Source organism: Crocodylus siamensis, chromosome 12 (genome assembly GCF_052110815.1).
Source record: "Crocodylus siamensis isolate JL-2025a chromosome 12, ASM5211081v1, whole genome shotgun sequence".
Lineage (NCBI taxonomy): Eukaryota > Metazoa > Chordata > Crocodylia > Crocodylidae > Crocodylus > Crocodylus siamensis.
Window position 1 is genome coordinate 20,659,955 of NC_143406.1, and position 526,419 is coordinate 21,186,373.

The 526,419-nt window shown below is 49.0% G+C and overlaps 5 protein-coding genes across 10 annotated transcripts; 2 read left to right on the forward strand and 3 right to left on the reverse strand.

The window, feature by feature from the left end:
- Positions 1 to 154,470: 154,470 nt before the first annotated feature.
- On the forward strand, positions 154,471 to 388,054 carry AXIN1 (axin 1). Of its 2 annotated transcripts, XM_090023710.1 has the most exons (11): positions 154,471 to 154,703; positions 157,329 to 158,292; positions 293,195 to 293,335; positions 331,445 to 331,541; positions 347,502 to 347,639; positions 365,830 to 366,383; positions 368,828 to 369,004; positions 372,240 to 372,485; positions 376,135 to 376,242; positions 382,136 to 382,303; positions 385,153 to 388,054. In XM_090023710.1, the coding sequence occupies exons 2-11, from the start codon at positions 157,415 to 157,417 to the stop codon at positions 385,277 to 385,279; spliced, it is 2,634 nt and encodes an 877-aa protein (XP_089879836.1). In that variant the 5' UTR covers positions 154,471 to 154,703; positions 157,329 to 157,414; the 3' UTR covers positions 385,280 to 388,054. The 2 variants fall into 2 exon arrangements, with proteins under 2 accessions (XP_089879836.1, XP_089879838.1); XM_090023712.1 differs by lacking the exon at positions 376,135 to 376,242 and having other exon boundaries at positions 154,474 to 154,703.
- A 292-nt stretch (positions 388,055 to 388,346) lies between these two features.
- On the reverse strand, positions 388,347 to 407,738 carry PDIA2 (protein disulfide isomerase family A member 2). Its single transcript, XM_090024794.1, has 11 exons — positions 403,279 to 407,738; positions 401,352 to 401,558; positions 400,616 to 400,749; positions 399,142 to 399,279; positions 398,490 to 398,606; positions 397,859 to 397,984; positions 397,310 to 397,504; positions 395,514 to 395,634; positions 394,592 to 394,773; positions 393,643 to 393,726; positions 388,347 to 393,211 (listed from the first exon to the last, which is right to left on the reverse strand). Exons 1-11 carry the CDS (start codon positions 403,511 to 403,513, stop codon positions 393,140 to 393,142), a joined length of 1,611 nt encoding a protein of 536 aa, XP_089880920.1. The 5' UTR covers positions 403,514 to 407,738; the 3' UTR covers positions 388,347 to 393,139.
- Positions 407,739 to 407,875: 137 nt separating this feature from the next.
- ARHGDIG (Rho GDP dissociation inhibitor gamma) lies at positions 407,876 to 447,392 on the reverse strand. Of its 3 annotated transcripts, none has more exons than XM_090024797.1 (6): positions 447,253 to 447,392; positions 436,078 to 436,257; positions 411,059 to 411,142; positions 410,536 to 410,612; positions 409,659 to 409,722; positions 407,876 to 409,458 (listed from the first exon to the last, which is right to left on the reverse strand). In XM_090024797.1, the coding sequence occupies exons 1-6, from the start codon at positions 447,323 to 447,325 to the stop codon at positions 409,259 to 409,261; spliced, it is 678 nt and encodes a 225-aa protein (XP_089880923.1). In that variant the 5' UTR covers positions 447,326 to 447,392; the 3' UTR covers positions 407,876 to 409,258. The 3 variants fall into 3 exon arrangements, with proteins under 3 accessions (XP_089880923.1, XP_089880922.1, XP_089880924.1); XM_090024796.1 differs by lacking the exon at positions 447,253 to 447,392 and adding an exon at positions 437,122 to 439,315; XM_090024798.1 differs by lacking the exon at positions 447,253 to 447,392 and adding an exon at positions 437,084 to 437,120.
- Positions 447,393 to 466,235: 18,843 nt separating this feature from the next.
- LOC149854750 (uncharacterized) lies at positions 466,236 to 491,305 on the reverse strand. 2 transcript variants are annotated; one of them, XM_090024352.1, is made up of 2 exons: positions 491,172 to 491,305; positions 466,236 to 469,546 (listed from the first exon to the last, which is right to left on the reverse strand). In XM_090024352.1, the coding sequence occupies exon 2, from the start codon at positions 468,998 to 469,000 to the stop codon at positions 467,597 to 467,599; it is 1,404 nt and encodes a 467-aa protein (XP_089880478.1). In that variant the 5' UTR covers positions 469,001 to 469,546; positions 491,172 to 491,305; the 3' UTR covers positions 466,236 to 467,596. The 2 variants fall into 2 exon arrangements, with proteins under 2 accessions (XP_089880478.1, XP_089880479.1); XM_090024353.1 differs by lacking the exon at positions 491,172 to 491,305 and adding an exon at positions 472,786 to 472,833.
- Positions 491,306 to 491,512: 207 nt separating this feature from the next.
- On the forward strand, positions 491,513 to 517,316 carry RGS11 (regulator of G protein signaling 11). 2 transcript variants are annotated; one of them, XM_090024356.1, is made up of 17 exons: positions 491,513 to 491,641; positions 494,641 to 494,737; positions 497,129 to 497,179; positions 499,947 to 500,053; positions 500,792 to 500,843; positions 501,473 to 501,531; positions 502,040 to 502,116; positions 506,508 to 506,589; positions 508,072 to 508,140; positions 510,751 to 510,780; positions 511,200 to 511,261; positions 512,365 to 512,478; positions 513,061 to 513,176; positions 513,826 to 513,913; positions 514,943 to 515,081; positions 515,670 to 515,752; positions 515,961 to 517,316. In XM_090024356.1, exons 1-17 carry the CDS (start codon positions 491,588 to 491,590, stop codon positions 516,100 to 516,102), a joined length of 1,422 nt encoding a protein of 473 aa, XP_089880482.1. In that variant the 5' UTR covers positions 491,513 to 491,587; the 3' UTR covers positions 516,103 to 517,316. The 2 variants fall into 2 exon arrangements, with proteins under 2 accessions (XP_089880482.1, XP_089880480.1); XM_090024354.1 differs by lacking the exons at positions 515,670 to 515,752; positions 515,961 to 517,316 and having other exon boundaries at positions 491,538 to 491,641; positions 514,671 to 515,076.
- Positions 517,317 to 526,419: the final 9,103 nt, after the last annotated feature.

Here is a 526,419-nt window from a genome sequence, read left to right on the forward strand (position 1 = left end):
TATTCATAAAGTCTCTCTGGGGGATGTGCAAGTCTACTTTGGTGGTGATGGCAGTCCCATAGGCCTCATATTTCCTTGGGGTTTTATAGGGATTTGCACCCCCTTCTTTTCCTTGGGTTCCTCATGTATCTCATGTCTCTCAAGACTCTCATGGATTCAGTGTTTCTGTCTCTTGCCTCTTCCTGGTATTCCAGTCTCTCACCCCTTACAGGTTTTACTTTGAAATGCAAATGTAATCCCCTGCTTTCTTCCCTTCCTCTGCTACCTACATTTAACATCCATCATGTAGCTTCTGCCCGCACTTGGGATGACTGTGCCAAGTCTTTGCCAACACGTCAGAATGGCAGGAGGTTTCGAGTGGAGTCCCACAGGGGTCTGTCCAAGGCCTGGTGTTGTTCAACATATTTATTAATGATTTGGAGGCTGGAATAGAAAGCTTCTTGAGCAAGTTTGCAGATGATAACACTGGGAAGGATTGTGAGCATGCTGGAGGATGTGAGCACAATTCGAAGGATCTTGACAGATTGGAAAGTTGGGCTAAAGTTAACAGGATGAATTTCAGTGAGGACAAATGCGAAGTGCTATATCTCAGGAAGAATAATTAAAAACACAAGTACAAAATGGATGACACCTGGCTGGACGGCAGCACTATAGGAAAGGATCTGGGAGTCTCGGTAGAACATACACTCAATATGAGTCTGCAGTGTGATGCAGCCTCACAAAAGGTGAATGTGGTTTTGGGATGCATCAATAGAATCATTAGGTGCCAGACACAGGAGGTGATAGTGTAGAAATTTTACTAACAGTTAAACTCCTATAGCAGACTCAGCCTCTAAGGACAGGCTGGTACAAGATCGTAAATAATAGTGTAGCAGGCTCAGTGCTTCAAGGACAGGCTGATAAGACACAGGCCTCGTCGCCTTGAAGTATGAAGCAGAGATACAACCCCCCCCCCCCCCCCCCCATTAGTTACACACAGCCAAAAACCAGTTTTGAAACAATTAAGAGTTTTCCCACACTGACCTAACATCTTGTTTTCCTTCACAGTGAAAAACTCCCACCTGCGCGCGCATCTTGTCTGTAGACTATAAATCGCCTCCAACAGTTTTATTCGGGGCCCCTGAGCTTGCTCAGGGTGCCCAGCATGCTGAATAAATTTTGAGACAGACAGCGACTCTGTGTCTTTGGGAACAGCTCCGCAAGGGGTCACAAACTCCTCAACAATTGGCGACCCAGATGGGACCCCTTGTGTGCTGACCCGGCTGCTTGTCGTTCGGACCAACCTTCCCAGCCGGCATAGGTGAGTTTGTCACCATTCGGAGGGCTTGGTCCGGGAGTCGGGTAAGTGGGGCCAGCCGTGAGGGGTAGCTGTTCCCAGGAATTTATAGACCAGAGTGCTTAAGTCTCAGGAGGATGGGACAATCAGCTTCAAACGTCCCACCGGGATCTCCTTTAGGGAGGCTTCTCCAGGTTTGGGGAGAAGGGAATCTGCCGGTGCAGTCTGGCACGGGCAGGAAGCGCACTTGTATTTTGTGTACACAGGAGTGGTCTGTCTTAACTCAACAAGGTGCTCCAGATAAACGGTGGCCGAAATTTGGCTCATTTGATCGGTCTCGTTTGGCATTCCTTCAAATGGAATTAGTAGCTTTAAAACCTCAACAGATGGATTATTGGTACCTGTGGGCTGAATTGGCTGAAAAAGCCCCAAAACCAGTTCTTTACTCTACCACTCCACCTCCTTATGATCCTCTGATTTCAGTCTCTGTGGAGTCTGAAGACGGACCTGAGCCTCTCTACCCTGCTCTCCCTGTCCCCAGTCAACCCCTGCCCCCTGACGAGAGCGCTGCAGCTCCCCTGGCGTCAGCGCTGGCTCCGAGCTCTGGACCCCCTGCCTCCAGAGGTTTTTCTTCGGTCTGGACCTGGAGCCGAGGTCCTGTGGGGGAGGCATTTCCACCCAGCCAGGAGAAGGAGCACCTGAATGCAGTGGTTCAGGCTCCTTTGCGAACCTACCTGGTCCCGTTTGTGGATGGCGGGGGCAGCTTCCAGGTTCGCCCTACTCTAATTCATGTGCCTTTCACCCAAGGGCACCTCCTCATTTTGCAACAACAAACCCCCTCTTTTCGGGAGAAACCTGATGAAGTAGGACAGACTATTCGGCGCATAGTCCATACTTATGACCCTTCTTGGTCAGACATGCAGGAACTCATGGATACCCTGCTGACCCCAGATGAGTGGGCTAAAGTTTTAGACTGTGCCAGGGCTGTTGCCTCAGCAGCAAACAGAGATCCTTGGCCTTCTAATGAACCTAATTAGGATTACAACACCCCTGGGGGGAGGGCATCCCTGAGGGAAGCCCGGAATGATTTACTAGCAGGCTTTGATGAAGCGAGTAAAAAGCCTGTGAATTGGGGAAATTCCATGCATGCAAACAGGGACCCGAGGAGCATCCGGATGCCTTCTTTACCCGTTTGTGTGAAGCAGCCAAGACATACGTTCGTCTTGATATAGATAAACCAGAGCATGTGCCTTCGCTGGTATCAGCCTTTGTAAACCAGAGTGCTCCCGATATCAAGGAGCATTTCTGCAGGTATACTCCAGGGTGGGAAGGAAAAAGTATGTTAGAACTAAGAAACATAGCAAGCTATGTGTTTGATGGGTGAAAGGAGAAGGAAAGAAAGAAGGAGAGAAAGGAAGATTTTAAGCTAGTAGCTGCAATGGTTGAGGGAACTGTGCACAGCATGTCGGGAAGAGGACGGAACAGGGGAAGGGGCCAGGGAGGGTTTCAACGAAAGGGATTAGGTCAGAGAAACCAGGGCGAGGGGTGGTCCACAGTTCAAAGGGCCAGTGAAGTATGTTACTACTGTAAACAACCTGGACACTTCAAATGAGAGTGTCCCCAGAGGAAGGGGATGAACATCGGAGCCATCTCAGAACGGGGGCCCCCTCCGGACCAGTGACGCCAGAAGCCGGTGTCAAAAACTACTCACAGGAAAGAAGGACTCAATGACCCGACTGACCACCCTCACCCAGTCTGCCCTGCGGTAACTATAAATTGCAATAAGAGCGACCCTGTTGCCTCAATTCAGGTAGGAGAGCAACGATATGATTGTTTAATTGACACTGGCGCTACTATGTCTATGTTGTCTACAACTCCTGAATGTGCAGGTCTAACTGAAGAAGGAACTGAGAATGTGATGGGAGTGGGGGGGGGGGCAATTGTTCAAAACTAGCAGAAGTGCCCCTACTCGAGTCCAAGTGGAACCCTTGTCGTGTGAACACTCCTTTTTGTTGTCTGCCCGTGCTCCTATGAATTTATTAGGACGGGACTTACTGTGTAAGCTGAGGGCCACTCAACGTTGTAGTCCGGAGGGAATAACTTTAGAATTACCAATTGACAAACTGCCTTATTTTGCCGGGGCATTGGCCTCGGGGGGTGGGGGGGGAAAGAGAAATTTACCAGTGGAACTACAACGATTGCCAGCCACATTGTGGGGCTGGGAGTCCACCGATGTAGGACTGCTGAAGTCTGCCACTCCGGTTGTTATTCAAACCAAGGGGGGAGTCCCTCCTCGCATGCCTCAGTACCCGCTGAATAAAGTAGCAGCGTTTGCAAACCAAGGTTTGCAGCCCCTTATAGATGAATACATCAGAAAAGGGATTTTAGTGGAGTGTCAGTCTCCTTGCAATACCCCTGTGTTACCAGTCAGGAAACCTAAATTTGGAAAGGATGGCAAGCCTGTTTATCATTTTGTGCAAGACTTACGTGCTATAAATGATTATGTGATTCCCAGAGCTGCCGTAGTTCCTAACCCTGCCACTATTGTTACCTCCATCCCGTGGTGGGCCACTCGATTCACAGCAATTGATTTGTGTGCTGCCTTCTTTTCAATCCCAGTTGCAGCCCAGTCTCAATACCTTTTTGCCTTCACTTGGAAAAGAAAACAACATTTAACCTGGACACGACTTCCCCAAGGATACACCAAGAGTCCTACTATCTTCAGCCAGATCCTGACGAGAGACTTACAAGGTATCATACTTACCTCGGATACAGTGCTTGTACAGTATGTAGATGACCTACTACTAACATCACGGACTCAGGTAAGCTGCCGGATGGACACTTTAAGACTATTAGAAGGATTAGCTGAAAGAGGACATAAAGTATCCCCAGGAAAATTACAATATTGCCAAAAGAAAGTTACAGACCTGGGGCATGTGATCTCAGAGGGACTGTGGGAATTGTCTGATGAAAGGGTAAAGGCTATAAAAGACTTGCCAAAGCCCACCACTAAGAGGCATATGCGAGCCTTTTTAGGAGCAGCTGGATTTTGCCAGCTGTGGATCCCTGCTTATGGAGAGAGAGTTAAGCCTCTGGTAGAGACCACTCAGAAGGGAGAACCTAAAGTGGTTCAATGGACCCCCGAGTTAGACCATGCTTTTCACCAAGTTAAACACCAGCTATCACAAGCCCCTCCCTGCTCTAGGACTCCCCAACTACGAGAAGCCATTTGTGTTATTTGTCCACGAGAGACAGGGAGTAGCTTAGGAGTCCTAACCCAGAAACTGGGACCTCAGTTACGCCCGATCGCTTATTACTCTGCCACCTTAGATCCAGTGGCAAAAGGGGTAGTCAGCTGTCTGTGCGCCGTTGCAGCGACAGCACTGCTTGTTGAGCGATCAAAAGAGCTAGTCATGGGGTACCCCCTCGAAGTCAGGTTCTTCATGAAGTTGAAGCCCTAATGACTAAAGAAAAGACTCAAGCCTTCTCTCACCAGCGTCTAGCCCAGTATGAAGTGACTCTGCTAGCTGCCAAAAATGTGCGCATCTCACGCTGTACTAGCCTCAACCCGGCCTCGCTTTTGCCTCATCCTGAGGATGGAGAGCCACATCACGACTGCTGCACCGTCATTCGTATGATGGAAAAGCCCCGAGACGACCTCACTGATGTGCCCCTGAACAATCCTGACTTAGTCTTCTATGTGGATGGGTCCTCCTACATAGAAGCTGGAGTTCATCGGACTGGGTATGCGGTTGTCACTGACCTCAACATTGTTGAAGCAAAGCCCTTATCTCCCCGGCTAAGTGCACAAGCAGCTGAACTGATTGCTTTAACTCGTGCATGTGAACTGGCAACCGGGATGACTTTAAACATATACACTGACAGTCGGTATGCATTTGAAATTTGCCACTCCACCGGGCAATTATGGAAACAGCGAGGCTTCATTACTTCTTCCGGAGCAAAGATTGCAAACTCCACTCAGGTTTCTGAGCTCCTAGAAGCCATCCAGAAACCCAGACAGATAGCCGTAATACATGTCGCCGCACGCACCGGCAGGAGCACGCCTGAGGCTAAAGGAAATGAGCGGGCGGATGCTGCTGCCAAAGCTGCTGCTCAGCAACCCCTAAGTCTCAATGCCCTTGCTCCTGTGTGGAAGACACCCAGAGCCTTGGAAGGATATGAGCAAGCATGCAAAGGAGAAGAAGAAGACTGGAAACGTCTCTATGGGGCTTATTCAAAAGATGGACTGTGGTACACTAGTGATGACCGCCCCATCTTGCCTAAAACATTACAGCGGCCCCTGTGCCAAATAATCCATGGGCAAGGTCATTATGGGGCAACTGCCATAGCTGAAACCATTCTCTGAGTTTGGTTTGCCCCTGGGATCCATGCAGCGGCTAAACAAGTGACCAGCATCTGCTCCACTTGCCCAGCGTTCAACTCTGGCCCAGAGAGAAAAGCCCCACCTGGGGGCCGACCTTGGGCATATCAACCATTTGAAAGACTGCAAATAGACTTCATCGAACTTCCCCAGTGCCGAGGATATAGATATGCCTTAGTAGTGCGAGATCAGCTCACCCATTGGGTGGAGGCGTTTCCTGCCACCCATGCCTCTCATCAGCAAGTCGCCCATGCACTTCTAAAGGACATTATTCCGCGGTTTGGCATACCTTAAGTCATTGACTCAGATCAAGGAGGTCACTTCACCTCCCAGGTCTTACAAACAATTTACACACAGTTGGGAATCACTAGGCAGCTTCACATCCCTTATCACCCTCAGTCATCTGGAGGGGTGGAAAGGGCAAATCGGACTCTAAAAACCCTTCTAGGCAAAGTGTGTTCGGAAACTCAGCTTAAGTGGCCCGAGGCATTGTCCCTTGCACTGTTTGCTATGCGAAACACGCCTAGAGCTGATGTTAAGATATCTCCCTATGACCTTTTGTTTGGTCATCCACACCCCCATTACCCGTGGTTTCCTTCCTCCAAATACAGGATTGCTAGCGGGGGATGAGAATTTAACCCATTATGTGATTTCTTTGCAGAAGCAGCTTACTTCTCTACAGCGCTGTGCTGCCGTTCAGCAACCTGTACCCTTCTATTGCAAGATACACCCCTTCAGTCCCGGTGACTACGTGTGAGTCTGTGTTCCGCGACGGAAAAGTTGCCTAGAGCCAACGTGGGAAGGACCATACCAGGTCCTACTGACTACCCACTCCGCAATCAAAATCGCTGAAAGGAATTCGTGGATCCATCACACACACGTGAAACCTGCAGTGTTTACCCCAACGGAACCTCATCGCGTACCTCCCCTTCGGCTGCAGAGATCCAACGATCAATGGACAATATGTGCCAAATATAGTAGAAAGTGATCCCAGCCTTTGAAGGCCAGGATCAAAGGGGGGAATTGTAGAAATTTTACTAACAGTTAAACTCCTATAGCAGACTCAGCCTCTAAGGACAGGCTGGTACAAGATCGTAAATAATGGTGTAGCAGGCTCAGTGCTTCAAGGACAGGCTGATAAGACGCAGGCCTCGTCGCCTTGAAGTATGAAGCAGAGATACAACCCCCCCCCCTCCATTAGTTAACACGCAGCCAAAAACCAGTTTTGAAACAATTAAGAGTTTTCCCACACTGACCTAACATCTTGTTTTCCTTCACAGTGGAAAACTCCCACCTGCGCGCGCATCTTGTCTGTAGACTATAAATTGCCTCTGAACAGTTTTATTCGGGGCCTCTGAGCTTACTCAGGGTGCCCAGCATGCTGAATAAATTTTGAGACAGACAGCGACTCTGTGTCTTTGGGAACAGCTCCACAAGGGGTCACGAACTCCTCAACAATTGTGTCTCTCTAGTGGGCATAGGTTAGGCATGCTCAGCTTGCAGAAAAGATGCTTAGAGGGGACATGATAGCATTCTTCAAATACTTGATGGGGTGCCATAAAGAAGAACGAAAGCACCTTTTCCCTCATTGCAGAGCTGGGGATGTAGACCAATGTGACTTGAAGTTGGAGAAAAGTAAGTTTAGATTGGATATCTGGAAAAACTTTTTCACTGTAGAGTAGTGAGGCATTGAAATAGACTGCCTAGGGAAGTTGTGGTCTCTCCATCCCTGGAGGTGTTCAAAAAGAGGTCAGCGATGTGGAAGAAATCAAACTTCGCACTGTGGTTGAATCAGAACTGACAGAGCCAGCTTTTCTTTATTGAGGGCTATACTGTGATCACAGGGAGAATTCCATACAGCGAGGGAATCACTCACTTGTCTGTTCAAAGGAATTCTCAAACTCTATAAGTTTACAGGAATATTTATACTTAAGACAGAGAGAGAAAAAAAATACGACCTTGGAGAAACAAATAGGACTAAATCACTGATATGACACACACAGACACACAGGCAGTTTACTTAAAGAAAAGGGAAACATTGTGCTTATAGGAATGTTTATCAGTTTCTGGTTCTCAAAGAGAAAAAAACTAACATCCGCACACAGGGTAATATACCAAGACAAAATCAAGGCATGCAGAATTTTCTTATCTTAGAACATTTTTCTAAAATATGCAGTATCAGCAGCTCTGGTCTCTGTCTCTTTTCTTAGTCAACTTAGGAGCCTGGTTAAATTTATTTCCACAGCGATGATCTAGATATAGCTATGCCTATGTTTTATGATGGGTATTTCCCATGCTTCTGTGCTTTGCTGGTTGCTCTCCTTCCCTTTCTACTGTGTGTGTCCGGGTGCTTTTAAGCCTCTCTCAGCGGCATTGGGTGTTGGTTATGGCATTGGGTGTTGGCTAGGGACTTCGACTGGAGCACGCTAATGCTCCTGCTGAGACAAAAGCCAGAGGTTCATAGCTGGAGGGTCTCACCTCTCTACTCAGGGTCAGACTGATCACCATATTTGGGGTCACGAAAGAATTTTACCCCAAGGTCAGATTGGTATGGACTGGGGCCGGGGGGGGGGGGGGGGGGGGGGGTTGCCTTCCTCTCTAGCAAGGGACATGACCATCTACTTGAGATCTCTTGAACATATATTTACAACAGCTATGTGTAGACAAAATGAGGGGCTTGTGTGCATGACACTTTAAAGAAGGCTAAATGTTTTTCCACTGCTTGAATGGTGTCAGTGTTTGCATGCCTCGGCAGCGTATTGCACATTAATTCCAGCCACTGTAGGAAATTCAGAGGCATAACGCACCTTAAATGACTTTGGGCACAGCAAACTAAAACTCCTCTGAGAAGTTTTAGTGAGCCTTTTGGATTTATTTGTTGCTGCCCCTACAGCCATGGAGCGAGGCACCAGGCTCTGTGCAGGTCAGGGGCTCTGCGGGAAGCCCTGCAGCAGCCCAGGAAGGCAAGCTCCACCCAAGAAAAGTGGCGAGCCTGATTTCTGCCTCCCACCCCCCTGGAGCCTGCCTGCATGAGTTATGTGGGAGCCCGGTGCTTCCCTCCACCGTTGTGGTGCCTCCCAGGACCACCCAAGCCAGGTGCCTGCAGGTGAGTGCCACCTGGGGGGGCTGCTACTGCCATAGAGAGAATCACCAGCCCCCTCCCCACCATCCCAGGGACTGCTCCGCCTGCCAGCAGCTCACCCTCCCCTCCCTGCCACCAGAGAGGCAGGTGAGGGGTGTGTGCACAACACAGGGATTTTAAGGGCCCTAAATTGAAGCAGTGGGTTTAAAAATCCACCGTTTCAATTTAGGGCCCCTATTTCATCTACACACTCCCATGATAACAGAAGCAGGACACTGGGTGCTATGGTTCCCTTGCTTTATCTGTGGCAGGTTAGTGTTAGGTCTGCATCGTGCCAGAGTTGAAGGTAATTTTATGTAAATTCAGATTATGAATTGTATAAGATGATTTGGATAGAGATGATCCTGTCTCAGGCATGGGGTTGGAGTAGATGACCTGTGGAGGTCCCTTCCAGCCTGTGACAGGGTACCCAGAACCTGGTACTTGGGAGTAAGGAAAGGGGAGGAGAGGGAACTGTTGCAGGGAGCCAGGAGGCTCCTGCCCCTTTAAAAAGATGCAGCAGGCTCAGCTGGCTGTGTGGGGCCATGGCTCCAGGAGGGCAAGCTGGCCCTTAATTGAGAGGGAAAGCCCTGTGTAGGGGGCTGGAGACAGCAAGTGATCAAAATGGGGGTGGGCATATAAAACCAGGTATATAGGCCCAGGGTCTGAGCCAGAACAGGCAGTCTGGCCCTTCGTGCTGAAAGGTGAGGAGCTTCTGAGGGACATGCCTGCAATAGACGAACAGACACCTGAGTTGTTCCCTGGAGCTGCTCACAGGGAACAAAAGGGAGATGATGTCCCTGTAGTGAGGTAGTGACCCAGAGCTGGGTAGATTCTCTTATTGTAGAACAGGGGCTCTTGTTTATATTGTGAACTAGTGAATTGCCCATCAAAAATGACAGGGCAGGGGACGGGGGTGGGGATGGAGCGGGGTAATCTTGCTAACTCTAAACCTAACACTAACCCCTCCCCACCCCACGCTGCCTCACAGGAGCCGGGGGGGTGGGGGGAGAGCTTGTCCCACCATCCCCTCTGGCTCCTTCTGTCAGCACTCCATGTTGCCACTGCCTCCAAGGAGCAGGACCAGGGTGGAGGGGTGAGGCCGGAGGTGCTGGCCTCACCCCCCTGCTTTGTCCCCTTCACCCCCACTGTCATGGCAGCGCTTCACAATGCTGCTGCCGCTGCCTCCTGTTTCTAACACTCTTGGAGCACTCTGGTTATTTCACTAACCAATCAGAGTGCTCCAAGAGCATTACAGACAGACAGATAGATGGACTAAGCCCTTTATTGTATTAGAATTAGGCTTTAGACTGGAGGACCTTGTTGTGGCTACAGAGGAGGTCTGGAGGCCATAGAGAGGTGCCTGGTAGAGCACTTGGCACTAGGCAGCCTAGCCAGAGTGAGCGACCAGAGGGCTAAGGGCTGGAGAGGCAAGTAGCTCAGTCCAGTATAAGGGACCACAGGGCTGGAGGGCAGAGACAGTGAGGGCAGCCCAGGCTGGGGTCAGACACCCTGAGGGCTAAGGGCTGGCCCAGAACAATAGACACCAGGACCAGGGGGCTAGAGGTTGAAGTGCTGAGACTGAGAGAGCTGGGTCTGAATCAGTGGGCCAGGGCTGGAGGTTTGCAGCCGGAGGAAAGGAAAACTAAAGCCAAGAGAGCTGAGGCCTCTACAAGGGGCTGAGTGGTATACAAAGTAACATCTGAGGCATGGGCATGGCTGCAGAGATGGAAGGAGGCTACCAATTTAGTTTTTCATGTAGGTAGAACACAAGGAGCTGGTATGGAGGCAGAAAGAGAGAGAAACTAAGGCTCACCAGCCTCTGAGGGCAGCCTTCCCTCATTAGGAGCATAGGGCAAGAGCCTCACAGAGTCAAGGTCACTAGTACAGGGTGTTATGGCAACCCTAGGTGCTTCGCCTGCTACACAGTCCTACTTCTCTATGATTCTGTGATTGGAGTGGTACTTGGAGATGGTGTAGGGCTTGTTAATTTGTGGCATTCCTACCAAAAAGGTTGATCCCAGTATAACTTACACCAACATATAGTTTTATTCCCCAGTTTCTAAAGGTGGCATACCTCCGAATAACTTATGCTCAGGGTGTGTGTGTGTCTTCTCTGTTTGTACGACAAAGAAATATCAATGCAATCCATAGCAAAATGGTGCAAGTATCCCCAGTTTTTTGTGTAAAAAAAAAAATGTCAGTTATTTTTTTCTTATTACAGATACTTGGTTTTTACAACCTGGACTTTCTTACTGATGGATTTAGAAACAAAGTTGTCCAGCAATACAGGCTTGAAAAGTCAGCCTGGAACTCAAGGGGGTGAGCAAGATACAGCCTGCAGACTGGATTTGGCCCATCAAGACATTTTGTCCAGCCCTGCACCTGGGTCAGGTGGGGCCAAGGGACCTACTGTGGCAGTCCAGAGCAGGTCCCTTGGTCCCATCTGGCCCAGGTGCAGGGAGAAGCCTAAGCTGTTCTGCTGCAGCTGATTGCACTGCCCCCAGGCAGGCAGTAGGGCAGTGCAGCAGCTGGATTTCATTTCCTGGCAGCCCCAGCAATGGTTCCTTCTGGCTGCTGCTGCTGGACCCAGACCCCTGAAACACCCACAGCAGGACCTGTATAGGCAGAATATGCAGCCAAGTGAATGGGATGGGGCTGTGACTGTGGCTGAGTGGGGAGCTGCGTCCAGGAACAAGAGGAGGGGAGCCTGGGCTGGGTCTGGGATTGCAGGGTGGTGACAGCATGGGGCTGGGGCCCAGGACAGAGTCACGAACCATTCCCTGCACATCCTGCAACAGGGCATGAGAGGAGTGGACTGCAATAGGCAGCTTATTCCTCATATGGGTTTTGAATGTATTCTGTCTCTTCAGGTTTCCATAGTGAGGTGCCTTCTGGCATCCGCTGTCTCTGGGAGATCCTGGAAATGCCCCAAGGCCTTTGTACATGCCACAAAATCAGCCTTTAAAGTGGCTTAAATGCCTTTTTGCACCACTTTAATGGTGTTGCTGTTTGCACATTCAGTGACATATTCCACTTTAATGGCATCGTTGTTTGCATGCTCCATGGCATATTTCACTTTAAATGACTTTGGTACATAGCAAGCTAAAACACTTCCAAGGTGTTTCAGTTTGCAACCTAAAAAGGTGCAACAGTGCATGGGGTGCTGGAAGCTGATGTGCCCAGGGCTTGGTGGGCCCCTTACAGCTCAGAGGCTGTGGATCCCAGTGGCAGCCCATGCAGGCAGGCTCCACTGAAGAACAAAAAAATCCAGCCAAACAGTGAGCCTGATCTTTTCTTTTCTTTTTTTCTTTTCACCCAGAAGCCTGCCCACCTGCCCAGTTCTTCCCTCTGTAGCTATGGGGGAGGGTAGTGCTTCCCTCCATGGCTGCGGCACCTCCTGGGATTCTAAAATTTTAAAACCTCACCATTGCAATTTAGGGAGAAATAAATTGAATTAAACCTCCGTGGCATGTACAAGCAGGCCCAGAGATCAGTGGCTGGTAAAATATTTTCTGAGGCAATCTGGGGTGCACGCATGGGTGACTGGTACCTCCCAAGTCTGGGGAGGCACCAGATCACGGAGAGGGAGGGGGGTCTCCCAGTGGCTGATCACCAAGCCAGCAGTGCACTTCCAGGTTTGTGGCTGGTGCTGCTGGGGGGTGCATGGCTAATCTCAGGGGGTTCACATGCACCTATGTGCACCCCCTACGCATCACCAATGTGCATATGGAACTTCCTCTCCCTGGAACATCCACTCAAACCTGCCTTCCTGTTCCCACAGAAGTTAGTTTCCAATTTGTTTCTCTGCATGGGCCCTACCCTCTTTGAATCACACATCTCTGGCTGGCTTTGGTTTTCCTACATTCTCTTCCCTGGAAAGTTAGTTGTAGTCTGTTTCATTGGAACCTTAGGTGCCTGCAGGGGCTTGTGAAATACAAGCATTGTTAATCCTTCAAATTAACCCTGGAATTTGTATTTCTTTTGCCCCTGGAATTTGTATTTCTTTTGTCCATGAGCAGGTGTGTGTAAGGAGGTGCTGAGCTCTCAAAGTCTCAGAACCCAGCTGCAGATATTCAGTCTGCCTGGCTGGGAAATCAGGAGCAAGCTTGAACTGGTACCAGTTAATGAGGGAGGAACCATGAAGAGGGTTTAAAAACTGCAGAGGAGAGGAGAGGATAGGCTGTGTGCTAGGAAGAAGCACAGAGCCAGAGACACCTTTCTCTTACTGCCTGAAGAAAGGCAGCAGGTTTTGGTTTGTTTATTTTATTTACCCAGGTTTGCCACCTTTGTTACGAGTTATAAAGCCTCTTTGAGAGGAATAACAACTGTTTGGAGAGCCTGAACACAAAGCTGACTGGCCTAAGTGAAAGAAACCGGGTGACTGACCCACTTACAGTGTGTTACAAACAAAGCTACATGAATCCAGATGATAAGAGAAAGAATAGGAATACCTTGGAAAAGCAAATTCAGGGGTGTTGCCACCCTTGGATCTCAGCCTTACAACTGTTTTCAGCCCTTCACTCATATTTCTACCTCCCTAGCAAAAGCAAACACTTCAGGACAGAAACATGGTTCTGCCTATGTATATAGAGCAACACATATGTTCAGGCACTCTGAAGAGCAGTATTTATGGATGTGTCAAGAGGGTAAGAGATGAGGATTTGAAGCAGGAGTGAAGGGGGGAAAGCCATAGTGCTCACAGCAAAATCCTCTGTGATAATACCAGCCCACACTGACATAGTACTTCCTCTTCTAGGTATACATCCCAGCATGGCTTCAGAAGGTGAGAGTGCCAGTGTTATTTTTGCCACCCTTCCCTGAGCATTAAACTGATATTTGGGACCTTCTGGATGTTTATTTTCTGTGGGGGAACTTATGAATCAGGAATATTTCTGGTGTAAACTTTTTTTTTTTTTAATTAAAAGTGTACCCAAAGTTCTCTTTCCCTGAGCAAAGTAAAAGGAAACAAGCAGCTTGTTTCCTTGCTCTAAAGTGTCCTAAAAATCCTAAAGTGAATTCCTCTAAGAAACAATGGCTTTCAGCTAATGTTCAGAGTCCAGTCATGACTGGAGCTGCTGACTTTCTGCCTTTAAGATTATAAACAGACTTTACCCTTGTCACAGGAGAAAATGCTTCCTTGTGAGACAAAACTGAATGTTCAGGTGTCTTTGTCCTTATTTTGGGACAAATGCCCCAAAAGGTTTGTGGGCTAAGAGCTGCTATCATGAATTAAACCCCTGTGGCATGTACAAGCAGCCCCAGAGATCAGTGGCTGGTAGAATATTTTCTGAGGCAATCTGGGCTGTATGCATGGTCTGTATACAAGGGCAACCTCCTAAGTCTGGGGGGACACCAGATCGCTGATGGGGAGGGGGTCTTCCAGTGACCGGTCACCAAGCCAGCAGTGAAACCAGAAGTGAACTTCCAGTTTTGTGGCTGGTGCTTCTGGGGGGTGCATGGCCAGTCTCAGGAGGTGCACATGTGCACACCCTATGCATTCCCAATGTGTGTATGGTACTATCATAATGGATATCTACAGTCTCAACCGTAGCTACTGCCCCCCCGCTCCGCAAGACAAAAATCCAAAAGTGTTTGTCATGGGAGACTCCACCTTGAGCGGGACTGAGGGGGCAATCTGCTGCCCCAACCCCTTAGCCCTGGAAGTCTGCTGCTTTCTGGGAGCCCATATCGGAGACATTGCAGAAAATATCCCTGAGCTCCTCCGGTCCACTGACCACTACCCTATGCTCTTTATCCATGTGGGCACAAATGACATGGCTTGGAGCAATCCCAGCTGGCTCATGAAGTGCTACAGGGATTTGGGAGCGGGGCTAAAGAGTCTGGGGGCACAGGTGATGTTTTCTTTGATCCTCCCAGTCTCAGACTATGGGCTGAGGAGGGAGAGGAGGATTGTTGTAGTAAACCCAAGACTGCAGCACTGGTGTCATCCGGAAGGTTTTGGCTTCCATGACCACCGTCTGCTCTTTGGCAAGAGAGGCAGTGAGCTGCTGGGAACTGGCCGAGGTCATTGCGGGACCCCTGGCGCGGCTCTATGAGCACTCGTGGTGCTCTGGTGAGGTGCCGGAGGACTGGAAGAGGGCCAATGTGGTCCCTATCTTCAAAAAGGGAAAAAAGGAGGACCCGGGAAATTACAGGCCAGTTAGTCTTACCTCAATCCCGGGTAAGCTCTTTGAAAAAATTATCCTGGCACACATCCAGGAGGGCCTTGCGGGGGAATGCATGCTCAGGGGCAACCAACATGGGTTCATCAGTGGCAGGTCTTGTCAGACCAACCTGGTGGCCTTTTACGATCAGGTCACCAAATCATTAGACACAGGGGTTGCTGTGGATGTAGTCTTTCTGGACTTCCGGAAGGCTTTCGACACTGTCTCTCACCCTGTCCTCATCAAAAAGCTGGGAGACTGTGGTGTCGATGCCCACACAGTCAAATGGGTCGCTAACTGGTTGGAGGGCCGCACCCAGAGGGTGGTAGTGGACGGGTTCTTCTCGACCTGGAAGGACCTGGGCAGTGGGGTTCCGCAGGGCTCGGTCCTCGGGCCCGCACTGTTCAACATCTTCATCAGTGACTTGGATGAGGGGGTAGAAAGCACCCTGTTCAAGTTTGCTGATGACACTAAGATGTGGGGGGAAGTGGGTGCACTAGAAGGGTGCAATAGGCTACAAGCTGACCTTGACAGGTTGCAACGGTGGGCGGATGAGAATAGGATGGGGTTTAACACTGATAAGTGCAAGGTGTTGCACATGGGGAGGAAGAACCGGCACCACACTTACAGGTTGGGGAACTCCCCTCTTGCCAGCAAGGAGACGGAAAAGGATCTTGGAGTCGTCATTGACTCCACGATGAACATGGGCCGGCAGTGTGGGGAGGCAGTCAAGAAGGCCAACCGTACCCTGTCATGCATCCACAGATGCATCTCGAGCAGGTCCAGGGAGGTGATCCTCCCCCTCTATGCGGCACTGGTCAGGCCACAGCTGGAGTACTGCATCCAGTTCTGGGCACCACACTTCAAGAGGGACGTGGACGATATGGAAAGAGTCCAGAGGAGGGCCACTCGTATGATCAGGGGTCAGCAGGGCAGGCCTTATGAGGAGAGGCTATGGGACCTGAACCTGTTTAGCCTCCACAAGAGAAGGTTAAGGGGGGACCTTGTGGCCTGCTACAAACTGGTCAGGGGGGGATCAGCAGGTATTGGGGGAGTCCCTGTTCCCCCGTGTGCTGCCAGGAGTGACCAGGAATAACGGTCACAAGCTGGCGGAGGGTAGGTTTAGATTAGATATTAGGAGGCGCTACTTCACAGTCAGGGCGGCTAGGGCCTGGAACCGGCTTCCAGGGGAAGTGGTGCAGGCTCCTAGCCTAGGGATTTTTAAAAGGAAGTTAGATGAGCACCTTGCCGGGGTCATCTGACCCCGGTGCTCTTTCCTGCCAAGGCAGGGGGTCGGACTAGATGATCTACCTAGGTCCCTTCCGACTCTAGCTACTATGAAACTATAAGGGACGGCCTCCATCTCTCTCCACTGGGGAGGAGGCTCTTCTCAGTCAGGCTGGCTGACCTGTTCTACCTGGCTTTAAACTAAGCCCATCAGGGGCTGGGGGGGGGGACTACCTCCACTGCTCGCCTACTGAGCAACACTTGCAAAAGCCAGTATGTAAGGCACTTAAGGGAGCCTACCCCTGCCCCAGCTTTGGAACGAGCTGTAGGCAAGGCAAGGGCCCCTAAAGGGACACTTGCCTGCCTGTACACAAATGCCAGGAGCTTGGGGAATAAACAGGAGGAACTTGTCCTCCTGCTTAAAACACAAATAATTACTACCTCATAGGGATAATGGAGACCTGGTGGGACTCCATCCATGACTGGACCACAGATATAGATGACTATACCCTGTACAGGAGAGATCAAGTGGACAAAAGGGGCAGGGGCATACCTCTCTCTGTCAAGGAAAGCTACGCGTCCCTGCAAGCTGACATTGGCACCCAGGGTGGATGACTGGAGACCCTCTGGGTAAAACTCCATGGGGAACATGGCACAGGGGACACAATGGTGGGGGTCTATTACAGACCTCCTACCCAGAATCAAGAGCTTGACTAGGAGTTTGCTAGGGAATTGACTGAAGCTGCATGCTCCTGATGCATGGTTGTCATGGGAGACTTCAACTACCATGACATTTCATGGGAAGAGCACTCAGCCAAATCCAAATGATTGCAAAGCTTGCTCTGATGTGTGCATGAGCTCTATCTGATCCAAGAAATCAATGGGCCAATGATAGGTAAAGCACTGCTTGACCTGGTACTGGCTACGGGGGTTGACCTAACAATAGAAGGGAAGCTGGGTGACAGCGACCATAACCTGATCACCTTCACCATCTGCCAGAAAGCTGGCAAGTCAGTCAGCAATGCAGAAGTCCTCTCCCTCAGGAAAGCGTACTTTGACAAGCTCAGGAGGCTTGTCAGTGAGGCCCTAAGGGACCATGACCCAAAAGGGGAGGGGAGGGGAGGGGAGGGGAGTTCAGGAAGAGTGGTTTTCCTCAAGGGAGCGATCCTAGATGCACAAGCTAAGTCTATTCCATCTCGAAGGAAAGGCAGAAAAAGGGCACAGGAGCTCCCTTGGCTCTGCAGGGAACTAGCGGACCTCCTGTGTCTAAAAAGGAAAGACCTACAAAGAATGGAGGACTGGATGCACCTCCAAGGAGGAATATTCTGCAATGGTCTGGACTGCAGGGAGTGAACCAGAAAAGCTAAGGCTGGCTGCAACTGACCTTCAACTAGCTACAGTTATCAAAGACAATAAAAAGTCCTTTTTTAGATATGTGGGGAGCCAGAGGAAAAGCAAGGGCAAGATTGGACCCTGCTAAGCCAGATGGGACAACTAACAACCGATGCCCAGGAAAAATCCAACTTGTTAAATGGGTACTTTGCATCAGTTTTTCACCAGTCCCAAGGGGTACCCATGCCCATTACAGGATGGGAACGCCTGGGTGAGGGTGATTCTTTACCCTCCATCAATGCTGACCTTGTAAAGGAACACCTTGAGAGACTGGACACCTTCAAGTCAGCTGGCCTGGACAGTTTACATCCCAGGGTACTCAATGAGCTAGCAAGCATCATAGCTCACCCCTGGCATGGATCTTTAAGAACTCCTGGCACTCTGGTGAAGTGCCTGAAGACTGGAAGAAGGCCAATGTGGTGCCAATCTTCAAGAAAGGGAGAAAAGTGGATCCAGCAAACTACAGGCCCATCAGCCTGACCTGTATTCCAGGGAAGGTCTTAAAAAGATTAAAGACACCATTCTTAACAGACTGGCTGATGGCAGCATCCTGAGGGATAGCCAGCATGGGTTTATTGTGGGTAGGTCTTGCTTGACCAATCTTATTTCCTTTTTCAAACAAGTGACCTATCATCTGGACAAGGGAGAAGGGATTGATGTCATATATCTTGACCTTGACTTCAAAAAAGCCTTCCATCTGGTATCCCATGATCATGTCTTAGCAAAACTGGCCAACTGTGGCCTCAACTTCACCACAACCTGGATGGGGAATTGGCTCTGTGGTTGGACCCAGAGGGTGGTGGTTGACGGAAGTTAAATCATCATGGTGCACTGCAACCAGTGGGGTCCCTCAAAGCTCTGTCCTTGGGCCAACACTAGTCAACATCATTAATGATGTGGACATTGGTATCAGAAGTGGACTGGCCAAGTTTGCCAATGATACCAAACTTTGGGGTAAAGCGTCCACACCTGAGGACAGGAGGGTGATCCAGACTGACCTTGACAGGCTCAGGAAGTGGGCAGACAAGAACCTGGTGGTGTTTAAGACCAAAAAAATGCAAGGTTCTCCACCTTGGGAAGAAAAACCTGCAGCATGCTTATAGGCTCGGCAGTACTACGCTGATTAGCACTATGGACAAAAAGGGCTTGGGGCTCATGATTGACCACAAGATGAACATGAGCCTTCAATGTGATGCTGTGGCTAGTAAAGCAAGCAAAATGCTGGCTTGCATCCATAGATGCTTCTCAAGCAGATCCCAGGATGTAATTCTCCCATTGTACTTGGCCTTGGTGAGGCTATAGCTGCCATTTTGGGGCTCCACAATTCAAAAAGATTGTGGAGAAGCTTGAGAGAATCCAGAAGAGAGCCATGCACGTGATCAGAGGACAGGAAAACAGACCTTATGGTGAGAGGCTGAGAGTTATGGGACTCTTCAGCCTAAAAAAACCACAGGCTCAGGGACAATCCGGTGGTCGCCTATAAGTTTATCACGGGTGCTCACCAGGATCTGGGGAAATGCTTGTTCCAACAATGCACTGGCCCCTCTTGAATTATGAGTGCTGCTACTCTGGCCCAGACCACAGAACTCTACTGCCAAGAGATTTCAGGCCCCAGGTGGCCATCTCCCCCTATTAATTCCTCTGCATGTCAACTTGCCAGAAACATCATGCTCACCACCTGCCCGAGACTAGCAGCAGAGCCTGCCAACATCCATTAAACACCACCAACCATCAGAACCTTGATCCACCAAATCATACAGGTTTCAGGGGGGAGGGTGGACCCACTGAACCTTTCCAACACTCCCCGAGGCAAGTTTGAACCTCCTTATCCCCACACATCCTTCAACACCATGTACAAACACAGTGCTAACTGGACCAGGGAAGAAGTAATGGATCGCATCACTGTCTGAGATGAGATCAAGAACCAACAGGTGCTCCAGTCAAGTCATTGAAACAAGATGGTCTATGAACTAGAGGTGCACCAATACATTGGTCCATATCAGATGGGCACGGATGTAGGGAAAATTGACAGTATTGGAAATCGGCTTTTTTTTGCCCGGTATGGCTGATTATGTAGCTAATAAGTGCCCTGTGTATGTACATGGCTGCAGCATGCACACAGGCAGGAGCACAGCCCAGCAGCTTGCAGAGCAGCATCTGGCTGGTAAGTGTGCTGTGGAGGAAGGGGCGTGGGTGTTGCAGATCAGGATCCCCACAGTAATGGAGGGAGTGGGGCAGGGGCAGGTGCTGTTCAGGGATGAAGCTGCGAGCAGTTCATTTGGAGGGTGCAGGGGGTGGCAGCTCCTGCCCTGCAGATACCCTGGAAGGGCACGGGGCATGTGCCCCCAGATCCGTGCATAGGGCAAGGACAAGGTGGGGCATGCTGCTGCACTGGGCTCTTCCTAGTGGGGGTGTTGGGCCAGGCTACACTCGGGGTGGGTGATGGTGGCACTGGGAAGGAGCTATGGGGGGGCCTATACTGAATTTTGGGATGGCTGCAGCCCCCCCAGTGCTGCCCCCACCCATGCCAAGCAGAGCCCTAGCCCAACACCCCGCCAGGAAGAGCCCAGCACCGCCCCGGCCCCAGCCCACAGCAGCAGCCTACCCTGCCCTGTGTGGAGATCTGGGGGCACATGCCCCACCTGAGCCCTGGGATTCATGCAGGGCTGGAGCCACCCCCACCCTGCAGATGAACCACTCATGGCTCTGTCCCTCACCTCAGCTTAGCAGCTGCCAGCCCCAGCCCCACTCCCTCCCTCACCACGGGGCCCTTGATCTGCCCCCCCCATCTCTTCCCTCCCCCAAGCCCTTGCAGTTTGGGGTTGGCTGGAACTGCATGACTGTGCCTGAGGGCTGCTCCCCTTCCCCCCTCTCCCTAGTTCCACGTGCAAGTGTAGTATACTAATACGTACCACTTAAGCCAGTGGTCACCAACTGGTTGATCCCACTCAACCATGGAGCATCTAACAGTCTCTCAGTCTGGGATTGACTGTCACAGGCTCGACTGAGATTGACTGTCAGTGGCTCCAAGATCATGAGCAGTGGGACACACATGGAGCGACCGGGAGTGGTGGGATGGTAACCCAGCCATGTGTGTCCTGCTAAGCCACAGCCTCTGCCACCAGGGCCAGGCCAGGCTGGGTCAGGTGAGTGGGGCAATCCCCCTCTACACCCTGCTGCCCCACAGTGAGGGAGGGACTGGGGCAGGGGTAAGTGGGGCCACAGCAGGGCCAAGAGTGTCACAGCCCAGGTGGCTCATCCAGAGGTGGGGGGGGCTCCCACGCTGCACACACCCCAGGAGAGGCCTGGGAGCCATGTGCCTTCACAATCTGTGCATGAGGCAGAAGTGGCTGCTGTTGCATGCTGGGCTTTGTGTCCCAAGCCCCACACACAGATGGGTGGGCACTTGCCCTTTGGGCCTCCACCAGGATGTGTACAGTGGCAGGAGCCCCCACCTTGCACCTGGACAAGCTGCCCAGGATCCAACTCTCCCCCAGCACCTCTGGGGCCCCATTCACCCAGTGGCACAGGGCGTGGTGCATAAGCAGTGGAAGATGGGTGCTAACAGGGCTTAGCCCTCAAATGCAGGTCAGTGGTAGAGCTGCAAGGCAGCCTGGCTGTGGGCTTCCAGCTGCTGCTGCAGGGGTGGGAAGGGATGCATGCAGCAGTCAGGTGGGGGAGAGGCAGAGGCAGGCCCTGCACAGCTGGGGTGGGCACAGGACAGAGCCACAAGTGGTTCATCTGGGGGGTGCTGGGATGAGGGAATATCCAGCCTGGGAGGGCATGGGGGGTGCATGCCCCTGGATCTGCACACGGTGAAGGGCAGGGTTGGCTGGGGTGGCACCAGGCTCTTCCCAGTGTGGCTTTTTGGCCATACAGCTCTCAGGCCAGGCAGTGGCAGTGCTGGGAGTGGGGCTGCAGGCACCTGAAAATTCACCATAGCCCCCCCCCAGTGCCACTGCCACCACTGTCCTACCACTGCCACCTGGCCCGAGAGCCACATGGTTGAAAAGCTATGCCAGGAAGAGCCTGGAGCCACCTTGGCTTCAGCCTACCCCATGTGCAGATCTGGCGGCACACTCCCCCCCCATGCCCTCCTAGACTGCATGCCTCCCGCATCCCTGGAATGAGCCACTCATGGCTCTGTCCTGCACCTGCCCCACATGTGCAGGGCCTGCCTCTGTTCCACTCCACTCACCACTGTGGGGGTGGGGGCAGGGCAGATTGAGGCCCCAGCAGAGGGGGAGGGAGTGGGGCACAGGTAGGAGCAGGAGTTAATAGGAGTGGGGGCCAAGCAGAGGCCTGGGGGGCACTTACTCCTGGGCCTCTGCTTGTTCCACCATCTGGCCTGACCGGGCCCACTCCCCTCAGCCCCTGCTCCTGCCTGTGCCCCACTCCCTCCCTCACTGCTAGGGAGTCAATCTGCCCCCCCAGTCCTTTCCCCTCCCACTGCCCCTTCCCCCACAGACTTACTTGCTGGGGGGGTGAGCCCCCAAATAATTTATTCTCCCTCTGCCTCAATCTACCCCGCTTCCCTGCCCACAGACTGACCTGCAGGTGGGGGAAGAGGGTGGGTGGCATATGTTAGATCTTGGGTTGCTTTTTAATTCTAAAAGTGATCTCCTACCCAAAAAAGTTGGAGACCACTGCTTAAAGCAAAGTGGGCAATTTAATGGAACCAGCATAGTTTTTTTGAGGAGTCTTTAACTGTCACTGATTACTTTAACTATCGCTATGTTATGGGTCATACTTCAGTTAGATCTGGGTTTTCAAACATATGTCCTGCAGACTGGGTCTAGCCCCTGGTGCTGCCCCAAGTCTGATTAGACCCACACAGGGCACAACATGTTCCTGTGGCTTAGGGCTGGTCCTGCTCATGACCTCACCTCTTTCCTTCCCATCCCCTCCCCCAGCACATTGGGTCTAGCAGCGACTTCAGTCAGTCTGAGACCTGTGCTACTCAAGTGTGGGTGCCAGACTGCTGGAGCAGATACCACATACGGCATGGTCCTGGAGCTGCCAAGGCAGGCATCATGTGTAGCACAGTCCAGCCATGGTGGCCACTGCATGCAATGCAGCTGCTGTTTTGGCTGGACCGTGCTGCACACAGCATCCATTCTGGCTACTGTCTTCCCTGTCACATGCAGTGCAGGTCCCAGAATGGCTGAAGCATCTGTTAGATCAAGTATGCTGGGGAATGGACCAGGAGGGACCCATGGGGCTGGATGAACATGGGAGGTAATGAAGTACACCATCAGGAATTCCCTGATATTCTACAGAAGAACTTGGTGTAGCCCCCCCCTACTTGGCCCAGCCCCTCAAGGAGCCACACAACCGGAGCCGCCCAGCGCATGGGATAGGGAATGGGGGGGCACTTACCTGTCCCCTCCTTCAGCGAGGGGAGGGATCCCCTTGTCCCCCGAGAGTGGCACAGCACCAGCAGTCCCTTCTGCACATGTGTGCAGTTTTAAAAGGTCCTGGCAATGGCAGAAGCCTGGGGGAAAAACTAGAAACAACAGCCACAAATTCCTGGAAGATCATTTCTGGCCAAACATTAGGAAAAAGTTCTTTAGAACTAGGGTGTCTAGACTATGGAACATGCTCCCCCCAGAGGTGGTACAATCATCTACCCTGGAGTTCATCATCTACCAAGAGAAGACTGAAAGTTCACCTGACCCCAGATGTCTTTCCTGGTCATGCAGGGGGCTGGATCCAATGATCCTTCAAGGTCCCTTCCAGCCCTATGATTCTATTCCACATTCAGTTCCCTGGCTCCAGTGAGAGATGCATGGAAACCTATTGCGCTCCCTTAAGCCGCAGGACCCTGCAAGATGACCCCAGGACCCCTGATGAGCCTACCCGGAGGTAAGCAGGGGCCCATGGTGGGAGGAACATAGCCCAGCTGAGGGGATGCAGGTGAGTGGAGCCAAGTGGTGGTGGGGGGGGGTCACAACCGCCTGGCTCCTACTTGGCCTAGCCCCTCAGGGAGCCACAGGACCAGAGCCATTTACCACATGAGACAGGGAAGGGGGAGCACTTACCTGTCCCCTCCTCTGGTGGGGGGGAGGGACCCCCTAGGCCATCAGAGTGGCACGGTGCCAGCAGGCCCTTCTGTGCATGTGCACAGTTTAAAAAGGGCCTGGCAATGGCAAAAGCCACATTCAGGTCCCCGGCTCTGGTGAGAGATGAACAGGTGGAAGCCTGTTGCGCCCCTGTGAGTCCCAGGACCCCCAAGAGGACCACCAAAAAGCCCTGGCCTACCCAGAGGTCAGCAGGGGCCCATGGTGGGGGTGGGAGGGACATAGCCCAGCTGCCAGGAGGCAGGTGAGTGGAGCTGAGGAGGGTCATGCCCCCCCCAGCTCCTACTTCACCCAGCCTGCCAGGGAACCACATGAACAGGACATGCAAACAGGCACGAGTTAGCACAGGAGTTCATGCAGGAGGGTCCAAGGCCCTGTCAGTCAACCCTAGGGAAGGTAGTTACAGCAGTAGCAGGACTACCAGCAGCACAATGTAGATCACCACACACCAAGGGAGACTCCCCTTGGAGTCTGAGACCTCCCCTTCTGAGGTCTCCACCCAGACGAAACCCATGGTTTGGGCTCCACGCAGACAGAGCCTCTGGCTCTTGGCTGTCGGGGCTACCTGGCACAATTCCAGGCACATGGGACTGGGAGCATGGCCACCTCCCCTTACAAGGTCTGCTCCACTTTGGAGTCTCTGAGGTGCCAGACTGAGGTGCGCCAGACCACAGTCCAGAGACTGAGTGCCATCAGGGATGGCAAGCAGGAGATTAGTCCTACTGCCAGGCCCTTCACCCCATGAAGGCCAACAGTCAACCAGGGTCACCTCCTCAAATCCTTCTTTGTCCTGGGATCTCCCACAGTCCATCCAGGAGGTGGGACCATGGTAGTCAATGGCCCCAGGGCCTACTGCACCAAGGTCCTCTCCCCATGGAGCTCTGCAACAGGTATACACCTCTTGCAGCCCTAGTAAAGCTTGCACAGCTGCCAGCTTCTGCAAGCAAGGGAGGCCTATCAACAGCTACCATTCCTGCTCTCCCTAAGAAACACAGAGTGGTCATTGTGGGAGACTCCCTCCTAAGCGGAACTGAGGGAGCAATCTGCTGACCCAATCTTTAGCCTGGAAAAGCGCAGGCTCAGGGGTGATCTGATGGCCACCTACAAGTTTATCAGGGGTGACCACCAGGATCTGGGGGAACATCTGTTCACCAGAGCGCCCCATGGGATGACGAGGTCGAACGGTCACAAACTCCTGCAAGACCGTTTCAGGCTGGACATAAGGAAGAATTTCTTTACTGTCCGAGCCCCCAATGTCTGGAACAGTCTGCCAGTGGAGGTGGTTCAAGCGCCTACATTGAACACCTTCAAGAGTAAATTGGATGCTTATCTTGCTGGGATCCTATGACCCCAGCTGACTTCCTGCCCTTTGGGCAGGGGGCTGGACTCGATGATCTCCCGAGGTCCCTTCCAGCCCTAATGTCTATGAAATCTATGAATCCCCTAGCCTGGGAGTTCTGCTTCCTCCCAGGGACCTGCATCTGGGACATAGCAAAAAGGATCCCCATGCTTATCCAGCTTCTGACCACTACCCTACACGTCTTATCCATGTGGGCATGAATGACATGGCTTGGAGCAATCCCAGCCAGGTCATGAATAGCTACAGGGCCCTGGGTGTGGGGCTTAGAGGGTCAGGGGTGCAGGTAGTTTTTTCCTCTATCCTCCCAGTTATGGGTCATGGACTGAGGAGGGAAGAGATGGATTAAGGTAGTCAACCAAAGACTGTGGTGCTGGTGTCATCATGAAGGCTTTGGCTTCCACAATCAAAGTCCAGTCTTTGGTGAGAGAGGCAGCAGTTTTCTGGGAAGAGATGGCCACCACCTCACTTCACTGGGGAAGCAGCTCTAGATCTACACAGGCTATAGAGGTGGGCAGATGAGAATAGGATGGAATTCAGCACAGACAAGTGCAAGTTGCTGCATCTAGGGAGAAGGAACCAGCAACACACCTATAGGCTGGGGAACACCCCTCTTGTCAACACAGTGGCGGAAAGGGATCTTGGAGTCATTACTGACTCCAGGATGAACATGAGCCACCAAGGCAAGGAAGTGGTCAGTAGGGCTAACAGCACCTTGTTGTGCATCTACAGATGTATCACAAGCAGGTCCAGGGAGGTGATCCTTCTCCTCTATGCGGTATTGGTCAGGCCACAGTTGGAGTACTGTGTCCAGTTCTGGGTGCCACACTTCAAGAGGGATGCAGCTAGCATTGAGAGGGTCCAGAGGAGGGCCACTCACATGGTCAAGGGGCAGCAGGGTAGGCCCTGCGAAGAGAAACTAAAGGGCCTGAATCTATTCAGCCTCCACAAGAGAAGGAGGAGAGGGGATCTGGTGGCCATTTACAAACTCACCAGGGGGGACCAGTGGGAATTGGGGGAGGCTCTGTTCCCCCAGGCACCACCTGGGGTTACTAGGGATAACAGCCACAAATTGTTAGAGAGAAGGTTCAGGCTGGACATCAGGAGACATTTACAGTTAGGACTGCCAGGCTCTGGAATGGGTTCCCAAGTGAGGTGGTACTTTCTTCTACCTTGGGGGTCTTCAAGAGGAGGCTGGGCAGATATGATCCTGGCACCCATTCCTGCCTGGGGCAGGGTGTCGGACCTGGTGATCTGTTTAGGTCCCTTCCAACCCTAAGTACTATGATACTATAATACAGTCTGATGGCTGGAGAATTGGCTCCGAGGCCAGACTCAGAGGGTGGTGGTCGACGGAGGAGAATCATCACGGTGCTCTGTGACCATTGGTGTCTCCCAAGGCTCTGTCTTTGGATCTGTTCTCTTTGACATCTTTATCAACAACATGGATACAGGTATCAGAAGTGGACTGGCAAAGTTTGCCAATGACACCAAACTTTGGGGTAGTGTCCACACTGGAGGATAAGCTGGTGATCCAAGCTGACTTGGATACACTGAAAGAGTGCCCAGATACAAACCTGATGACTTTTAATACCGACAAATGTAAGGTACTCTACCTCAGGGGAAAAGACCCACAGCATGCTTATAGGTTCAACAGTGCTACACTCAGTAGCACCAAGGCTGAAAGGGACTTGTGGGTCATGATTTACCACAAGGTGAACATGAGCCACCAATGCAATGTTGCAGCTGGTAAAGCAAACCAAACTCTGGCTTGCATCCACAGATGTTTCTCAAGTACATCTCAGCATGTCATCCTCCCACTGTACTCGGCCTTCGTGAGGCCACACCTGGAGTACTGCATCCAGTTCTGGGCTCCACAATTCAGGAAGGACATGGAGAACCTTGAGAGAGTCCAGAAGAGAGCGATGAACATGATCAGAGGGCAGAAGAATAGGCCTTATGAAGAGAGATTGAGAGCCATGAAACTCTTCAGCCTGAAAAAGCACAGGATCAGGGATGACCTGGTGGAAGCATATAAGTACATCATGGGTATGCATCAAGATCTGGGGGAACGTATGTTCACCAGAGCACCCCAAGGGATTACAAGGACCAATAGCCACAAACTCCTCCAAGACCATTTTAGGCTGGTCATTAAAAGAAGTTCTGGGGGTTTTTTTGTTTTTTTCCCCCTCCCCCCTCTCTCCAAGCCCCCAAGGCCTGGAATAGCCTTCTCTGGACTCCTTCAAGAAGCATTTGAACACTTATCTTGCTGGGATCCTTTGATCCTAGCTGACTTCCTGCTCTTGGAGCAGGACTCAATGATCTCCTGAGGTCCCTTCCAGCCCTGATGTCTATGAAATCTATAAATGTACTGGTGACCCATCATAGGATGCTGGCTTCTCTAACAGAGGCCAGGCACTCCAGGGTTGTAAGGACTAGGCAATGGAGGTAGGAAGAGTGATTGTACTGCCATAGTCAGGCATAGGATGAAGGAGTTGCAGCACAGCATTCTGTGGCTCACTAGGCAGCACACGGTAGCTGAGGAGTGCTATGCAGCCGCTGCTGAAGATGTACATGAGATAAGGAGTACATGAAGGTTGAGCAGGAGTTCATGGATCACCTCATGTCTGCCTTGCACCTGCATTCAGAGGGTATCTTTGCCACTGTCAGGTGAGGATCAGCCACATGTCCATGCTGTAGCCATGCTGGGCTTATGGAAGGCTCACATTTATGGGAGAATGATGCGTTTCATTACAAATTTCATTAGTTACTACTCTTTTTTTTTAACATTGCATTTGTTTACTTGTTTCCCATCCTCCCTTTTTCACACTTCTGTTGTTCTGCTTAATAAAAGTTCTCTTGTTGGAATTGTGCCCATGGCATACAAGAGAAACTGGGCAGGGAGAAGCTGTGCATAGACAGAGGAGGAGGAACAACTTTGGCTCACTGTCTCCCTCCACTCTGCCTCCATCCAGCTCCCTCTGCTCCCCCACACAAAGTTCACAGCCTCCTTGCACAGTGCAAGCCTCCCTTCCTTCCCCCTCCCCTCCCACATCCCCAGAAGCACAGCTCAGCACCTAGCTGACTATTTATCCCCTTATAACCCACCTAATTTGTACATTCTCCCTTCCCCCCTCCCCCTTCTTGCTTACACTGGAGATGACCATGAGTTCAGTTGACAGTATTTAATCAATCTCCTGTGGGTCAGGAGGGGAAATGATGCATGGAGACATCACCCATTGCATTGCCAGACATACCTCCTACACCAAAATATGGGAAAGGCATGGGTTTTCTGTGTACCAAAGGCTATCTGGGGCTATGAGCTTTCATATAGCTATGGCAATGTGCTTCTCCATGGATAAATGCACTCTTGGCCCACACATATAGCAGCAGTCAGTGGCGAGGGCATTCTCAGTACAGATCTCTATTAAAATGCCCCTGGATATTGTAGCAAGTGTTAGGCTCCAGGGATGGGCATGCTGCTGCCTAGTGGCCATTCAGCTCTTGCTCTACTCCAGCTCTAGGGTCCCCTCCCTCTTCCTTCAACTGCCACACCTTTATTGAAATTATTAGAATGTAAAAAAGGGAGGCTGCCCAAGGGTCCCAGAGCAAGTTTTGACCTGTCTGGTCACCAGCAGATTACTCTCGGATCCCGCTGGTCCCAAATCTGTCCCTGCATTAGGTGAGCCCTTCTGACCTTTTAATCTCTCCAGGGCACCTGCTGCCTTATGGACTATTTGTGGCCTCCAGCTTTCCTTATAGCCATGCCCATGCCTTACAGAGGTTGCCATTCAATCACTCATCTTTGCTGGGATATTAGCCTTCACAGCCTCTGGCCCTTACTCTTGCTGGGTCCTCCAGCCCAGGCCCACTGTACTAGACTTGGTTTCTGGGTTTCATAGTTTGTCTCACCTACTTTGGCTCTGAGATCCTCCCCAGCACTGTCATCTCTGTGGCAGGCCAGTATGGGGTACTCCTGCACTGAGCCACCCACCTCACTGTGCCTGACCACCTTCCAGGCTCTGAGTGCCTCCCTGCGGGTGCCTCACATCTGGCCAACCCCCTTTCTGGAGCACACCCGGTAGCCTGGGTATAGCGATGCCACTACCCAGGGTCTTGCCTGATCTTGGCACTGTGTGCCCTGTGAAACACAGGCCTAATATCTGTTGAAGGTACTCAACCTACTTCAAGAACTTGGGGTGCTTCCCTCAGACTGAAGCATAAAATAGTGGTCTCCCTTAGTCAAGGGAACCAAGGAGACCCCAAGGCATAGTCTTGCCCCTCTCCCAATAAGTCTCCCACGCTAAGTGCAAAGGAAAAAACTTTACTCATTACAAGGAGTAGGTTTGGAATAGGGTACAGGGTAGAGCAATATCAGAGAAATCCCATGGATCAAACAGGGTTGCTGGGTAGCCTTTGATCACGCATCTGAGTTACTGCAAGCTATATATCTAGTCAGACCTCCTGTAGCTTACTCATGAGTATCATCCAGAGGCTGGTGGAGATTCCCTCTGGAGGCAGGCAGTTCATTGATCATGAGTTTCGAGAGAGAGAGTGTCATGGGATGGGGTCCGCAAGGATGGCCATGTTACCCCTAGGGCCCTTCAACCGTGCAAGTTTGGCCTGATGCACCCTCTATTCTCACCTGCCACATCTTGATATAGTTATAATATAGGGAGGCTGCCTTCATGTGCAGTGGGACATGGTCCTGATGGACTTCCCTGAACCCCATGGGTTCCCAGAACCCTTGTAGTTCCCATTTCAAAATAGATATCATGGGACACCCTAGCCTTATGGGCTATATGTGTGGCTCCAAACTTCCCTTTTACCATGCCCCAAGCCTTGCAGATAGTATTTATATCATCTCACTTAGGCCTTGCTATAATTTGGCCCCACCTTGTCCATCTGGGCTCTCCACAGCCCTGTCTCCATGCCCTTCACTGGCACTCACTCTCTGTGGCCCTGTCCCTGTCTCTGCACCCACACTGGCACTGGGGCCCATGCACTCCAAATACTGCACCCTCTCTGGCATCAGGGTCCCCATACTACAGTGCCCCCCCATGAGGCCTCCTCCTTCCCCAATAGGCTCACCAAACCAGTAGTGTTATACAACAGCAAACAAGACATAAGCCTCTGGGTTATAACATAATACACAAGTTCAGCTCTGCCCCTTTAACAGAATCAGAATTCATCCCTGGCATTAAATCTCTAGTAGGCAAAGGTACCTGTGAAGCTCACAGAGGCCCCTTAGCCCTAGGTGCAGCATATCAGGCAGTTGCAGCATCAATGGGCACTTCTTCCCCAGAGACTCCTTCCCCTTTGGCTGCTAGCAGGGAACTGCCTTCCCTAGTTCCAGCCTGGGGTTTATATGGGCCCAGGGCCCTGCCCCTTCTGGTCAGCTGACCAGGTGCAGGTGCAGACTAATTTGTTCTCTAGCCTGTTGCCCTTGTAACCTGCACCTGGGCTTCTGTCTTTCTCTTTCGGCTCTCTCCCCAGGCAGTTTCTGCTTTTCTAGGAGCAGGCACCTTAGTGCCCTACAACCCACCTTCCCCCTTAAGACCCAAGCTCACTAGGCTGGGTCTTCACTCTTGGTCACCCTGCATTCTTCTTCTTAGGCTTCTCACTCCCTTGCTCTTGCCACCTGGAACATGGAGGCGGAGCTTTTCAGGTGCCTCCTGGTTGCCTTTTCCTCAAGGACTCACTGTGTGAGATTTGATGGGAGTTACCCCACCATAGGTAATCCCCCTGCATTAACCAACCTTGGTAAGATGTAACTTCAGTCAGATAACCAGAACCTTCTCCAAGGAGAGTTCCCCTCTATCTGTTGGCGTGTCTTCTCCCCCTCAACTTGGGCTCAGTTCCATTCAACCACTACGCGCCCCATTCCTCCTCTCGGAACCGGTCATGGGGCTTCTTGCTTCCCTATGGCTCCTTGCAAATCCATGAGCCTTCCCCAAATCCTCCACTGCCTTCTTAGGGCTTTTTGGGGAAATTCTTCAGCCCAAAATTCCATTTTTCCCCAGCCAGTGGGTCTGCCTCCAGCCCCCATATAAACCCTTATGAAGGCCACACCCCCAACCCTTGCTGCAACCAGCTTCCTTAGGGCCCACCACTTAACTTGCCCTGGGAGGTTAACATATACCTGGGGTCTCCTCCCAGGCCTTTACTCCCCCTATTGGTTGGGTATCTTTGACTCAGTGGAACTGCCTGCTCCCTTGTTTGGGTATGCAGCCTGCGCCTGGGATGGGGTTTGCCTTGGTGTGAGGCTTAGTGTCCCTCCTTCATTATAAGACTTTAGGCCCGGCTCTACTTTCTCTAAGGTCTCCTTGGGTAGTCATCCCCTTCTTCTCACCTCTGGCCCTTCAGCCTGCTTTCCCTTCAGGGGCTCAATTAATCTCCCTTTTCTGGAGTCTCTCTCTGAGCCACCTGTAGTCACTGTTTCCTAGGTTTTGGGTGCTTCACTCTCCGAATGCCACCTTGGGGAACAGCCCCTGGTCTCGCTGGACTGCACCCTTATCCCCACAGTCGCAATATCCACTATACCTGTTCCAGCTGGCTGGACTCACTCTGGCACGATGGACACCCCTTTGCCATGTCTGCCCAGGAATTCCTCCGGAGTTTGTCTGATCCAGTTCTTCTCTTTCTAAGTTTTCATTATGGCTACTGCCCCACCTCATGCGCAGTCCTTAACTTATATAGACCTTATGATATCATTTACATGTCCCAATGGAGGCTAGCACCTGTTGGTTGCTAGCCAACCAATTTGAAATGCATCACTGGTTGCCAGGTAGACTGGCATAGCTCAGAACAATAGGGATCCCAAGCCCCTCACACAAGTACGTGATGCCAGTCACATAGGCAGAGGGAGCAGGTTTCCCCCCTTCCTCAGGAATGTATCCACCTCAGGTTACAACTCATGGTTATCTAAAGAGTCCATGAGATGTCTGCCCTTTGCAGTAACCCTGTTAACCAAATTGTCACAGAGTAGAGTTTTTGGGGAGAGACAGAGGTTGCATTCTGCCACAATCTCCACGTTGCATGGGTATTGCTGGGATTTCCTCCACCACGGTTTGACCTATAACATAGGAATAAACCCCTATAACATAGGTTTGAAGAAGACTGGGTTTGACCTATAACATAGGAATAAAACCCTCTGGCTATAGCACAAACTATGTACCAGGTCTGAACATAAACATCAATTCCTTGGCTGTCCCAACAAACTCCCCCTACCCTGAGTCATATTCCCCCTGCAAATCTGCAGTGTCCTATTTGTATTTTCCCAGGGTAACCTAGGAACTCTTCTGCAGTCTTCCTGCCTAGGGTTCTAGGAGCAGGCACCTTAGTACCCTGTAACAGAGGAAGTTTCATATGGTCCAGCTCTTCTGTCTCTGAGTTTTCATTATGGCTACTGCCCCCCTCTCCCCTTCCTGGGCAGTCCTTAACTTATATAGACCTTATGATCTCATTTACCTGTCCCAATGGAGGCCAGCACCTGTTGTCTGCTAGCCAACCAATTTGAAATGCAGCATCTGACCCTTATTAACACCAAGCCAGGTCATGTAACTGAAAAGAGGGAGGCAAAAGGGTCACATAAGCCTGAGCCTGGGGGCCCAAGGCCCAGACTCTCCCCAAAACAGGAACCCTCCAGGAGCAGTGTACAGGGATGTTGCCAGCACAAGGTGCCCGAGGGAGGCAACAATTGGGTTCGTTGCCCGGTGTGCATCGCGCCAAATAAACACACTGGGGAGAAGCAGACAGAGTTTATTTGAGCTCAAGTAAAAGGCACAGGGAGACTGTATTGTCTCAAATCCTGCACCCCTAACCCTGCAACAGCGAGATCTTTATACCCCGGTCAGTTTCACTGTCAGTGATTTTCCACCAGCTGGCCCCCCTCTTTCTCCCCTTTCCCTCCTCCTCTCTCTCTCTGAGCGGTGCCCTTGCATTCCACAGATAACAGTTTTAGCTCGCCTGCTTTCCAGAAGGACAGGAGATTGCAGGCGCCAAAGAAAGGGTTACAAAGGTTAGGCAAGGGGGGGCTTTGGCTCGTCTGAGCCTGGAGCAGAAGGACTTCCTCAACACTCGTGGTCTTCCATCCCTCTGAGTTACCCAGGGTTATGCCCAGTGACACCAACAGCTCCCCCCTTTGAGAATACTCAACAAAGTTTTGGCTGAGTTTTCTCATATTCTGAAGACAAAAAGTGATTGAGTGTTTGAGGATTGGAATCTTCAATGCAAGGGTATAATGAGGCGCTCGGGGAGGGGGATGCACAGACTTTGTGCAGGAGGGCATTACAGCACACAAATAAGAGGACAGTAATTAAACACAACACAACACTGGTGATCAGGAGGTGAAGGATGCCCGCTCCTAGGCCTCCGAGGTTGGGCAACCAGCTCCAGAGAGAATCAAAGACAGGGGGTTCACGTTCCTGACTTTTCCACAGCTCAAAAGCCTGTTCAGCTGAAATGTGTTTGTTAATACCTTGGGAATTTTCTGGGACATAAGTACAACATTCGTTCCCAATCAGAGCACATACCCCGCCCTGAGATGCTAAAACATAACCTAGAGCCTGACCGTTTTGAAGAGATAATAAACGAAGTTGATAAATCTCAGAGTTAAGGCTCTTTTCAATAGCTAAAGTGTCATTGGCAAATTTTGTAAGAAACGCAGAAAGTTGAAGATACAGCTTGGCTAACCGGCCCACTCCGTACGCCGGGAGAAAGATCATGCCAAGTCTGTCTTGTGATGAATCCAGTTCTTGTGTCCATCGACCTTTGCCGCTGTGTGGGAAACTAGTAGGACAGGGTCAGGTCCTTTCCACTTCTCTTGGAGGGGCTCATCCTTCCAGGTCCGAATGAGCATGGAATCTCCGGCTGTAACGAGTGGACTGGAGCATCCAGCGGAAGAGGCTGCAAGTCTTTAGTGTACCTATGGAGAGAAGAAAGAACAGCAGACAGAGAGCACATATACCATGACAAAATATTACATCCTATTTCCCGCTCCCCTGCTGGAACCGGCGTCCCGTTCATAGGCCATGCCCTTCCAAACATAATTTCAAAGGGGCTAAGCCCTAATCTTCCCTTGGGGAGGGCACGGATACAAAGCAAAGCAAGGGGCAAAGCATCGGGCCATCGCAGAGAGGCCTCCTGGCAGATCTTTGATAGATGACGCTTGAGGGTCTGATTTGTACGTTCTACTGCACCACTAGCTTGTGGTCGCCATGCAGTATGGAGTTTCCAGGGGATCTGTAAGGCATCTGAGATGTTTTGGAGGATCTTTGAAGTGAAATGTGTTCCGTTGTCAGATTCCATCCACTGGGGAAGTCCGAAGCGGGGAATAACTTCCCGGACGAATTTTAGAGCTACAGTCTTGGCTGTACAATTGCGACATGGAAAGGCTTCAGGCCATCCGCTGAATCGATCTACTATAACAATGAGATACTTAAATCCTTGAGTTCGGGGGAACTCAGTAAAGTCTATTTGCCAAACCAGTCCGGGTCCTGGAGTAGGTTCCAAAGTGGCTGGAGGTGCTGAGAGACTGGGTCGAGGGTTATTCTTTTGACAAATCAAACAGCTGGCCTGTATTTGGGAGGCCAGAGGTCGAAGTCCAGAGGTTAGAAAATATTTGTTCACCAACTGAGTGAGAGCTTCTTTTCCAGCGTGTGTAGTTTGATGTAGCCGTTGCAACACCGGCTGGGTCAGGCTCTTTGGTAGGAGGATCCTCCTGTCCATGGAGCACAGCCATCCCTTCTTTTGTTGGAGACCAAGCTTGTCGGCTAGTTCTTTTTCTTCATATGAGTACTGGGGATCCGGGAGCTCCCCCACTGATGGAATGAGAGCATGCATAGGGATGTCAGCAGGTCTCAGCGTCCTCAGGGTGGCAGCAATTTTAGCTTCTCTGTCTGCCCGGGCATTACCCCTGGCTATGTCTTGATCCTCTTTCTGATGTGCCTTACAGTGCATTACTGCCACTTCCGAGGGAAGTGGAACAGCTTCCAGGAGTCAGAGAATTTGGGGTCCATACTTCACTGGGGAGCCTTGGGCTGTCAGCAGTCCCCTTTGTTTCCATAGGCCAGCACGGGCATGCAGTACTCCAAAAGCATACCTAGAGTTGGTATAGATGTTGACCCGTTTCCCTTTTGACAGTTCTAGTGCCCGGGTCAGGGCCACCAGTTCAGCAAGTTGAGCAGATGTTCCGGCGGGCAAACCCTTGGCCTCAACAACATCATAGAGGGTCACAACAGCATAACCTGCCCTCCTTTGCCCTTCTACAACAATGCTACTGCCATCAGTGTACCACTCACAATCAGCATTCAGAAGTGGCTGATCCTGTAGGTCTGCACGGCTGGAGTACTGTGCATCTATGATGTCTAAACAATCATGCTCTTGTTCTTCCGTTTCAGGTAAGAGAGTAGCCGGGTTGAGGGAGGGGGCAGGGCTGCAGAGTCACTTCAGGGTTCTCCAACAACTTAGCTTGGTACCGAGCCACCCGAGCCTGGGTGAGCCAGAGACCCCCCTTCGCGTCTAGCAGAGCCTGGACCATATGTGGGGTATACACCTGCACAACTCCTCCCAGCGTTAACTTTTCAGCTTCCTCAAGTATTAGGGCAGTTGCCGCAACTGCTCATAAACACGCTGGCCATCCCTTGGCAACTGGATCAAGCTGTTTGGAGAAATAAGCAACAGCCCCAACAATTGAGTAAGCATTCCCAGAGCCATCCCTTTTCGTTCATGCACATACAATTGGAAAGGTTTAGAAAGGTCCAGTAACCCCAGAGCGGGGGCTTCCATTAGTTTCCTTTTTAGTATCTTAAATGCCTTGTCGGCTTCTGGAGTCCAATAAAAGGGGTCATTGTCTGCCCCTTTCACACAGTCATATAGTGGTTTTGCCCATAGTCCAAATTCAGGAATCCATATTCTGCAAAAACCTGCCATGCCAAGAAACGCCCTGAGCCGCTTACGGTTGCTTGGGATGGGAACCTGGCATATAGCCTCCTTTCGCTCGCTTGAAAACTGGCGCTCCCCCTGTCTTATGTGAAATCCCAGGTATTGTACTTCGGGGAGAGCAATTTGAGCTTTATTTCGAGCCACTCGATATCCTCGAAGTCCAATAAAGTTTAGGAGGCTTACCGTGGCGTTAAGGCAAGAGTTTAAATCTATGGCAGCAATTAATAAATCATCCACATATTGTAACAAGAGAACTTCATGCTCATTATTCCACTCCTCCAAGTCTTTAGCTAAGGACTGGCTGAAAAGGGTAGGAGAGTTCTTAAATCCCTGGGCTAATACTGTCCAACAAAGTTGTTTCTTAACCCTTTTTCTGTCCTCCCATTCAAAAGAGAATATCTCCTGGGGGGGGGGTCAACTGGAATCGTAAAGAAAGCATCTTTCAAATCAAGAACTGAGAAATGAGTATACTGCCCCCCTACAGAGGCCAGCAAGGTATACGGGTTTGGGACGAGGGGATGAATAGTTTTAACCCGTTCATTAACCGCCCTTAGGTCCTGCACCAGTCGATATGTGCCATCAGGCTTCAGTACCGGCAAGATAGGAGTGTTCCAGGCCGACTGACATTCTCGCAGTATGCCGTACTTTAGGAAATGGTCTATAGTCTCCTGCAGTCCCTCTCTGGCTTCCCTTTTGATTGGGTACTGCTTGATTCGTACTGGACCTTTTCCTGGCAGTAGTTGGATATTAATGGGGGTTTGATGTGTAGCCTTTCCGGGGACCCCCCTTGCCCATACCAATGGGTATACCTGGTCTTCCCACTGGTTCCACTCCGGGGGAGCATTCATAGCCGACGGTTCAACCGCGAGGGTCATTATCCATGCATTTTCAGGGGGCAATGTGAGGGTTATTTCATCCTGGGTAAAATGCAGTGATCCACCTAATCGACAAAGCAGGTCTCGTCCTAGCAGGGGTGTTGGGCAATCTGGAAAGTAGACCAATTTGTGAGAAAGAGCCCGGTCTCCCAGAGCACATTCTGCAGGAGCATACACTGGGCACTGAGTCTTTTTTCCCGTGGCACTCACCACGGTGAGAGAGTCCGCTACGGGAAGTTGAAGAGGTTGATTTACAGCGGTCTGTACTGCCCCGGAGTCTATCAAAAAAATCAATTTCTGAATTCCCCACCCGCATTTTTACTCGGGGTTCCGGGGGTGGGGTGGTCCGTTTCCCCTGACACCCCTACTCCTGTCCTTCCGCTGTCATTACAGGAGTACAGTCTCTCCCTTTCTCTGGGCATTCATTCTTCCAGTGTCCCTCTCGCCGGCATAAGGCACACTGGTTCCGTCCCAGGCGTCTTTCTTGTGGGCCAGGGAGCCCGTGCCCACGACCCCTTATACCTCTGCCTCTCCCACCTTCTTGTGGCCTTTCTCTGACTCCAGCCTGTACTGCTGCTACTAGCATTCTAACTTGTCTCTTGTCCTTTTCTCCTTCTCTGAGAGTATATGTCCTGTTTGCAGTTTCCAGGATTTGTGCTACAGACATACCCATTAAGTCTTCCTTCTTTTGTAACTTCCTCTTTATATCAGGGACTGCACGGCTGGTAAAAATACCCTTTATAATTGCCTCCATCACCTGATCATCAGGGTCTGCACTGGTATTTTGCCGAATGGCATCTCGGATGCGCTGTAGGAATGCAACGGGACTTTCCTTCAGCTCCTCTACTATTTCATACGGCTTTGCCCAATTATTATGTCGGACAGCCGAGTGCCTGAGCCCATGAATAAGCAGTTCTTTGTAAGAGGTAAGACAGGTATGATTCACAGGATTGTTAGGGTCCCATCTAGGGTCTGCTAGGGGACCCACATCTGCCGGACCAGGAACATTGACGGGATCCCTTTCATGCCTCTGCTGTGCTTCCTCCCTTGCTTTGGAAATAACTTGGTTCCGCTCTACTTCAGATAATAAGGTTCACATAAGGATATTACAATCGTCCCAATCAGGCTTGTGACTAGCTAAACATCCCTCAAAGACAGAGATAAACTTACTCGGGCTAGTTGAAAATTCTCCAGCCTGTGCTTTAAAAGCTGCCAGGTCCACCAGGTTAAAAGGTACATGGGTGTATACTTGCATGGTCTGGGCTGCACGCTCATCTGCCCCAGGCTGGGCTATTACAGTTTCAGTAGGTAAAGGATAAAATCCCACTGAGGGAGGAATCTCTGGAACCGGGGGCATCTGATCTTTATATGGTGGAGGTGTTAAAGCCGAAGGGGACGCTGACTCTGGCATTACAGTAATGGGGGGGGGGAATGCTGAGACTCAACACTAACAACTACTGATCCTATCGGAGTCAAATTACACTTCTGCAAAATATCTGTCTTGTTCCATAAAGCCATAAACAATTGTGCATACAAATGTTCATTCCACTTACCCGTCCGCTGACAAAACAGGAGTAATTGGAGAATTGTATTGTAGTTAATTGACCCTTCCAGAGGCCACCTTTCCTGATCCTCCAGTTGATATTGAGGCCATTTCACTGTACAGAACCTTTTAAGATCATTTTCAGTCATTAGATCTGACTTAAACAGTTTCCAATTAGTCAGAATGCATTCTAAGGGTGTACACCGTACCCTGCCAACCGTACTCTGTCCCTGCCCATACTCTAGGGAGACACTGGGCATTCCCAGGTCCTACAGGGAGACACTGGGCATCCCCAAGTCTTAACAGACAATGCTCTGAGCTTATCCTACTTTATCCAAGGGACCGGTTTCACACCGTCACCCACGATCGCTTCTCCACTATTAGAGAGCGTTGCACCGTTGTGCCCTCCGGGGTCGATCAAACCACGTCTCTGCCGAGGCCCCCGATGAAACCACCGGTGCGCGCTGGGCGTCAGTTGTTGCCGCAAGTCGTCGACCCCAGGAGGGATCTGGGCAAGGCGAAATGTTAGCCTTGAGCCCCACGTTGGGTGCCAAAACTGTTGCCGGCACAAGGTGCCCGAGGGAGGCAACAATTGGGTTCGTTGCCCTGTGTGCATCGCGCCAAATAAACACACTGGGGAGAAGCAGACAGAGTTTATTTGAGCTCAAGTAAAAGGCACAGGGAGACTGTATTGTCTCAAATCCTGCACCCCTAACCCTGCAACAGCGAGATCTTTATACCCCGGTCAGTTTCACTGTCAGTGATTTTCCACCAGCTGGCCCCCCTCTTTCTCCCCTTTCCCTCCTCCTCTCTCTCTCTGAGTGGTGCCCTTGCATTCCACAGATAACAGTTTTAGCTCGCCTGCTTTCCAGAAGGACAGGAGATTGCAGGCGCCAAAGAAAGGGTTACAAAGGTTAGGCAAGGGGAGGCTTTGGCTCGTCTGAGCCTGGAGCAGAAGGACTTCCTTGACACTCATGGTCTTCCATCCCTCTGAGTTACCCAGGGTTATGCCCAGTGACACCAACAGCTAGATAAGTCATGTGTTTTGTTTCTGTTGCATTAAAATATTAGGTTTGGGGTGTCTTAAAGGGGAGGAGAAGGCCACAAAGGGGTGCCTGAGGAAGGGTGTTTTTATTGAAGGTGTCAGTGAAGTGCCCCACATTTTGCATCTGCATTTCAAGGGCCCAGTGCAGTGAGGAAGGGATAGGAATCCAACACAGAGTGAGAAAGCAAGATAGGCAGGCCAGAGATGCATGCTGACATCTTGAGCTTTGGAGTTAGAGCCTGGCATATGCAGCCTGCATTGTGGTCCAGAGCATTGAGGCCAGATTGTGGGGGAGCAGGAGTAGGAAAATCGGTGTAGTGTAGCCCCCAGGAGGCACTACAGCCATCCCTAGAGGCAGAGCCCATTGCATGTGCCACTGCTACTTGTCCCAGATGGCTATGATGATCGCTCCCACCAGTCAGTGCTTATCTCCCTGGCCCAGAAACACCATGTCATGGTTTGGAGTGACTCCCACATTTGCACAACTACAATGTGCTGTCCTGGGGTCAAAAACCCATCAAGGTGGCAGCCAACATCATGGAATTAAATCTGGATGCAGACTGTCCATTGTTTGGAAGCAAGCACACACGAGGCTTTCCTCCACAAGTGTTGTTCTATCATTCTTGGTGCCAATAAAAGTAATCATGGCATCCATCATGGTCTACCAATATCATTTTTTCCACTCAATGTGTTTCACAAATTCATGAAGCTGGGCCAGCAAGGTCTTTGAGAAATTGAGCACATATAGATCCATACCAGCTGATGGTGCCAGGCAGTACAAATGCAGCAGAAATGCAGGCTTAAACTGTGCAGTGAATCACAGCAAAATCCTTCCCACAACATTTCATCACCCACAGTTAGAACAACCAGTGGGTACTTTGCTCAGCATTGGCAGAGTCAGGGAAACCTATGGACATTTAATCAACATCAGGCATGCTGGGATGTGTGCTCTTCCTGGCCACCTGCACATTCAGCCACTCTTTAATCCCACTTTGAAGGGTGATGTATGAACACGTCACAGTACAACCAGTACCAGGAAGGGCAGGAAATGGATTTCCGCAGGGGAGAGAGAGAGGCATCAATCCCACAATGGTGTTCATTTCTGTATTCATGCAGAACTCCAGCTCATACCTTCTCCTGTGCCTAAGCCTTCCTTCCCACTGATATTGTATTTGAAAGTATAAAACACACCAAGCTAAGCAGGCAGCAGATGCACAAGGGCAGTTCAAGAGCCAGAGATAGGCACTGGGAGGCACTGATTTAAGTAGGGGTCCCTTTGCTCTTCCCTTTCCCTATCCCTATCTCTGCCATGGGTCTTGATTGAACTTCCCTACATGAAGTTTCCTATCATTGGCTGAAATGACACAGCAGAAAATGCCCTGGTATGAAGCCTTCCCCACTATGGGCCTGTGGCCTGCTGAGGCAGTGCTGAAAGGATCAGTCAAATTCTGTGAAGACTACCAAAATCTGCAGATGTCACCAATGAGCTGTGAAGCTCTCCTCCATTCAGAGTGGTGCTGCAGGTGGAGGTGAGGGCAGCAAAACAGCCCTGCTGGCCCAGGCCCCAACCAGTGCACAAAGCTTCCAGTGGGGCTGTTCTCAGTGCAGTTGCAGCTGGATGAGTGCTGTTCTGCTCCCCTTGCCTCCAACAGTGGTTCTTCCTCCCACTCCTGCCCCTGCTCCAGGCAGGTGGGAAGCTTCAGTTGGGCAGTTCCCAATGGAGGGGAGGAGAGGGGAGCAAAGCAGCACCCAGCTAGCTGCAGCCACACCGGGAACAGCCCTGCCAGAAGCTGAATGCTGGCCAGGTCTGAGGCTGGGCCAGCAGGCATGGACTGCCCTGGGCAAAGCTCAGCCCCATGCAGAGTGATACAGGTGCAGCTACAGAATGCACTGCCAAGATGAGCTCTGCTACAAATGCCCCCCTTCTTCTCCTCCCTCCCCTCATCCCCAGCTGGCTCCTAGGACTTAGTGCCCAGGAGGCCCCCTACACAGGCACCCCCCCAACACACACACACATATACACACATACCATGGCCCCTCTCCAGGGTAGGGGTGTGCAGGGAGCAGATTGGCCTTGCTTGCCCATCCTGAACACTGCTTCCCACCTACCCAAAGCCCCATAGGGAATTTTGGTGATGGGTTGGGGGGTGGGGAACAGACAATTGGGCTGACCAGGCCCACTACAGCTCATCAAAATGCCTTACGTGGCCCTTGGGCCCAAATAATTAACCATCCCTAATCTAGCTCCATCATCTTTGTAACCATCCTTCAGGTAGCTGAAGACTGCTTTAAATCCCCTGCCCCCCAGTCTTCTCTTTTCCAAACTAAATAAGCCCAGTTCCCATAGCCTCTCCTCATAAGTCATGTGCCCCAGCCCCCTAACCATTTTCACTGCTCTCCACTGGACTCTTTCCAATTTGACCATATCCCTTCTATAGTGGAGGGCCCAAAACTGGACACAGTACTCCTCACCAGTGCTGAATAAAGGAGAAGAATTACTTCCCTCGATCTGCTGACAACACTCCTATTAATGCAGCCCAGTACGCCGTTAGCTTTCTTCACAATAAGCACACACTTGCCTCATACTGAAGTTCACATATATCATTATTTGTCTGGGGATGAGCTCCCAGCAGGAGCTGGGATACTTCCCAGAGAGTATAAAGGGCTGGGAGTTCCTTCTGTTTGTTCTTGGAGAAATTTAATCATCACACACAAAGAAGCCAGTTTAACCAGTTCAGTGGAAATGTAGAGTTGTAATACAGGGAAGTCCTGATGGTTCTAGAGAAACTAAAGCACAAAGAGATCCAGTCTGATTTATGTGGAATAAACACTCTCAGTGGGTGTGTCTACACAAGATGCTTTACTGCACTGTAGCATAGTTTACTGTGCAGTAAACATGCTCATCTACACGTTCACCTGCTTACTGTGCAGAAAACTTTGCTACTCACAAGTAAATTTGCTGCCTGCAAATTTATTTGTGAGTACTTACTGCTCAGAAATGCACTTGCAGTTGCCAACCGGGAGCAGATGTGCTCCTGGTCAGCCCAGCCACTAGTGGTACAGCCTGAGTTCAGTCCCAGGGGCCCAAAGCTGAGAGCCTCTCCTGCCCCAGGAATGGGCTGCCTCTATGACAGCCCCAGCCACAGGCAGGCATTTTGAGCCCCAAAGGGGGACTTTTAGCCTCTGCTGCCCCTGCAGGCTTCTTGTGCCAGCTTGCCTGCACCCCAGTGCTGCTGCCTGTCATGGCAGTGGCTGGTGCCAACTGCCCACAGCCAACCCCCAGCAGCCTGCCCAGACCCTGTAGGTGTTGTGGGGCATTGCCTTGCCATGTGGCTCCTAGTTCCACACTATGCCCCTGCACTGGGTGCTACAGGCAGTTGCCCAGGCCTAGAAGCACAGAGACAGCTATGAAGAGGCCCAGAGAGCTGGTGTGAGAGCCCATCCAAGGCCCCAACTGCTTACAGGAGGAGACTTGTGACCTCATGGTGCTGTCAGATGAGGCAGAGGTGCAGCAGCAGTTTGCATGATGTAGCCATGCCAACACCCATGTCTATGAGGGGCTCTCAGGCTGTATGTGGAGCATGGGCATAACAAATCAGCATGGCAGTGCTGCATAAAGATCAAGGACTTGTGGGTACAGTGGGTCACCATCACTGACCACAATCATTGGTCAGGGAGTGCCCTCAAGTCCATGCCCCTTATGCAGCAACTGGACATCATCCTTGTGTCCCAGGACCCAGGCCACAGCCATGCTGCATACAGCAGCACAGGTGGCCTACCTGAGCCTCCACTTCAGCCTGGCACCCACAGTGATGAGTCACCAGGGGAGGGCCCCTTATGATGCCAGAAGCCCATTCCACCAAGTTCCCCACACAGCCTCCACCAGCAGCTCAAGGAGCTCAGGCCAGCACCTGCCCCAACAGCTCCACAGCCTCAGCCTCAGCCTCAGCCACAAGGCGCAGCTAGCCATGTCATTGTTGGCCACCAGCAATGCCAGCTGCTCCCCAGGGAAGGGGCTCCTAGCTGGACACCCACACACAATGTCCCTTCACCTGACAAGTCTGACAGGAGCCACACAGCATTGCCGCCACCAAGCACCAACTGGAGCTGCTGGCCACACCAGCCCCACCCACATAGTAAGCCCTGCACTGGGAGGAGGGCCCTCCCTGCTCCTCTCCCCTCCCTGCCCAGCCTGGCCATACTACCCTGGACCCTGGCTTCCACCCCCACAGCACATAGGGAGGAAGGAAACATTGCAAAACTTTATTGAGCAGCCCATAACCCTGCAGCTAGGTGGGCATGGGCCTCACCCACCAAAGAACATGTTGATGCTAGCAGTGATATCCTCTTTAGCTGCGGGGGGGGGGGGGGGGGGGAGCAGTGCCATGTAGTGCAGTCACAGGTAGCCCTTCAGGCAGTGGTGGAGGTTTTAGGGCAGCCAGACTTGCCTCCCACACTGTTGAAGCTCAGCGTCCTGTGCCAGGTGTGCAGGTTCACTTGGGGCACAGAGGGGATCAGCAGCATTAGAGCATAGTGGGTCAGGCATCCCTCAGTCCACACAAACAGCTCCTTGCATAGCACCTGGGACACTCTTCTCAGGGGCATACTCAGGAGACAGCACTGGCATGGGGGGTGGGGGGAACTGGCCCCAGGGTACCTGTCTGGAGAGGCCTCCCTATAGGGAGGGCAAAGGTGCAGGCAGCTCCTCATTGCAGTTGTCTGGGAGCCCCATGACCCCCAAGCCCAAGTACTGTGGGCTTGGCAGCAGCTCAGGAGATCAGCAGGTCTGCAGGAGGAGAAGGGGGGCAGCAGGGTCTGGAACCATGGCAACAGGTGCTGCCAGGAGCCTGGTGTATCGCAGCCTGGGAATGGGGTGGGGGAGGCAGGTTGCCTGCCAGCCCTGGGGGGCAAGTGGGGATGGGGAGCTCAGATGGTGGCTGTCTGGGCTTGGGCCTAGGCCTGGCCAGCTGACTTACCATGGTCCCTGGGCACTTGTGCACGACTGACTCCTGATCTGAGGCCAGACAGCACACAATGCCCTGGTACAGAGCATCTTATCTCAGAAATGTTGCAAACTCTCATAAATAGCTTCTTTCATGGCTCTGCAGGTCCTGTTTGTTGTGAGGGCAAGAAAGTGTTTTTCTGAGAACTGTCTGCATTGAGCATGGTGCTGGGTGTGAGGTTGGCAGTCTGTGGGTGGATGTCCAGGCAGGCTACAGAAGGGAGTGCAGAAGGTGGTGGTCTGCCAGTGTCTCTCACACCTGATGCCCTGGCTCCTACTAGTGTGTGTGCGGCTTGGCCAGGGCCTTGGTGGAGGGGGCGGGAGGCACTACTGTTGCTGCCACTGCAGCTGGTGCTCCTGCTGCCAGGCATTCTCCGCCTGCTGCACCTGTTCTGCCCAGGCCTTACAGAAGAGCTCTCCCAGTGTTACACAAATTGCCAATTGCTGAAATCACGAGTGAGACTTTATAAAGAGGGATAAGGCAAGGTGCTGCATTTATTGATTACATGAGTTAGACATAGAGGTTCTGACACACCATTCATACAAACACACACAAATCATCATACACATCATTACACACAGGCATACACATACAGAAAACAACCATTTCATCCCCATAACACCAGATATAGTTACCAGCAATAGTTGCTCAGTATCAGCCCAAGGTGGCCAACCCAGGCTTACTGAGTAGATGGTGATGATTTGAAGATAGCAGATTTGAAGATAACAGCTGAAGCAGGGTGAACACATGCATCTGTGCTCAGATGAAACGGCAGTAGAGAAAGAGACTCACCCAACTTGGCATTTTCAAAGATTTCTTTTGTAGGGATTGTCATCCTTTGTTTCAGTGCTTTGGGGTTTTTCCATACCCAACTTCTGTTTTGGTGGTTGTTCTTTTGTCTTCAGCTTATCTTAGCCTTGGAGTGTTTTTGTTGCCCATCTGGCAGAATTTCTTCTTCTGTTATCTTCTTTGTGCCTTTGAGCTTCTAAGAGATTCTTCAGCTGTTTGTTAGTTAGTTAGCGGTTGGTAACTGACATTTGATGCTTTGTTGCTTACATAAACAGTTTAATCTTCTCCCGTCTCTATGGCATTCTCTCACCATTCACCTTTTTACACACACTCATACATAAAGGCTATGCAAAGTTCATTCACTTACATCAAGCAGACGAATACAAAATGGAGTTTTCGAGTTGCTTACAGGACAAGACTAACATGGTTACATTTCGCTATTATTACACTCTATATTAACATCAGCTACATTAGTTCAGTTCATGCTACACCAGGGCCTCTCAAATGTTATGAAGCACACAGGCTGCAACAATGACCTGGGGGTCAGTGTCCTCGTCAACCTCAAGGTGGATGGTGAGGGTGTGCCAGCAACCCTTGAGGCAGCCAAAGGCACACTCACCAGGGCACAGGTCCAGCCCAGGCCCTGGTTGAAGCAACTCTGTCAGGGGTCCAGCTGGCCAGTGTAGGGCCACATGAGCCAGGGGAGGGCAGGTAGGCAGGGTCCCTGATAAGGAGGGGTGGGACCACCATGGCACCTAGCTGGAGGTCCAACACCCCCAGCATGAAGAGCCCGCTCTGCACCAGGGCTGGCAGGGTGGTGTTCAGGAAGATGTGGACCTTTTGGGCCCTGCCCACCCAGCTGGCAGTCACATTGGTGAAGGTGCCACAGTGGTAAACAAAAGCCTGGATCACGTCAGAGTGAAAGCCCCTCCAGCTGTAATAGGGCAATCACCATGGGGCCAGCAGGTGATAGGGATGTGGGCCTGTAACAGGTAGCCACCCCCAGTGGCATTCTAACAGCCTGTGAGGGGCACGCTTGAAGTCCTTTACTACTTCACTCTGTATTTTATCCTGTCACTTGCCTTTACTCTCCGGCCACATCTGGATGTAAATATTATTTAGTTGTTCCTACAAGTGGGAGACTGCCTATTGTGCACCCTTATGACTAGGGCTGTCCTTGCATGCTCCAACCACCCCATACATGCCCTATGCCTCACAGATGTTGTTTGCATTTCAGTGTTGAAGTTCTCAACCACCACAGGTGTTTCACCCACGTCTTTCTCTAACTAGGCCTACCAGCCTAAACCCACCATGTTGGGTTTGACTCTGAGGCTCTAGCTCCTTAACACTCTCTGGGTCTGTAGCCCTCCTTTTGTGCTCACTATGGCACCAGACCTTCTGGCCCCCTTTCACACTGTGCCCCTGGGCACTGACTTGTTGGGTCCTCTGCCTCCTCAGGCTTGGCCCCTTTCTTATAGCTTGGACTACTAGCCTAGATCCACCCACAAGGACCCCGCTTCAAAGTCCTCTCTTCCCACAGTCAGCTCTGGGCCCCTGACCTCATACAGCTGCACTCACTAGTACACTGGGCTTCTTGGCCCTTTATGACTGCACCCTGCAACGTGAATGAGGTCTCCTTCTCCCCTACAGCCTCAACCACAAACCACCAGATTACCAATCAAACACAAACAGTAAGCCTCTGGGCTATAATCAAAATAAAGTTAAGGAAGGCAGTCTGCCAGCTCACATTTTCCAGGGCTCTGTGCTTCTGCTTCCCACCATTAGCTGTGCTTCTTCTTGTGGGGCTGTTGCAGCTTCTCTGGGAGTCATCAGGAGTCTACCGTCTCCACAGCCAAGCCCCCATGTCCAGCTCAGCCCAGGGTTTTTATAGTTCCGGGGTGCCCCCTTCTTGTCACTTGACCAGCCAGCAGGGCTCAGCTTTAACCCCTACCCTGCCAGCAGGCTATGCCCAGAAAGTACCGATCTTAAAGGAGCCAGCCTGCTTTCTGGTAACAAGGCTAGGGCTCTCTGTTACAGGGCCCCAATGAACTGGGGGAATCCAAGGGCACACAACCTCACCATCACCTCCAGGGGGTCATGCATACAGAGTACCGTGTGCCCCAGCATGTCCTGGAGGGCACTGCACACCTCTAGGACAGCCTCATCAGTGGTTGCCTTGCCTATGCCAAAGACATGGTCCACATAGTAGAGGCTGGCAGGTGTGGCCAGTTTCAGCAGAGCAATGGTCAGCCAGGTGTCTGTGAGAAGGGGCTGCTGCATGGTGGTGTCCTGCCACTCTAGGTGTGGGCAGAGCTGCTCCAGGAAGCCCAGGAAGGTGGCCTAGGTTATGCAGAATGCCTCCAGCCACTGCTCATTGTCCCAGGTGTGCTGGGCCAGTAGCAGGCCAGTAGGGGGCGCTCCTGTGTTGAGCCACCCACCTCACTGCGCCCGACCACCTTCCAGGCTCTGAGTACCTCCCTAGAGGTGCCTCGCATCTGGCTGACCCCTTTCCTGGAGCACACTCGCTAGCCTGGGGGTAACGTAAGCTGCCACCACCCTGAGAAGGGACTCTCTCAGCCCTGTGTCCACAGGGAAACACAGGCCTAATAGTTCCATGGGTACTCGACCCAGTACATGAGCTATGGGGGAGAGAGCCAGTTTCAGATGGTAAAACTCCTCTGTAAGTCTGAGTCCCCCCTCATGGCTGCTGCACCCTCCTCCTCAGCAGTCTTAACTTATATAGCCCCTGTGACCTCATTCACCTGGTTCAATGGAGGCTAGCACCTGTTGGCTGTCAGCCAATCAATTTGAAATACATCACTAGTTGCTGGGCAGTCTCTAGCTCAGCAGGTAGATGCCCCTCACTCAGGTAGCTGATACCACTCATGTAGGCAGAGGGAGCAGGTTTCCCCCCTCCTTCAGGAATGTATCCATCTCAGGTTACCTAAAGAGATAAGGTAAAGGCATGTCTCCTTTGCTAGGCCCATCCTAATCAAATTGTCACCGAGCAGAGATTTTTGGGAGAAACAAAGGTGGCTTCCTGCCATAGCAGCCACCAGTCCTGGGTAGCTCAGTAGGCCAAGAGGTGGCAAGACTGGCTGCCCACGAGGGCAAGGTTGGCATTCTTGCCGGTGATGCTTAAAAGTGGTTCGTTTCTCTGGAGGCCACTAATATCACAGACACACACTCATTAGATGACACAAAAGGTGTATTTGCAAATAGGGTCAGAGCAGAGTCAAAAACTCAGATTACTCTGAACCCACCAAGGAATTTTGCAGGCTGTATTTATCTTTTTCCTCCTGGGCACGTGTGCAGAAACAGGAACTCTTACAGCTCACTTCCATTTCATACAAGCATACATGTGGTTACATCACTACATATATCACATGTATATTATAATTAACTACTTAAGTATGCAGGGCAGAGAGGTAAATATGCATCAGCTAATTAAGCATGCTCAGAGAGTACTATAGGTCAGCAAGAGTTTAAACCCCCCCCCCCTTTCAAGGACACAGTCAGTTGAATTCCAGCTTCTGTAATCTGCATGAGAAAGGCTAGGGAGAAGCTGGGGGAGAGTCTGCGATTTAGTATAAGAAGAGCTGTGGCAAGGCTGGGCAAGGAAAAAAGTCCTTGGCAGTGTTTCTTTCTTATCAGGTGCAAGATGCAAGCTGTGCATTTCTAACAATACTCCATTTCTAACAATATTCCATTTCTAACACCGGGGTCTGGCCAGCAGGATGGAGTCCCTGGGACAGTGCAGTGGGGCTGGGAAGGCAGTCACTGTATGTGGCGAAGCTGGCAGGGCCCTGTAACAGAGAACCCTAGCCCTGTTACTAGGAAGCAGAGCAGCACCTTTAAGACTGAAGTCTTCAGAGCGAAGCCTGCCAGCAGAGCAGGGGTTAAAGGCTGGTCAGCTGACTGAGACTGTCAGATGACTGTGAGAGGGCCCAGATCAGAACTATATGAGGCCTAGGTTGAGCCAGAGGAGCCCAGGCTGAGACAAAGGGTGGACTCCAGAAGGCTCCAAGCAAAGCTGCAGCAGCTCTACAAGTGATAGAAACCAGCAGTGGGGATTTAGAGACATGGAGCCTATGGGTAAGAAGGCTAATGGCCTCCATTAACTTTTCTTTGTTATAGCCCAGGAGCTTACTATTTATGTTGTAGTTTGATCTGGTGGTTTGTGGATGAGGTTATAGGGGAGACGGAGACCTCATTAGTGCTCACAGGGGCTAGCGAACCTAGTGCCACAGAGATGCAGCTGCAGGGACTGGAGATCCTGGCACCACAGGGACACAATTACAAGGGTCCAGGGGCCCAGAGCAGATTGAGAGAAGCTAGTGCCTCAAAGCCGGGCCCAATACAGTGAGTCTGAGGTAGACGGCCTAGCTACATAAATAAGGGCAGAAGCTGCATTGGCTGAGCCCCCAACAGAGTGAACAAAAGATGCATATAACATCTGCAAGGCATAGGGCATGATAAAGGGATGGTCTGGAGTCATGCAAATAGCTTTTAAGGCAGTAGCTCATCACCTCTGGGTGTTTGTGAACATAGACCAGACCTGGGAAGCCCTGGGGAAGCCTCCTCTTTGAGAACACAAAGAAACATCAAGATGTGGCAGTAGAGTGAAGGGGAGTTTCATAGTAGCTAGGGTCAGGAGGGACCTAAACAGATCATCTAGCCTGACCCCCTGCCTCAGGCAGGAATGAATGCTGGGTTCACAAGACCCCAGACAGGTGATCATCCAACCTCTTTTTTAATTTAATCAAGGTAGGGGCGAGAACCACTTCCCTAGGAAGTTGGTTCCAGATTCTGGCCACCCTAACTGTAAAATATTGCCACCTGATCTCTAACCTAAACCTATTCTCCATCAGCTTATTACCATTGTTCCTCGTCACCCCAGATGGTGCTGGGGAGAATAGGGCTCTACCTATTTGCTGATGATCTCCCCTGATGAGTTTGTAGGCAGCCACCAGGTCCTCCCTCAGCCTCCTTTTGCTGAGGCTGAACAAGTTCAGGTCCCTCAGTCTCTCCTCATAAGGCCTGTCCTGCTGCCCTCTCACCAAATGGGTGGCCCTCCTCTGAACTCTCTCCAGGCTGGCCACATCCTTTTTAAAGTGTGGTGCCCAGTACTGGATGCAGTACTTCAATTGTGGCCTGAACAATGTCGTATAGAGGGGGAGTATCACCTATCTGGACCAGCTTGAGATGCATCTTTGGATGCGTGACAAGGTATGGCTAGCCTTGCTGGCTGCGGTCTGGCATTGGCAGCTCATGTTCATCTTGGAGTCAATAATGACTCCAAGATCCCTTTCCGCCTCTGTACTTTCAAGAGGGGAACTCCCCAGCCTGTATGTATGCTGTGGATTCCTTCTCCCAAGGTGCAGCACCCTGCATTTATCTATGTTGAACCCCATCCTATTCTCATCTGCCCACCTTTGTAGTCTGTCTAAATCTAGTTGCAGCCTCTCTTTTTCTTCAAGTGTGCCCACCTCACCCCACATCTTAGTGTCATCAGCAAACTTGGACAATGTGCTTTCCACCCCCTTGTCCAAGTCGCTGATGAAGTTGTTAAACAGTGTGGAGCCTAGGACCGAGCCCTGGGGGATCACACTTCTCACATCTCTCCAGGTTGAGTATGAGCCATCCACCACTACGCTCTGGGTGCTCCACGTCAGCCAGTTTTTTACCCATCCAACTGTATAGGCATCATTGCCACAGCGCTTAATTTATTAATGAGAATGGGGTGATAGATGGTGTCAAAGGCCTTCTTAAAGTCTAGAAAGACTACGTCCATGGCGACACCATCATGCAAGGATTTAGTTACCTGGTCATAAAAGGCAATCAGGTTGGTCAGGCAGGACCTACCTTTGATGAACCCATGCTGGTTGCCCCTGAGCATGGTTTCCCCTGCTGGCCCCCCACAGATGTGCTCCTTGATGATTTTCCCCAAGATCTTCCTGAGGACCAAGGTGAGGTTTATGGGCCTATAGTTACTTGGGTCCTCTTTCCTCCTTTTCTTAAAAATGGGGACCACATTAGCTAGTTTCCAATCTCCTGGCACCTGGCCAGATGACCACAAATGCTCATACAGTCACACCAAGGGCTCTGCGATGACCCCTGCCAGCTCCCTCAACACCCTTGGGTGGAGGGCATCTGGACCTGCAGATTTAAAAATGTCCAGCCCTTCCAGATGATCCCTAACTACATCTGCAGTGACCCAAGGCCTGACAGAATCTGTTCCCAGAACAAAATTTCAATATAATTGGATTTCAGGAGCCCATTACAAGGCCCTAGGAAGTGGGATCAGTTTGCTTCTAGGAGCTGCAAATCTGCTCCCACATCCCTGCATGTGTAGATGCCTGCCCAGGAATATTTACCTGTGAATAGTTTACTCAAAAGTATTCTGGTCCCACATCAAATGCATGTGTAGACATTCTCAGTATGCTGCTTTGTTCCTTCACTTCTTACTAGTAATTTATTTCTGTGATAGAAACATTTCACACACTACTGAGACATGTTAGAAAACATAGGCAGCGTGTAGGGGAGATATGGGGGGGCCACGTACCCACCCAAACAGGGCCGCTGCTGACGGTGCCTGCAGAAGCTTGCCAGCTCTGGCCCTGCCACTGCCGGTGCCTGCAGGAGCTTGCCAGCTCCAGCCCTGCTCCCAACACGATTGACAGCGCCTGCGGGTGCCCCCCTAGACTCAGGAATCACCAGTCACTCATGTTAGAAAACATGGATAATTAAGGGAAAGTGACAATCCAAACAAGTGTTCTCCAAACACACTTCTCCTATGATATAAACATTCAAACAAATGAATTAAATAAGATAAAACCAGGGCTGAAAATATTCCTTCCACCTAGGGTTCAAAAATCAATGACAAACTCAGAGATCTAAGTCAGCTATAGTTGGGCTTTACTCAACACATCAGTCTAAAAGTATTACCATAGGTCAAGCCATTATAATAGGATATTGTAAAGTAATCTCTGCAAGGGCACTATGATCATGATTTTTGGTACCTGTTGTTACCACTAGTTCATATAAATTAAAAGAGAACCATCTCTAGGCCCTTACAATGTATGTAACATTCTTGGTTTCTAATACTGAATGTATCAAGTCAAACACTGTGCTGGTGTGCATTAAAGCAACAGAGTTTGCATTTCAATAATTATATTACATTATTTAAACATTTACCCACTTTAAAATGACAGCAGCCAGAGCATGGGCTGTGGTCAGCACCACCCAGATCCTCTGGACATGAGCACTTCATCCAAGATCAAAGATGAATCTTCATTTTTTCACTCTACATTCTGCACATCAACAAATGCTGCTTCTCACATTCTTTGTTTCATACAGCAATGAGATAAAGTATTCGACTTTAAAAAAGCCTTCAATCTGGTATCCCATGATCACCTCTTGGCTAAACTGGCTAACTGCGACATTGACGTCACCACGATCTGCTGGCTGGGGAACTGTCTCTGCAGTAGGACCCAGAGAGTGGTAGTTGATAGAAGTCAATTGTCTTGGTGCGGTGTGACCAGTGGGGTCCCACAAGGCTCTTTTCTAGGGCCTATACTATTTAACATCTTCATCAATGATGTGGACATTGGTGTCAGAAGCGGACTGGCCAATTTCGCTGATGACACCAAACTCTGGGGTAAAGCATGCGCACCTGAGGACAGGAGGGTGATCCAGGCAGATATGGACAGACTCAGGAAATGTGTGGACGAGAACCTGATGGTGTTCAACACCAAAAAATGCAAGGTTCTCCACCTTGGGAGGAAATCCTGCACCATGCTTATAGGCTCAGTAGTGTTACTCTGGTTAGCGCTACAGATGAAAGGGACTAGGGGGTCATGATTAACCACAAGATGAACATGAGCCTTCAGTGTTATGCTGCAGCTAGTAAAGCAAGCAAAACACTGGCTTGTATCGATAAATGCTTCTCGAGCAGATCCCAGGACATCATTCTCCTGTTGTACTTGGCCTCGGTGAGGCGACAGCTGGAGTACTGCAACCAGTTTTGGGCTCTGCAATTCAAAAAGGATGTGAAGAAGCTTGAGAGGGTGCAGAGGAGAGCCACGCACATGATCAAAGGTCAGGAAAACAGACCTTATGATGAGAGACTGAGAGCAATGGGGCTATTTAGCCTGGAAAAGCGCAGGCTCAGGGTGAACTGATGGCCACCTATAAGTTTATCAGGGTGCTCACCAGGATCTGGGGGAATGACTGTTCACCAGAGCCCCCCAAGGGATGACAAGATCGAATGGTCACAAACTCCACTGTGACTGGTTCAGGCTGGACATAAGAAAGAACTTCTTCACTGTCCAGGCCCCCAAGGTTTGGAATAGACTGCCACCTGAGGCGGTTCAAGCACCTACTTTGAACACCTTCAAAACACATTTGGATACTTATCTTGCTGGGATCCTATGATCCCTGCTGACTTCCTGCCCCTGGGGCAGGGGGCTGGACTCAATGATCCTCTGGGGTCCCTTCCAACCCAAATGTCTATGAAATCTATTCTGGGTTCATGTTATTTCTGGTTGTGTATGCAACACTTCTATCACATCCTTTTTTTCTTTAGACATTTTTACAGAGCAGGAAACAGCAAAACATGGGTATTGACATGAGCAGTTATTTGTGTTCCTCTCCATGCTCCTCAGCCTACTTCCTTTCCCATTTCTGGAGCAGCAAACTTGACTCATGTACTTATGTTTGATCTGAAAGATTATTCTGGAATTATCCAATAATGCCACCTAAGGCTTTTCATAGATCATTTTTTCTGGAACAGGCACTTTTCTGTAGACTGAAACATGCAGGCAAAAATGGGGCTATTAGTCCAAAGCAGACAGATCTAGATTCAGGCCGTCAGCTCCACTTCTGAACACATGTTTCAATCTACATTCATGTGGCCCCAGGTCTTAGCTGAACTTTCTTGTCCCTGTGATGGCTTTCCTACCATGAAAAATTTTCTAGAGCAGCTAAATGGGTATCAAGGTGGGAAAGAACACCCATCTCATCAATGGTAATGGAAGGGTTGGGAATATCAGGGGGTTCTTTCCAACAACCAAGTGCTTCTGTTCTTACTTTCTTCTCTTTCCTCATACAAAATTCAGGAATTGCTATGCAGGAGCATGGTACAAATGAGAAATAACTCTGCAACTGAAACCCTCAAATGCTCAGAAATGCAGCAGTTAGTACCCTGAGCCTGCTTTACCTCAACTCCTTTGCCTATGGGCTTCACAATCAAGCTTTCCTTAGCTAATCACACCAGTCATCAACATCATTCTTATTGATGAGAAATATTAGGTAAATATCATTCCTTCCCTCAGCAACGATACCAAGACTTTTGTAAAACTACCATTCCACAAGACCTCCATGCAACCAGTTAAAGCCTCTAAGAAACACAGAACCCAAGCCTTCACTCAGTACTGAGTTGGAATATGACCATTATGTAAGCTAAAAACCCTGTGAACTAGAATGGAAAGCAATAGAGTTGGTAATCTCCGGAAAGCCTTAGGACACAGACAGACATAGCACGAGCCTACCTTATTGTTCATGCTAAGTGAGGTGGTCTTGCCAAAAACCTCCAGAGGCAAGGAGAAGGCTGTGCTAGGCATATGGATGCAGGATTGCTGTAGTGAAGGGCATGGTGGAGAAGCACTCAGTTCTAATGCATTATTTTGGTTCAGTCTCTTTCTGTTGCCACATAATCTGCCATGTTTCTATTTCTCTGGTTTCTTGCTAGATGTCTGCAGCTTTTACATCTGGGAAAGAGATGTACAAGGCATTAGTATGGTGTTCAGGCAGCCACCAAATGCAAGGTGGTCCATATGAATTCCTGATAGTACCAACAGCCATGAGAGTGTGTTGGGGGAAGGGATCGTTTGGCCCAATCCTCACTTTCCAGATGAGCCAGTGTGAAATTCATATGAAAAGCAAAAGCAGCTGATGACACACCATCTTTCAAAAATAGTGTTGTGACCTTTAAATGCGAGATGCCTCTCTGTCCCCAGACCCTCCTCCCACTTTATCCCTTCCATCGCTCCATTATCCTGCAGCAGAAGTGCCATAAGTTCCCATGTGCTTTCCCCATCCCTGAGCCAAAGCAGCATCCTGTTTGAAGGAAGAGGAGGGTGGTGAAGTCTGTATGAAGGTACAGAAAAGCCCCAGCATCCAGTCATTGTGTGATCAGATGCAGCGACAGCAACACCAGCAGCAGCAGCAGGGGAAAGCTGTCTGGCTGGGGGGAGACAGCAGCTTATTTCAACTGTGCTAAGAGAAAGTATGCTTAAGTGTTGCTGTTCTTTAGTGCTTCCTAAAAAGAAAGGGAAGAAAATTTTCTGTGTGGGATAAAAGTGGCTTGTCTCGATTATTTACCCAGCAATTATAAGTAAATCAGTGATGCCTGAAGGGGATGGTTGCCATAGTTACAATAGGATTGGAAGGACCATCATTTGGTCCTGGCTTCAGCCAATCAGGTTGAGGATCCAAAGCTGCAATATAAAGTAAAGATTCCCATCTTCCAGCCACACAGTTACCAAGAAAAAGAAATAGGTTTAAGAGTGTTGGAAAGTGCTCCGGACAACAAACAAAACGGCTTCTCCCGTCATGGCGGACTGTGAAAACCCAGCGGGAAGAAAACGCAGCAGGGCAGGCAGGTGAGAAAATACAACTCTCCCTATCTCTCCATTTATTGTTCTGCTTCACTGCAGCCCCCTCCATCGCCCCACCCCACCCATGGCCACCATCGACCCCTTCACCCCTACCCCCGAAACCAACAATAAAACCCCCTTTGGATGAGGGACAAAGAGATCTGTATGGAAAAATGCTCAACTATTCTCCCAAAATTGTTATCGTAGGCCTTTCAAATCAAATTTCTCAAAGCAGCTTCATCAAAGGCCCCCAGCTGGGCTCTTGCAGAGCGACTCAACCCATATTTCAGCCGCCCACATGGCCCCCTCCCCCATCAGGTCTTGGATGTTGCGACAATTCATCACAAAGTCAGTGCTGCTTAAAAAGTGTATTTGCAAAAAGAAAGAAAGAGTGCGGTTTCTAAATTGATCATAGTCTCCAAATCCCAATACTTGAGACTTCTGAGGACGGATATTTCCAAAGGCTGCTATTAATGACTTGTAAATGGAGTGCCTTTATAGGATCAAAGCCAAAGGGCCAGGACATAGTTGTGTGTGTTTGCTGTTGTGATAGCTAGAGGAGGCGGCTGCGTGTAGACAGCAAAGCCGCAGGATAGTGGGGGGAGCTTTCCTCCCCTGCTGCTGCTGCCCTCCATGTTTCTTAGTGTCGCTGCTGCTGCTGTGTGACCCATCTTGCAATGGATACTGCAAATGTGATGTCAGTCAGGGACTGAGGCAGCTAATATAATGCAATCAGAGTTGAATGGATGGAATGGAGACGGACAAACTACAACTGCTTGCAGCTAAAGGGAACTGGGAAAGAAGAGTTCAGAAACTAAGTAGTCTGGGATCCAAAATTTGTCATTAATAAATAAGTCCATTCCAGCTGGAACCTCTCAGGACACCTTGAATAGCACAGCAGCTCACTGCTCTAGTCAGAGGCTGATGGATGCTTTCTTAGTGGTTGAGCCTACTTTGTTGGGTTTCCTTTTTCTCCTCTAAGTTGTTGAATCCCAGGACCCGTTGGCCTAAGAGGAAAAAGGATGCAGGCAAAGAGAGGATGGACAGAAGTTCAGTTACTTTTCTTTACTACTTCTTTTCTTGAAATATGCATTCTATTTTTGTTGTTAGCTAGAATTTGAGCTCTAGGCTATATTACCCCAATATAAACGCCACCAGCAAAACAAGCTCCCCATCATATTCTCATACTAATGGAAAGCAAACTCGCAGATGGTAAAATAACAGAGTCATGTAGGTTTCAAAGGGACTTTCTATGTCAATTGTTATATTATTAGGTAAACTCTAAGAAGAAAATCTTTTAATCCACTGTGGCTAATCCAGTCCACTTTTGTTGGCCGTGGCATATTCAGCACCAACAAAAGGCTCTGGCTGACGGACACCGGCATACATAATGTATTTATAACTCTGCCACTCTGGGCTTGTTAGGCAGCAGAAAAAGACACATCCCAGGCCAGCAGAAGGGGCCAGAGTAGAGGATTTGCAAGACTTTTATCAGTTATTTTCATTTCAAAGAATCCGACTGATAGTTACACTGAACTGCTTACTAGGAACAATACAAAGAGGAAAGAATAGCTCCCAATGCTGGTCTGCTCCCTGCTTTAGTGCTTCTTATAGGCTCACCTCAGTCCCTACTCCGAAGGCTATTAAAGGTTTGGCTAATTCATTTGTGTCCATGGTCTGGAAGTACTGATAGAACCTGTTTAACTTCTTTGCAATACTAGTAGCATTCTGGGGCAATAACAGGAGGCATGTCATCCCAAGGAATGGATTTACCATGAGAGAAATTGAAGCAGTAAAGGAAGAGGGTTAGGGAAAGCTTTGAAGTGGAGGAGTCCAAGGCATGGAGAATCCATGAAGGCAAGGCATTTGGACAGACCATAGACAACAGCTTCTGCTGCATAGCCCTGGCGCAAGTCCTTTCCATTCTCCATGTGCAAAGAACCCATCTACATTTCCACAGCATGCCCAGTCCTTCACCACTAGCTCTAGAAGAGGAGTCTGGGGATTTCACCTGCAAAGCATGTCCGTTCAGAGACAAAGTGCAGCAGCAGATAAAAATCTGTGTGACTTCTTCCAAGAAGACAGTCTGTCACTCCAGCTACCTCAGAGCCCCATGTAACTGATGCTGAGCAAACTCCAACTAAAGCAGCAGCCCAGGGTGAGGACCTTCTTAGGATAAGGTGTGTCAAGGCGGGGCTATGAAGGCAACTGACCTGAGCCCAGGTCACTACTCCTGAGATGTATTCTCTCATCACTGCAGATGTCACTTTTATCAGTCAGAGCTTATGATTTTTTTCAGTATAATCTTCCTGGGCTTTCTGTCAGTGTGCTATGGAGTGAAGTATTATTGGGTAAAAGGATAAATGAGGCAGAGCTATGCAGTAGCACATGCCAACTTAAAGGAATAGCCAAAGTGAAGAACTGAAAGTAACAAACCAGGAAAACTCCTATTTTCCATTTAATTCCCAGGTTACCTTACTCCTAGTAATTTGAAGCAATATTTAAAGATAACTATCAATTGTCTAGACTTACGTAACTGTAATAAGGATAAATCAGCACATCTTTTCTTAAGGAAAATTGTTTCCACCCCCTCTGTTAGAATTCTTTGTAAAAAGAGGGAAATGGGCAAGGTGAAGCACTAAATATAATTTATTTGGACCTTCCTTGATATAAGGTCACAGGAGGTTGAGGACACTAAGTTATAATGGAACTACTCCCTAAGATAGACACATTAATAAGCACATTTATCCAACACTTAAAACATGCAAACAAAATGTTTTGTTGTTTTAAGAAAGGCAGAAAGAATAATTCTGAAATATGATAAAGCCTTTGTGTGCACCAACTTCAAAAACATACACCTGAGAACTAGTATGTAATGGACATTGTTAAGAAGCTATATATTTTATTTAATCAACCTACACTGCCAAGAATGCTTGAAAGATCTCCCCTTGGATTGTCCAAGACTTGTTCTACTCTGGTAATAGCAATGCAGTACTATCATAAATTGAGGTGCCAGCAGATGACATACTAGAGAAAACTGTTAAATTAACAGATAAAGAAGTCTTTAAGCTCTAGTGTTCCATTCAAAGGTTTGAAGGAATTTATCTAAGAAGTAGCTGAGTGCCTAACAAACATATGCAATCTCTCATTCAAACCAGCCACTACTTCAAAGGACTGGAGTACAGCAAATATCATACACATGTTTAAATTATATATATATATAGAGAGAGAGAGAGAGAGAGAGAGAGAGTTGGGGAATTATAACCCAATGAGATTTGCCAGATACAGATGTAATTTGATTGAAACCATAATTAAAACAAAATAATCAAATCACCTGGAAGGTTAGGATTCAATTTGTACCTGTGCAGCTATGCTCACTCTAGGCGGAGTTCCCTCCAGACCAGAGGGAACTTCTGAACATACTGAAAAGCCTGTACAATGGCCCCACAAACTGTGGTACAGGGTCATCCAGGCATATATGTAAACCGCCAAGTCCCTAAATTTCAGTCTAAGTAAAATCATTAGTTCAATAGAACAGAAACTATCCCATTACTATTTATCCATTGTATCTAGTGAATATTAAATGCAACATGCAAAAAGCTACTAGAGGCAAGGAGCCAAAACCTTCCCTTCCAGGACAGCCATCATCTCATTGAGCCAATTTCCCTCACTTAACTTCTTCCTTTTAGCCCCACATATCTTCCCTTCCTGGCTGCCCAATGGATCAGCTTCAAGAGGAGAGCATGTTAGATAATGCTAGTCCTTGGCTTGGTAGTTAGTACACTTTGCTAGAAAGTAAACAAAGGCAGTTCAAACTTCCTCTGGGTGAGAAGAACCTGCATTCCCTCCCCTTCAAGGCAAGCCCTTATGCTATGAGCTAAAATAAAAGAGGGTCTTTTTCTTTCATTATACTTCTGGGAGAACTGTTTTACCAGAGATGAAACTAGTCACCAAATTGTGTGCAAGTGCCAAAAATTGTTACATGACTACGTAAGTGCCACTTAGGCATGTAAAGGTGAAGAAGGATTTGGTCCTTACAGTTTTTTAGATGTATCAATTAAGTAGTGGATAAAGGACAATCAGTGGACATAACATATTCAGATCCAAAAACCCTTTAACATGGTCCTTCTGTAGTAGATTACAGAAGTTAACAAACTATAGAGTTAGAGGCAATGTACTGTGTTGGATCAAAGCTGACCAGGAGACAAGAAATAATGAATGGAATTAAACTGTCAAATTTTATTAAGGAGAAAGATTAACAACAGAGGCCTTATAGTTCTGTATGAGGGTCCATGTTGTTTAATATATTTATTAATAACCTAGACAGTGGTAGGGATAAGCAATGCATGAGCAAATTTGCAGATGGCTCGAAGTCTGAGATTAGTTAGGACCAGACAGGACTGTGAGGAACCTGGGAGAGGTTAAAGTCAGTCAGGTTAATTGGCAACATGAAATTCACTGGTGGTAAGTGCAAATAAATACATATAGGAAGGAAAATTTTAAACTGTTCCTATGCCTTTTAGGGCCCTAAATCATAGAAACATAGAGTTGCAAGGGACCTCAAGTGTCATCTAGGATGTTATACAGGATGGTTAATGTAGTATGAGGTAAGGAGAGACATATGCAGACAGAGTACAAGTTGTAACTGAAATTAAAATTAAGTGTATTAACTCAGAAATGGAATAGGATATCGCTATAGACAGTTCAGTGGAGACCCTGGCTCCATGTGAAACCAAAGTAAAAAAGCAAGTATTATATTTTATCACACAAGTAAGGATCGGGAACAGTAAGAAAATATCCTCTGGCCTTATTTAGGTCAGTGGTTCAATGGCTTCTGGAAACTGCAGGACTGTCCTTCCCTCCTCTCCTTAGTCTCATAAAAGAATAGTACAGAACTGTTGGGGGTTCAGAGAACTATGATAAGAAACACAAGGGCCAGAAAACTTCTATTAGGAAAAAAGGATTGGGATTGTTACTTTAGAGAGACAAAGAAGAGGTAACATGAAAAAAAAATGCATTAAGAATGACTGGTCTGGAGAAACTAGGGAACTTCCATTCTTTCTACCTCCTAACACAAAAACAAAGGACAGTAGATAAAATTAAAAGGAGGAAAAAATCAAAACCAATAAACAATTTATCCCACAATATGTGATTAAACTATTGAATTCACTGCCACAAGAAAGCATTGAGGCCAAGAACCTAGCAAGATGCAAACAAGATTATCCATTCATGCCAATAACCAATGCATTCAGAACACATTCAAAACATGTTGAGATAATGGAGAAGAAGGTCCTGAGAAGGACAACAGTAATGATAGAGACCTGGAAATATTTCACATGGGAAGGAAAAAGAAAATCTGATAACATTTAGAAAAGAAGTAAAGACAGACAAGCAAAATAGAAATTAGAAGTGAAGAGGAAAATGGATCATTGGGATTATTCGGTCTGATATCCTGTATACCATGCCAAAGAATTGTACCATGTGTCTCACATCCAGTCTTCATCTGGGCTAGAAAAGGTCAATCAAACCTGTCTACCTTCAGAAAAATCAGGACACTCAGTAAAAGCAACCCATTAAAAGTTGTGGGGGGTTTTAATAAGTCCACAGTAAGTACTTACTTTGTAGAATCTGAAGCCACAAAGTCTTGGGTTGCCTAGCAGAAAAAAATGGAATTCAAAGAAATACAAGAATACATGCACGTAGCACCACTTGTATCCCTCTCCCCCCGGCCCCAAGCAGCCCTTGACATCTGCCGGCCTGAAAGCAGGAAACCCATGGTTTCCTGCACTTTTCTTTTTTAAAGGAGAAACACCTTATTTGCCACAGCAAACAGAAAATCCTGGCTGATCAGCTCTGCAGTGGCAACTCATAGCTGTAGCTCCTAGTCAGGCCCTGTTAACCAGTGGGGGACAGTCGGAGATTTTTAGCCTTAAAGTGTGACTGTTCCAAACTCAAGCTGGCACTAACACCCATCAACTTTTGAGCAGCTAAAAGTGCAATGTGTAACAAGGTCCTGAGAGAGAAGAGAGAGAGCTAGAGAGCCTGACCCAACCTGGCAAGCCTATTTTTACCTGCCAGGATGGGATCTTTCTGTATATATAGCACTGCAAAATTGGTCAAATGCAATTAGAGATGGTTTCTTTCCGACTCGTCCCAGTACTACAAGATGTTTTGTATTCTGCAACATTTGAAAGTACCTTTCCAACATCAAGTCCTAAGTGTGTTGCTTGTTTTGTAATCCAGTCAAATGCAGTATCGGTGTTATCATCACTAACATTTCTGCCTTTGAATCTTGGATCCAAGAGATTTGCAGCAGCATGAATTGATTGGCAACAAAATTCTTCCTGTCTGCTAATAAAGACTTTCACTTTTCTTTCTTCTGTATTTGTAAGTGGAGATACACTTAGATTCTCAAAAACAGTTGATTTTATCTGGGCCATTTGGTAAGGAATGTCTGACAAAAGTGCACGGTCTGATTCAGATGCAGTGACTGCTGAAGGAATTGGCTTTAGAATCTTCAGGGAGTTCTCCAGCTGAACCCAGAAGACATCCTCATCAAGTACAGCGTTCCTTACACTTCTCGGTACTTTAAGATCCTCAGTTATTACTGTTTCTTGAAGAGCTTCTTTGTTTTTTAGTAAACTTTCAAATGAGATCGCCCCTCTACCCCATCTAGTTTTACTACAGAATTTGAGTGACACTGTTTTATTCTTTGCATTCTTTTCTTCCTGCTTTTTCTTAAAGACTGCAGCTACAATATGAGTAGCTTTTACATGTTTTATAACTTCTTTTGCTCTTCTGTAGATCTTTTGCAGAGTGTCCAACTTCATGATGTCTTTAAGAAGCAAGTTTAGCTCATGGGATGCACATCCTATTGTAGTAATATGTGGATTTTTATCCATTACGATCTCCTGCGCTGCATTCATGTTACTTGCATTGTCAGTCAGCAAAGCAAATACTTTACCACTCCCAGTCTTTTGTAGGACTTCACATATTTTATTACTGATATACTCTGCAGTATGCCTATTCTTTCCTGTTTCAGTGCTTCTGTAAAAACTGGTTGAGGTGTTATCACAACATTTATGATTCCTTCTCCCCACACATTTTTCCATCCATCTGTAAGTACTACAAGACACAGTTCTTTGTTGATTTTCTGTTGCACAGACTGCATTACACAGTCATATTGTGACTCTAAAAGAGGCTTGCTCAAAGAATGTCTGCTGGGCAAACGGTATGATGGTCTTAGTAATTTAAAAGCTTCCTGCCAGTATGCATTTTCAGTTATTGACAATGGCATCCCAGAAGAATATATTGCTCTTGCAAGAGTTTGGTCAATTTTTTCCTGATCTTTAGGTGTCATCTCATCTACAAATGAAGCTATTGAGAGTGTTTTGTATACAGTTGGTTGCAATATTTGGTTACTTGAGGAGGCTGATTGGGCAACCCTTTCTGATGCTGATGTTATAGAAGCAGCAGCAGCAGCAGGACTTCTGGATCAAGAGCATTGGAAAGAGCTACTTGTACTTTCATCATCATGATCTACCTCCTCTTCACTTAGATCCATGAAGGATTTTTTAATGTCTGCAGGACACTTGTTACATACAAGGATGCATTTGGTCATCCTAGTAGCATTTGGAAATGCATATTTCATTTGACAGTACTTGCAAATAACATTTTTTTCCTCAGAATAACTTGCAGTGTGGAAATGATTCCATATGCTAGAAGTTGCTCGCACCATTTTGCTGAAGGAGAAAAAAGAAAAATGTAATTTAGTGGCTCACTTGCATGTATAAACACTAAGCTACAGAATGTTCAAATTTAGTAATGGATGGAGGAGAGGCCTGCTCAGAGTTACCTGTGAACAACTTTCCTGCCTTGCAGACCTCACCTCATTGCTAAGGTTGGGTGATTTGTCACAAAACATCAGATTAGTAGGAATTCAATTATGAATTACTAGGCTATGAAAATATCTTAATGCAGCTAAAATTAGTTTAATATACTAAATTCAGAGAAATTTGAACTCTTACCTTTCAGTAAAGAAGTATACTTTCTTTCAGCTTCTTTGTGCTGATTCTGTACTTCTGTGGATCTCAAGGTCACAGGTCCAGGAGGAGGCAGGTTTCTTCCAACACCAAAACCTTTAGACTTGCTCTGTTTCTTCTCCTGGGGCTTTTGAGCAAGCAGGGCAATAAGCTTCTTGTTTCTAATCTCTACAGGAATTAATGGGTCCAAGCCCTGTGTCCTTGGCCCTTTCTAGTACAGTAGAGTTTGATATTAACTGACTGGACTTCCTCTCTAGTTGCCTCACTGGTGCCCTGTGGGTTACAGAATTATGTTGGGTATCTTAGAACAGGAAGTCCCAGTAAAGAAACTGATTCCACTTGGGGCAACTGCTATTAACCTGTACATCACAGCTTTGCAGAAGTCAGAAAATGGCCAGTCCGCTCACAGATACCCTGCATTGGAAGCATGTTCCTCAAACACCTTCCACCCTCTTCTCACTCCTCCCAAAGAGGAGAGGCCTTGCAGCATGTCCTGTGGACCAAGTAGGCAAATGAATTCCTCTCAAGATCCTTTCAAAAAACCGCCCCGGCCCCTGCTTTTGTGTTTTTGCTGACCATTGTCAAGGTGACAAAGCCTGGGGAGAAGAGTTGTCTCTCAGAGACAGTGGGCCAAAATTATTTTTGGCTAGAAAGGTTAAATGTTAAGGCTGCATGGAAAAATGTCGACATTTCAATGGGAAAAAAAAAGAAAAGAAACTTTGCAATTCTGCTGGACATGAGGTCTCATTACATCTATCCCTGGCAAGGCTCAAGAGTAACAGCATGCCAGCAATAGGAAGAAGAAAACCCAGTCTCCAGCCCTGCACTAGATCTTATATTAGCCTCATGGCCATTCTGTGCAGGAGGGGCAGACAAAGCAAGCCTTGGGGGACCAAGAAGTGCCAGTCCTCTAGTGAAGTCAGAAGAATGAGGGGCCTGTTTTGGTGCCCCTCCCTGTTGTCTCAGACCCCATAAGGAAGTATGTTATATTGTTAAAAACCACTCAGCATGTAATGTGAGTGTAGCTGAATTGTGTGTTGAACTCTTGTTCACAATTATCAGCTAAGTGACCAAAAAACAGCTTCTCTACTGGCCTTGTCCTCATATGGCACCATATGCAGGAAGTTGGAGGGAAGATTTCATAGTTTTCATAGATTTTCAGGGTTGGAAGGGACCTCACTAGATCATCAAGTCCAACCCCCTCCCCTGGGCAGGAAAAAGTGTTGGGGTCAAATGACCCCGGCCAGGTGTATGTCCAGTCTCCTCTCAAAGACCCCCAAAGTGGGGGAGAGGACTAAAGCTGTGCAAAGCTTCAGTCCCTGATTTGATTCAGCAGAGATTCAGCCTGATTCAGTGGCTGAATCTCCAAATCTGAATCGAATCAGAGGAGCCTTTAATCTCTCTGAATTGAATTGGAGAGATTTGGAAAGATTTGCTAATTCAAACAGACACAGCTTTAAATGTTTTTTCTACATACCTCGAGGTAGCAGGCAGCTCATGAATGCTGTGATGCTGGGGCACATGGAGTGTCCCACAGAAGCATGGGGGGACCCCAGCACACTCAGCAGCAGACCTGGAAGTGGACCAGGTCTCCTGGAGAGCATTCTGGGGGGCCCCCATAGCCTCCCTGGCTCAGTGACTGGTGCCTCCTGGTCTGGAGGGGCACCTGGGTTCCCCCTGTGACCAATCGCTAAGCTAGGGAATACAGGGGAGCCCACCACTCACTCCCCAGCAGACCCAGAAGTGGACCAGAAGTACTTCTGGGTCTGCTGCCCAGCACACTGAGGACCCCCCATGCTTCTGTGGGACACTCCATGCACCCCAGCATTGCAACAATCACAAGCCACGCTGGTACCTCAAGGCATGTAGAAAAAACTTTTAAAGCTGTGTCTATGTCCAAATTGCTGATTCTCCAAATCAGCATCAAATCTTCAGATTCAGATTTGGACAAATTGAATCAGGGACAGTGATCCAAATCAATTAATCAAATCACTATTCCTGATTTGGGCCAAATCTGAATCAAATAGGGCCTGCTTCAAACACCAGAGAGCACCACCTCACTTGGAAGCCCATTGCAGATTTTGGTAACCCTTACCATAAAGAAGTTCTTCCTAATGTCTAGTTTAAATCTGCTGTCTGTTAGTTTGTGGCCATTGCTTCTAGTTACTCCAAGGGGTGCCTCGGTAAACAGAGCATCTCTTGTTTTCTGCTGCCTCCCTTGCCCCCCTCCAGGGGAAATTTGCAGATGGCCACCAGATCCCTTCTCAGCCTTCTCTTATGGAGGCTAAAGAGATCCAGGTCTCTCAACCTCTCCTCATAGGACCTATCCTGCAGGCCCCTAACCATATGAGTGGCTCTCCTCTGGACCCTCTCAAGGTACTCCACATCCCTTTTGAAGTTCAGGGCCCAAAACTGAATGCAGTACTCCAGCTGTGGCCTTACCAGTGCCGCATAGAGGGGAAGCATCACCTCCTTAGACCTGTTCATGATACTCCTGTTAATGCATGATAGAGTGCAGTTAGCGCTATTGATCACTTTGTCACATTGTTGACTCATGTTTATCTTTGAGTCAACTATGACTCTGAGATCCCTTTCTGGTTCTGTGCTGCTTAGAAAGTCATCTCCCAATCTGTATGTGTTGACGATTCCTTCTCCCTAGGTACAGTACTCTGCACTTATCCAAGTTAAACTGCATCCTGTTTTGTTCTTCCTGCTTTTCCAGCCTGTTGAAATCTGCCTAAATCTGTTCCCTGCCCTCCAGTGTGTCTACTTTGCCCCACAATTTAGTGTCATACGCAAATTTGGACAGTGTACTCACTACGCCCTTGTCCAAATCACTGATGAAGGTGTTGAACAGCACCGGCCCAAGGACCAAGCCTTGGGGGACACCACTGCCCACATATTTCCAGGTTGATACTGACCTATCCACCACTGTCGCAGAGCACTAAGGCGTGCCTGCTCCTTTAAGGGCAGAAACTGCCTAGACAGAGGGCCCTAGGAGCCAGGCAGAACTCCCCACAGGTGCAGGATGCTGTAGCTGACCGGAAGAAGGCAGGGCCCTGGGCACATATAGGCCCCAGGGCTGAGACTGGAGGTAGTTAGTGCTCTGGCAGCAACCAGGGGGAAAAAGCTCTTGCAGGAGCTCTATTCAGAGATGTTTATTTGCCATTCCACTGCTGGTAAGACTGAGGGGATCTAGGAGCTCCTAAAGTATCTGGGGCTAGGGGGCATACATTGTTGAGGGAGAAGCTTGCCCCTTAAAGGGGTAGAGTGTGACCTCCAATGTTGTTGTTATGTTATAGCCCAAGGGCTTGTACTTATGCTGTTAGTTGTTTAATCTGGTGGACAAGGCTGAAGCTGTTGGGAAGGAGGAGGCCTCGCTGGGGGCACGCAGACACGTCCAGAAACGGTGAGGGCACACAGACAGGGGCCAAGGGCCCAGTGATGACAGGAAGCCAAGCTAGATCAAGGCCTCAAAGGTATAATGTTTGAATACCACCTGTGAGGAATGGGGTGTGGGAAAGGGACGGTTTTGGAGCCATGCATCTAGCCCATAAGGCTTGGAGTGTCCTGTGAGGCACTTAGAGCATGGCCCAGCAAGGGGTCTAAGAACATACATGGTTTAGTGGGGTCCACCAGAACTGTGACTGTGTAGCAATTTGAGGGCAGCCTCCCTATGTACTCTATCTATTATCTTAACCATCAAGACATGGCAGAAGAGATTAGAAGGTGCCCACGGGGTGAAACTGGCATGGTCCCAGGGCCCTAGGGGCACCATGGCTGTCTCTAGGGACCCCACCCCTTGACAACCAGCACTCTCTGGGTGTGTCCCATTAGCTAATTTGCCACCCACCTGACCGTGTAATCATTTAAGTCACAGCTGCTCAGTTTTTGTTTTGGGGGCGGTTTGGGTTTGTTTTTGTTTTTTTTATGAGAATGGGATACCGTATCAAAGGTTTTTTAAAAAAATCCAAGTATCTGACATCCACCACAACCTCTGCATCTAAGCAGTTTGTGACCTGGTTGTAAAAAGAAACAAGGTTTGTCAGGCAGGATCACTGTCCCAATTCGATTTGGCCGAATCTGATTCAGAGATTCAGCAGCTGCCGAATCTCCAAATCAGCCATGCCAGGCCCATCCCCTGCCCCTCTCCCAGACCAGCAATGGCCATCCTGCCTGCCCCAGCTCCCAGCACTTGGTGGGGGGAAAAAGCCCTGGCTCAGCAGGTACTGCTGGGCAGCGGGTGATCCCTGCTGCCACCCACTGCCCCACACTGCATGGGAGGCTCTGCATGAGCCCCTCCCTGCTCCCCCAGCCTCCCACAGGTACTCAGTATGGGCCAGCTCTGGCCCCTCAAGAAAAAAAAACCTGAAGAAACCCCAGACTCACCGCTTCTGCTGGCGGAGGTGATCTCCGCTGCCCCACAGGGACTCTGCATGAGCCCCCGAAGCCCCAAAGCCGCACCAGAAGTGGTAAGCCCCAGGGCTTTCCTCGACTTTTTTCTTAAAGGGCCAGAGCCCCAGCAGACAAGGCAGCGGGAGGTGGTCAGGGGACTTGTGCAGAGCCCCCTATGCAGCATGGGGTAGTGGGGGACAGTGGGGATCGTCCCCCACTCAGCAGCACCCAGTGAGGACCGGGACTTGAAAAAAATGTCCCGGGAGCTGGGGCAGGCAGGGTCAGCCATGGGAGGGCTGGGGGAGCAAGTGGGAGTTGTGGGGGCTGGCAGGGGTTCCCCATGGTCCCCTCCCTCTTCCTCCAGGCCCTCTTCCCCCGCCCCTAGTACTTACCAGCTCAGAGTAGCTGCAGCTCTCTACTGTAGCCACCAGGGACTGCCCAAATCATTAAAGCTCTCCAAATCTTTGGCAAAGATTCAGAGAGTTTTAAATTGAGTCAGACCTTTAAATTGGTCCCGATTCAATTCGGATTTGGAGATTCAGTCACCGAGTTGGGCTGAATCTCCTCTGAATTGAATTGCCACCTGCAGCTTTGCACAGCCCTAATATCAGAGTGTCTTACCCAGCAGTGCAGCGCCTGCTAGTCTAGGAGCACATGGTTGCTTGCAGCTGTAGGAGCTGCCCTGACTAGAGAGGGATCGGAGGCCTGCACCTTCTTGAGGGAATTTTCAGTATTAAGCCAGAGTATGTATCACTTTCATACAGTCTGCACCATGCAGGTAGGGAATGCCAGCCTGAGTTGGCCAATGCACTAGCCTTGTCACAAGCAATCAGTGGCCACATGACATCAGGCTGGAAGGCCAGAGGCCCAGCCACAGACTCTGCCTGTATTCTGCATAGTAGCTGAAGCAGGAAATTGTGAAAGCCACTCAGCCTGGAGTGTATACATAAATAAACATGTCATCCACATCTCTAGTGGGGCTGCAGTCATGGATTAATCATCATGCAGCTGGCCAAGAGAAAGGACAGCATCAGTTTGCTAATGAGGAGTTGCACTGTCTATGTACCCAGACACACAGGAGAAGGAATGAAAACTTGGGGGTTTCAGGAGACAAAGCTCTTCTCTTACAAGAAATAGCCAAAGCACAATAAGACTACTGTCCTGGGGCAGAAAGGCAGCCAGCTGATTTTAGTTCTGATGGACTAAGTTGCCATTGTTCTTGCTGCTTCTATGTAGTAAATATATGTCCTCATCAGCATGGCTCTGCTACTATTTTTTTGAGCAGATTGGTGTGGAGGACAAAGAGACACTCACCTGGATGGGATACAGAAATCCACACCTATGCTTCTATATGTATTCTTATTCCTCTGTAGGAGACACTACCTCCCTGCCTGTTTCCTGTTCCCACCACCCTGAAGGGTGCTGTAGTTTAGGGACAAGCTCACAATATGGGAGACAGTAGGACAGCTCCATGCCTGGGGTAGCCTCAATGCACATCACAGTGCTGGCTGAGGCAGTGCTGATTACTAGGCCTGTAAAAAGCGGCTAGTATTCGCTTCTGATTTGGATTCGTCTGATTCGGGGGACAGTTATTTGATTCAGTAATTCAAATCACTATCCCAGATCGATTCAACTGAATCTGATTTGGAGATTCGGCTGCTGCAGAATCAGCTGACTCTCCAAATCACACAGGCCCCATCCCCCACCCACTTTCCCAGGCCCGCCCAGCTCCAGCTCCCTGCTCTTTGGGAAAGAAAAGTCCCCAATCACTGGCTGCCACCAAGTGGGGGGCAATCCCCACTGTCCCCCACTGTGGGGGGGGGCTCTGCCACAAGCCCCCCAACCCCCGCCTGCTCTCCCAGCCCCACCATGGCTGCTCTGCCCACCTCAGCTCCTGGCCCTTAAAAAAAAAAAAAAAAGCCCGGAAATCATAGGTTGCTGCCAGGTGGGGGGAGGGGGGGCAGGTTAGGAGAGTGGGAGGAGGGGCATGCAGTATGGGGCAGTGGTGGGGGCAGCAGGAATTGCTTTCTGCCCTCCCTCCCACCGGGCAGCAGTTGGTGACTAGGGGCTTTTTTTTTTTTTTTAAACTGGGAACTGGGGCCGGGCAGGGCAATAATGGGGGAGGCTGGGGGAGTGGGCAGGGGTTGAGGGGCACTCGGAGGGGCTGGGGGAGCAAGCAGGGAATGGGGCCTGGTGAGGTCCCCCCATGGTCCCCTTCCCCACCTACTTACCAGCATGGGGTCCGGGTCCAGCTCCCTGCTGCAGCCAGCAGGGACTGCCCAAATTGCTGAAGCTCTCCGAATCTTTTCCGAATCAATTTGGAAAGCTTCAAATTGATTAGAACCTCTTAACTGTTCCCCTGATTCGATTCAGATTCAGAGACTGGGCCACCAAATCAAGTCAAATCTCCTCCAAATCAAATCAGCACCTGAAGCTTCACACAGCCCTATTGATTACAACAGTGCAGTCAGCTGCTACTGCAGGGGCAGCTATTTTTTCACCCAGCTTCCCAAATCCCCCACCCCACTACTTGCTTCTGGGACAGGGTACTGAGCTTTCCCAGCTGGGACATTGTACTGGTGAATTCCAGAGAACCCTCCACTATTTGGCTTCAATATTCTGAGCAGCCATTCCTACTTCTTATTTCATCTTGGTTTTCTCCTCACCCCACAGTGGGGGCAAGTCTTGAAATCTCTTCTCCAAACCACTGCATGGCTGCAACAGAGAGAAACACTAATGCTGCTGCTTGTGGACATTATGTATAGTATGTGTCCTCTTGAACGTGTAATGAATTGGCCTTTGGTGACATTTGTTACTAGGTAATAATATAATAAATAAATAATAGTAAATACACTAATTTGCTATTATTTCTCTGCATCAAACTTTGAGTTCAAAATAAATAAGAAGTGTGTGTGCCATGGGCTAGGGTCCCTGTAATTATTCAAATGGCACAGTACAGCCAAACTTCTGCTTTGTGTTTGATGCCCCAGAAGACTACATCAACATGAGCTTCCCAGAAAACCTGGCCCATCAATTGCAAGAGCTACCTGAGCCTTTCTTTGTCTACAATTTAAGGTTCCTATTACCAGCCAGGGGGGCATAATTCAAGAGCTTATCTCAGCACTTTTATTGCTCAGACTGGCTGAATGTGCTCAAGAAATCTTGGACTATCCAAGCCTGCAAGTCATTCCAGTTCATCTCCAACCCTGCAATGAAACTGACTAAGGGCATGGCTCCTCTTTGTAGATGAGGGATGTCAAACTCTGGGCCAAATCTGGTTCCTGTTCCCTGGAGGGCTGGGAATTTAGGTGCGATAGAGTAGTGGCAGGGCATCAGCAGTAGGGTTAGGGATAAATGTATTAACCCCCATGGCTACTTAATGCCACTTCTTTCACCGCTACCACTCTTCAACCTGCCACCAGAGGTGGATCTGGATCTGGCCCATGGAGCTTCCCACAGTTCAGATCCAGCCCAGGGGGCAAGTGAGTTACACACACCTGCTTTAGACAATCATGGCTGGTTTTGAATAACTTAAGGGGAATGGTCAGATGGCTTAGGGGCTATTCTTCAGAAACAGACAAAACTGTTTAAGTACAAAAGGAAACTGTCAGCCCTGTTGAGAAAGTCCAGTTGCAGGGCATTTGTATAACAAGGAAGTGACACACTGGAACCTTAAAATCCCCAAAGAAAGTGCAGAAAAGTAGCAAATGGTTGGGGAACAGTTTGAAAGCAGGAAGCACCTGGTGAGCAGAACAATTTTGCTGACAAGGAGGAGCCAGGGTACTGTGCTGGGGGACAAAGACAAAGGGCTGCCTTCCCAACACACTTTTACACATGCTCCGGGGCTGGAGTGCTCAGAGAGCTGCTCCAGTTAAAGCATTGCAGCTTCTTGTGCATCAGAAACTCCACACTTCAAAATGGTGGCAGCAGTTCTCAACCTAAAGCTTATTGGACAAGCTTTAGGTCAAGCACCCCACCACCATTTTGAAGTGCGGGGATGCTGATGCATGAGACATGGGAGGCTGTTGGAGCACAATAATTGCCACACTCCAACAGATCCATTAATTGGGTCTGCTTCAACACACTATAATTACAGCGCATCGGAGCAGCCTCTGCATTTGTGTACAAGCACCCCTAATACCCAGAATAGGACAGAAAATTTAGTTTTGTCTGTTTATTCATTCATTTGTTTACCTCTCAAAAATTGTATTTTAAGTAGGAGTCACAGCTGAGGAGTTCCTTGGTGAGCAAAACCTGCCTGCAGAACCCAGTAGGCTAGGCATCCCACTTGCAGCCGAGGATTGACCTTTTTATGCTGGGCACTGTATGCATACCCACTCCTCTGAGGGGATGAGACTCCCAAAAAGCAAGCACCAACTTCAATTACAAAAAATGTCCTGCATGAGGTTCACCATGCCTTTTGGTGTTGGGATTCACATAAAAAAGCCAGAAGCCAACAGAAAATGGTCAGGGGTACTTAATGTCCTCCCTATGCAGGTTACCCATTTCCCTTCACTCAGGGCTGCCTCCTGAGTCACCTCCACAGTCTGGGCTCCAGTTCTCACACCTCTCACAGAGAAGTCTATCCCCAACTGCTTCCACAGCCCAACTGTCCTTCTGGCCCAAGACATGGGCTTATATAGGGCTCTCTGAATCACATAACTCCTCTACTTCTCCTCCCTGAGTCCTCCAGCTATGCTTGCATCTGGATCAAGCAGCTATCTTGTTGTAGGTCCTTTCTGCCAGTGGCTTGAGTCCTGTATTCATCCCTGTGGCACAGGCAGAAAAGGAAAAAGGTGGAAGACCAAGATGAGGGGAAAGGTACCTCCACCAAGGGGAAAAACACCAGCAAGTACATAGCAAGGTAGGGGAAGCAAAAGTGCAAGAAGAGAAAGAGGTTGAAGGAGGAGGGGGAGCCAGGGGTGCCTGGCTTCTCCCCCTTCTAGTAACAGAGTGAGGGACCCATTACAGATGCCCAGAGTTCAGTGCTGCTAGTTCCCCTTTCTTTATCTGAGGTAGAGATCCCTCAGTTGGGACAGCAATGGGAAGCAGGTGCTATGCTGGAGGCAGGGCCAAATTAACCCTTTAGTGGGCCCTAGGCAAACAAACTCATGGGCCCCAGACCAGTTGAGATCCCCTTCCCCACTGTGGCACTGCCGCCTGCAGGGAGCAGGGCTCGGAGCCACTGCTAGGAAGTAGCCACCACTGTGACAAGGCCGGCAGAGGGGAGGGAAAAGGAAGGGAGGCGGACAGGGCCATTTGCACCGTGGAGGTGGAGGGAAGGACCGGGGCCTCCCCTCCAGGGCCCGAGGCATGTGCCTAATTTGCCTATGCATTAATCTGGCCCTGGCTGTGGGCCTTGCTGGGAATTTACTTTCCCAACCTAGGCTTCTCCCATTACTGTCTCCCTTTCAAGCCATCCAGTACCTCTGTCTCATGCATTCCTCAAGGCTTATCTTCACTTCTTGACAGCATTTCTCCCCAGAAGTGCCCTTTGTCCTCTTATCTAGCTCACAGCTACTCATTCAGAACCATTTCTCACCTCATGCCCCCCACGCTGCCTCCAGTCCTCTTCCAAACTGTCCCCAGCAACAACAAAAGACTCCTCATATTCCCTGAGTCCTGCTGGATGATATTGCTTAGGATGGAATTTTTCTGTGTATGTAGGATTGCAAAATTGGTCAGATGCAATTATAGTTTCATAGTTTGTAGGATTAGAAGGGACCTGAGCAGATCATCAAGTTGGACCCCCTGTCTTGGCAGGAAAAAGTCCTGTGGTCAAATGACCCCAGCAAGGTGTTCGTCTAGCCTTGTCTTAAATACCCCCAGGGTAGGAGCCTGCACCACTTCTCTTGGAAGTTGGTTCCAGATCCTAGCCACCCTGACAGTGAAGTAGCATCTCCTGATGTCTAGTCTGAATCTACCCTCTGCCAGCTTGTGACTGTTATTTCTTGTCACTCCTAGTAGTGATGGGCTGATTGATGGGTCATGCAACAGGGTCCCAGCCTAATGGAGCTAGGTGTACAGTCATCACAAGCTGCACAAGATTTCCTGGTACAGACATACCTCGTTTTATTGTGCTTCACTTTATTGTGCTTCGCAGGTATTGTGTTTTTTACAAATTGAAGGTTTGTGGCAACCCTGCGTCGAGCAAGTCTATCGGCGCCATTTTTCCATCGGTGCCATATTTCCAATAGTATTTGCTCACGTCGCCACAGCCACAGCCATCCCAACCTTCAGCAACCACCACCCTGATCAGTCAGCAGCCATCAACATCGAGGCAAGACCCTCCACCAGCAAAAAGGGTCTTCTTCAGGCAAGACCCTCCACCAGCAAAAAGATTACGACTCGCTGAAGGCTCAGATGATGGTTAGCATTTTTTAGCAATAAAGTATTTTTTAATTAAGGTATGTACATTTTTTTTTAGACATAATGCTATTGCACACTTAATAGACTACAGTATAGTATAAACATAACTTTTATATGCACTGAGAAACCAAAAAATTCCTGTGACTCGCTTTATTGCGATATTCACTTTATTGCGGTGGTCTGGAACTGAACCCGCAATATCTCCGAGGTATGCCTGTAATTAAGCAAAGTACCTGCCCAGCACAGTGATGATTCAACATGCAGTACCTACTCACAGGAAACATGACCTGGATGAGTTGCTTCCTGTGGGCCATGCAGGGGGGAAATGTTCATTAAGGAGCCTTGTCAGTGAGCGGAAGTGGCTTGGTACGCTGGTTTGGGGTGGGAAAGGCACAACATGCTTGTGGGAAACCACTGAGGTTATGGGGTATTTGAACACAAGCACAAGGGGAGAGCAGGGCATTTCAGAAAGGAGAATACAGGGCACTTACCAGGCCTGCTAATCTGACCACCACATTTCGTGTCAGCTGTCTGAAGTAGGGACTGCCTTGTGCTGCCAGGACTTGGTGCACTGAGGTTCTGTTGCAAGACTGACTCTCTCAGCAGTGGAACAATATAAATTATGATTTCTAATAAGACTAGTTGAGGTAAGAGATGCTGAAGGCCTGGGCAAGGGGTCTTGCTTCCCAGGCCTAGAGACACTCCTGATCTCTTCTCCTATCCCTGCAGAAGGTTCTTATAGAAATGCTATCTTATGCCTGGGCTGTGAGCAGATGGGGAGTGTCTGGGGTAAACCTCCTATGATAGGACAGGAAGTAGTACTGGGACTGGAACCCAGCCTAGTTATAAGCAGGGTGAGAGATGGAGGAGACAAAGAACATGTCCAGGTCACAGGTCTACTCACTCCATGGCTTCAAAAGTACCTTTGAGTCACAGCAGTATAATAACAGAATAGCCCTAGGTCCCAGCTATTCGGTGAGGTGTGAGAACTAGTTTAGCTGGTGGTGGCTTATTTGGGATGCATCCATCATGGACTCAGGAAAGGGAATGCACTGAAGGTAGATGAAAAGAATGAGATAAGATTCCTCAGGAGGTATCTGCCTTCTACAGGACCTCCAAGAGAGTTCTCTGTAGAAGAGATGTGAAACATCCCATAAGAAGAGCAATTCAGGGCAGGAGGCTTTTTGCACTGACCCCAGGCTAAGGTGTGGTGAATCAATTTGCAGGGGTCCAGGCATAGCAGGGGATTAAGCATGTGAAAGAGGGGGAGTCAGAAAGCTCCCCAGGAGATAGGTAGCTGGGGAGCCCTTCCCCTGCAAGGAGCTAGTCATAGGAAGATTAGTTTCCTGTTCCTTAAATGGACAGTGAGGGGAAGGCAGCTAAGCAATGGTATCTGCAGCCATGCTCCCATCTATAGATTCTGAGCCTTCATAAAGGCATGACTGTCTTGCCTGCTGCACAGTGGAATAATGGGCAAGGTCACTGGGGATCAAATTAAATGTGTGCAGCTTCCCTGTCCCAACTGGCTGGCTCATTCAAGCACAGGGTAATTGACACTTCTCCATACAACAGACTTCAGAGCATCTGTAGAACTTAATGAAGGAGTCACAGCTTAATGTCGTCTCCCTGACTGCACACCCTTACCCGACCTGGATTGCACAGTGCATTTTCTCCTCAGCCTCTCACTTACAGCCAAATCTTCAACAGCATTTTGTGCAACTTAAACCCTACTGACTGAGGAGCAAAGCACATAGGGGAGAGTGCTGAGTCAAGGCGAGATAATGGGACGTGTACTGATGGACTTGCTCGTATAACTCTGTCTTGCTTAATCACTGTAACCAAGGCCCCTCTGCATTGCATCAGAAGTGTTCAACTAAGGACCATTGAAGCTAGTGGTTGGTTAAGACTGTAAGTGCAAAGGCTGCTGGCCCCCAGTGCTCAAAGCCTGCCTTAAACGGGAGCTCAGAGAAATCCTAAGAGGACAGGACAGCCATCACCAGGATACTATTGTTAAGCACAGTCTGGGGTTCTCACTGACCATGCTAAGTCACTCTTTCCATTCTGCTTCAACTATTTTGAATCCTGGTAATTCAGAGCTACATGGGTCACACTCCAGCAGCCATCCTGGACATGACCCTTACACTGTCATAACAACCCAAATACTCTGATATGAGACAGATGCATCCAAATAGGAATGGGGCAGAGAAGAGGAGAGGAGCACTTGCCTTCCAAGAATTAACAGGGCACCCTCACAATCTCTCCTGCCACGTCTTTGATGTTTAAGGGAGGCTGCCCTTAGTCCTCTCTGATACAGTGCCCTGATGTCTCCCAGTCTGTGTTCTATCTTGGGTGACTCGGTGCACCCCAGCCTTATGAGCTATGCGTGGCTCCAACCACCCCTGTACCATGCCCCAAGCCTCGCAGATGTACCGGATGTTGTTTGGTCAATCCCTTTCCATGCCCTCACTGGCGCTCTCTGGCTTCTCTCACAGCTGCCTGCGCTGGGTCTTCTCTTGCAGCTGCCCGCACTGGGGTCGGGATCAATGCACCCCAAAATGCAGTGCCCTCTCTGGCACCAGGGCCTCCATGCTACCGTGGAGCTCCTATGAGGCCTCCTCCAATCCCTAATAGCCTCATCCATTCCTCCAGTCTAACAACAACAACAAAACAATAACAAGCCCCTGGGCTATAATGTAAAGCTAAACCATCCAGTCAGAACAACATTCAATCCCTACTGGGAAATACTCCCACCCATGGCAGCAACCAGGGGATGCTCATGCAGTCAGGCTTCTCCCCTCTCTCTGCACTGGCTGAACTCCCCCTTCCTTGGCTGCCAGAGGGGAACTGCCCTCCTGGCCTCATGCCTGGGCTTAAGAAGGCCCAAGCCCTGCCCCTTCCTGTCAGCTGGTTTTCACTGGTTGTCCTAGCAGCCAGCACCTGTGCTGCCCTGGTGACTAGCAGCTGAGCCACTAGGGCTCTCTCCCGAGCTGTTTCCGCTTTCAGGCGCAGGACACCTAAGTGCTCTGTGACACAAGAATAAAAGAATAATAGGGAAGCCAGTGGTAGTGGGGGTGGCGAGCTGTGAACTGCCTGCAGAAGTCAGCAGCAGTGGCAGCTAATCTCAGGAAGGGGGGCACATGTAGAGCTGGCAGTGGTGGGTGTAGCCAGGTACTTAGGGTGGTCAGGCAGCTTGTGGAGCCACCAGCAGGGCTGGACTAACTGGGGAGTCAGCTGACCCAAGGAGCCAGCAGATGAGCCTGATAGAGAGACATCTGGCATTAAGGAGGGCCAAGCTTAGCACAGGTGTTAGCCCAGGCCATGAGGCAAGCCCAGCAGTAAGATCTTAGAGCAGAGCTGGGTAAAATACAACCCATGGGACAGATCCGGCTCACCAGGTCATTCTATCCAGCCCCACAGGGCACATAAAAAGTTTAGAAGATTAATACTTATTTTATATTTAGAAGATTATTATCTGCTCATGGCTGCCTGTCAAAGATGACAGGAGCCAGGGGCAGTAGGACCCAAGGGAAGCCAGCAGGACTCATCAGCAAGGCCAGCTCAGCCCTGCTCCACCTCAACCCCCTCCAACCCCCGCCCCCAGAAGTCTCTGCCTGTGGCAGCTTTCCCTACTTCCCTGCATGCAGCCAGCTGCTCCAGCACCATGTGGCCCCCAGCTGCATCACCAGACCATGGGCAGGGCTGCACCAGTACCCTGAGGCCAGGAGCAGGAGTGTGTGTGTGTGTGTGTGTGTGTGTGTGTGTGTGTGGCATAAGGGAAGCACAGAGAGTATGTATGTGTATAGTAAGAGAGGCAAAGTGTGTGTGTGTGCAATGAGGGAGGGAGAGGGAGAGTGTGTGTATGTGTGTGTGTGTTCATAGGGTGAGTCCCACAAGCACACCTCACCATACAAATGCACCCACACACCTCCCTCGCACTGCTATACATGCAGACCCCCACACTCCTCACACACAGCCCCCCACAAACAGCATACTCACCCACCCCCCACATATCCAGACACATGCCCATGCTCCCTCACCCCACACCTACCCACCCCCCCACAGACACCTATACCCTCACTCACATACCCACACAGCCACAGCCCCCCACATATTGATACCCACCCCCATGTCCCCCTCACAGTATACAAGAGGAAGACTTCATTTTAAGCTATTGTGCAATCATCTCTATGTATACTACACAAACCCATTTAAATCAGGACAAAAAATTTTTTGTAATAAAATTAATGAATGTCATAGATGTTCACTTTTTAGAATATAATTTGGTATTTTTCTGGTTCCAAGATCACAAAACCACTTGCTGAAAGGAGTATTTCTGGGGGCAAGGGGAGGGACTTCTGGTGGCAAAGGTTGGGGGTTAAGGGGAGGACTTCCAATCCCAAGATGGCAATCAGGAGTCGGAGCACCTGTCAAGGGGTGGGGCTACCCATGCAGCCCTCAACAGCTTGCCAAAACTTGGTAAGTGACCCTCCATCCAAAATAATTGCCCACCCCTGTCTTAGAGTCTACTGAGAAAACCCTACCCCAGTAGAATGGTTGCAGCTCCAGAACGCCAGTGTGGAGGGTGGGTTTTTGCTCGTAGCCATGTTGGTCCAAAGACATAGGCAGGGAAGGCTCTTTGAGTAGAACTTTTATTAGACCAACTGAGTAGTTGGAAAAAAGGTGTTGGCAAGCTTTCAAATGCAATCACCCTCCTTCAGGCATAGGGAGTCTCTGCTGGTCTGAGGCACTACAGTGGTAATAATACAAGGTAAGAAAGAGGCTCTCAATGAAGAAAGAAATAGTAGGAAATCAGGGAGACAGAGGGCAGAAAAGTAGGGGAAGAGAGGGGAAAAAAGGCGGGGGAAAAGAAGAATGTAAGAAGTCAGGTCAGGCAGGTACCTGATGAATCAAATGTCAGGCAGGCTGTAATGTGTCATAAAACCAATGTTTATATTGAGTCCATGATTTTTTGTGTCTAGTAGATTTATGAAATGAAGTATGTAGGCTTGTCTACAGAAGGTGTTTTGTAAGTTCCCTTTGAGGATTAGAACTGAGGGATCCGAGAGGGAGTGATTGTCCTGTGAGAAATGTGCCCCCACAGGTAGTTGGGTATTCTTGTCTTTGATAGATTTTTGGTGTGCGTTCATTCTGGTGTGCAGTTGTTGTTTGGTTTCTCCTGCATATTTTCCATCAAGACATTTGGTGTACTGGATGAAATGTATTACATTTCTGGAGGTGCAGCTGTAAGATCCAGGAATGCTGATGGTTCTGTTGTGGGGTATAGCTATTGTGGGGGTACCGGAGGTATGTTGGCAGGTTTTGCATTTCTTGTCCTGGCATGGTCTGGATCCATTCGGTGTGGTTTGGGTCATGGGGAGTTTTCTTCTGGTGATGAGGTTAGTGAGGTTCAGTGCTTGTTTAAAGGCTAGAATGGGTGGTTCTGAAAAGATCTATGGGTTGCAATTATTTAAGGATTTTCCATGTAGGTTCTAGGGAAGGGTGATGTCATAACTAATAGTGTGCGATTTATGGGGATTCTCTTTTTGTACTGCAACAAATCTTCATGTAGTATCCAGGTGGCTCCTTCAAAAGTGTGATCTATCTCTTTGGAGGAGTGTCCTTGTTGGCTGAAGGCCCTTTTGAGATTTGTGAGGTGGTGGTCATGGGTATTCTCCTTCAGTGGTAGCGGAGAGCTTGGCTGTATGTTACAACTTTCTTGGTGTGTTTAGGGTGATTGATGGTTTTGTGTAGATATGTATGTTGTTTTCTTATATATGGTGGCTTGAATTTTACCATCTTGGATATTGGATCTTGGATATTGATCATGGTGTTTAAAAAGGAAAGGTATTCAAGCAACAGTCTGATGGAGGGGTGATGATTGTTTAATTTTTGGTGGAAATCACTCAGGGACTGCAGGGTTTTGGTCCAAATAATGAAGATGTCATCTATGTATCTCAGCTTTAGTAAGGGTTTGATGGTGCAGTTCTTGAAGAAGTCTTTTCCTAGGTGAGCCATAAAAAGGTTGGAATATTGTGAGGCCATTTTGGTGTTGTCCTGTGAAGTCAGGCCAACTCTCAGGATGTCAATATTATGCAGTTAGACAGGAAGGTATGGTGTACATGTATATCAGTTCATATACATACCACTCACCTACACATACACACAGGCGAGTTCCTAACTTGGGTGTTGTGGTATGTATGTATGTGCTTGGTGTACTTGGGATACCTGGGAGAAGGTTAAGGTAAGAGAGAGAGTGAAAGTGTAGGGGGTGAAAGTTGCTGGGACCACAATTAGAACTAGTAGACTAGAGAGCTGGGCTGAGGAGCTGAGGCTTGGGGTTACTTTACGTTACTGCTGGTGGAGACTGAGATGAAAGTTGTCGGTGCTAGGATTAGAACTGGCAGACTGGAGGGGAGTTGGGGTAACTTAAGGTCAATTGGTGTTAATTGAAAGCAGAAAGCTGGCAGAGCAAAGGAGCAATGCTGGGGAGAAGCCCAGAGGCTGGAGCTGGAGCAAGGAAGCTATAGGGGAGCCAAGAGTTATGTGGAGAGAGGAAAACTGGGAGTGGGGCTGTGGGGGGAGACTGAAGAACACAGAGAGAGAGAAGGCAGAGAGACATAGGGATTGGGGAGAAGTGGCAGGAAGCAAAAAGTGGTGGGAGTGGGGCTGAGAGCCTGAAGAAGAGGGACAGAGAGGAGGCAAAAAGCAGTGGGAGCAAGGCTGAGAGCCTTCAGAAAGCAACAGGGCCAAGAGGCTGCAGAAGTGGAACAGAGGAGGGACAGAGAGGAGCTGAGAGATGGCAGGAAAGGGGAGACAGAACTGAGAGATCAGGAAAATGGGGGGCTGGAGCCAAAAGAGAGACAGACAGACAGAGACTGGAATTTAAGCTAGGGAAGGGACCAGGGCTCAGTAAAACACAACCCAACTTGGGGTTAGAAATGATAATGGTTTTATTGAACAGGGGAGATGGTGACATGATATTTTATTGGTTCCTTTGCGTGCGCGCACACACACACACACACACACACAGACAATGGCAGCAAGGGTTAAAGAGGCTTGGTGCAGGGGCTGAAGTCCAGGAGGTGAGAAAGTCCGAATTGGAGGAGGAAATACGCAGGTGATATCTACCTATCCCAGGCTGAAAGTGGGTCCTCGATGGCCAGCCAGGGTCTCCTTCAGCTCAGTGTTGTCCAGAGGGGGTTGCTGGCAGGGCTTCTGGGGTGGATAGGCGGTGTGACTTGGAGCTGGTCTGGTCCAGATGGAAATGGCATTCCCAAGGAGTCAGTCTTCACTACCCCTTTTTATGGGGTAGACTACCTATGATCCCTTCCTGTTCCAAAGGGTCCCAGATGTTCATACTGAGCATGTGCAGCCTTGGCACATTGGTGGGTTGCCTCATCTTTTGTTTCTTGAATGCTGAGGGTGGTTCCAATGGCTGTGTTGTTGGTCCAGGTATTGGTGTTGATGGTTCAGTCATTCAGGAGGAGCTATTTTTAGACCTACTGCGATTGTCTCTCATGCACCCTCATTCATCCCCATTCATTCAGAAACCAAATTACATAGGAGGGGTAGGTGTGAGTCATAGGTTACACAACAGGGGAGACAAGATAGAGGCTCGACATTACAAGATGGAAACTTGACATGACTTATGCTAACTTACATATATAGGCCTAAAATAGTAATCACACAATATAAAACCAAAACAAAACAAAAAAATCAATACAAACATAATAATTATCACTTATAAAACAGTGGATATCTATATCAAAATAGCAGGGCACTCATTTGCAAAGAGGGGAGAGAAAAATAAAACTTACTACCTAAAATAAAATGTTAAAGCTTATTCTATATCTTAGCTTACTTATAATTATCTATAGGGAATAGAGAGGGAGAGGAAAAGTCAGAAATAGTTGGGGAAGGGAAGGGAATGCATATATATATATAAAAATATAAAAGAAAAAAAAAAGAAACTGAGGGTTGTTACATTTGGTGCCCAAAGCTGTGCTCATAGTCTGGAGAGTGTTGGATGTTGAAACTGAAGTTGTGTGTGAGGATGTATACGAGTTCAGTGATATCCTGAGGTCTGTACTCTGAGTTGTAATCTCATTCTTGTAGATATCTGAGGCAGACTTGGATACCATCCTGGTGTGGGATGTTGGTGTATAGGCTAGTGACATCCATGGTGGCTAGGAGGGTATTGCTGGGAGGGTAGTCTATGTGTTTGAGTTTTTGCAGGAAGTCAGCTGTGTCTTGGATGAAACTTGGGTTTTGGGTGATGAGCAGTTTTAAGCTGGATTCAATGAAACCTGATATTTCTTCCATTAGGGTTTCATTGTTTGAAATGATAGGCCTGCCATGGTTTCCTTGTTTGTAGATTTTAGGAAGCAGGTAAAAAGTCCCTGGATTGGGTAGTGAAGGGATCAGGGTCTGATGTTTTTCTTGTAGTTCCAATGGAAAGATGTGATGGTGGTTTTGAGGTGAGGAGAAAAAGGGAGTAGGATCTTCCTCTAATTTTTTTATAGTAGGTAGTGTCAGAGAGTTGTCTGTTGGCTTCTTTTATGTAGCATGGAGGATAACATCTGAAGCAGACTGGAGGTTTGGGGAGGAGCCAAGGGGAGGAGGAGGTTCTTAGGGAACCAGGGAGGGGTCTGCCTGAGCTCAGGAAGAGGGACCAGGTCTGTAGGACCTGATGAGGGGACTGGGGCTTACAGAGGAGCCAAGTCTGGGATCCCAGAGGGACCAGGGGCAGAAAGAGCTGGGGCTAGAGGGCCTGGAAGTGAGACTGGGCTGGGGCCTGGAGGTCTGTAGCCCAAGTGGGGCAAAGAATGGGGATGGAAGCCCATGGCACAGGAGAAGTGTGAGATATCAGGATCACTAGAGCAGGATAGCCTAGAGGTAGGAACTGGGTATGACTGAAAACTGTGTCTTACTGGGGTTTGTGGTCACAGTGTTGGGGCTACTTGTGGTGGGGTAGCCCCTAGAAAGTGCCAAGAGGAGAAAGTGAAAACAGGAGCCCTAAGGCAGAGAGTGGGTCCCATAGGCAGAGGGAAAAATATTATTTAGGGGGCCTGAGCACAAGCACGCGTGTGCACCATCCCCCTGCCCAGCAAGTATGTCTGTGTGGGAAATGGGTAGGGGGCAGAGGGAAAGGCCATGGAGGGGTGGCAAATTGAGGCCCCAATGGTGAGGGAGGGAGTGGGGCAGAGGCAGGGACTGGGGTGAATGGGGTCCCAGGACTGGGGCAGGTTGTGGGAGGGTCAGAGCAGCTCATCCAGGGGTATGGGGCAGAGCTCCCACTACTTCATGTACCATGGGAGAGGCCCAGGGGACATGTGTCCCACCATCTGTGTGTGGGATGGAAGTGGGCTGCTGCTGCTACACACTGGGCTCTGCTCACCGCTGCTGCTGCCTCTGGAGCCACGTGATATCATGTGTGTTCCGCAGCTGGGAGGGCAGGGGACATGGCGCAGCCTGGTGGCAGCAAGCACATGGTGTTGCGCAGGTCCAGTGGCAGCGGCAGTGGTGTGCAGAGCCCAGCATGCAATGGCAGGCCACCTCTGCCCCACACATAGATCGGGGGGGGGGAGAATGTGCCCCCCTGGCCCACCTGGACAAGCCACCCAGGCTCTGAGTGTCCCACGACCCGGCCCACCCAGGCTCTGAGATTTTAACTTAGAAACCTTGGGAAGATGCCAGTTGATCCTACCTGGCTTGCCAACTGCCACCAGGAGCCTGAGGAGGGTGGGCTGTACCCTGCAACACTGCTGCAGCTGGGATGGGCTACACAGTGCACAGACTCCTCCACTCCTCCTCCCCCCGCCAAACCTGGCTTCCTATTGGTGCTGCACAGTCCTCATGCCACAGCCACTGGCAGCCAGGCACACAACCCAGGGTGTGATGCAGCATACTGGGTAGCTGTCCCACCCATCCGCTCACCACAATGAACTACTGCTACCATGCCATACTGGAAAGTTAGGGGTAGCTACCCCAGGCCAATCCCCCCTCCATGCCTAGCAAGGACTTACTTCCTATGGCACTGCGGCAGCAGTGGCTCAGCATGGCAGGCAGGTGGGTGGTTGGGACAGCTACTCAGTGCACTGCATCACACCCCATTCTGTGTGGACCCAGCTGCCAATGGCCATGCTGCCAGGACTGTGCAGCTACAGCAACAACAGGAAGCTTGGGGAGGGGGTGGAAATGGATGCAGGGGGTGAGAAATGGAGTCTGCGCACTGTTTAGTCCAACCCCAGCTGCAGCAGAGCGGAGCAGCACAGGGTATAGCCCTCTCTCCTCAGGTTCCTTGTGGCTGGAATTATCCAAGATATAACCTATTGCCATGAAGTAGTATTTGGGAATGTTTCACTTTGTGTTATGTCTGCATAGAGACAGTAGTGCCATGCAGAGAGGAAGAGTAGGTGGTACAGCCTGACAGCCACAGGGTTCTGTTCAAAGTCTTGGGTCACTGCCAGTCCCCACTGGGACATCTGCCTTCACTAGACCTGGAACCAGGTTTACTGTCCTGCTTGTCTCCCATGTACTGTGTGGGCGGGCGCGGCAGCTGCCAGAACTAGGCCCTGATTCTGGCAGGTAGAAGGGGACAGGCAGAGGAGATTGGAGAGGTTCCCCCCCCCCAGCCCCTCTACCTTACCTCTCTGTGGGGTGGGGAAGGGGGGTAGTGAGAGCAGGGGTGGCCAGATTTACTCACCCTGGGAGCAACATCTGGTCCTCCACTTAAGGTCCCCCACTGAAGTGGACCATTAAGGGGTGCTCCTCCATTGGGTCACCCACCTCACTGCACCTGACCACCTTCCAGGCTCTGAGTGCCTCCCTGGGGGTGCCTCACATCCATCTGACCCCTTCCTGGAGCACACCCGCAAGCCTGGGGGTAATGCATCCACCACCCGGCAGTCTGGCTGATCTTGGACCTGTGCCCTCTCGGGAACACAGGCCTTGTAGTCCTTGAGGGTACTTGACCCATTGCAAGAACTTGGGTTGCTTTCCTCAGTCTGAAGCACAAATGGTGGTCTCCTTTACTCAGCCAAAACAAGGGGACCTCAAGGCATAATCTAGACCCTCTCCCAATAAGTCTCCTATGTTAGATACAAAGGAAAACATTATCAGTTACAAGGAGTAAATTTGGAATAGGGTACAGGGTAGAGCAAATATCAGAGAAATACCTTAGAGCAAAAAGTGACATGGTAGCCTTTGATCATGCATCTGAGTTACTGCAAGGTATATATCTAGTTAGATGTCAGGTCAGCTTACTCACAAGTATCATCCAGAAGCAGGTGGAGATATCCTCTGGAGGCAGGCAGTTCATTGATCATGAAGTTTCGAGAGACAGCAAGTTTCAGATGGTCCAGCTCTTTTCTCTCTCTGAGTTTTCATCATGGCTGCTGCCCCTTTCTCCTGAGTCAGTCCTTAACTTATATAGCCCTTATGACCTCATTTTCCTGGTCCAATGGAAGGCCAGTACCTGTTGGCTGCCAGCCAACCAATTCGAAATGCATCACTGGTTGCTGGATAGACTGGCAGAGTCTCTAGGCCCCTCCCAATTAGGTTGGAATTGCTTAGAACAATAGGGAGCGTAAGCCCCTCACCCAGGTATGTGATGACCAGTCATGTAGGCAGAAGGAGTAGGTTTCCCCCCTCCCGGACTGTATCCAGCTCAGGTTACAACTCAGGGTTACCTGAAGAGATGGGGCAGAGGAGTCTGCCCTCTGCAGTGACCATGGTAACCAAATTGTCAGTAGAGCAGAGTTGTTGGGGAGAGCCAGATGATGGCATTCTGCCACAGTCAGTTTGTAAAATGTAGTGAATAATGGAATCAAAACTCATGGCAGAGGTGATATCTTTTATTAGACCAACTAGATATTTGCAAAAAAATTATAAAAAGATATTTATTTGCAAGCTTTTGGGCATGGCGCACACCTCTACATGAGGCATAGGAGATTGCAAAGATTGTAAAAGTTCTCTTAGGTAGAAATGAAAATTCATATTTCACAGGAGAGCTGCAGGGTGTGGTTAAAGTCTCCTGTTTGGAACAGTTCATTTTGTGCAGATTACTCTCAGAGAAAAGTTGGAAAAGTCTTTTTACCTCAAAGTTGTCTAGTGGTAGGCAGGATGTAGACTCATATTTCCTGCGGGTTATGATGTTTCATATTCCATGGAAGAGTTGAAAAATGGAATGCACTCCTGGACAGGAATCTCTTTAGTGGAGAGGTATCTGAGAGGTATCTCAGAAATAGAGACAGACAGATACCTCACTACAAAAGAAATTCCTGCCCAAAAGAGCTTTCCATCTTTCTACTCTTCTGTGAAATATGAAACATAACCTGAAGAAAATATACTTCTACATCCTGCTTGTCCCCATCTCAAATGTTTCCAGCCAGTGTTATAGCTGACCACATCCTAATATACAAATTGCTTCAATTATTCTAATTATGCAAAGGTCTGACCACAAAGAGGCTTATAAATACCTGTAACTAGAAAAAAAGACATGAAAAGAATGGTAAGCTGCTAAGCCCATCATTGCAAACGACATGCAAGGATCAAGACTTGTGTGGCAGCTTAAGTCAGAAAGGGCCCAAAGCCCACATTTTATTTTGGCCTGCTACCAAAATCTCCAGCTACCTTCTCCATCTCCTGCAATGCAACCACACATTGTCAATATGATGAAAAATTAAAATGTAGAGGAAACATCAAATATACAAGATGCTCCTTCACATGAGCCTCATTCACCTGCACGGCAGGAGGTTATCTTCCACTTGCAAAGGAAACTTCTCCACTTGCTGCAGGAGAAACAAACTGAATCTGCTTTCTGCTCAACAGACTTCAAGGGCAGAGAGTTTCTGTGCTGGGTTTACTACAGATCCTGCAAGCTAGAGTGACTTTGGATAAACTGCAGGACTAGGCTAGCATTCAGCTGAAATGCATTTTGGCTGCAAACTGGCTGAGCAGCTCAGGCCACCCCAGTGCAGGCTATCCCTGTTCTACACCCTCTACCTCAGTGAAGGATGGGTTTCCTGGAGGAGCCAGATTCTTCCCTGGCAACAAACAGCTGCCTACCTCTCAACCTGGTATGGTAATTACTGTATTTGTTTAACAGCTGGTTTCTGGGAAGAGGTGGACCTGCTCTATCAGGCAGTCAAACACTTACTAGAGGGTATGATCTCCAACATGTATATAAGGAGGAACTCAGCCTTCAGGGGGCTGAAACCTAGCTGCAGATAGTTTGTGTTTAATAGTTTTTCTGGCTAAAAGGCTAGGTATTAGCTGTAACTAATGACTAGGAAAAGAAGATGGAGCTACAAAGAAAGTTAAAACCTCCAGGAGGTTGTGGTATTGAGGAAGAAGCATAGAGTCTGGGTTGCCTCTTTTCATGTTGTGAGTGAGAAAGTTGTTCTTCTTTGTAGCTAGTGTGTGCATAAGTTGTTCCTCTTCATTTCTAGAATGTGTGTGTGTGTGTGTGTGTGTGTGACTGACTGTAGGGAGAGTTTGCCCCATGAAAAATAAATGGGTTGGAAACCCTGAATGCTGAGTGGACTAGCCTTGATAGCTTAGTGAGTGTATCAGTACATGCACTTCCTAAGGAAAGGGTATCACTGAGGTCTGCGTCAGGCTACAGATGACCTGTAAAAAAAATAAGAGGAGGGTGAAGATGAGTCCAGGAGGGCTAGTGGAGGTGGGCTGTGTGGCATCTTCACATCCTAGAGCTAGAACAGAATCCCAGGGGCCTGGCCTAGGAGAAAACTACTTCTTAACCCTCTATCTGGAGGTGTTTGAGGGTCCTAGCAAAGGGCAGTATGGAGCAGTGGTAAAAACATTAAGCTCATGTATTGGTATTCTACTCTACCTTGGGATTGAGTAAGGCAGGCAAGTCATAAAATCAACTCAAGTTTCATGGCATACTTCTACCTGGCACTGGATGGCAGCATAACAGGGAGCAAGGCCTTCTATTATTTTTCAGGTTTTTCCCAAATGCCTTTCACTTCTTAATCTGAGACACACAGCTGAACAAAGGTGAGTTGCCAGAAAGGGTGGGGTGGCAAGCAGCGACTGCCCACAGGTGCTGTTGGCAGTGCTTTTTTCAGGGGGTGCACATGCAATCCCTATGCTTCACCAATGCAACAAGGGACAGAAATCCAGGTGACCAAAAGACTAAAGATTGTAGAGCAGCTGGTTAGGCTGCATCAGAGGGGAGCAATATGATCATTAGGCTAAAGAGAAGCCCTTGTGTGTAGTTGGGAAATCATGTGACTGGAAGGGGTGGTGCTTAGGGAAATATAAAATCAGTTCCAGTGCCAGAGTAGCCAGTCTGGCTTTGAGCTCTGCAAGAAGAGGAGAGCTGGACAGTACAAGCTACTAGAATGGGAGCTGCAGCTTAAGAAAGGTATCCTGGAGGCTGGGAGGGAGCTAGCTGGGTAGGGTAGGTTTGGCAATGGTATAGACACAAGGTGGGGGGGTAAGACTTTTTAAGTTAGAAACCTGGGTAGTTTATGTTTTGGTTCTATTTGACTGAAGGCTTGGACTATGGCTATAGAGGCAGTCAGAGACCATAGGGGTGCCTGAATGGCTCCCTGTGCCAAGAACCCTGTAGGGTGCAGGGACTCAGTGGGCTGGGTGAATGGAAACACAGCAGTTTGTAGGCTGAGGCAGCCCTGCCTGGGTTCAGGATGAGTGATTATGATGATAAGGCTAAAAGGCCTGCTATATGAAACAGCTGTGTCCATGCCTCAAATGTCTTATTCCATAAGGGAGGCTGGAAGCCACAACTAGTGCCCCTAGGGGCACTAATTAGGACCTGTAAGGCATGATTGACTATAAGACAGAACTAGTGCCAGCAGGGCATTTGCAGTGTTAGCCAGACACAAAAACGGTCGGAGAGAAGTGGACTAGTTTTTATTAGCAGACTGAGGATACAATGACAAGTAGGACTGTAAGTCTGACAGAGTAAGTTGAGCCAGGCTAAGAGCAGTACCACCAGGATCATGTCAGGATGCTGGGGCACCCTCTCAACATAATATAATATCTACATCAAGGCATGGCAGGAAAAGCAGTGAGGGGGGTATACTAAGGAGCTAGAGTGAGACATGATTAGTGTGGCCATTGGATGCAGTGGCCACTGTCAGACAGTAACAGGGGTTGGGTTGAAGTTTAACACTAAGGGCATTTATGCATATGCTCTGGGAACAGGGGTGCTTTAATTAGAGTGGCTCTAAGGGCACCTATACACATGCAGGGAGGCTGGAGCATGGTAACTACCATGTTTCATGGTAAAAAGCTCTTCCTGTGGGGTGACTTGGCACAATTCCCTCCTTGTTTCTAGCTAAGATCTGGGAGTGTCTGCCCCAGTTAGGCCTAGACTCATTACACTGCTAGGGAAACTCAGGTTAGGACCCTAATGCTATACTCTAGACTGGGAAGGCTTTTGGACTCTTAGCTCCCCTTGTATCCCAATGGACAATGGTGGGATTTCACTGTTCATTGGGAAGCAGTCATTCCTGGGTCTCTTCCCTGGATCTTCCAGTTCAAGTATATTCCAGGAGATGGTTCAGTTCACCTCTGGCTTGAAGGTACTGGTGCAGAGCTGTCCTGGCTGACAGTGAACATGTTTTCCTGTGGAGCTAAATGATTTTTACTTCAAAAATCTTTTTATTTTACAGCCTTTTTATATCTCTCTAAAATGAGTCAATAACAGTGCAGAAGCTACTAGAAGAATCCATTAAATCATGTCCATAAAGCAGCTTGTCAAACAAAAAAAAAAAAAGTGCTGAGGTAAGGAGCTTGTGCTAGAAGAGACCTGGGATCCATAGCCCTGCACAACATTTACCTAGCACCCTCCCCCAATGGCTCCATAAGGCCTGCATGTATAAACTATATTTCTCCTGAGTAGAGTTGGGTACTAAGCAGCAAGTACAGTGACTTTATCTGAAAAGACAGCTGAGCAGGGCAACAAGTCCTGCTGGGCCTTGGTAGACACCACAATTCCTCATGCTGAGCTGCTAAGGAAAATGGTTTAAATGCTGGCAGGTTTTGGGACTGCTTCACACCTGCAAAGCAAATATCAGCCTTAGACTGTCTGAAATACAGGCCTATGGGTGGATCTAGGATTTTGAAAGGGGGGATGCACATGGTGAAGCGTATCATCACATGTAAAATAACACCTTTTTTTCCAGCTGAAAATAAACTAGAAACTTTACTAAAATGCTAAGGGTCTAGTGCTCTTTTATTCAGATTGAAGCAAAAATGGATCCAGTATATTAGCCATTAGGACTGAGTTAAAAATGATCTGCAGGAGTGTGAAATAGGAGCTTCATCATCAGGGCAGCTAACAGACAGCATTGCAGATCAAAGGATAGCTTGATTGGTGGACCATCCAGACCATTTAAAAAAAAACAAAACAGAGAAGGTCATTAACACTTGTGGAATAAAGACTTTAGAAGGGAGTAGGTAGATCATAGTAAGCCATGAATTCAATTGGCTCTTGCAGCACTGCCTGACTCAAAATACTGCTGCTACTACCAGTCTGTTTTAAACTTTGTGTGTGTTGCAGAGCACTACAGTGCTCTGCTCCTATAAAGAGGGGAGGTGTGTGACAGGGCACTGAGGTGCCTGCTACTTATGGAGCAGGAAGTAAGGAGCCAAGCTGTGGGTTGCCAGGGTAACCAGTGTGGGTCAGCTGACTGAAAGGGGCAGGGCCTGGCTCCCATTTAAACCCAGGCTGGGGCCAGGCAGGCAGTTCCCTGCCAGTAGCCATAGAGGAAGAGACTTTACCAGACTGACCAAAGAGGAGAGGCTAGACTGTAGGTACCACTTCGAGACTAGGGAAGGATAGAGGACCCCTGAAGTGGCAGGATTAATGTTAAAGACAAGCAGCTTGAATTTATGTTGCAGCCTAGGGGCTTGAGCTTTCTATTTAGTGTTTACAACCAGTGGTTTGGGTGAGGCTATTAGGAGTTGGAGGAGGCCTCATAGGGGACCCATGGTAGCGTGGGGACCCTGGTGCCAGACGGGGCACAGCATTTTGGGGTGTGCAGACCCTAGCCCTAGAGCAAAGGGGCCAGGCATGGCTATGGCTGCTGGAGCCCACCTGCAGGGGGTTCGAGACACCGAGGAGAAGAGTTGGAGCCAGGCATGGCTATGGCCGCTGGAGCCCACCTGAGCGAGGAGCCCCAGAGCAAAGGGGGGAGCAATTGGTGAGCACCTGTGGGGTGCGGTTGCAAGACAAGGCAGCAGAGAGCCCGAGCACCAGAGGGCGCCAAGAGCAAAACAGACCAAACAATGTCTGGTAAATCAGCGAGGCTTGGGGCATGGTACAGGGGTAGTTTGAGCCACGCATAGCCCATAAGACTGGGGTACCCAGAACCCCACTCTCAGAACAAGACTCGGGGTAGCAGGGAGAACCGTGACCAAGGGGATGAAAGGCAGCCTCCCTTTAATTTATACAAGATCAAAACGTGGTGGATGAGAATGAGGGTGCTTTAATGCAAACTGATCATGGTAGGGGAGTCCTAGGGGAGATCACAGCCACCCCTAGGACTCTGTCCCATGACAGTGTGGAGCAGGAATCAAAGCTGGGGTGCACCCATCTCCCCCTGGGAGCCACCCTTGTACAGGTCTGTAGAAGGAGCCTGGGAACTTGTGCACCACTTTCATGAACAACACAGTTTAGCTGCCTGCTTTCTGTTGCTAGATGGAAAGGAAGCAGAAGTAGTTACTTGTGGCTTCTAGCACATGAGTGTATCTGGATTATTACAAATATATTATCAGGAACTGAGTAGAACAGATGAGGGGGGATAATGGAAACACAAAAAGTGGGCATTAGAGTTCAACAACTGGCCACAGATAATGGCAGATGTGGCCTCAGCAGGGCTACAACTGGGAATTGAATACAGGAGGTATCAGACAAGATGGGGTTAGGAACCTGACTGCTGAGGCCTAAGGACCCACACAGACTTAGAGATATTGAATTAGGTACATGGATGGAAAGAACCAAGGGATATATGCAGTGGTAGACAGGTACTTCTATCTGCCTGGTCTCTCAGTAAGACTGGCTCTTCCACTTCGCCCAATGGAATGCACTGCCTGTTTCGTGGATGGCTAATAGGCTGACTCAGTTTGGACAAACAGCCTGTGTTGCTGAAGAGCAAACTTCTTGTTTTGCTCTTGAAAGAAGACTTAATTGCCAGCCCCTCTCACAGTTTCATAGTTGGTAGGGTCAGAAGGGACCTAAGTAGATCATCAAGTCTGACCCCCTGCCAATGGGCAGGAAAGGATGCTGGGGTCAAATGACCTCAGCTAGGTGGCTGTCTAGCCTCCTTTTGAAGACCTCCAGGGTAGGGGCAAGCACCACTTCCCTTGAAAGTTGGTTCTACCTCCTAGCTGCCCTGACTGTGAAGTAGTGCCTCCTGATGTCTAGCCTGAATCTACTCTCAGTCAACTTATGGCCGTTATTCCTTGTTACCCCTGGTAGTGCTCGGAGGAACAGGGACTCTCCCATTGCCTGCTGGTTCCCCCTTGGCAAGTTCATAGGTGGCCACCAGATCCCCTCTCAGTGTTCTTTTGTGGAGGCTGAACAGGTTCAGGTCCCTTAGCCTTTCCTCGTAGGGCCTGCCCTGCTGCCCCCTAATCATGTGAGTGGCCCTCCTCTGGACCCTCTCGATGCTGTCCACATCTCTCCTGAAGTACGGCACCCAGAACTAGACACAGTACTCCAACAGCAGCCTGACCAATGTCACACAGATCACCTCCTTGGACCTCCAGCTGCAAGCTTTTCTTTTCTTTTTCTTGTGTCTCAGGCTAAACTTGCCAAATTTAGTTCCAAATTCTATCAGCTGAACAGAGCTCAATTGTTCAAGTCTGTGTGGTGCTACTACTAGGTAGTATCTGACCTCCCAGAATCTTCAGCCTGGGGTGTCAGATATTCCTGAAACCATGGTAGGAACCCTATATGCAAGCCCAGAGGCCTTGGGATTCAGATGCCCCCTATTCCTGCTTCTCCCTAGCCAAAAGGCCAAAGGAGCAAGCTGGAGAGAAAGCCCAAGAGGAATCCCTCATCACCATAAATTGTGTAGCAGAGATGCTTCCATTGGGAGGCTATAGTAGACTCTCACAGGGGTGCATGCCCACAGTGTAATGGACTGGCCTTCACTATCAACTGCACCAAGTCATTCAAGGCCAGGAAGAAGGGGATCTCTCCTACCAAGTACAGTAAAACCACCTGGGCCAACACCATTGTCATTGTATCTCCTTGTGCAGCTTTTGGCTGACAAGAAGCAGGCACAGGCTGAAACAAGGCATAGTCCTACAGCCCTTTTCTGACAACCCCAAAGCACTTCCCTGTAGCTCCATCATGCTCTGCTTACACATGCAAGTTAAACATTAACCATTTCACTGCTGTGCACCACTGCAAGCCATGTCTTTCATAAATAGCAACACAGGTTTGTATGGAGTGGAGGGAATGCAACACTTTCAGGGATAATTCCTGTAAGGGCCAATCCTGAGAAGAGCCAAGAGTCTCCCTTGGAGGGTGCTCTGACAGTCACAAGATCAACATCTTGACTTCTGTTTCACAGGTGCAGACATCTCACCACCCACTTCCTACTGGCTGTTACATAGAACCACCTCTCTTGTTCATCATTATGCACACTGAACTCACTTTGAAATGGCTGTCAAGCACTCAGCTCTGTGTGCTATCATCTGGACCCATCTTCACACCCATGGCTGTTGCACAGTCCCTGGTGTCTCCAATAGCCTAACGGTGCCTCCAATTGGCTATCTGGTAGTAATTCTAATTGTTGCACCTATGCATGCTCCATGACATAAATTTAGAGAATACCTGAAGTTTGGTTGGCTGCTTTTAATTCAGGTTCCCACCAGGTGACTCGCTAGCATTGCTTGGGTCACTTGGGCCAAAGACATCAGGTGTGAAAGGCAGGGAGGAGGCTGAAGTGTGCATGATGATTCGAGGGCTCATGAGATGCCAACTCATCCATCCAAACTAAATTCTCCTGAAGTTTTGGAGCCTAGAGCTTGTAGGTCATATCTCTGTCATATGCTGAGATCTAACAGCCAGCATCTCTTCTCTTTACAGAGTCACGGCATTGGAAAGCAAAAGAACAGACTCTTTCTCCCTAGCTTCCCAAGACAAAAAGAGCATGCTGTACCCTACGGATGAGGAGGCGGTTGCAGGAGCCTGGAAGTACTGGCATGCAGGGTACAGACATAACATGGATTCTGTAAGGTGGGTGGCAAGAGAGCCCATCACAAGACAGGCCTGGATTCATGCTTTTAATGGCAAGTAATAAAAAGTGGCTGACTGCTCAAACAGGCCAGGCCTTCCCAGGTAGCTAGAGCAAAGAGTGTGCCAGACAGACTTGCCATCATCTGCATATGGTCCCTCAGGCAATGTGTCTGTTCACACCCAATAAATGTTGCGCCTTTTACCAAGCTGTTTGCATTGCACAGAGCAGTCCTGCAGCAGCAGCTATCATGACCAGGGAAATAGACCTGGGGGGAGGGCAAGGGGGGTTGAGCCACTTTACATTCATATTTTGGCATTTGCACTGATTGCACTCCTAAGGCTATGGACACATGTACATTTGGAACTCTTTCAAAAGAGGAACATTTCAAAAGCACAGCAGCTATTTAGCAATTGTTACATGTGGACAAGGTGGGAAGACTATAGGTGTAGCAAAACTGGACCAACTTTCAACTCTGCATGAAGCACAGCTAAAGTTGGAGAGGTTTTGCTATATTTGTCCACAGGTAGCAAATGGAACATACCAGCTTCTCCCTTTTTGAAACTTTCCCCTTTGAAAATGGCTCCAAATGTACATGTGTGCATACCATGGGACCTTGCATTCATTGTGGAGGGGCTTTGCAGGCTGGCTGGGAAAGAAAAGAGGCATAGCCTTTCAAAACCAAGGTATTAGTGGGGGCATACCTTCTACATGCCACACAACTACCTTCTGAGAACTGAGAATGACTCTGTAGTGATCAATGAAGATGGTTTGCATGAATAAGAGGAACTAAACAACAGATGTTTATTGTGGAGAAGTAGTCACACCTTTGACTGGGGGAGGGGGGGGTCCCCTGCAGCTGGAAGTGCCAAGGGTGCGCCCAGAAGTGCCAGCAGCACTTCTCCTAGTGCCCCCACCCCAGGCCGGTGCTCTTGGGGTGGAGGGGGGTTGGGGGGGGCCACCAGTGTTCTTGCTTGCGCCCCCCCTCTCCCCCCCCCCCGCCGGTCACCCAAGCAGGGGAATGCTGGTTGTCAGGGGGCACACCAGCACCCTTGGGGGTTGCACTTGTACCTCTGTGCACCCTCTACACGTCACTACTGCTAGCACATCACTCTGGAGTAAGTCTTTACCCTCACTTTCTTATTTGCTCTTCTACAGCTCTTTTTATCCAGTGTCTATAAGTGCAGACATAATTTACATTTGTTGTGCAATCGGCCTCCTAAAAGCACACTACAGCTGTGTCCTTACGGAAGTGCATGGCTGCAGAGCACTCTAAAAGTGCCCAATCTTGCAACAGTCTGAACCTTTATTACATGAGGATTCAGATGAAGGCACTTCAAAGTGGAGTGCCTTCTTGCAAAGTACCATGAATGGGGGGGTTTTGTTCATTTTTTGCTTTGTGTATCCATAGACCCATTAATAGATGAGCTGGTGACCAACTATTGGCCAGGGATTACTTTAATATTCCAGTAATAATTTCAGAAAATCACCCCCACTGTCAAATTATTTCTTCAATATATTTTTATAGTCTGAATTATCTTGAATTGAGTGGCTGTGTGGAACAGTTAATTAAGATTTGATATGTACTATGCTAAAATCCCAGTCCACAATAAATTCCTTAAATTCAGAACCAGAGAACTGAGGCCCATTTTTACTAAAAACTTTTTCTGGAATCCCCTGACTTGCTAATACGGCATTCAGGTTGATTATCATGGAGTTCCCAGTAGTACTGGACAAAGTACATACTTCTGGATACAGGGGATAATAGCCTGTAACTATTAAATTAGCTTTTCAATTCCACATAAATAAACCTTTTTATATGCTCTGGATGGAACCAGATGGGGATGTAGCAGCTCAGCCTATTGATGTGACTGAAATGTTAAACACATGTAACAGTTTTCTACTATGTTTGCGATGTTACTGATCCCAGGCCAGGACATCACATTGTGCCTTTGTTTTTTACGTTTCTCAAAATTCCTAAGTGGCCTTCATAGATCTTCTGCAGCACTTCCTTTCAGAAGCCCCTTGGTATCACCAACTTACTGACTTTTTAAAAACTACCCTTTCTACTAGTGAAAGTTTATGCCTGCAACTACAATAATTTGTTATGGCTACTTTGTACTTTTATACGCTGGCCAAACTTTAACCGTAAAATATTTAAAGAGTTCCAACAAATTGCCTTTTTCTGTTTCTATTTGCTACCATTTCCTCTCTGCTATAGGGAGTGACTTGACAATATAACTATGTAGGGTTACACAGATGTCTCAAAGGTCCTTTTTGATTTTGTAACAAGCTCTGTAGCTCTAGAGAGTGCATTTGCAATAAACTTTAATTTACCTGGCATGTAGGTCACAACTAAATTAAATCATACTTTTGTAGCTTGAATATCATTCTTTAAATCTCCTGATATCCATTATGGGTGCTTGTACACATGATGGTGGGGCCATGTACACGTGACACAAAGTGATGAGAAATCGTCATTTGTCTAACATAATGGCATCACCATGTACATGTACAATTTTTTTATGTAAAAATTTCTCTGAGTGTGGCAACTTAGACAGATTCACAGAAGTTTAGGGCTAGAAGGGACCTCGTGAGATCATTGGGTCCAGCCCCGCTGCTCTGGGCAGGAAAGACTGCTGGGGTCAAATAACTCCAGCAAGGTATACATCCAGTATGCTTTTGAAGATCTCCAGCGTAGGTGCCTGTACCTCCCACTCTGGGAGTCTATTCCAGAATCTAGTCACACAAGCCATGAAGAAGTTTTTCCTTGTATCCAAACTGAAACCTTCTTCTAGTTTATGACCATTGTGCCTGGTTTTCCCCTGGGGCACTTTGGTGAATAGTTGTTAGCCTGGCCCCTCTTGCTCACCCCTGATATATTTGTAAGTTGCCACAAATCCCCCCAAAGTCTTCTCTCTTCTAGGCTGAACAGTCCCATATCCGTCAGCCTTTCCTCATACGGCTTGCTCTTCAGGCCTGTAGTCATACGAGTGGCTCTTCTCTGGACTATCTCAAGCTTTTCCACATGCTTTTTGAAGTGCAACACCCAGAACTGGATGCAGTAATCCAGCAGTGGCTTTACCAATGCTGAGTAGGGTGGGAGAATAGCTTCCTTAGTTTTGCTTTAGGTACATTGGTTGATGCATGCCAGTGTATTGTTTGCTCTGCTAACTGTAGCATCACACTGGCTCATTTTCATTTTATGATCAATTATGACCCCCAGGTCCATTTTGGACATGGTGAATGCTAGCGTAGCCTCACTGAGCCTGTAAATTTGTTGCAGATTTTTCCTCCCCAGATGGAGCACTTTACACTTCTGTGTTGAACACCATCTGGTTCTGGTCTGCCCATTTAATTAATCTGTCTAGGTCTGCCTGGGTCGTCAGCCTACCCTGATGCATGGCCATACTTCCCCAAAGCTTAGTGTCATTGGTGAACATTGCCAGTGCGCTTTTCACCCCAATATCCAGATCATTGATGTAGATGTTGAAAAGATGTTTCATATTCTAGGCCTATATCTTGTACTGCAAACCCATGCCTAATTAGATTAAGTTTTTCACAAACTACCGAATCTAGAATTGGTGTCACCTCATTAGGTAGCACAATGAATGAAAGTTTATAGTGGTAATAGCTTATTTATAGCTTTCACTAAAACAATACAATAAAGTTGGCAATACAATTATAAAAAATATAATAGCAAAACATGTAATTTGTGATTATTAATAAATGTGTGCAAAAATTATACGCTCTACTGGTTTAAACAAAATTAAAGCAAAGTATGGTAAATTATAATACAAAAGATAGCTAAAATGAAGCAATATACAATAGTAGAGTAATAAATAAGAATGGGGGAGTTATTTGATTTTGGCCTTTATTCTTTGTGCAACCCAAATTCACCTAGGAAGTGTAGGACAGGCTGTATGTTTTTAGAGAGGAGAAAAATTGTTTTTTCTTCATTCACTCAATATTTTAAATATTCCACTAATGGAGCGATCAATTTTTCTCTTCTTTATTCAAAGAAAGAACAAGTCATCTATCTTCTTCCTGCAAGAACATATCCTGTCTGTATTTGGGATCTGACATCACCTACCCATGACTGCAGATCTTATTACAGCCTAGTAAAGCCCCCTCATTGTTTGTAGTTTTATACTTCAGATAGGTGGATCTCTAGTGTGAAATGGGCCCTATTTGATTCAGATTCAGCCCAAATCAGGGACAGTGATTTGATCCGTTGATTCAGATCACTGTCCCTGAATTTATTCGGACAAATCTGAAGATGTGATGCTTATTTGGTGAATCAGCAATTCAGACACGGCTTTAAAGTTTTTTTCTACATACCTTGAGGTACCAGCGCAGCTTGTGAATGCTGTGATGCTGGAGCACATGGAGCATTCCACAGGAGTGCAGGGGGCCTCTCCAGCATTCTCAGCACTGAACCCAGATGTGTTCTGGAAGTACTTCCAGTCCACTTCCGGGCCTGCCAGAGAGTATGCTGCACCCCCACCCATGCACCCCCATCTTGATGATCCGCCACAGGGTACCCCCCCACGACCTAGGAGGCACCAGTCACTGAGCCGGGGTGGTGCAGGAGGTCTCCCAGCACACTCCCCGCCAGGCATGGAAATACTTCTGATCCACTTCTGGGTCTGCTGCGAAGCACGCTAGGGAGTCCCCTGTGCTTCTGTGGGACACTGCATCTGCCCCAGCACCGCAGTGTTCGGAGTCCCTGCTACCTAGAGGTATGTAGAAAAAACCCTTTAAAGCTGTATCTACGTCTGAATTGCTAAATCTGTCTGAATAGATTTGGAGATATTAAAGGGTCCTCTGATTCGATTTGGTGGCCAAATCTCCAAATTTGAATCGGGCCAAATCTCTGCCAAATCATATCAGGGACCAAAGCTTCACACAGCCCTAGTTTCTATGCCAAAAGATTGCTCTATTACCCTCTAGAAAGGGGAAGTTCCAGAAAAGCTCACTGCCTATCCATCTGCATGCTGGCATCTTTACTTGTTGAACTTGTATCTTGTTTTAAATATAGGGGTACTATTGGGTCAGTGACTTTTAGCACATTTTCCAGACCATTTGCCTGGAGGAGAATATAAATGCTATTTCGCCCTGCAAGTAAGGTTTTATATGGAAGAGGAGAGGCTTCTAAAATGCACTTCTTAAGGTATATGATAGGAGTACAATCTCTGATTTATTTTTTTAGCCAATAATTTAGAGTTCTTAATTGAGCTGAAGTGCTCACATTAGGCAGCCCCATTTCAGATCATATAAGCCCTCTCTCTCTCCCCCCCCCCATCACAAAATTTGGAAGAGTTGAAAGCCTTAAAACATAATTTAGTAAATCTAATGATTGATCTAGTAAATCTAGAATGATCTAGTAAATCTAGTCATTTTATTTTTGAATAACCCATAGTTCCACTCCATACAATAAAATGGACTGTACCTTGGATCTATTGACCTTTAGTGCTGCTAGTATTGCCCTTCTCATGTTAATGAAAAAGGATAAAACACCACACACAGCTTGTTTTGCTTTAATGCTGACATTTTCAATGTGTTTATTTCAGCTCAGATTTTTGTTTAAATAGCTAAGGTATTTAAATAAAGACACTGCCCCTCATCTCTGTTTCTGTAAAAACCATGCTTGTTTTTCTTCTTTTCATTGCTAAAAAGTAACAACTTGGATTTAGCTACATTGATTTCTAAGCTATTTGAGCCACAATATGTTGAATAGCATTTATTAACCTTTGGCGGCCTATTTGGGATTATGATATTACTAGCATGTCACCTGCATAAAGCAAGGGAGGGATAGAATCATTTAATATTGTGAGTGTGTGGATTCAATTCCCTGTTACCACTCATTTTTAGATCAGGGGTGCTTAACCTCTAGCCCATGGACCAAATCTGGCCGACAGTGCCATGGCATCCAGCCTGTGGGGAATCCCATGAATCGGAAAACTTGGCAGTGGGGAAGCAATGGAAACTCTGCACAGCTGGATCCAGCCTCACACAGGTCATTGCCATGGAGCAGGATCAGGGCTAAGCCAGCCCCACATGTATCCCTGTTGGACCAAGCTGCTCCCCATCCTTCCCTGAATCCTGTCTCAATTGGAGCCAAAATACTCTGCCCCTGGCCTGCCCTGCCCTGCCTTCCCCCATGTGTCCAGACTGAGCCAGGCTGCTCCCTCTCACGAGCTAATCCAGAACAGGGTAGGGCTGCTCCCTACCCCCACTCCTGGCAAACAGATCAGGGTCAAGCTGTGATCCCCCACATGGCTGGATTGGGTCCTTGCCATGTCAGACCTGAGTAGCAGATCGAGCCTACCAGCTAGAATATAGCCAACAGACAGACCTGGTACCACCCATCTGTCCCACAGGGCAGAAAAGTTGGGCAACGCTGTTTTAGATCCTTTAGAAATAGATTAAAAAGTAGCAGAGTAAGCAAACATCCTTGTCGTACTCCTGTCTTAGTTGGAAAACAACTGGACAGGACACCACATATCCCATAAAATATTAATTGTAAGAGTTTGATCCATTGCCGTCACTGCCAATTTCTTGCATAATTTTAATACATCTATGGACTCAAAACCTCTCTCGAGATGATGGCTGTCAAACATATGGCCCGTGGGTTGCTGAACCAGCCCTGGCCCCATATGCTGCATACAGCACACAGGCTGGATATGGCACCACATGCATTGCAGGTGGCTTGGGATCAGTCTGAGGCACGGCCCATACAACCCACTTCCCAGCCCTTCTGTGCTGTGTGCAGGGCTGGGTCAAGCCCACATCTCTTGGGAAGTGTCTGCCCCATGTTGGCCCCAGGGGTTACATGCATAGTGAGTGCCTGGGGGCTGGTTGGTACAGTACATGGCATGTAGAGCTGGACTGGCCACATGTGCTGCATATGGCAGGTGTCAGGGGGGCTGCCACGGCCCACATGGTGCACTCCAGAGCCAGTATGCAGGTCTGGTCATTGGGGCATCACATGGAGAATGTGGCCCATGCTGGCCCTGTGCCACTTGTGCAGCTAGGTCAGGCCCCCAGACTGTCAGAGGCAGATTAATATGTACTGGGGCCCTGGGCAAGCACAAAATTGGAGGCCCCTTTCCCCAAGGGAGCTGGGCTGCAGGGTGGTGGAGAGGGGCCCCTTCCCCTCCTAGTGCTGGTGGGGGTGGCTGGGTGGATCCCACCAGGATGGGGGGCACATGCCCACCTCTTCTCCCTGATACAGCTGAATGTCCACATGCACGCACGCACAGAGGCATGCAAAGAGGTGTGCACACTCCACTCTTACGTTCTGCACATGGACATACACACATACACAGATAAACAGACACACATGCAGACAGACCGACACATGTGCGCGTGCACACACACACACACACACACACACACACACACACTTTTGCCTCAGAAGACCTCCCCCCTCCTTTACTCTGGATCACACAAAGGCAGCTCTTCACCTCTCCCCCCTCCCACTGCTGTGAGCCACCACAGCTCAGTCTCACTCCCCACCCACCCCCTGTTATGCTGAGCTGCAAGGAGCTGCTGCCTGGCTGTCCTATGCAGTCCCACAGATGCAGAAGGCTGGGGTGGGAGTGCCGTGCTGTGTCTCTGCGGGTGGGCAGCAGCACTGGGAGGGCTGGCTGTGGAGGCTAAGATGAATTTTCGGGGGGCTATAGCCCCCAAGGCACTCCCAGCGCCATAGCCCACAAATACACAGCACGGCATGGCACTCCTGGCCTGCCCCCAGCCCCCGTCCCCTGCCACCGCCCCCCCCCCACCAGGTGGAGCACAGCTCTCCCAGTCCGGCTCAGCCCCTTCTCCCCAGATGCAGTGCCACCCAGCCCACCCTCCTCCCCCAAGCATGGGTCAGCTCTCCTGACCGGACCCCAGCCCAGATGACTCCACCCCATTGGGGGAGGGGCCCCACTCCCAGGGAAGCAAAGGTGAAAGCCTCAGTTTTAAACTTGGTGCCAAAAATGGGCACTGAGTTTAAAACTGTGGCTTTCACTTCCCTGCTGATGAGGACCCTGGGGCCAGGGTCCCAAATTGGTAGGGGCCCCTGGGCTTGTTCCCAGCTTGCTCATTCATTTATCTTCCTATGCATGCTGTGTGTTGGACCAACTGGCCTTGCGGCTCACTGTGCACATGGCCTCTGGGGCCAACACAGGTCACACACTGCCATGTACTGGACCCAGTGCTGCACACAGCAGAGGGAATCTGGAACAGAGGCTGCAAGTGGTGTCCTGGACTGCCCCCTGTTTTGCCTGCAGTGCTGGATCCAGCCCATGCATTGCTGGCAGCATGTATCCCATGCTAGCCCCAGGGGCTAGTATGTGCAGTGCAAGGGCAGGACTGGGACCTATACATGCTTTACATGGGGTTGGCCATGGTTCAGCCCACAGACCAGCTCAAGTAAGACACTGGAGATAATAGTGCCTCTCTATTTGGTACTGGTTAGGCCTGATCTATAGGACTTTGTGCTGTTTTGGGCTCCACATTTTTAAAAGGATATGAAGAAGTTAGAGTCTAGAGGCAGGTGACAAGAATGATAAAAAGCTTAGAAAGCAAGCCATATGAGAGAGGCTGAAGGAACTAGGCATGTCCAGCTTGTGGAAAAGGCACTTAAGATGAGACATGATAGGAGTCTTCAAATCCTTAAAGGGCTGCCATGAAGGAGGAGGAAATTTTATTTTTCTCTCTTGCTGCAGAGCATAAGTCTTGGAAGAGTGGCTTGAAGTTGCAGTAAAATAGGTTTAGATTTGATATCATGAAAAATGTCCTCACTGCTAGAACAGCAAAGCAGTGGAATAGACTGTCAAGGGAAGTTATAAATTCTCCGCCACTCGAAGTGTTCAAGAAGCTGGAGAGACACTGGTCAGGGTGTTGGTAGGTGTAGATATGCCTGTGTTCTACCGTAGGTATTGCCCATGCTTCTGGGCTTTGCTGGTTGCCACACGGGGCTGGGAGGGAATTCTCCTTCTGCTACATGCCAGGGGTCTTTCTAAGAGGTATTAGGTGTTGGCTGCACTCAGGACTGTGATATGCCAGTGCTCCTGCTGGGACTTGACTCCAGAGGTTCCTATTTAGAATGTCTTGGCGTTGCACTCACAGTGTTGGACTGATTGCTATATTTGAAGTCAAGAAGGAATTTTACCCCATGGCCAGATTGATAGGGGTTATGGGGGGTTTTGCCATCCTCTGTAGTGAGGGATATGGCCCTCTTCCTGGGCTCTCATAAGTGTATATTGACAACCTTTACAGAAGCAGGACATTGGCCACCATGGTCCCCTTGCTTTAATTGTGACAGGTTAGGGTGTTACGTCTTGGGTTTTGTGCCAGGGTTTCCCAATTACTTTGGCTAGAATACACATAAAACAATCACTTTTTCCCTATAAAGATACTCTCTTTTGTAAGAATATTTTATAGCTGTTGGGTAAGTGCTTTATATTAATTGCTTCTTAGCATTGTTTTTCTTTAAGAATATGAGATTAGTGGCCTGATAATACACCTTTGAATAGGATGAAATTCTCTTCTTATTTACACATTCTAATCTAATTACATAGTAAATGGGGAAGACTCATGAAATTCTAATGCAAATTTTGGAGAAAGTATATCATGCTCCTTTAGTTGTAATGAATATGAATGGCTCAGGTATATACTTTCCTGTGTATCCATTAAGTATTTTAAAACATTCTTCTACAATACATTTTAAAAAGCATCACCCTCCTTCATGGGCAGATAAGAATTTTGAAAGGGGAGGTGCAGGAGATGTGGTGCATCATCACACGTAACAAACACATTTTTCTCCAAGTAAAAAGAAACTAGAAGCTTTACTAATGTACTAGAGACCTAGGGTTATATTATTCAATTCAAGATCAAAGCAAAAACAAATATAGCTGTATTAGAATGTGCATTCATTTGCAGTATCATATATTATGTTTAAAAATGCAACTAACTAGGCAAAAATAATCAAAAGATGTTGTTTCATTAGTGGAACATGAAGAACATTAAAGAAGTAGTGAGGGTCCTTAACACCTGTGGAAAGAAGAGTTTAGAAGAGTAGTTCTCAACTTTCTTAGATTCAAGGCACCCCTTGATGGAGTCAAGACACTCCTTGGAAGAAGATGTCAGCTCTTAGTTTTTACTTGGTATTTGACTACAGAAAGATTAGAGAGCAATTTCTTCTGTTGCAAAGCCCATACAGATCAAAATGCTTTTAACACTGACTTTATCTATCTTGTGAATCATGTTTGGACACCTAACAATGTTAACTTTGTGTGGCACCCCTGAAAGGTTCTCAAGGCACCCCAGGGTGCTGTGTCACCCTGCCTGAGAATCACTGGTTTAGAAGGAATTGAGTAGATTACAATGAGCCATGAAGTCACGTGACTTTCTTTCTGCTGCCTGAATAAAAATGCTGCTGTAACTGGTAGGTAGTTGGTTTTAAATCCTGGGTGGACCAGGAATCAAAAGGGGGAGGCGGGGGTGACTGCACCCCCTGGAATGAGCCACTTCCCTCCTTCATTTATTATTGTGTAAAACCCTAGCCATGGTGCTACCCGTGGCCACATCCAGATTTAGGGTCCTGGAGTGTCAAATAGGCTCAGTCAACCTCCCAGCCTCTAAGGCTGGGGCCACCTCTCTGTGGAGTGCTTTTTTGTGGTTTCCCCACATACTGGAGTACATACAGTCTAAGTTTTTACAGAGTTCATTATTTACTAAGCAGCCAACATAAGAATGAAGTTAATGGCAGAACAGGATATTAATAATCTAATTGCTGAAGGCAGGTATCAATGAACTAAAACATTCTGTACAAACTGAATCAAAGACACCCTCAGTACAACTCCCCAGCTTAAACTTTGAGTATCCAGTGAATTTCAGCAGGAGCCCACAGGGTTAACACAAACATCAGCTCTCCTTCACAGTGGCAGCACAATAACCCTGGCTGGTGCTGCTGCTTCAGAAAGTCCTGCTCTCTGGTAGAGCCTGCATGGGGAAGAGCAACTCTCTTCTGCTCCATCTCTCTGTGGTACTTTTTCCTTCCCATTGGGTCCCTCTGCCTCACAGGGGGAAAAAGGATATCAGGTTGTCTTCTCCCCATCGCTAAGAGCAGGTTCACTTCACAAGCAGGCTGCAGGATGGTTCCTTCCCAAGCTCTGTGGTCCCTGGCGCCTTCCCTTCTCTGAGCCTGGCTGAGTTCCCTCCCCTCTCCTGCCTCAGGAGCCAATCAAAAACATGTATATGGTTCTTGCAAGCAACAAATTTCTGCAAATTTTCCCACTCTGCCTTTGCAGGGATCCTGAGCCCTGGTGCAAATCCAGCAGCAGCTGTTAAAGTTCATTTATTATATATTTGAATACTGTTGACACTAAGTTTTGCAGATGAACTATTTTTCTTTTCTCTTTGCTCAGGAAGTGCATCAGGCAACAGTTTGTCATGATGGAGATTTAATTTTTCATTTATTTCATTTGTTACATCCTCATTATCATGGATGCTGGTGCCACCAGTTGTACCTTTGAAATTACCTCCTATTCTTATTTCTAGCTCCAGATTTTTATTTTAGATCATCTCCAGAGCATTATATAACAATTCCCATTTTTTGACTGCAACAGTTTTTGATGTAAATATTGGGAAATAAACATTAATAAGCATTAAGGGAGCTCTACCGTGAAGTTTAATTAAAAAAAACCCCCTATTAAGTAGTTAGATTCTAATTCAATTTCTAATCCCCCAATTAGACTCCTTATTGAAGTGCAACGCTCCAAAGTGGAGCAACTTCAATTCAAAAGCCAATTTTATCTTAGTCATAGCAAATCGTTTGATGCAGTTCCTGAGCAAAGAAAAATGGTAACTAGTTCATCTCCAAAAGTTAGCAGGAACCTTATTCACATATGTGGAGTCTATATATTCTACTTTTATAGTGGAGGCTATTGATGCATCGCCCTTTCATTGGTATGTTTGTTCCTGAATAGCCTGTTACTTTGACATTTGTTGGACTTACTTTCAGTCTTAATTTCTATTTTCTATATTCAAATTCTGGTAAAATATTAACCTGAGCTCTAGTGTCCAATTCAAATTACACCATGATTCATTGCATTTCCAATGGCAAAATCCAGTCCTGCTCTTTGGTTTTACTGAATTCCACCATATATACAAAAACTCCTGCTCCAGTATATACTCAACTGTATGCACTTGAGGTTTTTGTGTTTGGGATCTGCAGCAACTGGCAAAACAATTCCTCCTTTCCAGTTATAACAGAGCTTTCCAAATGCAGCACAACCTCTGGGGCCATGTTGCCTTCCACATTTGGTGAATGTCTGCTTGTTTGTTCTTTTTTCCTGAGCATTATCCTCCTTCCCAATGGAAAATTCAACCCTGCGAAGTGGCTTTTTCTAGCCACATTCTTTCATGACAAATGCATGAATGATTCTTCTCAATACATTCAGCTCTGCAGCCTGGACCTTCATCATTTTTGATGCTCTGAAAATCTGGATAGTCTTTTCTAGGGACATCTATATTTAACAATATAGCCTTTTTTGTAATTTAGGGTGCAGACAGAAGTGACATTTGTCACACAATAAACCCCCTGAAAATGCTCTACAGCCATGCTGTGACATGTGCATGCCTGCAGAGTGCTCTAAAAGTGGCTGATTGTGCAACAAATTAACCCTCACCTAATGAGGGATCAGATGAAGGTGCTCTAAAGTGGAATGCTTTAAAGAACTTCTGTTCCCTAGGGTCAGTTTGTCAGTGTAATCAGGACTAGGTTGAGGCAGCCCTGCCGTGCTCCCAGTGCAGGAAGGGAGGGGAGAGCAGGAAAGGAGACGGAGCTGCAGGGTGGAGTTTGCCTGACCTGAGCTGGCAGGGGGAGGGGGGTGTATTGGAGCCCCCCCAATTCGCACCCCCCCCAGTCTCCTCCCCCTCCAGTTCAGGTTGGGCAAACCCCAGCCTGCAGCTCCCTCCCTCTCCCTTCTCCCCTCTCTCTTCCTGTAGACAGCACCAGAGTTGGGGGAGGGGGTTGGGGCTAGAGGGAAGAGGCTACAAGCAGGTTCCTCCACTTGTGTTGCATTGCGGGGGGTCACTCTAACTCATGGCACTTTGTGTGAAGTGCAGTGAATTAGAGCAGGATCCTGCATATCTGTCAGCACCACCTGGAGTCTGCAATGCCACAAATAATCTAATCTCTAAACAGAGATTCTGTCAAGTTCCAAAAATCATACTTCTTACTTGGCCTCGTTAGTTCAGTAAGGTGTCGGTCTATACGTTCTCCTCGTATTTGTTTGCACATAAAAAGTTTGTATGTTTCAAGAGTCTTATTCTTTTTTGGAATATAGTACTGTTCAGATTAAGACATTATTATATCCAAACTTCATATTATAGCTTTCTGCAATGTAAACAGCCAGGGCTTCTGTCCAACACTATGCAAGAAGGTAGATGATTTTACTTTGGCATTTTTCTTTCCTGCCCCTGTGGTTGCTAAGTAGCATTCAAAACTTTGTCTGAATGCCCTCCAATTCTTTGCTGCATTATCTGACATCAGAAGGGCAGATGGAGATTGCAAAATTTCCATGATGAATTATCTTCTTATTTAGACAAGATGACTGTGTAGATTACTTAGAGGCCCATGTTGTTCCACATGTCTGAGTTGCTCTACTTGCTCTTAGTTTCCAGCTTCTTTTTGAGTTTGAAACTCAGATTCTTTCAAACTCTTTTTCATTCATCACTTCTGATACCATGTATCATCAGAGTCGATAAAGACAGTCAGGCATAAATGAGAAGATCTAAACAACACTTTTATTGTGGAACAGTAGGCAAGCCTCTGCATTCCTTTAGTCTCTGTAATTGACTAGTCTAACTGAGGGACCATCCACCAGTGCCTAACTTCTGTAGTCTTTTATATAAGGAAGCATCTCTAAATTACTGTATTTTCTCTCATTCCACATGCCCCTAAATAGGAATAAAGAAAATAAGATTTTTCCTGAGTTACAGCTGCTTATAGCAGGGACATATTACAAAAAAACCTGAGTATAATCCTCAGTTTACTCACCCTTCCTTTCCTAGTCAACCAAAAGCTGTAACCCTAACTGGGGCTGAACACCTGTCTCCATGGGTAGGTCTAAAATCTTAAAGAGCTATAAACAATCTATAAGGTTATGAAATAGGAAATAGAGACAAGGAGTAGCCAAATGACAGCACTTTGCCAGAATAAAGTTTAGTTTGATTGGTGGAACATCAAGACCATTAAATGAGAGAATCAATAACACCTCATGAGTGAAGAACCATGAGCCATTAAGCCAATTGACTCCCTTAGCTGCCTGAATAGAAATGCCACTGCTGCTGTTTGAGGGAATAGGAATCAATGCAGGGATTTTCTATTTCAGGCATAAACCAGCTTCCCTGCTTAAGACATAAATCCTGATTTTGGGGGGCCTATTTTTTTGAAGAAAAGGTGTATATGATACATGAGTAAATATGGTATAAATTCTAACAGTAAAGACTCCACAGGATCACAGCGTTGGAAGAGATCTCAAAGGTCTTCCAGTTTGATCCAAATGTCTTGGTGCTTTCACTTTTCTTTTTAAAAACTTAGGAAGTTCTTTTTAAAAACAAAGTTAACTAAAAATTATCAAAATGACAATGTTAGAAAATGCCAAAATTAAGACTGTCCGTGCTACCTTAATTTAGCAAACCATGAACCACGATGTCATCTTGAAGCAAATAATCATTCACTATATTTTTCACAGGATCCCTGTTTCATTCAGAGCATTGAATACATAATATTTCTTTTTACGCTTATCATCCAATGGGTGGCCACTGAACCAGGACTATGCAGTGAATGGGTCTCCTAATTGCTAGACTCCAGCCTTCTTCACAGCAAAGGTTAAGAGGTGAGATTGAAGCAGGAGCAGAAATAAAGCAGGGGGTCATAGATAAGCCGCTGGACTTGGTGGGGAACCCAGGGGTCTGAAGGTCTACTGCTATACTATATATGTCACATGCCTCTTACTTAAACCCAATATTCAGAAAGAGCCACTAATTTTCCTGGTGACTATCTTGATATATATAGGGCCTAATTTTAAGAAACAGACACCATTGTACATAGGCTGTAGTTGCTCAGCATCTCTGAAAAATCAGATCAAAATATTATACAGTGAGCACTCAAAATTGGCAAATACATTTGCAAAATTTGGTATTTAACCTCTCTGTTCCTCACCTTGTCTATATGATGGGATGATGACTTTCTATATCTCAGGCTGCTGACAGACATGCAGTTCAAGGCATGACGGGATTGGATCCATGATCCTAGCAATTGCAAATCATTGCACAAGACCATCCATATGCTAGTGTGTTGTTAATGCACCTGACTGTGCAGTAACTAAGCACAACCCCTGCAGTTCTGATGCTGAGCTCCTATACACCTCTATTGAAGCCCCTCAGTCTCAGCCTATGAATCCCTACCATGCGGACACCATGGTCCAGACTGAAGGCTCCATTTCTAAGCATTTGGAGGAGAAAGTAATAGGAACTGTCAGGATGTACACTAAAGTCACCAAAGGCAAGTCGTACATGACCAACCTAATTGCCTAAAGTCACCAAAGGCAAGTCGTACATGACCAACCTAATTGTCTTCTATGATGAGATAACTAGGTCTGTGGATGCGGGGAAAGCAGTGGATATAATATACCTTGACTTTAGCAAGGTTTTTGATACAGTCTCCCAAGCAAACTGAGGAAGGATGGGTTGGATGAATGGACTGTAAGGTGGATGGAAAGCTGACTGGATTGTATGGCTCAATGGACAGTAATCAGTGGCTCAATGGGGTTGGTCCCTGGGGCTGGTTTTGTTCAATATCTTCATTAACAACCTGGAAGATAGGATTGATTGCACCCTCAACAAATTCATGGATGACAGCAAGCTGTGGGGGGGTGTAGCAGATATGCTGGAGGGTAGGGTTAGGATTCAGAGTGACCTAGACAAATTAGAGGATTGGGCCAAAAGAAATCTCATGAAGTTCAGCAAGGAGAAGTGCAAAGTCCTGCACCTAGGACAGAAGAATTCCACACATTGCTACAGCTTGGGGACTGAGCAACAGCTCTGCAGAAAAGGACCCACTGAGTGGACAATAAGATGGATATGAGTCAGCAGTGTGCCCTTGTTACCAAGAAAGCTAACAGCATACTGGGCTGCATTAGTAGGAGGATTGCCAGCAGATCCAGGGAAATAATTATTCTTCTCTATTCTGCACTGGTGAGGCCACAACTGGAGTACTGTGTCCAGTTTTGCCCCCCCCCCCCCCCACCATAGAAAGCATGTGGACAAGTTGGAGAGAGTCCAGCAGAGAACAAGGAAAATGATTTGGGGATGGGGCACATGACTCATAGATTTCATAGAGGAAGATCATTGAGTCCAGGGGCAGGAAGTCAGCAGGGATCATAGGATCCCAGCAAGATAAACATCCAGATGTCTTTTGAAGGCATTCAGAGTAGGTGCTTGAACCACCTCTGGTGGCAATCTATTCCAAACCTTGGGGGCTCAGACAGTAAATAAGTTCTTATGTATATCTAGCCTGAAACAGTCATGGAGGAATTTGTGACCATTTTACCTTGTCATCCCTTGGGGCCCTCTGGTGAACAGATGTTCCCCCAGATCCTGATGAGCACCCCTGATAAACTTATAGGTGGCCACCAGATCACCCCTGAGCCTATGCTTTTCCAGGCTGAAGAGTCCCGTAGCTCTCAGCCTCTCTTCATAAGGTCTGTTTTCCTGACCTCTGATCATGCACGTGGCTCTCCTCTGCACCCTCTCAAGCTTCTCCACATCCTTCTTGAATTGTGGAGCCCAAAACTGGACGCAGTACTCCAGCTGCAGCCTCACCAAGGCCAAGTACAATGGGAGAATGACATCCTGGGATTTACTTGAGAAGCATCTGTGGATGCAAGCAAGCATTTTGCTTGCTTTACTAGCAGCAGTATCACATTGAAGGCTCACATTCATCTTGTGGTCAGTCATGACCCCCAAGTCCCTTTCATCCATAGTGCGGAGCCTATAAGTATGCTGCAGGTTTTTCTTCCCAAGGTGGAGAACCTTGCATTTTTCGATGTTAAACACCATCAGGTTCTTGTCTACCCATTCACTGAGCCTGTCAAGGTCAGTTTGGATCATTCTTCTCTCCTCAGGTGCGGATGCTTTACTCCATAGTTTGGTGTCATCGGCAAACTTGGCCAGTCTGCTTCTGATATCGATGTCCACATCATTAATGAAGATGTTAAATAGTATAGGCCAGAGCCTTGGGGGACCCCACTGGTCACAGGGCACCACGACAATTGACTTCCATCAACCATCACACTCTGGGTCCTACCACAGAGCCAATTCCCCAGCCAGCGAATCGTGGTGTGGTTGAGGCCACAGTTATCCAGTTTTAGTAAGAGGTGATCATGGGATACCAGATTGAAGGCTTTTTTAAAGTCAAGATATATATGACATCAATCTCTTCTCCCTTGTCCAGGTGATAGGTCACCTGGTCGTAGAAGGAAATGAGATTGGTCAAGCAAGAACTACCCACAACAAACCCATATTGGCTATCCTTCAGGATGTTGCCATCAGCCAGTCTGTTAAGAATGGCCTCTTTGATAATCTTTTCTAAGATCTTCCCTGGGATAGAGGTCAGACTGATGGGCCTGTAGTTTGCCGGATCCACTTTCCTCCCTTTCTTGAAGATAAGTGCCACATTGGCCTTCTTCCAGTCATTAGGCACTTCACCAGAGCACCAGGAGTTCTCGAAGATCCATGCCAGGGGCTGAGCTATGATGCTAGCCAGCTCCTTGAGTACCCTGGGCTGTAAACTGTCAGGGCTGGCTGACTTGAAGGTGTCCAGCCTCTCAAAGTGCTCCTTCATGAGGTCAGCACTGATGAGGGTTAAGTAATCTCCATCACCCAGGCCTCCCTGTCCCGTAATGGGCAGGGGCATCCCATGGGACTGGTGAAAGACCAATGCAAAGTACCTATTTAGCAAGTTGACTTTTTCCTGGGTGTTGGTTGTCAGTTGTCCCATCTGATTTAGCAGGGGTCCAATGTTAGCCTTGATTTTCCTCCAGCTCCCTACATATCTAAAAATGAGGAGTACCTGAGGGGACGGGGTTTATTTAGTCTGCAGAAGAGAAGACTGAGAAGGGATTTGATAGTAGCATTTAACTACCTGAAGGGAGCTTCCAAAGAGGATGGAGCCTGGACTGTTCTCAGTGATGACAGAACAAGGAGCAATCATCTCAAGTCACATCAAGGAAGGTTTAAGTTGGATATTAGGAAAAACTGTCTCACTAGGAGGGTGGTGTAGCATTGGAACAGGTTACCTAAAGAGGTGGTGGAATCTCCATCCTTGGAGGCTTTTAAGGCCCAGCTTGACAAAGTCCTGGCTGGAATGACCTAGTTGGGGATGGCTCTGCTTTAAGCAGGAATTGGACTAAATGAACTCTTGAGATCCATTCTGACCCTAATTTTCTATTAGTCTGTGAGGGCATCAGGCCTAATCTTTGGCACACCCTGAACCATTTGGACATATTGGTCATGCAGGGCAATGAACAGGGGCAGTGCACCCCCTGCAGAAAGGCGCCGTGGTTGGCATTCGCCACCCCCCGCCACCAACAGTGCTCCGACAGTACAGGAGCTCCCCGCTCACCACCACCAAGCTCCCGCCACCACTGCTGCGCTCCTGCTGCCACCAACACAGCTGTGCCCCTCCAGCCACCAAGGGCATGCACCATTCATGGCAATGAGAAGGCCATGACTGTGATCCTCCAGCTTGTGATGGGTCATGGGATGGCTACCTTTCCCTCATGACAAAACTAATAAATGGAAGTTAGGTAGGTGGCCCATCAGGCCCAGGATGCTGAGTGTGGAGGGGTAAGGGGACACTACAGGTAACCATGTCTAAGGTTTGCCTTTTCCTGCCTTTTCTCCCTTCATAGCTGGCTCCTTACAACCTAGGTCTTCTGTTTCGTAAGTGTTCTAAACACAAATCAAGGATGGCCAACCTGTGGTGCACATGCCACAAATGGCACAGGCAGCTGCTGCATGTGGCACACAAATCCTGGGCATTCAGTAAAGGGAGGTGCTAGAAGGGAGGTCCAGCCTTTCTTTCACAAAGGAGTAGGGAGGGGATGCAGGAAGCTGCTGCCAAAGGAGGTGTCAGGTGTCACCACCAAGACTCAGGTTAACCCTTCCCTAGTCCCACATCCCCTGTCAACTTCAGGGATTTAGATCCTTGCTCTCTATATACAACTGTTGGTTGTGAAGGCAGATAAGGGTTAACCTGATTCTTGGCAGTGACATCACCACTCCAGTCCATAAGGCTGGAGGCTTGAGGCACCCTGCCACAGGGTGCACACTATCAGGTAGGCCTGTAAGGGGCAGGATAAGAGCAGGCACTCAGCCACCACTGTACCAGACCAGAGGTTGGCAGCGCTTTCCAGTAGGGACCAGAATAATCCATCTTGAGATGGGGGGGCACTACCCATCTACCTCCACCACTTCTCCCTGATGTGTGGCTTCTTGTGACTAGAGCCCAATCCAAGAAAATATGTGCCACCCAATGGCCGCAGAATGCAGGCACAGCCCCACTTTGACACTCTGGATATCCGAGTGCAGCACAGCAAGGGCAGAGCCCTCCATTGCCATATGCTACCAAAGCCGTGGCTCCATGGGTCAGATCCAAAAAATCAACAAGGCAGATCTGGCCTCAGGGCCATAGGTTGTTGACCCCTGCAATAGACTATTAGGATAAAAGGTGATAAAATTACCCTCCTCTTCTAGTTGTTTTTTTTTCTGTGGCTAAATTTTCAGGACTTACTTATCTCAGTGCTTCTATTTTAACCACAAGACTATGCAGCCTTGTGCACACATGCCCAGAAGAAACGTGCAGGATGAGCTTGTAACTACACCGAATCTGAACTGTGCCGATTTGCCAAAAATTGCACTTAAGTGCTACTTGGGCAATTAAGGTGAAATAGGATTTATCCCTATGTTTACAAAAAGAAACTAGAGAGCATGTAATGCTAGTGCTGTGCTGTTATGTTGTCTGTACTGAGGACCATTCATACCTTGGCCCTAACCTGTGGGGCCAAGGACATCTTGGAGGCCGGAACTCCTGTTCAGGGGCACGTGACCCTTATGTGTTTCTGTTTCCTGATTTCAGCTGCCTATGTGCAATCAGCAGTGGTGACAGTAGTGCTTCCCCTCCATAACACTGGGCACCTCATGCTCCAATCAGAAATGTCTGGTGCTGGGCCCACTCCTGCTGTCAAGCACTGTCCCAGTTATTGACCTGTAGGCCAGACTGCTCTCAGTTAAGAAAGGCCCTTACTGGAAAGTGCTCATCTACCTGCAATGCTACTTCCTTCACTCTCTTAGGTGCCTATACATAAGCGCAGAAGCTGCTCTGACATGCTGGAATTGCAGTGTGTCAAAGCAGTCCTGATTAATCAAGTGTGCTGGAGCATGGCTCCTGCATCTCGTGTATTAGTGTCTCCACACTGAAAAATGACATCAAGGGCACTTGAACTAAAGCTTGTCAAACATGGTTTAATTCAAGTGCCCCTGCTGCCATTTTTAAGCCCAGGGATGCTGATACAGGAGATGCAGTGGTCTTTTAATTAGAGTAGATCTTGGAGCTTCAATATCACTATGCAGTTACAAAGTGCTGCCCTCCCCCCCAGCAAATCTCTGGAGCACATATAAACATGCCCTTAAATCCTAAGTGAGAGTAAACATTACTTATTTGTTTCATACTGTGCAGGGCAAAGTTGGCAAAGCATCTGGATCTCTTCTTGGACTGGAAAACCTGAGGCAGCTGCAGGAACCATGCTGGGTAAATATGGAGACCTTTCTGTTAAAGCTGCCAGTTCCTTGCCTTTTGCTGTGCTGCAGAGTGCCTAAGAAAATGTATTCCCAATATTTTGCATTTACGACATGATTTTTTCTGAATGAAAAATAGGCTTTCACAAAATGACAAATTTCAAGAGCAATTTTTGATAGACATCTCAGTCTTGAACACTGGAGAAAATGTTACAGACAGGACCAGGGGGCCAGTGTGACCTAGCAAGGTGGTAACAGATTAGCAAATAATTTGGGCCAGCATTCTATTTTACATTTATCATTTAAGTGCATTTTGGCACTTACTGCAGAAAGCCATTTTATTCTTGAACATGTAACCCTGTATGTATATTTAACATGGGTACAAGCTCTAGAAATCCCTCCTCCACTTCCTGAGCCTAGCACCGGTTTCTCATGGTTCTGGGTATCCAAGACCACTATGCAGCCACAAGGAGGGCCTACATGTAGCCGGGCACACATGTGGCCAGTGCATAGCTTATTGTGCATGCTCAGTCTACATGCATAGTATGTGCACCCGCATACATATCCACGGTGCCAGAAAACTGCACATCTACCTGTGCATAAGTGCCAAAAATGCCACCTAGGTGACTGGAAACCTACCACTTAGATGACCACAGGGAAATAAAAAGCCAGCTTGGTGGTTTTTTGTCTTGTTCCACTTCTGTCCTTGCAACTGTACACTGGGCAAGTGCTGGTATTAGCCCTGACAGAAGCACAGCCAGAGACTGAGTGAGGCTGGGCCCTTTCTTCTTTGACTCACATGCTTTATTGCCTACACTACTACTATCTCTCATGATGCTACAGAGATAGGAGAGAACCACAATCATTTGGCACATGAACACTGTGCTGCAAGGACTTTACTCATGGCCTTATATACATCTGTTCCTGTAGTGGCTATTTCATGGGGCTCTGAAAAGGTGGTGGGGAGACATGTGCAGTTCATTTCTGCAGTTCATGGTAGAGTGTCCCAACAGGAGGAAGCTGTGGACCTCAGAGAACAAAGGGCTGGATGGTTAAGGAGGATCTCGGCAGGGCTGGGCTAGTACTGAGACTGCTGATATCTATCTTAGGTGTGTATTACCTGCTTCATCTGGAATTCCGTTGGCATGTTACCTCTCTAGTTAAGGAGGCAGGGATTGCCATCCTGGAGCTGGTCTATGCAGTTCCTAGTCTGAGTGGTACTGGTCTATGCAGTTCCTAGTCTGAGTGGTACTGGTGCCTGTTTACTGTGCAAGCAATGGGCAGGTGATTGGATGCTTTCCACATAGAAAAATGAGAGGATGGTGCTATATTTTCTCTTTATCAGAGTTAATACCATATTTACTTGATTTTAATGTAACCTGGGTGGTAGTCAGAGATGTACCCCCTCTCCAATTGAAGGGATCAGAGTGGGTGCTGGAGCACTATGGAAGACATAGCTGCCTGAGGTGTGCAGCTCTCCTCCTATTCCCTGTAAAGTAGAGACAGGACACCAGTTGAGACTTAACCATATACTATTTAGATGAGTGGTCGTTTCTTAAGGAGACGATCCTCCGAGCCCAAGGGGTGACAATCCAAATGCGAGTCAAAGGGGACAAGAGTGCTCAAAAGCCCCCTAGGCTCACTAAAGGCATTCAGGAACGTCTGAAGGCCAAAAAGAGGGTGTACATCCAGTGGAAGGAGCGTGCTATCACCAAAGAGGATTATACCTCCATAGCAAGAGTCTGTAGGGAGGCTGCTAGGAAGGCTAAGGCAGAGACAGAACTAGGGCTAGCAACAAGGACAACAAAAAGTCCTTTTTAAAATACATAGGGAGTAAAAAGAAGGAACCAGGCAATGTGGGGTCCCTACAGGATACGCTTGGCAATCTGGTGGTTGCACCAGATGAAAAAGCAGAGCTTTTTAACAAATTCTTTGCCTCCATTTTTCTGAGCAGGGACCAGGACTTCTCCTTCACCAGGATTCAGGACAGACTCAGGAGTGACTCTGCCAGGCCTAGGGTCAGGGAGAACCGACTTAGGGAACTTCTGGAGGGGCTGGACATGTTCAAATCAGTAGGTCCAGACACTCTCCATCCTAGGGTGCTGAGGGAATTGGCAGGGGTCATCGCAGAGCCCTTGGCACGGCTTTATGAGCACTTGTGGTGGTCTGGCCAGGTGCCAGAAGACTAGAAGCCCAATGTGTTCCCCGTCTTCAAAAAAGGGAGGAGGGAGGACCCAGGCAACTACAGGCCCGTTAGTCTTACTTCGGTCCTGGGGAAGCCCTTTGAAAAAATTATCCAGGAGCTCATCTGTGAAGGACCAGCAGGGGGTAGGATGCTCAAGGACAACCAGCATGGCTTTATTAAGGGCAGGTCCTGTCAGACCAACCCGATAGCCGTCTATGATCAGGTCACAAAATCATTGGACGCAGGTGTCACGGTGTATGTAGTCTTTCTGGACTTCAGGAAGGCCTTTGACACTGCATCCCACCCCAGTCTCATTAAAAAGCTAGGTGACTGTGGCATTGATGCCTACACAATCAGATAGGTTGCAAATTGGCTAGGGGGCCACACCCAGAGAGTGGTGGTGGATGGGTCATATTTGACCTGGAGGGAGGTGGGCAGTGGAGTCCCCCAGGGCTCTGTCCTCGGGCCCATACTATTCAATTTCTTTATCAGAGACTTGGATGAGGAAGTGAAAAGCACCTTGTTCAAATTAGCTGATAACACCAAGATTTGGGGTGAGGTGGGCATGCTAGAAGGGAGGGACAGGTTACAGGGGTGGGCAAATGTGAATAGGATGGGATTCAATACTGATAAGTGCAGAGTATTGCACTTGGGCAGGAAGAACCAGCAGCATACCTATAGGCTGGGCAACTCCCTCCTTGAAAGCACAGTGGCAGAAAGAGATCTTGGAGTCATCACTGACTCCAAGATGAACATGGGCCACCAATGTGGGGACACAGTCAGGAAAGCTAACTACACCTTGTCATGCATCGCTGATGTAGAAATTTGGACAGGATCACTGGCTAACAGAAGCGCTTTATTTTGCATGGCCATGGGAGAACAGCAAGGGGCAGCTCGTTCTTGACGAGAACAAAACACAGGCTAATTTATATACTGATAAATTACACACAAATCAACCCGCCCCGTAACATAGTCTTGGCAGTCTGACAGCAACTCATCTTGGCATCTGGCTGAGCCAAGCAAGTTTTCTCAAGCTGCTTTTTGATAAACTTATCCTGAAGGCTGCTGTGTTATTCCTGCTCAGCCTTCACCCCCCTCCATCCTGACCCGACATGTATTTACTTCTTTCAGTACTTTTCCATTCCTCATCATTCCCTCATTGTAAGCGCTTGTACTTACACTTTTATATTCAACAGGCCTTTGACATTTTCTTGTTGTTCACACTCACAGGCCACCTCCTTGAGCACTATTATTTGTAATTTGGTCCTAGAGAGCCTAGAAACACTTTGAGCAGTTTTTGATAGACAACAGCATAAGCAATACAGAATAATTTGGATAATAATGAAAATGGCAAAAATACATAATAAACTTAGAATACACCATTTTAGCAGGGATTTTAACTATCCTCCTACATCTGGTAGCTACTTTTACCAATCAAAGGGTTTCTTCTTTGCAACCACATGGATCACCTGCAACTGCCTTCTTATGGTGTGGAGGTCTTTTTCCACTCGTTGGTACTGATTGATCCAGGTACAGCAAGTGTGATTAATAACAGCACAGACCCCACCCTGGGCAGCTAAGAGATAATCCAAAGCTATTCAGTTTTTGGTAGCCACCTGCCCTATCCGGGTAATTTCATCATTAAGAGCTTTTAAAGCATCGGCACTGGCATTAATTTTTTTTTCCATAACTCCCGAAATGTTTACAACAGTTCTTTTTAATTTAGCTACCCCCAACCAAGGGAGAAATGCCCTAGTAAATTGATGGAATCCTGTGGGTCAGCAAACCAGTGGGTTTTCAACAGCTCGCCAAGATCTGGGCAAGGCAGGTGGGAGATTAGATACCTCATGCAGAGAGAGAATCAGGTATAAGTTACATTTTGGCTGCAACTTCCCAAGGGTTAGTGTGATTCATACTAAAGTACTAAAGGCAATTCAACACAGAAAACAAAAGTTCGTAGCCACAAGTAAAACTTGGCTAGCCATGTAGGCTATTCTTTGAGACTTCGTTGTCTGACCTTCACTCACAAGGAACTTCTTTGAGATTTCATTGTCTGATCTTCACTTACAGGAACCCTCTGGATCTTCATGGGGTTTTCACTGGTGAGAGAAGCCTTCCACTCCATCAGGGCAGTAACCTTCTTGCAGTGGGAGGTATGGACCCAAGCAAAAGCCTCGGCAACCTTCACAGCAGTTGGGGTGGTTACCAGGACCTGGAAAGGCCCCTTCCACTGAGGCTGCAGAAAATTATTCCTCTGGTGGACTTTAATCAGGACCCAATCTCCTGGCTGGACCGGGTTGCCAACCGAGCCACCATCTAGAGACTGAGGTTGTGCTGTGGCATTAACCTGCAATGAGATAACCTTGAAGGCCTTGGTGAGCCCTTGGCAGTAGGTTAATAGAGAATCATGTAGATGAGTCAGATGTTGGACTGGAGGTGTGGCGAGTCCCCTCATGGGTTGACCCATAATAATCTCAAAAGGGGTCAGACCTGAGGACCTCTGAACAGAATTTCAGAATTGGAAAAGTACTAATGGGCGGGCCTCTGGCCACTTTAGACTAGTTTGTTCACAAGTCTTTGCCAAGCAAAGCTTAATATCAAAGTTTTTCCATTTTACTTTACCCCCACTTTGAGGATGATTTGGGGTGTGGAGCTGGGATCAGATGGAAAGGACCTTGCAAACATGTTGGACCACCTGGCTAACAAAATGGGAGCCATGGTCTGAGTCCAGGGAAAGGGGTAGACCAAAGCAAGGCAGCAGGTCAAAAAGAAGATTTTTGGTCACAGTGAGGGCATCAGCCCATCAGCAAGGGTATGCCTTAGGCCAGCTGCTAAAAAGGCAGACAATGACCAAGACATACTTCCAGGGTCCCGACCTGGGCAACTTGATGAAGTTCATCTGGAGGTGGGAAAAAGGGTAGAGACCTAAAGGTCTGTGGAATGCATGTGGCTGGAGAGGTAGCCGGGCAGGACTGTGTCGCTGACACTGCAGATACTGGCGACAAAAATGGGCAGCCACAGCAGAAAAACTGGGAGCATACCAATGATGGCCAACTTCGGCTATCATTCCCCTTTTGGCCATTTGAGCCAGTAGGGATAACAGGGCCCTGAGGGCTACAAGGTGACCAGACGGGTGCCACCACAAGGAGTCGGACTGGAGAGAGCAGCCCACGGAGATCCAGGCGTCCTTTTTGGCATCCAGGGTGGCATCCTGGAGAAAGGGAAGGTCAGGGGAGCCAAGGAAAGAAACGTAGAGAGCGGCCTGAAGGACCAGAGCCAAGAGTTTTGACAGGGCAGCGGTTTTGACCACGGAGTTCTCCCTATTGTTTCCTAGAGACAGAGGATCAGCAGCAGCAGTATGCGCTTTGCACCATAGGACAGCAAGGGTGGAGAGAAGGAGGATAGCATTCAGGACAGCAGTAATAAGATGATGGTGAGAGATGGGAGTCCTAGCAGAAGTAAGAAACCCTTGCTTTTTTCAGATCTGTCCAAAGGAATGGCAGACACCAAAGGCATAGCAACAGTCTGTATAGATATTAGTGGATTGTTCAGCAGCAAGGTGACAGGCACGAGTGAGAGCAATGAGTTCAGTAGCTTGAGCACTGGTAACAGAAAGAGAAGCAGATTCAACAACAGCATAATCAGAGCAGACAGCATAGCCAGCTCAGAGAATTCCATGATCATCTTGAAAACAGGAACCATCAATGTAGAAAATGATGTCTGGGTTCGTCAGAGGGGTATTGGAAAGATCAGGACGGGGAAAGGAAACAAAATCCATAAGCTGAGTTCAGTCATGGGGTTGACTATCTGAGGGTGAAGGAAAAAGGGAGGCAGGATTGAGGGGATCTCAATGGACAAGGGTCACATGGTCTGCAGCCAGGAGAACCACCTTGTAGCGGGTTAGACAGCCAGAGGACAAGTGCTGAGTTCTGCCATGCTGGAGAAGGGCAAGGACAGCATGTGGGACAGCAACAGTAAGGGGGTGCCCAAGGACAAGGTTATTGGTTTTAGAAACCAACACAGAGGTGGCCGCAACAGCATAGAGCAAGGAGGAAACCCAGAAGTGACTGGCTCAAGGGAGGCACTATGGTAAGTAACAGGATGGTGTGGGAAGGGTCCGAAAGGCTGAGTCAAGACACCAGAGGCAGTGCCTTGGTGTTCATGGCAGAAGAGAGTGAAAGGCTTAGAGTAGTCAGGCAGATCAAGAGCGGGGGAAGAAGAAATGACTTGCTTGAGCTGACAGAAGGCAGATTCATGGACGTCTTCCCAGGGTAGTGGGTCAGGGGAAGAATCACAGGTGAAAAGGGTGAGAGGTTTAGAAAGTCCAGAATAATTAGGAATCCACTGTCGGCAGTAGTTGCCAGCACCTAGAAAACCAGGGAGCTGGTATTTAGTCTGTGGGCGAGGGAGAGAGAGAACAGCTGAAAGACGATCAGGAGACAGGTGACGGGTACTGTGAGAAATAGTGTACCCCAGATAGGTAACAGAAGTCTGACAGAATTGGAGCTTAGAGTGGGAAGCTTTGTGGTCCCATGCTGCAAGTTGTTCTAAAACAACGACAGAGTCAGTTTGGCAATGAGGGAGAGTATCAGAACAGAGAAGCAAATCATCTACACATTGAACCAGCACAGAATCATGAGGCAGCAGGACTGTATTGAGGTCAGACTTGAGAAGTTGGCTATATATGGTGGGTAAATCACGGAATCCGTGAGGCAGACGGGTGAAGGTGTATTGCCAGCCCTGATAAGTGAAAGCAAATAAATATTGAGAGTCAGGGTGAATTGGTATAGAAAAGAAAGCATTACAGGGATCCACCACAGAAAAAGAGCATAAGCAGGTATTTGAGAAAGTACAGTGGTGGGGTCATTTACCACAGCTGTCAAGGGAATCACAAAATTGTTAATAGCACACAAATCTTGAACAAAAAGATAAACAGGCAACCCCTCAGGTGTACACTTCTCCTTCTTTCAGACTGGAAGGATTGGGGTATTACAACACAAGCGGGCAGGTACAAGGACACCCTGTTCTAGGAGACCTTGTATTACAGGAGCAATGCCTCTGACGGCAGTACCTGATAGCAGGTATTGTGGGATCGATGGGGGAGACGCTCCTGATTTAACCTTGCGGGGTAGAACCTGGGATGGCACCCTTGAGGAGTCCCACATCAGTTGTGGAGTAGGAACAAAAGGACTCAGGAAAGTGAGCTAATAGTTCCTGTTGCAACAAGGCAGAATTGGACTCGGGTTCCTGCTCCATCAGCGCCATTATCAAGGTAGGAATTTGAGTCTGGGGTGATGTGAGGAAAACCCCATCTGGAGAACAGTGAACTGTTGCCTGCAATTTGCAAAGGAGTTCTTGCCCCAAAAGATTTACAGAGGCACAAGGACTCAGCAAAAAGGCATGTTGCTCAGTAAGGGGACCCAAGGTAAAAGAGAGCGGCTGTGTAACGAGGTGGTCAGTGGGTTCATCCCAAATACCTACAGCAGTGATTATCAGAAATGGGAACCTTAGAAACAAAATCAGAGCTAATCATAGACATAGAAGCACCAGTGTCGACAAGAAAGGGAACAGTTTGTTCTCTCACAGTAACAGGTATTGTAGCATCGGAAAAGGCAGAAAGTAAAGGGGCTAGAGTCTCTGGGTCTTCTCAGCTGTTCTAATACTGATTTTCACTTTTGAAGGACTGGAGAGAAGCTGGTCCAGGCGGTGGAGCTCGGTGGGTGCCTGGCTGAAATGGAGGGGCACTAGCTGAGAACGGGGGCCCCTGGGGTTTGTTCAGGCACTCATTCTTCCAATGGCCTCTTTGCTTACAGTAACGGCAGACATCATTAGGAATGTCAGAGGAACCAGGTGGTCGGGTCAAGCGAAATGGTCCTGCAGGGTGCCGTGGTCTGGCGCCACCCTGGAGATCTTTGATTTGCAAAGCCATCAGCTTGTCCTGAGTCTTTGATTTTTGCTGCTGGGCTTTAGTGTAGAAATGAGTGGCAGCTGCCAAAATTTTGGTGAGGGATTTGGCTTTCTACCCAATCATAGTGCTTTGCAGGGACTCAGAGATCCTAGGTAACAACCCTAAAACAAAGGTCTAAATAACCATGGTAGGGAGGCTGGTTTCTGGGTCCTGATTGCCAGAATGTGCCTTAAAGTCTTGGACCAGGTGAGAATAGCAGTCAGCAGGGTGTTCCTCTGGCTTTTGCTTACAGGTGGAAATTTTGGACCAGCGTGTTTTTTGTGGGGAGACCCTGGAGATGGCATCAAGAACCTGTTTATAGAGGTTCGGCAGATGGTCTTTGCCAGGGTCTTGAGGAGGCCAGTAGGCCACTTTAAGGAGGGTGTCTTTCTGGTCTCCAGGAAGAAGACCACTGAGGAGCATCTGAATATCACCGTGGGTCTCTCACCCTCCATGCAGTGCCTCCTGCACCGAGCTCCCAGCCTCGTTCCGGGGGTTGAGGACCTGAGCTACCCCAGGGGCTCCAAAGATCCTGCTCCAGAGGTTGCAGACCCGAGCCACCTCATGCAGCTTGTAGGGTCTGGACGCTACGCACCATGGTGCATACTGAGAGCCTAACCACTGGAGCTGTCCCCCGCTCTCCACTGATAGAAGTCTTCAGGGGCTCGTCCTGGGCTACTACTTCATCCTCCTAAGCAGCTCTCCTCAGCTCTTCTAAGCCCCACTCTTCTCTCTTCTCAGTCCCCTACGCATCTCCCTCATGCTGGGCACACAGCTCCTTTTATATGCTCCAGGGCTCTGCCCCTGAAGTCTTCCGGACCTGACAGTTTGCAGTCTTCAGTCAGGTCCGGGGGAGCTCTTCTCCCCCTCCCCTCAGGAAAGGGGCGTGATGTTATTTCTCTTGCTGCCTCCTGATTGGTGGATGGGCTCCGCTAATCAAAACAGCAGGATCTCAAGCCTGGGATTCAACCCAAGCTCTTAAAAGTAAGCCTGCTACACATATATGCTGGAGAGTATAGGAACTCTGGATAGTAAAGGCACACTCCTCTGGGTACCTGTGGGGACTCAGGGTAGCAAAAGGGACTCGAGAAATGTTGGCATACATATGCATTTAACAGAGGAAATCGAATAACAAAGCTTGAGGCATAGGATTCACAGAATGTAAGGTGCAGGGGTTCACAAAATGTACAGGCGCAGACACCCTGGAAGGGCGGAGTGGGGGAAAAAAAAAAGAGATGAACTCTCCTCCTTGATGGGAATTTCCCCTTAACTGACCCCTGAGTTGGAATCAAACCCAGAACCCTCCTCCCTAGGGGGGATTTCCTCTCCCCTCAACTCACCCCTAAGTTGCCTTGATCAGACAAGTTTCCGACCACTAAGCCATCAAGGCCCAAGGTGCTCTGTGTGGTTCAGGCTTTAGTCCTTCCACGACCCTCTGTGTGCCTGCAACTGAGGGCTTGGATCTTCACCATGCACCACCCTGCACATCAAGCTCCCAGGCTCTCTGCTGGGGGTTGGGACCCCGAGCCACTGTCTGCAGCTCAGGGCTTGGATTCTCACTGCGTGCCACCCCAGGTACCAAGCTCCCATGGCTTGGCAGGGCTTGGGTCCTCTCTGGGACCTGCTGTATGCTGAGCGGCTGGAGCTGAGCTGCCTCCTGCAGCTTCGGGGCTCTTCTGGGGCAACTGCTTTGCCCTGCTGGCCAGCTCTTACCAGCTCTCTGGTAGAGACAGGGTAAGCCCTCCACCAGAGCGGTGAGGGAAACTTTAAAAATGTTACAACTGGCTTGCAGGGCCACTGCTGGCAAGCGCATCACACTAAGATGAGGTCCCCACTATTTAACATGGGAGGGAAAGCTCCTCATCTTAGAATCAAATATGAAGGGGTGGGGGTGGAGGGTAGAGGAGGCTGCTGTGGCTTGGGTTCCAGTCCCTACTCAGGGCCAGGGCTGTAGCTACAACTGCTGCCTGCTCCTCCAACCCCCCTCCTGCTGGCTCTGCACCCTGCCATCTTCCAACTACAGCATCTTTCCCCATCTCTCCTCCCATGCAGCGTCTGCTCCCCCACCTGCCCACCTCCCTCCCCTACCTTACCTTTGCTCCATGCTGGAAGGCTCCATCCACACTGCAGCCTGGGCACTGAGCATGGCCCCAGCCCAACCCTGTAACAGTGGCACACAACCCACATAACTGCTTTGGGAGCTGGGCGGGCACCATGCTCATTGCCCCAGATTAGAACAAGGACAGAGCCTGCTGGCACAAAGCAAGAGTAAAGATAGGCAGGATGTGGGGAGGAGAGACTAGGGGTAAGTGGGAATTGGGAGCAAAGGCTGGCAGGGAAGGGCAGGAGTAACAGCAGGCAGGAGGCAGAGGTGGCAGGGGGCAGGCACAAACAGGGCAAATTACTTGACTTCTCCATACCACTTGACCCTGTCCCCCACCCCCCACTGCCAGCCTGCAAGAGGAAACCCACGGTTTCCCACAGTTTTCTTTTTTAAAGGAGAAAATTCATGTTTCTCTGCAGCAAACAGAAAACCTGGATCTCTGCTAATGACTCAGTTCATAGACACAGTTTACCTTTTGTATTATTTATTTTACTATACAAGCAATAAAATCATAGCCCAACCCAGAAAGGACTCTAGTTTGGTAACTGAGATATAAAACCCTGAGTCTTGCCTATCTGATAAAATACCTAGATCTTTTGAGAATCAACAACAAATGCACATGCAGAAAATGCACTGTAGTCTTGAACTTTCCATAGCTGTTAAGTAAAACTAATTCAGTTCTGTACAGATGCTTAAATTGTGCCCATCACCAATGTATCTGTCCTGTAGTACATGAAGAGGAAGAGGTTTAGGAAGAGGTGGTAGTATGGTTGCTATATATTTAGTTAGAAAAGACAAGGTCAGAGAATATACCTTTCATTTGGAGTGAAAAGTGAAAAAGACTGTTATGGTCCTGAGTTCCTGGGAGAACTCATTCCACAGCCAGTCACAGGACCCCGAGAAATGATGATGCGCTGCACTTGGAAGTTTTACCATTGTCATACCACCATTGTGCCAAAGTTGCCAACCACAGTCTTCATCGCAAAGTGGTAAATGATTTTTCATAGGTCATATTGTTATGAATCTAAGACAAGGTTTTTTTCCTCCATTTAACATGCTGCTCCTCTGGCGACTTTGACCCTAACCCAGGGTTGGTGCTGCCTGACCCCCCACTGCCCCTGCCTCCTTATCTGCCCCCGCACTGTCTCACCTCCTCTGTCCCTGCAGCCTCGGTACTTTCTGCCACCCCAGTGCCATGGGGCTGCTCTGGCCCCAGTCCAGCCCAGCGATGGCTGTTGCAGTGGAAAGCCCTGGAGCCCAGGCCAGAGCTGCTGCCACTGCTGTCAGACTGGTCTGGGGAAGACACTAGGGGAAGGGTGGGTGCCAGGCAATGCAGACATGCAGAGGGCAAGTAGCAGAAGGCAGGTAGTGGGGGTGGGGGAGCAAGTGGTGGGGAGGGACAAAGGGCAGGGGTCAGGCTGGTTGCCTCCCCCTGGACACTTTTTTCCCTGCTGCTGCTGGGGCAGGGGAGGAGAAGGAAGGGGAGGCAAATTTAAGATCCAATAATTAGATTCTATACATGGAAATTTATAACAAATTTATAGAGTTTCCATGTATAGAATCTAATTAAATTCAGAGGCATCCTGGATTTGTGTAAATATGTGTAAAACAAAAAAAAAATGAAGCTTACAAGAAGTGGAAGCTTGGATAGATGATTAGGTAGGAGTACATGCTAGGACAGGGCAGAGGACATACAAGGACATCGTACAACAGGATTGAGTAATATCTGCAAGGCATGAATGTGGCTGTGGGGGCAGCTGGAGGCCATTATTATAGCCCTTAAAGCAATTACCACTGTAGGGCCATGATTAGGACCGATAAGGCTCAGTATCTGAAAGCTGGTGCCCAGAGGGGACAAAGCTCCAGAGAGAGAGAGCCTGTGTTTGGAAAGGTCAAAGCCCCAGAGAGAGACAAGGAGAATTGTTCTCCATGTTCTTTCTAAAATGTGGAGCCCAGAACTGCACACAGCACTCCAGATGAGGCCTAACCAGCACCGAGTAGAGAGGCAGTGTCTCCTGTGTCTTGCACTCAGTGCTTTTGTTGATGCATCCCAAAACCACATTCACCTTGTGTGTGGCTGAATCACATTGCAGATTCATATTATGTCTGTGTTCTACCAGGACTCCCAGATAGTTTACCATAGTGCTGCCTTCCAGCCATTTTTATTTATATTTTTGATTATTCTTCCCAAGGTGTAGCACCTTGCATTTGTCATCAGTGAACTTCTTCCCGTTAGCTTTTGTCCAGCTCTTGCCCTATGGAGATCTTTCAGAATTGCTCTTGAATCCTTCAATGTGTTTTCAGTCCTTCACAATTTTGTATAATCCGCTAAATTGCTCAAGAAGCTTTCTAAACCAGCATCCAAATAATTAATAAACACATTGAACAGCACCGAGCACAGGACATACCCCTGTGGAACTCCATTCAAAGCCTCCTATCATTTTAACATGGACCCATTAATAATTACTCTTTGCTTATGGCTATTGACCCAGTTGTCTACCCATCTTATACTAGCTTTGTCCAGCCCACATTTCTCCAGGTTGTTTGTGAGAAAGTTATGTGGGACCTTGGCAAAAGCCTTGCTAAAATTGAGGTACACTGTATTTACAGTATTCCTTTCATCTACCCAAGGTGTGTACTTTTTAACTTTGTCAAAGAAGAAAATCAAGTATTTCTGACATGATTTGTTTTTCATAAATCCGTACTGGCTGCTTGTGATCAGCTTTTCCTGCTCCAGATGCTTGCAAATGGCCTTCCTTAGGATATGTTCCAGTAACTTCCTGGGTATTGAGGTAAAGCTAGCTGGTCTGTAGTTCTCCAAGTCCTCCTTTTTGCCTTTTTTTTTTTTTTTTTAGAGATGGGCACTATGCTGGCCCTTTCCCAGTCCTCTGGTACCTGGCCTATCTCCCACAACTTCATACAGATTATTGCCAAGGGTTCTGAGATCTGCTCTGCCAATTCCTTCAGTACCCTAGTGTCATAGAGCACTCAGGTGCCCTGCACCTGAAAGCAGAAATGGCTCGGGAGAGACCCCTAGTGGTGAGAAGGGGAGGCTCAGCTGCCAGTCACCAGAGCAGCACAGGTGCTGGTTGCTAGGGCAACCAGTGGAACCAGCTGACAGGAAGGGGTAGGGCTTGGCCCTTCTTAAGCCCAGGCATGAGGCCAGGAGGGCAGTTCCCCTCTGGCGGCCAAGGAAGGGGGGCTTGGCCAGGGCAGAGAGAGGGGAGAAGCCTGACTGCATGAGCATCCCCTGGTTGCTGCCGTGGGTTGGAGTGTCTCCTGGTAGGGATGGAATGTTGTTCTGACCAGACGGTTTAGCTTTATGTTATAGCCCGGGGGCTTGTGCTACTGTTTGCTGTTGTTAGACCGGAGGACCAGGTGAAGCTATTAGGGGTTGGAGCAGACCTCACAGAGCCTCCATGGTAGTGTGGGGGCCCCGGTGCCAGTGCGGGCAGTTGCGCAAGAAGCCCCAGTGTGGGCAGTTGCGCCCTGTGGGGGTGCAGACTGTGCGATGAGCCAGAGAACGCCCGTGGGGCGTGGAGCATGGAATTGACCAAACAACATCAGGTACATCTGCGAGGCTTGGGGCTTGGTACAGGGGTGGTTGGAGCCATGCATAGCCCATAAGGCTGGGGTGCACCGAGTCACCCAAGATAAAACACAGACTGGGAGACATCAGGGCACCGTGTCAGAGAGGACCAAGGGCAGCCTCCCTTAAACATTATTAACATCAAAGACAAGGCGGGCAAGATTGTGAGGGTGCTTTTTATATCACATTGGCATGGTAGGGGGCACTAGGGGAGATCACGGCCACCCCTAGGACCCTGCATCAAGCCTCCTCTTAAAGACCCCCAGTGTACGAGCCAGCACCACTTCCCTTGGAAGTTGGTTCCAGCTCCTAGCCGCCCAGACTGTGAAGTAGTTCTTATGGATGTCTAATCTAAACCTACTCTCCAACAGCTTGTGGCCATTATTCCTTGTTATGCCAGGGGGTGCTAGGGGGATACAAGGTCTCTCCCAAACCCTTCTGTTCCTCCCCCAGTGAGTTTATAGATGGTCACCAGGTTCCCCCCTCAGCCTTCTCTTGTGAAGGCTGAACAGGTTCAGGTCCCGCATTCTCTTATTGTACGGTCTGCCCTGTTGTCCCCGGATCATGCGAGTGGCCCTCCTCTGAACCCTCTCAATGTTGTCCACATCCCTCCTGAAGTGGGGCGCACAGAACTGGACACAGTACTCCAGCTGTGGCCTGACCAGTGTCGCATAGAGGGGAAGGATCACTTCCTTGGCCCTGGTTGAGATGCACCTATGGATGCACAACAAGTTTAGCCCTGCCAACTGTGACCTCGCATTGTTGGCCCATGTTCATCTTGGAGTCAATAATGACTCCAAGATCCCTTTCTGCCTCTGTGCTCTCAAGAAGGGATTTTCCCATCTTATAAGTGTGCTGCTGGTTACTACTGCCCAAGTGTAGCACCCAGCACTTGTCAGTATTGAAACGCATCCTGTTTTTGTTAGCCCACCCCTGTAACCTATCCAGGTCTTGCTGCAGTCTTTTCCTCCCTACTGGTGTGCTCACCTCACCCCAAATTTTGGTATCATCAGCAAATTTAAACAGGTTGCTTTTCACCCCGTCATCCAAATTGCTGATAAAGAAATTGAACAGTGTGGGCCCAAGGATTGAGCCCTGGGGGACTCCGCTGCCCACTTCTCCCCAGGTCGAATATGACCCATCCACCACTACCCTCTGAGTCTGACCCTTGAGCCAATCTGTAATCCATCTGACTGTGTAGACATCAATGCCACAGTCACCCAATTTTTTCATGAGGATAGGGTGGGAGACACTGTCAAAGGTCTTGCTGAAGTCCAGAAAGACTACGTCCATGGCGACACCTACATCCAATGCTTTTGTGATCTGATCATAGAAGGCAATCAGGTTGGTCTGACATGACCTGCCCCTAACGAAACCATGCTGGTTGCCCTTGAGCATCGTCCCTGAAGCCAGCCTATCGCAGATGTGCTCCTTGATGATCTTCTCAAAGAGTTTCCCTAGGATTGAGGTAAGACTGACGGGCCTATAGTTTCCCGGGTCCTCCCTCCTCCCTTTTTTTAAAGATGGGGACCACGCTGGCTATCTTCCAATCATCTGGCACCTGGTCCGAGCACCATGAGCGCTCGTAGAGCTGTGCCAAGGGCCCTGAAATAACCCCTGCTAGCTCCCTCAACACCCTGGGGTGGAGAGAATCTGGACCTCCTGATTTGAACACGTCCAGCCCCTCCAGAAGCTCTCTAACCCGGTCCTCCCCAAGCTGAGGTCTGGAGGTGTTCCCCTCGAGTCCGTCTTGCATCATGGTGGGGAAGTCCTGGTCCCTGCACAAGAAAATGGAGGTGAAGAATTGGTTAAAGAGGTCTGCTTTCTCCTCTGGCGCAACCACCAGATTGCCCAGAGGATCTTGCAGGGCCCCACGTTTCCCAGGGCTTTCTTCATCCTCCCTATATATTTGAAAAAGGACTTTTTATTATCTTTGATTTTTTGACGCAAGTCCTAGCTCTGTGTCCACCTTAGCTTTCCTGACAGCCCCCCTACAGGCCCAAGCAGAGGAGGTACTACTCTTTGGAGATGGCACCCCCTCTCCACCAGTTGTATGCTGCCTTTTTGGCAATCAGGCATTCCCATACATCCTTGGTGAACCAGGGGGAGCTTTCGGGCACTCCCTTGCTTTTTGTTGGGATGGTCACCCCTTGGGCCCTGAGTATCACCACCTTAAGCAACTCATCTTGGGCACTGAGCTCCCCTGCTCTCGAGAACCCCAGTGCCTCCACTAATCTCAGCTCACTGAAGTTGGCTCTCTTGAAGTCTAGGGCTGCCAGCTTCCTGCAGGCCCTTGACACCCTGCACTGGATGGTGAATTCCAGCAAGTGATGATTGCTATCACCCAGGTGGTCAAGAACCTGGAGGCCCCTTACCAGGTCGTCGCCTATGGCCAGGACCAGGTCCAATAGGGCATTTCCTCTGGGACTGTGCACCTCCTGAATTAAGTGGAAGTCCTGTATCTCAGCCAGGAACCTCCTGGAATAGTCCAACTTGGCTGACTGTTCCTCCCTGCAGATTTCCGGGTAATTTAAATCACCCATGACAACTACATCCTTCGCCTTAAGTGCCTCTGCAAGGTGGCCCGAAAATTCCCAGTCCAGGTCCTCCCTTTGGTTGGGGTGTCTGTAGTAGACCCCCACTGTTAGATCCCTCTCCCCATGGCCACCTTGTATCTTGACCCAGAGCACTCCAGCTTGCCCCTGTGACCCCATTTTGCTGGCAGAGGATGTGTATTGGTCCTTGACATAGAGCACCACACCCCCCACCTTTCCTTCCTCCTTTATCCCGCCTGTAAAGCCTATAGCCCCTAATGCCAACTGCCCAGTTGTGGGATGAATTGCACCAAGTTTCTGTAAGCCCTATTATGTCTGGGTCTGAACTGGCTATTCTGAGGGTGAGTTCCTCCTGATTATTCCCCAAACTACGAGCACCGGTATATAGGCATTTAAGGCCTTGCCTAGCTGCATGTGCCACTCCCCCCCACCCCCCAAATTTGGGAGATTGTTTGGACCCCTGTTTCTTACCTGGGCACTCCTTGCATTTGTCACCTGTCTTGCTCGGGTGGTGTCTCCTCGTCTTCCTGCAGCCCCCTCCCTCGGTGATGCTAGTTTAAAGCTCACTGTATGAGATCAGCCAACCTGGAAGAGAAGACACGCTTGCCTTTAGGAGAGAGGTGAAGCCCATCCCACCCCAGCAAGTCCCTCACCCAAAAGCATGGGTCATTATCAAGGAACCCAAGGCCTGCCTGGCAGTACCAACTGCGTAAGCACCGGTTGACCTCGCCAATGCAGGCCTCGTGTCGCCGTCCCTGCCTACTCACTGGAAGAAGAGAGAAGAATACCACCTGCGCACCGTCTCCTTAAGCTTGTCCCCCAGAGCTTTGAAATCCTTCATAATGCAGTCAGGGTTGCCCCTGGCCGCATCATTCATTCCCACGTGGATGACAACCATGGGGTACTGGTCTGCAGGTCGGATGTAGGCTGGGATCCTCTCCATGATGTCTCTAACCCAAGCCCCAGGCATGAAGCAGACCTCTTGCGTCATGGGGTCAGGCCAACAGATGGGACCTTCCAGTCCTCATAGGATGGAGTCTCTGATGACAAGAACCCGGTGTTTGTTCCTGCTGGTGTTTGCTCTCTGCCCATTCTTTATCATGTGGGGAGTGGTATCGTCCCTGCTGGAGGTGATTTCACTGACTTTCTCCATCACAGCTGCCAGAGCATCAAAAGCTCTTGGGCCATCTCTCGTTATCTGACAACCCTCAACTTGACCCCTTCCTTATTCAAACAATCCTCAGTAGGTGTCCAGTTTCAGTTTAGTTTTTTTGTGAAAACTGAGGCAAAGTAGCTGTTGGTAGATCTGTCTTCTTTGCATCTTCTGTTAGGGAGTTCCCCTGGCTTGTTAACAGTGGACCCACAGCTTCCTTGGTTCTTCTTTTCTGGGCAACATACTTATAGAACCTCTTCTTATTGTCCTTAACCTCCTTTTCCTGGTGCAGCTCATTCTTTATCTTTGCCTTCCTGATTTTGTCCCTGCAGTTTCTTGCTATTTCCTGGTATGCTTCTTTGGTGGCCTGACCATTTTTCCATTACCTGTATGCTTTCCTTTTGCATTTGAAGCATTTTAGAATGCTCCTTATGTAGCCACATTGGTATCTTGCCAGTCTTCTTGTGCTTCCATCATGTGGAGACGGTTTCTTGTCGCGCCTCCAACTCTGTACCCCTTAGAAGCTTCCAGCCCTCCTGAGCACCTTTTATCTCCCATAACACCATTCCTTTTAACTTATTGAGTCAGCTGAAATCTAACGTTTTGCAATCTATCATCCCAATTTTGCTGACCTCATGCTTTCCCTGGAATTCTATCATATCATGCTTACTTCCTCCCAAGTTAATCATCACCTTCACATCCTCCACTAAGTTTTCCATTTTGGTCAGGACAAGATCCAAAACAGACAGAAGATCTATTGTATCTTCCACTTTCTGGAAGAGAAAGTTGTCCTGTACACGAGTTAGGAACCAGCTTGACATTTTATGTTTGACTGCATTGCTCTTCCTGCGGATGTTCGGAAAATTGAACTCTCCCATTAGTACCATCCCAAAGCTTTTGAATAAGATTAGTTACCTGCTTGAAGAGTGCCTTTTCCACCTCCTCTTCCTGATTTGGTGGTCTAAAATAAATCCCCATCCTTATGTAAGTACTGCATCTTTCACCTTTTCATCTTCACCCAGATCCATTCTGCTTTGCTGCCTTCTTGCTTCCAAATCAGGAAACAAGTGCATGTGTTTTTGACATACAAGGCAACATACCCACCTTTTCTCCCAACCTTGTTCTTCTGAAACAGAGTGTAACCCTCAGTGTTGATATTCAGTCATAAGAGCTATCCCATGAGGTCTCTATGTCAAACAGCTTATAGTTCTTTTCATAGACTGCAGCTTCCAGCTCATCTTGTTTATTCTCCACACTTTTTGCATTTGTATAAGAACATTGGACATATTTTGCATTTTGACCTAATTGTTTTCCTTTTGTGCCACTTGTTGCAGTCATGTAGCACTCTGGCCTTTTCCCAGACTTAAGCTGCTGCTTTGAGTCCTTTCCCCTCTGAACTTTGCACTTATCTAAATATCAGCCTCCTCTTCCACTCTGCAGTGAAGTTATACTCTCTGAGTTGTGGGATGAAAAGAAAATGTTATTCATTTTTAGAATCTGGAATATGTGCTGTTGGTGTAATTGCATAACATGATAAATAATTCAAAATATTTATTGTTCAAACACCTGCAGTAAGTACATTTACGATGTATTGTTTCCTCTTTTCTATTGCAGTTATAGTCCTACAAACACTTCATTTTATTCACATGACCTTATGGCCCTGGTCAAGCTTCCCCTGCTCCCAAAGCAGAACTCCTTCCTTAACTTATGTCTGCAAGTGCTTGGAGTAGGGCTGACACAACCCAGCACTGCTCCCAGTGCTGTTTTCAGAATGGGAGGTGGGGAGAAGGGAGTGCAGGGAGCTTGTTCTGGGGATTGCCCAGCTGGTGCTAGTGGGTGAGACAGGTAGATTGGAGCCCCCTCACCTCAAGTATGGGGGCCCAAGTCCACCACTCCCACTCCAGCACAGCTGGGGAAACCCCAGAACAGACCTCCCTCTCCTGGTTTGTTTTCTTCCCATTCTGAGACAGAAAGGGAGCTGGGAGGTGGGGAGCCTCTCTCCCTGGATTAGCTCCAAATTGGAGCTTGATCCCCGCACCCTCCTGACCCAACAGCTAACGTCTGGGTCTATGATGCACCATGAGTTAGGCCCAGGAGCTGCACTTCTGTCTGTGCCTTCTATGTCTATGGGCCTTCCGGGGCTTAGAATTTACCTCTTCAAGGACATGTGATAAGTAAAATGCAATGACATGAAGATTTTGAACAGGATTCTAAAGTACCATTGCTGGTACATAGAGAACATGATTGATACACAGACTAAGAAAAAAAATTGTAGACACATCTCTGTGATTCAGCCTCCTCATAATTCTGAAGCATTTATCACACTACTGTTGGTCTTCACTAGGTATTCAGGATCCTTCCCCATGGCTTGTTTGGAATTATGAAGCAGCTCTTTCACTTTGCTTCAGGTTTGCCTTGACTGTCCTTGGCTGGTCCTACAGCTAAGCCAGATTCTTCCTGTCTCCCCTTCTCTCCTACCCAACACATTGCACGGCGCTCTCAGTCTCCCTGGCATTCCCCATTCTCTGTCTTTAAAGGGTAGCATAAACATCTTTGTTCCTTTTGTGCATTTGGGAATTTTCCATGCTGCTTCTTGCAGAGAATAAAGAGGAACTAGTGTGAATAAACTTCAGTCAATCCCTTGTCTCAAAGCGTTTCCACCTGAATAGATGTCCATTAAGGTTTAGTGACTAACAGTTGTTCCTGGTCTGGCAGATATGACATATCTCTTGTCAGCAAATGGTGAATTACACATACACAGATGAAGTCCATGATACAGAAATATTTTAATACCTTCCACATAAGTTAGTAAGTAGCAGAGAGATTTCCCCAAAATGTCATGCAGGAGTAGTGGCATTTTTAACTGGGTTACTGCATTTCTCTCACCTGAGTTAGTGCAATTAACTCAACAGAGGTACTTATACAAATAAAGTACTTATAAAGTTAGCATACATACCCAAGCATAGAAACATCCCCACCCCCACCCCACAGGAGCAGCAGCAGCAGCTGGGGATATTTTTCAAGTGTTCAAATAAGAATCCTTCCCCACTCCACTTTCAGCACCCTCTCCCCTCCCATTTTCCCCCTTGCTGTCTCTACTTATGCTTCTGGGCACATCTCTTCTCCAGCCACCAATGCTGTTCCAGCTGCTGCTGCCCTGCTTCAGGCAGAGCTGCAGAAAGTAGCTGTGCAGGGAGCCAGGCTCAGCCAGGGACAGCATGAATGGTGGACAGGCTCCCTCTCCCTGGGCTGGCTCTTGGACTGGCAGGGAGAGCCTAGTGGGTCTGGGCAGAGAGAGGGAACTCACCTGATACTACCACTGCTGCTGTCCCTGAATGAGCCCAGCTCCCCAGAGTCCCAGCTGGGGAGAATGGCAGCAGTGGGTCAGAGTGGGAGAGGGGGGATAGGAAAAGAGGGGTGTTGCCACTGAGCATAGAGGGGAAGGGAAGGCATGCTGAGAGGAAAATATTCTTACCTGCTTCAGGGACTTGAAGTCCCCAGCTGCTGCTTTTGCAGTCTGCTCTGAAATGAGGATACAAATATATACCCCCTCTAGATTCATGACTGTATCTAAGGGAAAAGGCAAGCTGCTATCATCTTATAGACTAATTAATTCAGGGAGACATAAGCTTCCTTATGCAACAGCTTACTTTGTCAGATGCTATGAAACCTAAGGGGGTACAGAATCAGGGTCTTATTTGCTAAATCTCAAAGTTCAACAATTCACTATTTGAAATCAAGTTACTTAGTGAGGAGATGATATAATATGCATTTAGGATTTTAATTGCAAGCTTTCAGGAGAAAGGAATATGACATCAAGGAAGATTTTAAAAACCTAAGGATAAAAATAAATGTTTTGTTTAAAGGGAGAGAATTTTAGAAAACACTATAGGAACATAGTTTCATAGTTTCTAGGGTCGGAAGGGACCTGAGTAGATCATCTAGTCCGACCCCCTGCCATGGCAGGAAAGAGTACTGGGGTCAAACGACCCCAGCAAGGTGTACATCTAACCTCCTCTTAAAGACCCCCAGGGTAGGAGCCAGCACCACTTCTCTTGGAAGTTGGTTCCAGATCCTAGCCGCCGTTACCGTGAAGTAGCGCCTCCTGATATCTAGCCTAAATCTACCCTCTGCCAGCTTGTGACCGTTATTCCTCATCACTCCTGGTAGTGCTCAGGGGAACAGGGACTTCCCCAGTGCCTGCTGATCCCCCCTGACTAGTTTGTAACAGGCCACTAGATCCCCCCTCAGCCTTCTCTTGTGGAGGCTGAACAGGTTCAGGTCCCTTAGCCTCTCCTCATACAGCCTGCCCTGCTGCCCCCTGATCATGCGAGTGGCCCTCCTATGGACCCTCTCCATGTTGTCCACATCTCTCTTGAAGTGCAGCGCCCAGAACTGGACGCAGTACTCCAGCTGCAGCCTGAACAGTGCTGCATAGAGGGGGAGGATCACCTCCTTGGACCTGCTTGAGATGCATCTGTGGATGCATGACAAGGTACGGTTGGCCTTCCTGACTGCATCCCCACACTGCCGGCCCTTGTTCATCTTGGAGTCAATGATGACTCCAAGATCCTATTCCACCTCTATACTGACAAGAAGGGAGTTCCCCAGCCTGTAGGTATGGTGCTGGTTGTTCCTCCCCAGGTGCATCAGTTTGCACTTGTCAGTGTCAAATCCCATCCTATTCTCATCTGCCCACCCCTGTAACCTCTCTAGGTCCGATTGCAGCTTATTCCTCACTTCTAGAGTGCCCACATCCCCCCACATCTTAGTATCATCAGCAAATTTGAACAGGGTGCTTTTTACCCCCTCGTCCAAGTCACTGATGAAGATATTGAACAGTGCAGGCCCGAGGACTGAGCCCTCCAGAACCCCACTGCCCACATCCCTCCAGGTCAAAAATGACCCATCCACTACCACTCTCTGGGTGCGGCTCTCCAGCCAGTTGGCGACCCAAATGACTGTGTGGGTGTCGCACGATTTCTTAATAAGAACAGGGTGAGAGACAGTGTTGAAGGCCTTCCAAAAGTCCAGGAAGACTATGTCCACTGCTACCCCTGCATCTAATGATTTGGTGATCTGATCATAGAACGCCACCAGGTTGGTCTGACAGGACCTGCCACTAATGAACCCGTGTTGGTTGCCCCTAAGCATGACCTCCCCTGCTGGCCCCTCATGGATATGCACCAGAATAATTTCCTCAAAAAGCTTGCCCAGGATCGAGGTAAGACTAACTGGCCTATAGTTTCCTGGGTCCTCCTTCTTCCCCTTTCTGAAGATGGGAACCATGTTGGCCCTCTTCCAGTCCTCTGGCACCACACCAGAGCACCACGAGTGCTCGTAAAGCCATGCAAGGGGTCCTGCAATGACCTCAGCCAATTCCTTTAGTACTCTAGGTGGAGATCGTCTGGACCGGCTGACTGGAATACATCCAGTCCCTCCAGAAGTTCCCTAACTAGTTCCTCACTAACCCTTGGCCTAGGTGTTCTGGTCCCTGCTTAGGAAAATGGAGGTAAAGAAATCGTTAAATAAGTTGGCTTTGTCGTCTGGTGCGACGACCAAATTTCCTAACGTGTCCTGCAGGGGCCCCACATTACCCGGAACCTTCTTTTTACCCCCTATGTATTTAAAGAAGGACTTCTTATTGTCCTTAATCTGGGAAGCTAGTCCCAGTTCCATCTCCGCCTTGGCCTTCCTGACTGCCCCCCTACATCCCCAAGCTACTGCAGTATAGTCATCCCTGGTGATGTCCCCTCCTTTCCATTGGGTGTACGCCTCCCTTTTAGCTAGGAGACATTCCCAGATGCTTTTGGTGAGCCATGGGGGCTTGTGTGCCCTCCTGCTCCCTTTGATGAGCATTGGGATTACCCCCCTTTGGGTTTGGAGGATTGTCTCCTTAAGGAGTGACCACTCTCCTTGGACACCTGGCTCCCATCCCCTCTGGGACCTCAGTGCTTCCCTGACTAGTCTCCTTAGCTCATTGAAGTTTGCCCTCCTGAAATGTATGGCTGCTGCCTTGCTGCAGGGCTTTGCCACCTTGCACTGGATGGTGAATTCCAGCAGGTGATGATCACTGTCTCCCAGGTGGTCGAACTCCCGTGGCCAGCACCAGGTCCAACAAGGCATCTCCCCTGGTGGGGCTGTGCACCTTCTGGGTTAGATGGAGGTCCTGCATTCTGGCTAAGAACCTACGTGAGCAGTCAGTTCTGGCTGACTGCTCTTCCCAGCAGATGTCCGGGAAGTTCAGGTCCCCCATGACTACCACATCCTTAGACTTCGCTACCTCAGTGAGCTGACCTAAGAATTCCTGGTCGAGCTCTTCCCCTTGGTTGGGAGGTCTGTAGTAGACCCCCACCGTTAAGTCTCTTTCCCCTCAACTGCCTTGTATTATATCCCAAAGCACTTCAGAGTGCCCTGCCCCTGATACTTTGTTAATTGATGAGGATGGGTATTCCTCCTTAATATAGAGTGCCACGCCCCCACCTTTCCTGCCTATCCTGTCCCTCCTGTACAGCCTATAGCCCTTGACATTCACCGCCCAGTCATGTGTTGAGTCCCACCACGTTTCAGTGATCCCCACTATGTCCGGGTTGCTGTCAGCTAGCAGGAGGGTGAGTTCCTCCTACTTGTTTCCCATACTACGAGCATTTGTGTAGAGGCATTTGAGGCCTCCTGTGGATGTGTGTACTGGCCCCCTAATCGCAGCATTGCCCTGGCCCCTGTTGCTTATCTATGTATATGTTTCACTCGTCAGTCTAGGCTGGGCTGTACTTGTGGGTGTTGCTTGGTCTGGCAGTCCAATGATTCCTCCACCCTTGTCTTCCCCTTCCCCCAACGAGCCTAGTTTAAAGCCTGCTGGAGAAGGACCGCCAACCTAGAACAGATATGCTTTAATGAATGATTTGACAGTGCTTGGGGTTGGTTTTAACTGCATGAAGTTTGTGAAACTAATTAAAAATGGAAAGGGAAAATGACTGGTTTGACTTGATTGTCTACAAGCATCTGAGACTTAAAGAAACAGCTTTCTGTGTGAAAAGCAAATAAGAATTTTGAAAGTCCTTGCAGTCTGAAACCTCTCCAAGTGTTATCAATGAGACAGTAATGGAATGCCACCTTTTTAAGTGATTATTTGTATCTTGACAGACAAGTTTAAAACTACTTAAGCTTCCTAAAGAACTGTGATTTCCCCAAGTGGCACATGAAAACTGTTCAACTGTATTGATTTGTGAAAGATAGGTGTTATCTTCTGCAAGAACTAGCCACTAATCTTTCTTATTTGAAACTTATTCTTTGCCACTAATCATAAAGTAGATGAAGTTGAAAGAGGCAAAGAAGGTCTCCAGTAAAGTGTTTGGCTTGAGCTGGTATTGAAGTTGCCCTGTAGGATGGGAAGAGAGGGGTATTTGACTTTAATTTTGGCTACCTGTTTAGGTAGATAAAAAAGGTCTGCTGCTGCTGGCCCATGCTGACAATTATCAAGGACCTCAAAGTTGCTGGAGTTGGTAACTTCTTTGAATTGCTCCATTTTCTCTCATAAATGACATGCTTGACATGCTGTCTGGTCCTTCTTTCTGCCCCTCTGCTGTTCCCAGGGGACTTGAATTTTTATGTTTGTACTAGGAGAAGCTGCTTTTGGTTGATAGACACCATCAGGACAGGATTTTAAAGGAAGGGATTGCTAAACAGAGTCTCCAGTGAAAATTGGCCATGGCATGGTGCCTACACTGGGATCAATGATATTGCAAATGGCTGCAATAGTACGAACTTTAGCTTGTGATGTTTAACCATTAAAAAAGGATCAATGCTACAATGAAAAATTTCTAGCCCTTGGGCTGCTTGGGAATGATTGACTATCTTGGCCCTTCCACACAGAAAATGGAATGCTATTTTTGCCAAGAAACATATGACCAGCATACGTATTTGCAGCTCGAGACACTTCATGGGGAAAAAGGAACCTCTTTGGCTTGTAAGCAGCCCACCTCCATGTGGCTCATCTAGCTGAGAAAGAAATTTCAGAGGCAAATGTAGGGCCCATTTTCTGGAGCAAACAGGAGCTAAGTACTCTGACTTTGAAGACTGAGAGCATAAAGCAGAGTGAAGCTACTGAAAGAAAAACAAAGCTACAAAAACATTTTGTGTTAAGCATGAAATTCACTCCTGTGCACAGGGTTGGCCAAAGGCCTCAGGCACTTCCACAGTCTCACAATCCCTGGATCCTCCAGCTTTAATCAACTCTAATAAGATCCCCCACTCCTTCCCTTCCATGGCTCCCACTGCCTGGAAGAACTCTGTGAGGTAAGAGAGTGAATCCTTGTTGCCAATGAGAAATGGTACTCACACAACTGAAAGGAGATTGTGATTGCTAGGACTGTGCCCTTTGTTACCCCTGGGTACTCCCTTTTATTTTCCCTAGGCTAATGTAGGTTGCCCTGACTCAAAAGCACTTAAGTCTCCCTCTGTACCATACCCAGGACATGAAAGTTGTGGGGAGGTGAAGCCACAATGAGTTGCTGTTGAGTAATTACTGACTGCACTGCCAACTCTCACAGTAGTTCCATGAGATTTACAGTTTTGCAGTAGGGCTATGTGTAATGGCACTGTTCTGTTTCAACTTCAGTTTCAAGGTTTGGATGGAATAGTGTTTTGTTTCAAATTTCATTTCAAGTCGAAACAGTTGGGCTGGGGTTGGGAACTCAGCCCAGCTGGGCTGAGTTCATTTCCCTAGCCCAACCATGCAATGGGGAAAGGAACTCAGCCCAGCCCCACTTCCTGCCTACCCTTATTCTTGCTCTGTTGCCAACCCCAGCCTCATGATTGCTTCTCCCATCTCCCACCACCTCGCTGCTGGCTGCTTCAAAACTCAGAATGTTTTGAAACTTTCAAAACATTTGACTAGCCTTGTTTTCAGGCTGTTTCAAAGCCCTTTGTTTTGATTCGATTTTGCTGTTTTGAGCTCAAAATGAGTCAAAACAGTGTCGAATCGAAACAGCCGTCGAAATTTCACAGAGCCCTATTTTGCAGCACTATTTTGGCTTCTACCAATCTCCAAGACAACTCCTAGAAGCTCAAGATTTCTAGTAACTGCTGTAACATAGCTCCAGCCACTAAATGCAGCCAGGTTTGGACTGCAGTTCCAGTGCTGTTTATAGGGGCTATTTCAGAGTTGGCTTCCGCTTAGGTTTTTCCCTAGCTGCAGGACCTGAAGGCAGACAGAGCTGGCTGGGAGGCAATGTTAGGTAGCAACTGTTTCTGCACCTACTCACTCAATGCCGCAACTTGGTATACTGTACAGGGGAGAGGAGAGGAACAATGAAGAAGAGGATTGAGAATGGAGCCAAGAACTTGTTCCTTCCTTTAGCACCCACCAGCTCAATTCTCCACTCATATGTGGCAGCCCTGTCCATCAGCCACCCTGCTACAACTTCATACTTCTGTCTGAGTAGTGTGCAGTTGTGCCTCCTGGCCTGCTACTGTAGCATCTTTTGTATTCTTGATCTATGAAAGAACAGAAGGAGATGACAGACATGGGGAAGAGTGCAGCAGGAACAGGTCCAGAATGGGTTCTTGTATACATGCTAGGCTTGACTGTTGCCTTTTGATTAAAACCATCTTCCACAAAAGGAACCAGCCATGATTTGGAGACACTAAAAGTCATATTCTATTTCCCTTTGCACAACTAGAGGTGGTAATTTTCTAGTAATCTACCTGACCATTTCTGCTGCCTATGGGTGTCTAAATCTGCAGATATAGATTATGTATGTACACATGTAAGCACACATGTAAATTTTGGAAAAGCCAGGGGTGGCAGGTAGGGCTGTGCAAAGCTTTGGTCCCCTGATTGGATTCGGTGGAGATTCAGCCCAATTCGGTGGCCGAATCCCTGAATCAATTCAGAGGACACTTTAATCTCTCCAAATCAAATCAGAACCCTCTGAAACGATTTAGAGAGATTTGGACAGATTCAGAGAACGGACATAGACACAGCTTTAAATGTTTTTTCTACATACCTCTAGGTAGCAGGGGCTCATGAATGCTGCAATGCTGGGATGCATGGAGTGTCCCACAGGAGTGTGAGTGGGGCAGGCCCTCCACGTGCTCAGCAGCAGACCCAGAAGTGGACCAGAAGCACTTCTGGTCCACTTCTGGATCTGTCGGGGAGCACGGTGGGGGCCCCGCCTCAGTGACTGGTGCCTCCTGGGTCTGGGGGAGCACCTGGGGTCCCCCTGTGGCTAATCGCCATGCCAGGGAGGCATGGGGGGCCCCCCAGCATGCTCCCTGGCAGACCCAGAAGTTTGCTGTCGAGCACTTGTCCCCTGCAATCCTGTGGGACACTCCATGCAAACCAGCATCTCGGCAATCACAAGCCACGCTGGCACCTTGAGGTATGTAGAAAAAACTTTTAGAGCTGTGTCTGTGTCCGAATCGCTGATTCTCCAAATCAGCATCGAATCTTCAGATTCAGATTCAGCCAAATCAAATATGGGACAGTGATCCAACTCAATTAATCGAATCAATGTCCTTGATTCAGGCAGAATCCAAATTGAATAGGGCTCGCTTCACACACCCCTAGTGGTAGGAGGAACCCTCTCATGTTTTACTCCAACAGCCTCATGGTTAGGGTATTCCTTTTGAAAGTTAATGCAGTTTGGAATGTAACTATTAAATAGTAACTGAACTATTTAATAGTAACTAGATAAGTAACTGGATAAGTGCAGTAGAGCCATTTTAGCCATTAAGAGGCAAGGACCCTAGCAAGCTAGGACCCTAGCCACCTCACTGAACCACACTAGATCCTCCTCCTTCCTGGCCCTCTTTTGGTTTCCCAAGGGGCCAGCTTCAAAGCGAGCACCAGAGAAGAGTCTAGATGATGGTCCGGCATGCTTGTTAGAGCACAGTGGGTGTGTCTACATGTGCAATTAGTGCACATGAATAAACTCTAGAGCTTATTGCTCCATAGACTTTTGCTCCCAGATGTGTCATTTGAACAAGCGCCCAAGAGCAAAACATCCAGAACACATTGCTCTGGAGCTTATTCGTGCAAAGCACATGGAGCCCAATTGGAGCCTAGGTTTGAAGGAGACCCTGGGGGTTCAGCCTGCCAACATAGGGTTGCTCTGACTGGGCTCCATGTGCTGCAGAAAGGCTGGCTAAGGGTTGTGGGTGCTTCAGCACAGGGCTCGCCAGCAGGCAGTGCCCATTCTGAAGCACTCTCATGGCCCAGCCAGCTTCTCCGTAGCACGTGGAGCCTGGCTGGAGCAGCACATTGGAGCAGCCAGCCCAGTGCTGCTCCAACTAGGAGGGTGCTTCAATGGGGGGGCTGACTGCTGGATAGCCCCACACTGAAGCACCCCGTGCCCCAGGCAATTGGAGTAGCATCTACAGGTGTTTTGATGCGTGAAAAAACTGCAGCAGGGTAGTACTTGCATTTTAATTAATTAGTCAACGGCACAGTAAACATCTCATGTATACATGCCCAGTATTAGAAAGTCAGAGGTGCAAGTTCAAACCCTTTTAGGTAAGGAGGGCTAGGACCTGGGTTTCTCACTTCCTTGACAAGTATTCTAGCCACTCAGCTCTTGGGGTTAAACCATGCAAGGGTTGTTCTCTTCCTCCTCTAGAGTCTGACCTCTTCTAGTCATATATTTTTGGCCACCTATGTTTTTAGACCTTTAGATGTTTGTGTGTGTCCACAAGACATGCATGCACATAGCCATGTACCTACCTGGTCACTACATAGCTGTCTGCTCATGGTCAGTCTACAGATGCACACTTACATGTTCATGCTACCAAGAAAATAGAATTCTTCCTTCTGTGTGGGCACATGTACACATTCATTAATGAACCTTAGATACCGTGCATTTAGTTCAGTACTTTCTTAATAAAGTACTAACTAAACACGCAATACCTAGAGTTACTGCACAGCAGCGATAGCAAACGGTTATTTAGTGACACTTACTGAACATTAGCCTAATAACACTGTGCAATAGACTATTAGCCAGGTTTTTGCCATGATACACTACTGCCCAGTGTTATTAGGCAAATCCACAGTAAGCATATCATGTAGATGTACCGTTTAAGTGGCATTTTTTCCACTTCAGGAATGTTCCCACAGTCATTCTTGATACCTTTGTGTTCAAGCATGCATGAGAATGGCTTCTAGAAAAGCCCCAGAGCAGCTTCACTACCATAATTCCAGGTTTGGAGCATGAAAGCAGGTGTAGATGGGCAGCGTGAGCTCAGTGCCACCCATTCTGGGCCACCCATGAAAGCACTTGCACACTTTAATCCAGATGTGTCAGATTTACAGCTTGCAGGCTGCATCCAGCCTGCAGAGCTATTCTATCTGGCACTCCAGGCTACTAGGAGTTGTGGGATGGGACTTAACAGCATGGCCTGCTGCAGCATTTGGGGTCCTTGGGCCTTGATAGATATGCGCATCAATGGCCAAAAGACCAGACCCCCAACTTGGCAGACTTTGTGGCCTCAGTAAGAGCTACCACCCCTGCAGTTTTCACCCCCTTTGGTGTGACACATAGCTGTGACATGAGTTTGGCTTTCAAGAATTTGGGGTACAGTTTCCCCAAAACCCCTGCACCGATATTCTTGAAGCTTGTTAGGTTTCATGCTCTCAGCAGAGGCTACCATTCCTGCAAGTTTCATCCAAATTGGACAAGAAACAACAAAGTTATAGATATTTCATTGATTCCCCATTATACCCTATGGCCAGATTGCCAAGGCAGCTCCAAAGCTTCGGAGCCATTTCAGCCAGATCGAGGTGGAAACCCAGTCTGGAACTCCAGATCACATTGTGGCCATCTGAAGTGGCTGGATCTGAAGCCGTATTGGATCACTGCCGACTCGCACAGGCCTAGTAAACAACTGCCATGAAATCCTGTTGCACACTTTGTGTTTGTGCCAGCTAACGTTATCAGTAACCAGTTTTTCAGTTCCAACACTGAGAAGACATCTTTCCCCACACCCAGTTTTGCAGCAAAACACAGAAGCATCTGCAGCATGAGCCTTTCTTGGGCAGCATTGTGGCCAGAACCTTTGCCTTGGGATAAAGAGTTGGAACTGTTTGAAGTAGGAAGCCACATTTCCCCCTCCTTGTTTGACATGCTGCTCAAGGGGCAGGATTTGTTTCAAGCCTCTTGTGGCCTTCCTTTCAGTGACTGTCTTTCTGGTGGGCACCCGTATTCTTGCTGCATCTGACCTCTGGCCCACTGAGGGTTCAGGCCTGGTCAGAGTAATCTGGGCACTGCATACTGGTTCCCAGATATTGCTGTACCACAGCTGTCGATGGTTTCTTCTCATCTGCTGACCCTCAGTTTTAACTATTTCATAGGACCCTGACCCAACAACAGCTTGCTGTTTGACATTGTTTTGTGTGACTGCTGCATCTCTGAACCCAGACTGTCTCCCTTATGTGGAGATGCCTTAGCTTTCTGGCTCCTCTACTGTAATGTGCTGCCTGTCATTTCTTAGCAGACTCTGTGGGCACATCCAGATGAGCATGCACATGTGGTTTGCGGCAGCACAGGCCTGTCTATGGCATTGCAAACCACATACATCACACATGCAGGCATTTGCCGTGCTGCTAATTTGCACTGTAGCTGGTTATTTTGATACCAGGAGATCCTGGTGTCAGAAAATCCCATGCCAGAAAAAAGCGGGATGACACACTTGGTGGCAGCGTGCACTGCCCAAAACTGGAGCCTAGCCAGCCAGCTGGCAGCCAGGCTCAGTGCACCCGGATCGCTGCTGCTAGAGGCCTGGGAGGCCCCTGAGACTCCCGGTAAGGCTGCTGGGGCCAGTCCAGATGCTGGCCCCAGCCTCACCTACCCCCCCAGGGCAGCTTGCCACATGCAAGAGTGCACATACAGAGATGTTCTCCAAGGACAACTAACAGCAGCCCAGATATGTGCCACTGTAATTTGTCCTGCAGGGAATGCACTGCAGGGAATGCAGTTTCCCACTTTTGGGGATGTGCCCTGCTTTCTCTCCATCTGGTTGCAGTAGGCTGTCCCTCATGGGAAGTAGTGTCCTTGTTCTTTGCTCCATTAGCATCTGGGCTGAGCTACTATCAGGTGCCTGAGAGAGTAGTCCAGCAAAGCTAGATGAGGATCATGTCCTTTTTGCCTTTTTTATGAGTCTTTCTGGCTTTCTTGACAGCTGATTCTACCTTCCGATTTCCTTATGAGAACCCTGGGGATGAAATCTTCTCCTTGAATTCCCATTCTGTGCTAATTTTTTTGAATTCTTTTGCTATATGTTGTGACCCATTGTCTGAATACAAGGTATTGGGTATATCATACCTGGCAAAATGTATCTTCAGCTTCCTGATTTCTGTTCCCATTTGAGTGTCCTCTATATAACCCATTTTTGAAAATGGGAGTAATTACTGTGACCATATTGTTTCTAAGCACACATACATCTTTTATCATTGAGCACAACCAAGGCCAGGCAACTTTTACTTATTACCCAATATCCACAAAACTGGCAACCCAGGACACCCTATTATGTCTGGCATAGGCAACATCACAGAAGGAGTTTCTGGTTACATTGACTCTATCTATGCCACTGGAGCTGATGCCCACTTTCTTGAAGAATTCTTCCAGCAAGAAGCTGACAAACTTCTAGCAAACATCATATTAGCTACCATGAATGTCACATCTCTGTATGCTAACATGCCCCATGATGATGGATTACAAGCCATAAAGAACAGTATCCCCAATGAGGATAAGTTTCCATAGCACTCTCCTGCTTTGTTCTCAGACATAACTATTTCAGATATGGGGGTTCCTTATACCTACAAACAAATGGCATTGATGTGAGTATATTGATAGTCCCCCCTTAGGCCAGTATATTTGACAGACCTTGAAATACATTTCTTCCTCATACCCTCTTATCTCCTGGATATACCTTACGTACATCAATTACATCATTGTATGGAGACATAGGAAGGAATCTCTAGCAAAATTTCACCAGGACTTTAACAACTTCTTCCTCTCCATCAAACTCACTCTGAAATACTTCATGGGGCAAATTCATTTATTAGACACCACAGTGAAGGTTTGCAATGGCCACATCACCATATTGTATCAGAAACCCATTGATTGCCATAGTTACCTTCACACCATCAGCTTTCATCCTAAGCACACCACCAGATCCACTGTCTACAGCCAAACTCTATGTTACAACCAACCAGGATGCACACTTAAGGATCTGAAACAGGGATTCTTACTATTACAATACATTCGCAAAACTGTAGCCATTCAAATCAACAAAGCCAGACTTAGTCTTCACTCTGACCTGCTACAATACCAACCTTCAGACAAGGACAGCAGAATCCCTCTGGTTATCACCTACATCCCCCAAATTGAACATCTAATACACAGCATGACCTCCAACCCCTCCTGGAAAAGGATGACCATCTCAAAGTAGCCATAGGGGACAAACCTGAACTGGCTTACAGACAGCCATCCTAACGTCAAATGATGTCTCAAACAACAGGCTACCTAACGCCTATTCTCACAGAGGCACCAGACCTCGTAGTGCATTCAGATGCAAGCTGTTCCCTTCATTAATACAGACTACATCATCACTGGACTGAATAACAAATTATAATACCTGAGGTTCATTCATCTGCAACTCAGCCAACAATAGGTATACTATCACATGCATACAGTGCCCCTCTGCTGTCTATATTGGATATATGGGACAATCCCTGTGTATCAGAATGAATGAACACTGGTCTGACATCAGTTCCAAAAAGATGCAGAAGCCCATGCCAGAACGCTTTACCCTCCCCTCCCTGGACAGTCCATTCTCAATGTCAGAAAACTTCTTAAACATGGAAACTTTAGAAACCAACTTGAATGCAAAACTATGGAACAAGAAATCACTGACAAACTGGACTGTGCTAAGTATCATTGAAATTGTTGACTATAGGTATTTATAACATTACCTGGATTATCCTTTGTGACCCCTCTGCCCTTATACATTTATTACTTTTTTTGCCTCTCCGAGCACTGCCCCTCCTCTCCTGCACTTTTTGCCCAGTGTTTCATTTCGAAGCTGTTTTGATGTGTTTCGAGCTCGAAACAGTGATATCAAAATGAAACAAATGCCTTTGAAACAGCTTTGAAATGAAACAATGGCACTTTGAAACATTTTGAGTTTCGAAGCCAGGCTTACTGGCTTCAGATCAGGGCCTGTCCCCACCCCCAGGGAGGGCTGCGGTGCTGTGCTGGACTCCTCCGACGGTGCGGGCCCTCGATCTGCCTGCCAGATGACAGGAGGCTGCTGCTGCCGACTGGGACCAGTGCTGAGCACAGCCTGCACCCAGACCTGGTAAGATTGGTGCTGCTGCTGGCCCCAGCTGACAGCACCAGCCTCCTATCATCTGGCAGGCAGATCGGGGGCCCGCACCCCTGGGAGAAGTCTGGGACAGCACCCGCAGCCCTCCTGGGGGTGCAGGCAAGCCCCATCTGCCTGCTGGATGACAGGAGGCTGGTGCTGCTGACTGGGGCCAGTAGCAGCACCAATCTTCTCAACACGGGCTGTGTCCAGCCAGCAGCACCAGCCTCCTGTCATCTGGCAGGCTGATCAGGGCTCCCCACATCCCCAGGAGGAGTCGGCAGAGCCTCTCAGCTCTCTTGGGGGTGTGGGGGGATCCGATCGGCCTCCCAAAACATATGAGGCTGTTCCTGACACCTGGGATGGTGCTGGATATAGCCCACCACTGGCCCCAGTGGGCAACACCAGCTGCCTGTCATCTGGCAGGCAGATAGAGCCTGCCCACACCCCCCAGGAGGGCTGCAGAAGCTGTGCCAGATTGCTCCCAGGGGTGCGGGAGGCCCCAATCTGCCTCCCAGATCACAGGAGGCTCATGCTGCCACATGGAGCCAGCGGCAGGCAGGCCGAAGGCAAATCAGCTCATGTGGGGACCTGCTGCCGTCTTGATGCCAGGGTTGGGGAAGTTCTCCACACGAGCTGATTTACCCTGGGCCTCGCACCCTCCTTAGGCCAGCTCCAGTATGGAGCCCAGGGCATATCAGCACATGCAGGGACCCACTGCAGCCCCAATCGGCCCCCTGATATGCCTGGGGCCCCATACTGGAGCCGGCCTGAGGAGGGTGTGCGGCCCGGTGCAAATCAGATTGTGTGGGGTCCTCTCCCCGCCCGGTCCTGGGGTGTGGTCAGGTCCCCACACAAACTGATTTGCCCTGGGCCTGCCTGCTGCTGGCTCCAGGTGGCAGCACCAGCTTCCTGTCATCTGGGAGGCAGATTGGGGGTTTGCACACCTGGGAGCAGTCCAGCACAGCCTCCACAGCCCTCCCGGGGGTGTGGGCGGCCCCGATCTGCCTGCTCGATGACAGGAGCCTGGTGCTCTTGCCTGGGGCCAGCAGCAGTACTGATCTTCCCAGCACTGGGTGGGTGAAACATTGAAACTATTTTGCTGTTTCGACAAAATGGAACAATGCTTTCAAAATGGAACAAAACTTGAAATGAAACACTGTTCCGTCAAAATGTCAAAACAGAAGTTGAAGCAGAACGACACTGTTTCACACAGCCCTATTATGCATGTCTGATTTTGTTACTCTATAAGGTGCATCTCTATCATGTCTTCTACTGAATGTCTACATTGACTAGGTCCTGCATGAGGGAAGCATCTCCTAGCTCCCGGGACTCATCGTGGGATCCCTGCTTAGGCAGCGTAGGCAACTGGTGCCTCCTGAGTCACGGTGGTCACTTGCCTTCCCAGCAGCCAGTCAGTGACTGGGGGGTGGCGATCGTCCTAACCCAAAAGTGCCAGCAGCACACTGACACTTCCAGGTCAGCACAACTGGCCATGGGGGGACTGCAGCAGGGATCGGTACCCCCATCCCCGACCAGCACTTTTAGCAGGTCAGCAGTGCTCTCACCTGTCCCCCCCAGTCACCTAAGTGGGGAACGCTGGCTGTTAGGGGGTGCACCAGCACTCTTAGGGGCTGCACATGCACCCCCGTGCACCCCCTATATGTCACCACTGCTAGGCAAGCCAAAAGGAAGTCCCCACCACACCGACAGATGAGTCTGTATTGCACCCTGATCCCATGAGCCACCAGGGACCTCAGCTGATGGAACCTCCACAGAGCTGTTGCCACAGGCAAGCATCTGTAATCCTTCACAGACGCCCCCAGTACAGGCAAAGGAAGAGATGCTGGCACACGCTTATCTGGAGTGCACCAGGCTGCAGCCCTTCCAACACCTCCTCCAGAATCTCTGCTGAGGACCTGGCTGCACTATTCCCCGCACCTTTTCATTTATGCACTCCCCATCCATGGTCCCACCAAGCCCCAGGACCTCCTGGTCAACCGCCTCCAGGCCCTAGCCTAGCTGGCAATGTTCCTGACCAGGAAGGAGGTTCTGGCTGGGAGGACTTCTGGGGACTATGGGGCTGCTTTCTTGTCCCTAGTCCATTTACATCTCTGGGCAGTTTCACTGGGCAGTGTCCACTAGCTCCTTGGCCTTGTTTAAGGACCAAGGCACTGTCTGGTGTGCTCTGCTCAGTGTCCCCCATAGTGCACTCATTTTGAACCTCTGACCTTCACTCCCATCCCTGTTTTACTTTTCAGTTGTCCCAAGCGATCAGTGATGTGTCCTTAGTGCGACACCCCCCCGCCCCCAACCCTGCAAGTGGGGCTTATAGCTTTACTTGTGGGCTTTTGCCCACAATCTGGAATGACACATCTAAAGGCTGGGCAACTCATTGCCACCACATCTACACACTCATGGTCTGCACCCTCTACCATCCTGTCCTTGTGTCCTGCCCAGAAACCATGTGGTGAGACACCTTTAGTGAGGACAAGGATCCCTGATGGACGAGCTTCTATTCCAGCCTGATCCTGTGAGCCACTGGGGATCTCAGCTGGTGGCTCCTCCATGTAACTGTTGCCACAGGCATGTGCCTGGCATGCTTCATGCATACTCCTAACGCCTCCCTCCTCTGTGAGCAGAGGGAGACCCTGGGACATGCCTAACCTGAATGCACCAGGCTGCAGTCCCTTCACCACCTCCTCCAGCATCTCCTGCTCCCTCACCACTCCCTGCACCTTTTCATTTATGCCCTCCCCATCTGTGGTCCCATCAAGTCCTAGGACCTACTGGTCAGCCTCCTCCTGGCCCCAATCAAGTTAGCAATCTACTTGATCAGGAAGGAGGCTCTGGCTGGGGTGACCCCCAAGGACTGTAGGGCCATCTTCCTGTTCCTGGTCCATTCAGGTCTCTAGCAGAGTTTCACTGGGCAGTACCTACTCTGCTGGGTCTTTGGACTCATATGAGGGCCAATGGGCACTGTCCAGCATACCCTGCTTAGTGTGCCCCCTTGGTGCATTTGCTCTGAACATTTGACTTTCACTCCCATCCCATTTTGTCTTTTATTTGTCCCACAGATTCAGTAAACACATACCCAATAGCCCCTTCTATTAACCAGGGGCAGGGAAGGGCAGGTAACTGTTGCTCTGTGAGCATAAGGCTTATGTTCCCAATATGTGTCAAATAGCGCCGTCTTCTGCTGAAGAGACCTATACCATTGCCTATTTTGTCCTAAAGTCTAGGCGCTTTCTTTTGTGGATCCTGACAACTGAGTTTTAATACAACTGGGTTCCTCATGTTCCCAGACAGACAGAGTTGGAAAGGCAGCCTGGATCCTAGGTCAACGGGAGGTCCCATTGGTCTCACCCTCCATTTATATGGCAGTAATATCTGCCCCATCCAGTGAGGCAGTGGCAGCAGCAGCATGGGTCCCCTTTTTCTCCCTAAGTACTTGTCCCAGGACCTGTGGTATATTTGCTAATGTAGTAAGCTACCTTCTCCCCCCACCAGCCCCCTGCACAGTGGGTCTTGGAGCTAACACAGTATGAGAGCAATATTCTCTCTCTCAGCTGTTGCCCCAGGTTATAGGGTATGAAAGAAAAGTAGAAGTTGAAAACATAGCTGAAGCAAATCACACTGGCAGCTGCACAGAGACAAGTAACCCAGGTTGTGACAGTGTGATTAAATTGCCCCTGATCTGTCCTAGAGTAAATTTGCCTATTTCGGGGTGGTGGGCACATCTCTTTAAGGGCTGCGTCATGTTTGCAGCTTTTTGAACACGGGACGTGACTTCCTGTGGCATAACCCATCCATGTGCTCATGGCCTGGGCTCTTTGCAGACTTGCGGAGGCATCACTTATGCTGGTCAGGTTTTCAAACTAGGAATGATAGATGTTTACTTTTTATGTTGATGGAAGCTGACATTTTGGTGTAATCATGTAGCTCCAAAAACTGGGGCCCTAGGCATGGGCCTGTGCCTTGATGGGATCTCTTTCTCCAAACCACAAGTCACATCAGAGAGATGCCCATGGTTGGGAGAAAACTACAATCCCCAGGGGGTGCTGACAACATGGCCTCTGCTGTTCCTTATTTCCTAGACCTTTGTACAGGCCTAGGATTGAAGGGGCAGAAAAAAGTTGAAGGCCAGGATATCTAAAACAGAGAGTTTGCAGCTACTGCAATTAGCATCAGAAGAAGGAAGAAGCTGATGGACCTAACATTTCTTTGTGAAGATTGATTAGGTTACGAAAAATAAGAGGACAATTATATTTTAAGTTTTCAAGTAGTTTATGTCTGAGATGTTAGCCAAGTGTTGGTCATGTGACTTAGGTTTGCTTAGCTACAAGACAGGGAGAAAACCATCAAGACCAGATTTAAAAAAGGAGAAGTTTTAAATGTTTCTCCTGCAAAATGTAGGAACTTTTTGTTCTTTTTAAATGATATCACAGACTGACCTTGCTTTGGCAGAGCACATTCAGAGCCCGCATTTTGCTCGCTAAGGTGTGAATAAGAAGGTGGAATCCCTCTTTCAGTGCAAATGTCAGAGCTGTTCCTCTTAGCGCCTCAATGCCGCTAATCAGAGAGCACAGCTGCGCAAGTGAGCGGTCTGCCCGCGTTTCCGCAGCAGTGTTTGTCAGTCTGCTCCCTCCGGACCTGGGACTGGGTCTCCCCGGTGCCTCAGCTTGGCGCCTCGGGCTCTCTCCTTCTCCTTCCAGGCTGGCGCTGGCCGCAGGAGCTGCGGCCGCACTACCCCTCGCACCTTCCCTTCCCTTCCCGCGGCGGCGCAGGCCGCAGTACCGGGCGGAGGCGCGGGGGGCGCGGCGGAGCGCTCGCGGGCGCCGGGAGGCAGCGGCTCAGGCTGAGCGGCGCGGGGCTCGTTGCTCTGTGTCGCTGCTAGAGCGAGCGGCTGCGGCCATGGGGGTCCCGGGCTGCCCGCTTTGTGTTGCTTCCCCGCGGACGTCGTCGCCTGCGGCCCCGGGCTGCAGCCACTGCTGAGGCGCATGGGCCGGGCCCCGCGTCGCTGCAGCTGCTGCTCCGAGCGGGTGAGTGAGCGTCGGGCGGGAGACGGTTGCGGAGCGCAGCGCAGGCCCTCAGCTCCGAGCGCCGAGGCCGCGGGGCCGGGCCGCGGAAGCCGCCCCATTGTGGCGGGGGGCCGGCGGCGGTGGGCCGCTCCGCGCCCGGCGCTAGGCCCCCCTGAGCCCGGGGACTCGGGCGCCGCCGCCGGGAAGGAGCGGGCCGAGCAGGCGCTTGGCCCTGGGACCCGGCCTGCCTGTGCGGAGCCGGCGCCGGGGCCGGGAGCGGCCCTGTGAGCTGGAGGCGCCGCTCGGCGCCGGGGTGTTGCAGGGCCGGCGCGTCGGCCCGTGCGGCGAGGGTGCCGGGCCGCGGCCCCTGCTCTGACCCGCTCAGCGCTCTGCGTCGCGCCCCCTGAACTTGCCTAGCGCGGCGGTGTACGCAGCCCTGAGCCCCCCCGGCCGTCCTCCGCTCGCTCCCCTTGTGTCAGTGGCCGGAGAGACGGCAGTTTATTCGGGCATAACCATCGCCTCCCTCCCCCATCGGCGTCCGATGTGTAGTTCTCTTGCTGGAACTCCCTACCTGGAAACAGGGAAGCAGGCTAAGTGCCAAATGCTGCGTGGAAACCTCTTGGTTGGGAGAACTTCAGAGAGCCAGGATGAGTGCTGTCTGCCACACTTAAATTTTTCTGCCTTTTGCATGTCAGAGAATGATAATTATCTGTGAAGTCGTGTGGTGGAAATGTGAACCTTGTGCACTGAGGCCTCCACCCCCAGGTGTAAATGGAACAGATAGACCACAGCACCTGTGTAGAACAGTTTCCAGGACCTGGGCCTCAGCTTGTACTTTTTCTGAGTCTGATGTACCTTGATCTATTTTGATCTATCCATACTGGCGATTTCCAGAAGCCCTTTGATGTTATTTACCCTCTAGAGGTAAAATGCCAAGTGCTTCTTCAGGTGTGAGGAACAGAGCCTTTTTTGTTTTCTTTTTGCAACAATGAGTAACTAGCTTATGTCAGTTGGGGTGTGATGTTCACCTCTGAATGAAATGGCTACAATATCATTGTATTAAATATCTTTGTTGTGAAAATCAAATTAATTCCATGACCTCTGTTGCTCTAGGCCTGGGTGAGAAACTTATAACAAACAGGGCCTAGCATGAAATGATCTGCTTGGTTACAGGTGTTAAGAAAAGCCTCACAATAGCAACTGAAAGTTCATGCTTGTTTTAATCCGGTAGTTGTAAAACACTGCTTAGTCTCATGATCAGATAGATATAGCTGAAACATGCAGGTATTGAGACATTAAGATCAATTAATTTGTTATGTTGTTTCCTACTTTATTCTGTTAGGATGTTCAGGGCATTGAGGAAATCTTCTCTTGTTTTAAGGCCAGTTGAGAGCAAAGGAAATGGGAATGTGTCTGAAAGACTTATTCATCTGTGGAGGTGATCCTTGCATGAGGAGCTTATTTCAGAATGGTTTCCTTGGTATATTTTCATGTGCAATTAAGATTTTGTTTGAAGAAGTGATTTATTAGACAGCTATAGCTTTATAGCACTCAGGTCTTTGAGATTGCTAGTGTTTTTTGGAGATTTAAATTGTATTGTCTTCATACAAAGTAGGTATCTACATTTTTACATCTCTATCCTTTTCCTTCCTTCCCTATAAACAACTACTAATCTTTTCTTATATTACATGGAATGAAAGGTATTTACTTATGTTTCATTTCAATATTATTTGCTGTAGACCTGAGAAAATTTCAAGTCATCACCTGAAATTAAGTTACCTTGATGTACGTCTTGACATACATCTTCTCTATGCCATGTTTTCTCAAATTACATTTTTGGAAAATATAAAAAACTATACATTTAAACATCAAGATAACTTGAGGTGATGACTTGAACTTTTCTCATGTCTGCAGCAAATAGTATTTAAATGAACCATCAATAAATACCTTTCATTTCATGTAATATAAGAACAGATTAGTAGTTCTTATAAAAATATACTCATACGTTGCAAAAGTTTAATTTAGATACCAGGTAAAATATTCTAAAATTGACAGCATATTAGGATTTTAATTTTATTAAATGCCCTGGTATAATTATTCTGGTGTCACAAGTGTTCGTACCACTCAAAATGCTTATTGATTAATGTGATAAGATGATGCAGTGTGTTTCAAAAACTACTGGACCGTAGAGACAGTTCATAGTGAGACTGGAGAGTCAATTCATATTTTAAGTACAACTGATTGTATTGAAGGCTGTCTACACTCGATTAAATTATATTCCTGGCTTAAGTGCCAAATGGAAATACATTCAGAATTGTCTCATGTGCCCTGAAAGAAATTCCAAACCATTCTGGAGATGTGAATTTACCTGGTGTTGTATTTTTGTATGGCTAAGCACTATATTTTTTTCTAATTTAAATCTCATAATCAAATATGCACACTGAAAAAGTGAATTGAGTGTCTCATTTACATGATTATCTACAACCATGTTTGAGGATTTTTCATGGTGGTTTTAAAATTTGGATAACTCAATAATAAGGAATTTAGGAGTACTGGCATACTGTACCAAGAGGAAGACTAGGAACATAATCCTATGAAGTAGGTGTATGCAATATCTCTTAACTTTGTTCTCATTTATTTCACCAGGATAAACACGTTCATGTTGGAAATACAAACAGTGGGGATTTGAGACTTAGGCTGTTCTGTCATTGTTCCTGTGCATGTAAACAAACATGAATGTCCAGGGGAAAAGTTTCCCTTTGGATCTTGGGGGAAGCTTTACTGAAGATGCTCCAAGGCCACCAGTCCCTGGTGAGGAAGGTGAACTAGTTGCCACAGATCCAAGGCCAATTAACCATGGTTTCTATTCTGGTAAAAGTGATGTAATTAAAAATGAGACTTCAACAGCCACACCAAGGCGCTCTGATCTGGATTTGGGGTATGAGCCTGAGGGGAGTGCTTCTCCAACTCCACCCTACTTGAAATGGGCTGAGTCACTGCACTCCTTGTTGGATGATCAAGATGGGATAAATCTGTTCAGGACTTTTCTGAAGCAGGAGGATTGTGCAGATTTGCTGGACTTCTGGTTTGCCTGCAGTGGCTTCAGGAAGCTGGAGCCTTGCATCTCCAATGAAGAAAAGAGGCTTAAATTGGCTAAAGCCATTTATAAAAAATACATTCTTGACAATAATGGGATAGTGTCTCGACAAATCAAGCCAGCCACAAAAAGCTTCATAAAAGATTGTGTCATGAAACTACAGATTGATCCTGACATGTTTGACCAGGCCCAAACTGAGATTCAGTGCATGATAGAAGATAATACTTATCCTTTGTTCCTTAAGTCAGATATTTATTTGGAATATACAAGGACAGGTGGGGAAAGTCCGAAGATTTATAGTGATCAGAGCTCAGGGTCTGGGACCGGTAAAGGACTACCTGGATATTTGCCTACTCTTAATGAGGATGAGGAGTGGAAATGTGACCAAGACACAGAAGAAGAAACCAGCAGGGATTCGGCTCCTTCCAGCAGGCTTACTCAGAAGCTGCTTCTGGAGACAGCAACCCATCGTGCCACATCAACCAGGCGCTACAGCGAGGGAAGGGAGTTCAGGTATGTCAGCCTGATAGAAGTAAGTGTCTGGTGCCCTGTTCCTTTAGAACAGTTCCTGAAAACTGTGCAGGCCTCCTGAGAGTATCATGATTTGGGGGATATGGAGCAATCTTTTTTTGGGATGAGTGGTACCTTTTTGTTTGGAAGGCAGCCTTATTTGAGGTTAATTCCAAATATCTGTTGCCCAAAGTTTACTTGTCATTTTCTGCACAATTCATGGGAATCATGCCTTCAGTGTTTTGTATTTTGAAGTGCTGTTGAAGAACTTCAAGTGATTTGAAGCTAGGGCTGGTGGAAACTGTAAAACTAGTGGCAATAGTGGCCATGAATTGTCTTCCTGTGTGAAGTGAAGAATGATTAAAATGAGCTGCTATTTCTTGTTTGCATTTGGTGCGTACTGGAAGAATATCAATATTCAGTTATTAGGATGTGAATACTCCATAGCAGGGCTTTTTTGTTTAAATACCGAAGGGACTGCTCATTGTAATTAACAGCTGGCTACTGTGTGTTCTCTGTTACTTGAGTTATGGCACCTATAATATTCCTGTAGACAAACATCCACTTTTGTGTGGATGCAGCTAACTTTCTTGACAGTGAAATCTACTGGTGCCAGGTTAGGAATTTCTGATTTAGCTAAAACTTTCCCTATTAAGGCTTTTCTTTTCATCTGAAAATAGATTTTCATAAGGGAGTTGCATTATTTTCTGTCATTCCTCTAAATCTCTCAGACTTTCAGGTAACACAGATTTAGAAACTATCTGAAAGTTCAATTAAAATTCTAGATTTTAACTTAACAGGGAGTTCTCCGAGATGAATAACAGTGCATGCCTGACTCTTACTGAATCTACAGAATATGTCCAGATTATGTTTTATTTATATATTTTTAAAAATAAAATCATCTTCTTTCAAGACCAGATTAAATTAAAATCTGAGCATTTAGCAAAGGTTATGAAACAAAGCAGTTAAAATTGTCCTGATTTTAAGTTGCCTCAGCCTCCCTCAGCAGTCCCTTTTGGTTGGCAGCTGGAAATTCCTCCCTGTACAAAGCTTCTGCACATTGCAGATGCTGAAGTGTTTTCATTTTGTTCCTTATTTTTTCTACAGATTTTTGAGGAGGGATTGTTGCATGTGAAACTGAAAAGGGGGAATTCATGTCACCTTCTGGTTTAATAAGGTCTCTGGAAAACAAAATTCCAGGTCCTGGGACTTTCCTGTGGATTTAATAAAAACTTTGAATGCTTAAAATGCATTTGGACTGAGTAATTGGGTATTTAAATTGTAGATTTTTTTAATCCTTCACTTATAATATCTTTATATTTAAGTGAGAAATAGCTTTTCAGACTGGAAAGAATGTGTTTGAGGTTCAGTTGTTTAGGCCTTGGGTCTAAAACAGGTCGCAAAAACATATTCAGTAATTCTGCACTTCTTAGATCCAACTCAGATCAACTTCCGACCTTATTTTTGAAATACATGTTCATTGAAATTTAAAGCAGTTAATGCTATTACACTATGAAATAGTGGCATTGTATAATAAGGGTCCTAAAGCACAGACTTTCATACTAGATTATGGTAATACAAGATATGATTAAACATAAAGTGTTAGTCAGAAAATAAATGTTGATGTTCAGGTTTTTAAAACTTCATGCATAGGAGTTTATTGTTATAATTACAAATTCTTCATTATCGGGTGGGCTGGTGCAACTCAAATTCTTACACCTAAAGGAGAGGCATTTCTGTTACTGGAGTGGTTGAAAATTAATATTTTTAAAAACACAAATTAAAAATGAAAAAACTCAGATTGGAAATTAAAAGATTTCTGTCAGAAGAATGAGATTTAGCATTATTTCCTGAGCAAAGTAGTGGGAGTAAAGAACCTAAATCACATTAAAATTGAACCTGAAAAATTTATGGAGGGGTAGTATGGTGATTAGCATGATAGGACAGGGAGTTTTTGGTTCTACAATCAGTTTGTGGGATTTATGGAATCAAGTATTTGCGATCTCCATGTTAGGATATAGAGATAAATCTTTTGCAGAGTTGTAGATGCCTGGCAGTCCCATTTGTTAGGGCTTTCGTGGTCACCTACGGGGCCAGGAAGGACATTTTTCTCTTCATAAATGCTACCGGCTTTTATTTTTTTCTGACTTCCTCTCTAGCGTTGCATATTTGACAGTTTTCGATAGGGGTCCACTGGTTTTCCTGCTGTTACTTAAAAAAAACCTCATGTTCTTGGCTACAGGGTCTTGCTCTTTTGCTTGGTGTCAGGCCCGTCACCAAATTCAGAAGCTTTCCCTTAGGTTGGTGTGGAAAGGATTGTGGAGTTTTCAACTTCCTCTGTAGCATGAGGATTGTCATATTCCTCAGATCATCGTGAGCATATGTTAACAAATTACTTCTTTGTCATGAAAGTGGCAGGGCATCAGCAGTGCCTTGGCTTCTGCTTTTACCTATAGCATGTTGTATGGTGGTCTTGGTGTTCTGCCTCTGGTTTTGTGCCTTATGGTTGTGTTTGGAATGGGTGATTTTAGGAATTTTTGGTTAAATGGTTGCCTCCAAATTAAGGGGACTAGACTGGATGACCAGTTTTCTCTTGTATTACACCAGTGTTCAAAGTGCCTGTTGTGCAAAATGCTGTACAAATGTGTTTGAAGATGGGGGCCAATTTCCAAAGAGCTCACAACCTAAAACCATTATAGGTTTTAATTTAGCAATTGATGATTCATTCTGTACAAGAGGCCATAATCTAAGTGAACTCCTGTGCCAGAATTTGTTCTGTGTAGTCTGACTTTAAAGTGTCAAGTACATTATTCTGCCGGCTAGCAAGTTTCTATGTACTTTTCTCATTTGAGCGCTACCCTGAAGCACATGGACCAACATACATATGTATATAACTTGTATGTAGTATTTACAAGATTGGGATCTGAGTCGTGCCTTGACAATTTTCCAACCTTTTTCTCCTGTTTGGTTTGTGTTTGTAAAATAATTCTAATTTCTTTTATTGAAAGAGTGTTGAAATTAACTTTTATTTCCTCGCTGGATACTTCAAGTCATCCTGTGATTTTAGTTTCTGTGTATTGGCTTCTATGCAAGCTCTGAATCAAGAATTAGAGTTTAATTAGAACTGAAATATTTTTCCATTAGTAAACAAGTATTGTGTCAGTATAAGTGTTATTTCTGCTGTCATGAAAATACATGTGAACAGTTCTTCACGTTATTGAAATTAAGCTTGTTTATGTCATATTTTTGAATGGGTGCATGTCTACATGTGTAATATATTTAAAATAAAAACTATATTATTACTGACTTTTGTTTTTGTATATATAGGAAAAGGCCAATAGTTATTATAGTTAGGCCCCTGCAAATTAATTCGATATTGGTTATGGATCAGTGACCTTCAAAGAAGGTAACCCTATAAGATCTTGTGCATTAACCACAGCTTCTGAAACTGACACCAGTGTGGTAGAGTGCAACTAAATCTTTCATTAACCTTCTTTTGACATCCTTAGATTGGATTTTTCAAGAGACATAAAGAACAGAAATTGAACTTCTGCCTCAGAACTGTATGCAGACTTGCTTTGAAGAAGTCTAACAAAACCTTCGTGTTTTAAAGATTTGTCATTTTATTGCTCGTTAGTGAATTGGTATATCATGTCACATTCCATTTTTGTGTACAGATTTCTTTTACTTATTTAGATTTTGGTTTAAAAGAAACTTCCTGCTGAAAGATCCCTGTACAAAGTTCTGGGTTTTGTTTATGCATTTTAAATACAGCAAAGTAGGAGTTACACAAACTCTTACTGAATAATCAATTTACCAGCACTACCACCGCAAGCTCAAACCACTGGATATAGTAAAAATAGTTTTGAAGATACTTCACAGATATTATCTTTGTGTTATTTCAGTGGTAATAATTTAATAAGAAAGACTTATAATACAGTTTTATAAGAACTGTTTGTTTTATTCTTTCTGAAAAGCCAGGCTAGTGGACTTCATTTGGGTTTTCCATTAAAAAACATTTTTGAATACTAAAACATTTATATGAACAGAATGTCTGTTAAGGAGTAAAATTAATAGCTGAAGTGAGTGGTCATTTGAGGGGGCACGGCTAATAGGTGAAATTCACAGTCCTTGGATGTTGGAAAGTGGAGTGAATGGAGATAAACAAGAGAGGATCTGATTGACTGGAATAAAGAAACTTTTGAGAAAATGTGGATGGGATCACTGATAACATGGTTTTCATAGGAAGCTAGATTGCAATGCTGGGTTCACTAAGGAATCATATTTTAAAGAATCTTTATGTGGAAGATAATACTTAAAACATAATTGTGTGCAATGATATGAAACTTCAGTTTATGAGCCTATCTGACTCAACATGCCAAAAGATGAAGGAAATGTTAGGAAACAATGCTTTTAATGAAATGAAGTAGTTATCTTTAACTCATAAAGTAAATTGTAAATGTCAAAAATTAAGTGGCAAAATTGAAAAGTTCCATGTTTATCTCAAAGCAGACCAAAATCAGTTTCTTTAGCTGTCTGAAAAATAACATATCATGAAAAAAGTTGCTGAAGTGAAAGAACAGAAAGGTTTGATTGTATAAACAAAACATTAGCATAAAGAGTCAGGTCCCATTTTGGTCAACGGTTCAAAAGCAGGTAAATTCAGGAGCAGCCGGTTCGCCTTTCCAGTCAAATATTGGCAAAGATCAGGTGGTAACTAGACCAGTATCAGGAATTCCTGGGATAAGAAAGTTGCTACCTTCTTTTACACAGGGGTATCAAACTCATCAGGCCCCATGGGATGGCTCAGGGGTACAAGGCCAGTCCACGGGCTGGATCAGGCCCAAAGACCTTGTCCTGAATGCTGGATCTTGTGTGGTCGCTGCTTGCAGCATGCCAGACTAGCCCTGCGTGCAGCATATAGTGCCCATGCTGCTTCTAGCCCCTTGGGCTGCTTGCGGCATAAACTAGATTGGCTCTGGGTGCTGCCAGTGCTGTGTGGGGTCAGAGGTGGCATGTGCTGAATGCAGGGCCAGTATGGGGTACACCACATGAGTCAGGTAGCAGTGCAGGTTGGGCGAAAGGGTTCCACGGGCTGTCTCGGCCACATTTTATACCAGGGGTGTAAAATATGATCCATTGACTGGATCTGGCCCGTGGAGCCTTATAAAGCCCCTGGTGCTGGCCTGTTTAGCCATATGCTGAGATAAACCAGCCCTGCACACAGCACCTGGGACATGTGCAACCCATGATACTCGCTGGGGCTGTGTCCTAGACTGTCTCCCACAGCTCTCACTGGGGCCAGTGTGCCAGACCAGTCTGAGTGGGTTCTGCATGCAGGTTGGAGGGGCATGGAGGCTCATGAACCTGATCTGGCACATGGATCAATCCCATGTCACTCATCTTGCCTGCAGGACCAGATGTATTTGAAATCTCTGCTTTACACTAACATAACATGCATTGTAGCCCAAAATGGTCACCTTAAAGGAATAATTGAAGCATTTGCCCTGGAGTTCTCTACAGCAGTAGTTCTCAACCTTTTTGTACCAGGACCATTTGTAAACATCGATGACCAGTTCTGACCCAGGCCCCAACCCCCCCTCAGTGTGGGGCAGTAGGGGCCCCACAAATAGCCCCTTGCATGCTGGAACTCTTCCAGCATGCAAGGGGAAACCCGTGGTTCCCCTAGTTTTTCTCCTAAAAAGGAGAATCCATTTTTAAAGTTTGTTCATGACCCTCTCATATATTCTTGTGACCCATGGGTTGAGAAATGCTGCTCTACAGCATAGAATTGAATTTGTATACAATTAATAAGATGCACTTGAAGAAACAGAGCAAAAATTAAATGAGAAATAAAGAAGTACATTCATGTAAAATTTGGTTACTTGATCAGGAGAAATTACTCAAAAATGTCCTGGATTAATCCATAAAAAAGTGTTTCTAGTGGTATTGTAGTTATGATGGTCTAGGAAATATTTGTCTCCTTTCTAGTTATTGCTGCTGTTTTTTAATTTGCAAATAAGCTCACGCATAATTACAAAGGAAAATATAGAAAACCATGTACCAAAAAAACCCCAACTATATGGTTTGGGGCTCATGGCATGTTTTATTTAAACATCAAGCACATTATAGGTCAGAAGGTCTTCTGCAGGCATTGTTTTGACCTAGTGCAGCAGTTTTCAAACTTTTTTAGCTGAGCAATCATGCAAAATATGCTTTTATCAATACAGAGACTAACACAACTTAAATTACCTAATCAAATTACTTATGCCTGTAAGTTTCAAATTCGCAGATACTGTACTTACCGACTTCAGCCATTTCAGCTTCTCCCTTTCATTTTAGAACAGTATCTTTAGGCAATAAGTACTGATCCATTTTCACCTCATAATAGTATGAAAAATATTGAACTCGCCAGCTGAATAAGTTGCACTATACAAATGCTTGTGATTTTTTTGTGTAGTAAGAGTAGATATGATAGGTGTACTAAACTGGAAAGCAGGATATGTAGTTGTTGTTATGAAGGTGATCGCTGGCTTAATTAAATACATTATAACACCTGTGAAATCAGTTGCAAAATGTCACTTGTACTATTTCAATGTGTGATGTTGTCAAATACCATTTTCTTGTTATATAATAATAATTTAAAAAAGTAAAATATGCCATGCACATGGCACCCCCCTCCGTCCACCAATGTTTGCTTCATGCCCCCAGCCAGGGGGATGCACCCCACAGTTTGAAAACTGCTGGCCTAAAGGCTTATTGGTTTAAAGAAGGAGATGCTGTGGTTTCCCAACATTTGATGGAAATTTCTAGAAAAGTTTCTTCACTTGCATTTTGTACCTGATAGGATGCAAGTCTAGAATGCACTAATGCCAAAAGAAGGACTTACAATTCCTAGAGAAAGTATTTTACCATGAGTAGGAGTATGTCTTGGGTTTAATTAGGCTTTGGCAGAAGTAGGTAAAATATGATCTTTGGTTGTATGATCATTGTTTAAACTGAAAATGTTAAATAATAATAGGCAGGAATCATGAACGTTTAAATGTATTTTTATGTATAACAGCAAATCAGATTATAAAATATAAGCATTAGAGGTGCATCAATACATCAGTCTGATATGTAAAGAAAATTGACTGCATTAGAAATTGGCTTTTTTTTTTTTTTTGCCTAATGTGGCCAATAAATGACCTGTGCATCCACTGTGGGAGAAGGGGATTGGGGAGGGAAGGGGCCTGTGGGGGAGCAGATCAAGTCCCCTGTGGTGAGGGAGGGAGTGAGGCTGGGGCAGGTGCTGGTGGGCTGTGGCTGGGCCCGGGACAGAGTCATGGCTCGTCCGAGGGGTGGGGGGAGAGGGGGCAGCTCCCACTGCTGCGAGAACCCCAGGTGAGCATGGGGGCATGTGCCTCCAGATCTGTGTGCAGGGTGAGGGTGGGCTGCCACTGCAGGCTGGGAGTACACTGGGCTCCTCCTGGCCAGGGTTGGGCCAGGGCTGCACTTGCGGCAGGCAGGGATGGCACTGGTAGGGGATGTTGGGGGGCTATGGCAAATTTTGGGGTGGCTGCCTCCCCCTGTAACCTCTTCAAACGCCGGTGCCATGCAGCCTGGCTCAGCCCCTGCTGAGAAGAACCCAGCACAGCCTTGGCCCTGGCCCGCAGCAGCAACCCACTCCACTCCACACTGCCCCCATGCCCTCCCGGGATGAGCCTGTGGCTCCATCCTATGCCCTGCTCTGCCCCCGCTGGGTAGCCCCAGCCCCAACCCCAACCCATTCCTTCCCTCACTGTGGGGACTTCGATCTGTACCCCCATGACATCCCTTCCCTCCCCTTCTACCACAACAGACTTACCAGCCTGACACTGCTTTTCAAGCTGCCAGGCTGCATGTCAGAAATCGGATTGGTATCAGCATATGCCTCCTTAAAAATCAGCTATCGGTATCAGCTGAAAATACTCTATTGGTGCTCCCCTAATAAGCATTATTATAGTGACTAGGTGGATATGGTAATAATCTTAAGGTAGAAGTTAAAATTAACCCAAGAAAGAAGGCAACCCCAAAATAAGCATTCCGTTCACGTGCCATTGAGGCTGAGCTCCACTGTTTCTTTAACTTTGGCATGAAAAGGATGTGATGTAGTCATGGGGTATACAAAGCGGGCCTTATTTGATTCAGATTTGGATTCAGCCCGAGTCAGGAACAGTGATTTGATTTGTTGATTCGGATCACTGTCCCTGATTCAATTCAGCTAAATCTGAATCTGAAGATTCGATGCTGATTCGGAGATAGACACAACTTTAAAATCTTTTTCTACTTACCTTGAGGTACCAGCGTGGCTTGTAAACGCTGAGATGCTGGGGCACATGGAGCTTTCCGCAGGAGTGCAGGTGGGAGGGCCCTCCATGTGCTCAGCGGCGAACCCGGACGTGGGCTGGAAGTACTTACGGTCCACCTCCGGCTGTGCCAGGGAGTGCACTGGGGATCCCTTCCCCCCCTCCCCCGGCTCAGTGATCAGCCACAGGGGGACCCCAGCTGCCTCCCCCCCGCCCAACCCATGAGGCACCAGTGACTGAGCTGGGGGGGGTAGCATGGGGGGGCTCCTCTGCATGCTCCCCGGTGGACCCAGAAGTGGACCCAAGCATGCTGGGGAGGCCCCTGTGGTTCTGTGGGGCACTCCATGCACCCCAGCATCACATCATTCACAAGCCCCTGGTACCTATAGGTATGTAGAAAAAACATTTAAAGCTGCCTCTATGTCCAAATCTCCAGATCGCTCCGAATTGATTCGGAGGGTTCCAATTGATGCGGAGAGATTAAAGGGTCCTCTGATTTGATTTGGATTTGGAGATTCAGCCACCAAATTGGGCCGAGTCTTTGCCGAATGAAATTGGGGACTGAAGCTTCACACAGCCCTAGTCAGTACTACATTTTGGCTATCTTTTACCACCAGGACCAATATGGGCAATCTATCAATCCTGCTTCACTACTGGGTGCCATTGTTAATTTGAGTCTATAACTTGGGGTTCTGGCTAAACTGGCAGCTGCAAAAGAAAAGGCCAGAGTGTAGGGAAGCCTTTTTCTGTTTCCACTTGGCTAGAAGCTTGTATTTTAACTGCATGTTTTTCTGCTATCATCTGTCACTTTGTCTCCTTGAGTTTAGGCCATTGCATAACACACCTACAAGCAGTTACATCTTGAGTTTGAGTTGATGTGACATTAGCAGCTATGAAACTGAAGGTGGGGACAGATGTAACATTTGAAGCACTTCAAAAGTCTTTGGAAGCACTTCAGAAGGCGAGCTGGGCAAACATAAATGCCTTTGAAGGACTCCAAAAAATGGCAGAAGCGCTTCAAAACTAACCCTGAAGAAAGCAGGTAGTATTTAAGTGCTACAAAGGGCACAGGCAGAAGTGATGATTTTTGCCTCATCTGGCCACAGAAAGTGGTCTGTAGCCGAGACCAAACACAAGTGCACGGCTGCAAACAGCTTAAAGATGGCTGACTGGGTGAAAATCTGAACCCTCATTGCATGAGGGGTCAGATGAAGAAGTTTTAAAACAGAGTATCTTCTGTAACTTCTGTCTATGCTGCCTGCCAGCCTGTCACTGTTTTCAGAACTGGAGGAGGGAAAGAGAGTGGCAGGCATTTGGTCTGGGGTCTTTTCAGCCCCTGCTGGAAGGTGGGGTGGATGTACTGTACCTCCTCACCATCCTCCAGCACCTGCTGGGGAACCCCTGAAACAAACTCCTTCTCCGTTTCCCCCCTCCCATTCCGAAAACTTTGCAGCCTCACAGGGAGGAGGATACATTGCTAGGGGAAACTGACTGCAGGTTGCAGCCAGCAGCTAGATTCCCCTCCTCCCTGGAACCAACATTGAACTTCTGTTGTAACTCTCAGTGTTTCCTGGAAAATGTTCTCAGTTACAGTGGCTAGGCTTTTGTTTGCACCCAAAGCGAAGCAGTTCCTGTTGCATGTGCATACCCTGGAGCACAGTGGGGGTACCTCTGAGCACGGGTACACCGGTAGAGATTTTGGGGGAGATACTGATAGCTGATTTTTAAGGAGGCATATCGGCTGATACTGATCTGATTTCTGATACCCAGCCCTGTAGTTTGAAAAGCTGCATCCAGCTGGTAAGTTTGTTGTGGTGGAAGGGGAGGGGGAAAGGTGTAGAGTATGGGAGGCAGATCAAGGCCCCTGCAGTGAAGGAGGGAGTGGGGCTGGGGCAGGCGCTGCCCAGCTGGGGCAGAGGACATGGGATGGAGCCATGGTTCATGTGGGGGTGGGGGGTGCTCCTGCTGCTGCTGCATGCCCCCCAGGAGGGCATGGGGGGGGCATGCAGCCCTGAATCTACATGAGGTAGGGCAGGCTGCAACTGTGGACTAGGGCTGGATCAGGCTGTGCTTGGCATGGGTCGTGGTGGCGCGGGATGGGAGGGCTATTAGGATGGCTGCAGACACCCCCAAATTTGCTGTAGTCCCCCCATAGTCCTGCTCCCAGCACCACCACTACCCACTTGGAGCACAGCCCTGGCTCAATATCCCTATGGGCCAAAAGAGCCTGGCACTGCCCTGGCCCCAGCCCACAGCAGTAGCGTATCCTGCCTGCGCCCCACATAGATCCAGGAGGTACACGCCCTCTCCCCTCTCTATGCCTCCTGGAGTGCATGCAGTGGTGTGAGCCACCTCCTCCTCCCTGCACTTTCCTGACGAGCACCGACTCCATCCCATGCTCCTGGCGCTGCCCTAGATGGGCAGCGCCTGCCTCAGCCCCACTCCTTCACTGCTGGGCCCTTGATCTGCTCCCCCAGGCTCCTTCCCTCCCTCTTCCCCTTCCACCACAACATACCTTCCAGCTGCACGCAGCTTTCTGAGCTGCCAGGCTGTGCTTGCTGCCTATGTGCTACACTGCAGCTGTGCTCATGCATAGGTATTTATCAGCCAAATTATTGGTGACATCAAGCTGATTTCCGATTTGGTCAACGTTCTTTATATTGGTGCTGATCTGATATTGGACCAATGTATCAGTACCTCTGAGTCCTCCAGCATCCCACAGCCTCTCCCTCCCACTTACCACCTTCCTTGGAGGGGGAAGAAGAAGAGACTAGGCATTATGTCAGTTAGCACTTCCTGTCTAATTCACCTCTGCTTTCCGGGAGTACCCCTCTCCCAGAACTGGGGTACTGGGTGCCTTGTGCCCTTCTACTGGAACTGGGATTTCTGCTATCCAGCACCCACTGCTCATGTACATTTTCTTGTCTGGTCTTCTGCTTCTAGGAGAGGGACAGAAGAACCCCCAGTTGTGGCTCCAAGAGAGTGGAGCTGGAGCAGACAAGAGAGCACTCACTGGGTTTATCTGTACTTGCAATTAGCTTGAAGCAATAAACTGCTGTTCAGTTTGCACCAGAGTCAGCAGCTCCTGGGCTCAACATCTACATGTGTGACCAGGATTGCAGCAGTTAGAGCTGGGGTGGAGCAGCCCCAGGCTGGCAGCAGGTTCATGGAGGAGGACGAGGGTCATCCCTGGGCTCCAGGTTGCAGTGTTAGGTGGCAGAGGGGCTGGCTGAGGTATGAGGGCAGGGCTAACTAGAAGGCAGCCTCCTCCAGCCCCAGTCAGTGTGTACGCATGCCTTGAGGCAGCATAAATTACTCCACCATAGGATAGTACTTGTTCCAGGCAGTGCTTTCCTGTGGCAGAGTTAATTTTTTTTACCATGTCCTAATATGGGTGCATAGGTAGATGGTGACAGTTCACTACAGAGCTAATTAGTCAACTCCACAGTAAATCACACATGTAGATGCACCCACCAACATTGTCTCCACTCCCCATCCCCCTTGGTGGGGGTGTAGACCTGCAGGTCACCACAGCCCCCTGTGACTCTCCCTGGCTGGAGACCTTGCCACTACATGCAGCCACAGCAATTTTGAAGTCCAAGTCTAATTGCAGAGCAGGGGGGCTGTGGGTGGCTGAAATGTTCTATTTTTTAAGTTCTTTAAAGTATATCTGTGCTTTGAAACACTTCAATGTTATGTCTGTTCCCACTCTGACTAGCTTCTCTCAATTTCAAGGCTTTTAATAGCAGCCCTTTGATAGCTGCTTCCTTTTCATTCTTTCTGGCACACTTAGAGAGTACAGTTAGCTACAAAGTAGATAAGATGCGTTTAGTATGCAGTAAAATGGAGTACAGTTACCTCACAAAGTAAAGCAGTGCAACTGAAAGATGCTGTACTCTTAAGGGGTTTATGCATTTAACCAGTAAGCAGATAGCAGCTGTTTGTTACAATGTATATAATAGGCAAAACATTGGGACTGGCACTGAGTTATTATATTAAGCAAATTATGCGCTTATCCGGTATGAATATGCATTGTATGCCACATCTATTATAGAGAAGGATTGGTTGGCAGCATATTCAGGACCTCTGTAATGGTCGGGGTGTGCCTGCACCTGTAGCACATTACCAGCAGCTGGAGTGCAGGAAGCCTGAGACATTGTCAGTAATTGGTGGTCAGCCTAATATCCCCCTATCCCCATTCTGCTTTGCCCAGGGTGTTGGAGGCCTAGCGAGCTACTTCAGGACCAGGTTCCCTGTATACTGCTTCCAGCAGTTCCCACAATGTGGGCTCTCTGGGGGGCTGCCAGTCTCGGATTACACTGTGCACCCTCCTGTGGTTGCAGTGGTTCTGTGACTTCCTGCTGCCTGAGTTGGAGAGAGCCCGGAGGAGTCATGCCTGTTCCCTCATTCCAGCCCCCACTTCCACTTGCCAGACACACTATTCCAGTGAGGAGCTGGGCTCCTCCTTTTTACACCTCTGGCAGGAATTGAAGCAACCCTCCCTGGATCTGCTTCTGCCTCTGGCCCTTTCTTTTTGGCAAGCAATGACAGCAATCTCTTCCCCTGCTCACTGAACACCTAATTTACTTTGTGACAATTTAAACTTCATTCTAATTGCAAAACTTGTATTAAAACATGGGGTTAAGTTGCCCTAGTCATTTCAAAGAGTTTTCAACTATTTTTTGTGTTTCTAGTATCCTTTGTATCAGGAATTGAATCCAGAAATCAGGTATTCATTCTAATATTATAAAAGCCTCTGTCTGTCTGTCATGCTTTATTTGTGCTCTGATTGGCTGATGGAAACAACCAATCAGAGTATGAATACAGCATTTGAACAGAAGGTGGCAGTGCGGCACAGTGCCGCCCTGATGGTGGGTACACGGGAGAGAGCGGGGGAGCGGTAGCAACCTCCCTGGACACGGCAGCAACGGAGCAGACAGAATGGGGGGCTAGCCTCGCCCCTGCCTTGCTCCTTGGAAGTGGTGGTGGCACAGGGGGGAGTGGAGTCAGAATGTCAGGGGGTGGGAGGGCGGTGAGGCAAGCAGCATTGGCCTTGGCCTACCACGATGGCAGGTGGTGGGGAGTAGCAGATCCAGGCCAATGGGGAGAGGTGAGGGGATGGGAGGAATGGTCCTGCCCTGAAACAGCAGCAGGGATGTTGTGGGGGCATGCTGGGCCTGCCTTGGCCGCGAAATGGAGGGTGGGGCAGAGTGGCCCGGCCTGGCCCCACAACAGTGGCAGGGAAGGTGGGGGATGGGCCCAGTGCCAACCCTGCAACTGCAGCAGGGAGGGTCGGGGAGGTGGGGGGCATGCTGGGGCTGGCCTGGCCCCAAAACAGAGAGTATGTGAGGGGCATCCAGGCCCAGCCCAGCTTGGAAATGGCAGTGGGGAGGCTGGGTGGTGGGGGTCTAGGCCTAGCCCCATGGCAGAGTGGGGAGAGTGACCCCCCGATCTGTGGAAGGGGTGGTAGCAGTGCAAAGGGGGGGGATGGGGTCAGGGTCGTCACAGTGAGGGGTGGACAGGGGGACTGGCCTTGAATCAGAATTGCTGTGGGGGGATGGGATCAGGCTTGAAGCAATGTGGGGGGGCAGGGCCAGGCACTGGGCGTTTTCTCTGTTGGCCCCTTCCAGGTGGGGGTGGTGAGGAGTGGCCCTGGCTCTGAAGCAGCGGGATGGGGGGAGCGATCCTGGCCATAAGAGGAAAGGCTAGACTTGGAATTCTTGAGGCAGATCTCAGAGGCCATGGTTGTCATGGGGCGACCTAAACTACTCTGACATCTGCTGGGAGGAGCAGCCAGCCAAATCTAGCCATTCATGTAGGTTCTTAACATGCATGCAGGACCTTCACCTAACTCAGGAGGTATACTGTCCCACTAGGGGGAATGCCTTACTGGACTTGGTGTTGACTATAGGGGATAACCTGGTAGGGAGGCTACAGATATGTGGTCACCTTGGGGATAGTGACTACCAATCAATTGAATTCACCATATGGCATAGGGTGGGTAAGATAACTAGTAGGGTGGAAGTGCATGACATTATCAAGGCTAACTTCAGTGTACTTAGGAGTCTAGTTGGTGATGCACTACAGAATAGGAGTATTGGTGAGAAGGGAGTTCAGGAAGGGTGGTCATTCGTAAAGGAAGTGATCCTTCAGGGGCAGAGGGAGATGATCCCATTACAAGGGAAAAGGGGGAAAGGAGCCAAAAAACTTCCTTGGCTCCCCTGGATTTCCCTGTTTAGCCTAAGGGCAAAAAAGAAGGCATATAGGCAGTGGAAGCAGGGGGAAGCTACCAAGGAGGGGAGTATACCTACTTGGCCCGCACTTGCAGGGAGGCAGTTAGAAAAGCCAAAGCAACTACAGAGCTGAGTCTGGCAACACAAAATAAAGACAACAAAAAGTCTTTTTTTTTTTAAATATATAGGGAGTAAAAGGAAGATGTAGGGCAGCATAGGACCCCTACTGAATAAGAAGGACCAATGAGTGACAGACAGGGGGGACAAGGCTGAGCTATTCAATGAGTTTTTTGCCTCGGTGTTCTTGAACAGGGATCAAAATAAGTCTCCTAATGTGTTCTTAGATGGGCATCAGATGGACAGCAGCCCACCAACTGTCAATGCTGACTTGGTGCAGAGTCACTTGGATGGACTGGATGTGTTTAAGTCAGCAGGCCTGGATAAGCTGCATCCAAGAGTACTGAAGCAATTGGCCAGTGTCATAGCAGAACCACTGACATGGCTGTTTGAGTGCTCGTGGCACTTGGGTCGGGTCCCAGGGGACTGGAAAAGGGCCAATGTGGTCCCTATTTTCAAGAAGGGGAGGAAGGAGGATCTGAGTAATTATAGGCCCATCATTCTCACCTCCATCCTTGGAAAGGTCTTCAAAGAGATTATGAAGGATCATATCTGTGAGAGTCCAGCAAGAAAAAGAATGCAGCAGGGCAACCAGCATGGATTTGCATGCCTGACCAACCTGGTTTTGCTTTATTACAGAGACACAAAATGCTTAGAGGCAGGAGTAGAGATCGATGTTGTTTTCTTGGATTTTAGTAAGGTCTTCAATTCCTTTATCTCATCCCATTCTCATAAATAAATTAAGAGGCTGTGACATAGATGTTCACATGGTCCGGCGGGTGGCAAATTGGCTTAGAAGTCCCACCCAAAGAGTGGTAGTAGAAGGGTCAGTATTGACCTGGAAGGATGTGGGTAGTGGGGTCCTGTAGGGTTTGGTCCTTGAACCTGTACTCTTCAATATTTTCATCAGTGACTTGGATGTGGGTGTGAAGTGTATTCTGTCCAAGTTTGTGGATGATATGAAATTGTGGGGTGAAGTGCACACTGCAGAGCTTAGGGAACGATTGCAGGCAGACCTGGACAGGTTAGAAAAGTGGGCATTTTCTCTGTCAGAGTGCTGCACCTAGGGCGCAAAAATATTCAGCACACCTACTGACTGGGAAGTGACCCTCTGAGCAGCACAGTAAGCATCTCAGAGTCATAGTGGACTCGAAGATAACATGAATCGTCAGTGTGATGAAATCATCAGCGAACCTAACTGCACTTTATCATGCATCAGCACATGCATGACAGATAGATCCAAGGAGGTGATACTTCTCCTCTATGCGGCATTGGTCAGACCGCAGACTGTGTCCAGTTTTGGGCGCCATACTTCAAGAAGAATGTTGATAGACTCAAGAGGGTCCAGAGGGAGGGCTGCTCGTATGGTTAGGAGCTTACAGGACAAGCCCTATGAAAAGAGACTGAGGGACCTGGACCTCTTCAGCCTCCACAAGAGAAGACTGAGAGGTGATGTTGTGGCCACCTACAAATTCATTAGGGGCACAAAGCAATGGATTGGAGATGCTCTGTTCACCAGGGTGCCTCTTGGAGTAACAAGGAACGATGGTCACAGACTAACAGAGAGCAGATTAAGGCTAAATATAGGGAAAAACTTCTTCATGGTAAGTAAGGGTGGCCAAAATTTGGAACAGGCTTCCAAGGGAGGTGGTACTTTCCCCTACCTTGGGGGTCTTTAAGAGAAGGCTGTATAGGCATCTGGCTGAGGTCATCTGACCCCAGCACTCTTTCCTGCCTAAGCAGAGGGTCGGACTTGATGATCTGTTGAGGTCCTTTCCGACCCTAGCATCTGTGAATCTATGAACAGCATCTGGGATGTACTTTCTTCACTAGTCTCTTAGAAGTGGGTATTACTAAGTAAGGCTGCAAGCGTCATTTTACCAGGTTTTCTCTAGGAATGAGGACTGAGGGGTATGTTGTTGAGAGTTTTGGAGTATATCTGTACTTCAGGAATGTCATATATGTGTCATGCATTGCTCCTAACCCCAGGTGTGGGACCCTGGGCAAATCACTCTGTGCATGGCCCCCTTAACACTGTGTGTGGCCCGTGGGATCCCCATAAAGGCAGGGTCTCCCCCATACCCCAGGGGTGGGATGGGATGGTCTTTGTGTTTCTCCACGGTGCGGGGTAGAGCTGCCAGAACCAGGCAGTCCCCATGGGTAGGGCTGCAGCCGCTCTGCCCAGCTCTGCGGGGCTCCCCAAAGCATGGGGCTTGGGCCAGTCACCCCGATATACTGTACCCTAGGGCAACCTTGCCTAACCCTCATGTCAATGCTCAAAGTCCTTAAATATGCATCTAGGCTCAAGCTGGATCAGAGATGGAACCCTTGGCTGGGGATTTGAAGCACAGCGTATATTGAATTGTGACTCTCACACTATACAGTCTTATCTGCCTTAGCCATTTTTGGGGTGGCGTAAGCCAAGTTGCGGATGCATGACAAAAGCAAAGGGCTTCAAGGTTACTCTTGAATGACTGCAAAGGGACCTTTTGCAAATGTTACAACTTATATGTCCAGCAGAATGTGTATCATGCCTGCATATGGATTAAGGAAAAGACATAGCACAAAGCAGTTTACAAAGTCAGCAACATTTTCCTTGGGGAGAGGGGCATGGAATGGGTCAACTTGGGTCAGATGCGTGTGGACTTTAGGACTAGGGCTGCCACTGGTCCTGTTTTAAAACCCTTTGTTCCCTGTCTGTTTCTGAATGAGGAATGGACAGCAGAAAGTCCTGTTTTTCAGTGCGTTGGTGGAAATACATGTCAGTCGTTTGTCCTTGTGATTCTATTGGCTGTGACGGGAGATAGGGCGGTGCGCAGCCAGGAGGAGAGGGGTTCTGAGCCAGCCAGGGAGGGAGATGATGGCCCCGCCCCTTGCCGCTGATTGGCTAAAGGACCAATGGCCCGGCCCCTTGCTGCTGATTGGCACAAGACATGGCTCAATCCCTCACTCCTTATTGGGTGAGGGGGCCTGTCCTTCATCATGGAGCAGCCCTGTATTCTGGGGGTGCTTGAGTGGACACACTACTCATTTAGGACTCAGCTGCTGCTGAATGTGGTGCGTTGGAAAGCCCCCTTCCACCAGAGCCTGTGCCACTCCACTGAAACGCAGCCTGAACAGAGCTCCCCCCTCTGCTGCATCCCCTGCAGGTCATTGCAGTGCAGAGGCGAGCCACCTGCTGCTGAATGCTGCCAAAGCCTTCTCTGGTCAGATCCAACCTGCAGGCTGTAGGTTGCTGGCCCCTTAAGATAAAAACTTCAAACGGTAACTGATGTAATTAAATATATTGAGTATAGTTTGTGCTATACCTTTGTTAACTATCTTAGGTAAAGTAGAAACAAAAAGCAGAATTTTTTTGGTGAAGAGATAAGAAATCTTTCCTTCATTTTCACCCTAACATAAATTTTGCTTAGTTGGAGCCAGATCCCTCCACATGGGGCTGGCATGGCCTGGACTTGATCTCTCTGCATGCGGCTGGCTGTATCACACTCTTTGGGAGTCAGTGATATAACGAATGTATAGCTGACTTCTTCCTTGCTTCCTACTCACCTTCTGTGCCATGGAAACAAACTGCAGTTTTTTAAACCCTGCTTGTTGTTTAACCCTTTATATGGTTTACTCCTTTTTCCTCATGGTTCATTTTAGCTCTGCTATACAGCATAGAAAATGCTGACAAGTCGTTGTGCAGCTTGGTGGCCAGAAGAGCATCTGAATTGTAGTCATCACACCTAGGATCAAGACTTTGGCAGGAGCACCAGATATGTGCATCTCTGTGGGTATACAGTGTGTTGTAGACATTTTCCAACTCCATTCCTGCAAGGGCTCTGGTCACTATGGCCCATATAACTGCATATGGAAAGATTTGCCTGGAGGGGTCAATTTTCTGATTTTGATCTTGGTGTGGATGAGTGGAGCCGTTTTTGGATAGTACTTCTGAGAATTTCTCAGGATTTTATTAAACTGTATACATGCATCCAGCAGTACAGATGAGTTGGGGTCTACTCAATTTGCTATTTCATGGGGGGGGGTTTACCACAACATCTGGGATTGTCTGCTAAATCAACTTTAAAAAACTTAGTAAAAATAAAATGCTGGCAGTCTACCTGGTGGGGTAAAGATGCTGGCTGGTGGGGCTGCATGAAGAGCTGAAGACAAGAGGATGGATGCTCCCTCATCCCTCCTCCCCCTGCCAGGGCCTCCCCACCAGTCAGCACCGAGGGGAGGAGCTGCACAAAAAGCAACTAGAAAACAAGATGGCAGCCACCCTCTTGCCCTTCCTCCCCACCAGGGCCTCTCCACCAATCAGCACTGAGGGGTGGGACCGGTGAAGCACATCCAGGAAATACCTGCAAAATTCTCTCTCTATGCTGTAACCAACCTGTGAAAATTGTTTAGTGTCACTGCAATTTAAGTAGGTCCCTACAGATGGGTGCATAAATAGATAGAACAACAGCAGATATTTGTGATGGTGTGGCAGTGGTGAAACCATCTGAAAGATCATTGCTCCTACTCAGATACCTTTGGGGTGGAAACAGATGGCTTTTGTTTGAGCTAAGTAACCCGAAGCATAAATCTTGCTACTGTTTTGTTTGCTGTTTTATTCTACCGCACTTCATCACATCCCTTTTGATGGACAGTGATCAAGTCCATCAAGGTCCATTTAATCCATTTCTTAAGTGGCTGATCAATTAACAGTCATAACCTTATGCAGTTAATTGACTCTTCTTGACCCTCTGTAATTCAACAAGTCCAGCAGGAGCTGATTTCCTATTTAAATGCCCTGAGGAAAAGCCCCTCTACTTGTCTGCACTTGATCAGCTAACCAAGGACAGTATCCTTGTAAAGGAACCCTTTAAGATGCTGTCTTTTCAGTCCTGGGCAGCCCTTCCCTTCTGCCATGACTTTATGGGCCCTCTCTGTTATAGAAAATTTCCGGCCCTTGATCTCCAGCTTTGACTCCATCCTAATCCTCCAGTCCAGCTTCTAACATTAGTCCTACACCTCCATGCAGTTTGACAAGCTCTGCCTTGCTTACGTTCCCCTTTCCAGGGAGTTCTCTCAGCTGCCTGTGCAGTCTTATCTTCTGACCAGGTTCCTTCTGGCCAATAGGAGGCACCTCTGGGGTCCTGTGACCTGGATCGTCCGCATGCCAGGCACACAGGCTGCCATGTCCCCCTCAGACATTGGCATCTCAGCCCTCTGCGATGCCGCCGGTCCTTCACCTCTTGGTGAATCTCCCAGCATGCCTGGGTCTGGTGAGGCTCTGTGGACCATAACAGGGTCCAAGATTAGTGCCCTGTTACGTTGACATTTGTTTGGTAAGAACCTAAATGTGAAATCGTCCACAAACTTAAACTGTTATCTTTGCTGCATTTGATGAGTAGCATGAAGTATATGTTTTAATATTTTAGTGCTGTTTTCATTTGGGTGGAACTAGCTGCCATTAGCAGCCTATTATTTAGCTCATTTATGACAATGGACTGTCACAACTCATCAGTTTATTTTAATGATGATAATTTGGAAGTCAAACCATATCTGAAGGAGCAGCTGCACTGTTGGCTACATAGAATATAAAACAAGTCCAACACCTTCAAGCCTGAATGCTAGTAATTTACTAATTACAGCCTACTTAATTAGCATGATTGTGCAGCCTCTGTAGTCTCAAATCTACAAAACAAAAACACCTCTTGTAAATATACAAGTTCCTGGGAATGTTCAGTTATTTAAGTGACGATTTATTTACTAAAATGTTTTTGCCTTCTAAAACTGCAACATTTATATTTTGTTCATTTATGCATCAAAAATCATAATCATAGTACTAATAACTAATTTAATATTGGTGTGTTTTCAATAGGGATGTGCAAAACAGATCATATTCGATTCAAATTTGGCCTGAATGAGGGACAGTGATTCTATTTGTTGATTTGAATCACTGTCCCTGATTCAATTTGGCCGAATCCAAACCTGAAAATTCAATGCTGATTTGGAGAATCGGTGATTTCAGCCATAGACACAGCCTTAAATGTTTTTTCTGTGTACCTTGAGGTACCAGGCACAGCTCATGAAAGCTGCGATGCTGGGGACATGGAGCATCCGACAGGAGTGCGGAGGAGCCGTAAAGCATGCAGGAGGCGAAGCTGGAAGTGGACCAGAAGTATTTCTGGTCCGCTTCCGGGTCCACCACCAAGCATGCAGGGGGGGGCCTCCATACCCTCCCCCCTGGCTTGGCGATCAGCTGCAGGGGGGACCCCAGGTACCCCTCCCTCAGACCCAGGGGGCACCAGTCGCTGAGCCTGGGAGCACAGGAGGGCTCCCTGTGTGCTTCCTGGCAGACCAAGAAGTGGACCAGAAGTGCGTCTGGTCCACTTCTGCGTTTGCTGCCAAGGGTGCTGGGGAGCCCCCCACGCTCCTGTCGGATGCTCTATCTGTCCCAGCATCTCAACAGTCACAAGCCAGCTGGTACCTTGAGGTATGTGAAGAAAATATATAAAGCTGTGTGTATGTCTGAATCATCAAATCTTATGAATCTCTTTGAATCAATTTGGAGGGTTCCGATTCTATTCGGAGAGATTAAAGGGTCTCCTGATTCAATTCAGATTCGGAGATTCGGCCACCAAATCGGGCTGAATCTCTGCCAGATTGAATCGGGGACCGAAGCTTCACACAGCCCTAGTTTCCAATGTATTAGTATCAATGTGATAGGTATATAGTTGCCACAAAGTGAATCTTTTAAAAGAAAATATAGTCAATAGATACCATCCTTCAAAGGGTCCTTTTCAGAGCCCTTATACTTAATTGTTTATTACAGCTCTCAAAAACAAGAAGTTAAAAAGATTTAATTTCAGAACCGCTTTTAGGTGCTTTTAAACCACAAGGAAAAACTGCCTTATTATTTGCTGTGAGCTTTCCACGGTGTTTTTCCTACTGGTAATATCTAAGCTTTGGGATCTTGTACTTAAAATAGACAAATGCTTTTCTCAGTTATTTCTCTTTTGGCCTTTTTCTGCTCACTGCAGGGCAAGGGCATCTCTTTAGCACTAGACTGATACCTCCCTGGCTATGCAAGCCATACAAGCATGGACATTTTTTTCCCTTGGGACAACTAGCAGTGACAGATAGCCCCAGGTGGGGTAGGGGAGGCTGGGGCCAGCAGGGGCTCCTGGGGGGCTCCTAGGGCTGCAGCAGCAGTGATCCTGCCACTCAGAGCCTGGCTGGCAACCAGAATGCAACTCTGACCCCCTAGGCTCCAGTTTTGGGCAGTGCATGCTGCCCTCACATGCACCACTCAGCTTTTTTTTTTTTGCGTGGGTTTTTGCAGTGCAGGGAACAGAGTTTTTGTAGTGCAGGGTTTTTGCAGTGCAGGGAACAGCTGAATATGCAGTATGTGGTGCTGTAGACATGTCTGCAGCATCATACCGTATTTTTCGGACCATAAGACGCACTTTTTTCCCCCCAAAAGTGGGGGGAAAACGAGGGTGCGTCTTATGGTCTGAAGGTGTGGTACCCCAGAACATTTGTTTGCGGTCCCATGCGCCCGCTTATTGTCCGCTGCCGTTCCCATGCTGTGGATTGCTCTGTGTGTGGGGGAAGTCCCACCTCCTGGAGTCTCAATGTCAGTCAGTCAGTCAGGTCACATGATCGGCACAGCGCACACCTCCCCTGCGCGTGTGTGTGTGACACTGACAGACTGACAGGATTAGAACGTTGAGACAGGAGGCAGCTAGGTACGGTACCAGGTAACGTCCCGGCCGGGACTGTGTGATGCAGCACAGTGCCCTGACAAGCAGGCAAGGAGCCCGTCATGGCAGGAGAGACACACATAGTCTCTCCTGCCATGCAAAGCCTTGCCTGTCAGGTTGGTTGGTGCCCTTTAATAGTAATACCAAGCGGTATGAGTCAAACTGGGTGCGTCTTATGGTCAGGTGCGTCTTATGGTCCGAAAAATACGGTACTGAAAATAAATGTATCTATTTTTTGTAGTGGTCCAGGACTCAGTATTCCTGACTGAGCAAGCTGTTTACATGAAAAAATGGCTTCCTCCCCATAGGTGCCATTTGCAGGCTTGAGGTGTTGTCTCAGCTCTCTTTCAGGCAAGCGAATCCTTAGGGATCCTCACATCAACAAAAATAATTAAATATACATTGCCATTTGATGTCCTAGGAGCTCCTGTGGACATCACAAGAAATGCTAACTTGAGTAGACAGTATTACAAGCATCCTTTCAGACAAGACAGGGGTGGGCAAAATACGATCTGTGGGCTGGATCTGGCTTGACAGGGGATTTTGTCTGGCCCACAGTGGGTTTCTTGGCCCTGCCCAGACCAGCTGAGGCACAGGGGGCAGCCCAGGCTGTGGCATGTATGGCCAGCCCTGCTGCCTCCAGGCACGCAGCAGGGCTATGGCAGCTGGATTCAGCTTCCTGGCAGCCCCAGCTGCTGCTGCCACTACTGCCACCAGACCTAGCCTCATTGCCTGAGCATTCCAGCCATCTGTCCTACACCCAACACTGAGGGCAGGACCTGCCTGTCTCAGGGGCTTGTGGGAATCACATCATGGTTTTGCCCACAGACCCTGGCCTTCTGATGTCACGACCCAGCAATCCCAGGCCTGGCTCCACCTGCCTGGTCCACTCCTAGATGCTATTCCCCACTCCACTGCAGCTCCATCCCAGCTCCCTGGCCAAGCATGGAGCAGAGCAACTTAAGTTTTGGTGAGCTGTTATGGGGTTGGGGGTTGTGGGGACAGGTGCTGACCTGGTCCACTACAGCTCACCAAAATTCCCTAAGCAGCCCTTGGGTCTAAATAATTTCCCACCTGTGGCTTAGGTAGTTTCACTGGATATTGCGCAATTCTGAGAGATGACGTTCACCACTTTGTATCCTGGCACCTGGCATACTGGCTACAAGGTTATTTTTTGTGTTTTGTTTCACATGTAAATGGTCTATGATAGGGGTTCAACCAATAGAGATTTTTTGGGATCATACCCATGGCTGATTTTTTTTTTTAATGAGCCGTATTGGCTGATACCGATTCGATTGCTGATATGTGGCCCAACAATGTGGAGAGCAGTGTCTGGCTGGTAAGTCTGTTGTGGAGGAAGGGATGTGGGGGGATGCAGACGGAGGCTCCCACAGTGAGGAAGGGAGTGGGGCTGGGGCAGGGGCAGGCACTGCACAGCTGGGGCAGGGAATAGAGCTGTGGCTCATCTGTGAGGTGTGGGCAGCTCCCAACCCTGGGAGGACATGGAGGACGTGTCCCCTGCTCTGTGTGTGTGTGGTGAGGGTGGGCTGCTACTGCAGGCTGAGGCCAGGGGCAGTGTGGGGCTCTTTTCCTGACGGCTGGGGTGAGGGCGGGCTGCACTTGGGGTGGGTGGCAGTGGTGCTGGGAGGGGGGCTATGGTAAATTTTGGGGTGGCTGTAGCCCTCACCATAGCTCCCCTCCCAGTGTCACTGCCGCCTGCCCTGAGTACGAGCCCCCAACTCAGCTTCCCCCCACCTCCCACTGAGAAGAGAGCATCGCCCCTGGCCCCAGCCTGCAGCAGCAGCCCTGCCTTGCTCCCCATGCCTTCCTATGGTGTGTGCAGTGACAGGAGCCACCCTGCCGTGACCCCCCAGATGAACCGCTTGCAGCTCCATCCCATGCCATACCCCGCCCCAGCCCCACTCCCTCTCTCACTGTCAGGTGGCCTAAACTTGCCCCCTCATACCTCTTTCCTCCCCTCTTGCCCCTTCCCCAACAACAGACTTATCAGCCAGATGCTGTTCTCCATGCTGCCACACTGCACTCCTGGCCTCCTGTGTGTTGCGCTGCAGCTGCACAAATGAACACGGCATTTATTGGCAACATTATCGGCCACATGAGCCCAAAAAAGCAGATTGCAGATAATGTTAATTTTCCTTTTATCAGTGCCAATACAATATGGAACCAATCTATTGGTGTACCTCTAATCCATGAGCATCCCATCAAGTTGACTTCTGGGAAATTTATGAGTGTAGGAACCAATCTGATAAACATTTAAATCCTGGTATTCTCCTTTTTGATGGGCAGTGCATGTAGAGATAGGAAACTTTGCTTGAGGAGAGAATTGCTCCCTGAGATTGGATTAATCATTCTTCCTAGTTATTAAAACTGTCAGACACATTGACTGCTGGGTTGAGAATAGGCTTTTTTTATCCATTGAAGGAGCAGTGCACTGAAACTTAAGTGACTCATTGTTCCTCAGCTTGTGGATGCAGTGTTCTTTCTACAGTTCCATGAACTGAATAGGGAAGATCTTTTACGATTCTCTGTACTTCCCAGTTGTGGACTTGGAGAATATACCATTGCAACTCAGTCTCTGATAGTGAATGCAGTCGGGTGAGATGCAAAAGAAATGCATGGAGTTAGTGGATACTTTTCGTATAGACAGAATTCGAATTACATTTTGACTCTTGGGCAGGGTCTGCTGAAAAAAATTAAACTGGTTCATTGGAAGGAGCAATCCGATCAGAGACACCCCCCCTCCCCCCGGTTATGATTTTCAAATCTTACAGGGAGGCTCTCATCTCTTAGGGGGGGCTCAGCCCCCCCAAGCTCCCCTGTAATTCACACCCTGCATATAGATAGAAATGAGAGAGTAGAATGCCCTTCTGGACAAAGAGGCAAATGGCTGTCAGATTCGAGAAAGCTAGAATTGGATCTTTTGATACATCCATCTCACAGAAGAGATCTGCTATTGCAGAGCTGATCTTCTACTTGGAACTAGCTAGATCTACATGAATATTTGGATAATATGATCATTGCCCCTATGGATCCTAGAAAAGAAGTCAGCACACACAATGTATTGTGCTGGGTGCTACATAATTCATAGTTTAACTGCAGTGTCAAATCCATGAAATATAGATTTGACCTCCTCCACAACAGCTTTATTGTGGATGCATGAGACTATCCAAGTCTCTGTAGAGTAATATTCTCAGCCTGATGAAGAACAAAAAATTCTGTACAAGTCCCAACATTAAATGCTTCCTTAGGGCATGAAAACCTCATGCCTTTTTCATGGATGTATCAGCCATAACCTTGGAACCTCATTTGCTCTTTGCAGCAGTTTCTGGATTGAATCCTGTCAAGGAGATACTATACCTCCTATCCATTAGAGATCCAGTCGAATTATTTGTTTTATATGAAGTTGATATTTTTCTCTAAGGCAGTGGTTCTTAACCTTTTCAGAGTCAAAACACCCTTTGTTAGATTCAGGACTCTTAGAAAATTCCAGCTCCTAGTTTTCATTCATTTTTTCACTACAGGAAAACAATCAAGCAGTTCTTCAGTTGTAAAGAACTAGAATAGACCACAGAAGGTCAGAATGTTTTTGACAATATTGATTCCTATTTGACATCTCTGGGTTTATTTTGTGAAATGCGTCTGTACAGCTAACAGTGCTAACATTGTGTGGCACCCTAGAGTGGATCTCATGGCACTTAGAGTGCTGCGGCACCCTGGTTGCAAATCACAGCTAGAAGGATACCCAGGATTGCACTTTTAATTCAGTCAAATAGTTTTCATAATAGTCATAGATTTAATTTCTTAGTGAAAATATTTTTCCTTTGGCAATATATCCAAAGCCAGACCTTAAAATAAATGACAATCTTCTAAGCCTGGGGTCATCAATGTATAACACATGGGCGGGATCCAACTTGCAAAGACACGAATTCATCAGTACAGAGGCTGCAGTGAGAGGAGGAGGGAGTAGAGTAGCCTTCTGCACAAAGTGCAGTCAGCTGGAGTGGCAGCTAGAGATCAACTGCTCAGTTGAGGTGCACTGATACACCAATCCCATATCGTATCAGCACTGATAAAAGGAAAATTGACATTATCGGCAATCAGCATTAATTGGCTGATGTGACTGATATTGTCCTCAGTAAATGCTGCATGCAAGTGCACAGCTACAGTGCAGCAGCACACAGGTGGCCAGGAGTGCTGCCTGGCAGCATGGAGAGCAGTATCTGGCTGGTAAGTCTGTTGTGAGGGCAGGGGCAAGGGAAGAGGGAAAGGGTGTTGTGGGGCAGATCGAGGCCCCTGCAGTGAGGGGAGGGAGTGGGGCTGGGGCATGCGCTGCACAGTCAGGGCGGAGCAGCACATGGGACAGAGCCGCAAACAGCTTGTCTGGCGGGGGCAAGGGGCGGGAGGGCAGTTCCTCCTGCTGCACATATCACATGAGGGCATGGGGAGCATAAACCCCCTGGATCTGTGCATAAGGTGAGGGCAGGCTGGGGCCAGGAGTGGAGCCATGGGCTCTTTTTGGCAGGGGGTAGAGGGACGGCTGGGCTGGGGCTGCACTTGGGGTGGGCAGTGGCAGTGCTAGGAGGGGAGTTATGGGGGGGCTACAGCCACCCAAAAATTCACCATAGCCCCCCTCCTGAATGCAGCCTGGCCCATCCCCCTGCTGGGAAGAGCCTGGCTCTGCCTCTGGCCCCAGCCCACAGAAGCAACCTTCCGTGGCCCCACACAGATCTGGGGGCCCATGCCCACCATGCCCTCCTGGGGTGTGTGCAGTGGTGGAAGCTGTGCCCCCTAGATGAGCCATGGCTCCATCCTGCTTCCTGCCCTGCTCCGGCTGTTCAGTGCCACTCCCTCCCACATTGCACGGGCCTCAATCTGCACCCCCTCACCCTCTTTCCCCCACAACAGACTTAACAGCCAGACAGTGCTCTCCATGCTGCTGAGCTGCACATCAGCATTCTGATGGGTATTGGCCGATATGTTCCTTAAAAATTGTCCATTGGTATTGGCCCAAAATATCTCTTTCAGTGCACCCCTACTGCCCCCAGTGACAGCTGGGTCACAAGAGGTGGCCAACCCTTATTAAAAGGTTCCTGATCCCTGCTGTAAGCAGAGTATTCATGTTGCTTTTGTTGATACTTATTAGCTAGCCACTTGGTTATCAATACAGAACTTTATCATGTCCTTCATATTGGCCTCCCAATCTTGGCTAAAGCCCTTTCCTTTTGTCAGAAAATTCCTCTCCCTCTTTGTGACTGGGGCAAGAGAGAGGGTTTATTTATGTGCATCTGGTTTTGGGTGGCTTCATATGAAAGAGGATTTTGCTTCCCACCATGGAGGCACAGCTGCTTTGAGTAAGCCATTGTAGATGAAAATGGGAAAATTTATGCCCCATGTTTGAACATTTCATTTCTTCAAGTAATAAGTTCCACAAGCTTGGTCCACCTACAGGCAAATGGATCATCCTGAGTAAAGATGGAAATTGACAGGTAAGGATTTAGAGGAGTTCTTGTATTTTGGCATACTGTGCTCTGTAGCAGAAGAAATTGTTTTGCCCTCTTTTTAAAATGCACAGTTGGTCATGTGGAAAGGTTTTGGACAATCCTGGCTACAAAAGTTGAGGGAACTAGAGGCAGGACATTCCACCGCTGCCAGTAATTGGCAGGACTGGTTCTGCTCCAGGGCTGCTAAGTGATTGACCTACCTTTTGTAACAGATCAGAAAAATATTATTAGCTGAAGAGAGGAAACTTTCATTCAAGCAGGGATAAACAAACCTTCCTGCTACTGTCTTTGACATATCAGTAAAAGTGCACTGATATATTGGTCACTTATTGAATCAGCACCGTTAAAAGGAAAATTAACATTGGCAACAATTGGCTTTTTTTTGGCCAGTGTAACCAGTAATGTCACTGATAAATGCCCATGCATACATGCAGCCACAGCATGCACATGGCCAGGAATGCAGCTGGGTTGCTGGGAGAGCAGTGTTCAGCATGGTATGTCTGGGGGGGAAAGGGGCATGGGGGTGCAGATCGAGGCCTGCATGGTGAGGGAGGGAGTGGGGCAGCGGGAGGTGTAGGAGCAGGCACTGCCCAGTCAGGGTGGTGAATGCAACCCCGGGGCCGGGAGTGAGATGGGTGCCATGGATGGCTTGTCCAGTGGGTGCAAGGGGGTAGGGAGGGGTGTAAGGCTCCTCACCACTGCACTCAACCCTGAGGGCAGTATGGGTGGGGGCTTGTGCTTCCCTGGATTTGTGCGGGGCGGGCTGCTTGCTACTGGCTTGGGGCCATGGGCTGCATTAGCCTCTTCCTGGTGGGAGGGCTGGTCTGGGGCCGGACAGATGGTGGCAGGGGTGAGTACGGGGTGGGCTATAGCCACCCCAAAATTCCCTGTAGCTACCTGTCCCTGTGCTGCTGCCACAAGCTCTACCCCAGTTTGCTTGAAGCCCAGCCCTGGCCCAGCTCCCCCACTGGGAAGAGGCTGGTGCAGTCCCTCATCCTAAGCCTGCACCATGCAGCCCGCCTCTGCCCTGCATACATATCCAGGGGGGCACATACCCCCCATGGTTCTCCTGGTGGTGTGCACAGCAGTGGGGAGCTGCCTGCCCTCCTCGCCCTCCATTCCCCCTGGACAAGCCACCTGTGGCTCCGTCCCATTCCTGGCCTCGTGGTTGCATTCACCTCCCTGGCTGGGCAGCGCCTGCCCCTATCTCTCTCCCTCCCTCACCATGGGGGCCTTGATCTGTCCCCGCCATGCTGATCCTCTCCCTTCCATCCCACAGACTTACTGGCAGGATGCTGCTCTCCAAGCTGCCGGGCTACCTTCCTGTAACTGGCTATCAGATTGGAATCAGCCGATATAGCTAGTTAATAATCAGCCATTGGTATCGGCTAAGAAAATCTTTATCCGTGCACCGCTACATATCAGACCACGCAGCATCACCCAATGATTCTGCATCAAGTCCAATAATTTGCAGTCAGGCTAGCTCATATATTTAGGAAGCCTTGTAGTTGTAAATATTTCAATACATAGTACATAGTACAGCATGCCTTGCTAATTTTTTCTAATGACCAGTAACCTTCACTGTTAGTAGTTTGCACCTTTTTGCAATTTAATTTTTTCAGGCCTTAGTTTCTAGGTTAGCGGTTCTCAAACTTTTTAGACTCAAGGCATCTTTATTAGATATAAGTAGGGACCTACTGATTTCACAGATTTTGCAAAATCTGGCATTTTCTGTGAAAGCAGGCAATGCCTACAAAATCACCGGGGAAAAAAAACACCTTGCTAAAAATAAAACGCTGGCTTTCCAACATACCAACTCTTAAATAAAATCTCAGCTCTTAGCTTTCACTTGTTTTTTGACATCACAGCAAGTCATAGTATTTTTTATGCTTAGAATTCCTGCTGGAAATATCTGGGATTATTTTGTGAATCATGTGTAGGTGTTTTGTACACTAACAGTGCTAATGGTGTGCAGCACTCTTAGAAGGATCTTTCATGGCACCACAGGGTACCATGGCACCCTGGTTGAGGATCACTGCTCTAGTTGTTGGATTTTTTTGTGTAGTTGAACTTGTATTCTTCCCAGGTTAGGTTCCTTATCCTTTGCAAACATGATGGTGTACAGACCAGCCAGCACTTCATGTGAAGTGTGTATAATCCTTCCAGGTACCTGATGGAAGTAACAAGGGCCAGGTTCAAATTTAGGACACAATTTCTAGTTCGATTTTAAGCCTCCACCCAAGAACTGGGAAAGTAAATTTTAACTGGGGGTTCTGAAGTGAACAAACTTCTCCACTCACAAGCAATACTAAGCTAAGTTAATTAACTAGGAATGTGAATTTGTCTCCTTTTCCCTAAGAGAACCATTTCTGTTACGTATTAGCTGAAATAACAAACAGTTAACGGTATTGCAGCATCGCTAAACAAATGCAGGGGAAGTTACTAGCTAGCCCAGTCTACTGAGAAGGAAGACTCACCCACGGCTGCTGTCCAGGGCTTCTGCTACATATACTAAGCAATGGAGGCAGGTGCTGGGTAGGCAGGCACACTCCATAAAACCTTGATGCTCTTCACTGCCCAGAGTTGCCACTTTGCTCTGAGAGCTCTACCATCTATGCCTGCAGCCTCATCTGCCGTATCAAGCCCATCTTGTCTGTGGGGGCCATTTACGGAGTTTTGGTGAGCTGTTTGGTGAGAGTTCCAGCCTGTCATTGCCTGTTTGGGGCTGGGGGGTTGGGATGCAGGGGGTGCCATGTGTATATGCGCACATGCACATGGCAGCCAGCCAAGGTGGTGGAGAGCAGCTCCTGCAGCTCCTTCCAGGGTTAGGAGGGAGGGTGGCATAGGCAACATGGGGGGAGGCGGGGACCACAGGTGATATGTGGAGGGCTGGAGGGGCACTTGCTCCCCCACCCTCCCGCAGGTTTCTACACCCCCAGAAGGGTGCGTGGTGTGGGGCTGCAGCTGGGCCAGATCAGCTCCAGGACAGTGCTGCATTGCCATGGCTGCCAAGGTGAGGTGCCCCCTGCTGACGAGCAGCAGCTGGGGGGTACAACTCCATGCCGCTGCTGCCACACTTCATCTTGGCAGCCATGGTGGTGCGGTGCTCCAAACACACCAGGTGCCACCTGCTTGAGCATGGAGGCAGCTCCTGACTGAAGCTGGTCCAGCCAGGCTGCAAACCTGTACCCCACTGTGGGCATGTGTCCAGCATGGCTCCCTACTGTTGCCTGTGCTCCCCTACCCCATCTATACATCTCCTGTGCCCACACCCCGCTTCCCCACACACCTACCCCATTCCTCACACATTGGGGGTGGGGGCAGTAGGTCAGGAGTGAGGGGCACCAGCAGGTCCAGGGGGCTATGTTTCTGGAGTGAGGGGCACTGGCAGGACCAGACAGCTGTGAGTTGGGGGTGTGGGGCACTGGCGGGACTGGGAGGGTTTGTGAGTCAGGAGTGAGGGGCATGGGCAGGGCTGTGGGGGCTGTCGCTTAGGAATGAGGGGCACTGGCATATCAGGGCTGCTCAGTGCCAAAAAGCAGAGGGGTTGGGGGGGAGAGGCAGCCACAGCTGGACTTACATCCTGGTGAGTGAAGGAGGCAGAGGAAGCTCTGATTATCCATGATAAAAAAATCAAACACCAACATTTATAGGTATTTAGAATTTATTGTATCCTAGTGACTGAGGTACTAGTAGGCTTCCAAATTGCTTTAAAATTGTAAGTATATCAATAAAACTTTGTGTTCAGCTGATACATACATACATACATACATACATACATACACATATGTATGTATGTATACACACAAATATCGGGGTGTTTCATTTTAATCATGGAAAAACACAGATTTGGAATTTTTAAATCAGAATTTGGGATTTTTACCAGATAATTTGGGATTTTTAAACAGAGAAAATCAGGATCCTTGCTAATTAGCATCAGATTGGAATGTTCAGCCAACCTGGCAGCTATGGAAATCTGTGATGACTTCAAATCATGAAGTCAAGGTCTTTTCAAGATCTGCTTTTCCTGGAAGTGAGATTTGGCACTAGGACTCATTCCCCACTCAGGAGAAATTGATGAAGTTGTGACACTAGATCCAAGTTTTGGCACACTGCAGGTGTATTGTGTAACAGTGTCTCTGGGGCCTAAGTGCAATAGCAGCAAGCTTTGAAATAGTTGCTTATGCTATTTTTCAGAAGACATTTCCAATCTTTTCTGACAGCACAGTAGAAAATAGAATAAAAAAATGTTGCACATGACTAGCTTTCTCATGAAAATTAGGACAGAATCATTTCTGTTCTTAGGAACCCAGGGAATGGTAATGTTCTCTGAGCCAAATGAGATAATAGATTTGGCCTGTAAAGTTTAGCTTCTCAGTAGGGCAAAACAGATGTTCTATTGCAGAGAGAATGATTTGAATGAGACGAGATAGCACTAGTCGTGCATTTCAAGAACAAAGAGGAATGTATTTTCAAGAGGGTAGTCAGACACTCCCATAAGACAAGGCAGGTTCTAGGAGCCAGGGTATGACCAGCAGAATAGACCTACTATTTTGGGGAGAGGAAAATCTCCTCAGCTGTTGGTTGTTAATAGGAAAGGAAAGGAGGTGTGAGAGACTTGCTGAGCAGGATGTGATGGGGGCACATCTACATGTGCATTTTAATGCACAGCAATAAACTCTGGATCATATCACACCAGAGCGTCTTGCTCCCGGGTGCCACATTTACACGTGTGCCTGGGATCACAGCATATTGAGCCAGGTCAGAGAACTCCCAGCTGTCAGGAAGCCCAAGGAGTCAGCCTGCCAACCCAGGGCTGCTCTGACCCAGTTCAGTGTGCTGTGGAGGGGCATGAGTGTGTTTTGGTGCTGAAGTACCCTCATGCCCCAGCCAGCTGGATCAATGCCTACACGTTCATTACTATGCACAAAAGAGCTCCACAGCAGGATAGTACTTATATCTACAAGTACTAACCTGCTGAAGAGTTTATTAGTTTCCTGCAGCCTAATAGGACTGAATGTGTAGATGTCAAGATGTTTAATGCAGAGCTATTTAGGGAATTCCACAATAAACAATTTGTGCAGATGCGCCTACTGAATGCAAATGTGGAAGCCGGGTCTCAGAAATTTGACAGGGTGTAGTAAACTGTAGGTGGATGTGATGGCTTCCAAAAGACATGAAACACTAACAAAAGTCTTCACTTGGTTCATGGAGCCTGAAATGAAGTAACAGATGCTATTGCCACAAGTTTGGACTTTTAAACTAGGAGGAATGGTCTTTCCTCCTTGACCATGCTGAGTAAAATGTTGCAACAGATTGCCAAGTCTCAATGTATCTTCTTCCTTGTAGCCTTAGATTAGCAAAGAAGGCTCTAATACCTAGAATTAATAAGCAAGCCCATTGCTACTCTGTTTGCCAGGATAAACGAGTCTGTGCAGAGGTCCATGTTAATGCACCTAGGCTGAATACCAGTCTGCAGTGTGGGTGTATCTGTGAGAAGCTGGCAGTTCTGCAGCAACACTTCCGTTACATTTGATGAGAATTTTTCCAACAAGAAGCCAACAAAACTTTCCCCTAGAAAAAGATTAGGTATTGCAGAAGTTGGAATAATCCTGTTTGGCCTTTTCAAACCCCCTGCAGTCTTCTCTCTCTTCTGATGATCCCTGACCTGGTCTAAGGTACTGTTAGCATACCACTGTCATTCTCTCTGCATCATTTTAAAAAAGTAACTAGAGTTTCATCAACTGAACTGTTGGTCCTGAGTACGATAAATCAAGTGAATGGGTCCAGTTGTTTGTTATAAAGATTTTTTTCTGAACTTGGAACATGTCTATTTTAGATCAGAGCTATCCAACTGGTGGACTATGGCTGCATATGACTCGAAATCTGGGCTCTTAGTTGGCTGCCACTCTGCCTACTGCTCCAGCTGCTGCTTCAGCCAGATCTCTAGGCTCTTCCTTCATTCCTTAGCCTTTATTTACTGCTCCTGCCCTAGGAGGTGGGAAGATGGAACCCATGACGTAATGCAGTGAAGGAGCTGAGGTGGGGACTGCAAGTGGTGTGTGAGGACCAAGGACATCTAGAGGGGTTTTACCCATGCATGCTCAGAAATGGTAGGGGTGGGGGGGAACAGGCAGCCTGGGGGCTTGAAGCTTTCACTAGTGTGGCCCCTGGGATCTGCAGTCTGCAGCTGCTTAGAAGTTGAACAGCTCCCCCTAGCACTGGGGAGATGGATGTTCCCTCCTTCCTACCCCACAGTGCCGCCTTTATGCATGGATACACAAGCACAGGTACCTCAGCTTCCTGGGCATGGGCTCCTCCATTGCCCCATGCCAGTGCTTTAGGCCATGGGCTTCCCTGGCACGATGGGCTGTGGCACACTGGTTTGGAGGTTGGACAGGAATCAGAAGCCAGAGGGTGAGGAATCCCAAGGCTTTTTGTTGCTTCTGCTGCTGTTGGACCAATGTGGGGGTTGGGCATAGTGGCTGAGTGGGAATGTGGCGGCTGCAAACTAACCCCTTGGCCTACAGACTGCCAGTTGGACAATCCTGGAGTGTTAAAAGAATCCCTTCACATCAGATTTGTCCTTTTTTTTTATTTATCATGTTTTGTCACATACAGTGCACACCTTTCTCCTAGGGATGTGAAAGGATAAAGCATTAATCATTTAACTGGTAAGCCCAATGATAACCAGTTAGTTTACTGGTTATTGTTTAGCACAGGGTGAGGTATAGTTTGGCAAGGGAGGTGGGAAGGGAAGCTGCACAGTGCCTTAGCAGGAACTGGAATGTAGCAGAGCAGATGGGAGGGAGGGAGGAGGGGGTGGGGAGGAGCAAGGGGGACTAGTACCCATAGCCCATGAAGTTAAAAAGGAAAATAGCAGGTGCTTAATGACTCGTATGTTAATCAGTTAGCTGTTCCTTCACAGGTGCTCCCTTCCTCCCAGTTCCTGGTTTCATTTGGCCTGTGTTGTCTGTCTGGGCTTGCCATGGCCTCCCCTGTCCCCATCAGATGACTCTGGGAGCAGTTCCCAGCAGCAGCTGTGTTATCGGTTAACCATTTAACTGATATAATTATAAAAGGTTAAACAGATAATTTTTTTTTAATGATATTTGCATCCTTACTTGCTTCCCCAAATCACCTCCCTTCCCCCCAAATGTAGCGTGTGTTTTAAGCAAGTGAAGATTTTCTTTACTGGGAAAGAAGTGCTCCTGGAGAGACTCTGTATGCTGTGCAGCTGTCAAGATGGCTACTGCTTGTGTCTGCTCAGCAAGCTAAAGGAATCAAGTCCTGTGTTAACCATCTCACAGATGCAGCAATTGGCTGAACATTGTAGTGTGTGTCCAGACCAACAAGTGAGCCGTTGGTAATATTTTATTGAGGTTTGTGATGTGGAAACAACTCTTTCTTTATAGGAACTTAAACAAAGAACTACTTACAATAAAGAGATAAGTTGTGCTGCTGTCCTTTGCAAGGGTCCAGATCTAACCTTGTCTGACAAATCAAGTTCTTTTGCAAATACACAGAGTCTAGGAAATATGGCTTTGCAGGGAACAGCCATACAAGGAAGTTCCTGATGTCACACTTCCTGAACATTCTGTGTTTCCAGGAGGACTTACTCTATCATACAGTTGGGCATGATTCTGGAAATTGTTTTCTACATTCTGCCATCCAAAAACAAGGTGCATATTTTGTCTGGGGGCATGTTGTATGCAAAAAAAAATAATATTAGTTTATTTGAGTTATATACTGCCCTTCCTGTCGAAGGCTCAGAGTGTCCTTAAAGGGACAAAATAACTTATAAGGGAAATGAGATCAAAACAGTAGAAACAAAGTAACTTATATTATAAGAGCCAATAGAGTTAAAATAACCTATAGAGCAAAAACCCACCTAAACAACATCTCAGCATAGCCTTGTTTGTTTAACACTTGCTCAAATAGAAGATGTCCAGGCCCAGAGTCTGGTGGGCCTCAAAAGGGAGGGAGTTCTCAACCTGAGGGCCAGCTACTGAGAATGACCTCTCATGTCAACTTGGCATGTTGATGGTACTTGCAGGGGGGTTGCTCTTAGCTGACCTTAGAGATTGAGTGGGTACATAAAGGATATAGGCAGCCCCTTAGATATGTTGGGTTCAGACCAGGCAGGACCTCATAGATTCTGAGACATGATATGTTCTTTGGTAAATTTAATGATAAATTCAGTACTGTGCCCAATAGTTTAAGTGAGGCAGGGTGATGGACAGCTACCCTGGATGCAGCCATTTGGGGAGAGCAAAAATAACTGCTGCTGCCGCCCAGGGTATGGTGCTACCTTTTTACATATCTGATTGTGCTTACTCCTGTGTTCATACTTCTGCACACCCAAGTGAATTTTACATATGATCTGTGTGCAGAAACTGGGCTTTTTGCTTCTTGAAATGCCAGCTAGATACAGTTTTGAAGGAACACTCTTTTCAGAATGTATATGGATGGACTCATGTAATTCAGTAACAGCTACACAGGTGGTGTTAGCAAATGAAGGTAAATTGTAGAAAGTTTTTTGGAATGGTTCATCCATATTTACATAAAAACATGTTGAATTTATTCTTAAACTTTGTTGAGGGGGTGGGGAGTGGAATTCTTGCAGGCCTGGCATTTACAGCATAGTATGTTTATACAACTGAGTAAATGGTCACCTCAGCAGTTTATTAATGTTAAGTGCTCTAGATCTAAATCCCTTCTAAGATAAAGCTTATACACCTTTGTCTATGCTAATATTTTTTCTTTCAAATTCCACTTTGGAAACTCCATCAGTCATAGCAAAGATGGGAGAGCTTATGGAGACAGTACTCTGGTGGTTGCCAGCAGTTTCACACATTTTGTATCGATCCACTCTGTGTATGTCAGGGTGGTGTCACAACAAAAATGCTAGTAGCTTGTCTTTGCTGGTGCCATTGTTACTACTAATGGAGAAGATGTAGGTATGGATGGTTATGGTGAAGGGTGCAATGGATGATTTAGCGTACAGATAAGCCACAGCCTCTGTGTCTGAGTTAAGGATGGCATATTATTTTCCATTGTTCCAGCAAGTTCTGTTGTATGAATTAGTGTCAGAGATTCAGCAAGCAAAGGAAGATCATAAAGGAGTGCTTTTAATACCTGTCAAATTGGCTGCTATCTTTCCCACCAATTTCATGGAGGTGGGGTGTATAGCAGCACCTTTCTCTTCAGTGTATATATGTTTTTATATCCATTGTTTCTCACCTGGCAAGATAAGATTTCAATATTTTAGTTTTTAATCCTTTAATATAAAAAATATACTAGTCTACACTGCAAGGTCTTTATCAAATGTTTCCATGAATCTGTAATTATTAAGAAGATGGCAACCTTGTCAGTACCGATATCTCTGTTTCCTTCTGACTGAGTTACAGTAGTGTCACTCAGCATGAGGCTACATCCTTCAGGACACATGCAACTACCTGCTTTCCTAGTTGTGTTTTCCATAGGAGGATATTTCATGTGCATCACATAATCTGTTATGGCTTTCCTTTAGTTTTGCCCTGGTGAGTCCTGAATGGCGTGGATTCTGGGTTCTGTCTTTCTTCTTCAGTATTTTGGCTGAAATTATGATGGACTGAGTGGCTTGAGCTGGGGGCTCTGGTTAGAAGGACAGTAGTAGTAGCAGAGTGTATTGAATAAGAAGTCTGTTCTAGAAATTAAGACCCTTGGTCTGATATCCCAAGTCTGCTCTTCAAGACATGTTCTTTACAAAGCCTGTCTTTTTCTTCTCAGAGCAGGAGGCAAGTTTAGATGAGCCAGGTTGGTTTTAGTGTAGTTTTTTTGGCTTGGCAACATCAGTATGGGAAAGGAAGAAGCTCTTTCCTCTGGTGCGCAAGAAGCAGGAGTCATCTTACTGGAGTTGATACGACTGGAACAGTTTCTCTTGCCAGTTGTTTCCTGCTTGTCCAGGAAGAAGTAGCTGGCTGCTGCTTGACAGCCCATTTAATTCTGGCTTTGGTAGCTTCCAGACTATCTTCAGGACTGTGAAGTACAGAGAATTGGTGTCAAACAACAGTACCAGCTTAAGGAGACATGGGAGCTCCAGCAGCACGTAGTCAAAAAATGAGGGCAGCACGCATCATCTAGTGAGTGCCATTTTGGTCTAAGCTCTGCTCTGTTTTAATGCTACCTTGCTATTTTTCTGGTGACTTACTGGGCATGTTGTCAGTCAGCAGTCAATCTCCATTGCCCAGTCAAATTTTGGGCTTGCTGCACTGCATCAAATTAAGGCTGAATGAGAAAGTAGCTTGTTTTAATCTGGAGCAGCAACTTGGTGGTTTGCCCATGCTTTTGCTAAAACCCATTACCTAGACATAACTCCTTTGTCCCCTTTGGTAGGGTCTTTCTTAGTCCTTGAACGATTTTGAGAAAAGACAAGGATCACCACATTTAGCGCATCTATTTTCCTCCCAGTCCACTCTGGCTGTGTCTTCACTACAGAATTATCCTGAGCTTTTGGGTGTTGCCACACACCCCTTCTTCCCCATCCATACACTGAAACTTTTGATTTATTTTGATAGTAACAAACCTGGGGGCAATAGGCTAAAATATAGATGAGGCTTTCACTTGAACTGGTAACCCAAGCATGTTGTAGTGAAGATGCAAATTAAACCACTTGAGTGCTCTTAGTTTTCCAGGGCCTTTCCATGATTCCCCCGTGTAACCAAGGAACAGACAAGTTTTGCTACGGTTTACTTGAAAACAATCAGAGTGTCTTAGTTACTGCAGGACATGAGGCATGCCTCCTGGAAGCAACATGAGCAGGTGAGTGCAGCACCAGTGAGGACATGGTAACTTTTGGATGTAGCTTTGCATTGTTGCTGCTCAAAATACCCTACATGTACCTGCCTGGGTGCTCAGTTCTAGGTATCAGTCATGTGTGTCAACGCTGCAGAGAAAACACATTTCATTCATCCTACGGAGGTTCTTCTAGTCAGAAGCCATCCATACACTGCTGACAGCCAAACTACAAGCAACGTTTCTTCACTATTAATTGCTTTCTGTGGCTTGGCAACAGCACTGTTAGAAGCCCTCCTTTGTAGCCCATCTTTGGCTACCTGGGTATAACATGTAGCGCAGGTAGTGTTGAGTAGGATAATGCTTCATTTCACAGCCTTGGAAGTCATCCTAAGTCCAAGGAATGAACTGAGGAAAGAGGCAGTGACTGAAGCCAAATCTCTTGTTCCTCATAGGACAGCAGCGACACATACATTGTATTGCTCACAACAGTCTTGCCAAGCCACAAAAAGGAATTTGCCACCTGTAAATTTGAATTTCATGTGTGTTTTTCTAAAAAAAAAAAATTTGAGGGGATACTCTAGATTTGCAAAACCAGGAGTATAAAAGGAAGCATCTAAAATTATAAAATATAATTATTCTCCTTTAGGGGCTCAGTGTTTGGAGTTCTGGGTGAACAGTGTATATTCAGATAAAAGGGTTTTGGCCTCCAGCCCTTAAAAATGTCTCTTAAATTCTTTGCCTGTACAGAGAATACTCTTGTCCTCTTCATCTAGACCTCCCAGGCTGTTATTCCTAGGTAATAGCAGGTTACATTATTAACCCAGTGGTTTTCATCCACTGAGGGCTTAAAATTTCATTCACAAATTATATGTGAATTTGTGTGCTGAGAGTGAATTTGAAAATGAAAGGCAAAATTGGTAAAAGCAGCTATAGAAAAGCATTACTAAAAATGCTTTGTAGCAGATTGCCAGCTGTTGCTCCGCATTATTGGTACTGGCATGTGAGGCTTCTTCAACTAATGTTGTAGGCTTCCATTTTAGAACTTCATGAAACGAGCTTCTGCATTGGGATTTGAATCAGACCATGTTCAGTAACCCACAAATATTAGCTAGCTGCCCCAAACTGGACAAGAGTTTCCCAGAAAATGAAAATATAGAATAACATGTCCCCTGGCCAAAACATTTAAAGCCTACATTTTGCATGTGAGGGCCTGGGACATGTGAAGGACAAAGGGTTACAACAGCATGGGCAGGTGGCGATTTGATACAAATGCATGTATTTATGTTCATCCTCGTGGTTCTGGCAGCCCTTCTCCCTCAGCAGCTTTGAACCAGCATCCTCTCATGAGAACGCATAGAATCATAGAAAAATGGAGCAGGAAGGGACCTCCAGAGGTTTTCTAGTCCAGCCTCCTGTCTGAGCAGGATCATCTCTGTTCAAACCATCTTATAAAAACCCTTGTCCTACCTATTACAGTAAAAGGTATGTTAACCAGCACCTTACAAGCCAGCATGCTCTATTAACCAGGATGCCAGCTTGTAAGGTAAAGTGAAACCAGAAGTGCCCGCCATGGCACTTCTAGTTTCTCTGAGCCTTCGTGGCCCGAGGCAAAGCAGCCTGCGCTGCTGAGCCCCCACGGCCTGGAGCATAGTAGGCTGTGTGTGGCCTGCCTCCCTGTCCTGTGGGGTCCACAACGCCCCGGACACGGTGGGAGAAGTGGCAGCCTGAACAGGCAAGGACACGTGTTTGGGCCACTCAATTAACCGGCGTATTTTATCTGGGATCCCCCATTCCTGGGGGATACCAGATAACAGAGCTTTTACTGTAGTAAAATGACAGAGGCAACCCTGGCACACAAGCACAGGGCCTAACACCCTAATTTGCTACAGGCAAAGCAGGGAAACAGTGGCAACCAATGTCCTGTTGCTGTGAGGGTTGTGAAAATACACTCCAGAGATTCAAGGAAAAGGACCATGTCCCCTTCTCCCTACATTACAGAAGACAAATACCCCCACACGGATTTTAACTTTTTCTGTGTTCTTTTGATCTTCAACTTCCTGATCTCCAGCCAGAACAAGTTTGCATCTTTCTTAGAGATGTACATGGAAACTATCAGGTTTCCCATTGTTTTTAAACCATAAATCAAAGTGTCCGTATGTAGATTTATTTTGTTGCTTTCCTGTATGCTTTTCCTGTCCCCCACCTACCCTCCCATTAAGTTAAATCAATAGAGGAAGTTCTTATATCCCATTATAGTTATACCGTAATCATAGAGATCATAGTATAGTTATATAGTAGTCATAGAAATATTTCTCTCAAATGTCCATTTGTAATAGGCTATTAATAAACTTGATTTTGGAGGCTAATGTTGACATGGGATTATTCTATTTATTAGTAAAGTCAGTGGGACTAGTGTACAATCAGGTATTATTAAATGATTTCTAATTAACACACGTTCAAGCTGAGGGGTAATTTTGGTGGAAACTTAGTGTGGAAGTCAACATCTTTCTAAATCTTGTTAAATAACTGCTGTAAAATATATTTACCAGTGGTAAATTTTGTTTGCAGTATGATTAATGACTAAATACACCCCTTTTTTGACTGACCAACTTTGATGTACCGTATTTTTCGGACCATAAGACACACTTTTTTCCCCCCAAAAGTGGGGGGAAAACGAGGGTGCGTCTTATGGTCCGAAGGTGTGTGTCCCGGGGAGACGGGGCGGAGCTTGCCCGCGGAGGCGGCGGAGCCCGAGCGGGACACCCGCCGCTTGTTTATGCCGTGTCCCGGGGAGACGGGGCGGAGCTTGCCCGCGGAGGCGGCGGAGCCCGAGCGGGACATCCGTCACTTGTTTACACTGGAAGCCGGCGCCCGTGCCGGTGACCGGGAGCCGGCAATAAAAATGGCCGGCCGGAACAGACGGGGCAGGAGTCCGAAGGAGGGACTCGCTGCCGCGGAGACTGAGGCTCCAGGAGGGGTGCGTCTTATGGTCAGGTGCGTCTTATGGTCCGAAAAACACGGTATTCAAAGTTTCTTGTGCAGTATTCTCTAAAGCTGTATTTGAAGGCTTGAACATAGCTAGGAAAAGATGTCATCTGTGTAAATTAGTCTAAATTACCTGTAATTTGTTGGGAGTTGCCATTTTAAGTGCTCATTGCAACTATGGGTATTTGAGGAAGCATTTGATTATCCTGAGCTTGTAAAGCATAATTGGCTATTTCTGAATTATTGTCCTCTACAGCTATAGTATAATTATGTGTAGTATATAATTTTTTTATTTGCCAGTGCCATAAACAGGAAACCTTGAATCTGCTTTGGATAAGTTTGGGGACCTAGCCATGAAGGGCAGTTGCATGACATGACTTAAAATAATTGTTTTAAGTGTTGTATTGTGTGGACTGTCTGAATAGAATTTTACAGGTATCAGAATACTGTATAAACCTAGCATGTCCTTAAATGTTACCATATGGAATACTGTCCTTCTTGCTGAAAAAGTTAATTGTTGAAAAGTGTGAAATCTTTCTACATGGTGAAGTCTTTTTCTTTCCACATTCTGGGTGAGGTTTTACACAGAGAATAGTTCTGGCACTGGCTGAATAAATGCCATAGTATGATTAGTCAGGAGTCATAGTACTTGCTGCTGTTCATTAAAATAGTGGAGGAAGACTAATTAACATTCAGTGGTTTCAAGGGAGCTAGCAGATAGGGCCTGGAAAGGATGCATGTAGTTTGAGCCTGTTCAAATTGTATGTGGTTGAACAGTGGGAATTTCCTTGCAATCTCAGTAGGCCATCAATCTGACTCTCACCCAGAATTTCTGTAGGACTGAAAAGTGCATACTCGTATCTTGCTGTACTAAATTTAGGCAGAGGGATTGACACCCAAGTGCAGTCAGACTCCCCACAGCAAATTCCTATCTGCATTATTGTGTGTTCAGTCCTTCCATTCCTGCCTGCCTGCATGTGGTAGTATACCTATTTTCCCCTCTGTGCAGGCTCATTATGATTTTGATGCGAGTGTGCTCTCATTCTGCCCACAGCAGGAGGGAACAATGTGCCATATGTAGTGCATATACTGTAAAGACAGGACAGGTCCATTTCTGGAGATCTGGATTTTACTTTTTGAATTAAGCATCTCTAGTTCTTGCATTGATAGTTGTTCATGGTACATATTAAACTTTCCCTGCTGCACATGCCTTGCCTGCATAAGTATCTTTCTTGAAATCCCCTGGGGATAGCAGTGGCAAAAAGAGCTGTTGCAGACTGGCTATTGATATTTTAACCTTCAAGGCATCCCAACCTGATCTGAGCTGCTTGGATGCTAGAGCAGCTTTGGGATATTTAGAAAAAAAAATGCTAGCAAAGATGGACATAGCCAGCATGGTAAACTATTAAGGTTTTATGTTCTGAGGTAATAAGTGAGGGGGAATGATATACAAAGCAAAAGTTAAATAGTCTTCTCCTTCTCTGCTGAAACACTATTAGAAGCTATGCCAAGAAAGGGTGTTTTATGAATAGCTCTGCTTCCATGCCTGTAGGTTTCCAGACCATTTTTGCTGTGGTTTTCTTATTACTTGTATTTTTTTTTCTTAAACAACGTCAATAAGGTTAAATATCCTCCAAGTTATTTTGTCACTAGAACATGAATTAAAAGTAATGGCTGCAGTAATGCCAACTGTCACAAAACTAGCACAAGACTCTGGATTTCAAGGTCAGAATAACTCTGACTCACGATCTCCTGATCCAACCCTCAAATCCCCAGATTCTCCCAGCTGGTAAGTGCAGGGGAAGGGGTGGCGTGAAGGGGGGAATCAAGTCCCCTGCGGTGAGGGAAGGAGTGGGGCAGGGGCTGTGGTGAATGGGGCCCTGGGACCAGGGTGGGTCATCCATAGTTGCAGAGCAAGGACATGGCTCCCTACAGCAGCACATACCTCTGGGGGAGGAATGGGAGGAATGTGTCCCCCACAGGGCAGAGGTGGGCTGCCTTCTGCAAGCTGGGGCTGTGCATCCTGCTGCCTTGCCCCAGAAACTCAGCTGCACGATGCCATTGGCTCCCTCCAGGTGGGCAGGGGACACAGGGTGGGCTGACTACATGACATGTCCCCTGGCTGCCTGACAGTAGGAGGCACACTGGGGTCATGTGGCTGAGTTTCCTGGGCAAAGGCATAGAGCCCCAAGCCTGCAGCTGGTAGCCCATCTCTGCCCTGCAGTGGACATGCCCCCATGCCTCCCTCCTCTGCCAGGTGTATGCGCTGCTGCAGGGAGCTGTTGCCCCCTGCATCTCTGTATGACCCACCCTGGCCCCAGGACCCCATTCACCCCGCCCCACTCTCTCCCTTACCACAGGGGCCTCGAGCCCCTCCCCTCTGTTACTGCCTCTTTCTTTCCATTTATGAGTTGGGTGTTGTCTGTGTGTCTCTGTCTGTCTGCTCCTAACTCCCAAGCCACAGCCCACCCAGCCCTATTGCTGCTTCTCACTCCTGACCCACAGTACCCCACATCCTGCCAGAGTGTATGGGGACTGTGGCGGGCCAGTTGGGGGTGCAGCTACACTGAACCACCCACTTCACTGTGTCCAACCAAGACCCAGGGGCACCTGAAATAGAATTGATCCAGTACCATAAGTTTTTCCAACTCACCTGTGTTGTTAGCTTTGGCTCCCTCCAACCATTTACAACATGAATCGCACAACTGGGCTGTAAACTCGGTCATAGACTTTCCCTGCTGTGCGGCATTATGATGGAACCTTTTCTGGAAATGATCCAGCCCCACCCTATACATCTAAAACATTGCCTCTTTAAAAGTGGTATAGTTACTCTCAAGCCTGCTGGGCAGACTGTCCAGGACGGCAGCCAGTTAGCCCACTACCAGTCCGATACCATATTTCAGAAGTTCCTCCTTCTTTACTTCCCAATGGCTCTCACTTGCTTTTCTGAGTTGCTCAGCAACTCCTCTGGATCCTCTCCATCCTTGTACAGGGTGAAGATCCTGGGGCCCATACCAGGGGGTGCAGCTGGCATTGGCTGGTGTTGACTGTCTGGGGCTCCAGCATCTTGCCACATCTGGACTACTGTGATCTTGTGCTTGCTGTAGAGATTGTGCTCTTTGGCTTCTAGCTCCAGCTTGCACTGCTCAGCTATGTGCCATGCCTCCTTTTGCTCAACTTCATGCTAGCATAGGGGTAGGCAATGTTTTTTGGCTGGAGTGCCGAAAAACGTCACAATGCCTACCTTGGAAGGTGCCGGAGTGCTGGCATGCCATAACAACAAAATGAGGGCATGGGGTACATGGCAGGATGCCCTGCTTGTGCCCCTTGCCCCCCCCACCCAAAGCCCCTTCCCCCCAGCTCTGCTGCCCTGTGCCTCCCACCCAAAGCCCCTGCCCCCCCCCCAGCCCGGGCTCTTCAGCTGTCAGCAGCTACCCAGAATCTGGGCCAGCTGCAAACATCTGCTGCCTCTCCAACCCGGCCCAGGGCTCTAGGGAAGCAGCACATACTTGCAGTGCTCCCCACTGTGCTGCCCTCACCATTTCTACAAAGCAGCATTGGAATCCGGCGTGGCAGGACACAGTGTGGGGTGCAGAAAGCTGCCTGCTCCCAGCTCCCCACTGCCCTGCCACACTTCCCCTGCAGGTGGGGGCAGCAGCAAGGGGCACAGCCCTGCACTGCTGCCCATGATGCTCCTGGGTACACAAGGAAAGTGTGGCAGGGCAGTGGGGAGCTGTGAGCAGGCAGCTTTCTGCACCACCCACTGTGCTCTGCCGCGTGCTGCTTTGCAGAAGCAGCGAGGGCAGCATAGTGGGGAGCTTTGCTGGTATGTGCTGCTTCCCCGGGGCCGGGGCTGAGAGGCAGCAGATGTTTGCAGCTGGCCCAGGTTCTGGGTAGCTGCTGAGAGCCACAGAGCCTGGGCTGCTTGTGGCAGGGTTTCCATGGAAGCAGCCCAGGCTTCGTGGCTCTCAGCAGCTACCCAGAGCCAGGAGGCTACAAACAGCTGCTGCCCCCCCCTCCCCAGCCCCGGCTGTCTCCCAGCCCCGGGCTCTGGGAAGGCAGCAAGTGCCGGCACTGCGCCCGTTGAGGTAGGGCCAGGGAGGCAGCAGCTGTTTATAGCCTCATATGGCTGCAGCTGGCCCCGGCTCGGGGTAGCTGCTGGAGCCAGGGCTGCTCCCAGTGGGGCTTGCAGCATCCCAGGTGCCTGCTGGGAGCAGCCCGGGCTCCCAGCTTGCAGCAGCTACCCAGAGCTGGGGCCGGCTGCAACCAGGAGGCTACAAACAGGTGCTGCCTCGCTGGCCCCAATGCGTGCCAGGGAAAATGGCCATGCTAGTGCTATGCCCCTTTTTCCGCTTGCTCCATCTTGTGCATCTTGAGCTGGAGCTTGTGTGCTCCTCATGCTAGGACTTCTGTTCCTTGAGCTCGCGTTGGGCCTCTCTTTCTGCTAGCTCCATTTCCTGGAGGCTCTTGGAGCATTTCTAGCTCCAGGGGGTTCTCATTCACCAGGGTAAGAGGTGGTGGTTCCCCAGCCTGATCATCATCCCATAGGACTCTAATCAGGTCCCTTCTCTTTTGCCCCGGTGATATTTGGAGCTCTCTCTCATTCAATACCTTCAACAGTTCATCCACAGATGCAGGCAGATGGGTTTATGAGCACTGACACCCCTTCTGGGGTGTGCTCATTGGTGGAGGCCCTGGAGTACCAGATTAGGGAGCTCCGGGCAGCAGTGCAGAGGCTGCATACCATTAGGGATGCAAAACAGGAACTGGATGCCTACTTCCAGGCTCTCCAGCAAAAGAACAAAGTGGAAGAAGTAAGGATGGCTGGTGAAGTCAGGGTGGAAAAGAAGAACTACCATGAAGTCCAGCCAAGGATTAGCTGGACGAAAGTAGTCTCCGGCCCAAGGAGGCACTGCACCAGGGTGGCTGTTCCCCTGGAGCTGCTCAGCTGATATGAACCACTTACATCAGCAAAGCCAGCTGAGCTGGTGGCTCCAGCATGTGACAATTCATGACCTCCAGCTACCACACCCAAGAGAAGGTGCAGGGTTATGGTGGTAGGCAACTCCCTCTTGAGGGGGACAGAGGAAGCGATCTGTTGCCCTAACCCCTTAGCCCGTGAGGTCTGCTGCTTCCCAGAGGCTCATGTCTGGCATGTAAGTGAGAGGATCCCAAAATTCATCTGGCCCACAGGCTACCACCCAATGCTACTCATCCCCTTGGGCACAAATGACATGGCTCGGAACAGTCCTGGTTGGGTCATGAGTGACTACAGGGCTCTGGGGGCTGGGCTCAAGGGTTTGGGGGCACAAGTATTTTTTTCCTCGATCTTCCCTGTCAGGGGTCGTGGGTCTTGAAGGGAGAGGTGTATTGGAGAGGTCAGCAAAAGACTCTGCCATCACAAGGGGTTTGGCTTCTTCGACCATGGTCTACACATCAGGGAGAGAGGCAAAAGCTTACTGGGGAGGGATGGCCTCCACCTCACCCTGATGGGGAAGAAGCTCTTCTTAGCCAGGATGGCTGACCTACTTAACAGGGCTTTAAACTAGGATCACGGGGGGATGGGCAGTCAATAAACAGTTCACAGGTCACAACAACTGCAGTATTAACAGGTTTGGTAGCCCAAGGGAACCGGCTTTGGTTTGCTCTGCCAGCTATGGCCTGCTGGTGTCAGTTAAGATTGACACCTTTTTCTTCAGGAAAGCAGAATAAAGGATTCCCCCTGCTCCTCCCAGAGTTATGGCAGCATAGAGCAGAGACAGACCCTAATCATCTCATCTTCCCTTTCCTAGACAACTTAACCCTTTCACAGCTGAATTATCAGTAGCTCTTGGTTGCTCAGCCAAAAGCTGAAACTGTAGTTTCTCCTGCAGACTTCCATTGATGGAGCTATGATTTGAAAAAAGCTAAAAGCAGCCTGCAGGCTGTGAAATAGGAGAAGATTGATCAGGAGTATCTAACAAACAGCAAAATTACCGAAGAAAAGACAGCTTGATTAGAGAAATCTCAAACCATTAAAAAGAAGAGAGAGTTGTTAATGCCTGTGAACTCAAGAGCAATCAGTAGTACTCAGGTACATTTCAATAAGCTATTAAGTCAGTTGACTCCATCAGGACTGCCTAAATACAAATGCCACTACTGCTGAGCAGTTGGTTTAAAATTTGGATGGATTAAAGCAGGATGCAGCTGCACTACCTTCCCCATCCCCCCCAGTGCTGGACTCTGCCCCTCCCTCCATGTAGTTGCTGGAGGGAAAGAAAGAAAGGTAGCAACAGACATCTTACAGCATCTCCATTCTTCTATTATGGGCAGAAAAAATAGCCTCCCTGCTTAAGAGGCACACCTGAATTTTGGGAGGCAATCTTCTTATATTTGAGTATAATAAAGGGCTTAGTCTGTCTGTAACACTCTTGGAGCACTCTGATTGGTTAGTGAAGCAACCAGTCAGAGTACGGAGTACCGCCATGACAGCGTGGATGGAGGGGATGGAGCAGGGGGGTGAGGCCAATGGTGCTGGCCTTGTCCTGCCCCCCCACCCCCCACCCTGCTGTGACTTTTAATCTGGTGGTGGTGGAGTGCTGCCATGATGACAGGGACGGAGGTGCTGGCCTCAACCCCCCACTCCATTCCCGCTGTCTTGGCAGCACTTTGCCACCTCCAAGGAACAGGGCCTGGGAGGGAGGGGGGAGGCAAGGCCAGCAGCGCTGGAGGTGGCAGCTGTGGCACAGGGTGCTGTCTGAAGGGCACAGAGGGGACAGTGAAGCAAGCTCCCTCCCCCCCCATTCTCTTGGGAGGCAGCAGCAGCGCTGGGTGGTGGGTGAGGGCACCCTGGTTATTCTTGACAGGCGGTTTGCTAATACAGTAACACATTCTCAGATATTCACAGCATGTTCAGGAATGATTTTCAGTCTTTCTTTCTTCTTTATATGCCTTTATCAAGTATATGATAAATTAGAATAATTAAATCTATTTTTAATGTCATAATTATAATGTGTTTTCCAAATAGCTAACCATATTTTAATTACTCCCTCCCACTGCTGTGAATACTAGCAGTACTCCCCCAGTCTCTGCCTTTCTCTGTCTCAAGACTTCTCTGCCTGGGAGTAAGTAGCTACTCTTCCTAGGGTAGCAAAAAAACCAGGAGTGTGTAGGCATTTGGAAAAATGCAATTGCTGGGACTAGGGCAGGGAAGAAGTCCTAAGGCAGGAGGAGATAAAGGAGTGCCAGGGCTCCAGATCAGCAGCAGCTCTATTCTCTGCTACGCTGAGATATGTGTTCATGTATTGGTAGTTGTATCTCGGTGCTGAAAGTAGGAAGGTCTGTGTTCTCAAATCTGCAGATTCTCTCGCACAGTTTCACCTCTGTGTCCAGCGTTGAAAAAATGTGTGTGGGAGTGATGCTTCTGTTATCTTTTGCTTCCTCTACAGGCATCTAAATCCCATGACACGTGATTAATTCATCAAAGTTGTCAGAACTGTATCCTGAGAAATTGAAGGTTAAAATGGTGACTAATGTCCCAGGATATTTTGGTTTGAATCACTAAATGTTAAATATGAGTAGGACATACTTTGATACCCCAGGCCACACTGCCCTGAGCTTTCTTCAGGTTCATTGGAAGCATGTGATAATTCACCTCCTGTGTTGCTACATACCAGAGGCCAGCCAGTTTTCAGCATAACATACAACCTCAACTATTTTATTACTTAATTTAGGTCATAAAGTGCCTTTGATGTGTTGTGTAATGCAAAGTTCATTCCGAAGAAGTGGGTGGAGTAGGTATATAGTATTATAAAAATAAATAAAATTCCTCCCAGGATTTTGAAACCACATGTTCATTTCTCATCTATCCAGGGATAAGTTGATTGTTGAGAGAGAAATCTTGCTTAATAACTAACTTTGGGTGATTTATTTCTCCAGACTTCTTTCATCTCCAGTATGTATTGGGTTATCTGTGACTTGTAATCTGCTTGTTTTGAGTGTGATCAAAGAAACCAAGAGAATGCACTTTATTTTCCCACTGTGTAAATAGAGTGTTGTTTGTACAGTGCATTACATCACCTGTTCCTGTTGCTCCCGAATTGTATACCAAATGTTTGTGGTATAAATAGAATACATAATAGACTTGTAGGGGGTGATGAAATTTGTTCCACTTGCGCAGTAAAATAGAGGTAACTAAATGACTACTTTCTTCACACCCAGTTCTACCCCTACACAGTAAGATAAACTGAAATTTTTTTAAAAAATAACTTGTTTGTGAGCAATTTTAGCTGAAATTAGACTGAATGGGGGAGGGGGGACTGTTCTAAAAATCTGCAGGACTTTGCAGGCAGGGATAGAGTAAGATACTTATAGTTTAAATTGTTGGGATTCTTTCCAAGCTATTCAGAGAAAGATTTCAACCTTCTGAGCTTTGAAAACAAAATGCAAGCACTGCACTTAGCTCACAGTAGAATCTCTACAAACTTAAAATGCCTGCTACTATCCAGTCTCCCCAGAATTGTGCACTTTTCACATTTGTTTGCACTAGATCTTTGAAAGCAACTAAGGGGTTAAATCCCCAACTCCCACTGAGTCCCTTAGGATTGTTGTTAACTCCTCTGGTATTTGCTTCAGAACACAGACTTTTTAATTCTTATCCCTAGACCAGTAGTTCTTAATTAGGATGTTTTGGCACCCTGGGGTTCCTTGAGATCCTTTTAAGGGTGCCGTGGAATACCACTCAGTGTTGGCACTGTTATCTTGTGAAATATGTTTCCACACCTAAATCTGAAGATTTTTAAAAAGGAATCCATAGTGTTAAAAACATTCTGACCTCTTGTTATCTTTGAGTTATTTGTCATGGAAAAATTGCTGTATTGTTTTTCTGTAGTAAAAAAACTAACAAAAACTAAGCCAGCATCTTCCAATGGGTGGCTTTGAGTTTAGCAAGTGGTGCCCTGAGTCTAAAAAGGTTGGCAACCACTGTCCTAGGCACATCCTTAGTGCTTGTACCCTAGAACAGATGTTGCATAATGTCCAAAGTAACCTTTAGATGTGTGTTAATTCTTAAGGTAAAAACCTCTAGTACAGGCACACCTACAAGTGTTTGTCAAAATCCCTCCCTTGGCAAACACTTTGCACTTTATTTAAGACAGCTGAAGTATTCCAGGGGACCACGTTCAGCCATTTTGAAGTCAAAATGATATTTAGTGCTTTTTTTCCTTTATTTTGAAATTACTTCTGAAACACCGCCGCAAATGTGTTTAGAGTCAGAAATGCACATCTTGAAAATACAGGGCCTGAACGTTTTATCAGGCTTCAAATAAAAGAGGATAAAGAATAATAGCTTGAAGTAGATATGAAAACTCATGTAAAGAAAAACTTCACAGATGGGGTCCAGGGGAAACGCCCTAATTAGAAGTTTGTTCCCTGCCATCGTAAATTTTTGGGAAGAGAGAGGATGCTCGGATTTGTAGCAGACTGATGTCCATGGAACCTGTTCAGGGTCAGAGTCAGAGACTGTCTACGGCCTCTAACCCAGTAATTCTCAACCTTTTCAGACTCAGTGCACACTTCCATGCCTTTTCTAACTAGGTGCACGCCATTTCAAAAATTAATTTCACTTATTTTTTGGCTACAGAAAAATAGAGTAATTCTTCTGTTACAAAGAACTCAGAAATACTGTAAATCAGAATGTTTTTGATACTTTGGATTGCTATTTAAAATATCTGGGTTTATATTGTGAATCATTTAACTGTTTGCACACTAGCAGTGCTAAGCATGGTATCCTGCTCCAACCATTAGGTTATGGTAACATCTGTTACATTTAGGGACCTACCAAATTCTGTAAAATCTGGCATTACCTACAAAAATCTGAGCAATGGCTGGGAAATCCATGGGGAAAAAAGAAGAAAACTTATGGATAATAAATTGCTGGCTTCCCAGAGTGATTCAGCAGTCCTTAGCATGCTGCGGCAGTCCACCAGGGTGGGGAAGGGGAGGTTGCCTGCTCAAAGGGCAGCTAGCAAGATGGCTGCTGCCCCTCACCACTGATTGGCTGTGAGGGCTGCCTGCCATTTGGCCCTGCCCTTCTCCACCAATTGACCCTGAGAGGCAGGGCTGCATGACAGACAGCCCTCACAGCCAATCAGTGGTGAGGGGTGGGACCACTAGGGCATTTTGGCCAGTCAGAGGCATGGTGGGCCTCTGTGCTCCACCCCTAAAATGGATGCTATCCCTGTGTTCTGCCCACTAAATCAGTGGGCAGCTGCAGTGAATTAGGTAGGTCCCTAGTTATATTTGTGGCTTATAGAATACAAATATAACATATCTGCCTATAGGATATAGTTGCACCATGTAGGAAGGTCTTAGGGCTTGCAGGTTTTAGAGGCATAACTCAGCATGATTTAGTCTGCATTAGTATAGATTTAATCAGACTTTGCTGGAAGAAAGGACCTCAGGGTTACAATGGACAATAAGCTGAATATGAGCTGGCAGTGTGCCTTTGTTGTGAAGAAGGCTAATGGCATACTGGGCTGCATTGGTAGGTGTGTTGCCAGTAGGTCAGGGGAAGTGATTATTCCCTTCTATTCAGCACTGGTGAGGCCACATGTGGAGTACTGTGTTCAGTTTTGGGGCCCCCACTACAGAAAGGATGTGGACAAATTGGAGAGAGTCCAGTGGAGGGCAGTAAAAATGGTGAGGGGGCTTGGGGACATCACTTACCAGGAGAGGTTGAGGGAACTGGCCTTATTTAGTCTAGAGAAGTGAGGACTGAAGGAAGATTTAATAGCAGCCTTCAACTGCCTGAAGGGAGTTTGGAATGAAAGAGGATGGAGCTAGACTGTTTTCAGTGGTAGCAGATGACAGAACAAGGACCAACAGTCTCAAGTTCGAGCATGGGAAGTTTAGGTTCAATACTAGGAAGATTTTTTTTTCATGTGGAGGGTAGTAAAACACTGGAACAGGTTACCCAGAGATGTGGTAGAAGCACCATCCTTGTATGTTTTCAAAACCCGGCTAGACAATGCTTTGGTTAGGATGATTTAGTTGGGGCCGGCCCTGCTTTGAGCAGGGGGTTGGACTAGATGACCTCCTGAGGTCCCTTCCAACCCTAATTTTCTATGAGTCTATGATTCTAAGTGGCCAAATATGAACTTTGGTCATGTGGTTTTTCATGGAAGCTGAAAGTGTTAAGTAGGTAAGAGTAGGGAGGAGTCATGAACTTTCAAAGGTATTTAGGAAGTATGCTGAATATCAATCCCAAGTATAAATCACAAGTAACAGTTATAGCAATTAATTTAATATATTAACAAGGTGAAATTTAAAATTCACCTCCGAATAGTAGCAAACCCAAAATAAGTGGGATCTGGAAGGCTAAATAAAGAAAAGGGGATGTTCCTAAAAGTAACTATCTGTAATATATACATATTTTATATATAGTTAGTATATCCCCCCCACAAGATTATGCTTCCTGATGCCATTGCTTTAAAAAGAAACATTGGAAGTTAACTATTTTATAACTTACCTGTTTTGGGTTTCTGCTCCACAACGGATCGTGTATAATATGAATGCTGGTAATTTTGCATTAGTTTCTTCTCCCCTGTTAGAGCACAGTTGTGCTACTGTTTTGGTTATGATTGTAAACACAGTGTGTTATATCAGTCATTCTTACGTTCACGTCTAAGGATCCTCACAATTCAGTAATATGTACTGTGGCCACCAAGAAGTAAAACCCACCAGGTAGCCATATGTTGAATAATTAATATCAGTAATTCAAATGATAAAAAATGTCACAGAATACAGTGTGGAATCCATGGAACCCTCTCTGTTGCCTGCAGCATGCATGGTACAGGGTCCAGCTTGCACACCACTTGTAGTGCACAGGGCCAGGGTTGGTCCAGAGATCATATGGCTCCATGAGCCAGATCTGGCCCACAGGCCATATGTTTGACACAACTGCTTTAGTTCTTCCCCAGCTTTTTTAATTACGCTTTCATTGCAGACTTAACACAAGTAATTGGCACCCAACTCTGAGCAGGTTATCTTAGGTTGGTATGAGCAGTGTCACTACAAAATCAGACCTGTGATGCTTGGTCCTGACTGGGGCTGCACTCACTCATGTATATCACTAAGTCTTTTATGAGTTTTATGTGCAGCTATGTAGGTTGAGCTCCTTTATGAGTTTTTCACAGTGAATTGTTGGAATGCAGGCAGTGGTGGTGCTGGGAGGGGGGTTTGGGGAAGCTACGGCAAATTCTGTGGTGGCTGCAGCCCTCTTCCCCCCCCCTTTCAACACTGCCGCTGCCCACTCTGAGCACAGCCCTGCCCCAGCCCCTGCCAGGAAGAGCCCAGTGCTTCCCTGGCCCCAGCCCGATCTGTAGCCTGCCCTGCCTCTCCCTGCGCAGATCCCGGGGCACATGCCCTCTCCCCCCCGCTTTCACAGGGTGTCCCCAGCAGGGGGAACCAACCTCCCCTTGGGCCCTTGGACAAGCTGCGGTTGTCCCGTGCCCTCTACTGCCCCTGCTGGGCAGCCCCTGTCCAGTCCCTGCCAAACCCCCAGCCCCACTCCTCCCTCACTGCAGGGGCCTTGATCTGCCCCATGCCACTTTCCTTCACCCCTTCCACAAAAACAGACTTACCAACTGCGCACGGTTCTCCATGCTGCATTGGAAATTGGATCGGTATCAGTCAATATGTCTCCTTTATAATCAGCTATTGGTATTGGCCCCCAAAATCTCTATCATCTCACCCCTAGTTTTTTGTTTAGAGACTTGCTGTTCTTAAAGAAACTTCAAAATATGCAAAGTTTATAGTGATGTTGGCTTCCATCCTCATCAGCTTGTGGGGAAGCTTCATAACTGGTGTTGGTGAGAGTGTTTTTGAAGCCCTGTGAAGAAAATGACACCTTTTTACAGTAAGCACCTATTTCCTGTATTTATTTGGTCCTATCTTTTGTTTTATTCTTGGAAAGTTCCATTAGCTCTGGTTCTCTGTGGGAAGAGGGGAACTAAATTCTAGTTTGAATTATACATCAACGGAATGCTTAGCTAAGTTCCAGCTGCTGCATCTTCATTCCTGGTATGTCAGATCCAGTTGGAGGCCAGGAAGATTGGAATACATGCTAACTGACACCAAAATGCAATCAGTTTTAATTTTCCCCTTTTACATTTAGTGCATGCCTGTGTTTGGACACTCATTTCAGAATAAATATTACCTATTTCGATGTTGTAGACTTTTTTTTCTTTTCATTAAATTAAGCCAAATTGAAGTACTACACTTATTTTGAAATAAATGCCCAGATTTGCACTAAAATAAATAAATGGGTGAATTAGAGATGATGTAGTTATTTCTGTGCCAGTCTATATGTAGATCTGGCCCTCATTCCAGATGGGATGTAAAGGTCTGGCAAACAAAAAAACAGAATCTAAACTAGGCAAGCTTTGCCTGGAATTCTTTTAAAACATGATAAGCAAGAAAAGCTATATGGCCATTCTTTCATTCTTAGTCATTGTTGTGTTTTACTTATAGGTCATTTGCATATCTTAGGTATTTGCATACTCTCCCATGGGGCATAAACGTTTGATGTCTGTACAGTTAAATTTTGCCCAGATACTGCATATTTGTTCTTTGCATATTACATAAGTCAAAACTAAAAAAAGAAAGGCTACTTCATGAATAGAATGTTGCCTATGAAAGCTTATGCCTTTCTGTCCAAGTTAGCCTTTATAAAGTACCACCCTTTCCTGCCTTCTGCTTGATTTCAGACTAACATGGCTAACTTCCTTTATCTAGAAACAGAAAACCAAAGATCAGTTAATTGACTCATACAGTAAGCAAGCAGTATGGAACAGATAATTTTTCAGAATGTTTCTAGTCAAGAAACATTTTTGCAATCTGGTGAATCTGTAATCTCATACAGCTTTTTGTTTTAAATTAATAAAATTTAAAGCAGACAGGGGGCTGGACTCGATCTTCCAAGGTCCCTTCCAACCGTAATATCTATGAAATCTATGAAATAAGCTCATTTAACTTTTTAAAGCTATATTTAACATGTTTTCTCATGAACTACTGTATTTTCCGTATTAGATCATTCAGCATCGTGCTTAAGAGTAAGAGAGCTGATCTTTATATGTGGGATTTTCTTTTTCTTATATGCACATGCCCAAATGTAAGGTTAAATAAATGGGACATAAGATATGATTGAGAAATAGTTGTCCTAATTTTGCCTTTATTTGGCAGCAGGTCTTTAAATGCTGGCAAAAATATAAGGAGCAGTTTGTAGTGCAGTGCCAGCTGAAGTTCAGAAATTGTACTGTCATTTCTGGTCTATTTCATTTCCATCCTGTGTATTAGCAAAATCTGCTTATTTGCATAATTTTGTTGGGAATTTGCTATATTCTGATGGGCTTCCAAGTTTAAAGTAGCATCCTCTCCTTCCTTTTATCCTGCTCTTCTGCAAAGCAGTGGTTTAATGTGTTTGTGGGCCTTTCAATTCTTAATCCAGGATTGAATTTGAAAAGTGTAGTATGAGACTATTTCAGCATACTGTGTTTCTTCAGACAGCAAATTCATATAACTGTCATAGATCTGCACTGGTATAATGTGCTGCAGGTGTGAGTCAAAGCTGTTTATTTCCTTGTTTCATGCCTGTGTTCCTATTATATTTACCGTATAAACAGCCAAAGGGTTTCACTACTAAGGAAGAAAATAGCAACTTTGGACAACAAAAATGAATGCTAATCTTAGAATGGTTATCATAGTCTCACTAGGAAGAATGCACTGATCTGAAGGCAAGTACACATTTGTTTTAAGATTACACTAAGCTCCCGAAAAGGGAGAGGTCTATTGGCTATTGGGATGTTTTTTTGGAGTTGGCTGTTTTACTGTTTTGTTTATTTAAAATTGAGGTTATTTTTGTTTTAATGTAAAGTGTTAATAACATGGCAATTCTTAAATAAAAGCTAATTTTGTAAATCACTCCTCTCTATACTGCTTCCATCCTTCACAGGGGCTGCTGTGAGGGATGTGTTGGAGTGTGCTATGCTAATGATGTCACATAAGGAAAATCTCCTGCAGGGAGATGGATGGTCCATGATCCTTTTGAGAGACAAGGAGCACTGATTGGAGCCTCTTGACCTTTTGGAATGTGTTTATCAGTCATTTTGAAAAATTTGGAGATCACTGTGCTACATATTTCAGTTGTTCCATTTCCTTTAGACGAGGACTTCCCAAGTGGGAATGAGAGTCCAGGCGTTTATGACAGTGTAGCCAGAATATATTAAAATAAATATTTAAGCAGGCTTTAGGATTGGCATTCCCTAGAAATGGTCTAATGGAATGAAATATATTGTGGAAAGGTTGGAGACCCTGTTGCAGATGGGCAGAAATGTGTATGAATTCACCGTGGCACACCTTCACAACTTGTGGGATTAAAGTGCATTGTACAATAGTACTTCAGTAGTCTGAAAAATTAGACAGCTTAAACTTTAGCAACTTTTGTATAGAAAATGCTTTAAAATAACATTTGAAACGGGGCCAGTTCTTTTTTTTCTCTGAGGAGGCATGCCCCCAAATAGTTTTTTCTCCCTCTGCTGCACTTGGCCCCCCCTCCACCCCCCGCTTTTTCCTCCCCACAAATTTACCTGCTGGGCGGGGGGGGGGAGAGGGTGATGGTGGCACATGATAGATCTTGGGTTGCTTTTAAATGCCAAGGTGATCTCCTACTTAAAAAGGTTGGAGACCACTGCTTTTAGGTCCTTTTGAATTCTCAGATTCTGATGACCTTTTCCATCTGAAGCTAGGTCCATGATGAACTGGCTTACTGTAAGTCAGCATACTTAGGAATGAGTTCACTAAACTTAACAAAAATGCAGTTTAGCCCAGAAGCTTACTTCCTCAGCAAGAGTAGAACTGAGTGCACATATGCAGGTTTTCAATGTCCTTCTGTAGCATCCCTTAACATTTTCAGTCAAATTCAAGATTGGAGTTTCTCTTCTTTATGGCTTTATATGGTCTTAGCTCAAGCTACTAGACAGAGTGCTTTCCTGTGTTCTTAGCCTCCTGTGACAGTGTCTGGCTGCCAGAACTATGAAGCTTGTCTGTTTTAATGCCCTAAAACAGAGATGTCAAACATATATCCTGCACACCAGATTTGGCCCACAACTCTCTTCCATCAGGCCTGATAGTAGTTGGACAGGCTACTAGAAGTTGGGCGTTGTGGCCTGCCACAAAAGCTAGGGCCCCTGGGCCCCAGTGGAAATGGCCATTGGTGGCAGAAGAGTGACCAAGGGGTGTGCAGATACAACACCTTGTTTGCTCCACTGCTCTTCACCCCCGGACCCAGGCTGCTGTCCAGTCCCTGACCCGCACCACCACCTGAATGTGGATCCATACCTCTGGCCCCAGCCCAGAGATCTGAGTTTTCCACAAAATTTTTAATTTCCCAATGCCCTAAATAGAGCGTGATCTGATTTAGCATGTTTATTTGAGTTATATTTAGTAAACAAAACTAACAGAGTACCCCCATGTTAATTTTATGTCCCAATAGCCACAAGTATTTGAACTGAAATATATGATTAGGAAAAAAATTAAATACAGCACACTTAATGTAGTTTAAATGTTATATGCAAACAAATTCAAAGTTTTATGTAGAAAGATTTTTTTATTGGAATACTTGTAAAAATGTAAAGACAATACACACTAGCATGTACTTCCTTTGCATTGTTTGTTAAATTTTAAGGAAAAAAAACGAAGGCACTGAAAACTGTTGGTATGCTAATTTTAGTACATCCAAAGAACTGTGCATGATATGCCTTGGTTATCCACTTATCTACTTCAACAGAGTTGCACTGTTGGTTGTGTAGTGTCAGCACTGTTGGCTGTGTGGGAGAGTTTTTGCCTCCCATGTGGGAGATCTGTGTTCAAATCCCAGTTGGGGTGAGTGACGTAACAGAGAGAAAGCCTTGTTGCAGTGGCAAGGGGTCATTGTGTTTTTCGCAGTGGACATAGTCTTCCTGGACTTTCGGAAGGCCTTCAACACTGTCTCTCACCCTGTTCTCATTAAGAAACTGGGGGACTGTAGTGTCGACACCTACACAGTCAAACGGGTTGCCAACTGACTGGAGGGCCGCAGCCAGAGAGTGGTAGCGGATGGGTCATTTTCGATCTGGAGGGATGTGGGCAGTGGGGTTCTGCAGGGCTCAGTCCTCGGGCCCACACTGTTCAACATCTTCATCAATGACTTGGATAAGGAGGTAAAAAGCACCCTGTTCAAATTTGCTGATGACGCTAAGGTGTGGGGGGATGTGGGCAAGCTAGAAAGGAGGAATAGGCTGCAATCAGACCTAGATAGTTACAGGGGTGGGCAGATGAGAATAGGATGGGATTCAACACCGACAAGTACAAGGTGATGCACCTGGGGAGGAAGAACCAGCACCATACCTACAGGCTGGGGAACTCCCTTCTCATCTATACAGAGGCATTAAAGGATCTTGGAGTCATTATTGATGCCAAAATGAACATGGGCCAGCAGTGTGGGGAAGCAGGAAGGCCCAACCACACGTTGTCATGCATCCACAGATGCATCTCAAGCAGGTCCAAGGAGGTGATCCTCCCCCTCTATGTGGCACTGGTCAGGCTGCAGCTGGAGTACTGCGTCCAGTTCTGGGTGCCGCACTTTGAGAGGGATGTGGACAACATGGAGAGGGTCCAGAGGAGGGCCACTCATATGATCAGGGGGCAACAGGGCAGGCCCTACAAGGAGAGGCTATGGGACCTGAACCTATTCAGCCTCCACAAGAGAAGGCTGAGGTGGGTTCTAGTGGCCTGTTACAAACTAGTCAGGGGGGACCAGCAGGCACTGGGGAAGTCCCTGTTCCCCCGAGCACTGCCAGTACTGACCAGGAATAACAGTCACAAGCTGGCAGAGGGTAGATTTAGGCTAGATATCAGGAGGTGCTACTTCACGGTTAGGGTGGCTAGGATCTGGAACCAACTTCCAAGCAAAGTGGTGCTGGCTCCTACCCTGGGGGTCTTTAAGAGGAGGCTAGATATACACCTTGCTGGGGTCATTTGACCCCAGTACTCTTTCCTGCCATGGCAGGGGGTCGGACTCAATGATCTACTCAGATCCCTTCTGACCCTACAAACTATGAACTCTTTCCCTGAGGTTTTTGCGGCACCTCCAGTTTCACTCTCACTATCTGTAAAATCACTTGCGCTAATTAGTTCCATTTCAGAATCAGATTGAGGCAAATCTGATTCAGCACTACTTGAACCATGTTCTCTTTCGTTAAAGGATGGTTATACCAATGACTCTGTGGGCAAGGACAACTTATCATCACACTGTATCTTGTAAACTAATGGTGCTTCTGTCTGATTCTCCAGAAGCAAGCAATTTTGAGAAACAGAAACAAGTTTAGCAGTGCACTCATTTGTTAGTCTATTGCTCATGTTTGTCTGCTTGAGCTGAAAGTCTTCCAGTTCTATTCACAAGAAGCTGCTGTTGATGGAATGCTTAGGATCCTTAGAGCAATCCTGGACAACAGTTGGGTGTTACAGTATCTCTTCCACCATATGAGAGGGGGCATATTCTCTGCTGACCGCCAAATGATGTCTTTGCTACACAGTTTTTCTTTTGTGCAGTACTCGGCAATGTCTGTCATACAGATGTAAAATTTCTGAAGATTTTGAAGCCATGGAAAATAAATGGGGTATTTTAATTTGCTTCCAGAAAAGGACATTTTGGGAAAAATTGAAATATATGAATACTTGTTTTGTTAGTACTCTTTACAGATCTAAATTCACTTTGCTACTTTAGAACATAAAATGTATTATGTATAACTTGGTTTGCTCATAAAATTATCGTGTTTGGTATATTTATTAAATTTAAAAGTATAGTTTGTTCAGACGATAATTCCACATTTACTAATTGAATTTACTTTAAAATGTTTTTAATTTTTGTTACAAAAGGAGCTACAAGCTGCTGAACTCTAAGGAACTCTCTTAGTTTTTGCCAGTTTATGAGAAACAGGGAAAGTTAAAGTTGAAAATGGAAGAAACCATCAACTTCATACTAAAATAAAAGAAGTTATTATGTATTCAGGCCTTAGTTTCCTCCACAGTGTGAAGCAGTTACAGAAAGCACTCATTTTTAGAAAAAAGAACTGAGAAAAAAACAAGACTCATTCAATACAAATTTTGCTACGTGAAACTAATCAGTCTCATTTTCTGAGGTATCACTATCGGCAGTTTCTGCTGCTTCTGCTTCTTCTGATCCTTTATTTTTATCATCTTCATGAACTTCTGAAAACTGAAGGTTTGCGTAGATTGAGACAAGCTTCTCTACTCTTTCATATGTTAATTTATTTCTTGATTTGGTGCAAGTATTTCCAAACATAGACCAGTTTCTTTCACATGCTGCAGAAGACGGAGGAATCTGAAGCAGGCAAGAAGAGTCAGAGGCTGTGTTGTGCAAAGGCCTTGTCACCATGTTGCAGGAGGGCTATACTTGGCAGAGTCCCAGAATGCATTCCTGGACCAAATACTTAAAGATGTTTTGTATTCTGCAACATTTGAAAGTACCTTTCCAACATCAAGTTCTAAGTGTGTTGCTTATTTTGTAATCCAGTCAAATGCAGTAGCAGTGTTATCATCACTAACATTTTTGCCTTTGAATCTTGGATCCGAGATTTGCAGCAGCATGAATTGATTGGCAACAAAATTCTTCCTGTCTGTTAATAAAGTCTTTCACTTTTCTTTCTTCTGTACTTGTAAATGGAGATGCACTTAGAGTCTCAAAAACAGTTGATTTTATCTGGGCCATTTGGTAAGGAATATCTGACAAAAGTGCACAGTTTGATTCAGATGCAGTGACTGCTGAAGGAATTGGCTTTAGAATCTTCAGGGAGCTGAACCCAGAAGACATCCTCATCAAGTACAGCGTTCCTTACATTTCTCGGTACTTTCAGATCCTCAATTATTACTGTTTCTTGAACAGCGTCTTTGTTTTTTAGTAAACTTTCAAATGAGATCGCCCCTCTACCCCATCTAGTTTTACACAGAGTTTGAGTGACACTATTTTATTCTTTGCATTCTTTTCTTCCTGCTTTTTCTTAAAGACTGCAGCTACAATATGAGTAGGTTTTACATATTTTAGAACTTCTTTTGCTCTTCTGTAGATCTTTTGCAGAGTGTCCAACTTCATGATGTCTTTAAGAAGCAAGTTTAGCTCATGGGATGCACATCCTATTGTAGTAATATGTGGATTTTTATCCATTATTATCTCCTTCGCTGCTTTCAAGTTATTTGCATCGTCAGTCAGCAAAGCAAATGCTTTACCACTCCCAATCTTCTGTAGGACTTCACATATTTTATTTCTGATATATTCTGCAGTATGCCTATTCTCTCCTGTTTCAGTGCTTCTGTAAAAATTGGTTGAGGTGTTATCACAATGTTTATGAATTACTAGGTTATGAAAATATCCTAATGCAGCTAAAATTAGTTTAATATACTGAATTGAGAGAAATTTAATCTCTTACCTTTCAATAAAGAAGTATACTTTCAGCTCCTTTGTGCTGCTTCTGTACTTCTGCGGATCTCAAGGTCACAGGGCCAGGAGGAGGCAGGCTTCTTCCAACACCAAAACCTTTAGATTTGCTCTGTCTCTTTTCCTGAGGATTTTGAGCAAGCAGGACAATAAACTTCTTGTTTCTAATCTCTACAGGAATGAATGGATGCTGTAGCCAGTGTCCACTCCCTATTCTTTTAGGCCTAGTCAGGAGGACAGGAACAGATCCGCTAACCTCTAGATCAAAAGTCAACAACAGAGGAAGTCCATAAGCAAAAGAAGGCACTGAATCCTCCTTCCTTCTCTTGTGAAAATGGCTGTGCCCCTTGGGGGGCAGAAATGCATCTTGCTCTTGCATTTGAGAGTTCTCCTGTACTGCTTGTCCTCAGTGTACAGGAATTTTAATGGTCTGATGGTGCTGATGGCCTTATATAAAAGTCTTCTTATTATAGTTATAGTCTTCCTATAGTTATTAGAAAATATTTTTGGGAGAGTAAAGGGTAGCAACATATGAACGCCTTGTCTTAAACATTTTATTCATCTTCTAAAAGAAAATATTTCAAAAGAGGTTTTTTACATTTTTAAACATTTTCAATTTTTCCAATTTTTTTGGAAAAAATGAAAAATATCCTCAGAAAAAAATGGGGAAAAAAAGTTGTGTGCCGCGCCGCCCCCCCCCCCCCCCCCCCCCCCCCCCCCCCCCCCCCCCCCAATTTTTTCTGTTTTTTTCCAGGCCTTCATATCTCTAGTTTGTCATCATGGCAATTTTGTCGATGCTGGGGACATCCTTAGCTACTTCCATAATTGTATCGAGAGCAGTTAGATACAAGCAAGCCCTGCTTATTGCTCTTAATTGGTTCTGTAAAAAATGAGTACTAAGTGAAACAGTGTTAAGTGAAACCCATTTTCCCTTAGGGTTTAATGTAAATAAATATAATTGGTTCTGCACCACCTGCCAGCCCTGGCCCTGTGCTCCTGCTGGCATGGTACTGTGCAGGCCCTACCAGGGAAGGCATTGTCTCCTTCTGGCCTCATTGTTTCGCTGCCTTAATGGCTGCTGCTGGCCACCAGTGCACCTGTGCATGGCCCCAGCCACCCCGCCTGTGGGGCCTGAGTCAGGGACCCACCCGTCCAGGGATTAATGACAGGAAGGCTGTGGGGCTCCAGCCAATGTAGGGGTAAGCTCAGGATGGTGTCTGCACTCCACAGGTGAGTGCACACCTGGAGTGAAATAGGTCATGGGCTGCAGTGTGGGGATGGGGGCTCCGCAGGCTTGGTCCTACTGTGATCTGAGGCAGGGGACATTGCGCACGTGTCCTTGAGCACTGGCTTGCACCATTCCAGGCCCCGCACTCCTGCCAGCCCTGACCTTGGGCCCTGTGCTCCTGCTGCCTCGCGGACCAGGCACTGAGTGCCAGCCCCTGTGCTCACACCCTTTCTCATCACCACCGCTGCTCCTCCCCACCTGCCAGCTGCTCCAGCACCACATGCCAGAGCAGACCCTGGACTCCTGCCACCCCGCCCTGGGCCCCACCAGCTACCACTCACCGATTCACCTGATGATGATGCCACTGCCACTGCCTCCACTACTTCTCCCCACCCACTGCACTGAGCATTATAGTGAAACACTCAGCATGCTAAGTGAAACCAGGTAGTTATTTTAAATGAGCGCTATAGCAAAACTGTGGTAAGCGAAACTGCATTAAGCGGGGGTTGCCTGTACTGTAATTCATCTCCTGATAAATGTGATGCTGCGGCTAGTAAAGCAACTAAAACTCTGGCTTGCATCCATAGATCCTTCTCAAGCAAATCCCAGGACGTCATTCTCCCCTTGTACTCGGCCTTGGTGAGGCTGCAGCTGGAGTACTGTGTCCAGTTTTGGGCTCCGCAATTCAAAAAGGATGTGGAGAAGCTTGAGAGAGTCCAGAGGAGAGCCACGCGCATGATCAGAGGTCAGGAAAACAGACCTTACGACGACAGGCTGAGAGCCATGGGGCTCTTTAGCCTGGAAAAGGGCAGGCTTAGGGGTGACCTCATGGCCACCTATAAGTTTATCAGGGGTGACCACCAGGATCTGGGGGAACATTTGTTCACCAGAGCGCCCCAAGGGATAATGAGGTCGAATGGTTATAAATTACTGCAAGACTATTTCAGGCTGTACATAAGGAAGAATTTCTTTACTGTCTGAGCCCCCAAGGTCTGGAACAGCCTGCCATCAGAGGTGGTTCAGGCACCTACATTGAACACCTTCAAGAGCAAACTGGATGCTTATCTTGCTGGGATCCTATGACCCCAGCTGACTTCCTGCCCTTTGCGCAGGGGACTGGACTCTGATCTTCTGAGGTCCCTTCCAGCCCTAATGTCTATTAAATCTATGAAATGTTGTCCTCTGTGTTGAGAATACAAAAGGTTTGCTACCAGATGAACTGGATGAGAGCAATCCTCAGATCTCTTAATAAACATTTGTTTTACTACCACATCTTCTTTGGATAGAGGTGAAGGCAGCAAAAGCTCAATTAGATTTTCATTCAGTTGTCTGAATATTTCTAGAATATTTGAAAGCCTTAGTGCAGCTCCTTCAAGTTTCTTGAAAGCCATTGAAACTGGTAGAAGCAAATTGAATGCTCCTTGAACTTGAACCCAGGACACATTGTTATCGAGAATCTCCTTCTGAATGTTCACAGGAGTAATCTGGGATAGTGTGTTATCTATTGAAGCACACTGCAAATAGTTCTTTGTGCACAGCAAACTATGTAAACGCTTTGTAGTCGAGCCCCATCTAATTTCTCCTGGCAATAAAAGCATCCAAATCGATTTGGTAAAGTTTCGGAAAAGGTTCAGTAATTCTGAAGTCGGTCTTGTGGGGAAACAGAAACTGAAAAGGGGGAGGGGGTGGGAAGACTGCTCTGATACTGAAATCTGTAGCTGGCCAGTGACTGTGATCTTTCCCTGGGTTCCCTTCTGATCACAGTGCTGCTCTGGTAGAGGGATGTAGAAACAGCATATAAGGCTGTGTGTGAAGCCTTTCTCTGCCTTTTGTGAGTTCTCTGTCTGGAAGGAACAGCGTGTCAAAGGCTGCAGTGGCTGGCTTCTTAGTCAGTCTCTTGCTAGTCTCTCTTCTTGGAAAGGTTTGGATACACCTTACTAACTACCCTTGCCTAGAATCCCTCTACTTATCCCTATCCAGTTCATTCCTTTCAACCTATTCTTCCCCCCAAATCCTCTTATTAGTTCTTGTTATCCCCCCCGCTCCCCCCCCACCCAAACACACACAGTTGGGGGAAAAAAAATAAGCTGTGTTTTTCCATGACAGTGTGTTTCATCCATCCCTGTGCAGGAAAGCACATACTTTACACACGCACAGACATACACCCCCCCGATAAAAGATATATTACATGCACCTATATATTAAACAAGATATGTAACAAATAGAAGATACATTACACACACACGTATATTAAACAGAAGATACATTACAGATGGAAGCTGTATTACACACACATATATTAAGCAGATAGAAGGTATATTGCTGATGGAAGATGTATTTTACACACACACACACACACACACACACACACACACACACATTAAATAGGTAGAAGATAGGGCTGTGCGAAGCTTTGGGTGGTGATTCGATTCAGAGGAGATTTGGTCCAATTCAGTGGCCAAATCTGAATCGAATTGGGACCAATTTAAAGGTTCAAATCAATTCAAAGCTCTCCCAATCTTCGGCAAAGATTGGGAGAGTTTTGATGATTCAGACAGACCCTGGTGGCTGTAGCAGGGAGCTGCAGCCATTCTGATCTGGTAAATACTGGGGGGGGGGGGCATGCTGCATGGGGGGCTTTGCATGAGTCCCCTCGACCACACCCGCCTGCTCCCCTGGCCCCCCCACAGTTGCCTCATCTGCTGGGGCTCCAGCCCTTTAAGAAAAAGAAGTGGAGAAAAGCCCCAGGACTCGCCATTTCTGTTGCAGCCTCAGGGCTTCGGGGACTTGTGCAGAGCCCCCCACATGGTGGGGGGGCAGCGGGGATCGCCCCCCACTGGCAGGAGTGGTGAGTCCTGGGGTTTCTTCAGGATTTTTTTTTTATTGAAGGGCTGGAGCTGGCCCATATGGGGTACCCATGCGGAGACTGGGGGAGGAGGGGTGTTTGGGGACTTGTGCAAAGCCCCCCATGCAGCGTGGGACAGTGGGGGGCAGCAGGGATTGCCCCCTGCCCGGCACCACCTGCTGAGCCTGGGCTTTTTATCCCCCAAGTTCTGGGAGCTGGGGTAGGCGGGGCAGCCATTGCTGTGCTGAGAGAGGGGCAGGGGATGGACCTGGCCTGGTGGATATGGTTGCTGCCAGATCTCTGAATCTGATTTAGCCAAATTGAATCAGAACAGTCATTCGAATCGCCAAATCGAATCTCTGTCCCCCGAATCAGCTGAATCCAAAGCAAATATTAGCCGCTTCACACAAGCCTAACTGATATCCCATGAAGAAGTCTGAGCAGCAACTAAATGTGAAGCTGTGGGAAGTTCCTGTAGGACAGATGACGGTATGTGGCTGTTCTGTGGAGACAGACTTAGGGGAGCATCTTGGACTCCTAACTGATGGTTTTGGAGAGGCCCAAGCCAGTGGGGCTTGGTGATTTCAGTGCTCAGGTGGGGATTCTAGTAGTTAGGATCACGAATCCTTGCCCTGGTGATCTGCCTTTGGCAGTGCTGGCAGATAGCAAACCTGGGATCATCTGCCACCTCAAAATGATCTCACACTACACTACTCCCCCACTTCTGGGTTGAAGGTAGGGATCCTGCCTTCCCCTCCTCCTCAGCAGGCAGAGGCACCACGGCAGGAGGGGCTGACTCAGCTGAGCCACTTGCCTGAGTCTCCACAACTTCAGCCTTCTCTGAGGTGCTTTCTGGAGAAGGAGACCTGGGTCTCAGGGAACTTTCAGGGGTGTGGAGCACAAACTCATATTCCCCCTTGGTCCCCAGAATTTCTTTTGCTAGCGTGCACAGGTCCCCTGGTTCCAGATCCAGCTCCTCCTCTGACACTGGGAGGTTCATGCTAGGAGATGAAATTAGGGTGGAGGAGATTTTTATTCTGCTGCTGCTGCCTATTTCTGGAGTTAGGGGAGGTGGTACAAGTGTAGGAACAGGTATTGCTCCCACCTCCTTGCTTCCACTGGCAGCAGGAGCCTCATAGCTGCCAGGAAAGAGGATGCATCTATGTTTGGGGGTGGGACTTGCAGCTCTAGCTCCCCTTCTAGCCCCTCTCCCTCCGTTGCCAGCAGACCTGGCACCTGGCTTTCCAGCACACTTCATATTAATCTTTCTTGTGCTGGAAAATGTGTCTGTGTGTAACTAATATATGTTGTTGTCTTCTCTGATATATGACTGACTGTCTGACTACTGTGTTGTGTTTTGTCTACTGTTCTGTGTTGTTGTGTAGTGTACCTAAAAATCTGTTCTCTTCTTCTACAACTGAGTGTCTGATTTCTGTGTTGTGTTAATCTGACTTCTTCTGTGTTGTTTTTAGTCTGTATTTAACTAACTATAATAATATTAATAACTATATGTAATCTCTTCTTCTATGAATGTCTGACTACTACTTCTGTGGTGTGCGTGTGTGTGTGTGTAATGCGTGGTGTGCGTGTGTGTGTGTAATGTGTGTTTCCCTGAACAGTGATGGATCATACTGCCAGCAAAAACAGCTTTCTTTTTAAAAAGTTTTGGAAAAAAACCCAACAACAAATATAAGTTGAAAGAAATGAATTTGATAGGGATAAGTAAAGTAGAGGGATTCTAGTTAGTAAGCTAAGCTAAGTTTTATCCTATTCAATCCTTTCTAAGAACAAAAAGTAGTAGGCAACTGACTAGGAAGCCAAGCCAGTCCCCAGTACCTTTCAGACACTGTTCCTGACTCAGGCAGAAACAGATCACAAAAGGCACAGAAAGCCTGCAGACAGAGGCTTATATGCTGTTTCTATGTCACTTCCCCAGACATTGTGATTGGAAGCAGACTCAGGGGGAGATCTCAATCCTTCCCTTCTGTTCCCCCTTCCTCTTCTCAGTTTCTGTTTCCCTGACAGACCACCTCCTATTAAATAGGTACTTTGCGTCAGTCTTTCATCAGTCACATGGAATGCCCATGCCTGCTATGGGACAGGGAAATCTGGGTGAGGGGAATCCCCTACCCTCCATCAATGCTGACCTCGTGAAGGAACACCTTGAGAAGCTGGATACCTTCAAGTCAGCTGGCCCTGACAACCTGCACCTCAGGGTACTCAAGGAGCTGGCGAGCGTCATAGCCCAGCTCCTGGCACGGATCTTTGAAAACTCCTGGCACTCTGGTGTAGTGCCCGAAGACTGGAAGAAGGCCAATGTGGTGCCTCTCTTCAAGAAAGGGAGGAGAGTGGATCCGGCTAACTACAGGCCCATTAGCCTGACTTCTATCCTGGGGAAGATCTTAGAAAAGTTTATTAAGGAGGCCATCCTTGAGGGACTGGCCCAGGCTAACATCCTAAGGAATAGCCAGCACGGGTTTCTTGCAGGTAGGTCTTATTTGACCAATCTCATTTCCTTCTATGACCAGGTGACCTATCACCTGGACAAGGGAGAAGAGATTGATGTCATATATCTTGACTTCAAAAAAGCTTTTGATCTGGTATCCCATGATCACCTCTTGGCCAAACTGGCCGGTTGTGGCCTTGGCTCCACCACTATCGGCTGGCTGGGAAATTGGCTTCGTGGTCGGACCCAGAGGGTTGTGATTGATGTCAGTCACTCATCATGGTGCCCTGTGACCAGTGGGGTCCCTCAAGGCTCTGTCCTTGGACCCATACTGTTCAACATCTTCATTAACGATGTGGACATTGGAGTTAGGAGTGGACTGGCCAAGTTTGCCGATGACACCAAACTTTAGGGCAAAGCATCCACGCCAGAAGATAGGCGGGTGATCCAGGCTGACCTGGACAAGCTCAGCAAATGGGCAGACAAGAACCTCATGGTGTTTAACACCGAAAAATGCAAGGTTCTCCACCTTGGGAGGAAAAACCTGCAGCACCCTTATAGGCTCGGCAGTGCTACGTTGGATAGCACTACCGAAGAAAAAGACTTGGGGGTCATCATTGACCACAAGATGAACATGAGCCTGCAATGCGATGCTGTGGCCACAAAAGTGACCAAAATGCTGGCTTGCATCCACAGATGCTTCTCAAGCAAATCCTGGGACATCATTCTCCCCTTGTACTCAGCCTTGGTGAGGCCGCAGCTGGAGTACTGCGTCCAGTTTTGGGCTCCACAATTCAAAAAGGATGTGGAGAAGCTTGAGAGAGTCCAGAGGAGAGCCACGCGCATGATCAGAGGTCAGGAAAACAGATCTTACGATGACAGGCTGAGAGCCATGGGACTCTTTAGCCTGGAAAAGCGCAGGCTCAGGGGTGATCTGATGGCAACCTATAAGTTTATCAGGGGTGACCACCAGGACCTGGGGGAACGTTTGTTCACCAGAGTGCCCCAAGGGATGACGAGGTGGAATGGTCACAAACTCCTGCAAGACCGTTTCAGGCTGGACATAGGGAAGAATTTCTTTACTGTCCGAGCCCCCACGGTCTGGAACAGTCTGCCAGCGGAGGTGGTTCAAGCACCTACATTGAACACCTTCAAGAGTAAATTGGATGCTTTATCTTGCTCGGATCCTATGACCCCAGCTGACTTCCTGCCCTTTGGGCAGGGGGCTGGACTCGATGATCTACCGAGGTCCCTTCCAGCCCTAATGTCTATGAAATCTATGAATTGCCAAACCTCCAAATCTTTTCCAAATTGATTCAGAAAGTACTAAGCTCCTCCTGATTTGAGAGATGGGAGGTGGTGCCCTTCCTGTATGAAGCATGCAAGGAGTACTTGAGGGAGGAGCTGCGCAAGGCAGGCCTGCAGGAAGCCTTGCACTTCACCACAGACATCCAGAGCAGCCAGGGCTCAAATCATGCCTACCTCTCCCTCGCAGGGCACTGGTGCAATTAGTCAGGCCATAGATGGGCTCTCCTTCAAGCAGAGGTTGTGGATGAGTCCCACGTGGCAAAGGAAATCATGGTGGCCATGAACTGCATGGTGCAGGGGTGGCTTATTGGGCAGGGCAAGCTCACCTGCAGGTGTATGGTCACCAACAATGGGCCCATTGTAGTCAAGGAGGTTCGTGATGCCAACTTTGTTGGCATCGGCTGTGTGGCACACAAGTTCCACCTGATAGTCAGGGACAACTTGGAGAGGGACAGGGCTCCTGGTGACTGTGCCATCACTACCATGACCATCCAGCTCATTTCGAAATGCAGGAAGGTTGCAGGCTACTTCCACTGCAGCATCAAGGGGGTTAAGATGCTGCAGGAGAAACAGGCAGAGCTGAGCATCCCACAGCACAAAATCTTGCAGGATGTGGGGACTCGGTGGAACTCCACATACCAGATGCTCGAAAGGCTAGTTTAGCAACAGAAGGCCATCTATGAGATGGTCTTGCTCGGGGAGATTGGGATCAAAGGCCTCCTTAACAAAGCTAAGTTGGATACCACCTCCCAGATCTTGGTGGTCCTCATGCCCTTCCTTGAGGCTACCAAGAGCCTTAGCATTGGCAATGCCCTTCTTAACCAGGTGATCCCCATAGTGAAGGAGCTTGAGAATCAAATGGAGAAATTCCAGGAGATTCATGTTCCTGGCTGGGGCAAGCTGCTTTCACCAAAGGTGAATTGGGGACCAGTATGGTCCATGTGCTGGCGGACACGTACGACCCAAGAATAAAGGGGAGCATGTGTAGCACCAAAAGCCTTAATCACTGGACAGAGGTGCTGGTGAACCCCTGTGGCCCTTCCCCCCCCAAGCCTGTCTCTCACGCCCTGATGCCTCAATTTACATTTTCACCAACTGGCTTTCTTGCATGTTAGTCCAGCCTCTGGCTTCTTTACTATTCATTCCATCCAGGAAGAGCACAGACACTAACTGCAGATGCTTCTAAGCCTGACTAAGGGTTTTTAAACCTGAAAGCTTGCCAAGATATATTTCTCCAACTATTCAATTGGTCTAATAAAAGATATCACATTTACTCAAAGAACCTTTCCTGCCTGTTCCTTAGACCAACATGGCTACAACCAGAAATGCAGTTAAACACACACAAGTGACATGACTTTTGCTTTCAACAGCTTGAGGTGCACTTTCACAGAAGCCCCTGCACCTATCTCCTTGAAACTTGGCAGGCTTCATGCCCTCAGGAGAGGCTACCATCCCTGCTGTTTTCATCCACATCTGCAAAAGAATGACAAAGTTATAGGTATTTTAATTATTCCTCATTATAGTCTATGGCCGAATCACCTAATCATGCCGAATCCATGCCAAATCTAATACAGCCGAATTAATTCAGGACAGTGAATCACTGAATTGACCCACTGGTCACTGAATCCAAATCGAATACTGGCCACTTCACACATGCCTACTTACTGTGTCCTTTGCCGGAAGATTCAACCCATGAGCAAGACAGCTAAATACTATTAAATGAGGATACTCTGCCTTTAGTATCTCCCAGGCAGCTTTTACATTGCTCACATTATCAGTTATAAGGGCTTGTACCCTGGAGGGACCTGCACTTTCAATCTCTTCACTCAGTAATTTAGTTGTGTATTCATTCATCTGTACAATGAGAAGATTTGGTAGCAATTGCTTTCAGGAATATTGGTTCAGGTGTTGCTAACATAATGTTCAATAGAAGATTTCCTTGTATGTCAGTCCATCCATCTGACATCAGAGTCGGTGATTCTGCTTGATCAATCCTTTGAATAACCATTGTTTGAACTGTCATACTCTCTTATCGAAGAGAGAATGTGATAAACGATAACATGATGGTAACTTATATGATAGGCAAATTAGTTTGTAATGTTCTTTCCAGTAATGATTTTCAGTTATGGAAAGAGGTGTACCCCTTGCAACTATAGCTCGAGCTAATGTCTCATCTGCTTTTTCTTCATCTTCTTTTGACATTTTGTTGACAAAGCTTGATAAAAAGTTTCACCGTCTTGAACAGTGACTTATGGAGGATGGCATATCTGGTGACAGTGTTCTTGAAAGTGAGGATCATGCTGCTGCTTTCCCCAGACCTGGCAGCTCAACATTTTCCATTTTTTGCACATTTGCTATTTTGGTTGAACTACCAAGTTCCTGCAACAAGAGGGGAAAAAGATTTTTATTTTAGCTTATTTTAGTCTGGCCTCATCCATCAGAGGGAGGAGAGGCGGCAGGGAGCTTGCTTCCCCCATCCCTTCCAGAAAGAGCCCTCTGCTGCTCAGCTTGCTGCTCAGTTGCCCTGGGACTGCAGAGCCAAAGGGAAGTATAGTCTGACCTCTGCCATTGGCCAGAGGACTAAGGTCACTCTGCTGGGTTGAAATAGATAAATAGTTAACTATTATGTAATTTAAAAAATATATATATTGTTATACCTAAGCCACTTTGGGTGATTAGTGCAAGCAAAAAAGCAGCATACAAATATTTTAAAATAGTCCAGAGTTGTATTAACAACTTTTAAAATTATAACGTTTTAAAACAATATAGATTCTAGTTCTATACTGTGTATTGTTTAACATATTAATTTGTTTACTTGCATAGGATTCCTGAAGTAGACTTTTCTCAGATGATGTTGTTCCACCCCTTCATTTTATTAGCTTTCTGAATATGGCTTGCACTCTTTCAGGACAGTTTCTACATTTTATTAGATGTTTCTCCATTCTTGTTGCATTGTTAGCATACTTCTGCCTGCAATATTTACATCTACCAACTTCCTTCCTTCCTTCCTTCAGTGGCTTGAACTTCACTATAATGATGCCACGCACTAGTTTTTTTTTCTGATTAGGCATTCTTATGACTACTTCAAACCAAAATACTAAAAATCTTATGGAAACATTTCCAACTTTCCCAACTCAAGCAAAGAAATGAAACGCTGCTCTGTGTGTTTGCTGAACTAAAAGTGAAACAAAAATTAATCACAGTTTTAGTTTTGGTTTCACTTTCAGTCTGAGATGAAATAAAAATTTAAGCTTTGGTTTTGATTTGATCTGCACAGCCAATTGGGTGAATTCATAACTTGATTTTTGGTTTGGATTATTATGCAAGTGTATTTACCCTCCTGTTTACAAATCAATAAAACATATTTACTCACATACTTTCTAGGGATAATCACCTGAAAAACATTACATACAACTTTGAAACTGCCAGGCTTACCTAATTGGCATCCATTTACTGTTACTAATACATTTTAAGAAACAATGATGTTTTAGAAATGGAAAGTTTCTCAAAATAAAAGCACTGGCTAATTTTCTGCCCCACTTCTCTGGAAATATGCGCTTAGTGCACTCAAATAACTTTATCTTTGCCCTACAGTAATGGCTATGGGAAACTTACCATCACATGTGCAAGTGTGTTTTGTGTGAGATGCTAAAGAGAGGATTTGATTTTTTTCTGAGATTTAACTATCTAGTGCTGCCCTGGTGAACTCAAATTTGGGAAATTACTTTGTACCTACTTGAATTCCAGGCACACTGGGAATGAAAAAATGTTCCCCGCGCTGCATATTTCCAGTGCCGGCTCTAAATTTGATACCTGGAAATCCAAGGATCAAAAAACAAAACAAACAAAAACAAAGGAAAAAAAGTAGTGCAGCGCATGCTCCTACAGCATGCCTGGAGGCAACCAGAGGCTGAGTCCTCCAGAGAGAAGCTCTGGCATCCAGCCAGAGTGTCTCTATAGTGCTCCTGTTGCCCCAGCACGTTACCTCAGCATCCTGGGGCAAACAGGAGTTCAGCAAAGCTGCAGTGTGACCCAGACTCGGGTACTGTCCCAGGTAAGTAGGGATGTGGGGGTGAGGGAAATGGTGGTTTCTGGTGGGATGTGGGGGGCGTGAGGGGAGGCCACCACACACACGTACCTACTCTGGTGCATAGCCACTGGTGCTGGCAACAGCAGCCAGCTGGGCGTGCGCGCTTCAGGTGCAGCCCTGTGGGGTGCAGTGCAGCCTGACCCATGGTCTGTACATGGCAAATGGGCTTGGTCCAAAGTGGCCCAGCCCTGCCTGCCCTTCTAGCCCTTCTTTAGACAGGACCAGGCCAGGTTCTGCCTCCACCCATCCTAGCTGGGCAGGCCAGGCTGCATTGGACCTGGCCCATTTGCCGTGTACAGACCACAGGTCAGGCTACACTGTGCCCAGCAGGACTGTTGCTGGCTGCTGCTGCCAATGCCAGGGTCTGTGCTGCTAGGGGGAGGGGGTGGGTGTGTGGCAGCCCCCCCCCCAAAACTGCACACCCATGACCCCTCCAGATTCCCACAGCCACCCACACCCCACATCCCCCCTATACCCACACTCCTCACACACCCCTTCCCACCCCACATCTCATACCCTGTGTGCCCAGCTGCCAGACAGGATGAGACTTGCTGTCAGAAACTGTTGTCCCCAAATCCTGGTTAGCAAAGGGCTCTGATTTTTCTATGATGAAACCAAAAGCAAACACCAAAGCTTACTGATATTTAGAATTAATTTTATGATGATTATAGAGGCATTGGTAGGCTTCCAAATTGCTTTAAAATTGTAACTATATCAATAAAACATTGCCCAACTGATCTCTCACTCTTGGTGAGAGTGTGTATTAGAGGTGCACCGATACATTGGCCTGATATCAGATTGGTACTGATATAAAGAAAATTTGCTGTATTAGGTATTGACCTAATGGAGCCAATAAATGCACATGCTGCACACAGCATGGAGCAGAACCAGCAGCATGGAGAGCTCCCTCCAGCTGGCAAGTGGGAAGGGAAGGGGTGTGAGTGGGTCAGATCACTGCCTCTGTAGTGAGGGAGGGAGGGGGCAGGGGCAGGTTCTGCCCAGGGAGAGGCGGGGGCACAGGACAGAGGCATGGCTTGTGTGGGAGCAGCTCCCCCACTGCTTGCACCCTGGGAGGGCAGGAGTGGAGGGGGTCCTGTGCTCCCCAGATCTGTGCAGGGTGGGCCGGAGCCAGTGCTGCGTGGCTCTTCTCAGCAAGACTGGGCTCTGAGCAGGCACCAGCAGCGGCGAGAGGTCTGTTCGCAGTGCCACTGCCACTGCTAGGCACCTAGTGCAGCCTTGGCCTCTCAGCATGTGGATGGAGGCAGGACACAGAGCTGGGCTGTGCCTGGCTGTGTGGGGCTAGGAGCAGAGCTGCAGTGAAATTTGGGGTGGCTGCAGCCCCTCCCAGTGCCATTGGTGCCCGCTTCAAGCCCAGCCCTGCTGCGAATTGCTGCACAGCACCAGCTCCAGCCCACCCTCCACAGACTGGGAGGGGGCATGCCCCTCACCTCCTCTTCTCCCAGGTTGCAAGCAGCTGCGGGAGCTGCCCCCTGCCCCGAGCTGCACCTCCACCCTTGCTTCCCTGGGCAGCACCCATCCACCACCCTGGACTTACCACCTGGAGGCAGCTGTATGGGATCAGTATTGACTAATATACCTCCTAAAATATTAGCTAATGGTATGGGCCCCCAAAATTTCTATCAGTGCAGATGGCAGGGCAGAGGCACACATGGTAGCAGTGCCACACGAAGGCCAACTGCACAGCCACAGCCCACTGGCATCTGGCCAGAGGTGCAGATGGCTCTGTTAGTGCCCAGGCCACAGCCCAGGTGGCCGGGCAGTCCCTGTTCAGATCTGCTAGGCATGTAGACATGGAGTTTCAGGTCCAAGGGGATGGATGCTATTGCAGGTGGCAACAGGTCACAGCCAAGCAGCAGCCCCCACTGCCAGACTGCTGCAGTGGGTACAGGGTCAGGGCTGCTGCAGCAGTCCAGCTGGCACAGGACGTTAGTGTCCCTTATGTCTACTGGCCAGGCCTCGGAAGCTCCTGTCTATTTGTCCATTCAAAATTGTCATGGTCTCTAAGGCCCACCCAGTAAACTAGCAGCCCCCACTATATGCAGGGTAATGCATGAATGGAACAACTGATTTTATGGGACAACTAAGGAAAACTAATCAGACTGTGATATCAGATGCAGGCTTCCGGGCTAGGGGGTTGGGATGGCAGATTGCTCCCTCAGTCCCCTTCAGGAGGGAGTCTCCCACAACAACCACTCTGTGTTATTCTTAGAGAGAGTAAGGGTGGGTCATCCTCCCTTGCCTGCAGGAGCTGGCAGCTCTGCAGGCTCTACTGGGCCTGCAAGAGGTACATACCTGTTCCAGAGGGGAGGGGACCTTGGTGCAGCAGGACCTGGGGCCATTCACCATCTTGTCTTGGGAGGTGACCCTGGTCAACCCTCAGCCTTCATGGGGTGAAGGGCCTGGCAGTAGGAGTCAAATCTCCTACTTGCCATCCCTGATGGTACACACAGTCTCTGGCCTGTGGTCTGGAGCTCCTCGGTCTGGCATCTCAGAGACTCCAAAGCGGAGCAGACCTCACAAGGGGAGATGGCCATGCTCCCAGTCCCATGTGCCTGGAATTGTGCCAGGTAGCCCCCCCACAGCCAAGAGCCAGAGGCTCCATCTGAGTGGAGCCCGAATCATGGGTTTCGTTTGGGTGAAGACCTCAGAAGTGCCGGAGGGGGAGGTCTTAGATTCCAAGGGAATCCTTGGGGTGCGGTGTGTGGCAATCCACATTGTGCTGCTGGTAGTCCAGCTACTGCTGTGACTACCTTCTTTAGGGTTCACTGGCAGGGCCTCGGGCCCTCCCACTTGCCCTTCTGTGCAAACACCTGAGCAAACTCGCACACCGGACACAGAAGCACACCTGTTTGCACATCCTGTTCGCCTGGCTCCCTGGGGGGCTAGGTGAAGTAAGAGCCGGGGAGGGGAGTGGAAGTGATCCTCCTTGGCTCTTCTCAGTTGCCTCTGCACAGCGGGCTATGTCCCTCCCACCATGGGCCTCTGCTTACCTCCGGGTAGGCCAGGGCTTGTCCCCAGTCTGATGGCTGGGGAATTGGCTCCAAGGCTGGACTCAGAGAGTGGTGATCGATGGAAGTGAATCATCAGGGCGCTCTGTGACCAGTGGTGTCCCCCAAGGCTCAGTCGTTGGACCTATTCTCTTTAACATCTTTATCAACCACCTGGATACTGGTGTCAGAAGTGGACTGGCCAAGTTTGCCGATGACACTAAACTTTGGGGTAGAGCATCCATACTGGAGGATACACTGGTGATCCAGGCTGACTTGGATAACTTGGACAAAGTGCACAGATACAAACTTGATGATTTTCAATACTGACAAGTGTAAGGTACTCTGCCTTGGGGGGAAAAAAACCCTGCAGCATGCTTATTGGCTTGGCAGTGCTATGCTGGCTAACACCAAGGCCGAAAGAGACTTGGGGGTCATGATTGACTTCAAGGTGAACATGAACCACCAATGCAAGATTGCAGCTGGTAGAGCAAACCAAACTCTGTCTTGCATCCATAGATGCTAGTCAAGTAAGTGTCAGGATGTCATCCTCCTGCTGTACTCGACCTTGGTGAGGCCACAGCTAGAGTACTGGAGAGGAGACCCATGTGCATGATCGGAGGACAGGGACAGGACACTTACCTTGCTGGAATCCTTTGACCCTAGTTGACTTCCTGCCCCTGGGGCAGGGGGCTGGACTCTACGATCTCCCAGCCCTGATGTCTATGAAATCTTTGAAACAAACAGGATAGGAGTGATGTGGGGGGGGGGGGGTCAAAGGATCAATATGTGAAAGTAAGTGCTCCAGAGGGGGAACTGAGCAGAGCCCCCCAGGCTGCACCAGCTGGTCCTCAGAGGCATCCAAGGATCTGGTGGATGCCCCCCATTGGCGCTCTGCCCAGACATGTGAGAGGAAAGTGGCCACTCAGTCTCCAGGCATGTTCCTTGCCCAATCCCCCTTCCTCGTCTCGTACAGGGCCCACGTGGCCAGAGCCAGGAGGAGGTTGACCAGGAGGTCCTGTGACTTGTTTGGGCTGCAGATGGAATGACCAAAAAACAAAACAAAGTTGGGGGGTGAAATTCAACCAGAAATTCAGGAGTAGGTTCTGGAGGTGGAACTGGAGGAGCTGCAGCCTGGCACACTCAAGGGCCATGCGCACCAGGGTTTCCCTCTGCCCGCAGAAGAGGCAGGAGATTGGGGCTTCTGTGAAGCTAGCCACATACACTCCCACGGTGATGGCTCCATGGAAGAGCCACCAGCTGAGGTCCTCAGTGGCTCATGGGATGAGAGTGGAGTACAGACTTAGCATTGGGGTGTGCCAGCCATGCTCTCACTGAGCAGGTCCCACCACTTGGCGTCTGGGCGGGACATGAGGGCAGCATGATGGATCATGAGGCACACGAGCATGTAGAAGTAGCATCAATGAACAGTGGAAAAGCAGACCAGTCTGGTGTTCTCCAACTGGCTTAGGTGGTGGAGCAGGCAGCGCTGTGAGGCTGCGCGAGGCACCGGCCCCATGACAAACTGTGGGGGCTCCAGGACACGGCAGGGGTTGGGGGGGGGGCAGGTGTTGGACTGCCACCATGCAGGACCTGGTCAACAAAGTCAAGGGTATTGGGAGATGGGACAGATTTCACCTCCTGGACCAGATGGCAGGTCACCCGTGTCATGGGTAGACCCATGCTCTGGGCCAGTGCAGCAGGGTCCACCTACTCCTGACTGTCATAGTCCAGGAGGTCTCCGACACTGGTGACACCAGCCAGGATCAACCTTGGTTGCAACCAGGGCCGCTCTGCCGTCGGCACCTCCAGCTAAGGGTTCCAGAGGAAGGGCTCAACAAGCAGGTCGGCACCCTGGGTGAGTGCAGGGGATCTGGAGGTGGAGACCAGACTCCAAGCCTGGAGGAGGTCCTGGTAGAACTCTAGCAGCCCTCACATGTCATATAGGGAGAAGTCCTGCAGGCCAAGGAGCTGCCAGTCTTATCAGAGGCCCCAGAAGTGGCAGAGGAAAGTGTGCCCCAGGTGGCCCCATGTCACATGGCTACCAACACCATATAGGAGTCACTCTAGGGCCTGAAGCTGGAACGCCAGGACCTGGCTGCAGAGGCAAATCAGGCCCTGGCCTTTCTCCCGCAAAGGGAGGCTCAGGACCTCTGCAGTGACCCAGTGCCATCCTGGCACAAAAACTCCAGCACCCATCTCTGGAGCCCTCCTAGGACCTCAGGGGTAACAGGCAAGGTGTGTAAGCGGTACCAAAGCATGGACAGGTTCAGCACCAGCACTCTCCCACATGGGCAGGGCTCCTGAGGTGTCTCTCCCTATGCCCTGAGCTGCTCTGCCACCCTTGTTTCTAGCTGGTGCCAGTTCTCCAGTCAGGAGAGGACTGTGGGGGACAGGTTGACACCCAAGTAGAGCAACGAGCCTGCACTCCAGCAGATCCCGCAGCCCATGAGTGGGAGTGAGCCCACCTGCCTCATGTCACCCACCACCAAGTCAAAGTTCTTGACCCAGTTGACCCAGGCAAAGGAGGCGTGCAAGTACAATGCCTGGCAGGCCTCCACCTGCACCAAGTCACCTGAGTCCTGAACCATGAGGAGTATGTCATCAGCATAGGCCAACAGGACCAGCTGGACTGCCAGCTCGTTGGGCATCAACCCCGCCACCTGCCTCTGCAGGAGAATGAGGAAGGGCTCCAGAGCCAAGACATACAGCTGGTCTGACAGCGGGCAGCAGTGATATACTCCTCTCCTGAATGAGATGGGCTCCATCAGGGTCCAACTGAGCTTGACCAAACACTCTGCAGAGGTATACAGCAGCTGGGGAGCCCACATGAAGAGGGGCCCGAAGCCAAAGGCCTGCAGCATGCCTGTGAGGTCCAGGGATAGGAGAATGAAAGACAGGTCCTTCCAGCACACTACCTCAAGGAAGTCCCAGACCAGGTACAGATTTTTGATGACACTAGTTGCTCAGGTCCTGGGGATCTCCCTCCTTCAGCAGGAGGGTCAACACGGCCCTCTGGCATGACAGTGGGAGTTCCCCATTCCCCTCCAGTTCAGTCCATACCATGGAAAAGTCCAGGACAAGGGTGTCCCAGAAGGCCTGGTAGAACTCTGTGGTTAGCCACAGAATGCCTGGCCCCTTTTGCCAGGCATCAGGCACAGGGTGGCCGAAAACTCAGCCATAGTCAGAGGAGCCTCCAGCCGGTCCCAGTTGCCTGCACTGACCTGCTAGAGTTCCTCCCACTAGGTTTGAAAGGTTTCAGTGTCGGTTGGATCCAGGGAGAAGAGCTCTTTGTAGGAGGCCTGGGTGCATAAGCGCATCTCACCTGGATCCACGAGGGGGTGCTGGCACCTGCCAACAGGCAGGTGATGTACTTCTTGGCACCCTCCCCACCCCCATCCTCTCCAGGGCATAGAAGTAGTGAGAGCCTCAGTTCATCTCCCAAAGGAGCTGGATGTGCGAGCAGGCAAACGCACCACAGGCACAGTGGTCACTCAGAGCACAAAGCTCTTCCCGCCTCTCCCAACATTCTCCACAGAGGGGTGGGTTGGTTGGGTCAGTGGCCAACTGCTTTTTCAGCTCCAGCACGTCCTGTTTTAGCTGCTCCTGGACTGCTTCCATCTGCTGGATGTGCCCCTGAGCGTAGCTGTGCAAAAAAAGCTAGATGTTTACCTTTCCCACATCCCACCATCTCTGAGCCCAGGGGAAAGCTGCCCATTGCTCCCACCAGGCCAGCCAGAACTCCTGGAAGGCCTTCCTGAAGCCCACATCCTCCAGCAGACTGGCAGTGAAATGTCAGGAGGCTGACCCTGGACACCCAGGCCCTAGCGTGCCCTTGGCCCAGACAGTGATGATCACTGAAAGGGGTTGGCCAGATGCCAGAGAAGTGGGCCCGGGCAATGTTTAGCAAAGAGATATAAACCTGGTCCAACCGGGAGTGGTATGCCTGCTCCTTCCCCACCCTCACATAGGTGAAGGCAGGGGGGGCAGCATGCCAGACATCCACTAGGGAGTAGTTTGTCAGGATCTCCCCGAGGATACCCATGGCAGCCTGTTTCTGCTTCCTGCCCAACCAGTCCTGCGCATCTAGGGTGACATTAAAAGTCCCTACTAGGGACCAGGCACTCGTGAGGGTTGAGGGCACCAGTGGAAAAAATCTGCCAACTCTGGGTCCTTTGCAGGGACCCAGAGTTGGCAGAACCTTCAGAACATTCAGGACCAGCCCCTGCACTTGGACCTGGAGGTGCAGCACCTCAACAACCTGGAGAACCTCCAGCTACAGGCCTGAAGAGAACAGAGGTGGCCGAGAGGCGACTAAAAAGACCCCCGTCTTGCTACTCCTAATTAGGCTCGTCGGCCAGAGTCATCAGGATCTACTGCAAGAATACCATGGGGTATGCCCCCCCCCCAAAGGAGACCACCCGGCATCTCTGCAGACCCTTCCTGCAGCCATGGATGTTGAGGGTCGTGGTCTTAAATGACCTCATGGCTGGGAGGATGGAGTGGGCAGTTTAACAGGGGCCTCGCGCATTTCAATGCCTGGTGCATGACTTGCTCTCTGTACTTATGGGAGGGAGCTGCATGAGCCCGCATCTATTAAACTGTGGGCCTGCCTCTAGATCTGGGCATTGCAGCTTTTGGGTCCCTTGCCTTCCCCCACCAGCATCCTCCCAGTGGCAAGAATGCTGTCAAAATCTCCCCAGTGGGTCCCAAGTGAGCTGTACATTGCTGGCAGCCCACTGGGTGTACTTGCAGTCAAGAAATGCAAGTAGCTCACCCCTGGGGATAGCCAGGGCCAAAAGTTTCACAGGCTCCATGGAGCCTGCCAGTTTTCAGGCACCCTTCTCCTGATCCTGGGGCTCAGTGGGCTCCTTAGGCATTGTCTTAAGCCCCTGGTCCGCTAAGACTCCGCACTCTCGTTGGGAGTGTGAGCTCTGCAGACCCTTGGGACAGGGGTGGAGGTAAGGGGGAGGGCGGGGGGGCTCCTTCACAAGATGTTAGGGTAGAGCTAGAACGCTGGGGGGTCTGTGCAGTGTTCCTGACAAGACCAGCCTGTTGATCAGGGCACCTCACGCCAACCCTCTAGTGTGGGAGCGTGGGGCAGGCTGGAAATTAGCTTTTTCTGGGAGGGCCATCAAGTACCCATCAAGTGCCGGGGTGGCTTCAGTGTCTGCCTTGGGGTCCTGAGAAAGGGGACCTCCCTCAGGACTCACCAGGGTAAGCCCCAGGACCCCCATCTCCCCCAGATCATTAGAGGTGGAGGGCTCTGCCACCTCCCACAGCTGGACCAGGCTCTGGGCAGGCCCCTACCACCTGCCATGGATTCCAGACTGCTCACAGCAGGCAGTAGGGAGGCTGAAAGCAGTCTGCAGGGCCTTGGCCTGGCTTGCTGCAATGGTGGGTGCATGCTCACCTTGGGGTGGATCATAAGGAAGAGGCCTGTGCTATGTTGCTACAGTAAGGATTGGGCTCCTCACAGCTTCCCCAGCGTCCACTCCTGGCACACCAATATCTTATAAATAGAGGATGCCACTGCCCAAAAAACTTGCTGATCCTTGATGTGAAAGGACATGTATGGAGCAGTGTATATATTGGAGTGATCTGAATAAAAAGGAAATATGGAAGGGATGCAAGAGAAGTGGGATGATTGTTAGAAGAGACAAACAAGCAACAAACAAATAAACAGAGGAGTTACAAAAGCTAATCCAGGTAATGGGATAAGAATCCACAGTAAATAACTTGAACAGGAGATTGATGTCTTAAAAACAGCTACCCTGAGGTCAGCTGTGGATAGAGATGTACCAAAATCGACATCTTTGCGGAAAATGCAAAAAAAAAATCCAAGCATTTTCCATGAAAATCAGAGAACTCTACAAAAAACAGAGGGACCCTGGAAAAAAAAGCAGTGGAAAGAAGAGTTCCATGTAAAAATAAAAGGTTTTTCTTTTTTATCCCCTTCTGACTGCTGACTGAGAGTGTGAGGGCTGCCCTCATGCAGCCTTTTAGCCCTGCAGCCTGGGCAGACAGGGACAGGCCAGCCCTGCCTTTTTTTTTTTTTTTTTTTTTTTAAAGCCACAGCCACTTGTGCAGCACCCACTTACTTTGGGCTGGGCCAAGCTGAGGGAAGTAGGGCTGAGCCTGGGGGAACATGGCCAGGCCATGGCTGGCACAACAGAGGAGAGCAGAGCTGGGGATGGGAAGGTGTGCAGTGGGGTGGCAGTAGCATGTCTTTGCTCAGGACTGGGGTAGGTCAGGGTGTGGGGAGCAGAGCTGGGTCAGGGCAGAGGGCTTGGCTGCAGCAGGGGGAGCAGCAAGGGGCAGAGCCATGGAGCAGTGGGGGGCAGTGTGGCCTGTCCCCATGCCTGTGTGGGGCTGCGAAGGGGCTGGGGCAGGGGGAGGCTTATTTTCCCCCCATGCAGGCTAGGACTAGGTGGGGAGTAGGGCCACTCCAGGCCAGAGGGCAGTAGGTGTGGCAGGCCAATAGGGGATGCTCCTGCACTGAGCCACCCACCTCACTGTGCCCAACTACCTTCCAGGCTCCGGGTGCCTCACGTCTGGCAGACCTCCTTCCTGGAGCCCACCCACAAGCCTGGGCTAATGCCACCACCTCCTAGGGTCTGGATTGATCCTGGCCCTGTGCCCCCTTGGGAAACACAGGCATAGTCATCCTTAAGGGGTACTTGAGCCACTGCAAGAACTTGGGGTACTTCCCCCAGTCTGAAGGACAAATAGTGATCTCCCTTAGTCAGCCAGACCAAAGGGACCTCAGGGCCCTCTCCCAATAAGTCTCCCGTGCTAGGTACAAAGGAGAACTTTATTGGTTACAAGGAGTAGGTTTGCAATAGGGTACAGGGTAGAACAAATATCAGAGAAAGACTTTAGAGCAAATAGTGACATGGTAGCCTTTGATCATGCATCTGAGTTACTGCAAGCTATATATATATATATATATATATATATATGTAGCTATATAAGTAGCTTACTCACAAATATTATCCAGAGGCAGGTAGAGATTCCCTTTGGAGGCAAGCAGATCATTGACCATGAGTTTTGAAACAGCAAGTTTCAGATGATCCAACTTCTCTAAGAGCTCTCATCATGGCTGCTGCCCCACCTCCTGAGCAGTCCTCAATTTATATAGACCTTATGACCTCATTTACCTGATCCAATGAAGGCCAGCAGCTGTTGGCTGCCAGCCAACCAATTTGAAATACATCACTGGTTGCTGGGTAGACTGGCAGAGTCTCTAGCTCCCTCCCAGTCATGATGACGTTGCTTAAAATAATAGAGAGTTTAAGCCTTCACCTAGGTGTGTGAAGCCAGTCCTGTAGGCAGAAGGAGCAGGTTTCCCCCTCCCTCAGGAATGTATCCAGCTCAAGTTACAACTCAAGGTTACCTGGGGCTGATGGGGCCAGAGGTGTCTGCCCTCTGCAGTGACCATGATAACCAAATTGTCAGGTTATCAGCCCGATAACAGAGTTTGGGGAGAGACAGAGATGACATTCTGTCACAGTAGGCACCCCACCAAATCAAAATTATGTGGGGGAATGGCCGCAATTTGCCCATGAAATTGGAGCCGAGGGCTGTGGCAAGCCCACAAAATTTCGCCCTGGGCTCCACGATTTAAGTACATCCCTAGTTATGGATGTTCAGAGAGGTTAGAGTGTTCTTCCACAGGTCTGAGCATCTTTCTGAAACTGATTTCAGATCGTTGTGTATTCATTCTTAGATGTAGTTATCATTCCATTTGTTCAGTGTAAACAGCAGAGGGGCACTGCAAGCAAGTAATGGCATAGAGGTTTCCCTTGATTTACGCGGGTTCCATATATGCAAATTCACTCGTATGCAATCACCCTTTTTCTACCCAAAATTCCTTTTATGCAAGATAAATTCACTCTTATGGAGTTGGGGCTCCACTTCTCTCCACTCACCCCAGCTCCAGGGTTGCACTCTGCCATGGTGCAGGCAGGTGATCTTGACTACTCCCGGGTCTGCTTCAGCAGCTGGGGTGAATGGTGAGAAGTGGAGCCCCAGGAGGTTTGGGTCACAGTGCAGCCCAACGCTTACATGCAACTGGCATCGGCTGCTCCTGCAGCAGGGACTGGGGCAAGTGGAAAGAAGCAGAGGCCCTGGACTGCAGCAGGCAGCAAGGCGTTGGGAACTGTGAGTGGGTGCGGGATGGGGGGTGCAGCTCTTGCTGTTATGCACCCCCCGGGAGTGCTGCAGGCTGGGGGGCTGCGCCAGGCTCTTCCTGGGGGGTCGTGCAGGCTCCCAGATCTGCACACAGGACAACATCAGGCTGCCAGTGCGGGCTGGGGCCAGTGTCACCACCAGGCTCTCCCCAGTGCTCAGCAGGCAGGTTGGGAGGGCTACAGTGAATTTTGAGGTGGCAGCAGCCCCCCTCCCAGCACCACCATCACCACCACCTGCCTGGAGCGCTGGGAACAGCCTGGTGCCACCACTGGCCCCAGCCTTGCTTGCAGGAATGAGGCAGCAGTGCTGGGAGGGGAGCTGCTCCCACCCCAAAGTTTTCCCACCAAGCTCCAGGGAGAGCCCAGTGATGTCACCAGCCCCAGCCTGCAGCCCTCCTGGGGGACACATAGTAGGAAGAGCCATGCCCCCTCATCCCACACCCACTTACAGTTCCTCCCACCTTGCTGCCTGCTGCAGCCTGGGGAGCTGCTGACGGGCTGCACTGCACCCCTCCCCGCACCCCTTCCCTATTTCCAGTCTCCCTCCCTCCCTCCCTGCCATGAGAAGCTAAACCTATCCCTGTCTGTTACATTATTAAATGGGTTCACTTTATGCAAATTCAATTTATGCACCATTCTCTGGGAATGCATATACCACATAAATTGAGGGAAACATGTATATGCTTTTGGTAGAGTTTCAGGCAAATGAACCTCAGATATTAATATCCATGTTATTTAATCCAGTGATGATGGGGCCTGTATTGATAAAGGGGCACAGCCAGCAGTTCACAGCCATTGCAAGGCACAGCACCCTGGTGAGAATGGGAGTTAGGTAGCCTGTTACTTGACAGATGCTGTTCGAAACTAGGGGGTGGGGGCGCTGTCTGTGAGCCAAGACAGTTTTGTCCCGTATTGCTCCCTTGAGACAGTTGTCGTTTTCCTGGGTGGGTTGGAGGTCATCAGCGACATATACAAGATACTCAAAATGGCAAGTTTAGGTTACAACCAGAGGGATTCTGTTGTCCTTGTCTTGGGGCTGGTGTACTAGCAGATCAGAGTGAGGTCAGATTCTACCTTCATTGAGTTGAGTGACTGCCAGAGTTGAGTGTCAGAGACCTAGCATCTGCGTTGCCAGGTGTGTGGATCTTGGCCAGTAAATAAAATTTGCCAAGCCTTGGCTCCTATGAAGTGGAAGCAGTAATCCTCTCCTGTGCTTCCAGAAGTAGATTCTTTAAGAGTTTATCTAGTTTCTCCTGGTATTGTGCTTTTAGATTTGTCCATCAGGAGTTTGTAAAACTCCATGTTGGAAAGTTGTCTCTCAACTTTCTATTTGTACAGTTTTATTTGTGACAACAGTTGCACCTCCCCCCCACACACACACACAGCCTGTTATATGGTAATACCTGAGTTATTTTGAAGGCTGAGTTTGGCTCTTCATTCTGTAGGACTGAAGTTGTAATATAAGTGTTGCTTTTTGGCAATCTCAGAGTGGGCACAGAGTTGGAAAGAGTTTACATACAGGTTTGGAGTGGGGCTGCAGCCTTCAGGTGGAATCCAAGAGCTGTTTTTCTTGTGCTATGTGTGGGTGCAGTCTATGGCAGATCATTACATGGGTCCTTGTAGAAATATTCTCTTAGTTTTTAAGCATTGGAAAAAAGTCTTGAGGTCTCCCTATAATTGTATATTACTGAGTTGTGTAGTAGGGCAGAAAGAAAGACCACAGGATAGTAACGTTTGTGCTTCCTGATGAGGTGCTAGCACCTATATATCAGCTTTTTGTTTGGGCCCAGAACTCCTGTCCTGTCACCCACTGCCTGCTGACCCTCCTGTGTCTATACAGTATCAAACTATAATGATTGGCTGCTGATTCTGAAGTACGTCAGACTGAAAGCTTCTTCCATTTTGGAGCAGTTCTGCTGTGGGTCAATAGGCAGTGGTAGTTTATGATATTTAGCAGTTTTCTTACCTGTTTACCAGATGTTTTCTACCAGCCTGCCTCCTTTGCAGGCATTTGAACTGTAGAGAAGCTTTCGTCCAAGCTCTGCATAATTTATTCAGGTCTCAGTTTGCTCCTGAAAATAATGTAGCAGGGGTGTACACATATGGTGGAGAATATATGTCTTCCCTCCCTTCTTTGTACTTTGTTCACAAGGCTAGATTCAAAATGAATGTCTTCCCCCTTTCCCATGCCTCCTAACAGCTCCCCATACTCAGTTGACTCAAAGAAATTTCCATGGGCCTAATTATTCAGTGTACTACTGGTATCGTTCTTTTGTGGGGAGGGTGCAGGTGGACACTGCTGGTTGGCCCTGGTCTTTAGTCTTTACCCACATTGTGGAGGTATGCATGAGACAACTGGGAGAGGCAAGAATTTATTAGGGTAATATTTTTTTATTGGACCTTATCTCAACTATGTTGTCTTATTTATCCCGTATTGTATCTGATGATCTTATTCCCCAGTCTTTTCCAGGTTTTCCTAGCTAGCTGTTCGTCACATTCTCCTTCAGACTGCTGAACACTTGCATAGTATAATTAAGTTCTAATACCTGACAAACAACAAAAGGCTATTTACTGAGGACGTAAAAGAACCCTAGATCAAATTTTTGTTCCTGTTCCAAAAGGTTCCACTCTTAGCTCTAACAAATCCCGCCCATAGTTACTTTGAATAGGGGTATACCAATACAGATTTTTTTGACTGATGGCCAATTTTTAATGAGCCATACCAATTTGTTTCTGATATGCAGCTGAACAGCTGGGAGAGCAGCATCCAGCTGGTAAGTCTGTTGTGGGGGAAGAGGTGAGGGAGGAGGGAAGGGGCATGGTGGGGACAGATCGAGGCCTTTGTGGTGAGGGAGGGAGTGGGGCTAGGATTGGGGCAGAGGCAGGTGCTGCACCACCAGGGTGGAGTGCGGGGTGGAGCTACGAGTGGCTCATCCAGGAGGTGCGGGGGATAGCTTCTACCACTGCATACACCTTTGAAGGGCATGTGCTCCCAGATCTGCATGTGGGGTGGGGCAGGCTGCTGCTCTGGGCAGAGTTTGGGCTTTTCCTGGCGGGAGGGCTGGGCTGTGCTTGGAGCAGGCAGCAGTGACTCTGGGAGGAGGTCTGGGGTGGGGTGGGGTGTGCTGCAGCCACTACAAAATTTGCCATAGTCCCCATTTCAGTGCTGATGCCACTTGCCCCAAGTGCAACCCTGGTCCAGACCCCCTGCCAGGAAGAGTCTAGCACTGCTCCCCAGTTCCAGCCTGCAATAGCAGTTTGCCCTCGCCCAGTGTACAGATCTGGGGGACATGCCCCGCCCATGCCCTCCTGGGTGCATGCAGCAGCACGAGCCGCCACCCCCTCCCCATGTCCCCCAGATGAGCCATGGCTCCATCCCATGCCCTGCCCCAGCTGTGCAGCGCCTGCCCCTACACCACTCCTTCTCTCACCACTGGAACCTTGATCTGCTCCACACCCCTTCCTTCACAACAGACTTACCAGCCAGACCCTGCTACTGTCCATGCTGTGGGCTGAGCACCTGGTCAGCTGTATGCTGTGCTGAGGCTGCACACATGCACAGGGAATTTATTGGCGACGTTATTGGCCACATTAGCCAAAAAAGCCAGTTGCTGATACTGTCAATTTTCCTTATATTGGTGTTGATCCAATATGGGACCGACCAATGTATTGGTACACCTCTAACTTTGAGCTTGCAAAGAAATACATTCATGAAGTTTCTCTTGTACATCTTTGTTTTGTCAAACAGAACTTTGGCAAGCAGTAAGTAAGGTATTGGGCAATCCTTTATTGGTTATGCAGAGCCCTTCAGGTATTTCACTGAAATGAATAGGAAAAGAGAAATTCCCTGATTTCAGAGAAGCATGAAACAAACAACCTAGCTTCAGCCAATGTTAAGAGGCAGTCAGAAGCACTGAATTTTCTTGCTTGAATTTTTTTTGTTTGGGGATCCTTGAGCCATCTATACACATTCTCTGGGGTGGGGGTGTGAGGGAGGCATTTTAATTAGAGTGGCTCTCGGGATCTGTTTTAATTAAAACACCCACAGCACCTCATGTATTCAGCATCCTGAACCTCAAAATGGTGGTGGGTCTTTTTAACTAAAGCTCATTCAACAAGCTTTAGTTAAAACATCCCCACTGCCATTTTGAAATATGGGGACACTGAATCCACGTGGCAGTGAGGCTGTTGGAGCATTCTAATTAGCATTTGATTAATCAGGGCTGCTCCGATGCATTTTAATTATAACACATCAAAGTAGGCATCCTGTGGACATATAGGCACCCTTTGTTTCTTCCCCGTTTTAAAGCCTGTTTTAAGATTGTGAGCGGGAGGGTGACCCTAGCTGCATCTCCCTGCTTTACTCACCTGCCTTGACTTAGATCAAAAGGAAAAGAAGGAGATCAGTGGTCTTTTATGACTAAGGATCAAATAAAACCGCCTTTATGTTTATTTCAGAAAGAAAAGTATCACAGAAACAGAAGTCTCACCAATTACCTCATTAGTGAGACATGTCTGAGTTGTCAAGCAGATCTTACAACACTGGATGCTTCTCCAGTTACAATGTAGTTCTGAACATTCTAAGCGCTGATTGTCTTATTAGCAAGGCGCATCCCCCATGCCTCTAGCTTCTGTTAAGTGCCGGGAGCAGTCTAGGTTATCCTTTTGCTCTCTGCACTCCGCATATGGCAGAGCTGTGGATCTGGGGTCAGGGTTCAGTCCAGCTTGGGACCCTCTTGCCCACCCATCATCCCAGGGTTCTTATCACTACTTAGGACTCTCTCGCCTCACACTCGCTGGGATCACCTGAGGAGTAAGGTATGCAGCCAGCCTGGTGTCTTTTGTCTCAGGTCCCATAGTCCCGATGTCTTCTCCCAGGTTGTCAGACGGATTCCTTGTCTCTCTCACCTTTTCTTGTGCCTGAAGACAATCAGTCTGTCTCCCACCACTGGTTTTATGCTGTTTTTTTGTGGACTAATCACCCGATCTTGTCTCAGGTATGTAATTCCTCCCACCTGGCAGGGGTCATCATCGGGTAAGTCTGAAGCAACCTTGTCTAAGTAACAGGGCTCCTGCTTGATTCCCTGTTACAAAGACATTGAGCGGACTCTCCTAATGTGAACATTAGTGGTTTCTGAAGTTACATGTCTCAGAAATGGACACACTCATCCTCATGACATTGAGAAAAGAGATTATTTAAAAAGCTGGATCCAGTTAAAAAGGTTCCTTGCTGTCTGGAAAACAAAGTGCTTACTTGTCTGGTTTAGTCATTAAGTAAATCTGTGGCTTGGTTGAAAATAACAGTAATCAAGAAAAGCTGTTGAAATCCCAAGATTATTTTGACAGTTTGCAGGCAGCAGTATTATTAGCATAGTTGCTACTTCCCTTATGATGTGAGCAGACCAGGTAGAACTTTTCACTTCCCTCTCTTCTCCTTCATTTGGAACTAATGTATTGCATGGAGCCCCCTTTACTCATAAGCCCTTTAGAGCCCAGAGGCCACATAAGGGAAATAATTTGCCTTAAGAACTATATGAAGTCCTATGGAGCCAGCTGAAAGTTGGAGAGCAGGAAGTTGCTTCCTGCTGTTTGTGTCAGCTGCATTTTTTCAAATGTCTTTCCTAAAATCAGTGTGAAGAAGATTGGAAAGTTAATTGCTACACTTGCTTTTTGGTGTATTTTTGGAATCTTTTAACATTCTGGGTGTTTTGGTTGAACCTATTTTTAGCATAATAATTGTAAACGGCTTTAAGAAAACTGTGATACAGTTTTTCCTTCCACAGTTGGGCAGAACCTTTTTTTGGTGAATCTGAGTTATACATCTCCCTTTCCTCCTCAACCCTGCACAAACCCCAGAAATATAAGCCCAACGACCAAATACAAGGAAGTTCTAAACAAAGACCCCAGTACTTCTTTTAGGGTGTTATAACAAGGACAAGAAGCTTTTGTCTTATGTCTCTACGGTAATTTAGGAGGTGGGGACTGTGAATAAGGTTCTGTGATCTTCCCACTATGGGTAAACCAGGGAAAAGGCACAGACAGAAGGGACAATTTTTGCCTGATCGGGCCCCTGAAAGCACTCTACAGCCGTGACCAAACAGAAGTGCACAGCTGCAGAGTGCCTTAAAAGGACCTGATCTTGCAAAAATATGAACCCACATTGCATGAGGGTTCAGGTGAAGATGTTCCAAAACAGAGTGCCTTCAGTAACTTGTGTTTGCATGCAGAGATGGGCTGACTGCAGCTCAGCCGTGCTCCTGTGCTGTCATCAGAATTGGAATGTAGAAAGGGAGCAGAGGGAGTTTGGTCTGGGGTTTTTTCAGCCAGCACTAGAGGGTGAGGCAGGTGGATTGAAGCACCCCCCCATCCCTCCTCCCATTCTGAAAATAGTGCCAGGGGGAAGGAAGTGGGGGCAGGAAGGGGAGGTGGTATTTCTTCAGGAAGAATGGCTGCTCTGAACAGCTGGACTCCCCAACCCCTGAGATCCAATACCAAAATACTGTTTGGTCTGGAGGATCATAACTCATGACACTTCTTGCAAAGCGCCATGAGTTAGAAAAGCAGCTAGCTCCCCATTGTGTCTGTGCCTTAAGTGGCTTGCTTGTTTGCTTGTTTAAACTCTTAATATAACATCTGCCACAATAAACAAATATAAATGTCATTGCACTCTGAAAATAAATTTAACAAGCAAAGGGAAAGCATGTCTCAGGTATAAATCTGCCCAGAAACCTTCCTCAAAACTCAGTTTATGCTATTAAGGTAGTGATCACAAGAGTTATCAACCCAAGGTTATAGATATAATATATTTCATATGTTATATTAAATGATATATATATATTTTACTTACAATCTGTAAGCTTTTACTGATAGCCAAACATTTTTACAGGTGTGTTATTACTGACATTCATTGTACTTAACGTAAATACAACTCTTCTGTCAGGCCCTGCCACCTTGCCAGGGTGTAGTTAAAAAGGTTGGGTTCAAATTTAGGAGTTTAACATCAACCACAGTAAAAAAAAAAAAGGGGGGGGGGGGTAGGGGGTTGGTTGTCAATAAAAAATAATTTTTTCTTGGGTTGGTTAACTACAACAATGGTTTTACATTCTGCTGGGGGGTGGGGGGGGGGGGTGTGTGTGTGTCCACTAGGGGTCCCCACACCCTGATGCCTCTGGCTGTACCCTGCATCATGCTACTCCTCCCAGCCTTAACCCTGATTACCCCATTCCGCGCTTTCCCCATTCCAGCACAGAACTCCAAAGAAGCCTACTGGACCCAGCAGTATTACATTACAATCTGTGATGCAGCAGCATGCGGCTGAAAGAACGCTACCTTCAGAGTGCTGGATTTACACTTAGACACCAGTTAGCATGTTATGTTCTGTCTGTTTAAAGCTGCTTAGTATTTTTACTGATGGTTAACGTTTTTGTAAGGACTTTGCTAACAGCCATTTTTAGCCTGATTTTTTACTGACAGTTGGCAACTCTGGTGGTCACCAGTGTGAGTAGAAGAAGAAAGAAGAGTTGGTCACAATATTTGCCTTTGGTATTTGACCTGAAATTGTTGGCAATTTTTTGTTTGCAAAGTTTTCTCTCCCAACTGATACTCACTTTATAACACGGTTAAACTAAGACTTTTATTATAATCTCCATTTTCCATCTAGTTGTATTCTTTGGGAAAATACTTGAGTGCTGGATGTCCTTGTGCTCAAGTATGGCAGGCAGGAAGCAGTCATGTCACAAAGATCTGGGTGTCTACCCTCTGGTCAACATAGTACTCCATGTCTAAACAATGTACCACTCTGGCTTTAAACTAAGCCCGCTGGGGGATGGGGGGACTACTGCCACTGCTGGCCCGCTGAGCGACCCTTGCAAAGCCAGCAGACCAAGGCACTTAAGGGAGCCCACCCCTGCCCCAGCCCTGGCACAATCTGTGGGCAAGGCAAGAGCCTCTAAGGGCACACTTGCCTGCCTGTACACTAATGCCAGGAGCCTGGGTAACAAGCAGGAGGAGCTTGTCCTCCTGCTCAGTGCAAAGAATTATGACGTCATTGGGATAACGGAGACCTGGTGGGACTCCACCCATGACTGGACCACGGGTATAGAGGGCTATACCCTGTACAGGAGGGATCGTGTTGACAAAAGGGGCGGGGGTGTAGCTCTCTATGTGAAGGAATGCTACATGTCCCTGCAAGCTGATGTTGGCAACCGGCATGGACAGCTAGAGACCCTCTGGGTAAAAATTCGTGGGAAAAATGGCACAGGGGACACAACGGTGGGAGTCTACTACAGACCTCCCATTCAAAGTCCTGAGCTTGACCAGGATTTCGCCCGGGAACTGACTGAGGCCGCTTGCTCCAGGACCTTGGTTGTCATGGGGGACTTCAGTTACCCAGACATCTCATGGGAAGATCACTCAGCAAAATCCGAGCGGTTGCAAAGCTTTCTCTCGTGCATGGATGACCTCTACCTGACTCAAGAAGTCTATGGGCCAACGAGACGCAAAGCGCTGCTCGACCTGGTACTGGCTACGGGGGAAGACCTAATCGGCGACCTAGTGATCGATGGGAAGCTAGGTGACAGCGACCACGAGCTGATCACCTTCACCATCCGCCGTAAAGCTGGCAAGTCAGTCAGCAACACAGAAGTCCTTGACTTCAGAAAAGCCGACTTTGACAAGCTCAAGAGGCTTGTCGGTCAGGCCCTCAAGGACCATGACTCCAGGGAGAAGGGAGTTCAAGAAGAGTGGTTGCTTCTCAAGGAAGCGATCCTCAATGCACAAGCTAAATCTATTCCAACACGGAGGAAAGGCAGCAAGAAGACACAGCAGCCCTCCTGGCTCTCTAGGGACCTAGCGGACCTCCTGCGGCTAAAAAGGAAAGCCTACAAAGGATGGAGGACGGGATTCACCTCCAAAGAGGATTATTCTGCGCTGGTCCGGTCCTGCAGGGAGCAAACCAGGAAAGCCAAGGCTGCAACTGAACTCCAACTAGCTTCAAGCATCAAGAACAACAAAAAGTCCTTTTTCAGATATGGGGGGAGCCGGAGGAAAAGCAAGGGCAATGTTGGACCCCTGCTAAACCAGATGGGTCAACTGACAACTGACACCCAGGAAAAAGCCAACCTATTAAATAGGTACTTTGCATCAGTCTTTCATCAGTCCCATGGGACGCCCATGCCTGCTATGGGACAGGGAGATCCGGGTGATGGGGATCCCCTACCCTCCATAAATGCTGACCTCGTGAAGGAACATCTTGAGAAGCTGGATACCTTCAAGTCAGCCGGCCCTGACAATCTGCACCCTAGGGTACTCAAGGAGCTGGCGAGCGTCATAGCCCTGCCCCTGGCACGGATCTTTGAAAACTCCTGGCACTCTGGTGTAATGCCCGAAGACTGGAAGAAGGCCAATGTGGTGCCGATCTTCAAGAAAGGGAGGAGAGTGGATCTAGCTAACTACAGGCCCATTAGCCTGACTTCTATCCTGGGGAAGATCTTAGAAAAGTTTATTAAGGAGGCCATCCTTGAGGGACTGGCCCAGGCTAACATCCTAAGGGATAGCCAGCACGGGTTTGTTGCGGGTAGGTCTTGTTTGACCAATCTCATTTCCTTCTATGACCAGGTGACCTATCACCTGGACAAGGGAGAAGAGATGGATGTCATATATCTTGACTTCAAGAAAGCCTTTGATCTGGTATCCCATGATCACCTCTTGGCCAAACTGGCCAATTGTGGCCTTGGCTCCACCACGATCCGCTGGCTGGGAAACTGGCTCTGTGGTCAGACCCAGAGGGTTGTAATCGATGGCATTCACTCATCGTGGTGTCCTGTGACCAGTGGGGTCCCTCAAGGCTCTGTCCTGGGACCCATACTGTTCAACATCTTCATTAATGATGTGGACATTGGAGTCAGGAGTGGACTGGCCAAGTTCGCCGATGACACCAAACTTTGGGGGAAAGCATCCACGCCAGAAGATAGGCGGGTGATCCAGGCTGACTTGGAGAAGCTCAGCAAATGGACGGACGAGAACCTGATGGTGTTTAACACCGAAAAATGCAAGGTTCTCCACCTTGGGAGGAAAAACCTGCAACATCCTTATAGGCTTGGCAGTGCTACGTTGGTTAGCACTACAGAAGAAAGAGACTTGGGGGTCATCATTGACCACAAGATGAACATGAGCCTCCAATGCGATGCTGTGGCTAGTAAAGCGACCAAAATGCTGGCTTGCATCCATAGATGCTTCTCAAGCAAATCCCGGGACGTCATTCTCCCCTTGTACTCGGCCTTGGTGAGGCTGCAGCTGGAGTACTGCGTCCAGTTTTGGGCTCCACAATTCCAAAAGGATGTGGAGAAGCTTGAGAGAGTCCAGAGGAGAGCCACGCGCATGATCAGAGGTCAGGAAAACAGATCTTACGATGACAGGCTGAGAGCCATGGGACTCTTTAGCCTGGAAAAGCATAGGCTGAGGGGTGATCTGATGGCCACCTATAAGTTTATTGGGGTGACCACCAGGATCTGGGGGAACGTTTGTTCACCAGAGCGCCCCAAGGGATGACAAGGTTGAATGGTCATAAACTACTGCAAGACCGTTTCAGGCTGGACATAAGGAAGCATTTCTTTACTGTCCGAGCTCCCAAGGTCTGGAACAGCCTGCCATTAGAGGTGGTTCAAGCACCTACATTGAACACCTTCAAGAGCAAACTGGATGCTTATCTTGCTGGGATCCTATGACCCCAGCTGACTTCCTGCTCTTTGGGCAGGGGGCTGGACTCGATGATCTCCCGAGGCCCCTTCCAGCCCTAATGTCTATGAAATCTATGAAATCTGGCCTTTTCTAATATTCTACTAGTTACATATTTGGCTTCTAATGTCAGCTACATGTTTAGTTATTGAGTTGTCTTTTCTTAGAAACCTAATCTATTTTTTATATATATTGTTGTTATGGGGCAGCTGACTTAGGACTGACACGTAACAGGGGAATACAACTGTTTAATTAAAACAAAGCATCATGAAGGCCCGCGGTGGGTGTTGACATGATGTGATTTCTGCCCAGTGCTCTGAATGTCATAGTGAAGAAATTCAGTGAAGCACAAGTAAGCGGCAGGAGTAACTATGACTCTCTTAAGGAGGCACCTCCTTTAAGGGCAATGGTCTGGTTACATGGTCACAGCAGGATTGTGTCAGGTACCTCCCCGTGGTTCCCACCGGGTGCCGAAGCCCTAGGGCTGTCGGTAGCTCAACCCTGACACAGCACGGCCAGAGTTCTTCCTCGCTGTCGGGCAACCTGCACGCGTTAACAGCCATTTTGCTTTCCGCCTTAACCGGTTCTGCCACTAGCCAAACCTGGTCACCAACCTCTGGCGACTGGCTAGTCGTTGCTGGCCACATGGAGGCATGGCGTCCTAACTGACTTTTTGCCACCAACATCTTGTGCTGTGAGAGGGGAACCTTGTCGATCAGGGCAAGATACACTTGATGGTTAGTCAGCCGGGTGAAAAACTCCTGGCTGCGGGCCCTCTTGGGCTGACAGTCAACTAAGTGGGGCCGCAAGCCCCCTTCCGACTATACCCTGTGCCGTGAGAGGGGAACCTTGAAGATCAACGCACACACACACTGGACTAGCTGATTAGCCAGCTCCCCAATAGCCAGTTAGCCCATTTCCGCAAGGTAGTTCAACGTCTTGTCCCATGAGAGGGGAACCTTGGAGATCAGGGCAAGCCATACTTGAGGGTTAGTCAGCCAGGTGAAGTAATCCCAGCTGTGGGCCCATTAGGGCTGACCGTATGGGAAGGAGGTTGAGGAGCCCCACCTCTTCCCAGCTACGTCTGGCAGACTGGTGCAAGCCTCACTGAATGAGGCCCACCTGTTGAGACCCGTTCCTGAGGGGCATGAGGCATGTGCGCTGAGCCAGGAGGGGTGAAACCCGGCGATTGGCACAGCACAAACTGAAGGGAGACACTTGCCGAGAGTGTTTTTGGTGCCTCAGACTTAAGGTGGTGCTGCCTTTTCTGATGTACCATCAAGCACCCTACTGCTTCCTTTGGGCAGCAGAATTTGTCCCGACCTCTTACCCACCCAAGTCTGCGCTTTGTTCCTCTGTCCTGTGTTTCCGATCCACCTCTCTGTCTCCCCGCTGCGCTGCTCTTCTCTCAAGTGGGTTAAATCTCGGCACGATTACCTGCCATGTTTCTGCTCAAGGGTAATGCCCAACATGTCGGAGGTAGCTGGTGCATGGCAGTCGTCACGAGACCATCTGGACCCTCCGATGGTCGCTGTCGTAATTTTGTGTTGCATGGGGCACACTGAGTCACGGAGCGTGTTAGCCAAAAGACTCTGAATAACTCAAAAGAGGTACCCTTCGGGGTTCGGTAAATAGCCAAATACTTCATCATCTAATTAGTGACACGCATGAATGGATGAATGAGATCCCCACTGTCCCTACCTACTTGGTAGGCTTGGCAGAATCAGCAGGGAAAGAAGACCCTGTTGAGCCTGACTCTAGTCTGGCACTGTGAAGAGACATGAGAGGTGTAGAATAAGTGGGAGGCCCCCAGGTCGCCGGTGAAATACCATTACTCTTATCATTTTTTCACTTATCTGGTGAGGCAGGGGGGCGAGCCCTGAGGGGCTCTCGCTTCTGGTTCCAAACACCCAGCATATGTTGGGCATGACCCGCTCCAGGGACAGTGTCAGGTAGGGAGCTTGACTAGGGCGATACACCTGTCAAACTGTAATGCAGTTGTCCTAAGGCGAGCTCAGGGAGGACACAGAAACCTCCCATGGAGTGGAAAGGCAAAAGCTCGCTTGATCTTGATTTTCAGTATGAATACAGGCCGTGAAAGCGGGACTTCACGATCCTTCTGACTGTCTGGGTTTTAAGCAGGAAGTGTCAGAAAAATTACCGCAGGGATTTGCAACCTTTCAGGCACAAGTACCCTTCTTCAGGCATAGGGAGACCCTTTTGTTGTTCTGAGATCTCCAGGATTCCTTGGAACTGTGAGTAAAAATCAGAAGAACAATGCCTGAAGAAGAGTGTCTGAAAACTTGCAAAAAATTTTATTCCAACTACTCAGTTGATCTAATAAAAGATATCATATCTACCCAAAGAACATTGCCTGCCTATGTCCTTAGACCAGTGGTCTCCAACCTTTTTAAGTTGGAGGTCACCTTTGGAATTTAAGAGGAACCCAAGATGTACTCCCCACCCCCCGCCAGCAGGTAAGTCTGTGGGAAGGGAAGGATGAAGGAGAAAGGGCCAGGGGAAGGAAAGGCAGATCGAGGCCCCCGCCGTAGCCCCAAACTCTCCCTCACTGCTGGGGCCTCGATCTGCCCCTCCCCCAATAGATTCATAGACATTAGGGGCTGGAAGGGACCTCATGAAATCATCGAGTCCAGCCCCCGTGCCAGAGGTAGGAAGTCAGCTGGAACCAAGTGATCCCAGAAAGAAAAATATCCAGATGTATTTTGAAAGAGTCCAGAGTAGGTGCTTGCACCACCTCTGGGGGGAGTCTGTTCCAGACCCTGGACACTTGCACCATAAAGAACTTTTTTCTTATGTCTAGTCTAAATCAGCCTTCCTGGAGTTTATGGCCATTAGACCTTGGGGAGTTCTGGTGAACAGCTGTTCTCCCAGGTCCTGATGTACCCTTTTGACATAATTGTAGGCTGCTACCAAGTCCCCCCATGAGCCTTCTCTTTTCCAGACTGAAGAATCCAAAATCTCTCAGCCTCTCCTCATACGGCCTGCCCTCCAGGCCTTGGATCATATGAGTGGCTCTCCTCTGGACTTTCTCAAGCTTTTCTACATCCCTCCTGAAGTGGGGGACCCAAAACTGGGCACAGTACTCCAACTGTGGCCTCACTAAGGCCGAGTAAAGCAAGAAGATAATATCCGTGGTTTTGCTTGAGATGCATTGGTAGGTGCACACCAGAGTTTGGTTTGCTTTGTCAGATACAGTATCGCATTGGTGACTCATGTTCATCTTGTGGTCAGTCAGGATCCCCAAGCCTCTTTCAGTGGTGGTGCTAGTGAGCGTAGCACTGCCGAGCTTGTGTGTTGAGGGTTCTTCCTACTGAGCTGCAGCCCAGTACAATTCTCAGCATTGAAGGCCATCCAGTTTTGCTCAGCCCACCTTGACAGCGTGTCCAAGTCGGCCTGTATCCCCAGCCTGTCCTGCAGTGTGACTGCCCTCCCCCATAATTTGGTGTCATCTGCAAACGTTGCCAGTTCGCATCTGACTCCCAACCCCAGATCGTTAATGAAGATTTTCAAGAAAACCGGCCCAAGTACCAAGCCCTGAGGGACTCCACTGGTCACCCTGTGCCGTGTTGATTTGCTTCTGTCAACTAGTACTCTTTGGGTCCTACCCCATAGCCAGTTACCTGGCCATCAGATCATATACAAGATGATCAAGGCCACAGTTCCCCAGCTTAGCCATGAGGACATCATGAAGAACTAGGTTAAAGGCTTTCTTGAAATCCAGATATGACGTCCACGCCATCTCCCTTATCCAGGGCTCATGTCACCTGGTCATAGAAGGAGATGAGGTTGGTCAAGCAAGACCTGCCAGTCACAAAGCTGTGTTAGCTGGCTTTCCAAAGCTTGCTTTCCATTACTCTGGTGTTAATGGATCCCTTGACAATTTTCTCCAGGCATTTTCTAGGGATGGACATCAGACTGGTCTATAATTCCCCAATGGTGTTGAGGTAGGGACTGGGGCAGGGGCAGGCCCTGCACAGCTGGGGCAGGGCAGGGGATGGAGCTGGGTGGGCTGGGGCCAGGGCAGCGCTGCGCTGTTCCTGGCAGGGGTGTTTGGTCACTCTGCGCTTGGGCCAGGCAGCGGGGTGCCGGGAGCAGGGGTTGGGGGGTTATGGCGAATTTTAGGGTAGCTGCAGCCCAACCCTCTGTGGCCCTGCTGCCACCACTGCCTCTCAGCCCAAGCACAGCACAACCAAAGCAGTAGTGGGAGACCCCTCCCCTGCACAGATGAGCCACCCAAGCTCAATCCTCACACCACCCACCCAGCCAGGGCCCCTCTCACCTTACGGGCCTCTGCTGCACTCTGTCACTCACCGTGAGGGCCTCAATCTGGCCCCCACCCCTTCCCTTCTCCCACTGACTGACCTGCTGGGCTGGGGAGGGGGGGCGGCACACGTATGCTCACCCCCCCAGCCCAGGATCGACTACAAGAGGTTCCAGGATTGACCAGTCGATCCCAATCAGCTGGTTGGTGACCACTGCCTTAGACCAACATGGCTACAAGCAAAAACCCTGCTTTCTGCATCTTGTGATTCTCGTTAGTGAAGCACTTCTGTTAAGCAGGTCTTTAAAAGTGGCATATTCTCAGAAGATCTGGAGGTTCAGGTTGATAACCTCAAGGCTAGGTTTTTAAACTCTACATAACTACTTACAGTAACTGTAATGATTCATTACTATATTGTCACATGAGTTAAATACTTTGTTTAGATTAATGGAATATAGGAGGGAGATTGCTCTCATCTGGGTTACATTTTTTAGCATCTGGAAATAGTGGTTAAGCATATCAGAATGTCCAGATGTGCAAAGAAAACAATGTCTTCTTTAATTAGCTTTATTTTAAAATACACCTTACATATAAATTCTCTAACCACTGAAGAGTTCATAATATTCCTGCTTATACTAACAAATGAGAAACTGCCATTCTCCTTCAAACTGTAGAAGTTTTTATACGAACAAATTTTGAGTAAATTTCTTTCTAGTGTTGTGTAACTAATTTGATCATTTTCCTCTAAGATTGCACAGCTGGAAATTAACTTTGCATTCTTCTGGTGCTTCAGTACAGATAAAGAACAGATTAACATGTCCAAAGTTGATCTGATATTTGATATAAGGTCGGAAAATTGTTTTAGCCTCAATGGTCCAGGAAATGTACAAGAGAGAGAATTTTTGTGGTATGTTTTATTGGACCAACAGAATAATTGGGTAAGATGTTGGAGCGTAAAACACCCTTCTTCAGATCTAGGAAAGAAGCTTAAACTGATCTTTGAGGGAAACCACACAATGGCTTTTGAGTGCACAGTTTTGAAGAAGGGTTTTGGAATGAGCTGGGAAGACAGTACCATTGCAGTGTATTTGGAAGGTATCTTTGCAGCTGAATGTCAGGAAGCTTTCTTTTTAAACTGAAAGTTTAAATTCAGAAGAAAATAATTGCTTATAGGTCCCTCTTCATGGAAGATTTCCTACTTGCCTCTGGCAGGTGTGAGTTTTTAGTTTGAAGTAAGGGGGTGAGGAGTAAAGCAGTGTTAGAGGATAGACAAGTATTTCAAGAGGGTGGGCGGATGTAATTTGGGAGTGTAATTGCAGCAAGGAGTTATGAAAGTTGGTCATGCACTGTCACTTATTAAAAAATACTGTACATGGTTAATTGCTTTCTTTTTACATTAAAGCCCTTGTGTATTAGACAAACTTGATTCCCTATAACTGGTATAGTAGCAAATCAGCCAAAAGGTAGAAGTGAAAGTAAATGGTGCATGTGAAGGTAGATTAAATCAGGCTTCAAGTTCTGCAACACTGAACCAATTGTGACATTAAAAAGGCCTTCCAGGATGCTGCCTGCCAGTACTGAAGAGGGATTGCCTGTAACATGTAGTCAGCCTCACCAGTATGTTCCAAAACTGATCTAGCTTTATTTTCTGTTTGCAAACACTTTCTTGTGGGGATAGAGAAAATGGAAAGACTTCCGAAGTACTCCACTTGACCACCAATTTAGAAACATGATGTCCGATCATAATAGACCTAGAATTGCAGTAGCAGGAGTTCTGCAAATCAGCATGGAGGGGCACTAACACAGCTGTGGGTGGCAGGGATGAAGGAACTTTGGATGCTATTGAAGATTGAGATGCAGAGGCAGAGCTGTACTAGGGAGTCCTGGCTACTGAGTGCCATTCAGTACTCTCACCTGTTCACATCGATACTCCAAGGTTTTACAGGAGAGATGTTCGACCCCTGACCTGTGAGCCAAATCTGTCCCACGGAGCTATGCCATCTAGTACCCATGTTCCCCATAGGTACAAAAATTTGGTGGCAGGGGAGCACTGCGTCAGTTGCTACTCCTCTGCTGTCAAATTTCCAGGTCTATGGGAAGCCTCAGGGGCTAGATAACATGGCTCTGCACACTAAGTTGGGTGCATAGGACTGGAGCTCTGCAGGGCCTAATCCAGGTGTGCAGGGCAGGTTCTGCGTAGGGCCTAATCCAGACATGGAGGTTGGGAGCAACACAGAGCCTAAACCAGGTGCACAGGATAGGATGGCATAAGGCAGGATCCAGGTGGCACACGGCAAAATCTAGGCGACACAAGGCCCAATCCCAGTGGTGTGGGGCAGGATCCCAGAGTCAACCCAACGGATCTGGCCTGTGGACTGGCACTGTGCCAGTAATCCAACCTCTGGGGTGAAGGGTCAAGCTCCACTCTTTTACATTATTAACATGGTATGCTTAGTTTACACTCTTGGCTCCACACTAGGAAAGTAAAATTGAGAAGTGATGTTTGAGGAGTGGAGAATACCATCACTACAAAGTAGAAACTTATTTCCCTTAGGAATGATGCCTGGCTTTAAGACAAGTGTATTTCATAGAATCATGGGAAATTAGGGTTGGAAGGGGTCCCAGGACGTCTAGTCCAATGCCCTGCTCAGAGCAGGACTACCTCAACTATACCATCCCAGACATCTCGTGGGAGGATCACTCAGCAAAATCCAAGCGGTCGCAAAGCTTCCTCTCGTGTGTGGATGACCTCTACCTGACTCAAGAAGTCTATGGGCCAACGAGAAGCAAAACACTGCTCGACCTGGTACTGGCTACAGGGGATGACCTAATTGGTGACCTAGTGATCGATGGGAAGCTGGGTGACAGCGACCACAAGCTGATCACCTTCACCATCCACCGTAAAGCTGGCAAGTCAGTCAGCAACACAGAAGTCCTTGACTTCAGAAAAGCCGACTTTGACAAGCTCAGGAGGCTTGTCAGTCAGGCCCTAAGGGACCATGACCCCAGGGAGAGGGGAGTTCAAGAAGAGTAGTTGCTCCTCAAGGGAGAGATCCTCAATGCACAAGCTAAGTCTATTCCATCTCGGAAGAAAGGCAGCAAGAAGGCACAGCAGCCCCCCTGGCTCTCCAGGGACCTAGCAGACCTCCTAAGGCTAAAAAGAAAAGCCTACAAAAGATGGAGGATGGGATTCATCTCCAAGGAGGATTATTCTGCACTGGTCTGGTCCTGCAGGGAGCATATCAGGAAAGCCAAAGCTGCACCTGAACTCCAACTAGCTTTGAGCATCAAGGACAATAAAAAGTCCTTTTTCAGATATGGGGGGAGCCGGAGGAAAAGCAAGGGCAACGTTGGACCCCTGCTAAACCAGATGAGTCAACTGGCAACTGACGCCCAGGAAAAAGCCAACCTATTAAATAGGTACTTTGCATCAGTCTTTCATCAGTCCCATGGGACGCCCATGCCTGCTATGGGACAGGGAGATCCGGGTGATGGGGATCCCCGACCCTCCATAAATGCTGACCTTGTGAAGGAACATCTTGAGAAGCTGGATACCTTCAAGTCAGCCGGCCCTGACAATCTACAGCCCAGGGTACCCGAGCTGGCGAGCGTCATAGCTCAGCCCCTGGCACAGATCTTTGAAAACTCCTGGTGCTCTGGTGTAGTGCCTGAAGACTGGAAGAAGGCTAATGTAGTGCCTATCTTCAAGAAAGGGAGGAGAGTGGATCCGGCTAACTACAGGCCCATTAGCCTGACTTCTATCCTGGGGAAGATCTTAGAAAAGTTTATTAAAGAGGTCATCCTTAATGGACTGGCCGATGCCAACATCCTAAGGGATTGCCAGCATGGGTTTGTTGTGGGTAGGTCTTGCTTGACCAATCTCATTTCCTGCTATAACCAGGTGACCTATCACCTGGACAAGGGAGATGAGATTGATGTCATATATCTTGACTTCAGAAAAGTCTTCTATCTGGTATCCCATGATCACCTCTTGGCCAAACTAGCCAACTGTGGCCTTGGTTCCACCATGATCCGCTGGCTGGGAAATTGGCTCTGTGGTCAGACCCAGAGGGTTGTAACTGATGGCAGTCACTCATCATGGTGTCCTGTGACCAGTGGGGTCCCCCAAGGCTCTGTCCTTGGACTCATATTGTTCAACATCTTCATTAATGATGTGGACATCGGAGTCAGGAGTGGACCGGCCAAGTTTGCCGATGACACCAAACTTTGGGGCAAAGCATCCATGCCAGAAGAAAGATGGGTGATCCAGGCTGACCTGGAGAAGCTCAGCAAATGGGCAGACGAGAACCTGATGGTGTTTAACACCGAAAAATGCAAGGTTCTCCACCTTGGGAAGAAAAACCTGCAGCATCCTTATAGGCTTGGCAGTTCTACGTTGGTTAGCACTACAGAAGAAAGAGACTTGGGGGTCATCACTGACCACAAGATGAACATGAGCCTGCTATGCGATGCTGTGGCCACAAAAGTGACCAAAATGCTGGCTTGCATCCACAGATGCTTCTCAAGCAAATCCTGGGACATCATTCTCCCCTTGTACTCGGCCTTGGTGAGGCCGCAGCTGGAGTACTGCGTCCAGTTTTGGGCTCCACAATTCAAAAGGATGTGGAGAAGCTTGAGAGAGTCCAGAGGAGAGCCACGTGCATATTAGAGGTCAGGAAGACAGACCTTACGACAACAGGCTGAGAGCCATGGGACTCTTTAGCCTGGAAAAACGCAGGCTGAGGGGTGATCTGATGGCCACCTATAAGTTTATTGGGGTGACCACCAGGATCTGGGGGAACGTTTGTTCACCAGAGCGCCCCAAGGGATGACGAGGTTGAACTGTCATAAACTCCTGCAAGACCGTTTCAGGCTGGACATAAGGAAGCATTTCTTTACTGTCCGAGCTCCCAAGGTCTGGAACAGCCTGCCGTTAGAGGTGGTTCAAGCGCCTACATTGAACACCTTCAAGAGCAAACTGGATGCTTATCTTGCTTGGATCCTATGACCCCAGCTGACTTCCTGCCCTTTGGGCAGGGGGCTGGACTCGATGATCTTCCGAGGTCCCTTCCAGCCCTAATGTCTATGAAATCTATGAAATCCCAGCCAAGGATTTGTCTAGCTGGGTCTTAAAAACCTCTGAGGATGGAGATTCCACAACCTCTCTGGGTAACCTGTTCCAGTGCTTTATTACCTTCCTTGTGAGAGAGTTTTTCATAATATCTAACCTAAATTTCCCTTGCTGCAACTTGAGACCATTGCTCTTTGTTCTGTCATCTGCCACCACAAAGAACAGTCTAGTTCCATCCTCTTTGGAACCCCCTTCAGGTAGCTATTAAATCCCCTCTCAGTCTTTTCTTCTCCAGACTAAATTAGCCCAGTTCTTTCTGCCTCTCCTCAGAAGTCATTTACCCCAGCCCCCTACCCATTTTCATTGCCCTCTGCTGGACTCTCCAATTTGTCCACATCCTTTCTGTAGTGGGAGTCCCAAAACTCGACACAGTACTCCAGATGTGGCTTCACCAGTGAAGAATAGAAAGGAAGAATCATTTCCCTCAATCTGCTGGCAGCCCTCCTACTAATGCAGCCCAGTATGCTGTTAGCCTTCTTGGTAACAAGGGCACACTGCTCACATTCAGCTTATTGTCCACTGTAACCCCCAGGTCATTTTCTTCAGAGCTGCTGCTTATTCAGTCAGAGCTGCTGCTTAGCCAGAAAGTCCACAGCCTGGGTCCTGAGCCCAGAGGTCTCTCTGAATCCTAGCTCTACACTCCAGTGCAGGCGTAGCCAGAGTTACTCATCCTGGGAGCCACATATGATCCTGCACTTAAATTCAAGAGCTGGAGAATGGGTGGGGTAGGAGGAGAGTGGGGAGTGCTGAGCGACCTGGAGTGGAGGTGATTACCCCGTACTCCCCTGCTGCCGCAACGTCAACCCGCTCCAGCTTTTCCTGTGGGGAGCACGCTCCACGGTAAGTGGCATTGCTGCAGCCTCTACCCCAGCAACCCAGTGCCTGACTTGGCAGTCCCAGGAGAAGTGGGTGGGGCTTCAGCAAATTTCCAGAGAGCCACAAGTACCATACCGGCAAGCCGCATGCAGCTTGCAAGCCATGGTTTGGCTACCGTGGCTCCAGTGTATTTATTATTCCACGCAGTTTGGTGTCACTTGTAAACTTGCTGAGGGTAAACTTTCTCCCATCTTTCAAGTTACAGATGAAGATATTGCACAAAACCAGCCCTGAGACTGACCCCCAGGGCACTCTACTTAATAACCGCTGCCAACTAGACATTGAGCCATTGACTACTGTCCTCTGAGCGTGATGATCCAACCAATTTTCTATGCACCTTACAGTCCATTCACCCAACTCGTACTGCTGTGCTGGCTTGCAAGAATGTTGTGGCAGACCATATCAAAAGCCTTGCCAAGGCAAGGTATATCATGCCTACTGCTCTTCTTGCATCCTCAGAGCCGGTCATCTCGGCATAGAAGGCAGTCAGGTTGGTCAGCATGACTTTCCCTTGGTGAATACATACTGACTGTTCCTAATCACTTTCTTTTTCTCCAAATGCTTAGAAATGGGTTTGTGTGGCCACAGTCTTATGTAGGGTCGCTAGAGTGTGTCTGGTGATTTTCTTGATACAAAGAAATATATTTTCAAAGAAAGTACTTTTTTAGTACTTTTTTAGTCATGTGGAAGCTTATCTTTACATGTTTGATACTTTCCCAAGATATTTTTTGGCATGTACTAATATTGTGAACACATCCACTGTGAGGAGTGGAGGAGAAGGAAGGGAGAGATCTGATTAAGATATCATTATAGTCAGGGCAGCTATTTCCCAAAGCAAGGACATTGATTTTCCTCATCAACTCATAGTGTAGTGCATATGGTGCATAGATGCTTACATGCATAGTCCTCTGTATCAGAACAGTCTGAGTTACAGTGTGGATTGACTTATGTCACTGATTTAAATCGGCAAGCCAAAAGCTTGATTTAAATCACTGTTTTTTATTAACTTTCCCATTGTATTTTTTGTTTTGTTTTTAAAAGAAAGGTGTATTTTCATTGGTTGATATAATAAAACATGCTGATTTACAAGTAAATACAGCTCTTACAGTGGATTTCGTACATATGATTCCTAGAAACCTAAACTAGAAATATATATATATAACAATACAAATACGTTAAGATACAACAACATATTTGGATTGTTAGGTATACTACAAGTTCGTATGCTATAAAATGGTAAAATGTATATATTTCCTATTCACTAGATCATTAACTTGTTACTCATATTTGTATCAAGCTGCATTAAGATGGCCACTTGAATTTAATTAAACACACAAAATCAGCACTTCAAATTTATTACCATATTCACTCAAATGCAAGATGAGGTGTCCCCCCCCACCATCAGCAAGGGGTAGGGGGAGCCTCTTGTCTTATACTTGTATACAAGGACACCTCATTAAATAATTAATAATTAAATTAGTAATAATTAATAATTAATTAATTGCCATTAAACTGCTGTCACAACCAGCATGTTCTCAGTAAATAGAAACCAACACTGAGCATAACTATCAACATATGGCCCATATGGGGAAACATACTCATGGGAATCAACCACAAGGTAAGTTAGTGCAGCTTGTGGTGGGCCAGTAGGGGGCGCTCCTGCATTGAGCCACCCACCTCACTGGGCCCAACCACCTTCCAGGTTCCAATTGCCTCCCTGGGGGCACCTCATGTCTGGCTGACCCCCTTCCTGGAGCATACCCACTAGCCTGGGGGTAACACCACCACCATCACTCAGGGTCTGAACTGATCCTGGCTCTGTGCCTCGTGGGAAACACAGGCCTACTAGCCCTTGAGGGTACTCAAGAACCCACTTCAAGAACTTGGGGTGGTTCCCTCAGTCTGAAGCACAAATAGTGGTCTCCCTTAGTCAGCCAAAACAAGAGACCCCAAGCCATAATCTAGACCCACTCCCAATAAGTCTCCCATGCTAGGTACAAAGGAGAACTTTATTGGTTACAAGGAGTAGGTTTGGAATAGGGTACAGGGTAAAGCAATATCAGAGAAATCCCATAGAGGAAACTGGGTGGCTGGATAGCCTTCGATCATGCATCTGAGTTACTGCAAGCTATATATCTAGTTAGATTGTAGGTAGCTTAATCACGAGTATCATCCAGAGGTAGGTGGAGATGCCCACTGGTGGCAGGCAGTTCATTGATCATACATTTCAAGAGAGAGAGCAAGTTTCAGAAGGTCCAGTTCTCTCTCTGAGTTTTCATCATGGCTGCTGCCCCTCGTCCTGGGCAGTCCTTAACTTATATAGCCCTTATGACCTCATGTACCTGGTCCAATGGAGTCCAGCACCTGTTGGCTGCCAGCCAACCGATTTGAAATGCATCATTGGTTGCCAGGTAGATTGGCAGGGTCTCTAGTCCCCTCCCAGTCAGGTTGGCATTGCTTAGAGCAATAGGGAGCATAAGCCCCTCACCCAGGTATGTGGTGCCAGTCATGTAGGCAGATGGAGCAGGTTTCCCCCTTCCCTCAGGAATGTATCCAGCTTAGGTTACAAATTAGGTTCACCTTAGAAAGGGGGCAGAAGAGTCTGCCCTTTGCAGTGACCATGCTAACCAAATTCACATAGCAGAGTTTTTGGGGAGAGACAGAGGTGGTATTTTGCCACACAACTCATCTGAATAAGATATATGGTAGTGCCCATCACATGCAGTACCCCTCAGCGATGACTCTTTTTCAGGTCATTGTGAGCTGCTACATTTAATACATTTTGATTAATTCTTCACTCCCACAGCTGAGTTGTAACTTTCTTTTCCATTTCCAATCATTCCTGTTTCTTCACCAGCCTTAAATGTCTGGCAAACATCACTAAATGGGGCCACAAACAATTCTTCCAGAATCTGTCATTCCATCAACCTGTCACATATAGTGGGGTCCATCCCAGTGAACTATACAGTGAATCATGAGCCTTTTAGCTTTAGACTAATATAATGTAATGCATAGTTTGTACTATATACAAGTAAGTGCTGCTTCATAAAAGTATGTTTATGGAGTACCTTTGCTAAACCGTGCAGCAGTTTCAAAAAAGATAAAATGTATAAAATCTGCATGGACTTAAGGTTGGGCGTCCTGTAATACAGGTACACTGATATATCAGTCCATATCGAATTGGCACTAATAAAAGGAAAATTGACATTATTGGCAATTGACTTTTTTTGGCCATTGTAGTCGATAATGTCACCGATAAATGCCATGTGCATGCGCACAACTGAACACATGTATGTGGCCAGGAATGCAGCCCATCAGCTTGGAGAGCAGCACTGGGCCAGTAAGTCTGGAGTGGAAGGAGCGTGGGGTAGGGAAGGGCCGTGCAGGGGCAGATTGAGGCCCTCCTGGTGAGGGAGGGAGTGGGGCTGGGGCAGGGACAGCTGCAGGTGCTGACCAGCCAGGGCAGGGTGGGGCAGAGGACAGATCCATATGCAGCTTATCCGGGGGGGGGCAGGGAAGAGGGAACTGCTCCTGGCTGCTGCGCACACCCTCAGGGGAGGTGTGGGAGAGATGTGCTCCCCCAGATTTTTGTGTAGGACAAGGACGAGCTTCCCTCTGTGGGCTCAGGATCAGGGGCTGATCCTGGCAGGGGAGCTGGACCGGGGCTGTGCTTGGGGCAGGTGGAGGTGGGGCAGGTGGCAGCGGTACTGGGAGGGGACTACAGGGTGGGTTACAGCTACCCTGAAATTTTTTGTAGCCTCCCTGCCCTCTTCCAGCACCAATGCCTCCTGCCCTGAGTGTAGCTCTGGCCCAGCCTCCTTGCCGGGAAGAGGCCAATGCAGCTCTTGGCCCTGAGCCCACAGCAGGCAGCCCACCCTTGCCCCATGCACAAATCTAGGGGGCATATGCCCTCAGTGTCCCCCCGGGAGTGTGCACAGCAACTGGGAGCTGCCCCCCAGCACTCCCTGGATGAGGCCCTATGGCTCTGTCCTGTGCCCTGCCCCTCCCCCCAGCTGAGCAACACCTGCCCCAGCCCCATTCCCTCCCTCACCATGGAGGCCTCGATTTCCACCCCACAAGTTCCTTCCTCCCGCCCCCACAGACTTACCGGCCAGACGCTGGTCTCCAAGTGGCTGGGCTGCATATCGGCAATCGGATTGGTATTGGCCAATATGGCTAGTTAAATTGGCCATTGGTATCAGCCAAAAAAGTCTTTATCAGTGCACCCCTAACCTGTAGTAATTTGCCTATATGGTAAATTTTGTTTATTTCCAATCCAGGTCATTGTTTTCAAATTTGCCTCTCACATGCATGTGCTTGGATAAAGCAGGGTATGCTAGTAACGAGGGGTGGGGGAGGGACTACATGGGGGAGAAGAGTGCTATCTGACCCCCAAAATGTATTTTCCATGCTGCAGCAGTGGAAGGGAGACAAATTCAAGGCAAATCTCCAGTAATTAGATTATATACCTAGAAAATTGTAACAAATTTATACATTTTCCACTTACAGAATCTAATTATTGGGGGGTCATCTTATATTCAGGGACATCTTGGATTCAAATAAATACAGTAAACAACACTTTAGCATTTTGGATACAGAAACTTAAAACATGGTGCACCTTTAAAACTATTTCATTTATTAAACACTAATATTAACTATTACAATATTAGAAGGATGAACTGTCATTAGTGAATTAAATCAATTATTTCAGGTTGCCCTGGGGAACATTTTCTAAAATGCCGAGTAAAAATGATTTGAACTTAAGTTCCTAGTGCAGCTGGGGCTGCGTGGGGATCTTCTTGGTGAGGGCTGGGCTCAGAGCAGGTGCCAGTGGTGCTGGGAGGATGCTGCATCCACCCCAAATATAGCTGCTGGTCTGCTCCCAGCGTCACCACTGCCAGGCACCTGGTACAGCCTCAACTCAATGCCTCACCTCCACCCATGCACCAGGAAGAGCCAGACTGCGCTGGATGGCTGGTGGCGGTGGCACTGGGAGCAGAGCGATGGCAAAATTTGGGGTGGATGCAGCATCTTTGCAGCACCCCGATGCCTGCCCTGAACCCAGCCCCTGCCAAGAAGAGTCCCATGCAGCCCCAGCTGCAGCCTACCCCGCCCAGTGCAAAGCGGGAGCTGCCTCCCACCCCACCATGAGCCACAGCTCTGGTCTTCCCTCCTGCCCCACCCTGCCCCCTCCCTCACTGCAGGGGTGGGGGGCATTGATCTGTCCCCCGCCCATGCCCCTTCCCTCCTCTCTTCCCTTCCACCACACCAGACTTACCAGCTGGAGGCAGCTCTCCATGCTGCTGGCTTTGCTCCTCATTGCTGGACTGCTGCACTGCAGTTGCGCACAGCACGGGCATTTATTGGCCATATTATCAGGCCCATCAGGCATATATCCAATACAGCTAGTTTCTTTATATCGGTACCAATCCTTCAGTGCACCTCTACTAAAAAGGGTGTCTTCTGGGATCTGCAACCATGGCAATTTTTGCCCTCCAGTTTCCAGGTGTAGAAATCAAGACTAGTCTGGACTCCACAGAATTTTTTTCATTTTCTTACATTGTCTTGAGCCCGGTGTTTGTCCTTTTTGTTGCACACACTACTCCCTACATTGTTGTCTCTCCCTGTGACATAACCCATCACACCTTCCCTTCGTACCACTCCTCCAAAAGTACAAAACCTGCCCCCTAGCAATTCATGATTTTTGCAGTTGTAAGTCTCTGGCCTTGTGTGCTGCAGTATTTTAGTTTAGAGCAGGGGTTGGCTACATTTTTAGGCAGAGTGGTGAAATCATCCACAGCCTTGACTTGTAAGATGTTGGCATGCCAGGAGCGGATGTCAGGGCATCCACAAGACATTCAGTCTTTGTTGTTGCAGAGCAGCTCCGGCCCCTTCTCCACTGTCCACCTTGAGGCTTGTGTGCCAAGCAAAATGCCTTTGCATGCTACATAGGTGCCAACTTTTATTTTTGTTGGGGGGGGAAGGTTAGATGATGAACACGTGCCCCCAGCCCCACCTTGTGTAGGGAACAGGCTGGGTATGTGGAGAAGTGGGGTGGGGAGGTGAGTACAGGCAATGTGTGGCGGGGCAGGAGGGGGCACAAGTGATACAGCAGGGAAATGGGGAGGCATATACCCCCCGATATTTTGTGCCCACAGTGACGCACAGTGCTGCAGCTGGGCTGAACCAGCAGAACCTGGCATGGGACAGAGCATAGTACCACCATGGCCATCAAGGTGAGGAGCCCCCTGCAGCCTAGCAAGAGCAGGGGGTATAACTCCCACCACTGCAAGCCCTCACCTTGGGTCCATGGTCCTGCTCACTGGGCTATGGAGGCTACTCCTCCCTGGAGCTGGTCTGGCACTGCTGCAGCCCTGCACCCCATGCCCTGCTGTGGGCACAGAAATCTCAGGGGGGACATGTGCCCCCGCCACATTGCCTTGGTCCCCCTGCACCTCTCCATCGTGTTGCCTGTGCTCTCCTGCTCCCCTGATGCATCACGTGTGCCCCCCCCCCGCTGCCCCAACCTGTTGCTTGTGCCCCTTTTCCCCCTGCCTCCTCAGACGTACCTGGAAGGAGTTGCATGAGCTGCACTCCACCATTGCTTGGCTGCCACATGCACATGCGTGCGCAGATGCACATAGCACCCCCTGCCTCTGATCACCCTCCCAACTCCCCCCAACCCCAATGAGCCTCTTGCCGGCTGGAACTCTGCCAGCCTGCAAGGGGAAACTTTTGATTTCCCAAGTTTTTCTCCTTTCCTCAGATTTTGGCTCCAACAGCCCTCCATTGTGGATGTGAATCACAAATATTCATAATATGAGAGCTGAGCTAACCAGAGCTCAGGCAAAAAGAATAAAACAGGAGCTTGATACCATCCAGGCAGGCTAAGTGGATAATCCTGATTGAGGAGTATACATGGTGGTGTCTGCTGGAGTTAGCCAGGTTCCAACACCTGTGATAACTTCTGATCCTTTGCATCCAGTAGTATAGACCCTGCATCCCTTGCAGGGTCAGGCTCCTAATACATGAAATATTGTGCTATATTTTTAAAGTTTGACCTCAAAAGTTAAATGTTTCCCCCCTCTTTCTTATATAGTAGAAAATCAGCTTTTAACTCCAGAGTTTTTAGTAGAGGCTCATTAACTCAACATATTATTTTGTTTAAATTGTTTTAGCAAATATAATAAATGTATACCTTAGCTATGCTGTATTAAATTCAAATTTCATTTTAAGCTGGTTTATTTTTAAAAAGAAAAACTTAATTATGATTTGAATTAAAATTTAAAAAATATTGATTAAAAATTTAAAATCTGATTGATTGATTTTTAAATAATCAATTTTTATCTACCCTGTAATTAATTTAAGGATGACTTTCTTTGCACAGCTTTGGAATGTTTGGAGTATGGGCAATATATATTTTAGCCACTTTAAAAAACGGTCATGGGAGAGGTTTTAGTTGGAAGTGTAGGTCAGCTATTCCACTCTCATTGCTAAGTCTGCATAAACCTATAGTGATACAGATTAGCAAAATCACCTTAGCTTTGACTCACAGTGAAACAGGATTGAAGTTGGAGCCATTTTGCTACACTTGTTTCCTTGCAGAATCATGCAGACTTAACAGTTGCATGGTAACAGTTTTCACTGGTATTCTTGATAGCAGTTATAGTTACCTGTACCTTTAGTTTTTCTGCTTTTTAATGATATTTTAATTGTCCTGTGTGTGCACGGCAATTTTGGATGTTGAGAAATTGAGGATTCCAGTTGAGAGCTTTAAGTTTAAAATCTTGGTATTGTTGTACTAGGTTGAAAATGCCCAGTTGTGTCTAGGTGGGTGGGCTGGACACCGATGAGGATGCAGTTTATGATTAATATGCAATATTTATTTGGCTTTAACCTATAAAATATTGACAACTCAAGGAAATGCTTTCCTATATAATACTAATCTATGACAACATACAATAATCAAACAATCGAAGCTGAGGAGCGATGTCCGTTGGGTCACGAGGTTCAGGTCAAGACCCCTTGCTTTCAAAATCACAAGTGGTTTTGGTGTGGCTGGCCAGAACCCTAGTCTCAGACCTGGTCAACGGCTCATATTTCTTAAAAGGTCATTTAACAATCAAAATATAATCAATCAAAATAACTACAAACAGGTAAACAGGAAATTACGTCCGTTGAGTCATGGGGTTCTAGTCAAGGCCCCTTGCTTTCAAGATCACGGATGACCTTGGTGCGGCTTCATGGCTGGGAACGTTAGTCTCTTTGCGGAGGCCTCAAGAACGACCCGAGGCAGTGCTCGGGGGGGGGGGGCAACCCTGCAGGTGATCAGTCCGCAGGCCCTTTGACACTTGAAGTTACGGTTCGAACTTCCCCCCAACAGGGCCTCGTGGCTCTACCCTTTTATACCCTTACTCTTTTTCACTTATTTTTACTGGCCAATTGTGTTACCTTCCTGCCAGCATTCTGTTCACTTGTCAGTAGCCCCTTCCTCACGCAGTCCCCTCATTGTCTTCTGCTTAGCCAGTTATGTTGCAATTTCCTTCCTGCTTTGATGGCAGTTCGATGTGGTTGACTTCCCTGCCTCGTGAGCGTGACAGGGATCACCTGTCCAGAGGCCTGTGTTATGGCCTAGCATTCTGCCATTTCGCTGAGGCCTGGCCATTCATCTGGGGAGATGCCCGTGACAGGTATGTCCTTGTGAAATTCTGGTAGAGTTTTCAAGTGCACTGTGGCCATAAAAGTAATTTCAGAAGTGCAAAGGAAACTGTTATAAACTATCGCTTTATGCTTTTTTCACTGCTGAAAATCCATTTAGGATTAAGAGATCTTGATTGACTGAAAGTTTAGTTCTTTGTTAGACTTAACTTTCTTTTAATGTTCCATTATTAACGTAAGTAGCAATTACTCTGCAGAGGCACAGCATGAAATTTTCAGATAATGATATGAACCAGCTGAAGAGAGTTGTCAAAGCAAGAAGACATTTAGAGAAGGTCTGAGTACAGATGGATTCCTCAAAAGTAATGTAACCTGTTATGATTGCTCTGAAATTGAATACCCTTTCTGTGTACTTGTGCTTACCGAGAGTTTACATTCACTTTCGAATATCAGAGGCCAGAGCTAAGCTGCAACTAATCCCTGTTCTATACAAGTTTAAGTGCATAATTTTAGCTAAACATAACAGTTGGGACCAAACCCCTTCCCAAATACTCACTGGAAAGTTCACATCCATATAGTTTTTAATAGAAAAATACTTTTCACTTTTAGTCTTCTGGAACCAAGTTGGTTCATAGGTATTCATCTTCTTCATATGTTCCTTTTGAAGTTCCTTCAGCTAGCTCAAATCTATTCAAATAATTCTTCATATAGCGCTGCCGGGCCCCTGGGAACTTATCCTGGTGCATAGGGCAGGAAGGGAGCAATGGCAGGTCCCAAGGCCTGATCCAGCCCACAGATTGGACCTGCACCACTCATTTGGCCTGTGGAGCCAAAAGGTTGACCACAACTAGTCTACAACGTTATGATTTTATAGACCTGTGTCATATCTTCCCCTAAGCCTTCCTCTTTCCAAATGAGGAGTTATAGCGTTTTTAGTTTCTCTTGGTATGGCAGCTGCTCCGTACCCTGTTCATCTTGGCTGCCATTTTCTGTGCCTTTACTAATTCAACTACATCCTTTTTGAGATGTAGAGAACAGAACCATGCAAAGTTTTCAAAATGTGGTTGCACCATGGATTTGTATTGTGACATGATGATGTTTTCCATTTTGTTTTCAGTTGCCTGCATAAATGCAGGGAAGTGTCTTCAGTAAATACTTGGACACATCTCCTTTAGTAGCCTGCAAACACTGTTTCACCTGTAAGTTAGAGGGGTTGGTTAGAAAATTGGAGAAGGCTGTCTCTTCAAAGGCTACGTGGCAGTCCCTTTCCTTATTTGGCTGTGGGAAGGAGTTGTGTAATTTAGTGCCAGACTACTGTGTGATAAACTGCTAGATGAAAAGCACTGTATTAATGATAAGTATAATCACCAGGGATCCTTAAATCCATTACTCATGGAAAAAACACGGAATTTGCCTTTTTATACCCCCAGTCCCACCAGTGATTGGCTGCAGGGCCCCAGCAGTCCCATGCCTTGCCTCTGATTGGTGAGAGGCAAAAACCATGACAGAAATGCAGTTTTTGCCTCTCACCAATCAGCAGTAGGGAAGCTATGGCAAGAAGAACAAAAATAAAGGCACCATTGCCGTGCATACTTTGCACCTCTGCCCTGGTTTTGTAAGTCCTTTCTTGTTTCATTTTACTCATGGAAAAACATGGATTTTTATGGTGTTCTCTCAGATTTTGGTTTTTGGTGGGGTTTTGTGTGGAAAACTAGTATCCCTGATTATTGCTGGTCCAGTGACCCTCTTCTTCTGACATTCTTCTCCTTTTTGCATTCTTAAATGCATTTATCCTCCTTGTTATCTTGTTTATAGCTTCTCTACTGCTGCAGGAATGCACTTGTGCTCTTGTATGGTAGCACTGTCCTAACAGCAATAATAGAATGGCACTGATGTCACTTTAGGCTCCAGAAGACATTGCATTTATTGCATGATAAATTAGAGCACAAGGCCACAAGTTCAACCAATTTATGACATGATAAAATGGCAAACCAGCCACAAAGATGTTCTGGGAATGTCTTTGTGGATGGTTTGTATTGTGCCGTAAATTGAACATGTGACATGTGCCTACTCTGGGCTGCGTATGCGTAATCTGTCAATCAGTACTGAGCACCAGAATCAGGCAGGGGGAAGCTCTGGGCCCCAGGATATAGCTGTGGCCTGCCCATTCCTTGGGATTAGGCTGGGGTAACCCCAGGTCTGGGTTCAGCTCTAGCAATTGTACGGTTGGGATCTGTGGAATTTTATGCCCCATCCCAGAAATTGTGCTTCCTGCCAGGCACTTCAGACATTGCAGGAGGCATGACTTTTGGGATAGGGCATACAATTTTTCAGATCTCAGTTCCATCATTATACATAAACATTAGAGCTGTGCAAAGCTTCTATCCCTGATTCGATTCAGCGGAGATTCAGCCTGATTCAGTGGCTGAATCTCCAGATCCAATCAGGAGACCCTTCAATCTCTCCAAATCAAATTGGAACGCTCCAAATTGATTCAGAAAGATTCGGAGATTTGGACATAGACACAGATTTCATTGTTTTTTCTACATACCTCTAGGTAGCAGGCGGCTCATGAACACTGAGATGCTGGGGCAGATGGAGCATGGGGGACTTCCCAGTATGCTCAGCAGCAGACCCAGAAGTGTTCCAGAAGCACTTCCAGTCCACTTCTGGGTTCGCCAGGGAGCACCCTGGGGGGCCCCCCCTGCACCCTCTCAGCTCTGCGACTGGTGCCTCCTAGGTCTGGGGGGAGCATCTGGGGGCCCCCTCTGGTTGATTGCTGAGCCAGCGGTGTGGAGGGCTGCCACTGCGCGCTCCCCAGCAGACCTGGAAGTGGACTGGAAGTACTTCTGGTTCACTTCTGGGTTCACCGCTGAGCACATGGAGGGTTCCCCTGTGCTCCTGTGGGTTGCTCCAACCTCCTGAGCATTGCATTGTTCATGAGCCTCACTGGTACCTCGAGGTATGTAGAAAAAACATTTAATGCTGTGCCTGTGACCGAATTGCTGATTCTCCGAATCAGCATCGAATCTTCAGATTGGGATTCAGCCAAATCAAATCAGGAACAGTGATGTGAATCAACCAATCGAATTACTGTCCCTTATTCAGGCTGAATCCAAATCAAATAGGATCCGGTTCACACATCTGTCAGGGGCCTTTGTCAAGGCTGTCTGCAAAAGTGATATCTGAAGCGTAAACCTTTGCTACTTATAGAGCAGAAAGGAGTGATGAAAAGGAAAGCAGTAGGGGAAAGAAACTAAATTATCTTTTCTTTACTACCTATTCCCCAAGCAGCGAAGATAGAAAATTACCTTTGTGTGAGGCCTACCCAACCATATGAAAATGTCTTGTGAAAAGGCCAAGTTTTGCTGTTGCTTCTTTAAAGAATGTATTCTGCAGACACAAGCTAGCCACACTGATCGCCCTGTAAGGGAGTTGTGTAGCTGAATGTGGGAACTGTGATTTCTGTAATTAATTAAAACCCAGCCACTTGTGACAACTGAACAAAATTAAGCATTTCAACTATAAAAATAAAAGGCTGTGATTTCTTTCCTTTTCCAGTCTAAATGTAAATAGTGTGCTGTCAGGAGAATTAATCTAGAGAATGTTTTTTTCGTCCTTGTCATGGATGGCCCCGCGAGCGGCCGTGAGCTCGCTAGCGCCTCCTTGCCGTGCCAGTTAGGGTGGTCTGGCACCCTCTACTCGCCCGCCACGTCTTTGCTGTTGAGGTTCAGAATGGGAGGCTGCCTACTTACACCTAACGACACCTTGATGGTATCACCTCCGTTCCAAAGTGGGGATACTCTCACCCCAGCCTTATGGGCAAATGCATGCCTCCAAACCTCCCCTTCAGCACACCCCAAGCCTCGCAGCTGTCCCGGGGGACGTTGTCTGGTCCCCTGCCCCTCGGGTGCTCTCCCTCTGGCACCCTGGGCTCATCACCCGCCTGGCGCCCCTGGGCCGGGCCCTTACCCACCGGCCTATTACTGACGCCCTTGGGTCTCCCTAACTCCTCTCACCCCTCCCGGGGTCTCCACCGTGCCCTCCGTGCTTGCGGGTTTCCCGCGCTTGGGGCTCAGGTGGCCGTAGCTATGCCTGGCCCCCTTGACCCTTTCCTGGGTCGTTTCTGCGCCGCGCCCTCTCAGCACCGCGCCCTCTCTGGGGCCTGTACCGCGCTCTCAGCGCCGCGTGTTTCCTGCGCCTGGGGCTCAGGTGGCCGTTGCCGTGCCTGGCCCCCTTGACTCTTTCTTGGGTCATTTGCCCCACTGGGCAAAGTGCCGTCCCTACAGGCCGGGGTCCAACCCCGTGCTCCATGCCACTCTGGCACAAACAGTTGTGCCCCGCAGGCACTGTACCCCCACTGGGCACCCAGAGCCCCCAAACCACTGGGGAGCCCCGCTGAAGCCTCCTCACTCCCCTACAGCCTCACCCGGTCCTCCGGTTAACCATAACTCAAGCCAAGCCCAAACGGCTGTAACAAAACCAACAAAGAGCCTACCCACTCATAATGCAAACTCTCAGCCCCCCTCGGGCTCCCAGCCCTACCTCTTATCAGGGTGTTCTCGTCCCTAGCATCATCACAGCCGGTCAGTAAGGTAAGGCCGCAACCCCCAACTCTGGCCGCTCCGCTCAGCTCAGCCACAGAGCTCCTGCTCCTGTGGCATCCAGAAGGGTACTACTAGCTAGGCTTTGGCCTAGCTGTTTATAAGGGCCTGGCCCTGCCCCCTCCTGGCCACATGACCTGCCTGGTTGCCCTAGCAACCCCCATCTGTGTTGCTCCAGGGTGCTTCAGCAGCCCTATTCCTCCTGCTAGTAGCAGGCACCCTGGTGCCCTGCTACACCTCTCCCCTTCCCGGGGGGGTCTCCTTAGGAGCGGGGCGCGGGAGTGCCCCGCGACAGTCCTATTATAGATGATAAACTGATATCAGGAAGGAATTGATTATTCTAGTTGTTTTATAAAGTAAATATTTTGTGCATTAGTCCTTAAATGGATAATAAACTAGTCTGCTTCATTTAAATCTATTTCTAGAAAAATCCACTGAAAGCCAAGAGTACCTGGCAAACAGTCCACTAGAAGGTGGTATTACATTTTAATTGGGTTATCTGAAAAAGCATCCATCTCTTTGCCCGCAGGGAAGGCCTGACCTATCCATCATTTTCACTCTGATTTAAGAAGTTATATCTGCCTCCATAGTGCCAGCTGTCATCAAATTTGACAGGAGGATTATACTTCATGGTGTTTCTTTAATATTCAAAACTGACCATTATGCAAGAGAAAAAGCTGAAAAATGTGAGTGGTGACATTTTGAGTTGCTATACCTTGCTTTTTAGGACAAACTTGTTCAAATTATTCCCATCCTTAAATATTTGCCCTAGAAACCTGTTCTGAGACCTAATGGAATATAGAAATAAGGTTCTGCTAGAACACATTTAAAGTGACAATCAGAAACTTTGTTTGGTAGAAAAAGCACAAGATGACCTGTCATCTCAGGGAAGGACTTAGAGTGAGAGCTTCTTTGTTTGTTGATTTAGCATACGGCACCAGAACCTGGGGAAATTCACAGGGCTCTATTTACATAGAACAGATTGCTGACCCTGGAAAAACTTTAGTTTTACCCTAATGTTCAATTCTACTGAGCCTGCTTGCTTGAGAAGGGTTGTTTTTTGACAGGCAAATAAAATATTAGGTTTTCATTATCATATTAACAAGTAAGTAGATTTTGGGCCTGAACTGGTAAATTTTCTTGTGTCTAAGTCCAGAATAGACTTAGAATTCATCCAGCACTATCAATTTTTCCTAGTTCCTTCTGAATATAATAGGCTTTTCTTATACTACATTACCATCTGTACTTGAAATGGAAGATTTCTAGTACTGACATGAATAAATATAATTGGAGATGCCACACTTAGATATATGTGAAAACGAGTACACGTTTACTGAAGCCCAGATCAGGGTAGATAAAAATGTTTTTTATTTTAATTTTTCTATTTAAAATAGATTTTAGATTTAAACAAAGCAGTTTTTACTTTAAAAAAAGCCAATTTAAAATAAAAATTGAAATTATAACAACCTGCGGTTTTCCCTCAATTTATTTGGGTTCTTTGTATGTGTAGGAGTGAATTTAGTTGGGCTTCTGGCCTCCCTGACTAGAAAAACAGACAGAAACCAGGCGTGCTGATACTGCTTATTTCAGTTATATGTTTTGAGATTAAAAAATCCTGCATGTCTTGTTACCCTGTGCACAGAGGTCCAATTAAGTAAACTTGTTTTAGTTTCTCCAACGTCATATTTTTTTCCTCTTTATCTGTCTTAAGTATAAAAATGCTTGAAAACTTAGAGAGGGGGAAGATTTCTTTGAAACAGATGAGTGGGCGATTCCCCTTGCTGTATGAAATCCTCCTTGTGATCACAGTATAGCCCTAAATAAAGAAAAGCTGGCTCTGTCAGTTCTGATTCAACCACAATGCAAAGTTTGATTTCTTCCACATATGCAAATTTGCTCTTCTGCAATGAGCATATTTAAACCCATAATTAGTTATATGCAAGGTAAATTCCCCCCAGCCTTGGCTGCAGCGGCCCCGAGAGTGGCTCGCACCAGCTGCCTGCAGCTGCTGAGCTGCACCGTGCTCTACCTGTCAACTGCTTCTGGGGCTGCTCCAGCATGGGCTGGGGTGAGTGCCACGTCTCACACCGTGTGGAACTCCGCTTGTCCGCAGTCACCCCAGCCCGTGCTGAAGCAGCCCTTGGAGCAGCCGACACCAGCTGCCTGCATGAAGGCATGGTGCAGCCCAGGAGCAGAGGTGAGTGCAGACAAGTGGATCCCAGGCACAGGGGAACAGGCGGAGCATAGTGCAGCCCAGCAGCTTCAGGTAGATGGCACCGGCCGCTCCCAGGGCTGCTGCAGCTGGGGTGGGGTGAGTGCCACTCTGTTCACTCTGCTTTGCTGCCTTGTACAGCCCTGGGAGTGGCACTCCTCCCCTTCCCTAGTCTCAGCCTCACTCACTCCCTCCCTCCCTCACTGCCATGGGAACCTATCCCTATTTGTTACATTGTAAAGTGGGTTCACTTTATGCAAATTCGATTTATGTGCCGTTCTCCAGGAATGCACATACCACATAAATTGAGGGAAACCTGCATGTTAATGTCTAAAATGCTATAACATTTTACAGGGATGTAGGTTATAGCCATGTTGGTCTAAGGACAAGAATTTTTCCAACTATCTGAGCTGGTCTAATAAAAGATATCAGATTTACCCAAAGAACCTTGCCTGCCTATAATCTTTTACAGTAATTTAAATTAAATAATAAATAGTAATAGTCAAGCAGTTCAAAGCCTGCATGTTTAAAGTTTCAGTAGCAAAGTCAAACTACTGAACTAATGTCAGCCACTAGAAATGCAATTCCAGTTTTTCACAGTTTCATAGTTTCTAGGGTCGGAAGGGACCTGAGTAGATCATCTAGTCCATCCCCCTGCCATGGCAGGAAAGAGTACTGGGGTCAAATGACCCCAGCAAGGTGTACATCTAGCCTCCACTTAAAGACCCCCAGGGTAGGAGCCAGGACCACTTCTCTTGGAAGTCGTTCCAGATCCTAGCCGCCCTGACCATGAAGTAGCACCTGCTGATATCTAGCCCAAATCTACCCTCTGCCAGCTTGTGACCGTTATTCCTGGTCACGCCTGGCAGTGGTCGGGGGAACAGGGACTTCCCCAATGCCTGCTGGTCCCCCCTGACTAGTTTGTAACAGGCCACTAGATCCTTCTCTTGTGGAGGCTGAACAGGTTCAGGTCCCATAGCCTCTCCTCATGGGGCCTGCCCTGCTGCCCCCTGATCATGCGAGTGGCCCTCCTCTGGACCCTCTCCATGTTGTCCACATCCCTCTTGAAGTGCGGCACCCAGAACTGGATGCAGTACTCCAGCTGCGGCCTGACCAGTGTTGCATAGAGGGGAAGGATCACCTCCTTGGACCTGCTTGAGATGCATCTGTGGATGCATGACAAGGTACGGTTGGCCTTCCTGACTGCATCCCCACACTGCCGGCCCATGTTCATCTTGGAGTCAGTGATGACTCCAAGATCCTTTTCTGCCTCTGTACTGACAAGAATGGAGTTCCCCAACCTGTAGGTATGGTGCCGGTTGTTCCTCCCCAGGTGCATCACTTTGCACTTGTCGGTGTTGAATCCCATCCTATTCTCATCCACCCACCCTTGCAACTTAATTTTGATAGCAGTAGCTTCTTCTGTTGAAGCATAGAAAGAATATTTTCTTAAATTCATTTTATTCAATTAGTTTATTCAATGATAAGTTAAAGGTAAGATAATAATTGACATTTGCAAAAGCAGGGAAGTTTATTTTCCTTTTCCAGTCTATGAATACAGATGAAATTTAAAATGATGAAGTCTATCAGTTCTAAGAACTAGAAGGATTTGAAAGGACTAGAAATAATCAGTTCAACTCATTAACTTTTGTTTAATAAATTAGTTTTAAACATGTCTTGATAACCTTTTTCCCTTATGAACACAGTACATTTAAGGTAGTTTTAGTTAACTAATATACAATTTTAAAACACTTTTGCACATTTTAATTGAATTTCATTGTCTGTGAAAATACAGCTTGACACAAATCATAAATAAAAAATAACCATCTGCCAGTAAAAATATGCTCTCCCTCTTATAACATAAATAAAATGTTATATTTATTCATTTATTTTTAATTTTATAATAAAATGTATAAATGATTACGTACATATATTTAGTGTATTCTCTGGGTCAGCAAAAGATACCAGGCTGTATCAGCTAATAAGAATCAGCCTTTCTTTAGGAAAACAACTGCAAAAATACAAAACAAGGCTAAAATTTGTCAAGGCTAAAATAAAGTTTCCTGTTTACATATTTAAATAATAGATTCATAGCTTTAGAGACTGTAAGGCTGGAAGGGACCTCAGAAGATCATCAGGTCTAGCCCCCTGCACCAAGCAGGAAAAACAACTGGGGTCAAGTGACCCCAGCAAGGTGACCATACAGTCTTCTCTTGAAGATTTCCAGAGTAGGTAATTGCATCTCCTCTGGAGGAAGTTTATTTCACGGTCTGGACACGCTGACTGAAGAAGTTTTTCCTAATGTTGAGTCTGAAATGGTCTTCCAGGAGTTTCTGGCTATTACTCCTGGTTGCCCTGGTGAACAGTTGTTCACTGAGCCTTTGATGTACTCCCCTAATGTAGCAGTAAGCTGCTACCAAGTAGGCCTGTGCGAAGCACCAAGTATTTGCTTCAGATTCAGATTTGGCCAATTCGAAGGGTTAGTGATTCAAACTGAGTGATTTAAATCACTGTCCTGGTTTGATTTAACCAATTTGGATCCAGAGATTCGGTGCCGATTTGGAGATTCCACCATAGACTATACAGGCAGCAGTCCTCAACAACACTGGACATAGCTGCCTCCAGCTGGTAAGTCTGTTGTGGAGGGCGGAGGGAAGAGGAATGCGGGGGCAGATCAATGCCCCCCACAGTGAGGGAGGGATTGGGGTTGGGGCTGGGAAAAACTGCCCAGGTGGGGCGGGGAGCCGCAGGACTCGGGGAGGGGAGCTCCTGCTACTGTGTGCTGCCAGTCCAGAAGCTGCTCGTCCGGTGGCTCCTGCAGTGGCTCTCGCCGCTGGTCCAGGAGGGCATGGGATTGGGCATATGTCCCCAGATCTGTGCGGGGCTGGCTGGCTGGGTTGTGCTCCAGACGGGAGGTGGAAGGTGCTGGGAGCGGGGGGCTATGCCCTTCCGCCTCTCACCCAGCCAGGGTGGGGAGGTGCAGGATGATGTCACTGCGCTGACGCAGACAAGCGGTGTGCAGCAGTGGAAGCCACTCCAGCCTTCCCGCATCTCCTGGACAAACCACAGCTTTGCCCACCCTGCCCCGGCTGGGTGAGCAGCAGCAGGGCATGGGTGCAGGCGCATGCACCTGGATCGGGGTTGGGCCAGTAGCAGGGGCTATGGGGAATTTTAGGGTGGCTGCAGCTCCCCGTAGTCCCCGCTCCACTGTGCCCTGTGGGGTGGGGTGGGTGGAGCCAGGGTTGTGATCCGGGCAGCAAGCCCCCACTGCCGGGCTGTGCTCTGTGAGGTAGGCGGAGCCATGGCTGTGCTCTGGGCTGTGGCTGTGGCTGTGGCTGTGGCTAGCCACCTGAAACACGGCCTTGGCTCCATCCACCCCACAAAGCACAGCCCACCAGTGGGGCAGCTGGGGCCAGCCTCCTGGAGTGCAGCCCAGCCCAGCCCACCCCATGCAGATCCAGGGGCATATGCCCACTCCAATGAACTCCTGGACTGGCGGCAAGAGCCACTGGAGGAACCACCAGAAGAACAGTCCCTGAACCGGTGGCACGTGGCAGCACGCAGTGGCGGGAGCCCCCCTCCCTGAGTCCCGCACCCCCCCCGGCCCCACTGGGCAGCTTGTCCCAGCCCCAATCCCTCCCTCGCTGTGGGGTGTTGAACTGTCCCTCCCCACTCTGCCCACCACAGCAGACTTACTAGCTGGAGGCAGGTGTGTCCAGGGTCATCGAGGACTGCTGCCTGTATAGTATATTGCCGAATCTTTGAATCGATTCAGACCTTTTAATGGGTTTCCTGATTCAGTTCGGAGATTCGGCCACTGAATTGGGCTGAATCTCCTGTGAATTGAATTGGCTTCCAAAGCTTCACACAGCCCTACTACCAAGTCCCATTTCAGCCTTTTCTTTTTCAGGCTGAAGAGTCCTCAGTCTTTCATCATATGGCTTGCAATACAAGTCTCTGATCATACAGGTGGCTCTTCTCTGGACTCTCTCAAGCTTGTCCATGTCCTTGTTAAAGTGAGGCACTCAAAAGTGGACGCAGTACTCCAGCTGTGATCTCACCAGTGCTGAGCAGAGCAAAAGAATCACTTCCTTGGTTTTGCTGGAGATGCATCGATTGATGCATGCCAGAGTATTATTTTCCCTACTGGCCACAGCGTCATGCTGATATTCATACTGTGGTCTATTATTACCCCCAGGTCCCTTTCATTCATGTTGCTGATCAGTTTGGTGATGCCAAGCCTATAGGTGTGCAGGGGATTGTTCATCCCCAGGTGAAGCACTTTACGTTTCTCAACGGTGAACTTCATCTGGTTCTGATCCGCCCAATTTACTAGTCTGTCTAGGTCTGCCTGTATCTGTAGCCTATCTTCAAGCATGACCACACTTCCGCATAACTTGATGTCAACCACGAACTTGGCCAGTGAGCTCTTCACCCCCACATCCAAATCATTGATAAAGATGTTAAAAAGTACTGGACCAAGCACTGACACATGTGGAACACTGCTGGCCACTTTTCACAAGGACGACACAGATCCGTTCATTAGGACTCTCTGGGTCCTAACCTGCAGCCAGTTTCACACCCACCTGACTGTATTGGAGTTAAGCCTACACTCCTCCAATTTTCTCTTTTGAGATACCAAATCAAAAGGTTTTTGGAAGTCAAGGTATACAATGTCAACCTCCTCTCTCTTGTCCAGGTGGTGTGTTACCTGGTCATAAAAGGAGATGAGGTTGGTAAGGCAAGACCTGCCCATGATGAAGCCATGCTGGCTGTCGTTCAGCATCCTACTTTCTGCAAGCTTATTGCAGATAGACTTCTTGATAATTTTTTCCAGGATTTTCCCTAGTATAGAAGTTAGGCTGATTGGCCTGTAGTTACCTGGGTCCTCCCTCCTACCCTTCTTGTGGAAGGGCATGACATTGGCCCTCTTCCAGTCCTTCCACCTATTTAAATCATGCCTTAAATAGGTGATTTAAATCACATTTACAATAAAATGCCACTGGTTTTTCAGTTTAAGAAGATACAACAACTGATTTTCAGTACTTAGTCATTTTCAGCTTTTCATTATAGGTATTATTGTATGCTATATTGAGACAGTGAAGAATACTTTTTTGATATTTTAATAAAGAAAAACTATTTTAAAAATTCTACATACTCTGACTTGCTATTTGAGAGTTGTATGATTTTACAGATAAATGCTCAATCATAATTTTTTTTACTAAAAGAATCAGCGCTCCCTATATAATAATTGATTGTTTTAATGTGATGAGTAAAAGAAAGATTTTGCTTTACATTCCTACATGTGTTCATCACCACAAAGAAGATAGTTCTGCAAAATTTTGTGGTTGATTATCTCTGTCTTTCTCAGCCAAGTCTTGTGTGCTTTGAGCATCAACTGGCATGACTAGTGTTATGGAGGAACTAGGCAAGTACCTTTTAAGATGACTAATTAGCAGGAACAAAATCTATTATGATTTAGTATGCATGTGCCCTTGAAAATGAAAAATTACACTTTAGAATTACAGTGTGTTTCATGTGCAACTAAATAATTTATTACATTTCACTGTATTTAAATTGATCCACTGTGGCTGAGATTATCTGATGAATATATCATTACTTTCATCAAATATGTCAGAGAAGTAAAATAGGAAATACAGTTTACATTAGTTTTATTCTACTCTGTAGAAAACTTAGGGGGATTTAGTAAACTAGGTCTTGATACAAGGCAAGTGGCATAGAAGAAGAAAATTGTATGATAACTAAGATTACAAACATAGGTGCTTTTGTGTATGTGTGTTATACACTTGTAAAGTCCCTAACTTATTGGAGCACAAAATAGCTCTGTAAGTGTAACTGCAATTTAGATTGCGTTTTTAAAAATGAGGCCACGTATTTAGCTACCTAAATATGGACCTAGCAGTCACTTATTTATACATACATATATATATTACACACACACCATTTTAAACCTTTAGGCACACTTTTTCTTTTTTAAATCTTATTAGCACCTAACAGGATGTGATTTTTTTTATTTGAAGAGGAGGCCCAGAATTTAAATGGAGGTCCACTGTGATCAGCAGGAATCCTGGTTTTTTCCAATTTAAAAAAATCCCCAATTTTTGGTTAAACAAAAGTTACCCCAAATCCACATTTTTCCATGGTTAAAATGCAACAGCACTATATATCTATCTGTATATTAGTGGTGTTTCATTTAAGTCATGGAGAAATGTGGATTTGGGGTTACTTTTTTTTTAACTGAAAATTGGGGATTATTTTAAATTGGAGAAAACCAGGATTCCTGGTGATCAGGGCTGAATTGTAGCAGAACTTCATTAGAGGGTCAAAGAACAGCATAACAGTGGATGGTACAAAAGAGCTGAGATGACTGCCAGAGCTATGTAAAGCACCAACATGAACCCAGACTGACTGGGTTGCTGACAATAATTATAATGGGGCAGGAGCATCACTGTGTTTGAGAGTAGCTTTACTATGTATTAGGTAGCTAGACAGGTGAACAGCAGGGATTACTGAGATTATTTTATTCTATCCATATCCTATAAAAGACTTGAAACCTGCCACCTATCCACAATAAATAGTCTATGTTATGACTCTTCATATCAGTTTTACCTTTGTCTCACCTTCTGCACTGTGACTTTTGAATTTGTCTTAATTTAAATTTGTATGGACCAAGGCAGAGACCTTGTCTTGAGAGCTAGGGACAGACATTCACAAAGCTAGAGCCTAAATTGATTAAACCTTTACAGGTTAGTCTAGATCACATCCTTGGCTTCAGGGAAGCTGTGCTGGGGGGCCATGGCCAGTCTAGGCTGAACTGGCCAGGAAGGGGTTTAATTTCCACGCCCCCGTCCGACTGGCAGGGACCCAAGCCGAGTCCCCCCTCACTGCAGCAGCAATGGGGTACAATGGCCTCTGAGGCACAGGGGGGCAGGGAGGAGAGTTAATCACCCTTCTGCCCCCACTGGCAGCTGGGTCTGGCTGCCATCACTGTGAGGCCTGCTCCCTGCCACAAAATAGGCCCCTTGCTGTCCCCTCCACTGGACGCCAGAAGGAGGAGAAATAACCTTCCTGTCTCCTCCCCCCACCCCCTCCAGGGACCCCTTGTCTGGTTATGCCCCCCACCCAACAACTGCAGCAGGAGGGGGAAGGGCCATAGGCAATTGGTAGGGGATGCATGGGGGTTCACGTGCCCCCCTGATGGGGCCAGTACCCCCGATTGCCGACCCTAATGCTGTCAGTAGGGCTGGTGCTCCACCTGACAGGGCCACCGCTGTTGGTGGCTTCTGTGGGTGCCCCCCCAGATTCAGGAGGCACCAGTCACTCATGGGCAGGGCCCTTGTTGGGGGCAGCAGCCTCTGTCATAATGTCAGGGAACGCAAGCCCCTTGCCAGCAGGGGCGGTGCGTAGTAGGCCAGCAGAGCTGCAGCAGGCTGTATGTGGCAGCACCAGCATCCAGAGGGCCAGAGCCGTGCAAGCCTCCAAGTGCCACCGTGCTCCCCAGGAACTCTGCCCGCCCAGCAGCGCAGCCCCCACAAGGAAAAGGCTCGCTTTTGGGGAAACAGGGACAGGGCTGCTGCCCCAGTCACAGTAGCTCCTCCCTCACCACTCCAGCCCCCGGGTGGGCCGGGGGCGGGGCCAGATACTGCCTGCAGGGCCTCTGAGGGGGCAGGGAGTCAGATTCCCTGCTCAGTCTGTGCTTGGGGCCATCCCCCTCCCAAGAGGAGGGGCTTATTGCACCAGACGCTGCCCCGAGTGCAGACTGAGCGGCAGCTGTGGCCAGGCCGAGCAGACCCCAGAGGAATGGACTTGTGCTCCCCGTCATTGACAGGGGCTGCCCCTAACAAGGCCCCTGCCCCCTCCCGCTGCAGTAGCTGAGAGGGGGCATGGCTAAACAGGGCCCCTTGGGGGAGGGGGGCAGGGATGGGGGCGTTATTCCTCCTTCCTCCAGTGTCCAGTGGAGGGGACAGCAGGAGGCCTATTCCACAGCAGGGAGTAAGCATGGTGGTGATGGCAGGCAAACCCAGCTGCCAATGGCAGCAGAGGGGAAACTAACTCTCCTCCCTGCCCCCCTCTGCCTCAGGGGCCATGGTGTCCTGCTGCTGCTGCAGCAAGCGGGGAGGACCCGACAGACCCAGCTCAGGTCCTTGCCAGTGGGATAGAGAGAGGGGGAATTGAATCCCTCCCTGACTAGACCTTGCTCAGGCCCGTCCCTGCTCCTGCTGAGGCTGGGGAGCAGAGGAGCGGGCCCAGCCTGTCTGGGCTGCAGCAGAGAGCCCAGCCCAGAGAGCATACCAGGATGCTGAGGGAGTCTGGTTTAACTTAAACCAGAGAAGGGTCTGGGACAAACGTTGTGTAAGCCAATTTGAGCCAAATCAGTTAAATCTGATACTACATTCAACCAGGTTTATCTCAAATCAGTTTCAGCCATTTTGAAACTGGTTTACATGAACTGAATATCTGTTCTGTTACAGGTTTAACCAGTTTCAGATCACTTAAACCAGTTTATGTGTAATGTCTGCCTGTAGCCAAGGTGTTTGTATACTGCTAGGCAGAGGCAGAGACTCTGATTGTGACTGAAATCTTGGACCTCTTCTGTACTATAAATGGTACCAATATGGAAGCTTGTGCTTTTATGGCAGATTTATGAGGAGAAAAGATGCACAACTCCAGATGGTGCTGAGTCTCCTTTTGGACAATTCAGGTGATCATATTTCAGTGATAACACTTATATTGTATTATGTAGCATTAAATAAAAATAGTGTCAGTTGCTTGTTTGCTGAAATAGAAATGCGTAATCTTTCCCTGGGTCTTTGGAGACATTTGGGTCCTTGGAGACATTAATAGAAAAGTGACCACTAAAGACATGTTTTCTTTTCTTTCTCATGCCCATCAGGTTATGCATTGCTTCTTCATACATAGGGATAGTCTGGAGGAATTTGGGGGTCAATAACGCTGTTACAATGGAAATGCTCCTGTTTGCCACTCCTGTAACGAGTAATAAAATAAGTCATTTTCACAATAAGTACAATATTTTTTTTAATCTGTATCTTTTATGCATGGTTTACTTCTTGGGGAGCAATAAAACTCTGGAGGCCTGTTCAGTTGCCCCATTCATTCTGTTTCAACACACAGGGTATGGACACACATAACATACCCATTTAAATGCAGTTTACACCTAAAGCAAATAGACATCCAAGCCTGTTAAGCCAATTTAAATCAGTGCCAACTTTGTCTGGACACTTATCTGTGTATCTAACAAGTGTCTTCATTCTTTCTTCCATGCCTTCTCATACCCCAAAACTATTTTATGAAGACACTACCTTAGGGATAAGATAAATAATAGATCTTCAGAACCACATAATAGAACACACTGTTCATTAGGAAAAGGCAGTGTTAAAAAGAGACTTTAGCTCATATAATTTAAAAATATTTTACATTTCCAGCCATACCAAATGGAGTGAGATTTAGGTCTGTGACTATAAGTAACATCAGTGAGCCATAGTCTTCATCCCTAGCCTATCTGATTGAAGCTGAGTAGGCTATAAAAATCAAGTATAGAACATTTGTCTCTGAAGTCATGTGTGTGCTATGTTATCTTCCATTTCCCCAATATTTCTTTCCCTGCAAAAGAGGAAAATAGCCAACTCTAAGTGAACAAGGTGCATTCCCATTGCTCAAATAATTGTTTTCAAAAGATTTGCTCTGCTGAGCAAAGGAAGGTTCTAAACACCTAGCTAATGCGTGGATTGGATTCCTTTCTCCTTGTGGTTCTGCAGAACAAGACAACCAACTCCTCTTACTGTTCATCAGTTCTAACAGTGGTAACTACAGTTTTCTGTTAACTCACTTTGGTTTCCCCATCCTAAGGCTAGCAGGTCATGGTTACAGTTACCGTCAGTGTTCCTCATACTTAATCTATAAAAAAGCAAAGTTCCTTTTTCAAGTGGAAGTTATTTTCCTATGGCATGGACTTAAAAAAAAATTGCCATCAGATGGCATTCAGAGTTGAACCTTAGATCCCAAGATGGATTTGGAGGGAAAAGACATGGTATAATTTAATTTGAATCACAGTACATCAAATACAGAGTTAAAGTACATGTATAAATAGATGTCTATAAGCAAGAAAGTAGAAATGTGAATGAAGTCTTTTTACTTGTGAATTAGTGCCCTCCCATCTCTATTAAAGCAGCCCCCAAGTCCCAGATTTCCATACCATGGTAGAGACCAAGAGAGGCATATACAGTATAATTTAATAGCAAATTTCATGGAAAGTAAATTATATCATATAATTTATCATACTTCATAGATTTCATAGACATTAGGGCTGGAAGGGACCTCGGTAGATCATCGAGTCCAGCCCCCTGCCCCAGGGGCAGGAAGTCAGCTGGGGTCATAGGATCCCAGCAACATAAACATCCAAATTTCTCTTGAAGGTGTTCAGAGTAGGTGCTTGAACCACCTCCGGTAGCAGTCTATTCCAGACCTTGGGGGCTCAGACTGTAAAGACGTTTTTCCTTATGTCTGGCCTGAAACGGTCCTGAAGGAGTTTGTGACTGTTTGACCTTGTCATCCCGTGCGGCGCTAAATCTAAATATTACTACCAATATATTAATTTATGCTATCCTTAATAAAAATGATTCATTTTAGTTAACACTAGCAACATCCACTAGCAGTCGCAGCTGATATCCTCTATCTCTGTGGTGTGAAGACTTGTCTATACACTGGGATCACATGTGCTGCATCCACTGAATTGGCTGGAATTGTAAGGCAGAGTTTTGCCAAGTTGTAGAGATGTGAAAACCAACCACAAAAAATTCCCCAAACTCAGTTACATTTAAAGGTATCTGACATTCTTTGACAAAGTTCATGTAAGTAGCACATTCATTATCATGTTCTTTCTGCCATCAGGGATTGATTTAATTAGCTTAGGGTCAAAACTCAGAAAAGGTACCTGATTTGGGTCAAAAATGCAAACAGAACTAAAAAACTAGTCAGCCAGTTGTTTAAATTGAGTTGGTAGTGATTGATCATACTTAAAACTGATTTAACTTTTCAGCTATTGCCTGGAACAGTTTTTGTCTGCACTGCCTTTCAGTTTGACAGTCTGAAAGTTGTGATGCCATATCTTTGACCCAACTTATCAAATGCATCAGTTTGTGGAGTGCTTTGTGAATCAAAATCTGCCAACTTTCAAACCACTTTAGAATTTCCATGAACCGGATCACATTTTCAGCCACAAACTTAACTTGATCTTCACTGTTGCCCTGTTTTAGAAGGCTATGTAATTTAAGCATACACTCTGTGCTGGGTGTGATCTCAAACTTGTCACACACAGATTGCAGGTAGTACTTAATCTTCTTTGCATGGTAGCAAACTGCTTTAAACCATGAATTCCACCTTGTAAGCACTGGTTCTGGTGAAAGTAACATGGTTGCATTTAGATCCTCTCTTTGATTGGTGATGGACTCCCTGTATTGAAGCTTACAGCCTGGACAGTGTTTGAATGATTTTTAGAAAAAGAAACCAGAATATGCACATCAGGAAAACATGTGCACCAGCTATGACTTAATAAAGAAAGGATGTGTGCATTGCAGGTAACATGAATTGCATTGGACTTCATTCCATGGAACACATCAGAGAAAACTTTGCACATATACATACCATGTATATGAGAAATATAAAAAATGCTGAGATCTTGTTAAATTCTATGCCATACTTTACAACAGCCTTCAGTACAGCTTGTGCAACAGTTTAAAAATTTACAGACTTGAGTTGAACCAGCTCTGTTTGAAAAACAGACATGGTTGCAGTCTTTCCAGCTCCCAGGTACAAATAAAATGTGGAGTACATAGTTGTCTTCTGCAACTGTTGATTTGTCTGCTACATCTAAAAATGAATCATATTCTGTCAATGTAGATCTTGTAGACTGAACATGCAAAGCAGTTGCTTCAGGTAGATAATCCTGGCTAAATTTGTTTGCACAGGGGAAACTTCCAGGATTTGGTATGTACTTGCTGAAATACTCCCTTAGTTTTAGGTTATCAATTTTTCCAAAGGTATGTTGGCAGTAGTGAATGCCTCCAGTAGCTCAAATGTAGCTTCTCTTCTTGTTAAATTACTTTCAGTGATTCTTTTAAACATCAAGGACATTTCTGTTTGTTTATTGACCTCAGCTTCTGTAGAAGTCTTTCACTTTATATATGATTCAGACTATAAATGGAGATTAATGCTGGTTTTTTCTTGATCCATCCAGAGGCACATTGCAAGATTGAACAAAACAATTTACCACTATCTGAATGTGAGGTTCCTGTAAGGAACTATCACCAGCTGAAATGTATTTAGCTTTCTAAAATTTATTTTCAGTCCTCTTCATGCTTCAAATGATTGCATTAAGATGGGGCTGAAACATGTAATTCTACCTTACTGAACAAGTAGACAGCAACTCAGTCATGTGATCTATGACTAGTTATATAGTTATATTGTCTTTGTATTGTGGTAAACATTGGGACATTCTTAAACAGCGTATTATGTGAATAATATGCATTTCATTTTTTTAAGTTGATTTTGGAGACAATCCCATATTTCCTGGTTATCACAGACAATCCCATATTTTACGTTTTCTGTAAAATCCACAGAACCGTGATTTAAGTAGACCTCTATTTATAAGCTATTTTGTCTCTTACTGTAAACCACCCTAGCCTTTGTTGGGAAGGGTAGCATATACATCAAATAAACAAACTCTTATGGTAAATATCTATATATTATAAGACAACACCTTTCTAGCCTAGGGTTGTGATGTTTTATAAATACACCATCATGTTTGTGCTTGTTTCTGTTTATTAGCTTATGATCTTTGAAGTTGAGCCTTCATTGCTTTCTCTGCCATCATAACCAGGAAATCCTTTATTGAACTGACCATGAAGGAAACCTCTAAAACAGCCAGTAACCAATTTTTTGCCAGTTCAGGCTCCCTTGCTTAGAACCTGTGGTGGCTGCAAGGTACAAGATGGTATGATCTGAATTTTATTTTATTTTTTCCAGGCATGGACCATGGAGAGAGCCAGTTAACCCCTACTATGTCAACACAGGGTATGCTTTAGCACCAGCCACCAGTGCCAATGACAGTGAGCAGCAGAGCATGTCAAGTGATGCAGACACTATGTCACTGACAGACAGCAGTGTGTAAGTAACTTTTTTCTTGGGAATGGGCTGTGCATGAAACAGAATGAAATAGGATATAATATGTGTATGTTCCTTATTGGTGGGATTTGATTGTAGATACAGTTTTGAAGATAGCATGATGGCTTTGTCTGTAGGCAGTGATCCTGGATTATTAGGTTGAATTTTTTGTGTAAGCATATCCCCTGTTAAGTAGCTGATACTTTATATATTGGGCACAAGACCAATTTATTTTTCATTTTAGCTATGTTGATTTACCATTTCATGTGCAGGTGCAGTGTTTTGGGAACATTTGTAACATAGTCAAACTGTATCAGTACAGTGACTTGGTAGGAATTTCTGTCACATTTTCTAATGGCAGCCAGCGACTATCAGGCCTGCATTAAAGGTAGGTTTGTTAGACATCAGTTGTTTTTGAGCTGTTTCCCCACAGGCATGAATCAAAGGGAGCAGAGGCAAGGCTTTGACCCACTGCTGTATTTTATTAATCTTGTCTTCTGAAGGGGCCCAGTGTTGTCATGACAAACATGGTCCTTTTGGGTGGCTGAGTTCCATACCAAGGCAGGGTAGATTTGCACATTTAGGCTGAGTACAGACAGTCAAAAAGACCTAGGCTGAATCTATTCAATCTTCACATGTTAGTCGAAGCTGTGTAGATTGAATTGTTAAGCAAGTGAGTAGGCGTTCACTTTTGATTTCAGAAATGCAGCTGCAAGCCTGCAGTAGGCCAGGCTAGAAGTCAAGGGGCACTGGATTGAACCTCCCAGCTTGGTTGAAGCAGACAGCTTGGGTCAACCCTAGCCCACCTACCCTGCAAGGGAGGGGGTTGCGGGGGAGGTGCAAAGTATCCTGGAACGGTGGGGGACTGCGAGTTAACTTGAATCTGGAGGGGAATCTGGGACAGAAGTTCAATAAACTGATTTAACCTAAATCAGTTAAGTCTGATACTACATTTATCCAGTTTATCTTAAACTGGTTTCAGCCATTTTGCAAGTGGTTTATATGCACTGACCTTCTGTTGTGTTACAGATTTGAACTGGTTTCTGATTATTTATACTTATTTATGTGTAATTTCTGTTCCTAGTCTTATAAACTAACCGAAGTAGGTAGATATATATTAGGGTTGCACCAGTAAAGATTTTTTGGGTTGAAATCAATGGCCAATTGTTAACAAGTCATATCAGCCAATAGCAATCTGATTGCTGATATGCAAGCCTGGCAGCTTGGAGAGCAGCATCCCGCTGGTAAGTCTGTTGGGGGAAGAGGCATGGGAGGGGGAGCAGTTCAAAGTCCCCACAGTGAGAGAGGAAGTCGGGCTGGGGCAGGTGTAGGCACTGCACAGCTGGGGCAGGCCAGAGCCACAAGTGGCTCAGCCAGGCAGCACGAGGAGGGAGGCATGGCTTCTGCTGCTGTGTGCACCCCTGGGGGAAGCATGGGGGGCACGTGCCCCCTGGATCTGTCCTCAGGGCAAGGGCAGGCTGCTGCTGTGGGCTTGGGCTGGGTGTGACACCGAGCTCTTCCCAGTGGGGGATTGGGCCAGGGCTGCAGTTAGGGTAGGCAGCAGCAGCCCAGGGAGGGGGTCCCCCCCATTGCCCTGACTTCCCAGTGCCTCCACTGTCCACCACAAGCACAGCCCCGGCCCAACCCCCCTCTCCCCCTTCCCCCCACTGGAAAGAACCCAGCACCACCCCGAGCCCACAGCACCAGCCTGCCCTCACCCCAAACACATATCCAGGGGGCATGTTCCCCCCCATGCTTTCCCCAGGGGTGCTCACAGCAGTGGGATCACCTCCTACCACACCCCCTGGACAAGCTGCTCACAGTTCTGTCCTGCCCTGACTGTGCAGTCCCAGCCCCACTCGCTCCCTCACTGTGGGGACCCCAATCTGCCCTCCCCCCCACACTGAGAAGGAAGAACCCAGTACCAGCCCCAGCCTACAGTACCAGCCTCCCCACTTAGGTGTGATTTCTACATTCAATGATGTGATGTCCAGGTTTAGTGATGTCTAGTTGCATAATAGCTCACAAGAATACGGATGGCCCAGTAGCTGGGGTACTAGCATAGGACTTAGGAGATGTAGTCTCAAGTCCTTGCTCCTCTGCAGTACATTGCCTGTGTAGCCCTGGGCAAGTCACTTAAGGTATGTCTGTACTACTTCCCCAATGCTCTTCTGGCTGCTGCCAAGAAGCACAATCCTGACTGCCTACCCATTTTTATTTGTCATGTGGCAGACCCAGAATTAAGGCCCCTATAGCAGTTCCCCTGCCTTATTCCTGGATTTAGTGCATCTAGAACAGGAGCCAGTGGGTAGGACTATATTCCCCAGAGCAGCCTCAAGAGCAGCATGAATGTAGTATAAATTTTCTTCTTAGTCTCTCTCTGCTTTGGTCCCCATGTGGCAAATGAGAATAATAGAACTTCCCTATATCAAAATGTACCTGAGGATAAACGCATCAAAAACTGTGAAGCTGTCAGCTACACAGGAAGTAATCACGTGACATCAAAACATTTGATTGATGCTAGGTCATACTTATTCCTTTGCCCTGATTATAGTCCCCAAATTATCACTGATGTTAGATGACATTTGCTATTATCTGGTGTCCGCATCTATATCATAACTACATGTCCTGAATTGTGCCTTTTTCTTGCTAAATGTGCAGTCAGTAATTGTTGTCAGATAAAAACAGTGAATTGTCAAGTAACAATGATCTATTACAGTGGTTTTCAATATGTGGTATGCAGACTATGTTCAATCAAAGATGACTATGTTCAATCAAAAGTAAGTGAATATCCACACTTACAATTCAAAGAAGTCAACACCTCCTTTCAATAATTTTTAGGGGTTCACAAATGAAAAAAAGTTGAAAACCACTGATTTATTAGATTACTAGTAACTCCAGGCTGTTTTTAATAAGCAAACAGAATAGAGTGAAACAACTTGAGAACAAAATAATTTGATTAGGCCATGATGAGTTACCTGTGTAGAAGGATGATGAAAGTGTACTAAAAAAGACAGAGGTACTATAGAACTACTAATAACAGATCACTTGTGGAGACTGACAGTTTAAGCAGTTCAAAAGGGGATTGAATCATAGAAAAGTAGAACTTGAAGGGACCGTTGGAGATCATCTAGTCCAACTTCCTGAGTGAGGCAAGATCATCCCTGTCCAAACCATCCCATACAAATCTCTGTCTAACTTATTACTAAAACTACACAATGAATTAATTCACACAATTACAAGGCATATCACCCTAACCTGCCACAGGAAAAGCAATGGAACAACAGTGGTCAGTGATCTTCTGCTGCATGGGTTGTTAAAATGTACTCAAGAGATCTTAGGAAGAGGACCATGCACCCTGCTATAGAGGAATGCCAGTGGCCTTTGATTATTAAAGCAAAAGATACTAGCTTAATACAATCAAAAACAGTTTTTAAGTGGAAATATTGTAAAGGAAAGTTCTATGACCAACTTAACTTGGTGTCATTGTGGATACTAAAAGCTGCCATTCTTCCCTGAGGAAACAGATTTCATCCTGCCTTTGGATATTATTAACGTTATGTTGAATTTGGTGCTTCAGCCAAATTAAAGCAGTTCTCTGCAGTGAGGCGATCAGCTGATGAATTCATGACACGGTAAAAGGTGTTTAAAACAGCTATTTCAGAGTTTGAGAACTATTCGTTTATCATTATCCCCTCAGCTTTTAACATTACTTGTCCTCTGAGTGCTTGTCCTTATGCATTTTCCAAACACTCATGAGTGGAGGCTTTTGCCTCAGTTGTAGATGTGTCTACCTTTCCTTGCACTGCTCTAAGGACCTAAAATGCACTACATGCCTCACCCAATAGTTCCTCCAACCACCCAAGGCAGTTTCTGCTATTCTTACAATCTTTTCTTACTGCTTTAATGTTTTGGGGGGTGGGGTTTGGGGGGGAGCTTTTTAAAATTTTTGTTACTGTTTTAACCTGTTTATTCATTCCTGTCATTGAAGGGAGAGAGAAGGTGGGGAGGGGGTTTGTTGGCCTCTGGACCCCTGGTTTTCTAGCTGGTGAAGGCTTCTTTTTCCCCAAAAAGACTATAGCTCAATTTTCTGCATCCAGCATGACCTCAGGATCTCCAGGCCTTTATATATTTCCTCTTTTGGGATGGTGCCTTAGCTAGCAATGTTGGACATGTTAAATTGTTTATTAGAATCTCATAATCTAGGGAAGTGTGCAGTCTGTGAATGTTTCATTTCCCAAATGAGAAAGGAGAGAGAGATTGAGCTCAATTCACCTGCTCAGTAAATCTCAAGAAGTCTCCAGCCTTAGACCCTGGGCTGCAAGATCCAACCAGATGCAGAGACTCTAAGTGTGTGAGCTTCCTGCCCAGAATATCTGCAGCAGTGGCACTACTGTGAAGTCAGCCTGCAGTGAGACAAAGTACTAGAGGGCAAAGAGAAAAATCCCCGAAGGAAGGCTCTTGAGAAAGAAGATGCTACTTGCTCCTCTCTTCACTGTTTGACCCCTGAGACTTTGGGTCATTGTGCTTTCTCACAAGCTTGGAAGCATCACAGGGGCACCAGAAGAGCTAACAGGGAGCATTTAACATTGACCTCTGCCACGCCAACACGATGCCATCCATAAACTGTCTTTCTAGAACTGTGTTCTTCATAAGCACTAGCTCCTTTAAAACAAAGAACAGTGCCCTGCCTGCTAACATGGACTCTTTCTGTGATGCCACTCTGCTTCATGGCACCAAGGTGACTTCCTTGTTCTCTAGGAGCTGAAGTTGCCATTATTCTCTGTTACCCTACTAGCACTAACCCCAGGTCCATCTGGGCTGTCAGCACTGGAGCCATCAGTGACATTTGAATGTTCTATGCTGCTATCTTTGGACTTATCTGATCCAGTTGACTATCAGTACTCTGACAAGTCACATTGGTATTTTCAGGCCATTTCCCTCACATTCTCTTTGCTTTCCAATGTGAATACAGTAATTCCTTTCGTGAGACAGCTTTAGCCTGCAGGTTTCCCTTTGCAGGGGCTGTAGTATCCAGCCCACTAGGTCCAGCACCTTTTTCTAGTTATGCCTGAGTGACTGTATTGACTGTGGGCATGACAGCCAGTGGGAGAGTTTAAAAAGATGATACGTCTCCATCAGCATCTCCAGCTTCAGCCCCCACTCCTTTGTCATCAATTTCTTTGTCTACAGAATAGGAGGAATTATTAGAATCAAGTACCCTAGAATCAAGGCTGCTAGAATTTGTGACTGTAGCTGGATATCCTTCTCATTGCTGCATGAGGCAGTAGCCCCCAGAGTAGCAGAGGAAGACTTCAGTGACTTGTCTCTGAGTCTGGTCAAAGTATACCCAATACTCGTCTGTGAAAGACAAGGTCATTTCTTTCCCTTTCACGGTTCTGAAGTTTCTGAGATCTTCTTCAAGTTCTCTGGTGAGAAATTTGATTGATCAGTGGGATCTGAACTTTGTTCTTAACGTGCTTTTGGGCCTACCTTTTGAACCATATGACAGCTTGTCCACTTTTTCACCCATCTAATAAAAGGAAGTGATTCTTCTACTCTGTTCAGCAGTGGTTGAGGCCTCACCTGGCGTACTGTGTCCAGTTTTGGGCTCCTGCCACTTGAAGGAGGAGGTGGACAGTTTGGAAGGAGTCCAGCACAGAGCAAAAAGTGATGAGGGGCCTGGGAGGCAGGATTTATAAGGAAAGGCTACAAGTACCAGGATTATTTAGTCTGCAAAAGAGAAGACTGAGTGAGGTTTTGATAACAGTCTTTAAATGCATGAAGAGCGATTTATAGAGAGGATTGAAATGAGCTACCTAGAGAAGTTGGGGAATCTCCATTCTTACACGTTTTCAAGAGCAGGTTAGACAGACACTTGGCTAGGGTGGTTTAATTAGAGATGATTCTGCCTTGAGTAGGGAGCTGGTTCTTAATGAGAATGAGGATGACTGTCAAAAAAAAAAAGAGGGAACAGAATTCGGGTAATAATGCATCCTCGCTTGATCCCTGTTTGGATGACAAATAGATCTGCCTTCAGTCCACTACAAAGAAGTTGCAGTCATCTGGTCATGAAAAAGCCTCAGGGCCTTGATGTGTTTTTCAGGGCATCTGAATCTCACCAGTACTTTCAGCAAGGCTTCATGATTGATAAAGTCAGTGGCCTTACTAAGCACAATGAAGGCTATATACAGGTCCTGATGTTGTTCTCAACTCTTTTCTTGGACCTGGCAGCAAAGATCATGTCAATTGTACTGCAAGATGATATGAAGCTACACTGAGATTCTGGCAGGACTTCCTCAGCAAGAGGGAGAGAGAGGGTGGTTCAGGAGGATGTGGGTGAGAATTTTCCCTGCTGTGGAAAGGAGGGAACTACCTCAGTAGGTCCCACACAAAGCAATTTATCTCCTCTCTTGAAGGAGATCCTGGTTTTCTCTGTTTAAAAATAAAAATTTCTCTGATAAAAACCCCACATTCTCTAACTAAAAACCCCCGAATCTGCATTTTTCCATGATTAAAATCGAAGAGCATTATATATCGGTGTGACTCACAGCTTCAGTGCTCCATCACTTTACGGGCTGGAGCAGGCAGCCAGCAGGTGGTTGATTTAGGGTGGCCATTTTAGAGTCCAGCTCTCAGGGCTGGGGAGGCAATATGCTGCCTGCCACTGAGGGAGTAACATCACCCTGCTGAACTACTGCTCCTGGAACAGCTCAGAGGTGAGGTTGGGGCCGTGGGGAAAGAGGGCTCTCCGTAGTCCTGGGCATGATCCGAAACTGCACCCTGCCGGGGAAGGGTGGCCTGGTGAGATTCCTTGTGGTGAGGGAGTCCCCAAGAAATGCCAGGTCAGTTACCTCTGCAGTGAAAAGTGGGTAGGGGTGCCTTAACCCCAGCCCCCACCATCTGGTGGGTTATTGGTGGGCATAGAGGGGCCAGGCATGCATACTAAGATGCACCTGAGCCCATACAGGTGTGAGACCCAGAAGTTGGAGCCAGGTACTCTCACAGAGGAGTACCTGAGCATGCAGGGGTATAAGACCCTGGGCCTCAGTGTAGGGGCGGAAGTGTTAGCCCAAGAGTAACTTGGTGAGGGGCGAAGTCGGCCCAGAGTTTAATTAATCACTCAACCACCACTCAGATGAGGGTCGCGGGAGAGACTGAAAAGGCTGCGCCAGGGCTGGCTGAGGCTTGCAGATTCAAGCCTGATGGCCCTATGGGGTCACCCAAGGGTGAATGAGGCCCAGAGAGAGGCATGAGTGTAAAAGGCCTGGTGGAGTGGTGGAGAGCCCAGTGAGAGGGGCTGTGGTATGCATGTGGCCCTGTATAGGGTAGTATGCTAGGGCCTAACTATTGAGTTTGGCCCAGCCTTAAGCTGGAGATATAACAAATCGTATGTCATCTGCGAGGCATGGGACATGTAAAGGGAAACTCAGAGCTTGTATTTATCTCCCTTGGACATCAGGGCACTCAAAAGGCAGCCTCCCACCTAATTAACATCATAGTTATTTAACAACAAGGCATGGTGGGTGAATGAGGCGGGTGGTTTGCCCATAGAAAAAAGGAGCAGACTGGTACTGAGACTGGGTCTTGAGAGTTTGCTCCTTTTTGTCACAATTTGTATCAGATTAACACAGTGTTTTATTGATATATTTACAATTTTAAAGCGATTTGGAAGCCTACCAGTGCCTCAATCATTATAATAAAATACATTCTAAATAGCTGTATATTCTGATGTTTGATTTTGGTTTTTTTATCATAGAAAATCAGAGGTCTCCCTGCCCCCTTCGCTCACCAGAATGCAGGTCCAGCTGTGGCTGTTTCCAGAGCTGCCCTGTAGCACTGAGCAGCACTGATGTGCCTGTACCCTGCTCCTACTTATGCCGTTGCCCCTCATTCCTAACCCAGAACCCACACAGCCCTGCCAGTGCCCCTCACTCCCTATCTTCAACCCCTTCCTGCCCCCCACTCACTACCTCCCGGCAGCAATTCCCCCGCTGCACCAAGCCACGTTTCCAGCTGTGGCTGGTCCCGCCTGCTGCTTTGTGGCTCTCAGCAGTGGTAGCCCCCATTGTTCTGCTCTCTGCACCTGTGTCCAGGTCCCAGCAGCCCCCATTCTTTTCCTGGGAAACCCTTGACTGGGGCTCAGGGACTGGGCTGGGCCTGCCTCTGGCTGGGCCTGCCTCTGGCTGGGGAAGTCCCTTCCCTTCCCTTGCAGGCCAGCTTCCCCCTTCCCAGGCTGCTTTAGCAGCCCAGGGGGGATCCAGGCCTGGCTCTGGAGGCCACTGCTACCTGGGACAGTCCACCCCCACCATCTCTCTCTCTCTTACACAGCTCCAGCACCGCTAGCCCATCACACACAGACCCTGCTGCCCCCTTGCCACCTCCCCCACTGGCCCATCACAACCCACATGCGTGGTTCTTGGAACCAGGAGCCCCGCCAGGGCTGGCAAGGCCCCAGGCCAGGCAGGACAGCATGCGGGCTAGCCATCCTGTCCTCCCCTTCCCTCCCCCCCCCGCACCCTGCAGCACAGTGAACCCCTAGCCACCACCTCCAGAGCTAGCCCCAGCAGAGCTGCCAGCAGCCACTGCAGCTACAGGCTGGCGGGATTCATAGATTTCATAGACATCAGGGCTGGAAGGGACCGTGGGAGATCATCGAGTCCAGCCCCCTGCCCAAAGGGCAGGAAGTCAGCTGCGGTCATAGGATCCCAGCAAGATAAGCATCCAATTTACTCTTGAAGGTGTTCAATGTAGGTGCTTGAACCACCTCCGCTGGCAGACTGTTCCAGACCGTGGGGGCTCGGACAGTAAAGAAATGCTTCCTTATGTCCAGCCTGAAACGGTCTTGCAGGAGTTTGTGACCATTTGATCTAGTCATCCCTTGGGGCGCTCTGGTGAACAAACGTTCCCCCAGATCCTGGTGGTCACCCCTGATAAACTTATAGGTGGCCATCAGATCACCCCTGAGCCTGCGCTTTTCCAGGCTAAAGAGTCCCATGGCTCTCAGCCTGTCATCGTAAGATCTGTTTTCCTGACCTCTGATCATGCGCATGGCTCTCCTCTGGACTCTCTCAAGCTTCTCCACATCCTTTTTGAATTGTGGAGCCCAAAACTGGACACAGTACTCCAGCTGCGGCCTCACCAAGGCTGAGTACAAGGGGAGAATGACGTCCCGGGATTTGCTTGAGAAGCATCTATGGATGCAAGCCAGCGTTTTGGTCGCTTCACTAGCTACAGCATCGCATTGCAGGCTCATGTTCATCTTGTGGTCAATGATGACCCCCAAGTCTCTTTCTTCTGTAGTGCTATCCAACGTAGCACTGCCAAGCCTATAAGGATGCTGCAGGTTTTTCCTCCCAAGGTGGAGAACCTTGCATTTTTTGGTGTTAAGCACCATCAGGTTCTCATCTGCCCATTTGCTGAGCATGTCCAGGTCAGCCTGGATCACCCATCTATGTTCTGGCGTGGATGCTTTGCCCCAAAGTTTGGTGTCATCGGCGAACTTGGCCAGTCCACTCCTGACTCCAGTGTCCACATCATTAATGTAGATGTTGAACAGGATGGGTCCCAGGACAGAGCCTTGAGGGACCCCACTGGTCACAGGGCACCACGATGAGCGACTGCCATCAATTACAACCCTCTGGGTCCGACCATGGAGCCAATTTCCCAGCCAGCGGATCGTGGTGGAGCCAAGGCCACAACTGGCCAGTTTGGCCAAGAGGTGATCATGGGATACCAGATCAAAAGCTTTTTTGAAGTCAAGATATATGACATCAATCTCTTCTCCCTCGTCCAGGTGATAGGTCACCGGGTCATAGAAGGAAATGAGATTGGTCAAACAAGACCTATCCGCAACAAACCCGTGCTGGCTATCCCTTAGGATGTTAGCCTGGGCCAGTCCATCAAGCATGGCTGCCTCAATAAACTTTTCTAAGATCTTCCCCAGGATAGAAGTCAGGCTAATGGGCCTGTAGTTAGCCAGATCCACTCTGCTCCCTTTCTTGAAGATTGGCACCACATTGGCCTTCTTCCAGTCTTCGGGCACTACACCAGAGCGCCAGGAGTTTTCAAAGATCCGTGCCAGGGGCTGGGCTATTACACTCGCCAGCTCCTTGAGTACCCTGGGGTGCAGATTATCAGGGCCGGCTGACTTGAAGGTATCCAGCTTCTCAAGATGTTCCTTCACGAGGTCAGCATTTATGGAGGGTAGGGGATCCCCATCACCCAGATCTCCCTGTCCCACAGCAGGCATGGGCGTCCCATGGGACTGATGAAAGACTGACGCAAAGTACCTATTTAATAGGTTGGCTTTTTCCTGGGTGTCAGTTGTCAGTTGCCCCATCTGGTTTAGCAGGGGTCCAACGTCGCCCTTGCTTTTCCTCCGACTCCCCCCATATCTGAAAAAGGACTTTTTGTTGTCCTTGATGCCTGAAGCTAGTTGGAGTTCAGTTGCAGCCTTGGCTTTCCTGGTTTGCTCCCTGCAGGACCGGACCAGCACAGAATAATTTTCCTTGGAGGTGAATCCCGTCCTCCATCCTTTGTAGGCTTTCCTTTTTAGCCGCAGGAGGTCCGCTAGGTCCCTGGAGAGCCAGGAGGGCTGCTGTGCCTTCTTGCTGCCTTTCCTCCGTGTTGGAATAGATTTAGCTTGTGCACTGAGGATCGCTTCCTTGAGAAGCAACCACTCTTCTTGAACTCCCATCTCCCTGGGGTCCTGGTCCCTGAGGGCCTGACCGACAAGCCTCTTGAGCTTGTCAAAGTCGGCTTTTCTGAAGTCAAGGACTTCTGTGTTGCTGACTGACTTGCCAGCTTTACGGTGGATGGTGAAGGTGATCAGCTCGTGGTCGCTGTCACCCAGCTTCCCATTGCTCAGTAGGTCGCCGATTAGGTCTTCCCCCGTAGCCAGTACCAGGTCGAGCAGCGCTTTGCCTCTCGTTGGCCTATAGACTTCTTGAGTCAGGTAGAGGTCATCCATGCACGAGAGAAAGCTTTGCGACTGCTCGGATTTTGCTGAGTGATCCTCCCATGAGATGTCCAGGTAATTGAAGTCACCCATGACAACCAAGGTCCTGGAGCAAGCGGCCTCAGTCAGTTCCCGGGCAAACTCCTGGTCAAGCTCAGGACTTTGAGTGGGAGGTGTGTAGTAGACTCCCACCGTTGTGTCCCTTGTGCTGTATTCCCCATGAATTTTCACCCAGAGGGTCTCTAGCTGTCCATGCTGGTCGCCAACATCAGCTTGCAGGGACATGTAGCTTTCCTTCACATAGAGAGCTACACCCCCACCCCTTTTGTCAATACGATTCCTCCTGTACAGGGTATAGCTCTCTATCCCCGTGGTCCAGTCATGGGTGGAGTCCCACCAGGTCTCCGTTATCCCAATGACATCATAATTCTTTGCACTGAGCAGGAGGATGAGCTCCTCCTGCTTGTTGCCCAGGCTCCTGGCATTAGTGTACAGGCAGGCAAGTGTCCCCTTGGGAGCTCTTGCCTTGCCCACAGATTGTGCAAGGGCTGGGGCAGGAGTGGGCTCCCTTAAGTGCCTTGGTCTGCTGGCTTTGTAAGGGTTGCTCAATGGGCCAGCAGTGGCAGTGGTCCCCCCATCCCCCAGCGGACTTAGTTTAAAGCCCAGTGGAGCAGGTCAGCCAGCCTGGCTGAGAAGAGCCTCCTCCCCAGTGGGGAGAGGTGGAGGCCATCTCTTCCCAGCAGCTCGCTGCCTCTCTCTCCAAAGAGCGGTCTGTGGTCATGGAAGCCAAAGCCTTCCCGATGACACCAGCGCCGCAGTCTTTGGTTCACTGCGTGGATCCTCCTCTCCCTCCTCAGCCCATAGCCCGAGACTGGGAGGATCGACAAAAACACCACCTGAGCTTCCAGACCCCTAAGCCCCGCTCCCAAATCCCTGTAGCGCCTCTTGACCTGGCTGGGGGTGCTCCGAGCCATGTCATTGGCGCCCACGTGAATAAGGAGCATGAGGTAGTGGTCTGTGGGCCGGAGGAGATGTGGGCTCTTCTCCGCAATGTCTCGGATGCGGGCCCCCGGGAAGCAGCAGACTTCCCGGGCTAAGGGGTCGGGGCGGCAGATTGCCCCCTCAGTCCCCCACAGGATGGAGTCTCCCACAACAAACACGTTTCGCTTCGTCTTGGGGAGAGCGGGGGCAGTAGCTGTGGTTGAGCCTGGGTTGCCTGCGGGAGCTGGCAACTGAGCAGGCTCTGCTGGGGCTGCAAGAGGTGCGAACCTGTTGCTAAGCTCCGGTGAGGGAGGGGCCTTGGTGCGGCGGGCCTTAAGGCCCTTGACCACCTTGGTCCATGCCCCTGACTGGGCAGAGCGGGAGGTCCCAGAGTCCACCTTAGTCCTGGAGGGAGATGGAGCTCTCCCCTGCAGCTCCCGGGGGAGAAGGGCCTGGCAGTAGGAGTCTATCTCCAGCTCGCAGTCCCTGATGGCACGCAGTCTCTGGACTGTGGCCTGGAGCTCCTCTAGCTGGCGCGCCAGAGACCCCAGTAGGGAGCAGACCCCGGAAGGGGAGGTGGCCATGCTCCCGGGCCCCAGAGCCTGAAAAAGGGACAGGCAGCCCCCGCAGCCAAGAGCCAGGGGCTCCGTCTGCATGGAGCCTGGGACCATGGGATGAACTGTGGCAGTGCAGTGAGCAGTGGGGCAGTGGCCACCGGCACAGCAGATGGGAACTGCTCACCCACAGTGCCCCAGCTCTGGCCCTGGGCGCCACCCTGGCTGGACAGCGCCCTCTGCCCCAAGGGCACTGTGTATGCTCCCTCCTGCACTGAGCTGCTGCCACTGCCACCCCAGCTGGGCAGCGTCCACAACCCAACTGGGATGAGCCAGAGCAGAACAAGACAGCCCGCACCCGCCCCAATCTCCAGCATAACCTTCACCCAATCCAAAGCCTCCCCACCCCCATTCCTTCTGGAGGGGGCCCCCAGCTGCCCTCGAACCCCCAGATCAACCCCAAAAAAGCCCTACTTACTCCAAAGGCCACAGGAGGGAAAGTTAATCTGACTGATTCAGATTTTCAGGCCCTGCCCCCTCCAGACAGGGCATAGGGTTTCCTGCACTTTGTCAAGTAGCTCCTACAGACTGGAACTCTGCCAACCTGCAGAGAGCTGTCTGCGAAAGGGGAAACCTGTCTTTTCCCACCTCAAAGGGGGAAATATGCTTTAAAGGGGAAAAATCCGTGTTTTTCTGTGGTAAACAGGAAACCTAGATCCCTGGTCATGATGTTAACATTCCCCGGGTCCCCAGGGATCGACTCATTGTTCCAAATTCAAAGAATAACATTTGTGGATTGTCAGTACCAATTTATTGCTGGCAACCTTGAAAATTTCAACGACTGTGCCATTCAGTCCACTAAACTTGTTCTGGGTTTCCTGGATGGCACTCCAGACTTCTACAATAGGAGGTTTGGCAAGGGATCCCTTTCAGGGTGTTAGGGGACAGATTTGATGGTAGCATCTGTCACAGTTAACTTGTGGTTCAGGAATCCCTCAAAGCTCTTTCCATCTAGTTTGGATAGATTCATTGTCACCTTAACATTTTTAGGTAAGATGCTATACAGTGCTGTCTTTGGTCAACCATTGTCCCCTGGCCACTCGCTGGATTAGTCATATGGCCTTGTCCCATATCTCTTTTACAAAGGCATACCCCAAAAACAGGTATGTCTTGGTCTCTTCCTGTTCACCTGGCTCTCTTGGACACCAAAGGGTCACCTAGAGGTACTGCACATGCTGAATCACCCAGAGTAATAGAATCTGTCACATTGTGGGACAGTTCAGGTCAAAGTGATCTTCTGTCATTGTCTTCTCAGTGATACTGATCCACACCTGCTTGGAGAGTTCATATGACAGGTGTTGCACTGGTGCTGACACATCCCCTGCCCTCACCTTCCTGATCATCTTTTTTGTGGTCCATAAAGACCCCCACCTCCACTTCCTTTAGCCTATACTTCATCCAAAAAGTCCTCTATCCTTCTGAACAAAGGTGGAGCACACCACACCTATGGGCATGAAACAGCTCCCCTGTATATCTTCAGCTTCTGCAACATAGTTCCAGCGAAGCACTATGCAAAAAGCCTGATCTTCATCTCCCTGGCCACACTGCCTGGCAGCATGTGCTCACCAGCTTCACATAAACAAACAGTATACATCTGGTAGTTCTTATCCCGTGAGTTCTCTCATCTTGTACACTTTGGTTCAAGCTAGGCTTTTGCTTCCAGAGAAAGTATACAATGCTGTCTGTAATCAACCTACTTGCCTCCACGATTGTGGAAAGACCAGCCCCATGTGTAGTATTATAGGAAACAAAATTGCCTTCATGGCCCTCACTTGTCCATGAGCCCAGGATTTGCAGTACTTTACCAGACCATTTGCCATGCCTTATCTCCTCTCTCCCATGTCAAAGGGTATTCCAAGTCCCTTCACCTCCATGCTGGTAACTGCCACCCCTACCCCATTCATCTCTCCCATATTTCCCATCACCATGGATGTCCCCTTCTTGTTCAGGCATGTGCTCACTGTCTCTCTATATTACCACTATGTGCCTTAACACTTTCTCGAGTAAGACTTTGTCCTTTACCACCATGTTAATGTTGTCCATAAGTAGCACACATCTTGCTTCCCTACCATCTCCCCCAGACACATGAACCTGCTAATAACTGGATTGCTATAGCCACTGCACCAGTAGTTCCACAGTGCACATCAGTAGTGTCAGGGACAAAGGGCCACCCCTGTTGCACTCTAGATTGAAGAGTGTACAGAGGATACTGCTCTCATGCCCCATATACAAACCCCAAATCCAACCTATAAATTGTTCTAGAAATCCCATTGCTTGCCATACAGAAAACAAAAATGCCTGGCTTAACCTATCATAGGCCTTTTTAAGATTCCGATTCAACTTTGTAACTGCCACTGCATCTCTAGTGGCTATCAGTGAGTCTGTTACATGACATCTGGGTATGGCACACATCTGATCTGGATTGATCATATCAGGCAACGCTTGTCATTCACATTGCTAACATTTTGGCAAGCAGTTTAGAGTTAGCATGCAGCAACATGATCAAGTGCCAACGTGATCAGCAACATGACAAGTTTTTCACTTGGCCTTCTGCTCTTGTATAGGATAACCACTGTCCCCAGGCTGAAATCCTCTCCCCTTCCTCCTGATCTTCTTGAAATGCTCTTGACTACATTGAACTCCACTAAGTCCCAAAAAGCCATATAAAACTCAAAGGTAAAGCCATCCCATCCCAGTGTTGTCATCTTTTTACTGTTCTTCAGGCTCTGGGTCACCTCTGTTCTGTCTTTCTCACTTAGCGTTCTAGCTCCTTTGTGAAATGATGACATTATCCATGCTCACTCACTCTCTGTAGAGCTTTTCATAAAATTTTTGGGCCTCCCACATTGCCCAAAGCAGCTAACTGCACATGAGGTCTTGATGTTTCACCAACCTCATTTAAAGGTTTTTAAACAAACCTGTTGCCCTACTGTCATTTTTGCCCAGCCAGACGGGGTCCCCAAGTCAGTGCTTTTTATACCTGTCAGCCTCGGCTGTGGGGAATGTCACATTCTTCCAAACAGACAGTGTCTCCCCATTGCTTTGCCAGGTAAGTCTCCTTTCCTTCTCCTGCTTTCATCTGCATGGCTTGCCAAAAGCTCTCTATGGGCGCATCCAGATAAGCATGCATGTGCCTGTTGTGGCTTCTCAAAGCAGTTTGAGACACTGCAAGAGGCACGCTGCGCCCAAAAAAATGTTCCCCATGCTGTGTATTTGCAAATCGTGGTATCAAAAAAAAAAAACCTACCAGGGAAAAAAGCAATAAAAGGCACATTCCTGTAGCATGCTGGGCAAATAGGATGGGGGCAAGGCTTCAGCAGTGACCCGGACCCAGGTGCCGTCCTAAGTATATAGGGACGTGTGGGGGGGGCATGAGTGGGTGTGGGGGGGACTCCATGAAGGTGTGTGGTAGGGCTGCTCAGGAAGGGTGGGTCCCCTGCCCACCCCCTGCACAGTGCACAGCCCCGCCACAGCAGCAGTGGCTGTTGGGTGCTCAGGGCCCGCTGCTGGCAGAGCACCCGCCCCCCAGAAGTGCAGAGCAATCCCTGCTGCCTCAGACCCAGCACTGCCTGTGCCGTAAGTCTCCAGCCTAGCTCAGGGTTGTGCACCTTCAGACAACCCTAGGCTCACTCTGGCTGTCACCTAGGGTCCTGACACCACATGCAGGGGCCACATGTCAGGCCAGGCCGGGTCCTGCCTCCAAGTGTCCCATGCACTGTCAGGCCAGGCCAGCTTCATGGAGGCAGGACCTGGCCTGGCCCAGCACATGTCTCTTGCATGCAGTGCTGGAACTCTGAATGATAGCTAGAGTGGCCCGGTGCTGCCCAAAACCATACAGCCCTGGGCTGGGCCCATGACATGCGGCACAGGTGGCACTGTGTCTGAGGCAGCTAGGGCCTGAGTGCCTGATGGCTGTTGCTGTTGTAGGGTGGGCTGTGCACTGTACAGAGGGTGGGTGCTGGACTCAACCCTCTCAAGTGGAGGCAGACAGGGGCTGTGGGTCAGGAGTGAGGGTCACTGGGGGGAGGGGACAGGGGCAGGGCAGTGCTGCTCAGTGCTCCACATCCTGGTGAGCAAAGGGGACAGGGGCATCTCTGATTTTTCTATATTAAAACAAAAAATTAAATGCCAAAGTGTATAGATATTTAGAATTTTTATGATGATGATAGTGGCACTGTTAGGCTTCCAAATTGCTTTAAAATTGTGATTATATCAATAAAACATTGCCCAATTGATCCTTTTTATATAGTGGTGCTTTATTTTAATCACGGAAGAACATGGATTTTGGGTATTTTAATGAGATAATTTGGGGTTTTTTATCAGAGAATTTGCAATTTTTAAAAAGGAACACCAAAATCTCTGCTGGTGAGACAAGTGGCAAGATTGGGTAGAGGAGCTTGCCCAGGTCCCCCAGCTGGAGGGCAGATGACGTGGCTGATCTGGCCATTTGGGGCCGGGGAAAACATTTTGACAGTTCAAAGCAGCCCACTGCAACAAGCACATCTTCTGGGTGATAGCTGCCCAGATGGCAGGGCAGGGGCACCAGAAGAGATGACAGCAGTGCTGCCCACAGGCCAACTGTGCAGACATGGCCCACTGGCAGCTGGCCCAGAAGTGCAGGAGGCTCTGCTGCAGCACCCATACCACAGCACAGGAAGCCATACACTCCCCATCCAGGCCTGACAGGCACACAGCCATGAGGCTACATGCTGTCACAGGTGGCAGCAGGTCACAGCCAGGCAGCAGCCCCCACTGCTAGACCTCTGCAGTGAGTAGAGGGTGCAGGGGCCACTCTAGGTCAGGGCTGCTTCAGCAGTCCAGCTGGCACAAGGGGCTAGTGTCCCCAGATACCAGTTGGCCAGGCCCCAGAATCTCTTGAGAGCAAGTATCCCCGAGCTGCTTGCCAGGGCAGAGTTTCTAGCTCTGTCTGACTGAAGATCTAGAAGCAGCTGGGCAGGGTCAGTTTGTCCCGAGTGGCACAATTTGCCCCATACAAAAGTGCATGTTCAGGCCGAGGCAAAAATCTCTGGCAAAGTTTGTGCCGCTGCTACTTAAGCTGCTGCAAGTGCATGTGTCTTCACGTGTGGATGCGCTTTACATCTGCTTCCTTGAGGAACTGTTCCAACCAGAAGGCCTGGGTTGCAAACACGTATACAGGATGTTCAGAGCTTTGGTGGAACAACACTACAGGGCCCAATGACGTGAACTCCACAGCCAGGGATGTCTCCTCCCACATCTGTTGGCCCTCCTCTTCCCCAGTTTTTTCCTTCCCTTTTTTCCTCACCTCATCATTGTCCACTTCTGTTTTGCATTTACTTCTACCTCTCTGCCACTCCATTCCTCCTTCTGCCCCTTTCAGAGCCTCATCTGTGACCTGTGCCTCTTCCTCTTCAGCTCTCTTCAGTGGAGCCAACTCCTCAGTGCCTTTGGTGTTCTCCTCATCCCCCTCTTCTCCCTGGATTCCCCTTGGAATAAATAGCAGTGCCTGCTCCTTTTATTTTGTCTTCTTTGTTTTTCCTTCTTCTCTGAAGCCTCTTTCCCTCCCCCCAAGTACCTTTGGTTCCTTTTCCACATCTCCTCCTGTTTTCTTGGCTCTTCCTATTCTTGGGACTCTCTGTCTGACTCCTTTGACTCTTCTTCCAGCTGTTTGTGTTCTCCCTCTGGCTCCACAGGCTGTGCTTCCAGCTCCTTTTCATAGAATCATAGAAGTCGGGTCGGAAGGGACCTTGTAGATCTTCAAGCCCGACCCCCCGCCTGGGTGGGAGAAAAAGACTGGACTCAAATGAGTCCAGCCATGTAGTCATCAAGCCTCTTCTTAAAGATCCCCAGGGTAGGAGCCAGCACCACTTCCCTAGGAAGTTGGTTCCAGCTCCTAGCCACCCTAACTGTGAAGTAGTTCTTGCGGATGTCTAATCTAAATCTACTCTCTAATAACTTGTGTCCATTGTTCCTTGTCATGCCAGGGGGCACTAGGGGAAACAGCGTCTCCCCTAAACCCTTCTGGTCCCCCCTCATGAGTTTATAGACTGTCACCAGGTCCCCCCTCAGCCTTCTCTTGTGAAGACTGAACAGGTTCAGGTCCTGCAGTCTTTCAATGCAGGGTCTTCCCTGCTGTTCCTGGATCATGCGTGTGGCCCTCCGCTGGACCCTTTCAGTGTTGTCCACATCCCTCCTGAAATGGGGCGCACAGAACTGGACACAGTACTCCAGCTGTGGCCTGACCAGCGTCGCATAGAGGGGGAGGATCACCTCCCTGGCTCTACTTGAGATGCACCTGTGGATGCACGACAAGGTGCGGTTAGCCCTGCCAACCGAGACCTCGCATTGGTTCGGTTGGGATTTGAGTGGGGGCATAACCTGAAAATGAGCTCCTCCTCCACACATGTTGCATCACCAGCTTCCTGACACTCTTGTTGTTTGGCCTTTCTACCTACACACTGCACTCCTATTAAAGGAGCAGGGCATTGCCAAGTGGCCATTCCCCACATTTACAGCATAACTTCAGTTGTCCAAGATACATAAAAAAAACCTCAATGTACTCTCCAGTATCTGGCTAAAGGAAGGTTCTGTGCCCCACACAGGCTCCCAGGGTTGGAGCACAAGATAACATGAGCTCACCAGGCTCTGATTTACATCCCATCCTCATCATGCACCTTATTAACGGATCCTACTCTCTCATAGTACCTCTGTAACCAAGTCCTCAGAACCTTTGCTAAGCATTGAAAGCAGCTCCAAAGTCAAAGCAGTGCAACTATGGATCACTTCTGTATGCTTCCTACCACTCTGCAAAGCCCCTTCAATTGAGAAATTACCAAAAGTTCAACTCCCAGTTCAGCCCAAACCGGGATTGGGAGCTCAATCAAAGCCTTCAAATCATCCAGGTAAACCAGTAGAAGCTTCTGGATTGCTGGCCTGCTGAAATCTAGTTGTCTCAGTCATTTTTTCAGTGTAGCTGCCTGCTTCCACTGCTAAATTAATCTTTTATGCTCACTCTAACAAGGTATCTTTGTTCTCCATCCACCATTCCACCCATTGTTTCTGCCTCTCCCCAGAGGGAGAAGTACGGGTTAGATAGTTGCTCCTGCAGTCTCTGTTTCTTCCTTCCTTTGCCTACTTTGCCACAATGGCTCCTGGGGTCCCACAACAGACCTTCAGACAGAAGTATTGGCTGACCTGTAGTCTGTTGCCACAGGTGAACCTAAGTGGGGATGCTACTAACCCTATAGCCATTAAGAGGCCCTAACAGTGGCCAACTGATTCAGCCAGGGTGGGGCTGCCCTAGTCTCTGGCAGGTTTGTTCAGATGAGCAAGTAGCCCAGACTGGGTTGCCTGTTAGGGCCTCTGACACCTTTGTGAACTCATTTCACAGAACTCCAATATTATTAGTGCATGAGATATAACAAGAAAATAACAGCAGCTTTGTTAGACTATTTAATCTCTTGCACCCCAGTATATTTGGATTCAGTTCACTTGGGAAGCTTTGGTGGCAAACAGGGTTCTTGTGGACCTGAAAGAGGTACCTGTTGTGACTGTAAAAGTTGTGAAGCCTATTAAAAGTGAGCCTAATAGATGCCTCCCTGACATAAATAAGTGGATATTTGGCATTGTTCATTCCTTTTTCACTCCCTTTTCACCATTGCCTTTTCGCATACCAGAGTTTTAGATCAAATGTTTGAGTTCAGAGAGGAGGAAAAGATTTTCCTGACTGAATGTCTGCCCTTTTTTCAGTGCCATACTGATCAGCATTGGTTTACTCTGAGCACTGTCTTCTAGGACTAGCATAATTGCTTGTGTTTTAAGTCCATAGTTTTAAGTCCATAGTTTTAAGTCCTGTCTTACATACTCAGGCCAGAAAAGGTTGAAGGACTGGTAACCGAGATGGTCAGTTTGCATATTTTCTTTTCTTGACATCTCAGTCTCTGACAGCACCTCATTACCTGTTGAAGGCAGATCTGAAACAGGCAGTGACTTTATTGACAATTTATTCTCTCAGAAGACAGATGCACGAATTCTTTTCAGTATTCTTAGACTCTTTGACTGCTTCTTTTAATTCTCATGGCATAGCAGGACTGCAACCTCCAACCTCCAGTATATTTGTTACAAAACATATCTTTTTATGTCCTTAATTATTTTCTTGAGTTCACTCTTAGACCTTCTAGTTTCCATTTTATTTTCCATTGTTTGTTCCATCTACTGGCTGAGTTCTTTGTGATTGAATAATTTCTTACTGTCTAACAATCCAGGGTTTTCTTAACCTCCCAATTCCCTCTTACCAATTGTGTATATCCCCTTTTGTAACACCATGCCGAGTCTCAGGATTGCTATCAAGACCCGGTATTTGCTCCATCTTGCTTTAGTTACTGGTGCAATCTGTATGGTTCATTTTAAATAAACTGCCACGACCACAAGGTTTAACATGTTTTCATTTACTGAGTGTTTTTGATCACATGCATTTCTAACCCCAAATTTTAAACTACGGAGACTGTTTTGACCTTTAGCTTTAAAAATATTCAGTATAGATTCAACATTTACTCTTTATTACCTTGTCTCAGAGCCTGTTTAATTTCATTTAATTTATATAAAATTACTGAACCTCTATATACCTCCTGAATTTCAAAGGGATTTCTGAAAAATTGCTAGAGGCAGGAAAAAATGAAGCCCAGCTAAATACAATCTCAGAAAAGGGGCTCCAGGTACCTGTCAAGTATTAGTACTTTTGTCCTCTGCTAAATAAAATTCAGTGATAAAATAATCTCTTTTATTGACAATTAAGTATTTCCATGTATGCAATGTAGAGGATTAGTCACATTAACCAATCAAGAAATTTAACCTCCTCTTGAAGGGAATATTTAAACTGGGTATCATTCTTAGTTACAAATCTCTACAGCTGTGGGTCACAGCAGAATATTTTTGGGCAATGAGAACGCAAACATAGGATGATCCAAGAGAGAGGGAGATGAAGTACTGTAACAGCAAGCTCAAAGTAACACATGGTTTAGGAAGAACAAGACCTGATACAAAAGAAGCAAACAGTCCATGGGGGGTAGTTAAATACATGCATGTAAAATATCTGGTTGATCACTTAGGCTTCAGCATTTTGAATTTGTCACCAACTTGTTTTTTAGGTTTAATAATCTACAAGTCACAGAAGACATTTTTTTTGAAAGTCTATCAGTATACTTTGCCGTACAAATTGCATGTTATAGAAAACTGCCAGCAGAAAAACAGTATCATTTTATTAGGGGGAGCCTTCTGAACAAATAGCTTTATAAAACAGGATTTTCAGAAATGCTTACTTCACTTAAATGGTTTTGAAAATCTTGCCTGTGGTACCTAGACACAAATGCTTTTGCTGCATCAACAGTCTTTTAATGGGGTGTCATTGCAAAAATTATTAAACATTCTTGTAATGTGTTTAAATAAAATAAATATGTTCAGTCTTGTTGTTTAAGGAATTTCTTTTTTTGAGTAACTTTAAAAGCATAGCTCCTGAATGAATGCAACACCATTCCTTTGTCACGCGAATTCCCATCCTTAGAGGCAAGAGAGCTTTGGTCTTTTCTATGAAAACTGTTCTTAACATCTGAACAGTAGTTGTGTTGTTTTCACTGTTTTATGTGTAGAGTAGGTTCAAAGAAGCAATTGTGCAAACATCATAGCTAGCAAGAGATTTGGCAATAGACATCTACATGGAAGCAGAGATTCTCACCCACTGTTTTCTCTTGCACTTGCCCTTCAAACTGTTCTGAATTGCCTCAGGGTTTGAAATGGCATTGATTTCTGATATGAACACATTTTTCACCTAGATAATCACAAGATCCTTAGTTTTGTATACCATGTTTAGCGAAGTCTTCATATTCTGTTTCATATCTTCCTGAGAGTGCTTGTTCCTCCTCTTTATGGCATGTATACCTAAAGACATTCACAAAGAAGTGAGAGTGAATCCACTACAGGGTAAAGGCTGTGCAGTTGTGGATAGTTCACTAAAAGCATCAGTGCTCAGCAGCTGTCAAAAAGGCAAGCAAAATGTTAGGGAATAGTAAATGAAACAGAAGTATCATTATGCTGCTTTATAAGTCCATGGTGCATTTATGCCTTGAATACCCAGTTCTGACAGCGATACCTCAAAAAGGATATAAAAGAATTAGAGAAGGTACAGAAAAGGGCTACAAGAATGACTAGTGGTATGGGGGGGCTTCCATGCAAGGAGAAACTAAAGATGTTGGGCCTATTCAGTTTAGAAGAGAGATAAGGGGAGAACATGATAAAAATTTACAGCAGTGCTTCCCAAACTTTTCCTCAGAGTGACCCTATTTATGACCCCATTTCCTCAGCATGGCCCCTCCCTATCCACAGCCCCCTACTTCTCCCAGGTGCCCCAGAGCCAGGGCCTACAGCCCCCAATGCCCGAGCCCCAGCTGCCACCCACAGGAGGCAGCAGCTGAAGTAGAGTGCAGAGCCCAGCTTCACCACTGACCCATCTACTCTCCTGCGAGCAACACTGCCAGAGCAGAGCCCATGGGGTGGGGGAAGATGAGGGCTGCCTACTACAGGCTTGGGGCGTCCTGCCCTGCTGCCCTCCCCCTGGGGCTCTGTGACTCAGTGGGCAGAACCCAGCGTGGGAGGGAGGGAGCACCATGTTGCCATGGCTACCAAACTGAGGCTCCCCCTGCTCACCTTGGCAGCACCATGAGCACAGCTCCCTGCTACTCCCTCTGCCATGCCTCACCTTGGTGGCCATGGCGGTGCAGCACTCCCTCCCACAACGGGTCCTACCCACTGGCCTTAGAAGCAGCTCCTGCCCAGAGCTGGTCCATAGAGCTGTGCAAAGCTTCGGGTGCTGATTTGATTCAGAGGAGATTTAGCCCGATTCGGTGGCTGAATCTCTGAATCTGAATCAAATCGGGGACCAATTAAAAGGCTCATATCGATTCGAAGCTCTCTGAATCAATTCAGAAAAGATTCATCAAGACACACTAGGAAATGTGGTCATCACATCAGATGACAAAGCTAACCTATTTATCGACTTCCTTGCCTCCATTTTCTTGAGCAGGTACCGAATCAGGCCTCCCCACACACACACCGGGACCCCCTCAGGCCCCAGGGGAGGTGCACCTAGGCCAAGGGTCAGTGAGGATCTAGTCAGGGAACTTCTGGAGGGACCAGATGTATTTAAATCAGCTGGTCCAGACGATCTCTACCCCGGAGTGCTGAGGGAATTAGCTGAGGTCATTGCGGGACCCCGGGCACAACTTTACAAGCACTCATGGTGCTCTGGTGTGGTGCCAGAGGACTGGAAGAGGGCCAACATGGTTCCCATCTTCAAAAAAGGGAGGAAGGAGGACCCGGGAAACTATAGGCCAGTTAGTGGACAACATGGAGAGGGTCCAGAGGAGGGCCACTCTCGTGATCAGGGGGCAGCAGGGCAGGCCCTACAAGGAGAGGCTAAGGGACCTGAACCTGTTTAGCTTCCACAAGAGAAAGCTGAGGGGGGATCTAGTGGTCTGTTACAAACTAGTCAGAGGGGACCAGCAGGCATTGGGAGAGTCCCAGTTCCCACGAGCACTGCCAGGAGTGACTAGGAATAATTGTCACAAGCTGGCAGAAGCTAGATTCAGATTAGACATCAGAAGGCGCTACTGTCCAAGTGAAGTGGTGCTGGCTCCTATCTTGGGGTCTTTAAGACAAGGCTAGATGAACACCTTGCTGGGGTTTGGACTTGATGATCTGCTCAGGTCCCTTCTGACCCTACTAACTATGAAACTGTGATTCAGAGAGCTTTCGCAATTCGGGCAGTGCCCAGTGGCCGCAGCAGGGGCTGGACCTGGGCTTCATGCTGGTAAGTAGGGGACAGGGGTGGGGGAGGGGAGGCTGGAGGAGGGGGGAGGAAACCATGGGGTGACCCCTGCCAAGCCCCATCCCCTGTCTGCTCCCCCAGCCCCCCTTGATCACCCCCCAAACCCCACCCCCTTTCCCAGCTGCCCGCCCCCATGGCTAGTCCAGCTCCCGGTCATTTAAAAAATAGCCCCTACTCACCGGGTGCTGCCAGGTGGGGGAGCAATCCCCTCTGGCCCCCCACTTCTCCGTGCTGAATGGGGAGCTCTGCCATGAGTCCCCTGGCCCCCCCTCACTTCCCCAGCCCATGCCCCATGGCTGCCCCACCCACCCCAGCTCCAGGTTGTTTAAAAAAAAGCCCCCACTCACGGGATGTTACCAGGTGGGGGGGGATTCCCACTGCCCCCCACTGCCCCACACCATGTAGGGGGCTCTGCCATGAGCTCCTGACCCCTGCCCACTCTCCCAGCCCCCCCATGGCTGCCCCACTTGCCCCAGCTCCTGGCCTTTTAAAAACAAAAAACCCCTGGGCTCACCAGCTGCTGCAGCAGCCTTGGTGCTTCAGGGAGCTCATGGAAGAGGCCTTCCCCCTCCTGTAGTGCAGGGGTCAGTGGGGATCGCCCCCTGCCTGGCAGCAGCCGGTGACTGAAGGCTTCTTTTTTCAAAAAGCCAGGAGCTGGGGCAGGCAGGACTGGGAGAGCAGACAGGGTGGGACCTGTGTGATTCAGAGATTCAGTTGATTTGGCGACAGCCGAGTCTCCAAATCAGATTCAGCTGAATTGATTCGGGACAGTGATTCAAATCACTGAATCGAATCACTGTCCCCCGAATCGGCTGAATCTGAAGCAAATACTAGCCACTTTGCACAGGCCTAGTGGTCCAGCCTGGTTTCAGTCCTGCACCCTACTGTGGGTGCGGAAATTTCAGGGGGCACAGTTCTTGCAACCCTATCTACTGATGTTGCAACCACATTTGGGGTCGCAACCAACAGTTTGGGAACCGCTGGTTTCCAGAATTCTGAATGGTGAAGAGGAAGTAAATAGGGATTATTTACTGTCTGTCATGATACAAGAACTAGGAGTAACTATTTGAGACTAAAAGATAGTAAATTTAGAATTAACAAAAGGAAGTTCTTTTTCCCCATTGTGTAATTAGAGTGTGGAACTCATTGCTACCCCATGTTGTGGAAGCTGACAGTTTCAAAAAACGATTGGACAAATTTTTGGAGGAAAGGGGCATCAGTAGCTATTGAGCCACAGGAGTTAGGGATATAACCCCAGAACTTGAACTTCCTAGACCTTAAATGTTAGAGGCTGCAAGTGAGATGGGAACAGTGGAAAAAACTCTGGTCATACCAGTTCGCTCTCCCATTCTGCATCTACTGTCTACCAGAGTGTGACACAGGATACTGGGCACAATGGACATATGGCAAGGATGGGCAGTTATTTGGGCTGGAGAGCTACTTAGGGAGTTTGGTGAGCTGTTATGGACTGGATCAGTATCCTCCCTCCCCACCCCAGTCTGCAACAGCTAAGTGGTAAATTACTAGACTGATCTGGGGGCTCCAGATGGAGCAGATTGGCAGGGTCTCCATGGAGGCCATCAGGGGACCCCCACGGGCAGGGTGCGCTTGGCCAGGTGGATGGGATGGGACTGTGGATAGGAGTGGGACAGGCAATCGGGGCTGGGATCACAGGGTGGTGACAGCCTAGGGCTGGGGGGAGGGGGCTAGAAAGCAGCAGCTGCAGGAGGGCACATGGAGGGGGGCATGAAGCTGGGAAGCAGCTGGCTGGGAGAAGGGACAGTTTTCCTGTCCCCTGCTGTCTTGGCAGACTACGCATGCACTACTGCACAGTAATTAAGGCAGGGTTAATCTACTACCTGTACTTACAGGTAGCAGGCAACCCCACAGTAGACTAATATACTGCACAGTAAATGCGCACATGTAAATGGCAACACTTGCCTACACGATAGATTAGTCCACTGCGCAGTAAACTGTCTCATGTAGACATACCCTCTGTCGTCAGATAAATGTACCTAGTATCGCAGCCATCTGTCCTCAGTTGGGGTTACTGCTCACTATCCTCAATTGTCCCTCAATCTGGCAGAGAGCAACGGGTCTTCTTTTGCTGCCTAAGCCTCACTGCCCCTCATTCTTCTGATGTGAGCTTTTATATTCACTGGCCCCTCTCCTTTTCCAGTCACCTAACCCATGCCACTTCACCTGATGGGGGAGTCTCACTGCCTCTTCAGCTTCCATCCAGGGGTGAGTTTGCAACCCTGTTCTCTGCTTCCTGTTAAGCTCCTTTTCACACTTCTAGCTGCTGCTAGCCCAAAAAGTTCAATCCTTAAAGAGGCTATACCTGTCTTCCAGGATTTTCTGCCCCTTCTCAGTAATGAATTTCACTTCTTCTTATAAAGGCATACAAGCAGAGGACCCATAGGAACAAAGGGATCATAAAAGTTAACCCAGGAATGGGATAAGAATCTGTAGCCACTGTTTAAACCATACTTGATATAGTCCAGCTTGTGGATGAATTCTTTTTCCACGATTTCCCATTCAGACTGGTTTTTAAAATTTTTCCGCCTGAGAACAGCAATCCTGAGGTGAGCAACAGAGTGTCCAGGGAGGCTGAAGTCTTGTGCCACAGTCTTTTGTGTCTTTTTCCAGCTGATGCTAGATTGGTATTTGTTCATTTTTATATAGAGAGATGGCCCTGCTTGTCTGATGTAGACTGCAGATGAGCATTTTAAGCAGGTGATGGAATATATGATATTGGTAGAGCTGCAGGTGAATTAATTTTGGATGTTGTACTCCTTGTTATTTGGTCCAGTGATGTTGTGGTCTGACTGATCTGGGAGTGCAGTAGGCATTTGGGTCCATTGCAAGGCTTGGTGCCTCGGTGAGTTGGTAGTAATTTAATCTGCTTGAAAGAAACCATCTGAGGTTGTGGGACTGCCTAAAACAGGACAGGTTTGTCTCCAGTGGCTGCCTTGAGGTTGTCACCCTTTTCCAGGAGGGGTTGGAGGTCATTAATGATGTGTCTTAGATGCTCAGTTTGGTGGTTGTAAGTGACAACCAGCAGGATTCTGTTGCCTTTGTCCCAGGGTTGGTATTGCAGCAGGTTAGAGCAAGGTCTGAGTGTGGCTTTGTTGATTTGAGTGGCTGCTGTTCTGGGATTGTATTGTAATTGTAGGAATCCTTACGGTGTTCATCCTGATCATTGGGATCGGAAGAGATTCAAGGCCGGAAGGGACCTTGGAAGATCATTGGGTCCAGCCCCCTGCACAAACAGGAAAGATAACTGGGGGGTCAGGTGACCCCAGCAAGGTGATTGTCTAGTCTTCTCTTGAAGATTTCCAGAGTAGATGATTGCACGACCTCTGAAGGGAGCTTATTCCACAGTCTGGATACCCTGACTGTGAAGAAGATTTTCCTAATGCTGAACCTGAATCAGTCTTCCAGGAGTTTGTGGTCATTGATCCTAGTTTGCCCCTCAGGTGCCCTGATGAACAGTTGCTCACCGAGCCCTTGATATACTCCCCTAGTGTAGCGGGAAGCTTCTACCAGTTCCCCTCTCAGCCTTCTTTTCTTCAGGCTGAAGAGTCCGAGATCCCTCATCCTTCTCTCATATGCCTTGCTGTGTAAGACTCTGATCATACAGGTAGCTATTTGGACTCTCTCAAGCTTGTCCATGTCCTTGTTAAAGTGTGGTGTCCAGAACTGGACGCAGTACTTCAGCTATGATCTGACCAGTGCTAAGTAGAGCAGAAGAATCACCTTCTTGGTTTTGCTGGAGATGCATCGATTGATGCATGCCAGAGTATTATTAGCCCTACTGGCTACAACATCGCACTGCCGGCTTATATTCATACTATGATCTGTTATTACTCCCAGGTCCCTTTCATTCGTGGTGCTAGTCATTTTGGTGCCACCAAGCCTGTAGGTGTCTTGGGGTTCGCTCATCCTGAGGTGGAGCACTTTACATTTCTCGACGTTGAACTTCATCAGATTCTGATCCGGCCAACTTGCTAGCCTGTCTAGGTCTGCCTGTATCTGTAGTCTATCTTAAAGTGTGACCACGCTTCCCCATAACTTGGTGTCATCCATGAACTTGGCCAGTAAGCTCTTCACCCCCCACATCGAAATTGTTAATAAAGATGTCGAAAAGTATTGGACCAAGCACTGACCCCTGCAGAACACCGCTGCCCACGTCTCACCAGGATGACACAGATCCGTTCAGTACAACTCTCTGGGTCCTATCCTGCAGCCAGTTTCTCACCTACCTGACTGTCTCAGAGTTAAGCCCACAATCCTCCAATTTTCTCACAAGGACATCGTGGGATACTAGATCAGGCCTTTTGGAAGTCAAGGTGTACAATGTCAACCTGCTCTCTCGTGTCCAGGTGGCGAGTTATCTGGTCATAGAAGGAGATGAGGTTGGTAAGGCAAGATCTGCCTGAAGAATCTTACCCTCTGCAAAATTATCACAGATAGACTCCTTGGTGAACTTTTCTAGGATTTTCCCTAGGATGGAACTTAGGCCGATTGGTCTATAGTTACCCGGGTCCTCCCTCCTGCCCTTCGTGTGGATGGGCATAACACTGGCCCTCTTCTAGTCCTCAGGGACTTCTCCAGAGCTCCACAAGTTGTGGAAGAGTTTCACCAGGGGTTCCACAATAACTTCAGCCAGCTCCTTCATCTTCTGGTCCTGCTGACTTGAATATGTCTAATTTTATTATTGGTCATACACCAATTCTACAGCAGTAGTAGGAAGGCAGTTGTTCCTACTGTGCTCATCCTGTACTTTACCTGGTGTTGTTTTCCCTTGGTCCATTGAAAGACTGAGGCAAAGTAGTCATTCAGGAGTTCAGCTTTCTCCTTGGTGCCAGTAACCACCTCTCCTGAGTTGTTGAGCAATGGCCCCACACTCCCTTTTGTTTTCCTCCTGTTCCCTGTCTACCTAAAGAAGAACTTCTTGTTGTCCTTGATTCCCATTGCTAATTTAAGTTCAGTCACCGCTTTAGCCTTTCTTATCTGTTTCCTGTAAATGCAGGCCATCGTGGAATAGTCCTCTTTGCAGCCTGCCCTGAACTTCCATTGTTTATAAGCCTCTTTCTTAAGAGGACTGTGGATCCAGAGCTTGGCTGTAAATGATGGAAGTAGTTGTGTGATTATGGTGAAAGCTGATGCATGAAAGTAGCTGTTGTGGTCAATACGTTTCTGATACAATGTGGTGGCAATGTGCCCATTGCAAACCTTCACTGTAGTGTCTAGGAAATGAATCTGCTGGGTGGAATATCCAGAGTTAGTTTGGTGGAGGGGTAGAAGTTGGTGAAATTTCTCTGGAGTTTTCTTCCCATGTCTCCATATCATGATAATGTCATCAATGTACCTGAGGTATACCAGGGGATGAGAGGGCAGCTGCAGAGAAAACAAACTTCAAGATCTGTCATAAATATATTGGCATATTGAGTGGGCATATATAACCCATGCAGTGCCATTTGTTGTTAAGTATAGGGCTCTCCATATTTGAAATAGTTATGTGTGAGGATTTTTCCATGTTGAATGTCATCAGGTTTTTATCCGCCCACTTTCTAAGCCTCTCAAGGTTGCCCTGGATCACCAGCCTATCCTCGGGTGTGGATGCTCTACCCCAGAGTTTCAAAAAAGTCTGCTTTTCTGAAGTCCAGGGTCCTTACTCTGCTGCTCTCCATCCTTCCTTTTGTCAGTATCATCTGACACTAAATGAACAGCACAGAGCTGGTCCGCAGGCCAGATCAAGCCCAGCTTGCCAAGATCAGGTCCTGAGACCAGGCGCCACCTTCTCTCTGCCCTATGTGTGCTGCATTTGGGCCCTTGGGGCCCAGCACCATCCCCTCCTAACCCTCCACACAGGGATTGGCCCCTCAAGGCCTAGGGGTACCCATGGGTCTAGAAATATGGCAGCTACTACCATTCCCCCACTGCTAAATTTCCAGACCTGTGTGAGTCCTGGGGGCTGCGCATTGAGTACTTTTGGTATAGTCTGCTTGTTAGGAGTAGAGGGTAGCTTTTGTTCTAACAAGACAGGCAGGTTTGAGTTTCAGCTTTGTTTGCTTATATTGCAGGATGAATGGGTAAGACCACCACTGTAAAAGCAAGGCAGATGAATGTCCTTGTCCAGCCGTATTAAGAGCTACATCTGCAAAAAGGCAGTTGTTTTGTGGTTGGAAGAAAGAGGATGTATACAGATTTTTGTTCCTTCCATTCCTCCTCCTAAAAGTTTTACAAGTGAGAGAGCATCTAGAGGTGCACCAATACATCGGTCCATATTGTATCAGCACCAATAAAAGGAAAATTGGCATATTCAGCAATCGGCTTTTTTGGCTTATGTGGCCGATAATGTTGCTGATAAATGCCACATGCATGCACACAGCTCCAGCATGCATGTGGCCAGGAGTGCAGCCCTGCAGTGTGGAGAGCAGTGTCCAGCTGGTAAGTCTAATGGGAGAAAGAGGAGTGAAGGAGGAAAGAGGCATGGCGGGGGAGCTGATAGAGGTCGCCATGGTGAGGGAGTGGGGCTAGGGCAGGGGCAGGTGCTGCCTAGCCAGGATGAAGTGGGGTGGGGTACGGGATGGAGCTGGCGGGTTGTGTGGGGAGTGGGAGCAGCTCCCACTGCTGCATGCACCCCCAAGAGAGACATGGGGTGCATGTGCCCCCAGGATCTGTGTGTCAGGTGAGGGCGGGCTGCCATTGTGTGTTCTGGGCTGGGGCTGCTCCAGCCTCTTCCCAGAGGCTGCTCTCAGGCTGGACGGGGTGGGGTGGGTGGCTGTGGTGTAGGGAGGGGGAATATGTTGGCGACTAGAACCACCCCAAAATTCATCATAGTCCCTGCTCCCAGTGCCATTGCCACCTGCCCTGCCCAGCCTGAGCGCAGCCACCATGAAGAAGCTGGAGCAGCCTCAGCCCCGAGCACACAGTGGCAGTCTGCCCTTGCCCTACACACAGATCCGGGGGGTGCACACAGCAGCAGGAGCTGCCTTCATGTCCCCTGGATGAGCCGTCCCACCCTTGCCCCACCTCACCCCAGCTGAGAAGCACCTGCCCCAGCCCCACTCCCTCCCTCACCGTGGGGAGCTCAATCTGCCCTGCCCCCCATGTCCCTCTTCCCCAAGTCAACTTACCAACCTGGATGGTGCTCTCCAAGTTGCTATGCTGTATATTGGTAATCGGATTGGTGTTGGCTGATATGGCTGGTCAATAATCGGCCATTGTATCAACCCAAAACATCTATCAGTGAACCCCTAAGAGTATCCCCCAGTTTACAGGGCATTTAAGTGAAGGATTTGCGTATCTAAGGATTTTCCATTATACTTTTTGCTGTGGTGAGAACGGGCTTGATAGCCAGATGTTCATAGATGTTCATTAGCAGAAGTGATGTTTCAGAAAATGTCATTCAACCTACAGGCTTGCTGCTTGCTTTGTCATTGCCATTAATATAGGATGTCCTTGAATTCATCTATATTTAAATAAGTTTATTAGCAACATTTTCATTTTTTAAAACAAGTAATGATCTCAGGTTTACTAAGGTTAATTCATGGATTTGGAATCTAACTACTGAAGAGGAAAGGCTGAGAAAGTGTGAAACTTGACTACAGAGCAACCAGAAAAATTAGTCCTTACCTGTTCTTGCTGCCTGCCAGTTTTCACCAGTGAGGCAGCCTTAATATTAACACAATGGCAAATCAGAAATGTATGATTAAATAATTATTGTTGAAGAAAGAGAAAACAAGCAAAACTCTCTTCAGGTTCCCCCTTGAACTCTTTTTTGGTGCCTCTCAGATCATGTTGTCCAACATGCAAATACAATTTATAAAAAGTTATTTAAAAGCAAAATTGCTGTAAAAAAGTAGCTTGATATTTTTTAACTTTTCTATTGAACCTATCTCAAAGAAAGTTACCTGGTAAAGTGAAAACAAAAGTGTGGTATTAGTTTTCATTGCTTTTCCCCCCATCTATTGAGTGAATTTTTGTGGGGATAAAATTGAAGTGCTTATCTTTGAATTTGCTTCTCCTGCTTGATTTGGCACAGTGTGTTGAATGAAGGGAATGTTCCAAGTTCAGAGGTGGCATTGGGGAAACTAGTTAAAGTGACATCAAAGGCAACACAGCAGGGCTGAACATGTGTTTGAAGCTGGATAGATTAGAGGCCATTATCAGCCATTCGCTACTATGCTGTGAACAAAAGTCTGCTCTTTACTCCAGGAGTGGTGCTGCAAAGAATTTTTTAAATCAATGCAGCCCCCTACCTGCCAACATAATGCTGCTTTTACCAAGAATATTCATGCTACTTAACAGAATGCAAGTGGTATATTCAATAGTGTTATGTGTTCAGCTATTAGCCTGTAATATTACATATTGCGTCACTCCTTGGTTTTTGACAGAAAGGTAAAACGATTCTGTCCTGAAAGTATATTCTGTAAAGTTGTCAATCATTATATTATCATTATTGCTGGAGAGATCTGTTTTGCAACGACATGAAGAAACTAGTTTAGCTATTATTTTCCAATATTTACTTTTACACAAGGAAGTTCGTGATTTAAAAAAAAATGAAGTCTTATAATGAAAGCCATCATAAGAGCCTGCTGTTACAGTAATGCTTCAGAAAAATGCTCGGCTCTTGCCTGATGTTATTGACTTGGTGCGGTGTAAGCAGTGTTCTGTTTCTCTCATGTTACATTACCTGCAGCAAATAAGCAGAGCCATAATTAGCCTGACTAATTTTCTGTTTTGTCAGTTGTCTTCCCATTAAAAAGCACTTGTCATTAATCCTGACCGTTTAATGGAATTTCATTATGAGTGCTTGAGTTACTAAATAAAATTCCATTCACATGAGGTAATTCAGTAACACTAGCAAATCAGTGGCAATCCTTTATACACCCCAGTTGTAATGAAAAAGTGATTCTGAGTGGATGTCATTTTGAAATTCTGCAACTAATATTTGGAAATAAAGAACAGTTGAATTAAATATCTGTTCCAATAATCATTTGGTAGCAAATTTAAGTTCTCTTTCAAATCTTCTGCATTGTCCTCAAACAGTTTGGTAATTGTAATTCTTTCATTATTCAGGCTCAGCAGTACAGTAAGGAGCCTGTTCTTATTGCCAAGTAGTGTGTGAAGGGGAATTTAGGAATTGGGACAGTGTTAAAGAGCTTTGCTTTCACAAGTATCTGGAAGCAACTATGTAGATTGTATATAGCAATTATTTTGTTTTAACACAATAATAAATACAGCTGCCTTGTGTAAATGCTAATTGTCTAAACGTTACGACTTATATTATGATTGGATTATTTGTGCTGTTTGTCCAAATAAAGTAATTGTTTTGCTGGAACTATAGTTACAATAGTTAGAAGGAGATTTTTTGTGTAAAAATGATGTGGTATTTGAGACAGCTAAAACATGGCAATGTCTCCAGTGAGCTTCATTTATAGCAAAGATTTCTAATTTCATTGCCTTTGTCAGGAAAATTTTAAAAACATGAAAAAAATCAATTATTTCCAAACAAGTGTCTCCCCACTCCATCACACGGTGGCATACCTTTCAGTAGCTCATTTATGCTCTGTACATTGATCCTTCCTCTTTTAGGAGGCTCAGCAGTATTCGAATGTTTAGGCATGTACTAATGTTACTACACAGATAGGCAAGCCCAGATGCAACCAAAGTATTAGCAGGGCTGGTTTCAGTCTTGCTGGGGAAAAAGACATGAACAATTAGTGGAACACATTGAATTAGTTAAAATGAACTCTGCTCTGTTGTTAACCATATAAATTACTTATATATTAAACATTAAAATATATTAAGGGTGTTTCTTACTCAGAAACACTAGCATTGTAGCCATTAAAAAGCTAGATGAATAATCAAATGTACTTCACCACACTCATATATTTCACTGTTTCCTCAGTTTTCCCCCAGTCTGAAAACTGAAAGACAAAACAGACAGGAATTAGTGAAATGCCACAGAATCCACAGTAACCCTGGGTACATGGAATAACTTCCATTCAATGTGAAGCAACAAATTACACCTTTCTTTATGAACAAGTCGCCTATATCTCAGCATCAGCACTGGAGCAGCTAAGTAACAGAAACATTTATTTGATCAAAAAATTAGACCTTCACAATGGATATAACTTTTAATATATTATTTGACCAGTTGAAATTCTTGTGCACATAAATCAATCATGTTAAACCTAATCCTTGGTCCAGCAAGAGGTAGTTAGCCATGTTAGCCTAGAACAGGAAGAAAGCAGGGTAGATTTGCACTTTTATAGACTGACTGGATAGAAGATGTATAGCGTAAGATAGTGATTCTTCAACCAGGGTGTCCTCGCAGTCAAGGATGATAGTCTTCCAGGATGATCTTATCTCTGGGTCCAAAGGTGGCTGACAAAACCAGTCCCGGATTGACAGGTTCTGTGGCAACTCAGGCACGTGTTTCTATACAGGGTGACTGGCTCTGGATTCCTGATTTGGTCTTCAACACACTGTTTCTGCCACCCCTGCTTTTCCATGTCCTATTTTCGCTGTGAGGTTTCAAAGTACTGAGATCTTTGCAGCAAACTCTTCCTCCATTTGGGGCGATCCTGAGCAATAGCCTCCCACAAGTTGATGTCGATGTTGCATTTTTTCAAGTTGGCCTTGAGGACATCCTTGAAGCACTTTCTCTGCCCTCTTGAGTATATCCCTTTACTGAGCTGGGAGAATAAAACTTGCTTTGGGAGTCTGGAGTCAGACATCCGGAGGATATGGCCATCCCAGCGAAGTTGATCCCAAATGATCATTGCCTTGATGCTCATGGTATTTGCTTGTGAGAGGACACTAATGTTGGTGCATTTTTGTTTCCACTGGATTTGAAGGATCTTCCGTAGGCAGCATTGATGGTACTTCTCCAGCACCTTGAGGTGTCTCCTGTACATTGTCCACGTCTCAGCTCCGTAAAGTAAGGTAGGGATCACAACTGCTTGATAAAAAACCAGGAGCTTGGTTTTGAATCTGATGTCACAATCTTTGAACACCCATTTCCTCAGGCATCCGAAGGCTGCGCCTGCACATTTGAGGTGATATTTGATTTCTTCGTTGATGTCAGCCTTCTATGAGAGAGAACTGCTGAGGTACAGGAAATAGTGAACATTCTCCAGAGTCTCACCATAAATCTAAATTACCAGAACTGGGCACTGCTCATTAGAAGCTTGTTGGTGGACGATCTTAGTCTTCTGAATATTAGGCGTCAGTCCCATTTTCTTGTATGCCTCGGTAAAGATGTTGATGATTACCTGAAGGTCTGCTTCCTAGTGAGCACACAGTGTACTGGAACTTGATGATTGAGGTCAGGGTAGTCTTGGTTTTGGCTTGGAGTTGACAGAGATTAAACAACTTACTATCCATTCGGTAGTTTAGCTCCACTCTGACTGGAAGTTTGTTGGTGGTCAGATGTAGCATCACAGTAAGAAATATCAAGAAGAGTGTTGGAGAGATGACACAGCCTCACTTAACTCCTTTCTTAACCTTAAAGAAATCTGTGATCGATCCATTACTGAAAACCACCACTTGCATATCATCATGGAGCAGGCAAAGAGTGGTGACAAATTTTGGTGGGCATCCATACCTCAGAAAGATCCTCTGCAGTGCTTCTCAGTTGACAGCTGAAAGCTTTTGTGAGACCAGAGAAGGCCATGTATGTTGTTCCCAGCATTCTTCCTGTATCTGCACATAATGTTAATTATGTTAGGTGTGCAACAATGATTTACAAGGCAAATCCAGAGATTTCAAAGAGAAATCCATGGTATTAAAAACATTTTGATCTGTTATGGTCTTTCTGAGCTCTTTGCAACAGAATTGCTTTGTTGTTTTTCTGTAGTCAAAAAACAAGTAAAAACTAGGAGCTGGCATTTTCCAAGGGGTGCCTGGAGTCAAGTAAGGGGTGCTTTAAGCCTATCAAGTGATGCCTTGAGTCTAGAAAGATTAAGTACCGCTGTCATAAGCTTTTCTAAATAGAAGACTTATACTTCATTAGATACTGTGAAAGGACTGCAGGGATTGGTATGGGGGAATAAACATTAAAGTTATTACCAACATTCATTGTAAAACTACAGTTAGTCAAGATGGGACTGTTCAGATGCACAGGCTGCTTGCCAGCATTTAAAGCAAAACAAAAAAAAAATGTGCATTATCAGAAGCAGTATGTTTCTTTGACCTAGCTCTGCAGCATCTATATAGATCAGGCACTTCAGCAGGGCTTTTTGGCACATATAGCTAAAGCTGATTCAATCGGCTATTTGATAAAAGTGCCCAAAAGCCCCACTAAAGCCTCCAGTTTACACAGGGTTATAGTAAATTTACAAAATACCTTTCACAGATGAGCCTATGAACTTCACTTCATCAATCTACTGGATACAAAAAATCATGGACTAAATATAGACACTGGATTTATGACACAGTATAAGCTGCCTAACATATGACTCCACAAGTAACCTCTCCACTTTTTACCAGCTATTCTCATTCCCTTCCCCCAACTCTCCTGTCTCTCATGCTCTGACTACAGCTACATTCATGTCCCCTTTCCTTCCCCCTCTCCACCTACCTCTCATCTAGTGACCACCTCAATTTACATTTTAACTGGCTGGCTTTCTTGCATATGTATTGGCCTCTGGCTGCTTTACCACTTCCTCCAGGAAGAGCATAGACCATCTGCAGAAGCTTCCTCAGCCTGACAAAGGGTGTTTGTACCCAAAAGCTTCCGAAGAAGAATTTTTCCAACTTTTTGAGGTCTAATAAAAGATACCAGATTTACCTGGATTTATCTATACAGACGCTGCAGAGCCAGGTCCAGCTAAGGCACTGCCTCATCTGGACATGTGCTGAGCTCTGGCACAGGAATGTTCCAAGTTTAAAGTGCCATTTGTTTTTGTTTTTTAACATCTGCAAGCAGCCATAGTGACCAGAACTAATTTGAAGCTGTTCTGTTAGAGCAAAACTTTGGAACTTTCAGCTGAATCCAAATGATAATAAGTATAATAAGTATAATCTACTATAAAGACTCTAAAGGGTCTTTAGCAGCTCTAGCCTGACTTCTTTCACAGCACAGGCCAGGATTTTCAATTAGCTATTTCTGCATGAAGCTCATGACTTCTGATTAAGCTAAAACTCATCTTTTAAGACAGTGGTGATGGAATAATAGAGTCTTTTACAGCTTTTGATAAACTGTTTCAGTGTTAAATATGCATGCCTTATTTCCGGTTTGGATTTGTCTTGCTATAGACATCCCTTGTATCTTCTGTCCTTATCCCTCCTCTCCCAGGTTGTCTTGCGTTTTACCATATACGTTCCTTTTTGAAGAAAACTATCAGTGAAAAAAAGATTAAGCAATACAGTCCAAGTCCTCCTGTCTTGCCCTCTGTTTAAGGGAGCTGCTCTAGCATAACCCCTTGCCAGTCGTGAAAGTTCTTCAAGTCTGATCAGGAGTGAGTCTCTGTTGCAGGGGCCAGGGGACAAGCATCATTATACTGTGTTCTTTCCTTCTTCACACTGTACTTGCCTATTGTATATAGATCCTTTCTCCCTCAGTTTCTTAACCTACGGCGCTGGGATAATGCTTGTCTCCCAAAGGTGTTAAATCATTGTAGTTTTGTTTGGGACCATCTTGGAAGGCACTTAACATGGTACATGTTGTTTTATCCTGGCAGAGATGGAATCCCACCATATAGACTCCGGAAGCAGCATCGCAGAGAGATGCAAGAAAGTGCCAAAGCAAATGGACGTGTGCCACTACCTCACATTCCTGTAAGTAGCAGTATCCTGATTATTAGGAGATTGTTATTTCAGAGTCTGAAAGGTTGCATAGGCGTAGTTCTTCAACTAACCAAGACATCCATTTGATTTTGCTGTAATATTGAACTCAGAGAAGTGCATTTTAATATAGTTGTCTACCAAACTAGTTAACAGGCATATTTTTGGTAGCCTAAAATGTTTCAGAACCCTCCACAACTGATATTAAAATATATATCCCTTAAAAGGCAGTTGCTTAATAATTGTCTGTACATGGAGGTTTGTTAAAAGTATCACATGGTCAAGTGTACTAGACACCAAGGCTAACTGCAATTGTAAACTGCCATATGGTTATGGTAGGCACCTAAAAGTAATTGTATAGTAAGTAGGCTAGCTGGTATTTCTGTACGGCTTGAGAAGCCATCTAGCATAAAGGAAAACTGCTAAGGATAATGAAGGGGACTTTTGTCCAGGACTGATCAGGAACTAAAACTGCTGAAAATTTAAGGGAATATACAGATGTCACTTTTCCAGATGGTATTTCTGCCTCATGCAGATGGGGACTATAAAATACATGTTTGGGGATGGGCCCCTTTCTTTTTGTTCATAGCTCTTCCCAATTTCATCAGGGTAAGCAAACTGATATAGGAAGTTTATCATAACCCTTCAGCTTCTGTATTAGCATCTGTATGTTTACTGTTTAGTAGTGAGTAAAGAAGTTTGTTCTTTGGATGGCTATCCTCTTAACAATTCAAATCAGAAAAATGTCTGTTTGCCTCTTACAGAAATGGCGTCACTCAGCACAGATGCTCTCATCCTGCCTACTCAGAAGCAGGGCAATACAAACAAAATCTATCATTGTTTTAATTTATTTTTTAATCTTTGTTTTGCCTTTTAAATTAGATTATTTTCCTGAAGATGTAAGAGGGCTCCTGTACTTTGATCGTTGGGCTGAGAATAAAAGCCCTGGTATTGGATGCTCAATAGCCATCGTTGCTCAGCCTCTTCTCCTTTCACATAGTTGCTTTCACAGTGTGGTTGCTGTCCAAAAGACTGGCTGGGTGCCTTTTTATTCCCCTTGATGTGGTTTTTACTGTAAGAATTGCTTTGTTAGAGTTGAAATGTGAAGGCTAGGCCTTTTATTTTATTGCTGAACAGTGGGAAACTCTGAGTGAATATTCTCTGACTTCAAAGCTTGTCAGCAGCTTTACCTTTTGGATAAAAATAATAGTGACTTCCTACTGATCACGTGCACTGGCAATGCTTCAGTGAACTGCGGGTTATAAGCTGTGTATGGAGCATTAAATATGTATAGTGAACTGCTTTAACGAACTTCCAACTGCCAGATATTTCTTTTGTTGAGATGAATAAGTGTCATTCTAGGAGCGATTACTTGCTGGCTAATTAGCTTTACTTAGCATGAAATTTTATTGACTTTTTTTGAAAAACAGTAAAAAAACCACCAAAGTTTAAATTGGCTACCTGCTGCTTATAACTGTTTATATTTTCCTGCTTATCTGCATTGTCTTTGAGAATTACATGCTGTTTCTGAATTTCACACAGACACTTCACAAAGATTTCTCAGTGAAAGATACAGTGTTCCCATTAGTTTTTGTGCTGTGATTTTAAGTCCCAGAGAAGACGGTATATCATTTCATATTTATATTGCAGAGGAGAAATGTGGAGGCAAGTTAGTTCTAGTCTCTCTCCAGGGAATCAGAGTTTAGTTCAGACACTCCAGCAACTCCTGTCAGCCAATTACTGACAGAATTGGCATAGACTTCAGAGTTACTGCTTTGCCCACACTTATCAATCAGCTGTAAAAAGAAAAGATAATTAGACAGTGCTTTTTAACGTACACCAATATGGTATATTTTAAAAGTAAGTCTTTTAAAATCTGATATGAATGCAAATATAATGGATTAAACCTACCTTATTAGCATGTAAGCAGATACATATTTTGTAGATACTAACCAATAGCTAGTGCAATATTTAGGCAGATACTAACCAATGTTTAGACAGATATTAACCAATGGTTAGTGCATGCTTCCAGGTAGTAGCAACCAATTATGTGTCTTCTAGTGAGAAGATTTTATGGGATATAAATCTAATCAGGCTCATCAGTTACTATAGCAAACCTATTCTTGCACACTGCATTTCATAATTCCCTGTTTATGGTAGAGAGCTGCCTACCATTGGGGAAGAGCTTAGATTCTGCAATGATGGGTGCTATACAAAATATTGAAGCAGACAAATTACCATATATAGCCTTCAATTGTAGTATCTATCATACCATCATAGAAAAATAGGGCTGGAAAAGACCTCCAGAGGTCATCTAGTTCAACACCCTATCCAAAGTATCCCATACAGATCCTTGTCTAATGTGTTCATAAAACTACACAATCAATATTGTCACAACTAAAAGGCAAAAAGAGACTAAAAGCATTCTAACCAGATAGAAGTAAAGCAGGGGATAAGAGCAGTTAGTGTCCTGCTGCTGCAAGGGTTGTTAAAATGTACTTAAAAAGATCCCAGGAAGAAGGCAATGCCTCCCCCACAGAGGAAGTCAAAAACTTCCCACCTCTTCCTGAAAACCTCCCATGATGAGATTTCACAGCTTCCCTAAATAAATTCCCTAAATTCCACTGCCTTACAGTTGTAACGGTGAAGACATTTTCCTAGATATCCCATCTAAACCTACTTTGCTTCAACTTCAAGCTAGAGCCATTGATACATGCCCCTGCTCTCTGCAGCAGCAAAGAAAAGGTGTTCTCCTTTTTTTCTTTATGGTAGCCCTTCAGATCTGAAGATTGCTATCATGACCCCCCTAATTGTCTTTACTGCAAGTTAAACATGACTACAGGCATACCTCATTTTATTGCACTTCGCTTTATTGCGCTTCGCAGATACTGCGTTTTTTTCAAATTGAAGGTTTGTGGCAACCCTGCGTCGAGCAAGTCTATCGGTGCCATTTTTCCAACAGCATTTGCTCACTTCGCATTTTTTATCAATAAAGTATTTTTTAATTAAGGTATGTACATTTTTTTTAGACATAATGCTATTGCACACTTAATAGACTACAGTATAGTGTAAACATAACTTTTATATGCACTGGAAAACCAAAAAATTCATGTGACTCGCTTTATTGCAATATTTGCTTTATTGCGGTGATCTGGAACCGAACCCGCAATATCTCCGAGGTATGCCTGTATTTCTTTCAACTTCTCCTCGTATGCCTTACCTTCCAAACCCTTTATCATTTTTCTTACCTACCTCTGGTCCCTCTCTAATTTCCCCATGTCCTTTTAAAAATTTGGAACCCAAAACTGCACACAGTATTCCAGATGAGGCCTAACCAGTGTGAAATAGAGAGAAAGTATCACAGCTCCTGTGCCTTTGCACCTAATGCACTTACTGATGCAGCCCAAAACTGCATTAACCTTTTGTGCAGCCACATAATACTGTTGACTCAGACAGAGTGTGTTATCCACCAAGATATCTAGATCCTTCTCCAAGGTGCTTCTGTCCAGCTAGTTGTCACTGATCTTATATCTGTATTCCTGATTACTCCTCCCAAGGTATAGTATTTTGCATTTGACAGCATTAAACTTCATCCTCTTGGCTCTAGCCTGGCTTTCTAATTTGTCAAAATCCTTCTGAATTGCATTCCTGTCCTCCAGTGTGTTCACAATCCTTCACAGTTTTGTATAGTGTGCAGATTTGCTCCAGACTCTCTCTTACAGCATTGAAATCATTAATAAACACATTGAACAGCACTGGGCCTAGGACAATCCCCCGTGGGACTTCACTCGAAACCTCCTGCCATTTCAGCATAAATTATATATATTTATATAAAGCATTATGACAAACAGACTAAGGCTTGTGTGTGTGTATATGTGTGTGTGTGTGTGTGTATATATATATATATATATATATATAAGCCTTAGTCTGTTTGTCCATAATGCTTTATTCTAATTAGTTGTCTGAAACAACCAATCAGAGTGCTCCAAGAGCCTTCTGGAAAGGAGGTGGTGGCACTCCACTGCCATGATGGTAGGAGTACAGGGGATGGAGTAGAGCAGTGAGGCCAGCGCTGTTGGCCTGGCCCCTGCCCTGCTTCCTATAGGCAGCGGCCACAGAGCAGACAGCAAGTGGGGACAAGGTGAGCGGTACTGGCCATGCCCTGCCCCCCCGTCCCTGCAGGTGGCAGTGACAGAGTAGATGGGGGGAGCAGTGGTGCTGGTCCCCACCCCCACTCCCTTGAGGCACCAACCATGAAGCTGAAGGAGCAGGGGGTGATGCCAGCAGCACTGGCCCCTCACTCCCTGCAGGGCGCAAAGATGGAGCAGACGGGGGGGGGGTGAGGCCAGCACCACTGGCCACACTCTCCCTCTCCCCCCCCCTGGTCCCTGCAGAAGGTGACTCCCTGGAGACTCCATTTCCCCCCTCCCTCCAAATCATTCTTGACAGGCAATTGGCTAATCCATTTATAACTACCCTTCGCTTGAAGCTACTGACCCAGTTGTGTGTCTGATGTAGTAGTTTTGTCTAGCCCATATTTGTCCAATTTGTTTATGAGAAGGTCAAATGGGACTTTGTCAATAGCCTTGCTGAAGTCCATTTACAGTATACCCACTGCATTCCTTTCATCTACCCAGCTAGTTAGTCTGTCAAAGGAGATCAAGTTTGTTTGGATGATTTGCTCTTAATAAATCCATTCAGGCTGCTTGTGATCAACTTTTCCTCCTCCAGATGCTTACAGATGGACTTCCTTATTATGCTCCAGTAACTTTGTGGGTATTAAGGTCAGGCCAACCAGTCCATTAATTCCATATGTCCTCCTTTTTGCCTTTTTTGAAGAGGAGCACTATGTTGGCCCTTTCCCAGTCCTTTGGTACCCTGCCTGTGTCCTACACTTTGTAAATATTATTGCCAAGGGCTCTGAGATCCTCTCTACTGGTTTCTTCAGAACCCTAGGATGAAAGTTCCTCAGATCCTGCTGACTTGAATTAATTCAGACCCATCAAAAGCTCTCTAACTGTTCCTTTCATTATCTTTACCCTTGGATTGTCCCCTTCCTTATCCAAATAATCCTTATTAGCTCCTGGTTGCAGCCTAGTTTTTTTGCAAAGACTGAGCAAAGTAGCTGTTGAGCTGCTTCACCTTCTTCACATCTTTTGAGAGCTCACCACATCTATTTAACTGTGGACCCCCAGCTGCTTTGGCCTTTCTTATCTAGTGAACATATTTTTAGGCTCTCTTCTTGTTGTCCTTAAATTCCCTTGCCAGGTGTAGCACTTTTTTATTTTTGCCTCCATGATTTTGTCCCTGCAAGTTCATGCTATTTCCTGGTATGTTTCTCTAGTGACCTGCCCATCTTTCCATTGCCTGTATGCTATTCTTATGCATTTGAGGCATCTTTTGTAAATGGCTATATAAATTTTAACCTGTTGCTTGATGATGAGAAAAAGACTACCAGTATGTTTCTGGGATGGCCCTCGCAAACAGTGAAGCTTCATGTGAGTTATGTATGTGCCCCTAATGAGTACCAGTAACTTATTTATTATTGTCCGTATCATCCATGTCTTGCGTATTCCATAGGTTTTAAAGTGGCTAGAACTGTTTTAGGTTCTGTCTTACTTGCCACCTGAACTGGTAGTTATCTATTAAATGAAATCTTTAAAGCCACCTTCCAGCAAGTGGTAACACCTCTCTTCTGTCTCCATGGAGCAGCTGCAGCTGTTCTTCAGATGACATTCCATCTCACTCTTGGATTCAAGGAAAGTCTTGGGAAAAGACAAGGGAAAACTTGTTCCTAGAAGAAATGGGGCAAACATGCAAAGGATGCCTTGCCTATGATGTGCCAGTCCACTACTAGTATTAATTTTGGGCTTGTTCTGTGTAAAGTTCCTGGACCACCACCACTGCCACCCTGCTTCCTATGGATGTCCTGCCATCAGGTTACAGCAGGAGAAGTTCTGTATCAAGCAGCCAGATTTGTGTCAGGTGTCAGTACTCAGAGTGAAAATTTTCCAGAAAACTTTTGGTAAAGGATCACAGAATCATAGAAAAGTAGAGCTGGAAAAAACCTCATGAAGTCATCCAATCCAGTTCCCTGCTTAAGGCAGGGTCATCCCTGACTATACCATCCTAGCCAAGTGTATACCTAAACTGGTCTTGTGAGCCACTTTTGGATCGCAACCCATGGCTTGAGAAATGCTGCTCTAGTTTACCCAGTGACCCAGGAATAAAAATCAAACCGATGGATAAAGATACATGGAATATCTAAAAGTCAATAAAGTGGTCTATGTATTTCCATGTTATCTGTCACACAGTTGTGGCAATGCTGTTGATACCTACCCAGAACAAATATAAAGAGGTCATGATCAGTAAGTAGGACTGTGCAAAGCTTCGGTCCCTGGTTCGATTTGGTGGAGATTTGGCCCGATTCCGTGGCTGAATCTCTGAATCGAATCAGAGGACCCTTTAATGTCTCCGAATTGAATTGGAACCCTCTGAATCAATTTGGACAGGATTCAGTGATTTGGACATAGATACAGCTTTAAATGTTTTTTCTACATGCCTCTAGGTATCAGGGGCTCTGAATGCTGCGGTGCTGAGGCAGATGCAGTGTCCCACAGAATTATGGGGAGCTCCCCAGCACACTCAACAGCAGACCTGGAAGTGGACCAGAAATGCTTCTGGTCCTCTTCCTAGTCCACTGGGGGGGGGGAGCATGCTCCCCCTGGCTTGGTGACTGGTGCCTCCTGGGTCTGGAGGAGGTACCCGGGGTCCCCCCACAGCTGATCCGTACTTCCAGTCCACTTCTGGGTTCACTGCTGGGCACTCTGGAGAGCCCCCCGTGCACCCCAGCACCATAGAAATCATAAGCCACACTGCTACCTCAAAATATGTAGAAAAAAACTTTTAAAACTGTGCCTGTGTCCGAATCACTGATTCTCCAAATCAGCATCGGATCTTCAGATTTGGATGTGACTGAATCGAATTGGGGACAGTGAACTGAATCAACAGATTGAATCGCTGTCCCTGATTCAGGCCGAATCTGAATCCGAATTGAATAGTGCCCGTTTCACACAACCCTAGTAGTCAGCACACACACAGCAGGGTTAGCTGCATTTCAGTCCAATTCTGCTTGGCTAACTGGCTTAGAAACTGGCCTAAAGAATTTCCAATTTCCAGCTGGTGAGAAAAGAATCATTTCTTTAACCCTTTTTTAATACCATGGCACCTCACTAGTTTGCAGTATTCAGTCATTCTGTTAAGGGAGTCTCGGTGTTGCTGCTCTGTCGATACCATCCACCCATCTAGAGAGGAAAGGAAGATCTGTGCACACAGGTTCTGTGTGGGGGTGGGATCCTTCTTTACAAGCTTATTACATATAGCCTGTGTTATGTGAAGTAGAATTCATTGCCTTGCTTCACTCTTTCTGCTGTAATCCTACTAGGCAGTTTCCCCAGCTCCTTGGACTTAAACATTTCCTCCTGGTTAGGAACATGTTCTCAATGTCTGCTCTCAGATGCATATATTATTCTAGGAACTGACCCTTTATTTCTTTATTTACTGTGTTTCTCAGCAAAAGTTTTGTGTTATTACTTAGCTTCCTGAATACACGTCTCTTAGAATCACAGAAAATTAGGGTTGGAAGGAACCTCAGAAGGTCATCTAATTCATCCCCCTGTTCAAAGCAGGACCATCCCCAACTATATCATCCCAGCCAAGGTTTTGTCTAAACGGGTCTTAAAAACCTCTAAGGGTAGAAATTCCACAATCTCTTTGGGTAACTTGTTCCAGTGCTTTACTACGCTCCTGGTGAGAAAGTTTTTCCTAATATCTAACCTAAACTTCACGTGTTGCAACTTGAAACCATTGTTCCTTGTTCTGTCATCTGCTACCACTGAAAACAGCCTAGTGCCATCCTTCAGGTAGTTAAAGGCTGCTGTAAAATCACCCCTCAGTCTTCCTACTGCAGGCTAAGTAAGCCCAGTTCCCTCAGCCTCTCCTCATAAGTCATATATCCCAGCACCCTAACCATTTTTGTTGCCCTCTGCTGGACTCTCTCCAATTTATCTACATTCTTTCTGTAGTGAAGGGCCCAAAACCTAGATACAGTACTCCAGATATAGCCTCACCAGTGCCAAATAGAAGGGACAAATCACTTTCCTCAATCTCCTGGCAATGCTCCTAGTAGGGCTGTGCGACGCTTCAGTAGCTGATTCGATTCGGAGGAGATTTGACCCAATTCAGGAACTGAATCTCCAAATAGGAATTGAATTGGAAGACCACTTAAAAGCTCTGAATTAATTCAGAAAAGCTTTGGAAAAGATTCGGCCGCTTTGGAGATTTGGCCATAGACTAAACAGGTAGCTGATACAGCTGCCTCCAGCTGGTAAGTCTGCTGGGGTTGGGGGAGAGGGGAGGGAGGGATTGGGGCTGGGACAAGCTGCCCAGTTGGTGGGGAGGGCGCATTACTCAGGGAGAGGGTGCAGCAGCACTGGGAACGGAGGCAAGGCTCTTCTGCTGCCCAGAGCAAGCCACGCCTGCATCATGGGCCACCACACCCTCCCCACACACTGGCAAGCGGCAGTAGGGTGTGGCTCCCCTTGCTGAGGCAGCGGCTGGCACAGCCAGAGGAGCCACAGGAGAACCTGCGCCCGCCCAGCTGTGCCTGCCTCTCCCTAGCCAATCCAAATCACCGAATCTCTCCAAATCAGCACCAGATCTTCCAAAGCCAATTCGGTCAAATCGATTCAGGACAGTGATCCAAATCTCCAAATCGAAGAATCAGCCGAATCTGAATTGAATACTTCCCTATTCACACAGGCCTAGCTCCTAGTATGCTGTTAGCCTTCCTGGCAACAAGGGTGCACTGTTGGCTTGTATTAAGCAGAGCGTCCACTGTAACCCCCAGGTTCTTTTCTGCAGAGCTACTACTTAGTCAGTTGGTCCCCAGCCTGTACCAGTGCATGGGATTCTTCCATCCTAAGTACAGGACTTTGTTCTTGTCCTTATTAAACCTCATGAGATGTCTTTTGGTCCAATCCTACAATTTGTCAAGGTCTCTCTGAATACCAGAACTACCCTCCAACCTATATTCTTTGTGAGCATCTCCATTCTTCATCTGTTTAGGTAGCTGTCTATCATAAAGCTTACAGATGCACAGAGAGGTGACAGGTGGGCATCATTTGCAAGCAGCTCCTCCAGAGGAACTGGTATACAGTTTGTATATCCTGGAAAGCAGTTAGTCTGCCAGCCCTCTGGCCGTGTATTACATTCTTGAGAGGGGGGCAAAGAATATGTATGCATTCCACCTTCTCCTCATAGGAGATTCCTGTAGCACTATATTTTAGGAGGCTAGAAAACCTGGCTTTGTTTAGGCCTTTAGGTAATGGCCTAAGAAAGGAAAATATATTTATTAAGTGTACATTGAAATACTTGTAAATGAAAATCTCCAATGCTGCAGTACCCCATATCTTTGGGCTCCATATTCAATGATCAATCACTACCCAGCAATAAGCAAAGATATAGACTGAATTCCCTTCCCCACTTTTCTCAAGGATGATTCCCTTGCATCTATATGGGTTTTGTATAGGGAGCAGAGAGGTAAGAGAACATTTATTACATAGATGACTAGAATCATCTATTGCTTTTCAGCATGTCCAGGCTTGTCTCTCCTTAGTTGCTGAAACACTGTTTCCTTTTATCTGGAGAGGTGGAATAAACTGAAAAATCAGCAGGCAGCAATCCATGCTTATAAGTTACAGTATAGTAACTATATTGTAAAATGCAGCAGGGAGGGTACAGCTTTACTGTATGGAAGGCAGCATCCACACATCAGAGTTCAGGGGTTTATAGTAACTGGCTCTCACAATGCAGACTATATAGGGCATGGGGTTAAAGTGACTTCATGCCAATGTAACATGAGCATAGGCCAAGAGTGACAGTTTGTTTTAGAACAAATGGCAGTCGGAGTAAGGGGAGGATGGAGTACTAGGTTTGGGGAGAGAACACTATCAAAAAACTGCCTCAAGGGGAGAAAGTCATTGTGGCTGTGGTTGGCAGAGTGTAGGCTTGAGAAGAGAACCTTACAAGTCTCAGAAAGAAGGAAGTAGTTTTGGTGGCAGGATCCAGTTTAATATAGGGCCATGCTAGGAGTCAGGGGTTGGTTTTGCACCAGTATTGTATCCTAAGAACTTGACAAAGAAGCCATTTAGCCAAGAGAGGGGTGGAGGGACAAGGGGGTGGATAGAATGAGCCAGGGGATGTCTATTTTTGTGTTTCCCTCACACCATTGATTGAGCAGTTGCATATATCAATGCAGAATAACTTCTCTGTCCTGAGAAGTTGCAGTGGTAAGCTACCAGCTTTATATCAATATCTTCTTACAACAAGGAGCTTTCAAACTGGCTGAGCTAAACAAAGTCTTGCAAGGTGATTGTGGCAGGGCACTGGTAGTGCCTGCCACTTTAAGGACTTGGCCAGGAAGGGGCAGATGCCTGATGAGAGCAGCCATTTTAAGGCCTAGGTCCCTGAACTGAGGGCAGTTTGTGATCAGCCAGCAAAGGAAAAACACCTCTCTGCTTAGCTCTGCCAGGAGCACCTTCGAGGTAAGGCTGAAGCTATTGGGATGGCTTGGAGACCTCATTGGTCCTGAGCATGACCTAAAACTGCACCCTGCCAAGGCAGGAAGACCTGGTGGGGCTGCTGGTGGTGCAGCAGTCCCCATGTAAATGCCAGGAGTGATCACCTCCCAGGTCGGGTCGAGGCATCTTAACCTCAGCCCCCACCTTCAGGTGGGTTACATAACGCAGGAAAGGCCAGGTAAGCTTCTTGAAGCACCTGAGACTGTTGGGGTGAGTGACCCCGTAGGGCAAGGCACACTTTGCGAAGCACCTGATCCGGGAATAGGGGACCCTGAACCCTGTGAATGGCCAAGCGGCTCAGACTAGTCCTGAGGGACCCCTGACTGGCCCATGCTGGGGCCAGGGCCCAAAGAGGGGTTAAAGGGTCAAGGTGGCCCACCATGAGGGATGCCCAGAGCAGAGAGTCTCGGGATCCTGACGGGCGTGAGATGGAGCCAGGGCCTAAGGGGGAGCCGAAGGTCCCAGAGAGTGGACCAGAGCTAAGGGGGTGATGGGGACAGCTGAGTTTAGCTGCCTGGGGTGCCATCTATGAGCCTTGGGCCACAGTGTATGGGTGGAACAGAGCTGCGGATATTCCCCTAAAAATCGGGGTTCAAAATGGGCAGCCTCCCACCTAATTAACATCTCAATACTATTACATCAAGGCATGACAGGCGAGTGAGGTGGGCAGCTGGCCCATAGACAGGAGGTGGGCCAGTGCTTGCACCGGGCGTGAAAGTTTGCCCCCATCACAGTGATCTTACCACCCATTCCTGTGTGCTTTGGTGAAGTCACTGTTACAGGGCATCGCTGACAGGCAGGGGTTTGGTCCAGTGCTGGTGGTCCTGCATTACCTGTTACTGTCCCCATCTGCCTTCTCTTATTTAAGTCTCTGTTATCAACTGGTTAATTGAGAGGCCCCCAGCCTCTCTGATTGCATGGTCTCTTGCCCCTGGCTAACAGCTTTGTATTTCAGTATCTCCTGGGTTTCAACCCAGAGCCTTTGGCTTCTCTAGCTCACAAATTAACCCCTAGTCTAGGCCTAGCAAGATTGCTGCCTTTGTTGCCCTGTCAGAGCCTAGACTTTGGAGTGATTATGCTCTGGTCCAATGTAGGCTGAACCCTTCCAGGGTTGGTCACTGCAGAGTTCCATTCCTTGACACTCTGCTATGCAGCCTCGTCATCGTCCGTTATAGTCATGTCTGGTTCACTGGTTGCTATCACCAGAAGTTTAGCAGAACTGCCTTTCCACTCTGGGTCACAAATGGAGTCCAGAACACAAAACTTTGCCCCCCTCCCCTGCCCAAAAAGTAACAAAAAAAAAATCCAGCTTATCAGATTTGAGATCCCCACATCCGCGAATCCATTTCCCGACTGTTCAGAGACCCTACTTTCTTCCTGCTGGGGTGTCTCCCTTATCCTATCTTAGCTCCCCAGCTGGACTTCTCATTCCTTCCTACTTGCTGTCTGGGACCACCATTTTTGTCCTGTGTTCCTTCCCCTCTGTCAATCACCTAAATGCCCAGTCAAACTGGAACAGGAGGTCCTCATTAGAGGCTCCCAGTATCTAGTAGGGATGAGGCTGCAGCTTAAGACCAGCTGCATCTCTTCACCCTCCTTCCCTGGTTTCTCATTCCTTCTTTCTCAGAAAGACCTAGTCTTAAAGGGACATCACCCTTCAGCTCTGTCCTGCAGTCTCTTCCCAGTAACAGTGGTGAAACCCCCTATTACAGTCATGTTAAAATGTTGGTACATATGTGGGATGGTTTAGTCAGAGATTATTCTGTGTAGAGCAGAGACTGAACTAAATGACCTTACAAGATCCCTTCCAGCCCTACTTCCCTGTGTGTCATGCTTCCTACATTTAGCCTTCTTTCACACCTGGGACATCTGTTGCAAAGAGGATTTCTCCTATCAGTTTAGACCAAGGGTAGGCAACGTTTTTGGCCGGAGTGCCGAAAAACACCACAATGCCTACCTTGGAAGGTACCGGCATGCTGGCATGCCAAAAAACCCAAAAAGATGGCAGGGGTACATGGCAGAATTCCCTGCTTGTAACCCTTGCCCCCCAGCCCTGCTGCCCCTTGCCCCCAGCCCTACTGCCCCCGCCCCCCAGCCTGGGCTCTGGGACTGTCAGCAGCTACCCCGGCTCTGGGTAGCTGCTGGAGCCTGGGCTGCTCCCAGCAGGGTTTGCAGCATCCCAGCTACCAGCTGGGAGCAGCCTGGGTTCCCAGGTGGCAGCAGGTACCCAGAGCCGGGGCCAGCTGCAGCCGGGAGGCTGCAAACAGCTGCACTGGGTTTCGGAGCCCAGGCATCAGGTCTGTATTGGTGTGCGCAGACGGGCCTTGGAGCAGGCAGTGGGGGAGGGGCCTGAGGCAGCACAACCCCGGTCTCTTCCCTGCTGCCAGCACAGAGCTGGTGACTGGGATCCAGAGCAATCAGCGGGCAAGCTGCAAACAGCTGTGCCAGGCTCCACAGCTTCAGCATCAGCTCCATGCTGGCGGTGACTGCACACACACTTCACAGTGGGGCTAGGACGCTGCAAGCCCTGCTGGGAGCAGCCCTGGCTCCATCACTGGCAGCAGCTACCCAGAGCTGGGGCTGGCTGTGGCGTGCCGAGCAAAATGGCTTCACATGCCATACTCGGCATGCATGCCAGGGGTTGCCTAACCCTGGTTTAGACAGTGGGTATAAATTCTCTCTTTGCTGCTTTGCTGGATTGTCTTCCTGATTCTTACCAAAAGAGGAAGGCTCTTGGAACCATCTGCATTTGATAGTTGAGTCTTACTGATTTTTCTTTGATTCATAGTGATCCCAGGCCCACTATGCTTAATCTAGGTTAAAGTTCAGTGTAGTCTGCTTCTTGAGCTGTACATCAGAGCCCTCTTCAGAGGCAGCCTTCTGGTTGAGGCATATCCCACTTCCTGTGTTGTACAGTATGTCCTGCTTGTTTTAATTTTGTGATCAAAGATTTTCTTTCTTTGGCTGCTCCAACACCGGTGTCTTGTGCTTTCAGTAGGTCTGACTTGACTTCCAAAGGTATCTGGAGAACAGTATTCTTTTAATACATCAGTCCTTACATTGGTTCTTGAAAAGCAGGGTTTCTCTTCAGAGAATCTTTTAGGGTGAGAATTACCTTATGGTAGCAAAAATTCTTTAGAGACACTGGGTCTGCTTGATCCTTCAGATACATGGTGCATGAGAGAGCGAATAATAAAGATATCACAATCCAGACTTGTTGACATAGTCTTGCAGCCATTGCTCAGGTCTACTTCTCACCATCTTATTGTCATCTGTCTATAAGATATCTGGGTCAAGGTGTATTTCTGATCCCATACTAGATACTTCTATTTGTATTATCCAAAGGTTTTGTGTTTAATTTTTGTCTCTGACCACATAAGATACATTCCTCCAGCCTCCTTTTCTTATGTAGTTTTAAAATATTTTATATGTCCTCATGCTGCTATTTTCTTTTACATTATTCCAGCATTACTGAAATCTTTTTAATGTAAGACATTTAAATTTTGAAGTTCTGTTGCTTCAAACAGTGATACTACAATTTTTCTGTAACAGAAATATGCCCTCCCCTTATGCTTCCACATGAAAACCACTGGCCTCTTTTAAAGGACATGTCAAATGTAAACTTACTTTTCCTGTAACACCCTTTCAAGCGTGTTCTGAAATAGTCAGCAAGCATGGAGGGGCAGACCTATAGTGTGATTTTCTTGCATGTGTCACTCTTAGAAATTGTTTTTTTGTATCATCCTTATGGGACTATAGACTAGCTCTTGTGTTTTTCTTGATTTCTAATCATCTATTTATAAGATTCCTGGGTAGAGGCCTATTTTTGGTTTCATACCAATTCTTTATGTATATATTGGTTTTGCATTTAATTTTTATCTGAGGCCACATAAAATATATATCCATCCAGCCTCCTTTTCTCACATAATATTAAAATATTTTATATGTCTTCATGTTGCTGTATTTTTCTGTGATTTTTCAGCATTGTAAAATCTTATCAGCAGCGGCTGAAAAAAGGTAATGGATAAAATGAAGGAAAAACACTGGATGACATTTCAGTACAGGGACAATGGTCTCTTAGTTCAGCTTTCTGGAGGCAATACAGTTTGTTCTAAAGGAAAGGCAGTTTCATTTACTCATGGAGCAAGCACAGAAATCTGTCTATCTCTTTGCACTTCACAAAGTTGCAAGATGCTGTTTTCTTGTAGAATAAATAGGCCTTATATGCATGACTTTGAAAAGAATTACATTCAGTTGGGCCATGTCTCTGTTCAAGAGGGAGCTTTGTGAGAACCATGGCATTTGTGAGTGGATTAAGTTGAAGCAGATTCTGTTAGGGAAGTGCAGGAGAGGTGGACCCTGGTCTGGCTAGAGGCCACAGGAGTTCATCCCTTTTGGTTTTGTTGTGCCAACTGTCTACTGGTAGATGAACATTTACCAGTCTAGATTGGTGGGTCTGCATGACAGAAGTTGAATGCACAGGTAAGAATTCCCCTGCTTATCAAATGAAAAGCTGCAGACTTTCCTGATTGATAGGTTTATCAATCCTACCCCCTTTCAGACTTTTCCTGAAACTGGCAGTTCTTTAAATTAAACTCCTACAGCTGGTAAGGCATGAACACTTGTGTACGTGAAATAGGGCAGGATTATCCAAGGTTAATTTAGTCAGGATTGATCCTTCTTTGAGCAGGGGGTTGGACTAGATGACCTTTATGAGGTCCCTTCCAGCCTTTCTTTATTATGATCCAAACATAACCACACCTCTGGAATTGTCATAGTGAGGGCCACAGACATACAAATAACTTACCATAAAGTAAAAGGCATGAGGAGGGGCTTTGTCATGTGTCACCTACTTCACAGTAACTCCTTATATTTATACATGTGTCCCAGGGTAAGTGAAAACTGAATTATAGTAACATTCTCCTCCTTCATTGAGGGCTTAGCTACTGCAGGTCAGCTTCCACTTACCACAAAATAAGAGCCTGCATCACAGAGTAGCTGACATGATAAAGAACTAAATTCTCTCATCTCTCTGGTTATTTGTATGTCCACACTATAGAAAATTTCTTCCATACTAAGGCACGATGCAGATTGTATGCTGGAAGGAGATCCCAGTAAGGCTATCTAGACAACAGTCCATCAATAGCAGGTTGTTTGCATTAACTAATCTATCCCCTTTGTGCCTATCTATCAATATTGTACCCTCCTCAACCTGCCTGACCATGATAAGGACAAATGTCATCCCATGCCAAAAGGGGATTCCTTGCATTGTCATTGCTATTTTTTGCTAATGTACGATGTGTTCTTTCTTTAGCGTACATACCGAATGCCAAAGGATATCCATGTTGAACCACAGAAGTTTGCTGCGGAGTTGATCAATCGCTTGGAGGAAGTGCAAAAGGAACGTGAAGCAGAGGAAAAGTTAGAAGAGCGCCTTAAACGTGTTCGAGCGGTTAGTAATAGCCTAAACTTCTCTATAAGCTTGTCAGTGTGTTTGGAAAACTTGAACCATGGGGATCTTTCAGTTGCTGTGATACTCAATGGTGGGGGAGGTTTGCACTGCATGGTTTCTGTAGGACAAGGTCATCTGTTTACAACAGGATTACTTACATGCCTCCATTACTCCAGGCTCCCCTTGTTCCGTCTTTGCTCTCTCTCTCTCTCTCTCTCTCTCTCTCTCTCCACTTCAAAGACTTTTCAATTCCTCTAATTCCCTCCTTCATACTAAGAACTTTACCTGAACCACCATTCTTCCCCCATTCTCCATAGCTAAGGCTCCTTGTGCAGCCCCTTTCTGCTGTATAATCATTGAATTTAAAAAATGGGGCTGGAAGGGACTTCAGCAGGTCATCCAGTCTTAATCCTCTGCTCAAGACAGTATCACCCATATCTAAACTATCTCAGCCAAGTACTTGTCTAACCTGCACTTAAATTCTTCCAATGATTGAGATTCCTCAATCTTTTTACGTAATCTCTTCCAGTACTTAACACCTTCATACTTAAAAAGTTCTTCTTAACACCTGACACTCTATGTAATACTCACTCCCACCTTCTCTTCCATGCCAGGAGCTGAGTAGTACCGCATCCCCACTTTCCAGGGTATCTCAGTGCTTCCCATTTCTCCTTTTCTCATGCCAGACACTCAGTGTGCCCTCCTCCCCCATATCAAGTACACCATTTTCTCACCATGCCAGGGGCTCTGCGTGACCCCCCATTCCTGCCTTCTCTGATACCTCCCACAGGATGGCCAAGTGGGAATGACAGGCTGTGAAAGGAGTACCTCTACAAGATTTTTTCTATCAGTGACTCCACCTTCCTGTTACTGGCCAATCGCCTGCCTTCTCTCCTGCCATGCCTTGATCTTGGTTAATTGATGGATATTAATTAGTGGGAGGCTGCCCATTTTATTTTTTTGCCCCAGTGTTAGGAGGCGCTATCTGCAGCTCCTTTCCTCCCCTACACTGCAGTCCAAGCCTCGTGGATGGTACTGACATGGTTTTGACCTGGACCTTGCTGTAATTTGGCCCTCTCCTTTACTTCCCTGGGCTTCCACCACCCTGTCTTGTCCTGTACCATCCTGGTGCTCTGCTGCCCTCTCTTGGTGAGGCTTCCTACCGCTCCCCTCTCTGGGACTTCTCTCCGCCCCCTCGCTCTGGGGCTTCTTGCCGCCCCCTCGCTCTGGGCCTTCTTGCTCCTCACAGCCCTCTCTCTCTGGGGCTGGGGCCAGTGCACCCCAAAATGCCACGCCCTCTCTGGCGCTGGGGTCCCCACGCTACCATGGAGCCCCTATGAGGCCTCCTCCAACCCCTAATAGCTTCACCCAGTCCTCTGAAGTTATAAAACTACAGAAACTCAAGCCCCTGGGCTATAACATAAAATCTAAGCTATCTGGCTAACCATCATTCAAATCCCTACCAGGGAATTCTCCACCCTGTATCCGCGAACAGGAGCTGCTTGTCCCATCAGGCTTCTCTACTCTGCTTGCTCTGGCAGAACTCCTTCTCCCTTGGCTGCTAGTGGAGAACTTCTGGCCTCACTCCTAGGGTTTATATGTGCCAGGCCCTGCCCCTTCCTGTTAGCTGACTCCCCAGTGGTTGCCCCAGCAACCCACACCTGTGCCTCCGCTCTGAGAGTAGCAGGCACCTTAGTGTCTTGCTACACAGGCCTTCCCAGCAAGCAAGCAAGCTTAAGACGGTCCTGCACCCTAGCCATGGAACCTGGAGGCTGTCACAATCTTGGGGCCCCTCTCTGCCCAAGCCAAAGCCTGCATGTAGGTCTCAATGTGTGGGCCCTCTTTCTCAAGCAGTCAGCACCTCATTCTGTGTCTGCGGGTGCAGGATTGGAAGGGGCTCCCACTGCCTGAGATGGACAGGGCAGCAGTGGTGGAAGACCCAGGCTCAGAGGCCATGGGTTTACCCACAATGTCCTGGGCACAGCTGTGTCTTCCTGGATGGAATGCCATGCTGGCAGGGCTGAAGGCATATGCTGTGTGGGTATGGTGCTCCCTGGTGAGGAGCACCTGGTCCCCACAGGTGTTATTGGTTTGGGCTTGGCAGCTGGCCCTTTACCTTTCAACCTCCAGGTGTGGAGGAGGCATCAGAGAAGCCTTTACCCTGGGTCCTTTGGGGGGCCCTGTGGCCCCTCCAGGGGGAGTCTGGCCAAGGGAAGCCACCTGACCCTTCTGTCTGTCCCCTGCCTACCCCACCTCTGCCTCATTGCCAGACTTTGTGTTGGGGGCTGCTGAGGGGCAGGCCCCTCAGGGGACCCTTACCCTGCTATAGGATGGGTTGAGGGTGAAATGGGAAGTGGAGCTGCTGGGCAGATGGACTGAGGAGGTCAGGCTGGCTCTGGCAGGGCACTTCCTCCAGCTGCACTATGGCTCAGGGGTGGAATGGGATGGGGCTGGCATGTGCTGGGGGGAGGGGAAGGGGGAAAGCTGGGGACAAGGGGCAAGCAGGAGATACACATGAGGGATCACAAGGCACACAGCTGGCTTGCTCAACCTATCACAGACACAAAGGCAAGCAGGAGTGAAGCACAAAATTCACCACATGGGGGCAGATACACAGAGGTGCTGCCAAGGCACTGGTGTAGATGGAAGTGGTGGAGGTGTCCCGCTGGTGATATGTAGTCTCCTCAGGCTGTGCAGTGACCGTGGCAGCTCGGGTGCTGGAAGCAGGAGTGGGTGCAGGTGTTAGTGTGAGTAGAGGTGCCTCCTCTGCTGAGGAGGGAGAGCAGCAGCAGTGGTGGCAGCATGAGGGCTAGCCCAGGTGGAGCAGGTAGGGGCTAGTCCCACAGGGAAGCCAGCAGGAGGCTTTTCCAGCAAGGAATCAGGCAGGGTAGCAGGGTCCCCAGAGGAGTTTCACCTGCAGCTCCCTTGCCCAGCAGCTGCTGCAGCAGCCAGGGAGAAGTGATGGCACCTCTCTGCAGATGCAGGCAGCTGGGCCAGATGACCATATGGTCTCACTCTGTAAATTGTTAGGTTCTTATATTCACAAACCTCAGCAAACAGTTTAGGGTTCTCAATTAAATGAGTGTATGTATCATCTCAGTTTGTAATGTCCTGATAGGCATTATCACATGTTAACTTAACTATGTGTTAAGGGCCCTTAAAACAAAGTGTATACACATTAGGGCAGGGAAACACATACTAAGGGCCCTCTGAGTGGGTCAGAGATAATCTTCTTTCATGGAGAATGATCTCTTTAACTGGTTTTAGGTAGCTTGTGTTGCAGTCACATGTGACTGCTCCACAGGCTCAAAACCACTTGGGAGCTGTCCTTCAGCATAACATAAAGCACCACTTGGAGCAGTTCTGTCTTCCCCTACAGTGACAGTGGGTACAACCAGGAGAGCACCTAAAGATAAGAATCCTCCCATTCTGAGCACTTCCCAGCCCCCAGGGCTCACCCTTTCTATCCATCCCTTGCCCCTTGGGATACCGCCCCCCAACCACACACACACAAACTCTGCCTCTAGGGCTCCCGCTGTGTCCCTTGGGATTTCCCCTCTGTCCTACTTCATTCCCCCCCCCAGGCTTCCTTCCTGCCCCTCAGGACTCTCCCTCTGCCCCCTCAGACCTTGCAGCTCCCAGCACTCTCCCAAAGGAGCAAGTAGGGAAGGGGAACCCATCTGCCACCACCAGTGGCATGGCAGTGCAGTGGCCATCTGCCACCACCAAGGCGTGGCAGTGAGCTGGTTCCCTTCCCTACTTCTCCTGGGAGCTGTAGGTAAGCCAGGAGCTGTGGGATGGGTGGATGGTTAGCAGGGATCTGGGATGGGGAGAGGTTGACAGAGCAGCACACCTAATACAGGCTGGCAGGGGCATGACAGGGTCTAGGTGGCACCACCTGCACCCTGCATGAGGCCCACCATCCCCCTCCCCACCCTACATGTAAGGCCCTCTGCACTGCCTGCCTCCTCTCTACCCCCAAATCAAAGCCCGCCCTGCACCCTAGATCCAACTCACCACACCCCAGCTTATCTGAAGCTCTCACTAATGTGTAACAAGGCCCACTACCCACATCACAAAACCTGTGTGATACCAGGGATACACATGGGTTAATTTAGCTTTTGGTTGCCCCTCATTTCCAAAAGGCGTCCCCAACAGAGCTCCACATTTCTAGGGTTACCATCAAAAAAGACACCTGTGGGGGAGGGAGGTCAGTGTTATGCCCCACCCCTGCCTATGCCTCTCACTCCTAAAACACAGCCCCCCCAGCCCTGCTGCTGCCTCTCACTCCTGACCAACTGTACCCTGCCCACCAACCCCGACAATGCCTGTCACTCCTGACCCGCAGCCCCCTGTGTCCCCCAGCCCTGCTGCCCACACAGCTCGCTCATTCTCTGTCACTTGCTCTCACAGTGTCGTTCACTGTCACTCACTCTGTGTATGTAACTCTGTGTGTGTGTGTCTCTCTCTGTCCAAACATCCAAGCTAGAAATGCCTGGGAAGAGGGAGAGCAAAAACCCAGATATTTGCTTGCATTTTGAAAACCAGACAGGGGGCCAAAAAAGACATGGCCAGGAAAACCCAGATGTATGGTAACCCTACATATTTCAGATGTCAGCAGCAGTCTCATAGATTTCATAGAACCTGCTCACTGCCACGCCACTGGTGGTGGCAGATGGCCACTGCACTGCCATACCACTGGTGGTGGCAGATGGGTTCCCCTTCCCTGCTTGCTCCTCTGGGAGAGTGCTGGGAGCTGCAAGGTCTGGGGGGGCAGAGGGAGAGTCCTGAGGGGCAGGCAGGAAGCCCCCGGGGGGGGGGTGAAGTAGGACAGAGGGGAAATCCCAAGGGACGGGCTGCAGCCGGCCCCGGCTCTGGGGAGCTGCTGCCAGCCGGGAGCCCGGGCTGCTCTTAGCAGGCAGCTGGGATGCTGCAAGCCCTGCTAGGAGCAGCCCAGGGTCCATTGCTGGCAGCAGCCACCCAGAGCTGGGACTGGCCATGGCGTGCTGAACATAGTTTCATAGTTTCATAGTAGCTAGAGTCGGAAGGGACCTAGGTAGATCATCTAGTCCGACCCCCTGCCTTAGCAGGAAAGAGCACCGGGGTCAGATGACCCCGGCAAGGTGCTCATCTAACTTCCTTTTAAAAATCCCCAGGCTAGGAGCCTGCACCACTTCCCCTGGAAGCTGGTTCCAGGCCCTAGCCACCCTGACTGTGAAGTAGCGCCTCCTAATATCTAATCTAAACTTACCCTCCGCCAGTTTGTGACCGTTATTCCTGGTCACTCCTGGCAGCGCACGGGGGAACAGGGACTCCCCCAATACCTGCTGATCCCCCCTGACCAGTTTGTAGCAGGCCACAAGGTCCCCCCTTAGCCTTCTCTTGTGGAGGCTAAACAGGTTCAGGTCCCGTAGCCTATCCTCATAAGGCCTGCCCTGCTGACCCCTGATCATACGAGTGGCCCTCCTCTGAACTCTTTCCATATTGTCCACGTCCCTCTTGAAGTGTGGCGCCCAGAACTGGACGCAGTACTCCAGCTGCGGCCTGACCAGTGCCGCATAGAGGGGGAGGATCACCTCCCTGGACCTGCTCGAGATGCATCTGTGGATGCATGATAGGGTACGATTGGCCTTCTTGACTGCCTCCCCACACTGCCGGCCCATGTTCATCGTGGAGTCAATGACGACTCCAAGATCCTTTTCCGTCTCCGTGCTGGCAAGAGGAGAGTTCCCCAACCTGTAAGTGTGGTGCCGGTTCTTCCTCCCCATGTGCAACACCTTGCACTTATCAGTGTTAAACCCCATCCTATTCTCATCCGCCCACCGTTGCAACCTGTCAAGGTCAGCTTGTAGCCTATTGCACCCTTCTAGTGCACCCACATCCCCCCACATCTTAGTGTCATCAGCAAACTTGAACAGGGTGCTTTCTACCCCCTCATCCAAGTCACTGATGAAGATGTTGAACAGTGCAGGCCCGAGGACCGAGCCCTGCGGAACCCCACTGCCCACATCCTTCCAGGCCGAGAAGAACCCATCCACTACCACCCTCTGGGTGCGGCCCTCCAACCAGCTGGCGACCCATTTGACCGTGTGGGCATCGACACCACAGTCTCTCAGCTTTTTGATGAGGACAGGGTGAGAGACAGTGTCGAAAGCCTTCCGGAAGTCCAAAAAGACTACATCCACAGCAACCCCTGCGTCTAATGATTTGGTGACCTGATCGTAAAAGGCCACCAGGTTGGTCTGACAAGACCTGCCACTGATAAACCCATGTTGGTTGCCCCTGAGCATGCATTCCCCCGCAAGGCCCTCCTGGACGTGTGCCAGGATAATTTTTTCAAAGAGCTTCCCCGGGATTGAGGTCAGACTAACTGGCCTGTAATTTCCCGGGTCCTCTTTTTTTCCCTTTTTGAAGATAGGGACCACATTGGCCCTCTTCCAGTCCTCCGGCACCTCGCCAGAGCACCACGAGTGCTCATAGAGCCGTGCCAGGGGTCCCGCAATGACCTCAGCCAGTTCCTGTAGAACCCTAGGGTGAAGATCGTCCGGACCAGCGGACTTGAACACGTCCAGCTTCTCCAGAAGTACCCTAACTAACTCCTCGCTAACCCTTGGCCCAGGCGTGTCTCTCTCGGGGCCCGAGGGGGGCCCAGCAGGGAGGTGGCTGAACTGGTCCCTACTTAGGAAGACAGAGGCAAAGAAATCGTTAAATATGTTAGCTTTGTCATCTGGCGTGATGACTAAGTTGCCCATCGTGTCCTGCAGGGGCCCCACATTACCCGGGACCCTCTTTTTACCCCCTATGTATTTGAAGAAGGACTTCTTATTGTCCTTAATCCGGGAAGCTAGTCCTATCTCCAACTCTGCCTTGGCCCTCCTGACTGCCCCCCTACATCCTCGGGCGACTATAACATAGTCCTTCTTGGCGATGACCCCATCTCTCCATTGGGTATATGCCTCCCTTTTAGCAAGGAGACATTCCCGGATGCTCTTAGTGAGCCATGGGGGTTTATGTGCCCTCCTGCTCCCTTTGACCCTTGTTGGGATTACCTCCCTTTGGGCATGGAGGATCGTCTCCTTAAGGAGCAACCACTCACCTTCGACATCTGATTCCCTTCCCCTCTGGGTCCTCAGCGCTTCCCCAACTATCCTCCTTAGCTTGTTGAAGTCAGCCCTCCTAAAGTCTAGGGCTGTTGCCTTGCTGCAGCCCTTTGCCACCTTACGCTGGATGGTGAATTCCAGCAAGCAATGATCACTGTCTCCCAGGTGGCCCATCACCCGCAGCCCCCTCACCAGGTCCTCACCCGTGGCCAGCACTAGGTCCAACAAGGCGTCTCCCCTGGTGGGACTGTGCACCTCCTGGGTTAGATGGAGGTCCTGCAGTCTGGCTAAGAACCGACGTGAGCGATCAGACTTGGCTGACTGCTCCTCCCAGCAGATGTCTGGGAAGTTTAGGTCCCCCATGATGACCACATCCTTAGCCCTCACTGCCTCTGTAAGCTGACCTAAGAATTCCAGGTCGAGCTCTTCTCCCTGGTTGGGAGGTCTATAGTAGACTCCCACCGTTAAGTCTCTCTCCCCATGCTTGGGTCATGTGCCTGGGGTTGCCAACCACTGCCTTACATTGATAGGCCCATTACCTGCCTTAGCTGGTCAAGAATCCACTAGGTGCTGAAGTCTGCAGCTACTTTTTTACCCAATAGAGGTATATGAGGATCAGGACAGAGAGTATTAGCAATTGTTAGAGGGGGACACTTAAGCTGCCACGGGCTGTCAGCCTTTGCCCTCAGAAAAGTAATTTTAAATGCTTGTCAAACATCTTTTTAAAAGAAGTAGTTGGATAAGCTTTGGTCAGGGGTAACTAGGGGTATGGACACAGAAATTTTTGGAGCCCTTTCAAAGGAGGAACATTTCAAAAGGGCAGCAGCTGGTGCTCTAGTTGTGAATGGTGAAAAGCTGAGACCTATTCAAATGCAGAAAAACCTCCAACTGTAACACTCCTTCATCAAATTTTAAAAGTTGAAGCAGGTCTTCCTACATTTGAATCCTTCTCCACTTATTCATACATAACAATTAGAATAAACCAGCTACTGCTGTTTTGAAACATTCCCTTTCTGAAAGGGCTTCAAGTGTTTGTGTCCACACGCTAGGAGTAACTATGCCTGGAGTACTCTGTAAAGAGCAACAGTTGGAAGCCTAGGAGCACACCCACACAGGGATTGCTGGGAGATAATGAGAGGAACCCCCCCCCCCCCCCCCCCCCCGCAGCCTAAAGCAGGCGGTTGTGGGAGAGGGCCATGATCAGTAGCAAAAGAATGAAGCAGAGCTTCACAGCTGGCTTACTTATGAAAGAAGATTAAAGCAGCTGGGATAAGTTTTGCCTTCTTCAGAAGCATCAGGTATTGGCTGTAGCTGAGGTTGGGAAGTTTAACTAGGACTGGGGTTGGCAACCCCTGGCACACATGCTGAGCGTGGTACGCGAGGCCATTTTGCTTGGCACGCTGCAGCCAGCCCCGGCTCTGCTGCCAGCGATGGAGCCCTGGCTGCCCCAAGCAAGGCTTGCAGCTGCCTGCTGGGAGCAGCCCGGGATCCCCTGGCGGCAGGTACCCAGAGCCGGGGCAGCTGCAGCTGGGAGGCTTCAAACAGCTGTGCCGGGCTCTGGCACCAGCTCCGCATTGGCGTGTGCAGGCACGCCTCGGAGCGGGCGGTGGGGGAGGGGCGTGAGGCAGTGCAGCCCCGGTCTCTCCCCTGCTCCCAGCACGGAGGTGATGAGCCCGGCACAGCTGTTTGGAGCCCCCCAGCTGCAGCTGCCCTGGCTCTGGGTACCTGCCGCCAGCGGGAATCCTGGGCTGCTCCCAGCAGACAGCTGCAAGCCCTGCTTGGGGCAGCCCACGCTCCAGCAGCTTCCCAGAGCTGGGGTAGCTGCTAGCAGCCACAGAGCCTGGGCTGGGAGGCAGGGGCTTTGAGTGGGGGGCAAGGGACAGCAGGGCTGGGGGGCAGAGGCTTTGGGTGGGGGTGAGGGGGCACAAGCAGGGCATCCTGCCGTGTACCCCTTGCCCTCATTTTGTTTTTCTGCCATGCTGTTACTCCGGCATCTTCGGAAGTAGGCATCATAGTGTTTTTCAGCACTCCGACCAAAAAATGTTGCCTGTCCGTGAATTAGGATGTGCCAGTGCTCCCGTTGGGTTTAAAACCTACTTTTCCTGTTAAAAGGTCTTGCTGCATCCTTCCTCGCCCCCACACCTGCCCCAGTCAAATCAGTTGCCACATTTGGAGTCAGAAAGGAAATTTTTACCACAGTCAAATTGGTATGGGCTGCAGTGGGTTTTGCTTTCTTCTGTTGTAAGGGGACACAGTCCTCTTTCTTGGATCTTTCTAATGCCTTTTAATAACCTTGCAGTGATGGGACACTGACTGTGTCTTGTTGTGTTACAGAGTTGATAGTCTAGTTTTAGAAATAGGTTAGACAAGGTTTTGCATGGGATCCCTTTGATAGGTATGATTCTGCCTCAAGCAGGAGGTTGAACTAAATGGCTTCCTGAGGTCCCTTCCAGTCCAGCTTTTCTATGATTCTATTGTAGCACAGGAGGTTTTCATCTTTCTTTTTCAATTGAAGAGTGATTCAGATGCAGAGAAATTAGGATTTTTGTTGTCATAAGCTTCTTCATGTATAGTCAGTGTCAAAACCCCTCTGCCTTTCCTCACAAACGCACCAAAAGTAATACAACACATTCAGCAAACTCATCTGCCAGAGAATCACTTTAAATCTATTTAAAGAAATTTCCTCTTTGACTTAACCTACCTTTGAACCCAGGTATTTGTAAAGCTTTATAGTAAACCCATATGCTGTCCTTATAGTATAGTACAGGGATGCTCAATCCCTGGCCCTCAAAGCCATGTGATCTGGCTTCCCAAGAGTCCAGAAATTTGGCAGCAGGGGAGCAGTGGCAATTAATGCTGCTACCTCTCCTGCATCAGCAAATTTTCAAGTGTCACAGACCAGATGACATAGGCCTGTGTGCAAGATATAGCTGGCATGCATGAGACTGGGGCCAGGGCTGGGATGGCAGCCCCAATACAGTGTGCATGGGGTTGTGCCTGGGGCAGCAGGCCCAATCTGGCACATGCACCCTGTGGGTGAAGGAGGGCTTCATCCAATGTGCAGGGTTAGGGCTTGATCCAGTGCATGTGGGGCCAGGGCCGCAGCTAGAGCTGGGGCAGGCAGGCCTGATATGGCTCTTGCAGGGCTGGTGGCGGAGCTAGAGCAGCAGGCCTTTTCTGACCTGTATGGGGCTGTAGGCAAGGCAGCAGGCCCAATCTGACACGTGCAGGGCTGAGGACAGGACAACAAGCTCAATATGACATGCACTGGGTTAAGGCCAGGGCTGGGTCTGGTGTAGTAGGCCTACACCAGTCATCCAGCCCATAGGACCAAAACATTGGGCACCAGTGATACAATATATTTGCTGAGGTGTAAAAATCTCCTCACTGAATCTGCACTACAAGGCTCCTCAGAGACTGGTGGCAGTGCAAATGGCATCAGGGATATACAAGGGTTAATTCAGCTGTTGCTTGCCCCCAGTTGCCAACAGGCATCCCAAACAGAGCTCTGCATTTTAAATTTCAGCTGCAGTCTCTCAAATTCTTTGCCCCTCTAGGAGTCCTGTGCGCCAGATGACCCTCCATAAGCCATATATTTGACACCTTTGATGTACTGAATGTTCAGTGTGTTATAACAGCAGTAGACAGAAAGGTCGGTGGTAACTCACTGAACGGTGCCATACAAGGAAATGACAAAACATTAATTTTGAATTTAAATAAATTTGGTGTTTTTTCCCCATTTAATATGCTGGGGGAAGCCCCTTGTCTTGGATTTAAGTACAAGGCAGCAGAGGAGCAGGTGGTGGTTGCTGCTGCTCCAGCTCCAGCCCTGACCCCTGCCCCCCACCCCAAGATCACCCTCTGGTTCTGTTGCAAGGAACTCTGAAAAACCACAACAGGTCAGAATGTTTTTGACACTAGAGATTCCTATCTGGATTCTCAGGATTTATCTTGTGAATTGTATGTGGGTATACATCTAACAGTGCTAATATTGTCCAGTACCTTTAAAGGATCTCATGACACCCTGGTTGAAAACCACTCCTGTCTGAGTGATAGTTGAAAAAAAAAGGGCATGTTTTTAAAACTGGTTATTACATGCTGTATGTTGATCCAAAGGAGAGAAACATGCAGGCTTTCCTGAATAATAAAGGTAACTTGCTAGTAGGTGGAGTTTATCTTTTTAATTTACTGTCATTGTATTCTTAAACTTGACTGAGGGGGTCTCTGACAATATTGTAACAACAAGGCACCATCTAGTGGTCACATGGTTTTCCTTGTCCACTGTTTTTAAAGTGCAGCAGATAGCAGCAACACCATATCTCTACTGTTAGCAAGCCTTCATTCACAGCAACACCGAAACACCTAGCTATCAGAAGTAATAGTTTAAAGGAGTGGTCAACCCCTGGCTCACAGAGCCATGTCATCTGGCCCACATTACTCCCAAGAGTCCAAATATTGGGGGAGCAGGGCAACCTTAGTTGCCTCTTCTCTGCTGCCAAATTTCTGAACTCTCATGGACCATATAGCATGGCCCTGTGTGCTACATCAGGCATGTGGGGCCAGATCTGGCAGCATAAGGCCCAGTCTGGCTGCATAGGGCTGGAACAAGGCAGTGCAAGGCCTGATTTTGGCACACAGTGTAGGGTTACCGTTATTTCCAAGTCCGTACAACAGGACACCGGGGGGGTTGGAATATGATGACGGGGGAGCAGTGACATGCCGGTGCTGTGCCCCTGCCCATTCTGTTGCCGCTCACTGACAAGCCACAACCCCCCAGCTCTGCTGCTGCCCCTCGCTCCAGACCCACTGACCCGCAGCCCTCCAGTGCTTGTAGTGCTCTGCACACCCAACCCACAGTCACCCGTCCCATCCCCTGTACCCCTCACTCCCAATCTGCAGCTCCTTGTCTCCCTTCCAGCCTTGGTGGTGCCCCTCATTGCCTATCCACAGCCCCTGCTCCCCAGCCAGTGCCCCTCACTCCCAACCCGCAGCCCCCTGCCCTCAAGCCCTGCTGGTGCCCCTCACTCACAACCCGCAGCCCCTGCACCCTCCAGTGCTGCCAGTGTCCCGCAGTCTGGACCCACAAACCCCTGCCCCCCACCCCTCCCAGCCCTGCTGCCCAAGCAGCTCCCACATTGCACATATGCCTGCTCGCTCACTCACTTGTTCACGTGCGTGCTCTCTCTCTGGCTCTCTCTCTCTTTGGAGCACATGACCCCCGACAGCCAATCACCTTGCCCACTGCTCCCAGCCCAAGCAGCCAGACCGGGAGAGCAGAAAACCCGGGCATTTGCTCTTATTTTAAAAACCTGCCTGGATGCAGCATAGGAGTCCAAAAAAGAGCACGTCTGGGAAATCCTGGATGTATGGTAACCCTAGTGTAGGACAAAAGTAGCAAAGGGCCTGAAACAGCCACACAAGGCTGAGGTGGCACAGAGCCCTGGTGACCTGGGCCAGGCTTGCCTAAGCTAAACCAGCACAGGGCCTAGCCAAGGCACCATTGGCTCCAGTCACAGCACTGATCTTGGGATCTGGCCCCCAGACCAGTCCCCCCACCACTCATCTGGCTTTCAGGGCCAAAAGGTCCAAAAGGTTGAACACCATTGGCTTTAAAACACAGTTCTTCCACAGCTGACTCCATGAAATAAGCTGCTTGCTGAACCTATGATATTTCAACAGATTTTTTTTCACAAAATCCAGCTATTATTTTATTGTTCCAAGCATCAAAAATTTAAATATTTTTCTGTAAACTGTATTTAGTAAATAAAACCACCTAATTAGGTGAAAAATTACAAATTACATTTTTATAATTACTTTTTATAACTAGTAGTTAAAATTTAGCTTACATAAAAATACCAAAGCAAAAAATGCAGGGCTGTTTTCTTAAAAGGAAGCACCAGACATGTCTGAGGAGGCTCACAGCTACAGGTCTACAGATCTATACCACCAAATGCGGTTTTGGCCTCCATGGCCCCTGTGCCTTCTGATTTTTCCAACTAGAGCATCATTGTTTAATTTCTTACAAAGCTCTTTGGCACAAAGCTGTCCTGAATGGGCTCTTGAATACTAAAGAAGACTAATAGGAAAGATAGGTCCCTGGAAAGACTAAATAACCTACATTTGGGGGAGCTAAATCAGAGAGAAAGCTTGGGTAATTTGGGCATGGAGACCGAAATTAAGGGATAAAAGCCATGTCTGGGATATCCTAGGCCAGTGCAGCCAAACTACAAGGTTCTCCCTCTTCTGGATCTCCTTGGGGTGGCAATGATCTCTACATAGACTTTGGAGATGTCCCCCCTCTAACACTGCAGTGTAAGTAATTTGTCAAGTATCGTGTAGGAAGTCTGCACTGGGGCTCAAGGAGTACCCAGGTCTCCTGGGTGCTAATCTCGAGCCCTCATCAGTTTCATCATCCTTTTTCATGCAGTGCATTGATAATATTTTTATTTATATCCTGTCAATGACACAGCCTTATGAACAAGACTTGGATATGTCATGTCTGTATCAGAGACTTTTATTCTAATACCATTCTAATACTAATTTAACTCTAGACAACCTCACTTATTTTACCTGCAAACTAATAAGAGCAAAAGTATGTTAGAGACTAGAAGTATGAGATGTCAGAAGAGACTTGATCTCATGGTGCTTTGCTTACTCTTTTAGGTATGAGGGAATTTGCAAGGCCTGCATTTAACCAGATGAACCGGCCCTTGCCAATTGTTTTTTGAGCCTTCTCTCAGCTGCGACCCAACCCAGCATGTGCTGGGAGGCAGAGAGCCAGCACCCAGCCTGAGCCTGCACCATGAAGTCAGGCACTAGGTACCCGACAGAGACTAAGGAGCTTGCCAGTGATTTGTTAGGGATGCATCTTGGAGCTAAGTCTGGGTAGTTTATGCCAACTGTGTCTGAGGGATGTTGGAGAGAGGAGAGCCACTGGATTTTCCCTTCATGATCTCAGGCTGTGCAAAATTGCTGTAAGAGCCTGTCATTTTAAATGGCATCTCTCTGAGGCAAAGGTCTGTTTCTCAAGAGCATGTTGGCCAAATTACCTTAAATTTTCACTAAACAATCTAGCTGGCATGGCACACCAGCACTTAAATTCATCCCTAAACAGAATTTCTTCTTCATTCTGTTCTGTACTATGATTCTTCAGCAATGTGTCCAACTGTAGATTTAAACCTAAATAGCTATTACTATTAGACTGTGAACTCCGCCCTTCCTGACTGTTTGGAAAGCACAAAGCCCATCAGTAAGCTATCATAAACTGGTAACAGATATTGTATATGAATGCTGTTGATGCAAGCGTTGCATATTTCCTCCGAATTTTTTTAAGTCACCTACATTAGTTATCCCAATGCAACACTTGCCTGTTAAGGTTATTGTAGCTATAGAGGATAGAACCATAGAATCATAGAAGTCGGGTCGGAAGGGACCTTGTAGATTTTCAAGTCCGACCCCCTGCCTGGGCAGGAGAAAAACTGGGCTCAAATGACTCCAGCCAGGTAGGCATCAAGCCTCTTCTTAAAGACCCCCAGGGTAGGAGCCAGCACCACTTTCCTTGGAAGTTGGTTCCAGATCCTAGCCACCCTAATTGTGAAGTAGTTCTTATGAGTCTAATCTAAACCTACTCTCCAACAACTTACGGTCGTTATTCTTTGTTATGCCAGGGGACGCTAGGGGAAACAAGGTCTCTCCCAAACCCTTCTGGTCCCCCCTAGTGAGTTTATAGATGGTCACCATGTCCCCCCTCAGCCTTCTCTTGTGAAGACTGAACAGGTTCAGGTCCCGCAGTCTCTCATTGTAGGGTCTGCCCTGTAGTCCCCGGATCATGCGGGTGGCCCTCCTCTGGACCCTCTCAATGTTGTCCACATCCCTCCTGAAGTAGGGTGCACAGAACTGGAAACAGTACTCCAGCTGTGGCCTGACCAGTGTTGCATAGAGGGGGACGATCACCTCCTTGGCCCTGCTAGCGATGCACCTGTGGATGCATGACAAGGTGCGGTTAGCCCTGCCAACCGTGACCTCGCATTGTCAGCCCATGTTCATCTTGGAGTCAAGAAATGACTCCAAGATCCCTTTCTGCCTCCGTGCTCTCAAGAAGGGAGTTTCCCATCTTATAAGTGTGCTGCTGGTTACTACTGCCCAAGTGCACCCTGCACTTGTCAGTATTGAAACGCATCCTGTTTTTGTTAGCCCACCCCTGTAACCTATCCAGGTCTTGCTGCAGTCTTTCCCTCCCTACTAGCATGCTCACCTCACCCCAAATTTTGGTATCATCAGCAAATTTAAACAGGTTGCTTTTCACCCTGTTGTCCAAATCGCTGATAAAGAAATTGAACAGCGCGGGCCCAAGGACCGAGCCCTGGGGGACTCCGCTGCCCACTTCTCCCCAAGTCGAATATGACCCGTCCACCACCCTCTGAGTACGACCCTTCAGCCAATCTGCAATCCATCTGACTGTGTAGGCATCAATGCCACAGTCGCCTAGTTTTTTAATGAGGATGTGGTGGGAGACACTGTCAAAGGTCTTGCTGAAGTCTAGAAAGATTACATCCACGGTGACACCTGCATCCAATGCTTTTGTGACCTGATCATAAAAGACAATCAGGTTGGTCTGACATGACCTGCCCCTAATGAAACTGTGCTGGTTGCCCTTGAGCATCATCCCTGAAGCCGGCCCATCGCAGATGTGCTCCTTGATAATCTTCTCAAAGAGTTTCCCTAGGATTGAGGTAAGACTAACTGGCCTATAGTTGCCTGGGTGCTCACTCCTCCCTTTTATTCTAATAGATGGGGACCATGTCAGCTTTCTTCCAGTCATCTGGCACCTGGCCCAAGCACCACGAATGCTTGTAAAGCCATGCCAAGGGCCCTGCAATAACTGCTGCTAGCTCCCTCAACACCCTGGGATGGAGAGCATCTGGACCCACTGATCTGAACACATCCAGCCCTTCCAGAAGCTCTCTAACCCTGTCCTCCCCAGCCTCAGGTCTGGAGGCGTTCCCCTCAAGTCCCTCTTGCGTCACGGTGGGGAAGTCCTGGTCCCTGCATAAGAAAACGGAGGTGAAGAATTGGTTAAAGAGGTCTGCTTTCTCCTCTGGCACAACCACCAGATTGCCCGGAGAATCTTGCAGGGGCCGCACATTTCCCCGTGCTTTCTTCATCCTCCCTATATATTTGAAAAAGGATTTTTTATTATCTTTGATCTTGGAATGTAGTACTAGCTCTATGTCCGCCTTAGCTTTCCTGACAGCCTCCCTACAGGCCCGAGCAGAGGACGTATGCTCCTCTTTGGAAATAGCACCCCCCTTCCACTGTTTGTACGCCGCCTTTTTGGCAATTAGGCATTCCCAGACACCCTTGGTGAGCCAGGGGGACTTTCGGGCACTCTTGCCCCCCTTGCTTCTTGTTGGGATGGTCACCCCTTGGGCCCTGAGTATTGTTTCCTTAAGGAACGAACTACTTGTTCTTGTGAAGTGTCACTGTAGTTGAAAAATAACATGTCCCATCAGGAAACGTACATCATGGCTGTTTGCAGACATTAAAAAAATACCCCAAACAAAACAAAGCACACTTTACCAGAAGAAGCAATACATTACTTTGACCTGGCTCCACAGCGTCTGTATAGATTGGGCACTTCAGGGGGGCTTTTTAGCACTTTTTTCTAATAGCTGATTCAATCAGCTATTACATAAAGGTGCCAAAAAACCCCACTAAAGCACCCAATCTATACAGACATTGGACGAGCCAGGTCCAACTAATGATTCCAACAATATCATGCCATGCCTGAGCTCCCCCCTGCACCGGCAAAATGAAACTGGGGTCCCTAACAATTGTCAGTTGGGGCCAGGAACCAAACCCATCCCCAGTCCCAGCCAACAATCAACAGATTGCCAAAACCCTGGCTGGGGGGGGCACAGGGCCCATGGGATCGGGCTGCAACAGCCTGATCCTGGTGACCCTATGTGCCAGGGATGAGTAAAAACCCATGTGCCACTCATCTGGCCCAGCACTGAGCTGCCATAGCTTGATGCCAGGCTCCCTGTGCATTGGAAGTTAAAAAAACCCCATATGCCACTCGGCTGAGTAGTATGTGGGGTTTGGGCAGGTCCTGGTTGATGGGAGTCCAGCAGTTTGCTGCTGCAACCAAATGCCAGTGTCCCTGTGCGCCAGGAGCTGTAAAACCTGGTGCACTGTCCAGCTCAGAGGCACCTGAGGTTTTGACAGGTGTGTGGTAACACATGATACAAATGAGCCCCAAAGTTATTCCACTTTATATGCAGAATAACTTAGTGGCTCATTTACTTTATTATCACACCTTAAATTGACTTGCACGTTGCCGGGTTACTATCTAAGGTGTGTCAAAATTCCTGACTATTAGCAATGGAAAGTTTTGTGGGTTTTTTTTCTTTCTGGAATGCCTATGAATTTAAAATGTAATTCTTTGTTTTAAAACACAGTTATCAACTACGCATTAGAATCCATTTGTAAGCTAGTCTAACGAGCATTTTAGTTATAACCTGGCTACTTCATCTGTACAAAGCATTTTGCCTTATAGCTCATGCATTTTATAAGTGGATTCCTCGTTTCTGTATCCATCCAGGCAGCTGTCATCCTTCAGTTATTTTTTGTATCCTCAGCATGTTGCTTGCTTTGTTTTGAGATGTTTTAATTTTTTTATTTGAGAAAACCCCAGAATCTTCTCCACAGGTAGTCAAGCAGTCTTTCCATTTTCTGTTGCTTGTTTCATGTGCTCATTAATCTGTTTGACTGAATATATCCCGTAACTATTTTATCCAGTATGCTTTGCTGTGACACCTTATTAAGCATTCTTTGGAAGCTATACTTACAAACTGATTGCTTCATTTCATTTGTCAACTGTTAAAGGGAACTTGCAACAGTTTTATGAGGACCCACCTGCTCTGAAATAGAATAGAACTACTTTTCAATGAACTCCATCTATAAATTTCATGTTTTCATTTCTGATCTAGTCAGAAACTTACTGTTGTTTGGAACAAGCCTAAATGTTGTGTGCCACGAGCGTGGTAGGGAACCAGGCCTCAGATTTCTCCTCTTTATGTTGCCTGCAGGAGGAAGAAGGTGAGGATGCAGATCTCTCTTCTGGTCCTTCAGTTATTAGCCACAAGCTGCCTTCCACCCAGACCATGCATCACTTCACACCTCGTTACTCTGAGATGAGCTGTGCTGGGATGCAGATGAGAGATGCCCATGAAGAGAACCCAGAAAGCATTCTTGATGAGCATGTACAGCGCGTCATGAAAACCCCAGGCTGTCAGTCCCCAGGGCCGGGTCGCCATTCCCCCAAGCCTCGATCCCCAGAGAGCAGTCATGCTGGCAAGATGCCTGGCATGCCAGGGACAATACCTCCAGGACATGGCAAGCACACCACAAAATCAGGAATGAAACTTGATGCAGCTAACTTGTACCACCATAAGCATGTCTACCACCACATCCATCACCACAGTATGATGAAACCAAAAGAGCAGATCGAGGCTGAGGCTACCCAGAGAGTACAGAACAGCTTTGCTTGGAATGTAGATTCACATAACTATGCAACAAAATCACGGAACTACAATGAAAGCATGGTCATGGCACCCAACCCCATGGAATCACTAGGCTACAGGTGAGCAGGCACACCTGTGAAAGTCCTGAGCTGTTGCTTTGTAACAATTTTATTTGTATTGGGCAAGTCACTGTATAAATGAAGTGTGGCCCCTGTTTCTAAGAGAGGTGTATAACATTCTGGCATCCCTATGGGCTGCTGCTTACCGTAGGAGCCCATACTAGGACACAGCTTGAATGCCTCTCATCTATTTGGCAGATCTTTTCCCTTCAGAAGTGGCTTTTTGCAGTTGTGCATGCCTTTACCATCTGTATGATATATCCATAGAAAAGCTTCCTCTGAAATTGGTCTGCACCTTCAGCAGTTATGATATGTGGTAGGTCTCCTGCTCTTCATTGTGCTGTAAGTGTATAAAAGCTGTAGATGGGACTTCTTTCTGCATGCTGTATCACTTCCACTAAACTGAAGGTTGAATTTTCAGGGACTTATTACCATTTTCCTGGGTTTAATGAGAGCATGTAAACACCATTTTTAGTGCAGGGCCCAATAACCTTGCTCCACACACTGAAATAACTAAGATTAGCTGGACTGGCTTGCCCACCCTCCAACAACCAAGGTTCAGTCTTGATTGGGCCTCAAAGATGGAGACCACTTCCTGAAGATCATTGCTGTGTTTCTGTAGCTACGTTCAAATCCTTCCTTTTCTATTTTCTCCCCCCACCCATCTGTGTGCTTATCTGACAGAGAAGAAGCAGCAGTGAGAGTTCGGTTCTGCTCTTTTGCACCAGCTTTCATTTGTTGATTTATTAAATTATGTCTTGGTTATGCCATCCAGATCTCTTTTTGTCCATGGCTGGTGGTTGCTCAGTAGCATCTTTAATAACAACTGTCAGTGATACCTTTTTATGTGTGACTTAAGGGAGGCATGACTGTAAGGGATATTCTGAGAATTCTGAGTTACGCTCCGGGTTACTAGAGACTTCGGGGCAGGTCAAGCCGTCTGAGTGGGACTGGGGAAGTCAGACTTTCCCCACCACGGAATGGGAAAGAAGAGCAGCCTAAGCTCTTTTGTGAAGAGAAGAGGAAGCAGAGAGGCTGGAATGGCTACATGTTTCCCAAAAGGAATGAGAAAAGAGGAGTGGAGCTACCGTTTAAAGGGGAAAAAAGGAGATACCCTAAAGCCAGAAGGTTTACACAGGGCATCCAGGTGAAAACACAAGAATCCAGCAAGGATGAGTAGGTTTCCCAGACTCTAGTCTTTAAATGAGACTATTACAGAAGCCCTACAGTGTCCTCAAAGCATGAGTTGAGAGCTTGTGGAGACGAGGAGCAAGCCCCCTCTAAACTATTTTGCAGCCATTTGTCTGGTTTGAGGCATGAGGTATTGGTCACAGTGGGCACATCTACCTGAGACATTTACTTCAGTTGCCTAGTAAGCTCGGTAGTCAGTGCCTCAGCATCTACATATGTGGCCCTGTTAAGCCACAGGAAACTAATAAATTCTGCAACAGGTTAATACTTGTAAATATAAGTACTATCCTGTAATCCTGTAAATACAAGTACTGTTCTGCTGCATAGTTTTTTCATGCACAACATGTGTAGACAATTACCAGCTGGCTGGGGCACAAGGGTGCTTCAGTGTGGGAGCTGCCTGCCAGCTAGCTCCACACTAAAGCAACCTTCTGTCCCAGCCAGGCCCCCTGCAGCATGTTGATCCAGGTCAAAGCAGCCCTGGGCTGGCAGGCTGACCCCTCAGGCCCCCTGCCAGCCAAGGCTGCTCTGACATGGCTCAACATGCAGCAGTCCCACTTACACATGTAAATGTAGAGCCTGGGAGCAATAAATTCTGGTGTGACATGCACTGGAGTTTATAGCTGCACATTAATATGCACGTGTAGGTGCACCCAGTGTGAGGTAAAACACTGAGCATGAGAGCCTGGCACACAAGGGCTCAGACTATGGGCTCAGCCTGTTTTTGGGTGGCAAACAAAAGGAACAGTGTGGCCTGATCTGAAATGGCAAACCTTGTGTTATGATGTTCTAACACCAGACAGGGTGGATGACTGAAGAATGAGCTAGGTTTGGAGTTTAGCCCAGGCCCTCATTCCTTTGCCAGACATCTAAGAGTCTGTCAGGGCATGCATCATACTGCTGTGCTCCCTTCAACAAGGGAGAAGTTCCCTGGCAGTGTCCAGTGTAAGATGTATTAGACGTATAGCACACTCAGCCTTAGCAGGTTTCAGCACAAATAGTATGAAACAAAGTCTTCTCTTTGATCTAAACTACTGTGATTGTGTCACAGTAGAAATTTGACTGTGTCAGCAGGACATTCCCACGCTGTGCTTTGTGAGCCTCTGAAAAGCAGTTCAAATGTCAGGTCTTTAATCCAGTCTGTGGAGTTGTAATCTGAATATATCTAGAAAGTACAAGTGTCCATAATCAGATACTTCTCTGCTGTTAGCATACAGACAAGTAGCTAATATCTCAAAGCCTTGTTCTTTCAGTGGGAAAGCAAGTCTACTTTCAAAAAGAAATGTCAAGAAGACTGATTCAGGGAAAAGTGATGGTGCCAGCTATGAGATGCCAGGATCTCCTGAAGATGCTGAAAGGAACCAGAAAATCCTACAGTGGATCATAGAAGGAGAGAAGGAGATCAGCAGGCATAAGAAAGCAAACCATGGGTAAGGGTTAAGTAACTTCTTGCATTGTCTCTCCTCTGTCAGGCAAGCATCCTTTGGTGGCGCAACTAACTGTATCATTTTTGAAGGCTGTGTGGAAATGAATCAAAATACCCAGTTATGAGAGCTTGGCTTTTGGAGACCTGAATATTGATTAAGCATCTTCAGTGGTAATAATCTGTATCTGTACTGAGGTGCAAAAAGTTATTTGCTGGCTTAGAGGTTTAGTTTTACAGTTGATGGGCAGGCATGGCTGGTGAACTCAGACTGGTGGGGCAGGTGGAGTGGCACATGGCGGGGAGACAGGGGTTTGCAGCCAGCCAGAAGTGGGATGGTTTGTAGCCTCCCCGCTCCCAGCCGGAGTGCCTGGCTGGCTGCCCTCACCGTACTGTATTAGATGCTCTTGGCATTCCCTGTGCATGCAAGGGGATTTCAGCAATTGGCTTTTGGTCTACCAGTAAAATCTTTACTACCTTTTTTTAACCTCCCTTGTATTGCCCTCCATCAATGTTGACCTTGTGAAGGAACACCTTGAGAGGTTGGACACCTTCAAGTCATCCATCCTGACAGTCTACACCCAAGGGTACTCAAGGAGCTGACTAGCATCATAGCTCAGCCCCTGGCACAGATCTTCAAGAACTCCTGGTGCTCTGGTGAAGTGCCCAATGATTGGAAGAAGGCCAATGTGGTGCCTATCTTCAAGAAAGGGAGGAAAGTGGATCCGGCAAACTACAGGCCCATCAGTCTGACCTCTATCCCGGGGAAGGTCTTAGAAAAGATTATCAAGTAGGCCATCCTTAACAGACTGGCTGATGGCAACATCCTGAGGGATAGCCAGCATGGGTTTGTTGTGGGCAGGTCTTGCTTAACCAATCTTATTTCCTTTTATGACCAGGTGACCTATCACCTGGAAAAGGGAGAGGAGATTGATGTCATATATCTTGACTTCAAAAAAGCCTTGGAACTGGTATCCCATGATTACTTCTTGGCAAAACTGGCCAACTGCAGCCTCAGGTGCACCACGATCCGCTGACTGGGGAATTGGCTCCATGGTTGGACCCAGAGGGTGGTGGTTGATGAAGGTCAGTCGTCGTGGTGCGCTGTGACCAGTGGAGTCCCTCAAGGCTCTGTCCTTGGACCTATATTGTTCAACATCTTCATTAATGATGTGGACATCGGTGTCAGAAGTGGACTGGCCAAGTTTGCCGATGATACCAAACTTTGGGGTAAAGCATCCACACCTGAGGACAGGAGGGTGATCCAGGCTGACTTTGACAGGCTCAGGAAATGGGCGGACGAGAACTTGATGGCGTTTAACACCGAAAAATGCAAGGTTCTCCACCTTGGGAGGAAAAACCTGCAGCAGGGTTATAGGCTTGTTAGTGCTACGCTGGCTAGCACTATGGATGAAAGGGACCTGGGGGTCATGATTGACCACAAGATGAACATGAGCCTTCAGTGTGATGCTGCAGCTAGTAAAGCAAGCAAAACGCTGGCTTGCATCCATAGATGCTTCTCGAACAAATCCCAAGACGTCATTATCCCATTGTACTCGGCCTTGGTGAGGCCGCAGCTGGAGTACTGCGTCCAGTTTTGGGCTCCACAATTCAAAAAGGATGTGGAGAAGCTTGAGAGAGTCCAGAGAAGAGCCACATGCATGATCAGAGGTCAGGAAAACAGACCTTACGACAACAGTCTGAGAGCTATGGGACTCTTCAGACTGGAAAAGCGCAGGTTCAGGGGTGATCTGATGGCCGTCTATAAGTTTATCGGGGTGACCACCAGTATCTGGGGGAACATTTGTTCACCAGAGCACCCCAAGGGATGACAAGGTCGAACAGTTATAAACTCCTGCAAGACCATTTCAGTCATGTCCGAGCCCTCAAGGTCTGGAATAGCCTGCCATCGGAGGTGGTTCAAGCACCTACTTTGAACGCCTTTAAGAAAAATTTGAATGTTAATCTTGCTGGGATCCTATGACCCCTGCTGACTTCCTGCCCCTGGGGTAGGGGGCTGGACTCGATGATCTTCCGAGGTCCCTTCAGCCCTAATGTCTATGAAATCCTGTAATGGTGCCTGGAGTTGCCAGACTTCACAGAAGGCTAGTAAGACTCTGACTGCCAAGGTCATAGAAAGCTGGAGTATCCGATTTTAAGTCACTGTGCTTCTTAGTGACATTTACTACTTTGCAGCACTTAATGCTTATGGAAGTACCAGTAAATAGTTCGTAAGTGTGACTTACAGCTTGGAAATTTTATCATCATGTACCATGGTGTGTTTTGTAGAATCCTTCTAAGTGAATTTTGCAAGGTGGGGGTGGGTGGGAGGAGGAGAATACCTCCTGTTGGTTTTATGTACAGGCAACACCCACTTAGCACTTGTAATTGGTTCCTGAAAAACCAGGTGTTAAGCAAAACGAGTGTTAAGCAAAACCGAAAATATTTGATGACCCAAGTGGTGACTGCAGTTGTTTTTAATGACCCAAGATGGCAACCGTGAACATTATAACGAAACTCACTGAGCACTAAGTGAAATCAGGTATGAATTTCAAGTGAGTGCTATAGCAAAATAGCACTAAGTGAAACAGCATTAGGCAGTGGTTGCCTGTACTGTACACTGTGGTGTGAATTATAAAGAACATATAGAAATCCTCTTCTATTGCCAAATGACAGCATTTTTATTGAGTTCACTTTTTAGGGTTTATTTAATTCAGTATTTCACCTCTACTCCACAGTTTGATTACATTTCTATAGCTTGTAACCAACAATGCTGTATATGTATACTGTTCTCTTTTAAGCTTTATTTAAGACAAATTATGTCTTTACTGTTAAGTTCAATACAGTTGTTTCACTTATCCAAGTAAACTCAACAAGCACTATCCAGACTGCTTTTCAGAGAGTGCTTTCTAAAAGAGTTCAGATGAAGGTTGTGCTATCATTGTAACCTCAGGGCCTTCTTGCAGACAGTAGTGAGTTTATCATGGGATCCTAACTCAATTCCAGCTCTGTTGGATACTCTGGCCCCTAAATGCTCACTTGAGTCGCATTGGATTGTATGGACTTCCATATTCTGCCTTGTTGGAAGGCACTACTGCAGAGAGTTTCCACAGTGCAGCCTGATAATTGCCAAGTGCCCCAGATCTAGATGATGGATTTCTGGGAGCCCTTTCTGATGTGGAACTCAGTGTGTAAAGGTATGTGGCTACCTATGTAAAATGCTTGTGTTTGTGTGTGTGTAGCTCTTCAGGTGCTAAGAAGCAGCTGGCTCATGAGATGGCCAGACCCCTCTCCATTGAGCGACCTGTTGCTGTACACCCATGGGTCAGTGCCCAGCTTCGGAATGTAGTCCAGCCTTCTCACCCCTTCATTCAAGATCCTACCATGCCGCCTAACCCAGCACCCAACCCTCTGACCCAGCTGGAAGAAGCCCGCAGGCGGCTGGAAGAAGAAGAGAAAAGGGCTGGAAAACTGCCCCCCAAACAGAGGTAAGGTGGTTTGGTCTGATGAGGTTGGAGAAGGGCCATGGTGAGGGAGGATATCCCACAAGCACTACCATGAAGCTAAGAACAGGTTGTCTCTTCTCTATTCCATTATTCCAACTGTAGTTTTCAGGATTCAATGAACAAAAAGACTGTGCGAAGTGGGAGCAAACCCTAGATCTCTTCACACTATACCCTCCAGTGCACAAAGCCTAACAGCTCCCAGGAAGCAGAACAGTGACTAAGGAGTGATGGATACAAAAACTGCCCAAGACTCAGAAGTGTGTCCTATAAATGGAGGGATCATGGTTGCTTCCCTCTGTGGTGTAGTTTGTGTTGAAAGCATAAAAAAGCAAAGTCCAACCCTGATAGATGGAGAGGAGCTGTGCAAGCAGTCCCTGGAGCCCTACTTGGGCCAGGCACATGTAAGGTTCACCTACTGCCACCAACTCCTGCATAGGAGAGCTCACTTGTTTTTAACTTGTCCATTGTGCCAGTAAGCTGGTTTTAATGGTCCTTATTTGGTGTGGTGCCTTGGAACCCCAGACACATGTACTACACTGAGAAGTGATTATTTCAAATTGGAAGCAGTAAGATGATTGGTACTTAATATATTCCTCATGATTTTAGAAGCCAAAGTAGCAGAGATTGTTCTGGTGATGAGAGTAGACTAGGGGGAGTCAGAAATCTTGGGTTCTAATTCTGCTCTTGCACTTGTACAATTCACAACCAAGTCACTTTACCACTCAGATTACTTGCCTGTGACACAGGGATAATAGTTCTGTCCCTGCATTACCTTGAAGAGGAGGTATGAAGCATGTTAAACTTCTCAGATGAAAGGCGTAGCTTAAAGATCTTCATTGCCATGATCGCTTCCTTTTACAATGGAGGTTGCATACAATCACTCATATACTTTGATATATCTAGAATGCTGCTATAAACCTCAGAGGCTGACTACTTACAAACACTAGCCTTCAGTGTGATGCTGCGGCTAGTAAAGCGAGCAAAACGCTGGCTTGCATCCACAGATCCTTCTCGAACAAATCCCAAGACGTCATTATCCCATTGTACTCGGCCTTGATGAGGCCGCAGCTGGAGTACTGTGTCCAGTTTTGGGCTCCACAATTCAAAAAGGATGTGGAGAAACTTGAGAGAGTCCAGAGAAGAGCCACGTGCGTGATCAGAGGTCAGGAAAACAGACCTTACGACAACAGTCTGAGAGCCATGGGACTCTTCAGCCTGGAAAAGCGCAGGTTCAGGGGTGATCTGATGGCCGCCTATAATTTTATCAGGGGTGACCACCAGTATCTGGGGGAACATTTGTTCACCAGAGCACCCCAAGGGATGACAAGGTTGAACGGTTATAAACTCCTGCCAGACCATTTCAGTCATGTCCGAGCCCTCAAGGTCTGGAATAGCCTGCCATCGGAGGTGGTTCAAGCACCTACTTTGAACGCCTTCAAGAAAAATTTAAATGTTAATCTTGCTGGGATCCTATGACCCCAGCTGACTTCCTGCCCCTGGGGTAGGGGGCTGGACTCGATCTTCCGAGGTCCCTTCAGCCCTAATGTCTTTGAAATCTATGAAATCCTGTAATGGTGCCTGGAGTTGCCAGACTTCAAAGAAGGCTAGTGTCTCAGGTTAGGGGAACAATGCAGGGAGGAAAACAAAAAGGAACCAGGGTAACTGAAGAACACAGGCCCCCTCCCCTCAGAAGAAAAGCAGGAGTACAAGATGCTGGCTTTGTGGCTTTTCAAAGGGTCCTCAAGTTTTGTATGTCTCTGGGAAGGTTCATTTCCCCATTCAAAATGCCTTGTACCATACACATTTACCAGTTACCCACCCCCTGCTTCTTTGATAAATACCCAGGAAGTCAGAAGAGTCGTCACTTGTCTTCTATCCTTAATCCTAAAAACAAGCTGCTTGTAAATGAGAGTGAATTCTGTCTGAACCAGCAACACGCTGGCCCCCACTGAGTTTTGTCTCTGGAAAAAAAGCAAAGTACAACAGCAGGCCATTTTGTCTGTACCAGTGGCCAAGACTGATACCAATACTGATACTTTGCTTGCAAAAAATCAGCCTTTTTCTCTATATACAATGAGTCGGGGGGGTAGGGAGAGGAGGCTTTATTCTAGGAAGTACATGCATGATTGTAAGGTGTTCGGAAGGCAGCAGAAATGCTTAGTGTCACATACACTGTGACCCACTGTTTCCCTCAGGTAGTTTGTTTCATTTACATTCCCCGTTAGATGTTAAAAATCCTTTGGTAGGTGATAGTTTCTACCAGCACTTAAGATTAAAAGTGTTTTCAAGTAATAAACATATAGTTTATTAAAGCACCTAGCTCTCCAGCAGGTATTTTGGTATGCAGTTAGTCTGTAATGAATGAAGCCATGATGAGGGCAGAGAACCAGACTTTGGGTTAGTTGATTAGCTGCATCTTGCACCAGTACTAATGTTTACTCTGCTCTTTTACAAGGCCTTACAAAATGGCTTAGGTACCAAATCCAAGTTAGAACAACAAGCTGATAGTAAGTATCCATTGTGGGAGGGTTCTTTTGGAGTTGTTCACACTTTATCTTTTTAAACAATCCAGCAGAACATTTAATGTTGGCACAATTGGACAAATATTTGGCATGTGAGTTTTTTCCTCGGAATGGCAGAGAGCTAGTGAACAAGGCAGCAATGGAACAGTCCCCAACTGTATTGGAAGGTGCACTTGAATAGCCATTTTCAGTCCAACCTCAGCTTGTTAGAAATAAAGTACTCAGCAGTTTCAAAGGGAAAGTGCATTATGTGCACATCAGTTGCACCTGATAGATTTGCTTCCTCCAGTTTGATAACATTTTGATCTTGTTTTACTATCACTGGAATCACTTGCAAACTAGGCAGATGCAATGTGATCACTGCTCTACAGAGGGTTTGAAGGAAATATCTTGTTGTTTCAAGGTCTTGTGGGGCACATGCAGGAGCCAAGTACCCTGGGCTGCTTCTTTATCAGGATTACTTCCACAGAGCTGAGTGCTCTCTGCAAGGCATTTTGTTCAAACCTTTCCTTTCTAGTCAGCTGTCAACCTTTTATGTGAGTGCTTAATCACACCACCAAGTTGTTTTAATAACATCTGTGTGTAAGGCTTATTTGCAACTGAAACTGTTACCATCCAAGCTGAGAGATCTGTGTAACTGTACCAAACTGTATTATAGAGGTGAGATAGGAAAAGCATCCATCTGACCAATACGGCAGTTCTGTGTAGCATTATCAGTCTCCCATCAGGAAACCATTTTTATTCAAAACCAGGTCAAGCAGCCAAACTGGCAAAGGAGTAGATTCCTCTGGAGTATATGCATCTATGGGAAGGGTGATAATACACTAACAGAGGGACTGTCTACTTCAAAAACTTGTTCAATGCATGTCTATGACTTAGGGGCATTTGATTGATTTAAAATACACATAGGTGTATCTTGTTGCGAAGAGCTGATTTTTGAACTCCTGTCCTTCCTGCTACCAGGGAGGTGAAAATAATGGGACATGTTTTTTCCTACTCAACCCAGTGACTGAGATGCTGCAACCACCTTATTAAAATCTGTATTGTGCTGCAGCCTGACAATAGAGATGGTTAGCCAACCCTGTCTAATTTCTGAGATTGTTCTTTAGGTATGTTCAAGAGGTTATCCAGCGTGGTCGCACTTCTGTCAGACCAGCTTGTATTCCAATGCTGAATGTGGTACCAGCTGTCTCCAACATGGATCTCTCCAAGTCTGAGTATGTGCCACTACTCTTCATGTGTTCTCCGTAAACTGTAGTCTGTCTGTAGATTCCACTACTAGCAGCACATGCTGCTTTGACTTACGACAAAATTTGGTGATCCCCGAAGACTTAGCTAGGGCTCCCACCTATAAGCAGCTGTAGCTCCCAGCCATTAGCAGCCTATGTCTGCATTTGGGAAGGAAGTGAATATTTTCATGTCAGTGCTTAACATCTGAGCTCATTTCCATTACATTAGCATTTCTCCTTCTTTTTCTGCAGAGAGGGATTGTATGATTTGACCAACCCTCAGAGTAAGATGGGTATCAAAGAGATTTAGTCCTTCAGGAGGGTACACTATAAATATTCAGTTCTGCTGGTTCACCTGGAGGGGAGGATGAATATGCTTTAGCAAAGAATTTGATTAACTCAAAAAGAGCTTCAGAAGCACCCGTTCCCCTCCTGTGCTTTCTCCATCCTTTACAGAATCACAGCCATTCTTTTCTCACTCCTAGAAAGAGGTGATGTAAAAAGGCTGAGGTATTCCTAATCTTACCATATTTATGTAACAGCCATGTACCTGGCAGAGGAAGATTCCAAGCCCCAGGCACCTTGGAGTACCAGAAAATACAATAGCCACTGCCAGTAAGGAATCCCCTTAATCTTATTGCTGGGGTGGAGCAGTGAATTGTCAGGTGTGGGCAACACTCCTGGCATTTGCCTGGGTTTCTTAGGTTTCAGGTTCTTAGAACAGACCAAATCTTTTTCCATCTCACAGAAGATGAACAGGGGATTATTTACTTAACAGCATTATGGACATGAACAAAGTGGATTGAGTGGATGCTGTGTGTAACATGCATATTTCTGTACCACAAAACCACAGTCTGGGTTTCTTGGCACATAAGTAGTCATCTTTTAGTCATCACTCTTTCTAGAGGGGTTGAAAGAACCTTGGGGAATTTGAGGTTTTCCAAACCTCTCATTAACTTTTGGCTCACAAGGTTAGCAAAGCTTGCCCAAATTTAATTTAAATGCATGTCTTTTTTCCCAAGGATAATTCAACTTTTAAAATATTTTTCTAGCTAAAGGGCAGCCTGTGCTCTGTGGCAGGGATAGGACAAACCCTGAGAGCTTTAGTAGCTCTGGGAAGACCTTTTGAGCTTGAAGAATCTGCCTCTTTTTTCACAGCTTCTTGAGCTGCCTATATACAACTTCCCTTGCCAGGTACATGATTGTTTCATAAACACAGTAAGATTAGGAACATCTCAGCATTCTAATACCACCTCTTCCTAGGAGCGAGGAAAGGACTGCCATGATTGCTGCTGAGTTGTACATAGTTGTTGAGTTGAACTTTAGATGGTTTTGAAAGTGGCAGAAGGATTTTCCCCAGCTCTGGAGTTCATATTTACATGGGCATGGCATTAAAAAGTCACTCTGTGTGAGAGCCAGTATTTAAAGGTTAGTGTCTTGGTTTTTCCGATGTAGCACGATTGTGATTAGCTCGTGCGCTTGACAAGTTCCATTGTTATAGCAGCTTTCCAGTCATATAAATACAAAACCATCTTTTATTCCAGTATACTGTTTATAGTTTTTAAAGCTGCCAAACGTATTTTTATATGCATTTTTTAGAAAAATCTGTCTTTGCAAAGATCACACATGCCAACTGGTGAATTTCTGTAGACTTTCTGAATGTCTGTGACGTGCTTGTGGAGACATGGATGAAAGGCACTAGAGATGTGCAAAGTAGCATTGTTCTTCATACTACTACAGGCAACCCCCACATAGCGCTCTTAACTGGTTCCAGAAAAACCGAGCGCTAAGCAAAACCCATTTGCCCATAGGAATGAATGTAAATATAGGTAATTGGTTACCGCAGCTTCTTGCTGCCACTTCTTGCCACCGCCGCTTCTCCCCATTAGCCCGTGGGCGCTCCAGTCCCACGTGCCAGCCTGGGCCTGCATTCCTTCTGCTCCACCCTGGGCCCCCACCGGCTGATGCCCCTCCTCCCCACTCACCACTTCTCACCACCACTGCCTCAGCCTGCCAGCCCCACATGCCATCCTGGGCACCAGCACTCCTACTGCCCCACTCTGGGCATGGGCCCCTGCTGACCCTGGCCCTGGCCTGGGACCGCACTCCTGCTGCCCCACCCTGGGTGCAGGCCTTTGCTGGCCCCACACTCCTCGCCGGGGCTGCTGCTTCAGCTGGTGAACTCAGGCAGTGGAGCTTCCCACAGGAGCGGGGTGGAAGTTTGCAGCCAGCCGGGAGCAGGAGGGTTTGCAGCGTCCCTGCTACATGCCTGGCTAGCTGTAAACCCCACCTTGCTCCCAGCAGGCTGCAAAACCGCACTCCCTCACCACACTTGCTGCTGTCGCCTTCCTGCCAAAACTTGCTGATTCCACTGAGCACTATAGCAAAACTCTGAACACTCAGTGAAACTAGGTATCAATTTTAAATTAGTGCTATTCGCTATAGCAAAATAGCGCTAATTGAAACCGCGTTAAGCGGGGGCTGCCGGTACATGTATCCACCTTCAGAACAGGGCTACAAGGAAAGTGACAACACTGCTGTAACACCATAGCACTATGTAATTCAACACTTGGAAGCACAGGCTGTAAATACAGAATGCACAGACTTTTGAATTTAAAGAAATAATAGGCTGTAAAATGTATGCTGCCACACCTAGAGAATGCCTGCCAGCTTCTGCTCTGAAGTCTGCCACATAAAATGGTTGGTGAGCTGTTAGCAGTTATTATGATTAGGCTCAGTCATCCAGCACCTCAGTGCCATACTCTGTGGCAGGGGGGTCAAACTCATCCAGCCCTGAAGCTATGGATTGTAAAATAATTGAAATCACTGTACTAAAAATTGACCAAAATTCAATCAAATTTTATTAAAAACTATTTTCCTCAATTTTATCCCTTTCTTGCAGGGTACATCTTATATACGGGTGTATCTTAATTACCGGAAAATACAATAGCCAATGTCAGTAAGGAATGCCCCAGTGTTAAGGTGACCTGAATTTCTTGGGTTTGCTTCTGCAAATGCCCTTAAAACCACTGAAAATTCACACTGGCAAAGAGGAAACAAATGCTGATCTTGAAAATTCCATCTACGTTCTACAATTTCCTGTATAAGAACAAAAGAGAGAATCCTGTTTCCATGAGTGTTCAATAAATACTAATGAAATGCTGTACTGAACTGGCTCAGCAAGGCTGGCACTGGCTTCGGTTTACATTGCAGACTTGACTGCAGTGCTCCTCACACTGACTTTGCATCCCAGAGGAGCTCAGTTCTGGACCCTGTTCAGAAATGGTTGCTGTGGCTCATATGCAGAGGAAATTTCCTTTCCTTCAGTGTCCTCCACTAAAGGAATGACTGCAGGTTTCAGGCTAAGGTTACTCTTGCCTAGCTGATGCTGAATATCCTGCTCTTGATGATGCTTACAGTAGCAGTACCTGGTTTGTAGGAAGATTTAGTGGTGTGCAGTATGCTTTTTTTCATGCACAGATTATTTGTCTGGTGCAGCTGAAGCTTTCTGCTGTAACTCTGGTGCTCATGTAGGCAGACTGATCTCCTGCTCAAAAAGAGACAAAGAGATTGCTTCCAAGACCCACCTCCTCCAAGTCCCTGGACTTATGGGAATCTCTGATCCCTCTCCTCATGCTGTGTGATGATACAGAAAGGACCCTTTCCTCCCCAGAATGCCTTGCAGAGGGAGTATTTTTAAATACGCTGTGGCTAAGACCCACATCTCCCCTACCTTGTGGTCGAACTCTCCTGTTTAGTAATGCCATTAGCCGCCCTTCTGTGTTCTGCATAGCAGGGGTACAATCTGTGCTGGCACCCCTGTATGCTATCTGCAGTGGGTTCAGTTCACAAGTTTGTCCTTACAAAAGTGGGAGAGCCTGCCTTTGTAAATAATACACCCTGAGGGCATTTGACTTGTGTCTGGCTCCTACAGTCCAGGTATCCAAGAGTGCTTTACAAACACTGAGAACATTAGACCTTATAACTCCCCGCACCAGGCAAACCAGCGCCTCAGGCAAACTATGCCTGCAGGCTGACAGGCATACAGGTCCTTTGACTTAATGAAAGGTATACTGCACAATGAATCATTGGCAAAGCCCGGAGTCAACCCCCCAACTCCTGTCTCACAGCCCTGGTGTCACCATGAGTCCGTATTTCCTGTTACCTCTGTTAGGTGGCTGCATTTTCTTGGAAATGGCCATAAACCAACCACATTGGACACTGGATATGTGCAATTCAACCAAACTTTGCAGCAGGGCAATTTTTGTTCTCATAAGTGATCATAGATTTCATAGACATTAGGGCTGGAAGGGACCTCGGGAGATCATCGAGTCCAGCCCCTAGCCAATGGCAAAGATGATTCTGGTATCACCATTCCCACTCAGACTTAGGCTGCATGACTGAGGGTTGGGGACTGCCCACATTACAGGAATAAGCCCTGCCCTGGGTTCTAAATCCTCCCTGAAAGTGTCCAGACTTGCCAAAGGCATTATATTCTACTGAATATAATGTATTAGGGAGTAATCCTCCCTAATAAACTGCATGTCCAGTTGTCAGTCAGGAGGCCATTGAAGGACTGGAACAGTATGTCCTCAGGAAAACATCCTGTCTGGTAGCTGAATCCTGCAAACCCTATGAAACAGTTAGCATGCCCCAGTGTGAAACCCGGTTGCCGAGAGAGCCAGGGCAGTCACTTATTACCCCCACTTCGGATGCATTGCTCTGTGCAGCAGTAAGTGGTTTGTCTCTCCCTGATCTGTATCTACTGGGAAAGCTCAATTAATAGAGGTTCATAACTTGTGTCCACACTCAGATTGTCTGTTGTCCTGACAGAGCTAGAGCTGACTCAGCACAAGGCAGAATGTGGCCTCCTGGCTGGAGTCTGCCTACTCCCTTGGCACAATAGGGCAGCTTCAAGCTCTGTATATATAAGGGCACATTGTGGAACAAGGTGTTCACAGCGCTCTCAGAGAGGCAGCCTAGGGGCTGGCTTAACCAATCTGTGAGAGCTGTGAACACCTTATTCCATGATATGTCCTGACATGCATAACTGAGGGGGATGAGAGGAAGGACTGGGACAGCCATCCCAGGTGCTGCCTTTGTGGAGGGTACAAAAACAACTGCTACAATTGGCACAGCAAAGGCAGTGCAGCCCTCCGCATCAGCAGCTGCCCCAGGCGCAGACCTGGTGTGCTACACCTCTGAAGCCAGCTACCAAAGAAATGCAAAACCTACTTTCAGGGGCCAGCACCATTAAAAGCTTTATTTTTTTCTTCTTCCAAGCAGCCAAGCTCAGGTTAGCCAGTGCAGACTTCTCCCCTGTCCACTCCTGGATAGAGGCCTCTTTCCCCTTAGGCTTTTCCAACTCTGTACAGCCGCTGTCCCTCACCCACAAGCTGTGAATCTGAGGATTTCTCTCCAGGACATCCTTGTTTGTGTGGGCCTTGGATCTTTTGAGACAGGCCTATGCAAAACCAGAGGCAGTAGCTAATATGTAAATTTTCCTTCATCTGATGCTGGAAATGAGATTATGCCAAAGGAGGTCTCTTTCCACTGTGGGCACTTGTCGGGGAAGGGGCTTCCCTGTTGCCTTTCTGAGACCTTTGTGGCAGCTTTGTAGAATATAGCATGTAATACCAGACAGCATCCATTTCATTCACCAGGAAGTCTAAAATAGTTCAAGCCACCAGTCTCTGTGCACACTGGATCCCCATAGCTTGCAGTGAGCACTGATACAGGCTTACCATTAACCCCAGCATATGTACAGCAGTGGAAACCAACTTCCTTGGGTCCTCCCCGTGTGCCTTGGTCTGAGGGAGGCAATCCCTGACTGGCTTATTGGTCAATATTCAGTGAAAATGGTTTTGTTTCCAAATGACAGGTTGAAGCCCCAGAAAAGACCAGGCAGTGGTGCTTCCCATCCATGTGAGAACATTGTGGTTGCTTATTACTTCTGTGGAGAACCAATCCCCTATCGCACCCTTGTCAAGGGACGGGTGGTAACTCTGGGACAATTCAAGGAGCTGCTCACCAAGAAAGGGAACTACAGGTAAGGCCAAGGAGGAACTGACAGTAAGTATGAAAACCAGCTATTCAGTACCCCCTGTTTCTGGAGCAGTGCTTTCCAAGGAACACATCACTGGCAAGAATGTTGCCTTTTGACTTCCTCCCAGCTATCCACCAAGAAGGGTGTTCTGGCTTCCCTCTGTGGTTATAGCCCTAACACTTTATGAACAGTCCCTAAACGGTGTGATGCTGAGGAGTGGGTGGTCCTTCACTACCCTGCTTGTGAGGGTCCAGAGCACAGTTCAAAAAGCCAGTGATTGCCATGGGGGTATGTGTTTCCTGAATAAGCCATGTTACTCTCTGTGTGCTACCATGATATGTTGCCCAGAGCATCAGCTGTCAATTGAATCTTAAGGAGTTGAATCTATGAGTTCAGGGAGGCCATTTCCTTCTTAAAGAAGGAACTGCACCCCCCACTGCTAACAGCAGGAGGGGATTGTTTCACAGGGACATGCTGCCAATATTTTAAGAAGGACCAGCACCAAAATATTTCCAAGCCAGTAGAGTCCCTTGGTCCAATAGGGCATGGGGTACAGAGGGGAGGGGCAAAGAGCCGCGATTTTGTTGCAAACAAAGCTTTTCTCAAATTGTAAGAGGGCAGCAGCACTGGTCAGTGACCCATCTGACTGTGGAGGCATCAAAACCACAATCTAATTTTTTAATGAGAATGGGGTGGAAGACAGTGTTGAAGGCCTTCCTAAAGTCCAGAAGACTATGTCCACTGCAACACCTGCATCCAAGGATTTTGTGACCTGGTCATAGAAGGCCACCAGGTTGGTCTGACAGGACCTGCCTCTAATGAACCCATGTTGGTTGCCCCTAAGCATACATTCCCCTGCTTGCCCCTCGCAGATGTGCACTTGGATAATTTTTTCAAAGAGCTTCCCCAGGACTGAGGTAAGACTAACAGGCCTATAATTTCCTGGGTCCTCCTTCCTCCCTTTTTTGAGAACGGGGACCACATTGACCCTTTTCCAGTCCCCTGGCACCTTGCCGGAGCACCACAAGCGCTCGTAAAGCTGTGTCGGGGTCCCGCAATGACCTCTGCTAATTCCCTCAGCACTCTGGGATGGAGATTGTCAGGACCTGCTGATCTGAATACGTCTAGACCCACCAGAAATTCCCTGACTAGGTCCTCTCTGACCCTGGGCCTGGCTGTGCCTCCCCTGGGACCATCGGGAATCCTGGTTTGGGGGGATGACCTGGTCCCTGCTCAGAAAAATGGAGGCAAAGAAATTGTTAAAGAGGTTAGCTTTGTCACCTGGTGAGACCACCAGATTTCCTAGCATGTCCTGCAAAGGCCCCACGTTACCTGGAACCTTCTTTTTACCCCTTATGTATTTAAAAAAGGACTTCTTGTTGTCCTTGATCCAGGTTGCTAGTCCCAGTTCCATCTCCGCCTTAGCCTTCCTAACAGCCCCCTACAGTCCCAAGCAACGGAGGTATAGTCCTCCCTGGTGATGGCCGCTCCCTTCCATTGAGTGTACACCTCCTTTTTAGCTTTGAGACATTCCTGGATGCTTTTGGTTAGCCATGGGGGCTTTTAAGCATTCTTGTCCCCTTTGATCCGTGTTGGGATTGCCACCCTTTGGGCTTGGAGGATCATCTCCTTCAGAAACAACCACTCTTTTTGGACTCCTAACTCCCCTCCCCTCCAGGACCTCAGTGCCTCCCTGACTAGTCTCCTTAACTCAGTGAAATCTGCCCTTCTGAAGTCCAGGGCTGCTGTCTTGCTGCAGGCCTTTGCCACCTTGCGCTGGATGGTGAATTCCGGCAGGGAATGGTCGCTGTTGCCCATGTGATCAAGCACCTGCAGTCCCCTCACCAGGTCATCGCTTGTGGCCAGGACCAGGTCTAACAAGGCATTTCCCCTGGTAGGACTGTGCACGTCCTGGGTTAGATGGAGGTCCTGTAACATGGCTAGGAACCTACATGAGCGGTCAGACCTGGCTGACTGCTCTTCCCAGCAGATATCAGGTCACCCATGATGCCCACATCCATTGACTTAACTGCCTCCGTGAGCTGACCTGAGAATTCCCAGTCTCGCTCCTCTCCCTGGTTGGATGGTCTGTAGTAGACCCCCACCGTTAAGTCCCTTTCCCCCCGACCCCCTTGTATTCTGACCCAGAGCACTTCAGTCTGCCTTTCCTCTGACCCAGTGCTGCCTGTTGAGGATGTGAATTGTTCTTTGACATAAAGCACCACACCCCTGCCTTTCCTCCCTGTCAAGTCTCCCAGCCTCTGGTATGAACCACATGAGCAGCTTCATAGGAGCACAAGAGCTGTACACAGTTTATGTGGAGACCAGTTGCAATCTCAGACCTATGGCCCCTTGAGGCTCCAGATCCTTTCTACCCAAGAGAACATCCCCAAGCAGTGGAACTCGGGATGGGTTATTGGACCAGTTGGCCTGCTTCATCAGTAGCCTCTGATTCTAGTAGTGCTCTGAATATACTTTGTCTCAAGGCCACACCTAGGCCACTTCTGAATGGAGTAGCACTGGGATTGATAAATTCTGATTTTGTCCCTATTCCTGGCCTTGGGCATTGCCATGTCATTGCTGCCAGGCATTTCCATTCTCTCCCACTACAGTGAAAAGTTGTTTGTAAGCATTGAAGATGGGAGCTGGACCTTTGAGCCAGTTGATATGTTATAGATTTTGATTATTGTTGATCGTGGTGTTCCTGTGGAGCATTAATTACCAAGGATCTGGGTTTGGTTTTAATGTGTGGTTTCTGAAGGTTATCTAGCTGTGGGGGATGGTGCTGCTGCAGGCTTGTGTCATGGTCAATTCCAGCCAGGCAGTGATCTGGATTCTCCCTGCTTTTGTAGGTATTACTTTAAAAAAGTGAGTGATGAGTTTGACTGTGGAGTGGTCTTCGAGGAGGTGCGGGAGGATGATGCCATATTACCCATCTTTGAGGAGAAGATCATTGGGAAAGTTGAGAAGATTGATTAAGCTCCAAGGCTCCAGTGATGCAAGGGGAAAAAGAAAGAAAGAGGGAGACTTTGGGAATGAAGAAGATGGTCCAGAGCAGATGCTTGGGATGCTGCTCCACTGGTGCAGGGCTACCACCAGGGTCAAGGGAGGCACCTCAACTCCTCACAAGGACTTACACAAGCTACATTTTGCCAGTGAGAGTTCTTGCACCACACATACCTTCCAGGAGGAATCCTGGTGTGGGCTGCTTCTCCCTACCGAATATTAAGTGTAATCTAGCATTGTACAGTTACATTAGAAAATGTAATATGACCTTGTTTACTAAAGCTGCATATTTTTTATATGTTGTAATAAAAGGAAAATATTTCCAATGTCACAGTGCTCTTATGTAAATGTAAGACATACAGGTACTTCAGAGCTCACCCAAAGTGTACAGCCATCTGTCAAACACAGTGTGAATCTTTGCCTTCCCACTACCATTCCCCAATATCCTGAATGTGGGTGACTTTTAGCTGATGCTACCGTGTGTTAGGGGAGTAGAGAATGCCCTTTGGAAAATTCACTCAAGCTGCTGTTTCAGGTGCTGATGTGAAGACCCGACTCCAGCTGGCTTATACAGGGTTTTAAAATCTGGCTGGGAGAAGGATTTTTTTGTCATAGTAGCAAATATAGTTTTCGTCATTTAACCATGCTTGTGTTTTAAGCTACCAGACCTACAAGAGTGGGGTTTTTTTTCTGTCTTTGGCCATAACTTTGAGCAGGTAGCCCCAAGAGGAGAGGATTCAGGTTGAGGAGCTCTTACCACAGTGATCTCATAAAATCATCTACTGCAGTTGTTCGTTACTGAAAGCCAGTATTGACAAGCTGTTTCACGCTGGGAGTTCCACTTTTGTTCAGTGACTAGAGCCTTTTTGGTCCCATGAGCCTGTCTGAAAGTCCAGCTGCCATGGGAATATCATGGAAATGGTAATGTGAGATTCCAGATGGGAGCAACAGGCATAGTACTGGAGGCATTCTTTGTGAAGTGCCACTTCACACTCACATTTCTTTGCACATTAGAGCCAATAATCCAGAGATTCTCCATGCAACCTGCTCCCAGCTGGAAGCCATTTCTGAGTGTGTACTTCACCGTAGGACTCTCAGATGTAATTAGCAGTAAATGAGAGTCCTTGATATAAGCTTGTTGCTTAAAACTCAAAATTTAGCATCTTACTGGCCATGTGTACATGAGACACTGACTGCACAGTAGCCCATGACTACTACAGAGTAGCATTGTGTGGCAGGAAGCATGATGTGCTGCTACTGCACAACAGTCTCAGGCTACTGTGCAGTCAGCATCACAGAAAAGCCATTCAGCAGCGCTACTATTCAGTAACTCTGGTTACTGCACAGTCATTTAGTACTTGTTAGTCTGTTAGTTACTGCACAGTTAGTTTGCAAATGGTGAAAATTTGTCATGCCCAGGGGTGGAGTGTTGAACCTCAAAATGCTGAAACCTGATTTAATCCCATGAGTCTCTACAAGAAAATACCAAGAAAGAGCACCTGAAAATATAACATTTAGAACAAAAATCTCCTCTCCATTCCACACTGAGAGTCCCCATAGTTGCATGGAAAGGAGAGAGATCTCAGTATGTGGCTGCTGCAGGATGATTGCTCCTGACTCCTCTGAGAGTGGGCATTCAGCAGATACTGCAGCAAAGGCACTAATCCCTCTTCCAGCCTTTGGGAGTATTTCTCTGTGTGCCTGATTTACCTTGGTGCATCCATGTAGGACTGTTTAGCACCACTAGAAACTGTTCAGGAATCTCATGAAAGGGCATTTCCCCAAACATAGAAATGACTGCAGAGTTGCCTGGGTTCTTAGGGTTCCAGGTCCCCTCTGTTTACGAAGTTGCAAGAATGCGGAGCGCTCATAACCTGAAGTGATTTATGGTTTAAATATGCTCCATACCAAATATGTGACAGCCCTGTCAAGAGGAGAGTTTAGTATGCAGTCCTGAGCCTAGTGTCTCAAACTGCACCTGCCTTCTTCCTACAGTTTTCCATAGACCTTCCCTTAATGATGTACTGAGCTGAACTCCATTAATCACCCACACTGAATATTTGCCCTGTGCCAATTAAGTTACCCAAACCAGACCCCCTTCTTTAGATAGCAGCCCAGGCCCTGGCTGCAAAGCAGTGGGCTTCTCTGTGCCACTTTATTTGCACGACAAGCTGGGACATGAGGGCTTTCACATCAGCACTGAACTTGTCCACAGCTGATCTTCTGTTATGTGTTCCCAATACTCTTGTTTTTGCTGCTGCTGCCCCTGCTGGCTGCAGTGTTGCTCGAGTGCCAGCTGCCTGCCTGTCACCATGAGGACAGTAGGTGGTGATCTGGTGGGCAGACCTGTGTGCAGGCAGGTTTGTCTCTCAGTATATTGTAAATGTCACAGAGTGCCTTTGAACATAATTTTGTAACTTGCCTCTCACTATGTGAAGTCCATCAAATTAGAATTTGTTTTCATCCAGGGAACTGCATTGCAAACATTTCTTCCTCTTTTTAAGTTCTGGTCATATTCTGTGTCTGGTGAGATTGTTAATGTACATGACAGTCACAGGTTTTGGGGTTTTTCCCTCCCATTTTCCCTTTTTTTCTAAAGGGTTCCACTGTAAATATGTACATTTTTTAAGCGCAGCATCAGCTGTCAGTGGCATGCCCACCGACGGTATCTCCTGAGCATCCTTGTGTGCTGACTTGTACAATTATCTTTTAAAAGGTACTTGGATAATAATGAAATAAAATGCCAACATGCAAATGGCTGTTGTGGTCCTTCCTTCTCTGCAGACCTCAAATGTCTGGGCCATGGCTGGATCTGCACCAAGTGTCACCACAGAAAATTAAAAACTAGGAGGAGTTGGAAGACTAGAAGAAATAAGAAATTTCACACGTGCACAAACAAACACAGGTCTCAAAATGGTGGCCAACCATTTGTGGTTAAGAAATGAAAGATCCTTGAAATATCCCATCTATTTAAGAGATGGCATTGATAATAAAATAGAAAACTAACAGTACTTTTGTGCAGCCAAAGAATATCCCCAAGTACACCCACTAGAAGAAGCTTTTGACACACTCCAAATAAAAATGTTTGCAATCAGCAAAAATATACCAATAACATAAAAACAGTGCAAATATAGCACAGAACATTCAGAACTGAATGAGACGCATGCTGCAGACCAACCTTGGCATTCAGATTACACATCAAGAAGGCAAACACTGCCTGTCAGGCAGTGTAGTAAAAGGCATTCAGCCTACCAGATTTTGCAGCAGTGTTGCAAGCAAAATGGGTGCAGCTTCTCTAGTCCACAATGCAGTTTTTTTTTTTGTTTGAGTTCAAAAAACATATCTCAGTGCAGGACATGCCCTGTGTGCTTTACTTGGACTCAGAGATTGCAACTACGAGTGGCTCACCACCTTGGCTCAGGCTGGCTCACAGAACTAGTTATAGCCAATCCAACTTTTCACCGCCTACAGAGCTGCTGGTTACCTGTACTGAAGTTTTCAAGCACATGTTCTTCAATCTTTGGACACTTTCCCTTTGATGTATGGGAAGCCATTCAGTCTAATAATTGCTGTTTGTCTGAGGGTTAGCCGGGGATCTCATCTGGTGTATCCTTGAGGGCCCCCTCCCAAATGTCTGTTGAAAGACTGTCCATGAAAAAAATCAGCCAGGGCAGGAAAATGCCTGGCGATGCTTGAGTTCAGAGTCTGGAGCTTTGGAGATGGAGTAGGGAGGAAAGGCAAAAGGACCAAGATTCACTACAGTCCCCATGGCAGCCTGTCCTCAGACACGCCTCAGAATGCACGATACTAGCAGCTGTTGCACTATGTGGGCATCACCTTCCACCTAGGGCAAGGATGGCTAGGGTCATCGCCCATCCAGGTACCAGCTTGCCTTGTTTAGCAGCCTTTTCTCCAGCTCACTGGGCTTTGAAGTGAGCTGTTTGGAGCAGGTAAACGCTAGCTTGTGTTCCTGCCTAGCACTGCCAACACATGGCCAGTTCCTTGTATACATTCTTTACTGAGCAGCAGTACATTTGTGTTGTGTAAAATATGTTTTATTTTCCTTGAAAATGCACAGCTTGAGGCCACCCTGGGTTGATACTCCCTCCAGCAGGCTCAGGGCTACAGCAGTCTGCCTCTGTCCTATAGAGTACAAAGTGGTACCCAGCGGGCCTTGCTTTCCTATGTCAATTTGTCTAGAAATGTGCAGTGTCCCTGGAGCTCTGGCACTGCCTTGGCAATAGGATGTACAAATCAGCAGGTGCTCCCTCCCTTCTTCTCATCCCTTGCCACTAACATTTTCCCTTTGTTCCTTGGTTTTGTGCTGAATAGTACATAGTATCACACTTGAGGCCAAAGTCCCCCAACCTCTGCTGCCCTGCTGGTTGCTCTGGTACGTAAAGCAACTGACATGCACACTTCCCAGGCACTGTGTGGAGCCTGAGGGACAAGGGGACTGGTCTCTCTGGCAGCTGTGATAGACCCCTCCCCCATAATATTGTGCACCCTCTTCAGCCTCCCCCACTGTGCTAGCAGTAGAACTCACTGGAGCCCCCAGAGGGTATACCATGGTTCCTAGGCCTCTGTTAACCCTACAGTTGACCCAGGGAGGCACAGGAGGATGACCTTGGCCTTCACAGGTATCTACTTCCCCCAGCAGTTGGGCAAAGGTCCTGTCCACAGAAGGGCCTGGAGCAGAATTCAGTACATGGGTTGCTTCTAGATGAGGGCTGGGGGGGGTCCTCACTGGGGCAATGTGGACCAGATGGGAAATGGGACTTTTGCAGCAGGGTTGATGCTTCTGCCTCAGAACCAAGGCACCCAGTAGGGCGGTCCCCCCGCAGAGCTCCAGGATTCTCTTGTCTTTCACTTCGCTGGCTGCTGTGAGTGAGTCTAAGGAGCCAACTCCTTGGCCAGATCAGCTTCTTAGCAGGCTCTGGTTTGCACAGTTAGCAGTAATCTGAGCAGTATTAACGTCCTGCTGCCAGCTATGTCTGTGGAAGGCTGACCCCCAGACATGGCTACAAGGCAAAGAGCTGATGTCTGGCCTAGCTGCTGGTTTTGGTGAGCTCATCTGCAGGCATCTCCCTAGGCTGCCTTGTCCTGTGCATGTATATAGGAAGCTATGCCTTGGCAGCCAGTGCTTATCAGGTCAGAGGTATGTGTTGTCTCACACATGCCGCATTCCCCAGAATAGGACACACACTTAGTTTTCAGAAGGCAGAATTAAGGAAAAAAAGCTTTTTTGCTGACTAAAAAACTTCCCTGCCCAAGATTAACATAGCATCTGCCCTCTCAGGTGCTCCTGCTGGAGCCACCATGATGGCCAGTAGTGGCAATACCAGCAGTTGCAGTAGAAGACCAACAACCTGTAGCTGCTGCATTAACCCCCTAGCTGCAAGCTGACCATGGACACTTGATTCCTCAGCTGTAGTAGCAGCAGCAGCAGCGACCCCAGGGTGTTTGTGCCCAAAAGCTCACAAAGCACAATTTTTCCAACTATTTAGTTGGTCTAAAAAAAGATACCACATCTACCCAAAGAACGTTGGCTCCCTGTAACAAGTACGTGCTGACAAAACACCCTCAAGCTGTTGCAGAGGCAGCTGCTGGGAAGCCGTTGTCCACAGCCAGCCAGCTCCCCAGGGAGCTCCCATATGCTTACTGTAATGCCCCCTGTCCAACATATGGAGGGTTACTTTCCCTTCTTCCTCCTGTCCCCCTTGCCCTTCCCCGTAGTATTTCACTTTGGGACAAGAGTAGTGCAGTGAGCACATGGGGCTCCACAGCTGCTGGATATACTTCCTGGCTTAATATACATGCTGCAATTTCCAGTAGCTAATTTTCAGCAAAGAAATGCATGTGGTATGTGAAAAAATACAGTATTAGCCTCCTGGGGAACAGTACCAATCTGTGCAGTGCATGCCCATCCACAGCATGACCACGTTTTATTCTGCTCAGCAAACCAGTTAACTCATAGGCTGAATGACACAGAGTTCTTCCTGCTGGGATGTGTCTTTTAGAACTACACAGTTACCTATTCAGCTTGCCTGCCTGTCTGCCTGCCTTCTTCAGCGGCTGAACCAAACAAGCAACCAAAAAGCCTGCCCACCCCCACCCCCGATAAATAAATAAAAGCTGTTTTGCAGTGACCCCAGAATACTCTTTTTAGCATACTGGGGGAAAAAAATCTGGATTAAAAAGCTAGGAAATCCTTCCCTCCACACAGCACCACCTTACTGTGCTTTGGCCCATGTTTAACCCCACCCAATAAAAAGCAGCAGGATGAAGGTGCAGCACAGCTTGGAGCTGCATCAGGCCCAGCTACAAAAATCTAGGGGCCTGGAGCCCTTGAGTACCTCCACAAGGAGGCAGCAGCTAAGCAGGAGCAGGAGGGGTTGGGGCTAAGTGCTGGTTTAGGTGCCTCAAATGGGCAGCTATCAGCCACATAAGTGCCTTTGTGGCTCTAGCCTATGCTGCCACCTCTAGTCTAGGCTGACATCGTGAGCCACTGCAGAAAAAGAAGGCAGCACCAAAGCCTGCTAAAGGGCAGGCTGCTTTAGAGGCTACATTCCTCCCACCCTGGGAACTAATACACCTTCCGTTCAACTAGCTCAAGGGCTGCTAGCTATCTGCAAGACTCCTCTCTGCTTCTCTAGCTCCCTGAGGGAGCCATAGGCCAGGAGAAGGAAAGTCACAGACCACTGAGCTGTGGATGGCACTACAGGCTGGTGCCATATTCCACTGGAGCCAATCCTGCTAGCTGTGTGTTGCCTCTACCACTGCAGCAAATGCTTGCTCTCATGCCCAGGGCCTGGCCTTCCCACCTCTGTTCATGGTCACAGCACCTTCTAGCTGTCAGAGCAACACTCTGCAAGTCCTTCTCTTCCCTCCCCAACTCTTCAGAGAGAGCTTTGTTATCATCTCTCAGCTCAGAACCATCTCCCTCCCAGCAGTGCCTGGTTAGGCTGGGCTGCACTGCCTCCCTGGATGGTTTAACTGTTCAGTGTGGGGTTCCCAGTCTGTCCCACCCTCTTCCTGGACTCTGTCAATGTCTGAGCCCACTTGCTCTCAAGTTGCCCAGCTTCTCCGCTACTGTTGCCAGACTCCCCAGTTTCATCTCCAGCTGTGTATCAGATGTTTTCCTTCAGCTTCTGCTCACTGGAGTCCAGTCAGCCTGTGACCATCTTCGCTTGGGGTTCCACATCAGGTTCCAGCCCACAGGCAACAGAGAAATGTGTAAGTATGACCTGACAAACCAAATCAGAAGACTGATACAGAGACCCAGCACTGATTGTTTAAATCTGTGTTATTTTAGAGCTAGTCTCATGATTTTGGAGGCATGACTCTGTGTGGGCATTTGGGGATGGCAACAATGTCTCATTCCCCATGGGCATCACAGGGCACAGGTCTTCTGAGTACTAGTACCAGTCTGGGTGCCAAGCTCAGCTCCCTGAGGTTGCTTGCCTCTTATTCCTGGCCCAAGTCTGGCTCACAGTGCTGGAAGGCATGCGCCATCAGTGATGTAGCAGGGGCAGAGACTGGAGAAAACAGCACCATGCAGGGAGGCACAACTCCCCGAAACCTGATCCCCAGACCTGCTGCGCCTAGGCCTGAAAAGGGAAAGAGGCACCAGGCAGCATGCAGCAGGATCTTCCCCACAGACTCCATCCCTTGGCACAAAGAACAAAAGGCCAGGCCTGGGGGGACACAGTGATGGGGTGAGTTAAGCCCTAGTGCTGTAGTCCATGCCCATGGGGCAAGCTCTGTTTCTAGGTGCCGTGAACTGGACTGGTGGTTTTCCCAGCCAGATGAGCAGGATGTGGAGGTGGGGGGTTATAATTCATCTCTGGCTTCAGTAGCATCTGATGGACTTGTCCCATTTACATCCTCAGGGGGCTCAACCACCTGGAGAAGAGTGGAATGATTACTATGGAAACCCCCACCCCAATGGAAGACAGACCAATAGGGCCGGGGTAGATGCTGTAAGGCCCATGCGTACTAGGAAGGTGCATATGAGAACCTGGTACATGCTTCCTCTTACTCTTATCATATGGGGCGGGGCAGGGCAGGGCATGTGTGTATGAGTTTCTCTTTAGTACAGGAAGGGACATGTGGGGCATACTTTGCTCTCTCTGGTGAGGGAAGGATGAATGCAAGACTGGGCTTGCTCACTCACTCATGAAAGAGGGCACCACTGAAGGGGCCACACAGGCCAAGCAAGCTTGCGGGACCTGGGTGAGATCCTACTGGTGGCACTGGGAGTAATCCCAACACCTTTTGTTAAACTGGACTGGGGTCAGTGCCATGAGGCTGCAGAACAGGGACTCTATACCCACCTCCTTCTCTGTGGGCAGTATGCCCCCATTCTCCAGGAACTTAGAGAAGGTCTTCAGGTCTCTGGCACTCTTGTACTCAATCATCTGGCATAGGCAGGAAGGCAGGGCACATGACAGAGAAGAAACAGGAAATGTCAGTAATTGGATTACCCACAAATGTGCGGCAGGCAGGCTTCCTGTTCTGCTTCCCTCTTGCAGGACCTGCCTACACCCAGTACATCAGACCAGTCACCTGAGTGAGCATGGCTAGCACCAGCTGCGCCCCAGGGCAGGACACCCTGCAGCAGGAAAGCCTGAGGGAGACTCCTTGGACAAGACCTGCTGGTGCTGCATGTCCTGAAGCAGGGGGGCTTATGGCTTCTCCAGAGCTCTGGGTGCCTAAGCCTGCACTCTTATTACTGAGGTGTTCTTGCCTCCTGGGGCACAGCCAGTCTTTGCTTGAATACCACAGAGTGCCTGGCTTTAGTGGACTCTTGTGGCCAGGAGTTCCACATTTTCTTTAATCTATGCTGAGTTTGTTCCCTTTCCTCAAAGACCACTGATGTGCCCTTGTCCTGATTACTGGGAGGCCAGGTCTCCTGCCCCATCCCTTAATTAAACGTTATTGTACTACATCCCCTCCCTTGCACATGTCTCTCCTTTGTGGTCACACATTCACTCTGTCCCCTTTCTACAGCTAAGAGTTTATGTAACTCCTGCTCATTCTCATCACCCTTCCCCACTTCCCCCATGCTGTAATGTTCTGCGGGGAATGGCATGACCCAACCCTGCACACAGCAGCCAGCTGAGGGCCTTGCCTCACATGTCATTCATCATCAACATCCAGCACAACCCCAGCAGTGACCTAGTTCCTATATCCAAAGATAGCTTTTTTATGTTCCATCTGGGTGGACCAGTCCCTTCCCTTCCCACGTGGGCAGCCTCCGTGCTGTTCCATTCCAGCTCACACCTTCCTATCTGGCCCAGCAGGGAAGTAGTGCAGTGTTGGGTAGCCATGGATGGTGATGTTCTCAATCTCATTGGCTGTTGCATCCAGCTTGGCAATGATGATGTTCTCATAGTCCTTATATTTCTCACCCAGCTCCTCCCAGACAGGTGCCATTGCCTTGCAGTGTGCACACCAAGGAGCATCTGCAGAACAGAGAAGCAGTCATTCATTTCCTCTGCAGGAGTGAGTCTACAGGGGTGATGGGTGCTGGCCCTGGAAGTTGTGAGACATAGTTCCAGCATAGACCCAGGGACAGGATGAGGTAACAAAACCGGCAAAGCAGGAAAGCAAGTCTTATGTGGAGGAGCAGGGCAAGTGGGAGCCTTCACCCATCACTCAGACTGAAATGCTGTGAGCTTGGGAAAGTTCCAGTCATGCAGCAATGACTGCCCTCTACACAAATACCAGTGATTCCCAGGCATGGAGAAAAGCATCCCCTGGGGCTTGGGAGCACTGAAACCTGGCAATGGGAATGCAGCACACAAGCTGCCACTAATGGCCAGTACCATCACCATAATGTGAGGGACTGCTATGCATATAGAGGAGGGCAAATGACTTCAGAAAGAGAAGGTCTGGACTGGAGATCAGCAAGGACCTCCTCATGTTGGCTCAGGCTGAAAGAATGCACCAGGAAAGAGGTGGGAGCCTTTCACATTTAGCCCTAACCTAGAAACATCCTCAACAGGATTCTCCAACTTGTGGGGGTGGATGGAGCCTACTGAGCTCCCCACCTCCATTTCTAAGAAATAGCTTGTAAGAAGAACTCTTCTTGCTTGCTGGCTTTGGGGAATGAGTGCTGCCCATGTGCTCACAGGGTCTTGGCCAGAGGGCAGCACTTGAGATGGGGGAGAAAGTCCACAGTATTGCACAGAGCCATACTCACAGAACTTCACAAATACGTTCTTGGTCTCATCAAAAGCCACCTTCTCAAAGTTTTTGCCCACAAGGACTTTAACTGGCTGCTTATCCCAGTCCTCAGGGATTTCCTCACTCATAAAATGAGGCTGTGGAAAGAGAGGGGAAAGCTAAAGCTGTGGGAGGAGGTGGAAAGGTAGACCTTTACAGCTAGGCACCACACAGTGTTGTACTGTTGCAAAATCAAGCACTCCAGGGGCAGGCAGCACCCAAGGCCAGCCAGCTGCAGAACCTAGGCTCCAGTCCACACACGCATGTGAAACATGCCCACAGTTTCCCTTCACCTCCCATATTGTTACAGTCACCCTGAAAGTGCTAGAGGCCACGAAGTGCATGAATAAAAGAGAAGGCTGTGCAACATTTCTGAGAGAGCAAAATCCACCAACCTCTTCCCTGAAAGTGGCAGTACCATATCTGTACAGGCTGCAGACAAAAGAACAGTCTAGTCCAGAAGGCAAAAGCTGACAGTGATGGGGAGGATTCTGTAGCAGGCAACCCTGAAGCATCTGTTTTTTCAGGTATTGCTGCACATACCTGCTGGCCTAGGCTAAGGGGATGCTAAGGAGAGGGCTGGTGCCTTCTGTCTTTATTGCTCTGGTATGAGAGTAGGACACCATCCTCCCACCAACAGCAGAGCACCCACTGGTGACACAGGGAGGATTGCACAAAGACCAAGGAGAAACTATGCTCTGCATGGAGTAAATGCACTTGCATTAGCACACAGCCTTGCTCCGCACCATATTGTCACTCTGCCTCACTCCATTGGAAAACATGACCCTGCCGAGCCCCTGCAATCTCTGTTCATTTATCTTCCTCCTCTCTAGTTTTCTGCCCCTTTCTCATGTTTGTGGGTCTCCTGCTACCTGGCCCTCCCTGTAGAGATTCAAAGTTCCCAGCATTTTCCCAGTGTCCCCAGTTAAACCAACTGAATGGTCAGCATTTGCTTTGGTCCCATCACTAGGTTCAAGAGCTACTCCAATGACATTACTGGGGTTGGATGTCCTGCTTCCCACCTACGAAGTCAGGTTGTCTGCAGATGCAAAACAGCATCACACTGGTGTCCCCAGTCTGACCTTCAAGGGCCCCATCACATGCGACGTCGGGAGGAACTTACTGATCTTTTTAAAAATGAAAGAGTAGAAGATCCCTGGCACCCCACGGGGGATGCAGGGGCAACATGCTAGAGAAAGCCTTGTGGTCACACCATAGGCAGCAAAGTCTTAAGACAATGCTCTCATCATGCACCTCCAGTTCTCCGGGAGAGGCAGAATGATTCCCCTGCTGTTTCCTGGATGAGAGGCAGTAGTCCTGTCTCCTTTGCATGACTAGCAAAGATTCCACCAGGCAGGGATGTATCCCATATCCCCTTCCTTGCTTGGATTCCCCTTTGTAACCCAGAGTTAACAATATCATAGTAGCGCACTAGTATAGCAACTGAGAAGTATTCAAAGAGCTAGGAAGGAGTACAGCCCTATCCTGCAATTAATACTGGCAGGATCCCAATAGCCAGATTGATTCCATCAGAAATCAGCTCAGACTGACAGGGTGAGCCCTTCTAGTCTAGGGATGCCATAAGGTTTTCAGCTCACAACCAGAGTTCCCAACCTGCACAATGTAGCTCTAGCAGTGCCATCATACAGAGCATTGGCAGGATGTCCCAGGCCCTGAGGTGGGACTGGGCCTCAAAAAACAAGTGCTATGCCCTACATTTGGCAGGTGTCTGCTCAGGCACTGCTGTAGGTAGGGAATGTGCATGCGCCCAACCTTGACTTTGCCATCAAGCACATCCTGGGTGAAGGAGCCCACAGCCTGAGCCGAGAAGTCCTCTGAAGCCATGCGATACTTCCTGTTGGTCTCTATGTTGATGAAGCGCAGGGTGGGAGCATCATGGCTCTTCAGGCCAAAGAAGTGTAGCACATTGGCCCCATACCCATTGACATCAATGAGCACAAAGAGAACCTAGGATGACCAGATACAGGTGTGGGACAGCATTCCCCACACAGATCATGCAATCCACACCAGCCCTCAGACGAACAGCCCCCAGTGTCTACACCCCACAGGACCTGTGGTAAGACTGAAAGTGCCCACAACCAAGGGGAATGGTTGTGGGGCTGAGAGCAACCAACTCTCTACAAGGCAAGCCTCCAGCGCGAGAACACTGGCTGTGCAGTTGGTGTCCCACAGCACTGCCTACTATGCTGCCTATCTGCCCTGGTGTGAGGAGAAACTGGTGCCATCTGAGGCAAGGTGGGCAAGGCTGTGATGAAATCAGATGCTCCAGTAAGCGGAGTTCAGTCCATACTCATAGCTTACTTGGCCCCTGAAAGCAGCTGCTGCTTCTCGGAAATTCCCCACCATCTCCAGCTGGGACTCCACAGTCTTGTTAATGAACAACAGCAGGTGGTTAAGGATTTTTGCTCCAAATATCTTAGATGAGGTCTGAGAAGAGAAGGAGTATTTTGTCAGCCAGTAAGGCAGTCACTATGGCAGCCACACATCACTCCAAGTCAGTTAGTGCAGCACAGGTCACTGCACTCAGGCTCCAAGCACTCTGGGAAACATCTGCAGGAAAGGCCTGACAGTCAAGCCCTGCTGTGCTTGGGCATGAGAGAAGCAGTGCCCTTTCTACTGGAGTTTCACCCCCACCCTGCTGTGTAGTAAGCAGTGCCCACAGCACCACGTTTGCCCAGAGTCCTGCCTACCTATCCCCACCATATGCACATGCAGCCCTGCTCAACTGTGCCACAGCTGCCATTGTCCATCCTCTGCACACCCTTGCCATGCAGGGAGTGGTACGCAGTGTGGCAGGACGACTCAAGCCCTGGCTGCCATCCTTCCCCATACACAGACACCCCTGCTGTGCTAGCCCTGCCTCTTAGCATCTGCATACAGATTTCTGGGTACAGCTGTCCCTGCTCTCCCTGCAGCGTGGCAGGTGTCTCACTTGGCTAGTGAATTCCATCACCAGCTCCAGGCTATGCACAACAATGAAGCGGGAAAGCTCCTCCTTGTCCAGCCTTTGCTCTGAGTCCAGTGGGAAATCTGTCCGCTTCTCGTCAAACTGCAACACACCAAGGGCAGGAGCAGGGAAAAGTTGTAATCTTACAATCAAATTCCAAAGTCAAAGTTAGTCAGATCCCCAACCCCCACCGCCATCCCATCCCATCCCATCCCATCCCAGCAGGGCTTCTCCATAGGGAAACTGTCCTTCGGGCATTAGCTGCACCTATTCCCCCAGACCCTTTCCCTCTGCATGGCCACTGGGTGATGCTTATGTCCTGGTTCTGAGTGCCACACAGCTAGTGCTAGAGCGCCAACTGAGCCAGGGTTAGGGTCAGTGAGAGGAAGCTGGAGGCACATCCCATATGATGCTTCCTCTACTTCAGTGTTTCCCAACATTTTCCAGCCCAAGGCACACTTACATTAGTAAAAATTTTCTGCAGCACACCTGTTACGACATTCCCCATCCTCATACCTACTTTAGCTCATTGTAGTTCATTGCCATGGCAAAATTCCATGGCACACCTGTTCATTTCTGATGGCACACTTTTGTGCTGAGGCACACTGATTGGGAAACACTGCTCTACATATCTCACCTTCTTGAAAAGGCAGACTGTGTCCTGGGTGATGCCATATTTCTGGGAAAGCTCCACTTTCTCAGTAATCCCAAAGGTGATGTCCACAATATCACTGGCAACTTCATAGAATACCTGCGCGCCTTCACCCTGCAATTCCTGAAGACCCCCACAGGCTGTGAGTGACTGCACTGGGGTTGGAAAAATCAGGCACCCTATAGCCCACATGGCATAGCTGAGGCTGGTGGTGGCTCCTCAGAAAAGCAGCCCTCCTCTAACATGGGTTGAAGCCCAGGAAGGTCCCAACACCCAGTGCACCCTATACAACACCCCTGATGCCTGGGGCACCACATGCAGAGTAATAGGGACAAGGTCCAAGTAGCAGTGGTCTTGGCCCTTCAGTAAGGCCAGAGGTGCCTTGCTCTCCACCAGCCCCCTGTCCCACGGGCAAGAAAAGAGGGGCACTGCAGAAGAAAGAAGGGCACTGGAACATGGCTGGGTATGTGGGGGGCTTTCAATGCTTGAATGAAGACCTACTGGGGAACTTAGCAAGTGTGAAGGGCTGTCTTCCTAACAGAGGAGTTAAGGAGGGGCGGGGACAGTGGGGAGAGGACAACCGTGAGATGGGCCAGAGGCCTTACTCACAGCCTGAGCCTCCAACTGCAGCTCTGCACTCTCTGTCTATTGCCCCAGAAGGTTATTCTGGGGTGCCTGGAATCATGTGTTTCTCCTGCTCGTGCTGGGGGGAGTGCTCAGCAGCGCTATACCCTAGAAGGGAAAGAACAGTCCTGCTGCTCTCAGACTGGGGTTGTGCTACCTCCCAGTCAGACCTCTGTGAGAAGAGAGGACCCCCATCTGTCAAGCCATCAGGGGGAAGACCATCTGGCCTTCCTCAGCCAGAGCCACCTGCCCCCCTCAACTGGAGGCATGCTAAATCCAAGCTCCCCAGCTGTAATAAGGTTTCCTTGACATCCAGCCAGAGCATAGGTATGCACTTTACAGCAGCACTGGCAACTGAGGCTCCCAGGGACACCTGCACAGCCAGACTGCTCGTTACCTCACCCTTCACTTCCAGCTAAGCCGTCAGGATTCCTGGGGAGGGAGAGCACTGGCAAGCCAGGGCTGTAGGCAAACTCCCTGGAATCCCTGCCAATGAGAATGGGAATTGCTAATGCTGTTCAGGATGCAGGGCCAGAATTCCAGGAGTCACACACCTGCTTCCAATTGCTCCTCTGCCCCATCTCCTGGCTCTCACCTGTCCTTTGGATGATCTGATGATGCCCAACCCAGATACTGATGGATTTTTCCTCCCTGGTTCCTTGCAACCCAGAACAAAATAGAGTACTCATATCCTGAAACCTTGCAGGAGCCTAGTGTCTTGGAGCAGCATAGCAGGGCACAGCTTTGTGGGTCCGGTCAGAGGCAGGTCCTGTTGTCTCTGGGCCATCAGGCCAATGCCATGTCCCACTCCCTCCTTATCAGCAAACAGACCCACCTTAAAGAAACCAACAACAACAACGTCATGGGAGTCAATGAGCTCTGCAGTGCTATCCTTGTCCTGCAGCAGCGTGGCACTGGCACCAGCCTTCCGCTTCATCCACAGCACAATGCCCTGGGAGTCCCGTGCACCTGCACACAGCACAGACTGCCTGGGTACCTTTCCCTACACCTGCCTCTTCAAAGAGTGCCCTGCCCTCATATCACCTCCCCATAAACTTATTCCTCTCCTCCCCACACCTTCCAACACAGATAACTCCAAGCTCAATGCTGAGCTTGCCGCTTGGTCAACCCCACTACTGGTGCCCACCTTTCCACAGATTTCTGCTCTCCTCATATACCCCCCCCCAGCTGCCATGTCCACCTCCTGACATGGCTACCCTCTTGCCTCTGCCCACCTTCTCACATGATTACCTCTATCCTGGCACTCACAGCTATTCCCATCCTTGCACCCACCTGCTCATGGAGCTACCCTCTCCCTGACATTCATCCTCGTAAACAACTACCTCTCCTTTTCTCTACTCAGCACCCATCTCAGCACAAAGACATGCCTCCTCCCAGCACGCTGTTGCTCCATACTGAGGCACCTCTGCCCTGGTTGCCAGTGCCTGAGGGGGAGGGTTTAAGTCTTTGCACAGCTGCACCCCAGCAAATACTGCAGTGGTGGGGAGGAGGTCCCTGGCTGGCCCATCATAGATGAGCAGGGTGTGCCTTGGCCGGTACCAAGCCATTACCTGTGTAGTCTGTGGGGTGAGTGCGGTTCCCATCTTGGAAGAGCTTCAGCACAGGGTACCCAGTAACACCAAACTCGGCACTTAGGACTGTTTCCTCTGTTGCATCCACTTTGGCCAGTCTCAAGTCCAGGGATTCATTCTTCAGGATCCCAGCAGCTTGTGTGTACTCAGGGGCCAGAGCCTGGCAGTGCCCACACCAAGGGGCGTCTGTGAGAAAACAGCAGGCTATGTGGAGGGGCAGAAGTGGCACTGCAAGGAGGAAGCTCCTTTACCAGCCACCCCAAAGCTCTCTATCAGCAGAGGCAGCTTGAGCAAGGACAAGAGCAAGGATAAGGACAGGGCAACCAGATGTGAAGACAGGAAACAGCAGTGATGAGACCACCACACTCCTCTGCCCTCTACCCCCTGGTCCATCCTGAGCCTTCCTTCATTTCTGTGCCCTCCTGTGCACCTTCCCCACTGCCCAGACTTGGCACCATGGGGACCTGTCTTTCTGGGGTACTATTCACAAATGGAAAGGTGTTTGCAGCCCTGGCTCTGAGAGTCAGGCTGGACCCTTCCCACCCCACAGCACTGGCACCCCAGTACTTCCAGTTTGTCTAGACAGGTGTCACTACTGGGTGCCATTAGTAGTCATTGCTTGGATAATGATGCACCTTCTCCCATACAGGACACAGGAAGTTATTCGGGGGGATTCCCAGGTATGTACTTTGCCTGCTTGTGATGGGAGGGGAATGCTCAGTAGCACTGCACCCTGGAAGGGAAGGACAGAACAGAATGGGAGTGTGCCCAATGGTACCCTACACCCAGCCACCTATACCACTCTAGAAGGAACCACAGGCCCTGCCACAGGCTGCAGGGTGTGACCCATTTTGTCAAATCTTAACCCTCCTTGTCTGTGAATGCCTGCTGCCTAAAATACGCGTCCATGGTGCCTTTCCCCCTTGGGAACATGAGGCAAGCATGCACTGTGCCTGCTGGGACTACACAGGCAAGCCAGACCATGGCAGAAGTGCAGGTAGGCATGGGTGACTTCACTCTACACCCACTGCCTCTCCAGCCCTGCCCTGCTCCGCTCTGCCCTGCAGCCTCTGTCAATGACAAATCACAGAACAGAAAGATCCTGTGCCCACCTTGCCCACCTGTCCTGCACCCAAAGGAAGGGCCCTTGTAGGGACAGAACAAGCCACTGAAGTGGAGCCCCAGCAAGAAATGGCAGGAGCTACTCCCAGTGCCTAGGACAGAGGGCATGAGGATTTGGTCCTGAGTCCTTAAGGAGACTGCAATCTCCCAGGACCAGGGGAGATCACACTGATCTGCTCTCAAGCCCAGGGCAAGGGGATCTCAGAGGCACCCAGGCGGTTAGGGTTTCTGGGATCCAGGCACAGCACTTTCTACACATTAATTTTTAACTAGCTGGTATCTCCTCTCAGAACAAGACTCCTTTCCCACTGGAAAAACAGCACCTGCGCCACTTTCTGAAGGGCACCAATGCCCAGGAAAGTTTCCATTTGTTCTTCCTGGAACTCAGAGAACAGATGCCTGGTGCATCAACTGCACCTACCAGGGCAAAGTGCCTGGACTGAAATGGCCATTACCACCATACCTCACTCACCTAGAGTTGCCTGTTGGCATGCAAAGACCTGAATCCCAGAACTGTATACCTGTCTTCAGACCATGAGACCTGTAAGTACCTAGGTATGGATGGCTGGACACTGCTCAGGGATACAAGATATCCAGGGCTAGTCAGTGCCAAGGAGAACCATATGGCTGGTTAGTGCCCAGCTTTGCACCCAATAGTGCTGATGGCTTTGGGATACAGACTTCTACAATATGTATTTATTCTCCATTAACCAAGACCCTACCACTTCCCAGTCCTGTGCTGGCCCAGTGTGTATGGGAGTGGGGCGGGGAGGGTGTCACTTACAGAACTTCACCAGGAGCAGCCTGTGCTCATGCAGGGCTCGATCAAAGTTGTGCTGATGGAGTATTAAGACATCATCTTCTTCCAAAAGCTCAGTTGAGATGACCTCCTCTTCTTCTTTCACCTCCTCCGTCTGCTGCACCTCTACCTCCTTGCCCTGGTCTTCCCCCCAGCTAGGTGCCACCCAAGCCAGAGACAGGAGCAGGACCAAAACCAGATGGGACTTAAAGAAGCCCATAGTGAAAGGGACTAGAAAACAGGTAAGCACCTATGTCAGCTGCTTGGAAAGAGAACGCCAGTGGGAGAGAGGGGACAGATAAGGCCAGAGTGGAGTGGGTGGTGCCTGGCCCATACAATGCGTGTCTCTTTATTACTGGCTGATCAGAGCCCCAGATATGGCAGCTGTACGGGAACGGCCAGGTGGCTGCAAGACCTGTTTTTTAGTCCCCAGGTCTCAGAACCTGGCTAGGGGACTCTAAAAGGCAAAGTCCTGGGCAGACTGAGGCTTCCCAAGCCAGCTGTTGCTGGAAATACCTCCCACTGGTGAAAATAAAACAGGCACCGTTTAGCCTACGGCAGCACAACCCTTGCATTTGGAAGAGGGACTCCTGTGACAGGTCTGGGAGAAAGGTTCAATGGCAGCAGTGCCCCAGCCCTGGGGAATGGGAATGTCTATGCCCCAGAACCCTGCTCAAGTAGCATTTCCCCACAAGATTCTGGCAGGTGCCCAAGCAGAGAACTGTTCTCTAAGGTAAATGGCTAAGGCCTAATGCAAGCTGTTCAGGGTTTGTCCTATCTCAGTAGTGTCTGGGAGCAACAGGGCCTGGCAGGGCTGGAACTCATGGAGTATTAGTAAACATGGTGCCATGGGACGCATGCAGCTCTAAGACCTGGATTGCTGAGGGTGGTAGTGGACCAGGGACTTTATTTGTAGCTGGAGATGAGTGAAAGCTGGCCCAGGCTGCAGTGGGGCTGGAGCCATGGTCCCTTTGCTTCTGCTGTCACACCACTGCAATTTGGGTCACAGTGGGCACATCTACTCAAGACAGTAACTGTGCAGTAACCGAATAATACTACACAGTGCATCACAGCACCAATAGTGCTAATATGCTACTGCATACTAGCATCACTTAAAAGCATTTGCTGGTGCTACTGTGCAGTATCTCTGCTTACTGTACATTTTAGTACTTGATTATACAAGTGCTTTACAAAATTTCGCCAGGTGTTTAGTTTTGAAGCTGTTTCAATGTGTTTTGAGCTTGAAACAGCAAAATCAAAATGAAACAAAAGACTTTGAAAGAGCTTTGAAAAAAACGAGGGCACTCGAAATGTTTAGAAAGTTTTGAAACGTTTCAAGTTTCAAAACTGGGCTTACTTGGCTTCAGCACTGGTCCCAGGCAGCAGCGGCAGCAGCAGCAGCCTCCTCTCATCCGTGCTCCTCTCCTCTGGATGAGAGGATCTGCAACCTCATCCTATGAGGGTATGCAGGGCTGAGACGGAGAGAATTTAATGGTAGGACCTTTGCATGCAGCCCATGGGAAGATGTCCTGAAAGATGTCCAAATATTCCTACCAGCACCAAGAAAAAAAATTAATTTTTCATAGTGAGGAAACGTCCCAATTCCTTATATATGCTTTATTTCAAGGTTGAGCAGACCCAGGATGCTTTGAGAGAGGGCAGCTGTGGATCCCCCTCCACCCACATAGCGAAGAACCCTGGGCTAAGAGTCGCAGTAGGGCATGTCTTCAGCTTGGCTGTGGTGAGCAGAGAAAGTAGGGGCCTCAGCCAGGCCAGAGGTAGCAGGCAGGCTGGTTCCTGGGCCCAGCACACCAGGAATCATAGTGCCTATATGGCCCTCACAGCTCCGTGGCCTGGATTGAACAGTGTTACATACAAAACTGGCATCAGGTTGAGACAGACAGGAGACAGCTCAGGTGGGAACACGTGGGCGAGGGACAGAAATTACATATTAACCACAAATGACTGGAAACCAGTTCAAATCTGAAACACAACAGAAGTCCAGTGCACATAAACCACTTTCAAAATGGCCAAACCCAGTTTAAGATAAACCTGAATGGATGTAGTTTCAGATTTAACTGATTTATGTTAAATTGGTTTATTGAACTTTTGTCCCAGATCCCTCCAGATTCAAGTTAACGCACAGTCCTCCAGCATCTCAGGATGCTTTGCACCTCCCCCACAAACCCCCTTGCAAGGTGAATGGGTTAGCTTTTGCTCAAGCTGTCTGGTCCAGCCAAGTAGGGAGGTGTGTTCCAGCACGCCCCAGCTTCTGGCCTCGGCCACTGCAGACATGTGGCTGCATTTCCAGAATCAAAAGTAAATGTCTGTTCACTTGCTTATTGGTTCAATCTACACAGCTTAGACTAACTTGCAAAGATTAACTTGTGACAACTGAATCAGTTCAGCCTTGGGCTTTTTGACTGTATTTAGCCATGGTGTTTTGTTTAAATCACATGGGGCTTTTGGAGAAGGACACAGCTCAGCTCCCACTCCAGACAGTGCAAACCCCTGGGAAAGCTGGGCATAGCAAAGCTGGGAGCAAGGTATGGAGTGCTCCTGAGTGCTCAGAAACCAGGAGGCCCAAACAAAGATCCCAATGTATCCTCAAAAGAAGCAATTTTAAAGTCACTCTTCAGATTCTGGGACCTACCCTGCACTTTCTGAACACTCAGGTTGGCACTACTAGAAATGGCCCCACCAGCTGCAACCTTCCTCCTGTCCTGGAGGAAACACAAGTCACACCCTAGCCTTGGGGAGGAATGACATTAGCCTCCCCAAGCTTTCCTCATGGAGGTGCCTGCCCTGGCCAGGTACCAATGGAAACATTTGCTGCTCTCCAGCAGACCCCACTTAGCCTACTTAATGGAGAAATGGGACTAGAGCCCTTCTTCAGGCGAGGAATATACAGTTTGTGGCCAGGCTTCCCTTCCAGCTTCCACTGAGGACTCCCATTTATACAGAGAAAGTGCAGGCCCAAAACTCCATTGCAAGCTCAGACCTGTATATCCAGGCTGCACCCCCATCCTAAAAGCAAGAATTGCTGCCTCTTTCCATCCTCTGCAGATTGCAGAAGACCCTCTGGCTCCTGGTAGGGCTGTGCAAAATTTCGCCACCAGTTTTGTTTTTGACGCTGTTTTGACCTGTTTCAAGGTCAAAACAGCAAAATCGAAACAAAACAGATATGGTCGAAACAGCCTCAAAATGAAATGAGGCGAGTTGAAACGTTTCGCTGATAGGCTATAATGGGGAAGGACAAAAAAGCCTATAACTTTGTCATTTCTGGCCAAATTTGGATAAAACTTGCAGAAACGGTAGCCCCTTCTGAGGGCATAATGCGTGCCATGTTTCAAGAAGTTAGGTGCAGGGGGTTCAGAGAAACTGCACCCCAATATTTTGAGAGCCAAACTTGTGTTATGTGTATGTGTTAAGCCACAGCAGTGTCAAAACTGCAGGCATGCTAGCCCCTGCTGCGGCCACGAAGCCTGCCAGCTGTCAAGGAGATCCGTGCAGGGGGGTTCTGGGGCCCTGCATCTCTAGCTGCTGACAGACAACACTTGTGACATGGGTACTTGTGCAACTGACTGTCTCTGTCTCTGTCTTGTATTGATTATTTCTTCTCCTTAGTCTGTCTGTGGTTTTGTAGGTGTTAATCCATAGCCGTTAAGTCGTTATGTAGTAGCTAGGTACTGTGTATTGAACTGGTCCCTGAGTGAATCACGACTGATTGGTAACTGGCAACACAGTAGCTTAGGAGCCAGGCCTGCAGTAGTTCCACCCCACCCCCTCCGCCCCCCAGTGCCCCAAGACAGACACAGGTGCACGAGCACCCATGTCACAAGTTTTGCTTGTCTGCAGCTTGAAGTGCAGTTTCCTCCAAACCCCTGCACTTATCTCCTTGAAACGTGGCAGGTTTTGTGGCCTCACCAGGGGCTACCATCCCTGTGGTTTTGACCCCACTGTGGCTTAACACATACATGTGACATGAGCATTGCTTTCACAAATTTGAGATGCAGTTCCCCCCAAACCCCTGTACTTATCTTCTTGAAACTTGGCAGGTTTCATGGCCTCAGCAGGGGCTAGAAAGCCTGCAGTTTTGACCCTGCTGTGGCTTAACATACACGTGATGTGAGTTTTTGCTCTCAACATTTTGGGGTGCAGTTTCTCTGAACCACCTTCACCTATCTTTGTGACACTTGGCATGCATCATGCCCTCATAAGGGGCTACAATTCCTGCTAGTTTCGTCCAGATCTGTCCAGAAATGACAAAGTTATAGCCTGTTTCCACCTTCCCCAGTATATCCTATGGGTGAAACGTCGAAACAGGGTCAAAACGGCAAAACATTTCGACGGAACAAAACAGAACAGCTGTTTCGACTCGAAACAAAAGTTGAAACAAAACACTGTTCTGTCAAAACATCGTTCTGTCAAAACATCAAAACGCTGGTTGAAACGAAATGCTTCCTTTTCACACAGCCCTAGCTCCTGGCACTGCAGTAAAGTAATGGGTGCAGCATCTGCTCTGGCCCCCAGCTCTCCACAGTGCCTAGTTGGCTGGTGAATGAAGCACAGGCAAAGCCAGTCAGTCAAATGAGAGATGTCTGTAAGGTTTAATGGTAATGACTAAGAGCACAGCCAGTGTTATCATCAGTACAGTTCAGAAAGGGCCAATACAGCAGTGTTTAGGGCATCCTACAGGAACACACTCATACATCAGAGCTAGGTCAGGGGGTGTGATAGCAGATGCAGGCCCCAGCCCCTCTGAGCTGGCATGGTCCATACACAGCCAGGAAGACCCTCACACAGAGCTACAACAGGTTAACTAGCTACAGACCTAGCAATGGAGATGCCACAGGAGATGAGTCAGGAGAATCAGTATTAAAAAAAAAACAGCAATTAAAAATAACTTTGGTTACAAAGACCATGACCTCTGGGGTCTGATTACTAAAGGGAGCCCCCACCTTAATATGAATTACACGCTAAGGCCCTTTGGCTCTGTTAGAGAGTAGGGCATGCTACACGGCAATGCTGGGGTGGTCAGGAGTGGAACTAGAGCGTCCACAGGGTGGAGGAGCAGCTGTTGCTGGGACACTAAGGAGCACTGCTCAAGAGACAGACAAGGGTTTTATGCACACAATAGGGCACTCTAACCATCAGCAGAAGGTGCTGGGATAAGCGAGGAGCAGACACTAGCTGCATCTCTGCCCAGCACAGACTTAGGCACCCCTCCCTAGGGCACTTTTTCAACTCATGCAAGGCCCCTGCCCAGGAACACCAAGCTTGTCTGGAGGAGACCTCATTGAGCTGCTGCAGACAATGTGATTGGCAGCTGCAGGGATGCACACCTGAGCTTTGGGAGCAGCTGTCTGGAAGAACCTTGTGCCTCACCACCTGCAACCAAGGGCACAGTAAGCCCCTTTTCCACCCCCATCTGGCATACACTGCCATGTTCAGTGCATAGACCCAGCTCGAAGAAAACCCTGATAGACAGCAACAGTCTCTCTCCCCTGAGGGACCTGAACTATCCTTTGGGGGAAAAGGTCCTACTGCACTCCCTAGTCCTTCGTAAAGTGCAGGCTAAGCTATATTAGTCTGCAGCATGCAGCAGGAAAAGGTGTCTGATCCTCCCCAGCTCTGAGCCAGGACCAGGATGGGACACTTGTTAGCAACAACTTGTAGCTTGTTCTGATGAGAGGAGGATGCAGATCAAAGAACCGCATGAGGACCAGGGCACTGGCAGACTGTAGGCAGAGCTGGCATCATGACCTGATGGCCCAGAGCAGAGTGCAGAGCAATGGGGTTTGTGTGCTGTCTGCTGGGGCTCTGCAAATGGAGTATCCTACAGAACCATGTGCCTGTGGTGGAAGTGGTCTGAGACCTTTTTGTTTGCATTAAGGATAGTTTGTCCCTAAATTCATACTAAGGTTGGAGCCTGAACTGCAGGGGGAGGGAGTGGGAAGGTGCTTCAATCTTTCCAGTCCTTCTTTATACAGAGGTTCCATGCCCAGGAAAGGTGATCCGTTTTGTCATCATCGGTGAAGAAGGATTTGATGTGGTAGGTGCCCCGCACCAGCATGCCCTTGGGGGCCTCTTCCATAGGGGTCAGGAACTCATACTCCTCAGCTCGGGGCCCATAGCTCCCCACCATGTAGATGTCTCTATCCACTGAGAACAGAGAGAGGGGAAACAGCAACAAGAGTGACTGCTTTGGAGATGACCCTCAGTGGCAGCAGGGATACATTGAAAAGGGTAGGACAGCGTGATGGCACAGGGCCTTGCAACACATGCCCAGCACTTTAGGACCTCCACATTGTGCAAGGTAGCCCAACCCCACTCCCCTGGCCCGGACAACCACCCAAACTCACTTTTCAGACCTTTCCTGTAGGTGTGGTGCAGATACTTCAATCCACAGACAATCTCCCTGTTCACCTGGAAGAGAGAAAGGGTAGGTGATACAGATTCATGCCATCACATACACACTGTGCCTGCTGGATGGGTTTGTGCCTCACACTGGGGACCTTGCTGCAGACTGGCCAAGAAGAATAGCAGCTAGAGCTTGCTAAGTTTCTGCTTCTGGCCTTTTACCATGGAGACATTTGGAAAAGCACAAATGTTATTTGTATGGAATGTAACTGTAACTGGATATGCAGGGCCTTGGTCTGCACTAGTGTCCTGTTTGTTCACCATACTGTGCAATCCTCCCCACCCTCCACTCACATTGGGCTTAGCCCCAGACAGGAAGAATCCAGTTCAGTGGACACACATACCAATGGAGTTGTTTGTAGGTAGCAGGATGGCAGGAGTCCCAGTACTGCCTCCACAGTGCATGGCTTTGCAGCTCCGCCAGGTCCAAAGAATCACAAGCTGCACGTGCACTGCCAACCTGCAGCACCCACTAGGCACAGGTAGCAAGGCACACTGTAGGAAGTACCACAGGAACAAGCAGCAGGCAATGCCAGCAGAAGCTGAGCACTAAAGCCTCTGCGGGAACATCCTACAAACTACGAGTCTCAGTGCCCAGCTTCTGGAGGACTGTGATCTGTGCTGGCTAGCAGGGGTCCAGGGTACACAAGCAATGCAGACCTTACAGAACTGAGATCCTTCCTCCAAGATGGGGTCTCCAGTAGCACTGCCACTGTCCCAGAGAGGCCCAGCCTCCATGGAAGTTTATCAAGTATTGAGTAGAGCAGCCTGCAAACACCAAACCCCCAAGCGTGCTTCAGGAGGCAAGGGTGAGCTCACCTTGAATGAAATTTTCACTCTGTAATCCACTCCTTCCTTCAGCACGAAGGACTGGCTCTTCAGTGCCTCCAGATCACCTGTGCCAGGGAGACATGAGGTCCCTCAGCCTGTCTGTCCCAGTCAAAACTCCCAGTGGAGTTTAGCCCACTCTTCCACAACAGGCACAGCCAGCAGACCCTCCTGGACTGGGGTTCAGCCAGGAGCCCCTTTGGGGGCATGTGGGGTGGCACTAATAGGGATGAACTAGGAGAGGACAGAGGCAGAACCACCCAAAGTCACTTGTGAATCATAGAGAAGCCAGGCTGGAAGGAACCTCCAGAAGTCACCCAGTCCAGTCCCCTCCATGAAGCAAGATCACCCCTATCCAAACCAAAGGTACCAGAGCCTCCTCCCTCCACACCAACAGGCAGAGACCTTTCCTACGTTGGAGATTTAGTGTGCTAGTGGCTGTGGGGTTATTCAGCTGCTTCCCTCCCATATACCCTGCCCCAGTGAGGAGAGCGCAGCAGGCTGCCTTGCTCACCTGCTAAGTCCATGGTGAGGGGCCCTGGAGCCTGGTCACACACCAGAGTCATTCTTGTCACCTGGATATTGGGCACATTGGGATCTACAAGAGAAACCAGGAAATGGTAGTTACTATCTGGGTGCTACAGCCCCCCACCTCTGCCCAACAGCTCAGATTAGTCTCCTGAGGTGACACCAGTGCCAGATCTCCATCTGGGCACCCTGAGAAACAGAGCTCACCTTCTTGTCCTTTCCCAAGATGCTAGGGACACCATCCCTGGGCACCAGACAAGCAGGGATGGACAGAGCAGCTTGCAGTCACTGTGAGCAGATACCCAGGCTACCCAGGGGATAAGTGCCAGCCTGAGATCCCCATGTCTCAGCAGCCATGGTCACGAGTGGCCCTCAGGCAGGCAAAAAAAAAAATCAAACTGTTCCAGCATCCCCTGCAGCCTAGCCCATGACATGGTGAAGAAGAGTTGTTGCATCCCCAGGGAACAGATGGGACGTGGGGGGTGAGGGTGTTGATCACGTGTATGAAAGTAGCACTATGGAAGGTGTGCTGCCTGTTAGCGCTAATGAGGTTGTGCTTTTCCATGTTAGAGTGCTTACAGTTTGGGATCCATGAGCTCAAGTTTTATAGAGGGGCAGGGCTGGGGACAAGAGGGATGAAGGGGATGTCAGGTTGTGATAAGGGCTGGACTGCAGGGGGCTGTTCCAGCCCCGCATACGTATTGGTTAAGTTGAGGTAAGGCACACTGTGCAGGAGTGGGTGGGTGAGGGCTTTATGTGTGGGATAGCGAGGGGAGGGGTTACTGCACCTCACATTTTGGTTTTAGTATATGTACCATATGACTGAAGATGTATGTAAAGAAACACGTTCTTTTGTTGCTGGGATATTACCAGTGTCTCGTTGTCCAATTCTGGCTCTTGTATAAGTTTAAGTGGTACGTGATTTTGGTTATCATGGTTGTACTATGTAATCTCTAACAGTTGTCTGGTTGTTGTAACTTCCTCTGTGAGGCCTCTGCTGGGGTCATTTTTAGAATATCTGGCTGTGTTTGTTTTCTAATAAAATTTTTAAAAAAGCTGTTGCATTCCCAGGGATGAGCAGGCTGCTGCTGTGCAAAGATGCCCGTGTCTCAGATGACAGGGAGTTACAGTGATAGGTCAGTGCCGCGACACTCCTGAGCTATCTATCAGTCTGGTTGGAAGGGACATTCTAGAGACACAGCCCAGCTGAAGTCCAGACCTGGCACAGGGACCCGGCCTGAGGTGAAGCCCTGGCAGGTCTACTGAGACAGCAACTACAGCCCCCAACACAGAACGGATTCACCGCGAACAGCCTCTAAATGGCACTGTACCAAGCATGGCTGTGAGGACACATGGCCAGCAGTTGGCACATTTCTTATGCTGTGGTTACCCTGGGCCATCACAAATAAGTGTTTCTGGACCCTGCAACAAATGCCCATCCCAGAGGTGGTCATGCTGCCCCAGGGGACCATTCAGCCCTTGAGGCCCTCTCCCCTTCTCACCTTGATGTTATTAATTTCTGATAAGGAGGATGTCCCAGCACTTTCCAAGCCTGATCTTACTCTTCACATCAGAGGCGCTCATGGTCATTGCCTTAAGGGCTAGTTTTGTGGGCTCCATCCTCCCCAGTATCCACTCCCATGCCTCACAGATGATCTGCTAATGCAACTCTGCCCTCTGGCAGGCCGCAGGCCAGGGTAAATAAAAATAAAAACTTTCTTTTAATTAAAAATATGCTTTTTATTTAAATCAGATGTTTTTGATTTAATCATACTTTTTAATTTTTTTGTTAAGATGTTCTTTTAAAAAATAAACATATAAAGATAGTTTTAATTTAAGAGACGTTAAAGCTCAAAGATATCATCATGGAATAGGGATTATAACTTCTAATTATATACTATTTGAGACAATATAATCATGTAACCTTTTTAGAAGTCCATGTCACAACAGGCCATGGACTGTATTAGGGGCTCAATCTTATGGGATTCCCAGGGGTTCCTCTACTGATTAGTAAAAATTAAAGAAAACCACTCTATCCAATGGGACTTCATGACAGCCTAGAAGATCCCATTAAGCATCTCTGTGATGTTTCAGTTCTCAAACTGTGGATTTATGTCTCCAAAGATCATGGGCAGACAAGGTTCTTTAGGTAGAAGTGATACCTTTTATTAGACCAACTAAATAGTTGGGAAAATTGTTTTTTGCAAGCTTTTGGGCACAAACGCCCTTCCTTCAGGCATAGGGAGAGTTTGTTGTCTCCAGACATAACATCCTTGTTAACAGCAGTATATGCAGATGAGAAATAATAGACCTGATTACCCATCCACCAGCATTTCCTGTCTCTCGCAGGTTTGTGTACAGAATCAAGCCTTTACCCTTTTCTAAAAGTGCAAAGTTTCAAGAAGTTAATGATGAAAGAATATCAAACAAGAAGAATGCACTTTTTGTAGAAAACAGTGATTAAAAGCGAGGCTTCCTGACCAGGGATTTAAATGGTTATTTAAATTGATTTGTAGGAGTGCACCGATAGAGATACCAATAGTCAATTTTTAAGGAAGCATATCAGCTGATACTGATCTGACTTCCTAGTATTATAGTACTTGGGGTCAGAAGGGACCTGAACAGATCATCAGGTCTGACCCCCTGCCCTGGGCAGGAACAGGTGCCGGGATCATATCACCCCAGCCAAATATCTGTGCAGCCTCCTCTTGAAGACCCCCAAGGTAGGAGAGAGCACCACCTCACATGGGAGCCCATTCCAGAGCCTGACAGCCCTAACTGTAAAGTAATGTTTCCTGATGTCCAGCCTGAATCTTCCCTCTAACAATTTGTGGCCATTATCCGTAGTAACCCCAGGTGGTGCCCAGGGGAACAGAGCCTCCCCCAATTCCCACTGGTGAGTTTGTAAACGGCCACCAGATCCCCTCTCAGCCTTCTTTTGTGGAGGCTGAACAGGTTCAAGCCCTTTAGCCTCTCTTCGTAGGGCCCGCCCTGCTGCCCCTTGACCATGCAAGTGACCTTCCTCTGGACCCTCTCAATGCTAGCCACATCCCTCTTGAAATGCAGTGCCCAGAACTGGACGCAGTACTCCAACTGTGACATGACCAATGCTGCATAGAAGGGAAGGATCACCTCCCTGGACCTGCTTGTAATGTATCTGCAAATGTATGACAAAGTGCAGTTAGCTTTACTGACCACTTCCTTGCATTGGCGGCTCATGTTCATCCTGGAGTCAGTGACTCCAAGATCCCTTTATGCTCCTGTGTTGACAAGAAGGGTGTTCCCCAACCTATACGTGTGTTGCTCATTCCTTCTCCCTCGATGCAGCACCTTGCACTTGTCTGTGTTGAATTCCATCCTATTCTCATCCACCCACCCCTGTAACCTGTCTAGATCAAGCTGGATTCTGTCCCTCCCCTCCAGCATGCCCACCTCACCCCACATCTTGTTGTTGTCAGCGAATCTGGACAGCGTGCTTTCCACCCACATCCAGATCGCTGATAAAGATGTTGAACAGTACAGGCCCCAGGACCGAGCCCTGGGGGACTGCACTGCCCACATCCCTCCAGGTTGAAAACAGGCCCATCTCTGGGTGTGGCCATCTAGCCAATTGCCACCCATCTGATTGTATAGGCATCAATGGCGCAGTCACCTAGTTTTTTTAAGAGGATGTGGTGGGAAACCATGTCAAAGGCCTTCTTAAAAAGTCCAGGAAGACAACATCTACCCCAACATCTGCGTCCAGGGACTTTGTCACCTGATCATAAAAAGAAACCAGGTTAGTCAGGCAGGACCTGCCCTCAATGAGCCCATGTTGGTTGCCCCTGAGCATCACCTCCCCTGATCTGCCCCCCATGCCCCTTTCCTTCCCCATCCCCCCTCCCCTTCCACCACAACGGACTTACCAGCCCAGCAGCTTGCAGAGGTGCGTGCAGCTATGACCCTTGCTGCCAACATGCTGTGCTGTTGCTGTGCGTATGCACAGGCATTTATCAGCCATATCAGGCCAATTTCTGATATAGTCAATTTTCTTTATAATTGGTGCCAATCTGTTATCAGACCAATGTAACAGTGCACCGCTACTGATTTAATTCAAATCCACTCTGCTCCAGGCACTGGAGCTTCCCTCAACACACCCTAGTCCCCCCTGGGCACTGGACCCTCCTCCTGCACCCCGGGCACAAGACCTTCTCTTCTAGTACCTAGCCCTTCCTAAGCTTATGCTCTCGCTCACTCACTCTTGGGGCCATTATTGATCAGGTGGGGGGAGGGGGGTAGAATGAGGAAGTTAGAATAGACTTTGCGCAAACAAAAGCAACTAGAGCAGGGGCAAGCAATTATTTTGGGCAGAGGTCCACTTATTGACTTTTGGCAAGCTGTCAAGGGCCACATGGGTAACCCTGTCCCTTGACAGGTGCCTCACTCCCTGGTTGCCATCTTGTGACTGGAAGTCTGGTCCCCTAACCTTAGCCACCAGTAGTCCCTCCCCTTGCTCCCAATAGTACTCTTTTCAACAAGGGGTTTTGTTGTCTCGGAACCAGAAAAATACCAAAATTATATTCTAAAATGCAAACATCTACAACATTCATTAATTTGATTTAAAAAAATATTTTTCTCCTGGTTTACATGTGTTTAATATACATAGAGGTGATTGTATAATAGCTTAAAATGAAGTTTTGCTCTTATATATTTTGAGGGGGGTGGGTATAGGTTTGTGGGGCGGCTATGTATGTGTGGGTATGTGGGGTTTGGCGGAGGTTGTGTGTGCATGGAGTTTTGTGGGGGTAGATAGGTGTGGAGGTGGGGTAAGGGTGCATGTGGGTGTGTGTGTGGATATGTGGGGTGTGGTTATCTATGTGGATGGCTGTGCGAGGGGGCTGTGGGTGCAAGTGAATGGTAGGGTGTGTATGGGGGACCTACCCTACGAACACACACACACACAGAGTTGCCCCCCCACAGTCCCTCCCTCCCTCCCTATACACACACACACTCTCCCTCCCCCATACACACACCGCTCTGTACCAACACAGACCTGTGCTCCCACAGTCTGGGGCTGCAGCCAGGAGCTACATGGTGCTGGAGCCATGTGAGAGCAGGAAGGCAGGGAAATGTCTGGGGGTGAGGCAGGGCTGGGCTGCTGTGTCCTGATGACAGTTCCCCCTGGGTCCTACTGCCCCTGGCTCCTGTCATCTTTGACAGGCAGTCAGGAGCAGATAAATATTTTCTAAATTTTTAGGCACCCTGCCGGCCAGACAGAATGGCCTGGCAAGCTGGATCCATCCCACAGGCTGTATTTTGCCCATCACTGAACTAGAGTCTTATATAGACTGGGTATAATAACCCTTTTAAGACTTGACTGGCCTAGACATAATTCCTAACTCCTGGCTAGTTTCCAGGTTTTTACTTACAGAAAATCACCATGCATGGGGCATTTGCTTGCAGCTTTCAAAATGCCCACCAGAAGGAAGACAGCCCTCCCCATTCCCCCTAGGAATTTTAGCTGGCCAGATCACCTGACTAACCAGCCTGAACCAAGAAGATAGCAAAGAGAGATAAGGGTCACCTGGGCTGATCCAAGTGAGGGGAAGAGAGAAGGGGAGGGGATTTCTTCACAACCATTACTCCTTGTCCTCTTCCCTGCAGCCACAGCAGACCTACCTCCTATAGGATTCTGCCTACAAGTTCCCTGAGGGCATTTCTACACATGCATTTACTGTGCAGTAAGTCACTGCACAGTAAGTGTTTTTTAGACTGGTGTCTACATATATAGGTGTTACAGCTAGGGGTACACTGATAGAATTGTTTTGGGCTGATACTAATGACCTATTTGTGAGGGAAGGAGTGGGAGTGAGACTGGAACTGGGGATGGGGCAGGGTCTGTCTAGCTTGGGGGAGGGGAAGGAGTGACAGCTTGTCTCAGGGCACAGGGGAGGGGTTGCTCTCACCACTGCATGCATCCTGGGAGGGCATGGCGGCATGCACCCCAAGATCTGCATGTGAGGTGAGGGTGGGCTGCTGCTGTGCTCTTCCCAGAGGAGGTTGGGCCAGGCTGTGCTCAGGGCAGGCAGTGGCAGCACTGGGAAGGGGGCTGCAACCTCCTGCCACCCCCAAAATTCTCTATAGTCGCCCCAACCCTGCCTCCCAGCATTGTCACCATCTGCTCTGAGTGCAACCCTGGCTCAGCCCCAGCCCCCAGTTGGGAAGAGCCCAGCACCGTCCCCAGCCTGAGCCCACAGCGGCATCCCACCCTCACCCCACATACAGATCTGGGGGCACATGCCCCCTGTGCCCTCCCAGGGTGCATGTAGCAGTGGGAGCTGCCCAGCCCCTCTCCCCCCCACCCTCCAGACAAGCCACTCATGGCTGCAGCCCATGCCCTGCCCTGCCCCCACCCCCAGTTGGGCAGCACCTGCCCCTGCCTTACCAAAGGGCCTTGAACTTCACGCCCCATCCCTCACAACAGACTTACCAGCCAGACCTGGCTGCTCTCCAAGTTGTCCGGCTGCACTTCTGGCCACCTGCATGCTGCGTTGTAGCTGCGCACATGCACAGGGCATTTATCAGCCACATCAAGCAAAAAAAGCTGATTGCCTATATTCTCAATTTTCCTTATACTGGAGCCAATCCAATGTGACCCAGTGTATCAGTGCACTTCTAGTTACAGCACAGTAACATTGTGTGTGCACCAACTTGGGAATAAAGTTACTCCCAAATCAGTCCACACACACCGTGTTGCTGTGTAGTAAGGTATCTACACATGCCTTATGGTGTGGTAATTAATTAAGTATACATTTTCTACCTGCATCATGCATTATTACACCCGTGCTATGTAGTAACTTTTGGTAATTGTGCATGTGTAGATGCACCCTGAGTCTGCTAAAGTCTGTTTTGAAGCCTGCTGTCCACCTTGTGATGCTTTCCCACAATGCAATTGTCCCACATACTCTGGGATAATACAGAATTGAAGTCAGAGCATTAGGAGGGAGAAGGTAAAAATACTGTTCTAGGCACATGATAAAACCAGCACCCCTGCCAGATGGAAACAGCTGCCTTGGAGACTTTGCCTTTATCTGCTGGCTGAGCATATGGAGTAGCTGATCTCAACGAGCCTCAAGGGGGTGAAGGATCAGAGTTGCTCCTGTAATTCCACTTAATCAGTAGGAGATCCTGGTCCTGCATGGCCTGTGGAACTCCCAGAAAGACTGTTTCAGTGAGCCGTAGCTATAATGTGCGACATACGCCACTGACGAGAGCTGTCACTGAAGAGGTGATGGTCCTCTGGCCAGACACTTAGGGCTCCTGCCACCAGCTCCCACTGACAGCAGGATACCCCCATTCCTTGCAACTACTGCTGCATGAAGGCTCAGGAGAATGGCTAGCAGTGCCTGCAGAATCCCCCAGGCTCCAGCTCCAAGGCACTACACGCCTGCTGAGTAACAGAAGGCAAAGCAGAGCCCTATGCTAAGAATAAGGGACCACTGCTCAAGGACACAGGTGCTCTGGCCCTGGGAGGCATGGCCAGCAGCCCCTCAGCATGCATGCACCAGCCATGCTGAGAACCAGCAGACTTTGGGTGAGGCACAGCATGCAGGAGCAGAGTCTCTTGGGGCCCTAAATCACCAGTAAGTGCTAGTAATAGCATTAAGAGCAGGAAGGAACACATTGCCAGGGGCAAGAGTTAAAGTAGAGAGATATGAAGCATTAGGAACCTGATAGCAAATCAGCTGTGCTGTGGAAAAAGGAAGCTCCAGGGCTCTGAAGACCTGAGCCAGAGAACTCTAAGCCATCAATGCCCTCCCAATAGCCCAGAGGACACACTTCATGCTGAGTGGCTTGCCTTACATCAGGCACCTATTGCATGGCCACCTGCATGAGACAGTTCCCACCAGCCCATGACATAATGCATCTGCCTGCAGTGACAGCAGGCTCAGGGAGCACAGGGCAAATCTGGAGTAAGCCAACCAGTGGGGTAAGGCAGCGGGTCCCAATGGGGAAAAAAAAAAAACCTCAATAGGAAAAGGGGACTGTAGTGGGGGGCAAGACTTCTGCTAGGCTAACAATGAGCGGGGAGTCCTAGGTGGCAGGGCCCCACTGCCACTTGCAGAATGGGACCTGCAGGGGCCAGATGCAGAATTAGAGAGGGCAAGATCTTGCAACTAGGCCTGGACTCACACAGATCAACTCTATAAGCACTTTGGTGAGTCGCAGACACATAGAAAAGTAGGGCTGGAAGGGCCCATCTAGTCTGTTGCAGGACAAGCCTGAGGGGATGGAGACCCCTTTCCCAGGAGCAGAGAGGCAGCATGAAACACTCATGGACCCAGGGAAACAGCCCCAAGAGCCCTGTGGCCCAGGAAAATTTACCTGATACAGGCACAGCAGCAAGAAGTAGGGAACCACAGGTGAAGCTTCCCACATGGTTCATCAGCTGCTTATCAGTGCGGCTGGGTCAACATGAGAAGATGACATCATCAAGTCAGCACCAGCAGTTAGCTACACAAGCCAGCTGCCAGGGAGAAGACAGGGAGCAGCTGCCAGAGATTTTCAATTGATACCCCTCCCGGGGGACCAACTGATATCCCTCATGGGAGACCAGGAGCCCTCAGGGACTCTGAGGTGGAAGACAGGGTTAACTGGGCTGGCTAGCCTGCCCAACCCAGGAAAAGTGGTCATAAGGAGGAGGATTAGTCTCCCGTGTCTTCTGAGCATTTTATAGGTGGACACAGCAGGAAGACTGAAGGGCCAGAAGCCAGCATGCCCATAGAAGCTATATTTACCAAAATCCACTAGAGGGCATATCAGGGTAATGGTACACACTGGTATCCAAGAATGCTGCTAACCGAGACCATCAGGTTGATGCGTAGGAGGGGTATAGGGGAGGCTGAGCTCTAAGGACATCTGTATGCGATACCTCCAAGCAAGTCGAAGTCAGACAGGAGCCTCTTACATTTGAACTTCAGAGCAAGAAATAGCAGGCAAGTATCAGGGGCTTCCCTTAGGAGGTGATGCATGGTGGGCACAAGTGCTGAAAAAAGACCAACAAGCAAAGATAACCAACCCTTCAGCTGCTCAGGAGCAGTTGCTTGAAGTTAGATAGGCACATAGTCCATGGCTGTCAAAATTACAGCCCACAGACTGAATCTGTGCAGCTGTGTCATAGGACTAGTAGAAGGCCTAGAAATTTGTGGGCAAGCATAGAGCCCACTTCGTCATGGGGGGAGTGTGGATGGAGTCCCCACACTCACACCCTCCTCTACACAAACACCCTGCCCACCTGAGCTCTATGCCACTGCCACCCCCTTGGGCACAGGCTCCACGCTGCCATCAGCCCTGTGCTCCCTGCCCCTGCCTAGCTGCAGCTCCTGCCCCCACTCCCACCCCCACAGCTTCCCTACCTGCTGCCCAGAGCAAGTGGAATGCCAGGGATGCTGAACAGGTCCCCTGCTGGCTGTAGCAATGGTGGCAGCAGCCCTGTCCGAAAGCTATATGCTGGCCGGGCCAGGCCCTTCCACCCATGACGGTGGGAGTGAGACACAATAGCGTTATGTCAGGGGCGCCTCACTGCCACCTTTGTGGGAGTAGGTCTGGACAGGGTACATTTCATTGGTGGGTGCCACAAGCCAGATGAAAGTGCCTCGTGGGCCATAATCTGGCCCATGGGCCATATTTTGCCTGCCCCTGATTTAACCCCAGCCCTGCTCCACACAACACACACCGACTGCAGCACCACAACTCCCTTTTTTACCCTCCTATCCCCTCCATAAATGTATCTCAGTTCCTCTAATCTTCCCCAATCATCTTGGTTATAAAGCTTGGCTACATTCTCCTGCTGCTGAATATGGTCCTCTCCAACTTCCACCTGTTCTGGGCTGCAGAGCTCTTAGTCTCTGAGCAATACTCTGGGAGGTCTTAGACCAGGAAAGAGAGGGAATCTCCTTGGCTTCTAACCAGTTCTTCACAACTCACTCCAGGCATATCTACTCCTAAATCATCCCTGACCAATGATTATCTAACTTCTAACTTCTTCTTGAAAAACTCTAATGAAGGAGATTCAATACCTTACCTAGGCTGTCTGTTCCACTGCCTCCCTGTTCTAACAGTACAGAATTTTTTCCTGATATCCAATCTAAATTTACCTGCTGCTATTTAAAGCCATTACTGTGTGTCCTATTCCCTACAACAAGAGAGAAAAGGTCCTCTCCTTCTTTATGGCAACTTTTCAGATATTTGAAAACTGGTATCATGTCCCCTCTAATCATCTTTTTCTACAAGCTACATACCCCTTGTATGGCTTTCAACCCCTTCAAACATTTTGTTACCTGCTTTTGAAACCTCTCTTACTTCTCTTCATCCTTTTTAAAATGCAGAGCCCAGCATTGCACACAACACTTTAGATGAGACAGATCTAAATAGAATCAATTAGAGTGGCACTAGCACGGGGTGGGCAAAGTCTGGCCCACGGGCTGAATTGGGCCTGCAGCAGACTCCATTTCCCAGCAGCCCTGTCCATGTCACCGCAGGCCAGCTTCCATGGAAACCCCAGGAGCTATCAAGCTGTGACAGGGCAGGGCCAGGGTTTCCATGGAGACCAACCCCAGCAGCACTGGCAGGACATGCAGCAGGGCAGGGAACTGCTCCAGGGCCAGAATCCTGTGGCAGTGACAGCATAGTCCAAAGCTGGAGCAGAGCTGTGATCTACTGCCTAAACACCCCTGGCAGGAGGTGTGGGCAGTGGATCACAGCTCTGCCCTGACTCGGGACTAAGTTGTCACTACTAAATGATCCCAGTTCCAACACTGGAGCAGCTCCCTGCCCAGCTACAAATCCTACCAGCACTGCTGGGGCCAGTCTCCATGGAAACCCTGGCTCCATACTGTCACAGCTCCACCACTCCTGGCGTCTCCATGGAAACCAGCTGAAGCAACTGATCAGGGGCTTCTGGAAAATGGAGTCCAGCTGCCGGCTGGATCTGCTGTTTTGCCCACCCCTCCACTAGCACCTCGTGTCTTATACCTAATACTCCTGTTAAAGCAGCCCAAAACTGCATTCACTTTTTTTTTTTGCAGCTGCATCACACTTCAGACTCATGTTGAGCCTGTGATCTACCAAAACCCCAAGATCCTTCTCAGCAGTACTACCACCCATCCACTTAGCTCACATTCTGTATTTGTGCTTTTGATTATTCTTACCTAGGTGTAGCACCTTGCATTTATCAGCACTGAACTTCAACCTGTTGTTTCTAACCCAGTTTTCTACTCTATCAAGATTCTTCTGAATTCTACACCCATCCTCCAATGTGTTTGCAGCCCTTCCCAGTCTATCATCATCTGCAAATTTGCTCAGGGAATTCTCTATTCTGGCATCCAAATCATAAATACGTTAAATAGACCTGGACTTAGTACAGACCCCTGTGAAACCCCACCTGAAACCTGCTGCTGCACCAACATTGATCCATTTAATATAATTACCTTCTGCTTGAGGCTGCTCAAAACATGTCTGGACATCTGATAGGCTGATAGAAATACCATCTCATTGGCATGCAGCCCCAACAGGCTGGGTGCTGGCAGAGGGTAGTACCATACCCAGGATGAGGACTTGGTCCCTCCTAGCTCCTGGCAGCCTTAGCCTCATGATCAGCCACCTGCAGGCCTTAGCCCAGTGTGATTTTGCCAAGATGGGCCCTAAGCAGATGGTGACTCTCATTCAACTCAGGCTGTTGTTACTTTCCCCTCAAAAAAGTGACACACAAGGGGGGCTGCTTAGCCATGTCTCCTGCTGGTTATTAACCGACTTCCCATTTCCAGCACAGAAAAGCCCCATGACCTCTGCAGAGGAAGGGTTCATGCCACAAACATCAGTTTCACACAGGAATCCTCTTCACAGCTCCCACCAGCAGGAAGGCTCCCTGAGGCCTACAGCTTCCTGCCTTTCACGTCACCCACAGCATGCCCAAAGGACAATGTTACCATCCAGAAACACCGTGCAGGAAGGGCCCAGGGAATGACCTGGGAAAATATTGGGTCTATATGGATGGGAAGCCTTATGAGTCCATCTCATCCTGAAACGAACAGCAATCATTTGCCTTCTGGGCAGCCTGGGGGAGGGAAAGGGAAAAGCTTGTGGAGTTTATGCTGGAGTGTTAGGTATGCTACTCGTTCCCCTTTAGCCACACTCGGTGGCTGCTTCTCGCGGGATCCCATGGATCTCACCTACACAAGAACACCATCCAGAGTTTGATTTTTTTTGAGTACAGTTTGTTTAACCAGACCTCTCTTTCCTGGGCAGTTCAAAGAGACATACCTCCCAGCAAGGGATGCAGCAGATGGCAAGGCAATTTCAGTGAACACCCTTCACTTCAGGCTATGCTGTGCAAACAGCATCGTTGTTGGGATAAGAGGTAACTTCCCCAGGGCAACTACAGGCAAACAGTGCTGTCCCAGGATGAAACTACCCTGGACTGTCCCCCCCATCACGGCAGCTTTGCTGCCATTCAAGGGTCTGCACCAAATGACTGCAACTGTTTTCTGTTGGTGCAGCTGGGTTTTTTCTCAGCAGTGTCCATGGCCTTGGAAGTGTTCCACATGCTGCCCAGCTCTTCCTGGACTGGCTCTTACTTCCTGGTTGGACTGCAGCAGTACCAGGCAGGTCACTGGTCACGTGAGGTATTCTGTCAGTCCAAAACAGGCCTGTGGGGAAGGCCTGGGTTGTCTGTTTTAGGCTCAGAAAGGATGATGAGCAGTTTATTGAACAAGTGGTCCATCATGGGCCAAGTCATGACTTTTTGTGTCCATGGCACAGGCTTTGGATACAGTCTGGAGACACCCTAAGATCACAGCAACTCCAGTCCCTCCCTTATTTCCCCACACAGACAAAGATCTAGAATTCTGATCTGTTCTTTTCTGACAAAGCAGAGCCTAGAAACAACCCTACATCTTCCCAGGTACTAAGAGGCATGGGCTGCCCCAACAAAGCAGGCTGGGTGAGATCATTTCCTAGGGGACAGATATATTCCACGTGTGCCAGCAGGAAAAGCATTTTTCATTCCCTAGGTTGATTCCAGCCACAACAGGTAGAAAACCCTTGGCCCATACATCCCACTCCAAAATCCCAGATCTTCCACTGTACCCTGTACAGCAGGGCTCCCCTGCCTTCCTATTCTCACTGCTGTGCATGCAATGAGACAGCGATATGGATGGACAGGTTCCCACGTGCTCTGGTTCAGTGTTATTTAAAGCCTATCTATGATCTGCTATGTATCCCTTGAAATCAAAATCCCAGCCCCCCTGCCACTGATGATTCAGTCTGGAGTCCCCAGCTGGCAGAATGCACAGGATGTGTTCCCTTCTCATTTATGCTGTCATTTAATAGCTACAGGCACAGAGACAGGCTGAGCACATGGGAACTCTGGGAATGCAGCTTCTATTGCCAAGCTGCCTTTACTGTTTATGCCAGGCTACACCTCTTGACTCTTGGTCCTTGCTGAGATAAATGCAGAGCAGGATGGGACGGGCAAAAGGGCCAGATCCCAAGCAGAACTCTGATGGTACAGAATCCCAGGCAGGTAGCTAAATACACAAGAGAGGGTGCTGGAAATAAAGGTTGGTTCAGCAGTAAGAAGCTTCCTGGCTGGACCAGAGTGCCCTCCACTCGTTTAGCTAGGGCTGAACAATAGAGCTGATAGGAAAAACTTCATGTGGGAACTGGCTGTTTCCAAATAAACTGGCTGTGCGCCTTTCCTGCTCCTGATAAACAGAGAAGGCCTGAATGGGGCTTTCTGCCACTTGCTTTTCATGTCAGAAATGCAGGTCATGTCTACCCTGTTTCCCTAGAAGATCAAGCGTTGCCTTCACTAAGCCAAAAAGTCCCTCTGCATCAGGGGTGGGCAAAATATGGCCCACGGGCTGAAGTTGGACTGCCAGGCCATTCTATCCAGCCCCCAGGGCCCCTAAATATTTTTTTTCAAAATTTTTTGTCTGCCCCTGGCTGCCTGTCAAAGATGACAGGAGCCAGCAGCAGCAGGACCCAGGGGGAGCTGGCAGCAGGACCCAGCAGCTGAATCAGCAAGGCGGGCCGAGCAAGGCCCTGCCCCACCTCCCCCAGCCCCCATCCAGAAGCCTCTGCCTAGCACAGCATTACCCAAACTTTTTTATCCCATGGCACTAGAGCTCCGCCCCATCAAAAGCCAACCCCCGCCCCCCCCAAGATCCCATGGCACACCTGGTAATCTCTGATGGCACAAGTAAATCAGGACAAAAAAGTTTTTGAAATCAAATTAATGAATGTTGTAATAGATATCTGATTTTTAGACTATAATTTGGTATTTTTCTGATTGAGACGGCAAACCCCTTAGTGAAAGGAATACTTCTGGGGGCAAGGGGAGGGACTTCTGGTTGCAAAGGTCAGGGGTTAGGGGGTGGGACTTCCAGTCCCAAGATGGTGACCAGGGGCCAGGGCACCTGTCAAGGGGCAGTGCTACCCTTGTGGCCCTCAACAGCTCTCCAAAACTTGGTAAGCAGCCAAAATAATTGCCCAGCCCTGCTCTACACATTACAAACCTAGTGGGGACAACAACTCCAGGGGACAGGATTCACCTCAACTACTTCAGAGGTCTTAGAGAAGGGGTGAGCAAAAATACAGCCCAAAGGCCAGATCTGGCCTGCCAAGGGATTTTATCCAGCTGGCAGCAGGCTCCTCAGCCCGGTCTGGCCCAGGTATGGGGGGGCAGACCGGGCTGTGCCACATGTAGCTGGTCCCGCCACCACCAGCTGCATAGCTGGGCTGGGGCAGTTCAGCAGCTGGACTTGCTTCCTGGCAACACTGACTCATTTCAGCTGCCACTGTCAGACCCAGCCCGGCTGCCTGGACATCCCAGCCTGTCTGCCCACACCCCCTGCCAGGGATACTGGATGGTGTGGGTGGGTGGGTCCTCTATGGAGACCAGCCTGGGACCCACAGCAGCAGGGCACACAGCAGCGCAGATGGGATGGGGCCCTGGGTGGGCGGGGAGCTGCATCCGGGAGCGGGATGGGCAGGCAGGGCTAGAGCAAGGATTGGGAATGCGGGGTGGTGACAGCATGGGGCCAGGTGCCAGGACAGTGCCATGATCTGCTGCCTGCACATTCCTGTGATAGGCACTGGTTCTGCGGGCAGGGGTGGTTGGGGTGCTGACCCAGCTCACGACAGCTCACCAAAACCCCATAAATGACAGCCCAGCCCAAATAATTGCCCATCCCTGTTTTAGAGCTCTTTTCTGTTTTCTTTTCTTGCCTTTCTGTGGACACAGCCGGTGGCATCTATGATTTCCAGAATCCAGCAGATTAGCAACTTCAACAACCCCAAAGAAACTAAACTATTTAAAACTTCAGTTCTAAGAAACACCCCCTGCCCATTCAACCAGGGCTGAAAAAGCTCTCATTAGCTACCCCTGAGCCTTCTAAGGAGTCCCTTATATCAGAGGCTTTTGATACTTCTAAAGTAGAAACAAGTACTTTTATGTCTAAACAACCCCAGAAGGGCCCAACCCCTTTTCTTTCTTTTCAGACTGCCTATCAGTTCTCAGTGCTGTGTTATAAATTGTTTGACCCTCCTTTCTTGAAGGGAAGGGAAGGGAAAACTCCTGTTGTAAGAGGGACACTCTGACTAGCATAGATGGCACAGAAGAGAGTCATTAACATGGCTAAGCAGCAGCAAGAAAACTCCCATGCCCTTACACTGGGGCTTGCAATCACACCACCCCTACTGGGGTCTCTATTCACATCCACTTCAGGCTCCCAGCCCCTCCCATTCCCTCGGGCTTCCTGCCTGGCTCTGGACCCTCTTGCTCCACTCAAGCCGCACACTGGGCTCTCATCCCATGCCTGACACTGGGCCTTCCCTTGCCCCTGGAGCCTCACACCCAGCTCCTTCTTGGGGCTCAAAATCCCAGCCCCTGGAGCCTCACACCCGGCTCCTTCACAAGACTCAGGCCTCACTATGGACCTGGGCCCAGTCTCAGGCCCCTTCACATGATCTGGACTCTGCCTCAGGCTCCACACCGTAAACCTTGCTTTGTTCTCAGAGCGTGCTCCCCTAGCATTTCCCCTCCGTGGGGTCACCTGAAAGGTAGTGGGGGCTGAGGCTTTCTGGTGCTCCATACTTGTCCTTCACTAGGGAGGCACATGTGTCACATTTCCTGAGGACTGCCCCACACCAGCAGTCCCACCAGACCATCCAGGCCCAGCAGGGTGTAGTTTTAGGTCATGCCCCAGGACCAAAAGCCTCCTCCACTCCCATAGCTCCTGCCCTGTACCTCCAAGATGTTATGTGAGAAGCAGCTCCAGCCCTCTCTCCAGCTGCCTGCAACAAACTGCTGGCTCCACTGCTCAGGGCCTGTTCTCATCACAAGCAGCTGGGCCCTGTCACCAATCAGGCAGTCTCCTACTGGTCATATGGCTGACTGGGAACGCAGCCACTTGCAGGCTACTCTATTGCTTGTCCACACCCTTCTAAACAACAGGCACAGGCTGTACCTTGTCACAGACAGGTACAAAGGAAGACTTGTGCCCTATGTGTCTGCCATGAAAACTGCACAGCACTGATACCCCGGTGGAAAGTAATGCTAATATAGCATCACTTCAGTCCATTAGTTCTGTTGCAAATTTAAAAGCAAAGAGAAGACAAATAAGCAAAGAAAGCAAACTATCAACAATGCATGCTCTGGTTACTGCCTTGCTTTCCAGCCACTACTCCCTCGAACCAAAGATTGATTGAACTGAAACAAAGATGAGGTTCTCAAGGAGGCACCAGTCCCATGCATACAGTATTCTTCTCCATTTCAGCTTGTGCTCAAAGGCTCACATGCTATTTCCCTCTGGCCATCCAAGTGGCAGTTTGCTGATCATCCCAGTGGAATTGTTGGCACTTACACACAGATGGGACTTTTATTTTTCACCACTGGGGGTTTCACACAGTAGCTATGTCTGTGCTATACTACTGGTATTTCCCAGGCTTCTGGGTCCTGCTGGTTGCCACATGGGACCAGGAAAGAATTCTTTCCCCCCTCCTGCTACAATGTGTCTTGGGTGGGAGGGTCACCTTCTTCAGAAGCACAGGAGGTGGCTGCAGCCAAGGCTGGGGATTTTGATTGGGGTGGGCCAATGCTCTGCCAGAACTTAGCCCTGGAGATTCCTGACAAGAAGGTCTTGCCCTTCCACTCTGGGTCAGACTGATCACCAGGCTGGGCTCAGAAAGGAATTTTACCTTATGGTCAGATTGGTACAGACTGAGGGGGTTTTGCCTTCCTCTGTAGCAAGGGACATGGACCTCTGCCTTGGATCATTTGAGCATATCTTTAACAACCTTTATAACAGCAGGATATTCACCACTGTTGTCCCTTTGCTTTACCTGTGGCAGGTTAGGGTGTTAAGAACATAAAAAGTGCTATACTGGGTCAGACCAATGATCCATTTAGTCTACAGGTGGGCAAAATATGGCCCGCAGGCCAATTCCAACCCCAAGCGCCCACCAACTAATTATATGCCGCACCTCACCTCACCTCAACCCTTGTATGTGGAAGGGCCCAACCCAGCCAGCATATGGCTTCCAGACAGAGCTGCTGCTGCCTCTGTTGCAGCTGTTGGGAGACCTCCTTGGCTTCCCTGGCGTTCAGCAGCTCCTTCGCATCTCCCTGCTGCAGTGCTCACTCCAGGCAGCAGGTAAGGTAGTGGCTGAGGCAGAGGCAGGGGAAGCTGCAGCTGGGTGGGGCAGGAGTGTGGAGCATGTGGCTGGGCTGGTGATAGCACACAGCCTGCACCCAGAGGGGCAGCAGAAGTGAGGAGCTTGGATGGCCAGGGTGTGGGTGTGAGGGAGGATGGGAGGTGTAGGGACTCCCCCCCAGACACTCCCCACATGGTGCACAGCCCCCACCGCCAACAGCAGCAGCAGGCAGATGCTCATGTTCTGCACAGGTGCTGTTGCCTGTGGCACATACCACCGGGGGAAGCCCCACGCAATGGAGCCAGCTGCCTTCCCTGCCATGTGCAGCTGTCAGGACTCTGTCAGAAGTGGAGGAAGTTGCAGGGAGCCCTACTGCTTCTGGCTCCATGGCACAGGGCTTCCCCACAGTGGTGGAAAAGTCCTGGGAGCTGCACGTGTGCTGTGGGGAGCCCCGCACAATAGAAGCGGGCCAGCCTGCTGTGCTTCTTGCTGCCATGTGCAGCACTGGCTAGAGCCACATACCCCCTAGAAGGCAGTACCTGTGCAGGCCACACACACCCCAAGCATCCCCACATGCTGCTACTGGAAGCAGGGGCTGTGTGCCATGGAGGTGGAATTTAGGGGGCCCCCCACACCCCCCCACCCCACAAATCTACACCCTTCCTCCCCACAACCTCCCCACATAGACATATCCCACAACTAACCTAAACCTCCCCCACATACACAGCCACACCCACTAACAAACCCCACATGCAACCACGCACATCCCCACACCTCATCACACACACAATACCACCCTGCAACTGCCCTCCACACACAATATACAAGAGTAACACTTTATTTTTGGAGCTACTGTGCAATCACCTCTATACACACTATGCAAACAAATCATGACAAAAATATTTTTTATAATAAAATGTTATAATAGGTGTTTCACTTTTAGCGTACAATTTGGTTTTTTGCTGGTTCAGATGGCAAACCCCTCCAATAGGAATACTTTCAGGGGCAAGGTGAGGGACTTCCAGTGGCAAAGGTCAGAGATTAGGGGCAAGACTTCCAGTCCCAAGATGGCAACCCAAGGGCGGGGCACCTGTCGGGGCAGAGCTACCCTTACAGCCCTTGACAGCTCACCAAAACTCAATAAGCAGCCCTCCAGCCAAAATAATTGCCCACCCCTGCTCTTGTTCAGTATTCTATCCCCAACAGTGGCAGAAATGGATGCTGTAGAGGGAGAACACTGAACTAGGTAGCTCTAGAGCAGCGGTTCCCAACCTCGGGTCATGACCCAAATGAGGGTCACAGGGACATCACACACAAAAGACAAGCCAGAGGAAATCTCCAACCATTGTGTTATGTCTTGTAATTGTGTCAGGGTTGATGTGGCAAAGTGGGGCTTCCCGCCTTAGCCACAGTGCTAGGTTCCCCACTTGCCTTTGGGCACGCCCCCCCACCTGACTCTCCTGCCATGCCTTAATTAATTGTTGTTAATTAAGTGGGAGGCTGCCTATTCTTGCCCCAATGCCAGGGGGGTGCTATCTGCAGCTCCAAACCTTCCCTACACTGCAGCCCATACCTCACAGATGGCATCCAGATGTTAGTGTTCCCGGCCAACTGCCGGAGCAAGCTTAGGTCATTCCAACAGGCCTCAGTCACCCACACATTCACAATGTCCGCCTCTCACCCGGGCCTCACACACTTCACCCTCTCTCACAGGGTCTCTTTCATCTGTCACCAACTTATGCTGCCTTGCTCCCTCTTGGGGCGGGCCCCTTAGGCCATCGGCTTAGCTAGTCCATCCCTTGGGTGGCAGACGTACTGTCTTTTGGGCGTCTCCCACGACTCTCACTCCGGTAGTGGCCAGCCAATTACCCGACCGGGTCTAAGCATACTCAGGCCCCTTCCAGGACAACTGTGTGTGTGCATGCGCATATGCACACTGGGCCCTCAGCCTTCTGGTTCTTCACTGGGGCTCCCCATCTCTGCCCCCTTCACTTGGGGCTATTCATCTCTGCCCCCCATCACTCAGTTCAGTTTTACTTTTTTTATGATTCATATGTACAGGGACAGATCCAGGGAGACTGTGTTGGTGAAGTCGCACCTTCTTTGATTCCCAAAATTGAAAACCACCTGCTTGGCAGCAGCAGTTGCATTTCTATTCAGGGCAGACAGAGGGAGGATGGAGCTTCATGGCTCTCTGTAATCTGATTCCTTCTATTCTCTCTTCACTGCACACATTAATGACCCTCTGTCATTTTAACAGTCCTCTAATTAGGCTATCCTTTCTTCTACAGTTTTCCTGTTAGCTACTCCCATTTCACAGCCCTGCAGACTGTTTTTAGCTTTAGGTAAAAACATTATCTCAGGTATAGAAACATTAACTCAGGCAAACATTAAGTCACAAGTGGATATAACATTCAGTGAAGTGTTGGGTGCACTATCAAGACACTCAGGATGGCTAAATTTTGTTTTATGAATCTGAAAGAGGCATTCATTTATTTCTAATAGAGTGAAACCAGAAGCTAGCCACTTAGGTCAGGGCCACAGAAAACCAAGGAAGGTAAGAGACCAAAAGGACAGACACTCAGAGTGGGAAGGAGCCAGCCCCCTCCCTACCCCTACCCCCGTCTTCCAGGTCTAGAAGCCACACCTGGGTTGGCTTTAGGGGACACTCTCAAAAACCAGACAAAGCTGCTTTGGTCCAGAGTAAGCAACCCCTTGTGGGGGGCTCCAAGACAGGCTGTGTTACAGAAGTCCATGAATTAATGAATTTTCAGGAATGCAAGTAGGGTAGAATGGAATCGTGCTTAAAGTCCACTTATATGCCAAATAGATGGAAGATGTTCTGGCACTCAGTTTTCACAGGAACAGAGCATAGGTGACAACCCCTCTGTTAGCCTCATGCCCTCCAAGTTACTCTCCAGTTCAGGAAGTTTACTGGAGAATTTCCCATACCAGTAAAATAATATACCCAAATGGGGATTACTTTATCCTTGAGGTCACAGACAATTCCAGGGAATATCTGGATTAATCTGTGTACCTACAGGTTTTCACACAGATAATTCTCTTTACAGGCCCAACTCTAAATAGAGGATACCCCTAGAGGCAAAGATAAATCCCCATTGTCCATGATAGTCAAAGCTAGACCAGACTAACTCTGAGAAAACACTCTGGAGAACAAGTTTCACAGGCCTTCATCATCCAAAAGGTTCTTCTTGCCACTAGCATCCATTTTACACACCTCTAGTGGGGCAGAGTACCCTGGGTCTAAAGCCCCATGGAATCACTGAAGAGGTAACTAACAGCTGCTCACAGCACACACAAAGGCACTTACTGCCTTCACACGCACTTCAGGGACATCTAACTGTGGTTTCATAGGTTGTTATGGGCTGGAAGGGACCTTGCAGATCATCAGGTCCAGCCCTCCCACTCTAGGCAGGAAGGTAACTGGGGTCAAGTGACACCCCTGAGGTGACTGTCCAGTCTCATCTTGAAAACATCCAGGGTAGGTGACTGCACCACCTCTGGAGGGAGTTTATCCCACTGTCTGGACACCCTGACTGTGAAGGAGTTTTTCCTGGTATTAAGCCTGAAGCGGCCTTCCAGGAGTCCGCATCCATTGATGCTGGTCTTCCCTGGGGATGCCCTAGTGAACAGTTAGTTGTTCACCGAGCTCCTGATGCACTCCTCTGATATAGCGGTAAGCCGCTATCAAGTCCCCTCTCAGTCTTCTCTTCTTTAGGTTAAAGAGGGCCAGGTCCCTCAGCCTTTCCTCATATGGCTTGCCTTGCAAGTCCCTGATCATATGGGTGGCCTTCTTCTGGAGCCTCTCAAGTTTTCACATGCGCTTATTGAAGTGTGACGCCTAGAACCGGACGCAGTACTCCAACTGTGGTCTCACCAGCGCTGAGTACAGCAGGAGTATCACTTCCTTAGATTTTATACAAGATGCATTGGTTGATGCATGCCAACATGTTGTTTGCAATGCAGTGGCCAGCAGGGCACCGATGGCTCGTGTTCATGCAGTGGTCAATCATTACCCCTAGGTCCCTTTCAGCTGTGGTGCACGTTAGGCTGTCACCTCTGAGTCTATATGTAAGTTGAGGGTTATCTGCCCCCAGATGGAGCACCTTACACTTGGAAGTGTTAAACTTCATCTGGTTCTAGTCTGCCCAAATCTTGAGCCTATCCAGATCTGCCTGTATCAGCAATCTATCTTCTTGTGTGGCCACACTGCCCCATAACTTGGTGTCATCTGCAAGCTTGGCCACCGAGCTTTTCACTCCCCCATCCAAATCTTTGATAAAGATGTTGAAAAGCAGCAGTGCAAGCACAGACCCCTGAGGGACACCACTGGCCACTTTGTGCCAGGATGACATAGATCCATTCATCAAAACTCTCTACGTCCTACCCTGTAGCCAGTTTCCCATCCACTGAACCGTTGAACAGCTGAGCCCGCAATCTTCCAGTTTTCCCACAAGGACATCATGGGATACTAGAACAAAAGCCTTTTGGAAGTCTAGGTATAACTTCTACCTTGTTTCCCTTGTCCAGGTGGCAAGAGACCTGGTCACAGATGGAGATGAGATTGGTAAGACAAGACCTACCTGTGACAAAAGCATGCTGGCTGTCATTCAGAATCTTACCTTCTGCAAGTGGATCACACATAGACGCTTTAATGAGCTTTTCTAGGATATTCCCTGGGATAGCGGTTAAGCTGACTGGCTTATCGTTGCCCGAATCCTCCCTCTTCCCCTTTTTCAAGATGGGCACAACACTGGCCCCCTTCCAATCCTCAGGGACCTCCCCTGTATGCCACAAGTTCTGAAAGAGCTTTGCCAGGGACTCCGCAATGACCTCAGCCAGCTCCTTCAGCACTCTCAGATGGAGTCCATCTGGTCCTGCTCACTTATAAATGTCTAGCTTTTCTAGTTGGTATTGCACCCACTCAGCATCCACAGTGGAGAGGCTGTAGGTCCTGGCATGCCCCCTATGAGCCTTATCTTGCTTGACGTTCCCCATGGTCCAGCGAAATACCAAAGCAAAGTGGGCATCCAGAAATTCGTTTTTTTCCTGAATGTTAGTTACCAGCTGTCCCAAGCTGTTAAGCAGCAGTCCCACACTTCCATTTGTTTTTCCTTCTGCTACCTACATACCTAAAGAAGGACTTCTTATTGTCCTTGACTCCCGCAGCTAACTTAAACTCAGTCACCACCTTGGCTTTCCTGATCATTTGCTGGCCACCAAAGTACAGTCCTCCTTGAGGACCGTCCCTAGCTTCTACTGTGCGTAAACCTCTTTTTTCTCTTTTAAGAGCACCACAATGTCCCTATTAAGCCAGGAGGGCTTCCCATCTCTCCTGCTAACCTTCCTCTTTGCAAGAACGGTGTTCTTTTGTGCTTCAAGGATCGTGTCCTTGAGCAACAACTACTCTTTGTGTACCCCATTTGCCTTCCCTTCCTTGGTCCCTCATCACCTCCCCTACTAATGCTCTGAGCCTGTCGAAGCCAGCATTCTTGAAGTCCAGGACTTCAATCCTGCTGGCTGATTTGTTGACCTTGCAGCAGACAGTGAACCTGATAATTTCATGGTCGCTGTTGCCCAGGTTACCCTCAATGTTCAAGCCACACACCAGATCATCTCCCTCGGCCAAGACCAGGTCCAGGAGAACGTTGCCTCTAGTTGGCCCTTACACTTCCTGGATCAGAAAAAGCTCCTCGATCACAGTCAGGAAACTGTGTGAATAATGTGACCTAGCCAAGTGTTCCTCCCAATCTACATCCGGGTAACTGAAGTCACCCATGACAACCAAGTCCCCTGTGCATGTGAGCTCCAGATCCAGCTGCTCCTGTTGCTTCAGTGGTCTGTAGTAAATGCCTACAGTTCGGTTTCTCTCACCTTGCCTCCTCCCCCTCCCCCTGTAACTTGACCCACAGGGTTTCAAGCTGCTTATCTTCGAAGCCAATGTCAGCCTCCAGACAGGTGTACTGCTCTCTCATGTACAGAGCTACCCCTCCACCTTTTCTCCCTACTCTGCCCCTTCGGTGCAAGGTGTAGCCCTCTATGGCTACGCACCAGTTGCGCAAGGAGTCCCACCAGGTCTCCATGATCCCTACCAGATCATATCACGCACTAGAGAACAGGAGGGCTAGCTCCTCCCGCTTATTCCCCATGCTCCTGGCATTAGACTAAAGGCAGCTGAGGCCCTCAATTGACACCCTCATTTTCCTGAGATGCTGTGAGAGAACTGTTTGGTTAGCATTCTCAGAAACAGTTGTGCTACGGTCCTCCACAAGGGAACTTTCCTGTGTGCCAGTCCCCAGGCATGCTCCACTTGGAGTTTTCCCATCCCCCAGCAAAGTCAGTTTAAAGCCCTGTCCAGTAGATCAGCCATCCTGGTTGGTGGTTCACTAGAGCCAGGAAACAGGGATTTATTTTAAGGATGCAGTGGCCACACTTGGTACTCCAGGATAAGAAGGCCACCCCACCTATACAGAAAAATGCAATTGCCTCAGCATATCTCAGAGGCACAGGTTTGCCTGTAATTTAAAAGGAAGTTGAGTCTCCATCAGCACCCCTCAGCCAGAGGGGAGGAGCCCTCCAGAGAGCATATGCCAAAGGAGAGAACAAGAAGCAGTGGTGGGGAAGTCCTCACACAGGAAACAGAAGCAGGCAGAGAAAGCCAGGCACCCATATGGGTCTGACAATGTAAGGCTAGCTGCAGTACATGTGCCAAGGCAGTGAATCCTTGTCCTTAGGAGCTCCCAGCGATGGCTTTCTCCATCGTTGTCACTTGGAATAAAATTTACAAGATTCCTCCATAAGTGTTACTATGGAAACTGCTGTGGCACACTAGTAACCAAGGTAACTGCAGTGCAGAGCTGACACCGGGCAGCTGTTACTGTTCAGAGTATGATGGGTGAGGCTACTAGTGTTCCCTATGTGAGTCTGGAGCAACTGATATCTCTGCAAAGAGTAGAGCAGGCTGAGCTGGCATTGTTCCCAACAGGAAAGATGGCACCTGCCCTCCCACACTCCCTGCTACTACAGCTAACATCCCACACCCCTGTGCCTCCTGAAGCAGGATCCACCTCCACCCCCACCTCTGCTTATCCTTCAAGCCTGAAGTTGGAAAGACCCAAGTGAAATATTTCCCAGACTGTCCCAGCCTTAGTGTCAGGCTCCAGATTATCAGCCACTTTACAGAAACAGAAGGGGAGGGGAAGGGGGTGGAGGGACTGAGCCTGAAGCTCCCCCTACCCCCATCCCAACCAGGCGCTCTTCCCTGGAGCCCCTGCTCCAGACATGCCTTACCAACAGCCACAGGAATGGGCCCCAGCAGTGCCTGCTTGTATTTGTTCAAGCTCTCATCATCCTGGTCCAGCTGCTGGATCTCTTGGAGGCTCTTCTTCTCTGGGGTCTTGTAAGCCAAGTGAACATCATCCACATCTTCCTCCAGGGACAGAGTCACCCCATCTTTGTCTGCCACAATGTCTGCAGGGAGAGAAAGTCAGTTAGAACAAGGAGGTACCCATAGATATAGACCATCCCCAGACTGGGCATGTAGACAGCTAAGAGAGACAGCCCCAGATAGGTGGGGGAGGGGGGAAATCAGGAAAGGGGCAGGGAGTGCAGGGTGTTTTTCCTACCCACTATAGGTCACTGGCAGCTTGCTGGGAGGCAGCCTGGGAGCAAGCATTGTGTGACAGGGAGAAAAGTAGTCCCAGGAGTCTCCAGGCTGTGAGGGAGCTGCCTCCACGAGCCTAGGGGCTAGAAATTTTTCCCTGCTCATATGCTGTTTCTGGTCTTTGCCTGCACTACAGAAATAAATAGTCACTCTGAGTACAACATGGAGGGCAAGGAGCTCTTCCTTCCATGCAGCATAAGTAGAAGGGCCTGCCTCACCCATCCCCAGGACCTGGAGCTCTCTTGAATTCCTGTTCCAGTTGCCTGAATGTCTGGGTACCACAGCTACAGCTGGACATTTCACAATCCACAATAGGAAGGTACCATCCTTGCCCATCTACAGTGAAGCACCTCCTGGCTGCACTCAAGCTAGCATCCAAGCCAAGTCCCCTACTAGCACCTCTTAGAGCTGCACTGGTTATTTCATCATTTGCTTCCAACTGTGAATGTGGCTCTGATGAATTCCTCAGCATCCTGTGTAATTATCCTAACACAAAGCAAGGAGGGGAGGAACAGGGAGCAGGAACCTCTTGAACCTGCAGCCCTGGGCAGACCCCTCCCAGCATACCCCAATAGGCAGCTGCCAGAGTCCCAAGATAGGGAACATGCACCCACTAGGGCAGAGCAGAGAGACCTGAAGGGCAGAGACTAGACATAGGCTGGGATGTGCACCCATGATGAAGGGTCTGGCAGCCCACACGGAGTACTCCTCTTCACTAGCTGCTGGCCCCAGGAACGGCCCTCTTAATTGGGACACGGGCCCAAGCAGAGCTAGAGGGAAGGCCAGATGAAGCCAGCTCCATGGATGGGTCATAAGTTGCCTTCCATTGTGGTCTTATCACTGCAGAGGGAGGGAACTCAATGCTATTTCCACCTCCACAACTCTGGGGAAAAAGAACCAGTGTAAGTCACTGGCTATGCACAAGACCCGTCTCCTAGGTCTTTGAGTCTCATATTAGAAGTGCCACAGCCCCCCAGAATGACAGCATGAGCCATATGTACCATGCCTCAGTACTGGAGATAGTTTGCTCAGTTACATGTACAGTCTTTTCATTGCTGGCCCTGCTGACCCCACTCCCAGCTCACTCACAGGAGGCTTTTGCCACAGGCAGCCCCACCCACAAGAGAGTTTACAGGACAAGTAATGCCTCACCAACACCTGTGCAACCCTAGCACTTTGATGTCACCAGGGTGATAGCACAGGCCACAGCAGCAGGGAGCTCATGGCCAAGGCTCAGGAGCCAGGTTGAACTGAGCTGTGGCTGCAGCTCAGGTAGACACACCTGAGCTTGCATGCAATACGGGGACCCATTGCTATCTAATCAGAGCAATATGGAGCTAAGCATGGAGCTCTGCCCAAGAGGTGACTGACCACCTCATGTGGTGTTGGCAACCTACACTAAGCTCCCTGCTGCCGTAATAATACGGCCATGATACAGCTAGCCAGAAATTAGCTGAGATGCATCTGTGAGGTGCAGTCACACGAGGACAGACGGTGTAGACACATCAACAGGAGTCCCTCTCCCCAGACTAGCAGAGGGTATATGCATCTCTCAGGGCTGTGCGTCTTTCAGTGGGCCCCAAGCATTGACCTGCCTTGCTGAAAAGTGAATGTTTGTCATACCAATGGATCCAGCTTGTACATAAATCAGAGAATCATAGAAAAATAGGGCTGGAATCAAAAGCGAAAAGGAGCTCACTTGTCTGTTCAAGACAGAATCACCACTAGCTGAATACCACACTCTTCTTTGGATTGGAAACTCAGAGGGAAGCAGCTGGGAACTGGCTCTGGGTTGGAGCTGGGCCTGGCACTAGGCTCTACAGGAGCCAGAAACACAAAGCCAGAGGTGCCAAGATGCCAAGTGAAGCAACCAGGTTCCAATCTAAGTGGCTGTTGGTTCCAGGGCTGGCAGCAGGCTCCAGGCAGAGGTCACCGAGGCGGCTCTGGAACCAGCAGACATGTACCTCACTGTCAGAGCCTGGCCCAGATCAGAGGCAGTGGAAGGCAGTTGGGAAGTTGTCAAGAAACAGACACACAACCTGGCCTGAGTACAATGGGAGGAAACACGCACGAGACTGGCATGAAAGAAGCCAGTGATGGTGGCTGGTGTTAGTTCAAAGATGGGGAAGGAATGGGATGGGTGCCAGGACCATGCAGGGGGCTGGTTCTAAGAGAATCCAACCCAAGTCACAAAGTTTGGCTGGGGAGGGGGGAAAAAAATATCAACCTGTAATTTGGCAGTTAGAAAGACACAGTCACTTGAATATATACATAAATAGATGAATAGCACTAACAAATTTCAAGCAATTCCAGTTTCCTCAAGAACCTCTTTAAGAACTGTTTGAAGAGGCTGGCAAATTGCTTCTGAAAACACCCAGGAGTGTTTCTGATTCCAAACTAAATGACTCAGAACTTCTGGCCCAGGACAGCCTGCCCTCCCCAGCCCGACCAGCTCCAAGGGATCATGCACATCTTGCACCTGCTTTGCCAAGCTAAGCCAAAAGTTGCAAGTCTCTTTTTTCCAAATGCCTAAAATGTAACTGTGCATACAAAACTTTGAGGCCAAGTTCTGATTTCCAGATGGATGGCATTCCCTTCTACATCCTCAGAAGGCTCTGTCCTTGCTAGCATATCTGAGCCAACTCAGAGTAGAGGTTGTATCTCAGCAGGATGCTCATTCTGAAGCCTAGTAATTATATTGCATTTATCATCACTATTCTTTCACGGATCATTTGAGCAGAAGAATTTAGGTGCATACAATGATAGGTCTTGGGGATGGATGGCAGCAGTGTACAGCAGCAAGGAACTACAACATGCAAAGGGGGAGTTAAATGATTGCAGTGCAAACCCCACCGCAGAGCACAGCTTCAAAACCCAAACATTCAAAAATCATGGCCTGAGCCCCCTCCCCTTCATCCCCCCTCCCCCCCCACACACTCTGCCCCAAGTAAATCACGGGTTTTATAAAGGTTGGGTTTTGTTTTACCTTCTGGACAAACACACTTAGATCAGTTTTCAGCCTTAGAAACTGACTCTTCAAATGCAAACTGTGATTCCCACCCAATCACATGGTTTGAGGAGTTAGGGCTTTCAGAGACATCTTCACACTGAAAACATTATCAGCATTATTCAGAGATCCTGGTTTTCTCTGTTAAAACATCCAAAATTGTTTGATTAAAGAAAATCCAAAAAATCTCATATTAGAAACCGCAAAATGTGTATTTTTACACGATCTAAAAGAAATGCCATTATGTATGTATATATGGGTAGCAGCTGAAAATAAAGATTTATTGATATACAGTATAACCTCATAAATCCGGCATGCTTGGGACTGAACACCTGCTGGAAATTTGAAGATTCTGGATTTTGAATCTGGAGCGACCGCTGGTCGCGGAGTGCGGCGGGGGGTAGCAATGGCAGCACACGGAGCAGGAACGCAGGGTGATGGATAGTGGCAGCAGCTGCCACGTGCAAGCTGCCGCCTCTTCTGCTCCGAGACCAGCCACTGATACTCCCTGATGTAATGTATTTTTTTTAAAAAGTGCCGCACTTTTGAGAATTCCACATTTTTTCGATCTGTATTTACAATTTTAAAGCAGTCTGGAAGCCTACCACTGCCTCAATCATTATAACACAAGAAATTCTATATACCTATATATTTTGGCATTTGATTTTGGTTCTTTTAATCATGAAAAATCAGAGCTCCTCCTGCCAAGCCAGCAGCAGCAGCAGGGCCAACGCTGAGAGCCCTGCACCAGCCATGCTGTCATGGTTGCCAAGGTAAGGCGCTGCAGTGGTGCAGAGTGGTGCCCCTGCTGCTGCTGCTGCAGCCAGATGAGCAGGGAATGCCTCGCCTTAATGACCACAGTAGCACGGTGCACCCAGCAGCAGCAGTGGTAGTGGCAGCATCAAGCCTCCCTGCCCTGCCGCATTCCACTCTCCCATGGCAAGTCCCACCCACTGGGCCACAGAGGCAGTTCCTGTCTGGTGCCAGTCCAGCCAGGCTGCAACCCCATATTCTACAGTGGGTGCAGGAATCTGGGGGGGGCACATGCCCCCCAACACATCACCAATGGGCCTGAGCTCTCCCCATGGATGTGCAGCGGCAGGAAGCTCCCCCACTCCTCCCCCAGATGAGCTGTTTGGCCAGACTGTGCATTCCTGCCTGCTCCAGCCCTGGTCCCTGTCCCAGGCACTGCCCCAGCCATCAATCCTGCCCCACTCCCTCCCTCACTGTGTACACTTAGTGCAAGCCACCACCATCACCTCAATCTCCTCACATCACCTATGCCCCCCTCCATAGACTCACCCAAAGGCAGCTGCAGGAGTTGCTCTCCATCACACTGCCCAGCTGTATTGCCAGCCATGTGCATATGTGTCATGCACATGCACATGGCTCCCTGCCTGACTGCCCTCCTCCTACTCCCCCAAGGCCCAAGCAGTCCCCTTTAAGCTGGTTCTCTGCCAGCCTGCCAGAGGAAACCTGTCGTTTCTCAGGTTTTTCTCCTTTAAAGAAGAAAATCTGAGTTTTTCCACAGGACACAGAAAATCTGGATCCCTGATTATCAGAAACAGGTAGGGAGGGGACTGCTCACTTCAACAGCAGTAGTTTTCTGTCTTGTTGCTAGACTCAAGACAACTGGCCTGGAATTGACCTACCACCCACCACTGCATCCCAAGCACAGTGAGGATTTGTTTGGGGTAAGCTCAGCAGGGGTGAAGACAGAGAGGCCACACTTCAGCTGGTAGCCCTTTGTGCACCAAGAGCACAGCGCAGCCAGCAGCACCAATACTTCTATAAGGATACTGCCCTGACCAGGAAGGGCACCAGTGTCTACACATCCCACTCCCACTTTAGCCTCCCAGAAATGGGACACACCTCTGCTGACCACTGACAAGAAGCCTCCTCACTCACTTCCCCATGAGATCTCTGGCCTTTGTAACCCACAGAGGAAAGTAATTCCCTTGGATCCCCAGCAGTCAATTTCACAAGCAGCTGGAAAGCTGTCACTGTGGGAGCATAGTAGTGACATGCATGGTCTCTAATGAAAAGGCTCCTGCAGGCCCTCACATGCTGCACAGCCTGTTGCTCCAGCAGGATGCCATTAATGGTAGCTCTGCAGGGCGCACCGCTTGCTGACAATAGTTCTGTCTCTGCCGCAGGGGCTTCTTCAGTTCCCAGCATGAAGGCAGAGTCTGGCTTGCCTTCAGGCTTTTGGATGAGCAGAGACCAAAACTGTCCTAGCCAGTGACCTCCCAGTTCCCATGTCAGACATCCTATGACCCAGGATGTGGGGAAAAAAGTCCATTTGCCATTCCAGGCTGGGATTGGTGGTTCTACTTGCTTGTGGGGGAAGGTTAGGCACTGTGCCATGCCAAGGTATAGGGCTGTGCTTCATGGAGTACCAAGAGTAAAAGAGCAGCAACAGCAAAGCCAAACCCATTTCCTCTGTGAACTGACAGGACCCTCTGCACAGGCCCAGGCCTTACAGCCTGGCAAATGTAACTGGCACAGGCTTGTGCTGGCAAGCATCATCTCCAAGGCTCCTTCCTGCATCCTGCTTCAGAAAACAAGTACAAGTTCAGAAAACAGCCCTGTGCATCAAGAGAGCAAAGCAACCTGACAGAGCTCTGGGGAGCCAGTGGTATGCAGCAGGGGCACAAGGGAATGCTTTGAGACACCCCACAGCAGAATGAGGGCCAGCCCCAGCCTGACCTTCAGAGTTATACCAATGCCAGATTCAGCTTGGCCCCATCTCTGGACTTCCACAGTGACAAATATTAATGAACATATGGGTCCAGTTTTTAAAAACATTCAGGCCCAAGGTATGCCCCGCCCCCTCCCGCTCCCACCAGGGAACTCCCCATATTGAAGGAGCCATTTCTTCAGGTCCTCTAACATTGTAGTATCCAAGCATCTTGCACCAGCTGGCTTTCTGCTCTTACTCAGGGCCTCTGGACACAGAGACAGGGCATAGCGCAGTATGCCCCAGCAAGGACCCTTCTCTGCCTCTGACAAGCCCCTGGGACCCACAAGCCTATTCAGCCCCTGGACCTACATTGCAAGGGTAGCTGGAAAGCAGGTGGACACACTTAGCAACACTTCTTTTCTGACAACATGTGCTAGAGAAGCACTGGACAGCAATAACACCACCTCTGGCCAGCCATTAAGGCAATTCTAGGGAATATTTTATGTCCAGTTAGCCTTTTACCTAACGCAGCTGACCAACAGTTGAAGGCTGTTTAGGTATAGACGCATACTTTTGGAGCCATTTCAAAAGGGAAACATTTTGAAAGGAGTGAGCAGCAGCAGTTATGTTCTAGTAGTACTGTGGACAATGCAAGAGCATTACAAATGCTCCAGCTCTCTGGATGAAGTAGTGTTAAGCTGAAGCAATTTAGCTACATTTATATCATTGCTAGCTTGTCCACAGTAATCTTCAGAACTAGAGGTGCACCAATACATCAGTCCGATATTGGATTGGTACCAATATAAAGAAAACTGGCTGTATCAGAAATCGGCCTGATAAGGCCAATAATTTGGCTGATAAATGCCCCTGCCTGATTGCAGTCGCAGCACAGCATCCAGGCAGCAAGAATCACAGCCAGAAGGCTGAAGAGCACATGCAGCTGGTAAGTCCGTTGTGGTGGAAGGGGAAGGGGGAGGGAAGGAACATGGGGATCAATGCACCCTACGGTGAGGGAGGGAGGGGGCAGGGGCAGGGGAGGTAAGGGACAGAGCTGCAGCTTGTCAGGAGGGTGTGGCTCCTGCCACTGCGCTGTAGCCCCACTCCCAGTACCGCCCCACCTCCACCCCCATGCATGACAACTTAACCTGCCGGCAGCGCTGTAAAGACCTGATTTTACAGGGTCTTGGAGGTGATTGTAAAATTGGGACAGCATTTTCCTCCAGAGGCTTCTACTCCTGCACATGCCAGGGTGTTGGTCATGTGCCCTGCTAAACTCTGCCATTTCAATGCCGGATGGAACTGAAACAGTGCTAGCATGTTCTTTGCTCCACTGCTGCCTCTTAAATACAGCCCAGGGTGAAAGGGCTCAAATACTGAGCACTGCTATCTCCTCTCCATCCTCCTTTAATAACAAAGAGGGGCAAGTATACAGACACATGCAGGGGAGCAAGGCCAGTGCTGCTGACTCTCAGGCCTAGTGCCCTTCCTAAAGCCCCAGCATCTGGAGTCAGGTGATGAGATGAGAAGTCTGTCTCTCCTTAAAACAAATACATATTTCCAGCCCTCCCGCTAACTTAGACAAGCTGGGAACCGTGACCTGAATATGACTAGAGTCCAGAAGCAGAAAGCCCCACATAAGAATCCAATCTCTACTGTGTTTAAACCTCATGATTTCGGGGGTGAAGCTCATGATTTCTGGACCTACCGTGTCATCCATGAGTGTGGGGACAGGTGCAAGCAGATCTGGTCAAATGGTGCTAAGTAAATACTGGGTGGAGCAGCCCTCTGGCTTAGTCCCATGTGATCATCCACTGCATGTGCAAGAAAAGAGCCATCTAATGCAGGGGCTCAGGCCCAACACCTGCCCCATGTGTTGCCTAAGGAGCACAGGCCAGGTCAGAACATGCAGGAAGTTCTGCTCCTGGATAGGGAAAAAGTCAAGCTAAAGCCCTCTCACTCTTGCCCCTCCATCAGCAAACTGCTGCTGCAGCCGGTTGCCATGTGGCTCCAATACCACCGTGAGGCTAGGCAAGGGGTCCATGGGTGGGGGACTGTCTCTCTACTGGCCCAGCACATGCAGGAATGGAGCTGGCTGGTTCCTCATGCCTGGCCAGCAGTCCTGACCCAAAAAACATTAAGACCAAGCAAGGCAGCCATGGGGCTGGGTGTCATCCCCCACTCTACACTGTTGCAAAGTGGTGCACAAAGGGCTGGCATGCTGAGAGAGGCTGGAGTGGCGGCAATGGGCTTACTGAGTCTAGGTGTCACAAAGACAAAGCAGTGGCAGCCGTGGCACCACAGTACATACTGGCATCCTCCCTGCTTAGTATATGCGAATGACCAGGACATGGAGACAGCAAACCAGAGAGGGAAGACTGGGGGATGCCAACAAGTCTGCTGCAAGGGAACACTCCTGCCAGCCCCCTCCCCCAACAAATGCCCAGGCCCCGCCTGCACAGTTAAGACAACACCCACTGCTTGATGGCTGAGCCTACTCTCACTCACCCTGCTGTAAATCAGGGGCAATGCCACTCAGAAACAAGCAACTGTCCCATGTGCAACACAGGAAAAGAGGGACTGGCTCCCTGCTGGCTAATGGGATGGGCAGACCCCTGAGGCAAGCAACAGAAATCCATCTAGATTTGCAGAGGGGCCATCAGAAAGGAACTACCTCAACTCTGGCAGCCATAACTGTACAGACAGAATCAGCTTTGCTGTTTGCACTTGTTCACTTTGTCCCTGCACCTAGATCATTAAACTGCCAAAGCTCCCTTTACCTTGTAGGTGACTCATTTCAGCAGCACGGAAGCACCTGGGGCACTACATGGGGGAGCTCTCCAGGGGTGCATCTGGGAACCTACAAGGGCCAAACAGAACAGCAGCCCCAGGTGCTAAATTACTACAAGCAGGACATAATTGTTACACTAAGGAGAGAGACCAGCTGAGACAACTAGCCAGGGACAATGTGGGTCTGCCAAGCTGATTACACTATCCATTCTGCCGATGCTCTTCAATGTGGATTTGCATCTCCCCTGCTATTCTACCCTAGCCTCTTCCACACAGCTCAGCTGATGACCCCCAATCCTGAGCCACAGTCCTGCTGTTATTCCAGCCCTGGGTTCCCTAGGATGGTGTCAGTGCCCCTCAAGCATGCACTACAGACTGGCTGCTATTCAAGTTCTGAGGTCCCAGCCTACTTGGGAAGCTCTGCCAGCTTACTTCCATCTTAACCACAGTGTGTCAGTCCTCTTAGGTATTTCTCACATGCAGCCTGCCAGCCATGCCCAGTTATGTTTTGTCCAAAGCTGAGTACCCAAATCCTTCAGAAAAGTTTTGGAATTGCCATCCCTAACTATTAAACCAGCTCCTCAGGCATGCAGACAGCATAGGGCTGACTGTGTCTCAGGCAGCAGTATTCTGCAGACTCGTCTGGCTGGGTGCTGGGTACAAACCACTTGCACCAGTTTCTCCCCTCAGATGGTAGCAAGCTGCTGCTCCCTCCCAGAGGCTGAGCCTTCTTTCTGCCAACATCCTCTCACTAGCAACAGGAAAGGATAAAACAGTTTGGATATGACCCCCCCTGATCATTTACCTGAGACCCCACCCAGCCTGATGGCCAGAAAGGACAGTCCAGGGGCTTGGGGCTGGGTTCCTTCCAAGAGCCACTGTTCCTGGCACAAGGATGGACACAGGCATGGGCAAACCAGTAGGCCAACAGGGGCCTGGATAGAAAGGAGATGGGGGGCCTGTTAAAGCACTAATATAATCTGGAACCCCACAAAACTCACACACCAGCGCTCTGCAGCTGGCAGGCCCTGGACCCTGGATCTCACCTGCCCTCTCCCCACTGGGTACTCTCTGGCATGAGAAACTGCACAGTTGGGCAAAACATGGGAAACTGCTGGGACAGATCAGGGAGTCTCAGATCAGGGAAGGCAAGCACCGGGCATTAGCACACACCTAAGCCTTCAGCTGTGCTTTATGTGATTCGCTTCTTTATGTAGTCCCAAAGGTCTGTCTGGAGTTTAACACTAGACTGCCCTGTTTACCCTAGAAGATGTTGTGGGTGCCAGAGAACCAGTATGGCTTCCACTGTCCACATCCCCAAAACATAAACTCCAACAGCGTATCTGCACCACCAGACAGAAGATCCCACAAGGACTATCACTCAGCCTGTGCAATTTCCGCTGTGGCAATTAATATTCCCATCAGACAGCTGGGAAGGAGCAGAAAGATCCACCATGCCAACAAAGCTCAATTTCACCTGCTCTTCTCATTCCAGGAGGGTCCTCCTCTTGTCCTGGTGACAAATATTTAGCAGAATTTTCTGGAATCTGATAGGGCCCTGCCACGAACACTTCTGCTATGGCCTTGAAATTGTGATGTCAGGGCTATCAACCATGCCTGTGCTTTAGCACCCAGCCACCCCAGAACAGAGGCACCAGGAGATTCCTCTTACCCCAGTTATAGTGTAGGCATAGAAACCTACCCCTGCTCCAGGTTGGCAGGGACCCACATCCCTCCAACCCACCCAGTGGGTAACAGGGGCCACTGAGAGCAGCCCCTTGCTGAACCAGCACAGAGGCTGCCATTCAACATAAGGAAGGAGCCTGTAGTGCATGGATCAGAGGAAGCCCCATGCACCTCAGGACTTTCACACACACAGCCTGGCCTCCATCAGCACCCAGACACCAGGTGGAAAGCATGGCCTGGCCGGCAAGCCCTGCAGAAGCCCACCCCTACCCCAGAGCAGCCCCAGCACAACCCCATGCTGGTTAGGGAGCCACAGTCCCTGGGCCCCTTGGCTGAGCCTGTAGCAAAGGGGCTTTTCAGCGGAGGGGTTCAGGAAGGAGCCGCCTGTACGCCGAGAGAGACCCTCCATTCCCCCGCCGCCACCTTCCGACCCCGGTCTCTGAAGTGACCTCATATGGCTGGTGGCCGTCTTCCCGCGAAAACGACTGTGACGCCACACCTGCTCCTCAAACCTCACACATGCTGTAGCCCCGGCGCAGCCCAGGCCGCCGCCGCGGCAGAGCCCCGCCCGCCGCACGGGGAAGCGGCGCCCCGGCCTCGACGCCCGGCCCGGGCAGCGGCGCCGCGCCCCCCGCTCACCTCGATAGCACAGCGCCAGCCAGAGCAGCTCCAGCAGCTGCCCGCCGAACTCGCACGCGTCCCGGCCCAGCATGGTGCTGCCCAGGGCCGCGCCCGGCGCCGGCGGCAGCGCTCAGCAGCCCATGCGAGCCCGGCGCGCGGAGCCGGGCTGCGCCGACGCAGCGGCGGCGGCGGCGGCGGCGGCGGGGGCGGGCCCGGAGCCCCAGGCCGCAGACGCAATGGGCTCGCTGGTCGCCCCGCCCCCCGGCGCCGCGCGCCCCCCGCCCCGCGCTCAGCAGCCGCCGCAGCGCGGTGAGCTCATCGCTGCCGCGGCCCCCAAAGCCTGGGAAAGACCTTCGGGTGGGTGCTCCCGCCCTCGGGCTTTGCCGCCCTGGCCGGGCGTCCTCAAGGCGCCGGAGCCTGGAGTCAAGCGAGTGCCCGGCCTGCTGCCGTCGCGGCGACAAAGCGCCGGCACCCTGCAGGGCGCGGCCCCAAGCAGCCCGGGGTGCCCGCACCAAGCAGCCGCAGGGCGCCTGAGGGAGGGCCGCGGCTGCCTGGTGCCCCCACGGGTAGCCTCCAGCTGCGGTAACCTAAGATGCCAGCCCAGCACAGGGCTCCTCCTACGTGCCACGCGCCGGGAGAAGGCAAGGACCAGCCCCCAATTGAGTCCCGTCGTTGAAACTCCCCTGCTGGAGGGCTGGGAAGGGCAGGCTGGTGCCGTCGCCTGCTGGCACTGAGGCATTCTGCATGCGGCCTGCAGACACGGGGCCAGCGCCTCCATCTGCAGGCGGAGCACCGACCTACACCTGCTGGGATCTGGCCCACGCTGGGTGGCCAGAGCAGCCTTGCTTTGCATCTCTCCCCCCTCCCGCCGGTGCTCAGCGGTGGAGCTCAGAAGAGAAGTCTCCCCAGGATCTGGACTGCCTCTTAAGACAAGATGAGACATGACTAGGCACCACACCAGTTGAGGCTCATGCAGGGGCCTGTGCCTCCGTGAGCAGCCGGGGAATCTGAGAGGGTTAGATGGTTCTGAACTGGGTGGGGACAGAGACAGCAGCATCAGGGCCAGTTGATGCTAGTGCGTGCTGGCTTAGGGTGAAGCAATGAAGGGACTGCAGGGGGACAAATTTGGGAGTCTCTGAGTCAACCCCTTGGAAAAGAAAATCAGTCAGTGAGCAGGAACAGGAGAGCAGCAAGTAAACCATGGAGGCCCTCATTTCCCACTCTTCTTTAGGGATTGCACTGCTCCCTAGCTCCCAGCCCATGTCCCTCTGATCTGGGTAGACTGAGCTTGTTGGGACAGAAGCCACTCTCACTAAAGACAGCACACTAACCTGATAACCTATACTTAGAGCTGGGTGGAAAATAAGGAAAAAATCTAGTTCAAGTTGAACCAAAATGGAGTTTTTCAGGTTTTGTGGAAAAAAATGGAAAAATAAAACAAGCTGTTTTGAGATTTCCCCAGACATTTTGTTTGTGCAAACAGAAACATTTTATTTCCTTTTTTAGGGTTATTAATCCTTTTAATACTTTTAAATATTGATCATTTTAAACCAAAACATGCTTTTTGAAAAGAGAAATTGAGAAGCTGTATTTTGAAAATGCCAAAAATTGTTTTCCAAATTGTATTTCCCATTTTTGCTTTAAACTATTTTCCAAATTAAATCTGAATTCATAGATATTTTGTCTTCCCTTGAAGCTCCATTTTTGTTGACTTACTATTTGACAAAAATGTTTTGCCCACCTATAATGAGTGCTGAGCATATGAGCCCCATTTCTCAATGAGCTGCAAAGTACCCCCAACACAACCCAAATCCTAATATCAAACACTAAAACACAAAGTGCAATGACTTGTTCATCATCAGAAATCTAGTGCAGGAGGCACCAGTGCCATGAGGTATGGTAGATCTATTCAAAGCCATCCATGTCCTGGGTGTGCAGGGGATACTGTTTAGAGCTATTAGATCAGACTCTCTGCAGATACAAGCACACCTATCTGCATTAGTGACAATCACGTGTTTCTAAAACTTATTTGACCATCACAATGCTAGAAACAACAGGTTTGTTTTCAGTGAAAGTTGTAATTATGGAGTCAGTTCTGTGACATGCTATGGCGCTCCACAGTGAACTCTTACTTGCTTATAATGTTTACTAACTTCTGTCCAGGCTGAAATGTTTCCATGCTTGCATTCTAACAGTGGGATAACTTGGAGCAAGGCTCATTTCTGAGAATGAGGTTAGTGAACAGTAGAGAATTTTACCAATGTCACAAAAGACATTCTGACTTCTTTGTTTCAAATACCTCCTCCAGACTTTGGATCAGGAGGTTGGCAGGAGACTGGTCAGGGCATTTGTCAGGTAATTTTGATATTCCCCAGTACAATCTGTCCAGATTCAGACAACTTAGAAGCTATTTTAACTTGCACAGCAGAACTTGTTGATTGTTTGAATATTCTAACTGTACTGCTTATGCTTCACTGAACCTCCTACATCAAACATGAGGGACTTTTTATATTTCAGCCCAAAGGCAATTAAATTCCAATTCCATGGATACCGAACTTAGTATCCATGTCTATCAATACCCTTTGTGCAAGTCCCATCCCCTGGGAATTCAGATGTTTGTCCCATCCTTCTCAAACTTGATCTGAGCAAAAAGGTTGAGACTACAACTCTGGGTGCCATGACTACAGTATTCCAGGATCTCCTCCGTAGCCAGCAGACAAACTTTCCCCTTTCACTGAGCAGTGTTAATAGTTCTGAGTGTATCCCTTTCATCAAGGGCCCAAACTCCTACCTCAGAAGGCAGTTGTGAATCATTACCAAGGATTCAAAGGACTGCCCAAAGCATTCTGGCCGGCCCAGGACAAGAATGTGTGTGCCAGCAAGCTAACTACACAGCCCTAGAGATTAACACTGCCAATTCTGCAGGCTCTAGCATCTGCAAGATAGGGTACCTCGAGTATTTCTACTGTCACCTGTTATCTAGATTACAGATAAAATAACCTTGTGGGTAGGCTACCAAAACTTTTATTTGTTTGTACTTTAAAACATGAAAACAAGGATTTTCCCAAGGTCTATCTGCCTACCCATGACAGCACAACCTAGATTCTCACCTATGGTGAGACTTAAGAGGTGGGGGGAGGGTGGCAAACATATTGGTGGCAGGTCTTTTTGAATTTGCTTATGTCTCTAAAATTTCCCTCCAGCCTGCCAGCCTGTGCCCAGTATTTATAGATGGCTGGTCCTAATAGTCTAATAAATGATCTCTGATTGGTTTTATTTAAAATGTCTTTGTTTCACTGAAACTTTTGGAACTGGACTAAACCAGATCTCTTATGGACTTGGAAAGTGTCAATTAGTTGGGATTTATATCCTTGGGAAAGAAAGAGGGAGGGTTTCTTATCTGCTCTCCTTCCCCACTGTAGAGTGCTACTCAACACTGGCCTGTTTCTTCTTTACCATAGTTTATGGTCTTTTCTGACAAGGCTGTTTTTGTTTTTACAAATTATCTTAACAAAAATGTATCTGTTATAGTGTGAGGGGCTAGCTGTCAGTGACTTAGTCCAGGGGTTTTGAAAGATGATCGGAGGGCCTGGGATTCCCTTTCCTCACCAATGAGATGCCAGAGACTCACCCTCCATGTCCCCTGATTGGTCACTTGGGTCACCTGGAGGGGGATAAAAGGGGTAGCGCAGCTGACTCAGGGGAGACCAGCGAGGGACCACAAGGAAGAAGTTTCAAAGAGCTGGGCCAGTGGGGTGGGAGCAGTTGCCCCTGCCCCAGAAGCACCTGGAGGAGTGAGACCTGCAGGCAGCAGTTGGACCCACAGCAGCGCGGTGTGCAGCCGGCAGGAGAGGCTCCCTGCTGGGCTCCAGGATCCCCTACGAGAGGCTGTGCCCACTAGAAGAGGCTCCACACCTCCAGCAAGGACCTGAGCCTCGACCTGAAAGGTTCCCAGCTCTGCTTCCAGCTCCTCCAATATGAGGCCAGGCAGCTTGACATGAGGCCAGGGCTCCTGGAAGGCCAAGACCCCTGGCAGCTTGGAGCAGTGCCAGCACCGGTGGCTGTGTGGTAGAGTTTCTGTCTTTCATGGGGGTGAGCTGAGGTCAAGTCACAGCTGGGGTGAGTGAAGTAACAGGGAGAAATTCTTGTTGCAGTGGAAAGGGGTCATTGTGTTTTCCTCCTTTCTGTGCTTCCAGGTACCTAGGCCCTATATTCCTTGTCATCTGACATTTTGTATTTTGTGTCTTTTATATTTCACCAACCAGTACTGTTTGTTCTGCTGTTTGTGTTTTATATTTTGTTAACCCTGTCTTTTGTCAACTAGATGAATATGTCTATGATTGTAAGTGTCTACCCCTTGTTGAATCCTGCCCCCTCAGAGCATTGTAGCGTCCCCTATACCCCCTGGTTTATACTGGTTATGTTCCCAGTACTGTTCTCTCATTAAAAGATACATGGTTCAGTCCCCATTGGTGGTCTGGCTCTGCTCTGTAGGGGGAGGAGAGTCCCTACACCTCCCACAGTGTTTTAGCACCTGCTTTGATTCCTTCAATCGGAGAAGGGGTACCTCTTGGAGTACCGCCCGGGTTACAATAGCAAAATGACATACAATATATTTGGCTATATCAATCACTACTAATATTTTAAGATGAACTTTTAAGATTGTATATTTGGATTATTTAATGTATGGTTTTCCCTTATCTCCTTTCAGGCTTTATAGTTTTCATAGATTTCATAGACATCAGGGCTGGAAGGGACCTCGGGAGATCATAGAGTCCAGCCCCCTGCCCAAAGGGCAGGAAGTCAGCTGGGGTCATAGGATCCCAGCAAGATAAGCATCCAATTTACTCTTGAAGGTGTTCAATGTAGGTGCTTGAACCACCTCCGCTGGCAGACTGTTCCAGACCGTGGGGGCTCGGACAGTAAAGAAATTCTTCCTTATGTCCAGCCTGAAACGGTCTTGCAGGAGTTTGTGACCGTTCGACCTAGTCATCCCTTGGGGCGCTCTGGTGAACAAACGTTCCCCCAGATCCTGGTGGTCACCCTTGATAAACTTATAGGTTGCCATCAGATCACCCCTGAGCCTACGCTTTTCCAGGCTAAAGAGTCCCATGTCTCTCAGCCTATCATCGTAAGATCTGTTTTCCTGACCTTTGATCATGCGCGTGGCTCTCCTCTGGACTCTCTCAAGCTTCTCCACATCCTTTTTGAATTGTGGAGCCCAAAACTGGATGCAGTACTCCAGCTGTGGCCTCACCAAGGCCGAGTACAAGGGGAGAATGACGTCCCGGGATTTGCTCGAGAAGCATCTATGGATGCAAGCCAGCGTTTTGGTCGCTTTACTAGCTGCAGCATCGCATTGCAGGCTCATGTTCATCTTGTGGTCAATGATGACCCCCAAGTCTTTTTCTTCTGTAGTGCTATCCAACGTAGCACTGCCGAGCCTATAAGGATGCTGCAGGTTTTTCCTCCCAAGGTGGAGAAACTTGCATTTTTCGGTGTTAAACACCATGAGGTTCTCGTCTGCCCATTTGCTGAGCTTGTCCAGGTCAGCCTGGATCACCCGCCTATCTTCTGGCGTGGATGCTTTGCCCCAAAGTTCGGTGTCATCAGCAAACTTGGCCAGTCCACTCCTGACTCCAATGTCCACCTCATTAATGTAGATGTTGAACAGTATGGGTCCAAGGACAGAGCCTTGAGGGACCCCACTGGTCACAGGGCACCACGATGAGTGACTGCCATCAATTACAACCCTCTGGGTCCAGCCACGGAGCCAATTTCCCACCCAGCGGATCATGGTGGAGCCAAGGCCGCGACTGGCCAGTTTGGCCAAGAGGTGATCATGGAATACCAGATCAAAAGCTTTTTTGAAGTCAAGATATATGACATCAATCTCTTCTCCCTCGTCCAGGTGATAGGTCACCGGGTCATAGAAGGAAATGAGATTAGTCAAACAAGACCTACCCGCAACAAACCCGTGCTGGCTATCCCTTAGGATGTTAGCCTGGGCCAGTCCCTCAAGGATGGCCTCCTTAATAAACTTTTCTAAGATCTTCCCCAGGATAGAAGTCAGGCTAATGGGCCTGTAGTTAGCCAGATCCACTCTGCTCCCTTTCTTGAAGATCGACACCACATTGGCCTTCTTCCAGTCTTCAGGCACTACACCAGAGCGCCACGAGTTTTCAAAGATCCATGCCAGGGGCTGGGCTATGATGCTCGCCAGCTCCTTGAGTACCCTGGGGTGCAGATTGTCAGGGCCAGCTTTATGCTTTGTTTAATTGTGTTTGATGGTTTCCTTTACTTTGCTGACCAAGCTAGTTGTCACATCTGCAAAAGGTCATACTACAGTCACTCAAAAACAGACTTTGGGGCCTTCATTTTAGCCACAGTTCTGCAGCTTAGCTTAGACTCCTTGCAAATGCCCACAGCTGACAACACACCACCCCAAAAAAGCTTCATCAATGAATGAGCACTATGCATACTATGCATAATGACAGCTAGAACCTAGCTTCCTGCTTTAACTCACTAGAGCAAGGATGTCAAATTTATCTGGCCATGGAGGGTGGATGAGTGGTGTGGGACTGGTTCATGGGCTGGTTGAACAGCTTAGGGACAGCTGCACAGTTCAGATAGGATCCATAGACACCCTCCCCCCATCCATCCACATGCTGGATCCAGCACCCACTTTATCCAGTCCAAGGCTGTGTCGCATGTGGCACCTACTCAAGCTGATCCAGGACTGCACTGCACACAGCTCCTGCCTCAGACCAGCTGGAGCAGGTGCCACATGTGACACAGTCCAACACTGGCTGGAGCAGGTGCCATGTGCTGCTCCCAACCTGCACCAGCCAGAGTGGGTACCACATGTGAAGCAACCCTTGGTCAGCCGGAGTAGGTGCTGAGGCCCTGGATCCAATCCAGTGTGTAACTGGGGGGGAGGGGGGATGCTGAACTTGTCCTGTGTGTGTACTGCATGCAGCATGGGTCCCAGAGCAGGCACTAAGGGTTTCCCATGCCCTGTGCATGCTGCATTGTGGCATGTGGGTCAACTCAAGGCCCAGGGGCAGCGCTGGGGGCTGGACAATGAGGCTGTGCTCACAGGCCATATCTTTGACACCTGTGCATTAGAGACCATAAGCACTAGACTAAGGACAGTACTTAGAACCAAGAGCACAACTCAGAAATCTTGATTGTCAGCACTCCACTGAGGGCTCAGAGGCAACGTGGGTGCCACGGTCCCCTCTGGTGGAGGGTGCACACAGACCACAGCTGTGCAGTACAGGGTTTGGCAACCTATGCACAGGTCAGCTCTGGCCCATATAGAGACGATCCAACCCATGGCAGCTTGGGGAGTCTACAGCCGCTGCAGCCAACTCAATACCAGAGGACTTGCTCTTCTAGTAGAGTGGATAGAAAGTTGGATCATCAGGGTCAATGCGTAGTGATCAATGGCACAATGTCTAGTTGGCAGTAGGGCTGTGCGAGTCTTCGGATCCTGCTTTGCATACAGAGCTGCCTCGGATGCTTTGGCGTCCGAAGAGGCGTGTCTGGATTGAAGCGGGGTCCCAACAATGGTATCTGGAGTGGGTTGGGGACATCTGAAGTGCTTTGGATCTGCTTTGGATGCTTCAGACCCACTTCGGCCATTTTGAGGCACAATTAGAAGAGGGAGGGTGAGCAGGGGAGGGACGGAGAGGGGGAGGGAGGGGGAGCCGGAGGGAAGACCAACCTCTGTAGGTAGCCAGTGAGAAGGATTTCTCCCTGGCTACATTTCTAATGGCAGCGTCTGTGGGGTGGGACTAGAAACAGCATAAGAGCCTGTTTCCAGCCTTTCTGTGCCTTTTGCAGCTCATTCCCTGCCAGCGCTTCTCCAACTATCCTCCTCAGACTAGCACTACGGACAAGAGGGACTTGGGGGTCAGGATTGACCACAAGATGAACATGAGGCATCAATGTGATGCTGCAGCTAGTAAAGCGAGCAAAACACTGGCTTGCATCCATAGATGCTTCTCAAGTAAATCCCAGGACATTGTTCTCCCATTGTAGTCGGCCTTGGTGAGGCCGCAGCTGGAGTACTGTGTCCAGTTTTGGGCTCCACAATTCAAAAAGGATGTGAAGAAGCTTGAGAGAGTGCAGAGGAGAGCCACACACATGATCAGAGGTCAGGAAAACAGACCTTATGACAAGAGGCTGAGAGCTATGGGACTCTTCAGCCTGGAAAAGTGCAGGTTCAGGGGCGATCTGCTGGCCACCTATAAGTTTATAAGGGGTGCTCACCAGGATTTGGGGGGACGTTTGTTCACCAGAGCACCCCAAGGGATGACAAGGTCGAACAGTTATAAACTCCTGTAAGACCATTTCAGGGTGGACATAAGGAAGAACTTCTTTACTGTCCAAGCCCCCAAGGTCTGGAATGGCCTTCTGCTGGAGGTGGTTCAGGCACCTACTTTAAATGCCTTCAAGAGAAACTTGGATGTTTTTCTTGCTGGGATCTTGTGACGCCAGCTGACTTCCTCCCCCTGGGGCAGGGGGCTGAACTCGATGATCTTCCGAGGTCCCTTCCAGCCCTAAAGTCTATGAAATCTATGAAACTGCATCAGCCACAAAGCCACAGGGGAAAGAAAGGGGATAGATACTGTCTTCTGTCCACTGGCTCTGGCTATACCTTACTGTCACCTGGGTAGTGCTGTGCTGGCAGTTGGAGCAGCAGTCCTGCAGAAATGAAGTAGTGTGAGTGTGCAAGTCCACATTAAAGCAGGGAAATGCACAAACAGCACCCAACACTAATGAAATGCAGGTTGACACAGCACCAATTCCCTGCTACAGTGCATATGCACCACTCTGAGAAGTGTGGTCAGCCATGCTACAATTGTGTGGAAGTCTGCATCCCAGCATGTGGGGCTGGGCTTTAACTCCTGTCAAGTGGCACCCCAGGAAACAGCAAAATGGCTGAGCACAGTTCTGGCTTAGGTCTCCAGAGCAAAGCTGTCATCCAGGAGCAGAGCAGAACATTTGTCCCCTCCAGACACAGAACCTGGGACTAAGTGCAGGTCTTGCTGTCTTCCCCAGCCCCTGCCACCCACACTAGCTCTCTGTGGGGATTGCACCTCCATGGCTAGGGGCAGAAGTTACACATAAACTGGTTTAAGCAATGAGAAACTGGTTTAAACCTGTAACAGAACATAAGTTCAGGGCACACAAAACCAGTTTCAAAGTGGCTGCAACTGGTTTAAGACAAACATGGTTGTATGCAGTATAAGACTTAACTGATTTGAGTCAAACCAGTTTATGCAACTTCTGTTCCAGACCCCTTCCTGGTTTAAATTAAACCAGAGTCCCCTGGCATCCCAGCAACTTTTCAGCCCTGGGCTGGGCTGCACTGTCTGTTCTTTAGCCAGAGCAGGAGCAGGCCATGGCCAGATGCCAGCTGGCATGGCCTTCTGAGGCAAAGGGAGCATGGAGGGGGTTTATTCTCCCTTCCCTCCCCTTTCCCACCAGGGGACCGCAGCTGGGGTCTTCCTGTCCACAGCATAGCAGCTTCTCTCAGCCATTCCCCACCTCCCCACTCCCGCCATCAGCCTGCCTCACCAGTGGCTGGAGCTGTGGGGTTGAGCCGGGCTGAGCTGGCCTGTGGGTGCTGCTGAGCAGACATGGAGGGATCAGTCCAGGCTGGGCCCTTTCCAGTGGACTGTGGCTTGGGCTAGGGCCATGGGGGCTGAGCGGCCAGATTGCTTCCATCTCCTCGCACCTGGGCTGGGTGGCTGTTATGGAGCTGCAGCTGCTGGGAAGGGTCCTTCCCAGTGACCGTGGCTCTCTGGCAGCCCGACCCAGCAGCACAGGCAGGGACTGGCCAGGTAGCAGGCTGCCCAGACCAGCTTGGAAGCACCTGTGGACCCCAAGCCTGGCAGCCACCTGCCATTGCACCCCCTGTCCTGTGCAGCACCCAGTGGCTGCAGCCACATCACAAGCTGCAGGCTAGCCAGAGCCAAGCAAACTATTTTGCCCCCCTTGCCTCCAGCTGCATCTACCTCTGCCCCTACTGCGCTGCTCTGGGTGGGCAGGCAGGAAGCTTCAGTCCCACAGCTTCTGCCCAGTGTATGGACCTCCAGCTTCAGCTCCCGGACACCTTCCTGCAGGGGCTGCTTATTAACAGGAAACCTTTTTTCCCTGATAAAAAACCCAAAATCTGTTATTAAAATGAAAGCCCCCCTCCCCACAGCCCTATTTATGCCTCTCACTTCCCACTCAAACCCCCCCAGCCCTGCTGATGCCCCTTGCTCCCCACCCACAGCTCCTGCTCCCACAGTCCTGCCAGAGGAAGCTCCCAGCTGCCAGAACTATGGGGCCAGGGACCTGAGTCCATAGCCCCCTCCCTCTGGCAGGAGGCAGTGGCTGCTGCAGTGGAGCACAGCCTGGCTCCTCCCCTCCACCACTGCCCACCTGCTGCGGGCTCAGGCACAGGGGTGGCTGCTCACCACTGTGGCGGGCACACCCGGGGGGAAGGGGGATCAATGCCCCCCACGTCTGCATGTGGGATGAGGGCTGTGTGCTGCCCGCTGTGGGTTCCCACCCTGCTGCCCTCCCCCAGCACCTCCACAGCCCAGGATGTGCGACCTGGTGCTGCAAAGAACAGTGGAGCTGGACAGGAAGCTGCCTGCTGCTGTGAGCTCCACACTGCCCTGGCAAGGCATCCCCTGACTGCGCAGCTGCAGTGGGGGCAGCAGTGTGGGGTTGCATACAGGGGTGTGGGCAGCACAGAGCTCGCAGCTTACACAGCTCTCCCCTGTCTCCCAGGAGTGCACGCATGGCATGGAGAAATCTCCCCCACACCCCACCCCGGAGTCTGCCTGCCCTCACCCCATGCACAGATCTGTGAGGCATGGGTCCCCCTGGCCCCCTGGGAATGCACGCAGCAGTAGTGAGCCGGCCTCCCGCCCCCTGAATGAGCCACCTGTAGCCCAGTCCCACTCCCCACCGGGGCCCTGCAGCTGCATATTGCAGCCTCAGGTCCCAAACCCCAGGCACTGCCCAGTTGGGTAGCAGCCCCAGCCCTTTTCAACTCCCTCCCTCCCTATGGGGGCCTCAATCTCCCCCCACCCCCAACTTACCTGTGGGAGCTGCTCTCCAGGCTGCCTGGAGCCATGTGCATGTACATGTACATTCCCTGGCCTTGAGTTTGTGCTCCCCTGGCTGTAGGGCCAGTGGCCAGGCCTCTGGGACAGGGGGCTGGGCTCCAGATTGGAGCAGAAAAGGGGGCCACAAGCCTCAAGACAACAAAAAAAGGCTAAAGCCTTGGAGTCAAACCCTGTTTGGTGGGTTAAGATGTGGGGGCCTAGCTAAAGAAAGACCGGGGTCAAGGCCTGTGAAGGCAAAAGACCCCAACATATGAAATACAATAGGCAGTCTCCCACTTACAAGAACATCAGCATAATAATTTCCATGCAGGGCGAGTAGAGAGCGGGACGCAAGAAACTTTAAAGGGGACTCAAAGGGCACCCCATGTAGGACGCGGATAACAGGGAAGATGGTGCTGGGGAAGGCAACCTGTTACAGGGTGCCATGTACGTGTGTGGGGGTGATGGCCAGCTGGGTCAGTGCATGGGGATTGGGGCTTGGGGCTGGAATGTGCAACCTCAGGGCTGTGGCAGGGAGAGGTACAGAGCCGTGGGTGGCTCATCTGGGGGATGGGGAAGGCGACTGTCTCCTCACCACTGCATACAATCTCAGGAGGGGCATGTGCCCCCCAGACCTGTATGCATGGCATGGACAAGCTGCCTGCTGTGGGCTTGGGCTCCCCACCCTGCCACCCTCCTGCCAGGGCCTATGGAGCCCAGTGGGTGGAGCCACTGCAAGCCCCACAGCAGCGGGGGCAGCTGTGCAGAGTTGTGCCCCTCACTGCTGCTGGGTTGGCAGTGGGCTCTTTGCCATGGTGGCTAGAACTCCCAGCAGCAGCAACAAGCTTCCCTGCCCAGCCCCGTTCTGCTCTTCTGTACTGGGTCCCACCTGCTGGGCTGTGGAGGCCCCAAGGGGAGGGCAGCAGGGTGGGGAGCCCGAGCCTGCAGTGAGCAGCTAACGTATGCCCCCACCACTCCATGGGTTCTGCTCTGGCTGTGCTGCCTGTGGGGAAGGGGGAGCCAGGCCCTGTGCTCTGCTGCAGGTGGCAGCTGGGGTTCAGTGCTGCTGCAGGGAACAGTGGGGTGCAGACCCAGGTCCCTGGCCCTGTAGCCCTATCAGCTGGAGGCCCCCCCTCCAGGGCTGGAGGTGGTGTGGGGGTTGTGGATGGGGAGTGAGGGGCTTGGACCTTGATCATGGTAAATTAAGGGGGCAGGAAGAGCTCTAATTTTCTATGATAGGCGATCACTCGCAAACAAATAAGATTGTCTTCCAAAGATCTTAGTAGTGAGTCTGCAGGTGGCTCCATAGCCCAACTCTAGATTCACATGTCTTGAACCAGTGAGGACAGGTGTTTCCAGGAGGGATGGGCACTGTGTTGCTCTGTTGGATGTTCTGATGTTCTTTTCACCTGTTCCTCTTTTCCTCTTCTGCCTGTTGACAAGCTGTTTCAAAGTGTTGAGGTCCCTCCCAAAGAGCCTTCCTCCATATTGGTCAGTCCTGAGCAAGGGTCTCCCAAGTGTTGATGTCAATGTTACATCTCTTCATGTTTGCCTTCAGGGTGTCTTTGGAGCACTTTCTTTGCCCTCCACTACTTCGCTGACTTTCTTTCAGTTGTGAGTAAAAGATTCACTATGGAAGGCAGGAGTCAGGCATGCAAACAACATGACCTGTTCACCAAAGCTGGTTTTGGATGATCATGGCCTCAATATTGTTGGAATTTGCTTTGGCCAAGATGCTGATGTTTGTGTGTCTATCCTCCCAGCTAATCCAAAGGATCTTGTGAAGGCACTTTAGGTGGTACTTTTCCAAGCTCTTAAGATGTCTTCTGTATGTGGTCCAAGTTTCTGAGCCATACAGAAGAGCTGGAATGGCAATGGCTCAATAAACCAAGAGCTTCATTTCAGCAAGAATGTCATGATTTAAGAAGACTGTCTTACTCAGAAAGAGTGTGCTCGCACATTTCAAGCGGTGTTATATTCCTGCATCAATGTCTGTCTTTGATGAAAGATGGCTTCCAAGATAGGCAAAGTGATCCACATTCTCCAGCAATTCTCTGTTGATTTGAATGGAGGGGGCAAGGGGTTGTTTCTCCATTTGAAGCAGGTTGGTAAAGGATTTGCATTTTCCTGATACTCTCACAGACTTCTGAGAATACATTAAGAATGGTTTGGAGGTCCGTTTCAGATGGAGCAATGACAGGTCCGCATACTGAAGCCCCACTATGGATGTTGTCGTGGTCTTCATTTTGGACTTGAGTCTGTTGAGGTTGAAGAGTCTTCTAACCATCCTATACAAAATTTCAATTCCAGGGGGAGCTTTCCATAATGAGGTGGATTATGGTGGAGATGAAGATGGAAAACAAAGTTAGAGCGATGATGTAACCTTGCTTCACTCCAGTTTTCACCTCAAATGATTCTGTTTGATTCCCATTGCTGAGAACCCTGGCTGACATGTTGTTGTGGAGAAGTCTCAGAACACTGAACTTATTCGGGTACCCAATTTTGGACAGGATTTTCCATAGGATAGGACTTCACAGTGTACAGAATTGAAGGCTTTAGAGAGGTTGATGAAGGCCAAATAGGGGGGTCGATTTTGCTCACAACACTTCTCCTGGATTTGACATGCTGTAAAGAGCATGTCCGCAGTTCCTTGAGATGGTCTGAAGCTGCTTTGAGATTCTGGAAGAATTTATTCCACAAGTGGGAGAAGGCAGTTAGCGAGGATACGGGTGATAACTTTCCCATCAATGGCCAACAATAAGATGCCTCGGTAGTTTCTGCAGTCAGCTCTGTCCCCCTTCTTGAAGATGGTAACAATCAAAGCATCCCTTAGGTTGGCTGGGATTTCTTCCTTGTTCCAGATTTTAAGGATAAGGACATGAAGCTGACATGTAAGTTATTTTCCTCCTTTGAAAATCTCTGCAGGTATTCCATCAACAATGGCTGCCGTCTTATTCTTCATTTTTCCTGATGGTGCTCCCAAGCTCTACCAGGGTAGGTGGCAAACCAAGGTCTTCTCTGATTGCTTTTTGTGGAAAATTGTTGATCTTATCTTAATTGATTCATAGATTTCATAGATTTCATAGACATTACGGCTGGAAGGGACCTCGGGAGATCATAGAGTCCAGCCCCCTGCCCAAAGGGCAGGAAGTCAGCTGGGGTCATAGGATCCCAGCAAGATAAGCATCCAATTTACTCTTGAAGGTGTTCAATGTAGGTGCTTGAACCACCTCCGCTGGCAGACTGTTCCAGACCGTGGGGGCTCGGACAGTAAAGAAATTCTTCCTTATGTCCAGCCTGAAACGGTCTTGCAGGAGTTTGTGACCGTTTGACCTCGTCATCCCTTGGGGCGCTCTGGTGAACAGATGTTCCCCCAGATCCTGGTGTTCACCCCTGATAAACTTGTAGGTTGCTATCAGATCACCCCTGAGCCTACGCTTTTCCAGGCTAAAGAGTCCCATGTCTCTCAGCCTATCATCGTAAGATCTGTTTTCCTGACCTTTGATCATGCGCGTGGCTCTCCTCTGGACTCTCTCAAGCTTCTCCACATCCTTTTTGAATTGTGGAGCCCAAAACTGGATGCAGTACTCCAGCTGTGGCCTCACCAAGGCCGAGTACAAGGGGAGAATGACGTCCCGGGATTTGCTCGAGAAGCATCTATGGATGCAAGCCAGCGTTTTGGTTGCTTTATTAGCCGCAGCATCGCATTGCAGGCTCATGTTCATCTTGTGGTCAATGATGACCCCCAAGTCTCTTTCTTCTGTAGTGCTAACCAACGTAGCAGTGCCAAGCCTATAAGGGTGCTGCAGGTTTTTCCTCCCAAGGTGGAGAACCTTGCATTTTTCGGTGTTAAACACCATGAGGTTCTCGTCTGCCCATTTGCTGAGCTTGTCCAGGTCAGCCTGGATCACCCGCCTATCTTCTGGCGTGGATGCTTTGCCCCAAAGTTTGGTGTCATCGGCAAACTTGGCCAGTCCACTCCTGACTCCAATGTCCACATCGTTAATGAAGATGTTGAACAGTATGGGTCCCAGGACAGAGCCTTGAGGGACCCCACTGGTCACAGGGCACCATGATGAGTGACTGCCATCAATCACGACCCTCTGGATCCGACCACGAAGCCAATTTCCCAGCCAGCAGATCATGGTGGAGCCAAGGCCACAACTGGCCAGTTTGGCCAAGAGGTGATCATGGGATACCAGATCAAAAGCTTTTTTGAAGTCAAGATATATGACATCAATCTCTTCTCCCTTGTCCAGGTGATAGGTCACCTGGTCATAGAAGGAAATGAGATTAGTCAAACAAGACCTACCCGCAACAAACCCGTGCTGGCTATCCCTTAGGTTGTTAGCGTGGGCCAGTCCCTCAAGGATGGCCTCCTTAATAAACTTTTCTAAGATCTTCCCCAGGATAGAAGTCAGGCTAATGGGCCTGTAGTTAGCTAGATCCACTCTCCTCCCTTTCTTGAAGATCGGCACCACATTGGCCTTCTTCCAGTCTTCGGGCACTACACCAGAGCGCCAGGAGTTTTCAAAGATCCGTGCCAGGGGCTGGGCCAGGGGCTGGGCTATGATGCTCGCCAGCTCCTTAAGTACCCTGGGGTGCAGATTGTCAGGGCCAGCTGACTTGAAGGTATCCAGCTTCTCAAGGTGTTCCTTCACAAGGTCAGCATTGATGGAGGGTAGGGGATTCCCCTCACCCAGATTTCCCTGTCCCATAGCAGGCATGGGCGTCTCATGGGACTGATGAAAGACTGACGCAAAGTACCTATTTAATAGGTTGGCTTTTTCCTGGGCGTCAGTTGTCAGTTGCCCCATCTGGTTTAGCAGGGGTCCAACATTGCCCTTGCTTTTCCTCCGGCTCCCCACATATCTGAAAAAGGACTTTTTGTTGTCCTTGATGCCTGAAGCTAGTTGGAGTTCAGTTGCAGCCTTGGCTTTCCTGGTTTGGTCCCTGCAGGACCGGACCAGCGCGGAGTAATCCTCCTTGGAGGTGAATCCCGTCCTCCATCCTTTGTAGGCTTTCCTTTTTAGCCACAGGAGGTCCGCTAGGTCTCTGGAGAGCCAGGGGGGCTGCTGTGCCTTCTTGCTGCCTTTCCTCCGTGTTGGAATAGATTTAGCTTGTGCACTGAGGATCGCTTCCTTGAGAAGCAACCACTCTTCTTCAACTCCCATCTCCCTGGGGTCACGGTCCCTGAGGGCCTGACCGACTAACCTCTTGAGCTTATCAAAGTCGGCTTTTCTGAAGTCAAGGACTTCTGTGTTGCTGACTGACTTGCCAGCTTTACGGCGGATGGTGAAGGTGATCAGCTCATGGTCGCTGTCACCCAACTTCCCATCAATCACTAGGTCGCCGATTAGGTCGTCCCCCGTAGCCAGTACCAGGTCAAGCAGCGCTTTGCCTCTCGTTGGCCCATAGACTTCTTGAGTCAGGTAGAGGTCATCCACGCACGAGAGAAAGCTTTGCGCCCGCTCAGATTTAGCTGAGTGATCTTCCCACGAGATGTCCGGGTAATTGAAGTCACCCATGACAACCAAGGTCCTGGAGCAAGCGGCCTCAGTCAGTTCCCGGGCGAACTCCTGGTCAAGCTCAGGACTTTGAGTGGGAGGTCTGTAGTAGATTCCCACCGTTGTGTCCCCTGTGCCGAATTCCCCACGAATTTTTACCCAGAGGGTCCTGGAAATGTTCTTTCCAGTGAGCATTGATGGATTCGCTGTCTTTCAGGAGTGTTGTTCCATCCTTTGATCTTAAAGGATTAAGGCTTTGAGTGCTAGGGCTGTAGACAGCTTTGGTAGCACAGAATAAGCCACGAGTGTTACAGATACCAGCAAAATGTTGGATTTCTTTTCATTTCTGAATCCACCACACATTCTTCAGTTCTTGTGTTCTCTTCTGCACCTCTGATTTTGCTTGTTGGTGTGCATTTTTCTTGATGGCAGAGTTGGTGTAATTCTGCCAGGCACAGAAAACTTTCTGTTTCCTGTCAATGAGACCTTGAATTTTATTGTAATTTTTGTCAAAGCAGTCTTCATGTTTCCTGGTCTTGTATCCTATGGAATTGTCACAGGATGAGAAAACAGCTGTCTTGAGTCCTGTCCACTGCTCCTCTACTCCTTCTGGGTGCCCTGTTCATAGTGTCTCATTCAGGAGTTGCTGGAATTCTCTCTGCATGAGTGGGTCCTTCAAGCACTCGATGTTTAACTTGCACCTGATCTGCTTCCTTTGCATTCTTCATCTAGGAGCAATCCTGATAGACATGCAGGAATGGACGAGGCGATCACATAGTCAATCAAATGCCCCTGTTTCAATCTAGGTGTTTCCAAGATGTCTTGAACTTGATCCTTGGATAGAACAGGGTATTTGTGACAAGTCTATGTCATGTGCACTTCATCAGGAGAAGGACCACATTAGCATTTGAATTTCCAGCGCCTTCTTTTCTGATAGTACCATTCTGAAGTTTTGAGTCTCTTCCCACTCTGGCATTAAAATCTCCAGGAATGATGATCTTATCTTCCCTTGTGGTATTTAAGAGGATAGTGTCAAGCTGTGAGTATATGTTCTTCATGATCTCATTGGCATCAGGCATATGCACTCACAATTGTCGTCTTCTGGTTTTTGGTGAATTTCAGATGGAGAGTCATGAGGCATTCATTGGTGCCCAGACAGAGATCAGAGGATCCCAAAAGAGGACATGTCCAGGGAAACCCAGACATATGGTAACCCTACGTGGCTGGCTTAGCACCTCACTAGTGCTCTTGGGCAGCTGGTATTTGGTAAGCAGAGGCCATTTCCAGAGCAAATCAAAAACAAAACAAACAGGACTTAGCAGGAGGCACCTGTCATGCCTTCACCCCTGCTGGCATCTCTCCTTGCTGCAGAGCTGGCAGCTCATCCTAGCAGACAGAGAATTCAGATGCAACAGACTTCATCTCTAGTCCCAGCTCTGCCATTGCCTTGTTGGGTAATCTTGGGCAGGTTACCTTACCTCTGCTGAGGACAGGAGAAGTGCCCAACATAATGGACATGTGATCTCAGGCAGAATGCAGGGTAAAGCTATCCCTTATAAACCAGTTTCTCAACGTTTTTATAGTGAAGACAGCCCTCAGAAAACACCAGCTCTCAGCTTTCCCCCATTTTTTGACAATGGAAAAACAATAAAGCAATTCTTGTGCTGCAAAGAATTCAGAAAGACTGTTGCCCTGTGGGGTCAGGCCAACACTCAGGATCTCAGCATCATGCTGTTAGACAGGAGAGCATGGTGTACAATTGCACATACACACACACAAAAAATCAATTAGGTGCATACACACCCACAAGGTGCACACATACACATTACCAACTCAGGCACATACACATCCAAAATTACCAGCCTAGGCACATGCACACCTATCACCAATTCAAACACCTACACGCTATACACACCAAAAGTTAGACAAAAATCAATTGTCAATGCCTGCACACCCAGTACACATACATGGATCACTAATTTGTATATTACACACATGATAACATATATACATATACATATACTAACCAGTTCACACACATATCACCCACCTACACACACACACACAAAGGTGAGTTCCTAACTTGGATGGTAAGGTATGTATGTGTGTGTGTTTGGGGCACCTATGCTTGGGGTGCTTGGTAACTAAAAAGAACGTGGCAGAGATCAAGGGAAAAGGCAGTGGGGATGAGACAATAGTAAAGAAACAGGAGTTTGCAGGCAGAGAGGAGCTCAGGACAGCTGGAGCCACAGGGGCATGGGACAGGTGTTGGAGGTGGTAGTGAGCCAGAAGCAGGAGAAATGAGACAGAAGTTAGAGGGGTGAGGAGCAGAGATTGGAGCAGGGCCAGAACAGTAGTAAAGCAAAACTGAACTCAGAGGTCCAAATAACAGTTTAATTAATTGAACACTGTACTGTACGGCTTCATTCCTATGCACACTCACACAATGGTCGTAGGAGAAAGAGACTTGGTGGAAGGGCTGGAGTACAGGTAGTGGAAGACAAACAGAGCCCAAGTCCTTGGTTGAAAAGAGGGTGGGGATGACAGCTACCTATCCAGGCTGGGAGGGGGTCCTCGATGGTCAGTCGGGGTCTTTCTCCAGCAGGTGTTGTCCAGAGGGGGGTCACCAGCAGGGCCTCTGGGTTGGTAGGCAGCGTGACATGAAGCAGGTCTGGCCTAGGTGAAGATGCCGTCCCAAGAAGTCAGTCTTCACTACCCCTTTTTTATGGGGCAGACTACCTTGGATCTATGATCATTGTGTTTTACTCATCCACCCACTCTTTTGTTTCACGCATTCAAGGAAAACCATGGGAAAGGTTATAGAATTGCAACATACTTACACAACAGGGCATGAGAACAAGATGGGAATGGATACTTGACACCACTTTACAGACACAGGCCTAAACCATACAATATTAACATGAAACAATACAAATCAATGCACAAATGATAGGAATACAATATAAAACAGTAAAAATCAATACAAACATAACAGAATACTATTTACAATATATAAAAAGGGGCTTATTACAATAAAAGATGAACAAGACAATACAAGAACATCTTAACTTACCTAGTACTACTTGAAATCACTTATACGGGATAGAAAGGGCAGAGAGAAAGTCAGAAATGGTTTGGGGAGGGAATGCATTTTAAAAAAAACAAAACAAAACACAAAACTGGAGGTTTTGCTACAAGACCACAATAGGTCAGCATGTTTTAATGCTATGGATCCCTATTTGACATCTTTGGGTTTATCTTGTGAAGCAAGTGTGCACACCTAAATGTTAACATTTCATGGCACCTAGGGCTCCCTTGAAAAAATCTCATAGTTTCATAGTTAGTTTCATAGTTTCTAGGGTCGGAAGGGACCTGAGCAGATCATCTAGTCCGACCCCCTGCCATGGCAGGAAAGAGTACTGGGGTCAAACGACCCCAGCAAGGTGTTCATCTAACCTCCTCTTAAACACCCCCAGGGTAGGAGCCTGCACCACTTCTCTTGGAAGTTGGTTCCAGAATCTAGCCACCCTAACCATGAAGTAGTGTCTCCTGATATCCAGCCTAAATCTACCCTCCGCCAGCTTGTGACCGTTATTCCTGGTGACTCCTGGCAGTGCTCGGGGGAACAGTAACTCCCCCAATGCCTGCTGATCCCCCCTGACTAGTTTATAACAGGCCACAAGATCCCCCCTCAGCCTTCTCTTTTGGAGGCTGAACAGGTTCAGGTCCCGCAGCCTGTCCTCATAGGGCCTGCCCTGTTGTCCCCTGATCGTATGAGTGGCCCTCCTCTGGACCCTCTCCATGCTGTCGACATCCCTCTTGAAGTGCGGCGCCCAGAACTGGACACAGTACTCCAACTGCGGCCTGACCAGTGCCGCATAGAGGAGGGGGAATCACTTCTTTGGACCTGCTCGAGATGCATCTGTAGATGCATGCTGAGGTGCGGTTGGCCTTCCTAACTGCCTCCCCACACTGCCAGCCCATGTTCATCTTGGAGTCCATGATGACCCCCAGATCCCTTTCCGCCTCCGTGCTGACAAGAGGGGAGTTCCCTAACCTGTAGGTATGGTGCCAAATGTTCCTCCCGAGGTGCATCACCTTGCACTTGTCTGTGTTGAAACCCATCCTATTCTCGTCCGCCCACCCTTGTAACCTGTCTAGGTCTGACTGTAGCCTGTTGCATCCTTCCAGTGTGCCCACGTCCCCCCACATCTTAGTGTCATCAGCAAATTTGAACAGGGTGCTTTTTACCCCCTCGTCAAAGTCACTGATGAAGATGTTGAACAGTGCGGGCCCGAGGACCGAGCCCTGCGGAACGCCACTGCCCACATCCCTCCAGGTTGAGAAGGACCCATCCACCACCACCCTCTGGGTGCAGCCCTCCAGCCAGTTGGCGACCCATTTGACTGTGTGGGTGTCTACACCACAGCCCCCCAGTTTCTTAATGAGAACGGGGTGAGAGACAGTGTCAAAAGCCTTCCGGAAGTCCAGGACGACTATATCCACTGCTACCCCTGCATCTAATGATTTGGTGATCTTGCGCTGGATGGTGAATTCCAGCAGGCGATGAGCGCTGTCACCCAGGTGGTCGAGTACCCACAGCCCCCTCACCAGGTCATCTCCCGTGGCCAGCACTAGGTCCAACAAGGCGTCTCCCCTGGTGGGGCTGTGCACCTCCTGGGTTAGATGGAGGTCCTGCACTCTGGCCAAGAACCTACATGAGCGTTCAGACCTGGATGACTGTTCTTCCCAGCAGATGTCCAGGAAATTCAGGTCCCCCATGACTACCACATCCTTAGCCTTCACTACCTCTGTGAGCTGACCCAAGAATTCCTGGTCAAGCTCTTCTCCCTGGTTGGGAGGTCTGTAGTAGACTGCCACTCGACTGCCTTGTATTCTAACCCAAAGCACTTCACAGTGCCCCTCCCCTGACTCCTTGCTAATTAACAAGGATGTGTATTCCTCCTTAATATAGAGCACCACGCTGCCACCTCTCTTTCCTATCCTGTCCCTCCTGTACAGCCTATAGCCCTTGACATTCACTGCCCAATCATGCGTTGTGTCCCACCACATTTCCGTAATCCCCACTATGTCCAGGCTGGTGTCAGCCAGCAGGAGGGTGAGTTCCTCCTGCTTGTTGCCCATACTACAAGCGTTTGTGTAGAGGGATTTGAGGCCTCCTGTGGGTGTGTGTACTGACCCCCTAGTCCCAGCGTTACCCTGGCCCCTCTCTCTTACCTGTTTATTCGCTTCGCTCGTTGGTCTAGGCTGGGCTGTAGTTGTGGGTGCTGTTTGGTCTGGCAGTCTGATGTTTCCTCCACCCTCATCTTCCCCTTCCCCTGACAAGCCTAGTTTAAAGCCCGCCGGAGGAGGTCCGCCAGCCTAGAAGAGAACACACGCTTACCTTTAGGGGAAAGGTGGAGCCCATCCCATCCCAGCATGTCTCTCGTCGTGATGTGCTGGTCGTGGCTGAGGAAGCCAAAGCCTTCCTCAAAGCACCATTCCTGTAGCCACCAGTTGGTCTCTGTGATGCACGTTTCATGCCATCTGCCTCGTCCACTCACTGGCAGGATGGAAGAGAAAACCACCTGTGCACCCATCTCCTTCAGCACGCACCCCAGAGCGTGGTAGTCCTCCATCAGGCGATCAGGCGATCTCAAAGCATCCCAGAGTGCTGCAGCTTAAGAGTTGCTGTTATAGACAGAACAGAGAGGTATAAGCTTTCATAAGCAGTCACATATGATGTGATATCAACCAGGGCAAGCTGCTGTTACTAGATATCATTCCTGCTATGCTTGGTGACCTGGGGAGGTTGGACCCATCCACAAGCACGCCTTGGAGATTACACCTGATGTTGACACAGGCTGAAAACCCCAGAGTGCAGGCAACAAGGGGCATTCTGTCATTGCTGTCATAGGCTGTGTTTATGAGCAGCACCATCTGCAGTAATTGTTCCACTGTGCTGCACTCACTGCCAACAGCCCAGGGTAAAGGAACCCTGTCAGCATATGGCAGGCTGCAGAAAATGGAGGAAGATCTGCCTCCCTTCCCTTATCTCAGAAAAGCTAAATGAGACCTGGGATGAGAGCACACAGAGGGTAGGCTGTCAGGAAAGATGGAGTCCTAGACAAAAGGGGCTTAAATGTGGGTTATCAGAGGGGCCAGAAAGGGTGTGCGCTGGTTCATTCTAATATGGGGTGGGCAAAATATGTCCCAAGAGTCAGATGGATGAGGCCACGAGGCCATTCTATCCAGCCTGCGGGGAACCTAAAAAATTTAGAAAATGAGTATTTCTTTGCCCTTGGTTCCTGTAAAAAAAGACAGGAACCAAGGGCAGTAGGACCCAGGGGAAGCCCGGTGGGCTCCCACAACAGTAGGGTGCACCTGGCTCTGCCCCTCCAGCAGGAAGCCCCATCAGGAGCTTCTGGCCTGGAACCACATGGCTGCCCCATGCCAGAACTGCTGGTAAGGGGGAAGTGTGGGGGAGGACCCTGGGCAGGGAAGGAGCCTGGGGAAATGTGGCCTGGGAAAAAGCTGAGCGTGGACGGGGGAAGCAGCCCCTTACCCACCCCATGGCCAGAGCCCCGCACTGCAGCCGCTTGCAGCCCACGTGGGGCTGCCTGTGCCTGCTCTAGACAGCCTCATGTGGGCTGCAAGTGCCTGCAGCAGGGAGTGTCAGCCATGGAGTGGGGGAGGGGCTGCTTCCCCCCCACTCAACTTTTCCCTGGGCTCCCTCCCTGCTCCTTCCTGGCATGGAGGAAAGCAGCCCTTCTCTGCCCCATGGCTGGCGCTCCCTGTTGCAGCTGCTCGCAGCCCACATGGGGCTGTCTGGAGCAGGCAAAGGCAGCCCCAAGTGGGCTGCTAGTGGCTGCAGTGCGGTGCACCAGCCACAGGGCGGATGAGGAGCTGCTTTTCCCCATGCTCAGCATCAGCTTGTAACCCAGCTCTGCTGCCAGCCTGGGTCCCACGTTGGCTTTGGGCTCACCTATCGGGGCGGAGCATTACAACAGCCGCTGTGGCCCCCCTACTTGCTATGCGAGCAAGCTCCAGGTGGGCAGCAGCAGCAGCCAACACTACATGGTAAGTGGGGGGGCTGCAGCTGCTGCCGCCACACGCAGCTCTGATGGGTGAGCCCAGAGCCAGCGCTAGGCCTAGGCTGGTAGCAGAGTTGGGTTACAAGCTGATGCTGAGCCTGGGGAAAAGCGGCCCCTCACCCACCCCATGCCCGGCACTGTAGCCACTCACAGCCCACATGGGGCTGCCTGTGCCTGCTCCAAACAGCCCCACATGGGATGCAAACGGCTGCAGCAAGGAGTGCCGACCATGGGGCAGGTGAGGGGCCGCTTTTCTCCAAGCTCAGCATCAGCTTCTTCCCTGCTGGCGAGCAGGGGGTCAGGCTGTGCTCTGCCCCCCACCTGTACCACAGGGCTGGGTCACACTGGGAGTGAGTATTGAGGGAGCCAGTGGGAACATGGGGCCCACACCAGTGTCCCGGGGCCAGTACTGGTGGGACCCAGAGCAGGGCAGCCATCATACCCAGCCCGGCTCCACAGACTCCTGCCAGCCTGTGCCCCACTTTGGGCCCACTGGTGCTGGCCCTGGGACATTGGTCCCAAGATGGTGACCAGGGGGATGGGCACCTGTCAAGTGGGGGGGCTACCCATGCGGCCTGCCAAAACTGCGTAAGTGGCCCTCCGCCTGAAATAACTGCCTGTCCCTGGTCTAATACATGATAATGAGTTTTGGCTCCTGAAACAGCATTTGTTTAATAGTGCCAAAGGGTATTGGTTTGGCTGTCACAAAAAAGAAGCCACCAGCTTGCCTAGGACCAGAAAAGCAAGCTTTCCTCATGAAGTGCCCTGCCAACTAGGCGTGTAGTAAGCGGGCCCTATTCGATTTGGATTCAGCTTTGGCCCAAATCTAGAATAGTCATTCAATTAATTGATTTGGACCACTGTCCCTGAATTGATTCAGCCAAATCCTATTCTGAAGATTCAATGCTGATTCAGAGAATCAGGGATGCGGACATAGACGCAGCTTTAAAAGTTTTTTCTACATACCTCAAGGTACCAGCGCAACTCGTGAGTGCTGTGATGCTGGGGTGCATGGAGTGTCCCACAGAAGTGGTGGGGGGTCCACTTTTGGTCTGCCGGGGAGCCAAAGCTCATTGTCATGTATTAGGCTGGTGTGGGCAATTATTTTGGGCGGAGGACTCACCCATCAGAGCTGTGTGCAGCGGCAACAGCTACAGCCCCTCTGCTTGCCACGCTGGGCAGTGTTGGCTGCTGCTGCCCACCCAGAGCTCAATTGTGAACTGGGCAGCCCAGAGGCAGTGATGGCAAACACTGCCTAGCACGGCAAGTTGGGGGCCCGCAGCTGCTGTTGCCACGTGCAGCCTCGACGGGCAAGCCAGCACGGGACCCAGGCTGGCAGCGAGGCTGGGTTACAAGGTGGTGCTGAGCACAGTGGGAAATAGCAGCCCCTCACCCGCCCCATGGCTGGCACCCCATGCTGCAGCCTCCTGCAGCCCATGTGGGGCTGCCTGTGTCTGCTCCGGACAGCCCCGTGTGGGGTACGAGTGGCTGTAGCAGGGAGTGCCGACCACGGGGCAGGGAAGGGCTGTATTCCTCCATGCCAGGAAGGAGCAGGGAAGGAGCCCAGGGAAAAGTTGAGCATGGGGGGTGGGGGAAGCAGCCCCTCCCCCACCCTGTGGCTGATGCTCCCTGCTGCAGGCACTCCCAGCTCATGTGGGACTGTCTGGAGCAGGCACAGACAGCCCCATGCAGGCTACAAGCGGCTGCAGCATGGGGCACCAGCCACAGGGCAGGCGAGGAGCCACTTCCCGCACCCCCACACTCAGCTTTTCCCAGGGGCCACATTTCCCCAGGCTCCTACCCTGTCCGGGGTCCTCTCCCCCACTTCCCCCTTACCTGCGGTTCTGGCGCGGGGCAGCCATGTGGTCCCAGGCCAGAAGCCCCCGCTGGGGCTTCAGGCCAGGGGGGTGGGGCCAGGGGGCCCCTACTGTTATGGGAATCCACCGGGCTTCCCCTGGGTCCTAGTGCCCTTGCTTCCTGTCATTTTTACAGGAACCAAGGGCAGAAAAATATTAATTTTCTAAATTTTTTAGGGACTGTGCAGGCTGGATAGAATGGTCTCGCGGGATGCATCTGGCCCACGTGCTGTATTTTGCCCACCCCTGGATTAAAGGGTCCTCTGATTCAGTTCAGATATTTGGCCACCAAATTGGACTGAATCTCTGCTGAATTGAATCAGAGACTGAAGCTTCTGCAATTGCAGACAGAGCTTCAAGCAAGGTGTTGATGGTGATTTAAGGCAGCTTGCATATGGTGTCCATGTTGATGGAGCAGGTCTGATTGAGGATGGCACTGAAATGTTCAGCCCACCTCTGGAGGACCTGGGCCTTGTCAGTTAGCAGAGTGGTCCCATTGGCAGACAGCAGAGGGGAGGATCCAAGGATCTGCAGACAGCCTTTAGGGCATCGAAGAATTTCTTTGCATCATTTCAGTCAGTGTAGTGCTGGATCTTATCTGCTTTGTTCTTCAGCCATGTGTCCTGCATCTCTTGCAGCTTGCATTGAATTCCATATTGAACTGTAGGCATGCTGTGCTGACGCAGACTTATCGTAGAGGTAGGCTCTGTGGAGATATTGTTTCTCTTCCAGCAGCTGTTGCATCTCCTCATCATTTTCATCAAACCAGTCTTGGTATCTGCAGACGCTTGGTCCCAGGGTCTTAAGAGCTGCAAAGTGTAAAACTTCACGGAGCTGCTTCCAGTTGGCCTTGATGGAGCTGGAATGGAGTGGTGTAGCGTGAAGCTGATCTTTTGGATGGTTCACAAAAGACAGCCTGCTGCTGTTGTTTATCAGCCCTGCAGTGTTGAGGCACTTCAGTCCACTTTGTCTTTGTGGACACCATCTGGTTTGAATAGTGATCTTTAATGAGGAGATGGTAAGTCGATGATCAGTCCAGCATTCGGTGCCACACTGCTTTGGTTACATGGACATCACATCTGCCCCCCTTCAGATAATAAGCGCTGGTCAGGTCGGATGATAAGACAGTCAATGAGATGCCAGTGCTTGGAACAAGAGTGCATCCATGAGGTCCTCTTCCGATTGGGGACATGGAACACAATGTTCGTAACCAGGAGCTCATGCTCAGCACATAGTCTGGGTAGGAGAAGACCATTCCTACTGCAGCTTCCAACACCATCCCATGCTTGACAGTCAGAGCTAATCCTGATGTTGAAATCACCAAGGAGGATGAGACAGTCAGACTTTGGTACAGCAGCAATCACAGAGTTGGTCATTGTAGGGGTGTATGCACTGATGACAGTGGCTCATTTTTTGCAGAGCAGGGGGAGTTTGAGCACCATCAGTTGGTCATTCACTCCTTTAGGCAGGTAGGTCAGCTTCTTGATGAGGCTGTTTTGTATAGCACAGCCGACATCTGCTTCCTGTTTGGCTTCGCTGCCACAACCACTCCAAAAGAATGTGTAACCAGCTTTTGCATCTGTGAGCTGCCCTTCATTAGGTAGGCGAGTCTCACTGAGGGCAGTGTTCTAGATGTTGCTTCTGCCCAGTTCTCTCCCAATGAAGGCAATTCTCCTTCCAGGTCTGTTGGTGTTTCCATCGATCAATATGCATACATTTCATGCACCTGGCTTGAGGGGGATTAATTTAATTCCTTTTCAACTGCTGTAGTGGGACTCCTGCCAGCCACGGTATGCTAGCCAGGGTGAGGTGAAACAGACAATGTTTGGGGCACCTTTTCTAGTCCCTTCCTCATTCTAGGAGGTGAGAAGTGCAGTCCTGAATAGAGCTGCTCAGTCACTCAGTGGGCTGCCGAGTTCTACTGCTGCTTCTGTCTAGTAGAAAACAACTCAAAACCCTGATCCACCTGCATGCAGGTTCATGGCTACAGCTTCCAGTGTGTCCATACTTACTTCTTCATCACTGGCCTGTCACCACAGGGTTTGTGCTGGATGTGAGTTGCATGAAATTTGGATCTGAGTGAGAAAGAGTTGTTCAGCATTGGCCTCACTCTCTCATCTGAGCCAATTGGTAACCAGCAGCAGAACAGTGTCAAGACAGCTGGAGATTGTACTAGTGCAGCGGATGACCAGGACACCTTTTGTGCCTTGCCCTGCTCTGCGTGATCTACAGCACATTCCTGTACCGCCATCATGGCCATGGGACCATACAAGGGGCTTATCTGCCCAGTCAGCCGGAGTCAGACTGGAGTGTCTGAGAGAGGTAGCACCTCCAGAAAAAGAGTATGTTATGTTTGCCATACTCCAGTTTGCCCCAAGGGTGCCCTGGTGAACAGTTGTTCACCAAGCCCTTGATGTACACCTCTGATGTAGCGATAAGCTACTACCAATTCCCCTCTTAGCTTTTTTTTCTTCAGGCTGAAGAGTCCCAAATCCCTCAGCCTTTCCTCATATGGCTTGCCACACAAATCTCTGATCATACAGGTGGCCCTTTTCTGGACTCCCTCAAGCTTTACCACATCCTTGTTAAAATGCGGCACCCAGAACTGAACACAGTACTTCAGCTGCTGCCCCACCAATGCCAAGTAGAATGGGAGAAACACTTATTTGGTTTTGCTGGAGATGCAATGATTGATGCATGCCAGGGTACTGTTGGCCCTGATGGCTACAGTGTCACACTGCCAACTCATGTTCATACTGTGCTGTCTTATTACCCCCAGGTCCCTTTCTTTTGTAGTGCTGGTCAGGTCAGCATTGTCAAGCCTGTAGGTGTACAGGGGATTATTCATCATCAGATGGAACACCTTACATTTCTCAACATTGAACATCATCTGGTTCTGGTCTGCCCAACTTGTCAGCCTGTCTAGGTCTGCCTGTATCTGCCTTAAAGATCTGCAGGTATCTTCAAGCGTGACCATACTTCCCCAAAACTTGGCATCATCTGTGAACTTGGCCAGTGAGCTCTTCACCCCCATATGCAAATCATTGATAAAGATGTTGAACAGTACTAAACCAAGCACCAACCAGTGCAGGACACCACCCGCCAAGCTAACACATCCATTCATTAGAACTCTCTGGGTGCGTCCAGACAAGTGCGCATGTGCCATTTGCAGCATCTCAATGCCCTTTAAAAAAATGTTCCCTGTGCTGCAAATTGCAGTGTGGGGGCAAAATTATCCAGGGGTCAAAAAATACCCTGGGCAAAAAAAGTGGGGCCAGAGCATAGTCCCTGACCATGTCCTGAGGCAAAAGAGGCTTGGGTCCTCCACAGAGCTGCTCCAGCAGTCAGCTAGAGTGTCTTTACAGCTGGCCTTCACCCCAGTGCTGAAACATGCTTCCTGTCCATGTAGGAAAGGCTGTGCGCTAGCTGCAGGGAGTTGAACCCAGACTCTGTGCCAGTAAGTGGGGGGGAGGTGTGGAGGGGGGAGGGGACCCAGTGGCCCCCATCCCCCACCCGCTCCCCCAGCCCCCCAGATCATTGCCCTGCCTGGCTCCATCCCTCACCTGCTCGCCCAGCCCCCCCAATGGCTGCCCCATCCAGCCCCAGCCGGCTTCCCCAACCTCCCCTCCCCTCCCAATGGCTACCCCATCCAGCCCCAGCCCGCACTGGCTTCCCCAACATCCCCCGCCACCGCCCAATGTCTGCCCCATCCGGCCCCAGCTTCCTGGTACTTAAAAAAAAAATCCTGCCCTCACCAGCTGTAGCAGAGGCCATTGGGGCCTCTGGGGCCTCATGGCAGAACCGTCCCCACACAGTGCGAGGCAGTGGGGATTGGCTTCGGTTGCCTGGCACCCATACTGCCACTGTAAAATTGTGTGGGTGTAGTGCAGCTCAGCAGGGTGCCACATGGTGCCCCACGCTGTCTGACAGCATGGAGCTGCTCAGGCTGAGCATGGGGCGGCGGGGGGGGGGGAGCTCTTCCCCAAGACCCCAACAGCCACTGCTACAGCTGGTGAGTGCAGGGCTTTTTTTTAAAGTACTGGGACACTGGGGCCAGGCGGGGCAACCATTGGGTGGGGCAGGGGGAGTGGAAGAGCCATTGGGGATGAGGCCAAGCAGAACAGTGATCCAGGGGGCTGGAGAAGCAAAAGGGGCTGGGACCAGGTGGGGGGGTACATGGGCCCTGCAGGGGAGTAGCTCCTGCAGGGCGCATGTAGCCCCTGTTGCGAGGGCAGTGCCCAAAGGGGGCAGAGGAACTGCCCCTCTTTAGCAGCCCCCCCACCAGTCACCCCCCCCAAGATCCACCCATATACATCCCCCACCCTCCTTCCCACCCCATTCCTTGAAACCCCACTTCCCCCCAGCACACACCCTGCTGCCAGACAGAATGACATTTGCTGGCAGGAGCTGTGGCTACAGGGGATGCTGTCCCCACATCCTGGTTAGTGAAGGAGTCAGGGGGAGCTCTAACTGTTTTATGATAAGGAAACCAAAGGCAAACACCAAAACATATAGATATTTAGAATTCATTTTATTAGGATGATAGTGATACTGGTAGGCTTCCAAATTGCTTAAACACTGTAGATATATCAATAAAAATGTGCAGAACTGATCGCTGTCTCTCTGTCTCTCTATATATAGTGGTCTTTTGTTTTAACTGTGGAGGAATATGGATTTTGGGGTATTTTACAGAGTGACTTTGGGATATTTTTAATCAGGGAGCTTCCAGTTTTCAAATATGGAACACCAGATTCTTGTTAGGAAGGCAAGTGGCAGGACCCAGGCAGAGGTGTCCGCTCAGAGTGGCACCCAGGACCCAGATGGAGGTGGCTGACTTCCTAGCCAGTTGAGGCCAGGAGGACATGCTTTGACAGTTCAAAGCAGGCCACCACACTTGGAACATCTTTTGGGTAATAGCTGCTGGAATGGCTGGGCAGGGGCACACATGGCAGTAGTGCTGCACAAAGGCCAACACTGCAGCCACACGCACTGGCAGCTGGCCCAGAAGGGCAGATGCCTCTTGTGGTGAGCCAGTAGGGGGCGCTTTTGCATTGAGCCACTTACCTTTTTGCGCCCGCCTACCTTTTAGGCTTTGAATGCCTCCCTAGGGGTGCCTTATGCTTGGCTGACCCCTTTTTCGGAGCACACTTGCTAGTTTGGGGGTAACGTTGCCGCAACCACCCTGAGAAGAGATTGTTTTGGCCCTGTGTCCTTGGGGAAACACAGGCCTAATAGTTTGACAGGTACTTGACCCAGTACAGGCACTTGGGGCACTTCCCCAAGTTAGGGGACAAAAAACAAAATTTCCCTTAGTCCGCAGACCTAAGGGGTTTTTTAGGCATAATTTAGACCCACCCCTTAATAAGTTTTTTACACCAGTTAAAAAGGAGAATTTTATTGATTACAAGGGGTAGGGTAAACTAGGGTACAGGATTGAGCAATATTTTAGAAAATTTAAAGAGCAAACAGTGTGGCTGAGGTAGCCTTTTGATTATGCATTTGTGTTACTGCCAGCTAAATATTTAATTAGATTGAGTAGCTTACTTACAAGCATCTTTTAGAGGCTGGTGAAATTTTTTTTTGTAAGCAGGCGGTTTTTAGTTGGTGAGTTTGGTAAACTTTAGATGGTAAAGCTTTTTTGTGTTTTCCGCACGGCTGCTGCTTTACCTTATGGCCGAAGAGAGAGACCGCCTCCTTCCCCCCCCAACTTATATAGCCCCCGTGACCTTATTTACCTGGTTTAGTGGAGGCCAGCACCTGTTGGCTGTTAGCCAACCATTTTGAAATACATTACTAGTAGCCAGGCAGACTTTAGCCCCCTAGGTAGATGCCCCTTACTTAGGTAGCCGATACCAGTCATGTAGGCAGAAGGAGCAGGTTTCCCCCCTCCCTCAGGAATGCAGCCAGCTTAGGTTACCTAAAGAGACAGGCTGAAACCAAAATCTCTCCTCTGTAACACCTCTCCTGCTGTGCAGTCTCCATCCAGGTCTGGCAGATGCACAGACTTGGGGCCACATGCTGTCACAGGTGGCAGCAGGTCACAGCCAGGCAGCAGCACCCACTGCCAGACTGCTGCAGGGGGTAGAGGGATGCAGGAAACTCTCAGGGCTGCTTCAGCAGTCCTGCTAGCACAAGGGGTAGTTGTCTCCAGTTACCAACTGGCCAGGCCCCAGAAGCTCCCGTCTATTAGTATCTTCTAGAGATCTTGGGCCTTAAGGCCCACCTAGTTGACTAATAGCCCCCATTATGTGGGGCCAAAAGTTGAAAGATAAAACTGATTTTTTTTTTGTGGGACAACTAAGGAAAAAACAGGAGAGAAGTGACATGGGGGGGGGGCAGGTCAAAGATACAAAATGTGAAAATAAGTTCTCCAGAGGGGAACACTGAGCAGAGCCCCCTGGGCCGCATCCACAGAGGCATCCAAGGGGTCCTCAGAGGCATCCAAGGAGCCGGTGGACACCACCCACCGATGCTCTGCTCCAAAACATGCATGGATAAGTAAGAGGAAAGCAGCTCTGTAGTGCCTAAGCACCTATCCAGCCAGAGCCTCCTTCCTGGTCAAGTACAGGGCCCACTTGGCCAGGGCCAGAAGGAGGTTAACCAGGAGGTCCTGGGAGTTGGTGGGGCCACAGATGGGGTGACCAAAAACAAGAAGGTGGGGGATGAAATTCAACCAGAACCTCAAGAGGAGGCTCTGGAGGTGGAGGGGCTGCAGTCTGGCCCACTCGAGGTTATGTGCAGGGTCTCCTTCTGCCCGAGGGCAGGGTCTTCCTCTGCCACGTAAGGGGCAGGAGACCCAGGTGTCCATGAAACTCACCACATACATGCCCATGGCAATGGCACCATAGAGGAGCCACCAGCTGAGGTCCCCAGTGGCTCATGGGATGAGGGTGGAGTACAGACTCAGCCACTGGGGTGCTCGAGCCACACCCTCGCTGAGCAGGTCCCACCACTTGGTGTCTGGGTGGGATGCAAGGATGGCATGATGGACAGTGCAGTGCACGACCATGTAGAGGTGGTGGTGATGGATGGTGGAAAAGTGGACCAGTCTGGTGTCTTCCAGAGTGGGGAGCACCATGAAGTCAGGCAAAGTGCCAGCCCCACAACAAATTCCAGTGGGCTGAAGGACACAGGGGGGCAGGGACCACTGTTACACAGGACCTGGTCAACAAAGGCAAAGGCATTGGGTAGTAGGGCAGATTTCACTTCCTGGACCACACGGCAGATTGCATGTGTCATGGGTAGACCTACGCATTGGACCAGCATAGCAGGGTCTACCCACTCCTACCTATCATAGTCCAGGAGGTCTCCAATATAAGTGACACCAGCTAGGATCAACCTCTGTCTGGTCAGGATGGATCATGTTAGTCAGCACGGACTAAAGGCAGAGCAAGATGGCCTTTGCTACCACCTTGTAGTCCATGCAGAGGAGGGACATGGGATGCCAATTCCTTAGGTTGCGGGGATCTGTCTTTTTTGGCAGGAGGGTCAGCACAGCCCTCTGACATGACGGGGGAGTTCTCCACTTCCCTGGGATTCAGCCCAGACCACAGCAAGGTCCGGGCCAAGGGCATACCAGAAAGCCCGGTAGAATGCAGAGGTCAGCCCGTAGATGCCCGGCACTTTTGTTGCCAGGCATCAGGTGGAGGGCAGCCAAAAACTCAGCAAGAGTTTGAGGAGCCTCCAGCCAGTTCTGATCACTCACACTGATCTGCAGGAGTCCCTCCCATAGGGTCTGACAGGCTTTGGCATTGGTCAGATCCAGGGGAAAGAGCTCTTCATAGAAGCCCTGCACATGCTGGCGCATCTCACCTGGGTCCATGAGTGGGGTATTCTCACCCACCAGAAGGCAGGTGATGCAAATCTTGGCTTCCTGCCTCCTCTCCAGGGCATAAAAGGAGCTCGATGTGCAAGCGGACAAACATACTACGGGTGCAGTGGTCATCCAGAGCATGAAGCTCTTCCCACCTCTCCTGACACTCTCTGCAGAGGGACAGGTTGGTTGTGTCGGTGGCCAGGCATCTCTCTAGCTCTAGTACTTCCCACTTAAGCTGCTCCCAGACCACCTCCCTCTACCAGAGTGTGCCCTTGAGTGTAGCCTCAGCAAAAAAGCCAGATGCGCACCTTCCGCACATCCCACCATTTCTGAGCCAAGGGGAAAGCTGCCCGTTGCTCCTGCCAGGCCAGCCAGAGCTCCTGGAAGGCCTCCCTGAAGCCCACATTCTCCAGCAGGCTGGCACTGAAATGCCAGTAGGCCAACCCCAAATGCCCATGCCCCAGCATGGCCTGGGCCCAGGCAAGGTAGTCATCACTGAAAGGGGTTGGCTGGATGCCAGAGGAGTGGGCCCAAGCAAAGTGTGGCAAAGAGATATAAACCTGGTCTAATGTGGAGTGGCATGCCTACTCCTCCCCCACCCTCACATAGGTGAAGGCAGGGGGTTTGGTGGGGTGACAGGCATGCCAGACGTCCACCAGGGAGTAGTCCATCAGGATTTCCTCAAAGATGCCCATGGTGGCCTGGTTCTACTTCTTGTCCGACTGGTCTCGCACATCTAGGGTGATGTTAAAGTCCCCACCAAGGATTGACACTCGCAAGGGTTGAGGGTACCAATACATGTGGCCACCTGGTGGAAGAAATATGTGGCCACCTGGTGGTCATAAACTCCTGCAAGACCATTTCAGGCTGGACATAAGGAAGAATTTCTTTACTGTCCGAGCCCCCAAGGTCTGGAACAGTCTGCCAGCGGAGGTGGTTCAAGCACCTACACTGAACACCTTCAAGAGTAAATTGGATGCTTATCTTGCTGGGATCCTATAACCCCAGCTGACTTCCTGCCCTTTGGGCAGGGGGCTGGACTCGATGATCTCCTGAGGTCCCTTCCAGCCCTGATGTCTATGAAATCTATGAACTCTATAAATCTATGAAACTCCAGGTCGCTCGCAGGGGTGTACATGTTCAGAAGATTCAGGACCAGCCCCTGCACCTGGACCTGGAGGTGCAGAAGGTGGCCTGGCACCACCTCAATGTCCTGGAGAACCTCCAGCTACAGGCCTGGGAAAAACAGAGTGGCCACCCTGCATGAGGTGGCTGAGAGGTGACTAAAAAAGACCCTGCTTCCCCTTTCCAGCAGCCAATTTGGTTCGTCGGCTGGAGTCATCAGGGTCTCCTGCAAGAATACCATGGGGTACCCTCCCTCCTGAAGGAAGGAGAGCACCCAGCACCTTTGCAGACCCTTCCTGCAGCCATGTATGTCAAAGGTCATGATCTTAAACAACCTCATGGCTGGGGAGGTGGAGTAGATGGTTCAAGCAGGGGTTTTGGTGTGGGGCCTGCTGGTTTGCATAGCACCCTCTCATACATATAGAGGGCATCTGTGAAGCTGCAGGCCCACCTATAGATCTTGGCATTGCAGCTTTTGGGCCCCTTGCCTTCCCTCGCCAACACCCTTGCAGTTGTGAGGATGATGTCAAAATCTCCCCAGCAATCCAAGGCTAGCTGAACCTGGCTGGCAGACCAGCGCATGTAGTCACAGTCAAGAAATGCAAGTAGCTCATCCCTGGGGACCACTGGGGCCGAGAGGTCTGCAGGCTCCATGGAGCCTGCTGGTTCTCAGGTGTCCTCCTCCTGGTCCTGGGGCTCAGAGGGCTCCTTAGGCACCATCTGAATCCCCCAGACCACCAAGACCCAGGACTCTGGTTGGGATTGGGAGAGCTCTGCAACCCACTGGGACAGGGTGGGGGTAAGAGTGGGGGTGGGGCTCCTACAAAAGATGGTGGGGTAGAGCTGGAGCCCTGGGGGGGTCCATGCAGGGTCCCTGACAAGATCAACCCATTGATTAGGGCAGTGGTCTCCAAAGTGGGGTTCGTGCACCCCAGGGGTTGCACAAGACGATCCACTGGGGTGCGAGAAGAAAATATTAGAACTTCTATGTATATTTATATAAATATACATATATTGGGGGTGTGTGCTCAAAAATTTTTTTACTGATAGGGGTGTGCAATCAAAAAAATTTGGAAGCCACTGGATTAGGGGACCCCACTGCAACTTGCTCTGGTGTGGAACTATGGGGCAGGTTGGAGGTGAATTTTTCCTGGGACAGCAAGAGAAGAGACCCACCAGGCACTGGGGTGGCTCCAGCATCTGCCTCGGGGTACTGGAAAAGGGGACCTCCTCCCTCAGGACTCACCAGGGTGATGTAAAAATCACGGTTCGTTTCTTTGGAGGCTCATGAATAATAATCCTTAGGCACCCATTGTTGGTAATACAAAAGGTATATATTTGCAAATACGGTCAGAGAGAGAAGACAAAAGACCACACTCTCTGCCCGCGGGGAACACTTCTCAGCAGGCTTTTATCCCCTCTCTCCTGAGCATGTGTACAGAAGCAGGAACTCCTACAACTCATTTCCGGTTCATACAAACATATATGAAATGACGTCACGTCATACATCGCATGTGCATTATAATTAACTACTTAAGTATGCGGGGCGGATAGGCTTATATGTATTAGCTAATTGCGCTTGCTCAGAAAGTACTTTAGGTTACAAAAAGTTCAAACCCAAGGACAAGATGGCAATTACTTTTATCTAGCCTGAGAAATGTAGGGGGCATGAAAGGAAGTGTGATTTAGTGTAACAAAGAGATAGTAAATTTGCAGAACAAAGAGAGAGTGATACCTTAATACAAAGAGCCCTTAGTAGCTTTTTCTTCAATCTCCCCCCCTCCTTCTCCCACCAGGGAGAGCGAGAGCTGGCAGCTGTGCTGTTCTAACAGCACTATTGATAATGCATTTTTAATAATATTTCTAACAAGGGTGAGCCCCAGGGCCTCTGTATCGCCCAGATCAGAGGGAGGAGGCTCTGCTGCCAGGTCTTCCTTTGGGTAGGCCACAGCCTCAGCCTTGGTGCCCATGGTTTCAGGGGTTAGGCCCTGGTCAGCAGAATGAAGGGCTTCCTCCAAGGATTCCTGTCTGGGGCTATTCAGCAGCCCTGAAACCTCCTCCATGGGGATCACCCGACTGATCTTTCCCAGGGGTAGGGTGTCAGGCACAGCTGGGGAGGCCCCTGAAGGCTGGACTGCTCCTTCCTCCCCCCTCCCTCGTGTGGTGGTCTTGGGAGGGGGAGAGAAGTCGTCCATGTCAGAGGGTTCCAGCTGTGCTTGGGCCTTCCTCTTGTCTTTATGTCCAGAGGGGACCTACACCCACTCAGCCATGGTGGTCATCAGGTGGACAAGCTCCAGCAAGAGAAGGTGAGGGCTGGGGGAGGCAGCCACAACGGGGGTATGACTAGGGGCAGGGAAGCCCTGCTTCGTCTCTCCCCACAGTTGCTGGTGCCCTCTCTGGGACTCCACTAAACTTGGTTGGGGGTGGGGTCCCTTGAGCTCATGGTGGGGCTTGTAGTTGTGGCTGGGGTGCCAGGGGGGTGGGGTGCCAGTGGTAGAGGCACCCCTCTTTCCAGTGGGACCCACAGATGCCCTCCCCACCTGGCCTATGGGGCACTCATGATGCGAGTGCCCTGGGGCAGGGCACTGGAAGCACCGCAGGTCCCCCAGTGTATAGAAAATCCTCACCAGGGCCCCCTGATATGGAATTACCAGGCACCCCTCAGACTCCAGCCGCACTCCTGCTGTCAGCTGGATCATGACCTGGTGACGGAAAGAATGCACATGGCGGAAGCCAGGGTCTTGGCATGCCGGTGAGAGATCCACCACTGGGGAGATAACTCTCCCCAGGGTTTGGAGCTGGGAGGAGTAGGGCCCATTTGGGGATATAGAGAGGGATGGAGCTGAGGACCACCTTGGTCCCCAGCTCTTCCAGAGGCTCAAGGAGCACATATTCCCCCTCCACCATGAGCCCCCTCCCCACTGCCTTTTGTGCAGCAGCCTCCGAGGCAAGAAAAAAGACCCCCTTACCATGAAAGCAGGAGGCTGCCACAATCTTAGGGGCGCCCACTACCCAAGACTGGGCCTGCATCCAGGTCACAAAGTGCAGGTTCTCCCACTTGGGCAGCTGGCACTTGACCCCATGCCTGCAGGCGAGTGCTGGAAAGGGAGCCCCGCTGCCCGAGATAGAAGGGCTGGCAATGGAGGGTCCAGGCCCCCTGACTTCAGGTCTCCCCCTAGCTGCCTGTGCATAGCTGCGGTTCTCCCCCAGGGGGCCACGTTGGTGGGGCCGGGGCTAGGGCCAGGGCCAGGGCCAGGCTGAGTGGGTGTGCTGGCTGGTGTAGTGCACCTGGTCCCCTCGGGTGCTGGTGGTCTAGGCTTGGGGGCAAGGCCCTTGCCCTTCCCACCCCCAGCTGTGGAGGAGGCTGAAGAGAAGCCCTTCCCACTGCTCTTGCCCTTGGTCCCTGATGACAGGAGGGGTGGCTTGGGAACCCCTCGGGGGGGAGGCCTGGCCAGGGGAGACCCCCTGGCCGTGTTGGCTCCCTACCAGAGTCCCACCTGCCCTTGCAGCAGAGGTTGCAGGCTTCTCCACCCCCAGAGGAGGTTGGTTGGACTCTGCTTACGGGGTGGAGGCTGCAGGGGCATGCAGAAAGCTCTGTGGGGGCATCTACCCCCCACCCCCAGAAGGTTCCTGCCCTGCCATTGTTTCACATGAGGGCAGGGAAGACAATAAAGAAAAACAAAATATTCCATGGGGATGGTGAATCTAGTAGGGACAGGCTGGGGTTGTGGGGCAGAAGAGGGGTAGGGAGGAATGGGGCCACAACCCCACAGGAAAAAAAACGGGAGGCCTATGCTTAGAGAATGTGGGGGAGGGGGAAAAACACACACACAAGGGCTGGGGAATCTCGAGCTGGCTTACTCAGCCACACAACAAACACCACGTCAGGGGGCGTGGACCACACAAGGGCAAAAAGACACAGGGAAGGCTGCTGAGGCAGATGAAAAAGATGGCTGGAGTGGTGGAGAGGCTTTGTTTGTGGAATATCTATCTAGAAGCCCCTCAGGCCTCCAGCCAGGTGCTCAGCAGCAGAGCAGTAGGCAGCAGAGCAGTAGGCAAATCAGGATCAGATGCAGTAAAGTAGCTGTGGGGGATGGCAGGAGCAATCAATCAATTAGGAAGTAATCCAGTTCAGGAGCCAGGTAGGGTTATTTTTCCCCAAGTGGCACAACTTGCACCTCACCAAAGTGCATGTCTGGGCACATGTGCTGAGGCAAAAAGCCTTGGCTCAAATTTGCACTGGTTCTATTTGGCTGTTGCAAGCGCATGTGCTGTATGGGTGGACGTGTTCTCTGGGTTCTACCCCAAAGCCAGTGTCCTATCCACCTGACTGTCTTGCAGTTAAGACCACAGTCTTCAATTTTCTCAGGAGAACATTGTGGGATACAAGATTGAAAGCTTTTTGGAAGTCAAGGTACATAATGTCAACCTCCTCTCTCTTGTCCAGGTGGCGAACCACCTGAGGAGGTTGGTAAGACAAGATCTGCCTGCAACAAAACCATGCTGGTTGCTGTATCCTACCTTCTGCAATTGACTCCTTAATGAATTTTTACAGGCCTATAGTTTCCTGGGTCCTCCCTCCTTCCATTCTTGAAGACAGATACAACATTGGCCCTGTTCCAGCTCAGGGACCTCCCCAGAGCACCACAAGTTTTGGAAGAGATTTGCCAGGGGTTCTGTGATTACTTCCGTTAGGGTGACAATATTTGGAGCTTGGGGAGCATTGGATTTGCAGCTGAATACAAGGCTATACCATGTGGCCTAGCAAAAGCTGCTGACCACAAGGCAGAATGATATATTAAAAGTATATTCCAAGATGCTTAGGCAAGCAGATTTTACTTATGAATGCTTATGCTAAGCCAGCCATTTGCTTATGCTAAGTAACCATCTTAACTGGGTCAACCATTTTCAAGTGAGTCTGTGTAAGTCTGTGTGCTGTGAATGAGGTGAAGTCTTAGGAATGTGGAAGATGGTACAACATGGAACAGAAAAACAGATTGGAATATGAAAAACAACACATAATTGGTAACAGGATCCAAGATGCAAAATGGTAAATGGTGATTGGTGAAGTTCCCAGGTGTTAGTCAAAATCCACCCATTGACCAAAGAAGTAAGTTCATGGCCTTGGACATGTGCTCATAGCAAAGAGGCATGTAAATGAATGAAATGCATAGGCAATTCCATGCTAATGAAGCAAGCAATAAACAGAAGCAGAGCTTGAGATGGGAGGAGAAATGGGTGGAACAGAAGGAGGAACAGAGGTGGAACAAATGTTAATAAGCATGAACCAAAGTGTATAAACGTGGAAAGAACTATTGTTTATTGTAACTCCCCAGTTTGCTGGTTTTTTGGGAGCAAAATGTGTGTCAGTACTGAGAAAACATCTCGGTGGTGCTTTAGTTCAAAAGTGCACTGTCACCATTTTCTGCGTGTACATTTTGCCACTTATACAACTGCATGCAGCACACTGCAGTTTGCCTCAGCTCGCATGCAGAGCAGACTTGATTAATCAGTGAGTAGAAGCCTTCTAAGAGCTCTAGGGTCAGGAGGAGGAGCTGCTGGAGCTGACCAATACCTAAAAAGCTCTTGGTCCTGCCAAGAAGCTGTGTACTCTGGTTGGGGATGAGGTGGTACTGTCACCGGGCTTAGGGTGAGTGCGAGCGGAGCACAGTGAGGGCTGCCTCAGGCAGGAGTGGGTGGGGCTCAGCCCCACGTGGAGCACCTTGGGGGCAGCAGCAGGCCAAATACAATCAATTGGAGGGCTGTATTTTGCCCACCTCTGCTCTAGGGTACATTAAACCAAGCTAAACCCCCACCCCCAAGCACCAGACTACACCTGAGCAAGTGAAGGCCACCTCTAAACTCAGAAAACCAAGACAAGGAACACCTCCTCCTGCCTCTAGCTCCCAGCTTTTACCTAAAAAAAACAGCCTCAAGTGTCCCCAAACTAAGCTAACTTGCACTCTCCTGAGCCCTGTAAGGAAGCTGTACTGTACCTGTACCATGAGCCCTATGCTCTTCCTCATAAGGTCCCAGGCTGGACTACACCAAGCTAAGGTCTCCATAAGCCCCAGGCTACAAATGAAGACACCCACCAAGATTCCAGCTGTCTCAGGCCAAGCCAATGCCCTCCCCCCACAACTCTCTGAAATGATGTAGCACCCAAACAGGATGCCATGTCATTTCCTCCATCCATCCCTCTGACCCCATTAGTTTTCCTAGACTGTAAAAATCAGCATATCGACAATGGAGGGTGGGAAGGGGGTACAAAGTCCTCACCCTAAAGCAGCCTGTGGGGCTGGTAAAACAGTAGCTCATGGTTTAGGGAATATGGTGGTTGTCAACCTGAATAGGCTGTGCCACGTGAACTGATGAGCAGGGCCAATGTCTGATGTTTGAGAGTTAAAAATAGCAGACAGGGACATATTTAGTGTCCCACTTTGAACCCTGTACTCCCTTCTCAGGTTGTGCTGGGATCACAGTCCTGTGGGGCAGTCTTCAGGGGTTCAGAAAGGGGTGTCTCCCCAGCTGGGTGAGTGTTTCAGACCTGGTTGATGACTAGAACAGAGCAAAGAGGCAGCCTCAGCATTTAGGCCGCAATCCTGAAAACAAGTATGTGCTCATGAATGACTAGTGCCTCCCAAGACTGGGGAGGCACCATGGCAGTGAGCGGGGACTGCCCACAACTGCTGCCAGCGGTGTTGGTGGCAGCAAGCAGCAACCGTCCGCAGCCGCCAACAATGGTGTCTGTGGCAGGGGGGTAGGGTGGTGAGTGGTGAGTGGGGACCGCCTGCAGAAGCCAGTGGCAGCTTCAGCCAATCTCAGGGGCAGCATGTTCCCCTCTCCCACCCCCGTGGCCTCCGCTATGTATCGCCTATATATGTGCTTGTCTTTGCCTGTATGAATATAGTTTGAAGGAGAGTGGGCCAGGAATTAAGCTAAACAAATGCTTATATGTCTGTAGGACCTGGGTCTGCCTGCCCAGACCTGAGTACCAGGATCACAGGCACTCTGTGTTGTGTGAAGGCACATAAAGGCAGCCAAAGTACCTCTTTGTAAATCCCAGCTGGGATCCCTCACGTGGGCACTGTGGGGACTGCTTTGACACCTGCAGGGAGATGGTGAACATAGTTTTGAGTGGTCTCTACATGAATGCCTCTGCCATCAGACACCCACAGGTCAGTACTTTGGCTTTCTGTGCAGGAACCAAGTGCTTGTGCTTGTGGAAGCTCACTTGATCCATGTTGCCCTGACAGTGATGTAGCGTGTGGGCCTGTGTCTGACAGCAGGGCTGCAGAGGTGCATGAGACTTGCCCATTATAGGCACAAAGAGCCACAAGCACAAGTTGGAAGGATTCCTGCTGGTTCCAGAGCCTACAAGCATTCAGCTGTAGCAAGAGGACTTGGACTGGCCTAAAAACACCTCTGCTTGGTTTGGGAACATCAGCCCCTCATGAATACCATACCGCAGTCCCTGTCCCCATAGCCCTGTACACATCCTTCCACTGCAGGCCCCCCGCTCTTGGCACAGGATTGTTTGATATCAGAGACAGTGCTGACAGTGACAACACTTGTGGGTCAGTTCTGATGAGGGCCAATACCCTTAAGACCTAAATGACCCCTGCTAAACTCCTTATGCATGGAATAAAAGCCAGGTCTCCAGATGGGACGGCTCAGGGCTCTCCAACGCCAGAGCAGCCAGGTCCTGAGGTGCATCTCCAGCACCAACCCTGCCTCAAGCACTGTAGGGCTCTAGAGGCAGCTCGGGCACTCTCCCAGACCTGGATGAATACAATCCCAAGACCTCTACTCTGGCTGGTGGTTTGCCCAGCTCTGAGCATCCTGTGTATGGGGCCCAGCCTCACTTGTGGTCTCTCTGAATAAATCAGGCCAGATTGCAATGCATTCCCCAAGGCCCACTCTTCTGTATAGGACAAGTGGAGCTTGTCCCCCAGGACTACTGTTTGCACTGCCCCAATCTGGTTCCTTGTAGGAACCATCAGACACTGGGACTGGACAGCCAGTAGTACTGGATGGAGCTCCTACTGAATATATGACACAGGGCCCAAGGCTATCTCTGCCATCATGCAACTCTGAGTGAAATCCCTCCCCATGTCAGCAGCAGGTTCAGCAAGCTCCATCCCAGGAGCAACATAGCGCTGCCCCCATTTCCCTAGCACCACAGCACTTGCCTCTAGAGAGATTTTGGCAAAGCACTGCCCAGCCTGGCTGCTGATACTGGGCGAGAGCTTTCAGAAACAGCCTCTGGAGTGCCATCCTCTCCAGGCAGGGGCCGGCATGGGGAACCGTTCAGGAATGACTAAGAACTTCATCCTGCCCCACTGTAAGGGTATGCACAAACCCACATGCATGTGTACACACATGCTCTTTCACTTGTACACTCACACAGATTCACAGGCATATGGATTCCAATAATATAAAAATGTGCATATGCACACATGTATGTATAGCACAGAATCATAGAAAGTGAGGGCTGGATATGCATTCAGACACACTAAAGGACACATGCACATTAATGTCCACTCAGACCAGGTCTACACTACAAAGTTTTGTCATAATAATTTCATTTGCTATAGGCAAAAAAGGGTCCCGTCCCCTAGCCAATGTGGCTATGCAGGCAAAAGCCATAGCACAGAGGTAGCTCTGCCAACAAGAGGGCTTTGACATGGGTTTTTTGGGAACTTATTGGTAGGTAATCTTCTCTGGATGTATGCAATGTCTCCACAAGGGGGTGCTGTCAATTCAGTGGCTGCCGTGTAATCTGGGTTGATCACACTGACTGCACATGTGTAGTGCCTCTAGAGGCAGTGGGAAGGGTAGCTGCAATGTGAACCTGCCAGTTTGGGTTGTAGGTGTGCCTTATGTTGGGAAAAGCTTTCCTGGAAGCTAGGCTGCTGACCTGAGGAAGTGTTTGGACTGACTGGAGCCCATGAGGGCTGGAATTTGAAGCCCATGGAAAGTCTAGATATTGTTGGGGCAGCAGAGAGGGTTCCTCCCTGCAAGGAAACTCTGGGCATAGTGATAGAGTGGCTGGAGGAGGCCTTTGCCATGGAGACCTGCTGGGAGCAGGCCATAGCTGTGCTCATGTTTCTGTCCAGCAAGTATGTAACCCTCCCAGCTGCCCAAACCAGTGCTGTCACCCTGGTGCCTGTCCCCAGAGGAGGCTAGGGCTCTTACTTCCCTCAACACAGCACTAAAACAACCCCAGAGTTTGCCTGCAGGAAGCTGCCTGGTCTGGAGCAGCTGGTCAGAGCCCTGAACTTACCTGGGAGCCGTCTCCCCTGCACAGCCAGGATGACACGACAGCGGGGGCACTGCTCTCCTTCCCCTCACTGCTCTCCGAGCAGGGGCTTACAGCATCACTGCTCAGCCTGTCCCTTGCAGCAGCCGCGGGCACTGCTTACCTTGGTCCCCGCTGCAGCAGACACCTAGCTGGGCTCAGGCCTGGCTGGTCGGACTGGAGCTGAGCTGGCTGATCACACCCAGGAGCTCAGTGCCAGAGCAGCAGCCTGCTGCCCCGACCTGCTCTGCTCTTCATCCTGGCCTGGGTTACCCCCGCGCACTTCACCACTCGTTGGCCCGCGGCGCCTGGCACGGCGGCGCCCTCAGCCGCGGCTCCGGCGCCCCAGGGGAGGGGAACCGAGCTCGGCGGGGGGCCAGGTGTGTGCGGGCGTTGCCCGCATCCCGCGCGGCCGTCGGCGGGCGCAGAGCCGGCGGGGCGGGGCGGGGCGGGGCGGGGCCGCGCTCTCGCCTGCAGGGGGCGACAGCGGCGCTGAAGCGCGCGGCGGAGCGCGTCGGAGCCCGGGGGCCGCGTCCCGCCATGACTATCAGCGCCGGCGGCCAGCCGCGCGCGCACATGCCCTGCCTGGCCAAGGTGAGCGCGGCGGGGGCGTGGGAGCGGGACCCGGGAGCGGCCTCCTGGGGTGGAGGGAGCCGCCGGCCCGGGCTTTGCTCCCCTGTGGCCGGGGGAGGCCGGGCCGTGGCCCACGCAGCGCTGCCCCGCTCCGCCCGTCCTTGGCAGCCGCCCGTCCGTGGAGGGGCGCCCGGCGGGGCTCAGCCCGCGCCTCGGGACCACCGGGAGCGGCAGCCGCCGCTCGGCCGAGCTCTGCCGCGGGGGCCGGAAGGGGGCTGTGCCCCAGGCCCCGGGGGGGCTTTAGCTGGCTCTGGCTGCAGCCTGAAACGAGCGTGAGCCCAAAGTGCCTCCTTGCCCACTCCTGTCAGCCGGGCCGGGCCGGGCCGGTGGGGCCTCACGCGGTGCTTGTTCATTCGGCCCGAGAGCTGCCCCGTGGTGGTCCCAGCCAGGAGTCTGGGGGCCCAGACTGCGGAATAAACAGAGCACCTGCGGCTTGGCTCAAGGCCAAAGTCCTAAGCGCAGTGCAGGAAACAAGCTGGACCTGCCACCTGCCAGCCCCAGGGCAGGGCACATCCCCACCAGTCATCCGGCTGCGTTTGTTCCCCTGCCTTGATCCTATGAAGCCACCACTTGTCACCCTCTGCTTGTTTGATAGAATGGGAGGGAGTGAGGCTTAGCCTGGCTGGGTCAGACCGGGGCCCCTCTAGAAGGCAGAGCTACAGCACCCTTTAGCAGGAAGGCTGGTGGACTTCCCCACCCCCACCCCCTCTCCGGCCTCTGGCATCTGGTGCTGAGTGTCCTGAAGCAGGGGGCTTGTGGTTTTTCCAGAGCTCCGCCTTGTTCAGCCTGCAAGGTTATAACTGGGATGCTCATGCCCCAGAGACCGAGCCAGCCCCTGCTTGAATGTCTGCAAAGTTATTAGAGCAAATCATAACACAGTCAGTTTGCAAATACCTGGAGGAGGAAGGGAGGTCACTAGCAGCCTTAAATACGGATTCATTAGGGACAAATTGTACCAAGACAAATTGATTCCTGTCTTTGACAGAGTAACTGGATTGGTGGATGAAGGGAGCATGACAGACGCAATATGCCCAAATCTTAGTAAGGTTTTTCGTATGTTCCCCCATGACATTCTTGTAAATAAGCTAGAGTAATGTGGGACAGGTAGGATTACTGTTAAAGAGATATATAATTGGGTGAATAACCACAATCAGAGAGAAACTAAATATATCTATGTCAGAATGGCAGGAGGCTTCGCTCAGTTCTGGGTCAGGTGCCATTTAACATTTTTTGTTAAAGGATTGGATTGGGAATAGCAAGCTTCCTGACTGAGTTGGCAGATGACACAACTCTGAGGGCTTGCAAACAGTTAGCAGGACGGGGGTTGAATTTAAAAGGAACATGATGAATTGGAGAATTATGGACAAAAACTGAAATTTAACAAAGAGGGGTAGAGTGCTACACCTAGGGAAGAGAAACCAAATGCACAGATACAGAGTGGGGTGGTAACTGAAAAGGCACTACTGAAAAGGATCTGGGGTTAACATGAGTCAGCAGTGTGATATTATCACACAAAAAATTGCAGCCTTGGGCTGCATTAACAGAAATATTGTATGCAAGCTATGGGAGCTGATAGTGCCACTCATATGGATGCTGTCTGGGCCTCTGCTGGAGTACTGTGTGCATTTATGGGCTACGCATTTAAGAAAGATGTAGAGAAATTGGAGAAGATCCAGAGGTGAGTGACAACGGCAAAGGCATTGGAGGGCAAGTTGTATGAGGGAAGAGCTGACAAATATATGTATGTCTGGTTTGGGGAAAGGAACTTCATGGGGGATGTGATAGCAGTTTTCAAACATTTGAAAAGCTGCCATAAGAAAGAGGGAAATAACTGTTTTCCCTTGTTGCAGAGGATAGGACATGAAACAATGGGTTTAAACTGCAGTAAAGCTGATTTTGGTTAAACCTCAAGAAACATTTCCCAACTGGCAGAACCAAGGACAGTGGAACAAGTTGGCGAGGGAAGTTGTAGAATCTCTTCCTTGGATACTTTCAGGAAGCAGCTGGCTGGGCAGCACCTGTCTGGGATGGTTTAGCAACAGCTCATCCTAGGTCTGTTCAGGGATTGGACTCAGTAGATGACCCCTGAGGTCCCCCTTCCAGCCCTGTGATTCTATGATAATATTGTAGAGCTTTTGGCCTCAGTGACCTCTTGTGCTCCAGAGTTCCCTGAGCTTTGTATATTGTGCAGGGGTGTGATTCTTCTTGTCTGATGAATCTATTCCCTTTTGCTGTCTCCATATGTCCCCTGTTTTTGTTATAAGATGAAGAAGACAGGGACTCCCAACTCAACTCTCTTTAGACCAGTCACTTTTTCACCAGGTCCCCATATACTTGTCTCTTCTCTGAGGTAACATATCCATTCTTCACTTTCTCTGAGAATCTGTCCAGGCCCCAGTTCTTCTTATCCTCCTTCCCTGACCCTTCTCTTCAGTTGCATTCTTCAATATCCTGAAGGAGGTTGTGTGACCAGGGCAGACCACAGGATCCAGACCAGGCTGTGTCATTGATTCTGGAAAGACACAAAATCATCTCCATGTTGTTTGCCATCCCATCCCTTATGGGATCCAATTTCTGGGCAGCTCTTTGACCCCAGTTATGCCCTGAGCAGAGGACTCCAGCATGTTGCCCACACTACCCAGAGTTTTGCTTGGACCAGAGGCACTTTCTGGGATTTCAGATCCATGGCATGAGGAACTTGGAGCTTCCCCTCCAGCCTGTGCTCCCTGGCATCTGCTAGTCTGAAATTCCCTCTGCCCTAGTGCTACCCCTTCACCTTCCTTGGTCTCATCTCTTCTCTGAAATAAAGGATGCCCAGGCCTCTTTCTGCCCTTCCCCAGCTGTGCAGAGGGGCTGCTGTGCTCCCCTTGCAACATGCTGAGTTTGCCAGTGGGTCTTTGCTAAGTGTGTAGGGGGTGGACTGGTCTCTTTGACTCAGTCTCTGCTGCTTTCCCCCTTAGATGGAGCGCATGATTGTCAGCATGCAGGATCCGGACATGGGTGTCAAGATGAGAAACCAGCGCTTGCTAATTACAGTGATCCCTCATGCAATGACTGGTAAGTTCAACTGTGCTCCTCACCCCACCTCCCTCTGCTCATGTTCTCTCCCTCCCTCTGCATCAGACATGCATGTCATCTCTCCCAGTGAGAGATGCTCTTCGGTGGCCAAATCCAAATCAAATCAGGAGACACTTTAATCTCTCCAAATCAAATTGGAACCCTCCAAATCAATTTGGAGATTTTCGGAAAGATTCGTGATTCGGACATAGACACAGTTTTAAATGTTTTTCCTACATACCTCTAGATAGCAGGCAGCTTGTGAACATTGCAATGCTGAGGTGTGTGGAGTGTCCCACAGAAGTGTGGGGTGGTCCCCAACGTGCTCAACAGCAGACCTGGAAGTGGCCCAGAAGCACTTCCAGTCCACTTCTGGGTCCACCAGGGAGCTTGTTGGGGGCCCCCCCCACATGCCCTGGCTTGGCAACCTATGCCTCCTGGGTCTGAGGGGTCACCCGGGGTCCCCCCACAGCTGATTGCTGAGCCGAGGAGGGGGAGGGAGTGCCCCAGCGGACCCGGAAGTGGACCAGAAGTACTTCCGGTCCGCTTCTGGGTTCACCACCGAGCATGTGGAGGGCCTCCTGGGTGCTTCATGCACCCCAGCATCGCAGCATTCACAAGCTGTGCTGGTACCTCAAGGCATGTAGAAAAAACATTTAAAGCTGTGTCTATGTCTGAATCATTGATACGCTGAATCAGCCTCGAATCTTCAGATTCGGATTCAGCCAAATCAAATCAGGGACAGTGCTCTGAATCAACAAATCGAATCGCTGTCCCTGATTTGGGCCAAATCTGAATTGAATAGGGCCCGCTTTGCACACCCCTGATGCCTACCCCTAACCTGAGTGCACTGAGGAGATTACACTGCTGTTAGCTATGTCTGTGCCCTGGGATCTGGGACTGGGCAGCAGTCCTGCTCCCTCCCCTACCATCTTAATGATATGTGAGCATGCTAGTGTAATGGGCATGCTTTGTGCTACCACATCCCAGGCCATCTTCCTCTGAGCAAATGCTCTTTGTGCCCAGGGGAGATGGCTGATGCACATATACCCAGTTGGGTATCTCTGAATTGACAGCATGTTATTGTGGGGAGCAGGGTCTGCACACCATGTGGTGTGGTGCATCTGTGCATATGTTGTGTGTATGGCATAGGTGGTTGTGTAGGGAGCTTTTCAATGTCTGTGTGAACAACACTGTGGATGGTGTGAGTGTACCGTGTACCATGTACACTCCGCCCCAGACCTTGCTCTTTACCCAGTGATCATGTTGCTGCTGGGGCAACTGCCTTGCCTGGGCCTTTGGCTTCATGAAACCTCTACTCTGATATTGGCAGCAGAAAGAGCCGCTTTTCTGCACAGTAACCTCCACAACAAGAGGGACCAGACTGTAGGCTGGAGCTGCTGCCCCACCGGACAAGTCTGCTGGCTTTGTCTGTGCTAGCTTGCAGGAACTAGTATTTTCCACAGCTGCACTCCCAGTCTTGCTGCAGCTCCAGTGCCTGCCTTTGCTGGCACCCAGCCTAGCACTGGACTAGAATGTGGAGGGGATGTGCAGTGCTCCAGAGAGGAATGGCTGCTCTTGCAAATCAAGACAAATTTTGGATGTTCTTTTCTGCAGAGCCAGACTGGATCTCCTCTTAAGGCATCATGCTAGGCACTGGGCCCACAGATTTCCCCCTTTTCGCAAACTGTATGTACTGCTTTCTCTGTGGCTTTGCCCCTCTTCCATGCCTTAACCTGCAGAGTTGACACCTGGAGTCAGGGTGCTGAATTCTCTACTCTACAGGGGCAGGTCTGTGCCGGGGCATTAGCAAGGGCTGTCTTCTCTGCCTCCTTTTCCCAAACCAAGCTCTCAGCCTCAGTTCCTGGCTGCAGGCAGTCACGTGCCAGCAGTAATGCATCAGGATATCAATTATTCATTGGGCCAGGCTGAGAGTTGACACTGCAGGGAAGACTTAGGCCCAGATGCTGTCTGCTGCTGGCTTGGCAGGCACTGACTGTGCCCCTGGACAGCTCCAGATGGTGATCAGAGGCTCATGGGGATGGAAGACCTGTCATGCCCCAGGTTACCCCTTAGCTCTACCTCTGCACTGTGCCTTTGCCTGTTATCACCCCCTGGTTCTGTCCTCTTGTTTCATCTTTTCCCCAGCATTCTCCTGCCATCCCCATTCTCTTTGTGTGTACCTTTGCCCTTACCCATGCCTTGCAGTCCCCTCTTCTTATATTTGTGGGCTCTCCTAGAACTTCCTATGCACCTTCTCCTGGGGGCCAACCCATGCCAGTTCAGCACTGGCCCTGTGCCCATAGTGGACACTGGAGGGGCTTTTGAGACATGGGTTGTGGCTCACTGAGTCTCCAGTGTCCTTGGTTATGTGTGCTCCTGTTCCCCCAGGGAATGACATTGTGGAGTGGCTCATCCAGAAGTACACCATCTCTGAGGAGGGTAAGCACTACCTCATCTCAGCCCTGGGCTCTGTTTTGCATGGGTGGGATGCCAGGCCAGCAATTTGGGAACCTTGTCCCCATGGAGGAGGATCTGGGTGAGGCCTGCTTTCTCTGGCTGGAAGCCTAAGATGTTTGTTCTGCCCTCTCCCTCAAGAACTTGCACAGACCCTTGTCACATGGCTACTTCAGGATAGCGCTTGCCACCCTGTTCTTCTTGGCCCCTTTTGGGAAGTACCAAGCACATAAGTGACTTGGCACCAAGGCACAGGTCTGGCTCAGTCCATCTCTGGTCTTTTCCAGAGTGACCCAAGGTTGTTTGTGCAAGATGCATGTCCCAAGGGGATGTAGCAACCATGTCTGTGCCCTAGGACAAAGGGGGGGCCAGTTCCTGGCTCAGCAGCAGTGCAGAAGGCCTTGCCTACCTGGGAAGCTGCAGAGCCATGTGGCTCCCAGCATCAGCTTGACTGACTTGTCTTGCTGGACATCCTCTAGCAGCTGGTCCCAGAGCAACATGGCTGTGAGTAAAAAGATCCATGCCTGGTAGCAGGGGGGACCCTGAAGCTGCAGCCACCTCTGGGGAGACTTTAGGAGCTGCCTCTGCAGTATTGCAGCAGCAAGGACTCATCTAGGAGCTGAACCTGACCCCTTGGTTCCACCCAGTCTGTCTCCAATTAGGCTGCAGATGTGGAACAGCCCTGCCAGGCTGCCTAGGACCCTGGGCTGGTTGCTGCCAAGTCTCCCCCTTGGCAGTGGCTGGCAACATTTGTGCACTGTACCCTACAAGGCAGATGAGTTTGGCAATGCAGCACAATTTGGGGGTGTGCCCATCTAGGGGAAGAACCCCAGAGCTGCTCCCATGGCCCAGTGAGGGGCAGGGCTTGTGCAAGAGGGAGTGGAGCTGACCTGCATATTTGAAATATCTCCAGTTTTGTGGTGTCACCTCTAGGTGGCTTCTGCCTTAGCCTCAGCCCCAGGTTGCAGAGCATGCAGCCAGCAGTGCAGCTCTAGGTTATGGGAAGGCCCTGCGATCATTTGTTGTGTGGCATCTGGAGCCAGATCCAGGCTCTGTGAGAGCTTCTACCCTGTGAAAGTTTCTGCTGACTTGTGCTGTGCTGAACTGATAGCAGGCAGCTTGCAGGTTAGTTCAGGGCAGCCCTTTCCAGGAGGCAGGCGGGGAGTCATGTGCATGGAGTGGATAGGGAGCACAGGGGCTGTCACATCAACTCTGCATCCTAGTGATGCTGACAGGAGTTTGCACAAAACTATGTATTCTTAGCATGGCTATGCCAGCCAGCCTCTGCCTCACTTGGCAGTGACTGTCCTTGGCCAGCTCCTCTACCCTCATCCATCCTAGAGCCCCTGTCACTGTTGCAGACCACCTTGCACCTGCCCATCTGGGATACCAGCCTCCAGTCCTGCCCCTCTGCTGGGAGCAGCACTGGGAACCAGAGTTGGTTTTGGGCTGGTCCAGCTCTCATAGGTTCAAATGTACCCAGCAACAGCAAAGCCAGTGGTCTCTTTTCTTGTCAGTCTTCAGCTTCTCATGGTCCCTGCCACAGTTCCAAGAAGAAAAGGATAGGGTTTCACCCCTCATATCCCTGGTGAGGCAGAGTGCCCTGCAGGAGAAGTAATGCACAAAGACCAGGGTATGAAACCATAAGCAGGAGTCCACACCTTGTCCCATGTGCTAGGCTGCCCTTGCTGCCTCAAGAGGCCTGCCCAGGCATGGGAGGGCTCCTGGGATAGCTGTTCAGGGTGCCTTTCTGTGCTTCCAGCCTAAACCCTGCTGGGCCAGCATACATGGAGCAAATCTGAGGCCAAGTGCTAGGTGCTGACCATGTCCAGCTGCACTGGCAGTTCCAGCATGGAGCAGTTGGGCAACATGTGAGACCTGCTTGCCCAATAGCCCTCTGGCATGAGGCTTCTTGCCATCGCTGTAGGTGGCCAGGCATTGCATGCCCTCCTGCTGGCAAGCAGTGGCTGCAGAGAGCTTTCTTCGCCAGGACCCTCCCTTTCCCAGTACCTGCCCCATTTGCTGCTGGCATGGACCTTGGTGTACTGTAAGGACTTGGGGTCCTGGGGAACGCTGCTCTTCCCTCTGAGCTGTCCTGAACTTCGCAGGTGGGGCTGGGACTGTGCTGGGCTGGGGGATGATTTCAGGCAGAGTGAAGCCTTTATTTTGCTGTGCCCTGGTTTGAAGCCATGGGTTGTATGCAACAGGCTGTCCCACTGGGTGATGGCAACCCCAATACAGGCATGTGGCCCCTTCTGCTTTGAGGGGACATTTTTGGCCCAGCTGGCCTGTGCTGAGGAGACTGCTCTTCTCTTTCAACTGTCACATTCTACCCCCAGAGCTGCAAGAGGCCAGACTGTCTCCTGTCACCCAGCAAGGATCCCTACCTTGCCAGAGCCGTCAACACAGAGGGCCAGCATCCTGCACAGATCCCAGGCCCATTCCTGCTAGGTTCCTGCAGCAGGGCACTCTGTCAGCTGTCCAAGCTGGGAGGAGGGTTGGAACAGCTTCCTGGGGCAGGGGCTTTGTTGGCACGCACAGAATAGTGCCAGGCATTTCAATTCATCATGATAATGAGCAGTTGCAATGATCTGAGCCTGTGGGTGGGTCTGCTCTGCTGTTTCATGGGGTAGGGTTGGTGGAACTGGTGCTGTGTTGGGCATGGTGAAGGTTGAGGGGTCCACAGCAGGTGGTGGGTGGGGGGCTGCTGCTGCACTATACTCCAAGCAGCCTAGCCACGTCTCTCCTGCAGAGTCCTTGCACCTTGGGAACCTGATTGTGAAACATGGCTATATCTACCCTCTCAAGGACCCCCGCAACCTGGTGCTGCGAGCTGACGAGTCCCCCTACAGGTTCCAGGTAGGCCTGGTGAGGGGATCAGGGCTCCATTCCCCACCCCTCCTCACGCCCATGAGTCAACTGTCCCATAGGTTCTGGGGGCTTGCTCCATGATGCCTCTCCTGAGCCTGAGTGCTCTTCTGGGCATGCCCAAACCTGTGCCCCTAAGACAGGGAGGGCAGCAAGGTGTGGGAACGCTCATGGCTGATTTTCATACCCAAGACAAGGCTGGGGCTGCTGCATCAGTCCTGCTGTTGTTGAGGGCGAGTGCTGTGATGCGCCCCAGGCCCCTTATACTGACTGGTAAGAAGTTTGTAGCTGCTTCACCCTGGCTTGGAGAGAGCAATGAGTGAGACATATTGCCAGTGCTCCAGTGCTGGGTGCTCCCCCAGGGCCCCACCCTGCTGAGCAGGCCCAGAGCTGTGGGACTGGTGCCCAGCAGATGCTGCAGAGGCCTGATGGACTCATGCACAAGCCCACAGTTCTCATACGTCTGAGTACCAGACGGGCCCTGTGATACCATCTTCATGTCTGGTGTAGGCTGGGCTGGAGGCAGCGAAACAGGGATCTGCTTCAGGGCTTCCAGGCTGGGGTTGTCCAGCAGCTTCACTGTACCTGGCTGGGATCCCCCTCCTAACTGCCCACTTCCAATGGGGTCCTGCTGCATGAACTGCATTAACAGGGTAGGACCAGTGCCCTCCTCACCCCCAGTTTCCATTCAGTGATGGCAGTGCCCCCTCTGTCTCTTTCTCCTTGCAGACCCCGTACTTCTGGACCAGCACTAAGTGGCCAGCCACAGAACTGGATTATGGTAGGTGTCATTCTGCAGCACTGGGACCATGGCCTGTCAGTCCTGTCTGGAGATCCCAGCACCATTGGCTCCCATCTGCTCTGCCTTGGCCCTGTCCCCCAACAGATTTACAGGAAAAGCCCTGAGGTGCCAGCGGCCAGTAGCTCCAACCTCATGTGGAGGCCTGAGCACTACAGGATTCAGAGTGGTGGCTCTGAGCTCGGCTGTTTCCCCACCTGCCTGCTTTCATCACCATACTAGAAGAGCCCTTGGGCTGAACTATGCCTGTCTGCTGTTCTTCTGTTTCTAAGGACTGTTGTGTTTGGTCCCAGCTGCAAGGATCTGGGCAGAGCCCAGGGCTGGTAGCATATTTTCTGGCTTAGCCAGCTTTGGATCTTCCTGCCACTCTTTACTCTCTGTGAATGGGTGTGGGTTTAAGCCCCATGGGAAGGCTGCCCCCTAACATAGGCACAGGAACATGCTGCTCCTGGCACTGCAATTATTTGTGGGGAAACTGAGACTAAAGTGCAATTAGGGCAGAGCCCAGCACCTAGCACCACCTGGCTCCATGGACAGGAACCCCGCTCTTCCCCCGTCCCCAAATGTCATCCAGAGGTGCCCATGCTGATGGCTCCTTTGCCTTACTGCAGCAATCTATCTAGCCAAGAAGAACATCCGCAAGCAGGGTGACCTGATCGACCATGAGAAGGTAAGATACAGGTGCTAACCACACTGCAGAGTCCCCTTGGCTCCTGGGGAGGTGGTTAGGATAGTAAAGGACCTACAAAGCAGAGGTTTGGGGGGAGATAGGGGTTGGTATGAGAATAAAAGAGGGCTGCAGATCAGGACTGAGAAGCATCAGCAGTGGAGAAAGGTGCAAGGGCTGTGATTGCAGTAGTGGCTACTTCGGCATTCCCAACAATGCAACCTGCTGACTCACCCTGGAACTGTCTCCGCCTATTATAGCCTGATGCCATCAGAAGGGCTGGAACAGGGAACCACCAGGCAGCCTTGGCACTGCATGGGACAGGGAAATGCTTGGGTGGAATAAATGAGGTTTTTCCCTCACTGAGGTCCCCAGACTGCAGGCAGAAGCCATGACTGAGAGGTACTGACACTAGGGTGTGGGGTTGCCCTGCTTGGAATGTATCTGGGTAGTCAGGGGAGAGAGAGGATGGGGCTGGGTAGGGACTGACTTCCCTGTGCACTCGCCCTAGGACAACTACAACCTGCTGCACAAGAGGATCAACCACACCTGGGACTTTGTTGTGATGCAAGCCCGGGAGCAGCTCCGGTGAGTCCCTGCCCCAGTACCCAGCCAGGACTCATGGGATGTAGAGATCAGGGCCCCTCCTGTCTCCACACTTGTAGCAGGAATATGCCTAGGGCTCTGGGGATTCTGCCCCATGTTGCCAAGGTGCATGCCAGGAGATACCCAAGCCTGCAGAATTGTGCTCTGTGAAGAGCAGCAACTTGGGGATCCTGGCAGAGAGTGCTATGCAGGGCCAAGCTTCAGCACATGAGAGCTCAGCATGTACTACTTTCCAAGTGCCCAGAGTCATGGATCAGACTTTGGCTAGCCAGGGGGTCAATGAGCCTTGAAAGCAAAAGCTCAGCATGGAGCCGTGCCAATGGTGAAATCTGCTGGAGCCCATAATGAGACAGGCCAGGTTGCTGGTCAGAGGGCAGGACCTAACCCCACTTCTCCCCCAGCAGCACTCTCACCACTTTCTGACTGCCTTGTGCCACACTGACAGACACTCCTCCCTCATTCTCCCACTCCAGGAGGTGGTAATGCCTGTGTGTCAGGGCACTTGACGTACCTGCCACTTCAAGGGGTAAGGCAGCCTGCTGAGCCACCAGCAGGTGGGGGTCAGTGCTAATTGTGGAGTCAGCTGACTCAGGGGGCTGGCAGTTAAGGCTAGGCCTGATTAAGTGAGTCACCTGATTGGAAGAGGGCTGGGTTTAGACTGGGTATAAGCCCAGACCCTGAGAGTAGGGCTGGCAGTAACATCTTGGGAGCTGGTGAAGGAACATCACAGCAGGAAGGCTGCTGCTTCTGAATGCAAGCAAGGAGAATAACATCCAGAGATTTGGATAGGAACTAAGGGAATGGAGGATATTCCTGGGGAAACCAATATGGGGGTCCAGAGCCCTAAGAAGGGAGCTGAGTGCACAGGAGCCTATTGAGAGGCCAAATGAGTCCAGCCTATTTGTCCACTTTTAAAAAACACATGGATCCAGCCCACCAAGTCACTCATTGGTCTCCCTTAGGCAGGGAGGCCACAGGAAAAGGGGACAACAGAGTTTGTGGGACAAAGAATGAAACAACAAAGATGGAAGTGCAGATCAGAGGTTCAAAACAAGCGTACCAAGTGGGGACATGGAGCAGAGTACACCAGACAGTGCCCAGTGGCCCTTAGACAAGCTCAAGGAACCAGGAGACATTGCCCAGTGATACTCTGTTTAGAGATGGGAGCAAATCAAGGTGAGGATAGTGACCCTGCAGTTGCCGGGGCCAGATAAACCCAAAGGTAGAAGGTCTGGGTGCACAGGGACCTATTGAGAGGCCAGGTGAGCCCTGGGAGAGGGGCTGAGTGTTTGGGAGACCTAGTGAAAGGTCTGGGTGAACCCACTGAGTGGGACAAAGCATGGGGGCCTATTAAGGGGTCCAGATGTGCCCAGAGAAGGAAGAGGCTGTGTTAGGGAAGACCTATGCGGGGCTCCAGGTGAGCCCAGAGAGAGGGAGTGATCTATGGAGGGGCCTACAGAGACAAGGGGGCTGACGGCTGGAGGTCTGACCCTGGGAATCTCAACTGACCTGTGTGGGGCCAGGGCCCAGGAGGGGCTGAAGGGTGAAATAAACCATAGCAGAGACTGCCAGAGTCAAGAGAGCCTGGAGTTCTTGACTGGCCTAAAGCAGGGCCAAGGCCTAGGAGAGGCCAAGGGTCCTTGTATGACCACAGCTGAGAGGAAGGGATCAAGGGGCGTGCAGCCCAGGATGAGGATGGCTGGCTGTCAGCCATCCAATAAAAGAGGGATCAATAAAAGAGGTCTGAGAGAGACCTGGGGGCCAGAGATGGAGAACTCGTATGGGAGATGGAGTCAGGGACAGGGGGCTGTGTGGCTAGCAGCCCAGGAAGGGCGTAGGACATCTAGGGGAAAGCCCAGAGAAGGACATGTAAGATCAGGTAGCCCTGAAGATTGGTCCTGGGTAAGACCTGAAACTGCACCCTACTTGGGCTGTTTAGTGTGGTGGGGCTGTCTGTTGTGGGGCATCCTCCATGAAATACCACACATGGGCCAATGCAGGGAAAGGTGAGGATGGAGGCTGGAAAGCCTCAGCTCCCACTGCCTTGTGGGTTACCCCATGGAAGGGGTGGGCTAGGGGTGCATACCTGGATAGAAAAGCACTTGGTCAGGGAAGACTGGGACCACATGGGTCCAGAGGCCCAGCAAGGGGCCAGGGAACAGAGTGCAGGACTGGATGGATCTGAGGGCCTAGAGAGTGGCTAGGGAAGTACAGAATTAAAAGGGTGCAGGACAAAGGACCAAAAGGGGCTGGCAGTCTGGAGTGGGGCTGGGAGGGAGACAGAGGGGCCTGGTAGCCAAAGGAATGGTTGTGTAAGACCAAGGGGTCTCAGGACCCAGAGAGGGGCTGGAGGAGAGACCAAGGGGTCTGGCATCCAAAGTGGAGCCAAGAGGGAGATGAAGGAGTCTGGCAGCCCAGGAAAGGGCTGTGCGGAGAGACAGAGGTCTGAGGGCCCAGAGTGGGGCTGAGAGAGGCTGAGGGGTTGGAAGGCTCAGAGAGGCTTCAGCAATTGGTGGAACATCTGTAAGGATGCCATCTGTGAGTCATTGGGCATGGTGTAGGCGAGGTACAGAGCCATTCAATTGACCTAGAAGGCCAGGACGACAATCCGGGTGGTCACTGTAATAAGACCAGGGCAGCCTCCCACACTCTGTGTATCAACTAACATCAAGACGTGGCAAGCGAGAGCTAGGCCGACTGCCCATAAAGCAGGGGATCTCAAAAAAAAAATGTGGGCACCCCATTCCCAAATCCACGCTGTAGCACGGCAGGCCCCAGAGGTGGCTGTGACACCCCCTGGTAGCCACACTGTACCCGTCCCACTTTGACTTTACAGGTACCCTCCCCTTTCTCTTGCTTGCTATTCCTTGATGTAATTGGTTAATTTGTAAAAAGGGAGGCTGCCCGATATTCCCTGAAGTCTTTGTCTATCTGTCAGCCAGCAGGTCCCTCCTGGACCCTGGTGGTCTCAGTTTTTCCCCTTAAGAGCTAGCTGAGCCTTTCTGGCTCATCCATGCACACTGGGCCCTAACTGCCTTAAGTTTGTGGCCTCCAAACGCCTCTGTAGCTACACCCACCCCATCCCTCAGATGTTCCCACTCAATCACTGTCCCTTCGTTGGGGCCTTGGCCTCTGCCCCTTTCCTCTTGCTGGGCCTGTTAGCCTAGGTCCATTATACTGCATGTGGCTCCTGGGCTTCAGCCTCTGCCCTGCTCCCCAGCAATGAGCCCACTGTGATGTTGTCTTTGCCTTGCTCCCAGGCCTTTTGGGACCTCCATCACCTCTTAGTCCTGCCAAAACCACCAGACTATCAAATTCTAACGTAGGACTAAACCTTAAGGCTATAACTCAAACTCCCAGCTCAGTCAGAACACAAACACCAACTTGGATGTCTTTCAGCACTGCCTACCAAACCCTGGGTCCCACTCCCTTGCAAGTCAGCAGTCATGTATTTGCAATAGTCCTAGGATATCCCAGGTATAAGCCACAAACTCATTCCTTTTCAGCCTCCAGGGTCAGACTTCCTGCTAGGCTCAGCCCCTGGGCTTAAATACTCCTTAAACCTGCACCCTTCTAGTCAGGTGACTCAGCAGCCACACACCCAGGGATATTCAGTCTGAGCCTAATGACCTGCCTGCCTTCCCTTGCTGCTGCTTATAGCTAGCCTCAGACTGTCTACAGGTGTACTCTTTGCCTTGATGGGCAGCTTACTACCTGAGCAGCAGCATTCCCTACAACCACCCTTCTTACAACTGGCCCCTATTTAGCTGCCTGGGTTCAAGCTACTCCAGTCTCTCTCTTACACTAACAGGAACTCAGAGCTCCTTGTTACAATGCCCACTGAGTGCTTTCAATGAGGGGCCAATTCAGGCAATCAGCTGAGAGGTCCTCATATCCTTCTGGCAGGGCACGGAGCAAAGGCCAGCCCTGGAGGCTGCCTGACTGAGTAGGACTCTGTTTGCTGCTGCTCATGTCCTGGTCAGCCTCTCTTCTACCTACCTTGAGCCTTCATGTGCTGCTCCCCAGAGGTTGATGCTTTTTCTCATGGTGCCAGCATATGGGGCTTGAGAGCTGGCAACTCTAACAAGGGCTGTGAAGAGGCAAAGAAGGGGACAGCAGCTTACACCAGCTCCCCTGGAGGGACCCCTTATTCTTCCTGAAGCTCCCCTGGATGGACCCCTTATTCCTCCTGAACCCCCCCCCTTGCTTGGGGCCTTTGCTAAGTTGGGGTGGGAAAACCAGCTGCTCTGGGTTTGGCCTGGGCCGGGCTTGGCCCCTCCTCTCAGGAGAGCTCCAGCCCTGGCTGTCCCAAGAGCAGTACGGGAGTGGCTGCTCGTAGCCCTTCTTGCCTGATGCTACCTTTCTATTGACAGGGCAGCCAAGCAGCGCCGGAAGGGCGATCGCATTGTCATAGACTGCCAGGAGCAGGCCTACTGGCTGGTCAATCGGCCCCTGGTAAGGCTTGCCTGAGGGAGGCTGTGAGGGCTCAGCCCTGTCAATTGTGACCATGCTGGGGAAGAAAAGGGGCACCCTCTAGAAAGGCCTGCAAGGGTGGGAAAGCCTCACTCAGGTGCGTGCAGGTGGGGCAGAGTTCCATGCTGGAGCTCTCCTGAGTGACCACAGACTTGGGTCCAGTCTGCTGGTGCTGAGCTTCAGTGCGTAGTGGCACCCCACCACTCCCTGGAGACAGACAGATGGATAAGGCAGGCATAGCAGGGGCTCTGGCTGGGGCCCCTGGCTCACAGGGAAGGGACTGAAAGGCATGTTCAACTTCTTGCACCCTTGTTGATTAGCAAGGAGCTGGCAGTTCCCCCTGCATCCCAGCCTCAGTGCAAGCACCTTCCCTGGCTTCTAACCAGGGATCCCCTGGTGGCATGCAGCACCCACCCCTGGCAGGCTCTGCCTCAGGATACAGTTTTCTTGGACTGACACTGCCTGCTGGTAACCACATCCTTGCTAGGCAGTCAGGCAGCTCCTCATCCCTCCTTTCCCCTCCCCCTGTGCCATGTGGGGAGATGTGGAGGGATGGGTGAGTTGGTTGAGGAGACAAAGAGTAGGAAGGGGGCAGCTAGTCCCCTCTGCAGTTCTCTGGTGCCCAGAGACTGCCTCTAGCTTGGAACCATTCAGCTGTGGGGCAGAGGGGTTGCAACTCTGCCCCCTTCCCTCTGCCAGAGACCTGGGGCATAAAAGTATGGCTACAGGTGTACTCAGAGCAGGGGCTGGGGCAGTGTCTGCCATCCCCTACACTGTCCCTGCCCCCACCTACCCAGGCCAGCATGACAGCTGGCTTCCAATTAAAGCTAATGGGCCTTTCTCTCCTAATCCCTTCCATCCCTGATCCAGCCAGCTCTACACAGGGTAGTGGGGACAGGGCCAGCGCAAAGGGCCATGGCTCATCCTGTGCTGTCTCCCAGGGTGTTGCCGCCAGAGCAATGGGTATGGATCCATCTGGCCTGGGCCCAGGCAGGGTATGTCCAGCACTCCAGAAAGACAGTCTGGCTTCAGCAGCTTGTCTCAGTCTGGTGGCTTCCTCTCCATCCTGCAGGAAGCAGCCCTGCCTGGCCATCCAGCCATGTGATCCGCACCATCCTGCTGCTGTGTACCCTGCTCCTGGTTCTTTTGTGGGGGGAAGCTGTGGCCACAGAGCCATGCTGTCCTGCAGGCTCCCGGGGTGGCAGTGTATGTGGGTGGGCATCCCCTGTGGGACAACACCAGCCCAGTGCAGAGTGCGCCAGCTCAGGCCACAGCCAGCACCAGTGCCCCTACCCTGCCTGTCCCCACTATGTCCTCTGCCTCTACAGGGAGGAGATAAGGGCCCTGGCTGTCGCAGCCCTTGTGGGGCCTGGCTAGACCCGAGGAACGTGCATTGGGCAAGGGGCTGGCTGGAACCCATCCTCCATCCTGATCCAGGCTTGGTTCTTATTCTTTCCTGTGCAGCCAGGAGCCCCAAATGTGATGGAGCATGGGCTGAAGCGGAGGAACTGCCATGCTAGCCGAGCACAGCTCGTAAGTGTCCTGCCTGGGGAGGCCGTGGTTGGCACAGAAGTGCTTGGTCCCCACTCCTGCAGCACTCCCCGTGGACTGCATAAGCCAAAAGATCCGCCCTCTGCAGGCACATCCTAGCTCATCCTGGTCCTACTAGGGGCTTGATGCCATTGGGCTGTCCAGGTTCTTGCTGCACTGGGCCCCTGTAGGTATCCCAGACGTGCAGGCTGAGACAGTGTGTGCCTGCTGAGCCCTCCCCCAGAGCCTAGCCCCACCAGTCTCTGCACTCAAGTGTCCTTGCTCTGTGGCACATGGTGCAGTGCTGGGTGGGCTGCCCCATGCCCAGCAGGACGTGCTCTTAGTCCCAGGGTATGATGCTGTCTGCTAGCTCCGGTCTCATTGCTGCTGTCCCTGCGGTCAAGAGAGTCACCATTAACTCTGCGGATTAGTCCCCTGGTGTTAGCATCCATGTTTCCTGTTGTTACCCCTGCCTGGTGTCTCGAATCTGTCTGGGTTCCTGTGTACCATTTCTGTCTGCTCATCTCCAGCTCTGAATAATGTGCCGTTTGCCTCAAGCATCTACACTTCCGTCTGGGAGCTCTGCAAGTTTGCTAGACAGAGCAGTCTCTGGGAAGGAGCATTCCCCACAGTACTCAGTGCCCTGGGCCTGACCAGACTTGCCTTGCTGCAATGCCAGCCCTGATAGTGGCTAATGGTTGGCCAAGGGCAGAGGCCAGTTCAGCCTCTATAGCACCAGGTGGTAATGCTGGCCATGGCACTCTTCAACTGCTAGTCTGTCCTTCTGTACCCCCTCCATTGCTAAAAGTCTACATGTTCTGGGCATGCCTTCCCTGAGGGCACTGCAGAGATCTGCTGCAGCAAGAGGAGGACATGTTGGTCCACATGGCTTTGGTGTATGCAATGGCCTCTTCTTCCCATACTTATAGTGGACCACATGCAGCCATGGCCTCAGGCTAGTGATGCCAGCCTGCGCTGAGGTGCTAGCAGCCATTCCCTGGGTTGGTGGTTATCAGCCAAGAGCTGTCTGGATTGGCTTGGTGGGCTTGTGCAGCCAGTGTGATGGCCCAACAGACAGGCAGAGTAGTGAACCCTGGGCTGAAGCATGGGCAGCCTCCAGCCAGGAAAAGCCTCTTAGGCAGGGGGTGAATGCACATGGCTGGCCACTGGGGCCTGCTTTTTCTGCAGCTCCTAGGAAACTCCTCTCTTTCTGTGCTGGCATCACTAACACAGTCTGTTGGGTGCTCTTATCTCCCCTGTCTGTTGTGCTGGCTCTTTACTAACTGCTGGGTTCTGTTTTTCTTCTCTTCTCCTGTGTGCCATCTTCTGCCCAAGTAAGTGTCACTAACCTTTGGTTTCCCATGACAGGCTTGGGGGCAGCGGGGTGGGGCATAGACATGCAGACAGGCAGTTAGCAGGGAACTAGGAGTCCTGGGCCCCTGCCAGCTGGTGTGTGAGATGGCTGGGCATGTCCTCAGGGATTTGCCTGGTGAGTGGCTTTTTGCTGGTGATGGCTGGCTGTGGGGGTGAAGGAGTCTGCTAGTGGCTCTTTTGTCATGCATAGAGAGGCAATGCTGAAACAGGACCTGGGGCTGCCCTTGATCCCCAGGGCTGGGCAGCTTCAGGTGCTTCAACCCTTGGGGCAGCACCCTCCTGCCAGTACCCTACTTCATCCCACAGCTTCCAGGCTGTCCTTTGCAGAGAGCCCTCAGGGTGGTGCCAGGCCTGGTGGTGAAGTGCCTGCTTTCCTTTCTTCCTCCCATGTGTTCAGGAGTTCCACTGCTTTCTGCAGGACCAGGGGAGGAAGCTATGAGCTGTTGTGGGATCCTCCTGCTGCAGTCCTCTGGGTGGCCTGGCTGAGTAGCCTGAAACTAGAAACTGAGAACTCAGGGTGTTTGGCCCAGGGGATCCATAAGCAGGTCACAAGGCAGCAGGACACTCCAGCACAGTGGAGTGTGGAAAGGCTCCCCTCAGGACTGCGGCCATTTCCAGCCACCCTGGTCCTGCTTATAGAGAATCTCCCACAACAAGGCCTGTGCAGCCCAAATCCCCAGAGTACACCTTGGCTGCCCCAGCAAGCAGAGTGGAATATGGGGCCAGCCAGCCAGCTGCCCTTCCGGCCCGCAGCTCCGCTCCAGGCTGCCTGTAGTACCAGGCATGACTCCAGTACCCCAAATAGGAGTTTGGACCAAAGGACTGTGATTGGAGTAGGTGAGGGTGGAGGGTGGGCGCACAGGGGAGTGGGTGTGTTTATTGTAATGGGAAGCACAGGTTTTTAATGTGATTTTAAGATGTGTGATGGAAAGTTTATGGGGGGGGTGTATACACATATATATATACACACATATATACACGCGCGTGTGTGTGTATATTTTTTAATTTAAAAAAAAAAAAGTACCGTGGGGGAGAGGCAGCTGGGACCTGCATGTATTGAGCTGTGCACAGCTCATTGCGGGTTAGCACCTGGGACCAGGCACAACTGAGCCCTGAGATGCTGGGGCCAATGGCTGCCTAGTCTGGCTAGGTGCTGGGCCAGGACTGTTGGGGCCCAGACATGCTTATGCAGGGACTGCTGTTGCTGGGCTCTCTCACCCCTGTGCTTGTCTCTTCCAGACCAAGAACATGGATTATTACAAGCGAGAGGTGAGTCTGCAGGACAGGGTCTGGCCATGGAGGCAGGGACAGCTTCCCCAGGCCTCTGTTCAGGGCTGTGCTGGGGCCTCCCTAGGACCACACCCAGTGCTGGGCAACTGGCACAGTGGGGAGCAGTGGGCACAGTGCCCTGGAAGCATACCGCGCACCTGCAAAGGCATAGCAGCACCTCAGGGTGAGGGGTCTATGTGGGAATGTGGGCTGGACAGGAAAGGCAGAGCAACGGAGAGGTCTTGGCCATGGGCACACACAGGGTTAGCTCCAGTTCTTACTGTTACCATGATTGGACAGTGGCATAACAGCTGATAGCACCCATCACAGCTCCTCCCCAAACAGTATCAGTGCCCTGGGCCCCAGTGGGTGGGTGCCACAATCTTCCCTCTTACCCTGTTGTCCTGTGCCGGTCCCAGATCGAGTACTGCCGAAAGGCCATGGGAAGAACCAGGGTCAAGTCTTCCATTTGCCTGGAAGGGTAAGTTGTCACCTGGGGGCCTTGGGGATCTGGGCAGTCACTTGCTGGCATTTCTAGCCCCTGTTTTACTGGACTGGCCCTGCCAGGCATCAGCAGTTTCTCCCTGCTTTTCAGCAGCAGCCCCTGACCCTGGGATGGGGTGAGGGGCTTTGCACTGGGGGTGGGGGCTATACTCTCTGAGCTGATGGAGCATGATCCTTACCATCTCAGCATGGCCCCTGCAGGCATCTGCTCTGCCCTCTGCCCCACTGTCACGGTAATTGTGACCTGGTGCCCACATTGTCCCGTACTCCAGTAGCACTGCTCCAGGCTCATTTATGTGGCTGCACTGGCTGAGCCTGTTGCAAAGTACTGAAGCAGGATGTGAGGCTCTGTTGGAGGGCAGCAGGCTCCCTAGAGAGGGGCTTTGAGAGAATCCTGCCAGCAGGAGATTGAGCACAAAGCACCCTCCCACACGGCACTGAGATCCTGGCCAGCTGGCACCACAGCTCCGGAAAACCTGGCTCAGATCCCTGCTCTGTCCCCCAGGGATCGCTGAGAACTTGCTCCTTCCCACAACAGGATGCTCAGCTGGTGCCAGTGCTTTCCAAGAAGATCCTTAGGGTTCAGGGGTGGGAGTGTTGGGAGAGCACATGCACCAGGGAGACCAGGCTGGTGAGGGGGTGGGCCATGGTATTAGTCCTTGCTAGTGAAGCCTATTAGGGCACAAGGCAGAGGCATGCTGGGCCCTGAGGTAGACCTTGGGTCAGTGAAGTAAGGTTACTGGACCATTTGAGGGCAATATGCTGTGCCATTAGGGGTGGGATGTTAAGGGGCTTGTGGCTCAGGAGTAGGGCTTATGCTGTGTCCCAGGGATGCTGGTGATGCAAATGAGATGGGGGGGGAAGGTCCTCCGCTATGGCAATGCTGGTCCCAGTGCAGACCTTTCCTCTGGCATGGGCACGAGACACCAGCATGTTGTGCAGCCAAAGCAGTAAGGACCTGGTCTGTTCCACAGACTTGCTGGTCATGTTCTCCGCACCTCTGCTAGTGCTGGTCCTTGGCCTGTGCTGGGAGCCTTAGAGCCCAGCTCCCAGCCGCTCATCTCTCCTCTGTCTTGGTAGGTACGTCAAGTTTAACGAGCAGTATGTGCCCCATGATCCCATCATGTCTGGCTGCCTGCCCAGCAACCCCTGGATCACAGATGACACTACCTACTGGGCAATGAATGCCCCCACGTAAGCACCCTGTGGCCTGAGCACCTGGCATGTCCCTTCATCCTGCCCCTGGCCCTGCCATAGCCACTAGTGGTAGAATGTCCACCAGTCTGCTTGCACAGGTCGACATTCTCCCACCTGTCTGGCTCTGATGTGAAAAGCTCCAGCCCCAGGTTGGCTGCCTGTCCCATGTTCCCACCTGCTGTGGAAGCGCAGCCAATCAATGGCTGCTGCAGAAGGCAAGCAGACTCTGCCCCAGGAGCCAGAGGAACATGGGGGGTCCCTTCAGTGCAGGGCAGACAGGGGCTCAGGGGCGTGGGTTACTCTTGTGGTCCCTGTCCTGCTAGCAGAAGGATGTCAGCACTGCTTTCCCAGCGCCCAGAAAGTCACGTCCCTGAGGTGGTACCTAGGAGTGTGGCTGTCCCAGCAGGGCTCTGCTAAGCACCAGCCTAAGGGGCAGAGCTGCCTCTGGGCTTTTGCCCCTGCTTGCCTCCATGTGGGAACTGATCTCTGGGGCCCTGCAGGCCCCTGGCTCCCTGGACTGATGGGAACTGCTCAGGGTGCCACAGCTGGTGACTGCAACTCTCAATGCCCTTGCTGCAGAGTGATGACTCCAACCAAGCTGCGTGTGGAGCGCTGGGGCTTCAGCTTCAGCGAACTGCTAAGTGATGCACTGGGCAGGGCACAGTTCATGGAGTTCCTCAAGAAGGAGTTCAGCGGTGAGTGAGCAGCATGTCACACTCCACCCCCAGCACTGCCACAATGTCTCAGGTTGGAAGGTACTGGTCCCCCCTCCCCACCTCAGCCTGTGCGAGCTCCTGCAGGTTGTGCTGCATGGGGAGGTCCTGCCTGGCTGCTGGGCAGGGGCACAGCCTAGCACAGCAGATCTGTTGGCTTATGGGGTGGCAAATATTCCCCTGCCATGGGACACCCTGTGCAGGAAGTGCTTGGGTGAAGCACTGGCCGGCACAAGATAGGTAGGGCCCTGTCTCAGAAGGCATCACCAACATCATGTGGGCAGGACCCTTCCCTCCTGCTGGCCTGACAAGGGAGCAGGTCTGGCCTAACACAGTCAGCCAAGTGATGTCCCAGGTGGGGCGCTCCTGCTCTGCCCTGTGTTTTCCACCTGCCTGGAGAAAGGCCCCTTCCATGCAGCTTGAAGCACTTGTTCACGGTTCCTTGGAAGGAACCCTTCCTGGGTTGTGCTCTCATTCACCCATGGTTTGTGGACACCTGTGCCCTGGCCAGTGCACTGTGGACCAACCAGGCCTGTGAGCCTGGTTGCTGACCAGGCAGGAGCATACTCCCTGCCCCTTCCTCCCAGTGCTCTGCCTTGCCCAACATCATCTCTCTGTCTCTTCCCACCAGCTGAGAACCTGAGCTTCTGGGAGGCATGTGAGGAGCTGCGATATGGGGAGCAGTCCCGCATTGCTGAGATCATGGACTCCATCTACCAGTGAGCCTCCCATCCCTCCCTGGCCTAGCTTCCATGTGTATTCTGTTAGCGACAGGTGGGGTGCTACCCCATGCCCCTTCTGATAGGCTCAGGAGAGCCTCTTCCCACACAAAGTTAGCATCTCCCAGCACAGCAAAGAGCTGCCTTCCACAGTAGCAACAAACCCACTCCACAGACCCATCCCCTTGCCTGTGGTAACTGGGCCACCCCATGTGGCTGTCTGTCCCATGTTCCTGCATCCTGGAGAAACACAGCCAATTGGTTACTGTAGGTGGCAGGCAGACTCCGCCCCAGGAACTAGAGAAACTAGGGTGTCCTTGGCACAGGACAAACAGGGACCCCAGGGGCTCAGATGACTCTGTGGCACCTGTTCATGGAGGGTGGACAGCTCACTGGTAGCTGACAAGAGGAAATCCCTTTGGGATAAGGTCCTTCCTGAGAAGACCTGTTGCAGCAGGAGTGGAGGGCACAGCCCTATCTCCCATTTGCTCCTGCCATGAATCTCAGGGTCCCAGCAGATTCAGAGGCCACATTCCCCCCTGAGGCAACGTTGTTTCCTAGTGACCCCTGTCTAATGGGGCCGGTGAAGACACAGCCCCTCCTTATGGCAAAGGCATGGACCTGAGCACAGCAAAGGCAGGTTGGCTCCTCAAGGCTGGACCAGAGGGCTGGTAGGTTTTGGTGGGGATCCTAAATGTGCAGGGGGCATCCTGGTTGTGGTGGCCTACAGCAGCACTTTGGTTTATGTTTTGCATAGGCTGGAGCTCCCTCTTGCTCACTGCCTGTCCCATTGGTCTCCGGACAGTCATGTAGGTGGGGGGAAGGTAATGCTGGCACCTCCCCTTGGAGCCAGCACCCTGGGACTCGCAACAGAAGCCTCTCACTATCTCACCTGCTATATTCTTGCTGGGAGAAGTCATGCCAGGAGTGGGGTCACTGGAGCCAAGGCAAAAGCAAGGCCCTCCTAGGGGGCCAGGCTGTTCCAGCCTGTCAGTCCTTCTCTGTCTGTGCTGTGGCCCTGCTCTGCAGGCACTTCTTGGCCCCTGGTGCCACCCGGTGGGTGAACATTGACAGCAAGACCATGGAGAGGACCCTGGAAGGTCTCAAGACGCCTCATCGCTATGTGATGGATGATGCCCAGATGCACATCTATATGCTGATGAAAAAGGTGAGGGTGTGGCAGGATGCACTGGGGCATGACCCCTCCCTCACAGCTGCCTGGTCTAAACATGGGTATACGTGCTAGTGCTGAGTGCAGCAGTCTGCATTACTCCTTATGCCTGGCTGGATGAGCCCATGTCAATGCTGATTACTGCCAACACAGGAGAGTTGCATCCTGTGTAGGGTGGGGTAAGTGGCTTTCCCCTCCAGCCCGTGAAACACTGACCTCTCTCCACTGAGGAGTTCTCACTGCCAGCTGGTTGCCACAAATAAAGGCAGCACTTGTGGGTTGGGCTGGTTGCTTGTGAGGGGCAGCTCTGTGGTGCTCCCAGGCCCTTCAGCAGGTAGCTCAGGCAGACTGGGCTTGCCTAGTAGAGGGGGTCTGTGGCTAGGGGAAGTGCAGGCTGCACATGCTAGGCCCAGCCTCCGGTGGCAGGAACCCAGGTGTGATGCATCCCCACAGATCACCATCTGTGACACATGGGAAGGGTCAGCTTGGGGCAGGGTAGCTTCCCCACAGCCTCCTGCTTTTGGCCTGTGCTCAGGCCTATGTGTGTGCAGGCTACACCATCCCCTCATGGTTGTTTGCCCCCAGGACTCCTACCCACGCTTCCTCAAGTCTGACCTCTACAAAAGCCTGCTGGCTGAGGCCATCATTCCTCCTGAGACCAAGAAGCGGTGAGCAGAGGCCCCTGTCCTATGCTTGTTGGGTGTATCCTACAACGGCTTGTTTCTGATTGCAAGTGGCTGTGGGGAGCACTGGGGAATCAGGGCTAAAGCATATCAGCACCCTGCACAGTGCCCTCAGCCCTGCTTTGTGCTCCCCTGACCCCACCCACACCACATACTTGACCCCATACTGACTGTTCTCTTGATCTCCTGCCAGGGTGTTCCCATTCATGCGGAAGCAGCGACACTCAAGCCCTAGCCCAGCCCTGCTGCTGCTGCCTGGGGGTGAGCCAGAAGCCAAGGCAGAGGACAAGAGCAGGACCACTGTAGCTGCTCCTGTTCCTGAGGAGGAGAGCTAGGGCCCCTTGCCTCGTGGTCCTCACTTGGTCCCTCCACCACCTACCCCACTCGTTCCCAGGCTGAGCACTGGCCTGTGGCTGAGAGAAAGAATGAGGTGCCTTGCACGTGTCAGACTGCACAATGTCCATCCTGTTTCTTCTGATGCAGCACCTAGAGCTTGGAAGCTGTGGGGCAGGTGGCTACTCTTGTCACCCAGCCCCTCCCTCCCTCTAGGATGAGCAGCATAGGTTTGCAGAGGTCTCACACACTCCAGGCTCCTGGCCCATGATGGGGAATGTAATTTCCTGCCTCTGCCCTGCCTGTGGCATGACCTGGTACTCTGTGCAGGTGGTTACTGCTGACCATCAGTAGGTGCCGGGGTGTTTAGACTGGTGAGCCTTGCTGAAGCTAGTGTTGTTACTGGTACCCCTGTACTGGAGGAGCCGTAACTTAACCAGGGGCCAGGGCAGGGCAGGGCAGCCCTCTGGATCCCGAGTGTTCGCTTAAATGTAGCCTAGGACAGACGCTGCCAGCTACGTTCACACCATGTCCTGGCACCCCTGTGCCTGGGCAGCAGGTAAGATAGCTCTCAGATCCCAGTACAAACCATCTCAGCCTCAACCCCCCAGTCATCCTGCCTGTGCTCCTGCCCCAGCATCATTTTCCCCCCCTCCCCCATCCCAGGCAGTAGCCTGGCCTCTACTGTAGGACTTGCTCTTCCATGACACTAAAGGAAAGAAGCCATATGCCCCGAGGTCTTTGTGCATGGTTCCGCTTAGCCTGTACTCTGTGCCCCAGGCTACACCCTACTCTCTCTGCCTTGGTTCTGGCCTCTTAATCCTCTAGCTGCCCCTGGGCCACTGCCCTAGGCAGCTCATGGTGCACAGCTGCAGATTTGGGAACTGGCCTTCACCGCCCATTTTGCTTCTCAGAGACTGGGTGAGTCCCCTGCAGGGAGTCAAGCTCAGGTTTCAATTGGAGGAAGGGGCAGGTTCCCCGCTCTGACAGATTAACCATCCCCTGGGGCATGCTGGTCTACTCCAAGAGCAGCCCTTGCTAACTCTGCAAGTGCCCCTGCTCCCCTTGCAGAGGTCCAGTCTGGGCACTTGTAGGGCATGACCAGTCCTGAGGCAAGTTGGGCGGGGGGCTGGCACTGCATAGGGAGCCCCCTCTTCCCTCTACCCTGCTCACTGTTACACTAAGCATATGGAATCAATAAAGGACCTTGTGGGAAACTCTATGGGCTCTTCTGGTGGCAAAGGCTGGTCTGAGCACAGTGACAGGTTCAAGAGAAAAGGGGATGTGGCTCATTTACAGGCGCTTTGCTCCACATAAGCGGTGTTATGGTTTCCCAAGTAACTGCTGTTCCTCCCTCCTGCATGTCCTCCTCAGCCCATTTTGATTTGAGATCACCTGCTATTGCTTTTCTTGGGGCAGAACACTTTGCTCTGTTCTTACATGCCAGGCCCGTAGGCTGCAGCTTCTGCAGTTGTTGGGGCCTCCTCAGCAGGGGAGATGGCTCTGTGCTTCTGTGGCATGGGTGGAGCTCTGTAGTGAGCTGCAAGCTCTTGGGATGCACAGTAGGGCTGTATGAAATTTCACCGGCCATTTCATTTCAACACAGTTTCAACTCATTTCGAGGTCAAAACAGCAAAATTGAAATGAAACAAAGGGTTGCAAAACAGCCTCGAAACAAAATGAGGCTAGTTGAAACATTTCAAAAGTCAAAATGTTTCGACCATAGCACTGGGGAAATGAACTCAGCCCCATTGGGTTGACTTCCCATCCCCAGCGCTAGATTGCCCTGGGGTTGGGGAGTCAGCCTGGTTGGGCAATCTAGCACTGGGAGATGGGGAGGCAGACCAGCTGGGCTGACTTCCCATCCCCAGCCTTTCTGTTTTGAGGGAACAGAACAGCTGTTTTGAATCAAAACGAAATTTGAAACAGAATGCTATTCCGTTGAACCATCAAAACTCAAGGCAAAACAGAACGGTGCCGTTTCACACAGCCCTAATGCGCAGCACCATGTTCAGGGACAGCCAGATTTAAAATGGTAAATGCTTCGGACCGCAATCAGCTCAGGTATAGCACCTTAGTCTGGGGAGCAGGGCCAAACTTCTCATGCCTGTTAACAAACTGACAACTACAAGGGAGAGCTGCCCCTCTTTGAGGTTTGAGACATTCTCTAGTGCTGGCCTAGGGCAGGGGTAGAGCAGTGACCAGCCAGCTTCCAGACTCTTCCCACCCTGCATCTCATGCTGGCTGCCCAGGACCAAGAGCTGCTGGCCAGACCCCATGGGTCTGAGCTGATAGTGGGCAGTATCTTGCCATGCAGGTCCTGCAGCACAGCCAGACAGCAACACTGGGTTGGAAGGCTTTAAACTAGGAAAGGACAAGCTGACTTCCATTGCACCTGAGCACCTCCCCCTCAGCCATGCCTGGAGCCAGTGGCCAGCCCCAGCACCTCATCCCACCAGGGCCCTGGAGCTGGAAGGAGGCACTTAGAAACAAAGCTCCTCAGTCCTACCCCTGCATCTGTACCCTCCTGTTGCCTGGCTGCGGTCCCACTGGTAACCCCGTGCTGGAGGAAGCAGCCCCAGGCAGCTGAGGGACTTGCTCAGCCTGGCAGTTAAGGGGAAGAGGGACCAGGCAGTGCCAGGGCAGTGTGTTCAGGCCCTGCTAGGGCACCTATGGGTGAGGTTCTTTCCTCAGCTGGGCTAAAATACCACAGCTGCACTGTCCAAGCCAGGAGCTGACCCAGAAACTGCAACTTGTGTATTGCTGCCTGCAAGAGCAGCTGGCAACAAGCCACTGTGAGCACTGCGGCAATGCAGGGCAGCAGCCTGGCTACTCTTGGGAGCAGCAGGTCACCCTGTAATCTCTGATCAAGTTAATGGCTGGGGAAGGTGCCAGCAAAGCACTTTAGCATCTGAATCTGCTCCAGTACAGCTTTGGAGTATTACTAGAACATCTGTGATGACACAGGAGGCTGTGTGGAGGTGTGGCCTGCTGGCCAGGGGAGGGGAAGAGTGTGAGCAGGGGTTGGGGAAGGTATGTGGGACGGGTACAGAGCACTTGCACAAACCTGAGCAGACCTGGAGGCTCCAAAAAGTTCCTAAGAGTGAAGCCAGCACGAATCTCCCATAGTTGCATCACCCTACTCCAGGGGCACAGGACAGTTTGTGCTCCATGGACAAACCAGCTAGGCCTTATTTCTTCTCCCTCAGAGCACAGCCCTTCACCTTCCACTCCTTCACCTTCCACAGCCCTTCACCTTCCACTGGGTTGCTTCCCACCTGCTGCCTAGGCCTAGCAGGAGCAGCATTCAGCAGACAAATCACTGAGAAGCACATGCCCCACATACCTCTGCTGTAATGTATACGGTCACGGGGCATGAATGCCTTTGGTGCTGGCCTCCTGGGTCTTTCCTGGGGACTTAGCTGAATTTATCCTAAGCCAGCAACACCACAAGCATGGCCTACTTTGGCTGGGCTTGGCAGGTGGGGGAGGTTTGGGGGGGCAGGCCCTGCCTCTGGCATGGCAGGAGCAGCCCCAGCTCTTTCCCCAGAGCCTCCCACTGCTGGCCCTGCCGTGCTTCTGCACTGCTCACTCCATGCCTGAGGGACTTGGCCTAAGCTTGCCCCAGCAGTGGCACAAGGAGGCCATTTGCTACCCCCATCCTGCCTTGCAGAATGCTTTTCCCCCATGGGAGGCGAAGCAGTACCCACTCCCCTGCCCACTGGGGTGGTTCAGAGTGGGTGTGTCTACATGTTTGCATAACTGCAGAGTAACCACTGCGCAGTCCCAGAGATGCATGGATTGTTTCCAGCCCTGCTGCACAGTAGCATCGACATTATGGTTCATGCCCACCAACACTACGTCGCCATAGTGATCAGCTATGTCACTGTAGCTCATCACTATGGTAATATGGCATCCCGTGTAGATGCGCCCACTGTGGCCTGCAGTGTTCACACAGCCGGAACATCATCACCTACACTGCCGTGACACTCAGGAAGAGCTGCGCTGTTCCTGCTCCAGCACCCCATGACCAGGCTGAGCCCACCTCAAAGGCAGCAGCTGAGCTAGACAGAGGCCCTTGGGAATGTGCTCAGGCAGTGCTGCCACTGGGAGCTTGTGTGCACAGCCTGTGAGGTACCAGCACACACGTAGCACCCATAGACTGGGTGCCCCAGCAGCTCAGAACCAGGCACTGCTCCCAAATAGCCCTCTGCAGCCAAGGGCATGAGCATCTGCCTTGCTCCCTGACCCACCCCCTTCATCAGCCATGGGCTAGTACCCTTCTCCAGCATGCCTTGCTTCTAGGCCAGGGTCACAAGCCACCTGCCCTCCCTCATGCACTGCCTGGGGTGAAGAGGAAGCTGGCAGTTGCAATGGCTCCACAAGGCACTGGAAAAGCATCCCCAAGAGAGAGCTGCACAACTGGGAGGCGGTAGTGTCCCTCAGCACTAAGTCTGGGGCTGACAGAGCAGCAACCAGAGGAGAGGGACTCCTTGGGAAGCATGGTCAGTGTCCCCTGTGCCCACCCAGCCTCAGGCCTTGGGACAGCACGGGGCTTTGAGGATGGCCCCTCTATGGTGTGTAAGTAGGGTGCTTGGAGGCTTCCCCTGGGGTTGCTGGGCAGTGTGCCCCTCCATAGGCCGCTCAGCTAGAACTCTCACGCTCCTCAGCAGGCTTTGCAGAGCCCCCTGTTCAACAAGGGGAGCAGCCAGGGGAGCTGCTGCACCATGTGATTGCAGCCCCTATTATACTGCCCCCAAGGAGCCTCTGTGGCTGCAACCTGCCTGCTAAGTGCTGTTGCAAAGCCGTGCAGAGGCCTTCCTCCTTTCCCAGACTCTGACATGGCATGAGACTACATCAGAGTCCCAGTCTGCACTTGATTCCCGCTGCGTTCATGGGTATGTGAGCCCTGCAGCCAAGTGCTGGGGATTCCTTGTGCTGCCTGCCCAAAGGCAGCCATAGAAAGGTGCTGCCTCCTGGCACACAGACCTGGATGGCTGAACTTTCTGTTAGTGCCCCTGGGCTGGCCCAGCCAGCCCCTGGGACTGGCATGCAGAGGGCATCTCAGGAAAGCAGCTTTGTGCTGTAAAGCCAGTGTTGGGCACACTGGCTCTGCACTTGTCCCTTTAATCGGAGCAGATGTTGAGGCTTTCCCTGCTCATTCCCCAGCCCCAGCCAGGGTCCAGCGGCTGCGGGATTAGCGTGCACATTACATAAAATGCCAGCAGGGGCTCATGTTGGGCTAATCCCTATTAGCACTAGGCATTAACTTTCCATAGTGCACAGTGCTAAAGTGCAGCTGGAAGCAGGATTACATGACCCAGTTCCAGCCTGTGGGGTAGGGAGCACTAGATGCCTCCAGGGACCACTTTGCCCAAAACTGTGGCCAGTACTGCCTTTCCTTTGGCTACACATAGCCTGAGCAAATGAAGCAGCCCAGGAAGCTGAGATGTGGACATACTAGGATAGCACCTCCACCCCCTCTGCAAAGGGACCAGCCCCAGACTCTGGATGGTGATGAGAAAGAGGAGAGAGGAAGGCAATTCAGACAGGGTAGCTCCTCCAACTTTGGCCCTCATCCATGCTGGCACCTGGCTGATTGGGGCTGATGACTGGTGCCAGGGCCTGGGATCCAAAAGGAGGGTTTTTGGCCCTTGGAATGCAGGTGGTCAGATTCAGTGATGTAGACAGGGGCTCACTATGCCTCTGGGTTCTCAGCCAGTCTGGGAGTTCAGCCATCCAGGGCTGTATGCCAGAAGATAGCATGACACTATGGCTGCCTTTGGGCAGGCAGCACTAGGAGTCTCCAGCACTTGGCTGCAGGGCTCCCATACCCACACACAGTGAGAACCAAGGACAGACCTCTGCTGTAGTCCCAGGACATAGCACAGTCTGGGAAAGGAGTAAGCCCCAAGTCAGGGCCTCTCAAATGCTCCAGCAGTGCTACTACATATTAACCTTGAGCAACAAGATTCCTTCCCGGAGTAGGATAGAGAGCCCCCCAGTCTGGTCCTCAATGTACATGACACCAGCTTCACAGAGAAGGCACATGCAGCAAGGGTGTCTGTACCTCGAGGTCCAGCTCCCAGGGGGCAGGACAGAAAGCTAGGGCAGGATGATCTTGTTGCAAAGTGAGCACCACAGACCTGGTGGCTGAGGTGCCTGCCAATGCTGCCAGGACCAGTTCACTAATTGAACTCTGAGGGGCCCGATTTTTTTTTCCTTTGAATCCCACCTCCCCCATGCCACCCCCACCTAGGCTGTCAGCCAGTTGGGCACCACCTGACCTCCAAAGATGATCGGGTCCCATGGAGTTCAGGTGGTATCCAGCAACGGCCCCAGGAATGACAGATTCTACAAAAAAAAATAAGGCTCTGGCCCCAGGACTTGGACACATGCCAAGGTGAGGCCAGGGAGCTACAGCAGGGCAGAGCTCAGCAGCTGCAGTGCAGCAGCCAGAGGCCAGTTCCCACCAACTCTGTCATGTGCTGGGCTGTTCAGGGTCCAGGTGCTGGCTACTGCCACCTGGGTGGCCCACAGTGGCTGTGGTTGCCAGGAGCTTGAAGCCCCTGAACCCCTAACAGCTAGGCAACCCTGGACATGGCGCTTGGCGCTACCTGCCTGGCCTTCCGCTGCACAGAGCAGCTAGGGAGACTAAGCTGCTCACAGCCACCTCCCAAGCCCGGTGGGGGTGGGAAGTCCTGGCAGGGGGAGGGGAAGGGGAGCAACTTCAAGGCACCTGCCAATTGTGGCCCCTGCCAGGCAAACTAGGTGGGGGAAGAGCTGGCAGCTGAACCCTGCACAGACCAACAGAGTGCAGGGTCAGCAGGTGCATGGCAGCCTCTAGTGGAGAGTGCAAGTAGCCTCTGGCAGGGAGGATCATCTTAGGACTTTTGAGGGCCTCAGAGCTGGAGTAGAAGCTTAAAGTGAGGGCCTTGTTACTCTTTAGTTTGAGGGAAGTCCTGGAGCTCTTAACCCCTGGATTGTTTACACATTAACACCTAAAACTAGTTTTAATCACATTTCAGGCTGTTTAAAGTTATGCCACTCCAGGGCAGGTTTATTTCTGATCTGTGTTACCCAGCTCATGTTCCATCAATGAACACCCCCTCCCCATCTTGCTCCACAGATGACCCACCCAAGTTGCAGTCCTCCAGCATCCGAGGATGCAGCATCCCCTCTCCTGTTGTGTGTGGACAACCTTTCTAAATTCTACTGAACTCTGCTGCCCAGGAGGCAGATCTAGCACCAACTCCCCCTCCCCCCCCCCAAAGGGGTGCAACCCCATGCAAAGAGCCCACAGAACACATGCCAGCTAGCCAGGTGGCAGGGCACAGATGGGTCCAGAAGTGGGGTTTAGGGAGAAAGAAGTAGGGGGCAGATGGGATCCCCAAGGCAGGGCCAGTAGCTTCCTCAAAAGCACCTTCTCTCACCCCTCCCAGTGACCCCAGGAAGCAAGCCAACTCCCGCCCCCACCAGCAGGGATAGAAGCCTGTCTGGGCTCACCAGCCCCCTCACAGCTGAAGCCCCTAGTCAGGCCCTGCTCACCAGCTCTCTAGTGGCAAGGCAGCTGTGCAGTGGGGTGAAGAGTCAAAGATTTTAGCCTTAAGGTGCAACTGCTCCAAACTCAAACTGGCACTAATCCCCATCAACATTTGAACAGCTCAAAGCGCAATGTGTAACAAGACCCTGAAAGGCCAAGGGATAAAATGGATCTGAGGGAGCAGGTGTGGATGCTGGGGGCAGGCAGAGCTGCTGGACAGCTGCTGTCACTCACATTATGTGGAGTGAAAATATCTCCAGACTATCTGTGAGATTTTCCTATCTTCAAAATCCTGGTGCTGAAACACGGGAGGAAGAGGCCAGAAGCAGAGAACTGCCTGGGTGAGACAACACTGTGAGGCCTGGTCTGGCTTCTAGCAGGGGCCCTGACAGCAGGGTAGCACTGCCATGACATGCCACTTCCTACACTGGTCACTAACCAGGGATCCCAAGCAACAGCAGGCTGAGGAACCAGGTGAGGCTGAGCAACTGCTGTGGCCAGGCAGCCACACTGTGTGCACCCAAGCTGAAGCAGGGAACATGTGAGCACCAGCCATCTCCACACACCATCTCCCTGTGTGCAGCTACTGTCCAACCATACAGAGCTGAAGACAGGCTGTGTTCAGTAGCACAGAACTGGAGAACTGTATTGGCTGGAGTTAAGCACTGTAATATCAAAATCTGCACCCACAGCCAGGCCCCCACACTCCTGTCACTGGACAATTCACTTAGTGATTCTTAATAGTTTTCCTTGTTCTTTCATCCATTTTGCAAGGGGAAGAGCCCCCAGATGAACGCTGTGGTTCTGCAACCGTCTCTGTTCTTGGTCTGAAATGCAGGCTTCTCAGAGGTTCTTCTGCATGGTCCAAATAGGCCCTGGGTATTACACTTGAACCCACTTTCCCTCCCTCAGCTGTGACTCATGTAACTTTGTACTGGAGTCTGAAGGGCTGAGGTGAATTCCCATGTGACAGTAACTAATGCTGAAAAATCTTTCAGGGCTGCTGCTTCTATTATGTTTAACCTCTTCTGTATTTTCTTTTACACTTGCTGCCATGCCTTCCACAGCTGGGATCATGCAGGTTTATAGGTTCCTTTAGCAAACTCAGGGACAGCAATTCATCTGCTACATTACAATAAGCAAGGAAACCCTGAAGGAGGAAGTGAAGAAAAAAAAAAGAAACAAAACTGATCCTCATTTACTTCCAGCCTAATTAGGGCCTGAAGGGGAAAGTGTGCTCATACCCTTTCATGGCTTTGAATGCAGCACGTACAGTGCACTCCATTTAAGTGCGTGGCCTGGGGACTGAAGGAGGGCAGGAACTTGAAGGGCACATGCACCTATCCAAACTTAATGTAAACCTTTTCCTTAAGTGCAGAGGGCTGTCAGTGCAGCCACCAAACTACGAAGTGCTCCCCTCCTGTTCTACCATGAGTCCCGATTGCTTTTTCCTCTAGATCAATACGGCTATAGCCTAGATACCAGATCCCTCCTGTTCAAACACTGCACAGCCTGAAAACGACTGTTAGAAGGCTTGAAAGTAAAGGGAACAGGCCAGTTTCAGGTCTGCTAATGGCACAGGCTGACAGCAGTGTCCTGTGCTTTCAGGCACCCTGAATCTGACTAGCTGCCCTTATTTTCAAGGCTTTTTACAGCTGCTTCCCCTTCACTCATTTTGGAGTACAATTAATTACAAAGTGAACAGTGGGGCTAAACAGTGTTTTGCATTTAAGTAGTTTACACATTTGATCTAGAGGCAGATAACCAAAGCATGTTGCAAAATAATTAACAGGCAACAAACTGGACCTGGCAATGAGTGCTGCAGTTCAGCACGCTATACACTTATCCGGTACACATGCAAGTGGAGTACCTGGTAGTGAGCTTTAGCAAGAAGAAAAGAACCAATCAGTAAATCCAAGAGTTCAGGACTGTGCGCCACGACACATTGGGTGCCCACTGAGCACTCCAGGCTCAGCAGCCACGAGAGCCAGGTGGGGGAGCTGTCAGAGATTTCTGAAGCTGACGCTACAATAGTTTTATGCCAGTTTACAAATGCCAACATCAAAGGGTTGCACCACTACCCACACCTAGTCTGAAATCAGCATAATGCATTTGTTTAGAGAAGGCAGGAAACAGGTTTCCTTATATACCCACTACAATGCAGCTACAAAGGGAAACAGCCAGTTCTTCTGAAAGTTCATGATGATGAGTCACCCTGAAGCTGTGGGGAAGCAAGCAGACAGTCCAGCCCAGTCTCACTGCCAGGAAGGGCAACAAATGTTTGTTTTCCAGTTTGATTTGTCATGCTCTGACAAGCTGCTGTGGACTAATCCTAGCTCAGATCCTTGGGCCCTTCCTATGCTGAAGCAGAAGTCATGTTCCAAATGAAAGGGGAAATATTGTACTTCACCTTCATGTAAAGCGGCAAGCTGTGTGATCATGAAGTGTCACTAGCTCCCCTCCTTTCAGAAGAGGTTTCCAGTCTTCAGGTCTCTTTTTCTTCCTTTTTTAAAGAAAGCTAAGCCCAGTTCTTCATTTCCTGAACTCTACGGATACCTGAGCTAGTTAATCAACAAGCAGCAGTAAAAGCAGAGCACCAATGCAAAAAAAGAATTTATTGGAATTATCACGTTTAAGCCAAGTCCTGCACAGCACAATTTGCAATAAGTTATAGAACCAGAACAAACAGTCTTAGTGGTAAACACACACCATGATACACACAGTGATTTATCCTACTATCACCCATCTGAGTTATTGAATCAAGGCACAAAGTAAA

Excerpts from the sequence above, each read along its gene's own strand:
- AXIN1 (XM_090023710.1), top strand. The coding sequence starts at position 157,415 with ATGAATGTCCAGGGGAAAAGTTTCCCTTTGGATCTTGGGGGAAGCTTT. Across the intron at positions 347,640-365,829 it reads GCCTTAAACGTGTTCGAGCG|GAGGAAGAAGGTGAGGATGC; the intron begins GTTAGTAATAGC and ends TGTTGCCTGCAG. Across the intron at positions 366,384-368,827 it reads ATGGAATCACTAGGCTACAG|TGGGAAAGCAAGTCTACTTT; the intron begins GTGAGCAGGCAC and ends TTGTTCTTTCAG.
- PDIA2 (XM_090024794.1), bottom strand. The coding sequence starts at position 403,513 with ATGGGCTTCTTTAAGTCCCATCTGGTTTTGGTCCTGCTCCTGTCTCTG. Across the intron at positions 401,559-403,278 it reads GCTGCTCCTGGTGAAGTTCT|ACGCCCCTTGGTGTGGGCAC; the intron begins GTAAGTGACACC and ends GTTTTCTCACAG. Across the intron at positions 397,985-398,489 it reads TGATGGAATTCACTAGCCAA|ACCTCATCTAAGATATTTGG; the intron begins GTGAGACACCTG and ends TTCTCTTCTCAG.
- ARHGDIG (XM_090024796.1), bottom strand. The coding sequence starts at position 437,263 with ATGACCCATCCATGGAGCTGGCTTCATCTGGCCTTCCCTCTAGCTCTG. Across the intron at positions 436,258-437,121 it reads TGCCAGACCCTTCATCATGG|ACATTGTGGCAGACAAAGAT; the intron begins GTGCACATCCCA and ends CTCTCCCTGCAG. Across the intron at positions 409,459-409,658 it reads CTACAGGAAAGGTCTGAAAA|TGGATAGAGACATCTACATG; the intron begins GTGAGTTTGGGT and ends CTCTGTTCTCAG.
- LOC149854750 (XM_090024352.1), bottom strand. The coding sequence starts at position 469,000 with ATGGGCAACAAGCAGGAGGAACTCACCCTCCTGCTGGCTGACACCAGC.
- RGS11 (XM_090024356.1), top strand. The coding sequence starts at position 491,588 with ATGACTATCAGCGCCGGCGGCCAGCCGCGCGCGCACATGCCCTGCCTG. Across the intron at positions 497,180-499,946 it reads GTACACCATCTCTGAGGAGG|AGTCCTTGCACCTTGGGAAC; the intron begins GTAAGCACTACC and ends TCTCTCCTGCAG. Across the intron at positions 515,082-515,669 it reads TCTATATGCTGATGAAAAAG|GACTCCTACCCACGCTTCCT; the intron begins GTGAGGGTGTGG and ends GTTTGCCCCCAG.